General features: G+C 44.2%; 18 protein-coding genes across 29 annotated transcripts; 7 read left to right on the top strand and 11 right to left on the bottom strand.

The window, feature by feature from the left end:
* Positions 1-121808: 121808 nt before the first annotated feature.
* paqr3a (progestin and adipoQ receptor family member IIIa) lies at positions 121809-130192 on the top strand. The gene is made up of 8 exons (XM_035166731.2): positions 121809-121990; positions 123047-123275; positions 123840-124002; positions 124740-124895; positions 127085-127282; positions 127386-127476; positions 127918-128084; positions 128734-130192. The coding sequence occupies exons 2-7, from the start codon at positions 123082-123084 to the stop codon at positions 128058-128060; spliced, it is 945 nt and encodes a 314-aa protein (XP_035022622.2). The 5' UTR covers positions 121809-121990; positions 123047-123081; the 3' UTR covers positions 128061-128084; positions 128734-130192.
* Positions 130193-130271: 79 nt separating this feature from the next.
* Positions 130272-168021, bottom strand: bmp2k (BMP2 inducible kinase). The gene is given in 17 exon segments (XM_035166720.2): positions 130272-132866; positions 132868-133214; positions 139189-139302; positions 139700-139869; positions 140010-140329; positions 141477-141608; positions 141720-141934; positions 142507-142655; positions 142751-142830; positions 142920-143023; positions 143926-144058; positions 146529-146610; positions 148541-148662; positions 150935-151077; positions 151682-151787; positions 153501-153619; positions 167013-168021. Coding segments are annotated over 17 exon segments (3606 nt in total). The 5' UTR covers positions 167161-168021; the 3' UTR covers positions 130272-131744.
* Positions 168022-173973: 5952 nt separating this feature from the next.
* anxa3a (annexin A3a) lies at positions 173974-180885 on the bottom strand. The gene is made up of 14 exons (XM_035164896.2): positions 180754-180885; positions 179814-179848; positions 179684-179728; positions 179485-179563; positions 178892-178986; positions 178078-178191; positions 177497-177587; positions 176869-176948; positions 176491-176547; positions 176295-176388; positions 175882-175977; positions 175442-175500; positions 174683-174805; positions 173974-174170 (listed from the first exon to the last, which is right to left on the bottom strand). The coding sequence occupies exons 2-14, from the start codon at positions 179826-179828 to the stop codon at positions 174111-174113; spliced, it is 1008 nt and encodes a 335-aa protein (XP_035020787.1). The 5' UTR covers positions 179829-179848; positions 180754-180885; the 3' UTR covers positions 173974-174110.
* Positions 180886-181063: 178 nt separating this feature from the next.
* LOC118115221 (histidine decarboxylase-like) lies at positions 181064-185787 on the bottom strand. The gene is given in 14 exon segments (XM_035166238.2): positions 181064-181595; positions 181597-181783; positions 181785-181996; positions 182682-182828; positions 182831-182890; positions 182962-183052; positions 183340-183502; positions 183746-183812; positions 184424-184567; positions 184643-184780; positions 184862-184984; positions 185314-185427; positions 185509-185681; positions 185760-185787. Coding segments are annotated over 14 exon segments (1782 nt in total). The 3' UTR covers positions 181064-181460.
* A 622-nt stretch (positions 185788-186409) lies between these two features.
* fras1 (Fraser extracellular matrix complex subunit 1) lies at positions 186410-372790 on the bottom strand. Its single transcript, XM_035164875.2, has 73 exons — positions 372224-372790; positions 368014-368045; positions 310644-310751; positions 307003-307095; positions 304713-304872; positions 302932-303065; positions 301677-301760; positions 299319-299420; positions 298245-298436; positions 294771-294860; positions 292540-292687; positions 284353-284496; positions 281014-281160; positions 271780-271923; positions 269976-270116; positions 269525-269665; positions 269276-269443; positions 262414-262554; positions 260880-261026; positions 252764-252919; positions 250795-250941; positions 250042-250188; positions 247240-247380; positions 246685-246825; positions 246355-246495; positions 244175-244478; positions 241175-241259; positions 237744-238067; positions 231087-231246; positions 230454-230632; positions 226795-226911; positions 226357-226471; positions 225169-225306; positions 223856-223888; positions 221340-221471; positions 220982-221110; positions 220493-220740; positions 219861-220012; positions 218284-218446; positions 216724-216856; positions 213841-214031; positions 211438-211594; positions 208743-209006; positions 208263-208451; positions 207960-208079; positions 206414-206593; positions 203508-203632; positions 201900-202040; positions 201586-201813; positions 200072-200185; positions 198836-198986; positions 197103-197262; positions 196860-197028; positions 196142-196388; positions 195585-195929; positions 194527-194687; positions 194286-194433; positions 194006-194211; positions 193766-193922; positions 193464-193664; positions 193187-193374; positions 192475-192750; positions 192162-192394; positions 191912-192072; positions 191485-191699; positions 190960-191110; positions 190560-190667; positions 190307-190466; positions 189826-189942; positions 189567-189733; positions 188919-189124; positions 188496-188642; positions 186410-188227 (listed from the first exon to the last, which is right to left on the bottom strand). Exons 1-73 carry the CDS (start codon positions 372381-372383, stop codon positions 187640-187642), a joined length of 12132 nt encoding a protein of 4043 aa, XP_035020766.2. The 5' UTR covers positions 372384-372790; the 3' UTR covers positions 186410-187639.
* Positions 372791-376708: 3918 nt separating this feature from the next.
* Positions 376709-383695, bottom strand: mrpl1 (mitochondrial ribosomal protein L1). Its single transcript, XM_035166765.2, has 9 exons — positions 383564-383695; positions 382644-382752; positions 382264-382531; positions 381243-381326; positions 380741-380812; positions 379861-379972; positions 379620-379720; positions 379344-379425; positions 376709-376868 (listed from the first exon to the last, which is right to left on the bottom strand). The coding sequence occupies exons 1-9, from the start codon at positions 383592-383594 to the stop codon at positions 376765-376767; spliced, it is 963 nt and encodes a 320-aa protein (XP_035022656.1). The 5' UTR covers positions 383595-383695; the 3' UTR covers positions 376709-376764.
* A 934-nt stretch (positions 383696-384629) lies between these two features.
* cnot6l (CCR4-NOT transcription complex, subunit 6-like) lies at positions 384630-393073 on the top strand. Its single transcript, XM_035166645.2, has 12 exons — positions 384630-384761; positions 386664-386785; positions 387670-387856; positions 388214-388299; positions 388526-388615; positions 388787-388855; positions 388978-389135; positions 389479-389633; positions 389831-389982; positions 390845-391072; positions 391257-391459; positions 392454-393073. Exons 2-12 carry the CDS (start codon positions 386674-386676, stop codon positions 392673-392675), a joined length of 1662 nt encoding a protein of 553 aa, XP_035022536.1. The 5' UTR covers positions 384630-384761; positions 386664-386673; the 3' UTR covers positions 392676-393073.
* Positions 393074-398228: 5155 nt separating this feature from the next.
* LOC118115479 (alveolar macrophage chemotactic factor) lies at positions 398229-399709 on the bottom strand. The gene is made up of 4 exons (XM_035166649.2): positions 399569-399709; positions 398990-399107; positions 398709-398789; positions 398229-398354 (listed from the first exon to the last, which is right to left on the bottom strand). Exons 1-4 carry the CDS (start codon positions 399639-399641, stop codon positions 398294-398296), a joined length of 333 nt encoding a protein of 110 aa, XP_035022540.2. The 5' UTR covers positions 399642-399709; the 3' UTR covers positions 398229-398293.
* A 7983-nt stretch (positions 399710-407692) lies between these two features.
* Positions 407693-431606, bottom strand: fam102aa (family with sequence similarity 102 member Aa). Of its 2 annotated transcripts, XM_035166646.2 has the most exons (12): positions 431503-431606; positions 431099-431394; positions 417541-417661; positions 416731-416760; positions 415216-415332; positions 414916-414962; positions 414022-414173; positions 412956-413063; positions 412655-412850; positions 412421-412542; positions 411862-411931; positions 407693-411044 (listed from the first exon to the last, which is right to left on the bottom strand). In XM_035166646.2, the coding sequence occupies exons 2-12, from the start codon at positions 431239-431241 to the stop codon at positions 410999-411001; spliced, it is 1152 nt and encodes a 383-aa protein (XP_035022537.2). In that variant the 5' UTR covers positions 431242-431394; positions 431503-431606; the 3' UTR covers positions 407693-410998. The 2 variants fall into 2 exon arrangements, with proteins under 2 accessions (XP_035022537.2, XP_035022538.2); XM_035166647.2 differs by lacking the exons at positions 431099-431394; positions 431503-431606 and adding an exon at positions 426190-426815.
* A 4101-nt stretch (positions 431607-435707) lies between these two features.
* On the bottom strand, positions 435708-437111 carry LOC118115351 (lymphocyte antigen 75-like). Its single transcript, XM_035166448.2, has 3 exons — positions 436979-437111; positions 436505-436876; positions 435708-436390 (listed from the first exon to the last, which is right to left on the bottom strand). Exons 1-3 carry the CDS (start codon positions 437013-437015, stop codon positions 436017-436019), a joined length of 783 nt encoding a protein of 260 aa, XP_035022339.2. The 5' UTR covers positions 437016-437111; the 3' UTR covers positions 435708-436016.
* A 2247-nt stretch (positions 437112-439358) lies between these two features.
* Positions 439359-446553, top strand: slc25a25a (solute carrier family 25 member 25a). Of its 2 annotated transcripts, none has more exons than XM_035165946.2 (10): positions 439359-439610; positions 441176-441302; positions 441428-441515; positions 441612-441723; positions 442678-442836; positions 443652-443804; positions 443890-443997; positions 444115-444282; positions 444510-444660; positions 445136-446553. In XM_035165946.2, the coding sequence occupies exons 1-10, from the start codon at positions 439455-439457 to the stop codon at positions 445318-445320; spliced, it is 1407 nt and encodes a 468-aa protein (XP_035021837.1). In that variant the 5' UTR covers positions 439359-439454; the 3' UTR covers positions 445321-446553. The 2 variants fall into 2 exon arrangements, with proteins under 2 accessions (XP_035021837.1, XP_047197267.1); XM_047341311.1 differs by lacking the exon at positions 439359-439610 and adding an exon at positions 440839-440981.
* Positions 446554-447712: 1159 nt separating this feature from the next.
* On the top strand, positions 447713-452384 carry LOC118115039 (palmitoyltransferase ZDHHC12-B). The gene is made up of 5 exons (XM_035165947.2): positions 447713-448114; positions 448825-448958; positions 449501-449590; positions 450684-450850; positions 451344-452384. The coding sequence occupies exons 1-5, from the start codon at positions 448018-448020 to the stop codon at positions 451657-451659; spliced, it is 804 nt and encodes a 267-aa protein (XP_035021838.2). The 5' UTR covers positions 447713-448017; the 3' UTR covers positions 451660-452384.
* A 108-nt stretch (positions 452385-452492) lies between these two features.
* LOC118115036 (serine/threonine-protein kinase N2) lies at positions 452493-467830 on the bottom strand. Of its 5 annotated transcripts, none has more exons than XM_047341309.1 (20): positions 467236-467830; positions 466776-466974; positions 465167-465315; positions 463877-464093; positions 462501-462617; positions 461908-462017; positions 459382-459525; positions 459019-459088; positions 458749-458941; positions 458463-458619; positions 457901-457953; positions 457733-457790; positions 457564-457655; positions 457109-457285; positions 456690-456752; positions 456532-456608; positions 456131-456273; positions 455523-455630; positions 455228-455308; positions 452493-454934 (listed from the first exon to the last, which is right to left on the bottom strand). In XM_047341309.1, exons 2-20 carry the CDS (start codon positions 466966-466968, stop codon positions 454731-454733), a joined length of 2406 nt encoding a protein of 801 aa, XP_047197265.1. In that variant the 5' UTR covers positions 466969-466974; positions 467236-467830; the 3' UTR covers positions 452493-454730. The 5 variants fall into 5 exon arrangements, with proteins under 5 accessions (XP_047197265.1, XP_035021832.2, XP_047197266.1 ...); XM_035165941.2 differs by having other exon boundaries at positions 465167-465318; positions 467236-467829; XM_047341310.1 differs by having other exon boundaries at positions 458484-458619; positions 465167-465318; positions 467236-467829.
* Positions 467831-468898: 1068 nt separating this feature from the next.
* seta (SET nuclear proto-oncogene a) lies at positions 468899-472833 on the top strand. Its single transcript, XM_035166041.2, has 8 exons — positions 468899-469180; positions 470409-470466; positions 470624-470766; positions 470887-470990; positions 471071-471184; positions 471388-471558; positions 471745-471876; positions 471964-472833. Exons 1-8 carry the CDS (start codon positions 469108-469110, stop codon positions 471985-471987), a joined length of 819 nt encoding a protein of 272 aa, XP_035021932.1. The 5' UTR covers positions 468899-469107; the 3' UTR covers positions 471988-472833.
* Positions 472834-472841: 8 nt separating this feature from the next.
* Positions 472842-475910, bottom strand: si:ch211-51h9.7 (uncharacterized protein LOC558400 homolog). Its single transcript, XM_035166042.2, has 2 exons — positions 475042-475910; positions 472842-473088 (listed from the first exon to the last, which is right to left on the bottom strand). The coding sequence occupies exons 1-2, from the start codon at positions 475457-475459 to the stop codon at positions 472934-472936; spliced, it is 573 nt and encodes a 190-aa protein (XP_035021933.1). The 5' UTR covers positions 475460-475910; the 3' UTR covers positions 472842-472933.
* A 5149-nt stretch (positions 475911-481059) lies between these two features.
* Positions 481060-490671, top strand: LOC118115570 (outer dense fiber protein 2). 4 transcript variants are annotated; one of them, XM_035166816.2, is made up of 18 exons: positions 481060-481331; positions 482693-482919; positions 484006-484122; positions 484563-484669; positions 485623-485752; positions 485878-486009; positions 486461-486535; positions 486629-486700; positions 486829-486945; positions 487174-487326; positions 487738-487847; positions 488226-488361; positions 488479-488589; positions 488781-489044; positions 489288-489388; positions 489502-489664; positions 490071-490196; positions 490303-490670. In XM_035166816.2, exons 2-18 carry the CDS (start codon positions 482905-482907, stop codon positions 490447-490449), a joined length of 2076 nt encoding a protein of 691 aa, XP_035022707.2. In that variant the 5' UTR covers positions 481060-481331; positions 482693-482904; the 3' UTR covers positions 490450-490670. The 4 variants fall into 4 exon arrangements, with proteins under 4 accessions (XP_035022707.2, XP_035022704.2, XP_035022705.2 ...); XM_035166815.2 differs by having other exon boundaries at positions 481265-481391; XM_035166813.2 differs by lacking the exon at positions 482693-482919 and having other exon boundaries at positions 481060-481391; positions 490303-490671.
* A 610-nt stretch (positions 490672-491281) lies between these two features.
* Positions 491282-493512, bottom strand: LOC118115220. Its single transcript, XM_047341479.1, has 3 exons — positions 493264-493512; positions 492560-492683; positions 491282-492392 (listed from the first exon to the last, which is right to left on the bottom strand). The coding sequence occupies exons 2-3, from the start codon at positions 492620-492622 to the stop codon at positions 491625-491627; spliced, it is 831 nt and encodes a 276-aa protein (XP_047197435.1). The 5' UTR covers positions 492623-492683; positions 493264-493512; the 3' UTR covers positions 491282-491624.
* Positions 493513-506039: 12527 nt separating this feature from the next.
* Positions 506040-549838, top strand: LOC118114600 (spermatid perinuclear RNA-binding protein-like). Of its 3 annotated transcripts, XR_007032936.1 has the most exons (19): positions 506041-506279; positions 523873-523985; positions 527086-527315; positions 528927-529092; positions 531457-531604; positions 536055-536170; positions 537486-537581; positions 537715-537826; positions 539586-539683; positions 541140-541233; positions 541457-541525; positions 543956-544164; positions 544694-544843; positions 545683-545817; positions 546237-546377; positions 546582-546705; positions 547090-547140; positions 547238-547474; positions 549106-549838. XR_007032936.1 is itself a non-coding variant. In XM_035165130.2 (18 exons), the coding sequence occupies exons 2-18, from the start codon at positions 523983-523985 to the stop codon at positions 549192-549194; spliced, it is 2031 nt and encodes a 676-aa protein (XP_035021021.2). In that variant the 5' UTR covers positions 506040-506279; positions 523873-523982; the 3' UTR covers positions 549195-549838. The 3 variants fall into 3 exon arrangements, 2 of the variants coding, with proteins under 2 accessions (XP_035021021.2, XP_047197040.1); XM_035165130.2 differs by lacking the exon at positions 547238-547474 and having other exon boundaries at positions 506040-506279; XM_047341084.1 differs by lacking the exon at positions 549106-549838 and having other exon boundaries at positions 547238-547905.
* The last annotated feature ends 1610 nt before the right edge of the window (positions 549839-551448 follow it).

Here is a 551448-nt window from a genome sequence, read left to right as displayed (position 1 = left end):
AAGAAACAGTTCTTTAATGAAATCTGAGCCACGGGACAAAATAATTTCACTCTTTCAACTTAAAGCTTCATAGAAACAGAAATAGTTTTAAATTTCTCATATTTTCGTGGGTTTTTCTGTGCCAACCTTTTTTTTGTGTCTTTGAATCTTTACCCACTTTTGAAGGATGAGAAGAAACAAAGACAATGAAAAACAAAAAACATCTAAATAAAAGCACATTTAGTACATATGTGATAACATCATAAAAAACATGTCATCAGCCCATGATTTTTGTCAACTTGAAAAACGTTTATTTCTTCAGTTTTGACTCGTTGGACATTAATAACAAAACGTCAGCTTTACTTTCCACCACCGGACACGACCAAAACTAAATTGCTGAGTAAGCAGCTGTTGATGCTAACGTTAGCCACGTAGCAACAGCAAACTTTACGTATCGGCCCGTTGAGTTCACGTAGAAATGTTGTTATTCTGTCGCTGTTTCAACATTTCACTGGTCGATGCAAATTCAATTCAATGAGAATATGTCACAAAGCTCTGATCCTCTGTTTTCTTTTCTCTCTGCACACAAACACACACGTTCCGACAAAAAGCCGACAACAAAACATTTAACTTCAAACAGTGGGATTGATTTGAAAATGTGTAATTTTCACTGAAATCCAACATAAAGCATCCGGGAATAGATGAATAAACAGAAACACTTTAATAAATCTGGATATTTAATGCAGATATTTCCGTTACAATCCGGTTTAGTTTGAGTTTGAACTCAGTTCTCGTTAGCGTCACAGTTTCCCATCGTCCAGCACGTTAGCACCGTTTCTGAACATCTGCTGGAGAAGTCGGCAGCGATCGGCCGCTCGTGCCTCTTTGCAAATGTGACATGATTCCACAGAAACACCTCCAGCCAAAGTTCCCCTCTGCCTTCATTAAAGCAGACGCTGCCGGCAAGGTGACTCCACCCCTCCTCTGCCAGGGCTCCACCCCCCCGCCGGGGTCAGCCCGGGCTCACTGTGCCCCCGACGCCATTGGCTCAGAGGGCCGTCTGTCAGCGGGGGGGCTGTGCCCGGGTCAGTAGCGACGGGCAGCCGACAGTCAGTGTGTTGTTTATCCTCCTCGGCTCCAGACGGACCTGCGACCCCTCCGGACGGACAGGTGATCTCGCTCGGTCTGACTCAACGATTCCCCCCCCGGCGCCTCGCCACACATATTGTGCCATCATTATTTCATACCTAGCAGGAGCATCACGGAGCGCAGCCCAGATTCAGGTGTAAAGCTTTGTGTGTGTGTGTGGGGGAGGGAAATAAAACACATGAATGGTTTCTGCAACATTTTACACGTGTTAGAAAACCAGAACAGGTTCAGAAAAGGTTTCAGGTTTTTTTCTATGTTACAGTTTAAAAAATATATTCAAGCATCATTTATCTGACAGATGTTAAAATCCAGTTTTATTGATTCCAAAGTACAAATTAAGCAAAATGTTAAATGAAATCCACTTTGTTTCCTTGTGTCTTTGTTTTTTTTTAAATACTTCGGGAACTTTTTCTTTACCTTTTGTGAGATTTGGACGTTTTTCAACTTTTTCACCATTTTTCCCAGAGATAGAATAATTCATGGATCATGATGAAAAATATCAATAACCGAGTATTAAGAGGACTAATGTCTGTGAGTGTGAGATATTTGATTTCATGTTAGGGACTGTCGGGCCTCGGTGCAGGGAGGAGCTCTACTGTCTTAGTTTAAGACGCTTGGTTACAATAATAAAATAATAAATCAAAAAATATTTAAGTTAAGCTACTTGAATTTGTTAACATTGGGTTAAATTTCAACTTCAAATTAGCCTTAGCAATAAAAAAGCCATTTTTATCAATTACCCTGTTTTGTGTTTATTTTTTAAAATAAAAAATAAAAATAATAAATTTCGGTTCTGGCAGCGTTTAGGTCTCGGAAACATTTAAAAAGTTTATTCCGATTCAAACAACTTTATTGATCCCAATGAGGCCAACTCACTTGCAGCTTAAACAATATGACACGTGTCAAAAAGCACAACAAACAAACAGGTCGCTGAAGAACATCAAGATAAATAATCACGATCTGAACGTTAACGCTGTTTAAAACACTTTGACCTTCAGACTAAACTGTGAATTGAAGTTTCTTTTACATTTGAGCAGAATCATCAGTTTGTTTCATGTTTGTTTTCCACAAACTGGCCTGAAAACCTGAATCTGAAAGAAAAGTGGACTCAGCTCAGCTGTGATCTTTAATATCTGCCTGTTAATTAACGACTGTATTAACCTTCCACCTTCAGATAATGTTCTTGATGCTGCGAAGCTGTAAAAACACTCATCTCTATTTCATCTTAAATTAATTTGGAGCTAATGTGATATAAATCTCTTCCTCTCAGCAGAGAGTCGTCACCGTGAGACGCTGCTGCTTCACTGAGGCTGTGAGTGAGACAGATTCAGGCCTGATGTGTCCCCGTCCTCTTACACCTCAGACTCTGGCCCCTGTCGGACCCTCAGACTCCGGCCCCCCGTCGGACCCTCAGACTCTGGCTCCTGTCAGACCTCAGACTCCGGCCCCGTCGGCCCTCAGGCCCCCTCAGACTCGCCCCGTCGCCACTCTGGCCCCTGTCGGCCCCTCATGGCCCCTGTCGGACCCTCAGGCTCTTGCCCCTGTCAGACCCTCAGACTCCGGCCCCGTCGGGCCCTCAGACTCTGGCCCCTCGACCTCAACTCTGGCCCCTGTCGGACCTTCACACTCTGGCCCCTGTCGGCCCCTCATGGCCCCTGTCAGACCCTCAGACTCTGGCCCTGTCGGGCCTCAGACTCTGGCCCCGTCAGGCCCTCAGCTCTGGCCCCGTCAGACCTCAGACTCTGGCCCTGTCGGGCCCTCAGACTTGGCCCCCGTCGGCCCCTCAGACTCTGGCCCCCAGTCAGACCCTCAGACTCTGGCCCCGTCGGCCCCTCAGACTCTGGCCCCTGTCGGACCCTCAGACTCTGGCCCCCGTCGGCCCCTCAGACTCTGGCCCCTGTCGGACCTCAGACTCTGGCACCTGTCGCCCTCAGGCCCTAACCTCAGCCTGCCCCTGTCGACCTCAGACTCTGGCCCCTGTCGGACCCTCAGACTCTGGCCCTGTCGGACCCTCAGACTCTGGCCCCTGTCGGACCCTCAGACTCTGGCCCCCTTGGCCCCTCAGACTCGGCCCCTGTCAGCCCTCAGACTCTGGCCCCTGTCGGCCCCTCAGACTCTGGCCCCCCCGTCGGGCCCTCAGACTCTGACGACTCATCCCAAACTCTGGTCCCGACTCCGTCAGCTGCTGCTCTCGCTGGGCCGAACAAACACCGCCCCACTCGGCCTGTGCCACTCTCTCTCTCCGCGGCTGGCATCGTTTAACATTACGATATTTTCCCGGTGTTTGCCCGCGGATGATGAGGCTCTCATTGCTATGCATGTGCCAGATGAATCATAAACCTATACCATATGCCGCCGCAATTTGCTGATGGGCCCAAGCTGTTTTGCCGGATATAAAAATCCAGGGATTACGGAGGCTTGATCCTCGGTGAATGAAGGGAGAGGAGGACGGAGAGAGTGTAGCCTGGGGGTGAGAGGTGAAGGGCGACGCCTCCCCTCGCCGCCTCCCATTGGACGGTGAAGAGGTGGAGGTGGCGGCGGCTGGTTGACACCTCCGTCGATGTCTGATCTATTGGAGTCTGGTGGTGGTGGTGGTGGTGGCTCCTGAAAACAAACACACAACAACATGTTTGTCACCTCGGCCCCTGACTCACACGCTGCTAATGACAATGAAGTATCTGTTAAAAACAATGGGACAAATCCCTCGGGGGGGGGGTGATCACCCTCCCAGAAAACGAGAGTATTACACATCCGCAGATCTTTTGTTTTAGATGAAGCTGGTTTACTTCCAGTTTGATTGTTAAACCGGTGAGTGAATGTTGTTGTTTTTCCATCAAAGAGGTGGAAACAAAGTGTTAAGTTAAGAATCATATTCAGTTCTTTAATGTGCAGAAATGTTTCCTGTACTTTAGGAGTTATCACAACTTTTAAATGTGAATCGTACTCGTGGCAGGTGTAAAGTACTTTTCTGATGAATAAAAAAAAGATAAAGATAATGATGAAAACTAAAGAAACTATGTACAGAATATCAGGCAACATGTTTTTTATTGACTCATTCTGCATCAACAAAATAAACATAGTAAATACTATTAGATTAAATAAAAATAAGTATCATTGTTTAAATTCATAATAACTTTTTTAACGATTTAAAAAATGCTGTTTTTCCAAATGGGGTCTGATTATTTATAGAAGAGCAAATACATTAAAGAAGATTTTACACATAAAACTGTAAAATATGTTTTCATATGAAATCGTTTCTGACTGAAATCTTTCCCTTTATTATAACAGTGTCACTCTCGTTATTGTAAACGACTGTTTTCATACATGGAGTCAAGTTTTATTCAGTTTTATTTATGTATTTGCTGCATAATAGTAGATTCAAATGTTGTCTCCCTTTTAAAGATTTGTAAATTAATAGTAAGTGGATCTTGAATTAACATGTGTTTTCCCAAAATGTATTTATTTATGATTCAACGCTGTGTAAACCGAACATTTGAAAACATTAGAAAATAAAATAATTCAGATTTATTTGTTGTCTCTTAGTTTCAGATATGACTTCATCCATCCATGTCCATCAAATGTCCACGTTCCTCTTTAATACAACATTTAACGTTGACTGTAAAACTTAAATATTATTAAATACCCTCGTCTGTATTTACACAGAACAGATTAAACAAGCGGCCTCGACTGTTTACACTGCGCTTCCTCCCTCGTGTGAAAGGTCGACAACAAACCGATAAACAAGTAAAGGAGCTTAATTCATTTTCAGGTTTTTGATTAATATCAATATTTGGCTCAGCGGCTGAGAACTCCCGTCACGCTACTCACAGCGGACGGAGGCTTAGGGATTAGGTTCCTGCGTCTGAGCAGTTTAGCAGAAAAAAAATTAGAAAAAACTGGACAGTCCAACTTTCTATTTAACTTTACAACACTTTTAAAGGTCACCTGAAGTGACCTTTGCTGCTTTCCGAGGTTTTAATGTATAATTTCTTAAGTAATTGCACAATAGAGTGAGGTGCACCAGCGGCGGGAGGGGGGGGGGGCCTGTGCTAACCACCATAACTCAAACTAACAGCATGTAGAGGCGATTACCTCGTACTTTTTAATTGAGTGGGCTCAGAGAAGCTCTAACTTCCCCGGTCTTTACGAGTCGCGGGCTCCTTTAACGGCGCGGCCGCAGTAATTCGATAATCATTTTCATTTGGTAGAATGCTGGCGATCAATCTGATGGATGACTTCATCAATCCTCGTAACGCAGTCGTACCGGCCGCGCGGCCTGAGTGCGAGCGGAGGGGCCATGAATCGTGGCTTTATGAATCACGGCCCAACTAAAACTTGATTAGTGCGGCAGCGGAATACAGCCACACTTGATATTCATTAAGATAAGGTGTTACTGCCAACGTTACGCGGTTTGTGACAATAAATTTCCCCATTTGCATGAAAATGGGCTCAGAAATTTAAATGGCAAAATACAGTCTCGCTCATTGTGGCAGAGTTTGGCAGCGCGGGGGGAAATCATTTATTCATGAGGCTGGCAGGACGCTGGGCGCCGCCATCTGAAGTGTGTGCTCGTAGTTTGATCTCACACGAGTGGATCGCGCTCTGTTTTTGCAGAATGTTTGATTTATTTACCGTGTACAGGAGGAAAAATTTATCTCAAATCCCCATTTAAATCGACATTTCGGGCTTAATCCACGAAGTCCACGACAAGTACCTTAGATAAAAACACGTGGAGGTTGAACTCCCTGATCAACAACACAACAATCGACCAATAGAAACGAGTTTCAGATCCTAAAAACAGCCCGAACACAGATTCCAGGACGAGTCCCTCGCTCCTCCTCTCACGTCTTTGTCTTCAGCTCTGACGTGTGAATCATATTTGTTCCATCCTATTAATAACTGAGATTATCCTCCTGATTATCCTGCTTTGTGGAAAAGCCTCCAGATTATCAGCAAATAGTTACAGAGGTCTGAGGTACGCTGGGAACAATAAAGGTAAATATTATTCTATATGAGTTTCAAAATACAGCTTGTGCCTTTGTGACTAACTTATTAATCAGCTTTCATTCTTAATGTCAGAAGAAGACACGGAAACAAATGAATATGTTTTCATAAATGTTTTTTGTATTGTTGGTTGGTTGTGTGTTACACTGTGATGTTTAAGCCACACACTTTTTATTATTATTATTTTGAGTCGCTGGTGTTCCTACGGTGGCCCTGAAGTGCAAAACACGAGAGCAAATAATGAAACATTTCAGAAAACACAGAGTTAACATAAAACAACACAACGTTTATAAAACCTCAGGGAAACTTTACAGTAAATAAGAAAACACAACGTTTAAGAAAACATTCAAGAGAAACACAATATTTAAATATGAAAACACAACTTTAATAAGAACATATCACAGGAAGTGAGAAAACACAACAACAAATCATAAAACATATCGAGGTGTGTTCATCGACTTTATCTGTTCAAAGTTACTCCTGTTTCATTTTGTAATTTGTTGTGTTTTCGTGTTTGTTGTTGTGTTTAAATATCTTCATCCCAACACCACAACCAAAGTGACAAATTACAGAGCAGTCCTCTTCCTCCTCCTCCTCCTCCTCCTCCTCCTCTTCCTCTTCCTTCTCTTCCTCCTCTTCCTCTTCCTCCTCTTCCACTTTCTCTACCTCCTCCTCCTGCTCCTCTTCCTCTTCCTCTTCCTCTTCCCTCGTCCTCGTCCTCCTCCTCCTCCTCCTCCTCCTCCTCCTCCTCCTCCTCCTGCTCCTCTTCCTCCTCCTCTTCCTCCTCCTCCTCCCTCGTCCTCCTGCTCCTCTTCCTCCTCATTGACTCACTCCTCTATCAGCTCCTCCTGGACGATTGGCCGGGACAGCCTCACTCGTCTCACTGGGCTGAGGACGGATGAGAGAGACTGACATTGAGATAAAGTGAGAGCGACCCCTGGGGGGGGAAATCCGTCTCATCCCCAGATTCCTCTGACGTCTTCTCACCTGAGGAAGCCCCTGGGCGCAGGTTGACCCCGTCAGCCGGACACAGACGCTGACATGAAGGATTGTGGGTAAAGACGTGTGGGGATCTGACAGCAGCTGCATCGATACGTCTGCTCTGCTCAAAGTGAATCAACGTTTAAATAATAATCACGTTGAACTCAACACTTTGGTCTAGTGACTGAAGAACGACAGTTGTTTCAGCAGAGTTTTGTTTTTAACGGCTGTGGTTCAGGTGGAGGAGCGGGTTGTCCACTCACAGGAAGACCTCCAGTTCGATCCCCCGGTCCGGTGTGTGATTGATGTGTGAAGGATGGATGAGACAGACTGAGATATAAAATGGAATCCGTCTCATTACCTCCTCCAAGACGTTCATGTTGTCAGGATTACGCAAAAACTACCGAACAACACAGAGACCAAATTAAAAGAAAGTTTGTTTTTTTAGCACAAAGCAAAGTTTCAAACAATTTTCAAACAAAATAAAGGATAAGAAAGATTAGGAATGAAATGATTAAAAGACGTAAAAGAAATAAAATCGATAAATAAATAAAGAAACCTTTAACTTTTGGGGTGTGGCCAGGAATCCTTCACTTTCTTTAACACTGGGAGACATTTTCACTAATTTCCCAGGAAATGATTCATCTGGATCAAACTCATCAGGCTCGTTTACAGGACTGATAACGTTGGTGCAGGTTTGTGCTCCATACACGTTATAATTTATAATTTATAATAATTTAACTTTCCATGTTTCAGCAGTAAGTTGATGCAGCTCAGGAGATAACGAAACTGTGTCTGAGTAGAAGAGACAAATCCCAGACGTCTCCCGTACACAGACTTTTGTGACTATTCACTGTTTCAATGTTGGAAAAGAGATGGATATCTGAGGCACATTTCAAATTCAGTCAGCTGTGCATTCACCGAGCTTCCGTACGTATTCTTCCTGAGGGAATTTCAGCCAATGGGATCAGAGGCCAAAGTCCTGATTGCGTCCGCAGCCTCAGAGAGTTCAGCTGTTCTGAGATCAGAGGCGTCTCCTGGGGTCTTAACCCTCAACAGCACACAGCGGGCACTGAGAACACATATGCGTTTTTCATTCGCACTGTATGTGCGGCATAATCACGTATGTTGTGTTCGTCTGGGGACGTCGTCTAATCTCCAGTAGCGTGACCGAACTTACGCCGCCGCCGAACTCACACTGCGGGATCAATGGCTATCAGGTCACCGGTGTTGTCATGAGGCCCAAATGAAAATCTGCTGGGGAATCTGTGGACATATTACACAGCTTAGCTCGAGCACTTGTGAGGCGGCGAGCGTTGATCAGGAGTCACGCGAGGGCACATCCGCAGCTTATCCTGTTTCCAGTGTATTCTTAATGCTGTGAAGCCTGGAACACGTCCGGGAGACGTCCTGAAAATGAGATTAAAAGATCTGCGACGCGTCTTTTCTGTGCGAGACGGGAGACGAGCAGCTCGTCGGCCGCCGGCACAGACGAGCTTTTATAAACACACACGTACAGAGTCTTTGTTTAGTGATTCATAATATTAACTAGCCTATATCATCAGTTCTATAAATTCATAAAAACCTCCTTCTTACACAGTGGACTTTTACATAATCTTGTATTTATATTGCATGTTTACGTATTTATGACTTTATTACACTGATGCTTCTGTCTTGCTTTTCACTTTCCTGCAGGATTAAGGCAAATTTGTGCCTAATTGACACTTAAAGGAAAATCTCATCTCATTATATATTGTCCTTGTTTGTGTTTGTTGCAGCCGGACAGTGACTGTGAGTCCGAATCAACACAAACTTCAGTGATGCACAAACAAAGTTCATGTCAAACAACTGAAAGCTGATTTCGCTGAGTTTTGTGAAACGCTGGATCTCAGACATTCACCTCCGATTTGTTGAGAAGAACAAATGAAGGAAGTCTGCAGCTTTAATCACGGCCCTGAATCGAATCACCGACATTATTCTGACGCTTTTGGCTAAAACGTGTAATAAAGTAATGAGTGTGAAACGCATCAGAGACGTCGCTCCTGTACACACAATTACAGGCGGAGGCCTCGGGGCCGGAGAGGAGATGGAATCTTTCTCCATCAATCACGTGTCACGAGGGAACGTTTACATCATTAAACTCATCGTCTATAAATACAGATGTTGTAAATGATGTCTCGAAAAAGAAAAGAGATGAAAGAGAAACACCTGCAGCTGTGATCAGACGGTTCCTCCGTCGTGTCTTTAGGTTCACGTTAATTACAAAGCTCATTGGTCGGCGGTGGAACTCGCCCGGCGTTAACATGTCGTTAATAAAGAGAGAGAGAGAGCGACAGGTGAAGGTCTCACATCGGGACGAAAAGGCATCAATCATCTGAGGCTGAACGCAGGAGGTCAAACTGATGAAGAGGATCAAGACGACTTCATCTGGAGGAATGAAGAGAGGAGAAGTGCAGGCGCTTCATCTCTTCATCTTCATCTTCATCTTCATCTTCACCTTCGTCTCTTCACCTTCATCTTCATCTTCATCTCTTCACCTTCATCCTTCACCTTCATCTTCACCTATCTCTCACCTTCATCTTCACCTTCTCTTTCACCTTCATCTTCACCTTCATCTCATCACCTTCATCTCTTCACCTTCATCTCTTCATCTTCGTCTCTTCACCTTCATCTTCACCTTCATCTCATCACCTTCGTCTCTTCACCTCCGTCTTGTGTTGTCAGGATTACGTATAAACTACTGAATTCCACGGATGAGACATGAGCCCCAAAGACATCGTTAAGTTTTGGATCTGGACAGACGGGCAGATCCAGGAATTTCTTTGTCTCTTCCTTTAACATCGTGAGACAAAGTGTTTTTCTGACATTTTCTACATTTCCTCGAGAACAATTCATGGATCTTGAAGAAAAGAAATGAGACATATTAAGACGACTGATGAGAGACTATGAGTGTGTCTGTGTAATCTCGTGCAGATTGAATTTACAGAGACTGTTCGGCTGCATTGAACGTTCAAGTTTCCATCTTTAATAAGAACCTAAATGACTTTTCACTCATCGCCACAAGTTAATAATCTTAATAATAATCTAAATCGGTTCCCAGCATGCACGGCACCATGAGCGCCTCGCGTGCGTCGGAACCTGGAACCTGACGAGAGGAGTCAGCGGACCGCTCTGACCCGGGAAGCATCATGTAATATGGCGCAGTTCTGGGAAACAAAGGAAGAGGGATCGCAGCTCTGGAGACGTGATGGAGCATCATCATCAATAACCCACCGCCCTGCACTCACTCCTGGATTCCTTGTCTAAACTCGCCATGTATATTTCATCCTCGCGTCCCTCCAGCCCGGGCTGGGTCACTCCCGAGCAGAGCGGCCCAGCAGATGCCTGGAATGGCAGATGAACACAACTTAGGCTCCACATATGCTGCGCAATCAGGAGTCGGGGTGATTTATTCATACCAGTGAATAATGTACGCACACTTTTTGAGCGAGCGGGCCCGGGTTCGGGGCGTGTGCGACTCAGTTCAGCTCACGACAAACCGATGTTCGCGTCACAGGAAATATCAATCAGGCTCCTCTGTGGGGGAACAGCGAGCGCTGATTGAACAGATGCAGACGACGGTTTGAGGTTTTACAGTAACTGTTGTCATGTGGGCTGGAAGAAGACAAGAGCTTCGTGTCGTGTCCGAGGTGAGTCCAGGGACAAACGTCTTCGTCCAACATTTTGACACATGGAGAAAATAAACTGAACCTACGTAAAGTTTTGGGAACAGGTTTGATTTGCTGGGAAGCGATCAGGAAAACTCCTCAGCTCCTCGATTAGAAGATGGACTCAATGTTTTCTTTTTTCAAGAAGTGAGAGGAAGCACAAGATCATCTGCTCGACTCCATTTTATCTGCGACAGCGGATTTATTAGAATGAACAGAATAATAAAACGCATCCGACTCAAGGTTTGTTTGTGACGATCGGAAGACAGATTTGAAAAAAGCATTTGAAAAAAACTTCTTGGTGCAAAGAAGTTTAGTCAAAGAAAATAGTCAGTTTTTTGAAAACTTTTTGCAACTTCCCATTTGTTTTATGCATAATATTCTACTTCCTGTTTCATTTAGTCAGTTCTGACATTTCCTGTCTTTTCACTTCCTAGTTCCTGGTTAGCCACTGTACACCTGTCACCTGATTAACTTCCTGCCCCTGCATTTGCTGCCAGTAAACCCCCTCAAACTCTCAGCAGGTGTTCAAACCCAAACTTTCGGACCCGTCTTTATCCAGACTGGTGCTTTTAGATGTCTGGTTTGTGATCAACTCTCCTGGACTGAGAACCTGAGGGTGATGATCTAAACTGTTAGTCAAGTTTACACGGAGCCTGTAGAGCAGCAGGAGGCCGGACATGACGTGTAAACTCTGCTGTGGAAAGATCAGTGTTGTTGTTTACAGCTCATCCACACCGGCGTCGGCCCTCATCACCAGAAGATCTGGAACCTCCTCGTGTTTCCAAGTTGACGTCTTCGTCTTCTACGTGTGCGGCTCCTCTTCTTCACGTCCACTCCCCTCGGCTGTCTTCCTGTTGTATTCTCACAACAGGACATTTTACCAGGAGCAGGAAAAGTCCCAGGAAAGTTCTCTGACATTTGCGTCCTCACATGCAGCCCCTCTGGAAAATGTCTGGACTTTATTCCATATCTGAAAAGCAGCTTTAAATCCTCAGGTTTATTGAAGCCGGGCTAGTTTAGCATGTTTTGGATGAAGCTGCCTGTTTAATATTCCTGTGCGAGAGCAGGATGGAGGTAATCGGCACAGAATGAGTTAATTATCTTCCTCCCTCCTCGTCCGCAGCAGAAGATTGGGATGCTGAGTGGGGAATTAGATATCTAAAATGACCGGTGTGATTGTAATGACAGCTCTCTGTAAGAATCATTTCATCTGCCGACATTACTTTGGAAGACGTGATTAATGAAGCACAGCGTCCTTCACTCCCCCCCCCCCTTGCCTCTCAGCCGCAGATATACTGATCTGCTGACATTTACTTAAGTTTGGGCTAATGTATTAATTCCAAAGATAATTATTCAATATACTTTTGTCACTGTTGATATAGCTCAGCGTCACCCTGCTCTGGCTGTGGGGGGGGACCGTTTCCTGCTGAGACCTGCTTCTCTGAGGACGGCCATATGTGAGGAGCAGCTCAGGGAGCGAGGCAGAGACGAGACAAATGGTTTCTACTCAGTGACTCTCTCTCATTCGTCTCTGACATAATGGGCACTCGATGGAGCTGCACATGTTTAATATCCTGAATATTTATGCTGCGAAATGTGCGTTAATATCGTGCTTGTTTTTTAAAATGTGCCTGAAGCTCTGCAGGACAGGAACCATCGTTACCCGGGATGGATTCATTAGGTTGAGTTATCCTGTATTAATGTGTTTATTTATTATACTATGTCTCTGAATTTTCTTTATTTAAACTAGTTTTCTTTTATTTTCTTGTAATATAATCTAATCACACAGCTGTTGTGTTTATTTCTCATCTGAATCAGTTAGATTTTGTTTTATTTTCTTGGTGCTTTATAGAATAAGGACAATTTAAAACAATACTCTCCACAAAGCAAAAGAATAACCGGAAGTAAGGGAACATCAGAAGCAAGTAAACAAATATACAAATATATAAATGTAAAAAATAAATAACATAACAAGACATGAGGAGAAGTTAAAATTATGAAATGCTTAAAAAGATCAATTTAAAAAAACAATCATATATTGTATAAGATCCTAAAAGAGACGGGTAAATAAAACCAGAGTATTAAAGGAGAAACAATTCCAAGAAATTAAATGGTTAAATACATAAATACGATTAAAAAAGGACGTACATCTAAAACATATAAATAAATAAATACATCGGTGAGTGACAGAAAAAAACAAGCAATTATAGAAACCGTAAGACTTCAGTAGTTAAGATAGAGTTTGAGTTGTATATGTTTTATTTTGGATAACTGCAGCACAAACAGGACTTATACATATTTATATTTATATCAAATATGTAGTAATTGTAATTAAATTCTTTAAATGTTATAGAAAATGCTGCAGTGACATTTATTTACTTTCAAATAAATGTATCACCACAGGTCAGACAGTGTGTTTTGTGTTTTGACCTTTTAAGAATTTGAAATAAGCTTCAATATTCTTATACTGTAAATAACTTTTCTTTCAAGAAACGCTGATGCACGACCGACTCTGAGATTGTGTGATTGTTATTTTCCTCAGAGGAGAAAAGACAAAATCTTTTTGAACGTAAGATCATCGAGCTTTTCCACTGAAGTCGTCGTCCGGTCCGGGGGGGTCGACCCTCAAATAACACACTCCACCTTTCAACATGTTTGATTCCCAGAACATCTGGTCGACCTCCACTCAGCTGCTCAAATAGGATCCATATGCCTCTAACATTATTTATATTGTGTCCTGTAATTGTCAGCGCTGTAACCCTCCACACACACACACACACACACACACACACACACACACACACACACACACACACACACACAGTGCGAAGGCAACAGGTGTGAGGGTGCATGTGGATGAGAAATGACTTGGCAGAGGTTTGTGTTTCCTTTCACAATGTGATAAAACGCTTTTGTGGAAGCTCAAAGACTCCGGCAAACCTGAAACTCCCACTGAGACGTGAGCAGCTGACGAGGTGAAGAGAAGAAACCTCCAGAGTTTTTCTGCAGGAACATAACCGTCGTGATATCTGGAACAATAAGACATCATCACCTGACGGGAACCAGATGTTTGGGTCAAATATTCTCATTTTTCTTTGAATCCTTTGGGATCAAATCACAGATAAGAAGAGTATCAGTAACTGTTCTTTGAGAGGTTTTCCTAATTTTAATATGTTCCAGTAAACCTACACTGACGACATGTTATGTTTAATCCAGTTTCTTTCAAAACAAATCAAGAATTGATTGAACCATAGAAAGTTGATCAAACTGGGCGGAGAGATGTTCCAGCATCAGAAACACCTGTGACATTGCCAGAATTGCCGGGTCGTGAATCAGCAAGTAGGCGAATCTACTCAACGATCCGATACCACATCTTTAAAGTATATTAGTCTCACACACGTATAATGGCAATATTTGTGCCTAAACATGTCAACAATCGGGGGAGATGTCACACCTGAAAGTCCCACAAGTGAAACAGCAGCGTGTTCCGTATGCACGACTTCAGTTTGGTTCTCGTGTTGGCACATCACAACACTAGAACTAGGCCATGCAACAAAGATAGCAATCAGCTCCTCGCCACGCAGGCCAGGCTCCACCCACCACTCCTCCAGATATGGTTACTTCTGGTTTCAAACGACCAGGAAGAGGCGCTGGACGAAATGGCAAATCTGCTCACAACCAACAGGTGACGTCACATTGGTTTGACACTTGGTCTGAACTGGTAAATGCTCCTAGCTGCACAAAGCGTGTTAAACATTAGCTGTAAGGGATTTGTTGTGTTTCAGACTCAATATTTAAGCATAGCTAAACTGCGGTGACATCACCGGGAGGTGTGGAAAACCTTTGGAGCTGCACGCAAACACAGGCAAGAATTACAGCGGGCGTCAGAGGCCTGGACGCAGCATCAGAGATTCCTCTTCACGCCTCAAACAAAGACCCTGAGCATCATCTCCTGTTGGCGTGTCAGTCCACGTGAAGAGGAAACAGCAGGAGCGGGATGGAGCCCAAAGAAAGAGGAGCCTCGTCACAGCGGCGCGCTCGTCATCCGCCCGGCGACGACAACAGCACAGCAGTGCACACGTCGGTGGGGTTGTGTGTCCGAGGCCATCTTGCACATGTCTTTGTGTCCGCGCTCTCCGAGCTGAGCTGGCCACTGTGTGTGTGTGTGTGTGTGTGTGTGTTTGTGAGATAGATACCAGGAGACATGGGGGGGGGTTGCATGTGATATTTCAGCAGCTGTTTCCTTTATGCAGCTGCACCACCGCAGACAGGACACTTCCAATCATGCTCATCGCTGCCACCACTGTGTGTGCGTGGCAGTCCACAGGGATCTGGTGCTGCGACACACCGGAGAGTGGAGGGGCACCCTACATCTATCACTAAGGATAGGATCAGCACAGGTTTACTGCCGAGCGCAGGTCACGTGCAGGTCTGCGGGAAGAGCGTCGCACAAATCGAGGCTTTTTGCTCCGTGTATGTCCACGAGAGAAGACGTCTCAAAAGCTTCACGTTCGAACCTCGTTTGACTCAGACTGGCCCAACACGTCCGATCGGGGTCGTATGAAACTCACTGTATATCTTAAAGTTCTCATGTTTTCTTAGATTTTCCTTAAACGCTGCTGAATTGTTTCCCACAGTTATGCGTAGAATATGTAGCTCTGATATTTTGTATTTATGGAAATAATGACATCACAAAACCTCTCAACCATCGAGGTGACGAATCAGTGTTTTTGTTTTGGTCGTCCTGCTCCATGAAATGATGCATATACAAGAAACAACTCTTGTTTTGGACGAGCATTTCTCACGTCAGTCCAAATGTTGAGTATTTATCCAAACTTAGAAAATTGTTCTTGTAATTACTAACAACAAATTTGCATGTTTTATGTAAATGTTATCGTAGTATATCGCACTAGAATCACTCAACCCCTGGATGTTGAACAATAACATCTCTATTTCTGTCTACAAATGTATGTGGATGAATAGTTTTCAAAGGAAATGAATAGATTTGAATTACATAATAAAAAAATTGAAAACAAACTACAAGAAGAGTTTAATTTGGAGGTTTCAGTCAGTTTTAATAATTTAAGTAAGAAATACTTTGGGTTCTTCGTGTCCACGTGAAACATCCGACGACTCCAGAAACAGACACCAGTCAAATCTCCATGTCGACGCAGAGTTCTCCTGACGACAACAACGACAACCATCTTCTATTTCCTCATTTATTTTTCATTTAAAGCGGCGGCCGCGTTGGCGTGCCCATGGAAAATACAGATTTCACCCTTGTCCAGTTGGGGAGGAGGGGGGGGGAAAGATCCAATGAGGCAGAAAGACACATCAACAGGGAGGAGAGGGCGAGCGAGGAGCGAGGGGAAAGCCACGCAGCGTGTCCTTTGAGCCGGTGTCACCCTGCTGGGCGGAGTTTGACATTCAGACCATGCGACAAGGCTCGACCCAGGGTGGACGGCCCCCCTGCAATATTAACTCTCATTTGGAGAGCAGCTGTGGCTGTGAGCATGAAACATTGAAGGAAACAGCTGCCATGGATCCAGTGCCATCGCACCACCTCTCGCACTGTCGCATTCAAGCGCCCTCCCCACTGTTCCCTCAAGACTGCACGGAAAAGCACACAAACCGGCTCTTATTCCTCGTGTAGTTCCCCTTCTGTCTGCGTTCTCCGGGCCGACGCAGCACCGCCTGTGTGAGGCGTGAATGGCCTGGGAGACGTCGCCAGCATCTGGACGGGAAAAGAGGCTTTCAAGGCCCCTCTGTCCCGGAGATTCTGTGGTTTGTGTGTTCGAGGGACATCGAGGGAGATGCGTTATTTAAAGTGTGTTGGGCGAGGACCAGGAGGCTGTGGACAGGGAGGTTTTTTAAAAGATGCTTTAAAGCTGAAAGGTTTATTAATAAACTGGATGAAAGGGAGAAACATTATGCTGTGTTGTTCATTTATCTACAAATCTCAGGGAAAAAATATCCAGATGTTCCCCAGTGGTTCTGTTTTTAGCTTTACCTTCTTGGGCCACACAGATTTGACTTTAGAATATTTTAACTAAGGGAAGTAACCATTCCCTGTGTTTGGTAAATGTGGATTGCAGTTATTTAAAGTCAACAAATGTAAAACCTTGATTCAGTCGTCTCCAGGTCTCTGGATCTCTTTGAGGGATGAATGCCGGTTAATCCACCAGATTTTCCATCGTGTGCCGTTATTGTCGTGGAGATTTTTATGGTTTAGATCTGTTTCATAGAAATTTCAGGGCTGTTTTTCCCCGAACACCATCCAGGCCTTTCACTGTGGACTTCTCCCTGTGGTTTTGTGGCTTTTCTCTGGGAACTACCTCAGATCGATGACATATACAAGTTGGAGTTTGGGTTATTTATCGTGGCTGCAGTTCCCCTGTGACCTTTTGAAGAATGAGCCTCGTGGATTTGACGATGGCAACACAACTGTTAACGTCTGTACATCTGCTCAGTCTCCCTGATACTCAGCCTCTCGTTGATTTTCACGTTCACGTGTTTCCCTTCCTCTTAACCGCTCTGGATCCTCCACCCTGCAGAGTCGTCGCCGTCACTCCCCCGCCTGCCTGTTCCTCCTGAACGCTACAGTGACTCCACTTCGCGATCACACGTTCATAAGACACGCTGTATCTTAAAAGACCTCCTCAGAGACACATGCTAATTTACTTTAGCTTCAGGACGAGCGGAGGGGGCGAGAGCATTAAAGGTCGTCGGTGATTCCTAGTGACAGGCAGAGAGTAAGTGTGCAGGCGTCTGAACCTGGCTCTCCGCTGGGGCCCGGACCCCCTGGTGTTCTCCTCGTAGCTGTACAAGCTCCTGTCGTCCGTGCGGTGTGTCAGTGACTGATTCAAAGGCAAACGGCTCTGAATAATTGATCGCTCAGGTCACCGCGGCTCCGGATTACAGCCGCGTGAACATCTCCCGCTTCCGCTTGTGTGTTTAAGTGTAATTAAAAACAGTTTCTCAGGATAGTGAGAAGGAAACACGGTGTACAACAAGGATATGAATAAAGAATCCCGCGGATTCCGTGTCAATGAGGCGCCGGCAATTAAGCCGTTATTAATTATTCAAGAGTGGAAATAATTGATCGGCGAGGTTGAAGTGGCTGCGGATCATAATGGCCGGGGCAGTGCCACTTTCACGGGGGGGACAATTAGCAACGGGGTAATTACACTCACGGTCAATTTGTAAAACCGGCGTCTCTTAATGCCACATGTGTACGATGGTGTCGGCAGGCGGCCGCTCGCACGTCGGCCCGACGCGTTAAAGATCAGTGACTCTGCGTCAGCTGGAGATTTGTTTACTGAGAAGCTTCTGCAGGAAAATGACAATTATATTTCATACCTCAGATGATTGAAACGATGATTGACGTTTGTTTGTGCGAATGTCAGTTTGATAAAACAGCTGATTTGTTGTTTTATTAATAAATGTGTATATATAAATGTTTCCCTCACCCCACACATGGGGCATGGGGGGGGGTGTATGTCTTTCTAAAGGTTGGGTCTTCTACCGTTTTATCGTTAATTTTCTAAATCAGGAATATTTAGCAGACTGATTTATGAGTTTGTGCAATTTGGTGCAGATCCAGATAAAAATGTGAATCTTGTGACTTTAATGTGTTTTCATCCGGAGACAGAGGGGCCTTGCATTCTGAGGGCCGCTCTAGTTTCCCTTGTGTTTCCTTTCAGCGTTGTTTTGATAGCTAGCCTGGTACGTTAGTATAACTGACACGTGCAGCACAATAGTGATGCAGATAATAAACGTCTTTACTTCTAATTCCCTAAAAAGTTATTTCACGAATTCAATCTACTTCATAGTCCCGTGCAGTTATTTTTTCTCTCCCCGTGTGAATCCTCTGGAGAGACTTTCACTTTTATGTTTGAACATAAAAACGTATATGAGCAAGGATCACAGTCGTATACAAGGAGAAGAGGGAAAATTGTAGATTTGCCAAAATCAACACAGCAGAGCCGGTTTAACTCTGAAGTGAGATTCTTCATTACGTGTTTGTTTCTGTCGTTTTGTCTAATACACACTCGCTCCTCCGACCCGTCTCATTTCTCTCTCTCGATTCATTTCCAATGTGCCCTTTGCAATTAAACCCGGGGTTCCTCACTTAAGACGGACAGGCCAGGGGAGGCGGGTGTCAGCCGAGACCATCAGTCATGCTCGGCTGCTGCTGTGCGGCTCCGTGGATGTGATACTGAAAACCACAAGCACCGCAAACAACTGCTGGCTGACACACACAGACACACACACACACACAGACACACACACACACACAATTATCAATGAAATGGCACAACACTCTTTCTTCTATACTGTTTCCCTTTCAGTTCCTTTCTTTTCTCTCTCTCTCTCTCTCGTCACTGTCTTTTCCAGTTCCCCTCCTCCCTCTCTCTCTCTCTCCCTCTCTCTCTCTCTCTCTCCCTCTCTCTCTCTCTCTCCTCCTCTCTCTCTCTATCTCTTTGCCATTTTAGCACATTAATTGACTCATTATTCTGATTCCTACTCGGGGAGGGGGAAGGGGCGGCTGATTAACAAAGGCAGATGCCCGGTCTCTGTAGAGGAGCTCTGGATCACAGTTGTTTGTCCCATACATTAACATGACTTATGAGAGCAGCGAGTAGCTGCCGACTGCGACATTAAAACACCTCGGATGATTGAAACGACGATTGACAACTGGTAACAGCTGATTTGTTGAATATTTATTAATAATTAAAGTGATAAATTTCCAGTTCAGCCTTGGAAATGAAGGATGAGCTTGGTTTGTCTGTTTGATATCGTTGAGTGTGGAAACCCGAGCCGAGCCAACGGGATCCACTGAGGCCCCCCCGGGACCCGTCAGGTCCAGGTCTGGACACATGTTCTGAAATGATATTGAGGTTCTGGTCGGTCACGTCTGGGTTTGGTTTATACGCTGCACTCGTCTGTTACCAGCTCCATGATTTATCCCTAAGAAATGAGGGTAAAATGATAATGAGCCTGTTAAGAAAGACGCTGCTGCTCGTCTCTGGGCAAAGTAACAACATCAACAAGTAACAACAACAAGTTCCACCATCGATTACATTTCGGACAGAGAGCTCCGTCAGTTTCCGTATTTAACGTTGAGCATAAATTTGTTGGATTGTCCATAAACGTACAGAAATAACACCTCTCGTTAAAAGTAATTAATAACGTGTGCAACCTTATTAACACTAAAATGCAAATACAGGAATTCCCAGTTAGGCTTGTCCCCCGGCCCTCTCCAATCTCCCAATCTCCCGCCCCCCCACGTCTCTCTCTATGTGATGCTAGCATAAGATTTTTAGGCCATATCTTCAACCCCATTGTTTCCGTGGCGACAGCTCAACATTTAGCCGCCCTGACACGTCCAGTTAGCTACAAGCCCAAAGTTTACCTGACACAGGGTGGCCTACTTATTGTCTCTCGCCCCTCTTCTTCTTCTTCTTCTTCTTCTACACCCCCCACCCATCGAGTGTACCACCATCATCACCATTCAGTCTCCTCCGCTCTCCCTCTCCACCCTCCTCACACATCCTATTTGAGAGAATTAGGAGGGAATCAATCATTTGTCGGGGGCCTACATGTTGTTCGGGCCGCAGCCTGGGCATCTATCTGCTAATCTACCATCTCCAGTTGGACAGGATGGGGTGGGGCTGCTGGTTTTTAGAGGGGGGGGGCGGTGATATCATGTGGCGAGACCAGGAATTCAAAGTGACGCAGGTTGGACCCTTGAGTTCCTCTGACAAACTGACTGCAGCACCCCCCCAGGCTCTTCTTCTCCTCTCCCTTCCTCTCTGTCTGTCCGTCTCACTCCTCCGATGTCCGCTCCGCCAACGCCACACGGTTCTGTCATTCAGCGAGACAGGAGGCCGCCGTCATCAGGGTCCCGGCGGCCTCTGGATCGCGTCTGTCTCCGCTATGTGTTCTTTAATCGTCTGAGGTGACGGTGGAATCGGAGGATGATCAGTTGAATCGAGGGCTCATGAGTCTGGATCTGATCCGTGAGAGCACATGAGAGTAGAATGAACTGTCCAAGGCCCAACTGTCCTCTTATCAAAGCACATTATAATACTCAAGATCCAGATTTTTAATTGGATCTGCATCTCCGCCAGGGAGGTAACAATGTCCACCCCCCCCTTGTCCGTCCAGATTTCCACAAAGATCGGTGGAAGGATGAGACGAGAAAGAACTCGCAGGACTGCAACAATTCTTTAGTTCTTTAACGTTGCGAGATCAGGAGGTTTTGGACATTTTCTACCAATTTCTGATTAATAATTAATGGATCTGGAAAGTAAAAGTCAGCCATATTTAGAGGACTTATCTATTTGTGTGTGTTGGTGCAGCTTGATTGAATTTCAGGGACTGTTGGCGTTATTCTGAGAGCTATTAGTTACTATGAGTAATAAGAGGATCACATTTCTTAAAATCTATTTATTTGTCTTTTATTGATTGTTTGGTTTATGACATCAGAATTTTCTTAAACAGGATGAATCCTAAACATTGTCCTGAAATAACCGGTGTGTTGACCTGGTGAACGGGTGAACTGGTTAACTGGTTAACAGGTTAACTGGTTAACTGGTGAACTGCTGACACCTCACATTCAGTAATGCAGATATGACGACACAGACATCGTCATAAACTCAGCACAATAATAAATAAGCAGCAGTGGAAGATGTGGAGGTGAAAATTCTAAATAATAATGAGATGAACAAAAGATCCAAAGTGTCCAGTCGCAGCAGAGCGAGTTCAGAGGGCCTGTAAATGTGTGTTTGTGGCGACGTCATCGGCGCTCAGCTGTTTAAATAGTTGATTAGGTCTCGTCCAGCTTGCGAACCCGACCCCTGACACCGGCAACATCTGCTTTGTGAGTGTGGGCTGAGAAGCAGTTGCTCTCACACTGCGCAATATGTGCCTTCATAGCAAGGTGACATTAGCTCTGAGAGCAGATCAGCTGCCGACTGGAGCCAGTGCAGAGGGGCTGTCTTCATCGTGCAGCTCGGACGCTGCTCCGCCACGGGGCCGAGGGGAAGGAAGTCACACGGGGTTTTGGTTGATGCGTTTTGTGGCTGCTGCAAAAAATACTTGAGAAATTAACGGAAAACACAACAAACACAACTACGAAAAGCCACCACATGAATATACGAAAGCCAGAAAACACAGTTGCTACGTGAGTGAGCAACAACGGATTCTAATTACAAGCAGAATTACTGTGGTCAAGTGAGTCGTTGTTTTGGAAAACCCAGACAGGCCAGCCGCCATTTAAATTGTGATGCTGGTCTATTAGAGGTGTTACGGTGCAGGTGTGTTCTCATGTACCTGTGCCGTAACTCCTCTAATAGACCAGCATCGCATTTTAAGCAATGGCTGGCTTTACCAGGATCCAGAAATTATTCTTTTGAGAAATCAGCGAAAATGTCGAAAAATGACCAAAATTTAAAGGATTCTTCTTGTGGTCATGTGCAACCAATCCACAAAATTTCATGGAAATCAGTTGAGTGTTTTTTGTGTAATCCTGGAAACAAACAAACAAACAAACAAACAAACCAAACCTGTAAAATACGTCCCCACTGGATTCCAGCTCTTTCCTGTGGCTTCACATGTTATGTTGCTGCTTACGAGCTGGAATTATCATGCACTAATATTTTTGTTTGTTTTTTTAGTATAATCTTCCACTGTCACCCCCACTCCCCCCTCCCCCCTTTGCTTTATCTCGACTTGCAGATGGTGACCCGCTCTAATAATAGTCACTTAAATAGGACATGACTTTCCAACACACACATATGTCTCTCTCTCTCTCCCTCCCCCTCTCTCTCCTCCTCTCCCCCCCCTCTCTCTATTTGGCCCATTTGCTCTCCCTCTGACTTCACGTAGTCGAGCATCCTCCCCACTCGTCTCTCGCTCTGACGGACGGCCCGCTCATGCACAGCCGCCATGGTGCTGACGCCGGGCATGAAATGAAACGTTCTCTTTATCAACTGCTTGGAATGTCAACAGAGAGCGAGGGAGGGGAGGGAGGGGAGGAGGAGCGAGGGAGCGAGCGAGCGAGGGAGGGAGGGAGGGAGAAAGAGAGAGACACATTCTCTGAAGACAGGGGAGAGAGAGAGAGTAAAGAGGAGGATCTGGAGACAGAGAGATTAACACACATGGATAAGTAGCCATGAACCCAGTCAGAGGAGTCACTTGATAATGTACATGCACACATATGTGCACACATGCATCCGTGTGCATGTAAACACTGCAACACACACACGCACACACACACACACACACACACTGTTGCTCCAGCCTGTCGAGCACTAAAGCTTCTCTGTGTCCATATGTTGGGAGAGAAACCGCCATGTAAACATAATGTTATTAATGGCGTCATAAGAGATGATCACATGCTGCGTCTCCCAACTTCAACCATTCATTGGGATAACTTATAAAATTGCTTGATTATTAACTATATTATATTATTAACTTGTGGACTTACTGTCATCTGAAGGGTCCTGAGTTGAGAAGCAGCAGATCTGTGAAGTTTTTATTTATTTATTATTATTACTATTGTTATCCCCACTCTGAATTTTACTGACTCACTTAATCATTTTAGAAAATTTTAATTTAATTTAGTTTTTATTTTCTCTTCTCGTCTCTTTTATCTGTTTTGATCTTTAAACTTTTAATTGTTTCCTGTGTTTGCCTTCAATTCTTCACTTTTACCTTGTGATGCACTTCGTCACTTTGTTTTGAAAAATGCTATATAAATAGTGTAATGATACTGATGATAATAATAATAATCACAATAATTATCATAATAATAGTTATGATTATTATGATTATCCTTAAAAATAGGGATTTGATTAAAATAAAAAAACTGGATGTGACAAATGCAATTTAACGATTCTCTGAGGAAACCTTGGTTTACACGATTTCATGGATAACTGAGTTAAACTTTCCTTGAAGCCTGGTTCCTTTGTAGAGGACAACAGAGACGCAGCTGAACGAGGACAATAGTTTCCAGTCTCTCATTCTTGGCCTCAATCTAATAATTGCTCCGTTTCCATCAGTGGCTCCTGCTAAAAGCAGATTCACTCTCTGTAAGTTTTTCAGCTTATGGCTTGGAGAGAAAAAAGCATGAGGCAGATCTTACATATGTCAGAGATTATTATGTACGCTGGTGTAACAGCAGGCGTGTGTGTGGACTGATCCCTGCACTGAGGTTGTGACAGAGCTTTTCATTTCACTGATGGGATCCGACTGTGGTGCCACAGAGCTGCTGCCTTACTGACTCTGACCAAAAGAGGGCTCCCTCAACCTCCGGAGGCCTTCGGGGGGTTTGCAGCTGCAGAGAAAGAGAGGGGGGGGGGAAGGCGGCGGGTGAGCGGGCGAGAGGGTTTATCGGTTGGAAAATGAGAGTGGACGGATCAAATACACTCAAAGTAGACATGCCGAAGAAATGTTGAGGGAGAGAAAATGATGCAGAGCGGGAGAGAACATGCATGTCTGCACAAGCTTAGCATATTGGTCACCGGCGAGGCTCCCTGTGAGCACAGCCACGTGCTGCTCTGGTGGAGCAGCTCAGCGGCGCCGCCATAAAACTCCATCTTTGCAGCTCCCGCGTGTGTGACGTGTTTAACGTTGCGGGACAGACGAGCATTTTGTGTTCTCGTGATGAGCAGAGCCGGAGATAAGTGTTGCGTCTGTAGGCCACGATGCCGTGATGAGACTTTCCACCTCAACACCCTCAAAAAGTCACCTGCAGTAAAAACCCGGCGCCCGACGTGCAGAAGCGGCTGAGATCTCCCTCCCACGCCGGCCCTTCCTGATAAATTGGCCGTTCAATGGAGGCCATCACAGAGGTCAACCAGCCGCCATCAGAGCAGTCCAGGTGTTTTAACGGTTCCACTGTGGGCGACGCCGATCCGACACACCTCACAACCCTGTCGATTGGAATAACGAGGGGGCGGCGTGACAGAACACGTTCCCCCCGCTGATAACTTGTTCCCCCCGCCGGCGCCGGCCGACGGTAGGAGTCTCTGCTCCGGGGAGAGCGCGGCTTTATAATTGTAACCACATCCAATTAAATTTCCAATTCAGACCCCCATTCATCAGGCCAGTGATCAGAGGCTGCAGAGCATCTCCTGCAGAGAGCTGAGCTGCTGCAGACTCACAGCGAAGGTCTGAGCTTCAACCACAGGGACGGTGTTAGTTCAGAAACAGGAACGGTAACAATCATCATTTCAGAGCTTTAATCTGCTCAGAATCTCTCTTTATTCTTATTTTTCCACCAAATGACAGTTTGCAGGAGTCGTTTCTTCCTGTTCAGGAGATTTCTTTCTCTTCATTTTCATTTAAAATTTGAGCGAACGTGAAAGAATAAGTTTGAATCGACTGCTGAGCCACAGAGCATCATTATAAGTTTCTCTCCACGTCTTAATCAGTCAGAAAACAGACACCAGACAATACAGTAAATGTGAAATGTCTTTTTGTTTGATTTATCCGTCTCATTACCTCCTGACCATTCGTGACCTTTGTTTAATTGCTTTATTTGCTCGGTGCACCTCCTGAATCGCTCCTGACATTACAATACTACTCAAAACAATTAAAGGGGAACATCAGCGGCTTGTTTTTGTTCTTCCAGCAGAGTTCAGGGATCCGGAGCTGTCGTCTCTAACTACATTTCACATAATGCAATTCTGCAGCATCTCTCATTAGGCCTCATCTGCCTGTTTAGTGCCCACGACTCATCCCCCCCGGTGGTGTAATTCAAACTATTGTTTAGGAGTCTTCAAGACAGAGTAAGTTTGAAAACAATATTAATGTTAATAATAACCACACCGAGATTTCATGTCAGAATTGTTGGAAAAGTTATTTCCCGACCTGGAAAATTCACGTTTGGTTTGTGAGTTGCTGACGTCATCACTTAAAAACCCCAAAACTTTAAACAGTAGCTTTTGATGTGAACTTCACATTTGAATTGATTCATGTTTTTTTCCACATCCCGACTTTAAAACACACGAACACACACAAGTTGGAACAGTGACTTCACAACTTGGGGAAACGGGACCTTCACAGGAGCTTCCAGAAAACTGTATGTGATAAGTAACTGAAAATACCTTTGTAAAATTGTGCTTGTCATTGGGGAAGTTGAGGGGAAATCAGTTTTTTCTGGACACGGTCAATGTCACGGTCAAGTATTTGTTGATAATACCTGAAGAATCAGAGAAACTGGGGCAACACAGACGTTAACAAGTTGTGTGACCATCATGGAATCTGAGCTAAGTCCTGGTTTCATTTTAACACACATCTCAGAGATATCTAGTACCTTCCTCAAGTTTCTACTTACGTGGCCTCCTTAAGGCTGATTCATGCTTCTGCGGCGAAGCTACACCGTAGGTAAACACGTAAACACCGACCCGAGCATTCATAGTTTTGCGTAGCTGTGTGTGAGTGTCCATGTGTCCATGCTGGTGTTGTGTCTTCTGGTTTCTGGTCCATTCCACACAAATTCTCTGGCGTCACTTCAGAACAACGTCGAGTGTTACTACTACAGCTCGTGTTGGATCTGATAGATGTTGAAGAGCAATTACTTTTTCTTGAAGAACTACAACGAAGATAAGAAAGACGTCGTCCGTGTTCGTTCCTTCCACTCAATTCAAAAATGGCGGCGAGTGTCGGAGATGCGTAGTTAGATTTTTGGGGAGGTGCATGAATTGGGTTTAACTCGACCTTGGATACTGTAACAGAGAAATAAAACTCTATCATGACACAAATATGAGGTGAATTTGATTAGATCTTCTTCTGACGTCCTCCTGGATGAGAGACGTCTGAAAATAAGACGATGCAGGTAAAGTGTGAGAGAATAAAAGTTACCCAACAAACGCTCTGCACATTATTTCAGTGGAATCCCTCCTGTCCATTCCATAAATCATATGCCCATGTGTAAGAAAGCAGTGGGGTGTGAGGCCTGAAATGATATTGGGATGTGGTCGTAATCATAATCCATCTAATGGATCAGGCGGATCTAATCCACACACAGTTACAGTTGAGCTAAGTCCTCGTGCAGCTGCCTGTCGAACAATAACAGAAATGAAAGTCCGTGTGTTGAGCTACCTTTTTTATTTGTAATCCCCGTGATGACTGTAAGTGAAGGAGAAAGAGCTTTTCTGTTGTTGGACGTAATCTGCCCGTCAGTGTCGCTCCCCCCCCCCCCGTCATCTGCGAGGGAATTTCAAGCAGCTTTTATCCAAAGCACCTTACGATGCATCCATCACCTCAATCAAACAGAGTTTACTTTCACCCAAACACATTTTTAATCACATTTAGACGGTGAATCTTTTAAATGAAAATCAGTTCTTAGTTCTGGGTATGAAATTAAATTGTATTTTAGCCGGTAAACCATATATATCGATATATGAAGCTCCAGTTCCTCACTAACACTAACATCTGGCTTTTGTTTGCAATGAGAATAATCGTCATTCACTCGCAGGTCAAGTGACTCTGCAGCGGATTCTGGTTTCTATCGACATGACACCCGGGGGATTGAAACGATGCCGGACATGAAGTTAATATTAATGAATATTTCCAATGCATCAATTGTCATGAACATTTGTGTATTTATTGCATCAGTGCATTTCTTTTTCTTTACATCGTGCACGATTCAACATCGACAACACAGCGAAGTCTCCAATGCTTTCGTGATGTCGAAAGTTTTGTAGTTGTATAAAAAAATCTAGTACCTTTTATTTATATTATCTGTTTCACTTTAAGTATAGCGGATCATCACATTATACACAATATTATTAATGTTAAAATTACTCATTTAGTGTCATATGAAGTGCTCAAATGCTCTGGATTGATAATTATAAAACTATTTATTTGTATTGCTTTTCAAAAACAAAAATACACGTGAGGACAAAACAAAGAAAATCACAATCCTTCTTGTGGCCATGTGGGTTTTTCTTTGATGTGAAGTGCAAAACAAATGTAGTAGACAAACAGAAAAGAGGCAAACTTGTGTTTTTAAAAACCTGCATTTACCTGCAAATTTGTATGTAAAAGAAGTTAAAGGTAAATTAAGTTAAACAGGTGGAATGGAAAAAATGATTTGAAAGAAATGAAAACCTCTCACGTCCTGAGCCCATCAGGTTGTGTGTCCGTGTCCGTGTGTGTGTGTGGGGGGGGTGAAGCGTCAACAGAAGGTGTGGCTGCAGTAACACATGCATCAGATTTCGAGGACCTGGTGGACCGTGCGGTCAGAGGCTGCACAGAACAACTGACTCATAAGTCCATTGTCACTCAGCATGTGAGACATGGATAAGCCCTCGGCCTGGACAATGGGCCGGGCCCCCCTGTAAAGGCATCTGACGCTTTAGCTCGGATTAGAGTGTAAAATATAGGTTATCCTCTGATTGACGTGACATGTACGCTTCCCACAAACAGTGGCAGCGACGGCGATTTGACTAAGTGCCATTGTTTTTAAAGCCTGCGCCTCAATAATGCCGTCTAATGCCGTTTGTTTGTTGAACACGAAGCACATAACTGTGGTGCTAATATCATAAACCACCAAAATTCCTCCGGTTCCTCCCGGACCTGTAACACACGTTTCCCACCAAGTTTCATGGAAATCTGCGTTGTAGTTTTTTTTTGGCGTAATCCTGCAAAACCAACAGACAAAAACAAAGCATAATTGTCGGGAGGTAATAAATACGTGTCTACGCACACAGCTCACAATCTGAAGGAGTCAAAGGTCGGAGCTGTTTTAATAATCACCGGCGACGGAGCTGCTGAAATAAAACAATGATGAGAGTCAAAGGAGCAGAAAGGCCCGCAGATCAATCAGTGGACACAATAATGTAAAGAAACCGCACACAAAAATTAATTCAAAGCATTAATTGCTCAATAACTCAGCGGGTGTACAAATAATATTAAGCCGGGGACAGTAGCTCTATTGTTTTACTACCCGTTGCTTTTAATTCACACATTTGCATTTGTGATGGGGGGTAATTAGGATCTATTTATTATTCACACAATCCCTCATAAAAGGCTAATGAGCATTTGTTTTGATGACAGTAAAAATGCAAGAGAAAACGATTTATGTTTGTTAGCGGGTCATTATGCCGAGGCCATTTGTCAGAGACGTAGCTTCCTGATCTGAGTGAGGAGGAGAGCTCTCACTCCTCCTCCTCGTCCTCCTCGTCCTCCTCGTCCTCCTCTCAGGGACGACTGTCCGACAGTGTGTCCGCCCACCAGGGGTCCGTCTGTAGTGCAGGCATCAACATCGCTTTCTTTAAAAACAAACAAACCTTTCCTGAACCTATAAAAATACTCTTAAGTGGATATTGTGCCTCAGCATTAGATATTTGGGGAGAAGACAAATACGTTTTATAGGATAATTGGTGTCAATATTTCTTAATTGCATTAATAATTAGACAAATCATTAATTTAATCTGGAATATTACAGTATGATTTTAGTTAATCACACAGTTAATCATGGTAAAGTGAGTCTAACATGTTTTCTACAGGAATCAAACGTACATAGAAGATACTTGTTTCCATGATAAACAGTCGATTCAGTTCAGTAAAGGAGGATTTTCACCTTCGTTTGAATGATTTGTGCGTCTGCTCCGAGGAGGAAACTGTTCTGAGTTACTTGCAATATGTTCAGGATCCAGCGTGGGGCGAGCGGCGTGCGGCGTGCGGCGTGATGACTTGGGGGAAGTATGGAAAAGGCTCGGCGCCTGATGATGAGCCGACGCATTAAGGGCTCAGAGGTGAGAGGGTCGGTGAACTCGCATGTCTTCACTCTCCCGGAGGCCCGCTGGCCTTCACCTGTTCCCTGTCCTCCGCTCCTCCGCCCGGTCCCCCTGCCCCGCAACAGACGTCTTATCAAACGTGACTGATTGCTGTAATCTGGACTCTAGGCAGCCATTAAGCAAATTACCTGAATCATTGCGAGGATTAGTCTCATTAACACATGATTAGCATCAAATTAAAATAATGAGTGTTTAACTTGTGATGTCTTCCAGTTGTTGGAACAGCTTGATCAGCCACGCCAGGGCGGCAGAGGGGGGGGGGGGCAGCGCTGCGAGTCGGGGACCCTGAGGTGGCGGAGTCCGGCCCCCCGGTGGAGGGACGGGCCGTCCACTACCTCGTCTGGACTTCACAGAGTCGTCCAGCTCAAGGTGAGACTCACCCACACAGTTTCCATGAGGAGACACCAAGGTGAGTGTAAATATCAAAATATGAAATGTGGCTGAAACATGGTGTTCATGGTCCAGTGGGAAAGGTCGATACTGAAATGGGTTAAAATTAGTTTACACATCCCAGCGTCAAGCACGAGACGAAGCCAACAAGTTCTGACTCACCTGAACAACAACAACAACAACAACGTCAGCTCGATGTCTGACCTTTGACCTTTGGCCTCTTATAATTCTCAGTGGAAATATGCTCCGACTTTCACTCTTGTTCCGTTTCTTACTCGGTCACTTCCTCTCCTCTTGTCCTCTCCTCTTGTCCTCGGTGGCTCAGCCATGACGTCCACACGGAGAATAGCTAGTTGTCTCTTGGCTGGTGGCATCTAGGGGGCGCTGTGGCAATGACAGACATGCCATTCTCCCTATTATTATTATTCGGGCCCGAGCACCGACGGTGGGAGGCCCTCTGGAAATTGTAAGGATTATTCTTATTATAGTGACCCAGATGAATTGGCTTTTTGAGGCTTCAACATGCTCAACTTCTTACCAAACTTTGCAGAAAATTAGAAAGTGGTGAAAATTTACGTATTCTGGAGTAATTTGAAATGGGCGTGGCAAAATGGCTCAACAGCGCCCCCTGGAACGCAGCCCCTAGGTTTCCCTTTGACCGATCTTCAAAAAATCGTAGCCCAGGTGTATCGTGACCAGACAAACAAAAAGTCTCAAGGGGACTTATGAAAACGCAACAGGAATCCCGCCATTTTGCATTTAGTGGCCATTTTGGCCATATTCCACATTTTTACTTTGACGAACTTGTCCCAGGGCTTTTATCTGATCAACTTCAAATTGAGATGAGTCATCACAACAAGACGGAGATAAAAACTACCTCAAAGATCGATTGTTCTTCACACGGTGGACCGTGGTGGGTGTCACAGTTTGATTACACGCCATCAAAACACGAGGTTCTGTATCTCGGACATACATGGTCCAATCGAGTCCAAACTAGACATGTAAGACAAGAGTCCCGGCCTGATGACATCTACACAGAAATCATGACTTAAAATCACAGCGCCCCCTGGTGGAAACAGGAAATGTCTGGTTTTTGCATGTCTTCCACTTGGATGTATTCCTCCTCATCCACTTACTGCAACCATATCAAACTGTGTCAAACGGGTCTCAAGACATTGATAATGACGGCATAAGATTACTGTGACTTTTCACAACGCCATAATAGTGGCGTGGCGTAAGTTCATCAACTCGCTGTGACACACGAAATTGCTGTAACTTCAGTGTTCGAGGTTCAACCTCCTCAAACTACATTTGTGTATCAACACTCCCCCTCAAAATATTCATATGGTTTTAAGGAATTATTACGTTATTTTGCCAATGGGCGTGGCAAAATAACTGACTAGCGCCCCCTAAAGGGCAGCCCCGACACCACGATTGGCCGACATGTACAAAAATCGACAGGGACATGTGTCTTTTCATAACAAACAAATAAGTCTCTTGGATAGATATGCTAGACCAAACAGGAAGCCCACAGGAAGGGCTTTAGTGGTTTTTTTTATATATATGTTTTTTTTCATTTTTTTTTTTTTTCTAGGAACAGTACAACAATAGTTTGTTTTTTGTGGAACAAAAAAGGCGTTATGGCGGAGATGATGGCAAAACGCAACAGGAAGTCGCCTATTTTTGACGTTACACGTTCGATCATATCAACTTTAAATGACGTCATCTCAACAACATGGAGATTTTTTGTTTTTGACCGGAACAGATCAGTCTGTGCGTAGTGATACTGACAGCGCTGCACGTGATGGCGTGGAATGTAGTGCGTGATTAGTGGCCGTGGTTCGGAGCCGTTTCTCCCGGTCCCCCTCCGCGGCCTAATCAGTACAACAACAGTACAACACTACCACCTGGTGGACAAATGCGGAAACTGTAGAAACAGTCTGTCTCTAACAATTACTATAATAACAATGATTATAACAATAATATCTAAATTCTTACAACATATTTAATTTAGATTGAAGTTAATGTTGGCTCTTCTTATTATTATTATTCTAACCCATATGATTTGGCTTTTTGAGCCTTCAACAGGCTCAAAAGTGGTGAAAATTGAATCTATATTGACTCATCGTCACAGCGCCACCTACTGGCGACAGAAAGTGACATGTTTTATACATTGATGAACATGCGCTTGGTCATTGATCGCTCTCTCCACTAACTGCAACAGGCTTCAAAATGCATGAGCTCGGGCCGTTAGTGCTACAACGTAGCCCTAGTTATTATTATTATTAAGTTTTTTGAAGCTGTTATATTAAGGTATGAAAACTTCCAAGCTTTAATACATCATAGTTTATGTACATTCAGAAATAAGGAGAGATAAACTATTACCAAACCAGGATATATCCAGATTTGATCAATATCATAATATCAAAATACTGCAGTAGATAAGTTTTAGTGTTGAACTTTGACCTTGTGCATGTTTCTCCAGCCTCAGCTTCCTCTTCACTTGCTCCCTCATCTTCGTCCGAGTATTTTGTGGCTTTTTAAAACTTAATTTTGTCCTTTTGTGATCTTTGATATCAGCGATATAACGTGCAGTGTCATTATACTCATATATCAAAGATATTAACTGACATGTGATGCACCACATTAGCTATGTCCCAATCGGGGGGTCTCCTTCTTTGTGGACTTACAGCATCCTGGTGTAATTTAACAATCAGTGGGTGACGGTGTCTGATGCAGTCGTGTACAAACCCAGAGGACGTCCATGCTAACTGCTGGAGGAGGCAGCTGCGCTTGATGTGCAGCTCCACCCGTCCGCTGCTGATAACAGGATTGGACGAAGCTTTCTACTGTTTTCTCAAATCCGAGACTCTGCAGACGTTCGGTAACATCTGTCAAACCGTAATTAATCAACATTCACAGATGTTTGCTTCCCCTGCAACCTGTTGACATTTCCCCCCAAAAAGCCCTCGCAACAGAGAACATCTGATTGCTTGAATAAACAGAGAAATGCATTATTATCATCCTCATAATGCCACGTCACCCCCCCCACCCCCCCCACCCAGCCGCCCTTCACCTCTCTTCTGAAGTGAAGACGAGCAAATGGATGGAAGCTGCCGGGGGACGGGGGGACGGGAGGAATGCACCTTCTGCTTTTATCTCAACAGAAGATTTATTTTAATACCACAAATGCATATTTAGCAACCGCTAAGTGTAGTTAAAAACTATAATGCTAACCTGCTGCTTGGAGATTACGCACCCTGAATGACATTATGTTTTATCGGAGGGGGGGGGAGTATTGATGTCAAGTGCTCGCCCAGAAGCACAAATTTAATATCATGCGCAGCAAGTACAATTCCTTTTTGCACTAATGAAAACAATAGCAGCACTAAACACTCCAGCCTACATTTAATTTAATCTTTGAGGGATTATCTTCCTCGGCTAATGTCAGAGTGTAAGACGGCCTCGGAATATTAAATACATTTCCTCTGCAGATGCTCCGACAACATCGGCGGGATAATGTCAACAGATTTTTTTCTGAGTTTCTTCATATGGGTGGAATTACTTCATGAAACATTTACGGGGCGGGGGGGGGGGAGCGTTTGCCTTTGCCGAGTTCTCCATTAAGCCTGAATGTCATGACACACAGGGGGCGGGGCTTGAGGATAGAAATGTGTGTTAATGGCCTTGTGTTTCCTTTTGGCGAAATTAAAGAGCTCAGAGAATCCATCTTCACCGTGACGGTGCTGCGGGGGAGCGAGGACGGGAACTCACTGTCATCGTGTTAGTGTCAGAAGAACTCCTCTGATGTCTACTGTTCAATAACTCAATTCAATCTATGCACTAGTTCAGTTTGAATAGTTATGAATTATTATTATTATGTGTATGCATCTTAAAATTCTGCTTCTACAAAGAAAAGAAATCGACCTCCTGTCAAATCTGTGTCTCTGATACATGATCACAGAAGCAGCTTTAAAGATGGCCGACACGACAGCTTAACGAAGGTGAAGCCAAAGCGTCTCGATTGCCCCCTGGTGGCTGGCTGCATTATTGTCAACCCCCTCTGATCGATAAAAAGTACAAATCAACACAATTGGGCGTTTGTGATTTGCCGAAGTCGGTGATAATGTAGATAACGCACCAGCATTTGGTTGGAGGCGTAATGTTCGATTCCCACATTGTTGCACACATCTGTGAACTCAGACTCTCACCGAGCGAAGCTGTTGTGTTGGTGCGCCGCTCCCTCCCCCCCCCTCCTGCGAGTGAATGAAAAGTCATCCTAAGGACATAGCAGCGCCGCCTAATTGCAGTTGATTAATAAAATACTAGCACAGGCAGCAGTTGGCAACTTCATTATTATGTTTCTCGAGCAGATTAATTGCGGTGAACAATATGAACCTGCCACCGGTGATAGCGGGACTTCGGATACAAAGGCAGTCGTCGAGACGGAGCCCGGCTCGCATTAGTCATTTTAAATAGCTCACTCAGCGACTCCTCTCGTCGGCGGCGCCGCTCGGAGCTTCAGGGAATGCGGCGCGACCGGCAAACAGACGCTGGAACCATCAAGAAATACAACTGGTTCAGTCGTTCATCAATACAAAGAAACAATCAATACGTTTAAATTAGTGGAAAGAATCCGACGGCTGCATTTCTGTTTTCTGACCAGGACATAAACCCCCCCGACAACACAGCCTCTGAAGTTTGGCTCCGTCTGTGTTAATGAAGTTAAGCTGAGCGGGCGGGCGGGCGGGGGGGACGGGGTCCCCTCCTCACGACAGCAAATAGCCAAGGGCAATAGCCGATAACTAATGTGTGGAATATTGCAATTAGCATGGCAAAGTACTTACAGGGATCAAATTAAAAAATTCATTAACGTCCGCACTTAATTAAGAAACACTTTTGGGTTTACATGATAAATTATGACACCTATTAAATCTTCCACCGGCGGCTGTAATGGGCTCCTCTGCTCGTGGGTGTAGACACTGTTTCTTTTCAGGTTCAAGGAACTCTCCAAGGACCTGAGGTATTTATTAAAGAGTTTTATTAGGAATAATGTTTCCCTGCGAGGGACACGGCAGCAGCCATTTTAGGGGAACTACGTGTGTGTGTGTGTGGGGGGGGGGGGTTCTTCCCCTGTAGCTGCTGTTGCACCTCAGCATCAGCGGTGAACAAGTCGTCCTTAATTGAAACAAGACCGGAAAGAGCCTTGAGATGAATGTACTGTTGAAGGGGAATTAAAATAAACCATTGAGGGGAGTTACAGGAGAATAACAACTTTCAGGTTAAAGATGTGGTTCTTGTACTTTGTCCTTCAGCAATTTGTCCTCCTGACTTATTAAAAGAATGATATCTGTTCTGTCTTGATGAGACTGTCACTCAGAGACAACAGATCTCTTTGGTTCTGCACCGGAACCTCATGCTCGTTTGCACGGAGTTCTAAATCTATTGAAGATGCATTTAAACAGTTGATATTCTACTGATTCCACATCATCTCAGCCACACATCCATGGTAGTTACTGGTCTGTAGCCATATTTGTTACCGTACAGTGTTTACTATCCTCCTGTGAAACCACATTCAAATCGGCTTGATCCTACTGACAAACAAATAAACCCACAAACAAACGGACGAGTGACAACATAACCTCCATGATGGAGGTTATTAGTTAAAGATCATAAAGTGCTTTCTTTAAAAAAAATCATGAAAACTGTGTTTAAAACATTTTATGGAAGAAATTATTTAATTCTCAATTAATTGACACTTCAATTATACTTAAAAATGTCAAACAATATTGAAAAAGATCCTGTTTCATAATGCAGGTTAAGATGATAATTAATATGAACAGTCATATAAGACAGAGACAAAGAAAAGCAGCAAATTCTCTCGTTGGAGGAAATCGAACCAGCATTGGTTTATTTATCTTTTTGGAGGATGCACGGCTGCTTAAAAATACAAACTCGTGCATTTATCAAATAATCGCTGTAGTTTTTCGACCATTAATTGATAAGCTATTGCAGCTCTAAGTTCACGTGACCTGAACATCCAGTGAAACAGGTGATTATTGGTTTTACAGATTTAATACGTTAATATCTGTACTTCAGAGACACATGAATCCTGACGACCGGATTCCTCCCCTCCGTCCACGTCGTGGTTTGTTGAGGTTTGTTCATCGGAGGTTTCTCTGCATGCTGCTGCGCTCCGACTAAAATAACTGTGTCTTTAAAGCTCTGGGAAGCCGGCAGCTGACGAGCTCACGGCGTGCGTAGAAGTTCAGTCTCGTAATGGAGGCGCCGCTGTGCTCCACTCCCCGAGCGGGGAAGCCCTGCAGCCTTGATCGTCTCATTTGTAAGCCGGGGGTGATGCCTGATTTGCAGAGCGGCTTTCCACCGATGAACCTGATGCTGCACAACAGAGCGAGATGAAATGATATCAGCGCCGGCTCCTGCCGAGGCCTTAATACCTCAGTGCTTCCTCGCAGCAGCTGAGAAGCTCTTGACAGGAGGCCTCTTGATCTCTGATTGGTTGAAGTGGCCTTTCTAGACGGCCTCTTCATTTTGGTCATTTGTGTCTCCGCTCTTTCCAAAATGGCCACTCAGCCTGGGTGCATACAGATGTCACATTTGCCGCGGCGTGAATTTATTCACAACATATATTATCTAAACGAACCAAACCAGCTGAGAACGACTATAGTAATTCAAATGTTTTTGATATAACCTTCATTACAGGTTGTTGCTACCATTTGCTCATCGTCTCATAGTCTGTCCCTGGTTCCCTGACGTGTTCCCAGCAACTTCCTTGTGTCTTTTGACACATGAAGAAAAAAGAATAATTGCAGAATAAACTTTACCAAACGCTCGTTGTCGTCTTTAGCTGCGTTTGACCCAGCGGACCTGTCATGGAGAAGAGTAAGTCGGTGATGTCCTGCAGCTCGTGCACTTTGCCCTCGGACGCACCGAGGAGCCCGGGTCAGTGAATCGGAGGGTCTGACAGTTCCACTCCGCTGCCGCTGCGTCTTGGCCGATCTCCTCCCTGAGATGATTATTTCAGCTTTACATGCACGGCTCTGCTAACTCGTCCTCCTTCAACCCTCTGAGCAGGCAATTGGCAGAACGTGGGGGAGAAAATGGCCGGTGGACAAGTCATGCACGTGCAAATCTGGGCTTCATCTGAAGCCTGAAAACAGGCGCTGGCTCACTTCTGTTGGATTACTTCAAACAAGTGTCCGGAGCCGTGTGCCATGACTGAATTATTAACTGTGTATTTCATAATGTTTCTGACAATATGTTAACGTGTTTTTTCGCCCCCCCCCTGCCGTGAACAGATGGGTCCTTTTACTTTATTTTCCACATCAAGTCTGATTATTTCTTTCTGCCAAAAGCCACCTGCCGTTCCTTGGTCTCTGTTCTAATTATTTATGTTGGTAACACACAGCAGGACTTGTTATCAGTTGGATGGCGTCTTAATAAAAGGAAGGCACATCAACATATTGACATCGTGTTCAAGGGGAAAACGTAGCATTGCGCAGAAATGGGCAGAGGGGGGGGGAAGCAGAGCGGATCAGGCCACGTGCCAACACCTCCGAATCTGACCTCCTTTTGTTCCCCGGCTCCGGAGTTCCCTCTCCAGCTCACTTCTGAGGAACCATGGGATGATAATTAGGCGAAAGCCCATTAAAAAAGTCAAATAAGAGAGAATACATTATCATTGAGGCACCGGGACCCGGTGATTCTCAGGAGCCGGTGACAGAGAAGGACGAAGGCGTCCGACTGCTGCTGGGGACAGACGAGAAGTCCCCTGTTTGTTTGTGGGACACGAAGTTTGTGATCACACCTGGTGTTCGGTGTGATCGGTTCAGATGAGATTTGGTTTGTTCAGCGTTCACAAATACACGTTTATCAAAGAACTGGTGGCCTGTTTATTGGGTAAGTTTAAGGTGAACATTAATCTGCAGTCAGGAAGTGGATAAAACAAGTGTTTGTAAGTTTATAAATAAAACTCACAGTTAAGTTTAGACGACTGATTGAATTCAACACAAGACGATTAATAAACTAAAATTATATGGAATTGAATGGAAATTATCTCAGGAAAGTTTTGTGTCTTTGACCTGATTGATTGTTTAAACCGTTTTTTTCTGAGGAGGATCTTCTTGAATCACTTTTAAGTTTTCATATTCCCTCCTTTTATTTAAGTTTGTTCCTCCTGCAGTCCAGAGCAGCTCTGTGCCCGACTCAGTTTGGTCTCATCAAGCAATTCTTTATCAATACATATTTGTTGATTATCCCTCAGAGCGATTGCATCCTAACAATATCAGTATATTGATATCACAGACATCTTCAGCACGTTCAGTGGGATGATTGCTCCCTGGAGAACGAGTGTGACACAGTTCATCTGGACGAGTGATTCTTCCCCCCCCAGACACATATATGTAGTTATCTGAGGAGTAAGAGCTGAATATGAAAATCAAACCAAAGATACGACTAAAGATACGATGAGATAAACCTTTAACAGTTTATAACATGCAAGGGAATATAAAACTATGAATACAATAGAAATAAACTACAGTTTTAACAGACTTTGGTTTGTTTCTGTCAGGATTTCCGAACATAGCATCTTCTTGGTAATTGAGGGCAAAACTAACTCCTGCTGCTGTTAATGTGTTTGGGATGTAACTAAGGAACTAAAGTAAGATATCCAGTGTTTCCACTTCACACTGCCCAGGTTTGAATGATGTTCACTATTCACAGAAACTTTAAAAACAGTAGTTGATGTTCTTTATATTAGGAAATAAGAAAAGAAACAAAAATACAAGTAATGTGTTTTTTATAAATGATCGTCCAAACAAGCCAAATAAATCAAGGAAGAGCAAGAGAGCAGAGAGGAAAAAGCCCCAGTTCCACGTCATGAGGATGAAGCGTTACATCAGGTCCCCCCAGAGCTTCACACTGAGATTTGAGTCCAAATACTGCAAATAAAAAGTACTAATTAAGTGAAGTATTCAAGTCATTTCAAAGCGTCCTGTCGTGGGGATACCGTCACTCTTAATCACGACTCCACTGATGTAGAACACTTACAATTAAACATACTCAATACTTTAATCCCTGCCAGCTAAAAAAAAAAAATGAATATACCGTAATTACAATTTCTCCCCTTGTTTCCAATGTGACATGGAAATGGGTTCAGAAATATGTCATTGATGACGGCTGATGCATTATAATTACAGATTCCTCTATCCTGTCTAAGCTTTTCCATCCATACCAGGCCAAACACAAAAGCCGGCGTATTACCCCACGAGGGCAGTAAGCCATTGTAGCACTCCCATTACCGAGCCCGATTTAAAAGGGTTACAAAACCTTTATCTACCCATTTAAGAACATATATGGGCTCACGGTATCCACAAGAGTGCAGTGAGGAAGAGCCATTGTGGAGCTCAGACAATGTACTGACCATAAATCTGTAATAGCCTTTAGGATTAGAGAATATGCTCTCTGAGTTTAATTACATATTGCTTCTGAGAGGTTTACCCCCGGCCGGGATGGAGGCGCGTCGCGGCGCCTGGCGACGAGATGAGGGACAGACGGGCGGGAAATTAACAGAAGGATGTTTGAACTCAACTGGTGAAAGTGTTTTGTGTTTTTAATTGACGTGTGGTTGCAGCGAGAGGAAGAACAACACGTGACGTCAGATCCTGTTTCTGCTGCTGGTTTCTGGTGTGAAAGCAGGACGTGGAACTTTTCATTATGTATGATTGTACCTTTGCAAAAAGATGCGATATGTAAACATGCTTTCAGACGTGAGGCTGAATGTGAGAAAGCACAGGAACTTTTCCTGCAGCCCCTTCGTGAAAATGACATTACAGCAGGAAGTGATTGGTTCAAGGTTCCTTTATTGTGTCCGGAGAGGCACAATATTTACATAGAGCAGAGACGTCAACATGGGAAGAAGATGAGATTCAAGAGTTTGTGGCACTACACCCTAACCTGAGTGTTCTGGACAATCTCCTGCTGCTTCTTCATATGTGAAAGACAAAGTGTGGAATATGACCAAAACCCAATTCCACAAACTGAGATTTGTGCATTTACAGCTGTTTTCTAACTCGTGTTGCAGAAATGCTGTGAGTTCCTTTACTCACCAGGAACTGTCTCTACCTCTGTGAAAAGCAAAACCCATGTTCACTTCTGTTTTCTTTCTGTTTCTATCGTTCGGCTCTATTTTCCTCCTCTGATAATGTGAGAGTCTTAATTCTTGCAGGAGAAAATTCCCTGTTTGCTGCTGAGCCTCTTTATGGCGACATGTTTCCTCTGAAGGACCAGAACACATCTGGATTAACTCCTTGTTGATAGATATAATATTTGAATGAACCTCAGTTTGCAGATGATTTGTTTGAGCGTGCCTCCCGCTGATGAGCGAGCTCGCCGGATGCTGCTGAGTCTTCAGGTCAGACGTCCTGTAATGTAACAGAGAGGAATTCATTAACACCCTGCGAGGAGTCACGTGATTTATCGCAGGTCTCGGATCTCTTCCTTTTGAATTATAAAGTCCTGCAATTAACAGATTGAAAGGACATTTAACCCTGTGCGGAGGGCGTGTCGGGAATCACAATTAATGACGCCGAAGTTCAGCGGCGAGAAAAGTTTCCAGCCACGAGAGAAGCGGCTGACGCAGAGAAGTTCCCCCACAGCGCTGCAGGACAGAACCACACTAACTCAGTAAGTTATGGAAATGACTTCTATTGAGTACACTCCTTTGAAGAATACCGGGAAGATTATTAGTCGGCTTTAATTAGTATGCAAATGTATTTCTTTATGATCACTTTCCCTCTTTCTTCATTATATTTCATCTCTCTATTTATCCTTCAAGAAAGAGGAAGATTCAGTTCACTTTGTCTTGCGTTGGGAGCGCTAATTTATCGCTCTGTAATTAATTTCAAATGCATTACCCATTAATCAGACACATCTGCACCGTTATGTGCGCGGAATCTCTTCCTCGACGGCCGAGCTCACCTGTCGGCTCTGCAGTCTCGCCCATTTACCACCAGGGAGATTTAATTTGATGACTTAGAGGAGGTCAAACAAGTATTTGAAGTGATATTTTACTTGGCTCAAGTGTTTCTTTTTTACTGCCTCCCAGAGTTCTCCAACTCAATTATCATCATCATTCACTTACTTGTCTTCTGAGATCTGGCCTGGAAGGCATCGCACCTTCCTGGAGACTGGATATCGGTCTGTGTAAAGCCAAAGAGTCGGGATCGCCCCCTGGTGGCTGAGTGCTGTGTGGGTCATGAACCCTGTCTCCTCCATGTTAGCAGAAGGGACAATGAAATCTAAAAACATTTTAGGGTGAAGCTCGTGCCACAGTTTCCTGTCCGATCCCGACCGTACCCGCCAGAAAACTACCTGAGCCTGACCCGACCCCGACAGGCATTCAGTTGTTTGTCTAAACTCGACCGGAGACCAACGTTTTTGCAGATTAAAGTCACATGCAGTGAAATAAATGAAGTTGTGAGCCCTGTTAATGTGACAGAACCTGAATTTAATTTCCAAATCTTTGTCTGCACGAGTCCAGGCCTGCTCAGGTCCGGTCTCTTCACTCCACCATCACCACGGCGCGACTCCAAATCACATCGAAAGCACAGGATGGCAGATTTCCTATCTACGTTTTTAGCTTTATTTTTACATACCAGGAAGTGGGAATGCGTGATCCATCTTTATTTATAGTCGATCACACTCTCGGAGATATCCCACACAAGTCTAAACTAGGGAATCGGGATGTTTCAGCTATAAAAGATGGAAACTCGTTGGCGCGGGTTCCTCTTAACGACGCCGGGTGCAGCCAACAGAGGAAGCTGTTCCCCAGGAGGCTGTCATCACGCTGCAGTTCTAACAAAGAGATCAGTCAGACCTTAATCTCCCATCGCGGCCCGTGCAGACCTTCCCCTTCTACCTCTGCTCCTATTCAGATAATGTTTAATTCCCATAATCCACAGCGCTGGCTCTGGTCTGAATTATTGTAAACCCACAGACTTCACAGCTGAATGAAACAAGACCCTATTGTTGTCACAACAAAGTATATACAGCGTTTTAATGTTGTGTGTGTGTGTGTGAAGCCAGGAGACGGGCGGGGGGTTGATTAAATCTTCCTGTGCATCGCTATGGAAGCTTTGTTTTTTAATCTCCGCTGACGAAGACGTCCCCGCAGATCTCCCAGTGCGGCACTAACCCGCGCTCACCTTCTGTTTGGTCACCGGACCTGTGATGTACCGCGGCCGCCTCAATCAGAGCAGCGCATTTGAATATCCCGAAGACTTCCGAGCAACACCCTCTGTTTGAGATTTATGCCCTCATTGAGAAAATTACATTCACTCCCTGTCCTCACTGTTTGGCATCCATTACAGTTCATTATTATGTTCTGAGGCCGTATACAGCTCCGCAATAAAAAAGGGAAGGAGGAAAAAAAAAAAAAAAAGAAAAGCAGAAGTTTGTGCCCGAGATTGAGGCATAAATTGTCTCGTCCCTGCTGCTGCAGAACACTGAGCCGTATGTAATTACTTTCCTTCTCCTCCACAGTCGCTCTGTGAGTCCGGGTCCTGCTCTCTGACCAGCGCTCTGCAGCCGGGATGCGTATAAGGCTTATATCGGTGGTGGGTCCATCAGAAACTAGTGTTCAGTGTGATCCATAACAATTTCTGGATCAAATTCCATGAAATGTTTGTGCATCCACTTTTTTAACCTTCATTAGTAGTCGTTTGTAGAACCCTAACCCTACCTCTGCATCAATTAATGCGGAAATTAGCATGATATCAACAGCAAATACCAATATTAGGGAGTAAAAACATTCAGATTTATCGGAAAATGTATCTGTTGTGTTTCTCTGCAATTTTCTCGACCTTCAAGTGCCCGGAGATAATGTACGTCATGATTTGGTGCCATTAAAAAAAAAAAATTTGGATTGAATATTCTAGTTTAACCGTAAAAACCCAAATACCACCAAAAATATAGAACTTGAATTAAGAAAATAAAAATAACTTAACATAAAATGTAAATGCACATATTTTCTATAGATTCCTTTGTTTAGCTTTTCGTTTGTGTCCCCGTCAAAGAAATCAGAGAAGATATTAGGAGTATATCCTTAAAATCTAATCTAGCAAATGAACATTTTACATACATTTCCTCTGATTTGTCTGTAATGTCTGTAATCAAAAACCTAAAACGTGTCAGTGATGATCTCTGCTGCACAGAGCGCGTCCTCGAACACACCGTCAAACAAACACCACGGTGGAAACTTCCTGTTTGAGATGAATTCCTTTAGTTCACCTTTGTGAGTATAAGTCATGTGTTCAGGTTTTCCCTGTGGAACAATCAGGAGCGTATGTTCCTGGTTTATCGTCCCAGTGTAAAAACTCCCAGTGTAAAACCTCTGAGCTCCACGCTGATGAGACTTCATGTATTTCAGTCATTTCAGTTTTCACCTCGAGTGAAGAGGAGAAATCAAACAAATGCTCGGAGACGACGGTGGTGGCAGCGAGGAGAACAGCTGGGGCAGTGATGGGAGCAGGTGACGTTGGGGCACGAGCGAGGGCTGATGCCCCCCTGCCACACACACACAGACAGACACACACAGACACACACACACGCCCCCGCCTCCCAACCTTCCGACGGGCTCAGTGAGGAGTCTTCATAAATAATCTTCCAGCAATCTGCCTCTCCCTCCACTCTCTTATTAATTACTTTTATGGCCAAAATCAAACATCTGTCATTCTAGAATATACAAATTAATTATGCAGCTTCTTCCCATCAAGATCCATATAACACCGCTCCTCCGAGCCTCGCTGGCTGCGCAGGGAGACGTGGCAGCCGTGACACTCTTCTGTGGTTTCCCTCGAATAAACAATACATAAATAAATAAAGGTCTGAAAACTGGCCTCAGGAGAATTAAAAGACGAGTTATTGTTTCACTTTGTTCTTTCCATGTTCTCTGTGCAGACAGATCTAAAGCGATCACCTGCCCCCAGAGCTCAATATGATTATTATGGTTTTAACCTGTATTCATCCAGGGAAAGTCCGCTGAGAGTTCTTACCTCACATGTGAGAGGAAACATCTCAGCTGGTGAATTTAGCTTCAGGGTAAATGGAACCTTAAACATCCTGTTTTTTTTGCATGAACCTGTTTATCCCCGTTTCTTTAAGTCTCCTGCTAAAGGACTGTGTAGGAAAAGATGATCTTCAAGGTGCACGGTCCCACTGACAGGAGACAGCTGTCTGCCCATCCTCCCGCTCGGCTCGGAGACGTCCTGGGACTCCGCCTGCTCGTGGGTCAGGACCCCAGAGGGGAGGCACCATTTGGTACCAGTTACGGAGCGGCAGGGGGGCGCCGGTGCCTTCCTCCCTCCTTTCAGTCAAGGTAACGCCGGCCAGGCGGACCTGGGTAGTTCCTGGCTGGCTGGCTGGCACCGGCAGCAGCTACCCATCATGCCACCGTATAGCGAAGGGCCCGGTGACCTTGAGACGGGCCCCGGCTCCTCCCCCCTCGCCATGCTGCAGGCTGCTTACGAGAGGATGGATGGAGGCTCGTTTCGTTCACCCTGTGACCGAGTGATACATGTGCTGCATGAGTGGAAATCACTGCGATGCATTCTGAACCTGCATTTACTGTGGGAAGGTTGAGTGAGCACAGTAAAACTGTTAGTGAGCCGTCAGGTCATCAGCAACTCCCACAGTTTACAGATCACAGCCCGAGGAGGCACCAGGAGAGTCTGAAGATACCTGAAGTATTTACTCTTTGTGTTGTAAGTACTACATGTGAGAATAATACCTTTTAAAAACACAGAGGACTAGAGAGAATATATCATCAGGGTTTCTGAGAATGTGGAGACAGTAAAAAGTATTTACTAGTTTCAGTTACTCATTGGTTTTCTCATGTTTTCTTAACTTGGCTGCGAGAGAAATGAATTCATGAGACGTTGACCTCCGGAGAACTGTGTCCGGACTTCCTCTGCAGTTTGTCTTCCACACGTGCACAACACAGCAGGAGATTCTCCGCTCAGACGGGTTTACAGCGACACAGAAACCGTTCAGGTGAGGGTGGAGCAGCAGGCGGACGCAGGACAAGACGTATTCGTGACGTTTTTGTTCTCTGCACATTAGACAATCTGCAGATTTGGCTTTATCACCAAAAGTCTTCTGGACATATTGTCTGTGTCTTTTACATTTTTCCTCCTGAGAATTTCAGTATTCTTTTAGTTTTTCAGTTTGTGTCTGAAAGCATCGATTGTCGATGTTACTGCTGATTAGAAACGATCATCTTTACACTTAAATCTCTTAAGTTCTCATCATCAATTGTTAAATCTCTGGTTTTTAGCAGACACACTCAGTAAACCTGTACTGTTTTGTTGGGGTGTTTGACTCCAAACTCCAGCTTCAACTACGTTAAGTTTCTAAACTGTGAGTTTGAGAGTTCCATGAAAACAACATAAGGCAGTGCAACATCCAAAAGGCCTTTTGTAGATCTATAGCACAAATCATGTTCTGTCAATAGAATCCAAAGATGCTGCTTCCAGATCAGTAACAAATCCCCCTGATGAATCCCATCAGCCTCAAAGTCACCTGTATGCACACGTGCACCGTCCACGTGCACCTGCTGTTACCACGGAAACCCTCTGCTCAAACCTTTCCGTCTCTGTCACCAAACAAAAAACCCCAAACTTACCAATCCAAACAATTTATGACTGTTAAGCAGTGGCAGCGTATATTATGACAAACAACACATGCTCCATTATGCCAGCTGGTGTAATGATGTGGTAATGCCGGACTCATTAACTTCTGCACACAGTTTATGGCGGCCCTTTTATGATGGAATTAATTGATTCACGCATGCATTAAAACAAAAATAACTGGATTGAAAAAATGCAGTTGGATGCTGGCCTCTAATCTGTCATAAACACCTCTGCTGGTAAAGCGTGTGGGGGGGGGGGACATTATTCATGTAGGTGACGGGTCATATACGCAATAAACAACCTGAAACAAGCCTTCAGTTTCACAGCCAGCTTTAAAATCCTCAGTGACAAGAGGAAAAACCTACATTTTCAAATATGAATTACTTGACAGTCGTAGGAATCTGATCGTCTGTGGTGACGTCTTCAGTTGCAGCTCTGTGTGTGTGTTTGTCGTTAAATCGTGTGCGCTGATTAAATCTTTATTCGTTGTTGGTTCGAACCAGGCGTTAAATGGAAAAGATTAATTAGTAAATTGTGATCACACATTATCAAGACGGCCGGATTAGACTCCGCAGCAGACTGTGTGTTCGGAGCCACGGATCTGAGTCCTGATCGCTTTTCAACTATTTCTCCACAAATGCAATTCCAATCATCCAACTCTGAGACTGAAATGACAGCGATGCTACATTTCTGCTGCACATCGATGTTTGAAAAGGTTTTTAAAACGATTTGTGTGACTCGTCTTCTGCTCAATCTGAACTAAAAGCTTTCGTGTCCATTGGTTTGTCGAGCGCCGCCTCGGAGATGACTCGTATCGAGAGCGGCGGCGTCGTGCACGATGTCTCCGTCGTGCACGATGTCTCCGTCGTGGTCAGGTCGCAGTTAAGATCCTTTTCTTGGAACGACCCAATAAGGAAACCTCTAAGGAAAAAGGGCGGATTTCCCTTCCAGCATATGTGACAGTGAAAGTCTGACATTTAATCAAAGATGGAGCCTCGCATCAAGAAAAAAAAGAGAAAGGGGCTCAGGCTCCGGCACCAGATGACTCGGCCATTACCGGCAATCTAAGCCATATGTTTAAGAATTTCCCCTCGAATCTCCGAGATGAAATGAAGAAGGGATTTAGCTGTGAGACGATTCTCTGGGCCTCCGCTGTGATGAGGGTCACATGACAGCGCTCCATATCCAGGACATGATTTTTTTATCTCTCTGGCTGGACTTAAAGGTAATTGTACACAAGCTGTGCTCCGCTTCAAACCCCCGTAATGAATTCTTTAATCCGAACCTCATTGTTATGAACCACGCAATTACTTACCGCGGGATAAATAATCCATCTTTTGAAGCTGGACAGATATTGGTTTTAAGTAAAGGACGCTCAATCAGTGGATTACGTGTAAATTGCTTTTTTTCCCGCTGTGAGGTTTCACTCTCGCTGGTCGAACATGTGTCTCAACCAGAGGTGGACGTGTCCTGGGACTCTCCTCTGTGTCGTACCAGAAATATTCCTGCAGCAACAACAGAGATTTAGTTCTCAACTTTTACAATACACACCTTGGTGACATGGATGATGTGTATTTCTGTGGATGTAAAGTGTAGCGTGAGGCTCAGGCTGCGTCCTCCTATCACAGAGAAAGTTAACGGAGCCGGTTCATGACTCAGCGAATCAGAGCCCGTTGATCCTGGACTATTATTACTTGATATACAATACGTCTCCTCACATATTCCTGACAATAACTCCTCATTTCATTTGTAATCAATGTTGTAAATACTGTGATTTTGTGGATGTTCTCAGTTTCACGCAGCGTCTAGTGGACGTCTGTCCGTCCTGGGAGACGGATCCGCACACGTGACCCTCTGAGGTTTCTATGTTATTTACCTGTTAATGTTTTTTTGGGTAGTTTTGCTCTTGAGGGTTAAGAACAGAGGAATGTGCACCTCGTTAAGATCTATGAGACAAATTGTGATTTGTCAATATGGGCACATATACAAATATGAATTGATTGATTGATTAGGGTTGTGTTCCCTGATGACAGAGCAGTGTAACAAGTCAAGTTATCACAGCCAATGAGATCTCCTCTGACCTGAATATCATTTTAAAGTTTTGTGTCCATCATGTTTTCACAGGTAAACCTCATTTGTCATTGCTGGATCAGGTGACTTATAAAATACAGTGATCACAACTGAGATTCCACTTTCTGTTTCTTTTTGGAAAATGAAAAATGTCCCTTGACTTTGCTTTGTCAACAAATACTAAATTGTAAATTGTGATTTTTACCCTTTTTGATTGTCATGCACAAAATGACATCATAATAAAACGACGGTACTGTAATTAATGAGAGATCTGCTCTCAACACAACTTTCTTCTCCTCACTGATTCTCACTGGAGCTCCACCAGACGTCGAGCTCCAGTGTGTGGGACGTCTGCGAGCAGATGGAGGAACGTGGAGCTGAAACGCCACGAGGAAGACGCCATGTCGCCGCGGCTCAGCGCACGAGGAGCCTCGTCCAGCTCGAGACTTCCTGTCTGGGTCGATCCTCGTCCCAGCTTGTATCACCTCACCGACAGATGTCAGCCAAATCAGCGACAGCCGATCACGCTGATCCCCCCCGTAATCATGTGCGATGATCCCGCCGTGACACGGAGCTGTGGGAAATATGTCCGTCAATACCGACGCCGCAGGCAGATGCACCAGCATACCCCTGCCCAGGCCGACCACCGCCCCCCCCCCTCCTCAGTCCCTCCTTCACGGCTCCTTCCCTCGTCCAAGAGCTGCTGCTGCCTTTTCTCTTGATCTCTCCATTAAGCCCCCTCCCGGTTTCACTGCTTCTTTCTCTTTGACCCTTCTGACCCACATGTTCCTCCTGCGTGGTCGTCTCCAGTGAACAACATGAGCGACACCGGGACACACAGACCTGCACGTCCAGTGACATGAGGTAGAATCACTGAGGAGTTGTGTGTGTGTTGTTGTTTTGTTTTTTTTGCTTACCTCGTGTTTTCTGGCCAGGTCACGCATGTCGTGATGCTCGCTGAGGGCGGCACAGCTGCTGTCCCTGACCGGCCCCCTTCGTCCCCGGCGCCGCGGCTCCGTGGAAAAAAAAAGGCCACGGCACAAACACAGACTCCCCAGAACAGAACGTGGCATATGCTCAACTAAGGAAGCGGCATCAAGCGTTGCTGCAGAGCTCAGCTCCACGTGGCCTCTCTCCATGAAGGCCCCTGCGAGGCAAAAGGTTTCCAAACGATTTCACGTTTTCATGTTGAAACCTTGCACACAAAAAAAGAGATTTTAAACAACGGAGGGGGGAGCTTTGCATATTCACACACGCCGCGGGCGAGCCCAGCCGCTGCTCGCCGCCGTGTTTAAAGCAGAAACCTTGACAAAGGTCACAAACAATTTGCCGGATTCCAGTTATTAAGAGGGCTTGAATAAAAAAGGAAAAAACAGCAGCGATGATCACTTTGCCCAGCAGCTAGCTTCATCATCTGTAGCCATTCCAACATATGCTTGCAAGATAATAAAAAATGTGACATTAAACATGGCGGCAGATTGAATTTTGTTCCAGGCTACATGCAGCAAGTCAATCCTTCCCTCTGGAAACCTCTTTAATATAAGGTAGTTAACGCCACCGGTCATGATAATGTTTCTTGCATAATATAATTTATAGCAGGCGGAGGTCCATAAATCGGGGGGCATTGTAAAATATTTCCATTATGTGGGGAATGTCAGTGGGTTATAAAGGCTTTATTCTACTTTTTATTGCTCTCAATCTGTTGTTGTTCCCAGCTATGTTTTAAATCTGTTAAAATTCGGTGAATATCTTAACGTGCGTGTCAGGGAAATATCAGTGAGTCTTTTACAAAGTGACTCTCAGGGCGCGACTTTTTCACTGGACATAAAAAAGACTGCAGGCCCAGTAAAGTGAAAGTGCGTCGGGACTCTGCCTCCTCTTCTTTTTTTTTTTTCTTTTTTTTACTACCTCAGCTTCTCTGCCTTGTTTTATGCAGAAATTATACATCTTTCTTTAACAGAGCTGTAAAGGTTACACAGTCATTTAAGCAGCAGTTCAGACAGATTGATGTTTATGTCATTACGGCGGCGGATGAAACGCGCCTCGCTCCTCTCTCGCCTCAACATAAAGCAGAAAATGAGCTTCATCCATTAATGACATTGGAGATCAGTTTAGAGTCAGAAGCTGCGTCTCACTTCTGAGGCTGCGTCACGGCGGCGTCACGACACTGTGTCCAAATGCGTCCGTCCTCTTCCCGAGCAAGGGACGCTCCACCGGGTCCGTCCCCGGGCCGGAATATCCCATGATTCATTGCGCTTCTGTGAGGAAGGATGCGGCCCCGGAATTGAGACGCAGCTCAGTTTACAGATTTTAATAACGTAAAAAGTGAATTGAAAATAGGCTATAGACTCAAATAAACTGCGATAATACGTAAAAATGTGATCTGCATCAAAACCACATGATATATTTATAAAAATATAATATATATAATTACTTCTAATTACTTCTTTGTGCCATTAGACTGCACAGCAACACAAAATGTATATTTTTTACAGGGTATGGACAAGTATGGACAAATTGCACATTAAAACAACTTTGATCCATATCTCTAAACTTGCATATATGTTTACAGTATTTCTATTTTTATTCTTACTTGTATTTTTGCCCTTGCATCTTCTGTGTTAAACTCTTTCCCGACAGTAATTCCTCCTCCGGGTGGTTCAGGCCTTTTTAAACTTGTGTTACTTTCCTGTTAGAGACCTTGTGAAACTACTGGATTCTGCAGGTTTATGTGTCGGGAATAAACACAAAGCTGTGGTGGAGGGAGAACAGCCCCAGATATCGATGTTGTTGCCGTCTGTGCGTCACGCCCTTGAGGAGGATGAGTCATCAAACTGTTGCAACCGTTTTACAGGAGGAGAGAAGACGTGAATTTTGATGTAGGAGATAAATGAACAATTAACACAAGGACACGTGGATTAAAACCAGGAAACTGTGAAAGGCTCCGATGCATCATGTTGACAATGGAAATGCTCATAATAGATAATGTGACATGTACAGTTGTTCAGTGCCTGAGGTATTATTTGATACTGAAAAAAAAATAAACTGTATTAAATCCTTTAATATAGTTCACGGTGCTGCACATGACAATATCTGTAAAATCGATTCATGTGAGCGGATAATTAAAACTTTTATTAGCAGCAGTGATGCGTTCACACTATTACGTGCTTATTACACATTTACATCCAATTTCACTTTAATCACATTTTGCTCGTTTGTTCTTTACGGGACTGATTCTTGGGTTTCAAATACACGGGTTGGACTCGTACTGGGTTCGAGGTCCAGGGTCCGGCATCGTGTGGTTTCTAGAGCTCCTACTCTTTTTAATTAGACATATGGGATGGAAATCAAGTGAAACAAAACGTTACAAAAACGTGAGACATACCAGGAACCATTGTCCAAATTATATTATCTCTTAATTTGCTGCTGTTTACCTGATTTGTACAGTTTCTTAGGGGGTTCACACCTTCCCTGTTTGTTCTGGACTTTTGTCAACAGGTGTGAAAGGAGCCTTGGACCAACAAACCCAAATTTAGTCCGAGGTCTCGATCCGGAATCCTACTGAACCGTGGTCCGTCCGACCCAACTGCTCATCTGCAAACCAATCAATGTCCAGTAAAGGAAGACGCAGCCTACGTGGACGTATGTCGTACGAAATTCTTTAGCGCGCTCCCTAAATTACAACGTGGAACCAAAATGAACCAGATCAAACGGAACCAATGGAACAAACTCTTGGTTCAAACGTCCTAAATGATGTCAAAACTATAAGTAACACAGAGTTGATTCCGTCCTTTTTATAGAATTTTAAATACAAGAGCTCTATTATGAAATAAATTGGAGCCACACATGCATTGTACTTAAGTGTTGGACTGAAAACACTCAGTTTCCTCTGTTTCATCCTGCACATTGTGGAGTTAATTAGTGGTGTGATGATACCGACTCGTCTCTTTTCTCCTGAATGATTCGGGACATTATTGCTCCTCTTTGTCTTTTCCGTCCCTGTAAAGGAATTACTTCCAGATAACCGCTCTCGTCTCCGTCATAAGCTGCTACAAGAGAAGTTCTGATAACATTCAGGATTTCTTTGTCGTAATAAGTCGGTTCTGCCGCGTCACATTAAAAGCACGATCGTGTGCCGTGTTGATGCCGGACTCATTTTTACAGTTAGCTGATCCCGCGTGGACCGAGCGGCGCCGCTACACCCATAAAACTGCACCAACAGTGATGTGATAGCACCGTCGTGTTCGCTCAGCCAGAACATCCCAGATTGCTCTCGTCACCATATGCCTCCACCCTGAAGAGAACTCTCTCTCTCCCCTGTAAGATCCACCTCCGCTGATGATGCAGGAAGTGATGTCACGAGGACGCAGGCTGTGCGTTCACGTTGTTCCTCCTTGATTAACACAGACAGAAACTTGTCCGCTTGAATCTTTGACTTTAGCATAATCAGCTTTCTCCAGATAGCTGCAGGCCATCCCCTCCCCTCCCTCCCTTTCCTCCCCCCCCGGGCCCCCTCATTCCCTCACCCTCCTTACCCCCCCGTGACATGTGTTTGTTTATTTAAATTTCAAAAATATCATCTGCCCACAAACGTCTGTCCAACCCTCCCCGAGAAAAGAAATAATCCTCAAGATGAAAGTGTATGAGCTTATGTTGCAGGATGAGCTTAGTCTGCAAGACGCTGCCGCTCGACCCCGATACACTCGTCCACGTCGAGCCGCCCGCCCTCGGGAAAGGCCGATCCTGAAACAAAAATAATCATAAAACCCTCTCTCTAATAAATGTATGATATGAATTATCGCCTTGTTTTGTGGGATTTAGGGATCAGACGTCTGTAAACCACCTCGTCAATATGCTCCGGGGGGTTTGGGATGTTGTAATCTTGGGGAACAACATCAGATCACGTATGTTTGAAGGTGTGAAGCTAAAATTTCAACAGCTTGAAAGACGGAACAGATTTTTCATTTGCTCGTACGTTGTGGTGTTTGGGTTTCGGCTCAATGACAAAGATCATTTTTCTTGTATCAGCTCGTCTGGAATCACGTTTTATATTGTATTTTCGTTGTGAAGAAAACAATTTGTAAATTTCTAGGGGGAAAGAAAGTATAACAAATATTATAAGCAGCTTTCAAGCTATTATTTGATTTTTAATGTCACTAAACTTTTCTGTCCGACCTCAGCAAATCATCCAATAAATAAAAAACTTTATCAGAAGACAAAAGGTTGAACTTCTGCAATGACCTCCTCTGTAACAGAGACTATAAATAAAGATAGAAATCAGTCTGTGAATAACTAATTAACACCATCATACAAACATCATCTTAAACTTGAAAGTGTACTTTGACTTTTAAGTTTGTCACGTGACTCGTCTGCTAACATGGAGGAGGTGGGGTTTAGGACAAACGCTGCAACCGGCCACTAGGTGTCGATCAAGATGATTAAGCTTAATTTCTGGAGAGCCACCATGCCTCCATCTTTATATACCGTCTGTGATATAAACGTCAAACTTCTGCTGAATAGGACCAAATAACGATTCTTCAGCTCAACGTCTGCAAACACCTGATCGGTACGTGCACGTCCCGCCGTGCACTCACATGCCGGTGTTTCCTCGCTGCAGAAGAAGATGTAATTACTGACATAACGATGCCACAGTTCGGCCTCAAAGCTCCAGAGACTGCACCGTGCCAGTGAAACGTGTACATCCACACAAAAGCATAACAGCAATGAGAGATTAATTTCTTTTTCCTCTCCACAACAAAAAGTAGTTTTGCACCGAGGGCGACTACGGCTGAGTGGCTGTGCAACCTGGAGCGCTTCAGTGCGAGGAGGCGAGGGAACACAGGCAGGGATATCAGCGCGATCTGCAACACTAGTCGCGGCAGATGGACATATCACAGGGCCCGGCGCGAAGTTGCTATAACACATAATGTTGTCTGTGCCATGTTTCCAGTTCTTAGCGCTGGGCAAGCGGCACAAAGGCCTGGATCCTGAACTGAAACAGCTTGAGTCGGTGTAATGAAATTGCCTGGATCCCATGTGCATCCTCCTTTCTGCATCGCTGTATTGGAACAGCCCCCGATGCCAGAGACGACGGGAGGACAGAGCCCGGGAGGACGTTGAAGATGCTTCTCCTGGGTTTGTTTTTGAAAGGAGGTTGTAAATGAGATTTGTTTGGAGTAGTATCAGTATAGACTGTGTGTAAGGGTGGAAGTGTTGTGCAGAAATACACGTCGAGACTCGTCGACTCATGAATATCAGTCTCCCACCGCCCTCCCCCCCGGATCTGTATCCCCCCCCTCGCAGGAAGAGGATAAAATGATCCTCCCTATTGTTTGCTGCCGGTCAAAATCCAACAAAGCAGGTTTCACCTACCACGAGATGAAAAGATTATGAGCTCAAACATCACTTTAGTTATGGGTCAATAGCTTAGTGTTTTAATCTATTGGCCCCCAAACTGCAGCATCATCACTTTGGCACAGATGTATTTTTTTGTTAATCTTTAGAGTGCCGAGAAAATATGCAACCCCCCAAAAAAAAGAAAAGCACGAACTGCACAAGGATCCAGGGACGTGAGAAAGTCACGGACTCGCATCCTAAACTGTCACTGAGTCATGTGAAAGACAAAATGTGAGTGTGAAGCTCACATGGGAGTTTATCCACTAATGTAACGCTTGGCGTCCGATCCTTTGTTTTCACTCCGTGTCCCCGCTCCCATCTGTGGCAAGTTTGCAGTAAACAATTTGTCATGATAGTAATAATAATGATAATAAGATGAAGACGCAGAAGAAGAAGAAGAAGAAGGATGGCGGTAATAATTATCCAAAATCATAAAATCAGCGAGAGGGGGGATATTTAAAAAGAGGGCAGAGTCATAAACAGAGAGGTCAACACAAAACAAATCTGTCAAAAAACAAAAGGTCGTTACACGAGGAGCGAGTCGATAAACGGGAGTTTTAAGAGGCGGTTTCGAGAGATAAAACAGACGCCGCAGCCGGAGGCTCGGGCGGAGCCGGAGAGACGCTGCAGTTCATCTGAGTCAAAGGTCTTTAATGAAGACGCAGGGAGGTGAGGTGCTGTTTTTTGTGTGTGAATACAGTATGTGAGGTATTTAATTTGAGCGGAGGAAGTAATTCCATCACGGCAGCGTCTCTCTCTACCTTCCAAACAAAAAAAGAAAGAATCATTGAGATTGGATGAGCCACGTAATCCAATCTCAGTAGCACATTGGATAGATATTACGCCGAGCAGATTTAAGACCGGCTCCCCCCCGAAGGTCACAAGTCAGCGAAGATCAGGTTTTTAATATTGAATTTCAAGTGGAACCGAAGCAGAAGAGAAGGAACGGCAATCTGTGCAAGTGAGGAAACAAGAACAACAACAATATCAAACAGGAAAAAACAAATAAACGTCACTTGTAGTTTACTGTGTATGCGACATTTATAGACTTTATATACACCTCGGACCTTTCACCTTCTCGACATTAAACTCTATGAATGTCAAAAGATTAATTTTACCCTCAGTCCATTCAGACCTGAGATTTCTTTATAGAAAATCATCCAAAAATCTCAACATTGTTTTAAAATAAACTCCTAAAACCTGAAAATCTTGACTTTCATTCAAAACCCTCATTTCGCAGAATCTGAAACACAAATTAAGAATAATTTGTGATTAGGAGAACGCATGGTTTTCACCCCCGGTCTTAAAGGGGGATACAAGCCGTAAGTATCAATCTGTTGTTATGAGTTAAAACAAAAGTCTGAATATGGTCTCAGAACCTGAATGGATGTGTTTCAATATCATGTTTAATCTGAACAACAGTGGAAAAACTCAAAGAAATGTTATTTGCAATAAATATGTAAAAGGGAAGTTGTAAATCTCCACATCAGAGAAGAGGGAACAAGTTAATCTCTCATATTTTTAAGACAATTAAGCTAGAGATTAATTTCCTGACCTGGTTTCGGTGTCACAGCTGATTGTGACTGTTTGATTGAGTTGATATTTCTTAAGTCGACCCACAACAACCTTCACAGCATCTTTCTTGTTGCTGTCTAACAAGAGATGTAGGAAGACGTCAAACCTTCAGTGAACCACCAGACACTCGTCCACCAACTAAACACATTTGTCTTCACTTGCTTTCTCTTTTCCACGTAAGCAGCTGTGTAAATCTGCAAAAACAAGGGTTTTGATTAATGTCAGTTTCATATCGAGCGCGTGCTGCTCCTCACTTTTCGGGGGGGGGGAATCTTCCACGACTCGTGTGTTGCCCTCACTTGTTCAGCTCGTGCTCCTCTCCGGCTGCGGAGGCTGAAACATCTTTGCACGTCCGTGTCGGAGGTGCTACTGTATGCGTGGAGTTTCACTAATCTTAATATCTCCAGCAGCGCAGAGATCTACAGTCAGAAAATTAAAAAACGCCCCGCTGTGATTGATGCGGGACAGGAGTGAAGGTCCAGACCTCCGGGTATCTTTGCCTCTGTTGCCTGCGGGGAGAGAGTGATTCTTTGCGTGACGATTAAACTTTGAAGTATAAGGCCACATTAGCTTTTCTTCCGGTGATTTATCGCCCGGTTCCCTTGACGCTGTCCGGGGGCTGCAGACATGTGGGCGTTATTTACTGCCTCTGATTCATTTAAGTTCCTGAACAAACATTGTGCGAGAAGTTTCATTAATATCCCCAAAGGTTGAACAAAAATGAGGCCTGTGCCGGGGCGAAGTTCGGCCGCACTTTGAGAGTAAATATTTGACGACAGGCCAAGGGTAAATTCACTCATCAGATCGGAGGGAGAAAGGCTCCAGTGTTTAACAGCTCTAATCCGCCCCGGTTACTCTGTTGATGCTTCTTCTGTCTGCGTTCTGCAGCCGAGGCCCGTCGCTGGAAAACTATCGGCGCTGCCACAAAGTCAGAAAGTCGCCGTGGCTCGCCTCTGCAGAGCGCTTTTAATTTTAAAGGACGGACACAGGAAGTGGAGTCACACGGAGACACCGAGGTGAGGAGGAAACAGAAGAGAGGAGGTTTAAAGGTTTTTTAATATCTATTGATATTTACTTTATAAAAACATGGTAAATCGTGATTGGTACAAGATGGCAGCGTCCGTGTCCAGGATGCTTTGGCTTCATTTGGGGAAAGTGGGAAGAATTTAAACAAGCTGTCAATCTTTATTTACAGTGTTTGGTGTGAAAAGTTTTTGTCTTATTATTGCCAAAATTAAACTACTTGTAATCTGATTCATGATCATCTTCAACCTGCAGACCCTCAGTGTAACACTCCTCCTCTGACTTCTTGTTGTGTAAAGAAGCTTCAGCTGAATAACTTAAATCTGCAGCACGACGGTCGGACGGTCGCCTCAAACCAAGAAGAAGCCGACCCTCCACTTGACGAAACCTGTTTATACTCAGCCTGTTAAATTAATCTCAGTCTGAGGTTGAGACGATTCATCACGTGAGCGTGGTGGAGATTTTAATTAACTCTTAAAATCCAAAAGCATTTGCCGCCGCTCACTCTGACGGAGCAGATATGGAAAGTGAAGTCTCCGTCCATGTGAGGCTCCTCACTTCCTGTGAATTCAGCTCAGGGACACTCGTCGGGACGGCACGCGGCTGGTGCGGCGCTCGGCGAGGAAAACAGCAGCCATTAATTCCATCATTAACATTCCTTTGTGCTGCACTGCTAGCACAGAAGGCTTCTTTAATTAAATCAGCGAGGAGCGCAGCCACGGTCGCCATAAGGCGTTTGTTTGTCTGTGCGCGGCGCCTGCGGTCGCGTCCGTCCAGGCACGCACGCACGGGGTTGTGGGGCATATTTTCACATTAAGCTCAAGGAAGGAACAGCTCCTCCTCATCACAACCAATCAGAGCGAGGCTGCGTGTTTACTACGTGATTCTTTGTGAGGGGACGACAACAGCAATTTTTCTTTTTTACACAGACTCCAACTCTGGAGCTGAGCTGCCGGCGTGTGTGAGAGTTTTTTTATATCCACTAAAACAGTTGATATAAACAAAATAACTCTATTTAAAGTAAAAATTACAAAAGAAAAGTGTCAAAGAATCCTGTCAGTTTGTTTATTTGTTTGTTTCTCAGCAGAATTACGCAAAAACTGCTAAACAGATTTCCACGTAACTTGGTGCAAGAATCAGGAAAGAGTCTCTAACTCTGTGATGTGCAATAACACTTGTATAAATATACTCATACTTTTTAATGTGCATTGTTTTTATCCTTGTTTAGTTTGAGATTCTATATATTTGCTGCTTCTGCTTAGTTTTTTAGATTCCAGTGTTTCTATTCCTCGGTACTTAGTTTCGTTCCCTCTCGTGTCCCTCGTGTTTTGAAATGATAATAAATCTTGAATCTTGAAGAATGAACCCATAAAAAGTTGAGGGTAGATCCAGGAAAGTTAAATATCTTGCTCTGAGTGCTGTTTAAGTTTTAGTTGCTGTTTCTTATTTCATCGATATCAATGAATTTGCTCTCACACGTGGAAACGAGGATCCTTCGCCTGTTCACGTCTTCGCGCCCCCCCTCGCTGTTGCATCCATGTCATTGCCCGTGCACGCTCGCGGAACGCGCACGCCTGCACACATGCCGCTGCATCTGTGTTTCTAATGTGTGCATGTGCGCTCGGACAGAGTGGCATGAGCACGGAAGGATTTCCCCAGCGTCCCAGGTGCCGGAGTGTGTGTTCAGTGGAGGGTGAGGACCATCTGCCGGGGCTGGGTGAAATCAGTGCAACATGCAGGTGCTGAGGTATTTACCCCAGCACGCAAGGTACAGAGGAAAAACAAAGCAGGAGGTGGGGGCTGCGGTCATGACCCACAGAGAGAGGGGTGTTTGGCCTAGAAAATTCAGACCTCATGGTCAAGTGCAGCATGAATAATGCAGAGGTCTGTCACACGTTGCTTCTCGTAGGTTGACCATGAAGTGGAGAGGGGAACTTTGAGCGTGAAGGAAGAAACCAGAAGATTAAATGTCCGTTTAGCTGCTGTCGCTGATTCTGAATATGAACTAAAGCTTCTGTACATGAGGCGCCTGTCGATATTAATAGTTATGTGTCAATACCAGTATTAGGGAGTAAAACATCACTTACACGATGCATCAGTATATATGTAGAACCAGCATGTGCAAGAAACAATTGTCCCTCAAGACAAAGAAATGTAATTGAGGTTTGATATTCTACTGTTTATCAATACACAAATACAACCAAATCTATACAACTTGAATCAAGGAAATAAACATGAATGCACATCGTTTCTACTTTGTTTATTCTGTAGAAGTGCAGATACCCAAGATGTTTGAGCCCGGTTGCAGATTTGATCTTCTTCAGCCACAAAAGCATTAATGGGTTCAACGCTGATGTTTGGAGATGAAGCTTCAACTCAGAGTCAATTCTCCTCTTCATCAAAAAGCTGTTGGATGGTTTGACGGGGGTTGATTCCACATGAACTCACCCAGTTTTTTTCACTTTCCCAGAAGCAACTTATTATATTTCCAACCTCCCATCGATGAAGTTTCATATCTTTCGTTTTGTCTCGTCACTTTTACGTGTCGCTACCAGCTCGACCTTATAAATCCAGTCGGAGATCATCCGTCAGACTGGAAGCTGTGGTTTCACATGTTCAGTCCAGCACGGAGCAAACAGCTCACCGGCGACATGCCATCAATACATACAACACATGCTCACAACATAAACCAATTAATTCTTCCTCCATTATTTACGATGTGCCTCCGTCGCTGAGGACACTGGGATGTGGAAACACACACAGCTTAGAGCCCTGCAGTCTGCCATACATAATTCTTTCTGATGAATAGTTGTACAGATGTTTGCATGATCTGTCTGCGGACTGCGGAACACGAGCTCAGCAAAACCAACCCTTTCATTGTAATCCTGCATGCAGGGAGGGCGGGGGGTGGGGGGGGATCAAATTAAACAGATATGCTTATCTAAACTATTTATTAAAGAACCATATCTGAGATATAATCCTAATATGTTATCAAGAGCCGGGGGGATTTCGGACGTACGTGCAGAGCAGAAATCCAGGTGTACGGGGTCGTAAGTCGGGGGGGGGATTAGCGGAAAGGTTATTGTAATTTTTTAAATAACACAGAAGCAGATTTCATTATTAAAAGGCTGAAGGACCATCTGGGAGGAGGAAAGTATTTTGGTTTCATCCGCTGCGCTGTACTCTACTGTACCTACACACACACCAATTATGATTATTGTTTTTCATGGACTCAGAGCAGCGGGTCAGGCTGAATGAAAAGCATTTAGTAAAGTAGATCATGTTCCTGACTTGGTTTGAGGACACAACAGGCTCCACTGAACCAGTCCCAGTTAGATCAGAGTCACTTTATTCACCGTGTACGATGGTTTCTACAGGAGGAGAGGCCACACCGGTACAAACACCAGGACGTGGACGGTGGTGGAGCTTCTGGTTTAATCTGGATCGTCCCATCACTGGAACTTTGTGCTAACACGTGCATGTGTTGACCTGAAACGTCCCCGACGGGCAAGAAAAACACACTCGAGTGGAAGATTCACTTTAATCAGGAAGTAGAAAATTCAGCAAAACACAGAAATACGTACAATGACGCTGTGGAATATGTGAGTAGCACCTGAAATATATAAAATACTGATTTGGTAATGATCAGGAAGATAGTGTGGTTAAAGTTTCCCTTGACATAGTTGAAGATATAATGCAAAAATTACAATATTTTCAGAAAGGTCTCTGACTGATTAAAGGAGCGATTTGCAACTCATGTAAACAACATGTCTCTTTCAGGATAAGGTCGATGGTCCATGTGGTGTCCATGGAAACGTAGTCTGTGTCCTGTCCAAATATCCAAATGCTCGTATTTAGAAACTAACACCAAATGAACATTAAATTTTAGGTGAATATAATATGTGGTCATGACAGAGGAGGTTTAAACTGACACTAACCTGCAGTGTGTGAGTGAAGTAAAGGGACGGTCTCTCTTGGGATGTTTATTAAACAAACTGCTTCAATATTTAGCATTAGAAGTAAAATGCGAGTTGTTAGTCGTCTCATATAAAAAACGTTTAAACGATACACAGCAGAGATGGAGGCACAGTTAAGACCACAACTTGATTTTCTGGATTAGAGCTCAAACGGGAGTCGGTCATATTGACCTCTCCTGTACAACAACCCCCCCACCTCCACCCCCAAAACCACGACAAAGCAGTAAAAAAAAAGTGAGGCTCAGAAAGTGCTGACGGATCCAGGCCGGCTGCTGTGCTCATGCTCATCAGCGGCTCCCTCGGCAGACCCATGTGACACCAGCCACCTCGTTTCTGAACTGCACTTGCAGCTTTCTGTGACAGGTACGCCAGCCGGCATCAACATATCCGGCCGCAGCAGCCGCGGCTCACGGCCGCAGGTTCATCCGTTCTGACGGATATTTTCTGTTTGTTGCCCGAGGGATTACGGGCCCCCGATGAAGCAAAGGCACAAACATAATGTTTTGTGTTGGAGCTGCTTGTATCTCCTGTCCGCTGCAGAGCCGCTGCCCCAGAAGAACAGATATATATATATTTTCTCTGTCGGATTTTGCTGTGTTGTTCTTGTGTAAATCTTCATCAAAGTCATATTTCTGCAACAGAATCGACATTTGCAGCTTCTGGCTCAGTGGATGAACTACAGTGCTTCTGGAGAGTAGTCAGACACCTTCAGCTTTTCACAGTTGATGTTGCAGCCGTATGTTTGAATAAGAAAAGATGGTGTTATCGCCCATTGATCTCCTGTAGTCACTGAAAGTAACGACTCCGCCTGTGGATGACTGTTGTTAGTGTCACTCTTCCAGTTGCTATTCAGCTCAAGCGTTTGCATTTAGCAAAGTTTACCAAGTTACAATCCATAACCTGTGTTTGTCCAGGACGTGCGTCACTTAAGCCGTTTTCAGACTTGACCTCCAGAGGAACTCCGAAGAATTGGGTCCGGACTTTCTCCGGAGGTTTTCTTTTCACACATGCACGACACAGCAGGAGGTTCTCCGCTCAGACGTGATCACAACAGCATCAAGTCCTGCAGGAGGTAACGTTTTAATTCTGCAGCGGAGATCATGTGTTTTCGTTTCCAACTCATCGACCCGCGCGTCGTCTCGTACGACCACAAACTCTCTGTCGGTGTCTTCTACGTGTGTGACACCTCTTTTATCCTCAGATACTTGCATGGTGCATGTCTGAAGCAGCTTTAGAAAACAACCAGCTCACTGACTGACCTGTTGTCATCAGAGCTCCAAAGAGAAGCATGAGGGAGGAGATGTAAAAACAGTTTTCAGATGTTTTTTGGGACTTAAAACCACAAATATATATCTTCTTATAGATATAAAATAAACAACCTGCTGATGATGGATCTAAATCAAAGATGTGGCTTGACTGTAAAGCAGCAGATGCACAATGTCGTGTTTGATTTACCCTGAAATAACATTTTACATGATTCATATTCTAAAGACAAATCTTACAGATGGACCCTTTTGTTTCAGACTTTCCTCTCATTGCAGCTACCAGAGGTTTTTCTGTGCCCCGGTGTTTGTTCGGTGCACGTCAGGGGCTCAGTGTGTTGCTCAAGGACACCTAGTCAGGACTCATTGCCTGCAGAGCCGATCAGGCCCGTGACCTTCTGCTCACCGGACACTATCTCTAAGCATCACGCCCGGCCTGCCACCTCACAATATGGTCAAATACCCCAGACGGCTCGTTTCACCACGGCGCTGCAGACTGCTGGTATTTACAGCTGATGAGCACGCACGGCAGGGGCCCGCACGTTGATGTATGTGGAGAGTCACAGTCATGCTTTAGCCGGGGCAAATCCAGAGCCATCGCACAGTCGGGGCTCTCGCAGCCGCGGTGTTGTTGGGAGAGAGAAGCAGGCCGGGGCAGAAGGTCAGTGGATCCATACACAATACAATTAGAGGAGGACATGCTGCGGCGTGACCGACGGCTTCTCAGACGCATCACAGAGGACGCTGCCAGGAAAGGACCCGGTGAAACAGGACGAGGACATGTCGTAGTAAAAACATTTCCTCGTTGGTGTAAATCAGCTGTGGTTCGCACCTCAGTGTCCAAACATCCACAGAAAGTCCTCAAACCAATAATCCTCACATATTCTATCTCTGAAGTCTTGATATTCTCTTCAGACATGAATTAGAACGATGCATTAAAACGTTTTTTACAGGAATTATAGAAGAACACATCTCTGAAATATGTCTGAATACACAACATCTGTGTCCTGATATCGATCCTCCTGGTCGAAGGGATTCTGTTGAAGCAGCACTTTGAGGTGCACATGTAAATAGTTATGTTGACTTAAAAGAAGTAATATGAATAATATCACGGATACCAACGCCGCCATCTTTTGGAGCAAGAGTCTGCAGAGGAGCGATTATGGGATGGAGCCACGGTATTGAGGTTGATACACTTGAACATACATCAGCGTGATAAGAAAAATGTATTTGACGTTTATTCTTTTTAATTTTGGTCCATGTCCAATCTTCTAACATGAGGAGGTGTCATGTCGTTCATCTTTGTTTGCAGTCAGAACACTGTGATGTTGTAGAAATGCCTGTTTTATGATAATTCAAATAATTACGATGATTTATCGCTAACGTTCTTGTATCCGTGCACGAGGTCAAAGGTCTGAGCTCCTGTTTCTCCACCGTCTTTATCGCTGTAAGACATTGTTTTAAATATCAATATGAAAAAATACATGTAGAAAATGCAAAAAGCCAAGGAAGCCACTACCAGTTTTTCTTCCATCTGCTGTTTCTCAGGTTCACTCATGTGCCTTTATTAGGGTTGAAGAGTTATTGGCATCAAGACTGATCTCGTACAAAAAACCCGAGAGAGGAACAGAATAAATTATCACCGTAACAAATGTCTGCTGTCTTCGTCTGTGGGAGTACGTGTCCACGAGTGTGTTCCTGCACTTGCAACGACTGTGAGAAGCAGTTTGGTGGGAGGACAATTTTTAACAAATCGAGGTTATTCCCGAAAGCAAAATGTTAAAAAAACGCTGTATCTGTGTTTCTGGTCCAATGCAGCGAAGCAGCTGCAAATGCTTTTTCTGCTGCTGAGGAAAGTTGATCAGGTTTGTCAGGTCGCACCTGTTCCGCTGACGGTGCCAACGCTGTCTCACTTCATCTCTTCACCCAAATAATATGTTTGAATCAGTCGTTCTTTCCCCTTCACAAACATTTAAATGCTCCGTCTTTGTTTTAACAGTATTTGTGGATAAAAATACAACAAAAATTCCCCTTGAAGGCGCAGATATGATAAAAAAATGTTGAGTTTTGGATGTGAAACAGGATTTATTCACGGCTGGTGTTTCTGTTAAGGTTTCTATTTGGGTTCGACACTTAAATTATAATTTAATAAATCAAATCTTGGGAATGTGCCAACACCAAACTGTTCAATGTATATCTCAGTCTTTTGTTATGTTCATTGAGATGAGAGGAGGAGACGCTGCAGCCGGCACGTTGGACCCGGACCAAACCTGCAGCTTGCCGTCGCTCACGACTCACAACAGAGGTGATGGGTAACGCGCCTGTGGCCGAGCGTGATGTTCCACCTGATGAACATCAAACGTTTAGTCTGGGAACACAGATTGATGAATGAAAGTGAAACCTGGAAGCGTCCGGTGCTCGCTGGGTTGTGAAGGTGGACTTTCTTCTTTCCCAATCCGCACAGAGAGAAGTGTCAAAGGGACTTTTAGCAGTGAACTGTACATCTCACCTCTCACTTACCGCCAATGAAGACAAAATGTCCCGATTACAGACGCTGCCATCTTCCATCGAGGACGTCATTTGGAGGCAGAGTCTGCACAGCGAGGTATAAACAGCCCCCCCCGTCCCTACTGCCACCACCTCTGCATCATCATAATACCTCAGGACGAACTCACAGACTATTTATTGTGAAGAGCAATCCACCGGTTACAAGTCTGCAATACTTTTTTATTTATTATACAGTGCCCATGTGTATGATAGGATGCTTTCATCTTTCTACTATTATGTATTTATTAATGATGAATGTGGACAGATGTGTGTGTAGGAGTGTGTGTGTGTGTATGTGTTGTTTTTTGTAGGTGCTGCACAACAAATGCCGTTGTTCAAATTTGTGCAATGAAAATAAAGGCTTTCTATTCTATTCTATTCATTTTTATAGTATCTAATAACTAATTCAAACCAAATTTACCAGAAAAATGTGTTGACCATGTGTGATAAGAAATATCTAAAGTAAAATACACAACCAGAATAAGTTAATGAAAGGGTTCAGGTGAAGTTTAGGTCGTAGGACAGGTCTTGGGTTTCAGGATTAAAGGGTCAAAAGAAACAGTGAAGAGGTTGAAATGTAATCGACATTAAGTCCTCACATGTCTGACCAGTACTGTGTGTGTGTGTCTGTGTGTGTCTGTGTGTGTGCATGTGCTCTCTCTCTCCTCCTTGCTCTTCACAGATCACTAGCACTCCTCCAGCCTCGGCCCCTGTCCCGATGATGTAATTATTTCCCAGCGGCACCTGGGAGCCACGGCCGCCGTTCGGAGGCATCGCTCACAGCCAAGTATACAGATGTTTCTAATTGCTTTCCATTACCAAGAATAACAGCTGTTTATATCTATCAGCAAATAATTCACAAGAGTTCCAGACTGTTAGGATAACATATCCCACCTGGTCACCATCACCGGTTGTCAGCAGCCGAGCGCCGCGCTTGCCAGGCCTCTTGTTTACCGAGTCCCCAGATAAGCTCGGGCTTAAAGTCACCTTCAGCCATCTTGCTTTGCACCTCGCCGTGTTGTCGTACAAGTTCATCTTTCACCAGCATCGCAAAGAACGAAGGGGAAATTAAATGTTAGTCCTCTTATGGTACCTGCACTGTTACTACGCCCATTCGAATCAAAGGGGCAGAATCACATGACTACATGTTGGTGGACAGCGCTAATAAACGTACAAATTCAGAAATCAGAATTACAGCTATCTCTTTTTCCACAAATCAAGTTTGAACGTATTTAATATCCGACTGTGAGCGCCCCCTGTTGGAGCGTGAGTACATCAGACGCTATGATGCACTTCTTTACTGTTTATTTCTAATTTGAGCAGGTCAACACGAACGATCAAATGCATGTTTGAATTTCTAATAAAAAAGTGAAAGCTAATCATAATTTTAGGGCCTTTAAAAGTCATAAATAAGTTAAATGATCACATACTACAATATACATTTAGGTCGGTTTATTATATCTACGTTCATTTAACGCTACTTACGCTTTAAAATGTGGGGTTTTATTTAGGAGAAATATTTGGCGGCATGCATAGTTTTGCATCGTTGGTGGAGACCAAAGCAGAGATCAGGTTAGCACTGCTAGCTAATGTTAGCAACTACATAAGGGGACCATGTTTGGCCTTTAGCCTTTGAGGCAATAATAATGAAATATAAACTGATCCGAACCTAAAACTATTTTCGTAAATACAATTTTATAAAACGTTAGAAAAGCTCATTCATTCCTATGAGACTGATAATTGTAAGGCACAAGTTACTAATGTGAATGAAGGTTTTTTTTTAGGTTTCCTGGTGTTAATATCCCTAAAAAGTAAATATCATGTCTATACACATTAAACTCACAATATTTTTCCTTTGCCTCCGGTATCATGTGCTGACTTACCTCACGATAGTTTAAAAACCTGTAACTATTGTAGTTTCACGCATGTTCAAACTGTGCGTCCCTTTAAACATTAAAGCCGCTGGTTCCACAACTTTGCCTTGTTTCGATGACTTGTTGAGTTGTTGAGCTTCTGATGGAGCGAGCAGACCCAGCGTGTCCACGGGCCTGTTTTATCTCAAACCTGATGACTTGGCCGCATGCTGTTTTAAATATTATTGGCCTTGCCGCTCCTCTTACGTTTCCTTTCATGGGGCATCAACCTTAATTTGGTCCTGGAAGCTCGTCAATGTCCAACTCGAGATCTACGACGTTTCCCTTTACGCCTCGATCGGATCGTCAAACACGGATCCACGGAGCACTCACCTGGGACTTAGACGTCCGCGTGCTCAGAAAACAATCCTCAATATTCAGTCTGATGTTTATTTTCTCCATATTTGTATCATAGTATTCAGCTACGATTGTCTATCACTTAACTGTCAATAATAATAATTAAAAATAACAATTCTCCCTGGAGGTAACTGCCCGTCACTGTGTTTAGAACAGGAAGTGGATAAATCGTCAACAACAACAACAACGTGAAGCTGATGTTTTTCCAGTCAAACGTGACAGACGACCACGTTAGAAGTAAGACGCTGACTGGACTTCCCTTCACATGAAGCCCTGTCTTTCAGAACGCCATTCCTGTTGTCCCTCCTCTTTCTGGCGGCGAGGCCCAGCCCGGCATTGTGTGTGTGTGTGCGTGTGTGTGTGTGTGTGTGTGTGCGCGCGCTGTCTGACACGCTGGCTGTTGGGAACGAGCCATCTGACGGGGGAGTGACTGCCAACAAGAGCAGAATGTCATTATGAGTGGAGGCTGCTGCGGGCCTGCCACCATCATAGGGAATTCATCACCACAAGTGATGATGATAATGGACTTTGCTGCAAATGACTTTGGATGAGCAGTGTTTTTGGCAAGAGGTGCCGCGTCTGACTGGAGTTCTTTCTCCATACCTCAGGAACAGAGGGAGGCGTTCAGGGCCCCGGCTGGGCCGTGGGACGAAGCGGTGATATTGTGTTTCCCACTGAAATCAAAGAAATCATATGAAAGTCAGCGTCGCCACAAACATTCAGAATTTACTGTACTTTCTGAATTTTATGGAATAATTTAGATATTTGCATTAATGAGTCTGCCAGTCAATGTATTCACAGACATTTACCATTTGGCTTAAATGTTTTTTTTTCCAACAACATCACAAACACAGCTTTTTGGGTTTTAAATCACTTTCCATAATTGAGCCTTTCCCCCCCGTCAGGTCCTCTGAGAGCCCAGGGATTCAAAAATAATTGTCCAACTTTGCCAGAGTGCTCAGAGCAAAACTCATCAAGAGATAAATTTAACCATGTAGAATCACCTCCGCAGGAGAGCATGGCTACGGGGGGGGGGCTTTGACGACTCCATTACGACGTACAGGAGAAGGGAACTTTAATAAGGCCGAGGCTCATTACGAAACGTGACAAACAACAGTCAGCTGGGATCAGGGAGGTTTTATCAGTGGAAATGAAATACCTCATTAAAGCGGCGCACTTGAAAGCTCGCGCAATTGGACGAGAGATCAAAATGCAGGTTGCCATCATGAGAGATCAGATTTCATGTGCAAATTGACTAGAGGGTAGCAAATAAATAAATAAAAAGGCGCAGTGTTAGGACTGTTGACCACATAATTAGCAGTTTCAACCCCTTTCTCCCTCATAAATGCAACACTCATGTCATGCATATTCAAATGTGCTCCCTGCTCTGCCATTTTAATTGGTTAAAGAGTTTCAACCGACAACAGAGAGGGGAGAGGATGGCGGCTGTTTCTGTGCGACGCTCTGGCCTCGCCTCAGAGAGCCGTCAGTCTGTCTGTCATGCAAAACATCTTCGGTGTTTGTTTACCAGGCATGCAGCGGGGGGGGGGGCGCTCTCTGGCTGCTAATGTGACAGTTGCACTCTGGCTTTCAGTTCAGTGGACATGTTGTTTTGGAGAGAAAGCAGGAGGATGGTACCCAACTTATCTGATTACCGATGATGTACATCACACATTCCCCCAAACCGACTTCGCGGCGAGACGGCCAAGCGAGAGGGAAGGGATGTTGGGTATCGGTAAACAAGGCCTGACTGACGTGGCGGCAGACGGTTTGTGAGGCTCAGCTGAAGATCCGTGCCACATGCATGCCACTGAGCTGAGGGGAGAGAGATCGGGGCAGAGGAACACAACACGACACTGTGGGCAGTCGCACGACACCTGGTGAACCACGTTGTGTGTTCGCCTCACGACACGTTTCTGACCGAACCCTCTCGTTGATTGTTGTGTTGGGATTTAAAAGCCCTTTGATCAACACTGATTTGGGACTTTGATGAAACATTAACTTAGATTCATGGATGACCTGATTGGAATTTGGTGGATAAAGGTCAAGGTGGGGGTGCAAGGGGGTGGAGCCTCACACCTGTGACCTGCACCCATTGGACGGTACTAGCTGTCAATCACATGGTAACCACGCCCCAATGGAATCGTCATAAATGAAGTGAGAATTAGAATAATTCTTCTCATTGACTTCTAAAGTAAATGGCTTCTTTTAAAAACAGCCCCCTGCTGGTCATTTGACAGAATACAGGTTTAAGCATGTGGTTGTAATCCTCATATCTCCTCATAATTTAAAACCACGTAGAACACATCCCACTTTACCGTAGAAGACTATACACAAAATTAATTTATGTAAAAGAAACAGATCACGATGCAAATAGTAAAATGTTGGTTGTTTAGGATGAGACGTAAATACTGAAACCAGACAGACACAAACCAAGACATCTTAAATAAAACCATAACCACATCTATTCCTCAAAAGACTGAATCTGCTTTGACAGGGAACGTAATGAAAGTAATAAAGTTGTTTATGTTGTTTGTATTCTTTACTCCTGACTCGCTCTCACGGAGCTTTGTGTTACAACACGATCTCTCAAAACCAAACATAAGCTGTGTGAGCTTCAGTGAAAGTGAAACCATACGGATCGGAGTGGTATAAGAATCGCGTGGCCTATATTTCCAACACGCAATCAACAAACCACCCGATGTTCAGGTAAATAGCTGCTTGGAACTCACTCTGGATTCCTCTGGGCTTCGGTCGCATGACAGATGTATTTTCATGTTCCCGAGCATATGTTCATCCCTCTACACCTTTCTTCCTGTAATAATTTCATCCATGACTAACTCATAACTCTTCCAGCATCATGTTCTCTTATTTTTGTTATGGCTAAATAATGCCATGGGGACCTGCGCTAACTGTAACCAGCCGTAATCTCAATTTGCAATGCATATGTTTCAGAAAAGAGCCCCACAGTTAGTACACAAACTCCCCCCCCCCCATGAGCGCGGCGCCAGTGACTGCTGTGGCAGAGGTCCATTAATATGCATAGCTTTGCTAAAAGCTCCAAAGTGACCTACATGACGAGGTTCAGTATACACTCCGACTGTGTGCTACACTTGTGGGACTGAGCCGCCCGTGTTACCTTAATTAGTGTCTTCTTGCCGCGGACGGGTTTTTCTCTGGAGAGGCTGTTGAACCTGCGTGCACACTTGTATGCCGGGGTCGCCGCAGGTCGCCGGGGTCGCTCCGAGTGCCCGTCCCTCAACAGCTTGGGCACCTCTCCACAGCCGACAAAATGGTTTCCATTAGTCTGTAGAGGACGACCCCCAGCATCCCCATTAGATGCACTTTAAACTCCTGCAGTGTGTCCCCGGCTCTCAGCGGCGACTCTCCGGCTCTTCAAGGTAATCCCCGAGGCCCGGCGCTGACAGGATGTATCAATTAACACGTTTGTTTGCTTTCCTCTCCTCCAGACTCATTTGCATAGCAGCCGGCAAACGTGCCGCTGAAGTTCAGGAGCAACGTTTACACCCTGGTTTTTAAATGTTCCTCTACAACGGGAGGGAAAAAAGGGGCTAAAAAAGACATTTTTAAATACCAGCCACGTTACAACTGAGCTGCTGTGTTGGTCCAAAAGTATCTACCAGAAGTGGTTAGGAGCACGGAAAGTTACAAGATGTTAGCAACCACTCCGGGGCGAAGCGCTGCTGACACTCGTTCCCGTTTGGTCTGCGTCAAAGGGGAACTTAGCATTTCCAATGCTAAAGGACAGCTGTTGCTGGCAGGCCTCTTTCTCACTGGCGGAGGCACCACTGTTTAGGGCGGTAATCTGTCAGGGCGGTGGCGTAGCCAATGTGCTCTCGCCCTGGGTGGACGCACAGAAACGTGGCTCGGGGCTCTACGCATAGCAATGAGGCCGGACAGATGTAAAAATCCACTGTGGTTTTACAGCCTCAGTGCTCCGCCTGTGTGTGTCTGTGTGTGTGTGTGTGCGTTTGCCTGGAAACCTTCCCATCAACCTTTCGAACACATCCATTCCCATGATGCAGCGCTGTTACAAGGGCACATTTATGCTGTTTGAGCCGAGGCCTTCGGTGGGATCCAGAGAACTCGAATCCTCCCTGACATGATTGGTTTAACATTTGTGGAACCATCGCAACAACACAGCAGCATGCGGCGAAAACAAAAAAAAATAATTTTAGTTTCATCGTTTCTTATTTCATTAAGAGGGGAAGAAGAATGTGTGGAAGTTTCATAACGACACATACAAAGGGTAATAATTTGAGGGGTTCATGAGCCGTGTGATGCAAAACGTTATTTATAATGGCAAATTTAATGCACAAGGGAAAACTCGTAAAAAATAATTGAATACAAACGATATATATGTTTTCATTAGAGACGTCCAGCAAAACCTCCTCATAGACACAGAGCAGGTATTCACACGACGAGACGCGACATCTGAAGGCTGGGTTGTTGTTTTTAAAACAAGACGCACGAGAGAAGTGAAGGAAACTGACGCCCGGCTTCATATAACCTCTCAGCTCAGGATAAAACCAACATTGTAATTTGCTACGGTAAAAAAAATAGTGAAAATCGCACGTAAAACAACAGCTAATTAATTGTCTGTATTTCCGATTGTTGGAGTGAAACAGTTTTGTGTCCTTTTCAGCCCTAATATCAATGTTCACATTTACAGATTCATCTACACATTCACAGATCAATATACACATTTGTCTACACGTGTAGGAATCTCACACTTCAACCTCAATACACATTTACAGATATTTTTAACACGTTTATGAATCTGATTACGTACGCACAGATTCTGAGTGTTTGAACATTTGCACATTCCTGTACGCAGTCGTAAATCTCTGAATGTGTTTGTGGATTCTTTTACACGTTTACAAATCTGATCACACACACACTGATTGAGATGCAGGTACACAACTACACAAAACAAACACACACTCACATGATGACTGGTTGCATTCCTAAAACCAATAATGATACTTTTAATGAAATAAATAAAAGCTTCGGTCATTACTGCTTAAACAGTAAATACAATATCAATATTTAAGTTTAGTTCTATACACAATAAAACTCACGCAAATATGAAGCATTTGTTGAATACACATTTTCAATTGGAGGATTTCACAAGCTCTGATCCGAATTTGAATATTTATGCCTCTTCCAAACACACAGCGGCCCTTTCCCAGTCCTGAATGATTAGCAGGCAAACTGCTGCACACACTCACAAACACAATTATCCGCACACCACTTGCATACTGTTTTCATGATTAGGAGTCAAAGTTCAGACGCTGGTAACGATCGTACAACACTCGTCGTTTCCCCGGCTCTGCGACTTGTGGTTTGTTGGGAATCAGCAAACACTCAGGTCCTATGGATCCAGAGACGTCAATCAGAAGGAACGAGCGGCTGAACGTGAACCAAATGTAAACACACACACACACAGAGAGAGAGAGAGTATTTTTGACGCCGCACATAAGGCCTGAGGCAAATTAGCCGGGAAACGACGCCATAAATATGGAGCCTATCACACTGCTTAATTTAGCAAAATATGCTAAGGTCTTCTTAATTATAAACCACGGCAATTTCCATCACTGCTGCGGCTGCTTTAACTGTCATATCCGGCAAATCACTAAATTGCACGACTTTGCTTATCGTACACAGGCGTGCAACTATACTGATTTCCTATAATTGACATGTATGTTTTACTAATCAGACAAAGTCTTGGACAACAAGCGACAGAAGGACTCGAGGCTGCGTCACAAAAAATAAAGAAAAATCTGTTTCCCTCGTGTTCCCTCGGGATCTTTGTGTGTCGATCAATATGGATTTTCAGGGACGATGCCAAATAAATATTCAGGATTTCAAATATATGGGCTGATATGAAAACAAGTATAATGATTTCTAAGATTTGATGTAATTGAGGCTTGATATTTTACAGTTTATCCATAGGAAGGATCCTAACACACAATTTTTATTTGGTTTGTTGTCTTTACTAAAGTAAATTCAGAAGTATTAAACAGTACAGAGTGTATGTAATGAAACTGAAGTTTGTGCGGTTTGATTCCCTCGCCGTCGTCCTGGTGTGATGACGGATCGACTGTTCAGTGAATTCCAAACGGCTCGTTGCTTTCGCCGCTCCGCTCTATCCGTTGACCGTGAGTGAAGCAAACACGGGAAACTCCAACGAGCATCGGCCGTGATTTGAAAAGGGGAAACTAAAAATAACCGTAGGTGAGACCGCAGCCGAACGCGACCACTTCGCTCGACTCGTCGGAAAACAGGAGCCGCTCGAGGCCCCCGGCAGCGTAAAAAAAAACAAAGATGGACGGCAGCAAGTGAGGATGTGAATCACGGGGGGGGGGGATGAACACTGAAGCCTCTCAGCCGAACGCTAATGAGTAATGAGGCACACGGGTGAAATCTTCAGATTCCTTCTCCTCCTTCTCCTCCTTGTGCACTTGTCATCTGCAAGAGACTTAATTTTGCAAACTTTAAAAAAGTAAATGTGAGGTCATGTTTTAGATCGAACTCTAAAACGTGATAAAAGCTTTAAGACAAAATAAATGAGTCAATTAAATCCACTGGTAAATGAAGTCAGGACGGGAGATGTGACTTGTTTTGGTCTTTATTTGTTGGAAAAAAATAATAAAAAAGCTTAAGGTTCACATCGAGCCCCTCTGGATCTTGGCTGAATCCCCAGTGAACTCATATTTTTTTTATGGTGAAAGTCACACATGGTATGTTTTCAAGCCTCCTATCAACACTTCGGATTAGCAGGCCTGCACTTCACACATTTTAGTTCTTGGCCTGTTAGGGATCCTCAGAAAAACATGGTCCTTTGGACATGGTCACACCGCCAACAGATGGTGAGATCATCTTTAGGCTGAGCGCAGGGAGACAGGCGGCGGAGAGCGGCGTGCGGCGGTTACACAGACCCCGTCCCCGTCCCCGCCGCCGTCAACGGGAAACACGACGAAACTGCGCTGACGTGAAATATATGCTCCCCTGAGGCGTCATTAATGTTTTTAAACTTATGTGACGAAGCTTTCATCGGGAACTAAGAAAAAACTGAGACAAATGAAGACAGCATGAGGTTTCGCCCTGAAGGGGTCGAGCTGCTGTGGCACTTACACACGACGATGATGATGAAGATGAAGAAGAAGAAGAAGAAGAAGATGATTTGTAATGTGAAGATAAATGTTTGTTGTAGAGTTTATCTTGTCAAAAATGATGTTAACTCTTAAAATGTTTATCTCTTTAAAGCTCAAAGAAGAATCAGATTATCTGTATAAGCTGAAATACCACAGCACTGTTATTATTGGATTAATTTCTTTAAGAAGGTATGAAATCTTTATTCTTGAAACAATAATATGTTTTGTTTCTGATGCAGCACAACAAACAAATACCTTTCTTGTAGTTCCACACATTCAGTCCTTTGTCCAAATACCTTTGAAAAACTTGTTTTTATCAACATGAGGAAGTTTTAATGAATATAAGTCACGAAATGTTCACTGCAAATACATGTATGGCATATTATTCATTTACCCATAATATATATAATAAGATTTCCTTAATTTTACATAAATATGGTGCATAGTGCATCATCTGGAATCGGAGACTGAGCCGTAGCGATCGTGGGGAAGGACTTCCTGCCGATAAATGCTTGAGTCAGCTGTCAATCGCGATGTTGCACCACATTTTTTATATCAAATAACTAATTGACAAACCAAACTTCAGAAAGCTTCACTCTCATGTCTCCGTCTTCACTTACAGTCTGTGATCTGAGCAGTGAGGTCAGGGGTCGCACGGCAGACAACAGGAAACCCGCCTGTTGATCAAAGAGCACGTGGACGATGCTGCAGCAGCAGGTTTCTGATCATCAGACGGTTTGTGTGTGTGTGTGTGTGTGTGCGTGCGAGCGGGTTGAGGACGAGTGTCTCCTCCTTTAGTCGTAGCAGCTCACAATATGTCTAATGAGGCATCGGGATGAAGTAGTTTGTTGTCTCGTGGAACCAGATGGATGTGGGCCCTGATTAAAACTAATTAACTCTCCCCCAGATCTAAATAACTTTTCTGTCATTAATGCACATATTTTACACCTCATTAGAGGCACGGTGATTGGAGGTTGGGAAAAAAAACATTTAAAAAATAAGAAGGGAGAGGGGGGGGGGGCGGAGTCATTTGCATTTTAGATTCACGACATGCTTAGGACGGGGGAAACAGGAAATGCTTCCAGGGAGGAGCGAGAAGGAGATGATGGAAAGTGGCTTAAAACACTCCGGGCCACATCTGTGTGAGCGGAGCGAGCTTCAGGAGGCGACACATGACTTCCTCTAATTAACTCTTTCTTTTTTTTTACTCCTGGTCGTCGTCAGGATGTGAACGGCCGTCGCAGTACGTCACCCCCTTCCCCTCTTCCTCCTCTCCTCCTCCTCCTCCGTGCTGAAATGTGCATCGTGGGGTGAAACGGGCAAGATGTTAACTAATTTTATTTTTAATCTTCCCTTTTTGCCGCCGAGCGTGTCGTTCGGGCATCGCGTCTTCTGAAATTTCCTCGCCTCTTTCATGGAAACATATTGGGGCAGAATTCGCCAGCTGTCGGCTTCCTCTCCCTTCTGCTGCCATTATCCTCAGGCCCCACCCCGCCTTATGGCCGGCCAGTGTGCCAGGAACGGGGGCCCGTCCAAAAATCAAAAGGTGGCTCTTTTCAATTCAGGCCGTCGTCACACGTCCCCCAACCCCAAACTCCCTCCAACCTCACCCCTTCCACCACCCGTGCACGCAACCTACACGCTTCACAAACACGCGACCCATGTTTGTTGCCACAGCACAGATCATGCACAAGGCAGGGTTTTCACTCCCCTAACTCAAGATCGTGCCTCTCATGTGACCATATGCCAATCCCCACCACCCGTCCCCACCACCACCACCACTACCCCCAACCCAGACGTTCTCTTCTTCCTCCCGCTACGATACGACACTAACCACCGTCGTCACCCGGGAACGCGTCCGTCTCTTCATCAGGACGAAGACGAGATGGAGACGAAAGGATTCACGAGGAAAACAAACCTCCATCCGGCATTTTCTCCTCTCATCACTTTCATTATGAACTTTTTTTGTTAAATGATGTTGTTGATCATTGCATCTTGTTCCTGAGGGAGGGAACAACTGTCATAATTCAAATATCGATCAAAACAAAATTTGACAAAAATAGGGACGAATGTCCATCACTGACTGATTAAAAAGTCTTATTTTCCGATAAACACCTTGTTAATAAGTGGAAAAAAGTCAAGTCAAGTGCATGTAAAAGCTTAATCACGTCTCAAATCTCTTATCTATTGATTTTCTCTTGATCAAGGAATCAATTAATCAACTTGAGCCCTGGTCTGAATTCGCTGTCGGCCTCTGTAAGTCAGTTAATAAGTCATTATCAGCAGCATTAGCGGCGTCAGTGCTGCAGTGGACTGTCGTTAATATCTCCTCTGCATTAAGAGTCTGTCTCCCGTGAAGCTTGTCCGGTGGATTATTTAAGCCTGAGTTACTTCCTCTGCCCTCGGGCTCCGTGTCATATGCTGCTCTAGGACCTGGGGGGCCGAGGGGGCCCCGTCCCTGTTGTTCTCTAATGGAATCCAGCTCCCGCAGAGATTTCAGAGACGTCTGCGTGCAGTGTTATCGCTTGTCACAATCGGGCCTCGTCTCTGGTCTAGAAAGCCTTGTCAGGACGATACAGGGGGAGTGGGATCTGTCTGAGTGGGACGGTGGTTGTCGAAATGGGGTCTGGGTACTTTCAGGGGTCCCTGAGGTGACTGCTCAGGGGCCCGAGGAAACAGAGGAGGAGAATCTGAGAATCGCACCTCGCGAGAAACGATGCAACTGAGAGAAAGTACGAACTACACTCACAACAGGGGTTTGTGTTTTCGTCAAAACCCAAAACTTTGCTTGTGGCTTGATTTTAGACTTTACTTAATTATCCAGTTGCAACAAAACAAGAATTTATACATTAAAAACTACATGTGGATCAATAAATGTGTTTTTTTCTTGAGTCATTCGTAGGCGTTAACCCACGGTGACGTCATGTTTGGTTTGTGAGCTGCCGGTTTGAAGCACTTTAGCATTTTCTCCGGCGCCATCTTGATCTTTTTGTAAACCAGAAGTAACCAAATATGGAAGGTTAGGGGGTGGAGCCTGACGTTGAGCTTGTGGACACTGCACGCCCACCTACACCTGTAACCTGCACCCATTGGACGGTACTGGATGTCAATCACCCAGTTTCCACACCCTAATATGGTCCATTATGGTCTGTTTGACTCTATATGGATTATAATTGACAAAATGAACATCAGCTGTATTGAAGGAGACTTGAAACTAGAGATTGAGACATAAACACCTCAGGAAAATGTTTACTGACGTTATAAATGAAGTAGAGTCAGCTTTACTTCCCGGACACGGAGTCTACGTCCATTTTTATTTACAGTCTATAGTCTATAATCGTTCAGGGCTGTTGTAACGTCCGAACAAAGTGTCAGTCAAGAAACAGACTCGTACAAAATGTTGTGCCAAAACATTTCCACTGGCTGAGGTTGGTATTCCAGTCGGAGGTCAGCTGTCTGAGTTTTAGCCGGAGCTTCTTGTCTCTCAGCTCATCTGGTGCAGTTGGACCAAGGGAACATCGCTGGCGTTTCCTCATTAGGATATTCGTTAGCCCCATTTTGGTGCTGTCACAGCCAATCTCTGTTAGCGCTCTCCACCCAGACCTCCGTCAGCTGCGGAGCGGGAGAAAACACGAGGAGTAAAAGGATCCATCCGAGTGTATCTCCGTAAATATTCTCCTCCGTTCAAGAGCTCGGGGCTCATTAGTAGAATGAGGAGGTTGTGGAAGGAGGCTCAGGTGGTTTAGGTGGATGGAGACAAGTAAGATATCAGGAAATCGAGAAAACCAACGTTTATGTCGACTAAATCATTGGTTGGTTTCTGATATGAGCCGTTCACAGACATATCAGTATCAGTGTTAATTCACCAGTATGAACATTTCTATCTTAAAGAGTAAAATTTGTATTTTATTACTTTAACTTCTATATATTTGATTGTATTTGTGTTTTCTTTTTATTCATAGTTATTTATTACGTTTATGGGAATGTCAAATACCATAACTGTGAAATATCAAGCCTCAGATTTCTTTGTCATAAGGAATCATTAGATTCATGTACTGACAGCTGCCACTCCAAGGTGAAAGTGATATATGCTGACTAAAATAAATATGTAGAATGCAATTTATAATGTAAAATTTAAATAACTGTTATATTTATAACTATATATTTCATATCATTTAAGTAAAACCCTGTGTTTCCACATTTGCAGTAGCTACTGTACATGGCTCATAATTGTATAGTTTAACTGTCCAATTTGACCCAACTAACATATTTGGGGTGACATTATCCATTTGAGAGCCGTGTCTGGGTCAGTGAAGTGTGTGTCTGTGTGTGTGTCTGTGTGTGCGTGTGTGTCACAAAACAAATGTTATGCTCCGACCCCTTTACTTATATATTTATTTACTGTGCCTGTGCGCTGGCGTTAATTCGGTCTAACAAAAGTGCTCATTAGTTCTAATAAATCCCGCGACTTTGCCTTGTTCCACTGGAGCCTGACCTTTCTCCGTGCACCGCCCGTAAAATCTCCTGCTAGGATTTTCCTGTTTGATGCCTCCGTTAATTGGGAATGATTTGAGCTTTTTCTTCTGCTTTTGTCGCCGGTCGGCAGTCAGCATGGAGCTAATGGCAAATGTCACTGTGAATCGGCGGCTACATTAGCTGGGAGAGCGCGTTTGTTAGTCTCCTAGACGATGTACTGTACGTACATCAGTAAAAAAATGTCGGAACGCCGGCCTCCTCATTAACGAGACGCTTTCCAGGAAGCAAGCGACGCAACAGTTGTGAGCGTCATGTGGAAGCATCAGACCCGACAGGATTACTTCAACTCTGCTAGCTCCAGTCATTAGCCTGAGCCCTCCGACGTCTTCAACTCCACTAATGAACGGCGGCGATTTGCGATGCTAAAAAAAAAAAGTTTCCCCGGCGAAGATGAGAAAGCAACGGGACGATCGGATCTAATTACGCTTGTACACCTCAAACAGCATGGCATTTGGCTGAAAGGTCAAGAGAAATCCCCCCCAGCCTTAATCTGCCGAACCTGTGCCTGGTTGCCCTCTTGCTTGGCGGCTAATGGCAGCCAGCGAGGAATGAAACTGAAACTTAACCCCCTGGAAGACGGAAGCCAAAGTTTGCTCATCGCGTTGAAGAAAACATTTAGAAGCTTTTGTTTGGCCACATGACGAACGTGCTGCGATCTCGGGGGTTTGATTTATGATCGGGCGCGTTGTACACCAGCCTATATATTTAAATTTCTTTAAAAGTGCAGAATCTAATTCCCATTTATTCGATATACTCTCGTCCTCTCCGTCCCAGACACTCTGCAGACTTTGAACTTTATTTGTCCGACTAATAACGTGCTTATGTCCTTATCGCAATTCACTGTTCCTTCCTCAAATTGTATTTTGTTAACAAAACGTGAAAAATAGCAGGCATCAGATTGCAGCCATTCACTCACACACACACACCTACACACACACAGACACAGACACACAAAGACACGCACCCTTGAGACTTTGTCCTCTCAGCTGATATTGCATTCCATCCCAGCGGATCTATTTGGAGATTGAGGATAGGGACGGGGGGCCATTTTCAAAATGCTATACTCACCCATCATGTGCTAAAAACATAGTCTGTCATAAAACTGATTATATTTTTTTGCTGTTAATGTGCATTGTGGGGGGAAAAAAGGGGACGGCAGCCAGAGGTGGAGGAGGAACGGGGTGGGGGGGTAGTTGGGAAAAACCTTGATTAAAGTAAGGTGCATGCGCCTCTATGAATCACAATATAAATCAAGAGTCAATGTAGCAGTGTGCATCTCGGCAGGCGGTGAGTAAACAGCCCATTAGATTTTACTGAGCATCATCACGCTCCCAAGTATCTCCTCTCTCTCTCTCTCTCTCTCTCTCTCTCTCTGTTTTTTTTTTTTTGTACGAAAGCTTTCTTTTCTGTGCCCTCCCGATTCCTTAACGCTTCACCACACTGACTTTCTGCTTGACTTCTATAAATACGTGGCACTAAATATGTCGCGTTATACATCCTTGAGTTTCCTCGGGGAGAGAAAAAATGTGTTTGTCGGCATGTTAAATAACCGCGGTCTGACAGACTGTGTCGTGACTGAGTTCCCCTCTGTGTTGGGTGTCTCTTCGGCGCTTTGTCTCCTTTAGCATGATTCACCAGAGCAATAACGGGGCACTTAAGCATGCTCCGGTTTTTTCGGCTTTCGCCCGCATCGCCGTCCCCACCACGCACGGACTTCCTCGTAACCCACTGCACATCGGGCACTCGGGCAGCAAAGGTCCGTTTCAGCCACATCAGCAGCTGGACAACAGCAGATGCACTTCTCCGAAAAAGAGAAGCAGGCGTAAAGACGCGGGACAGAAATGTGGGGGAACGTGGGGCGCGAACGCTACACTGCGTCCGGGCCCCCGGTTCATCTCTGCTGCTTGTCTTGTCTCGTCGAGCGTATGTGTCGTCCTCCCTGCTTCTTACAGGCAGCAGCTGAGCCAGTCGCAGTGGGGTCTGTGCACTCGCCACTCCACTCAGCCTGGCGTCTGCCGGCTCGGGGGCTGACATTTCCAGAGGTGCTAAGTCACTCAGCATCTCGTTACTCTGCCTGACAAGTCGGGCCGCATCATGGCGAGCGCCAGCAGACTTGAGCCGAGGCCAGGAGGAGAGGCCTCTTTCACACAAGTCACTGATCTTCCCTGCTGGAGGGTGTCGAGATCTCAAGGTGTTTACAGAAGATCGGGCGAGGTGTCACTCACACTTTTGGCCCGGCACGCTACCCCTGGTGCCAGTCAGGTGTGAGGAGTGGTGCGAGGTCGAGGCGGGGGATCGGTTGATGGAGGAGAAGGGCATCGCAGTGACAGCTCCGCGGTGTCAGCGGTCAGATTGCCCAAAACCAAACTTCACGGCGGATTTTCTTGGGTGCAGTGGTCGAGAGTGACACAAGTTCCCCACCCCGGAGGTAAAAATAGACGCTTGATTCACTTGTCATTTTGCACCGAGTGCAGTCGCAACATAGCATGAAGGAGTCCGGGATCATCTGCTCATTCGGCCTGTCAGCCGCAGAGTTATCGGAGGGTTTAGAGAAAAGGTCACTCCACTGCTGAACTGAGAGTCCCAGTCGTTATGCTGCTGCTGCACTACAGCTACTGAGTAATGTCAAGAGGGAACATACTCAGGAAGCTCATTGGACGTTATGCAGATCCACAAATTCAGTTTTGGATGCATTTCAGGGAACTTGTGCATTTCCTCATCAGGGAACAAGTTAAAATTAAAAGTTCAGTTTGTAAGATTTAGGTGAAAGGGATCTAGAATAGAATAGAAACCTCAATGTGCAATATATACATAACAAAACATAAAAAATCGAATAAAATAAAAATTATAATAATCATAAAAAGTGCATGAGGGAGAAAAAGAAGTGGAATTTAAATATAAAAACAGTACAGCAGATATTTTAGCAGCATAGTAAATTTGTATGTTAACATGTAGTGCAATTTAGTATCTGTACTATTGGCAGACATTATACGAATTGTTGTTTTCTTTACCCTAGAATGGTCACTTTATATTTAAATACTTTATAAATGCTTTATATTTAAATACTCTATATTTACATCAGGAGCAGGTCCTCTCTACGGAGGCAGCCATGTTTTTTTACAGGAGCCCAGACTGGACAAACTAAAATCCTTTTGAGTTTCTATGACAACTGAAGTCATGTTTGGAAGGGGGGGGTGTTGTTCCAGCTGCAACATGACACTTCACCACTAGATGTCACTCAATTCTACACACTGATCCTTTAATAGACATAAACCAAATAAAATGAAAGTTTTTTCTCAAACTTGTGGACTCAAATCATTTCGCCCCATTAGAGACTCAAATGTGATCGACTTCCCCGGTTCTGAAACAACTGTTTGAGAAAAGTAACGCAGCAGATGTCATTTGACGGCTTCATTTCTAATTCTTTTGAAGTCACTCAGACAACGAGGGGAGGCAGAGAACCATCTCTCTATTATGCATGTGTTGCCATTACCCGGTGAAGGGCTCGGCCTGACAAGGTGGCGTAGCCCATCATGAATTAATCACCCTGCGCTATTCATCAGAGGTGACTTTGAAATTTTTGAACATCGCTTGTTTTAAATCAGCCCGACTCAATTTTTTCGGGGCGGGGGGTGGGGGCATGATTTATTCAACTTAAGGTTTTTTACGCAACGCATTATCAGCCAGGCCTCGGTGCCTAATTGCCAAATATGTACTTCTGAAGGATTCAATACTCTGCACGAAGATTAACAAAGAGACAAATGGTTAAAAGGACGAGGAAGACAAATGAAAATGTTCGTTTTTATTCTCCCCTGAATTTATACAGTGGATTGCGAGTGTTTAACTTTAATTCCGATAATGCTAGCGGCCCTGACAGATTACTCTATTACTCGGCGCTCGTTGACGGAAAGCTATCGCCGCACAGGACAAGCAAGGCCCCGCCTGATAAGCCTCACTCTCAAATGAATCTGTTGCAAAAGAGGAATATTTGGCTGTCGGCTCTAATTGTAACATGTTCTGCAAGGCTGATAGTAGTGCATGTGGTGTGGACTACTAATTAAGACGGGGAGACAAAGGGAGTGTGCACAATTAAAATAAGTGCAATGAGAGGGAAGGGAGAGGGAAGGGAGAGGGAGCCAGAGTGAAAGGGAAGGAGATGTTGGAAAATAAAACGACTGGTTGGCGACTAAGGTGCAGAGAAGTACGAGAAATTAAAGGTGGAGAATAAAGTGAAGACTTGGAAAATAGTGATTGTAGGAACACAAGTCTTGTTTGGTTTTTAGCACTGTACTAAGTGTCGCTGTGAGTATTTAGCACAGAGCGCACTAGGCATTATTCAAGGAGGGAAGTCTGACAAGTAATTATTGTCACTTTTCTGTTGTTTACCTCGTGGCTTCATACATTTTGAATGTTTCAATATAAGTGTGGTGCCTTTAACATAGAGTTGTCTCATTACTTAACGTCATGTCCCATCAAAGTGTTAGCACGCAGACTGCTATCATTCAGTCTGTTATGCTAAAGTGCTAGCATGGACCCTGCAACTAAATAAAGTGAAAGCATGATATTCATGTCATACATCATGCTGTTGCTATTTGTTAACATACTTTTTGCTAAATGTTAGCTTGTAGACTTTTATCAATGAGTCAGGTGTTTATTCAAATGTTCTGATTGAACTTACTGTCTCTCAGGAAAGCGTTAGCTGATATCAGTGGTTTCGCCCGGTGTTGCCAGATGTACGATAATTATCATATTTATACGATGTTCGATCAATAACGCATGATGTACGGTTATTTGATCATTTTGCGATAGCATTATTAGCTGTAATCTGGATAATACAACACGGATCACGTCTGTGTTCACACATCTCTCCTCACGTGACGTCTTTCCAGCCAGTCATGCTTGTGATGATGAACGTGACGCTGTGACTCGCACGCTTAACACAAGTCCTTCCTGTGTAATGTTTCAAAATAAGAGCCCTGTGCCTTGAAAAGGATCATTTCTGTTCACTAAATCTCTTCGGAATCTCGACACAGCTTCGTATCGAGCGTCCCATCCTTATTCTGGTCGCGTACGATGATCTTCCTCAATATACAATCGTTTTAAGCTTCTGGTACGATACTTCAACATTTCCCATCATGCAACGCTGATGTTAAGTGTTTGGTTTGAACACCTGCGTGAACACTTGTTTTGTTTTCTCTGTTCTCAGTTCAGCGCTCTGCTGGCGAACGGGATCATTGCTTCATAATGGCTCTGTGACCTCTGCGTCCTCTCTTGGTCGGCAGGTATCCAGGTCTCCTCTTTGCTTCTACTTCCTCCTCCTCTCTCTCTCTCCTCTCTCCTCTCTCTCTCTCTCCATCGATCCCCCTCTCCTCTGTCTCTGGGAGAGGTTCAGTTTGGGGAGAGGATGTGGGGAACAGCTGGGCCCCATCACTTCTCATCGCGGGCCTGGGAGAGACGTGGCTGACAGAGTGATGCACAGAGCCTGTCCTTGCTAATGACTGCGCCATTCTCCATCATTATCACCATCATTAGGAAATTAGGGGGACAGAAGGTATTTACTGTAAACCTGCCACCTCCCAAGGAGAGATAAATAGAAACTGATAAATGTGATCGCGTGATGCTGCCTGTCTATTAACCTTCCCATTTTCCAGCTCCAACATATGCACATTTAACAATCATTAATATTCTCTAATTGGGCCAGATTTTAGTGAGGAGGGAGAAGACTCTTGAAGAAGGACTCGGTGTTCGCAGCAGTTCTGCTGGTTTGCAGATCTGCAGGACTCGTCACTGTAAAGAGCCGGAAAGGTCGTGACGATCTGCAACTGACGTCATTCAGAGGTAACGACGATAGATTAACGTTAAAAAGTTGGTCCAAGGTCAGCTGCTCGCAACGTAAACATAAAAGCATTAATATAAAGGATTGTGACTCTGCTAATCACACAAACACTGTGCTACCAGGGATCCTGCATCAGTTGTGTTGTTGTTTTCGTATCGATTCCTCTGCAGTTACGTGTGATGTGTAGTTTTGTGGTCGACACCAGGTTCCGTGTTACGTTTGACCAGTTCACTTCTGCTGTGAATACAGTGTTGGCTAATTTACATCTTGCTAAATGCTTGGCAGCTCTGCAGAGGCTGATTGTTCAGTGTTTGACTGTGTTACAGCTGGATAACAGCAGGTCAGGCCTGCTGTCAAGGGCACGCACGCACACACACACACACACACACACACACACACACACACGCTCTCTCTCTCTCATTCTTGTCAGTCTGAGAGAAAATTAGCCTGCTCAGCATATATCTGCAGTATGTATGGGCTTACCATATGAAACACACACACACACACACACACAAAGACACACACACAGGCACAAAGTGAGCTGGGGGCAAGGTGACTGTGTATGTTTTGATAAAGAGGATTTCACAACAGTTTAGCTTTCTTATTTTCAAAGTGACGGCAGGATTGTTTTGTTTTGTTTGTCATTTGGTCTCATTATAACTGCTTTATTTTCTATTAATTTGTCTATTTACGTTTAATGTTACTTAACCTGTGTTTGTTTTCAGCACGGATCTCGTTGCCCTGTAGATTTGCTTCATTTGCAGAGTTTCAATCTTTTATTTCTTCCTCCTTTTTCCTACTTTTCATGTCATAGTTTTCTAAACCCACGCAGGTTTTGGGGACGTTGAAATACATCGTAAATATTTCATATTACCAAGTGCCGTTGTTACTTATTTTCACGACTTACATTCCTCCTGTGACCCGCTGTGGGAGGACAAACGCTTTGTAAACAAGAGATCCTGTTGAAATAACACGTGGATGTGCAGACGCAGTGTTAACGAGAAGAAACATGAATGAGGATTATGTGTCGTTGGCAAAACCCGGGAACTTTGACTGTACTTTCCTTACGACCGCTACGTCCTCTTATTTTGGAGCAGGATCTGAAAAGGTCACGCTGTCGACACCGTGAACGCAGACGTTCCAACTGACAGGACTTTATCAGGCACAGCCACAATCCCCAACTGATTCATAAGCATCTAACGTATAAAGATGGACGACACATCTCCACTTCCTCCTACAATCCAGAGAGTAAACCTGGAATAAGAGAGAGAGTCTGGAAAGAAGCGATCACGGGATCATAGCCGGGTCCCGCCGATTCATCATCTGTCAATCACAACATGTCACCTCGTTCCATCAAAAACCAAAACTTATCAGAAACACATATCAGTGTTTTGAGTTCTGCCTAAATTTAGAGAAACAATCTTTGAGTAAAATGTATTTTGACTTTTGAGTTTGGTCCCATCTGCTCACATGGGGGGCGGTGTGGTTCAGGACCTACACTGCAGCCAGCCACCAGGGGGCGATGGAGACACAATCGGCTTGACTTTCGTATCCAAACCAGCGAGGGTTTTTTTTGTTTGGCCCCATCTGACCGACACCCATCCCGTGTTCATCACCACGATAAGAGAGAGAGAAACTTCCCGAGGCCTTAGTGGACGTCGTCGGTGCAGCTGATGAAATTAAATAACACAAGTGTAAATTTTATAATGAAAAACAAAAACGCCGATGTGCAATTGATGCAGCAATTAGCGCGGGGGTGCCTAATGATGATAATTTGAGTTTTAATTCTGAACCCACTAGTGACTGGCAGAGTCTATCAATTACTGCATTAAAACAGGCCCCAGCTGCAGCAGCCACGGCAGCCGCCTCCCAAATTGTCGTCTAAACTGCTGTCGTCTCCTCTCCCATCGCTCGCCGGCGTAATTGCAGTTTAACCAGTTCATCATAATCACACAACAGTTTTCGCCTCCCGGTAGAACGAGGATGTGATTTTCACTTCAGTGTGCGGCGTGGTGTGTGTTGTGTGGGCAGATGGCTGTTTCCAGACAGATACGGATGTGTGTGTGTGTGTGTGTGTCTGTGTGTTTTACAGCCTATTACCGTGTTTTAATCTCAATGATTAAAACTAGTTTTAGGTGCCATTTTATTTATTGTTTCATTTCAAATGACAGCCCGCGCACAGACGGCCGCTGGATTCAGTCTCAAAACGCCATAAAATGTCTGGAAGGTTGTCCAGACGTTTTCTGGACCTTGTCTCTCACATGTGAAGAAGCAGCAGGAGATTGTTCCGGGTCCGACTCGTTCACAACAACAGGAACGTTTCTGGAGCGTTCAGATGAGGAGGAGGAGGAGGAGCCTGGGTAGAGCAGCAGGAGGCTGATGAAACCCGGCGTCAGCCTTCATCACCAAACGCTCTCGAACCTTCTCGTCTTTCCGAGTTGAGTCTTCGTCAGTGTCTTTTACGTGTACGGTATTCTTTTAGTTTCTGTCCTTCCAGATTACAACTCGTGTTTCCTCAGTGTTCAGGGCTGGAAAACTCCGGAGTCGTGTGGACGCCGGGTGTAAATGTAATAAGTGTAAATGTGTGGATGGGGGAAGAGGAAAAAAACATTTTAGAGCTTTGTTTTGATAATATTTTCAATGTTGACCAAAAAAGAAACACCTATTTTACAATGCCATTAAATCTATGGCAGATTTACTGGCATCATTTTTTGTTATGTCGACTTCATTTCTGAGTAATGATGTTTGTTTATGGAGGATGGTTGAAATACTACGATTCCCATGAGCCTCACTTGCTGTTACTGTAAAAAAAAATTGTAAATATGAGCAAATTCAGAGGCTTGAAGGTTCGAACTAAATATTGTAGCACAGCATCAAAAACTGACCCAAATCTAAACTGAATTAAACACGTGAAAGTTTTATTATGTTTCTACGAAGTCTGGATATTTTTTCTCAGTAGGTACCGTGTGCACAAATATTATATTTTTTATTATTGTGGCCAAAACCAGATATCTTCAAATACAGTTGTTCATCTTTTAATTCACCCAGGATGGATTTGTGTCCGTTCACACGTTGGAGGAGCTCCGACACGGAATCACACTAATGAGTGGGACATTTCTTCTGGAGACGTGGACACAGGAAATAACTGTTTCCACTTCCCGACACTAATTGAATGAGTGAAACTGAGCAAAAGAGTTAAATGATCATCCAGTGACGACACCTGATGGAGAGCGAGTGTAGCCGTGGTGCGTTTGTCAAGATGACGTAGAGATATTACCAACATGTCACCACTCTGCATGAACGCTATTTATCTTGACACGTACACAAATAGAGACGTGTTTAAAATCTAAAAATAGATCCTCTGCACCTCCTCATTTGGAAAATCTCTCTCCTCTCGCAGATCTTCAAGGTGGAACAGTTGGAGCGTGTAGTTCCACGTCTCAGCCACATGCCACTTAGCATGACCTGCACTTCCCCTCCCGCGGCGAGCGTGAGCACGCACTCCTTCCTCATTGGCTGCTCGGGCTGTCGGTGATCTGTGAGACCAAGCTCGTTCTGCTGTTTCAGGATCAGCGGAAACGACTCCGTTACATCCCATAAAGTCAAGTTGCTGTGCACAACACACTCACAGTTTACTGATGTTTTATAAAGACACAATAGACGTGGGCTTCATTTGTCGACAAACCAAAGGAACAAACATCATTTTGACATAAAATCATATGAGAAATTACTCGTGATGCCTCCTGTGATCAAATGACAGCGTTGCTCAGAAGAATTTACAATTTCTAACAGTCTCTGATTTGTCAGTATTATCTTAATAAATTCATAAATCCTGTTTATATAGTAATACTTAAAGAAGTAATCAGCACCACATCTGTACAGTTCTCAGTCTGTGCTACAGAATCCAAAGATACTGATTTTATTCCCTAATTATTTCTCTAATCATTTTCTGTTCTTTTATCACACTACTACAAATGTATGTCATCATTTAGAGCTTCCTCTCAGCTGTGACTGTTTGTACGAAGCCTTTATTAACATCCAGCCTTTATTAATAGATCTATTGTTAAGACACCTTTAATACAACCAGTTGTTTTAGCCTTTTCCAGGCTTCGTGCTAAGCTAACCAAACATTACTCATCACTGGAATCACAGGGATGAGATTGATTTTGATATTTTTATGCTCCCAAGCACATGGAGAATAGAACCCCCCCCCCTCACACACCCTGAACCTTCGCTCCGTGTGTCATCAGTCTCTCTCTCTCTCTCTCCAGCAGACCTGTGAAGCTCGCTCGCTCGCTCACTGTCGATGCTGCGCTCGCTTCCAAAAGTTTCCAGAAGAGCAGACGAAGAAAGGAATCGGGAGGCTGCATCAGCTGGCCTGTGATCTCCCGTGCGAGCCAAGCTGTCTGATTGGCTGGAGGGCTGGAGGGCCATCTTGCCTCCCTGGCAGGCAAGTGGCTCAAGCAGTTTGGTTGAGGAGGTGTGTGTGTATGCGTGGGTTTGTGTGTGTGGGTGTGTGTGTGTGGGTTTGTGTGTGTGTGTGTGTGCGTGGGTTTGTGTGTGTGTGTGTGTGTGGTGGGAGGGGGGGTAAGAACTTGGAAAAGCAGAGGGTGAAAATGTGTGGGTGTTGGAGTGTGTTGGGAGGGGAGGGATTTATGACTGAGAACTGTGAACATGAAGAAGGGATGTTTTTTCTGTGTGTGTGTGTGTGTGTGTGTGTCTGCATGTGTGCATGTGTGCATTGTAGCATATGTGTGTTTGACTGTATATGTGTGTGTGTGTTTATGCAGAGAAAGGAATTTTCAGGCCGTTCATAAGCAGAATCTTGGGATGATTGAAGGCCTGAAACTAAAACTACTTTCCAGATTCCTCAATGCACAAATGTTTATTTTCACGAACTCCTTCCCAAAGTTTCAGTATTTAGTTTAAACGTGTGTTTTATGTAGATGTATGATGATGTCATCCCTGTCAGAATTCAAATGTCAGCACCACGTCAATGTTTCTTCTATTTGCTGCAGTTTAAACAATGCAACATATTTGCACTAATATCCAAACACACAAAAATCTATCTGCTATTAATAGTATCAATAAATAATAGAATTCCAAACTAAATCCTGAATATCTCCATCGTTTCCTCCCTGTAGATGACACGTGCATGAAGAAGAAGCCTCAGACCGGGGCTGGCTCCGCTCTGGGCTGCAGCAGGGACACAGGCTGAAATGTTAAACCAAGGTCCTTTGTGTTATTGCTGACATTATGTTTAATTCCCTAATTCCCCCCCGGCGTGCACTTTTGATGATCGCGCCGCACACGCAGACACAGACACTGAGTGGGCGTAGCAGACTAGGACAGATTATGACTAGTACTTGTACCATAATAGCTGCCAACGCCGGAACAGCGGGGGGCTGCTGACCCTCCTCTCTCAGCCGACCGGTCCTCATCTCCACAGACATGAACCCCCACCCTCCCCTCCCAGTCTTTTCTCAGTGCAGGTGGAAAGTGGTTTCACTCCTTCAGAGTCCTGGTGTCTCTACAGATACAGACATGACAGTTAATAGTAACACAGTCGTACGTTGAGGCGTCGGAGGACGACACTCTTTGATAAATGTGTGTTTTTAAAAGTTAGCATTACTAGCATCTGTAGCACAGACACGCAGAGACTCACAACCCAGCCTTTCACAATCGGTAGTGGCATTGGTGTGTGTGTGTGTGTGTGTGTGTGTGTGTGTGTGTGTAGAATGACATCATCCAGTGTGGGGTTTTGTTGCTGTGACACCCATGGCCTTCTGAAGCCCAGACACCCCCCATGGAGACCAGAGAGACGTGTCACCTTGATCACTGTGTCCCCTGGAGACTGCCAGCACACACACGCACAGACACACACACATACAGACACACACACACGCACAGACACACACACACATACAGACACACACACACACAGATTTATGGTCGTGGGGACCCCTGACTACATTCAGACAATAATAATGATTTGATATGTTACTAATAATAGTGCTAATATAAAACTTAACTAACTAAAAGTTAAATCATTTGGGATTTGGAGTTTCATCACCTTTCCGTTATGTGTTTGTGTGTGTGTGTGTGTGTGTGTGTATGTATGTACTAAAATATAATAAAAGGTTTTCTTATATTTTTCTACTCAGGTTTATTGAATTCTTTCTTCTCTTCACATGATCAAGACGATGTCACAGTCCTCAAATCAATTAGGAGACATGAAGACAATATGGACGTCGGCTGCAGCCTCCCACCGGGGAAATCCTCGTCTCCTCTGTCCAAGCACGACTTCCAAGGACGGGTGTGATGTGTTGCGAGGAAGGGTTGGGGGGTAAAGGTGGAGCGGGGGTGCAATGCTCTCCAGAGCAGCCGGTGTCTCTCCTGTGACAGGTGATAAAGTTTGAAATGCCAACCCGCTGCACTCCGGGCGCAGGTGTGGAGAATATGTCCAGGAAGAGTCAGATCCTCAGTTCACGGGTCTCCTGGCGCCGCGGGGACAAATATCACCAGTCACCGCAACAACTGGAGACAATGACTCGTGTCCCCTCGGGTTATTGTTTTCCTCCTTCTGTAGAATATGTGACTCAAAGATGAACAACTGGGCGCTGGGTGACGGTGTCATTCAGGTTGTCGATGAAGACGGAGCAGATCTCTATTTTAATTGGCTTGTTATTTTCCGGTATCATCATATTCGGTCTAACTCAGCAGTTTCCTCGTGTTCAGGCGGACGTTGGCCTTTTGAATATTTCACCCACGCATCTCGGGCAGCGGCTCATTTCACCGTTCACTCCCATGTTTTACTCTTCTCCCATTAGCCTCCTGACCACAGTCCCTGTGTGGCGACAGGGGCTTCAAGATGTTTTCAAATCTCTGCTGCTAATGTCTTGCTGGGGGTGGCCATCTGTTTTTGCCTCTCCCACCGAAGCTGTGCCGAGGACGGGCTCCTGGCTCCCGCCTCCACTCGGCTTCTGTTGGGGGTAATAATGTGTGCTGGTTCCGGGAGCCCAACTGGTGTCCATGAGTTTGTCCTTTACCGCCACTCATCCTTGTCCCAGTCACGCCACAGCGAGGGCAGGGAGCCATGCCGTGATGGAGTGGACTTCGGGGGGCAGCTTTTCATCGCTGAGAGAGGAGTCTGTGCAGCCAGAGCAGAGTCACTCTCTGCACACTGCAGTATCCTCTGCATCATGCTATCAGAATAGTAATATCGCACTTTATAGTCTTATCCAGAGTTTACTCCGGTTTGGAGGTGTTAAGACAGCAAACATTTTTGTTTATATTATTATTTACGTAGCGTTTTAGCTTATTAACGTTAGAAATGAACGAAGTCTTCTGTCCGTACTCTTCTTTCATTTTGTGCGTATTTGTGAACGTCTTCTGAAAGAGTTCGGATACAGACGACGAGGACGACGTTCGATAACAGCAGAAAGAATCAGTTTCGTTGACAGAGAACGTTAAGGAGGAGAAACCACTGACGTCATCCAGGGCTTTTATCAGGTTTCCCACTTTTTAACGGTTTTATTAACCTCAGTCTGTCTCATACTTGGGCTCTTATTACAAACATTATGACGCCTATAAAGGAGACTTCGAGAGATTAATCCTTTCTTCTGCCGTCAGTCGGTTTTATCTGTCGGGTTATTTGTTTTGCTCTTAACCTCGAGTCCGTTCGGATCAGGACAAAAAAAAAAACGTTCTTTCCCGAATCAGTCGAGCCATCAACGGGGCAAAGTCACGGCTTCCTCTCGGGGCCCTGTGCTTCTGCGAATGTGCTGATTTTGACACTGAGCCATTAACGGGGTGACTCGAGCCATAGATCAGGGTAATTGTGGCATTAGGCAGCAAATTGGAGCTAAAATAACCAGATGCAGGGGCAGATAGCCACGTCCCACTCCAGCGACCGTTCTTCTCCAAGTTCAAGGAGAGTTCAAGAGCTGATGCCGTAACCCCAGCGGGTCCGAGCGCGCGGATTCCTCCAGAAATGATCCTCACAAATATACGATTTCCGAAGGGTGTAATTGTCTTCACGCTTATGGTCATTCACGCCTCATTTCATCTTCCATAAGTCTATATTTCCCCCTCACCTATTACGAGGGCATGTTGCACCTACGGCTGGAACAGGATCTGTCCTTTCTCCCCCCGTTCCTTCAGGCCAGGAGGCTTTTCTCTCAGAACTCCTGTCAATATGGATTGTAAGAGATGGCGGTCGTGTAAACTTTTATGATGGCGATAAAAAAAGCTGCAGCACCACCCCCCATCAACCCCCTCCCCTCCCAACCCTCCTCCACCTTCCAGTCCCACGTCCCCCCAGCCCCGCCCGAACAGAGAGAAGCATGGGATGTGACACCGGCCATTAGGAGGCTATTGTCCAACAGATTTCACCTCTGACATCAATCTCCACTCTGCTTGTGTTCTTTTAAACACGACCTCTGACAGGAAATGATTGTAACATGCATCACAGCGTGTTACTGTCATGTTATGGACTCGGACTCTTTGTTTTCTTGATGTTCAATTTGGATAAAACTACTTTTTACCTGTATTATTAGCACCTTTAATAGAATCTATTGAAGCTCTCATAATTTGCCGTAATTTGCCGCTTCATTTAATTCCCCTTACTTTTATTTTTTAATGACAAACCCTGTGTGTCCTTACACGACACCTTATTATTGTTATTCGTACAAACGGCCCCACGCTACAAGCTGCTGAATTACTTTTGAGACAATTGCAAAGAATCATCCTTTCAATTGCATCACTTCATTAGCTCCTACAATGGGACAATGAGTCCAATTACCCACAATCCCCATTCCGGCTCTCTATGGCTCCATCCCTGACCGTCTGCGGGGGCTGGCTCGCTGCCAGGGTGCATTCAGCGTGCTCTGATCCGCCGTAATTATCTAAAATGTTCATTATTTTGCAATTTATTCAGACGGTGTGACAGCGTTTAGGTTTTGCCCAGTTTTCTCAAATCCAGTCGAGGCCGGAGGCAGAAAGGCTGAATAAACGATCGGGTAACGTGGACGTGCGGCTGCAATTAAAGACGAGGTTAAAGAGATCTTCTTCCTTTTTTTTTTAAACATGGGGGTTCGAATTAAAATATTTGAACGGGACGTATCGTTTCCCACCTGACAAAGGGCGAGATGTGTCGCCGTCACAACAAAAGCCGTCTTGTCATTAGTGACAAAAGGTTCAGAGAGGAAACCAAGCCTGACGAAGCTTTTTACATGAGGGTGGGGAGGAGCGGGTGAGAGGGGTCAGGGCGGGGGGGGCGTGGGGAGGTGGTGGCGGTGGTGGGCCGGCGTGGGGGGTCCGTGGCTTTAGGCAGTGACTAAAACATCTCCTCACGCCGTGGCCCACAGCCCCCCGCTAATTAAAGTGATACAACATCTCACAGGCCAGTGCTCACATCTAATGGGCTGGGTGAGGCCCTCCTGCCTCATATACTCCCACTCTGCATAGCTATGATCACACACACACACACACACACACACACACACACACACTCCTGCCTCATACTCCCACTCTGCATAGCTATGATCACACACACACACACACTCACACACACACACACACTCCTGCCTCATATACTCCCACTCTGCATAGCTATGATCACACACACACACACACACACACACACTCTGCCTCATATACTCCCCCTGCATAGCTATGATCACACACACACACACACACATTCAGAAATATCAGTCTCCTAAACATGTCTGATTATTTTCATCAGAATCCATGAACTATTCTCTGAGAAATCAATAAAATCCGGCCCCTGATTCGGGGGGAACCAAATTACACCTGCACCAAATTTGTATATGTCCTTCCTTGCCGCCCCCCCCCTTCACCAAATGTTATGGAAATAGGTTTTCTAGCTTTTGCATAATCTTACTAAATATCAAAGAAACAAACAGACGAAAACACAACTTCCTAACAGTCCCCTTAAATTCAATCAAGCTGCACCAAATAACAGACACTCATAGATATCAGACCTTTATATATGACTGATTTATTTTATCAAGATTCAATATTTAATCTCTGGGAAATCAGTGAAAACATCAAACTCCTGTATCTGCACCTTGGATCCACGTCTCCTCCTTCCACCGACTTTCGTGGAAATCCGTTCAGTAGTTTTCACGTCATCCTGCTGAGAAGTAAACAAACAAACCAAAGATCTGGAGTTTTTTTTAAAGATTTAAGTCTGAAAATTAAAAAGAATAAAGAAACAATTGAGAAAGAAAAAGGACAGAAACTAGAAGGATGAAGAAGACATGATGATGACTGTGGTGTAACTCCACACTTTGGACATGGATGTAAGGAAAGAAAGAATTCCTCGAAAGATAAAGACAGAGAAACAAAGACAACAGACAAAAACTTTAAAGTAAAGAAAAAACCGAGAGCAGACAACAGGGATTGGACTTCATGAAGAAAAGACAAACACTGAGGACAGAACGTGAAAGTAGGCGTCTAAACACAAAAGTGAAACAGGAGGAGAAACAAAAAGACCCTAAACAGCAGGAGAATAAAAGACATAGAAACACTTGTTAAAGAAAAACAAAAACCTGTGGCCAAGACCGACAGAAATACAAATATCAACACAAAGGAAAGAAGAAAGGAGAATGAAAGACAAACAGAGATACAATGATGGACGTCTGAGCAAACACTCATCAAGCAGCCTGTGTTTGGTCATTTGGAAACTCTTCGTCTTCGTCTTCTTCTTGGACGGTGTTCCCTCCAACCCCGTGTGTTTGTGCACACACACACACGCAGACACACACACACACACACACACATTGGCTGCCACGCCTCGACACTCGCCTGCCAACATCAAAAATGAAGTGGTCAGCGGACAGCTTGGCTTGTCACAGGAAGCAGTAGGCAGCCATGCCACATGTAGCTCAGAGGACAGGCCAAGGAGGGGCGGCGGGGAGGAGGAGGAGGAGGAGGAGGGTGGGGGTTTCTGAGAGGAAGATAAAGGAAGCATCTTCGACCCCCCCCCACCACCCGCCACCCCCTGACTAACCTGATCCCATCACGCCACATCTGTTCAGCAGTGAACCTGTGGGACGCAGGTGCTCGTGGGTCGGTGTCGTCGTCCATATTTGATGAGTGTTACAGGTTTTTCGGCGTTAAACTTGAATTTTGCATCAGTTTCACACACACACACACACACACACACACACAGACACACACACACACTTTGCTTATAGACAACGAGCGCTTGCCTTGGACGTCAATGGGCAGATCGGGTTGTGCTTTACCGAGCCGTTAACACCAAGGCTGCTGGTTGAAGGCTGCATCCACAAAAGCGACATTTTAGTTTTAGAATGAATATATTCCCTCTTAAACTTCACCTTAAACCGAAAACTCTGCAGCTCTTCCTTTTTCACCATTGTTGTTTCTCGTACGTAATATTTTCTGTAACCGAGCAACCAACTGACGAATAGACCAATCCGCTTCCTGTTCATACTGGTAAGCACATGGTCACGTGACAGGTGTTATTATGGACTGGAAATATGACCGATACAGAGCTTTAGCACTAATGTGGGCAGAGAAGGTTTTAGTTTGGAAAACAACACGGATGTAGCTTTGCATTCATCGTCGAAACTTCTCAGGCTCATGTGGACGTCAGGCGTAAATGTAGCAAGGACGAATATGGACAGGGTGAGTCTTTATGCTAAGCTAAGCTATTCACCTCAGGGGCTCACCTACATACTTGGTGAACTATTCCTTTAATCCCACCTGGAAGTGCAGCAGATATTCAGCAGCAGAGATTCTGATGGGTTCTGGTATTTTCATTCTCACCTCCTCTGACAGGGGGGGGGCAGCAGGAGCACAGCAGCCTGCCCCTGTCTGTGGGTGGAGGTGGCGTTCAGACTCCGAGGGCTCCTGTAATTGGGGAGACAAAGAAAGGAGAGCCGGCGAAGGTTTTAACAATCCCACGTCAGCAAGACGCCGTCAGCCGTGAAACAAAAGGGACCCGGTGATTTATCCAGCAGAAGGAGGGTGGAGGGTGGAGGGAGGGGGGGGGCAGCGAGGAATTATCCGGAAAGGTCATCCTCAATTTCTGTCCAGAAATGATCTTTTCCCACTATGTAATAAACATTTATCTGATCCCTTTATTGGCTTTATTAGATCTGACAGTTTAGTTAAGCCATTTCCAGCCGCCGCCGCCGCCGGTCGTGGCAGTTAACGTTGCGCAAAAAGTTCCATTGCCTAGGTTTGTATTCACTGGACTGAAGGGGCAAGGACAGTAGGTCTGGGCCCCGGCATCATTACCACAACGAAACGAGGTGCTCTGCAGACCTGCTCATTCACATTTAGACGCCCATAAATATCCCCGCAGCACACGGCAGAGCAGGAGCAGGCTGAACATCTGAATATCGGCTGCATGGGACCGTTGTGAAAGCTGCAAATAATGTCAACGCCTCGTGACGAAGGACTTTTAAAAAGCATTAAGCTACACGGAGATTTAAATACGGCATCAAATCATTGCATTTAAGATGCCAAAATACCTTCAAAATAAACCTGACACAGTAAAATCCTCCATTTACAGATGTTTAATCATCTATGCATTTTGTATAAGAGTGTGGGGGCCCGACCCGAATCAGGACCCGACAGTTGGGGCCAGGTCCCGAGGGGGTCCCAACACTTTGTGCCGGGTTCGGACAAATATTTTAAAGTGATATTCTGTTCTGGTGCGTTCACGTTGTCTATCAACTTCATTTTTTTCACACTGAAATCTCCTGTAATCGGGTTTGGACTCGATAAACAGAATCCCTGAGAGGTTCGGGCCCGGCTTGGGTCGTGTCCTCTCAGGCCTGGTGGAGCTGGGACAGAAAAGCCACAATAAAAAGTTGAATCTGGATCGAAATATCAAAAAAGGCAGATGATTATTGGCCAGATTCCATTTCTATATTTTAGTTTGTGTCCTTAATACGATCACTTCAACTCCTCTCGAGTAGAAACTTACTTATCGTGGCATAAATAATCGGCTGTTTGCTGGATATAACTAAAACATCAGCGTCCGGTGGAAGTAATGAAAGTAACCATCTAGTGATTAGCGGGTTAACAAGTCCCTTCCAAACGCCGATAAACGCCGCTCAAAGACGCCCCCCCCCCGTCCTTGTGTGTATAATGACAGCCAATCCTGCCGTTGACGCCGCCTGCATCAGTATGCAACGATAATGGCGCCGGTTGCAGAAGCACTCGGGGCTGTAAACAACGTCTGTCATTCAGTTTAATAGACTTGGGGCCATTGTAATGGCTTTGTGCTGCCTCCACATCGGGCTGCACCCAATGTGTGGAGGAAAGTGCCGGAAGATCATTTTACCTTGAAAATAGATTAAATAAACCTTTCATCTCTTTCATAGCTCTATCTTCAAGGACACCACCCGACCCCCACACTCCCTCCCACTCCACATCCCCACTAACCCCTCTCCCTCCCCATTGAAACGGCAGAATACACTCTGACTCTATTTCAATCATTTCAATCATTTGCGCGGCGAATGACAAAAGCTCTTTGAAATGAATTCTTATTTGTCTATTTGAATGTTGTTGTATTTACTCAGCTGTCGGCGGGTGAAATACAGCCCATCTCCGCCCCATCACCCCCTATCCCCCACCCGCTCCACTGATAAAACCCACAGTGTTTTCAATCCTCGGCCAAATAATGACCAGCTCGTGTTCCCGATATTTGAGAAAGTGCTTCTTATTAGTGAGATTTATGAGGCTTCCACTCCTGCACTCTTGTGGTGGACGAGCCGCCTCAGAATTAGTCATTGGCATCCCAAGGTTAATTAGGTTGATCATGTCTTTAAATAGCAGGATCATCACGGCCCCCCCCCCTCCTCCTCCCCCTGGTTCCCTGTGCACCAGGACTGTTCGTCGACTGGGCTCCCGTTCAGGAGCTGTCAGCTTTTTTCTATCTTCTTCTTTTCTTTTTTTTTACCAAATCCTGGCTCCCGATGTGGGGCAGGCGGGATAAGTTAGCGCGAAAGTGAAGTTGTCACTCAGAGACAGAGGAGGTGCGGTGCGGTGTGGGCCGGAGGAGCTAACGGTTTGCCTGCGCCTCGCCTCCAATCCAGACCATCTGTGGCCCCAGCTGGAGTGCCAGCGATGGTCTGGCACTTGTACCGCGCCATATTTACAGATCTAAACACAAATGGCTACTGCCTGATTGTTTCACGATTCATTAGTCAGACAAGCTCGGCTCCCGCGCCAGCCCAGCTGTTACAGAGTAAACCTTTGTCACTTAATAGGGCTGCTTATTGCCTCCCCATCAAACGTATTGATCTGTGGCCTCCTCCTTTAAGGTGAGGCGACTGGGAGCGCCGGGGGGGCCGACAGGAGGAGGAGCCGGTGACACGGTGCGGTCAAGAGGACAAACAGAGGGTTTATTAAAACACGATCCACCAGGAGACACCACAACAGAACAATTTGACAATTGATTTTTAAGCAGATTTCTCGTGTCTTCTGGTGTTTGTGGACTTCAGGAAGTAAAACAAAGGAGAAATCACGTTGAGGTGTTTCTGAGCCAAATAGTCTCTGAAGAACGTCTTCATTATTCATTATGGAGCAGATTTGACTTTGAATATATTGAACTTTAATCTTGATTGTGGTTACATTTTTGCATAATCACCTTTTATTAAGGTTGAGTGGAATAAAAATCTGCTCTTTGGACACAATGGAATATGAGAACTCGGAAATCTTAAAGAAAACTAAAACTAATACTGCAGTAAATATCATATGTAAGCACCTATTCCCAGAAGGTAAATACACTGACCTCAACAGGGCGTTTCAATTTGGCATCCTGGCAAGACAGGAAGTGGAATTTTACTAGTCCCAAGTATAACTTTGGTTAAACCAGAGTTACTCTAATTTGCCACAAACAAAATTGAGTGAATTTACATTCGCAGTTTGAAGAAAACCTCAGTTTCCCCCTGACTTTATAATATTGTATTTTAAAATATCTATAGCCTGTAATATATTTGAGGACTAATGTCGTCTGTATGAATATGAGAATGAAAGAACAAGGAAATGTTTTGGACAATCTGAAGTGGTACATAGCTGTTAATATTGAGGTGATATAATAAATAGTCATTGTTGATTTTCAATCTTGAATACTGACGTCTGTAAATACACACTTAAATACATTTCCCATATTATAACACTCATTCTTGCCAGAAGTGCCTTTTGAGTACTTTAAACTTCATGTACTCATTTCTAGATTTTGGGCCTTCAAATTAGGACAAGCAGCCATTTGTAGACGGCCCGTTCTTGATTCTGCGTGATTCTGCTGCCACACCATGCTCAGATCTCAAACCCCATCGGAAACGTTTGTGATGATCTGCAGCACTCAGCTTTGAGCCGGGAGTTATCACTCAGCATCGGTGTTGGACGTCACTGAAGATCTCGTGGGTCGCGTGAAAGCAGATCCCCTCAGAAAGCCTCGTCGTAGAGTAATGCACAGGTGTCAAAATACATTTGTAACAGTGTGAAGTCCGGGCGATATCCCTGATTCAGCCAAGACCCTGCAGTGTCCAATATAACATGAAAAGCAGCCTCAGCTACATGTGTGTATTTGCTGTCAGGAAAATAAAAGCTGTCCTCAAACTTATGGAGCCGTTCTGAAGAACAGACGGAGAGAGAGAGGATAAAAACCAGAACCGTCGATCCTCAGGTCAAGCGTTAATACACTTGTTACTGGACGAGGGTGTATTGATTTCACATTAAGAGCACTGGGACGTTGTCCACACTATCAAAGTAATTCACTGGTCTGGACCTGGAAGACAAGCCCAGCTATTGGCTTTCTGCCATTTTCCATCCTCCTCAGCAGGATCTATGAACATCGGCCGAGCGGGCGGCGTATGGCGCCCTAAACGGAAAACATTGATCCGGCAGCGATTTTGTACTAATTCGTCACAGCTGATCACGAGGGAGAGGAACTGGGACTCGTTATAGGTGGAGGTGGGGTTTGGGTGGGTGGGGGTAATGTTAGTGAATTCCCCATGAGAGCATTTTACCGATTTCGCGCGGTCATTTGTATGGACCTCATGCGTCGTCTGCAACATACATGCACAGACACACTCTCCACGGTAAATGACACGAGGACGGTAGAACAAGCATTACACGTCTGAGAACTTTAAATGCCTTGTTTAATTAACACGTTATTAGCTAATTAGCGCATGTTGATTAATGCTCTATTAATTCTCCTCAGACCCGATTGAATCCTCAGTGTATTGGACATTAAAATGGCAAAGGGTGTAATTAGCAGCACAGGCTCTGGCGGGTTCGCGGCTGTAAAGATGATTTAACAAATCAAACTTTAATTTCTGTGCTTGTGTTATAAACTTACTGCAAAGTGTGTAAATCTATGTGTGTACATGCTTCATGTGTGTTAGTAGACAAAGTATTTAAGTACCTATTCCACCCTGTAAAAGTACTTCATTACAGTAATAATCTCCTGGATTAGAAAGTTTAATTGAGTTCAATTTAATTATTGCGAGAAAATGTGTAAAAAGTAAATGATGGAGAATCTCATTTTGCTACAAAGGTCTTCAATCAGCCTCAAGCTGCAAAATAACTGGGAACTACAGTTGTAAAATGAATTAAGTGGAGTAAAAACTACAATATTACAAACATAAAGAACAAATACTTCATTCATATCATTCATAAGTTCTGTATTCAGGGAAATGTGCTTAGTTTCATTCCATCACTGGTCACCACACATGTGCAGGTTGTGTTACACGTGTGTGTCTGTGTGTCAAAGACAAAGTGTCTATGCAGGTGTGTGTGTGCATATGTGCAGGTGTTGAGGTCGTGCATGGCTGTGTGTGTGTTTGTGTGCGTTTCTGCAGACACACACACACACGCACACAGAGCTCAGGCGTTGTGCAGCTGCCGACCCTCAGAGAGGCGTGCTGGGGGCAGCGTGAGCCTCCAGTGCATCTATCATCACGCTGACAGCGCTGCCGTCCCCACACACTGTTCAAAGTGAGATATTCAGTATGGCTGCTTAGCAAATAATTGATGGGGTGCTTCCCGGTTTTTAAGGAGGAGAGTGGTTAGACGGCAGGCCAGCGACGAGCACTTTTAATGTGACGCGTGAATCACTCTTTCATGACCCATAAAGCCATCTGGAATAACAAAGCACCCGGCGCCCGTTTGGGTCTTTATTCAGACTTTCAGACAGTTAGCGTGGAGTTGCTCTTTGTTAGACACCGTTTCTTTCTCAGGTGACTTGATTTTACATCTCAAGATAAAAGGGAAACAAGAAATCTGGGTTTCAACTTCTTCCTTTTTGTGTCTGTTACAACAAAATACTTTTTTTGAATCAGTCCATCAGAAGAAGTTTGACTTGAGAGGATTTTGGGAGCAGAGACTGAAATTCATCGGCTACCTACTTTTTATTTATCTGCATTCATATTCAGAAAGCTGTGAATAGAGATTATTCAAAATGTCGTCTGAAGCTAAAACACCTGTAACTCTGTTTGTGTTTTGAGAAACATTCAACTCTTGTGAAACTACTCGGACTGAAAACAGTTCACTACGAACAGAAGAGTATATAAATATATTAAATATTGACCGTTGCCCTCAGAGGGTGATTTAATGATCATGAATTTAACTTTTAATGTGAAAGAAGAAGACTTTGCCACTTCTCATTCTCAAGGTCTCAAACATCGGCACTGATTTGGCGTTTTTAAGGGGAATATCAGGGATTGTGCCATTCTGTCATGTTACAGTATTCACTAGATTCAATTTAACCACAAGCTGCAACATTGCAGAACCACAAAAAGTTATTTTCTTTCTTCTCCAGAGAAAACTCCTCTGGGGCGGACATCTGCATCGACAGAACCCAGTGATCGGAGAAGTGCGAGGCCTCCGACGTCGGCGTGCTGTCTCTCCACTTCCTGTTATTGTCCGGCATGTTTGAATGGCGTCTGGAGTCCACTGCACCTTCCCAGCAGATGGACGGCAAATATGGCCTCTGATTTATCTGGCCACTGATTAACTGTGAGAAAACAACACTCCGCCAAATGTGTATGTGTATGCGTGGTGGGTGGCGGCGAGGACGCTAATATATTCATGAAAATGTATTCATAAAAAATGATAATTGTGATCGAAGCCCTTCCGAGGCTCAGAGGATGAGTCAATAAAAAGCAGGCGAAATTGTTATATGGACAGCACTTGCACTAACAGATGGGGGGGCAGAGGGATGGACTGTGCACGGGCGCCTGATTGATCACACAAAGTGGGTGAGTGTTAAAATGTTACGCAACAAGGTTTTATTTCCTTCCCTTGCTTCTGCCTCATCACAAGATTATTCCGTGGCGAGAGGACTGTTTTTGTCAAATCTATTTTCAGAGCTCGGCCCGTTAGATCCGGACACATCCTTCTGCTGGTGTTTCTTGTGCCACGCGGTGATTTGAGGGTAAATGTGAGGTAACCGAGGCTCAAACGGTAAAATAATCTGGACCCTATTGTTCGTATTTTGTCTCTTTTCTACACAAAAGTTTTTTTTTTGTTTTGTTTGTCAGCTCCCGGGTTGTGTGAGCGTTCAGCGGCGAGTTGGACGAGACTCAGACATAGATGAATGTCAGCCATTATCGCGGGCGGCCATTTGTGCTGGTATTTGACTCACTAATGATCGTCTTCCAGGCCGGGTTCATCAGCCACACACACACACACACACACACACACACACACACACACACACACACACTCGGAGTCAGATTCAAACTTGGGTCCCTCCAGTTTTCTCTCTTTGCCACAACAATCAACTCGTGACTTCCTGTTTGCCTTTTCAAAGCCCCCAGTCAGGATCTGTGTTTTATGGGTTTGGTGGCAGCTGGTCTCTCGGTGGTGGAGGTATGACATCATCCCTGGTGGACTCCTGGCCTGGTGCGTGTCAGCCTGGTGCGGTGGCAGGCCCACCTGGACCCAGCACCTGCCTCTGTCACTGGACACGGCGGGGGGAGGCCGGGTGAGGCCGGGTGACGCAGGGTGACGCAGGGTGACGGTGCTGGGAGGAGGGTCCTTGTTTGTTTGTGCAAGCCACAGGAATAAATCACCAACGACTGAGGCTGCACTACGAGAGTGAAACTGTTTATTAAGCAACACCACGAACTTTCAGTGGTCAAAGAAAATCTTATTGTTGGTGTTAGATGGTTGCAGCCAAATATCCAAACCTGTCGGGCTGAGCTGATTGACCAGGAGCTGCCAGTGAAGGAGGTGGTTTGTTTCTGCAGCTACATGCCTATGGAGTTACTGGTTAGTGTAACTGGTTATAATTGGACAAATGGACCATTACACCCTCGGAATCAATCCATGGGAGGTGTTGCACTTATTTATCGTCATTATAACAAAATGCAAACAAAGGTTTTTTTGGTTTCGTTAGTTTTACGCCCAAAAGTTACTTTGACGAAGTTTAAGGAAAGATTGTGTTTCGGAATAAAATAACTTCAAGGTTACGGAACCCTCGTCGTCATGGTTACAATCAGAATCAGCATGACAGCTCCACAAGTGAAGCTAAATAGTCTTGTTGGCTACTCTGCCTCCTCCATGTTAGTTGATGGGACATGGACCAAATTAAAACATCTGTACTGTAAATAATTTGTTTAGCATTTTACATATTTGATGTTTTCATCAAGTGCTCATATTTGAAGTTATGAAACTAGGGTGAAACGTGAGATTGACTCGTGACCAGCTCAAAATGGCAGCAGCCGTATTCAGGATATTTTGTCTTCATTTTTTATACAGTTGGAAGTCAGAGGAGACACGTCGTCCATCTTTATTTGTAGTGTAAAATAATAAACGCACAGTTGAGGTCATGGATAAAATGAACGTGCGAACCTGAGTGAAGCAGCTTCTTCAAATCCAAGCTGGTCCATAACGACGGCAATAACAGGAGTTATTTTCATTAGCAGCTAAATCACTTTGTTGCCGCGTGTGACCATCAAACACATGTTTGGTGTGAGGGAGAGAGAGGGTCACAAAGAGAGAGAGAGAGTTGGCAGCGTCGCCCTGAGCCCTTCAATAAGGTCAGCTCGCTCGCCCCATTCCAAAATATCCCTGTGAGAGAGAGAGGGGGGGTGGGTGGGGGGACTACATTATACCTAATGATGCCTCGCCAAGAGTTGCTGAGTGTTGGGCGTCAGGCGAGAGAACAGGGGGAGATATATGGATCCGGGAGGTGAGAGAGGGAGGGAGGGGTGGGGGGGTGAGAGGAGAGAGAGAGAGAAAGTTGGTGGAACTGGTTGTGAAGCCGGTGGTGAGTTTTAACAGTGCAGCAGGGTGTTGTTGTGTCCTGTCTGAAAAGACCTTTAGGGACCAATCATGTAGCCACCAGGAACGTCCCTGATTCATTTTCAGTCAATTAATCAATCAATCAATCAATCAATCAATACATTTTTTTTGTGTAGCCCATATTTACAAATCACAGTTTGTCTCATAGGGCTTAACAAGGTAAGGAGTAAGAGTATCGAGGCGTCACCGAATCAGCCGTTCGACCAATCACGAGTCAGTCTCAGCTGTCAATCACAACATTTAACCCGTTTTCTGAACTCTAGAACAAACATCAGTGTGATAAGAACTAACTAAAATGTCAGAAACCATCTTCGACAAACATCTATTTGACTTTTTGGACCGTGTCCCATCCGCTAACATGGAGGAGGCAGGGTTTATGACCTATACTGCAGCCAGCTACAGTCTCTTCTCCTGATGAACGGCATAGTTCCTGCAGCCTCTAGAGGGCGACGTCCCTTCAACGTTAATGCTATTGCACATTTACTGAAATGATCGATACCACCACTTTTCTTATGTGCACACACACACACACACACACACACACGTGTCGCACAGCTCAGGGGCAATCCCACACAAGTGAGATACATGAACAAATATGAATATTTAAAATTTAAGAGTTGATATTAATTATTCATGTCGCCGGCACTTTGCAAATGGGTTGAATTAATTATGTTGATAGAATTAGACCAGATTTGCAGGTTAATATAATAATGTTTGTATTATATTTGCTGTAATGGATTCAGAGCCATCTCCTATTAATTGAATTGATGACAGTTCAAAACCACCAGGGTCATTTGTGCATCATCAAGGCTTCGCATTAGTCAAGTCGGATGAAGTGTGTGCATGACTTACTCTTCTTCTCTGCTCCAAAATATAACAGAACAGCACGTAATAAAAATCCTCCTTCACTTGTCCTCTGTTAATAACACATACGAGGTTAATTCCATCCTTCTGTATCACAAAGTAAAACCAGATTCGTTTTATTAACCCCGGCACTCTCATCTCATTCATCTCAACAAAAAATGTACAGTTCCTTGCAACTTTGGACGCCAGTGAAGACGTGTGGAGCCTAAAGCCAACAAACGGGAGTCGGGTCAAGAATTTCATCAACTTTTACTGGTTTTTGTTGGTTTTGGCTCAATGAAGATGTGGAATCGTCACTGAAATGCACCAAAAACCAGCAGCAGCAGCAACAGGAAGTTGAGTTCTCTTTGTTAACTCCTCAGGAGCATTAACAGAACTTGTCAGGACCAGCTGACGTCATCTCTGAGCTCCTGGTTAAGGTTAGAACATGTGAACTGTGGTTATGATGGTCGTGATGAAGCTTCAGGATATGGTTTTGGTTGAGTCCAAAATGAATGGAAGTCAATGCAAAGTCCAAATAAGAAAAGCTGCTCAACCCTGTGTGGTTTGTTGTGGTTTGTGTTCTGAGCTACTGAACGTTGTTTTGTCAGTTTGGCCAATCGTGCACTTGTTTATTAACTTTTGTAGTTTTAACATTTAAGTTCGTCATTTCCCTTTTTGCTTATTAATTTAACTCGGATGAGGATTTGAAACCTGCTGCTCTCAGGCGACTGTACTTTTAGTCGTGTTCCTACAATGACGCTACAGGAAAATGAGAATTTAAGTCTTTTGGTTATATGATGATAATATTGTCTATTTCTTGAACATCAGCCAGACTTTGCCTCCTGCTTCTAGAATAATGTTGTTTCCACTGTGGCTCTAATCTTGGTGGAAGGATGGGACCTGGGTCTTGGACGTCCCATCCTTCGATCCAGGTTTTTTTTTGTCCATTTATTTTTAAGTTAATCCAGAAATGTGACCCAGAGTTGGTGTTTGAGAAGTTTCCCCATTCGTGCAAGAATATGAATCTACAGGAGACTATAAATCTTTCTCAACTATTCCCACTGGGCAAATTCTAAAATGTAGAATCTCAGCAGAAAGCACCAGCGATCAGCTCTTAAAACCCCTCATCAGTCAAACTCCAGTTTCAAGTGGTGCTGTCCCTTCTTCCTCCAGCCCCTGTGCCAACACACTTCCTCGCCTTTAAAATCATATTACATTTGCCGAGGCCTGCGTATAAATTTTCCCCGCGTCTCATCAGGGGCCCCCCCGCTCAGTATGGCCTCTCCTCTGACTGATATTGGCTCATCATACTTAATCTAGAGTGAAATTTCCTAGTCTGTGCTAAATGACTTGCAGCCTTCACAAGAGAGGAGATATTTATTTTCCTCAGGGCTAATGACCTGTCCCCCGGACCCACCCACTGATGGTTATTTACTAGGGCCCAGATGCTTGGGCTCAAAATGAGTGGTAATGTCAGCGGGCGCCATCCTTCATCGGGCCGCCCCTGATTGAATCCGAGTGATCCCATTGACATTGACTCTGTGACTTTTAAGGCCATTACCTTCCACCGCCCACGATGATCACCTCATCATCGCTTCTGAGCTGACAGCTGATTAGCAACAAATTACTGACAGGAGAAGGCTCTGACACCGGGTGCAAGAGGTTGGAGAGAGAGAGAGAGAGAGAGTGTGTGTGTGTGTGTAGAGATAGCGGTGGAGGGGAGCCAAGGAGTCAGGGGCCTCCTCCTCCTCCTCTGCCTCCTCCTCCTCCTCACACACACACACACTCAGAGCCGGACACCCTGCTCTCAAAGTAATAGCCGTGTCTATGATGCAGCGGTGCCCTCACCGCTAAGCTCATGGTAATGTAATAAGTGTGGAGGGGAAAACGCCGGAGCTCATCTGGTTAGCCTTCCTGCAACGAGGACACGAGCAGCTGCTCCTCATTGGTGGAGACGGAGCACGCGTCAGTTCTGTGGCTTCCTGTTTTCACCCAGTTGATCAATAAAGACACTGAAGAAAGTGAAGGTTCGCAATTAGTGTTTTTTTAATGGAAGGTGGCGGGAACCTCTGACGTCCACAACGGATTGAGTGAGAACTAAACATAGGTGTAATTAGAGTTTTATAAATCTTTGTGATGGAGTTCCTCAAGGAACAATCTTTGGTTCCCTTTGGTTTCCGTTTAAAGGAATCATGAAATGTCTCAGATTATTTCAAACTTTAAACTATAGCAAGTAGGATGATTGAAAGATCATGTTCAAGAAGCGTTATTTAAAACAGCTTAATGGAAAAGTGGATCAAACATTCATTAAATCATAGATGGTTGGCTACTTCTGAAATAATCATGCCCACGGACATTATCTTGTATTTGTTAAAAGTCTCCAGCCGGTCACAGACGTCGACGTCCTCCTGAGGCACCAACAAATGTCCCTGGCTTCGTGCAGGAGCATCTGTCCGGACCTCCAGCCCTCGAGGACCGGACAAGATGGCGGCAGATGAGCAGGGGAGATGCTCCATTTGCTGCCAACAGGATCCATTTTTAATGCCTGGAGGGAGCTGCAGTTTAAAGCCCCCTTTTAATTACTCAGAGGTCCCAGAGTACCAGGCGTCATGGATGGAGGGAACAGGGACCAGTTGAGGGTTCAGTCCTCTCGTAGGTGCTTTGGTTCTGTTCTGGGAACCACAGTGAGATGCTGGAGTTGACGGCTGACCCCGGGGCTGGGAGTTCGTTAAAAAGTTAGAAGTCCCAGAAGTGTCGGGGGGAGCGGATGAAGTGGTCTCCACTCGTGTCTCTCAGGGACAGATCCGGGACTGAGCTGACTGGAAAAAGCACTTTCCTGCGATTACAGAAGCAGAAGATCTCGCATGCGTCCCGCCGCTGGATCGTCCTGATTCTGAGAGACACTGACACGGGCGTCTCTTTACCTCGCAGGTGCTCACCTGAGGGTTCAGGCTGCAGGGACGCTGACGTCTGTCAGATTATTTTACAGATTAATAAATCAGCTGTTTGGTCTATAACAGTAGAGCCGATGGTGACATCATCCTTTTGTCCAATTAACAGTTTAAAACCAGTTTTCGTCACTTGACTAATCATCAATATCTAGAATTAATAGAGATTTGTTAGAAGCAGCTGCAGGTCTGAACAAACTTGTGGGTGATTGAGTTGAAAAGTGATTCTGATGTGACTCTGTTGACGTTGTTGTTTTTCCATAAACCTGCAGACAAACAAACAATCAATGAGAACATGGCGTCCTCCAGGGAGCTCAAACTGATTCCCAGGTCTTTGCGTGTCTGTTCAGCAGCGTGGAGCTCGATGCCCATACATCATCGTCTGCATTCCAGCGTCTCTGTCTCCCCCACAGCAGCTGTAGCTGAACTCTGAGCTGCTGTGATGCATCATGGTCACCGTTTGGTCAGTGAGCGGCCGCGGGCCGAGGTTACAGCCGGGGGTTCGAACCCGCTCTTCTGGCCTCCGAGAACATCGTGGCGTTTAAGACGGTGACGCAGCCGCCCCCCTCTGGTGGATCGGGTCACGTCGGCGTGTCTGTCACTTAGCCCTGGCTGACTCTCCCCTCTCTATCTCCCTCCCTGTCTGCCTGTCAGGATGGCAGATGACAGCGGGGGCCACCAGGGAACCGCCGGCTCCCGGTGAAGCTCCATTTGCTGCCCTCCGTGGAGAATCCCCCCCCCCCTGACACACACACACACACCGGCTGTATTTCAACTCAGTGGCACTGCTGTCAGCGGCAGAGACGCCAGCAACACGGCGAGGCATCTCCCATAAAACATCAAAAGCGTCGGCTGCAATGAAAACACAAGCGAGGAGGGCCTTGTCAGTCTTCACAGCCCCTCGTCTAAGTGGCTGCCGGCCGTCGTCACAACACGGCCTCCGAGCTGTTCACTCATTCTTCACGCAGCTCAAACTGAGCCGTCCATTCTGCAACTGACACGTTCCAAGTATCTGAGCCGCTGTGGACAACAGAGCGGCCGGTGAAAAGTTTCATGATATGGAAATATGTTCAGAGCCAGAAATAACACACGCTGAGCGGATGCTTTGTTCTGGACGTTAACTTTGCAACAACATATAAGTGACGTGTTGTCTTATTCTATAACTGCAGAGCATCTGAAACCTGTTTCTACTCTTTGACTTTGTGTCTGCAGCTCGACAACAGACTGAAAAGGTTGTTTCTACAGATGTTTATAAGAAAATGACTCAACTTCTCACTTTATAACGTCAGTGAACATAAAGGAGTTTATGTCTCAATATGGTTTCAAGTCTTTTTCAATACATCTGAGGTTCATTTTGTAAATAATGTCTAATTTAGAGTCAAATAGATAATAAACCACTGTAGGCATTGGGACGTGGTTACCACGGTGTGATTGACAGCTAGTACTGTGTCCAATGGTCGCAGGTGTAGGTGGGCGTGCACGATTATCCAGGTGAACACCCTCAACAAGGGGAGAGAGCGTCTCAGTCGTCGAACATGAGGCACTGGGATAAAAAACGTTTATCCACGTTTGAAAAACCTGCTAATTTTAGTATAAAAGAGTAAAATGCCGTTAACAAAACCTTATTACAAGGTTATGTCCCCAAGGTTTGATATTTTACAGTTTAACCATAAACTTTACGATAAATAACTGTAAATAAAAAGAAAACACAGATACAATAGAACTTGAATTAAAAACAATAAACCTATTTCTCAAAGTAAACTATAAACAAATATCTATTCTGCATTGTTTGAATCTGTAGAATAAAAGTTTGAATATCGGCAAACGCTGATAGTGATGTTTCCTTCATGTTATTGAAAGGTGCAAAATGGTCGATATCTATTTTTAAGACAGGATTTAAAGGCAGTAACAAATGTAGGAAGTCTAATCTTAGCTGGTTTGTCAGAATGCAAAAACACAACAGCCTTTATTCACCAATCAGGCAGCAGCACGACTAAAAGGCAGCTAACCCTCATGTAAGATGGCGCCCGGGCTCATCGGGAGTTAGTGAATCCTTGATATTTACAGGTTTGGTTGTGCAAAGCCTTGAAAATCAGCAATAACATCCTAACATCTATACGAGAATGAACAGGAATCAAGCCAGCGAGGCGAGATGTGGTGTGTAAAGGTCACATCCTCTCTTGAACTGGTTTTTAATCGTGGCAGCAGCGTTTTGGACCAAAATGTTTTCACGGTGAAGGTCTGCGAGTCAACCTGGTTCTCACAGAGATAGAAGGAGCGGACCACACACACACCACCCCCACAGAGATGAAGCCTGTATGCATTATGTCCAGACTGACACGTCAAGAGGCCCTAGATTAACTGCTCCCCCCTCCAGACTCCCTTTTATCCCCTCCGTTCCAGGGGCCACGCTCATTTACATAAACAGATAATCCTTGATAAAAATTTCCATTAGACAAAGGTGAAATGGATCAATTTCTGCTGCCAAGATAAATCTCACGTTTTACACCGACAGGGTCATTACACAAGCCACATTTCAGGAATAATGTATTTAAAAAGTCCGCCGATAGCGGCCATTTCCCGCTTTCCAATTACCTTTAAGAAAAGCTTATTCTGTGGACAATAAAGCACATTACGGCACAATATGATACAGTCCATAAAGATCAGCGTGTTTGATGAGAGGTTAGCGAAAGCTCAGCATATTTCGGGGGGGATGTCACAACCCCGTGGTTATCGCTGACACCTCGCTGTGCTCGCCATGCAAATGTCCTATTACGCCAAGTCCAAATAGATTAAGAGGCCTGTTCGGAAATAAACAGTTTTTTTCCTGTTTTTCTGTCTCGACAGTGAAGGAGGGAAGAGAGAAGGATGGGAGAGGGAGGAAGGAGATGGGTGGGCGGGTGGGCGGGAGGGAGGGCGGGTGAGGACGGGGTGCGGTGGAGTGACAGGACGGCGAGGTGATGCCACCGGTCCGGGGCAGGGACGCAACGGAAAAACTCATTAGTTTGCTTCCACCCCAATTCGCCGCTCTGCCTTTGACCTTGAGACATCCACTCCCCCTGCATGCCCTGCCCACCCCCTCATCCTCCCCCCTCATCACCCCCCGTCAGGGTTTGGGTGGGCGAGGAGTCACTGGATGACGGGTGGCGGCGGCGGTGGCTGCTAAATGCTGAATATTTCAACCCGTCTCCTTCAGAAAATTGTTGGACCAACTTAGAAAAATTACTTCAATTGGCAACACACAAGTTTTTTGCAAATCATCAATTGTGTTGATGTAACATAATTTAATTAAATTTGAACAAACTTAATTCATTTAAAACAGTTTTTTTTATCTCCCTAATAAAAACACTGATAAAAGCTGTTTGACGCAGGATTGAATCTTTAGAATCTTTAGGTTCAGAAGATCAAAAGCACGACCTGGCCAATTAGGAAGATCAAAGCTAATTGTAATTACACCATTAACGTGATAATTGAATGATCTATCTTAAATATAAATAGATGTTGTTCTAGCAAAAGAAAGAACGCAAGAAAGAAAGGAAACAAATGGAGGAGAAGAAAGATAGAGGAGAGCGAGAAAGAACTGGACGACTGGAGGAGCTCTTTTTCAATTTAGTTTCTTTATGAAACCGTGTTTGTTGTAGAAAACACTTGAAACAAGGTTCAAAAGCTTCAGTGTTGATCCGGGAGTTTGACAGAATCTTGCTTTCAGCTTCATCTCATGGTCTTCTTCGCCTGATGATGACGATGTATCTGCTCCATGAACTGTTTCATCACATGACCAGAAACCCCTGATCACATGGTACAAACTGAGATTCAAGTCCATTGAAGAAGAGGACGAAGGACAGATGAGGCTGAGAGCTTCAGAAAGAGTAAGTGAGCAGAGCTTATGATTGGCTGGCATGAGTTTCTACTCGAAGCAGGACGATGAAGATTTAAAGGGTCAAGTATATTTATATAAGACATTTAAAAACAACAACAGAAAACAGTAGAATAAAGTAACGTAGGTCTTTTAGAGGTTTTTCTCACGCTACTCGAGGGTTAAAGACAGAGGACGTCCCAATTTGTCCAGATTATTAAACCCTATGAGGCAAATTAGGACTTGTGAGTGTGGGCTGTATACATTTGATTTGATTAATATATGAATATTAATAGAAGACTAAAACCTCGTCAGTGTCTCGGAGAGAAAAGAAAGAAAATTGCATCGCCGAAACTTTCTGCACAATCTTTAAATCATTTTCTATTTTTAAACTTTACTCTGTGCTCACACTCCTACGTCTCAGCAGTAAATCTGCACATTATGCACTGTTTAATATTTCCCCAGCAGCTTATAGGACCAGGAGCTGTGAATCTTCCTACTGCAGCCAAACATTAAATCCATGCTTACAGGTCAGAGCATCATAATTCAGAACAGCATTAAAGAGGTCAGACTGCAGGATGAGCACCTCTCACTTTCCTTCTTATGGTTTTGTCCTTTTCTCGGTAAAAAAAAAAGTATAAATTTAATATCTAACGGGGCCATTTTACTGTCTTCAGTATAAAATCTGAAGCCACGTCACAGTGAAACAACGGAGGCAGCTGATCGTGGGTTATTAATACAGCCAGATTGTTTAGACAATATAACAACTGACATGTACTGTCACTGACCACACCGCCATCATTACACCTGTCAGTACTGCTCCTTCGTCTGTCAGACATGTTATTATGGATAAACACTTAATTGACACACCTCTTCTTTTATGTTAGACTCTGTCTTTTCTCATGAATCCTGCTCTGCTGTCATGTGTCTCTCTCTGAGGTTTATACGATTTATTTAAGTTTATGTTTTGGTAGTTTTTCCTCACACTATAGTCGAGGGTTAAGAACAGAGCTGATGCTGCACCTTGTTAATCCCTGTGAGGCAAACTGTGATCTGTGAATATGGGCTGTATCGGATTGATTGACAACTGGGGCAGAGAAAGAAACCAATGAAATGACGTGGAATGTAAAAGTGGATTTATCGTGTTTCATTATTGCTCCTGTTGTTTAGTTGTGAAACTACATCCTGGAATAAAGAACACAATCCTAGTCAGACGTGGAAGTGATGGATGAATTTGTGCCGAAAAACAGATCCAGCGTGACCTCTCCTGGGGCGACGGGTTGAGGGCTAACCACCCCACTATCTGTGTGTGTGTGTGTGTGTGCATGTGTGTGTGTTCCTCTCTCCAGTACAGAGTCAGACCTGCTGCTGTGAACAAAAACCCTAAAAAAAAAAGCCCCTGTGCCTCCGACCTGAGGACGTGTCCTGGACCAGTCTGAGAGGTTCATGCTGCATTAGCACGAGGGGCCCGTCTCCCTGTGTGGCAGCATGTGCTGTGGACTCGCAGGGGTCGAGATGCCTGCAGAGATGTGGGAGGAAACAAAAGAAATCATCAGCAGATCATCTCCTCTGGTCCCACCAGCCTCCCCCCCCCCACCTCCTCCAACGCCAGCAGACATGAAACCTATTATCTTGATGGGATCAGGCAGCATCCATCTTAATACTGGATATGATGACAATGATGACGACCCTCAGAGCAACAGCGGCTCCGCGGCTTCCTGGCAGCAGGTCTGGAGCAGAGAGTTAGAACAAAAAAATTTTTTAAAAAAACAGGAAAAGGCTCCTCTCGCAATTTGGTTTAATCTGTGAATTATTTATCAAACAGGATTCTATCTGCTTGTGTGTGTCCATCCATTTTTTATCATCGCCGAGGCCCCAATCCTGTCATTTCCTTAATCATAACCTCAATTATCCCCCTGATCTAATGCACTAACTTTTAATAAATCATACCGGTTGAAACGGCCCCCCAATTGGTGTGTTATTTATTATTGGCCTGATGCAGGAGCCAGTTTCCGGGGGTCTCATGCAGGGGGGGACCTGATCCCTCTGTGGACAACCCACACAGAGATACCATAGCGCCACCTGCTGTCTGTCGCGGGAGCCGAGGCATGACTCTCTCTCTCAGTCTCATTGCTCTGCAGCTGTGAGTCTTTTGTTGCAGCCACACAGTGAAACAGCGAGAAGCAACAACTGTGAGTCACTGAGCTGCTAAATGCTGCCGACGTGTATTCACACCGAGAAACTGGGGATGACTTTCAGGGGCTTCGCTCTTATTTCGTTTTATTATATTATAAAATAAGTCGAATTAATATCAGAGGATGGAGGTGATGTGTGTGTGGCCGAGAGGTTTGATGTGCTGAACATGTCGCTTTAATGTTTAAGTTAATTTCTGCTTTTCTCAGGCAAAAAAAAATGCTGTATGAAAACATAAAATGGCAAAAATATCATAATAAAAAAGAGTAATATATTAAAAGTAATGGAAAAAATACAATTATTCGAGCATAATTACTTAGTTCTTTCACAATCTGACTAAAAAGTACAAGAGAAGAAGAAATAAATGACAAACCTAATCAAGTTTTTAAAATATGAACAGTTTTATTTTGACAATTTTTTTAATATTTTTAATGATGACGAAAGGATTTAGGATATTAATTATAATATGACATTTTATATTTATAGTGCTTTTAAGAATGCTTTATATTTAAAGACATTTTATATGGGTTCAAAAAAAGTACAAGTACAGGTGAAGAACTGAATCCAATGAGCAGAATAATGTTGACATATAAATTCTGATAATGATGATATTTATCATCTCATTGTCTCAGACACGTGAGACTCATCAGTTTCCTGCAGCTCGTGTTCGGCCTCCACTTTCTGTCACTGCAGGTACAGAGCGCCCTCCGCAGGCCGAGTCCCGAACCGCAGCCTGATGTTTGTCTCCAACAAACCACTGATCGTTTCCAACAGCAGCTCGAGTTCAGGTATTTTTAGATTTTAGTCCCTGGAGCCACAAAATCACAAGAAAAAAACACGTCTGTATTCAGAAAATAAAAAAGAAATCAGATGTGTTTAGTGGACGAGATGAAGAAACACTGTCTGTTGGGTTTTATTTCTTTAATTTCAACTGACTCGTCAGTTTAAGATTCCTGCAGCCGTTAACATCCGGGGAAAGTTAAATGTTATAATGTTTATTTGGAAAAAATCCAGGTTCATTCTCTTTTCTTCACTCATTAGAAATAACTGCAGTGTTTTTTTCTAAAATGCAGCCATCATGAAACAAGTTATATTAAAAAATAAAGGTAATAAGAGTCAGTTAGTCCTTTGTTAAAATGTGTGTTTGCAATATCAACAAGACAAACAGCTTGTTTAAGAGTCCAGCAGCTGAGGGGACGAATAAATATCTGTTAGATTTGACCTTTTCAGGGTAAATGTACCTAATTCTGCACGAAGAGGGTGTTGAGGGACTGCTCAGGTGACCTTTGCCCTCTGAGCGGCTCCATCCCGAGATCATTCAAGTTACTGCCAATAGTCTTTTGACAAAAGTATTCTCTTAAATCAAAATTGTATTTTTTTAAGCATCTCTGAAACATGAATATTTATCCGTAACATAATTTTACATCATCAGTTTCCTAAATTTTATAATAATCTGCGTAAATTACGACACAAATTAGGATGTGAGGGATAATCTGCCTTCGGGGCTGCAACCAGGATTTAAGAAAGGTTTTGTCTAGCTACTTTAACGATTTTAAAGTTGTTATTTTAATGATTAAAAAAGACAACAGTTTATTTACTTTCATTTTAAGTAACTGCAGCAGAAACCATTTGAAGTTTCTCTTCTGAGGTGATTTGTATCTCAGGTCCCATCAGGTCAGAAAGCTGCTGCTTCACTATCTGAGCTGCAGCCCAACGTGACCCCGGTCGTTTCAGGTCGTTTCAGGTCGTTTCCGGTGAGCTCTCACCACAGGTGGGGAGGTGCAGTAGATGAGAACAAGCAACAATCATAAAAACCCTTTTTTTTGTTTCAGAAAACACACAATTACATCGTTTTCTTTAATCCAAATCTTCTTTGTAAAACTGTAGAAATCCAATCTGCGTCCCATGTAACGCTGCAGGAAGAGGATAACTGCGACGCCGCATATGCAGCTGCACTCTCCACTCAGTTCTATAATAAAGGGCTTATTTTGGTATTGTTCCTGAAATCAGAAAATATCCTGCGTCCATACTCTTTGTGTCAAAAAGCTTAAAGAGTTTTGTCTGAGTGATGAGGATGGATTTACCACTTCTGATCCATTAGGGATTAAACCGGCAAGTTGTGTCCAGCTGCAAAAAGTGCAACACATCGAGAGCGTTGTTTCTGTTTGAGGAAATTAATCTCATTCCCAACAGCAGCTAAGTGTCCCGAAACAACCACCCAGCTCCTTAATCCACACGCACACACACACACACACACACACACACACACACACACACACACACACACACACACACAGACACACACACACACACACACACACACACAATTGTTTTCGCTTTTCTTTGGAATCCCTGCAGGAATTACAAGACAGGAACCAGATGTATCTTCTACTAAAAAAAAAATTAAAATACAAAAAAAAAGTAAAAGGAAGCTCAGAGATTAAGACTAATGCTTTTCAATATTGTTACACAGCTGAAAGTTTCCATTAAAAAAAAAAAAAGTACAAGGAGACTAAGCAACAAAACCATTTCATTCCCAGAAAGAGCTCAGTGGCCCAGATGCTCCGAGGAGAGATTCACACATTAGAGCTGGAACGTTTGTTGATGCAACATTTCATTTGGACTTTTTCTGTGTTTTTTTTTTCTGTTCGTGATGCACGGACTCGTTTCATATCGTTTTTATTTGATGTTTCTTCTCAGCTTGGTTCATATTTTAATTGTTTACTATTTGATGATATGGAACATACATATTTTGAGTGTAAATGTTTTTAATGTTGTAGCTCAGCAGCTCGTTTACAACCACATCAACAACAATAAGCATAAGATTATCTTATATAGGAAATACAACCAAACTGCCGTTACCTACTTAAAGTAAAGTGTATAGAATTCATAATTAAAGACTAATATAGTAATAAGTCCTTGTCAAGTGCAAACTGAATCTATACTTTCAATTGGAACCTAATTTATAGTCTAAGATGTTCTGGATATTTCATGTCTTTGAGGATTTTCCTCAGACAGAAAAAGATGCATGGAGACAAATATCCACTTGTCTAAAAGTTTATTTCTAAATGCTGATGAATTTAAGTTATATAGAATCAGGTTTGGTTGTTTATTTACTTATCTTATCATCCACAGAAATAAACCTGAAGATAGAAACCGGACGCAGCTGCAAAATCCTGCTCATACTTTACTACGTCAGTTTCATTTGGTAAAAGGCAAAAGTGGTTTGTTTTAAACGCTCAGCTGCTCGTCAGGCAGGTCAGGTCTTCTCCACTCGTTGATGTTTCGAAGGGATGAAGGTTATAAATCGGGATTTAAGACAGAAATCTGTGACAAATACTGACCTGTTTTCTACTAATCTACTACTAATATTTTGTAACATCATTGTTTCATGGATGAGCCTTCATAACCTGATGAGAACTTAATGGTGGGGTTCCTCAGGGAGCCGAACTGGGCTCCATTAAAATTGTAATCAGAAGAAACTGATTCCCATTTAGCATGTACAATCTAAGGAACTTAAATATTTATATCAGTTTAAACATAGTCACGACTGATTAGACGTCTTGATTCACCAAATCAGTACTTCCTGTGTGAGCATGAATTCAAATACTACATTCACCAGACTTCCTCCGGCAGTGCTGCTGTTTGTAATGGAGGATTTCTCAGGTTGCTTCTTTTCAGGAACACGTACACAGAGTATTTTCACACTATGTGGCCGTCTGACTTCAACCCCAGCTCTGTGGGAAGAACAGCGAGCTGTCCCCGGCACTTTGTGTCAAGGCCTGAAGCGCGGTCGGCCCGAGACGTCCAGACGTCCTCGATGTGAAGAGGACGGGAGAGGAAGAGAAACTCTGTGTGACACGGAGGGGAGGGAGGGTGAGGGGGGGAGGGGAGGAAAAGGCGAGGCCGCATCAGACGAGTGGCGAGCTGCATCCAAGTGTCAGCGTCCCAAAATAGTGGCGAGTGACGACCAGACTGAAGACACCAAACAAACAACAGCTCTCAGATCGAGTAAACATCGGCGAACGCACAGGACACGACAAACTGTGAAACCTCCCTCTGTCTTCCGGTGTCGTTAATCAGAGCTGCAGAGAAAGCAATCGGAGGGGACACCCGTCCTATTAGAGGAGGCCGCCGCCGCCGCCTCTCCCCTCCTCTGACCGGGGTCCTCGCAAACACTTTGCCTTCGAAAAAACATTGACAAGCTCCCTCTGTGCGGTGCTGTGTGGACACTGAGGACAGAGTCCCGTCTCCAGCAGATGTCTTGTGGCGCCGACTATAAATAAAGCCAATGAGACCAGCCGGCCGCTGACGAGCACAAGCCGCCGCGAGGCCGTGTTAGCTTTGCAAAGGGCCTGTCTAGTCTTGGCACGGCAGGCGAGCTAACATTTGGCGGGGCCTGCATCGAAGCCTGTGATGCCTGTGAGCTTTGTGTCGAGGGCTTGAGAGGAAAATACAGATTTTAGCCTTTAAATTAGAGGTTTTATCAGAGGTGTTTTCCACGTGGGGGGGCAGGCGGCGCAGAAAGGAAGCGAGGACGCAGCGGGAAACGTGTCACGCGTTGTTGATTCCTCCTCTGTGCAGTAACTTATAGTCAATTTAGCATGTGTTTAACATGGAGTATGAGATCTAATGTATTTACCATAACGTAATGTGCCAGTAAACGCAGGGCGGCAGCCAGAGAGGAGTGCACCACTGCAGCTCTGTGCTTCATTGATGACCCTGACAATCCCAAAGGACGTCGGTGGCCCCGGGGCCTGTCTGTCTCTATTTAAACCAGTCTAACGGCGCCTGGTTTGGAAGGACTTGCCAAGACGGAGTAGGCAGCTTCAATTAAGATGTAATGCGGCGTCTTTTTATGGCACATTTCATACTAGTACGCATCCACAGTCAGGGCTCGATGAAGGAAAACACGAAACACTTACTGCAATAATCATCACAAATGTGATATTTCAACACTGATGAAACGTCCGATACACAAATCACACTCTGCTTTCATAGGAAACATTCAGGGTATAAGTAGCTGGGCTTTAATTTCATGTTCCATTACACGCCACCATTACACGGAGGAACATTTCTCTACGTTAAGTCCGACAGAAAAATGGAGGACAGAAATCAAAGACAAAAGATTCAACAAAAAAAAAAGGGCTGACGACAGATTGTCACAGTGAATCAGGGAGGAGTCAGGAAGAAGGTGGTGGTGGGGGGGGGGAGACGATGAAAAACCTCCGTCAGAGTCCAGAGAACACAGAGCAGGAGAGAGGAGCACCTCTAACACGAGTCTGCTGGTCCAGGGTCAGATCCCGCGTCCAGGAAACATCTCACATCAACACGGCTGATCTTTTAAAAACGACACCACGTGTTGTTCTAATTGGCTGAAAGAGGAAGGAGGAAGGTGACGCCACTTAAAATAAGTCTGTTGGTAATTTAAAAAAAACTCTGAATGAACATTTTGTCAGATTTTTGACTGACTCACTTTAATTAACTTAGTATTTTATGTCTTTGTAACTAAAATAAATGTCATAAGGAACAAAACCAAGCTTCAGGCTTTAAAACATTTCTTTAGAACATTATTAAATATTTGCCTTATTCAAAAAATCCAGAGGAAAATAAACTAAGGTAAAAGACAACGTGTAAATCTCCCTCTCTGTGTGTTGCCTGTTTTCCTGTAAAAATCATTTATAGTAAATTACTGCCAACTCTAAACCCACATAATCAATTAATAACTCAAGCAGCGATGCAGCAGCAGGGGATTCTTGCTGTTCGCCCTTCCATGCACGAGTTACTATCTTAACTTGGCAGCTGACACTTTGCCACAGTGGATGTGCTGAGAGGTGCATTAGAAGTGATAATGAAGAAGCCACTTCCACTTGAGAATGAGGCAATTAAAGACGGGTGTAAACAGCAGAGAGACGACCGAGTGTGACTCCGCTCCTGAGGGAATCCTCCAGCGTCTCTCACACCTGAGAGCTCTGTGGAGAGCCGGCGCTCTGACGACGATCCCTGGTGACATTTAGCGACAGGAGGATGTAACACAGTCGCACAGCGGGACGACAGCCAGGAGGAGGAGAGCTGCAGCCAGCGGCCGACATTAACCACAGGCCTCACCTGCAAGCTCCAGCATGCATTCAGGGCTGTGCTGTATTTATCATGTGACATTTCAGGGTCCCCACATTATACTAACACAAACTGCTGTGGTCTGAGGGTGAGATGTGTAAATATTAGAGCCTCAACAATACAGATATTAGGATGTAAAACATTTTCCAATATCAATAAATCAGCCGATATGTGTAGACATTTTCAGAAGATATAGTTTTTAAACCCTTATGACAAAGAAATGTAACTGAGGCTTAATATTTTACAGTTTAACCATAAACTTTATTATACATAATTATATATATATGTGTATTAACATGAATACAACTTGAATTAAGAAAACATACGTATTTTTAAATGTAAACATAAATACACATCTTTTCTTCTGATAAATCTGTCAGAATCAAACAAATACAACATCCTCAGTTCATGTCCGTCAGTTCTATTATATTAATGAGCTTACAGAATAAAGTAACGAGTAAAGCAATAGAACACAAATGGCTGTAAAGCAAGTATTTGAATATAACATGAAAATACAAATATGAGGCCTTTGTATGACTTCATTTAGCCAATCAACAGACAGAAATCATTATGAGTCATTTTAATTATGAGAGAAGAACAGACCCAGTGTCACACACTTTCATTATCACTTAGAGGAGTGTCATTGTTTCCTGTCTGACGTTTGTTGATGCAGGCAAAGATTGTGCAGCAAAGTCAAATCATATAAAATCACGATTGAACAGTGTGAACATTAAGATGCAGAAAATACACTTTTTTATGATATTGGAATATGTTAATTACCCTCAATGTCTTTAGGGTGACTTAAATTACTTTAGAGAATGTTGTGAATATTTTCTTCTTCACTTTAAAACTGTGTGGCATGCTAAATATAAAATAGAGATAGAATTATTGTATTTTTTTTTATTGTGCTGTTTTTTCTGAAAGTATGGGCTGATGAAATATTGAATTAAATGTTATAACAGAAAAAGTATTGAGGCTCCACGGCTCAATGCTCGCTTACAAACTGTCTGGATCTTTCGTCTTCATCACGGTCTTCATCAGCTCGGCCCAGTTGAGTTTATATCAATATTTCATGTATTGATTATCTATCAGTTTCCAGAGTCTGCTGTTTTTTACTCAGGCGCTCCTCGGGCCACGCTGTCAGGTCCACGGCTGATGACGTCACTGGTGATTTGGAAGATGTTGCAGCTGAAAGTTGTAAAAACGTCGCGTTGATTTAAAATTAGCGTCAATTCGTGTTTTCAGACGCGCGGCGCGGATTAAAGACACCAACATGCCGCTAACTGAGCAAAGAGCAAATTAAAAGGTGAGTTTGTTTTTCATGTGTCGGCTCTGAACGTGTGTTAGCATGTAGCATCGTTAGCCGGACTCACGCAAGACTCGAGCCACTTTGTTTCCAGACCTCGTTGATAAATCCGCTGTTTTAAGATGAACCGGGTCAGCGACGGTGATATTTACAAGATGCGACCCAATTTAAAATGGTTCCTGGTTCAACTCCCGCTTTGGCTTTAATCGGCTTATAACAAGAGACTCGGGGGAAACGCGTCACGTCAACAAGACGTCAACTCGTTACATCTGATCCAGTCGCCGCCGCCGCCCTCGAATGTGCAGTTTAACACAAGATTAGCGAAGATTAGCGAGTGAACTCTGGTTTCCACGATTATATCCGAAACACTTGGAGGTTTTTGTTTGGTGCCGTTTGGAGCAACAGGTGTTTTTGTAAATTAAACTTTGGATAATAAGTCTTATTAAAGAAATACTGTGGGGGGTGTTATTGATTAAGACTCAAATCACCATGTTTCTGAACGGAGTTTGGCTTTCTCCTCCAACATGCAAGTGGCTGCACCTTTTAGAATAGTAATGAGTACAAGTAATCGATTAATCGAGAATTTAATATTAAATCACCAAGTTTAGATACTTTTAAATGCAATAAAGTAATAACTGTCTGATTTTAGGTTTTATTTTTAAATATATACACATCCTCTGGTTTCTTTGCTCCTCTAATAACAGTAAAGTCAACGTGTTTGGTTTGTGGCCAAATCAAGACATTTGAGGAAGTCGTCTCGTGGTGTGAAAAACAGAATATTTTACAATTTCCTGATATCGTATGGACCAAATAACAAATAATAGGGAGAATAATGGACAGATAATTATGGAGAGAATCTGATTTTCCTTGACTTTATCCTTTTGTTTTTCCCTTGTTGAATTCAGCGTCACATAAGACCCAGTGTCACCACGTTTGTTTCACTTGTTCCTGCTTCGAATGGACAGTAAACCTCGTTCAGCCGGTTCTTCTGACCGACTTGTCTCAGCCGTGATGTTGAGGTAGAGTCACACAGTTGATCTGTCTCCTCACCTCCAGGTCAGACTCCAGCAGACCCCTGCCCCGGCCCAGTCATGCCTCAGAAGCTCCAGAAGAACGCCCAGACGGGGCACTACATCGAGCTGGGAGGTTACCAGTACTGGCCGGTGCTGGTGCCCCGGGGAATCAGGCTGTACACCTACGAGCAGATCCCGGTGTTTCTGAGGGAGAACCCGTACATCACAGACGGCTACAGAGCGTACCTGCCCTCCAGGCTCTGCATCAAAAGGTGAACAAGCTCCATTGACTCTCTATCGTAACATCGCAGGAGAGGATGTGTGTTTCCTCTTCACCGCTCCTGTGAGAAGTTTATTTCATGCCGTGATTTATTGTGGTTTTTTTTAAATGTAGACCACAGTTTCCTTCTCTCAGAACAAACTAAAACCTGCAGAACATTGTTTCCAACAGAAGAGGAAGTTGATTATCTTACAACCGTGTGGGAAAACTAAACATTTCTTTCTTTCTGCACTTGCAGCAGGTTCCGTTTATTGTTTTAAGTAGAGCTCCTGTATTTGTATTTATTTATAATAAAGTTTTATGGTTAAACTGTAAAATAATACGTGTGTTAATCAAACAATCACAAATAGCAGCTAAACGATTAAATAGTTTTTATTCTTGGCTCCTGTCAGAGTTGAGGGTTTGACTCTGTTGATGTTCGTACAGCAGGAAGAGGTGTGACTTTAAATATTATGGGCTGTGCTGCTGAAATCACTGATCTTCAGTCTCTAAGTAAGAGATGATTTTATGTGATTATCTGATTTTTATAAATCCTGTTTCTCAATCCCATGTGCAGCATCTTCATTCTGTCCAATGAGACGGTGAATATCTGGAGCCATCTGTTTGGCTTCCTGCTCTTCTTTTTTCTCGGGGTGTACAACATGGCGTCCGTGCTGCCCGCCTTCGGCGCCTCCAAGGAGGACTACGTCATCTACTCCATCGCGCTCTTCTGCTTCCAGGTACAGGACGACGTTTTCCTCCTAACTTCTGTCATCACGTCGTTACTCACATTCTCCATTTTGACTAGCTGCTCGTTGTCGGACCTGTCTGAGGATTACAGGGCTCATATCACATGAACAATGACATCGTGACACTGGTTTAATCCATACATTGTTAACTAATCCCTCAGTATGATGGACTGTTATAAACACGAGCACAGTAATCCTGCCTCTCCTTCCTCAACTATTCTCATATGTTAGCAAACTTGTTGGATCAGATCTGTGTCATAATGATGCCAGTTAATAACATCGTGAGAAACCCAGGGAACCGAAATAACTTGGACATGTTTCTTTTATTTGAACTTTTTGCTTCTAAATGCTGTTCAACAACCTTTTAAATAGTTAGTGAAGTGAAGCCATTTTCAGAGAAGTGATGATATCTCAGCAAGGACTCAAAAACCAAACATCAGACTTTCTGGAAGTCTTGAAAAAGTTACTGAAGTTATTTTTATACTGGGGACAACATGTTGTTAAGATAACTGTGGAGCTGGAACAGAGCTTTAAAACAATCATGAATCATTCATTATTATCTGTGTGAAACAGAAGTGTGATGATTTTGAAGCCGTCCACTTGTGATCAGAGTCTTGTTAAGAATCACCTACTTCATTCACACGTCACATCCTTTTGCTGCTGTGATGTCACATCCTGTTCTTTCCCTCTGACGTCACATCCTGTTCTCTCCCTCTGACGCCACCCAGCTGTGTATGCTGTGTTCGGTTGGTTACCACCTGTTCTGCTGCCATCGCTCGGAGAAGACCAGCCGCCGCTGGATGGCGCTGGACTATGCCGGCGTCTCCATCGGCATCTTGGGCTGTTACGTCCCCGGAGTCTTCTACACCTTCTACTGCAATAACGTGAGTTCGTGTTCGGTCTGAACTTCTCTGATCCGTCCTCACTTGTTAAAACTACACGAAATACACTTGGGTATTAAAACAAGAACAATAGAAAGAGAAAAGGAAGTTGGAATAAACAAGAATTAATTAAGATTGAAAAGTAAAACTGATATTTCTTATCAGACGATACATTTGAACCATAATAATTGGACTAAGTACAGATTTTTCTTATATATTTTTCCCTGTGAAAGTTAAAACAAACTATATGATATAAAAACTATATATAAATTACAAATGAATATTAATATTATGATATCCAGTACGATTCGCTGCTGAAATCATCGGTGATGAGCGAATTCTTTTTACTGTTAAACTGCATATTACAGATACAAGGATATATATTTCATTTCCATGTAAATGTGATAAATCTGGATCGTCCCTTCCTGAGATTACAAGACAAACACTAATTAACAGAACCTGCGTCTTCAGGTAAATCCGACACACAACCTGTGTGAAAAAGACAAAGAACTCGAGTGAGAGCGTTACGGCACCGACTTTAACATTTAACCACTTTCCTCCCCGGAGACGTCTCAGCTCAACATCCTCGTCTCTCCGAGCAGCAGTAATTGAATAAAGCTGAAGCGGCGCCCACAGTCTGGCTCCGCTGATTGACTCATTGTTCCTGGTGAATAAGCAGCGCGACACCTTCGCCGCGCTCGCTGTTTGGAAACCAGCCTCCGATGACACAAGCCAGTTTCAGTTCCTCATTCCAGCCGCCCACCATGTTTTTTTTTTTTTCTTCTTCTTCCTTTTTACTCCTGAAGTGTTTGGCGGCGCTCCGCACTGCTCGCTGTCCCCCGCATATTGGAAGCGCCGGGTTATTTTGCCCCCAGAACGCAGCTGAAATCTGCTCCAGCTCAAACCAGATGGCTGCGTTCACGGAGCGGTCCGTCACTCCTGTTCCCCACCATATGACGTTCGCAAGTCTGGGAGCCGTCTCAGCGAAAAAAGGGGCCCCCCCCTCCCTGTCCCTGCCAAGACTGGGGCTCCGCTGCTGGGTGGCTCCACTCCTGCAGCAAAGCCAAGTCCCCGAAGAAGAAACTGCTTTTTTTTTATATTTAGCCCGTCAAACTCTCGTCTCATTCGTCTTTTGGAAAAATGCAGATCTGGAGGAGAGGACGCGGTGTCTGTTCGGAGAAGAGCTTTAAGAAATTTGGCTGCGGCCGAGCGGGGCCTTGTTCCTGGTGCAAATTTATTCACTGTGAAATTCAGCAGGACTCAACACATGAGGACGTGTGACTGGACGAAGGCCTACATCCACAGAACTGTCCAGAAGGGACCGAGACAAAGCTGCCCAGACTTTACACACTTATTTATACAAGTTTTAAATATCACGTGCGGATCTGACGATTACTTTATATTTTTTTTATACATATGATCACAGCTGAAACTGGATAGTTTGTGTTTAGAAGATGCACAAATCCTCGGTGTTTCTTACACCATCACGTGCCTGTGAAAATAAGATAACCACATGCAACCAGTTCTCTGAGAGCTCGTATCTGAGCCGAGGCCCAACGGTCCCCTCGTGAATTTATATTCACTATATCAGGGTTTTTATTTTCCACAGTCAGAAATATCAGTCCACTAAATATATCTGATTATTTCAACAAGATCCACAAATTATTCGATCCAGTTCTTTCCTTCCACCACGTTTTCTAATAATCCGTCCAGGAGATTTTGCATAATCCTGTTTACAAAGAAACTGAGATGAAAACCTATAAAAAAAATTATAACTAAATAAAATGTTCATATCAGTCGATATCGATAGATATTATGATAAATGTCACATTATCATTTCTTTTTCGTTTAAAGACGGATTTCTGCTCCAGAGTGAAGCTTGTGGTTTAAAACGTTTTCTAAATGACAATAATCTGATAAATGAATTCTGTGTTAAACCTCCTCTGTTCTCACATTATGTATAAACATATCGATCTGTTGAACCTTCGTTATATTACTGCTCATTAAAATTCTATTGTGATAATTAATGATTTTATTTCCCAGCCCCTGAAATGATTTAGTGGTTTCTGTTGTGATTTTAATGTTTACAACAAATATATAATTATTTAGATTCATGATTATTTGTCAATAATAGTGAAAATGCTCCTTAAAAATGTGCAGTGCTTTGACCTCTGACCCCCCCGTCCCTGCAGTACTGGCGGCAGGTGTACCTGGTGACGGTCCTGGCCATGATCCTGGCCGTGTTCTTCGCTCAGATCCACCCTCATTACCTCAGCAAGCAGTGGAAGCAGCTGCGCTCGCTCATCTTCTGCTCGGTGGCCGGATACGGCCTCATCCCCACCGTCCACTGGATCTGCATCACCGGGGGCTTCCACTCAGAACTCGTCCAGGTCAGTCTGTGGTCCCACTAAAACCACCAAGTCCTCATTAACGGCTCATTCAGCAGAGACACGTTGTTGAAGGTTTGTTTAAATGAGTATTTCCTTCCCTCAGGCGTTCATCCCTCGTATCCTGGGGATGTACTTCCTCGCAGCGTTGGCTCTTATTTTCTACGTTTCTAAAGTTCCTGAACGCTACTTCCCAGGTGAGACGGCTTCTTCTTTTCCTCTGTTGTAGTTTAAACCTGATGAACAGTGTTTTTTAATAAGTTTCATGTTATCTAATAAGTCGTTCTTAATCATTAGCATCTGAAAAGAGCTGAAATTTGACAATGTGAGGAAAGTGATGCTTTTTCTGAACATTAGAGCATTTAAACCTTCTACAGTAATAACGCATATTAAAATCATCACCCTGAATATATAATATAATGTTCACGAAGGACGATTTGTTCCTGACATATCCAAATTAATATTTTTAATCTTTAAGTAAAGATTTTAGACTTTATTGTCCCCTTGAGGAAAAGTCCTGGACAAGGGATAAACGTTAAATTACAAGTTTTGGGACGAAGACGTGAACTATCGACCTCCTCTCTCACCGTGTGTTCTAAACCCCTGTGGCCGGATTTGACTGTGGTTTGTTGCTGCAGGTCAGCTGAACTACCTGGGCTCCAGTCACCAGGTGTGGCACATGCTGCTGGTGCTGATGTTTTACTGGTGGCACCAGTCGTCGTGCTTCATCATGGCGTACAGACACAGCGAGCCCTGCCCCGACGCCCCCCCACACGCTTAGTGGCCACCGACCAGCTGCTGCTTGGTAAGAAGCTGCTCCACGGTCTCTGTACACTAGTTAATGTGCAAGGAGGTATTTTATATTATATTTAAATCTCCCTGATGATCATTTGAAAACGTTTGAGACAATAATATTAATCAGGTGGTGATTTTTATAGTTTGGATTTCATTGATTTATTTTTCCTGTATTTTCATGGCAACAAGTTTGATTAATCAAATTTTCCTTCATGCCAGTGGCCGTAGTTTTTTAGTTTTCAGATTAGTCGTCCGTCTCGTTCTTGTGAATGAATCTCAAGAACGCCTTTCTTAAAATTTTCCACAAACACTCATTTGTACTCGAGGATGAACGCACCTGATTTTCGTAGCCAAACAAAGTACGTTTGTGTTTTTCTTCCACGTGATATCTTAAGATCAGCTCCAGGGAAACTTGTTTGGCTTCCTCAACTTTTTATCTCATCTGTTTTTAGGGAATTTCTTAGCTGATTTAAATTCCACAGGTTAAAGATCCTCGTGAGTCTGGAATAAAAAAGATTTGACTGGTTGTCGGAGGCAGACAAGCACTGGGAGATGATTCTAGTTTACAACTTAATATACTATGACTTCAAACTTTAATGATTATTTCCAATACGTTGCACTAATAGTTTGAATTGTTAATCTTTGTTTTTTCTCTTTAGGTTGAGAGAAGGTGCACAGAGAGCGGACTCATATTTCATCCCAGTGTCTCGACAGAGGGACATGTTTTTACCTGAGAGTCTCTGATGAGGGAGGAAACAGTAACTGTAGCAATCAGGAATCGAACCTGTGACCTCCAGGATCAGAGGTGACACGTGCGATTGGAGCTTAAACAGTCACCAGTGGCTAAACTGAGTTTTCCTCTTTACCACATTGTCACAGATGAAACACTGAAATGGCCGTTGCAGTGTTTTCATTTGATTTGTTTTCAGCCACAAAACAAGATTCAGAGTTATAGTCGAGTAATCATTTCTTTTTTCTTAGAAGTGAATTCCACGTGTTCTGTAAGTGCCTGTAAATAAATCATCATGTAGCTCTTACTAATTTAAATGAACTGGACTTTCCATAACACTTTTAAAACAGCCTCAGACAAAATGTCCTTAAAAAGGGAAAATTAAAATATTCCATACGTCTATCAGAATCTTTGTGTCGCAGCCTCCCGGTGAAACTCTGAGATTCTCTCTCATGAAAACTGACGAGTTTCTTTCACTCACGATGTTTAGATAGAAAAACCAAAGACGCTGTCGCGGAGCAACAAAGCTCAACTTTCTGTCGCTGCGTGTATTATTCGTTTTTCTCCTTTAGCGGGAACAGTATTGATGTGTGTGTGTGTGTGTGTGTTTCTTACGGCTGAGTAAGACGAACAACTTTGTACTTTGAACACGAGTAGAACAAAGACTATGAGCTGCAGGTATGTGAGTTATTTACCTCTGATTGGGTTAAACATAAGAATATAAGGGTGGTGGGGGGGCGGTTCTTCACTGTTCTTTATTTGTTGTAAAGATTCTCAAGCACTGATTTAGCTTTTTTTTTTTTTTAAATCTTCACGATTGCAGTTTGTGCTGCGACTTGTTTCTCTGTCGTCTGCTGTCGATCCGGAGGAATTCACTACTTTTTAGTTTTCACTGAAGATAAACTCCACAACCTGTTCTCCACTTAGGGTCATGTGCAATGTCGAAGGTCAACACTTTCTTATTTTTTTTTTTTTTTAAATGACTTCATTCCAAAATGCTACAAATCCAAACTGGAGATAAATTCTTAGCCGTTTCATTAAAGTTCTCGTAAAGAAAAGTCTTAATTGTTAAATCATGAATGAATTTGTTGTCCAGTCGAATGGAAACTGTCCCATTTTGGAATGAGATTCATTTGTGATATTTAATGTTTTTAAATGTTTCAAGTATTCTCTGGTTTTAAGATTTCTTTTTGTTGTGATGTATTTAAATTATTGATTTTGAATCTGATCTGTAAAGATACGACTTTCTCTCTTTGATAAAAACCTGTACTTTGTCTGAATCTCATTTTGTAGCCGCAGAACTTTTGTATCTTGACTTGTTTCGTACTCGAGCAACAAGCCGCTGAACTCGACTCTAAATAAACTGAACCCGTGTCCTGTTTTGAAAAGTGTCACGAGCTCTGTGTTCAAACCCACAAACAGCAGGACAAATACACGAGAAAGAAAAAACGATGGCGAGTCGTCGTATGAAATGTTCCACCGGTGAAAACGCAGCCACCTGCGGGTTTTAATTGAAAGGTGCCAGTGGGCGTGAAGGTGAATGCAGTGCTTAAGGCCGTCGATGCAGAGATCACAGGAATTTAGATCCTAGAAGAATTCAGCGCTGAAAAGTGCAGTCGGACAAATCACCTGAATATCACATCACAGATTTATCCTCTTTTTTTTTTTTCCCTCGTTGGAAAGTCTGACGTCTTCTTTTCTGTTAACAAATCCCATGAAAAGACCAAAAGCATTTAAGTGTAAAACTTTCTAAGTCGAGCTAACACGGCTGCAGCTTCACATCGAGCAGATGTAAGAACTTAAAACAAGAAAGAGAATAAATGTGTTTTAGAAAAGTTATTCCTTATAACCTATGACAACATTTAAAGTTACTAAATAACACAGAACCAGGCTCGTTCCCTGTTTTACGCTACATCTTAACAAACAGACATGAGGGAAACTGTCTTTTTCAATTAACTGTCGTCAAGAAAGCAATTTACAAAACGACTGATTTCCCTTTAAAGTCATTAATTGATTTTGGTCTTTTCATGGATTTGCTGACAAAATAAATCAAATGCAGTCGAATTAGTCCCATTAACTAAAAGGTGACAAACCCATTTGTCCTTTAATGTCTCTGCAGTAATGTTACGTTTCCAGAGGGTCGACATTCTCACAACACAGATCCTAAGCTAGTGATCAAACGTGGCTTCGTGTTTTATTTCCTCCTTATTTCTAACAGAATGTGATGAGTTGTCACTTCATGAAAAAATTAACAGAAAGTACAAGTTTACTGCTAAAAAGAAAAGGAAAGAAGAAATTGAAGTAAACAGTTAAGAGCCTAAATTTAAACCTGTGTCAATTAACAGTTAATTAAAAAAACAGTTTTTAAGGAAGTACAATAGAATCCGATCGCTTCTCGTATTCCAGGTGCAACACGAATCACAACATCTGGCTGCGTAAAGACGACTGTGAACTTTATGCATAGAGAGAAGTCTGAGGAGGGCGAAACGAAGTGGTTACGGCCGAAGTGAACCGACTGGGTCAGACTTCCCGAGGTACTGTGCAGCAAGGCAGGGCCGAGCTCCGGTAAGGCTTCGTGGTGCTAAGAAACATGTCGGTGGAGCCCAAGGCCATGAAGAGCTTTCTGCAGCGGGTCGAGCAAAGGTCAAGCGTACGATCACAGTTCATTCGAGCGGGAGTTCGGTTTCTTCTTGGTCTTAATTAGATCGGTCGAGATGCAGCAGTAAAAGGCCTCAGCGAGCGGGCGGAGCTGAAGGAGACGTGGAAACATCGCCCACTCCACAGGATTCAGCTTTTTCCTTTATTAAAAGTGAGCGCCGTAGTAAAATGTCAGAAAAGAAGCGTCGTCAGAGCATTTCGTTGGAAAATGATCCCAAACCAGAAGAAGCTCGGGGGTTAGCTAACAGCACGAGGCAGAGCTGGAAGACACAAGGTAACGAGTCACTGTTTAGAGGGAAAAGGTGCAGCTCCGAACGGGTCGAGCTCCCCCGGCTGCGAGGGCGCCCCCTGCTGCTGCTGCTGCGGCTGGGGTCCACTGTGGACGACCACCTCTGTGAAGGGCACCGCCCCGAAATCATCCATGTCCCCACCTTCTCCCGGAGCACCGTGCAGAGAGCCCGTCCTGGTCTTACCATTGGCCGGGCCCATGTCACTCTCACTGTCCACGAGGCCTTGGTACTGGCTGTGCCGGCATCCGTCCTGAGGTTGGAACGGTTTGGCTCCAAACGGGTCTAAAATGGCCTCGATGGCCTCGTCCGCCGGCAGAGACGCTCCTTTGTCCTTCGCCTCAGACATGGTGATATCAACGCTGATGTTCTCCTTCGAGTCGGAGGTGCTGAGGAACTCGTTGCTGCTCTGGGAGTCTCTCCGGCCGACCTTCTTGTGCCTGCGGACTCGCTCCGGCGTGCGGTAGGTTGGCTTGTTAGTCTTGCGCCCCGCAGTGGGTGTACTGTGGTGCCGTTTGCTGCCCCCCGCTGTGACCTCTTGCTTGGTTCTTCTCTGCCGCGATGACAGCTTCTGGAGGCTGCGCTGCTTCAGCCTCTGCTGCTGAGGACTCGCCGGCTCCTCGTAAGACGGCTGAAAGATGTCGTCGGCGCTCCTCGAGGTCACGGGAGGTGGCGCCGTGGAGCCCGGGTGGAAGGGAGAGAAGCCAAAGATGTCAAAGGCCTCAGGGGAGCCGGGAGGCGATTGGCCCGTTGGAGCTTCGCTGCCGCTCTTGCCAGACACGGAGAGGTTCCGGGTGAACGGCGCTTTGGTAAAAACGTCAAACTCGGCGGCTGCTCGCTGCTCTTGGCTGACTTGTCTGAAAGGCGCTTTGGCGAAGATGTTCTCCGAGGGCTCAACCTGCGGAGCTCCTCCAACGAAGGGACCGAACCCAAACACATCCACAGGCTCCTCAGCCGGAGCAGCTCTGGCTCCGCTGGGCGACTCCGGAGGGCTGATGAGGGTCATGGCAGAGTCTCCTTCACGGCTCCTCCTGGTGGCAGCAGGAGGAGCAGATTTAGCAGATTTCTTAGAGCGACCCTTGACTCTGCCGGGGTTGTAGTCCGAGTCCGAACTGTGTCTTGTCCTCCTCCTCCTCTTCCTCGGAATCCATCAGCAGAGGCCTCTGTCCCAAGTTCTCTGGCTCGGTGTCGTCACCATGTTCACTGTTCAGAGCCTCGTCCTCCTCCGGCTCCTCTTCCTCGCTGCTTTTCGGCGAAGGAGGGTCAGACTCAAAGTCGCTGTCGGACTCTTCACCTGATCTGCAGTTACTCCTCCTGAGGGGTTTGTGCTCCTTGACCGCAGGAGGCTGCAGCTCGTCTGCAGGGGTCGAGACGAGAGGAGGAGGAGGAGGTGAAGGAGGTGGTGGAGGAGGAGGAACACTGGCGTCCTCACTGCTCTGCTCAGTCTGCGTCACAGTGGTCGATCCTGCAGAAACACAAACACAAGAGTCAAACACGTAGAATTCACCTCAGTTCTCTGTAATTGCTTTTTTTTTTAAGTTTGATTATGAAAGTTTAAAAATAAAGGGATGACTGAGAAGGAGCAGAAGTTTTCATTCCCCACAACACGACCTCTGTATTTGTGGTATTACTGAAGTCGGGATTACTTTGCTTCTAAAAATCCAAATCCCAGCAGTTTGTCTAATAAGGAACCAGAAGGAGCGACGGAGGAAAAGCACAGAAGTCAATATGGTGTAAAAGCTGCTGCGACTTCTCTCCTGTGACCCTGAGAGGAGACGAGCCGGCTTAGAGGCTGAAGACGCTTTTCAAGATATTACTTTTAAATCTAAATCCCTCGGTCACTTGCTTCCGTCGTACAAAGTAAAGCTTTGTTCTGTAATCGCCTCTCACTCTGCATTTCTATAAATTCTATACAAAAAAATTGGCATTTGATAAATAAGCAATTTAAATTCCAAGAGATTTGCCTCATGGTAACTTTGAAAAATGTCTAATTAACAAGTGGATGGTCTCCAATTCGACTGAAAATAAATGGTGTCGCGCACAATGAGCCAATTTATTGTTTCCCCCGTCAGTGGAAGTTGTACGTTCCGGAGAAAGGACCCCTGCTGTGAGCACGGGAACGCAAACCTCCACGTGCTGATTCAAACTGGCAGGACGCGAGGACGCAGGAGCCAAACGCTCGGAAGCAAATAGACGAAAAACAATAAAAGACAGAACAATGTAAAATGAGGTGATCTGCTTCTTCTCTGCTTCATGTGACCTGAAGATTATCATTTTCAATCATGTTCACCTCTCGGACTCGATGGGACCGAACAGAAACATCTCTAATCACACGGATTACAGGTCGTCCCTGATCTCCTGCAGACGAGAATAAGTGGTGAAAACACGCGTGTGATTGCTCTCTTCGCCGGATGGAAGATGAAATCTGCCGGACATGTCGGCGGGACAGAAGCTCAGCGACGTCTCTGACCTCGGCACCACGACGGGACAGATTGGTTTGACTGGAGCTCACGAGACTCTGAACCAGAAGCTCCGGGAAACACAAACGACTGCACGTTCCACTGGGTGTCGTGTTCCCAGTGAAGGGATGATACTGGAGCGGAGGGTTTTAAATACACCAGTGAGGCTTTAAATAAATCTGCTTGAATAATTAAGTCATAACCCAAGAAGAAAATAATAAATATCCTCTGATTTGAGCTTGTTTTTTGTTTTAATATTATAAAACTAATTATATCTTTCTGGCAGCTTTTCCATGAAAATTACACTTTAGCATCTTTTATTTTGTCAGAGAAATGTATTAGCTCCTTGACACCAACTGGTTCTGATGAGATTCTACATGAAAGAGTCAATCCAACATTTGTCTCTTCACACAGTGAAGGATTCATCTTATCTCTGAGGAGCAGTAAATTAAAGGATGATGTGTGAAACTAACAAATATTCTTCTACACATAAAAGGCTCAAACAAACTAATCTGTCTGTTCTTCAGTTACAGGATTAGATGGATTCAAATATCAAAGAGCATTAATCAAAGGAATTAAGAGTTTATATCTTATTCATGTCAAAGTCTCGTTAATCAGAACGAAATCAGAGGGTTTATTTTTTTAGCAGGAACTTTTTTTACTGTATATTTTATATAAATGAATGAAATAAGTTTGTTCATGTGATTAACATTCAAACGGCAGCACAGCTTCAAAATGAGAATATTTACTAATGGTATTTACTTAAAGCCTTTTATAAAATATACATTTTGTTGCCTGATTATGTCTCAGTATATATTTATGGCGTACGGACATAAACCAAGAGTTTCTCATCTGATTGAGGCTCAGAAAAATGTTTTAAACGTATTTTCACAACTGAAATAAAAGTATGGACAGAAGAAACCCGTGAAGTTTAAAATCACACACAAACATGAAGCGGTTTAGATTTAAATAAGCTCATAAAATCTGTGACGAGGCCATTTTTAAAACTTATTTAAAAACAAAGAAAAATATAAAAACCTGTTTATCAGCATCATAGCTTTAACACGAACCATGTCACAGAATAAGCTGCTTAATGTTTCACACACACACGCACACACACGCACACACACACACACACACACGCTGGTCCTGGACAAACATGGCGGTGAGTTTTTGTTTTGACCTTCGCCTGCTGCGCGACGGAATCAGTTCGATTTGATTGGACGACAGAGCGCTCACACAAAAGACGGCCACGATAACTTCAGGAACATCTTGCTCGTGGTGGAGAGAAGCTTTCACTTTACAGATACTTTACAAAAAGGAACCAAAAGGGAAAACGGATTTTGGATGTTTTTTTATTTATCAGTAACATTCTATAAAGAGAATACATTCACACTCACAGTATGATACAGGACCTTTTACATAGTCGGCTGCAAAGAAACAGGATATGTGGGAGACAACTTGTGGATCTATGGGTCGTCTCCTTTCTGCAGGAGCGGTACCAGGAGCTGCTGATATCCAGAACAACTAAAAAACACTTCTACCGTCTCAAATTTAAAAGTCCCCAGACTTCTACTGGTCTGGGCTCTAACGTAAAGCTGAGGGGAATGCTTCGGAAACGGGGGGAACCCCAAAAAACAGATGAGAAAGCACAGAAAACTTGCAGATGTAAACAATTAATAAACAACATACTCAATGTCTATGTTTGCTTGTTCTCGTCCCCACAAAGTCGGGGATGCAGGTTCACGTTTCCTCGCACTTTAAAGAAACACATAAAAGGAAAATAAAGTGCAGTTAATGGCTCTGGTCGTCCCTTTCACGCTCTTTTTTTAGTTTTTTTTTGGCTTTGATGGGGTTTTGTTTTAACTTTAAATCCATCCACCGGTACACATGAACAAGATGTTTCTGAATGTGGCCGTCTCACTGAATGAAAGAACCCAACGACTCAAACGACGACACGATCAAACTGAAATGAAGCAACGTTTCTTCCGCAAAGAAAAACTAAAACAAACAAAAAAAACCAACAAGCCCAAATCAAAGCAGGCGGTGACGTGAGCAGAAACGTGACGAGGAAGAGAAGCGACATCTTGAAACTTACCTTCAGCTAAGTACGTGAATACATTTGTACGATAATGTGACTCGTGTGCGTGTCTGCATGGACGACTACGACGGGTCACGCTCGCTTGCTGCACTAAGGCGGAAACACAGCAGCACAGCGAGGGTTCACAGACATACAGCCCTTCGGGATTGTATGGATTCAAAATAAAAAATAAAAACAAACATAATAAAAAAAAGAGCAATCATCAGAGATTCCTCTCGGTACAAGTTAACAGTAACACAACAGAATGTGCCGTCAGCCATCAGTCGTCTTCAACATAAAATAGTAATAATTATTACGATAACAGCTGTTTTAAGTACCAAAGTCTAAATAGTGTTCAGCCGACGCGTCCTCTGACTTTCAGCTGTCACGTGAAGTCATCGCTCGTCAGATACATGAGGCCGGAGACCAACTTGCTTTTAAAAGACGCGTCAGCATCATGGCTGCCCCGGTGTCCTGCGTCCATCCAAACGATGCAATACTCACATGAACTGTAGGGGGCAGTGTAGTATGTCGCAGGGTCAGTGTGCGAAAAACGATCGCAGAAGGTTTTGAAAACAAACTACGTGACCAAGTTGTTAATTTCCTGCGCCTCACATTCCAGCTCCAACTTCTCCTCCATTTGTTTTTGTTTTTTCAATATGTAAATCCAGGAAATCTACATAGTTCTGTGGTGCTCCCCCTGGTGGAATAGAAAGTGTGTGAACGCATCACATCTGGTTTAACAGGACGTGTATCTCCGGCCTTTCCTTCGTTCCTTTGAGCAAAGAAACTCTTTTATATTGTCGGTCATGTAAAAAAAGAAAAAAGTAACAAAAGGCACTTTGAACCTACAAATGGAAACAACTTCACAATAAACTTCACAATAAAAGAAAAACTCTTATTTGCTTTACTTGACATTTTTTTGTGCAGCAACTTCACCACCTTCAAAACATCTGTCCTGGTTTGTTGTGCTCCCGGAATTAAAGTCAATATTTTGTGGTTTTATCATCTTTTAAAAATCAGCTCAACGTGACATGTGAAGGGCTGACACTTCGACCTTGACCAACAGGGGGCGCCAAAGTCACACATAGGTGAACTCCACCCACAGAGGCTTCGACCTGAGCTGCTCTGTTTGTGTAAATTCATCCTCAGTGAATCTGCAGAATCCAAAACACATCAGCACGATCCAGTGGTTTGTAACGAGGCTCCTGCTTCATCTACACATCTACAAACCAATCAGAGTCGAGTATTGGTCGACGCAGCCCACGTACGTGATGACGACAGGAAGCACGTGTGTCATATCAAATGATTTAGTGCCTAAATAACAACGTGAAACCAAAAAACATCAAACCAGGACAGAGACTCCAGAAAACAAACTGTTTCACTGACGTTTCAGGAAGTTGCTGGTAACGACTTTTTACACTATTAGATATTAAACGACCAAAATAAAATCACCTGTAAGTGACGTAACAAGCCGACACACTGCGATGGCACAAACACAGGAAGCTTAAAAGGCTGAATCCAAAAGGAACTTTTCTTCATGCCAGCCTGAAGGAATGAGACCCGACGACGTGGGGTCGACCTTCCTGGGGTTTTAATTCGGTAAAAAAAAAAAAACTCTTTTTGGTTTTTTCCTTCCATCCAATTTGAACTCAAACAGAATTTAATATTCGTGAAGACGACAAAATATTTCCACACTTACATTCAAGTGCTCCGAGGGTTATATTGCATCTTTATCTGCTTTTATTCCACGTCTGAACTGTCGAACTTGCATCTAAGAGATGAATTTACTGTAGAAAAGTGTTTCTTAGCGTCGATCCGTCATTAAATAAATTCCACGAGGAAACAAAGAGCGTTTCTAAACGGCTCCTCGGAGCAGAAACCCAGCGACGCAGTGAAGAAGCAGGAAGCACAGAGGCACAGAAGCTTATTGCTGCCACCGATGTGATATATGTAGAAACGCTGCACTTTGATATTCACGCTGTCACACCGACGACGTGTGACGGGGTTCGACCACGTGCAGGCGGACGGGTTAGTGATGAGGCCGAATGATAAACCGCTGGTCACCAGGTTGAGTTCGAGTGGAGGTTAACGCTTCGTGGTTTGTGAGGAATCTTTGTGTTTCAGTTTAAAGAGAAGAAGAGTGTTGACTGTATTTTAGACATAAAAAACTGAGGAAGTTCACGTGTCTATATTTACCAGACTAAGTTCCAGGGCTGATCGATAACTGGGCTAAACTGTGAATGTAATATTCTATTCTAATATACACTAAATGAATTATAGGAGACTTTGAAGAAGCCTGAAGAGGAAAGTTTTGGGCTGTGAGAGGTTTCCTGTGAGATTCTAGGATTATTAGGCTCAGTGTTCTGGATTATTTCGTCTCACGTGATCAGTCTCTGAAGCGTCACACTAAAGAGATTTGATAACTAGTGTTGTACTAATTGCATTTTAACATTTGATGAACGTGGACGTTTTATGGCTTTAAACAAAAGAAACAGACGCTGGAGTCAAGTTATGTAAACTGACATGATGCATTTCTTAAAAAACTGTGTTCCTGTGGCTGAAGCCTGTGATCAGCACCAGGCCCAGATTTAGAAGCCAGAGCTGATTTGAGTGAATTCAGAAAATGGATTTGTTCCTATTTAAGTCACAGAGGAGCACCTTTATATTCTATTCTACACTGACAACAGAAGCACATCTAAATCTGAGGAAGGGGAAACAAAACCATCTGACCGATCATTGGTTTTTTAAAGCCCCACTGTGGGGGACTGGGTGGGACTGGGGCTCCTGACTGGTGGGAACAGAAGAGCTGGACAGGGGGGGGGGCAGGAGAGGGCCCAGAGGGGGCAGGTGGATCCACAGTGTTGGGTCCTCAGGGTAGAGACTCCTCTAAGACTTGCCTGCGCTGGCCACGAACGGGACTGAGCCGAACAGGTCCTCGGGCAGGAGGGGCTTGGTGGCGGCGGCAGCCTGTCGGTCCGTTTCCACACTGGCTGTTCTCTCCACAGGATTGTCTACATGAAGAAAGACAACACGACACTTAGATCATCCACGGTTTATTTTTAAACCACCAAAGGACAGTGTGCTCCATCTGGTGATCACTTATTCTTCACTGTTTCCTTCAAATACAAAGTGTTATTGACTTTTATGGTCTGGAACAAACTCATATGTATAAAAACTTTTAAAACGTTCCTTAAAATGAAAAACTTCATCGAGGAAGCACAGTTTTCTTATTTTCTTCTTTTACAAACTTTTCTCAGTAAGGGTTTTTGTAGATATTTCACCTTAACAGACAATAACACAGCGGCACTGATGGACATGAGAGAAAAAGCAAACACTTGTGTATTTGCAGATGAAGCCGGTGTAAATAATAACCACTTATTAAAAAAGGAAAAGTTTGGGGTCACTTGCTTGCTCGGAGCAAGTCGAACTCCCGGTCGATCAGCTCCTCCTCCGTCAGCCTGGAGAAGTTGTCCTCTCCGAAAGGGTTCCAGCGCGACATGTCGGGGGGGTAACTCACTGCGCTGTTGCCGCTCTGAGGGGGAGGGGTGACGCCGTCGGAGGCCAGCAGAGGGTTTCTACCGTGGAGAGAGGAAAGTAAAAACACCAGGTCATTGTTTGGATTTGACCCGCAGCAGAAACAGCTCCGTCACAGCGTGTGTGACGATATCATCAAAACTGAAATCCTGACGCACAAAACAAAAGACAAATGGGACTTTACCTGGGGTTGGTGTACGAGGGATCCACAGGTGATATCCCCCCCATCGGTCCACTTCCTGCTGCAGGCCCAGCAGAGGGGGTGGTAGTGTTATAGGAGCCGAGGGGGATCTGGAACTCAAGAGGGGAGGGCATGTAGGGGAGAGGCTGCTGGGGGGGATGCTGCTGCTGCTGCTGCTGCTGCTGCAGATGATGTAGATGATGCTGCTGCTGCTGATGTAGATGATGTTGCTGCTGCTGCTGTTGATGATGATGATGTTGTTGATGTTGCTGCTGCTGCTGTTGCTGCTGCTGCTGCACAAAAGCCTGTTGGTACTGGTGCAGCTGAAAGGGAAGGAGGAGAGGGAGAAGAGGGGGAAGGGAATGAGGGACGGACCTTTGATTTTGTTTTTAATGGCGCACAATGACGGCAACGAGATGATTGAAATGTTGTTAGAAACCAGTTCTGGATTTGGAAAGCTGGGGACACGGTGGAGGGGAGGGATGAGGGAGTGAGAGTCAAACAACTCGTCCGAGATCAAAGTCAAGATTCAAACTGCAACAAGGATCAGATCAAACACCGGCGGAGGAGTTTGAAGCTGCGTGTTTGGCCACATGGAGGCAGAGGGGGACAGGATTTATTGCATTTGGATGTAGTAGTTCCTTCTTCTATTAAATGTTTTCATGTTTTTGTTAAGATGAAAAGGAAAACCCATCATTCTGTGCAAATAAAACTGATCTGATGTTTTTAATCATATCATAAATTTGCTGTCTTCTCAGTAAGGAGCAGGTAGAAGCTCACAGAGGAAAATGCTGCTTCTTAACCGTTCAGCAGGTCTCTAGGGAATAAGAAGTAGTTTTCAGAGGTGCTCTCCTCCCCTGTCTGTGAACCGCTTCATATGTCAGGACGCGACGTGGAGGGAAGCTGCTCGATTTCACCCTCTGTTCGATCCCGCCGTGGCTCCGCTCGGACCAGATTGCCTCTGAAATAAAACAGATGGTGCGCGTTCGGTGGGAAACAGACTAAAAATTGCACCGCCGTCACAGTGCACATTTCGAGGACCTGTGTTTGTGTGTTTGATTCAGTCGCTGTGTAAATACGAGTTTACTGAATATTTGGACAGCGTCAGTAGGAAGTTTGAGCGTCTGCTTCCAATGCTGCTTGGCACCGACATGAAGCCACTCAACGGAGGAGGACTGGCTGCCAGCGTTTGGAACAGAGAGAGCAATTTTAGGCCACTCTGACATTAAAGGGAATATTCAGCGCCGTGTTATTTCATGCTGCGTCTCCATGTGTTTCGCTGTCATTTGCTCAATCTATTTATTGCCGTTTTGGATCCGATCCTCTGCTCTGAAATCCCGTCAGGACTCTCAGTTAGAAGAAGCAGCCTCAGATGCTTGAATGGGCTCGAACGCCAACAGGAGCGAATCCACTCTGATGGACGTCCATGTATTAATAGCACAAACAGAGGGTTCAGGGTTCAGAACTCACCATGGCTGCGTACTGAGCCTGGGCCTGAGCGACCTGCTGCTGGTACATGGGCTGCATCATCATCTGCTGCTGCTGCTGGAGCAAAGCCTGCTGCTGCTGGAGCTGGAGGGACTGCTGCACAGCCTGTTGATACTGTGTGGGGGGGGGTGGTGTAAAGACGATAAACGTTTTAGTGACGGTCCCAGAAGAGCAGTGAAGCCATTACTTTGTCTTCGACGAGGATATACACGTGTATTTTTGTACCTGGAGGTATTGGAGTTGCTGTGCATTTGCATGCTGCTGTGCATGCTGCTGTGCATGTGCATGTGCATGCTGCTGTTGCACGGCTTGTTGCTGCTGTTGGTGATGCTGCAGCTGCTGCAGACGCAGGTCGCCGGGCTGCAGCTGCTGCAGGACGCGGTGCTGCTGACTGCTGGGCTGGGGCTGCACGGACAGCTGCCCGGAGCCGGGGGTGGGAGCTGAGGGGAGGAACCACCAGAGGTTAAGCATTGAGCTCAGACGTATGAGATTGTGACGATTAAAAGAAAACATAGAAGGGATAATATGTGATAATACAACATGTTCCCGTGCACAAATGAGGGTTAGGCCAAGTTTACACTAGACAACTTTCAGTGTTGTGATGGGGGGGGGGTCTTGCCGCTGTGAGTTAACTCTACATGACTGACAGGCGACAGGGGGTCACACACACACAACCATCCATCACCAGGAGAAACCCAGACTAGCCAGACTATCCAGCTGGAGGAGGTTTTACAGAACAGGTTTATAGTAAGTTGAGAATAATTATTATGAGTTATGAACAATGTAGAAAATCAACATTTGCTAATTAAAAACTTACATTTTTCCTGCCCTCAAACTGAGCCTACGAATAAAATACATTTCTACAGTCAGGGGGCACCTCACCACCACCAAATCAGTTTCCTCTACAACATTCTCACAAAATGACTTCCTGTACGAGTGTTGACATAAGAGCATTCCTTCAACACGACTGAAACGTCTACACTTATTAATTATCAGCTCGTGGTAAACGAACCTTTCTGTCCGTTGCTGACGGGAGCCGAAGGCACGGTCATCGTCACGGGGGTGACGGTGTTGGCGAGGGGCAGCACGTTGCTGTTCACCGCCTTCGGCCTCTGCCTGGGAGCTATCGATGTTTCCGTCGGGCCGACAGATTCCGTTATCCTGAGCAGAGGGAATCAAACAGGTGATGTGTGACGTCCCTCGGTCTCTGGTGTACGTCCGGCAGCTGAATGTCAGATTAAGGGATTTATCGTTACCTGGCTTTTGTCTGGCTCTTCCTAGCAGCGACCTCGCTGGCCGTCAGCGGCTCTGGGAGCGTCGTGGGGATGGGAGAGTTCTGTAAGAAGAGGACCAGGAGAATTGTGTTAAAGAGAAACAGACGGTGACGGCTGAAACCATGATGGACACTTCATCCCAGTGACTTACGAAGAGATTTGGCACCGGACAGTCTTTTCCAGCTAACTTGAAGGCAAAGTAGGACACTTGGTAAATGTCTGGTCTCTTCTCCTGATCTGGTTCGAGCATGTATCCTGGAAAAGACAGAAAGAGAGACGTCGTTTAAAAAAAAAAAAAACCTTGCAGAGCAACACTGGCTGGTGTGATAGTTAATGTGCATCGTCCCTCTCTGGTCACACGGTGGAGCTGTTGGTCAAAAGATTTATAAAAAAAAGGAGGCTCCACCACAACAAACTTTTAGGAAAGTGAAATAACATGAAAGAAAACAGACAGACTGGTTCAAACAGGCTGAGATGTGTCGACAGCTCCAGTCTGATACAGATCTGTGAGGAACAGAATGCTGTAAAACATCTAAACACGACAGCTAGTGGGAATTACAATCTAGATAATGAAAATATATATTAGCTCCTTCTAGAAAAACAGGACTGTACAAATTCTCAATATGTTTAAAACTTAACGTTAACAAAAGGTGGAGTCGACAGTCAAGTTCCAGTTTGTGTTAGTGTGTAAGATTTAGGTAAAAGGATCTATCGGCAGAAATTGGATATAAAATAATCCTAGTTATGTTTTCTCGAGTGTGTTTCATCTAAATTGTACAAATTGTTGTTTTCTTGTGACCCTTTATAAATAAATACTTGCGGTGAGGGGATTTGGGGGAAGGAATAATTGGACATGGGTCATATCCAAGAAAACAAATAATACTTTCACAACACATACAGCAAATATTTAGATGAACGAATATTGGCTGGAAAGAGGTTACGTTAGAAGAGAACAGACTCATGATCAATTTTCTCAGACAAGCAAACAAGAGTAAACACAGATGTAGGATCAAGAGCCTATTTATCTATACTGATTATAATAACTCCTAAATCACTAATACAGAGATTGAAAGTAATTCTGAGGTGATGATAAATCAATAAACAATCATTCTCACAAACATTCTGGCATCATTAACGTGAATGACCAATAGACTTACTGATTAAGCAGTGCAACTTGAAGGAGAATTTGGAGTTATCTGGAACGATAAAGGTTCCGTCACATATGGCAACTTGACTCTCCCCAAATGGAAGAGCGAAGAAACACAGCTTGTACAACAAGCATCCCAGTGCCTGAGGAGAGAAAAGAGAGAAACCAGGGGATTATAGTGGAGATCACACAAGTCATTGCAAATGTCCGTGTCAGCACGATAACAAAGTTTTAGAGACTGAATCGAACAAGGTCATTAGATGTAAAACGGTAAAAACTGAACCTCTGAAAGTGGAAAGTAAGTTAGGTCGTTTAAGTCGTGATGGTTTGACGGTTGTTTCTGACACATAAATTATCTTTATTTAGTTTGTTTGGCAGTGAAAAGGTTTCAGTATTAAACCCCAACTGTTAAAAAGATACACAATGTCAGAAATAAACTGTGACTAAACTAAACTAGAATTTAAGGTACTTTCCTCACGACCCTCACACCAGACACAAACACTACCTAACAAACTGAACTGTGTTTGTCGAGGAAGAAGAAGAAGTAGAATAGATTCAGTAGAGCGGAAACATCCACCGAGGGCCCAACGGTCTCCTGATGAAACCGCACTGAATCCAAGAGATCTGGATTTTTATCTGGATCTGCACCAAATTGCAGACGTTCAAATATCAGTTTATTCATCAAGATCCATGAATCGATCTATAATGTTAAAGAAAGTGGGGGAAAAGTCCTCTATGATCCTGATCCACACCAACATTTGAATGATCCATGCACGTCCAGAAGTTTGTGCGTTATAACTCCAACAGACAAACACAAATGAAAACCTCCTTGGGGGAGCGAGTTCGTTTCGTGTTACAATAAACTGTGATAATTGTTCAAGGTCCCAAAGGAAACGAAGCCGCGCTGCTAATCTGTAAAAGTCCCATGAACAGGAAACACACACGGACTCTTACGGCCCCTCGTGTGTGGGATGTTGATGTTGTCGACCCCCTGAGCTCGACAGGAGAGTCTAACAAAGAATTAATGTCTCTTATGTCACAGGATAAAAAGCTGCTTTTTTAAAAACGTCTCCTCTGGAGAATACACATCCAAACACAGCTACATGGAAAAGTGCTCTGCTCCCACATCACATAATCAGCTGTTGCTATATTTGGCTGCAGCATCTTTTATCGCTGATGATGCCGTTGGAGATGAAAGAGACTTTGGAATCAAAGGAAATGTTTTTCTTCAAGGTCTAAATCTGAAAAGAGAGATTCTTCACAGCTCATCTCCCACCGCGCTGATCCAGGCTGGTAATCTCCTAAACTCAGTAACACATCATGTGCACCAACATGCGTGAACACACTCATGTGACGTGTGTGTGTGTGTGTGTGTGTGTGTGTGTGTGTGTGTGTGTGACGTGTGTGTGACGTGTGTGTGACGTGTGTGTGACACAGAATAAGAACAGCTTCAAGACGTGTCTGAACCCAGAACAGGAAGTAAGACCCACAGGAGACAGTTGACAGGAAGTTGGTCTGGAGTTTTGTCATGCTCTAACCAGAGGCCCATTTAATATTTAAAAAAAAGAAAATGATGGCTTCATGAACCGCAGAGGAAATTAATTTGTCTCAGTAGCGGAAAGTAAAGAAAGCACAGAAATGCAGAAATATAAAAAAAATCCCCAGTTAAACACAGGACACTGAGCAGCCCTGAGACATTTAAAGTATAAAGTCTTAGAAACAATATAAACATAATTAAATAAAAACAGGAGTACAGGAGGGACAGTGTAGCGCATACATATGTTTATGATGCTGAGAAATTATGAATTTAGGGCAGGTCATTGTTCACAGGCGGAGGTGGATGAGTTGTAAAGTGTGATGGCGGTCGACAGCAATGACTTCCTGTTCAGCCCCCGGACACAGCGAGGTCGAGGGAGTCTGCGGCTGAAGGTGCTCTGTAGTTCGTCCAGGGTTTTATGAAATATGTGTTTCTGGATTTAAAGTTTCCGTCTGTTCATTTTTAAACGTATATATGTAAATAACAAAGAATCGCAAAGAATACTGAGTTGTGGCTTGTGTCCTTTTCAAAATGTGTCAGTGCTTCAGAAAACTCCCGATCCTCTAGTAAGGATTGTAGAAACTAGACATTTAATTCTACAGATGTGTCATCAACAGCTACATCTTCTTAACGGACTCCCTGGGCCTTTTGCAATCTCCACCACTCCTCAAAATGGCTGCTGTCCAAGTCCTTCCTGCCGCCTCTCTCTGCCTCTCACCTTCATATCAACCCAGGCCCATTGCACTGGAGCTTACTGGTCCTGAAGGGAGGCTAATTATCTCAAATGGGGAGAAAATAGAAGAGGACGAGGGATCAGATGGAGTCGTTGGCTTTGTTGTGAATGATGTTGCTCAATGTTTCATGAGAGGAACAAAAAAAATAAAAAATAAAAAACTGTTGGAGAGCTGGTGGAAGCAAACAGCCCAGGGGCGAGCGAGGAGCAGACACACAGAGCGAGAGAGAGAGCCAGAGAGGAGGAGGAACCCGTCAGAGCAGAACGACGGCGGCCAGGACAAACCAGCCCTGCAGGGTACAGAACACACACAGACAGACACACACACCAAGCAACACCTTACCCATATATCAGCTTTAGTGGTGATGGGTATCCCTGCATACAAGTTAATCATCTCCGGTGCCCGATATGACAGGGTCGTGTACCTGAGATACAGAAACAACAGAAACTCAATGACAGCTCAGAGATGAGGCAAGGTGAACAAGTTCATTTACTCCGGTTTCGGGATTTTCACTATTGTGAAAGTGCTCATTCCGCTTCTTTCTTTTCTTATATTGTTTATTTCTGTCTCAACTTCCTGTGACTTCCAATCCAAAGAAGTGTCTTCACGAACAAAACCAATCTTTTGGTCGGACATGATTTTGAAGCACCTTTCACACATGTTTGGTTCAGACTGAATTAAGACAAGTAGTAGGTGTGAAAGCTCTGCAGCTACAAACTCCACCACATCCACCAGGTGGTCGCTGTCTCTGTTGCTGAGCAGGTTGTGTGTCGCAGGTTGTGTGTCGCAGGTTGTGTGTCGCAGGTTGTGTGCTGCAGGTTGTGTGCTGCAGGTTGTGTGCCGCAGGTTGTGTGCCGCAGGTTGTGTGTACAGTTGAAAACATCTTTCTACTGTGGCTGAGAGCGAAGTGAGTGTGAACCAACACTAAAGTCGTCGACCCTAAAGTTTAAAAATGAGCTGAAACTTTCTGTACCGTCGATATAACAGCTTAACTATTAATGTAATAACGCCACATAGTTACATTTACCTTTGGGATTAATAAAATACTCCATCTTTCGAACAATGTGCACAATTAAGTACTTCTTTAACTTTTGTAAGCAGCTCTGTACGTTTGCTGCAGTGGAACTTTTATGTGTAATGAGATATTTTTACAATTCCATTTTACTGGTGGGAAGGTTCTTAGTTTATTACTGCTCTCTCTCTCTTTGATGACGCCATGTTGTGGCTTTGTTCACTGAGAGAACCGAAAATTACCAGAAACATAAAGAGCGTGAGTCACCGCGGTTCAGAGGCCTGATAGTTTCTAAATGACCACGAGGAGGAGAGTTTACACACGGTCATATACTGAAGATAAGCACAGCTCACTTTACTGCAGCTGTAAATGTGGGAAAATTGATGGACCTGATCTTACTGCTGTGATTTGACATCACACAAATAGAATAAATACACAACCAACTGCACACACACACACACACACACACATCAGAGTGTGAATGTGCAGGAGCTGTGACAACAGAGGTGCGTCATGTTTACCGCCTCTCACTGAACCGTCCTCTGCATCGGACCAGCGACACCGCGGCGGCAGTAGCAGGTGTGTTTATGGTTTATTTGAAGTTATGACACTGTATCGCAGCTCTGTGGGATTTACAAGATTTCTCTTCTGCTTTGTGGACGCAAATAAAAAGATTAAAAAAATTACAACACATTGTGTGAAAACCCCGTTTATGACAGCGGTCACGGCACCGAGCCAAATTTAGTTTAGTGAGACACTAAACTGCCGGCGGTATGAGTAAGAGAGAATGTGACAGAGTTGTGTTGTTCTTAGTGATTTACAGTTTTTGTGTTGGTGTGATGTTTGAAGGAAAGATGTGCAGAGTTGACAAAGTTGATAAAGTTATTTTAAGTGTTTTCTGTTCATTTTTTGCTGTTTTTCCATGTGACTGCATCTCAACATTCAGAAAACAGGTTTTTACAGTTTCTGCTGTAGCCTCACTTCAGCCCATTTTCCACTGGTAAAAAAAAAAACAACCACTAACACCTGCTAACATCTGGCTTTTGTCTGCACTGGGAACGGATTCAAATGACTCTACAATAGACACTGGTTTTTATTGGCTCTGATCAGCGGCGATGGAAATGTGACACCCGGGCGAACGAGCTAATCTGGCAAGACAGTGCCACAGTATTCCTGTATTAGGTATTGGTAATTGGAATGTCAGCTCTCGCAGGGACTCTCCAGATAAGGAAATAAACTGGAAATGCAGGTGAAGGTTCATATGGTGCAGGAGGGTCAGTACATGTTGGTCGTTATTGGCAATGATGCAGGTACTGGATTACACTGAGTAAAGACAACGTACTTCTTAATCTCGTCCTCCACCGCAGTGACTCCGTCTTTATGTGGCAGCAGCACCTTGTGAGTCGCACTTCCAAAGTCACACAGCACGTAGTTCCCCTGGTCGTTCAGCAGGATGTTTTCAACCTGGTAAAAGACAAACACATGAATACATATATACGGGAAACATGAGGACTTACACAGTGATGGATGCTGTCGACTGTAATGTTGTCTCAACTGACTGAGGTGAATCACTTAAAACCTGCCACAGCAATTATCCAATAACAGAGACGCAGCCACAGAACTTTTGGACCCGTGTTTTCAATCCAACCTTCATCACCCTCAGGAAAGGAAAGGAAAAGCAGCAGTTGTTGTTTTTAAAGTGTGTGTGTGTTTGTGTTTTCATCCTGTGTCCTCATGATTAATTCTACAGACGCAACCTGCTTTTATTTTGTCAAAAAAAAAACGATGTTGGGGGTTGAGTCCAGACGAAGCTCATCCACAATTACACCACTGTGGGCAAGGATGACAATTAGTGGATAAAGTTGCTTGTTAAAACACACAAATCCCACAGACACACACACATCTGATTTACTACAGTAGTGTGACAAGGCCTCATTACAGTAGTTCTGCCTCAGGAGTCCGATCAAAGCTGATCTGTGGTCAGAGAGAAAGAGACAGATTGTCAGTCTGACAGCAGACGTGTTTCTTTTCGGGTTTCAGGCCACAGATTCCAGATAAAACTCGATTTTAAACTAGTTCTAAACTATGTGAGCAATGTAAGAGTAATACTGGAACGACACGTATGAGCTGCGTTGACGCCGGGCGGGTGTGCCCACGGTTCAAGTCGAGCAGGACGTCTGTTTGCATGGATCAGAATCAGGGTTTATTGCCAAATAGGTTTACACATACAGGGGATTTGCTGTGGTGTGTTTTGTGGAAGCCCTAATATCTAAATATCAAAAAGAGAACCAAATATAAAATATAACAAATATGATAAACACAAGAATTAATGTGGTGCAGCATACATACAACATGAGCTCAGGTTTCCAACTAATTTAACTGAGCAATAATCGTTTTCCATCTGTGCACTTTCAACTTCATATAATGTGCAATACTTTTACAATAGATATATTCTGTTTCCATTGTATATACTGTTTTCTAATCATTATATTTCTTTGTGTTTATATTCCATCTTTACTTTGACTTTTGCTTGTTACTTTCACTTTTCTCTTTGGTGCTGTAAGACGTAGATCTTCCACAGTGGGAATAATAGAGGAATATCTTATCTTATCTAATCTATTCTACCCGTCACAACACGATGCAGTGGATGTACATGCGAGTTCTACTTGACAGAAGTGAAGGAAGGTGGAGGAGAGATTGGAAACGAGAAAGAAAACAAAGACAAAGAAAACAGATGAGACATGAAACCTGAAAAAGTGTTTTATAAGAGAAAAGGAGGTGAAGGGAGAAAGATTCATGACGGAGCTAATGAAAGAAACACCGAGTGTCTGCTGTTGACAGCTCAGGGTTAAAGGGCTTCCATCTTCTTTTTTTTTTTTGCACTCTCACTTTCCCTGGCGATGTGTGACTGGGCCTCCGTGGTCTTTTGTGTCCCTGCGGTGTTACGTAAGCCACGTGGGCTGCACAGACAGACAGCGAACAGAGGAGCGGCCTGTGGAGCTGAAGGAACCGCTCTGTTCACAGGCTTGTCCAACTGGACGGAGCACAGCGGCCCACAGAGCAGGGCACTGAGGAGAATTCAACCAGGGTGGGAAAACTACCACCGGCATCCAAGCTTCGCCAGAGCGCGGATGAAGCCGGTGCGTAGCCGCACTTGATTTGAAAATGTGCTCTGAAAAATCAAGTTAGTGAGGAATTAGGAAGATGTCTGTTTGATGTGCTGGTAGGAGAAGGTCCTGGAGAAAGAGGAGAAGCAAAGATCAAGGGAGTATCGAATGAGAGGAAGGAGAGGAAATAAGAGAAGCTGGTAAAGGAAGCAGGTGAGCAAGTGAGGAAGCACAGGAGCTAAAACAAGAAGTGAAGTGAAACTGGAGCGTTCCGTCTTCTGCTGACCGAGCAGATGATCGACCTCAAAAACAACTGGAACAAAACAGAGAATCCAGTTCTTCTTTTTGATTGTGTTGACATCTTTGAAAATCCCAGAGAAGACCTGCTTCTTCCTCTACAATATCTTTATTGGTTTGTCATTTGTTTCAAATTCACCTTTCCAGACCCACTAGATAGGACATTAAATAATGACAAAGTCCAACCTCCTTCTGACAAAATAATTCTAAAGACGTCACATTAGGATCTGAGAAGTTGTGCTGGTGACTGTAAGGTGACTTCTTGAGGAGGAGGACAGAGGGAGGAGAAGAAGGAGGGAGGGAGGGAGGAAAGAGAGGAAGCTTCCCGTCACCTTTAGGTCTCTGTGGATGACGGGCGTCTTGCATTGGTGCAGCCGGGCCACGGCCTCGCAGGTGTCACAGAAGACGTGAAGGACCTCGGCCTCACTGAAGCCCACGTTCAACCGCTGGTTCATCTGCTTCACCACCTGACCGGCTGCAGGAGAAGACAGACAGTGATTTAACCCTCGTGCAGTATTTGTTAAAATAGGTTTCAGTTTTCCGTTGCTTACATTCATACGTGGATGTTTGGAGGCCTATGAGGTTTTAATCAAACCATTATGACAAAGAACTGTAAGTGAGGTTTGATATTTTACAGCTAAAGAATAAGATTGATTATAAATACCCATAAATAGAAAGAAAACACAAATGCAAACAAATATATAGAATTTTTGTAATTTGTTTATCGTGTAAAATAAAGCTTTTCATATCTGCAAACATAAACACAGACATGTATGTGAATCGATGTAATTTCTGCTATAGAAATCTAAATTCTAAAGTCCTCTCATTATCACTGAGAATCAGCTCAAACCATATTTTAGAGTCACAAGCATTTACAAAATAAAGGAAATCTGTTGTTGGAGTACGTGACAGTAACTTCCCCTTCTAGCTGACACACAGCGTTACGTTTCAAGGACAACAGTGTGTGCAGACATTTGTCCTAAAATAACCCTAATGGAGCCTGTCCCACATGAAACCCAGAGGTCACAGATATAAGTAAGAAAAACCACAGCTTCACTGAAGTAGAACAGATTTTGTACCTTTACAGTACTCCATGAGGATCAGGACCTCCCACACGCTGTCGGACACGGGACTGATCGTAGAGTCCAGGTAGCCGACGATGTTCTTGTGGCCCGAGAGCTCCTTCTGCACACGGGATCAAGAGGTGGACGTTTATTAAAGAAGGTGTGAAACAGCAAGATTAAAGAAAACAGGATCCATGTAGGTTCCACGTCCTCAACAATTAGGTGATAAAGTACACGTGTGGATTGCTGACATGCACTCGAGCCTCCTTCAATACACACTGAGGAGTATTCATGCTGGGACTTGTTTCGCCTGTATTTGCTCAGCAGTAAGAAGTTGCTTCTTTATTGAAAATGAGGGATTCAAACCGACGTGAATGAAGTTAATCCAAAGCTTTGATTCTGCTTTGCGAGTCTCCGTGACATTTGCTCACACCCCTCGTCCTGGTTTCACTCTGTAAATCTATGGAAACCACTTTCAAATAAGACCAACGGAGAAGAAATACTGCCTGTGACGGCATCTTTACTGAGCACATTCCAAAAGGTTCACCGTCCAGCTGAATCCGGTCCAGCCTCGTCGTCAATGCTTTTCTGTATTCTTTCATGTTCTTGCAACACGCTGATCTCTCCTAACTCCGCTAATCTTTCCTAACTTGATTAATTCACTGGATTAAAGCATCAGTGTCTCTTGTTTGTTTGCTGGATCGCAGCACGAGGAGAGAGAGCGAGCGTTGTGGAAACCGACACACACACACACACACCGAAGGCAACGTCCCAACAGGCCAGAGCTGTGTCAGTGTTTAAGGTCAGCTCTCTCTGTGTGTGTGTGTGTGTGTGTGTGTGTGTGCGCGCGCTACACATTGTTCCAGCTGATGAGGCAGTCAACAGACACACACAAAGCTGGCCAAACAGCTCAGAGTGAGCCGTTCACTGACACACTGGGGTCAAACGTTCAAGACGGGACATCTGCTGTTGTCCAAGTCCTACAAGTCTCCTGGTTTCACAGATTTAACCTATTTCACTTTGAAGGACATGAAACACGTCGACTTATTATTAGCTGTGATCACAGGAGTGACACCTCTGCGTGATATATTTAAGTCGAGTGGGTGAATTCAGCTCCGGCCAGATTTGGAATGCTGGAAAACAGGACTGGTTAGAAAAGGTGGAATGAAGACATGCATGTGCACCTTCCTTAATGAGGGGTTGTGTTCCATTTGAAAAACTAATTATGTGCTTAAGTTAAATACCTGAAAACTGAGAATCTGATGATGAGGACAACGTGTTCAGGTTCACATTAAACCCTCCGAGCACAGGAAGTGAGAGGAGCCCGTTTTCCACTCACTGCAGCCAAAACTAAGACTTGTGCTGCTTTGAGACATGAACTGAAGTCCGAGCATTTTCCTGAAATTTCCCGGAGGATGCAAATGTTTGACTCCGTTACTTTGGACATTTTCAGGAACTTTTTCCAATGTCTGGAAGAGCCCAAGTGAGAATACAGCAGAATAATAAATTTGCGTGTGATCGTGTTGATGCGTTTCTAACAGGCGGACGCTAAATGTCGTAAGATGAATAAGAGAAGACGTGATGAAGACGTTAACTTTGAAAGACACGAGATTCGGCGGCTTTTTGGCAATAAAGCCGATGTGCCGAAAAATAAAAACACTAAGCGTTCCACAGCAGAATTATACGTCATGAATGTTTTTCTGTTGTTGTGAACTCCTGAAAAAAGGCCAGACCCCATTATCTTTGATTAATATTAGAGGAAATCAAAATGAATGCGAAATTGGCAAAGCCCTTAGAATCAAGACAAGCAGGAAGACGGTGAAGCGGCTCTTACCATGATAGTGATCTCTCTCTTGTAGACGTTCAGATCCGGGACGTTGTTGACGTACATGCGCTTGAGAGCGCAGCGCACGCCGCTGTGCGTACGAGCCAGAAACACCACAGAGAAGCCTCCTGGGAAAAAATACACAAGATGATGAGTTGACGTTACATCAGCAGATTTTTTTAGTCTTTTCATACATTTTACAGCAGCTCAAGTTATTTCACAACAGTGATCCCCCCCCCATCCCCCGAAACCACTCAACTCCACACAGATATGTTGAGCTGTCCATGAAAAGACATTTCATGCCCCAGTTGTCCTGTTTTTCCTTGTAGAAAGAAAATCTGTCAATCCAATTAAATATAATCAAAGATTTATAAAAGGTTTCCATAAGCTGTTATTTAGCAGCAGCAGCTAACTGCCGTCTTATTTCTTGTAGAAGCATAAGCTCATTTAGCTCTGGCCAATCTCCAGCTGGGTCTAATCCTGGAGTAAATGAAGTCACTTGATTTATAAAACACACAAAGGATTTACCAGACTACGATACGAAGCTGAAATGACCCTGGGTGAGAGGAGTTTGCTGTTAAATAGGATGTTTAGACGTGAGGTGTTTAACCAGGTGCCACAAGCTGCTGTCCCTGTCCTGGTCTCTGAGTGAGAGGACACACACTGGGACAGGACAGCACCCGCGTCTCATTAGAAGAGGTTCCCTGAATCATTGAGTGGCGGGCATCAAAGTCCACGGACCAGCGAGGAGAAAAAGAAAAGATCCACAATGGCGAGCTTGTTCCCTAACAAGTTACCTTGGGTCATCTGAAAAAACAGCATGGATTTGGACTGGGAATGAGCAGAAAGGGGGGGGGGGGTTAAAGTGACCAGTGAACACAAAGGCCTGCATTGAAGAGTCCATCAGCTTTATGTTTAAAAACAAATCTCAGGAGCTTTGTTGTGAGGACGGTTGAACCTGTGCGTTCCCACAGGCCTGTGAACTGAGGTTCCAGCACCTGCAACTCACAGCCAACATAAAAACACACTCAGGCACAGTGTTTGCATGTTGTCACAACAGTGAGAGTTACTGTAGCACACATCAGATTGGGGGACTGGTGCCGTCCTGCAGCACAGGGGAGGGAACAGGCGGCCAATCAGACAACAGACAAGCCGCTATGGCAGCGCTGCAACTGAACACAGTGAAGGAGAGCAGCCGATTGTGTAACAGCAGAAACCACCGTGAAGCACCCGAGTGACACTTTAACTCCACTTGTCCATTTTCTTTCTCACTAATTCCCCCCCCCCGTTCACACTTGTGCACGCCGATGTAAACAAGCAGCAGATTGATGACTCGTCTACTCGGCAGAGGAGGGAAGCAGCGGCAGGTCAGTATCGTTCGGCGCCTGTGATACTGTGAAAAAAAAAGGAAGTATCGGTTCTCGTGACATTCCAAAATAAGACCCATCTTTGTTTCTCCCCCGTCCATATTTAGAATTCAGCCCTGGAGTTTGCAAACTTCTACTGGCTTTAGAACAAGGTCAATAGAAATGCTGCTGAGGGGATAGAAAAATAACAACAGCTTATAAAATATAATGCTGATGATGCTGACACACACACACACACACACACACAAAATGATTTAAAACCAAGGAGCAGAAAGACCCTGTTTCTCTGAATGGAGCGGTCGCGGCAGTTTTATCCTCAGACCTGCTGCCATTTCAAAAAAGAATGGAAACACAGACCGAAACTCTGCCAAGACAAAGAACCTGAGCCGGAGCTGTTCACACCTGCTGGACGCTGCTCGTTGATCTGCCTTGGGTCGGCGCTGTGCGCTAAGGTCAGCGTGATGGTCACTCCAAACCGGAGTGCCGGGGTTTACATTGATTTCCTGTAACAAGGCACTTAAGTGCGGAGCCACCCAGAGACTTGGGGGGGAACTGAATCATATGACAGTCTTGTGAGAGGACCGACTTTTAAAAATAACAGGACGAGGACTTTCAGCGAGCTCTAAGCGATGATACGTGATGCAGACTCTGCTTTATGACCCTGGTGTGTATGGAAAAAAAACGACCAGTGAGTCGTTCCCAGGCTTTATGTACACACAGATGTAGGATTGCAGACAGAGCTGACATCAACTTTAAGGAGATAATGCAGGCAAGAACATGTGGGGGGGGATGATTAGACCGGATGACAGATTTCACAAGGCAAAATCCATTTGCTCGGGCGAAGGGCCAGGAAGCTGAAAGGAGCCGGCTGTTTCAGCGTGGACAAGAGACAAAGGAGCAGCTAACCTTCTCTGGAAAACTGAACACTGAACCAACTGGGAAGCTCCACTCCCACTGTGTTGCCTTAGACCTAATGCAGACTGAAAAACATGTCTCGTGTCAGACTGTCACGTTCACCTGCAAGGGGCCAAATGACAAGTGGTCTCAGATACAAATTTACGGATTACGAGACAATTCCCTGTTCAGGAGATTCACGATTGGTGCGAATACTCTGCTCTGAATCTTCAAGGTCCTTGAACTGTTGTCGTCTATAACTCACCACAAAACTTGTGTTGCAGCCTCTGTCAAGGACGGCACACAAGGTCGATGTGTTCTGGAACTACAGATGATCTATGACGACGAGCACGAGCACAGATTCTGGGCCAGCTGCAGGAGTTTCAAGGTGGGAACACGCGGTAAAAGGCTAGTTCATGGTCGGAGCGTGATACAGACATGAAGTGGGTGTCTTGGTTACAGCTCGGTTTTAATATCCTATCAACACCACAGTGTCTCTCTCCTGTCAGTCGGCATAACACTGGTACTTTCCACTGACAGTGTCATGTAGTTCTCAGCAGCAGAACAAAGGAAAACGCCTCACACCAAAGCTGAGAGTATCTGAGTCGCACTCCCTCCTGATGATGTAATAGCAACTGGTCATGTCAAACAGTATTTAAAGAGCAATGGTTCTATGGGAAATATCCAAGACCGGCTTTCTCACGTTCGTCTATAATAGAAACAATTGTTATGCACTAGAATTTATATTATAGAGGAGAAACCTCAAACCATCCCTTCATGAGATTCTCTGACACTAGCTGTTACGTGTCTGTCAGTACAAACCGACGCCGGCAGCCATTGTTCCGTTTGGTCAAGTTAAGAGAAGACAAGAGGCCTCAGTCCAGGACATCCGGACAAATGCTTCATGTCGGCCTGCTGCAGGACTGACGGGGTGGGGGCGTTATGCTCCAGGATCTGGTTCTCACTAAATCTCCACCCTGAGCCTTTTGTTGCCCCCGGACGACTATGCCAGCCATGCAAGTGGTACACTGGTGAGTGTATTATTCTCCTGAGTGGCTCCGGGATGGGATGATGGGTTTCACAGGGGCTTTGTGCGCAGCATACCAACTTCCTGGACAAATGAGGAAAACCGACAGCACTGTCCCTCACTGTACAGGAGGCTGGATTCAACCAGCGACAACAAACAAAGCTGTCTGCAACCGACACTGGCTTCACTGATGCAAACATTAACATGCCACGAAAAACAACAAGGTGCTTGGGTGGGAAATGCAAATATCATCGTGTGTGGAGCAGACAGGGTAAATGATGAGATGCTCACAAACATCAACAACTAAAACAAACTGTCGACAATATACCATTTGATCAATGAGGATTTGATAAACAGATTCTGGGTTAATCAATATTTGATTTAACGTTATTTAACCTCAACCTTGAGAGACAAGTAGATGTGGCTTGTATTAAAAAAGGTATTTGCCATTTATAGTGTTTCCCATTACCATGAATTGCCTAAAATGTGGCAGCGCACACCTGCCCCCCCCCTTGAACCGGGTGTGCAGCATACATGTTCACAACAGCCACCCCCAGCAGCAGCTACACCCACTGGATCTTAATTCCGTGGGAAACACCGGGACCTGATAAATCCGCACGTTTCCCCCATGTTTGAATCACTGCGGCCCGATTTGACAGATGACCGAGAAAAAAAAATCAAAAGACGATTAGATCCACATCTAAATTACAGAGCGATAATACAGCCCGGCCATGTTTCTCATGCACAGACGTGTAAGTGAAACCTTTCAGGGTGCCAGAGCACAGCTGACGGGCATGTCCGACGCTCAGCACCCATTAGTCACGTCTCATCGTCGTTGTTCCTGCTCGCCCGTTTCCTGGCTGCACCGCTGAGAGGCTCCTGAAGGGCTTCAGCGTGAGGACGTGGTCAGTTGTCAGTGACAGTTGGAAGGAAAACCCCCCGCACCCATCAGGCCAAGAGGAAAGGTGGTGGTGGTGGTGGTGGTGGGGGAGGGGGGGTGTTACTGACATTAAAGCCTGTGACTGAGTGAGGGCTGTAATTATCGGAGAACTTTCCTCTGCATCCAGCACGAGGGACCCTGACATCACTCCTGACTAACTGGGACGGTCACAGCCCACATGACAGCTCGTGGAAGAGGCTTGAAAGAGGAGCTCAGCAGCCTCTTGCGAAACAGAGACTCTGCATTGCCTTGTGATATAGGCAAGAATAAAAAAGAAAAGAAATAAAACTTCAGAAGTGGTAGAGAAGTCTCTCAGCGAGGAAGGATTAGAGGATTAAGTAACACGCTGCAAAGAGAGAGGATGCATTTATAGTTTCTGCTCAGCATAAAAAAAAAAAGGCACAGATGTTCTTCCTCTGCCGCATGATGTCATCTGTGATAACAAACCACTCTCTGACTGACATCTGTTTTTTCCCTCTTCATCATTCTAACCCACTGCTTTTTACTTTAGCAAGCGCGAAGTCTTTTAAGAACCGCAAACTAAGAGTGTAGTTCAACTGACAGTGCCTCTGTCAGCAGTGTGGGGGAAGTGGGGAAAATGCTGTTTCTTTTTGAAGCAGGCTGGGGTATTTCCTCCAGGGCCCCCCATCCTCTAACATGAAACCCACAACACTTCCCCTGCAAGTCTTCATAGCTTTACGATAAGTGTAACTTTAACTTAAGTTGCATGTGGTTGCACTGAATTACAAAAACTGTTTGAAGGACTCCTCAGGGACTTTGTTAAATTATGTAAAGTTCAACATTTTTCCCCACTGCTAAACGATTAAAATGAGAAATTTAGACAACAGAATTATGTGCCTTCTTTCACCTGCATATCTTTTCTTGGCCTTTCTTCACCAACATCCCCTCAAGTGAGTGTTATTTCACAGAAGGGATCCTCTGTAGTAGAAGATATATAAATTACTTTTGCATTGACATGGAAGTAAAATGATAAGAGGTAAAAACCTGTAGTTGTGGTATTCATGAATAAGAAATCAAGTATTTTGAGTAATAAATATACGATTGAATATCTCACTGGTCATCTTGAGGCTTCGGTGAAGCAGCCACAAGATCTCACATATTCAATCAGATCTGAAGCAACTCACGTTTCTGATCTATTTGATTTCAGCTTTTCACTCTAGTATAATCATTGACATTTTCTTTACCATCCAGAGATTTAACAAACTATTAGATTAATTACTGTTTGTCTTTGACCGATAAGCATTGAAGCTGCTGAGGCTGTAATCATCAGCCACACTGGAAAATAAACCTGATATGACGCCAATGATAGAATCTTTCTGAAGTACGGTTCTTACACAGATAAAATATCATTCACAAATTGATGTGGAAACAGTCTCAACAAAGACAAACCACACGCTGCTCGAGGCTGCAGAACAAACACGGCCTCCGGGAAAAAAAAGTAACGACACCAAAACCTAATCCAAAGCAAAGTTCTTCCATATGGTTCTTCCATCTTCAGGGACCTGGTGTCTGATACCTTCAGTTCTACTCGTGGAGATGCTTCCTTCTTGTGGACTAACAGGTGCCAGATTCTCCACAGTTAACGTAGGAAATGGATTTCCATTAGCGGGCGTCGGGGCCCTCGCCAGTTTGCCACGCCGTGCCAGCTGCTCCTGCTAATTACCAATAACGACTTTTTGATCCCCTGCGCTTTAGGAAATCCTCTGAGATTTGCTATTACACAGACTAATGCGGAAAGAAACTTTTTGTTGTTCAGCTGATTAATGCTGCGGCCAAACATGCCATTTGGTAAGTGGGAAACTGAAGGTACATCAAAGTCCAGGCAATCTCACGTGTGGGTTTCAGAATGTAGGAGCAAAATATACCCAGGTTTCATACTGGGAACCAATATAAAAAGGTTGGGATGTCTTACTTTCATCAGCTCATCCTACCTGAGACAGTTTGACCTACAAAGAGCGACTTCAGGCCGGTGACTTAAGATCACTGCTTAATCTGTTTCACTCGAGTCGACCGGAGTTAGCCGACAGCAACTCTCAGAGAACCATCAAGGTGCTCGGCCTGAAAATAAAACAGTCTTTCTTTTTAAACTCTTTAACAAGCAGGTGAGAAATTCTGCACTCTGCGAGCTTCTCACTGGCAGAACACCGCACCACCTTGTCATTTCTTTTTCTGGCCCTTTCAAGGTATAAAAACCTACCCCGGGTTTTTAATGATAGATCTATTTGAAAGATAAATATTTGCTGAAGATGCGCAAGTTTTAATTTGGAATTTAAAGCAACTTAACAGAAACTGTCGCCTAAGTTCCCTCTGAGACAAAGTCTAGCATGCACGGCCATAGCAGGGATATGACAAAGGTTGTTTCGGGTCAGATATTTGTTTACTTTCTGAGGTGAAGGTGACACTCTGCCCAAACAGAGGTGGTGGTGGGGGTGGTGGGGTGGTGGTGGTTGGTGGTGGTGGTGGTGGTGGTGACATGCTGCAGGCAAACTGGACTGAAATGAATGAAAGGTGCATTCAGAGAACAGCTGATAACCTCAACCTGGGAGCGGGACTTTCATCTCAACGTTTTCAAGGACACAACACTCAGCTAAATTCTGGTGTGCACAGTCACTCCTGTGTTACAAGTGAGAACACTCTGGCCTCTCACTGCAGTTTATCTCATTCCCACCCTGACGGAGGTGAAAGATGCGAGGAGCTTTTAAGTGTGCGGAGAGGTCTTTCTTCCATAAAAGGTTGGTGCAGCAACAACTGTCCATGTTTTTATATCCTGGGCTTAGTGAGCTGCGAGGTTCTGGCAGCTGGTTCTCATTCATCAAACCTCAACAGGGCTTAGAACTGAGCCGGCAGACACAAGTGGCCGTTGCTTCGGAGGCTTTAAGGGTGAAAAGGGGAACGAGACAGAGGTGCTGCAGAAGGAGAAGGACACAGGTTGTTATCATCACCGACTGTAAAGACGGACGACGCATCTCCACTTCCTCCCGATATTCAAACATGCCGAATCCAGCCCAAATAGTCTGCTTCATAAGACCAGAGTGACGGGATGGCACCAACTTGTTTACAGTTCCCACAGCCTCCGTCGTTAAGATTGAGCCAATCGCTCGTCACTTCTGACTCATCGTCCAATCCGGTGTAGTCGTGCATTAATCACACGTGTGCTCACATACAGACTGTGATCAGCGTCAAACGTGTACTTAAGTGTCTGGAAAAACGGGCCTCCACTAGCAGCAGGCCGGGAAACAGGTTTTTATATTTACACAAGTCCTGAAGGCTTATGGACGGAAACACCCGAGCGAAATATCGACATTCATGATTTCTGAATATTTACATTTAGACAGATTTGGAAGCTGTTTGGTGATAAACTCGACGGACTTGAAGGACAAACTTTTTCTCCACAGAAAAATTAAAAAAAACAGATTGGTGTTGTCTCTGGTTCCAAAAGACACTTGTGACTAAGACATCTCCCAGGATGAGGAGTTACGAAACGTTGAGCTCTGACACAAGAGCAGAATATTACCTTGTTCTAACACTGAATTAGATTTAACTGAATACAGGAACAATGTTAATTTGCACTGAAGTGAAATGCTGTACTGTCCATGTCAAAGCCTTCCTGTTCGGAGTCTCCCTCTGAGCCGAGTTCACACCCACGTTTGGCTCGATGCCCGCCCTCAGATCAGGCGACGATGAATTGGTAGAAAATCATTCATTTGCAGTTTCACCAAACAGTGAGGGGAGGGGGGGGACAGTGGCAGAGATGCAGAAACAGAAGGCCTCAATGAGCAAGCACAAAGGCACCGATTCCCATCACGGGACCAAGTGCTGCATCGTACCAGCATTCTTTCTGGGCTCTGGAATAAGACAACAAAAGGGCACAATGTGCCTATTCATCACCAGTACAGTATGCTAATAATCTGCATTCTCACCCCCCCCCCTCAATAGGTCATTAATAATAAAAACATCAGAACTGCAGTGATCGATGAAGTCTTATGACAATCACAACAATAAGACCTGCTCTGTGTAAACAATCTGTACAGAGATCTGAAGAGATCGGTGTTATATGATAGTTTTTTTTATCTCACTTTTTAAATTTCAAATCAACCCTGATTATATTTTCATTTTATTCTATCGCCTATTTATTGCCACGCTGTACTTTCCACTAGCTCTTTTGTTTTCCTCTTTTTGAATATCTGGCTCCCGTGAAAAAATGATTTGATCCTATCTCATCTTAAATGTAGTATTTATCAGATGCTTCATGGATCTTGACGACAAGAAATGTATTTGGGGGACAGATATCTATGATCTATGTGGTGCAGCTCGATTGGATGTAAGGAGACTGTTGGGCCCTGGTGGAGGTTTGAGTTTTACTAAGTGACATCCTAGTTTTCAATCTTTACTCGTCATCATCTGTTTCACAACACGACAACCACAGCTCTTTCCTCACAGAGAGACAAGTTAAGCCCATTGTTAGGAAATACGTCCTCCTAACAGAAAACAGGGTCATGCAAACAAAAGTTGTGCATAACTCAACTTTGACACAATGTGAGGTCATCCTGCGAGCCGCTGTGTTGGCCAATCGAACACACGCAAGGAGAAACAACTGCTGGTTTCCAGAGTTGTAAATTCTTATCTGGCTGTTGTTTTAACTCAGAGCTGCTTCCACACTAAACCGGAGCTGTGAGCAAGGCATCTTTGTAAAAACACCAACGGAGATAAATTGGTTTTCAATCACTATCGTGGGAAAATATTATCACTAGTACGGATTTCAACCACATCACTCAGCCTTTTCACGTTATCTAAACTGTGTCGGACACCAAAAGGGCAGCAGATATCGAAAGTATATTTACTCAACAGTTGGCTTCAGCTTCTATTTATTATCTTCTCAACAAAGAGTTTATCAAACACGATTCCCAAGCGCTTGTCTGGTATAAGCGAGAGAAACATCAGCCGGAACTTCATTTGAACTGATAAAACAGGCTTTCGGTGAATGCATGGCGTCGGGCCAGATCCCACGAGACAAAGGCCAAGGTGAAGAGGCCACGTGCTCACCGCGTACACACACACAAACTGTTTGCACGGAGACAGTGTTTGCGTTTCTTCTGTTTGCACGGTCCGTGGCTCGTCGTGGTCAGCGAGTCGCTTCAGCCGAGGCCAAACGTCTCGCGCCGCCGCCGTCTCCGCAGCCCCGTGACTCACAGAGACAACATGTCAAGATTCCGCTGACAGCGAGCACCCGGGTGAAGTTATGTGAAGTCAGCATGTCGAGAGAAAAAGGGGCTTTTTGTTTAGTGACAGACGTGTGTCATCAGAGACGGACCAGCTGAGAGGCAGGCTTGATGTGAAGCTCTCCAATGTGAGGAGGGTTAAAAAACTCACAAAGTCTGGAATTACGCAGTGATGAAATAATAAAGTTGCAGCTAACGTGCTCGAAAAACTGGAAATGGAACCACCAGCCACGAGAAAGAGAAATAACCGACGCATGCAAATATTAACCTTGTACCTGCAGCGAGAGGAAGGTACAGCAGACCCGTACCGGTCGTGGTCTGGTCAATTAATAACACTGACATAAGGGCCATTGTGCAAGTTGAGCTGACAAACACCACAGGTTCCAGAGACGGTTATCTGCTGCTGCTCGGCAAATAGCTTGATGAAATATTACCGCGGCAGACCGGAGCAATAACTCTGGGAGCAGTTTGTGAGCCTGCTCTCAAACTGGGACTTTTTAAAGAAGAATACAAAATCTAGGGTATGAACGAGCACATACATCATAGACTGTCTATAAAGACTCACAACGTGTCTCCAACTCCGCCCACTATCCAGAAATTTTGTCAAAATATCCTGCAGACGAATAAATGACGTGATTCCACCAATATACGCGCCCGAGCAGTCGGGTGTCACTCAGCTGTCGAACAAGACGATGCAGCACATTTTTATATCGTTCGATATCTAAACTTAAACAAAACTTATCAGAAACGCGAACACTTGAACATCAGTGTGATAAGAACGACCTAAAATCACACGGAGGGGGTTTTGACCTATACTACAGCCAGCCACCAGGGGGCAATTGAGACGCTTTGGCTTCCCTTTTCTATGCAACTGTTTTTATTCACAGTGAAATAAATTAAAACTATTCTTGTGTGCGTAAAGACAAAGTGTCAGGATATGAGAGATCCCGTGTTTCTAGTCTGACGTCTGCAAACGTTGTTGAGCTTTTTGTGCAACTACCAAACTTGTTCCAAATAGTTTTATCAAATGTATTTCTGTGCATTCCTAGACTTTCCGCGCCGGGACAAGGAACCTGGTGCAGTAAGAGTTAGTGGATGGAGGGTGACATGCTCACAGATGCTTCCTGTTCCCACTTGTCATTTTCTGAGTTCCTCTCGGAGACAGAATCCGACGGAGCTGAGGAGAAACCACAGAGCCTGAAGGGCAGTGGACGGAAATGACTATGTTCCTACTCGATGTAGAAACCATCCCGCTCTGCAGATACACGTGTATCACTGGAAAAAACTGCTCACCGAGTGGTGTCAGGAGCTTTTGAGCTTAATACGAGTTTAATTTGAATATATATTGAAGTGATGTAATGTTTTCCTGCGTTTTCTTTGGTTTCCTTTGTACAGAAAAACTATATCCGAGTGTTCGGGCTTTACGGGGAAACTCGTGCTCCTCATTAAAATGGCACAGCTGCTATGCAACAGTTGAATGAGCCACTCACAAACATCACATGATCCATTCACTATCGAGACATCAGTCGCACAACTGACCCAGTGACACTCAGTGTGCAGCCGCAGGTTTGTCGGCCCCTGAGTAACCAGCCTGGAAACTTACCACCGCTATTTACCTCATCTGGCAACAAGCACGATGAAGAGAACAGGAAGCAACGGATCGATAGCATCAGTTGTGTGTTTTTTTTCGCTCGAGGCCACAACAGCGGTAAACTCACCCTGATATTTTCACCTATTTACCAGCCCAGCGGGTCTTTAAATAGAACAAGACGTCCCACTGAGGGCTGGTTACCCAGAAGCTCAGCGGAGCGGCGGTCGGCTGGTGGTTAGAGGGCCCGTGTTGCTGAGTGGGCAGCGCATGGGACCAGCGCTCGCAGAGTAAAGCTCTCCGCTCCCTCAGCACTCAGGACACCGGAGAGAGCTCCATCTGCACGAGAGCATCCTCAAGCTGCTGGTGCAAGAGTGTGTGTTTACATTACGAATGCAGAACTGAGTGATTTACCGTGTATATAACGTTACTGTAGCTTGTTCTTGAGTTTTCTATTCGGTGTTTCTTGGTAGTAGGTTTATTCTTGCTTTAAAAATGCACAGAGAACAGGATTTATCACAAACCGAGGGTCGAGGGTCGAGAGGCTTCATCCACGATACTACATTTGAGTTTTAAAATATCGCTTTTGCTACGTTCACTACTACAGAGTTTTTGAGCGCCGGAAAATGATAATTTTGGAAATGCTGCTGGTCCCATTTTAGTTTGAAAACTAAGAACAGCAAAGTAAGAATAAAATAAGACGACACAGGACGGACTCCGAACAGATAGATAGAAACCTCTAGTGGGTCATGGTTATGGTAGAAAGGGATTATGATTGTACAGGTTCTTACTGAAGTAGCATCTTCCATTAGAGAACAAATACTGATTTGGCTCATTGCACTTAATTTGACTAAAAAGTTATTGTTAGAACTCTGCCCCTTCTTCCTGTTTGACACCGTAAATACAACAGGACGCATTTATTGTCTCAAGAAGAATTGAAACCTCCTTCTTACACTTCTACGAAAGTTGTCAGTAAAGTAATCGTACATCTGCTCTAGTAGGAAACTGACATTCATCTTTATACCTTAATGAATAAGGTGCGATTTTCCACTTTTCACATACTGTGCTTCACATTGATTACAGTGCGATATGATTGGCCGAGCAGCCCAGACGGGCCCAGACAGGCCGAGACACCCGGCTCTTACCTGGAGACTCAATGATGAGTAAAGGTCCCAGTGTCACCTTGTTGTCTGCTGGTAGCGGAACCACTTCACATGATTATATGATGACACAGACGGAATTTAGTGAGATCAGGTTTGTGTTGTGTTCACAGCGCGGTGACACTTGAAGGAACATGCTTGGCCATTTCAGTAATGTTATCAACTCACAGGCTAAATATATTTATTAATATGTCTCTTAACTTTCCAGCTTTTCACACATGAAGCTCCTCTGGGGGAACTCAGTGTCTGTCTGAAAGCAGCTTTTTTTAAATCCTTTTTTTAAAACAACGAGATGTTCTCACGAACCCAGGTCTGAACCAAGGTCTGAGCCAAGGTCTGGGCCAAGGTCTGGGCCAAGGTCTGAGCCAAGGTCTGGGCCAAGGTCTGGGCCAAGGTCTGGGCCAAGGTCTGGGCCAAGGTCCATGTCTTTATTGCACCGTCTGCCTTTGATCCGGTGAGTGTTTGTTTCACATTGTAATTTAGTGAGCGCACTCAAGAATTTGGTGTGACATGTGTTTCCTGTCACCGCCACCTACGTGGAACCCTGGTTCAGTTAAAACCGGATAGAGACACCACATCTAGATTTTGGTCCGTTGCTCTGGACCGGGCTCCGAACCTTTCACACCCGATATTCAGGTTCAGTCTAAACTGAAAAGCCTGAGATCTTTTAACAATCCAGTGTCCAGTATAGACTAAACCATATCTGAGAATCTTATTTTGAAGGTTGACTGAACTTTTTCCAGTAAAGTCTCCTCAAGTTACACCTAATTCTGTAGTGACGAGCATTTAAAAAAGAAGACTAAACACTTCCTCGTGGACAAAAACGACCTTGACGACTAACCGGATAAAAGTGGGACATAAGGAGAAGAGACTCAAACCTTTTATACTCGCCTCCCCCCCCCCACCACATTGATCCTCATGCAAACTGCAGGAGAACTTGTATGAACATGTTGGATGAAGTTTACATGCAGATGTTGACACAGGAGGCTCAGGCTGTTGTTTGTTTGCCACCCCCCACCCCACCCCACCAGAAACAGGATGTAGACCACAGCTGGAAGAGGGGTGGGTTTCAAGTTCTACTTCCAGCCATGTCCCCTGGTGTCCCGGTTTAAGCACCAGAGCCTGGGACAAGGGGGTCTGCGCTCTCTGGGAGACTTTTCTTGGGGAAACTGCTGCAGATGTTCAGGGAGGAAAAAATGTGTTTCTACTGTGGAGTGAAAAGACCAATTACCAGCCCCCCCGCCCCATAAACAGGAGCGGAGCTGGGGGTTGATCCCGGCAGGAGGAGGACGGGTGTGTACTCACCCTCAGCGACCAGCTCCTCCACGGTCACCTGGTACCGACCCACCGCGAACACTTTCCCGAAGTAGCTGCTGACTCCGGAGCTGCAGCCGGACCCGGCCCCTCCGAGCCCGCCGCTCTCCGACTTCGGCATCCGGGAAAACTTCTTCATCCTTCCGCCCCCCCCTCTCTTCTCCCTCTCTCAGTCCACCCGCCTGGTTGCGGAATAAAAACCCCCCCCGGTTTGGTGGGTCAATCGAACCGCACAGTCCGGTCCCGTTGAGTCGCTGTCCCCGCGTCCTATCTGCTTATCTGCGGGGCTTTCTCCTCCTGCATGCCCCGCGTCTGGTTCTTCTGGAGGGACCAGTCGCCGGCGGGGGACACGACATTAAAAGGGCACGGTGGATGAGCAGGCGTTAGGCGGGATGATGCACCCCCCCTTCGTCGGCCTCTCGGGGACCACAACACAACACAACACACACCCCCTCTCACAGGCGAACACAAGTGTGGGGTCCGTTAGCTGCTGTGACACATCCCTGCTAGCGAGCTGCAGCCGAGGCTAGCGCGCATGAACTCGGGCGGCGAGCGGGTCAGGAGGCTGCGGGGACAACGGAGCGAGGAGCCGGGGGGGGGGGAGGACAAGCGCAGCAAAGCGGCGGGTTAATCAACACCTCCTCCCGGGAGTATATCCAGCCCCGGGGCGACCCTCCTCAAATCCTCCTTGTGGTTCCTCCGCTACCTGTCCACTCCACTGGAGGCTAGTTAGCCCGCTAGCTGCTGCTGCTGCTGCTGCGGTGGTGGTGGTGGTGGTGCTGGTGGTTAGCGGCTGACGAGCGTCGCCAGGCGGCCGAGACGATCCAGGAGCGCGCGGTGGGAGCCCCGGTGCACACACACGAGACAGCGGCCGTAGCTTAAGAGGTGTCCCCCGGACGAGGCGCCTTGGCTCGGTCCCTCTGGGTCATCTCCGCTCCCCCGGGTCAGACTCGTGGTTCCTCCCTGACGTTAGGCTGCAGAGCAGGTGGGCGGTTTGTTATTCACCAGAGACAACCGAACGTGACGCGGGCCCCGCCCCCCGCCCGTGTTGTGATTGGTGAGGGGGTGGAGAGGGTATGGAAGAGCAACGGTGCCAGACACAATGTTACCTGACATTTAAAAAAAAAAAAAATACAGAATAATATTCAGTCATAATTAACAGACACGATATTTACAAGATACATTATGAGATTCTAAATCAAGATTGAAGGGATGGTTCACCCCAAAAATGAAAATGAACTGATGGAGGTGGTGGGTGAAGTGTTTGAGTCCACAAAACACTTTTGGACTTTTAGGGGTGAACAGAGTTGCAGTCAAATCTAATACAGTTGAAGTAGCTGGTGACCACTTCTTCAAACGTAAAAACAACAACATACAGCTCCTGTGGTGTCATCAAAGTGTCCAGAAGCCCCGACATTCAAATACGACTGGAAACTGCCTCATTTACATCAATTTTTTTGGCCTAAATGTGATTCATGCACAAACGTGGCTCCATATTAGGATATCAGAGGAAATTTAGGCTAAAAAGTTGGTAACGACGGCGTTTTAAATTTAATTTGAATTGCAATGCTCGGAAAAGTGGTTCTAGCCCTTTCCCCCTGAGTTTACCTTTCACGTAGGAAGAACGCAGGGGGAGTTTGTTCACGTCAAATGATTTTGCAACGACTGAAAAATGTCTGGCACATTCAGGCTAAGGGGCGGAGCCTGTAGAGCAGCAGGAGGCAAAAACATGACGCATAAATTCTGCTGTGGAAAGTTCAGGGTTTTTTGTTTACAGCACATCCACACCCGCATCGGCCCTCATCACCAAAAGCTCTGGAATCTTATTGTATTTCCAAGTTGACGTCTTCGTCAACGTCTCTTACGTCATAGTGAGATATTTGTATTCTTCCAGTTTCACATCCGTCACTTGTTAGAAACACCATCAACACACTCACTTGCTCACTCGGGCATTTTCCATACGTTTTGCTTGGGGGTCAGCAGGAAAAGTTCAGGACAATGTGTGGAGCAACTGACATTTGCGTTTATATCAGTGCATGTCTGAAAGCAGATTAATCGGCAGCAATTCTGACAACTGAATCCTCTCGTGAGTCATTTGTTTGGACAATAAAGTCCAAAAAGTTCACTGATACCAGCTTCTTGGTTAAATGTATTTTTCCCAATTGTAAAGTAAACACAACATCTTCGTGTTCTTGTTCTTATTCTTATTATTTTTTACTTGTTAAGTTGTAATAACGCCACTTACAGTTTCCTTTGTAGCTATAACCCTGACATGTACTGTAGCTGTGCCGTAACCCCATATTCATATCTCATGTCTTTGACTTTATCACAAGTCACAAAATATGACGTTTGAAGCCACATTTTATGGAGAAAGCCCGACTTTATTGTTCTCATCTTGGCAGGAATGTTCTTCCAGAGGAGGCGCCCAGACAATACTCCTCTCTAACTGGGCGGTGTCAGCCACAGACAGTCTGAGCAGTTTGGTGGAGGCAGGAGAAAAATAAAAACAGGCTGGAAAGAATGCAGTGCACAGAGAAAGAAACAAAAGCTCAGGCTGCTCTGGAGCGACGTCGCCTCCTGCCTCACACTTATTATTCAAAATAAAAATCACCATCAAAGCTCTGTCTTCATCTGTGGCTTTGATCTGCCTGTAGAAAGCACTGCTGGTCTTTTTCACATGAGGCTTTTCTTTGGTTATTATGGCTCTAATGATGCAGCCGAGGAAGAAACAACAGTGTGATTTGTCACCAGACGGCGAGGAAGCGGTGTGACAGCTGCCTGCGGCCTTGTGAACAAAAGGCAAGTGTGTGGGCAGGAGGATCCAACACATTACTCCTCGCACTCTCATTTCTTCGCCGTCGAACTCGTGCATCGTCCTCCAGAGTCGAAGAAACCGTCTTCGCCTGTGGATAAGTGGTCGCAATTAGCATATTGAGGTCAGTGGTTGTTGGGGGAGCACATGGCTGAGATGGGGATTACATAAGAGACGAGGAGGAGCAGAGCCGGATCACATGACCGTACAAACCCCCCCTACCTCATGTCTGGATACATCCTGTTTCTACAGGGGGTTGTTCCCTCCCTGACACACTTATTGTTGTGCTGCTGCCGGTGAGGTGTATGACGCCACCTGTTGGTGTGTGAACACAGAAACACAGACATCAGGACAAACACCCGTCCTGCTGGAACCGGTTCCTGCGCTGACCTCTGACCTCTGACCTCCAAGCACAGCCCACTTACATCTCCCCAAAATCATAAAAAAAACAGTTCCTATAGCAACAGTGATCTATGTGACTGTAAAGGGCTGAATAATGTTTTTCACAATCAGTTTCCTAATAATAGTGATTCACAGACAAGGGAGGAAACAGGATTCAGTCTAATAATACTTATTAAATGTGCATCAATGGATTCACAGTCTTGTTATTTAAAGATTTAATGGAACAAATTGATTCTGGATTATGAAGTTATTGCTGCATGTACGGTTTTGCAGCTTCACAGAAAGTGTAACTGGAAATCATCAGTAGGAGAATCTGGTGGAATCTCCGTGTCCTCGATGTTCCTCCAATCCGCCGTGCCGGCGGTTCGAATCCCTCCTGACACAGCGAAGCAGCAACGTCTGACTGGCAGCTCGCTTCATGAATGGAGACTTCACGGGGAGGGAACATAATTGGGAGACTTCACGGACAAGCTTATATTTCCTGGAGTCACATCAGGAGGGAGGAAAGCTCTGCTCTTGAATTCTGGTCGGCTACACTTTACACTTGGCATCACACACACACACGCACACACACACACGCACACACACACACACACACACACACACACCAGTTCAGAGGCTGGAGCACAGCGAGGGAGCATGGGCGAACTTGGCCTACATTTCCCCCACGCTGCCACATGAGTTTCATTTTCTGCACTGGAGCGAGACTCTGAGAAATCACACTGTCACAGAAGATACAGTCTACAGGCTTCATACAGTATAAAGAACTACAGACAGTCTGATGTAAAGAACTACAGACAGTCTGATGTAAAGAACTACAGACAGTCTGATGTATTACTGTAAACTACAGTAATGCAGATGTTACTAGTCCTTCCTACTGTTGCTACTTGATGAGACAAGGCTGCATAAATACTTTAATCGACTCTTGATCCACATCAGATCTTTTACTTTGGTAAATCCTCTGGGTAAAAATACTCTGAGCCACAGACTGTAAATAAAGATAAACATCTTAAATAATATAAACATCTTTATTTACAGTCTGTGCACTGAACAAAAGTATAAGAATAGATTCATACTTCAAGTACCAGAGGTTTAAAGTATGAAGAGAGGCCAATTTCAATCATGTGTTTTATATTATTGGAAAACAAAACTTAATAACCATAATATTCTTTATTATCCACAGAGGATGACAGGACATTTGACTTGGCTTCACTGGTTGATTAAAAAATCACAATAAGTTCAGTAATAAATAATCGGACATGGTTCTAGTGGGAATTCAACAAAGTTCATACATTTGGTATAAAAAACGTTTTGTAAATGTTCGTGGTTGCTGTGGTGTATGTGTAATACTTCATCACTAATGAGTTGATTATGTTTTGTATTAATTACATGAATCTTATTTACCAAAACCACCTTTTAAACACTATTAAAACAGTCTCAGTGCTGGTATCAGTCACATTACAGCCTGAGAGAAAGTCGGTCACACGGATGATGTGAAATACGTGTTTTAAAAATATTATATTGTGCTGATAACCCCCCCGACCTCTTTGTCACTATCCCACCAAACACACACACATGGAGGCCCGGGGGACGTGTGTGAAGCTGTCACAGGACGAGGAAGTATGTCTTCCTGTTTTCCTTCAGTGGAGATAAAGACGGGGGGAGGGGGTGGGGGTGGGCTGCAGAGTGAAGGACTCTGGGTGATTATTTTGGCTTTAACGAGGAAAACGCCTTTGCCTTCAGGCCGTCATCCACCTCAATAGCATGCGAGAGGCCTGAGTTTTACTGAGGGCCCCCTGCAGGACGCAGAGACGTGAAGACAGGAGCTGCTGCAGCAGGACGACGGACCAGAGGCTGCAGCTCCACTGTTTTACAGCACAAATAAAACAGCCAGGAATTTATGAAACGTTATATTTCCTCTGCAGACGTGAGCAGGAGGCCTGGTGCTCTCAGGGCTGCAGTGTTGTGGAAGCTGGATGGTCGAGATTCAGGGAAGGATTCGACTTTTCCCTTCAACCTTTTCAGTGACTGGCAGCTGTCACGTCAAGTCAGAAAATGTTCCTTACCAGTTGATCTGGAATAAAGGAGACATATCCAGGTTGATCATTTTGATTTGTGTTATTACTTTAAAGGTTTTCATTCTCTAACGTTCAGAAAACACGTCACGTTCCTCAGACCGTCCGTCGCTGCAGCTCCTCTGTTCAGCCCCTGTCTCAAACACGTGGTTTCAGCTCCTGTCTCTTTAAGACCCTCAGGATGAACCATGACATGTTTGATTGAAACGGTGTCACTGGGCTTCCAGGTTAGTTTTCTCTGGTGTGTTGGGTTGTGTCAGAGGTGTTTGTCCAATCAGCAGAGACGTGGATATAAACCAACCCTTATTAAAAAGACAGTGACACAAAGGACTCACATGTTTTCTACAGATGCAGCAGCTGTTAGATGTTAGAAGAAGCTGGTCTAGATGTTAAAAGCAGTCACATTAACATCAAGTGCATCAGTCATACACATATTTACACGCATTCTAAAATTACTGTTATTGCAACATAAGGCAAAAGTTTCTATTAGAAAATATCAGTTTAAAAATATAGCATTAAATACAGAGGATCTGCAAGCGTCACATTTATTCAGCGAGTCGCTCATGTTCATTAATACACTGAACTGTGTTTTTAAAATCAAAGCTTTAACATTGTGATATAAAACAGAAACATTTTCAAGACTGAGAACTTATCACTTTTTTCAGTACATTAATATTTAATGCTGTAGTTAATGTAGTTGATTTCCTGTCAATTAACAAACTATACGAGTATAAATATATTCTGTGTATATATATATATATTTTAACAGACCTCCTGATTTCAGTGACAAAACTTTTATAAGTAAAAGGATAAAAATCACTGTTTTAAACTTTAAACCGGGTGAAAAAGTCATTGGGGAAACCTGCTGTTGGCTCAGTGATGCCCCCTGCTGGTGACTTTGCTGAACTACCAGACTGTAAGTTACATCATTGAGAGCAGATAAGAGAAAAACTTTAGGACCGACAGAGATTTTATTTATTATTTATTGAAGTTAGAAGAGAATCAGCAGGAAACAAACAGATCAGTTCATCACATCACTGACGGTTAACAGCAGCTCAATGTGCAGCTGACATCTTTATTTTTATACAATTCTTCATGTTTAAATCCATTTTAATTTGTCTTAAAAATCACTAATTTCACTTTATTTATTCAAACATTAATTATTCATAATGAATAAATCTTTAATTTAGTTTTGTTGAAACTGTTTGAGCTGATCAACTTTGAAACGAGTAAACTGATAAGACTAAAAACACCAAAGATTATCGTTTTTTAAATGTATTTATATATGAATTTAGCTGTTTCGTAAATAAATGCTTAATCAAAAAGCCCCAAATAAATTCCCATTGATTGATTAATACACTGAATAATAATTTTAGTCACCTTATGAATTAGTTTAAAAGTTAAAAACAAACGTAAAGTGAAATGTGTTGTATTATGAGGATTTTCAGCACAAGCTCATTATTACAGAACAGAATATAAAGTGTGTTCTTCTTCTTTCCTCTAAAATCTCGTGTGTTTGACCAGTTATTCACAGGAAGAAGAAAAGTGGACGTTCGAGGTGAAACGTTCAAATGAGGAAAACACAGAGAGAGAGAGAGAGAGAGAGAGAGAGAGAGAGAGAAGACGGACTCATCAGTCAGAATGAAAACATCCCACACGAGCATTTCACTGGTTGTTCTCATGTTTTATTTAATCTTTTCTTAAAGTTTCTTTCCATGATTGTTAAACACATCACACAGAAGAGGAGAAGAAATAAAAGACAGAAGCTTTAGAGAGAGAGTCAGAAAGTTTCTTCTGGATTTAGTCGTCTCCTCCGCAGATCGCCTTCATGCAGTCGCCGTAGTCTCCGGACACATCCGACTGCAGGACACAACACAAACACACACACAGACACAGACACACACACTCTCAGCTGGGACGTTACAGTTGATAAGTAAACTAAGAATGAACCAGGTTTGTTATTTGTGCGGTGGCCCTGAAGCTCTACACACGGTGACGTATGTAAAAACCATGCAAATGAATAAAACCTCATTCATTTGACAACACACCCTGCAAATACTCACAACATCAGTAAATAGACAAACATGCTGTAACACAGATGTTTGTCTAGTCAGTTGTCTTGTGTGTTGTTTAGTAAATAATTGTGTTTTGTTGATTTGCATGCGGTTTCTTGAGCCTCAGGGCCACCGTACCTCTGGGACCAAGTGAGGTCTCAGGTCATTTAGGACAAACCCGTAGAAGACGTGACAGAGGACACGCAGGTCGAATCCTCTGAACGCTGACCGTTCAAATTCTACCTTTATATCTTGAATCAGTATTTTTGCAGATGAAAACAAGTAAAAAGACACAAATCACTGAAAATGAATTCTCACGTCGATGGCCGAGTGCAGAGAGTAGTCGTTGAACTCCTTGAAACACTTTCTGATGTCCAGCATGTCGATCTCCGACCGGCTCACCATGATGCGGCACAGCGTCGACTCATCGGTTCCACCGCCCTGAAAAACAGGATCCACACAGTAGAACCACATTTTTTACGTCTTAGTCCCGAGCGACAGCTGCTGAGCGGAGGAGTCGAGCTTCCTGCTGGTCCGCCCTGTTCTGTGAGCGTGATACCGCAAAGGAATCTCTTCAGATGTGGCTAAAGTGTTTTCTAGGACTCAAGGATGAAGCAACGAGACTTTGGTAGTCAAAGGTCAAAAGGTCAAAAGGTCGCTATGACCTCACAGAACAAGATTCTTGGCCACAAGACGTCCTGAGGCCCTGAAGAGCAAAACACAATAATATGTCGTTTGGTTTTCTTATTAGCTGTTGTGATTCCCGGGTCGTCGTACATAAGTTAAGAAAACATTTCCAGACAAATAGGACAAAATAAAAAAAGGTATAAACCCGCGAGGCTGTAATTCAAGTTAAACGTGTTCTAGCTTTTAAATAACCAGAGTTCAAAATCCCTTCCCCCCCCCCGAGAAACTAACAACAGTAACGTCTCAAACAACCAGTTGATCTTGTGTGTAATGATGAGTGCTGTTAAATAACAGTAGGGACAGAATTGAAATTAAGTTCTCTATTATTATTTAGATCTTTAAAGTTGCTTCCTTTATTAATAATCAGTGAAATCAAACCAGTGGATTCACCTTCATGCTCTTGTGCAGTTCCTCTGCGAAGTAGGCCGGAGTGGACTTCACACATTTCACTGCAGGAGGAAACAAACGAGATTTAAAACACATTTCTACAAAGATAAAAGGATGAATGTTTGTAATTAAAATGTATATATTTAGATAATATTCAATAAAGACATAATCTAGTGTTTTTTAGCACTTTCTTTAACACTATGAGCAAGAATTTTTAAGGATTTATTGACATTTTCACAGATTTCACAGGAAACAATTTATGGATCTTGACACCTGACACATGTAGAGCACTGATCTCTGTGATATCTACGACTGTGTCTATATATTTCCAAAAACATTCATGGACATTGACCTGCTGCTTTCCACAGGGTTTCGTCCAGATACTTCTGGACACACGGAGCGTGATGTGTGAGAAGAGCACCCTGATAAACAGGTGAACTCACCGATGGCCACCAGCAGCTCCTCCAGCTCCCCCGTCATCTCGTTTTCGATGCTTTCCTGCACAGTTTTTTCGCTGATCTTCTTGTATTCGACAAAAGCTGCAGCAGAAAAACAAAAGAGCAGAACCATGGACTGTTAACGGAGGAAACAACATTTAATTTAAAGAAAGCAGACATTTAATAAAAAGAGGTTAAACGCCGGCTGAAACTAAACCAAACCTGAAACCACTGATCCTGCACGTTGGTGTCTGTTTAACTTTTTATTCTAACCTTGTATTTGGACATTTTTTAAATTAGAGAAGCAGAACCAGGGATTACAAATCATCAGAAACCTGACATGCAGAACAGATATAATACAGATTAATACAAATATTACAATCTGATATAAACACTAGTATGTTTTGAAGGTGACGTACTTTGTCTGAGTTGATTTATGCTTCTCCCACACAGGATTTCAATGAACTTGGACTCATCAGTTCCCCACTTCTTCTCCGAAGCTTCGTAAAGAGCCTGAGGGAAAAAAAGATGATTAAAAATATACTCAAAACAAAATAATTATCATACAAATATGTATTTTTAAAAGTTTTCATTGTAAAATGCATCATACTGCACCTTAGCGTCTTCTACTGCCATCTCTCGGTCTACGGAGACGCTCTCGTCCCTTTTCGCCTGGAAGCAAAAAGAAAAATGAAAACTCATGAGACACAGTAAAAGAAAATGATTTTCTAAAGTCATTAAATGTTAAAACTGTTTAAAAAGCATTTTTAAAAGCACTTTGACTGTAAATTGGTTGTTGGAGGCTCCAAGAATCATCTAAACCTGAAGAATTTTCATTTTATCGTACGTTTCATTTTCATAAATTGTTCCTAATTTCTCTTCAGGGAAAAGAAAGAAAACGTGACAGTTTGATATTTGAATGTTATCCAGACTATGAGGGGCAGTATCTTTTACTCTTTTAAAATCTACTTTCTTTGCGTCACGGTGACAAACCTCGTTCAGGAGGAGCAGCGCTTTGGAGAAGTCGCCGGAAACTTCGTCCCTCAGGTCTTGAATCAACAGGTTCTCGGTTTCTTTGGGAGGAAAAACATCCAGAATAAAACAGAGGAATTTAGAAAAGTCACCGCAAAACAGGAAATAGATCATTTCAAACAATGTGTCGTCTCTTTGTATGAAAGACAGAAATTAAAAACTAAAACTTCTAATTCAAGTTCAGATTAAAAGTCATGAAGAACAGAGCCAGATTCAAAACTTTGTACATTAACAAGGTTTTAAAAAAGTTGCAGACAAATTAAAACCCAGAGAAACTTAGAAAATAGGAAAATCAGCTGGGCCTTTCAAAGACATGTCTTAATATACTTAAAGTGAAAATTTATAAAAAATACTGCATGTTTTTTATAGTTATTTAAGGTTAAACTGTAAAATGTAAAGATTAAATTACATTTCTTTGTTTTAAGGGTTTGACAACAACCACTTAGGAAGTTTTTAAACATACTGGCAGATTCATATCGATATCAGAATGTCTTTCCTCCCTCAAACATCGACCTGGATCGAGCTCCAGTCCAACGTGTTGTATTCATGTCTCGTGTCTTTAGAACGACGGCTGCTGGCGTGCGTTCACCTTTCAGATACACGTCGTTCAGAGCCTGGATCTGTTCGTTGGTTCTCGATGCAAAGATTTCAATCAGGATGCAGTCTTTGGACCCAGCTCCCTGCAACCAACACACACAGCTGCTTCACCACAGAAAGTTCACAAACTGCATTTACATTGATCTGCAACCTTAAAAAATAACCTTAAAACGACCTAATCTTAGATATTAACATTATTCAGGCTGATTAAATAAGAAATTACCATAAACAGACTGAGTCACTGTTGTGTTCACATGTGTAACTTGGTTTTACTTCGGATGACACAGATGTTTGTGTCTCCTAATCCAATTTTAACACTTGGTTTTACTTTAATTATTCATTATGATATATTGGAAGGTGTCCTTGTGGGTCTGGAAAATACAAATTTATTATTATTATCAATGTTAAAAATTGAGAATTTTTAGGGTTCACAGTTTCTCCTGCTGGTTATTTGTCTTTAAATTTGTTATTTTATTTTATTTGAAGTGAAGCGAGTATTTCAACCACATCAATGAGTCATTTGTAAAGTTATCAAATCAAACATCCCAGCGACACAATGTGGGAAACACTGACTTTCATGGCCCTCATCACTTCGTGGCAGTCGAACTCTGCCGGAGTGGAGACCAGCGCCACCAGCACGTCCTCCAAGTTTCTGCGGGTTTCACTTTTCAGGTCGTGCACCAACGTCTGCGGCGTTAAAACAAAAGCATGTGAGCGCACAAAGAGAAGAGCCAACAGGCAGCCACACCCATGCAGACACACACAGGCTAACCTCACCCTCACCCTCACCCCTGCACACACACACACACACACACACACACACACACACACACACACACACACACACACACACACACACACACACACCACACACACACACACACACACACACACACACACACACACACACACACACACACACACACACACACACAGGCCTAACCCTCACACACACCACAGTAACCAGGGAACAGGAAAATCAGGATGATCCGTCAGGTCAGGGTTAGGTTTAGGTTTAAATCAAATCAATACAAACAAACGGACATGTTTTAAAATGAATTCTTTAAAAAGTAAGATAATGAACTGCGAGTGTCGATGAATGTAAATTAGAGTTTGAACAAACACAAACTGGGACTCATTAGTTTTCAAAACGAAGACAAACCAGCTCGTGAGGAGCAGTTTGCTGAACATGTGGCGGAGTCGGAGCAAAGGGAAGAAAAACCGGATCAGGGGACGAGCTGGGTCACATTCTCTGTTTCAATTGAAATCTTTGTGACTCTTTCTCTTCAAGCACACACACACACACACACACACACACACACACACACAATAAAATATGCAAACGTGTCAACGCACAGGTCGACACGGGGCGGAGGAGATTTCTCACCTCGCCTGTTAATGTCTCATAGGCTTCACTGATGAGCTGCCGCTCTTTGTTGCTCCTCTGGGTCAAAATTTCAACCAGGACATTCTCCTTGGTTCCTAAGAATAACAAAATGACACGCAATTAATGCTGCGCCTTTCAAAAGCAAAGTGCTTTCTCACAAACAATAGGGAAACGATTGGAAGCAGTTTGAAGATCGTGCAAGAACAAGTCAGAAATAGAAAGATAATATTAAGAATAAACATGTCACATAAATTGTTAAATAAATTCAAAGAAACTTAAATGTGTCTTAAGACCGATATGTGGAATCAATGGATTTCTTTTACGTTTAATCAAAATAATTTATTTTCTGAATTAAAGTTCTATAAATGTGGGTGTTTTGTGTTTTCTTTTCATTTATAGTAAATTAAAATAAAGTTTATGCTTCAACTGTAAAATGTCGAGATTCAATCACATTTCTTTGTCATGAGAGTTCGACGACATCTAAGGAATCATTGACTGTGATTAATAATAACTAAATTAAAATATGGTCAAGCCAACTTATGAGGGTGTGTGTGTGTGTGTGTGTGTGTGTGTGTGTGTGTGTGTGTGTTTACCAAATCCCTTCATGGCGTCCTTCAAGGCCTCAGCATCTTCTTCTGCGTTAAACTGGGGGTTGGACTTGATGCTTGCTCCCTTAACAAGTGGAAGCAGAACAGACACATTTATTAATTCATTCATCCGTTTGTTTTTCTCATCATCACCTTCATCATTTCATCATCGCTGTGTCACCGTCTCAGGAACAACTGCACCTACCTCTACGCAGGACGGGGGGGACTCCAGAACATCCTCCAGTGTTTCCTGTGGAGAAATTTATCAGATTTAGTTTAAAACGTCACGTTTAGTCGTTTCCTGTTAAATAGAATGAAAACAGAACTCGTCTCACCCATAAAGACGACATGACGACAACAGGATCTTCTTCTGTAAACAAGATAAGATAATATAAGATAAGACTTTATTGATCCCACACGTGTTACAGCAGCAGACACGTCAGAATGAGGTAGAAGAGAGAATAAGAAAGTCAATCAAATGTAAAAGTTAAATATATGAATATATAGACGATAGATATACTTGTAGTAAAGTGCAGTGGCACCGAATGTTTGCAGTAAAAACTGTATTTTTGTGTTTAAGTACAAGGAGATAGACGATATCCATATATATGCAGATTAGACAACATAGTATAAAAATGCTTCTGGTTATATATGGGTATAAAATCACCATAGTAAACTACAAACACATTATTTTTTCAACAATACAGCGATAATATGTGTATATAGGTATAAATCCACAAGAGTATTCAGATAGTATGAATATAGAAAGTGTGTAATCACAAAAGGAGGTTTACATGTGGAACAACGTAAAATAATATTGGTATCATTGGTATTTATTAATTATACAAGTGGAACCTTATTGCACATTATTCTATACTGTATTTTAGTCGTAGGACAAGTGTGTGATCAGCTGAGTAAAGCAAATACACCTGTGAGCCTCCATTAAAGGTTCAGTGCTGCAGCTTCACATCACACACACACACACACACACACACACACACACACTCACAAATACTAGTGGAAATACCATGAAGCAAAAAACAACAATAACGTCGCGGTTGAAAAGATATTACAACATATTTCCAGTAAACAGTAAAAGTTGAACACGAGTATTAAACACTGCATTGTTTCCTAACGAGAGGACAAACACCGGAGTTCCTGCTCAGGGGTCGATGACGTCATCACCAGTGTCCTGAACACCTGCTTGTCTAAAACAAGGAGTCACGGAAAAGAACCACACAGGAGAATGAGAAAGAAAGAGAGAGAGAAACTCACCTGAGCTGCGGGGTGAACAAGTGAACGTTTCTCTGCAGCTTCTGTCTCTGTGGTTAATAAACCTGTCACCGGGCCACGCCCACCGGGCCACGCCCACCGCGCACAGGTGTGTGCTGCCTTCAGGGCCCAGTCGGAAACATCCCCCCTGGCAGGTTTGGGAAAGAATGAGGCTTCACAAGAAAATATACAAATTAATCAATTAGTGAAGTTTAATGACTCAAATTGCAAAGTAGCCAAAAGTTTTCATGAAATTGATTTAGACGTTAAAGTTTGCATTCATTTTCCACTTCTTTCAATAATAAAGTTTTGTGTTAAATACTTAATACAGTTTGTATCTATCTATCTATATCCATATATCTATTTATCTTTTTTACATAACGTTTTTTCGTCCTGTGCAAACGGGATTATAATCTTGAATATCTCTCAGTACATATTTATCTTCTACAAACATCATTTGCTGAATTTAACAAGTCAACTTGTTCAAGTTAACTTGAATAAAGAAACTCACCTTCCAGGACTTCAGAGCTTATGTACCTGAAATGTATTTTCCACACGACTACCACATTACCACATTACTATTACTACAACTATATATTAAACATATTTACAATGTACTGCAGCAACTTTTATTCATATAAAACATACAAATATATTTTTACCATATGAAGACCAGTTTAGTCAACAGCAGTAATAGTTTAATATACTTTTCACTGGCCCTGTTCATCCTGAAGATTTGAACACATCTTCAATCTGAAACACACAACTGGATCCTGTGGGTTAGGGTTAGCTGTCTGAGTGGGGACAACATCTGCTGCATCTCTAACACTCGGACTTGTGTCGTGTGTCGTATCCAGACAGCGGCCGAGTGCATGTGCAGGTCAGAGGTTCCCTGTTACAGCTCAGACAGCACATCAGTCTCCTCCATCGAGTCCAGGCCTCGACCCACAGCCCCAGCTGAGCTTTGTCCAGCCTGGACGCAGCAAACTCTGGGTCTTTGTTTTCTGTCGCCCCCGTCACCTGGGTTTGGTTCGTCAGAGTCGTTCAGACCCTGCGGCTCAGCCAGAAGAGCGGCGGCCATGTCGGCGATGAGGCCCCAGTCCTTAAGGATGTCATCTGCAGTGGTGAACTGGGACGTCACCGTGAAGCGGATGACGCGTTTGGTGCGGACGTCTGCCGGGCTGAGGTACACGGTGCCGGACCGGGTCAGTCTCGTCAGCAGCTCCTGGGTCAAAGAGTTTCCTCCCTGAGATGAAATATTCATGAGCATCACAGGCCGAAAAAACTCTTTCCAACAAAATTGAAGCAGTGACTTAAAGGATCAGTGTGTAGAATGTAGTGACATCTAGTGGTGAAGTTGCATGTTGCAGCTGAATACCCCTCGCCTCACGTGAACCTTTACAGCAACATAATGTAAGTTTTACTGAACAACAGCGCCCCCTGCAGACACAGGCGGGGATTACTTCTGTTGGTCTGAGGAGCGATGAAGTGGTTTTCATGTAGAGAAAAACAAAGTCTATCCATCTCTGACTGCGTCGTCCAACTGAACTGAAACACAACTGAACGCTGGATTTTACCCATGATCCTCTGCTTCCTGAAGAATTCTTCATATTTTAACAGTTTCCTGCTGAATATTGGAGATAAACTCTGGTTTTTTAATAACTTCTGAGTCTTTTTAACTGATCCACAGTTCAGCTTCACTCTTCAACTTGCTGGAGCTGATTCTGACGGTTGAATTTCAGAGTTACACAGAACAGACGTTCAGGGAATGAAAGAGGAAACTCTCTCCAGATTCACAGTCACTCAAACATCAGACTCAAGCAGCTGGTTTAGGGTTAAAAGTTGCATAGTGTTGCTTTTAAAAAAGACACAACTGAAATAAAAACATTTTTTAAAGTTCAATGTGTCGATGTTAAATTTTCTTTACATACTTTCAGACAGAAGACCACGAGGCCGAGGTGTCTCTCAGCAGGAATCTCAAAATGTGGGTCCCTCCGTACATGAGCCTCTAACAGCTTTGCCATCTCGATGCCCTGAAACCAACAGAAGAAAGATCTACACCCAAATTCTAAGAAGAAATGCGCAGGACGAACCAGAGTTTGATGGAACGGAAACGTCGGCTGAGAGGAATCTGCCAGTGCTGCACGACAGAGAAGCTGTTAACCACCGACTGGATTTACTCACTGTGATATTTGAGAGACCGGGTCGTACCATGAAGTCAGTGGCGTCCTGAGAGTTTTCGTGTCTGAGATAAACGGGATCGACAGTGAACGTCTGCTGGAGTTTGAATTTATCTTTCACCCTGAGAAAACACAGTGAAACCACATCAACCACCAACAAACATCATATTTACAAACTAATAAAATAAAATAAAAATAAAAATATCACGTTCACACATAGACACAGAAATCAAAACACAAATCTAAAACACACATATATATATATTATTATTGTTTTAAAAATTATACAATGCACTTGTTTTCTGAAAAATTCTGTATTAACCTGCTTTAATCGATCAGATTCATTTAAAGTGTCGCGTGTGGGAAAAGGCCTGTAGGGGGCAGAAGAGAGCTCAGCGTTCCCACTCACCAGAAAGCTGTGCAGTCAAAATGAACCATCATCCACTTGGAAGGGTTGAAGACGAACGAGTGAGCGAATTCAGCGCCCTCTAGTGACCAGCGGAGCTCAGGACAGAGATACGCTGAGCCGGCGTAGGCAGCGTCCACATGGAGCCACAGTCCCTCCTCTGAACCTGCACAAACAAGTTCTGTGTTTACAGAGTTCTGTAAAGTTTACATTGATCTGTAAAGTTTACATTGTTCTGTAAAGTTTACATTGTTCTGTAAAGTGTACAGTGCTCTGTAAAGTTCTGTGTTTACAGTGTTCTGTAAAGTTTACAGTGCTCTGTAAAGTTTACATTGTTCAGCAAAGTTCTGTGTTCACAGTGTTGAAGGAACACCACAATATCTGACTTTAAGTGAATGTGGAGACGTACACACTGGTCCCAGTTCAGAGAGCTGGTCAAACGCACACACTCCTGTGGTTCCCAACGTTGCACAGAGCTGAACAGAGAGAAACATGATAATCACATGGTTTCATTTTTATTTTTAACAAATCAATGTTGTGTTATGTTGTACATAATAATTTTTGGCTGTTTTATTGCTGTTTCATTTCCGGGTAGTTTTGTTTTCGTTCCCTGGAGAGATGATTTATCTCAGCAGCGGTGGAAGCAGAGATCTGGACTCTTTCTCACATTCCACATACTGGAAGTGGTCAATTCAAATTATTCCAAGGGAAGTACATGAGGGGTCCCTGGTACATCTCCTCTCTTGTAAACCTGAGAACTTCTGCTTTAGAGGACAGATATTTATGAGTGTGTGTAATTTGGTGCAGCTCGATTTGCCTGTATCTGCTGCTGCGTTGTTTCAGTGTGAAAGTTACTGCAGAGAAAGTCCGGACCCAATGTTCTGGACTTCCTCCGGAGGAAATGTCTGAAAACAGCTCTTGACACATTCCAGTTATTATTATTCAATGTGTGCGTGTGTGGTTTGTGTTTAGATTTCACTTTCTTTCACTATAAACCTTTGAGGATATCAGAAGTACAATAGTGAACATTATTGCTGTTAGATTTGTCAAATAAACAATTCTCCCTGCGTCAGGGTCACACTCGCACCATGAAGGGAACCAGTCCTCTGCTCCTGTCTTCTTCTATGGCTCGTTTCAAAGTGTCTCCTCTCAAAGTGAGCTGCTCGTCGCTGGGCAGGAACCTGATCTTCACCAGAGAGATCAGACCGGCCTTCTCCACCGACGAATGAGCCTGGGAAAGCCGGTGTCACCGGGTCACTTCAGCAGATAGACAGGAAATCATTGCACAAGACGTGGGGTCACAGACCTGATCTGAAGCGTAGGCCACCAGTCGTGCATTCAGGAACGAGTCGTCCACGTCCTGGTCCAGCTCGGCCCGCAGCTGCAGGATTTTGTCCTTCCTGGCTGCCAGCAGAGCGACCAGCGTGCTCTCACTGACCGTGCCCTGGAAGGAGAAGAAGATCATGAGCTCAGCGCTGCAGAGGCTCTGGTGTGAAGGTTCCTGAACGCTGAAGGAGACATGGACCTGCAGGACTCCTCCACCTCTGCTCTCAGGATGCTGATGCAGGAAGAAGGCGGGGAGTCCCAGAGCTTTACACAACCAGTCCAACACGTTCATCTCCAGCTCGGTGCACGCTGGGCTGGAGGCCTGCACAGACAAGACCACAGAGCTTCTTGCGGTGACAAATCTCATTAAATGTCTTAAACCTCTCTGATTTTGCTCTGCTTCACTTTATTAGAATTAGATTTGGCACAGGTAAAGTTAAGATGTTGTGCTATGGATTGTTTGAGGACTTGGGCAACAACATCTGCATGATTTCTTATAGGTCTAGAGTTTCATTTTATTAAATCGTTTCCTTTACTTCGATGCCAAGATTATTCATGAAGACCCTGATGATGCGGAGATGTACATGTTCATGCAGGGGCCTGCACCCAGATGTCAAGAGGTTAAGTGTTGTAGTGGCTCTTCTTCCTTACCCAGGTGAATCCCAGACAGTTGATGGCATCGGCGAGCATGTCCCCGAGCATGGAGGGCCACGAGGTCAGGCAGGGATAGTAGGCGTGCATGTGAGGGCTCTGCCAGTGAACCACCTGCAGAGAGAAGATGAGAGAAACATCTTCAGCCTCAGATGCAAACAGCCGACGTGACGGTGGCTGACAGCGGGGACTCACTCCCGGCATGATGACTCTCTCGATGTCGCTGAAGATGCTCTCCCAGTCCTCGGGCTCTGAGGGCGCCGTGGCCGGCAGCAGCTGCTCCATGTAACCGGGCTCCACATCTGGAGTCACCCTCCTGTCTCTGACGGAGCCCAGGTACTGTGTGATGTAGTCCACCAGCTCCTTAGCTGCTCAGGAACACATATTGTCACAGCTGGATTTTACAGCAATAATGTATCACCACAGACGATGGGAATCATAGTTACCTCTGCGATTGTATTCCTGCTCCTGCATGTTTCTCCACAGTTCTGACAGTTGATGTGCAGAGATCACACATCTTTGTTAAAGCTGCGGTGACGGACACGCCCTGAATCGGTGACTCTGGTCTTTACTTGTTTGTGTCAGATACACGAACAATGAAATATTCACACACGTGCATTTAGGATTAAGTAAAAGTAATTAAATATGAATGTGTTTTATAGTAACATAATGAGGAATTGCATGATTACATTTACATTGTGTCTGTAAAATATCACAATGTTAATTTGAAATGTTCTTTTAATTTATTTTTATCTCTGGGGAAGAATTTTAATTAATCTAATTCTATTTACTTTTATCAAATTTTTCTGTTTTAATTAATCTATAGTTTTGTTTCTGGTATTGTTGTTTTATCCTCTTGTGAAGAACTTTGTTGCCAAAAATAATTAAAGCTTAAAATTATTATCATTATAATTTTGATTTTTTTTTGTTTGTCTAACCACCGACATTATAAATAATTCTGAACATTATTATAATGGATCAGTGGATCAAATTAATGCTGAACATGCAAAATGTATTTAAATATTATTGAGATGTTTTGAAAGAAGATTTGTAAAAACTATGATATAATGACCAATAAAGACAGAACAATCGAGGGTTGTGTTTCTTTTTTTATTACCAAAAAAGGCACCAAATACAGGCATCGTATTGATAGCATCATAGTTATTCTCCACAAAATGATAGCACCAAAAATATTATGTTTTTTTTCCCAGAATTCCCCATTCCGATATTGTCTGATAGGCACGCAGTTGAAAAAAAAGACAGGGGGGCGGGATCTAAGGGGACCAATGGAGAGAACGTGCTCTCCAACCAGTGTCATACACTTTTAAAAAAAAAATACCAGTAGTCTTAACATCGTCAGTAGCGTAACATAATACATCATAAGAGGGTAAGATAATACGAATAATACATGGGGGGGGGGTGTAAATAAAAAGAAGTGAGGGATTCTGTGTCTTTGGGCGGAACAACAAAGGCGGGCGGACGCACATCTATTACAAAATACATCATTTAAAAAGTGGTTAATTTCAGTGATAAGGCTAAAAACTCTCAGTCATGTGGACGGGATCCGAACCATCAACTCACCACTTCTCACTCTCGGACACTTTGGATGGAAATTCATGAGGAGAAATACTGCATGGCACTTAATATTGGCAGCTGTCGGAGTAAGGCATGAAAGACACGTTTTGTTAAAAATGCAAATAAAAAGGTCCAGCTCATGAGATTGAAGACGTTATGGCGTTAATTGCACTTGAAAAGGCCTCGTTCGTCGTTTGTCACTTCTCTCGCTCTCTCTCAGCCTCGGGCGGCGGCGGCGGCGGCGGCGGCGGCGGCAGCAGCATGTGATCGATACTTTCACTCAGAAGAAGCTGTAGCCGACGTCGAAGTCAATCAAACGTCGCTCTGTTTAGTTTTTAGATTGAATTTCATCTGCGGGATGAAGAACAGGAAGACATCTACGCGGACTAGCGGTCGACTGTAGCGACATTTAGCAGCGGCGAGCGTTTTTTTTTTTTTTGTCGGAACAATCTCCAGCGTCTCAGCTGAATATGACGTGAAATGTGAAGTAGAGGGTTTGATGAAAAGAGCGACGGGTTCCGATGAAGGTGACTCTGCTGTCGTGCAGCTCGGCGGTTTGTGGATTCCTGAGGTAGCCCAGTTGTGAAATGGTTAAAATGCCGCGTGGCCATCTGTGCTTCACACTCTTCCCTTTTTCAAAGTGGTATAAAAATACATTAACAAACATCTCGCTCCGTAAGTACAAACTCTCTTTTAGAAAATACCTTTTTTTTAATATTTCTACTAGCTCCTCCTCTTCCTCATCAGTCTTTCAGACCTCAGTGCCGTCGTTGAGGTTGTTGTGGAGTTTGACCTCCAGGTTGACCTGTTTGACCTTGGCCTTGCTGTTGTTGGCGTCCTGGTTGCGGTTGAGGATGTTGACGTTCCTCACCGTGCAGTGTTTGGAGCTGAAGTTCTTCTCCACACACTTGTCCATGCACACCTCCACCTTGGTGTTGAGCGGATACTCCTCGTAGGCTTTGGCCGCGCTCTGGCTCTTCTTCTGCTTGGCGGCACGTCGGCAGCGGCTGAACAGGAAGCAGGAGGCCAGCAGGACCAGCACCAGCAAGGTGACGGCGGCCACGCCCCCGCCCACCGAGCTGCCCACGTGCGCGTTAAAGGTGGCGGTGGGGCCGGCCTCCAGGCGGAGCGACTTCATGTTGGTGCCGTTCTTCACCTGGTCGCCCTCGTTGTCGTAGATCAGCGACTCGTCGAGCGTCAGACGCCCGCTGCGGTCCACCAGGTCCCGTTTGGGGCGGCTCAGCTGATAGGTCAGCGAGCGCTGAATCCTGGGGCTGGACCGCGACTCCGGGCTGATCACATAGATCACCTGCAGGTACCACTGGTGCCCCGCCTCCACCTGTCAATCAATTTGTTGTTTTTAGTCTCAGTTTGTTCTTTTCCTTATGATAACAATATCTTTAAATTACTAAACGTTATGAACATAAAAATAAGGAATAAAACCACAAAATCAGGTTTTGAAATCCAACTCGTTACATCAAATCTAAGTAATATAAGATTGGATTCAGTTTTCTATATTTGTTCTACGTCTACTTCTCATTTTTTAAAGACTCGTCAAAATATAGTTTCTGTCGACACAGCGACTCCACGCAGGCGACTCCACGCACCTTGTAGAGAGCGTCGACCTTCATGGTAAAGCCGTCCACGCCCGGCATGGCGGCTACGGGCTGCAGCTCCACGATGTCGGAGGCGAAGTGAGCCTCGAAGGGAACGTCGTGGAAGTAGTTGTCGCACACGTCCGGCTGTTTACGATCCTGCAACGAAAAGAGAGAAGATGTTCAGAGCTCCGAGGAATGAAGGACTATAACGTTGAGGAGTTTGTAATTTTACTTTTACAGTAAATAACTTCTACAGTATAGTTTATAAGGTCGTGCAATATACTGTACATGCAGGAAAATAGAGAGTAGAGATGATTTGCACGTTGAAGACGGTCAGTGACTTAAATAACAAGCAGGATTCACATGGTGCAGCAGGTAAAACTATAAATGTCTTGTCCTGTTGCATCACAGTCCAGAGGAAAGTCGGTGTACCAGCAGCAGGAAGCGATGCTTGAGGTGCTTGTTGGGCTGGATGCAGCCGTACTGCGGCCCCTCGTTGTACAGCGTCCCCGTGGGGTCAAAGAAGGGAACGTATCCGTCCCTGCCGGTGCAGAGGTAAACCTTCTCCAGCTGCAGCTTGTAGGCGGCGTTCAGGTTCTGCTCAGGGTTCCACAGCACCCGGCCGTACATAGTCTGACCTGCAGGGGGCGGCAGAGGAAAAGGTTTTCTCAGGTTTGCACAAGAGCATAAAAATCTGTCACTTTAATGAGGTCATGATTTTCTAAGGTTCATTAAGTATCACAGACTGAATTTAAGAACAGAGAATTGTATTCATCTTTTATGAAGTAAAATAATCATCAATTTCTTTTAATGAAAATATGAGGAAGGAGATCTACTAAAAGTTTGTTCAGCCAAAACTAAAATCTAACAAATCTTCAAAGTGATACAGCACAATAAAGTGATGTAATGTCACAGTGTCAAAGCGGCACTAATCTTCAAATCTATACTGAAACTAAACTCTTAAACCACCACATCCTCTACTGCTCAGTCCTCAGATACGGCCGCCTGAGCCTTTTCTTTCCCAGTGAGAGGCAGAAACCTAAATATCTGTAAGAGGAGCGTTTGAACCTCCTGCCGTACCCATGGAGAACGCTCCCTTGTAGTCCATCTCTGCCATGGACACGTCGGCGATGGCCGGGTCCATCATGAAGACCTTCTCGTTGTTGCACAGCTGAAACTCCGTGTTGAGGGAGTAAACCACCGGAACGGGCCTGTTGGTCTGCTGGAAGGCGATCGGCACCAGGAACCTGACAGAGTGCGACAGAGTCACGTTACAGCCGCGGTTTCGTGTGTTTGAACTCTACACTGCTGGACGCGTGCCGGCCGTGCGGGGACATACTTCTCCGGAGCGTGGGCCGTGCAGGACAGAGCTTTGTCCCCGGGGTCGATCCACGGCTGAGTGGGCTGGACGGTGCAGGGGATCAGGAAGACGGTGTACTCTCCAGAGTAGTCCTTCCTGTTGAAGGGTAAACATCAGAAACAGGAGGATTACTGCCGAGGTAAAGTGACGACCGAAGCCTTCTGGGTTTTTAGGTTTTTCTTGATCCCTTTATGAATCCATCTTCATTTTCTCTGTCCATCTACAAGCAGCATGTCTGGATGGGAAATCGTTGGAAGCTTTGACGAGATTCTACATTTAGAAAACTTATCCTTCCTAAACTACATTTCCCAACAGCCCTAGTTTGATCACGTGACACGATTCCATGCGCTGGTACTCTAACTCTACGTCCAGAGAACTAAAGAAATAATCTTAACGCCAGCTTCAAGTTTTCAGACGACACCAGCGCCCCCTGGTGGCAGCCGTGTGTGGATGCACCGACCTGCTGTAGGAGCTGGTGGCCCTCCACAGCTGGTACGGAGAGTCAAACGTCTGGGCGCTCCACAGCAGCTGCATGTCGAACTCGATGCCCCCCAGGTGGTCGGGCGCCATCAGGTGGGACTTGTGTCCGGGGAGGGTGTGGTGTTCGGGGACAAACTGACCTGGAGGAGGGACACATGGACGGACAGTTAGACGAAAGGAAAGAGTGGCTGGGGGGGAGATATAAGAGACTGTGAGTTCTTCTCGGAGCCGACCTCTGAATTTGGCGTGGGTTTTGAACTCGATCACCAGTCGTCCGTCTTCTCTGATGTAGATCCTGATGATCTGGAGTCTGGCTGAGAGGACACTGTCCGTCTGGATTCCTGCAGACGTGAGACACCCATCGTTTCATGTCGGGTGGTGGGTGTTTGCAAACAGGGATCAAATGCATCTCTACATTACATCAAATTAAATTAAAAAGTTATATATGTTTTTAGACTGTATGTTCTGTACATTAGGATGAACTGCCTCCTCCATGTTAGTGGACGGGACATGGACCAAAAGTCATCTTAGGTAGTTCTCATGTCTTCTTCTTATGAAGATAAGTTGAGGTTTCATTTGTTATTTGATGATATAAAAAACACTTCACACTTCATATAATGATTTGGCTCTGACCTGTCCTCCAGAGAACGGTGTCGTAGAAGAAGGAGAACTCCATCTCGGTGTGATGCTCCAGAGATGCCCAGCCTCGTGGGGCCGTCACGTAGATGTAAGACACGTAGAGCGGAACCTGCACCGTCAGGAAGGACTGAGCCGAGTCCCGGACCTGGAGGAACAACGCCACGACTTACTGTTGGTTCTAAATGTTGAGTTCTGCTTCTTTATCGTATTCAGAGCTAAGATTTTCCCACATTTTCTCGACCAAGGACATTTTAACTTTGGTTCATTTATTTTTCTGGTGTGTCAGCAGTTTCTAGACAAGTGAGATTCTGTGAGAGCAGCTCAGCCGTCAGATCGTTGGGGAGCTAAACAACGACTGATTCAAGTTGACACTTCACTCTGACCTTGAAAACAGCATCTCATTGTTTCCAGTGTCAAAAACGTTCTGTCCTCAAAGTCCTACACGTTCTCAGAGTAATGTTAAGGCTTGAATATCCATCTACATCCGTCTGGTTCATACACGGCGTCCTCAGAAAGTACCTGGAAGTCGGCGGTGACGGAGCCCCCGCAGACGTCGATGAGCTCGGTCATGTCGTAGTAGGCGTCGAAGGTCCAGATGCAGCTCTTGAGGTTGAGGTGCTTGTAGAGCTGGATGCTCTTGGTCTGCCGGACGTTGGGGTTGAACTGGTACGGACGGTCGTAGCCCGGCCCCAGAGAGATGCTGTCGTAGGACACGTCATCCAGGAAGCCCGTCTCTGAAAGGCGGGGGACAGTTAGTGTCACGGTCACAGAGAAAAATCTGTTTTAATAAAAGGGTATTGAAATGTGAAACGCTGTGGAACCGCAGGATGATTTAAACGTAAAATGTGCCTTTGTTAAATCTCCTGTTTGGTTCTCAGAGGGGTTTCTGATGTCTCTAGATAACATGTCACGTGTGTGTTCTTTGTGGTGCATGTCAGCGACGCACCGGACAGCCCCTGCAGGTCTTTGAGGGTCACCAGGTTGGAGCAGACGTGCTGCTGCCTGTAGATGGACTCCGACAGCAGGAAGTGCAGGTTGTGCAGAGGCATGGTGGACACCAGGGGGAGCATGCCGTCCTGGTGGGGGATCTGCACCGAGATGTGGATTCTACACAGAGAACATAGAGGTTAATAATAAATAAAAACACATTAACACTTCATAACGTTCTGGTGAAGATGTTGTCTGGTTGCTTCTACCGGTTGGGATGCTCCTTGTGCTTCACATCCAGGTATTTGAGTGTGGCGATGAAGGACTGAGCCTGGAAGCCTCTGGCGGTTCCCGTGGTAACAGGCGTGTGGCAGATGGAGCCCTCGGTGCCGATGGTGGCGATGTTGCTCCTCAGCGGCGTCCCGAGGTGACCGGACTTATCTCTGGCCTGAGCCACACAGCGGACGTGGAAACGGCGGCTGAAGTAAATACTGTCCAGGACCTGGAAGACACACACACGTACATATAAACACATCCAGAATTTATACAAACACACACACACACACATATTTACACACTCACCATGTGGTTGACGCCGGTGTAGGGCGTGGTGTCCGTGACCGTCTCGAAGGGGGAGCGGGCTCCGTTGGTGTCGGTGGGCGCCGCCACCTCCCAGGAGAAGTGAACCTGCGTCTGGTTGATGCCGGCCTCCTCGCAGCGCTCCTTCATCACAGAGTACTTGGGGTAGTGGGGGTCGCAGGGGGTGACGCAGACCAGAGGGTAACCCGGAGAGGGCGTCTTCTTACTGCCCTCCTTCGTCACCTCGGCCACGTGGTCGTAGTCGGCGAGCGAGACCACCTGAGGAGGAAGGAGGAGGGACTTCATGATGTTTAATGAAGATGGTCCAGGGAGAGACGAGTCTCCCGCTGAGGCTCTAAAAGGCGTTTAGTGTTAAAATCACCCACCACTTAATATTTGAATGGAAAAAGGAACGCAGCCTCTTAAATGCATTTAAAATGTAAAGCTGTAAACAAACGCCTGAAGGAAAACGCTGCTGTTCCACAGTTACTGAATATGCATTAGAGGGGTTGCCGCGAGTGGAGATGTTTCTCTCGTTGTGTCGGATCTGAAAGTGGTTAAAAATTTGTTTGGCTGTCAGAGCTGCAAGAGCTTCTTCTACTCGCTTTGTATCGTTGTGTTGTTTTGTGTACATATTATAAAACAGAAGTAAAATGGGGGCTGGGAGTGTGAGCACTAGTTACGTCATAGCGTCTAAGTGTTGACGCTTTCTTACGATCGGTGTGGAAGGGAGGATGAGGCTGCCGGCAGCTTCCTGGTCCAGAATGGTCACGGTTGCCATAGTGATCTCCCCCAGCACCGCCTCCACAGGGTCATCGGGCCCAAGGACCAATGAGAAGGACTCGTGCCACTCCCTGTCCTCATTGGACAGGATCTCCACCTTGAACAGGATGTGGTCCATCCCTACGAAACAAAGAAACCAGACATATCGTGACGTGTTCGTAAATCAGCTCTTTATTCCCGTCTGTCACACGAGGGTCTTCAGCACTGACCGGGGGTGAACTTCAGGACTCGGCTCTTGGGGTTGTAGTCGACGCCGGACTGGGCCGATCCGTCCCGGGTGCTGCAGCGGATCTTGGAGGTCCGGTCCAGGTCGCCCCCCCGGACCACCTTGATGTTTAACACCTCGATCCCGTCCGGACCAGGAGGTTCTCTCACCTGATAGGACGCCTGCTCGAACTCGATGGTGGGAGCTGCAGGGGGAGAAGATGAGAAGTCACAGTGCTGCCCCCTGGTGGTGACTTAAGACCACCATCACTCAGTGGGATTCATCATAGCGGCGCCTTCTGCATACCATCTTCATCGTTTGTGATGGTGATGGTGACGATGTCGCTCACGCCCACCATGGCGCCGCTCCAGTGGTCGCCCAGCGGCGTCCCAAGATGCACCTGGAACTCCTCCTCCGGCTCGAACACAGAGTCGTCGTTGATGTGGACCGTGCAGTTCTTCACCTGGAAACAACGGAAATACACTTTAATGAGCGAATAAAAACAACGACAGAAAACAAGACAAACAGACAAACAGATAATTCTACCTTCTCTCCTTTGAGGAACGTGATCCGGGACTCGTCGGCGTTTCTTCTCTCCTCGAAGTCGTCCATCACCATGGCCGACATGGTCCTGGTGAAACAGCGCACTGATGACTTGAAGGACAGGTCGCCGGTTCGGATGATGGGCATGTGGAGGACGCTGGCCTTCTCCTTCACGGTGTAGGCGCTCTTAGCAAACTGCATGCTGGGAACTGAGAGAGGGAGAGAATGTGTTTTGTTGTCTCTCCTCTATCGTCTATCAAAAGAGAAGATGAATAGTACGTACTGTCCTGGAAGGTGTCGCTGATGACGACGTTGGCCTCGTACGGCTCCTGTAGAACCGCCCCCTGTGGAGAACTGAGGAAGACCACGAAGGACTCGGACCCTTCGATGGACGGGTTCTGGATGTCGTCCATGATGGTCAAACTGCAGGTCTGTGAAAACAGAGGCAGCAGAATGAAGAACAAGCGAAGAGGACGTTTGTGATGAGACCATCTGACAGTGAGCTGCAGAGACTCCGTCCTCACCTCCTCAGTTTTCCCAGGTTTGAACTCCACCTTCTTGGAGCTGGGGATGTAGTCGACCCCCGGGCTGGCCGAGGGGGGGTCTGAAGGTCGAGTGGCGCACCACACTGACGTCAGCGAGGACAGATCGCTGCCGTGACGCAGCACCGGGATTTCGATTGTGCCTGCAGGTTTGAAACGAATCCCGAAGGCAAACAGACGAGAAGTTAAAACATCAGACGACCTCCAGTGAGTCCGACTCCGCTTCGCTCCACGGTTTTTAAATGATTAAGTCGAGAACTAATCGCGGCAGAATAAATTGACTGAGCAACTTCGTTTTGCGGTGACTAATTGTGCCGCGTGTTAAATGACGCGTGGTTGATGCCTTTATTCAAGAGTTAAACCCGTGTCAGAGAGAGAGAGAGAGAGAGGGAGAGAGAGAGAGAGAGAGAGAGAGAGAGAGAGAGAGAGAGAGAGAGAGAGAGAGAGAGAGAGAGAGAGAGAGAGAGAGAGAGAGAGAGAAGAGAGAGAGAGAGAGAGAGAGAGAGAGAGAGAGAGAGAGAGAGGGGGAGAGAGAGGGAGAGAGAGAGAGAGAGAGGGAGAGAGAGAGAGAGAGAGAGAGAGAGAGAGAGGAAGAGACCGAAGCACGGCAGAGGAACGAGATAAATCTACAGCAGCAGATTTACAATAAATCTTTCTGGTGATGTGACAGTTGCTTTAACACTGAGGATGGTGGAGGCAGCTGATTGTGGATTATGATCACAACTGGAATCCTTAAATACACAATATACCAACTTCATATACTTCCATTATTGGTAACACTGCTTTCATCACCAGACATTTACTCTTGTTTAAATACTTTGAACACTGAAACAGCTCAGACTGAATTACTGGTCTGGAATAAAGCAGTTATTTAACTTCCCTTCCTCCAAAGACAATTCTTATTATAACTCTTCTTCCCTTTCTCCTTATTTCCCCACAGGGATTAATACATTTTTCACTTTAATAATTAACTTCCCTGCGACATCTTCTCGAGACGAAAAGCAAAACAAGCGATGACAACACAGAAAGGAAACTCAGACCTGCATCTTCGCTGAAGGTGAAGGTGGCGTTCCCGAGAGTCACAGTCGACGCATCATTGGGTCCGTCGATGACGACCTTGGCCACCGTCACGCCCCCCACGCGGGCGTTGTCCGAGGCGTCCGACAGCACCAGCTCGAACTCCTCGGACAGCTCGTACTCGCTGTCGTCGATGAGCTTGACGTCGCAGGTGGACATGCTGATGCCGGGGCCGAAGATGACGCGGTTGTCGCCGGTCATGCCGCGGCTCTTGTAGTCGGAGCCGGACTCCAGCGCGTGGAGGCTGCTGCCCTGGGCGGTCTTGGCAACGGTGTAGCAGAGAGCGGACACGGTGCTGGAGGTGTCACCTGGGGAGAGGGAGGGTCACTGACCTTCATGCTCCTGAACTCAACAAATACAGCTTTGCACTGATAGACTAGAATTACTGTCCTGGGAAGAAATCCCCTGTGGGCAGACTTGAGGTATCACATTCAAGAGATGACCTTGACCCTTGACCTTTGTGATAAAAACACAACCTCCCAGTAGCTGGGACGTTAGAACCCTCCTCACTGCTCCTCACCTTTCCTCTCGATGGGAGCGTGGATGAACCCGGTGCTTTCGTTGATGTGGTAGATCTTCTTGTCAAACTGCAGCGTCGGCTCGTCCTCGGTGTCGTTGACGTTGACGATGGCGCGGGTGTTTCCTCCCAGCAGCGCGTACACGGGCATGCTCAGCTCCACGTGGAACATCTCGATTCCCTCGAACACTTTGTCGTCGTTGATGACGATGGTGCAAACCTTGGTGTCCTCGCGCTCGTCGAACTGCACCTGTGAACGCAGCCAACGGCAGTAAGACGGATAAAATTATGGTTTTGTTTTTAGTGAATTTATTAGTGACAATAATGCTGCAGGAGAAGTGTCTTAAAACGAAGAGAAACAAAACTGTAAGCAGGACGTCAGGAGTTTTTTAAATCAAAATAATGAATTACTATTTTCTAAGATGCAAAAAACAACAAAAGTTAAGACTTTATTAATCCAGAAGGAAATTCTTCTGCCAGCTTTCTCCAAATTACAGTACAGAATAATATAAGGTAGAATAGAATACAGAAAAAAAACACAGTAAAGAATTAAGTCTAAAATACGAGTGAATATTAAAATAAAGTATAAATATAAGTGTATTGTAAATGAAATAAAATGATGCATATTGAGAGAAACTAATACTTAACTACAGGGACGATAAGTAGAAATGAAATGATCTTGTTGAAATAAATACAACGATAAAGAAAAACCCAAGGTTACCTGTCCAGCATATTCCACATAGTCCTGCTGCCCGGGGCTCGATCCGACGCTGCTGGTGGAGGTGGCGCTGCCCTGCTCGGTGCGGCAGAGCACGATGGCGTACTGGTTGAGGTTCCCGGTTCGTTTCACCGTCACCGCCACCGTGCCGGCCTTCTCACTCACGTTGTAGCTGTGGAACCAGCATGTTAGAGATCGATGAAGTGAAGTCATTTGTGTTTCTGTCTAACGCGTCACGATACCGACCTCTTGTGCTCGAAGCTGATGAGCGACCACTGGATGTGGAAGACGTTGTCAGTGACCACGTTGGGTTTGCTGTCCTTCACCAGGAACTTGAAGGTGTCCATGGTTTCCTGGACGTTCTCCTCGTGCAGCACATAGCGGATCAGACCCAGGTTCACGTCGGCTGCAGAGAAACAAGGTCAGAGTGAAAACCATCAAACCACCAACGTCTTTTATTACTTGTGTCTTTGTTTGAAAGCTTCACCACAGATCAGGAGAAGGCACATGTCTGTTATCAGCAGGTGGATCAACAATTAGTGCTGTGATGTTTACCCACGACCTTCCTGTGGGGAAAGGGACAACCCCCCCCCCCCCCAAAAAAAAGCCTAACGCTCTGGGGGGGTGTCTGGGTTTGTGAGGAAATGTATTTCCTGTGAATTACTGATTCCATTATCTGCAGCCTGTGGCCTTTTTCTCATTACTTGGGAGAAATTGAGAATAAAGATGAAAGTCATCACTGGTTCCACAATGTCTGCTCGTTTACACTCTGCAGAGGAGGAAGGAGAGGAGGAAGAGTTTGTAATCGAGAGCTGGAAGCTAAACAAAGGGATGAAGAAAGAAACGACCCGCAGAGAGTCACTTAAAAGACGTCTGTAAGCTCCTGGTTTCTGTTTCTAGTTTGATCCAAACACATTTGAGCAGGTAAACAGTCTGAGTGGAGGGGAAGAGAAACACAGGGATGGAAGTGCATCGACTTTTTGATTTATCTGCATTAATACACAGAAAACTGTTCCTGGAGATGAGCCAAAACTTCGTCTGGACCTAAAACACCTACAGCAAGTATCACGGTTTGTGTTTCTGTGGAGAAACGTTCGACTCGTGAGATTAAAGGATGCCGCAGAATATTAGCTGTTTCCCCCTGAGGCTATTTCTGGCTAATTCAAGTATAGCTTGAGCTACTTGACATTGGTTTGTAGATGGAAAATGATTTGGTTGCCACGGTGATATCATTATGGTTCAAACCATTATATCATGGGATGGTGAAGACAGCAGCTGCTTCCTCCTCCTTTTTCTTCTTCTATTGTTAAATTCTGTATCAACGTCCTGCCGTAGGTTTATAAGCCAGAAATATCCAAATTGATTGTTTGTTATTTGGTCCGAGGAAACTTTCACATGTGTTATTTTGGTTTCAGAGCAAACTGAAAAGTCTCTGTTGGCGTGAACATGTGATCCTACAGGTGAAGAACGACATCTCAGGGCACACTTGTAAACACGTGGCAGAACGGGAGAGTAAACCTGGAGATATCTTTGGCAGCGAGTTTGCATAAGTGAATCCCACCCACTTTATTCATGTTTCCACATTTCTTATCATTAATAAAAAGTATATGTTTACAGGCTCCAGTGGCAGAAAGCAGCCGCACATCAAAGTGCCTGTTAGGACTTTGCTCTACAGCCGCAAGGATCAACATCTCACAAAAGCCGGCTGACATTGATCCCCGGCTGCGGCCTGGAGGTGCAGATAAGCAGGTTTCGTGAGGAGAATACTGCCGATGCTAACTGAAAGGAAGACGGGCGAGGGGGGGGGGGGACCCGAGGAGAAAACACTCCCACGGCTGCTCAGGTGCCTTTCAACCAAAACCTGGAGCGAAAGGAAAGACACAGTGGACACGGAGGAGGGAGGAGTTCAGAGTCTTCAGCTCTTCACCGCTGGTTTCTAGATCTACGGGTTCTGATAGAATCCAGCGCTGGGGCCGTACCTTGTGTGAACGTGCTGACGGGGTTGCCAGGTTTCATTTTGCTCTCCAGGAAGCCGTGCTTGGGCTCAGTGGTGATTTCGTACACGAGCTGTCCGTCGTCGGTGTCGGGGTCCGTGGTCAGCAGCTCCTTCTTCGAGATCAGGTTGGTGGCCTGAGGGACGCAAACAGAATAAACACTCTTTATGAATAATATAAGATACTTTAACTGTTGGTGTTTACTCTCTAGCGGCTTCACAAACTTTACTTTACTAAATCAGAAAGGTTTGGAGAAACGTTCGTCCTGCTGCAACTTTATTTGCTGACATTTATTACGGCAAATTTCATTTTCATCCTTTGTTCAGACAGATTTATGTATTGATAACTCAGAATATTAAAGAGAAACTAACGAGCAGCACTGACGACTGTGGAGAGAGGGACTCGAGCAGAATGTGTGTTTCTGTTGTTGAGTTTGTGTATTTTAAAATGTCCATTTATGGTCTGGCACTGAAAATACACTGAGGAATTCCTGTGGCTCAGGAGAGAGAGAGAGGGTCGTGCACTAACCAGAAGGTCGTGGTTCGATCCCCCAGTGCCAATCTGCATACTGAAGTGCCCTTGGGCGAGACACTGAACCCCAAACTCCCCCTGACAGCTGAGCCGACAGCGTGTGAATGATGTGTGAATGGATGAAAGTGACTTGTTTAAAGTGCTTAGAGTCGTCAATTAGATATAAATACGCAGAGTTTCTCATTTGTTTCAAGCTAAAAACATAAACATTAAACAGGAACAAGGTTTTCTCCACTTTCACGTCATGATAATGTAACTGACGTCGCCGCGTCTGTTAAAGTTTCACTTTCTTTCCAGCTGTTAGAAGCAGATGCGAGAGAACAGCTTTATATTGCATCATATTTTTCCTCTGTGATAAACCATGAAAGACAGAATCACCTGCGGCGCAGACAAATGAATAAAGAGACATTTTTTACAGTATCCATAGAAACTAATGGGTTTCACTGTGATGAGGACTTTGCGCCAGCAGGGGGAGCAAGTAAATTACACATGCACAGCAACAACTTGAATCTTTTAAAGACATTTATAGATAATGTGTTATTATGTAACTTCTACTGGACCGACTGAAGTTAATATAGTAGAAAACTGTGAGTAATATCTCCATCACTGGACCCATCACACTTTTTAACAGCTATTGAACAGAACAGAGAATGTATGAAGATGTTTATTAAAGATATAGTTGATTCGTACCTTGTTGTCCATGTACTCCAGCCACTGTAAACCCAGGTTAGTGACGATCCGCGGAGTCCCATCGTCGACTGGCAGGATATCGATCTTGAACTTCTGGGGAGCGGCCGTCACGATCTGGAAAAACAAATTCAGGTTTTTGAAGCATTTTGTTTTCTGAATCATTCCTGGTTGTCTGTGGACGTTTTAGGTTTTATTGGCGCAGGTTCTCTCCCTCAGATTTCTGCCTGAATAGTCCTGGCTCCAAGAGATTGAATTCCTTCTGATTAAACAAGATATAATGCTCCAGTATTCATCACACAGATGCCGCTAAGGCCAACTTTGACATGTGCCATTTGAAAGATGCATTCATGCGCACGGTTTTATAGGAGCTCGTACATTATTTAATAAGAGGGCAGCTCCAGGGGGCAACACATTCACCTCAATCAGCGAAGACGTCGCTGCAGAACACGTGTGACCATCGAGCCTGATGTCCTCAGGAGATGGGAGGATAATGAACACAAGCCTGAGAAATGTGTAAGTGTGTGTGTGTGTGTGTCCTCACTTTTTGACATGTCTTTGGTTTTAAAACATTTCCTCGCTTTCTGTTTATCTTCCAACTTTCTGAACGTGTTTCCAGGTTTTCAAAATGTCCTAATTTTCTAAATATGTTCTAACGATGGATTTAACAGAAAAATGCTCCGGAAAGTGAAGCCAATGTGGATGTGACTGAAACCTGTATTCTCTCGCATGACCAGCAGAGGGCGACTCAACTGGTTGTTTCTATAGAAGTCTATGAGAAAATTACTTGATTTATAATGTCAGTAAACGTTTTAGTTGGTTTCATGTCTTCTTCAACACAGCAGGATGTTCATTTAGCTATTTATGGTCCATTTAGAGTTAAATAGACGATGAAGCACTGTATGCATTGGGGGGGTGGTGGATACCGTGTGATTGACAGCTGGCACAGGAGGCAGGTGTAGGCGAGTTTATTCTAACGTTTCTAAAAATGTCCTCACTTGTCAAAACGTCCCCACTTTTCTAAAAATGTCTCAAGAATGTTCCAGTTTTTTTTTCTAAATGTCCCGACACTGCAGTTTTTATAACCAAGTCCCCACAAAGACTGAAGCATATGAACACACACACGTAAAATGCTGATTCACCCTCTTTGCCGTAAAAAAGGTCAGAGCAGCACAGCACACACACACACACACACACACACACACACACACACACACACACACACACACACACACGCCCACACACACACACACACACACACACACACAAACTCTGACCTTCACACACACATGCACGTGCACCCATGAAAACCAGAACTCAGCTAATTCAATCATCTAGCTGTAATAAAAATGTCCGGAATTTGCCTCACACACACGCACACACGCACACACACACACACACGCGCACACACACAAGCACACACACACACACACACACACACACACACACACACACACACACACACACACACACACACACACACACACGCGCACACACACACACACACACACGCACACCTCTTTGCCGCCCTCCTCCACCATGAAGAGCAGGTTGGTGCCGTCGGCCACGGAGAAGGTGAACCGGTCCTTCAGCGAGTTGGAGCCGTCGTGGTTGTAGCTGATGCGGTTCTGGTAGACGTCGTCCATGCTGAAGCTGCTGGTCTGGCGGTAGTGCTGGCCGTTGTTGGTGCGCTCCACGGTGCCGTGGCGAGGAGCCTGGACGACGGTGAAGACGATGGACTCCGCCTGGAGGGAGACGAGCGTTAACAGAGGAAATCAGACGGTGTTGGATTGTAATAAATGAGATTCTCAGGGGTTTGGTGAAGTCTCACCTCCGTGTCGGCATCTGTGGCCTTCAGCTCAAACTCGGTGATGGTCTTCCTCACGCCCTCCTGCACCCTCATGCCGGGGACCTGGAGCAGAGGCAGGGAGTCGTCCACTGGTTTGATGGTGATGTAGAAGGTCTGAGCCACCTGACGGCAACACAACACAATATGAATCCAAGCTGCAGCAAATCAGACGTTGAACTCTTCCTCAAACACCTTTATTTGTTCTTGTGTTACAATATTAAAAGGTAATATTGCTTGTGCATCAAATACTTGTGATTCCAGATGAACTAAAGGAGTAACTTTCCTTTACTGAATTTAAAAATCACATTTATTAAACATTACAAGCAGAATATCGTCCCAAAAAACAGAGGAACTTTCTATTTCCACTTGATTTGCATTCCCCCTGCAGACGCTTCATATTAGCATCAGCTGAATGTATTTCTGCACAGAATGAAGACTGGAGTTTATCCCCCGTCGCCGAGAATCACTTCAGGAAGAGATTCATACGAGGAACAATAACAGATGTGCAATAAACACAAGTGAGACAGACTCTGCTCATGTTCAGGTTGGTATCACTTGAAAAGATTTGTCGATTTTGAAGATATTTGGTTTTCTAGGGGGCAGAGATGATGATGTAAGGTTTTTATGTTCACCTCTGTTTGTTTGTTTGTTTGTTTGTAAGTAAGATTACAGAAAAACAACAGATTTCCACTAAGAAGGACGTGGTATCAGAGTCAGAGAAGAACTCTTTGATCCAGGAATTTTTTCATCCTTTTCACTGTTTTCCCAGGAAACAATTTCATAGATCTTGATAAAAAGAGAAGTGTGAAGCAGGTTGATGAGGTTAAAGGACAATTAGCGGAGGTTTGAGATCTATGCGTTGCAATGATGACGGAGATGGCTCTGAATATGTTAAATTAAATACTTTAAAGTACATATAGTCACTTTCTAAACTGTGTGTACACATCGTCTGTAATAAGAGCTTTAAAAACTCAAACAGCAGTTTTAACAGAACATCTCACCGCAAACTATTCTGCTGTAGTTTCACTTCAAAAAGGACAAAACCAATCCCACGCATTTTTAATTCCCCACACACACGATAAATATATAAATAAATGAGTGAATAAAACGAACGTGGGGCCTCCCAGCTGGAGAGAGAGGGAGAGCCCGCAGAAGTAAAAGCACCGAAAAACCACTTCACAAACACAAACCTCTACAGTGGCCACAAAGGCCTCTTAACACTGCACTCAGCCGGGCGTGAAGGCCAAATGACCTTTTTCACATGTTTACTCAAGTCCTCGCGGTCCTCATTAGTCCGGATTAGCAAGGCAGATTTATGCATGAGGGCACGGGGGGGGCGCGGGTGAAAGGGAACCGGAGTGACACTCTGTTCCTCACGCCTCTAAAAGCTCTGGAGTTCAGAGGACCTGATCATATTTATTCATATGTTTGTACTTTGGAGAATCCTCTCGGGATTGGTTAGGAGCAACGGATCGACCCGAGCTTTGAAAAATAGGAAAGTTTTCTTTTGTTTATATAGATTTTTAAAAAACTTTTTATTGAATTTAAACCGGGTCTACGAGCTGATCGTTATCTGACGTGTCTCTTCACCTCGTTGGTCCCGTCGGACACGGTGAAGGAGAACTGGTCGGCGTGCTTCTCTTCTTCGCTGCTGTGGACGTACTGGACGCTGCGTGAGGCCAGGTCGGCCTGAGTGAAGGTGCTGATCCGGGTGCCTGAGAGAGAGAGAGAGGGAGAGAGAGAGGGAGAGAGAGAGAGAGAGAGAGAGAGAGAGAGAGGGAGGGAGGGAGAGAGAGAGAGAGAGAGAGAGAGGAGAGAGAGGGAGAGAGAGAGAGAGAGGGAGAGAGAGAGAGAGAGAGGAGAGAGAGAGAGAGAGAGAGAGAGAGAGAGAGAGAGAGGGAGAGGAGGGAGAGAGGAGAGAGGGAGAGAGAGGGAGGGAGAGAGAGGGAGAGAGAGAGAGAGAGAGAGAGAGAGAGAGAGAGAGAGAGAGAGAATACTTTAGTATAGACATGTTTTTATGCACAGAAATTAAGTACGTAATTTAAAACTAACATTCACAGGCCTGTCAGAGAAGAGTCAGGAATCAACTCTGATGTGAAGGCAGTGACTTGTCGAACGTTGCAGCCCACTGATGGAATCCTTGTTATTTCCCTTAAACACGCGGGACGGATGAAAAGTAATTTTCCCTGTGCGTGATGGGAGGAGCGCTCCAAAATGAAAAAAAAGGAGAAATAAAAACACCTCCCGGTGAGACGGGTCCGGAGTTTGATACCAGGTGGACGATTACTCTTTGGATGTGTCACCGAATCCTTGAGGAAAATGGAAATAGAGGCTTTTCAACATCAATCTTCTTCATGTCAGCGTCTGACACAGTGAAACAAGCAAGAAGTCCATCATCCTCCTTCACCGTGTCACCGACTCCCCCGACGAGAAGTCATCACCATAATCAGGACGGGCAGACACGGGGACAGAAGCAATATCCTCCGTCAGTGATGAAAATCCTGCCGTCGCCCGATTATATTAAAAGGGATCGTGCTGTCGATTCCATTTGTCTTGACAGGAAATAGGAGGAGAAAAGTTTTTTGTTTTCCGGAGGTTGAGACGCCGGCTGAATGCTGTCGAGCTCCAATCGAATTTAATTCCGTTCTAATGATTTTATTTATGTGGCCCTATCTTTAACAACGTGCTTCTCAGGGAAGAAATACAACCAGACGAGGCAGATAGAGGGAGAATAAGAAAAGAAACAATAAAAGAGACGAGAAGATTATATATTTGAATGAAAATAGGAATTGTTGGTATAAATAAGAGTGTAATATAAAGTTTTTAAAAGTTTTCACAAAAATAAAAAGTTTTTAAATAGGAACTTGTATCTTATTATCTACCGTTTTATTCTCCGTTCAAATCTGTCTGCACACAACATGTCCCCTGCGTGGAAAGTAAATTTCGTCTTGGGGACAAAGTTCACGTCGCACAACCGACATTTGACCTCAACAAATCTCATGTGACATCGGCTGTGCACGAAGTTCGATATAAACACGGAGCTCTCGACTCTTTTGTACGTTTTGTGAGAGTCGGAGATGAACGTCCTGCTCCAAACTTTGTCTCTGACAGAAGTGACGGTGAATGTGATATTCACTGGTTTGTACGACAGCTGCCTTTTGACAAACAGCAGAGTCACGACCTTTCAGCTTTTTGAAGACTTCGGCTGTTGGGCGTTCATCGCTCTGTGCCGTCACCCCCACAGTCCTCGTCAGCTGTCGGCCAATCCCTGAGGAGGAAGTGGCGAGCATGACACGACTCTGTGAAGTGACGCCCTGAGAGAGTTAATTAATATTCTGCGAGAGCGTTCGGTGACGCAGGGGAAGCAGAACTGCTCAATAACTGGGAAGCTAATAATCACCTGTTAGAGTTAGAGACAGGTGAGAAGTTAAAGATAGAGCTCGTCCAGAGGACACTGAAGGTTTGATGATTCTATGGACTTCACCAGACCTCAGCTGGACACCCAAGGGAATTTGGACTGAGGTGTTACACACACCAGGTTCAGCAGCTGCCTCCATTTCTTCTTTCAAGGCTCAAACTGACACAACCTGGTGCATCGATGTCATTTTAATGGCTGCCACCAGTGCTCCAGTATTTGTTTGAACATGATTTGATTTGCTGGTTCCTCCTCCGACCGCTTGACGTACACGAGTCAAGACATCGCTCTCCAGCACCGTCATCAAAACACATAACGAGGTGATATCTGTTGGAATAATGGAGCCTCATCCCTCCAGCAGAGTCCAGAGACTTTTTAACAATCAATAACCAGGGAGCGTCGATTCTGCTCCGGCAGCTGCGAGTGTCCCGACACTTCACCGAGACACTTCACGTTGGATCTTACTTTCATTTGTCACTCGTCTGTATCTGTGTGCGGAAAGAGGCAGCGAGTCTATTCTGTGGTGAGAGAGGAACCGGAGCCAGGATCATTACACTTCCCCCTGTGTGTGTGTGTTGTGTGTGTGTGTGTGTGTGTGGTGTGTGTGTGTTGTGTGTGTGTGTGTGTGTGTGTGTGTGTGTGTGTGTGTGTGTGTGTGTGTGTGCAGTTAATTATCAAAGGCAGGATGAAACTCTCTGGAGATGAATTCATGTTGAATGAGTCTGGAGTAAATCCAACCGACTGATCAAGAGTGAATTCATATTTCTTATGCCTCTATTTTTCTCTACACACACACACACACACACACATACACACACACACACACACACACACACGTACACACAGACACACACAGTAAGTATCTATTGGCGCTTTACTTTGATACGGAATAATAATGTCACTGAAGTTTATATTAGGATATGGAAATGTTTTTTGGATCCTTATGGTCTGTGCTGCTGGTTTCGTCTGTTTTTCTGCAGTTAAAATAAATCCTCCACTTATCAAGTTGAACTTCCTGTCCCGAACACAAGCTGTTCCCAGTGTGAGCATCCGACCTGGTGCGACCCCCCCCTCTGCCTACCTGGGTTGGCCACGTGCTCCAGGTGACCCAGGCCCGTCTGCTTGGTGATGCGGTAGATGAGCTCGCCCGGCTCGCTGTCCTGGTCGCTGGCCGACAGCTGCAGCGTGGTCAGCTTCTTCATGGTGTTTTCATCCAGCACCAGACCTTTGTTCACCACCACAGACGGAGGGAGACGGTCCTCTGCGGAGAGAGAGACGACGAAGGTTAGAGCTTCACCCCACGCAAAGATTCACCAGGTGAAACACTTTATCTAAAATAATACAATTGTCAGGAGTCGATTACTCGTGGGAGAGAAGATGGAGCGAATCGGTGGAGGAGAAAGAGGCTGAGACTGATCTGGAGACGCAGTGAGAGGAGATAACAGGAGCAGACAGTACTTTAGGAAGAGGAGGAATTGAGAAATGACACAGGTACGAGTACAAAAGTGAAAAAAGATTAAGTTGGGTGAGAGCACAGGAGGGAACGAGGCGTATCGGGAGGTGTGAGAGAGTGAAACAGGACAAACGGATTAGGAGAGATTGAGAGAGGGGCAGGGAAGTAATCAGAGGGCAGTGTGGTGGGAAGAGATATGAGAACCTGACGGAGGGGGAAGTAATACGGAGACGGGTAAAAAAGCGAGCTGGGGGGGATATGAAAGAATCAGGACGCTGTTCAACTGTGAGGGACAGAAAATCCATCAGCTTCTGATGCGGACGCTGATTTTACAGCTGAATCGCGGCTGCAGTTCGGTCGGCAGCCGCGGGACGAGATTGGGAAACTGGAGGTTTTGGTGTTTTCCTGCCGTCGGAGGCGAGACGAGTTCTAATGCTCGTTTGTAGCAGCAACACAAAGAAGTGCAGCAAGATAAATCAATCTACAATTTTATATTTTGAATTTTAAAGATCTTTACAGGTCCAGAAAAGTGATTTTCTAATAGAGAGACAGTGTAACGGTGGCAGCAGCATCATTTACACTCGACACAGCTCAACAGCTCGGTGTCTTTCTGCCTCTTCACAGTTCAAACTCTGTCTCACACCTAAAAAACACGATTTACTCCAGAGACGAACTGAGCTGAGAGAAGGACAGAGCTGGATTTAGAATAACTTCAGTTTTCAATCAAGCAGCGAATTTTAACAGAAGATAAATTCTGCTTATATTCAGGTTAAGAAGGTTTATTGTTCCTTTAGTCATGGAAATAAGGTATTTGCCTCTTAAATAACTTTTAGTTCTTTATCTATATATTAGCAGAAGGAGAATAAACATATTCAACCCAAACCCTGGATGTTTGAATCCGCTTTTTTCTGTCATTTTTTTAAAAGTGGGAACTACGGTAAAACTGTAAAAGAGTCGGTCAGTAAATATCACTACGATATATATCCGGGCGAAAAACAGAAAGCATCTCTGCACAATTCTTATTCCGTGTGCGTGCCCGGTGCATCGGCACATCAGTGGGCATGCGGCAGAAAGAGATAAATCTGTAGTAATTGATTTCTCCTCTCCCAGCGAGCAGAGGAAACACCTCAGGTTGTATCTCTGCAGGAAACGTTGGCTGGGGGGGAAACCGTACCGAGCACGCTGATGAAGAAGGACTGGTCGATCAGTTTGTTGCCCTCTGGATCCACCAGGTTGAACTTGAAAAACTGGCTGCCGCCCTTCTCCCCTTTCTCGTGGCTGTACTGCAGCAGGCCTGCAACACAGAAACACACACACACACACACACACACACAGCCAGTGTTAATGTTGTGTCACATTGAACGTCAGTTGCCGACAGACAAACAAGCAGCAGTGATAAATTTAACCTTTTTCACAAAGGTTTACAAAGAGGAAACAGGAAATCAATAACAGAAACATTTAGAGAACAAGCCGGCACCTTTGTTGACGTCGTCCTGCGTGAAGCTGTGCACGGGACCTTTGACAGAAACCTTCTCCACGCGTCCGCCCCTGCTGAGCTGCAGTTTGCCGCCCGGTGGATCCTTGGTGAGGACGTAGCGCAGCTTCAGGCTGTCCGAGTCGATGTCCGTCCCCTTCAGGTTCTGCTCGCTGATCTTAGACGAAGATCCTGAAACGGTTCAGAGCACACGGACATAAGACACCTCACTACCCACAAACACATCAATCACACCAACTGTTCCTTCACTTTCCATTTGGGACTTTTGTTGGTTTGATTGTTTTCCAGTTTGAGTTTTGAAGGATTTTTACTTTAGATGAGACGTTGAAGGTTTTTGCCTAATTTACGATATCTGTCTTTTCTTCTCTACCCAGTAACAGAAGTTTGAATCCAGATGTTCTTCTTACATCCACAGTTTGGCTGCGTTCTAAACATTTTCAAGGTTTTAAACCTTCCTCTCACCGGCCGGGAGCTGCAGGCCTCTGTTGACGGTCATTCTGGGCCCTTCGCTCCTCCTGACGTCCATGGTGAACTCCAGGCGACCGGTGTGCGTGTAGACGCCGTCTGTGAGGGTGAAGGCCATTTCGTCGGCGCCCCCGCTGACGATCTCGGGCGTGTACACCAGCAGCTGGTCCAGGACGTCCTGGTAGGTGAAGGTGGAGCCCTGCGTGAGCACGCGGCCCTTCTCCAGGGGCTGGGAGTAGAACTGACGTCTGCGGAGCTTCCCTGTGGGAAATATGAGATTAATGAAGCACTGATTAGAAAGCTGGTGTGTCTGTGTGCGTGTCTGTGTGTGTGAGTCTGTGTCTGAGTGTGTGTGTGTCTGTGTGTGTGTGTCTGAGCAAAGAGGCACCTCAAATAGCATCTGGTTAAGTACGGTGATTAACTCAGTCAAATGGAGGACGTTTGACTTTTTCACACAGGACATGAAAGACATAAAAGATCTTTGGAGAAACTAATGAGACTTTTTAAGATTCCACTAAATGAAACCGCTTCTTAAATCAAAGTCCAGGTTTAAATGGGATTTCTGCCTAATTCCTGGGGAATAATGGGAACACACACACACACAGACACACACACACACACAGACAGACACACACAGACACACACAGGCAGGCAGATGTGCAGTCTCGGACTTATCATGTATTACTTCACCTGTGTTTGTTTGCAGTTCAAAGCTACTGGACAGAAAAGCAAACAACCTGGTGGAAGGTCCCTGAAGAAACCATTACAGTTTGATGTGGACACGAGTCAGGGGGCAGATGTAGGAATATCTTTTCACTCTCTTGAACATTGAGAGATTTTCTCCATATTTTCGGTGCAGATTCTGATCCAGTGAATTTAAATGTGGTTTCCTACAGGGACTGTTTGAGGTATGAGCTCTAAGGAGTGACACTACTTTCACTTTATTTTCAGTCAGGAATGTGTGATAGCATGAGGTAACTATGTGTGTGTCTGTGTGTGTGTGTGTGTGTGAGTGTGTGTGTGTGTGTGTGTGTGTGTGTTGTGCCAAAATGTTGAACCGTCCTGACATCTTTATGTTAGAAAGGATCTTTCCCTCTCCTGCTCTCTCTTTGATAAATCTGTGCACTATTCCATCTGTGTGTGTGTGTGTGTCTGTGTGTGTGTGTGTGTGTCTGTGTGTGTCTGTGTGTGTGATGCCAGGACAGAGCAGATCCGTCCAGTTTAAAAGACGAGCTGCCTGGGACTCATCGTCCTGTATGAAATCACTCCCCTCCTGCTCTCCGTCCAATCAGCCGTACACGCCAGTGGTTTTATGGCGGTGGGACACTCTGGGTACACACCAGCTGTTTTATGATGCTTTTACTGTGGAGGGGACGGGAGGGGGGGGACGGGGGGGGTGTCTGTCTGAGGCACGTCTCAGAGCAGGTGTCTGGCAGGACGGAGGACGAATTAAAGAGGTGAACGGGCTGAAAACAACACAGAGCACCTTCCAAAGTGATGTTTGTTTGTGGAGAAATGTAAGAATGTTTCAAATCAGACGTGTTTTGTGAGAAACTAAATTCGACATTTAAACCCTGAGGAAATGTCCAGGCTTATAAAACATCAAATGCTTTTAAAGACGTTAGAATTTAAAGATTATACGACTTTGACCATACATCAAAGTAACAATTAGGAGCCATTAAAGTAAGAAAAAGGGTTTTTAAAGAAACACTATGCAACTAATTGTTTTACCTTAAACCAGCAGCTTCATTAAACTGAGTTTGACTGTTGCAGGTTGAAGAGTGAAGCTGAACTGTAGATGAGTTAAAAAGACTAAGAAGTTATTAAAAAAACTGAGTTTATCTCCATTATTCAGCAGGAAACGTTTAAAATATGAAGAATTCTAAACAAAAATCTTAGCAAATATGTTTAATCATTAGCTTGTTGCATCACACCCTGAAGCCTCTTCTCTGATTGGCTGTCAGGACTAAACGCTCCAGCCACTTTATTAAAGTCAGTTTCCTACATCTCAAATAAATCATCAAATTTTTGCTCAGTAAAAAGTACCGATTTCTTAAAAGAGGCATTTTTCAGAAAGATGACACGACCACATTTTATTCCAAATGCAACGTCGACTGCTTTTTCTCGTTCTTTGTTGATTTTCTTTCCCCGATTCTCCTCAAATCTGTTCACTTCTCTAACTCCGGCTGTGGTGATATATATATCGCTGACTAAGGAATATATATTTTGTCCAGTATGAAACATTTATTTTCGTGGGGGGCAATTTAGTCCAGGCTTCAGCTGACAGGAGAGAAAACTCAATCGGGGGACGGCGAGGGGGACGTCAGGAAAACAGAGTGTGTGTGGAGGTCGTTTGATTTGAGTGTGTGTCGTCGTGTGTCCTGTGCTGAGTGTGTGTGTGTGTGCTGAGTGTGTGTTTGTGTGTGTGTGTGTGTGTGTGTGTGTGTGAGTGAGTGGCTGCAGTCAACGTGCGGCGCTGCGGCAGATGACCGGCGTGATTGTCTTGTTTTTGGGCGTCGGAAGTGAGAGTAATGTGTTTACCGGAGAGAGAGAGACTGTGTGTGTGTGTGTGTGTGTGTGTGTGTGTGTGTATAGTTGTCCACCCATATTTTATCTATTTAGAATAAACAGTATACTTTAAAAACACCCTCCAGTGAGAGGTGTGTTTTATTGCGGGTCACTCAGGTCTCACCATAGGACGGAATCCGGATGATGGTGAACAGGATCTCGTTCTCCGGCGTGTCCTGGTCCAGGACGCTGATGGACGAGTTGGTGATGACCACGCCAGAGTTTTCCTCCACGTGGATGCTGCTGACCGACACCACCGGCTCTCTGCTCTCTTTGCTCTGCTGCAGGAAGACAAGCAAACAGCGAGACGGTTGTTTGTCTCCACCAGCCAGTGAAGCTCGAGTCTACGTACGTTTGTATTCCACATTCACATGAGGTCACTTTCACCTTTGATCAAATCTAATCAGTTAATCCGTGAGTCTGGAGGCTAATTGATGGTCGATGTTAGAAAACGACCTCTGTCTGCACCGTGCAATCATTTTGTCCGTATTTGACTGCTCGTCCTCTGAAAGATTAAAGATGCAGACGAGACAGACGAATGGAGCAGTACCATTGGAAGTCAGGAGGGGGGGGGCAGAGTAGCCAATAATCCAAGTGAGACAACCATCGACCATAATACACTACAGGAATCTGTATGACCGGACCACCGCCATTTACAACACGGCTGCTTTTGCCTCTTTTACAACCTCCTCCTCCGTCGCCATATTTGTTGATGTCAGAAACTCTCAAATCTGAAATGGACGTATCTCATTTCATACGTAAATGAGACTTGAGTGAACATTTGCGCCAAATTTGAAAGGATTCTCTCGAGTTGTTCCCTTAGGTGTATGGCTCGTAAGCTCAAAGTGACCTTTGACCTTTAACCACCAACATCTGATCAATTCATCTTTGAGCCCAAGTGAACACAAGTACCAAATTTGAACAAATTCCCCTCCAGGTTTTCTTGAGATATTGTGTTCACAACAATCGGACAAACGATGGAAAAACTCCGGTCTATAGGTGTCGCTGGCGTGGAGGAAACTGTACTGTGTGCATACAGCTCATGTACACACACACACACACACACACACACACACACACACACACACACACACACACACACACACACACACACACACACACACACACACACACACACACACACACACACACACACACACACTTAACAGCTCGCTGACAGCCTCATCAATTCAACTCAAGACCTAAGTGATGGATTGTGATGGCGAGAGATGAAAAATAAAAACAGACTGAGGACGGAGCTGCTCTCGATTCCTCGCCGATGAAGTCACGTACAAATCAAGGTTGGTGCTTTAGAGCGGCTTTCGTTCGTTGAGACCTGGTTGAGACCTGGTTGAGACCTGGTTGAGACCTGGTTGAGACCTGGTTGAGACCTGATTGAGACCTGGTTGAGACCTCCACTTCACTGACGGAGCGAGGGTGCCGTCGGCCTCACTGAAGTTAAACGTCTTAAATTAAACAGGTCTAATTGACTCAGTTTTCATCTCGAGTCCCCCCCCCCCAGCTCCTTCTCTTCTTCGTCACTCCTCCTCAGACCTGCCGTCCTCCTCCTCCTGCACCATCAGCCGCCAGCGGACGTTTCTGTCTCCATCTTCACCAGCTCCTCTGTTTCTTACCTCCGCTCGTCTGAGCTTCTCTAAGCCACTAAAACACCTGTTTGCCTCTTCGCTCATTTTGCTCTTTCCAAACCAATCAGAGTCGGATCATCTGCTTTTCCGTCTGGGTTTTTACATTTGTTATTGCTTCCTGTTGTTTATGCCGTTCTGCTCCCTGCTCGTCCAATCGTCTGCCTTTAAGCTGGTTTTCAGTTTTTACAGATAACGCCTCTGACTCATCCTGTGTCTGTGTTTGACTCCCCTGGCAGCACTGCGCTGTTCAGTGTGTTTAACCAATAACCAAGTTAAACTCTCATAATCGAGGTTTCTGCGGCTTTTCCAACAAGTTCAATTCAAGGCTTTTCCATATTTAATGAAATTTAAGATTTAAATGTCAAGTGCGACAGATGCGAAGAAATGTCCCAGAATTACTGACGCTTTGTAATAACTGAAGATAAAGTGAAGGAGGAAAGAAAATCCCTGGAAACGCCCCATTATCTCTCAGACTTCAAACAGTGGGTTTCTATAGACGGTTTAATCCACAGCCTTAATGACTTTTTAAGGCCTAAAATTCGGATTATTGAATTTTAGACTTTGTAAGAATACTTTAATTGAGCTCTCAGAAATCACAATCACTCACAATGATCACGTTGCATTTACTACTAATTTAGTAATAACCCCGTAAGGGTGTATTGTCTTTTTACTGCTCACTTTTACTGACTATTAAATATATATATATATATCTGAGCCAAGACGCCATCTTCCTTTCACCGTTTACAGTTTGTTTTATCAAGGGAATCAAACGTTTCTCCTCATAAAACACCAACTGTGACACTTCTTGTGTTTCAGGTCGAGACGTCCACATGTAGACTCTGTTTCCAGAGGTTAGACGTGACCTTGCGCTCTCCACAAACCTGGATGTCGATCTCCACGTTGACGGCCTCGGTCTGGCTGTTGCCGTCGCTGATGTAGAAGCTGAAGACGTCCTGCTCGGCCTGGGCCTTGCGCTTCCCGTCCTGGATGTAGAAGATGTGGTCGGACGTCAGGTCCTCCACAGAGAAAGGTGCATCGGGCGTGACGACCCGCGAGCCGCCGACTGAGCCTCCTGGCGAACGAGAGGGAAGAGAGAAAAGGTTTTTTGTTTTAAAGGTTGAACTTGTTTTTCCTCAGTCACTCTGTTACTTTACTAAACTACTTCAGCTGCTTTTATTGTGAAACTCCCAGTCATCCACACACACAGTTTGCACACAGCAGCGTTTAGCCTCTCAGGTGCTCACTTATCAGACCATCGCTTATAGCATCCGACGGCTGGAATGACAGCAGAGCTCGTCCCTCACCGGCGTTTTTTATTTCTCTTCAGTCAGAACTGTGTGTCAGTCTGGATGCCAGGTACCTGCACCCGGAGACTTTTCAGTTCCCAGTCCCTCCACTCGGGGGCCGTCCTGTCTTCACCGGGCTCTCGGGACGTTCGATGAATAAACCAAAATCATCCCTGAAATCTCTGAACTCTGAGACAAAGCTTGAGCGTCACGTCTCGTCAGAGAAGATGGATGAGTCCACGGTGAGTTGAGACAGGGCTCCGCGGGGAGTTGCTGTGTGTGTTTCAGTCACCGCAGTAAATCAAATCACATCTCCATCATCTGACTGAGACTCAGGGACCTTCACAGAATCATGATCAGGGCAGGGCGGGGGGGATATCACCTGCAGCCACCAGAGACTTCCAGGAACATTTTGGCAGCATCAGTTTGTTTCTGCAGTTTTCTCCTGATGACAGCTTCATCTCTCACTAATGAAAGTTATGAAAGTTTGTATAAACAGGAAATTGGTTGTTCAGGGACACGAGTCGAGCAGATAAGGAGCAGACTGTTAATCCAAGAATTCGGTTCAAGCAGTTCATGGTGAACAATATCTATAATAACTCAATTTCACACTTGAAATTGTCCGTGTAGCTGTGTTAGATGAATATAAAAACCTTAAAAAACTTTGATTCAAACATATTCAGAGCCTATTAATAATGGGTTTTTGATGAGGTGTTGAGTTATTGTAACCAAACTGAGTAAAACCAACAATAAATGTAAAGGGTTCATCCTCTGGGGAACAGGAATGTGTTCAGTGACCGTTCCACTTTTATATTTCTTGTTTTTAGCTAAACTTTCCTGAGAGTAATTTTCTCAAAGACTTCTATAAACCATTTTATAAACAGTTTAAGATTTAAGCCCAAAGATCGAGAGCATTTCAGTGTCAACTCACTTTAAGATTTTTGTGTCAAAGATCAAGAACAAACTCTCAACTTGAGTTTTTTCTAGATCAAAACATTAAAACCATTAAATTAATCAATATTTCAAACAAAGCTGCAGAAAATCACCAAACTGAGTTGATATGTGAAGCGACAGCAGACGAGCAGCCTCAGTAGAACTGATTAGTTTCTGCCGTATTACATGCAACGCGGATTTATCTGCAGATGTAATGGAGGCAGATATTTGTGATGTCTGCTGCTGCAGATAAGCAGCTGGCACCGGTCCTGTCTGTGCACGTCCCTGCTGACTGTCCTTGATGAGGGAGCGGGACGCTCGTTGGTATTCAGCACAGTCGGGGTGGGGGTCCGCTCTGCCGTCACCCCATCGGGCAAGGGGGGTGTGTCGCCCTCAATGTTTACACTCGACAACATGCACAGGCCGTGTGTCCATGTGCACGAGCAGAATAACATTCACACCTACACAGACAGGCAGTATTTATATGCAAAAATGGTGTCTATAAAAACATCATGCATTTACATTTGTATGGGCAGCACAGACAGACACACACACACACACACACACACACACACACACACACACACACACACACACACACGTTCTCTAATATCATGAATTTTTATTGCCGGTGCCGACGCGCTTAAAGAGGCCCAGACACATTATGGTGCAGAGTTACATCATAAAATAATAGAGAGAAGTTAGCGGTGACGGTCAGTCAGTCCGTTCAAGTGTCTCTGACTTCAGTGCAGGTTCGCACACGAGCCCTGGAGTTAAATACTGATCCCTACGTGATCGCAGCTGTGTCGTAATCTTTGCGATGTTTTGCATTTGTATCGTCACGTTCGCGTTGTGGATCTTTTATTCAATCATATTACTTTTATTCATACAGGGTGAAACTTTGAGCCCTTTACCCTGGTAAACTTTATTTCTGTTATTGTAACACACACACACAACTCTGCTCATAGGCCCCGCCCTCAGTAATACTGATTGGTTAACATGCATGCAGCTCATAAATGTCAATCAAGTAACTTTGATCCATTCTATAAAGATATAAACAGTCAGATGTTCCATTCTTCTGGACATATCTCTTTGCCGTATACGTCTACATCCCGGCTGGGAGCGGCTCCTTTTACAACTCGTCTCACCTTTTCACATTTTTCCCAAACATTTCCTCCCGGGCGCAGAGTGAAGCTCGGCGGCGCCCGAGCGAGCGTGCAGCACAAAATTGGTTCTTCAACAATTGCTCCATCTGTAGCGGCGGCTATCTGGCAGTGCTAATCTGCAACATAATCACGCTGTGACAGATGGCGCCGGCGCTGCAGGGAATTCAACCGGCAACGTGCGTGCAGCGAGTGTGACATAAATAGAAATGTGGAAATTATTCCGGGTAACGGAGCTGGAGCAATATACATGAATAAACACGCATCGGAACATGTGCAGCTTGTTTAGTTCATGTGGCGCTCGGCCCCCCCTGAGGGACTCCTGCCTCTTTTATTTTGAAATGACTCAGCCTGTGTGTCGTCCCCCTCAGGTAGTTCTCACCGATGTTGGTGTTTTCGATGAAGCCGTATTTGGGAGGACTGACGAGCCAAACCAGCAGGTCCTTCCTGGGCGTGTCCAGGTCCGACACGATGATGTGATTGGTGGACAGCTGCACACGCCCCCCTTCCTGGACCTGGAGGTGGAGGTTGAAGAAAGATAACGAGAAGATTAGAGAATCTACAAAACTGACGGAAGCAGTTGTGCATCACTTGCTTTAGTATTTGTTAGTTCAGTGTTTTCTCTCATTGCACATTTACAATAATGGTCCATGTGGCACCTAGAAGCTCCTCGTCATCCTCCCTGATCACATCGTTTGATTGATTGTCTATCGAAAAAATCTATTTTATTTATTATATATTCTGTGCACGTGACATCTACTGCATGTCCGTCTCTCCTGGAAGAGAGACACCATCTTCAGGAGGTGTCCTATATTTTGTTTGTTGTCTTTTCCACTGAAAGAGCTCCACCTCCAAGTGGAGGACCTAAGGACAGATGTTGCTGTTTGTTGTGCAGATTCTAAAAGTCCCTTGAGACATGATGTTGTGATGTTGGGCGTTACGTATGTCACAATACATTCTTTAGTGTGCTCCCTAAATTATCATCATATTACAATATTTCACTAACTTCTGACTGACTAAAGTTTTTTTTTTGTTTGTTGTTTTCGAATTTTAAAACTTTTTCCATCCAGTAATTAAAGAATCAGTGAAATAACTTTGAATCCAAACCCCAGGAGTGAGTCTGAAGGACCAATAAAGCAGGTAAATCATTTCATCTGCCAAGAGGTTTGTTCTCGTTCAGCAGCTTCCACCTTAATTATGCTTTTTTTTTTTTTTGATTTCCCCAAACAAATCAAGCTGTTATCAGCAGGAACCACGGGTGAAAAAACTGTATTTTGAAAATGTCCTTGCTCTAAAAAATAATATATCTTCCCCCCCTTTTCCTCACTGAGCGGATACTTCTCCAAAAATACTGAGCAAAGGAAAATCCTCCTCTTAATTACCGAGATATTGACTAACGAGGTTTGTCCGTCACTAACGAAGGCGTCTGACCGCGGAGGAGGGGAGACCATGGATGACGAGTTTGGAGTCTCAGAGTATTTTACTGCATTATACACTGAAACTGTGTTTTTCACTTTGAATATTTAAGTTAAGTATATTTCAAACTGCTAATAGTCCATGTGTAACTTCCACTTTGCCTGAACAATAAAAAGTTTCCTATCCCGAAGCCTCGTTTTGTGTTTTTCTCAAGAAATAAAATATTGGTTTTGGCACCAGAAGTTTATTCTAAATTGATTTGTCCCCTGGTGAAGGAAAAAAAAAAAACACAAACTACACCCGAACCTAAATGTGACAGTGTGCAGGGGGATGTCTGCTTTAAGGACCTTGTTAAAAACCAGCAGAGTAACAGAGGGGAAATAAACGTGTGTAGTTAAAGTGTTTTATCTACTGCACTGTTCAATGAGGTGTATTGTTTTACATCGGGGATTATTTTTAGAAATAGCCTAATATCCCAGAGCAGTGATCATGTGTGTGTGCGCTGTATGTGAGTGTGTGTGTTTGCCTTGATGCCGCTGCGGACGGTCACCACCGGCGGCTGCCTGGGCGTGGAGGTGATGGTGATGGTGCACATCTGGTTGTCGAGGCGATTGTTGTCTCCGTCGTAAACAACAAAGTGGAAGATGTCAGTCACCGGCTGGCTGCCCGTCTCTAATGACGTGATGTACCTGGAGGTGGAGAAGTTCAGTGAAACAATCTCTAAATCTTTTCAGCGTCTGTTTTTGTTTTAAAAAAAACGATAATTCTCCTTTAATGAAAACATAAATATCTGTTCACGCATTGACGGAAGACTTAGCCCGGCTTTGCTTTAGTCCTCCCACAACGAGACGGCTGCTAATCTCTGCAAAGCACTAATAAAACTGAAATCCATATCGCCATAATCTCCTCTAATCCCATTTTGAATCTCACAAAACAATTTCTGTCGCTTTTGTTTGTAGGAGCCGGCGCCACACGGAGGCTGAACTGACGGAGGCAGTTGGAAGACGAGCCCCCGGAGATCGTCCCCGTGCTGGAGCTAATCAGGGACTGCGTTATGGAAATGAAGCAGTTAGCACTTGAGTATTTTTCATTTCATCTCGGCGCCTCTCAGTGGGGGCCTCGCCGCCTCGCGCAGGTAGAATCAGAGTGACGCTAATTGACATCGCTCGTGCCACCAGGACGAGTCATGGAACGTGACAAACGATTCCTGATAATCGTTCCTGCTGGGTTTTTTTCCGGAAAACGTTAACGACTCGTCTGGCGTCTGTGCTTCCTCCTCTGCCAGGATGCTGAGGGAACAGAGCCATTCACCATCTCGTCCTGAATTTTTAATAAAACATCTCCTTCCTGTGAGAAGTGTTGTTGGACTGAGGGAAAACACAATGTGCTGCAGAGGAGGAGGAAATGATCCCAGTCCTTCAGCGAAATTGATCATGACGGGCGCGGTGGCGGCGGCGGCACGGCCCTCGAAGCTCCTCGATCTCTCACCAAGTGGAATCAACAGCAGATTCCTCCTCCATGAGAGCCTCTTTATTAAAGGCTCAATAATCCTGTCAGCGCCTCCGCCAGCCGCCCTGCAGACATCTCTTGACTCTTCATGTGTTACCTTCCACTCTCCTCTATGGATTCATAATATTACACTGAATAAACTCATTGTGCCTGCAGGGCCCAAATAAAGCCACTCCGTTCTTTTCCTCTTAGCGTTACACGGCTTCTAATGGCGTCACGAGGGAGCTGTTAAACCGAACGCTTTGAACATTTTTTTATTGACGGACTAAAAAGGTGCTAATTCGCCCTCTCCTCTCTGCCATGAACCTTTATTGCTCAGACAATGATGGCTTCTGGAAACAACTGAGGGTTTTTTGAAAGTCATTTTTGGTCGATAGCTGCAGTGTTTTATGCTGATATTCGCTTTTTTATCAGCCTCCGAAGTCGCATTTGAACCATCAGGGGAAAGTAAAACCCTGCACTGGAACCGGGATTATGTACTTTGGGGTAATTTTTATTGCAACATTTTACAGACTGGGTCGAAAACGTCACGTCACAGTGGCCGGTCGTTTAGTTTCCCTCCAGCATCTTAGGCCTCGGTGTCGTCGCTCGTACCTGATCCTGTGCTGGTTGACGTCCTCCATGGTGAAGGAGGAGTACTCCCTCAGCTCCTGGTGCTCCTGCTGGGACTGGCTCCTGGTCACGATGCCGTACATCGGCACCGACACCAGCTGAATCCGAATCTCGTCATCGGGGGACGAGAGATCCTACGAGCGACAAAGCAGGAGGGTTCACTCCAGTGTGAATGTACAAGTCTGACCGAAAACTTATTATACACAATTAAAACGGGATTCATCCAAAAACACGACTGACATAAAGACCTTCTTGTGTCAGTGGTACCCAAACTATGGGATGACGCAAGATGATTTCTATAAATCAAATGAAACAATTAGAAATAGCGTATTAAGCCATGATTCTTACAAAAGATACGTAATAAAATATGAAATCGTCTGATTTACTGCCCCCATGAGTCCTAAGGGATTTTTCAACTCAATTCTTTCTCCCATGGGATTATAGTCATCGTTATTTTGGGTTCAGGGGCTGAGAAGTTTCGGAGCCCCTGTGTTAGACGACATTCATGCATCAGCGTTTTGCTCACATGCAAAACTTACTTCACCGTACGAGTTTAAAACTCTCATCTCGACTCACTATGTTGAAAACGTCTTTTAACGAGATGCTAAACTCACGGTGTAAGCCAGGTGTGAGCGTCTGACCACGGTGCTGCTCTTCTCGCCCACTTCCAGCGACAGCGTGGCCACGGGGTCGCGCTGCGGCCCGTCGCCCGCGGCGCCCAGCACCTCCACCTGCACCACCGTGGTCGCCATGGAGATGCCGTCGCTGACCGAGAAGGTGAGGGCGTCGTCCTGAGAGGAGAGGCCGGCGTGTCGGTAGAGCAGGACGTTGCGGGTGACGTCGCTGAAGGTGAAGATGTCGCCTGGAGGGATGGAGAGGATCTGAATGAAGCTGTGTGTGTTTGTGTGTGTGTGTGTTTGTGTGTTTTATCTATTTATCACTGATGTGTAGTGTAACTTCTGCAGGGTTTCTTCTAAAATAGTTCACGCAAAAAAAGAAATATAACATCAACAAACTAACAAGCAGCAATATTTCCATTTCATGATAACATGTGTGTGTAATGTGTGAGTGTGTCTATGTGTGTGTGTGTGTGTGTGTCTCACCGTTGCTCATGCCAGTGTGTGTGTTGCCTTCAGTCCTAATCAGCTCTCCGTGGACGGGAGCTTCCACCAGCTCGAACTCCAGCTCGTCTGGGGCCGTGTCAGCATCACTTACCGCCAGCTGCTGACCACCTACACACACACAGACACACACACAGACACACACACACAGACGCACACACACAGGCACACACACAGTGGTGTAAAGAAAGATGGAGCAGAAGGAGAATGAAATTATCTGCCTGTCACTTTTTCTCTGGTATTACTTATCATCACAGACGCAGGAGCTCATTATCTCACACAGACCAGTGTGTGTGTGTGTGTGTGTCAGTGTGTGTGTGTCTGTGTGTGTGTGTCTTACCGATAGCAGCCTGTCCTCCCAGGCTGACCTCCAGCAGCGGGTCCAGGACCTGAAACACCGGCGGCTGCTGATGGTTTGACAGCAGCAGGACGGCGAAGTCCAGCTCTGGAGTGGTGTGCTCTCCGTCTGACACTGAGACGCACAATAACACACAAAGAGACACACAAAACAGGAGAAGACAAGAGAAACACACACACACACACACAGATTAATTGGATATGAAAAGTTGCTCAAACCAACACATCTGATGGTTATCACCTCCCCGGCTCCTTTTTTCTGAGAACTATTAATTAGAGGAAGTAAAAAACAATAACAGCAGTAACAGGATGTGATTACTGATGATAACAGCGGCTGTAATTTAAAAAATCTGCAGGAATCAAGACACAGAATCAATTAACCAAACAGCCCAAACTCTTTATTAGCAGTTCAGGTGGAAACTCCGCTCGTTAACCGTTGAGATTAACGGCTTTAACGGCTTTAACGGCTCCACCTGTCACTTTACATTCACACAAGATCCGAAACAGGGGAATAAATAAAAAAAGGAAAGTACAACAAGCCAATTATCAGGTTGAGATGTGAAAGGAGTGAAATAGATTGAGAGCGACGGAGCGAAGAGAAGCAGATTTTTTATCACAGAGAGATTGTGACTTTACTTTCCTGACGGGTAATTACCTCCATAAAGAAGGAGGTTATGTTTTCACCTTCGTTCAGAGGAAGAGGAGGAACTCAAACATCTTACTAAAGTAAAAGTAACAAGGAAGTAAAAGTACCAGACTAACTTTTGTACTTGAGTAAAAGTAGGTGCTTGTATTAAATATATTTGAAGTATTGCAAGTAAAAGTACTGCATCAACGCTGCCTGTGTTTAATAAAATAATAATACAAACTGTCATATTAATAAAGAACGCTGCTGGAAACACTTTTAATATAGTTTATATATTATATTGATAATATATTTAATATATATACCATATATATTAAATTTTAGACTAATTAAACACCCTATTAAACCAATGACCAACAAAAGGACAGGGGTGGAAACATAACCTCCTCGGTGGAGTTAATCAACTTGTTGCTGACTTAATTAAAAGTCAATATTTAAACTAGTCATTCTAATCAAGGAGCTCACAGATGTTTTTATATAGGAAGCATTTAAATTTGTCCCTGATCTGCATCATAACCAGAGTTATTCATTAATGATTAAATCTCTTTTGTCTCTTTTGTTTTTCAAATAACTGATAAATCACTTTAAAAAATGCCAATCACACTTTTCCCAAGGTTACATCTTTTTGAATTTGTTTTGTCCAGCGTCACAAAAAGTGAAAGCAAATCCGTTGTTAATTCTATAAAGAGACAAGAAGCAAATTACAATTTAATGATCCACCTTCATATTCAAGTCTTCACGTTCAGTCGAGGACAAATATGAAGTCGTGAGTGGAGCTGCTGAGGATAACTGCTGCTGAACCCACTGTTGACTTTGAGCCATTTAAAGTGAAGTAGAAGAGACGGAGGAGAAGAGCGTCTGATGTGTGTGTGTGTGTGTGTGTGTGTGTGTGTGTGTGTGTGTGTGTGTGTGTGTGTGTGTGTGTGTGTGTCGGTGAGCCTCAAGGCCGAGCCCCCTGAACACATATAAACAGATATTACTCAAATAGCTCCTGTCGCAGAGAGAGAGAGAGAGAGAGAGAGAGAGAGAGAGAGGAGAGAGAGAGAGAGAGGGGGAGCAGCTCCTCATCTTCTCATGCAGTAAACACAGGAGACGTGTTTTCGTCTCCAGGTTAAAGAGACAGAACAAACAAACACTGCCGACGTGAAGTGTCGACTCGGATCAGAGTGGAAAATAAATCAGAGTGAGGATGAGGAAGAGGAAGAGGAAGAGGAAGAGAGGAGATAGAAGAGGATTAGAGCCCGATGGATTTATTAACTCAGCCCATAGGAGCCTATCACAGACATGTCAGCATCTGTGTATATGTTTGCTGATAAATCTGTGTGTATATACATATTTGTATATGAAGAAGAGGTGTTTTTGAGGTCACAGTGACCTTTGACCACTAAAATCATTGAGACCAAGTGAACGTTTGTAGTGAATCTGAAGTCACAGAAGATGTCACGTGCACAGAAGTAGGTGGAAAACTTGAAAACAATCCGAGGGGAGGAAAGAGAAACACAACATTTCGACGATTAAAAGAGGGTGCATGGGGGAATCAGAAAGAGGTGAAGGAGAGATCAACGGAGCAGGAGAATTGAGGACAAGGACGAGGAAACACAGGAGAGGAGAGAGAGTGATGTCGGGGACAGGAGATGAGAATGGAGAGAAAAGGGAGAAGATGGGGAAGGAAGAAGAAGAAGGGGACTGGAAAAGAGACTGAGGGAAAAGAGGATGAATGTTGAGGGTGAAAGTGTGAAGAAGAGGATAAGGAGACGGGCTGCAGTGATGAAGAGAGAGAAGAGGAGACATCGAGGAGGAAGGGAAAAAGAAGAGAGAGGGAGAGGTGGAAGAAGAGAGAGAGAGAGTTTTACCTGTGAAATAGACGCTGAGCGACTCCGGCAGACCTGTTGAAAAAGGAGAAACAGAGGAAACACTGAGAAACGGAGGATGTGGACGGAGACGACAGGATGTTGCAGCGAACGTGAAGAAACTCAGCGACGATGATTTACCGATGCAAAGCTTCCCTCCACACACTCGCAGGAAGAGACACTAAAGTCGGCTTTGATCTGGGATTAGGGATTTTCTTTAGGACGGTGCGTCTCGTGGAAAAATAAGAAAGATCTCTGGAAGTGTCTCACATGCCCTGGAGATTGTTTTTAAAACTCTTTAAACTCCACTTTTCAAATGCTCGTCATGAAGGCTGATGAGACGTGAGCCCGGGTTTTAATAATCTATGGCGAAGCGACTGAGGGATATAAACACCGTCCAACATCGTACCGTGTTTGTTCCAGGTTCGGTTTAATGAGGTTCCTGAAATAATTAATAATAAAAACAAGAGGTAGTGAGGCTCAAATAATATGTCAAATTGTGTTTTTTTACCAATTAAAACACCAGTTTCGAACATTCGTCTCCACCAATTAACACAAATGCTGTTTTCTAGTCCTGATGTGAGAAACACTACCCAGCATGCATTGCATACTGCTAATAAAGCACAAAGCATTAGTGCAGATACTGACAAACATTTCTTTAAATTGTGTTTTTATGTTTTAAGCGACTTTGTCTTTGTTCCGAAAGGTCGACATAAACACAACTTATTCTAGAAATCACTGAAGGAAACTGTTGTTTTTGCTTTAAACAAGTTCTGTCGTCTAAAAGTACGATTTCTGAAGTGATGTGATTTCCTTCATGTCCTCAGAGTTGAGACGAGTGAACTAGAGGAGCTGAGTCAAGCTGCCTGCTCCCACTAAGCTCAGTGGGTGACATGTGCGATCATGCGTTTCGAGAACCAGTAGCAGCTCCATGAAGAGTAAAATCACATGAGAACGATGTGTTGGAACCAGGAAGCGACTGTGTTCAGAGGCTGGATTCGTTCTTCTGCTCCAACAGGAAGTGCCGGTGGCGGGCGGCGGCGTGCTGCTCGGCTGCAGATCGATACGTGGCTGCTCGGACTAAACTGCAGATATTTCACTTTAATTATATAATATTTTTAAACTGTATAAATCTAAAGACAGTTTAACAACAACGTGATCGTGAGGGATTTTTAGCACCGACTGATGCTCAAGTTTTAAAACCCTGGAGCCCAAATCAATCAGGTGTGTGGTGTGTGTGTGTGTGTGTGTGTGTGTGTGTGTGTGTGTGTGTGTGTGTGTGTGTGTGTGTGTGTGTGTGTGTGTGTGTGTCTCACCGATGAAGGAGTACTGGTACAGCTCCTGGAGGTGTGACGGCGCCTGTGGCGGCCTGTAAATGATCTTGCCGTTGTTAACGTCAGCCTGGGTGAAGTGGATCACCGGCGTGTACGGCCTGTCCCGGTGCTCAATCGCCCCTGAAAACAAACGGAAAGGGATTTCATTTAGTTTCTGCTGCCGGCATCTGTCGGACACGGGAAAATAAGATTTAGAAATATCGCTCGGGGGGGCAAAGCGACTCTGGAGGTAATCTCAGTTTCACTCGCTGGACGGAGTCAGGCCGGCGGTTAATGCGACACTGAGGCACAGCGAGAAAGACATAAAGAAGATTGTTCGGTGTTATCGGATTGTAACTGAAGACAAATCTAAAGGAGACATATGGTTTCTGTGATTTTAAAAGTTCGGCAAAGTTAAAAAGCCCATTGAACAAAAAGAAAAGTTGGGACCTATGGTGAACACAGAAAAATCTGATAATTTCATATTTAAATTGTTCAGATTAAAGGCTCTTATATTTTTTTGTTTGGTGATTTTCCTAGAAATCAATGTACTGACTGAAAACTATACGTCTACATTCGACCCGCATTAACATTTAACTGTAAAAGAAATGGACGGCGAAAGGTTCAAATCTGATTTTAGAAAACGAAACATTGATGGAGCATGTTTCCGTTTCCTGTGAAGCTCCTCTCTTTTCCTCGGCTCCGTCCTCGGCTCCGTTCAGGAGGATTTCCACGTGAACCTGTCGGCCCATTAGCTGATGAATATGACCCGTTGTAAATCGTTTTTCTGCCTTTCATCAGGCAGAGAGCTGGACACAATACACCCGCCTGTCAGAGGCTCCTGAGCTGGAATTAACGAGGCCACGTCCGTACGGCACAATTGATTCAGCACAAAGGAAATCGACACTTTAGAAAAGTTCCGACAGAAAGGAAATCCTTCTTAAACTGAATCAGGCTGTCTGTGAACCCTTGAGCAAGACATTATTATTTAAGTCTTAAATGACGTATACAAGAATTTAAACCATCGCCTTCTTTTACAACACTTGTTTTTATTTATCCAGAGAAGATTTTGTTTTGTTGGAAAGTTGGAAAGAAAACGTCTTCTTAACTTTTAATGGGCATTAAAGCTTAATAGTGTGTGTGTGTGTGTGTGTGTGTGTGTGTGTGTGTGTGTGTGTGTGTGTGTCTGACCTTGTCCTTGTGGTAGAGGTTTAGTGACGTTGTAGATGAGCTTCTCGCTGGGAGTCTCCGAGTCGATGAAGGACAGAGCTGAAGGTGGGATCTCCGTCACCCGATCCTCCAGAGCCTGCAGACACACACACACACACACACACACACACACACACCGATGTAAACACACACATACACACACGTTAACGTAAGAAGAGCCACTAAATCCTCATTTGACACAAACAAACAAACACAAGCAGCAGTTTCTCCTGCAGGAGCTACAGGGTCACAGCTTTAGTTTGAAAGAAAACATGTATATTTCTTATTTTTGAAAATGACTATTAATGGATTTTTTTAAGACCAACATAATGATGATAGTTTTTCGGAAGGAGAAAACTGAAAGCTGATTAATTGGTAGATGCAATCAATGAAAAAAATATATCTATCTAAATCCCTGACCGTGATCTGCAGGTCACAGTCGGGGTCCAGCTGAGGGAATCCTGGGATCTGAGGCAGGACTCCGATGGTGAAGGTCTGGGCGTCGCCTTGTACGAGCGGGGCCGCCTCAGTGGAAACCTGCAGACACACGACGTGAGATCCGGTCGTGAGGTCAGGGGCCGAAACAGAAAACACACCCAACACACACAGGTTTCTGAGCAGGCGGTCCGCTGTGCGTGGACACACATCTTGAAGTCTGACGGTTTAATCTGCACAACATCTCCAGGTGCTTGAGCAAACACAACAGCCTCAACGTGAATCTGTCGTCAGGGATCAACCACCCGGGCTGAATCTGCTTCTTTCCATAAATCACCGCCGAGGCTGCAGGAATATTAATGTCGGAGGCGTCGGTTTGAGTAAAGTCCGGGGTAATGATCTCACTGCTCAGCTGACGGTGTTTAAAAGCTCATCTGTGACCAGCCACTGCTCTTATTAAAGCAGCTGCACTATCGATTGCTTCTGAGCGACTTTCTAAAATCCACGAAACTCTTATTTGAAATTAAATGATATAAAGTGGATGAACGGAGCCAGAAGAAGAAGAAGCTCAGTGTGTTTCTGACTCAGGACACAATGTGCACGTCTCATGCTGATGTTCTCATCTCCCAGGGACGAGATGTGAAAATAGCAATAATCGTTTCTCCACCGCTCCTCGTCCATCTCAGACCTGTTGCTAGGCGATCTTTTACATCCACGTGCAAATAATATCACCAGAAGATACAGTCCATTTAAAATCTTTCATCACATGGGAACATTTCAGGTATCACAGCAGCTCAGGTAAAGATTAAATATAATTTGAAATCTCAAAATTAAATACAATAGAACTACACACACAAGAGGAGACAGAAAGAAGACAGCTGCTGCAACAGGCCCGGACTAATATTAGATCCTTGACGGTGGTCAGCTGGTGTAACTGTACGTTTTCTACTTGGTTTATTAACGATAGATTCAACTGCAGGAAAACCAGCCTCCGCAGAAGTTAACGTCAAAACTGAATTTATACATGAACTGCTGCGTTTTCACAGAGCGCAGCTTCGCCCACACACCCACAGAAAGACTTGTCCTCTTTTACCCTCTCTCATGTCCCATCCCTTTCTCTCTCCAGCACACCGCTCAGGCTACGACCTTTGACCTCTGCACTTTTTCCGACGGCCTATAAAGAATTTGATATAATTAAATTAGACTTTAAGATGGTGTGAATTGAATTGCTAATCAGCGACGGAGGAGGAGCAGCAGGAGGATCCGTCGACCCCCCCTTCTGCCTTCTTGTCTGGAGCGAAGCTACACTTGGAATATTTGCCTCTGCTCCCTCTACATTATTAAACCATTTTTAAATTCCACTTTTAAATCACACTGGAGCTCCTCTCCCTCACGCGCTCTGCAGTACCTCCCCCCAAAACCACCCACCACACCAGCACTTCCAAAAGTCTCAAAATGAACGATAACTGTCCTTTAGACGTGTAAATAGATCATTTGTTTACTAAACTTAACCATTGTCCACATTTCTTATTCTACATAGGATGAACAAACTGTAAACTTATGATATGAATGTGTGAGTTGAAATCTTAAACACATTTATACTGTAAAGGCAAAGACAGTTGAGAGATTTGGGACAAATTAAGAGAAAATGCATAATTCCCACTTTCCGTCCTCAGACTCACTCAAACCCTGAGGACACACGGTATTCAACAGACTCCGATTGGCCCCCAGCTGCACGTTCAATTGTAACTTTTAATCCTAAGAGCTTCTTTCCCCTCGTTAAGTCCTTTTTGGGGCCATTTTATATTTTTAATCACAGAGCTGAGAGTAACAAGAGGACAGGAACTGAGGGAAGGGAAGGAAACGTGCAGGAGAAAGTCCCTTTACCTCGTCCACCGGGGACGAAGGGGCCCCTTTCCCCAACCGCGCACACGTTTAAAGTAATAATCTATTAATGTCTTCTTTTTATGAACAGGATTTATGGCTCGAGTGTCTGGTTGTGGTCTTGAAGGAGTTTTTTCATCAAACGCATCAAATCATCATCGCTTTGATTCCAATGTGGCTTTGAGAGTTCCGACATGAAGAGTAACACAACAACACCACGATGACAAAACATCATCTTTATGGTTTATATCTCCATCAACATAACTCGACACCTCCTACATACGGCAAAAAAAATGCTTCCCGCGGTTCTGTTTGAGCTTCTCCTCGCCTCTGCCTTTCAGCTGATGAGACACTTGAGAATTCAATTTGAAATCAGCGCTGGGTAATTGAAGCATATTTGCCCTGATGGATGGAGCCTTAATGTAGTGGGCTGGACGGAGAGAGAGAGAGAGAGAGAGAGAGAGAGAGAGAGAGAGAGAGAGAGAGAGAGAGAGAGAGAGAGAGAGAGAGAGAGAGAGAGAGAGAGAGAGAGGACATACAGCTTCCTGCCTCCTGCCTAATGGAGACGAGGTGAAGCGCAGACTGAAAACGCTCTAACCGCCGTGTGACCAATGCTCCACCGGTTTCAGTGGGATTGTCTCGGATTTGGAGCCAATTTGCACATAATTTGTTGTCTTTAATGCTGATGGAGACAAGTCACTGTACGGGTTCGAGAGCAGTGGAGTCACAGCAGGAGGTCTGCTGTGACTCCACAGTGCTGAAGTGGTAGAAAAATCCACAGGAGAAGAGAAGTAAATCAGACCTGAACTGAAAATGATCAAGTACGTGCTCCAGATGTTTTCTGGAAATATTCCGAACAGAGCACGTGTGAAATATCCAGAAAAGAGCCATTTGGATAGATGGATAGTACATAGATAGATAGGATAGATAGATAGATAGATAGATAGATAGATAGATAGATAGATAGATAGATAGATAGATAGATAGATAGATAGATGGATAGATGGATAGATAGATAGATAGATAAATAGATAATGGATAGATGGAAGCAATAATATAATGATATTAATGATAAATAAAATCACGTGTGTTTTCAGTAGATGAATTTAAAACCTGAATGTTCAGCACATTTTCGAGTTCCTGTCTAAAAACAGCTTCACAGTCTCTAAACTAAATATTATTTCGATGCACAGGAACCTGTAAAGTTGTTGCTGAGTCAGTCTGATAGAAAACGTACAGACTCATATTATAAACTGCAGTTCTACACCCTATGTGTAAACCCATAGGATTTCACGGTTATGAGAAAGACAACAGAAGAAGCAGCAGATGGAGGAGGAAGAGAGAGAGAGACAGGAAATAAATAAATAAATAAAGTCAGATGAAGGGATGTTGGAAGGGAAGAAGAAGAAGGAGGAGGAGGAGGAGGAGGAGGAGGAGAACAAGTGTGAACTTCAAAGAACGATCCACAGAGAAAACCAGGACACCAGAGAAAAAACAACAAGAGCGACAACATGCGTCTCTGTCAGCGTCTTCGTGTCCTCCTCCTCTTCTCCTCTCAGGCCCCGGGGACGTCTTCTCATCTTCACTTTTATTTTCTTTTATCAGTTTGTTTTGAATCAGTTATTTGTACAGATGTAGAACCACACACTCATTAGTGAGAAACAACCTTGTCATTGTGTTTCCAGTGTGAAATGCACATGTGATATCGCAGGTTTGTTCGTCACGTAACCTCGAGAGTCGTCGGGAGAATCAGCACTGACCTGGAACTGGAAGGAGTCGCTGTCGCTGCCTCTGCCGAAGTGGCGGTACCACACCGTGCCGTCGTTCACGTCCTGCTGAGTGAAGGAGGTGGTGGAGGTGAAGCCCTGGTCGTCGGCGAGCGAGGGACGCCAGCCCTCCGGAGGGCCGTCAGCCGGCATGGACACCAGCACCACCTCACCTGGACAGAGACGGGGGACAAGATATTATTTTATATTATAAGTGCATATCTTTATTTAAGATAAAATGAAGGATCCTGACGGTGTTGGTGGCAAAAGGTGTCACAAAGTTTGTGTTACAGCCTGAGACTAAAAACTGCTCTGATGATTCCTTAAAGAGAATATTAAATTGTTCTGTTCTGATTGGTTGTTTATGTTATTTTCTTAATTCAAATTCTATATATTTGGTTGTATTCGTGTTTTTGTTTCTGAAGGTTTGAAGGTTGAATTGTAAAATATCAAGCCTCGATTACATCTGTCCAGAAGTTCTTGTGTAATCTTGAAAACCAGGACGGAAACAAAAACCCACATAACACATGTCTCCTATGTCTCCTTTAATATTCATCTGCTCATTTGTGGAATATAATATAATATAGGATCTTATTCCAGGTGTTTGTGTCTTTAAACAGCTCGTACCGTGTTGAGGTCGTCCGTCTGCGGCGAGGATGGTGTAGACGATCTCATCAGTGCCGACTTCCTTGAAATGTGCCTGCAGGTATTTTCTATCCAGTCGCACCATTCCTCCTTCTTTCACCCAGGTCATCGGCACAGACTGAACCAGTGGTGAGTCAGCAGCCTGAAAACACACACACACACACACACACACACACAAATACTTAAAAATACTTTTCTCAAATAGTGTATGAAATCTGTCAGGAAGGAAAAACCTGTGAGAACTGCAGTGAGATGTAAAACCTGCAGGAATATGATGAATCTGTGTTGTGTGTTGATTAACACCGAGACCAACAGCATCCAGCTGTGTCACTCTTACAACCAACATCTGTCAGTGGATTTCTTTGGAGGAATTCAAGATTGACAAGATGTTTGGTTCTGTCTGATCAAAGTCGGACTGGAATCATCAAACTGAGGAATCCCACGTGAACGTTCACTGACAGGAGCCGAGTCTGTGTCTGTGTCTGTGTCTGTGTCTGTGGTGCAGCCTGACGTCAGAGGAACTGCTGTCACAGACCGAGCAGCTTGTTTGAATCCACATCTGTCCCCCCCCCTCAGGTGAGCGAGTCCCAGGAGCCCGGAGCCCGTGAAGCTCCGTCACTCCGCAGGGGGGCGTCCCCGGTGCAAACCGAGGCTCAGCCAATCAGACGTCGCACATCGCAAACACCATCAATCTCAAGTTGCTCCGTGTCTGAGCTCCACTTTGGAATCAGACTTGTTTTTGTTTGTATTGATCCACATCAGACCAGCTCGCCCTGCTCCGCTCGCCCTCGCTCCAGCACGGAGGGAGCGGGGGGGGACGAGCTGCAGAGAAACAGCCCACAGAGCCGGGGGATGATTCAGTGGAATCATCAGCGGCGCTCCAGGACATTCCAGCAGGGCAGACGCCGGCTGTGGAACAGGGAGCCCTGTTACTCACCGGGTCACCGCGCTGTCTCAACAACAAGTGAGACGCACTTCTCCTGCGTCCACAAAACAAAGCTGCTATTTACTGTGTGAGCAGAAGCTGCACATCTCACATCCGGGGGAGGTTATAATAGAAAATCTGTTTATGCTGACTCCTATACTGAGACTACAAGCATCAGAAATATAGATTATAATATAATATAGATGATTGTATTTTATCATTCATCCATTATCTATAATACACTGGACACATCCCTGCTTCATGAGCACTGTTGATATGCATGAAAAGCCAAAATAATGAACGTTTTCAGATGATTATATAATAATTCCATATTGGAGGCTTTCATAACAAAGTTTATGATAAATATATATGTAATAAAATCCTAATATCCATTCTTCCAGCCAGTTTTACTGTAATCTGCCCAGGAGTTTTTGTGTATTGCTGCTAAATATCAAACAAACTACTGCAGATGAAAACACAACCTCAAAGGTAACAAACAAAAAAACTCTGCAGAGCATCTACACTGAAATACATAAAGCAGCATCTTATCAACATAACTGAAGACTTAGTGGCTTTTTCATAAATGATAAGTGTTTATAAATGAACTACCAACATTTATAATTACACCAGTTTTTCCCCCCAAAAAATTGCCAAATAAAACTTGTTAAAAGCTTCAACCTCGTGTTTAAAGCATGAATGAGTCATTAAATATTAGTGAAGCCATTTGTTTCAGCCTTGTTTTCTCCAATTAGACGACGGTACTTAAATTTTCATAGACCATTAACGTCAGGTCAATTATTTAGAAAGTTTTTAGAGGAACACACACACACACACACACACACACACACACACACACACACACACACACAGACACACACACACATTTACTTCAGTCCTGTGTAGCCACTGCTGTGTCAGCGCTGGAGAATGTTCTGGCTGAAGCTTTTATCCTTTTCCATCCTTGAGTCTGCTTGTTCTAAAGTTTAGAGGACGAGTGTGAATATGTTTTGAAACTGTTGATCCAGAAGAACAAGGTCTCTGAAGGACACTCTGAAGGATTACTGCAGACCTCTCACTTTCCCTCACCCATTAACCTGCAGCTGCACACACATTTAATAATTGTAGTTTTGTTTGTAACTTGGATATAAAGGCAGATCGGATGAGATTTGTGTTCCCACATTAGACAAACAGGCTAATCTCCTTCTAACAGGTGCACAGGAAATAAAACGCGGCTGCAGAATATCTCTGTTTTGGACCTCTGGGAAAAGAAGAAACGGAATTTTCTTGATGTAATTTTAGATAAAACGGGAGAGAGTTTGTTTTTTTACAGTTAGAGAAGTAGAGGAAAGTTTGTGGAGAGAAAAACAATGAGAGGGCGAATAAAACAAACTCAGAGGACGAAGGTCGGAAACTCAACACCGGAGTCAGGAATCAGAATCAGATTTTGTTATGTCAAACTACTGTATCTTAGCCGATGGTCCAGAAATCGTCGTTATGCTCAGCCGCAGTGATTCTGAGAGCAAACACATGAAAGCTGTGTAATAGTAGAAGTTCACAGAGCTCGGAGTCGGCAGCAGGCCTCAGACTGTAAACAGAGCTGAAGCTGCATGGAGACAGAGTTTGGCTGCCGTCCACGAAAACAGAGATAAATGACTTCGGCCAAGATGGAGTCTGTGTCATCCATAAAACATCGGCGAGCTGGCGACTGTGGGAAGTGACGCCAATGTGTGGCAATGAGAATTTAGTCTCTCACATCTCCAAACCCCCTGCCTGGAGGTGGAGGGAGCAGGACGAGCTGATGGACTCGTCAAAGTTACAGAAAGGAGACTGAATATTTACCCGCAACATATTTTAGTTTAATCTCAGTAAATCCTGCGTCTAACGAATCAGAGCAGGCTAACGTGTCGTCATGGACGTGGGAGATTATTAAGAAAGAGCTAAAATGAATAATCGTAATCCGGCGAGGATGAAGATGAGAAATCCGCAGAGGAAGATATATTATTCACTCAGCGGCGCAGAGTTTCCTCCTGGAGTCGGTAATTGAAATCCAAAGGTCCGGCTTTTAATTCAGCCGAGCTCCGGCTCCGGGTCTCAGGCTCGGGCTCAGCTGAGAGAAACAGAGTCCATCCATCAGAGGGTCATTAGGAGCCTGATCAGTCCCCCGGCCTGGGAGCTCACTGATCCAACTGTCAGGGAAACTACTGTCCCCCTGCACAGAAGAAACTCTGCCAAACTCTCAAAACTAAGAATCCCTTGACTTTTGTGTTAAAGTCAAGAGTCAGCTCTTTACTTTCCCTCTTCCTCCCTCTCTCCTCGCCCTGCCCTGCTCACAGTTTGCAGATGTGCGTGTTTGGTCTGCAGATCGCTCAGCTGGAGGCCTGCAGCGTCGAAGCTACACCACGGTAGACCCGGCACACCGGCAGCGGCACGCGGCAGCGGGAGCTCCGCACTTCAATCTGAACTTAAACATCCAGGAGTGCTGCGGTTTAACGTCGGTAAACTGCACACAGCGGGTTCGTGTTTGCCACCGCCGCTGCTCTGAGATCAGAGATATCTGAGGGGAGTGAAGGGCACGGTGGTGGATTCACTGTTTAACTGATAAACTTTTTACTTTTTAAACTGTGAGTCTGCAGCTGCCGGATAAAAAAATAACTTAAAATTCAGAGAGGTGCAGACAATCCAGCTTCATCTGGAACATCATAACGTCTAATTAACATTATTATTCACTGCAATATATATTTAAATGTATGAGGAGCATCTGTGTGTCGTTAACAAGTCACTGTCAAATCAACGGAAATATATTATCCTAACAATATAAGTACTCTGATATAAAATTAATGCAATAAATGCTCTTTTCTCGAGTCAAGTAATAAAAAAAGAAATACTAAACAGAAAGCTTGTTATTATGGGCTTGATCTTCCCTTTTTCATTTCTCTCCCTCTCATATCCCTCCATCACGTTTGTTGTTCAGTTCGAGAAGAGAGCCTCAGTTTGTCCTGTCAGGATTTTAAATCTGGAACGCTGTGGTTTCACTTCGCTGCTCCTAACAATCTCCACAGTTTTTTGGATCACACGACACAGACTGTTTTTGAGCTGCCTGTCGAGGACTGAACGCGAACGAGATTCAAACCCTTCACCGTCTACTTTTCTTTATTCTAGAGCACGGCAGAGAAACTTTTCTCTCTTTTCTCACTGTTATTGTTTCATTTAAAAACGTCTGCAAATGTTTCCCGAGCTGCTAAACACGAGCCGTAAGAGGCTAGAGAAGACGTGTCGGTTTGAAATAGAAAATTAATTCTCATTCTTTTCAACTTGACTTTCTCCTCCACGTGGATCCACCTGCACAGAGGCAACACGGAGGAGAGGGTGATAAACAACGCTGCTGCGACGTGTCCAGATGCTCCCGAGATAAATCCAACCCCTTCTCTTTGCTTTCCATCATTCTGTCCATCCTGCTCTTTCTAACTAATGGCAGAGCGCTGCATTTTACATTACAGATCCCAGTGTGTGTGTGTGTGTGTGTGTGTGTGTGTAATAAATTGACTTGACTTGATATTTGTAGTTGATGGTAATTTGCTCATTAAACTTGAGACTTGAGACAGAGCGGTGAAGACTGATGCCTGCAGGACAAACACACGCACACACACACACACACACACACACACGTATTTCTATACTTATATTTCTATACTATTTCTAAACCCTCGCTGACACAGTACGTTCCAGTCGTTCACTTCCTGATCCTTCACATCTCTGACCCACATTCTCACTCAAACCTGAAACCTTCTCCCAACCTTGAAGTTTGAAGATGTTCTAACTTTACTAACATGTCACTACTGTCAAGGTCAAAGACGGGTCTGCACAAACAACACACACAGACAAACACAGACACAGACACACAGACACAGACACACACACACACACACACACACACACACACACACAGACAGACAGACAGACAGACAGACACACAGACAGACAGACAGACAGACACACACACACACACAGACACACTCAAACATGCTTCTCTGCGTCTAGACATCTTCAAAACTGGAACAAGGGTCCTGACTTGTATCCCATTCTCCTCCTGAGTGTGTGTGTGTGTGTGTGTGTGTGTGTGTGTGCGCACGTGTTCGTGGCACAGTAACTGACTGAGCCGCCAAATTTCTCTCATGCCGAACACCCTCCGGTCAGGCTGGAATGCACTTGCTGCCAGATAATTGTGTCCTTGTCATAAAACTTTCTCCAGCAGCGATGACAGAGGAGCGATAACTGCTGCCGACACTCTCTCTCCCTCTCCTCTCTCAGTCTCTCTCTCTCTCTCTCCCTCTCTCCCTCTCTCCCTCCCTCCCTCCCTCCCTCTCTCTCTCTCTCTCTCTCTTTCTCTCTCTCAGTCTTTCTCTGTCTCTCTCTCCCTCCCTCCCTCTCTCTCTCTCTCCCCGTGGACACCTCAAGCAGAATCTGCGTGAACGCTCGACTTCAGGCATTTAAAGGATCCAAACACAGATGATGTCACGAAGGTTTCAACAGCACATCAGGGAATAAACATCCAAACTCAAATGGGCAGAAACTAAAAACAAGAAATGTTTGTGACATCCAATAATTTCCACTTGTTCAGATAAATAACAACTTGTAACAGTTCACTTTGCAGCTGCAGTTAATCTGATCCCTTGATCATGTGAAGTCAAGAACAAATCATATCTACATATATATATATATATATATATTAATTCAGAGGCTCAGGATGTTTCCATAAAGAGAAAGTCAACCCTAAATTGGGCAGATGTCATAAATGCATTTTCTTTTGATTGAATTTAACATCAACTGAACTGATGTTGAAATGTAAACTCTGAATGAAAAACCCCTGCATGTGAAATACACAAAAACACAAAGAACTGTAGAAATATGTGGCCTCTGTGATTCCTGTGGATGTGTGAGCAGTAGATTTTATCTGGATTCTTTCTAAATCTCTGCACTTTCTACTCGTCTGGAAACTTTAGTCGGTGAAGAGTCAGTGGAGCTTTGAGTGTCAACACGAGGATTCAGCTCAGCTGTGTGACATCCAGACTCAAATCCAGTATTAAAGGAGGATTGATGCAGAGATGATTGAACTGAGGAGCAGATTAAACACCAGAGATCCTTTAAAACACTTTAAATCTAAAAGTACATTTCTCCTGAAACATCGTTTGATGTTTGCAGCACAGAGCTTTCTTTATTTGTCTTGACTTTTCCAATAAGTCCTGTCTTATAAACCTTGGTTTCTTTTATAAGAAAGTAAAAAAGATGCTTAGAAAGTAGAAAGACAATCGTTGTTTAACAGACACTCGACTAAAACAGGTCTAAATTATAGACTGTAAATAAAGATGGATGATCAGTGTGATAAGAGCTACTTAACATGACAGAAACCATCTTTGACAAACTTGTATTTAACACGTACTTTAAGTAAAGTACTCGACTTTACTTTAAGAAGTTTATGACCTAAACTGCAGCCACCAGGGGGCGATCTAGATGCTTTGGCTTCACTTTGGGAAGCCTACATGTCGTCCATCTTTATTTACAATCTATGTTTTAGAGTCTGCATGAAAAAAAACTGAAGTTTGTCAGTATTAATTCAGATAAGATGCAGAATCAGTAAATAATCAAAGAGCACAACATCAATATGAATCATCAGCCTGAAGCATCGATCTCCCATGATCCTCCTGTGCTCCTCCTACCTTCTGGTTGATGTGCACCTGCAGGAGAACATTCCTGTAGCTGTGGCCGTCGCTGACCTGCAGCACCGCCCAGTCCTCCTCCCACTCAGAGCCGTCGTGGACGTACTGGATCTGCTCCCGCGCCAGCTCCTCCAGCTTGAATCGGCTGAGCGCCCGGTCGCCGTGGAGACGGGACAGCTGGCCGTGGCGGGGCGGTTCAAGCACCATGATCAGAACGTCGGCTGGATTGTCGGGGTCGTCCAGCTGCAGGGCCGACTTGGTGATGGTCGCCGGGGCGCCGGGGCCCTTCACGGGTAGCGGAGCGAGAGTCGTGACCCTCGGAGGCTGGAAACCATTCAGAGGGAAAAGAGCAGAGGGTCGTTTCATTCAGGGGGAAACTGAACAACACACAATCCAAAACAAATCTTCACAATTTACGAGTGAAAATACAATAGTTCCAACAGAGAGATGGAAAATTTCAAGTGTTGAAAACTGTGATAAAAACTTTTCAAGGCTCGGAGCACAGAGAGGAGAGATGGCAATTTCTCCCAAAGACGCCCCAAACTGTCAGATGATGGATTTTCTCTCAGAGGGTCGGGGTGGGGGTGGGGGGGGGGAGGCTGTGGTGTCCTGCCACCGAGGAGATGAAAAGATGAAGGTGAGGGGGAGGTTAAACACGGAGCCTCATTAAAGCGAAGTGAAGCCTCGCGGCGGCTGAGGGGAAGTTTCATCTCGCTCACACAGAGAGCGGGGGGGGGGCCTCTCGTTGGGGACAAGGGTTTGAACCTCACGCTTCTTCTGAGCTCGTAATAAAGTTACTGAGGTTTTTAAAAAGTGCAGGATGTGGATATCTGTAAGAACAACATGGCTGCTCCGCTCCGCTCTCCTCCGAGATGCTTAGGATTAGATTAAGCTCCACGAAGGGACATTTTTGCAATTATAACCAAATCAAATGATACTTACAAGTGTGAGTTATTGTAATAACCCACAGAGACTCACAGTGGTTCTCTCTGACTGAATCACTGAAATTCCATATAAAACTGTGGGCATTTCCACTTTCCAGAGGACAATCTGTCAGAGCTCCGCCTGCGTCTTTCCACTCACTGAACTGTAACACAACCGAACGCCGGATATTACCCATGATCCTCTGCTTCCTGAACCAGAGCAGCTGCTGCTGTAACAAATCCACCAAACTCTGTTCAGAATTCCTCATATTTTCAAAGTTTCCTGCTGAATATTGGAGATAAACTCTGTTGGAGGCTCCATAAAAAAGCCACTGATGCAAATAATTTCAATATGAGTCGTCGTCGCCAAAAACATTTGTCAGCGCCTCAGCTTGGCAGTGACGGAAGCTCAGGTGGAGACACACTCGTCTCCACGGGCGCCCGCTCCCCACGACGAGGAGCTCGGCTGCGGCTGCTTCGCCCTCAGTGCTGCCGGCGGAGCTCCGTGTCTTTGCCGTTACGGCAGCAGCTTCAAAGTGGGCCACATGAAACAAGCCGGTTCCACAGAGAACAACGGGGAGAGTCACACAAACAGAAACCTGCAGTGTGTCTTCACACAGAAATGACCTCTGGGTGAAGTCGCTGCTGAGGGAGTTGAACCGAAGCCTCCAAACAACAAAAGGAGCATGCTGTTATCCGCAGCCTCGTGCCCTTTGTGTTCTGTTGGGGGCCGTTGGGTGACAAACACTTTCGGCGTTGGAGGAATTATCTCCCAGAGACAGGCTCCCGGGCCCCCGGGCCCCCGCCTGAATCCTGTGTTGTCCCTGCTGCAGTTCGTAGGAGGGAAACAAAAGCCTTTGGATGCATTGTTGTGTGGGCGGAGAGTGGGTGTGTGGCGCTGCCTTTAAAATCGTGCCGCGACACGCCGGCCCACTAACGGGAACGAGCGATCCTCGGCTCACAGGTGAGGGAGAGGTGAGGGGAGGTGAGGGAGAGGTGAGGGGAGGTGTCGTCACGCACACTTGAGGCTCTGCAGGAGTTCACAGTTACCAAAGGCTTTTTCTTCCTGGCTCTTTGTTTAGTTCTCCTGCTGTGTTCAGGCTGGATGGAATTCAGAGGCACGACAGGCGGAGTCCATCTGAACCTTGTCCGCCTCGAAGATTGTACAAAAATGCCTTTTTACCTGCAAGTGCCCGTTCATGTTTCTGTGTCAAACTGTCAGAAAGCTGCGAGGTCAGAAAAAAACTAAAGTGAAGAACAGGCCATTTAAGTTGCGGCTGATCGGTGTGTAGCAACATACACAACTGGAATAACCACACCGTGCTGGTACGGCTGCACCAACCAGCAACTAACTTCAAATCTAATCAGTTCATCTTTAAGTTTTAGAGAACATTTTTGTGAGAAATTTGAGTTTTGTGAGGTCACAGTGATTCTGAACTTTAATTTTTGAACACCAGAATCTAATCAGTTCATCCTTGAGTCTGATTGAATGTTTGAATCCTGCACGAATATGTATGATAATGAGGGAAAAGGGGGATGAAATGCTCCATCGCTGAGATGTGTGGATGTGTGAGTGTGACGGCAGCGTTACTGTGTGCGTCTGTGTGTGTGTCTGTGTGCGTCTGTGTGACAGAGATAAACAGAGGAGACGAGACAAACCGACAGATGCTTGATAATGACACCAGACCTCGAAAATGTGCGGAACAAATTCAAATAATGACGGAATTACCTGAGCGGAAAATGTCTCATTTGTCTTTTATTAGGAAGAAACAAATTCTTCCAAGTCTGTGACCAGGAGCAGACACACAGGGAGGAAAGTGTCTTATTTTGAAAGGTTGTGTTTTCGTGGAAATAACATGATGCTACACAAAGTCTTAAATATTCAATATGTGCTACGCAATTAAAATGTTTAAGTGACAAAAGTTTCAACCTGGAAGCACAGGGTGACTTTATTTTGACTTATAGATAAGATTATTATAACTTGACCGTTCTAAGAGGCACGTACAGCAGCTAAATAGTTATATATATTAATAAATGATAAATTATGTCACATTAAAACCTGCAGAGCATTTATATATTTATTATGTGTGGTGTAACTATTAATATCAGTGCGGGGGATGTGTAATTATTTATTAATACAATTTGTACTTTAATTAAAAACCATTTCTGTTAATTATGTATCATGTGAGTTAACAATGCATTAGCATTAGATCTTTGTTCTACCACCGTCGTGGCTGAGAGAATCGTGACATTGGGGAATAACCACATAGCTGTTGTATGTACATATATATTCTTACATATATATTCTTATTTGTTCTTTTTAAATGTATTGCAGTATGATGAACATATTTTACATACTTCATAATTATAATAATTCCTCATGTCTGTATGTATTTTTTTATTTTTGATGGAGAAAGTGTTTCTGATCCTGATACAGAAAGTGTGTGTGTGTGTGTGTGTGTGTGTGTGTGTGTGTGTGTGTCGCGTGTGTGTGTGTTTATAACATACCTGCATTGACACGACTTGAACTTGAATTGTTTCTGGTTGAGAAAACAACTGAGGGTCAGCGACTCGCAGGCTGAACTCACCGGTCCTGCAGGAAAGAGAAGGAAAGGAAGGAAGAGGAGATGGAAAGAGTCACTTGAAAGATGAACATTAAAAAACAAAACCTTGAATCCACGAGGTCAAAGTTCACTCTCTCTCTTCCCTGGTTTCACTCTGAATGAGTCCGAGCTGGAGAAACAGGCTGGAGGCCGCCCTGTGGGTTTCTGGGAAAATGAGTCCTGACAGTGTGTGTAGTCATTAGACCGAATCACATCAGAGCGTGCATGACAGTAACACACACACACACACATGTACACACACACACACACTCACACACTCATCATCACAAACCTCAGCATTATGAAAGACAAGGATTTTTACCCACAATTCCCTGCAGGGTTGGAGTTGGGACGTGGTCAAGTGACTGAGCAGGGTTAGTGACGACTGTAATTGAACTTTTAAAAAAGTAAAATATGACTTTAGCTCATGTCAATCCACTGAAATAACATATTGTTTTTGTATATTAAGCACATTTTTACTTTATAAACTATGACGACCATGTCCAGTTCACGAGCATGGAGGAGGTGGGGGTTCATGATCTATACTTCAACCAGCCACCAGGGGGCAAGGAAGACACTTTGGCTTCACTTCTGGGAGCTGTCACGTCCTCCATCTTTATTTAGAGTCTTATATTTTTTTACATTAATTTGTTATCCATCTGTTTAAGTACTTTTGAATCCCGGGACCGGAGCCAGGGTTCGTTTACACTTCACTTCATCGTCTCTCGTTTTTCAATCACACGCTGTAACATCGTCTCTGTTGACGAGATCTCAGATTTGATTGCAATCTGTCTTTGTTTTCCCGGCGACGCGTAAATCAGGGTCGTCCCTCCTCTGGTCCAGGAGGTGGTAAATGTTGCTTGTTGTTGCTTTAATGAGACAGAACCACAACTAGTTTAATAGAGAAGGAAGCTGCAGTTATATCAAGGACAGAGGAGACGGAGCAGGGATTTATTAGAGGAGACTCCACCACCTCTACTGAGGTGAACAGGGTGTTTAAAGTTTGTGAAAGTTCTGGACTCAACTCCTCCAGGGACGATACTGAAGCTCCTGAAACACCTCTTCAGTAAAGTCTGGACAATACTTCATGTTCACGGCTAGAAACTTGTTTTATATGCAGAGTAGAGTCTGATTGTGACTCACATCCAATGTTAATGCCGGAAGTTTTAAAACCTCAACCTGAAGTGGTTTAATGCACGATGCTACATCTTAATATGGGAGAATAGATGTGAATATAGTATTGACGCAAATTCAAATCTAAAAACTGGAATATGAGCAGAATATCTCTCCTTTGAGGGAACTGGACGGTGAGAAGTTATTTCCGAAGCCTGTTTCCTGACAGTTCCTGGTTTATGGGAGAAGTAAAGATTGTGTCTGTTGGAGAGATGGATCCATTCACACCTTCTCAACATGTGGCTGGAACCACATCTGGATGCTCCTGAATCTCCTGAAACTCCTCAATCTGCCCGAGCCCCTCGAGGTGACTCGGGGTAAATGGGTCTCGCTCGTCTTATCATATTCGTGTCTCTACGTGAATCACGCCCGGCGCACTGCAGCCGCTTCTCTTTAAAACTCACAGTACACATTGTCACAGAGCTTTTCACCAATAATTAAACGTTTTTTTACGAATTACAATTGCCGGCGTCTGAAGTGAAATTTGTCACAGCTTCACAGCAGTTGTTATGGGTGGAATAATTACGGCCCATTAAAGATGTATTGGACGGCTTATTAAAATAACATAAGGGAAAGAAAAGCCACAGTGCTGCTAAATCTCTTTTTATGCACATAGTATAAATGTGACCGGTATATTTGTTGTATTCATTATAGATGAAAGACGTTTTAATGCAGCCTTGAGACTCAAGTGTTTGATCTGCGTGTGTATAAATACTTCCATGCTGAGGTAAACGTCCTTCCAGACATAAAGTACAGTTTGTGTTCGCTCCTTGGAACTTGTCGTGTTCTGCCGAGAAGAAAATATACGTTCTACGGAAAGATGTTCAACGCCTCACGATCTCTTTTATCCACGATGATCTGCAGCGTGCGGCTTTGTAAACGGTGGGTTTTATGTTTTTATTCTCATGTTGGAAACCTCGTCTCTCGAGGCAATCAAACCCGAGAGCTTTTGTTTTTGGCTCCGTGTTTGTCTGCTTTATCCCCCCCCACCCACTCCACATAATTTAAAAAATATGGCTGTAATATGCAGATTTAATCCTATTTGGGGGTTTTATGTTTTTACTCTCTCCATCAATCTAATGGCTCAAAACTGGGCAGACGACCGTATTCTGCTAATTCACTGGCATGAGACCATGTTAGGGCCAAACCAGCTAAAATCAGGGGTTGAGTAATGGGTTCTTTAGAGATTTCTGATTGGCTGAACGGACGCTGGCCTCGAACCCGAAACGCCACAGCAGAACAGCTGTACTGCGGAGAACTGAGCTTTTAAAGAGGCTGCATTTATTCCTCCTGTACACGCAGCATTAGCAATCCTCTTTCATCCTCCGAGGTCACACGCTGAAAATGCAGAAATATGCAAAGACGGCCGCATCGACTGAAACGTGTGAATGTAATGTATCTCCAATCCACGTGTGGGTTAATGGAAATGAACTTTCCAGCCAGGAAGCGGCATAAATCAGAGCGGCGGCGGCGGGCGACTCAGACAATAACTGGAGCGGCAGTAAAATGAAATGTCATGACACTCGTGGATGAAGAGGAGGGAGAAGTAATTGATGTCAACTTTAATATACTGTAGAAGGTAAATATTGTGTCACAACAATGGCAATGAAATGAGAAATTAATTTTAATACCGGCTGCAGTTTAAGTGTCGGGTGTAAACTGGACGGTGTGAAAAATACATCGGTTAAAGCAAAGGAATGAGTTGGATCCTGTTCGGATTCAAACCACCGACCTGGATTTGTCTTTCTGATGTCTGAAGCGGACGCGTCCACTCCTCAGCTCCTCCCACGTGAAGGTGTGTTCTCCGGTCAGCTCCTGGCCTCCTCTCCCTCGGCCCCCCCTCCCTTCTCCTCCTTCACCCTCTCCGAACAGAAGCAGACGCCCGTTGTTCGGAACCCGGACGAGCTGGAAGACGAGCCGCTCCGAGGGGCTGTCGGGGTCCTTGACCGCGAGCAGCGCGGGCGACAGCGGGGAGGTACCGCCGACAGGAACCAGCAGGGAGCCGTTCACCTGGAGGGCGGGGGGGTGGGTGTTGGCTGTGATGGGCAGGGACAAAAGGAAGATGAAGATAAATGGGAAATCTAAGATCTTTGATGCTTTTGTCGGAGTTAGAGTGAACTTGAAAAGTCCAGATGAAAGAAGTTTCGACATCAGACAGTTCGATCACAACTTTCGTGACATTTTTCAATAAACAATGTGAAGAAGTGCAGATTAATTAAACTTCATTCAAAGACCCAGAAGTTCAGAAGTTCACAAAAGAAACTGGTTTCAGATAAAATGGGAAAATAAAACTGAAAAGTTGACAAATTCTACTTAAAAAAATGAGTCATTCTTAATTATAATTAAGCAAACTGTCAAAACACAATGAGGAACTTTGAGCTTATAAGAAATAAATTTTAAGGCTTTTTAAGGCTTTAAATGTCTCTAATTAAAATTACAGCAGGATCAAACTACGAGCGGGTGTGTGTGTCTGTGTGTGTGTGTGTGTGTGTGTGTGTGTGTGTGTGTGTGTGTGTGTGTGTGTGTGTGTGGAGCGAGGCGTCTCATTCCTGACGTGGCATTTTCAGAAGCTGCTTTAATTGGAGCTGACTTTGTTGAGGAACTTTGTAAAGATCAAGTCGTCTGAGAGGCCGCGTCGTGATCTCATTACACTCCCTCTCCTCTGATGATGCCAACAGGCGCGATAATAAAGTCCTAAACTTTCACTTTTGTCCATATAATCACACTCACAGACGACGATAACCGGATCATTCAAAACCACTAGTTTGACTTGTTCTCCTCTCGGCTGGAGACAGAAACAAAGCCTTTCGTTCTCAGGCTATTTCCACTTGATTAACTTGTGGATTAGTTGAAGCCTGGAGGCTGAAAAATGTTCATTATTACACAAGAAGTAAATCATTAATCACAAAGGCCAACGTGATCATATTTTTCTCTATTAGAATTATGCTTTGTCACATTTCATAAATCATCTCAGGACCACGGTGAGGCGTCGTGAGTAAGAGAAAAGTACAAGACTCCTTTAAAGACGTGACTCTGCACATGAGGCATTTGTCAGGAGAACTAAATTATTATATCACAAACAGGAAACTCCTTCGGTGAGACACTTAATGTTCACGTCTGTTCTCCGGAGTTTCTAACAGTTCAAAAGTTTAAAAAACTTAAAGCCGTTGACGGTGTTTCTAACAAGGGACGGACGCAAAACAGAAAAAACTAAACTAATCTAAATATCACAGGATGAAGAAGAGGATCCATCCACGTAGAAGACACAGACGAAGGTGACGACTTGGAAAGAGAAGGAGATGTGAGAGTCTTTGGTGATGTGGAGTTGATGTGTAGTGAACAAACAGATAAATAAGCCATTTTCCTGCATATTGCATCAGTCCTTCATCTGAACACTCCTTGTTGTTACAGCAGAGATCTAATCTTAGGGTAATACTCTATTATTCTGTACTAATAAAAGTATAAATATCACTGCACTGAATTCTGGAAACATTTCTTTTTGTAAATGTCTATAAACATCTCCCGCAGACACAAAATATTCCTGAACTCAGTTGTTTTAAAAGCCAGAAACATCAGTATTGACTTGATAAGTGTTGAGTCAAAGATCAACAACAATGGCGGCTTTTTAACAATTTACAGTAGCTGTGTGTGTTTATTCATTCAAAGAGGAAACTGAAGTCACTGAAGTCTTTTCTCAGAGGAAAACTTGTTATCATTGTTCTTCCGACTTTCTTCAGCGACACACAGATGTTTCACCTGCCACATACTTCTTTTTTTTTTTAACTTGTTCCCGCCCCATTTCTTTTCCAACTCAGCCACAGATGGATCTGAGTAACGAAAACATCTGGCACATCAGGTTGCAGAGCATGTTTCAGCTCATATACGTTAAACAGGCAGACGAGGTGTTATTACCCTGGCAGGTCCTGGTCTTCTGGTCGGCGTAGTAACCGTGACCACAGTCCGGGGCGCAGTATCCTTCTATGAGGAAGGTTCGATCACGACAGGCTCGGCAGTGTCCGACCCCGTCGCACAGAGCGCAGTCAGAGGAACAAGCTGATGGAAGGAGAGTAGGAAGTAGGAAGTAGGAAGTAGGAAGTGGGAAAGTAGAGTGTGAGAAGGAAAGTTAGTACAAAGTTTTCTTAATTATTTTCTATTTCTGCTGGAATTCACAAAGAGCTTTTCATACTTTTTAGTTTTTTAATTATTACGAAGTGTATAATTAAACACAGAATAAACCCTCACGTTTGCAGAACTGCGTGGAGGCGTCCAGGAAGTAGTTTCTGCCACATTCCAGAACGCACTGACCCAGCAGGGGGGCGAAGGGAGGCTGACACTGCTGACACTCTCCGGGACCTCGACACTGCACACAGTGCTCGTCACAACCTGCAGACACACACGATTTGTCATTTTGGAGAATATTTGTCATATATATGATGTTTCAGCTTATCTCAAAGTGTTCTTGAGACATCGTGTTCACAAGAAAACGACGGACAGACAGACAGGCGACCTGAGAACACGATGGGTCGGACCACTGAGCGTCTCCAGGACAGAACCAGACCTGAACAGTTCAAAGTCTGAACCTTCACGGAAACAGCATCAGAGCTCATAATGTAAAACGGTCTCTCAACGACCTCTGTGCTTTCTGCTGATTAACGGTTTTAATAAGAAGGGAAATGATAGAATATTTAATCCGGAAAACTTCCGTCGGTCACTAATGTGCAAGTGTAAAAAGTAAAACAGTTGAAGATACATCAGCTGCACACGACACGCGGAGGATCTGCTCTCTGCTGAACTGACCGAGGCATCTGTCTCCGTCCCGATAGGAGCCGGGGGAGCAGCCCTGGGTGCACACTCCATCCTGCAACACGTAGCCTTCCATGCACTGCAGGCAGTCCGTCCTCAGGGGGCCTCTACAGGCGTTACAGCTCCAGTCACACTCTGGAGGGAGGGAGGAGGAGGAGGAGGAGGAGGAGGAGGAGGAGGAGGAGGAGGGGGAGGAGGAGGAGGAGAGGAGGTGTGTGCAGGGACGTTGGGATTAGACGAAGGTGGGAGCAGGAAAGAGAGAAAGAGATTAATAAACACTTTTTCCAGCAGGGGATTTATTTTAAACCCATTTACCTCTTCTCTCTTTTCACATCTGTTGTGTTTGTGCAATGCTCCATTAATATTGGCAAGAACACTGAACACAATTAGGACAAATGAAAGTGTGTGTGTTTGTGCTGTGGGACTCAGGTTTCAACAAACAGCAGAGGATTTACCTGCAGAGGCAGAGAATTTCAACCAGGGGGCGATTAGGAGGGAATCGACAGTTTCATACATGAGTTGTGATGCTTCACACGACAAGAGACACTCTGTAAATGTCTTTGGAGATTTGTCTTAGAAACATGACGATCAGTATGAAATGAATTAACTTGTCCATCAGTGGGACTGGGAGACACTTTTGTCCGTCTGCTAAGAAGTGAACCGGTGGACGAGCCAAAGAATGTTCTAACGATTATATATTTTTTAAATCTTAGATGGATTTAAACAGGATCCTCTGGACGTTTGTTTTCAGATGGATAAAAACCTCTGACTCGCTCTCCAAACATTCACGTCTGTGCCGGCTGCCTGTCAATCTCCTGTGTGACAGCGGCTCAGCAGAAAGCAGATGAGTGGGAGCAGCAGGGAGAGTCGAACCGTCCACAGGGTTCACTGAGGACGCAGAGGAGGCCCAGAGGTTTCCTCGTCAGGAAAACATGATCAATAAACCAAAACTGCACGCCGGCTGCTGGCAGGAGTGCTGATGGTTTTCTAAGAGATTCTCTCAGGGAACTTTGAAAGTTCCTCTGTGGTCTGGGAACTGGAAACTCCCAGAGGTTCCTCAAAGCCCTTTTAGTTCTCAGAGAGCGGCGCTGCTCTCGAACGCTGCTTGAGTTCACGCTGGGTTCAGTGGATTATGCAGGTGGCGGCTGAGGGATGAAAAAGAAAACACAGCCTCGACGAGCTGGATGGAGCTAGAACCACCTGTCGAGACGGGACGCCCTGTGGACCGCCTCGCAGGGAATCAAACTGTGACCGGAGCCGCTAGCAATTAGCTCAGCTGCTAATCCCACAACAGATGTGTTCCACCTCGACTCAATTCAATTTCATTTGTATAATGTCAAATCAGATTAAACGTTATCTCGAGGCTCTTTACAGAGAAGGTGAAGACGTTCGACTAGAAGGTGACTCAGTGGAGCCCCCCCCCCCCCAGTCGCCTTATTGAATAGATAACAACACAAGGTGAATATTAAAGACACAACACGGAATCAAACGCCCCGAATGCAAAGGCAACAACATGAATAGAAACGACACAAGGCAAATTTTTTAGTTGTTTTGTTGATTTTGTAGTTGTGTTGTCCCTTATGCAGTTGTGTTGTGGTGTTTGTAGTTGTGCTGTGGTGTTTGTAGTTGTGTTGTCACTTATGCAGTTGTGTTGTGGTGTTTGTAGTTGTGTTGTGGTGTTTGTAGTTGTGTTGTCCCTTATGCAGTTGTGTTGTGGTGTTTGTAGTTGTGTTGTGGTGTTTGTAGTTGTGTTGTGGTGTTTGTAGTTGTGTTGTCCCTTATGCAGTTGTGTTGTGGTGTTTGTAGTTGTGTTGTGGTGTTTGTAGTTGTGTTGTCCCTTATGCAGTTGTGTTGTGGTGTTTGTAGTTGTGTTGTGGTGTTTGTAGTTGTGCTGTGGTGTTTGTAGTTGTGTTGTCACTTATGCAGTTGTGTTGTGGTGTTTGTAGTTGTGTTGTGGTGTTTGTAGTTGTGTTGTCCCTTATGCAGTTGTGTTGTGGTGTTTGTAGTGTGTTGTCCTTGTAGTTGGTGGTGTTTGTAGTTGTGCTGTGGTGTTTGTAGTTGTGCTGTCACTTATGCTGTTGTGCTGTGGTGTTTGTAGTTGTGTTGTGGTGTTTGTAGTTGTGGTGCCACTTATGCTGTTGTGTTGTGGTGTTTGTAGTTGTGTTGTCACTTATGCAGTTGTGTTGTGGTGTTTGTAGTGCTGTGTTGTGTGTAGTTGTGTTGTTACTTTTGCATCTGCCTTGTATATTATTCATTTGTGTTTTCTGTTGATAGTCTTTTGAGAGACATCTCGGCCAGTTGAGCAGTTTTTGTGTTATCCTGCTAACAAACAAACAAACACAGACCAGAACCTCCTTGGCCGAGGGGACACGTCATTTCACACGTCTCATTTGTGCGTTCGCAGTCACACGGAGTCAGATTCAGTCCGACAGGAAGTAGTTTACGCTGGTTAGTGGGTGATTAGACACAAGAACACGGTTATGTGAGGAAAAGACAAGTTATTCATTCAGGAGCGTGGATCCTCTGAGGCTCATTCCTCAACATCTCTGTGCACAGGAAGACGCAACAGTGAGTTAAAGCACACACACACAAAACATTTAGGATTTGCATATCTGGTCCCACAGTTTATTACATGATCGATGGACCCCATAAACGCCGTGTAGCACGCTGCGCTACACGCAATATGGCTGGAGAGTAATTTATGAATATCATAAAAGACAGACTACATATCCTCAGTGTTAATGTGCTGCGCCCCCCCCGTCCCTGAGTGTGTTGGGTTGTCAGTTGGCGGCGTACCTCTGCAGGCGCGGGTCGTGGTGTTGAGGTAGTACTGGTGGGCGCAGCTGTCGTACTGGCACTCTCCGAACAGCAGCACCTTGGCCGGGTCGCGGCACGACGTGCAGACGCCCGCCATGTCGCACGTCTGGCACTGGCGCTCGCAGGCTGCAGGAGACAAGGGGGGGGTCAGGTGGGACAGGAGGTCGGAGGGTAAAGACGAGCGGGGACAGAACGTTGTGGAACAAAAACTGATTCAAACGTTGATAATTCAATTTCACGTTTGCGGTGAGGACGTCTTCTCATTAGTGTTTGAAAAATTACAACCCAGCTCTTCAGGCAACAGGATTTAATATAATACACAACCAGGACGAGTTGATTAGATCCTGGTTGTTTACTTGCTCGTATCTCAAAATTACTCGACGTGTTCGCATTGATTTTGTCCGAAGGCCAAGGATTAAACAAATGTAAGGATTCATAAGCATTTTCAAGAATTTGCTCATTAACTTTAAGTGCGTGGCAGCCTGAATAAAAAGACTCACAACCGCTGTTTGAAACTTTCAAGGCAACAGAAGCACAAACACTAAAGAGAGTTTCCGCTGCAGCTTCACTTCCAAACATCCCGAAATGAGCTGGTATTTATTACAGAACTATTTTTTCCACCTCATATTAATAATTCAGCACCAACTGCCACATCATGAATTCTCAGACGTAAATCAGCTCCGGTTCTTTAAACGCGTTCGAAGTTCCCCCATCGGCTGGTTCCACACTTACCCTGGCAGATCCTGTGACCGTTGTCATAGTAACCAAGGGGACATCTGGGAGCACAGAGGCCCGACGTCAGCAAAACGTCGCTGCCGTGGCAGGAAGTGCAGGCGAGAGGCCCCGCCCCTCCGCAGGCCTCACATGACGAATGGCATCCTGGGAAGAAAAAAACAACAACGGTAAATAGCATAAGATGAAACTTAAAGATGCAGCTAATGTAGCATTATTCTGAACGTGAAGCCGAAGTGACTTGATCGCCTCCTGGTGGCTGGCTGCAGGACAGGCTATGAACCACGCCTCCTCCATGTTAGTGGATGGGACACGGACAAAACAACAAAGTCAAAGTGCATGTTCAAGACATTTTTCTAAAAGATTTTTTCAGTTCTTTAAGGGTTTTTATTTTTGCTGATGAGTTTGATTTTAATTAGTTATTCGACACCGTAAAAATGTCATAATTGACGACTCCTGATTGTTTAGTGTGTCCACACATTGATCTGGTACCAAATGGCTTCAACTCTCTATATATAGCGTCTATGATTGGGTCGTATTTAAAGTACAGTACAAGGAAACACTATATTAAACTTGCAGTACAGTATATACAGTGTTTTGCATTGACCCCACTGTGAAAATCCTGCAACTTGAAAGCTGCTGAAATATTGAGTCCTTGATTAAAAAAGAAGCGTGAAGAATCCTGATGAAAGCCACATACTCTACACTCCAGTTTAAAAATACATATTCATGAGTCCCACTAATCAGCATCAAGGGCCTCGTCGTTCTCAGATTGCTCCGCTCCACCACCACCACCACCACCAGCACCACCACCACCAGCAACCGACTCCAGTCACTGTGCATCCAGATTCTTACATAATCATCATCTACACCAGAAAACTGGGGCTGCAAATATCTCTGATTCAGCGAAAACTGCATCGTCAGCTCCGAATCAACATGGGGAGCAGTGAGGTTTTATAAAATATGGTTGTATTTAATCACAGTGATGCATGAAAACAAATACGTTATCCTGCATGCAAGCAGATGTTGTGTATTCTGAGGGTTTAGCTTCTCGCAGCCTGAGGCTTCGTGTTCACTCTCTGAATTTGACGAAGAGGAGGATGATTACTCTGATGATCAGGGCGATAGAAACGAATGATTGATTGAAGATGATGAGGAGGAGAAGGAGGATGATGTGGATTTCAATGATTAGGGAAGATGTGGAGGACGATGAATGGGAAGAGTGGTGAATGTTAAAGAGACAAAGTGATGATGAGAAAGATTTGAAATGAGAAGGAAAGTTATGATTAATTTGGAGGATGATAACGATGAAATCAAGCAAACTGAGGATGATGAGGATGATAATGACGAGGGAAGAAGGTGAGATGGAGAATGATTACATTGAGAATGATAATAATCAGACGATGAAGATGGTAGTATAATAATATTCTCAGATAAATAATAATAAACCAGAGAACATTTCCACTACCTTTGTTTTCTCACTATAAGTCCCGAGCAACACTTTATACATTTATCCCAGTTTCCTCAAACTCAGTAAATCCATCAAATCCTAAAATCTCTTCCGGCACAAAGTTGTTGTTTCTGAATCTTTAAATCACGATTCACAGCCGAGCTTCAAAACATTGAGAGTGAGCGGGGGAGGAAATTTGAGGATTTGGTGTTCGACTGGCTTCAAAACAAAAAATCACTGAGTATCTGAAAGTTGTTGTCTCAAGTTGTCTCCAGCCTGAGACCATATATAAGGACTGAGACTCGAATCCCTCCAGTAGACCAGCTCTCCCAGTACCTGCAACCTTATGGGGCACCAGCAGTTTCATGTGAGACATGTTCAAGACTCTTGAATAAAAGATGGATTTGATTATTCCGACACTTTTCACCTCCAGGGCTTCTCCTGCCTGACCCCTGACCTCTGACCCCTGACCTCTGACCTCTTTCTATGTCCTGTATAAAGGCAGAAGAAGCTCCTTACTCATGCAGGCTCCATGCCAGCCGTAGTGGCCCCGGGGGCAGTGCGAGGTGCAGTGGTCGCCCAGCAGCCAGGTCCTCGTCTCTCGACACCACAGGCACACGCTGCCGACGCCCGTCTGCAGGTCGGCTGTGCAGCGCTGGCAGTCTGAGCTGCACTCTGCAGGAAGGACACACACAGGGAGAGAGGCTCAGACTTCATACATCACAGAGTACACAGATACAAACTACAGAACTGAATATGGATATGGGACCGTGGCACAGACTGTAAATAAATATGGTTGACGAGTCTCCACTTTCTCCCAGTGTTCAGAAACAAAACCAAGATGACATCATTAGAAGACACAGTCTGCGCAATTAAGGTCCCGTTAATTAAAGCTCAGCCAATCACGTGCGAGTCTCAGCCTTCAATCCCGCCTCCTCGCCTCATTTAAACAAGAACACACAAAACACAGAATTAAGAAAGATGAATCTGACCCGTGTCCCGTCCACTAACACGGAGGAGGCAGGGCTATAAGACCTATATACACGTTGGCTTCACTTTTAAACAGCCGTCATATTGTCGATCTTTATTTACATTCTATGATCTGAGGATAAACCCTGATGGAACGGGTAGAATCCAGGACTTTTTAATTTTCACTGTCTTTAACACGATGATATAGCATCATAGACAGCATGCAGACTGGAGGAGCTGGGGATCGAACCACCAACCGGACGTTCGGTGGCCGACCCGCTCTCTGCCCTTCAACACGCCACTTGTTTCTGATCCCGTTTCAAAGTTATTCAGCTTTAAAGTCTGTGTCAGGACTTTTTAACGACCTCACATGAAGCATTAGCCTGATTTAGATCAACTATTTCCATCTGTAGTTTTACTTCTTCTCAACTTCTGAAGGGATTGAAAGCTCGTGGGATTTGACTCCTTTCAAAGCTCGAACAAAACAGAACAGGTGACGACAAACGCAATTATTAGAAAAGAAAAGTAGGATTTTAATGAGGATCGTCTGGTCCTAACGTGCTCGAATCAAATCCAGCTAATTGCTCTTCCGTGGGAGGGATAATTGGAAAAGGGAAGAAATCCAGACGAGGAGTTGAAAGAGGAGACGAAACATGAACATGGAGTCGGTCTGGTTCAGTTTTTATCTCCAACGCCTCGTCCTCGACCTCCCTCGTCCTCACGCAGCCCAGATGGAGCGCAGATTAGCAGGAGACTAAAGAGCAGCTATCTGACGGGATCTGGGTTGTGTCTGTGGCTCGGATGTGGGTTTCCCTGAGATAAACATCTGCAGGTGAAGAGCTGCGTGTCGGCCCCGGGGGAGGAGGGCAGATAAAGAGGCGGCGGCGGCGGCGGCGGCTCACGTGCGGGTTTATCAGAAAGAAGAGAAGAAGTGTTAAGACCACGAAAGCACTCCTCGTTCTTTTACGTAGGATTATGAACGAGAGGACAGCGCGGGGATTACAGGGTGAAAACAAGATTTGGGTTTAATCCGAAAACGTAACAGGTGATCGTCTGTCTGGGGCATTTTTTAAGCACGTAGACATATTATCATTTCAAATTCAAGTGCTGTAATCTATCGGCTCTGACGGGTCTTTAGAGGAATTAATCGTTTCAATGGGTTTATTCGGGGTTATTACTTCTTTTATCTAGTCTTTGATTTCCTATTGTATCATTTGCTTCCTGTCTGTGATGTTTAGTTTTCTTGTTTTCATCTTTGTGAAGCTCGTTGTAACGGCTGCTTTGAAAGATGATATTTAAATGAAAATGACTATTATTCATTATAAATTGAACAATGCTCAGTGATATTCAGATTTTACAGCATTTCTTTGTTGTGTTTATATGAAATTAATACCTATTGTGACATATAAGTGAAAATGAAAGAGTTTTCTCAGTGACAAATCTCAAATGGACGAATTAATTTATTAATTTATTTAATTTTAGGCACATCCACATTAGGAACGGCCTTTAAAGGTCAAAAGTCCAACAGAAGATTTTAAATGACTTTTAATGAAAAAGTGTCAAAACTGCACAAATTTGAAAAGTTCCAAACTTACAGAAAATAAAGTTCCACTGCCGTCGTTTCCCTTCTTATCTGACGTGAACTAAAAAGAGTTGTTTTTTTAATAGACCTATATATCTTTGCTCTGTAAACACGAGCGTGTCATATTTACCTCTGTTTCCTCACCATGGTTACAAAGTTCTATTCAAACTCTTTCTTTAGACCTTCTTATTTTCTTTAGGTGTAGAAGTGACTTTCAGTTTCGTGGCCCTGAGGGAAAAATCCTGTTTACCTTCAGTCTCCAGTCTTTATACCGAGCACACGTGAACTGATGGATTTAAAATGCTGATTATCACCCTGAAGGTTTTGATCCTATATGAGACACAGTTTTCAGAGGAAATCTCAAAAAGGAACAAAATGTGACAAACTCCACTTATGAGAGTTTAGAGAGAAATCAGTGGTTGTTTTCATATTAAATTAGTGGAACATTATGAGTCAAAGGACTAATATTCACACATTAACTTCATTTTCTTTGGAAAAGTGCATGTTTTACATATATTTTATTTCAAAAAAATCTAATTTACATTTACAACCCTGTGTATATTTGGTAGATTTAAGTGGTAAAGGTCACATTTGCTCTGACGCTAATTTGGTTAAATCGCTGTTGGTTAAATACAGAGAAAATCATGTATTTCTGCTAATTTCACTTAGAAAACCAATAGTAACGTAGCAGAAGTTCAAATATAGCAGATGTTTCTGTCAGGTAATATAATAGAGTCACTATTCTTTGAGTCTGGATCTTTGTTTGTGTCTGACTGCAGCTTTCACCTTCATGTTATATTCTACATTTAATTCACATTGTGAAATTATCTCTGTCTCCTGAGCAGCTTCTCGATCTTAAACTCGATCTGAAGCACCCGGCGCCTGCTCAGGTGAGTCACTCGCTCCCTCTGATGCAGATCTGACATCAAAAGAGCAGGAGGAGGAGAAGAAAGGAACTTCCTCTCACGTCCACACCTTTCATACCACATCGCTTTGCAACAACACACGCACCAGCGTTCCTCCTGCCAACACTCTGCGGGCGATCCGGCTCCGGGAGAGAGAAACAAACGGCTCCACCGCCCGAGATGAGATAACTCAGGCGTCAGGCGTTATTGACTGTGCAGACTAAAACCGAGTATAAAACCCAAATGGTATTGATTTGAGCCCTCAGAGTCCCTCTTTATGGTGTAGTTACCATTTCTGAAGCACATAAAAAGCTATGCTGGGGTTATAAATGCACAACATGCAGGATGGATGAGCGTTTGTCCTCCTGTGGGACACGTTTACGCCAGACAATGTCCTGCGTCACGCTGTTTCCCTGCGTCTCCTGCAGAACGAGGCTTTAACGAGAGTCACGCAGGAAAAATAAAGGCTCTAATGTGTCTCTCGTTTGGTTGTTTTCCTGCAGAAGCAAACTTTCTTTCTCGCTCCCTCTCTCCGAGCACTTCCTCGCGGGGACAGAGCTGCTTTGGTTCACAAAGAGAGAGGAACAAAAGTAGGGCATCATCTTTATCTGAAGTTACAGGCACGAGGAAAGACAAAGCGCCGCAGACAGAGGAGCTGTGTGGTCCTCTGACGCTGACTTCGCCCCGTCTAGACATGTCGCCCTAACAAAGAAGGGATTTACAGATGCAGCTTTTAAAGAAGTCCTACTTTTTCTCTCTTCTCGCTCGGCTGTGAGTCAACGTTTTGGCTCAGTCGCCCCAAAACTGAAAAAAAACTTCTGCTCTCGCCTCAGATGTCAGAAATAGGATAAGGATCGGCCGGGAGACACATTATTATAACTTATCTCCACGTGTCACTCAAACAAAGGCCTGAATTCATGCAGAACAGGAGCAGGATGTGTGAACAGAGCTTTTATTTAGAAAACCCTATACTGTACAAGCAAGGGACAAGAAGACTCCGTAACTTCTCTGTGCACTTTACATGAAGAGTTTCACAGTGAATCCTCCTCGTGTGAGAAAAGATGATAAATGCAATGTGCTCATATCTTTTGCATATCTACTCTATTAAAGTGCTTTTGTTTCACCCTTTAAAAAAAACAACAGTTAAAAAGGTCAACATTGTCTTTGTGCTCGTTTTCAGAAAAGGGGAATTTTTACACGACCGCATTTAATCGCATTAATTATATGATTGTGTTGAAAGAAATGTCCGCAGGGCAGATAAAAGACAAATATTCTGGATCTACCAGCGTAAATATGAAACAGGGCCTCACGCGAGTGCAATTAAAAAGCAACAAAAGACCGAGAAGATAAGATGGCGAAGTGAGAAATGCTCTCGATGTTAGAAACCCAAGTCTCCTGATCGGGTCAAGTTCATTTTCAGAATCAACATATTTAAGATGCAGAGATAAGAAATAAAACTTGATCCTGAGTCTTCTGCAGTCGAGCCCTGTTTCTATGGTGATTCGTGTTACGGGGCGTTCGGGTCTATTTTGAGCTTCATGTGTTGTTCTGGCACAATCGTGACACCAAGTAAACTCTTTTGGTCGAAGCTCTTGGTTCAGAACTCAGAGCTCAACGTTTCCTCGTCATCCGCCCAGAACTTGATTTTTCTTTACATCAAACAAACGAGCTTGGCAGGAGAGTTAAGATCTTTGACTCTGCTGCTGAGACTCGATCCTCACACGGACTCACATCTCACGCGTCCTGTGCAAACATCAGACTAACACGAACACACAAAACAACAAAAAACAACATTGTGTTGTTTGCAGGTCGTGATTGAAAGTTTTACATTTCACGACATGTTTATTTAAACCTCGTTTTCCGCAGTAAAACCCGTCTGATTGTTGTTCACACTTTGAAAACACATCAGCTGCAGATTGAACTAAGTATGATCCCTGTCCTGGAATTTATTAAACACATAAATACTCATATCTGTCCCTAAATAGAACATGAAGCCCTTTGAGACTCCATCTCCACCGTTTTCTACTGGACAGCACATTATGTGATATGCTGATACAGGAGTAATTCATGGTGTTGCAACCAGAAACCAATTAGGACGTTTCCAGACATGACCTCCGGGTAAAAAACTTGAAAACTTGGAGACAGAGTGTCAGAGGTTTTCTGCAGAGACACGTTCACAACAGCAACAGATCCTCTGCGTGATTCAGGCGAGAGGTGGAGCAGCCGGGTGCAGCAGCTTTTGTTCAAAGCACCCGACACCGTCCTCGCCTCAGACTCTCCTGGCATCTTTGTCCGGGTCTTCTACGTGTTCCCTTCGCTAACTCAGCTTCTAAAATACAGGTAACGAGCTACACGTAGATTAAATTGATGGACTTGGTTCTTTGGGTCTGTGACATAATGAAACCCAGTCGTTGGTCACAGTCAGCCGTGATGTCGGCTGATCATTTAGCTCCTGATATCTCCTGTATCCTCTAAAATCAGCAGCCGGACACACGAAGAAGCTCAAACACTCGAGGGAATCTCGTGCAACTCGACTGCCACCGGCCGAGCTGAAACCTCCCGCCAACGTGTGAACTGAACGATGTCAGATACGAATCAAGTGATAGCGACAGGAGGAGTGAGAGAGTCGGGGCGAGCGACGGACAGGGAGACGATAAGAGGAGACAACTTCTAGTGAGACGTCTGACGGCTGCTCTGGGACCAGTATCGTGATGGAGAGGGAAGGCCCCATCGCTCTGAGAGGTTATGTAACTGGTGGACAGATGAGATCCAGGGCTGTGTGTGTGTGAGAGAAAGAGAGAAAGAGAGAGGAATGAAAAGAGTGAGAGTTTGTGTTCACGGGGGAGTTCTGCTGTACACGTCTTTGTGTATTTCCGTGCATGTGTGCATGTCTGGCAATGCAGGAATGATGACCCCAGTGTTTTCTGTGGCCCAGAAGTGCCACAAGGCATCTTTTATTAACTAGAGTTTGGCTGAGCTTGACCCATTTGGAGTTTGCGAGCGAGGAGCGCGCGCCTGCACACGTGTGTATCAACATGTGTGTGTGTGTGTGTGTGTGTGTGTGTGTGTGTGTGTGTGTGTGTGTGTGTGTGTGTGTGTGTGTGTGTGTGTGTGTGTGTGTGTGTGTGTGTGTGTGTGTGAAATCCGCTCGCAGATTCCCATCTCCAAACAGTGCACGTCATCATAAACTGTAATTAAAAGTCAATGCGTCTATTTCTTCCCTCAGACTCTGTTTACCTCCCCCATCTCTCCTGCTGTGGCTTCCCACCACGTAAACATGGCTGCGTTTAATCCACAGCCGGAGATCTAGACATGTGGAAACCAGTGAGAGGGGAGAGTGGGAACAGTGGGAGCTACCTTACCACGTAAATAATTCAGTAATTATTAAATCTTAATTTTGAGGCTACGAAATTAGATCAATCAAAAGAAGAGATTTGGACCAGAGCTGCAGAAATATTCACTTTGCTTCGCTCTTTTTCAAACTCGACCCTGAACGTCCACGTGACACGGACTGAATCCACTATCCAGGGAGAGGGAGGACACCAGCAGGAGCTGCCTTCACACACACACTTCACAATCTCACTTCTTTACTTCTCGATTCATCCTCTGTCTGGTGACGTCTGGTACGTTAGCAGCCAAGGACGAACTTCTCATGTTGCCCCGACGAGCAGGAGCAACGTGGCGGGAGGTGCGAAGCCTCGTCTGTCTGATGCTGCTTATTAGCAAAGATATAAAAAAACAGAGCTCGTCTCCATCCCTGTGGATATTTCATGTGGAGCTGCTCTGGAAAGTGAGAAACTCATCAAAGGTGTTTTATGGAGAGAAAAAACTTTTTATTGTGGAGAAGAAGGAGCCAGGGAATCGAATTACTTATTATACTTTATGTTATAGACATAAAGTGATACCACTAAATTAGATATTAAACAGTTAAATCAAAAATTAGATATTAAAGAGATGTGATCCAGAGCTGCAGGAAATTCACTTTGCTTCGTTGTTTGTTTATTTGGTTGCAGGAGCAGTTTTAAAAAGCTGTGCAAGTTAAAATGACCTTCACCGTTCTTTCTTGTGACTTCTGTAGAAACAAGCCACACGACCAACCTTGACTCGTTTCTACCTTGTTGTATTTCAGATGCTGTTTTGTGTTCATGTTGTTTGTTTGAGAACAATATCTGAGGAACGTTATCAGGGTGAAAAACACACAAAGATTTTCTTTTGTTTTCTGTTGCATTTTGATATTAAAGTGGAAATGTTGAGAGAAAAGTTGAACTAGATCTGAAAAGGACGACGTGTGACTTTTACCAGCTTCTCCCTTTAGAGCTGGAGGAGACGTCTGTGCTTCTTATGATGGAATCGAAAACAACAACTCACTGAAATACTCAAGAAAACGGAGAAATGGATTATTAGAACTGTTGATTTTTAGTTTTTCGTTGCTTTTAATCTTCCAAAAAGTAGCATTCCAGAACATGTCTGACGATACAAGTGAGGGGAAAGATGCTGAAGCAGATTTTCCCTGATGAAAAAATCTTTTCTATCGTTTTTTTTACTCGTGATTCAATCAGTTTTCTCTCCTTCCAAAACTGCCATTGACCTGTTTGGACTTTCTGAGATGCCGTATTATTCCATTCTTGATTTGCAGATGTCTGAGCGCTCTGGTTCAACCTGGTCTGATTGGACCGACTTCAGCGATGAAGAGTGGATCCAGCAGCTGCGTGTGAAGACGTTGACGCAGCTGCAATTTGATTATTCAGAAAAGTGAAAACGTCGAGAACAAAACCCGTCGTCTTCAGTAAAAACTGTGAGTTTTAATTTCATCTTGCAGCTCGGCAGATAATTTGAGATCCAGCGGTTCAGGAGAAACAGATTTTAAGTAAAGCATATCAATCTAGGAACATGAATTTTAAAAAGACGGTCTGTGTTTCTTATGAATAATGCAGCTTTTCATAGCAATGGACACACACACACTATTTGTCCGTGCAAAGTAAAACCAGGCACTAAACCTGCTGCTTCATTTCCCACTGGGGCGACTCAAGATATAAATAAAAGCACTCATGGTCGAGTGTTTGATGAAAGCTTTGTGCAAATAGCATACAAATGTGCATGACACCATCCTCGCACCCAAACAGACACACACAGACACACACACACACACACACACAGACACACAGAGACACACACTTACTGAGGCACTCTCCAGTGGCAGCGTTGAGGAAAAGCCCGTCTTGGCAGCTCGTCCTGCAGTAGCCGCTCTGCAGGGAGGCCAGCGGGGGACAGGAAGTGCAGTCGGCCTGGGAGGGACCGGAGCAGGACTGGCAGGACGGGTGGCACGCTGCAGGGTTGTGGGGGGACAACAGGGTCAGAAAGCAGGCAAAAAAATACATTTAAATAATGACTGAGACGGCCACGATCTCAGAACTTGTCCAGGCTCAACCCGGGGGGCGCAACACACACAGAGGACGGACCGCCAGAGTTAAACTGGACTGCCAGTCCTCAAACTCAAAGCCAAACAAACAGACCAATCAAATTATAGAAACTGAGCTACGGTAATTGAGGCTGCTGCATCTCAAGTGGAGGAGAGAGAGAGAGAGTTTTGATATTGACGACTGGAAGAGAGGAGGGTTGGAAATAGAGAGGGAATGAAACATGGAGGAGGCAGAGAAGAACAGGAGGAAGATGGGTATTGAAGAGGAAGCTGGAGAAAGAGGAAGAGGAAGGAAGGAATAAGGACGCAACGTGAAGGAGAGAAGACAAGGAAGGAGGCAGGGAAGGCTAATTAAGAAAAAATGGGGTAAATGATATTCAAGCAGAGAGCTGCTGCAGCGTGAGAAGTTAACTTTGTCAGCAGATCTGAAGTTACAGAGGAGGAGTGGGACCACGTGTGCAGAGACACCACCGGGAGACGTCAGGATTAATTAGCTTAATTAAAGATTCTCAGACGCTCTGACCGGACCCCCCCTCCAGACTGTTATTAACCTCAGGGGTAACGCTGAGGAGGAGGGGGGGGAGAGAGAAGGGCTGCAGCTCATTCACCTAATCTGAGAGGGTCCCATGTTGAAAGGGTTCATGAACGTTACCATGGCAACGACCAGCGAATGACATCCCGCTGTGGAGCCGAGTTCTGTGTTCAGACCCAAAGTGACGTCACCCATTAGGTTCATTACGAGCTGTCGTTGTGAAGGGGGAGTTGGCCTCCTCTAAATGTGTGACCACATTTAGAGGAGCGAGGGGGGGGTGGAGCCTGCACGCCCACCTACACCTGCGACCTGCACCCATTGGACGGTAGCTGTGGATCACAGGGTTTCCACGCCCCCCGATACTTACAGAGCTTCACGGAGCCTTTTCAGTAAATGTGCAATAAACAGAAAAAACCTACGAGAGAAAAGACGCTGAGATCTCAGTCCAGCTGCAGATTTGATGGTGATTCTTTTTTGTGGCTCTGTCCCCGTTTATTTAACTCACACTGGTTTGATTCATTGCCGGTTATGAGAAAATACCCATCACTGGAGCTTAAGTATAAAAAGTAACAGCACTAAAACTTTGACGGTAGAATTTAAACCCTCACCGAGACGGACGTGAGGCGTTTTAGTGCGTCTGGGTTGTTTGTAACGGGCCAATCAACACGGAAGGAGACGAGAAAATCGACAAACCCATTTATTTTGGTGTGGAAGGGGAAATATAATGTTTATATTCTGTGGATGTGCTAGAGAAGCTCTCACCTTGGCACTCACTGTCCTGGATAAAGAAGCCCTGGGGACAGGAGGGGCCACACAGGCCCTCGTGCAGGCTGGACGGGGAGGGACAGGATGTACAGTTGTCTGCAGAAGGTCCAGTACAGTGAAGGCAGGAGGGATGACACTCTGAAAAGGAAAGAGAGACCGAAAGGATTTAAATTTTCACTGCGAGAGGCATGAGAAGCCTGAAGCCTGAAGCCTGAGTGCACTCCATCGCAAACTCCACCTTCCTCCTGCGACAGAAATAAGAATAAAATGACAAAATGAAAAGGAAAATCCACTTTCCAGGTTTATTTTTGCTGAATTTCCCGGGAAATTGTTTTGCTCGTGGGACAAAAATGCAATTATTCTCTGTGTTGAGGGCTCAGAGGCGACGAGGAGCGTACTGGTGAAGTGTGAAATCAACTGAGGACCATGTGGATTTGTTTTGCTGTAAACTCCATTACTAATTCAGCCCGACTGCGGCAGCATGAATGCATCAAAACCCAAATGCAGGACCTAACCTAAAAATACTCGCAGCCTGTGTTTCTGGGCCTGAGCCGCTGCCAATTCTCGCCACTATTTCTGTTGTCCTGCGGCCGCCCTGCTGGATCCCGCTCCTCCCCTATTGGCATGTTCGCAATCTGATTCTCAGGTTTTGGAGTCGGCGCTGCCAGCCAGCAGTAATGTAATGTAACACTCGTACGAGGCCAGCAGCTCGCGTCACCCTTCAGAAGTTGTACGCATTAACACCAGAGACGGTGCCAGCTCGCGGGGGCTGCAGACCGCGAGCCAACGGCGACTTCACGAACCTCCCGGATGATTATTTTAGGATGCTTTGTATCTGAGGGATTTAAATTATAAGTACAACGATGAAGGGGGACGTCAGGATTAATTGTTTGAAACTGAACATCTCAGAAATCATTTAACGTGTAATCAGAATAAAATTAATAATAAAATAATAATTAATTTGATTAAACATATCAGACCCTCGTTAAGTTAAAGACAGAGAGAGTTTACTTCTGTAGCGACCTTTAAAGACAAATACCTTTCACTAGAATAATATAAATGGAAGAAAAAAAATAGCACTGAATTTAATGAAAATATATCAACATGAAAATATGTAGGATTATATTTTAATTTTAAAAAGACAAGAAACTAATAAGTACAGTTTCAGTCGACATCAATTTTTTCCAGATTCATAAAGACTCACAGTGACCTTTGACCTTTGACCTTTGACCACCCAAGTCTAATCAGCTCATCCTTATTTCCAACTGAATGTTTGTACCAGATTTTGAAGATATTCCCTGAAGGCGTTCCTGAGATATCGTGTTCACAAGAATGGGAACGGACAAATAACACTTTCTAAAATACTTTTACCCGGTACCAGTATTTTAATTAGAGTACAGGTTTGTACTGTTAAGCATTTTAAATATCTTCTCCTTGCATCTTTCTCCATGTGTGAAGTGTCACGGCTGCAACTTTCCTCTTTGTCTTTCTTTAAACGTGTAGAACACGCGACCTCCCTGTCCCTGGATTATTTACTCTTCCCTTATTTGCCCTTCGCCCCAAAACACAGCTGCTCTGACTCCTCTTCACGTCTGCTCTGACTCAAAGACGACAAATTACCGAGCAGCGCTCTCGGCTGGAGACGAGCCACAAACCCACAACCTGCTGCTGGTGCTGCTGGTGGAGGAGGAGGAGGAGGTGGGACTGAAAGACGACCACGAGCACCATAAGTGTGTGTGTGTGTGTAAGTGTGTGTGTGTGTTTACACGACCTGACTTTTTTTTGCACGGATGTGTGTGTTTATAATTACTCCTCTCTGCATTCTTTCACAGAGCTGTCAGCTGCATCCGGCTGTTGTGTACACACCGCGCACGACAACCTGGCAGGAGCAAACTGCTGCTCTCTACCTGAGCCAACACAGCCGAGTGTGTGTGTGTGTGTGTCTGTGTGTGTCTGTGTGTGTGTGTGCGCCTCAATGTCAGAGCGAGGACTTTGCAAAGTCACGGCGGTGTCACCCGCAAAACCGTCAATCTGACATCCTGTCGACCCCCACACACACCTTCTCCCCGCCACCTACCCATAATCCCCTTCTCCTCTGTCAAACACGGCACCTTAATTGGTGAGTTAAGCGACAGGCTAAATGCTTCAGTGATGGAGTTGACCACCCACCTCGCGCTCGCTCGTGCATGAACACGCCAACAACACATTCAGCTCGTGCAGCCAAACAGGCGACACACAAACCTTCATGTTAACAGTCATAACCTCCTCCACCACACGCACACAGGCATATTAAACAGGCCTCCTGTCATTAATTCTCTTACAGCAGCAGGGATGTGTGATTTGTTACAGGGCGGAGAGCGCACATTGATTCCTGCAGAGCCTGAATTCCTGTGTGCAGGCGTCGCACATGATCCGCTGCACGTGTCCAGAGAATCGGATTAGTTTCTTGCTTTGTGCTGATGGGGTCATAACTCCAGGGTGTGACGTGTTGCATTCATGTCGTCCTCAAACGATCGTCCTGGTACAGAGCGGGCGGATCATTGTGTTGGTGCAGAGTTGTGTAGATAACACACATCTGAAGTGTGTGATCGATCATTCACATTGATTATGATCTGTGTCTAGAAATCCATCCTCACCTCTGAGAGACGGTGGAGTTAAAAATAATAGAGTCCGACTGATATGGATTTTGTGAACCGATGCTGACACCGATATTAGGAAGGAAAATCCAATACTGTTAAATTGACCAATAAATATATATATATATATATATATTAGGAAATGATCAAACCCTTGAGTCAGAGAAATGTAATTGAAGCTTGATAATTTACAGTTTAACCATAAACTTTGGTATAAATAACTATAAATAAAAAGACAACAAACACAACATCGGATCTTTTCGGCTTAAATTAAATAATTATATCAGAATAAAAGACTATATAAAGATGGACGGCATGACAGCTCCCAAAAGTAGAGCTCAAACATATTTAATATTTACAGTCTATGAGCAGAAAAGACCGACAAACATATCGGCCGATTTTATACATCAAGAGGAATTTTCCAGATTTCTAGATTCATCCATTAAACTGCAACTTCCCTCCAAGCTGCTCTCTGATATACAGCAGCTCTTATTCTCCTTTAATGGAAACAAAGCAAACACAGAAGCCTATAGATGTTGTTTCCCCCGGTGCATTTCTTCTGGATCTTACTATGGATCTTCCTGAGGTAACTCACCTAATCAGCTGTCGTGGGAAAACCTCCCAAAGGAGAAGGCGGCGGCGGAGGGGGGGGTGAAGAGGCGTCCTTACCGGGGGCCACGTCTACCTTGCTTTTTGTCTTTGTTACGCAGAGGAGCAGAGCAGCGATACCAAGATCCTCATGAATCACTGAGCTCTTCAGTGAAACCTCTCAACCCTGCGAACAGAGCTGCAGTCTCACTCGTGCGGGTCACGATATAAAGCTGCTGGTCAGAGATCACACTCGAGACGTAAATACATGAAAAGCCTGTCCCTCAAAAGTTAGGCTTCAAGGTTGTTGTTTGTTTTTTTTACTCCCGCAGGCGTGTTTCCAGGCTGTTTGGATTTCTTCAGGTTGGGTCATCGCACCACGGAGGAGCGAGTGCGGGGGCAGACACAAAAAAAGGAAAATCCACAAAGGCCTGATCTGATTCAGACGTTTTGTACTAAAAAAGAGTCGGGAGCTCACCTGCTGTGAAGGTTTGAGTTCAGAGCAGATTAAAGTGATGGAAACTGGCAGGTTTGCCGTCACAGAGATGACAGGCGGCGCCGCACTTCATCAGTAATCATGCTGCGTCTCTGCTTTCACGCTATATAGCAAAGAGTTATATAGCAAATTACACTTATAAGGCCTAGGTTGATGCATACTAACCAATAATGCCCATCCTGGGAATATAGGCTCTAAATAAAGATGGACGACGCATCTCAACTTCTTCCCACTATCCAGAACATGAACGCCACCAGTTACGATGATGGGACGGAGCCGCGGCATCAAGTTCCCGCCAATTAACGTGGTTGAGCCTTAACGAGTCTCAGCTGCCAATCATGACATTTCAAACCCCGTTTCCATAGCATCAAATCATTAATTAAAAAATGAATTAATCAGACACATTAACATTTGGAGCGTCGGCCCTTGTTGTTTGTGACCCGTCCGTCCAGCGGCATCAAACCTCCGACACGCGGGGATCTACAGGCTGGAGTTTGCTTTGAGGCGTGCGGCGGCCCGACAGCCCGTGTACACAAGTGTGTGTGTGTGTTTGTCTGTGATTGTGTTTGTGTGTACATAAACACTGGAGTGTGTGAGCCCATGTTTACACACCGTCCTCCAACAGTACTCAGGACAGTAGCTGAGTATCTCACACACACACACACGCACACACACGCACACGCACACACACACACACACACACACACACACACACACACACACACACCGTGCACCTGAACCCGTCGACTCTCCGCTGAGCGAAACCTTTGTTCCTCATAACAGAGGCGGAGTGGAGCGGCTGATTTACATAAAACTGTGAATGGAGCTTTAACGACCATTAGCGATGCTCAGCCCACTGTGCGTTGAGCCGGATTCAGGAAGCCGGGAGTGAAAGCAAACTGGATAAGTGGCACTTAGTCAGACACACCAGCCGACGTGCGGCAGAACTACGCTGAGACAAGCAGGTCAAAGCGAGTTCTCTGCATAACAATCGTCTAAAATGTGAGGATTCAGCATCACACAAGCACGAAGCGGTGAATGAGGGGGACACGGTAACGTCGACAGCAGCGACCATACAAGACGTTCTCTCTCCAAAACACAAGTTACTGGTTTTACACGACTAGAAGCAACAAACCCTCTGATTCCATTCCCGCCCACACACACTGGGATGTATGAGGCAAGCTCCTCTTTGCTCCCGGTAGCTAATCGCTGAGGCACATTCTGACCAGCTGCCCCGAGGCGAGGAGGAGGCTGTTATCGCTGAAGTCACGACAAGATGCTGCAGATAGGGGCAGAGAGTATTGCATCAGCCCTCAGCCAGCCGCCGGCTCCTCTTCCCACTGAGGAAGAGCGAGAGTGCAGCTCCGACCTCAGCCCAGGATGTCAACAAGTGTAACGGCTGCAGTGACGGGCCGACAGCTGCACATGGAGCCGGGTGAAAGCTTCTAAACTTCTCCGTTTTGAGGTGCTCGAACACTCGTAGTAGTGCGTAAAGCAGGCGTAAACATCAGTGACGTTTAAAAACTGAAACGTAGTCGTGTGGATAAAGGATGAAGAGGGTTTTCATCGCTTCGCACTTCTGTGAGGCTTCTGGAAATCAAGAGGGGACAAAATCACACTTTTTGGCTCATTACTCTGGTTTCTCCTCTAATTCTGAATATCTTGTTTTTGTGAATATCCTCTTTCCAAGTCTGGCTACGAACAAATCTTGGGGTTAGTGAGGAAACTCAATCGTAAAGCCTCTGGTTCCTGTATCGGCTCCGTGTGCCGGTCCCATGTGATTAAACAGATAATGGCCGTTAGTGGACGCTCCACCTACGACTCTTTGATTTGTAATTGTCTCCTGCAGGAGGATTAAGGGAATCCAATACTGCTGACGGCTTCTCAGTTCCAGGTAAAGTAAACAAAAGTCTGTTCTTGGCTCCGTCTGAACTTAAAACGGCTTCAGGCTCGAGGTCTTCAAAATCGAAGTGATGCACACTCATGGCTTCCTGTTACAGCTGCAGTGTGATGTCGTCGTACTCATCATATTCAGGCTGTTTGACCTGTTGTAAAAACGCTGAATTTCATTACTCGGAGGTAAAAAGCTTGACGACTCAATTAAAGCTCGTAGAAAAACGTTTTGACTCCTTAAGAGGTTTCAAACTCCAATTTGAGAACAACTCCGACCACCAGAGAACCAGGGAGCAAATTTCACATTCGTGGTGAGACTCGCTTCACTCTCACAGGACTTTGGGAGGAATAACCAATTACAGTGTTTCAAAAGGTACAGGAATCCAGGAGCCATCAGTTAACAGGAAACTATAAAAACATTCCTCAGGGGAGCCTGTAATTGAGATGATGGGACTGAACTGCACCTACAGCCTGAGACACAGCTGCTGCTGAGCGACTGGGAAACAGACGGCCGGGACTTATCTGCACCGCCGTGGGAAAAAGCCCCACGATCCTACCCAGAGTGCAACTGGGCCGCGGGTTTCAAACAGGTCTCGCTCGTCTCCTGCATCTTTAAAAACCACAGACTCTGCTTTTCATGATGAACAATGACGGAGCTCAAAGGCGAACACAGTGCTGCAGCTCTGTATTGGGTTTCTGTTTCCCCGAGAGTCGAGTCACGTCTGTGCACAACACGAAAGACACAGATCCAAACCAACACGTGTCTGTTTCCTGTCACCGTGACCTTTGTCTGACATTCACCGGGGAACTATAACGAGTCTGAGCCTGATTGAACTCTGAAGGAGACGCATTCTGCTCGTATTCAGTTTGATTGTTTTAATTAGTGTTATTACTGGAAAAGGTTTCGATGCTCTGATGTTGAGAAAACACATCACTCTCCTCAAACTGTCTCCTCTTTCACAACCAGCACTTATCCACAAAACCCTTTTAAACGTCTCTTTCCAAGTTGGCGTCTTCATTGCTCGGTTGAATAAACACGATTTGGTTTCCTTGTCATGGATTTTCCTCTGTGCTCTGATTGAATTTGGTCGAACAAATCAATTTTCCGCACCGGAGTGAGTGCAGATTGACTCGTTAAGCGATGACTCGTAAACAGCCGTGACCAATGACACACAGAGAGGCGCCGCTGGTGCTTCTCCCGAAACAAGAGGAGGGAATCGAACCAAAAGGGTTCACGTGCGCTCACCTCTGCACGTCTGCAGGTCGTCCAGGTGACTGCGTGCGGGACACGCCGCTGTGCAGACGCCGTGCTGCAGGAGACCGGACTGCGGCAGGAGGGCTTCCTCTGGTTTGAGGCAGCGGAGGCAGTCTGAGGCCAGCGGTCCCACGCAGGAGCGGCAGGACGGGTGACAGTCTGAAAACACGAGAGGTGAAGGGTCAACGAGGAGGATCATCAATCACTCCAACAGGCATTTTAATTAAAATGGGTTCTCACTGTGGCAGGTGTTGTCCTGCGAGTACAGTCCCTCCCCACAGGCGTCCACACACTGGCCCTGATGGAGAAGGAGCCCGGCTGGACACAGACGGCACTGGGAGACCGAGGGACCCCAGCAGGAGGCGCAGGAGCTGTGGCAGGCTGCCGGGATTCAGGGGAAACAGTTTGTTTAAAGATGGAGAATCACTATCTGTGTTGTGATGCTTTAAATAGATAACGATTGTATGTAGGTGAGCACGTGCTGCTTTTTAATCCACATTTATTCTATATTTCTACACAAGAATAAATCCCATAAAACAGATTTCGATCAAAACACAGATTTCCTTTTTTTCACGAGTTTTTGGGAAATATCTTCGATCTGTGCTTGTTTATTTAGATATAAAATATTGATCATATTAAGAATAACCTTTAAAAAGTCAACAATGACGTGTTCAGTGTAACTGGAGTTCACCTCTGCATCGGTGGTGGTTGTCCAGGTAATGCTGAGCCGGACACTGGCTGATACATTTCCCATGATGCAAGGCGGTGGCTGGAGGGCAGCTCATGCACTTGGGGTTGTCAGGGAAACAGGAGGCGCAGGACGAGTCGCAGGCTGTGGATGTTAATTCATGTTGGAAAGATAAGAATCACAGAGTCACAAACATATTACCAGAGTCCACATAACTTTACTACGTTTGTTTTAAATCCGTCACTTTGACAAATCAACAGGTTCAAACACACTGAGATTCTCTGATTCCATTCAAACGGACACTAAAACCACCTGGAGGGGCCGAAGCAAAGTAAAGCTCTCAGATCCAGTCCAGGAAACCCCGAGGAGGAGAAGTGAGGAGTTAAAAACCCGTCAGCTCTCCAGATGTTGACATTTCAAACCAGCCGTCAACTGGGAACTTCTAATGGACGTGACCTTTTTCAAGAAACTTCCCCAAAGTTTTGACATTTTCCACAACATGTCTCGTCTCTGAGTGACTCAGCCCCTCGATGTGAGCGGGAGGTAAACACACAGCCCCCTCAGCCCCTGAAGGTGGTTTGAACCAGAAGAAGAGCTCCTCTATGTGCTGCTGAGTTCACCGCCGCCCCGAGGGACGCCTCCTCTTCCTCCTCTTCATCCCAACACTCAAAAATAGAAACCATTCATATTCATACAAGATCTTCTTCTACACAGAGATTCTCATTAGTGGAGGAGAGAACTGCTAATTATTGTGGTCTTTCTTTTTTTTTTTAATTGTTTGTTTGCTAACTCTGGCTGCTGCTGACTTCACATTCTGGCGCCTGGTGGCGTGGAAGCTGGCGAGAGGATCCGCGGGGAAAAACAAGCCCAAACAAACCTTCACCTCCAGCTCACTGCGAACAACAACGCTCTTATTGTCTCAGTTTGTGTTCAGTGCGCCGCCACATCCTGTGACATGTGCCAGCGCGTGTCAGACGGAGGTGAAACCACCGCGCAGACCCACGTGTTCACAGACGGAGGATTTTAGAATTCAAACTGTTTTTCCTACGTTTGTGGACAAAAGATAAATGTGCAGATTTAATTACTTCATAGTATAATTACATTTTTTGTCCAAGTTTTTTTCTGCAGTTGGAGAATTCTCAGGAAAACAAAAATACCTGCATCATTTTGTATTATTGCATTTAAGTATAATACATAGTATAATATGTCGGCTGTAATAGTACCTTTGCACAGTCAACAACAAAAAACTGTGTAACAGGTGTAAAATATATTTATATAAATTTACAGATACCGGCAGAAGTAAAGTTTGTGTTTTTTTCCTGGAGAAATCAAACAATGATTGTATATATTATGTGTTATTAAATGTGTTTTTTTACCATCAACCTGTCAGGAACTGCAGATAAAAACAGGTCTGCATGAATAGATCTTCAATAAGCATGTTAATGAATGTGCATTGTCCCGTTCGCATGAATAAACATAACAACAATACAATAAAGGAATCAATGGTCCAATCACAGAAGCAGAAAATGGACCAGAATGCAACGCTGCTGTTCTCATTGACCTGACGGGAAAAACTCTACTTACAATTACCTCAGCGGTTTCTGCTTGTATACAGCTGAATGTAATATGTCCATTTGTCGGTATATACAGTTTATATATAGAGATATAGACATGTCAGGTAAGTTAGTAAAAGGGTGAAATATAAGCGTATAAATGTATTTATGTGTCCTTCACATTTGATTCTGGTTTAAACTGACTTGAGGAGAAGCTCCGGTTCTAGTCACAGTGTGAATGTGTCGACTGTTACCGTGGCAGACGCCGTCCTGACTGTAGAATCCACCGCCGCAGTCCGGGACGCATTCCCCGTCTTTGAGCAAGGCAGCCGGGTCTGAGCAGGACACGCACTCCTGCTGGCTCGGCCCACGGCATTCAGAGCACGACTCGGGACAGTCTGGAGAAAAGATCAGAAAGAACGTGTTGTGTTGGCGTCTGTTTGTTTCAGATTCGTTGTTTTTTACACTTTAAACACATCACGACAACGGCAAAACTTTGAAATCAACTTTTCCCTCTTAACCTGCTCTTTTGGGTCCGGACCAAACAAACAAGCTGTGAACGTGACCTTAAATCAAATCTTTCCAGAACAACGATACGTAGACTTTGATTTGAGTGTCATGAATGATTTATTGCAAATGGTATAAATAATGCAGAAACACTGACCTTTAACAAAACTACTTTTATTTAATGCAGAAGACAAACTGAAAACTAGATAAATGTCTGTGTGTGTGTGTGTGTGTGTGTGTGTGTGTGTGTGTGTGTCTGTGTTGCTTTTACACACTAGTAAAACGCTTGTTAACAACAATGACGAACAGTGAAAGCAGTATTTAACTGTGTGTCTGGCAGGTGTGTCAGCAAGAGGACACCAGGACTAACACACACACAAACACACAGACACACACTACACTCACACACACACACACACACACACACACACACAACCACACACCACACACACACACACAGACACACACGTCATCCCTCATAATTCCAGTGAATTAATCCAGTTTAGTTTTTTGATGAAATGGTGGTAACGCTGATTAAATGTGTGTATTTCTGAGCCTTCGCATCCACCTGTGAATTCATCCCTGTGTGTGCGCGTGTTTGGCGTGTGTTTGTGTGTGTGTGTGTGGTGTGTCATTGCCGCACATGAACAAATATCAGCTCTCCAAACCCTGTTCCAGCACAAACTGGTACGGTCCCAGTCGGTTTCCCAGCGGCCAGATGCCACAAAACAGTCACCAAAAAAAAAAAAAGAAGAAGAAGAAAGAGACCAAAACAAACAGTAGCTGCAGGAAAACACAGGAGGAATGTGACGACTCTGTTTACTTCACAACTAACAAAAGATTTCTGATGCACACAAGCTGCTGCTCGGTTCCAGGAACTGTGCACAGATTAAAAACCTTTCCAGAGGGAATTCATGTACTTTGGAATATTCAGATTCTTTTATGTCAGATTTAGAAAAACACAGCGGAAGGATCCATCAATCATCACAAAGAGAAAGTCACTTTCTTTCTTTCGGGTCTTGTTGTTTGTGTTCAGAAACTCCTGAACGAATCCTTCCTGAAAAGGTTGTTAAAGACTCCTTGGGGGGTTTCCCTCTCTGTTTGAATGGATCTACCGTTTTTAATATTCCTCAAACCACAGAATCCCAATCTGTTGCTATTTGTGAAAACCTTTAATCTCACACTACGACCTGGTACTAAGGGCTTTCGAGGGTCTTTGTCTGGGACACTCGTGGAAGTGATTTTAAAGCCTTGTCTTCACTCCTGCAGACATTTCCCTCTTCCATACATCACGCTCCATCCAGACTAGAGCACAAATCCAAATGCAAACACCTAAACAAGCATGCCGGGCCAGTAGGTGGCGATAGTCTACATCAACCATCTGTCAAACATCAGAGAAGAAGGTAATAGACGCCATTGTTGTTGACATATTGTAAAATGTCCCAAAAAATGTCAGAGTGAGTCCATGAGAGAAAGCAGCGTGGAGAAAGTTCAAGACTCACGCCACAACAGCAAAACTGGACAAACACAAACATCTCAGGATGAAGAAGAGGAGCAATACACGTAGAGGACGAAGACGTCAACGCTCCACGTTGTCCAGTTCACTCGTCATGGGCCGACACAAGAGACACGATGCTGGGGTCAAAGGTTAACAAGTGAAGGGAGAGAGAGAGAGACACAAACAAGTGAAAGTCAAAGATAAAGAAAAAGAGCTGAGGAGGAGAAATAAACTGAGACGAACGAAACACACGAGGACGAGGAGAAATCCCCCCGCGGAGAAGGCAATTAATTTAATCAGCTTCGAATAAGAAGAGCTGATGAGAATCTCACTCACTTAATGGGACGACTTCACCAAATATGTTGATAAATCTGATCCTTCATCAGATTTTCATCAGGCAACAACCTCCATGTTTTCTGTCACTCTCACTTTATCATCTACACAACACGGATTTCACAGCAACAACACAACTCAGCTGCTAACAACGCTCACAACTACACTTTGCTTCCTACACGTTTACGTAACATGAGACGAACTTTATTTAAATTAAGTTTTATAAACAACTCCACAGCAAGATAATTAAAACTTATCGAAAACTTTCTATAAGTTTTAATTATTTTGTTATTTGGTTATTTTTCTGTCTTTCATTCTGAGCGAGTTGTATTTTACTAAATCCTCAGAATAAAGATGGATGACTAAGTGAAGCCAAAGTGCCTCGATCGCCCCCTGGTGGCTGACAGCAGCATCGGTCATAACACCAGCCTCCTCCATGTGCGTGACTTTGACATGGACCCAACTAAACTCATGTTTCTTATAAGTTTGGTCGAATTGGTCACCTTTTGTGTTACACTATTTATTATTCATGTCAAATAAAATAAAATAGCGTCCAAAGAATATTCTCAAGACTTTAAAACACATCGCAGCGTCTTTCCTTCGCCGGTCTCTTGTTCTTTTCTTCTCTTTTCTCTTCTCTTCACATTCAGGGTGAAAAATTACCAGCGACCAGCCGACAAATTGAGTTTTCCACCCGTTTTTACTGTGGGTGGATAAATCTGTCTTTTCTCCCAGCGTGGGATTTAAATCACTGACACCGGGTGATTTAAAGAAACCACGCTGGAGCTTTTTCAAATGCCTTCACCTCCGAAAACTGTAAATCATCTACATTTTTATATATCACAGAGGACGACTTGAGGAAGAATATCAGCACCTTCCCACTGGTGCTCAGCTCGTGTCTGCACGATAACAGTGGATATACAGTTTGTTTGTGTTTCATCGTGTTCGGCGTGTGTGATGATGATGATGAACTGGGATGTGACGGAATCCTCAGAAAGTCAGATGTTCCTGAGTCGTGAAGTTCCGATTTCACTTTGTTTACGTGATGACGTCAGTAACTCCAACGCCAACATCGTGAGTTTCCCCAACTTGAGACGGCGTTCACGTGAACTTTCTCAGTCAGGAACTAACTTGCTCTGATTACAGACACGATCAAATCTGGAAGTGAAACAGTAAATAATCACCGATCTGTCATTTTTCACATTTACGATGACGCATTAGACACAAATCCAGAATATTTTAATTTACAGGCTCTTATAAGTTCAATCATTTGACTGCACTGAAAGTTTGTTAAGCTGTAGTCAGTCAGTTGTAAATTGCAGAAATCACACGTCATCCCAAAGTAAAGTTTCTTGTTTAGCTCCGGGAGAAAAGTTTCCGCCGCAGATTGGAACCCAACAGGTAGACTGACAGCTGAATTACTTTCCTGGCCCCCGCTCTTTCAATCTTTATGCTCCTCAGCACTTTCTATTTCCTCTGTAACATCTCCCCCCCCCACCCCCCCCCGTCTCTGTCTCTGTTTCTGAAGACGTGAACCCCTCTCGTCCCACGATGCTCTCCTCTCGCTGTCCCAGCCTCTTTCTTGTCTCAACCCTCTGGCCTCTCTCGAGCTTCACACAAGATTTCTTGTCATTGCTCTTTCTCTCTGTGTCTGTTTCTCTCTCTCTCTCTCTCTCTCTCTCTCTCTCTCTCTCTCTCTCTCTCTCTCTCTCTCTCAAGTCCTTTCTTTTCTCCAGCTCTTCACACCCTCGTTCAATTTTAATGTCCTTCTTTCTAGACGGCCTCGTCTTCTTCGCAGTGTGTCGGGGGCTCCACAGAGGCTCCGTGATTCCTCGGCTCGGAAAACGAGATGATGCACAGAAAATGAACTCCTCACTCAACCGCTGCACGTGTGCATTAAATGTTTATAACAAAATCCCCGTATTTGAAACTAAATTCAGTCTGTTTTTTCCTTTTTAAATAAGAAATCCCTTCCAACTGGGAATTTAAAATTTTTTTGCAGATGAAGCAAAAAACCCAAGCGAAGGCATTTGGCATCTGGCAGCTTCCTGTACACGATGTGACTCCATGACCGGGTCACTCCGCACACTCGCTCTCCAAAAAAATGGTTATAGCCAACGGGGGATTACAACTCCTTTACCTTGGCCCCGCGCGGGAAAGCAATTTATTCCCTGTTCAGCCCAAAGAGCAAAGTTATCAGCAAATGTAATCCCAGCAGGCCAGTTGCCAAAAAAGCGTCTGTAAAGCCCGCTCTGCATACACAGGTGGGGGGTGGTGGGGTGGGGGGGGTGGACATGAACACACAGCCACACGGTGCAGCAGATAATATTCACTCTCTGTCCTTCTGGGTGGGTGGGGGACACACGATTACTGCCATGGCTGCCAAACTCACACATACACACCTTGAACCTTAAGTGATGAAACGAGATGGGACGAGAGATTCAGGAATTAAACTCCTCAGCACAGAGGACAAGAGGAAAAGAGGAAAAGAGGAAAAGAGGAAAAGAGGAAAAGAGGAAAAGAGGAAAAGAGGAAAAGAGGAAAAGAGGAAAAGAGGAAAATCATTTTCAAAATAAGAGACAGGGGCTTCGGGTGAAAACTCCTCCTCTTATGGAATCAGCTGTTGCAGCAGGTTTGAATGTGATTGATTCAGACGGTCGCAGAATAAAAAAAAAGCACGAAGCTCGATTTCAATTTTTTTTGAGCAGCAGCAACGGAAACCGCTGCAGAGACGGAGTCTTCACTGGGATACGAGCGAGACGGAGAGAGAACGACAACTACACTGATCATTTCAACTGTAACGCAGGAAACTGAAGCTCCAGACGTGTTTTCTCCTGAGTGAGAATCAGCTCAGCGAGCAGCAGACTGAAGGGATCGTTAAGTGATGCAGTGAATTGATTAAATCGACAAGTTTTCTTGTCTTTCAAAGATAAAGTTAACATTTAAATGTGTTTTTGAGCTGTTAACTAAACTATATGACTGTTCTTTGATGAAATAGATTAATGCTGGTTTTAATATGACATTTATTACCACTTTTATAGAAGAATGTGTGTTTTATATTGTTTTGGAGAGTCAACAGTTTGGGGCAGTTTCTACGTCATGACATTAATCGACTGCATTTTTAAATCTACACTGAAACAACAACCTCGTTGTCAACCATCCAGAGACGTCCCCATTCTAATGGTTCCACTGTCGACCTCCAGAAAACCAGTGACACAACTTGTTTGAATTGATCAAATGACCAGCAGCCATATTTCAAACACTTCTCTCAGTATCAACAGTTAGAGAAGTTTGAAGTTGTTCTACCTCAGCTGTGACTTTGCTCCGGATTATTAAACCTCTTAACTTTAATAAATGAAGAAACCAATATTTTTTAATTGCAACCGAGAAAACCAAACTTTCTTTAACTTCCTGATCTTTCGACGCTTTTGAATGTCTGCAGAGATTCTGCTTCTATCGTCGTTATTTCTCCGCAGACCTCCAACACTGTTATCTCCTCCCTTTAGCAGGAAGCTGGAAACACAATTACTCTACTTTGTTTTGACTCTGCCGCTGAACAAGATAGATTTCAGGAGAATTAAACAAAATAAATCGGCTGTAGTTTAAAGATATTCTTTTCTCTTTTCCCCTCCCTGCCTGACTCCCACAGACACGTCGTGGGGAGACGCACAGTTTGTGTTGATCTCACTGAGCCGTCACAGATGAGAGGGGGTATAAGGAGAAACTGGTTAGAGAGGACGAGAAGAAAAGGAGACAGGGGAACAAGAGAGGACAATATCTTCAGCACAACACTCGCCCATAATTATTAACGAGCTGACTCTTAATACATGCACAAGCAGTAAAGTCACGAGCCAGGGAGCGTGAACAGAACCCCCCCCCGGGAGGCCTGCGGCGACACACCAGGCTCTGGGTGGTCCTGGTCCTCTGCCAGGAAACAACAATCCACCGTAAAGCTCCCCCGCACCTTCCCAACACCTCACACACTCATTACAGCCGTCCCCGCCCATCTCCTCTCCTCTTCCACCTCCTCCCTCGTTCCCTCCTGCAGTTTCCACCCATAAACAAATGTGGGAAGTTGACTCAGGCGAGATCCACCCGGACGGCCTCAGCCTGAGCAGCCACTCATTCAGAGCCACTTTCCTCTGCTGCTCTCGGGCTGCGTCCCCTGGAGAAGCTGCTTTGTTTTCCCTCTAATTAAAGCCGCTTGTAGGTAAGAAGAAGAAATAACAGATCCCAGACTTCATCCATACGACTACGTTTACAGCTGCATCATTTTAAAATACAAGATTTAGCTGCATAGAGACAACAGGGTCAGCATCACTTGTTATTGATCCACATTTCGTTCTGCGCTGGCAGCTGAGGCTGATGCCGGTTGTTATCATGTGACAGGAGCCTGACGAATCGGCGAGGGCTACGTCATGACCGTAGAGACCCAATCAAGCAAGTGTCATCGTTTCCAAACATCTCAGTTTCTTCCCGTCCAGACTAAAACTTCTAAACGTGGTGCGGACGCCACGTCAATCCGTGAACGCTGTGGTGTGGACGTAGCCTGAGACACACGGAGGGTTTGATCAGTGAATTTCGACACCACAGATGAGTATTTTCTGCAGAATCAAACCTGCGTAGATGCACAATAAATGCATGACAGGGGACGTCTTGCATAACCGCTGCTACTGTATTCATTTAATTTACCCGCGCACCACTGGAGAATGGAGTTTCTGCAGCGGTAACGCAGTCAGGAGGCTGGATTAATGCATGAGAGGGGATCTCTTCAACGGAGGCCGCCGGCGTCTGCGGCACCGAAGCAGGACAGAGGCAGCATAAATGCATAAAGTGGGATTTCCACGAGGGGGTTTTGTACAATCGCCAGCACTGTACGTACACAGGAAGCTTGGACGGATGGAGGCGAGGTAAGACAAAGCTGGATTCCTACAACGGCTGCGGAGATCTATCCCGTTTAAGCTCGTCCAAGGAGCTTGTTCGCGGGGAGGTCTGGAATTCCAATCCTCCTGACAATAATCATTAAGGTGTGAAATTGAGCTGCAGAACTGGCCTGAATTTAATCACATTGTGATTATTCTCCGCTCTCACACCCGCTCCCCGTCTCTCTCGCTCTGTTTCTATACCATCGTCCCCGGGAGCCTTGGCAGGTCTTTTTCCCCGACTCGATGGAGGTGCTCGGCCGAACCGCTCAGTGTACATTAGCATCCCTAGGGGGGTTTACACGCGGTTTAGAGCTGCGGCTGTATTTTGCGATGCAGGCTCTGCAGCGTTGTGAGACCTGCGAGGTAGATTAGCTGAGTAACGGATGTAGAGGGCCCTCGTTATTCTGTTTCCCTGGATTAGCACGTTGTACAGCAGGATCTCCTGTTTCCTTTATCCACTGCAGAGGCTGGTGAGTAATAAAACAAGCCTGCGTTCATCTACTTAGGTTTCACTGCTGTTTGTCTGCAGGAAATACTACTGAGGTGATTTTATTGAAACTTGGTGGAAGGATGGAGGCCAAACAAAAACTCATTAACTTTCTGAGGAGATTCAATTAAGAGGACAGATCCATTCTTTCTATAGATCTTTATACTTTTAAACATTTTGGTGAATTTCTCAGGAAGAATAAGAAAGATCTTTATGAAAACACACATTTAGAGGACTGATATCTGTGAGTGTGCAGATGTGAGGTGTGTTGGGCCTTGGCGGAGGTTTGTGCTGAACTTAAATTGCCTTCAGACATTGAACTCAACACCGGATAATCTCCTGATACCCAGAGGGGCTGGAGGTGGGGAATGCAAATGTCCGAGTCAGAGTCTTTGGATTTCCTCCTGCAAGACCCCTGAAAGCTCCAGAGTGAGTCCATGTGAGAAAACAGCAGAAGATCCTCCAGTAACGTTTTGTTTCAGATCTAAATGTCACTCAGTTCCCTTATGAAACCACGTTTAGATTCACCAAACCCAGATTTGTATCTGGATCTGCACCAAATTTCATCAAGATCCATGAATTATTTTCTGAAATATCAAGGAAAATGTTAGAAAAACTCCCGCAATGTTAAAGGAAGTTTATTATAATTCCATGGATCTTCCTCTGGTTAAGCCCCGCCCCCTCCACAAAGTTTCATGGAAATCGGTTAAATGGATTTTGCGTAATCCTGCTGACAAACAAATGAGCATAATTTGGTGCAGATCCAAATAAAAATCTGGATCTAGTGAATTTAAATAGATAAAAACAAAGTTAAAAATGTATTTGGTAACTTGAGACTCGTAAATAAATAGAAAATACAGAGCTCTTCTTCTTCAGGGATTATGGACGCGGAGTGACTGACAGGAGCAGAGAGCAAAGCTTACAGAATGAAATAAGAAAACCTCTGAAACAAAAAGCTAATTCAAACTTGTGAGGAGGAACAGGAAGCACACGGACAAACTATTGACAGCAATGTGGACAAAACGAAAAAAAAAAAACAACGAATATTCTTGACTAAGAAATTGAAGCATTTTTGTATTTTCTTTCAAACACATCTGAACTTGACTAACTCTTCCCAGCAGTCGCCCCGGGGGGAGATTGAGCCAAAGTGTAGCGACGGTTCAGTGAAGTAAGACGGTAACACAAGTGTCTCCGAAGTGACGACTTCTTCAGGAAAACCACAACACTGACGCTACAACATTCAACCCCTGAGAGATTCAGGACCCAAAAATAGTAAAACATTCAGTCAGAACATCCGCTCGGAGTGGCTCTGATAACCGATCCACTGGAAACAAGTCATACATAGTTGATTTCCGGCTCCAGGAACACTGACGCACAACTCAGCTGCTTGTTGCTGAACTGCAGATGCACTTTCTGCCTCGTTGACACCGGAGCGAAGGGAACGCACTCGACTGAGATGTATTAGAGCTCGGAGTTTTGCATAAAGAAAAAGTCAGAGCACAGGGTTAGATACGAGAAGTGGAGACAGAACCACAGGAAGAAAAGCAAAGGGAGAGGACGAGGAGAAGTGAGACGGAGGTGAAGACTTATCCACTTCAGCCTGTGAGAGACGAACTGTCTGATTGGTTGTGTGGTTGAATCTGAGCCAGGAGACAATTTATCACAGTGTCGCCCACAGAGCACATGAAACCACGCGGCGGCGGCGGCGGCGGCAGCGGCGGCGGCCGGCGGTACTCACGGCGACAGAGTGTCTGGTCGTGCTGGTAGGAGCCAGGGGGACAGGAAGTCAGGCACTGGTCACGCTCGGCGCTCAGCAGGGGCTTCTGGGAGCCGCAGGACTGACAGTCCCACCGGCTGGAGCAGGTGGAGCAGGTCGACTGGCAGGCTGCAGGAGGAGGAGAGAGGGGGGGGAGCAGAGACAGGCTGTCACATCAAATATGTATTTTATTTCGTCCTGGTTTGAGGACCGGCTGTCATCGCAGGTCACAGAAAGAGGGCAGAGAAACAAGAGAACCGGGATGTGCACGGGATCACAGGGGAAAGTTATATCCAGATATCTGTGGGGATGTTTTTGGACTGTGGAGGGAAGCTCCTCGGAAAACAGACATTTTCATCCTGTGGCTGATTGTTTCCTCCGACCAGTACGAAGTTTAAAAGGACAAAAAACTTGACCTTTGACCTCCCAAATCGAATCAGTTCATCTGTGAGTCCAAGTGAACGTTTGTACCAAATCTCAAAGGACTCCCCGGACGTGTTCCTGAGATGTTCCGTTCACAACAGCTGTGTTTCTCGAGGTCAAATCATGTCGGAGGGTGAAGTCACGTATTTCAGTTTTATTCTCGCAGTGTGTTTTTCCCTTCGACGTTTGTCGTCTAAAGTTGCAGCGGAGACGGACAGAGCCACAGGTAAAGTGGATATGACGCAAATTAAAAGGCGACAGAATCAAACATCCTGTTACCTTGAGGAAAATGTAGTTTGTTGTTGGAAACATTTTGGATAATGTAAGTTTCTAGTTGTTTTAGACTTTTGAGTAAAGAATATATATGTTAACAGAGCAGAAGACGTGCAGATGAAAAGAGAAATGAACCCACTGACATTAGGTATATTCCAGAGAGAAAGAAGCAGCTCATTGCTTCATCCACATATTAAACACGTCCTATCTGCTCTTTAGGATCTTTCACTCTGGCAGCTGACGGGTCTGTTCACTGCAGCGTAATCTCCGTGAACAATAATGAAACCAGTGCTTATGGAACAGGAGGAGATTTCATGTCTTTTTTTTTTTTTAAAAGAGAAATCTCAAGATGCAGAATAAAAAAAAAGCAACTAAATCCCCTTTAAACCTCGGAGCCGCCCACTCAGACTAGGGAGAGAGAGAGAGGAGATGTCCTGATGACGACTGAGATGAAGACGGTGACGATGCGGAGACGAAGCCGAACGGATCGGAGAGAAGAGATGAAGTTGAACTTGAGGTGAAAGGAGAAAGACATTCCTAGAAATAAGAGAAAGGATCTGGACGAACAGAGGAGATGATTTTACCGATGATCAGAATTCTGCATTAGAGGTTTATTTTCGCTCGCCCACACACACCAGGTGAGACAAATTTAAGAAATGAGGCTGTGAGGGATTCACAAAGGGTCTTATTGTCTTTTTTCACTTTTATGGTCAACTGATGACTCATTGTCTAATAAACCACTGATAAAAAGTCAAATATTAATAATAAATTCTCATAAATGCACAAATCTGACAGTGAATAGGTGATAAACATAATACTGGGTTCTTCTTTAGGTATAAATTAATATTATAGGAATGAGTCGGCTGCAGGTTTAGGTTCAAACGTTTTCTTTATAACCTTCATTCTTTTTCCTGATCCATCGTCATGAACTTACTCCTCTTTAATAAATGTATTAGAAATAAAATCCATCTCCACATTTTGCAGTGATGTGATACCTGAATGAAAATAAAAACTGTTTTTATCTCTGAAAACTGAAAACTGCAGCGACTGATTCATTCTGTTATTCTGTCAGTTTCCCTTTTTGTAGAGTTACAACTTTTAAAAAAGTCAGTTTTCTCTTTTCTGACGTCAAACAACAAGTCGTCACTCATTATTTCTCCTGTTGATCGCAGGTTTCCCATGATTCCTCTGTGCTGCCGCTCGCGGGGCAGGAGCCGTACTTTCAGATTTAAAGAGCCACTTTCCCGGTTGAATGAAGTTTTTATGACACGACTACATTCACACACAACCCACACATCCAGGATCCTGAGCCGCAGAGCTAATACCTTTATCTGCGGCTGAGAGCTTTAACGGCGTCGGGGCGTTTTTTTTGTTTACAGCTTCGTGAAAAGCTGTGGGCATCCGAAGTCTGGGCTCCGAAGGAGAACGGGTCAATGTGATGGGACGACGGACGGTCGGATTTCAAGGGGGAACGCGCTAAGAAGATTACGGCCGTCGCGGGTCAACGCTCGGTCAAGGTGGCGCGGCTGGTTTTCGAGTCGAGGAAAATGTGACCTGGAACCGGCACGAATACACAAACACACACACTCAAAAAGGATGAGGAGGAAAAACACACACACACACACAAACACACTATCAACCCAGATGGAGCCTCCGCTGCAGCCCTGGATTTTAATTCAAGCTCACTGCTGCACTTTGACTTTTCCAAACATTTCCAAAGGATTTGTCTGTTTTTTTTAGCAGCTAAAATGTGAAGGCTTGGATTTAAGTGCAGCTCCTGTCAGGGAGTCATTGTCTGCACGGAGACACAGAGATGAAAACAGTGAAACCTGAGTTGTGTGTGTGTGTGTGTGTGTGTGTGTGTGTGTGTGGTCTGCGAACGTAGAAGACACCAAACCTGAGGCTCACACTGTGGGGAGCAGAACATGATATTATAAGAATATGATACACAGGAGCTTAATGACGTGTTTATGATGATTTTTAATAAACTGTATAATTTTGGGGGTATTAAATCTTTTTTTTACAGAGTTTAAGCACACCAGCTCAAAATATTGATTACTGCTAATTGTGAAAGTCCTTGTTTATTGCATAGACGTCTCCACTTCCTCCCACTGCACATAAATGAAGCCAAAATATTCCAGACACCAGCAGTAGCGGATCTAAGATTTCTCTGAACCAGGGGCAATGAAGGGGCCATCATTTACACAGAGGGGCCAATTATATGTCCAACATCCCTGGAAAGTTCCTGATCCTTCAAAAAAGCTTAGAGAATAAACATCCTTATCAAATTGCTGTATTTATTGTTTGTATTGTAAGTAAGCGACTAGTGACAGGACAGGGGCACTTTGAGGGCCAATCAGATTTCAGCCGGGGCCCCCTGCCCCCCCCCCAGCCCTGCCCATGGAGCCAGAGTCTGTTCATTAGCATCGAGGTCCCAACGGTACGTGTTCTCTACTCTCAGCTGTCAATCTCGGTGTTTCACCTTTAACTTCACTTTTGGGAGCTGTAATGTTTATCGTTGAATCTTTATATATAGTTTATGGTTTATCCTTATTTCTCTGCTGTATGAAAACGAGAGATAACTGGATGAATAAGGGGCAGTTTCCATATAATGTAAACCTTTACCTTTACACACTCGTCCCTCGGGATAGCGTCCAGCCGGACAGACGGACAGACAGCGGCCGAGATGGAGGACGGCCTTCGGGTCCCTGCAGCTCTCACAGTGGTCAGGAGTCCCCGAACATGACAGACAGTCGGCGTGACACTGGACTGCAAAACACACACACACACACACACACACACACACACACACACACACACACACACACACACACACACACACACACACACACACACACACACACACACACACACACACACACACACAGAGAAATGGAAAAAATTAAATACGTCTCTATTCTCTGAGAAAAACACTTCTACTACTACAAACACACACACACACATTCTAATATTTAATTTCACGCTCATTTCGCCGTGTACATCTCTGCCGGACACGAGTCGCTCACACACGCTGCCTCACATTATCATTTCATTTCATGCAAATTCTCCCGACCAGATTTGACTCTGCGCTGGAATTCAGTTAGCGGAGGGATTTAATTTAACAAACCCTCAAACGCACACACACACACAATTAATTGTTTCAACACGTCCCGTCCGGTGCATTTGCGTCTGTGGTAACAGACTGTGTTGGTGGACTTCCAGTGAGTGTGACCCACAGGGAGACTCTAAGCACATGCACGGTCCTCTGCTGCCGACCAACTGCTCCACCGGTGCATTTAGTGATGAAGTGTAAAGTGCCTCGCTGCCCACAGTGCGTCCCAGCTGCTTCACCGGCTCTCCACCTAATGCAGGAGCCTGTTTCCTTCATTTGACTGTAATTAGAGGAGGAATCTATGAATATTTTAAAGTCTTAAAACACCAAGTTTATCAGCAGAATGTGAAGTAATATCAGAACGGATATTGTTTTGAAGAACTCAACGTTTTGTGTTGACCGGACTTTCTCTGAGATATTTCGTTTTCTTTTTGCGGAGGATCTCCCGTTACGCTCTCACATCAGCTCAGACATTCTGCAGACTTTATACTTGGGGTTGGCCGATGTTCTCACATACAGCCCTAAAGAAAATGTTCTCCGGAGTTCAGTGCATGTCTCCAAGCAGTTATAGACTCGATATGAAAATGAACGCTGGCGGAAATCACAGTCTCGATTCGCAAGCTTGCAAATGTGTGGGCAAAGCGGTTGTTGTAAAGTCACCTGTGAAACGACAGGAGTGCAGGTGTGGGAGTTTCAAAACAAAGATCTGCCCTTTTCTCGTTTTTAACGTTCACGCGCAGCAGCTTTCAGATCAGCAAGTACAAGGTTTTAAACCGGGGAGAGAAAAGTGACAAACCTTCAAGTGTTTTGAAGAAGAAAAGCTCAAGTACAAAATAATATCAAAACATGATGCAAGGCTAAAATCATGCAAAACCTTTTTTAAAATAGATTTAAACCTTTCAAACCCTTTTTTCAGTTTCATTGTTCATGTTTTATCCCACAAACGTTAATAAGAAAACACACGAATAAGGGTGAAGGCGTGAAAGAGAATATGAGAAAGATGGAGTTGAGACTTTAATGCTCCATAAGACGTCAGTGAGACAGAACATACTGTTCTTAGCTCTATTTCCCCACTCGAGTGTCCCTCATCCTCTCCCTCCATATGTCAGTCATTCTCGTTTTTTTGACATTTCACCCCCCCCTCCATCTTCTCCCTGACGGAGCGGCTGGGACAGAGGACCGTGCCGGAGATTAGAGACTCACGAGGAGGAGGAGGAGGAGGAGGAGGAGGAGGAGGAGGAAGTAGCAGAGTGAGGAAAAGCAGGAGATTGAGATACTTAGCAGTGCACGTTCTGCCCCACTGACGGGAATATTGGCTATTACAAATATCAGTCGAGTGTTTATCTCTCTGTTCAGCTGTGTCCGGCGCTGCAGCTCCAGTAACGTGACGATCTCCTGCACAAAGTCGGGCTCCGGCTGTGGAGGAATCCCTTTGTGCATCTATCCTGAGACAAACGAGTATATTTCAATACGAAACTCCACCAAGGAGGTTTTTGTCTTAGTCTGCGTTTGTTATTTAGTAAAATTATGCAGAAACTATGGAAACCTGGTGAAAGGATGTTATTGGTCAGTTAAGAACACATTTAACTGATTTCTGTTTCTTTAACATCGTGAGATGAGACGTTTTTTAACATTTTCATTGATTTCTCAGAGAATAATTCATGGTTCTCGGTGAAAAAATTAATTATATTTATGAGTTTGTGTAATTTGGTGCAGCCTGATTAGATTGAAGTGGACCGTTGGGGCTTGGTGGAGGCATGAGCTTTACTTTGAAAGGGTTAAATCTGATATTTCACTGTTATAACCTGTCGTCGCTCAGAGTATCGGAGAGAAAAACTTCCAACCAGCGTCTCAAGGGGTTTATTCTGAACCTGAGATCTCTGAGGGCTTCCTTCTTATTTCATTCACATCCTGATTTATAGAACATTTCATTCTTACAATATTTAGCAAAAACTTTAAAGATCCACCAGAAACAGAATCCAGATCTGGTGAATTTGGATGTGGTTTAACAAGGGGACTGTTCGGCCTCAGCAGAAGTACGAGCTCTAGTTTCAAGATCGTTTCTCGTGTGTTTTCACAGACGAGAACGAACCAGAATTAGATTTTCTCTTTAACCATCGAGGTTGAAGCCACATGACAGCACGGGTTCAGCCGCTCTGTTTGCCGAAGATTCACACGCTGCTCTTTAATTTCCTCACAAGCGAAGCCAGCGAGAATCCCTGGAGCACAAAATTAAAAACTTCAGCCGTGATTAACAGCAAAGTTTGTGAACGAGTGATCCGGAGGCGCGGACGGATCCGAGCAGCTTCACCTGATCAGCACGGAGGACGAGCTCGTTCTCCCTGTGCGACGCTGCAGATGTGTTCACACGCAGCAGAAACACTGTCAAACAGCCTCATTGGAAATATACAGGAGAAAAACAAACACCTGCCAGTTACTCTGTCGGCTCGACGCTGACATCCAGCTGAGACTGGCTACCTGCCACCAAACATAAAAGACTCTACCAGCCAACAGCCGGCTTTATCATTATCGTTTCACACCCTGATTCCCAGTGAAAAAAGGTTGTGCACCGTTCAGAGGTCCATTCAGACACGAGGCTCTTTGTTCAACACAGTAAAACTCCAAGCTGCATCAAAACCATTAAAACCTTCCAAACTCTGCTGATGAAAACACACAAACATCGACAGGATTAAGTGACTGAAGTGAGCTGGAGCCTCCTCAGTCTGCAGAGGCCTGAGGCTGCACCACCCCCGCTGCTGCACAAAGAGCTGCTCGCCCGTTTGTCTAAAGTTTGATGAAGCTCGACCACAGACTGTAAATACAGAAGGGCAACATGTTGCCATCTTGCCCATCGATAGTCAGAGTCTGTGTCATAGCGATCGGAGGACGGAGCCTCGGTGTCGAGGTCCCACTGATAAACATGCTCGACCAATCGCGAGTCAGTCTCAGCTGTCAATCATAACGTTTCACCGCGTTATTATATCACCAAATAACAAATGAAATCCAAACTTATCAGAGACAGGATCACTTGAACAGACATCAGTGTGATTATTACACTTAAAACGACAGGAATCATCTTTGAGAAACATCTATTTGACAATTACTTCGATTTTTTAGTTTACTCCCATCCACTAATATAGAGGAGCTGGGGTTTTATAAGCTATGCTGCAGCCTGCCACCAGGGGGCGATCAAGCTGCTTTGGCTTCACTTTTGAAGGGTTGGAGTCACCATCTTTATTTAGAGCATGTGAGCTCGAAGCAGAACTCAGAAGCCTGAACTGGTGCAGCAGCTGTTGTTGTCGTGAACGCACACATTGTCGTGATGGATTAAGTCACACACACAGATCAGAGTCGCCTGTTTATTCAAAACGAATTAATATTGAATGTGTCATGTGTTCCTAAATGCACCACGTTCCCCACTGAGCTTCCTCTGGACCCCAGCAACACACCTGCTCAGTCTGCAGTCGACGTGTTCAACACAAACCTACAGAGAATCACATGAAACTCTTTCTCCTGAACATCCAAACACGCATCACTCTGCAAGTCTTCATACTGGTACAAGACACGGGCATGAAAAGAGGGTCCCAGTGGGTCAGAGAGAGGAAGTGAACATCCACAGCAGCTCCCCTGGTTTACGAGAGGCGGCCGACCTCTGGGCCCGTGGACGGCCGTGATTAATCGGCTTGAAGGAAGATTTACAGTTGGAGAAAGAGGAAGAGAGCATATGTTCCTGCTTTCTTCCATCTTCCACTTCCAGCACCGTCAGGAAATGTAATTTCCCGGCCAGGCCGACAGACGGACGCGGGGTTAACGGGTGAAAGCGCTTCTGCTTCCCACATCGGTGTGTAAAACGCTTAGTGGGTAAATCATGTTTAAATCATTTTGTCCAGGCATGCATGTGTGTATAATGTGTGTATAATGTGTGTATAATGTGTGTATAATGTGTGCATCATGGTGCATTATGGGGCCTGATGGGGCGATGCGAAAGAATTACTGACAAACACATGAACACACACACAGGCTGAGAAGTGATGACACACGTGCGACAAAACATGTAAATCGCACAAACACGTTTCTGTTATTAAATTATACACACATGCCCCCGTGTGAGGAACACAAAGAGGCAGAAAGGACGAAGAGTAACTGGTCACATGACCTCGTCTTCGAGTCCTGATGTGTTTTAATCTGACAAAGACAGAAAATGAAAAAAGCTCCCTGAGTGTTGCAGCTCGTCACTCTCATGAAATGAATCTGTGAAAGTGAAGGGTTTTATATTTCATTCTTCACTCGGCGTTGTTCATTAGGAGCCTGTCAGCTAACGTGGATTAAAAGGTTCACAGGCCCCAGATATTCTGTTTATGTGTTGAATCAAAAAGAGAAAAGGAAAGACAGAACAAAAAGCGTGAAACTGAAACCTCAGATTTCAGCTCTTTTCGGTGGTTTATTGGATAAATCGACGTCTTTGAGCCTCGGAGAGATATTTAAATTAAACAATCCGACAGGTTTGGAAGGAAAATGCATCTGTTCCTTTTCTGAAATGTGACAAGGAGCCATACGACTCCGCTAATTGACCTGGATGTAATTAAAATATAATATAATATATAATAAAGTCCCCCTCCATTGAAAAACAAACCTTTAAACCTGTTCACACGCCTTTAAAAGCCAATATGGTGTTTAGTTAATCTGTTGAATGAAGAATAACTTATTTGAATTTCTATTTTTTTATCCGACTGGGCCCTCAGATGCAAACAATAAGTGGCTACTTCAGGATATTACATTATATAGGTTTCCCCCTGTTGTTTACTCGGACTAATGAGGCTGTTGCCTTTTGCCTGAGAATATATACGGTGTTTTTAAGCTTTTGGACATTTTAATACGCGGCTGCAGAGAAACGCTTTAAATCCTGAGCCCTCAGAGAGGAGGGAGACTGTCGAGGGACACAGACACGAGCACACAACTAAATAACTTCATCCAATCCAACCTCGCAAAGCTTCATCATCACAAACACCCCGAATGTATGGTGCAATAAAAAATAAAAAAAACCTCTCCGCAGCCCGACTGTAATTATTCATTCATGCAGCAAAACTTAATTATGAGTCATCAGAAATGTAAACAACATTATCCCACTGTTTAATTGCCTGTTGGGGTATTTATCTATAGGAGAGAATAACATAGGTTTGTTTATTTGTAATTACTGACAGTCTGCGTTCCCGTTTTCAGTCAATTAGACGAACGGATCAGGATTATTTCAGGGAGGGAAGTGAAACACAGACGCTGTGATGTGATTGTCTTACAGCAGGAGATGAGTTGAAAGCCACAGTCGGACGCCTCAGAGAGTTTTCTTTATTAATTTGTGATATTTTTCCTGTTGAAATAGGTTGAATGGAAAAGGGAAGAAGAGGAAATAATGTTTTCTGGTTGTCCTTCCGTCCGTCCACCTTGAGGGAAATTCTTCAAATTTGGTAAAAACCTTCACTCGGACTCAAAGATGAACTGATTAGATTTTGGTGGTCGAAGGTCAAAAGCTCAAGGTCATGTGACCTCACGTTGTTGTTATTTACATCAGGGATGTCGGAAGCAACTTTCATTACATGTCACAGATGCACTTTGGACTCCAGGATGATCTAATTAGAATTTGGTGGTCAAAGTGATACGAGTCTGTACAGAACAAGTATGCAGACTGAAATTGCTCTGGTTGGTGGAGTTGTACAACCCCAGGGTGGTTCGTCTAGTTTAATTTGTGTGGGAGCCATGAATGTACTTCCTATCATAGTACTATATTTGTTGTGGTCTGGTATTAATATTTGTTATTTGTTTTTATGAATATTTCATGAAGGTCACAGTGATTGGTAACATTGGGTCACGTGCATGAGGGTAGTTAAAGTTACAGTTATCATAAATACCAGCCCACCTGTGTGAGTTGGTCGCCACATTTGTTGTTGATCTCTGATTACTTAGTTTATAATTTATACACGTTAAATATAAGTTTATTATTATGTTCTTGATTAGTAAAATCATCTTGGTGACGTATTCTGGATCCCAGCTTATCTCTTTGTGAGCGCGTCAGACAAAGTAGCTCCACCGCAGCGTCTCAGACACTTTCTTGTTTATTCCCTGAAGTTGCCACCCCCACTTCTTTCACTTCCATTAATTGTTAAACAGGGTGTAGATTCTGCTGCGGAAAAAAAAAATTAGCAGACAAAGTGAATTTTCCATTTCATGTTCCTTTAAGGCCCCGGGGAGGCGACGAGCAGCTGCGCTCGGAAACTTTTCACTTCTTCTTAAACTATTGTGCCGTAAAAAAAAAAAACGCAAATTCAGGGAACTCCTCAACTTCAAAAGACGCCTTCGCTGTTTGAAAAAAATAATTGGAGAAATAAAGCATCCGATCAAACGGAGCCTGGAAAATTTCACAGCACACCACCGCGGCCAGTTTAGTGTTAATATTAACGTGCGTGTTGAGTTTGAAGAAAAGGTTGAAATCCCAGTTAAAAGCAGTGGCAGATGGAGGAGGGTGTGTATTGACTCTGTGTCCTCAGGTGATGGCACGGTGAAGCGTACGGCTCGGCCAGCACTGCCCTCCTCCCTCCCCAAGGACAATTTGGATTTGGTCCGACTGCCGTGCACATCTATAAACTCCCTCTGTCTCTCTGTTTATGAGTCCCCGTCCCCGTCCCCCCCCCTCCCACTCTCGCCTCTATTTATCCAACCAGCTTTCTCATTTACATGTGCGGTATTTTTAGCCGGGTATTTATACACCGGCAGCGTCTTTCTAGAGAAGTAAAGGGAAAGTGCTTCGCCATAAAAGACAAAAGATATTCACCCCTGAGCTGTGGAATCACAGAGCTCTGCAACACGTTCCCCCTGCAAAGGCCTTGTTTCACCTTTATTCAAATGACCGACTGGATTTTAAACAGGACAATCTGCAAAAAACACCCACACTGAAGGAAAACACAGGTAGAACTGTAGATTCTACACATTTTGACTGGTTTGGTGGTATTTATCTGTATTCTGATGGACGCTGGTGTGCAACATTTAGAGATATTTAAATCAAGAGTGGAGTTAGAGGGAAAACTGAAGGTTTTTAGTGCAAAACTCCACAGAACAAAAGAGTTAGAAGGACTTCCATCCGACTGATGCAGCAGCAAACAGCAAACACACACAGAGACGTCTCATAGAAGGGTTATGAGGGAGGTGTATAAAAGTTTAAAAAGACATCTTCTTCCCCAAAAATAACTCAACACTGGGCTGAATATCACGAGTGTGTTAGAGCATCTGAGGACAAACGTATGTTCAGGATATGTTACAGGATATTTATTGTGTCCTGTAGGATTATTTTTATAGCCACTGTCTTTAAGAAATTGATATTCAAGTGCTGGAAAATCCACATCTTTGGAAATCCACATCTTTTGGCTGCTACGCTGTTTACACCTGAGACTCTGGAGACTCACACCTCACCCCCTCCATTGTCATTGGTGAACTACCCCTTTAAACACAGGTCTATGATAAATGAAGGAGGGAGCTCATCCTGAAGGGAACCGCTGTGATTTGTGTGCTGTCAAAGAGGGAGATGTAAAAAAGCCACAAGGTTTGACAGAGCAATGTTACAGAGGAGGCCACAGACACAACACACACACACACACACACACACACACACACACACACACACACACACACACACACACTTTGCAGTGACGTACCTTGGTGACACTCGGGGCAGCAGCCGCCCTCCTGGGTGACAGCCAGGGTGCCAGTAGGACAGGTGGGGCAGGACCGCAGATAACAAGTCACCTGGGCATCGCGACATTCACACTCACGGCAGCTGCCATCGGTCCACTGAGCCGAGTCCTGGAGATAGATGAGGGGGTAGAGACAACACAGAGGACAGAGGAGAGAGAGAGAGGAAAACAGTTTATGAAACCCAGACCTAATAAATGGAGAGGTTCACGGTGATGTTATGCACAAAGTGTGAGTGTGGACGAGACATTAATAGAGACGGAGACAGAGGCCGTTTGAAAAACACCAATAACTCAGGACTTGAAGTGAATCAGAATCAAAAGAGAGAGCGAAGCCACACAGAACAGACACGAGGCTGAATGCTAATAAGTCGCTTCTAGAGGAAGCTGCACAGTCACGACTTTCATAAACGTTTTCACAGCAGATTGAGTGAACTGACAGAATTCCACTGAGGACGGAGAGTTCTTCAAACAGACACAACGCCAAACATTACTTAACCCGGGAAAAAGAGAAACGACGTCATGACTGCAAACAGACTGGTGGCAGGTCAAAGCTCACAATCGAGGACGAACCCCTCGAGAGGACGGACCTGAATGAAAAGTTCTCTGACCGTCATGAGTCTTTGAAGCTCGGCTCCTCGTTCACAAACCACTTCACGTGTTCAAAGCTCTGGAGAATCTAAAGAGCAGGAAACCAGCCACAGGAAAGAGGGTTGACACCTTCACCTCTCATCGGCTGTGATGGTGGAACTGGAGCTTTGTGTGACAGCTGGGGAACAATTTCATCTTCTAGATTCTCAGATGATGTTCACCCCTTATGGATGGTGTGAAACTGGCTTTACCCCATTATAATATATATAATATATATGTATTACATTTGTTCCACTTATAACAACATGTATTTTGTTATTGAAATTACTACCTGCCTGTTTAATGCTTGTTGGCTGGTCTGCTGGTTGGTTTAATGGTTTGTTTGTTGGCTCGTTTGTTTATTGGTTTGAAACTTGGTGAAAGGATGGAACATGAGCCAAGAAAGAATATTTTTTAAATTGGGACAAAGGGGCAGATTGAGAACTTTCTCTTTCAGTTTCTTTAACACCGTGACGTAGGACATTTTTTGACATTTTCACAAATTCCCCAGATGAAACATTTGTGGATCTTGATGAAAGAAGGGAGACATATTCAGGGGACAGATATGTACGAGTGTGAGACATTTGGTTTGACTTGATGGAATTCAAGGGGACTGTCGAGCCTCATGTTCGTCTCTGCTGCTCTTTATTAGACATTTTACATTAATATTCCAGCTCAGTGACACAGAAGAAGAAGCTTCTATAACCAACGTATCACCAACGTGTTCTGTGGGATCCTTTCCTGATTATATTCTATCAAAATAAAGTAAATAGCTCATCAATGTGCCCGTAAATCAAGCGTTAGGCAAACGTGGTTTATTTGGACCGATCAACTTTCCACACCGTGTGAATCCCTCTGGAGTCTGAACCACTAATTATCGAGCCACAAAACTTGGAGCGTTAACCTTTCAGGCAAATGTCTCCCGGCGGAGGACGGCGGCCGAGCCGAGACACCGGGTATTGATCGGTGTGGGCGTGTGATAAGTATGCGGTGCCTATCTCATGTTTTTGTTTACTACAGTTGGGAAGAATTCCTGCAGGAGATAAAGAAAATCCATCGGAGGAGGAGGATAGCTCCGGCTGCTCTCGCTCTCAGCCTCGGCCACGGCTGACCGTCCTGCAGCATTTCATGAGCCCCCTCCTCAGCAGAGAATGAGAAAAATTAAAGGCTTTGAATTCTGGGTTTCCACAACTAGACTATGAATAATTAAGTTGACCACACTCAAAAACGAAATGGGCCGGAATAATAAGAAAGACACACTAAACAGCCCAAAGTAATATGCTACCTCTGTTCTGGGACAAGCATTTAGTCTGTGTCACTGCAACTTTAATTATCAGTGTTTAGAGTTTGTTTTTATATATTTATATCCAGACTAATATTGATGTTTGTGTAGGAGCCTCCTCTGCTGCGAGACTTTTCTTCTTACTTCTGGAAATAATAAGTTTAAAGAAGCCTCATAGTGTCTCGTCCACACAGTTTAGAATTATTGCCCAATTTTGATCCGTTGCTCTCGTGCTTTTGAGCAAACGAGCACAAGGTGAGTTCGAGTTCCACGACAGACGTACCTTGTAGGATTTCCCCTCGTGCACGCAGGACGGTTTCACGGAGGAACACTCGTGGCAGCATTTTCCAGACGAGTGAACAAGCTCCGATCCCTGAAAAGCAACAAAACACATTCATATACATTAATTAATAGATTTGATCCACTCTATGTGTACAGAGATTTAATATTAAAAACATACAGAGAAAGTCTTTTGTCAACTTCTTGGTCGGACTAAACAAGGTGGTGTGAAAATGCTCAGTTACCTGCAGCTATTTCCTTAATCAGTACAATGCCACTTGTGTATTTTTGGTGTAAAAACCTTTACTGGAACAATCTGTAGTTTCTAATTCATTTCAAATGCTTCTGCTATAATAAACAATGGTAGATAAAAAGATAAAATGTTTAAAACGACACAACAAAAGACCTGGCAGACAACTTGGGGGAAATCTTTCTTCCATAATTCTCCGTGTTCTGCTCTGCCATGTGTCTCTTGGGTAAAACACCTTGTATCTCCCAGATTTAAACACCGGAGGAGTGTGAACCATCTCTCTTCACTACCACATGTGCACAGACAATCTTTGATGTTGTCGACCTATATGTCTAATAATCCAGAAAAACACAAATAAGGAAAATAGCTAAAGTGGAATTATACATATTACAATGTCAATGTTTCACTAATGCATGGTTCTGATGTGAAGAATTCCTCAATACACTATCACAAGTTCTCATCAACCTCCTACGATAACTGCACACCACTGCTTCTCTCTGACTATTGACCCACGGTCGTCATTAAACCGACAACCTCGTCTCACTTGTTTCACAGACGAACACACACACACACACACACACAGGGTGGAATCCGTGCGGCTCCGAGCTTCTTAGCAGAGTGACCTTGCTCCGCTCCGAGCTGGACCGCTGCCAGTTACGCTGCTTACGCTTAATGACACTTACCGGCTGTAATTATCACCGTGCAGCGTGATTAACGAGGGCTCAGCTGGTCGTGGCGGGGGATATTAAAGCAATATTATGAAATCTGCTTGACAAGAGAAAACACTGGATGTGGCGTTGAGTCAATGTGGCGCCCAGGAAATGGGTCATTTCGGGGGATAAGAGTAACTATGGGAACGCCAGCTAATAACCTGAACCGACGCTTTGTGCTGTCCTAAAAAAAAAAACTCCCACGTCCAGCGTCCCACATTCCTAACTGGGCCAAGCGTGATGTCTTCATGTGAGCAGCTCCACTGGGGCCTCTGTTGTTTTCACGTGAGGATTGTTTCTGTTGAAGAAGATGTGACGAAGCCTCGGAGCTGCGATGTGGAGGTTTGGTGAATACAGATGTTTTCAGACCTGCACTGAAGTCCTGACAGTTTTGATTGCTCTGGGAATCTTCCTGAACTTTTCCCGTCAGCCTCTTGGGTGTAAAACGTCCATGTCCACGACTACAGCAGGAAAATGAGCTGCAAGCGAGTGGGCACTTGAAACTGGAAGAATACAAAACATCTCAGGCTGAAAAACAGGAGCCAAACACGAAGAGGACGCAGACGCCAACCGGGAAAGACCAGAGAGGTTTTGGTGAGAGCCGACGCCAGTGTGGATGAGCTGCAAACTAAACCCTGAGCTTTCTGCAGAAGAGTTTATACGTCATGTCTGACCCGCTGCGCTCTTCATATGTGAAAGACAAACTCCTGAGAGTGAGACAGTTGTATAAAAAACTTTTTGGGGTGAATTTGTTTGGTTTTAAACGAGATTAGAACAGAAACAACTGGATGAATTAGCATTACACATAGAGGGTCAGGGAAGAAACCGTTTAATTGATCTGGATCAGGGGCCAGAATCCCAAAATACACCAGCAGATCAAGTTTTTTATTTCACCATTGTTGTCTATTTGTGTGTAGATTTCAAATACATAATAAACATTTTTAAAGCCAATTTCACGAAAGGAGTTTTTCTTTATTCCCTGAGCCTGAAATCTCCAGCATCACCTCCACACACTGAACCTTCCAGGTTTATCCCCATCTATATTCTGAGGCCTTTCACTGAGGAGCTTCTTTCATATATCATGTCCTGATTTATAGAACATTTTATTTCCAAAAATATGGCCCGAAACTTTGTTATATTGGATGGATATTTCTATGGCTGCTGACGCTATTTCCTGATTTATGGAGTGATAAAAAAAAGAGAGAGATCCAAAATCCCCCGTGTAAAGAAACCTCTGGAGCATTGAACCTGGCTTCATGAAACGTTCAGACTTTGGAAAGTTAATTAAATTACGCCTCATTAGCATAATTACACACTTCAGACACTTTTCAGAAAACTCAATTGTCTTAATGTAAGAAATCAGCTTCACGTCGATGTCAGTGACTCTTTTCACGTTGCTCTTTCCTCACTGATCATTAAGGTTTCGTGTTGTCGTTCACTTTACTTCATCTTAACTGAGTGAATTATCTGTGATGGGAGCAGGAGCAGGGCCCCCCCACCCAGTCCCATCCAACCTGCGTTTCCTCCTTAACACCAATGAAGATAGTGACATCTTCCATTAACTTCCTAGTGGCCCTGTCTGAAGGCCGGGAAATGGGATTTCTGGGTACTGACACGTTGCATTTCGGGGGGGGGCGGGCGTTTGAGAACCAGAGGAGAAGAGGTTAAGCAGGAAAAGATCAGTTCACACGTCTGAAGCTGTTTGAAGACAGAGAGAATGTCAGCGAAGCGTCTCGCTGACGTCGAGCTAAAGATTAAAGATTGTAGAAATCAAAGGAGAATCAATTCGATTTTGGGGGGATCAGGACAAAATAATGACTTTGTTGATGTTAAGAATTTCTTTTTCAGGTGTTTTTCCTTTTTACCGATAAAGATACGCAGCAGGAGATTGTTCAGGTCCGACTCCGACAACAGGAAAATGTCCGGAACATTTGTAACTGGACTAAATTCTTAATAAACATCAACTTCTGACTTGTTCTGTCGTTGTCTCTCTGTCCGTCTGTGTGTGAACTTGCACTGAACTGTTGGTTAGATGGATGGAACTGGTCAGACTGGGCGGATCAGTGGGTTCAGACTGGAAACAGTGAAACGTTGGCATTGTTTACTTTGTGGAAATCCTAAATAAATAGACCGTGGTGTTTTTGAAAGGAGCAAAGGGGGAAGTTGACGTTGATTAAAGAGCGATAGAGTTGGTATAGGGAGGAGGTTGGTGTGGATGGATGAGCTGTTCTTTTCCCATGTGATCAGTTTCCACTGATACTGAACTTTTCTGCCACATGACCTTGTGTCTTTCTCTCCATCAGGCCGCCCGCTGAGAACTCACTGAAATAAACAAGATTAGACCAGCTGCTCTGGATCCCACCTACTGTTCACAGAACAACCGGAGCTCTTAACTTTTAACTGAACAAATACGTCTTCTCCTGCCGATGAGAGTCCTCAGGATACGTCCGCTCGCTTTAAACGCAACACGGACGCTCGCTGCTCGGGTTTCTGAGCTCCTCTCGTCTTTCAGTCTCACCTGAGGACATTCCATGCGGCCGCACTCGGCACCCCGGCAGATGACCTGACCCCGGTTGCAGCTGCAGAAGTCGCAGCCCCTCTCGCTCCACGTGTCCTCGTGGTAACGCACCACGCCCTCGTACAGGCAGCTTTCCTTGGCAGCGGCGCATTCGTCGCAGCACTGACCGGCTCGCTTCACTTTGGTTTGACCCTGAGGGGAGAAGCAGACGAGCGGACGTCAAGTTTTTAAGGAAAACAACCTGAGACAAGACAAAAGCAAATCAGGGCAACGTGCGAATTTGTGTTTTCAGCAGAGAGAGATAAGAGGGGGGGGGGGAGCAGACGTGTGCGTTGCATCATTAAGTGAAAACACCCTAAGCAGTTTGGACCATCAGACACTTCTTAGTTGTTGTCAGACTTTATTTGAAAGTGCTGAGAGGCGTCGATTTACTGACGCTGCAGATGTAAACTCCTCCACAGCTCAGGACTCGACAGTTTCACGTCGGTAAACACAAATCCACCGAAAGCTCCGGCGGTGCGTTCAAGTCATTACTGGCGTTTACTCACAGAACCGAGCAGGTACTTATTAACTGGCTGTTCTCATTGGCCGTGGTTTGGAGGTTCCCTGAGCCCACTGGGATCCTCTCCTCTCTGTTTTATTATCTGCTATCATCAGTGGAGGAAATGGGCCGTTAAAACATCCTCGGCTGTGCTGGAACGAGAGCTGAGGATATTTTTTCGCTTCGAGTTTAAGTCAAAGTTTAAAAAAAAAGACATGAAAACTTGGAGCGAAAGAGCAAACGGGTTTTTTTATTGGCTTCACTGAAACAGCAGGGAGCCTGTAAAAGCGTTTCCACTAAACCCAGTGTTTCCTCTTCGTGGGATTTAGAAGGTCTGAACTCTTCTGAGTGCTCAGTCACAGAAAATACAGATATATATATAACAGGTGCTTCTTAAATCAGCTTCATATCCTCTATTTAAGTAGTTTTTATATCTTAATGATGATCATATTTCTTTAGAGTGTGTGTGTGTGTGTGTGTGTGTGTGTGTGTGTGTGTGTGAGTGAGTGAGAGAGTAGGGGGTGGAAACTCACCTTGTCACAGCTGATCGGCCGACAGGTTTGTGTGTGGCATTTAGACTGACCCCGGTCGCACACACAAGTGGTGCAGGCGTTCTTCTGCCACTGCTCGCCTTGCTGTCAGGATTCACACAGACACACATTTAGTCACACATCTTCAAACTACACACACACACACACACACACACACATCCTGACTCACGCCTGCGAGCCAGAAACTCAAAGCTCATTTGAATCCACTGAGTGTCTTCTTTTCTATGCTGGGATTCAGACCAGGCAGCGTGAACAGCATACAAATACACTTGAGCGCGCACACAAACACACACACACACACAAACACTTTGTCGGGGGCAAATAGCAGCTATCAGATGTCAACTTAATGCTCCTGAGGTTCAAAACAAACATCAGAGCGTGAAGAACTGAACTCTGGACACACGTACACGTACATGCACACACGCACACACACACACACACACACACACACACACACACACACACACACACACACACACACACACACACACACAAATGGAAACATTTACTTAATCTTCTTCACTTAACACTTCAAAACATTTTATACAGTAAACCTAGATGGATTCCCTCACTCCACTCGCACATTGAGTATCATATTGATATATTTATATTGCTAGTGATAAAAAATATTTTGTATTGACATTGTTTTATCGCCCAAACATATTTATTCCAGACGTTGATTTCTACAAAACTAATTGAGCTCAGTTTTAACCTGAAGTCTGAACATACATATCAACACGTCAGTTACCCGAGTGACCTGAGTGCTGACGGGATTCAAACATATGAAAGCAGCAGTGTAACCTCTTTATTAACTCTTCTCTCTCGTCTGGAGACCAAAGTGAAGAGAGTCTGTTCCACAAAGGCTCCGAACCTATTGAGTTCCAGGGCCTCAAATATAAAACCAGTTCAGGTTTAGAGTCGTTTAAACCTGTAGTTGTCAGATTAAATTCTAACCTTCATTCCTCTTATCGGCTTAAACTGCTCGATTAAATATTGACCGGAGCCTGGGGGGACGCAATTATTGTCCAATAAAATGAGACAGTTGACATAAAGAATTACAGCCCAGCCAAGTGTTTGACTAATGTGGGTTTTTATAAACTAATGATCTGCAGTTTGTTCCCGTTTCGAGGTTAAAAGGTTAAAAAGACGAAGGCTTCGCATGGAGGTCGACTCTGGTGACCTTTGACCCACGACATTTGCTTTGCATTTGTAAATTTCTGACCAATGCCATTTACACCATATACACACATACTGTAACACACAGCTGTTTGTGTGCGTGCTTGTGTGGGATGTGCACGGAGGAAGGTTGTGTACATGGAAGCAAGACAACATGATTCATTCTCTGTAATAAATCACAAACTGAGACGTCCCCGACACTTCCTGACATCCTGACGGAGAACACGCACATCTGATGTCATGACGATGCAAACACGCATGAGCGAGTGTGTGTGTGTGTGAGTGTGTGTCTCAGAAGTTGCAAACACACATTAGACAGAATGGGACACCCTGTGATCAAACATGGAAGTTGGCAGTGTGGGAGAAGATGGAAGGAATGAGTGTGTGAGTGTGTACTGCAAACACAGCAGGAGAACGCAAGAGCAAGAGCAAGAGCAAGAGCAGACGAGGTGATGCCAAGTGAGATTAGAGAGGAAGAGATGAGTGGAGAGGAGGAGGAGAAGAGAAGAGAAGATAAGAGAGGAGGAGAGGAGGAGAGGACAGGAGGAGGAGAGGAGATTAAAAATATTGTAATAAATTGTGCAGAGAAACACAACGTTTTGTTTAACGTGTGCCAAGTGACAGTTTTAAGAGCTGCTGTCATCACCATCGTTTCCACAAAATGAAAATAATCACACACACACACAAACTCAGTAACACACCAGAGACTGTGCATCAAGATGGTGACTCCACTTCCTCCATATCTGAATATATTCCAGATACGGACGCGGCCATTTTGTGCCAAAGACCTCACATGGAGCAACAGTCTGCACAGTGGCAATCGGGGGAGGAGCCACGGTATCGAGGTTCACGCCGATTCACCAATCGCAAGTCCGTCTCACCTGTCAATCGTGACGTTTCAACACGTTTTAATATTATAAAATGTAAAGCAAACTGTGTTTAACGTTGATGTTTTAGTTTGGTCCGTGTCCCGTCAGCTGACAAGGAGGAGGAGGGGTTTAACCTATACTGCAGCCAGCCACCGGGGGGCGATCAAGACATTTTGGCTTCACTTCTCACAACACTTTTGGGAGGCGTCATGATATCCATCTTTTCTTACAGTCTAAGTAACACACAGACACACACACACACACACACACACACACACACACACACACGACACACCTGGTGCTGCTTCCCAGCAGACAGACAGGGGTTGGACACACACTGAGGACAACATCGTCCCGGCTGAATCACCAGGTTCTCGTGCTGAGGGAAGAGCAGAAGAAGGAATTGGACCAATAACCCACAATAACCAAAGAGAACAAATCCACTGGTGTGTTCTGTGGTGAAACGTTCTTCGATGACACACACCACTGGAAGTATGAGCTGTGTTGTTAGACATTCTGACATTTTTTGGGCAAAAACAATCTCACCAAGACTCAGATCAGATCGATACGAGTCTCATCCCCGTGCCTCCAGCTCTGAGGTCGGGGGTTTGACCGAGCTCAGCACAGAGTCTGGAGAAATCGCTGCACTTCAAATATATCACGTTTATTTAGCCGGTTCAGGGAAGAGAAAACAACTAAAATATTTAAGGTTTTAAAACCGGGAGAAATCTGTTATTAGAGAAACAAGCTGAGGAAACGTCAGTTTGTTAGATTCCAGTGTTCAGCAAACACCTCCGGAGAAACACTGGTGTCTTCAACTCCACATTCACCCTCTAGTGTCTCAAATGATCTTTACATGTGGGGACAATGAGAATAAATAATCTATAACAGTAGGAAGGTGTATGTTGTTTTTAAGGCTACATAAAATGTAGGAGTTAGGAGATCCAGAGATCCAGAGAGGAAAGTGTCTGGACTGTTCAGTGAGTGCAGCTGTCGATGCTGTATCACCCGTGTGTCGCACTGAAACAAGGAAGAAATGGTTCAATATGAAAATGGCGTTTAAAGAAACGACTTGCCACAGCCGGGCGGTCGATGACTGCAGCAGGAGGAGGTCAAGGTAAAACCCCCGTCACTGATATGGATGAAGAGATGCGTGTAATAACAGGGGGAAGTTGATCCAGCCTGTTTTCTGCCCAATGCTTCTTCTCCCGAGAAGCTAATGAAGAGCCTGAGGTAATATCTCCGCCTGCTGCTGTTAGACTCCTGTGGGAGCCACACTGACCCTCCATGGATTTATTATGATGTACATCATTTCATTTAATATAACATATAACGCTCCAGTGCACGGGAGATGGGTCTGTACTTAAAAAACATTGCTCTGAGTAATTTAGCACTAAAGCCACAAGCCAAGAGAAGCAGTGGAACAGAAAACAGGCTCGTTTTCATCCTGTTTAAATACATAGACTTCTGCTCACACGCTTAGAGCTGGATTGTGTTATGTTGTGTGTGTGTGCGTGCGTGCGTGTGTGTGCGTATTTCTGGACACTTACAGGTTTGCAGGCCACTTGCTGACACTCTGCCACCGAACACTGGACGCCCCCATTGCTGCAGACACATCTGGAACAGAGGCTGGGCTCCCACTGCTCCCCATCCCTGTACTCACCCTCCTGCCAGGAGCAGGACTCTGAAACACACACACACACACACACACACACACACACACACACACACACACACACACACACACACAGAGAACATGTAAACAGTGAGAGCGGGTGTCAGGTAATGAGCCGACACAGTTTGCCCACACACATTGATTTACAGTCACTAATTAGCTGCTAATCACTGAGATGCATCACAGAACCTCCAAGACATCATCCCAGTCGAGATGAACCTATCAGTCCGCTGCAGCTGCTCCGCTGTGCACGCTGTAAACTCAGGGTCTGGCATGACAACTTCCTGTCTGACAAAAAGGACAAAAGTGTCCCCCGAGGAGATACTGCTAAATTGCTTGTACTTTGGGAAAAATACCCACAACACTTTACGTTCAGTGAGATGAGAAGTCACAACGAGCTGTAATTAATATCCAGTAGCAATATGAAAAACCCAGAGATTATGTGTAACGGCAGGAGTAATTATCAGTGCAACCCTGAAAACATCCCTCACGCAAATGTATTAAAAGCATTTTAAGGCACCTGGCGAAGAACTGCACTGGAGAAATTTGCATTTTAATTGCAGTTCAGTGTGGATGTTTACACCTCGAGGGCATCGGAATCCAACCTCTGGACCTAATTTAATAAGCATGGTTTCATAGATGAGGTTTGGAAAAAATGATAAATTACATGTTTCCACAACATAAAGGAAGCGGTTCAGTGCTGTGATGCAGCGGAGGTTCACTGTCCAGGACCAGCACGGCAACACGCAAGCCGCGTTCGTATAAACGCGTCTTCATCAGCATCTCCTCGTTGATAGGATGCTCTTATTATGCTGGTTTATCTGTTTGACTATCATTTATTGTTTATGAAAGTGGACAGATGTGTGTGAGGGGATGTGTGTGTGTGTATAGATCGTTTTTCAGATCCTGCACAACTAATTTCATTGTACTATTTTGTGCAATGACAATAAAGCTTTCTCATTCAGATTCTGCACGGCTCCTCTTTCTATTTCTTTCAGTTTGTGCGTCCATGTTAGAAACTTCATCAACACAGGCACACTGTGAATTCTCTGTACGATGATCCACTACCTCGTATTCTCATATGAGTCATATAGATATTTTCCAGAAAGAGGAGCAACTGATTCATGACTGAGATATTCTGGCTTCGTTTCTGGACAGTGGCAGGAAGTAGAGATGACTTGTCCATCCTTAGAAACAGTCTATGTGTAATATTTATCAAGTATACACGTTGCCCTCACTCTAGATATTAAATAATTTGGTGATGTGTATTAAAGGGAAATTAAAAATGGGTTTTCTTACATTAGTAAAGTTATGGGAGTTGGAGTTGTCACATTAATAGACTGAACGTTTAGAATCATTACATTTCCAGTAGCTTCATTTCCACAGTTTGTTAATTCTGAATCCGACAAGGTTAGTTGTGAAATGCGTGGATGAGGAAGGAAGCATCTGCGATTAAAGGGTCGAACGTTTTAAAAGCACTGAATTCACACATTAAAATCCAGGCTTACGTCCAATCTAGAAAAAAATCCTGGAAGTCAGCAAAAGAAAAGATGATTTAATGTGGTTAATTGAAATAAATAGATGGTGTCAGAGGAGGAGTTTGTGTGCAATGCAACAGCTGCATCTGAAATCTGTGTGATCAGTGTGATTCCTCACCTCCACCGCGGCCACACTTGGGACAGCACTCCCTGGCTGGAGTGAACGGGCTCTCGTCCTCTGGGCAGCTGAGAGGGGGGCAGGGGCGGGCGTTGCACGACACACTCCCTCTGGAGCAAAGACACAGCAAGCACGGCGAGGGACTCCACTGGCTGTCATGCTGATGGAACCACGAGAAACAGAGAGAGAGAGAGAGAGAGAGAGAGAGAGAGAGAGAGAGAGAGAGAGAGAGGAGAGAGAGAGAGAGAGAGACAGTTAGACACAGAAACACAACCAAGGGAGGAGAGGGAGTGCGGGATGAGGAAAGTGGTTTCGCTCTCCGTGGACACGACAACTTTGTAAGACTAAGCCTGAGTGACAGACGACAGAAGAGAGTGGCGGCGGAGGGAGGAGGTAAAAGACGGGACGTGTCAGAGACAGACCAAGGAGAAGAGGAGAAGAATAATGAGAGGGGGTGTGTGTGTGAATATGTGACAGGACATTACCGTCACACGTGGACACGACTAATTCCACCGTGATGGAGTCTCGCCCAGTTTGAGGGTTTCGATCGTTCGAGGCAAACACGGAGCTTGTTGTCGATTCCTCCGGGAATTCTCTCCTTTCGTTTTTTTTCAGTGTTGAGAAAATGTTTCAAGGCTTCGTGCATTGTTGTAAAAACACGAGGAGCTCTCCCTGTGATTGACAGAGCTGGATTGATGGGATCTATTCTCGCACACGGGCATCTCTGGGGTGTTAATTAAAGTTAGATATCTCCTATACATCCACTTGTGGATACACTGTGTGAGATTGGTATTGTTCTTTCAGTCTAAATGAGACATCAGCATGTTTCTGCCTTCAGTCAAAACCAGAGAGGTTATTTTCTGAGGCTGTGAATCCTGCTTTTTAAACCTCGGTGAAATACATCATTATTTTGGGGTTTTACTTCAACATCTTGATGCTTTTTCTAAAAGATTTATGTGGCAAATTTTTTTTGTTTTTCAAATAGAATCAGAGTTTTTTCTCAGGAAGGAGCAGCGGCAGTGTCACGTCAGCCCTGCTCCTTCAGATGCAGTAACGACTCCTCTTCAGACCCTCTATCCCCTGGTTGTTCAGATCCGTGTGAAGTGCCACTTCAGCCTGAAGAGCAACGACACTGGAATCTCCAAACCAAGATAAAAGAAACAATCCTCCATTCTCTCCAGGACGTGTTTTGTCCAAATGGGAGAAAAGAAGGTCCAGAGGGAGGAGACTCGATCGACGAGGAACAAGACAGGGATTGTGTTTGTGTGAGAGAGGGAGGAGAAGGGCTCAGGTCCTTAGAGGAGCAGGGACCAGATTCAATCCATGTTTAAAACATAAACAATGGATTGAAAACATGTGAACAATCCAGGATTTCTCTCCAGATATTATTCAATTATCAAGAATCAAGTAGCATATTCAAATAATTTTATAAATAAAGAGATGAATATAGCTCATAGACGGAGGACATAACAGCTCCCGAAAAGTGAAGCCAAGTCATCTCGGCTGGACGGGTCATAAACCCCCCGCCTCCTCCATGTAAGCGAATGGGACTTGGACCAAACTGAAATGTGAAAATAGACGAGTTTTTAGTTTTTGACGATAGTAAAAATGGGAGAAAACGACACTATTGACCAAATGCGACCGGTTGTTATTGGTTTAATATTGCAGCTCCATCCCCCGGTCGCTGCTGAGTAAACTCCGGTTCCATGTGGTGTCAATGACGCAACATTGCCGCGTTGGTATCCAGGATATTTTGGCTTCATTTCTGGACAGTGGGAGTCTATGGTGCAGCCTCAGGCACAGTCGCCAGGTCTAATTTCACCAAACTCTAACTGCACACGAATAATCCATTTGCCTCCTCGCTCCCACAGATTGGAAATGAAAGGCAGGCGAAGGTTCGATGATACTTTCACGTACGTGTGACCACTCAGTGAGGAAATGTAATAATCGGCAGGATGTGTTGCCATTACAGTCGTCATTCTGGTTCATGTTGAGCATGTCCTCTCCATCCTAAAGGCCTCAAGGTCAGCGCTCTGTGCCGGGATGTTAAGAGCTTGCACAGCAAACTAGGAAAACCATTTCTTGGAGGCATCGTCCTGATGGAACAGGCACAGAAACTGATGCCAATGAAAAATCTGAAATATTGTTGCGGGGCTGTCATTAAAAAAACAAAATCCAGGGCCATAAACTGTGTTTTTAAATAGATCCACATACAGTGCATCTATCTGTGTGCATGATAAAATGTAATGATTTATTGTAAAGGCTGCAGGAAACACAGAGATTCACTTACTTGATAGACGATTCCCTCGTGCTGGCAGGAGCCCTGGGACGAGGAGATGCACTCCGGACAGCACTTGTTGGCAGGGAATCTCAAAAGCTCGCCCTATGGAAAACACAAACACACAAATACACACTGAGCACGATCAAGATACACACAAAGGCCCCCGGGGCATAAAAAGAAAGTGGATGTGTTTCCCTGCAACCAGCATGAATACAGAACCTTGACGATTACAGTCTTATTTCCATGGAAATTGACCGACATGTGACACAAGCACCCAAATGGAAATGAGAATATGAAGACTATCGGTCCAGCATGGCGTGTAGAATACAGAGCGGAGGCAGGCGGAGGCATTACAATACATATTACAACACAGATTCAACACGCAGCCACGCTACCTATTTGCCCTAATTGAGGTGGAATGTGTGGCAGGAAGCAGATGGGAGAGCGCAGAGGGCGAGAGGCAGAGCCGAGGAATGGTTCAGATGTTCATTCGTGAATACAAATGATTTGGAATCGAAGAAAATGGAGAAAGAGGAACGAGAGGCGAACGAAAAACAACCTCCAATCAGCTTCTGTGAATGTCTTGTGTGAACCGATAAGAGAAAGAACAAAAAACCTGGAAACAACGAATCAGCAGCAGGAGACAAATTACATGTCGGCAGGATGAATAAGAATGAATAACAAATGTGGGAAACAACATGGAGTGAAGGCTGTGGCAGCCATCGTTCATATCAATAAACAGAAAGAGTTTATATTGTATATATATCGTCATTTATCACCAATAACTCATAAAAATATAAAATTTACACTGTGTTTTTAATATTAATTAAATATATATTAACACAACTGGCTCTACTTGTCTATCAGATTGTTTTCCAATCAGCAGTTTGCATTAATACAACTTAAAATCAAGTCAACTAAAAGTTTTTCCAACCCAGTAATTTACTTAACTCCAACGAGAACCTCTGCTGCTTAACGACCCGATAAAAAGATTTAGGAAAAGTTTTTTTTTGTGTGTTAAACTTGTTTGTTAGATATTATTGTAATGTTTTCAAATTGACAATAAGATCAACAGCTGAATTTTGACACCATCTCAGAAAATGCATCTATCACAACATCCATAAATAATGATGACAAAGTGTTTTCATGTTCTCATGTGTTTCTGCACATTTGATCTTTTTACTTCAGTTCCTCCGCTGCCTCAGACGTAATCACAAAAAATGTATCTATACAAGAATTTGATCCAATTTTTCAGATTCGACTGCAACAAATAAAGAGAGATGATTCGGGCTCTGGTTCATTTATCACTGGTTCTGCTGCACAGCTACACGGGTACGGCTCAAGGTTTTCTAATAATGCTGTTGCTTCTGCAGCTAAATTAAAATAGTTGGTGTCTGGTGCTTTTTCTGAAACTGTAAACAGTAAATCTGAGGGTTCACGAGCCAATTCTCCTGCCTGGGCATAAAGTAAAGAGAATCAGAATCTACAGAGACACCTGAGGTGTAAACATCCTTTCATTTGTGGAGCAGAGTTTCATGTGTTATAGAATCCATCACATTAGTTATATATTACAGCAAGACATTGTTTTTTAATACATTTTTGCTGTTAATTTCTCAGGTTAATCTCCTGTGTTTAATGTAATTCTACAGTTTTATGGGAGACACATTCTGCTCATATTCTTTATACCATAGACTTTGGGCTTTTTAACTTTGCAGAACTTTTACATTCACAAAAACATGTGAACACTACAGGAAAGAAACACTGAAAAACATCACGTGTCCTTTAAAACTCACTGTAAACGACAACATGTCATTCCTGAGGAGCCATTTCTGGTTTGGAACAACTAATGTCTTAAATAATTAATGACACAGGAATCAAAATTCCAGATTATCACTGAAAAATGCAAAGAGAGAAATTGAAAAGGCAAAGATATATACATCAACACGTAGAAGCCGTTTGCTTCTTGAGACTCAGGAACCTGAACAGTTAGTAAGTAAAGCAATGAGCTTTAGTCATTTTTAAAATCCATCTACAAGGATTTTAAGGATCGTTTGGAGTCATTTGTGATTTTTGACTGTCAAACAAAATGAGCAGTTAAAAGACGCCACCTCTCGCTCTCTGCAGTTTTCAGTTGTTTTTTCATTTTTCACAGACGATCTCGAAGATAATGGACATATTGAAAGAATCGTCATTAAAGCCTTACTCTTTATTTCTCGACACTAGACGATGAACCCAGAGTGCAGCTTGTTACAGACACTTTTGTTGAAATGTTAAGGTGGATTAAAGAAAAGCTGACGAGGGGAGGTAGATGAGGGGAAACAAGGAGAAGTAAGCTCGTAGATAACGGCAGTGGATTTCAAAAGAAAGCCGTTGAATCAGGGCCGGACAGATGATAAAGACCCTGATAGAGTTTTATCTCAGTGTATAGATGACAGGGACTCACACTTTAAGAGCTTTTTTAAAAAGGAGGGAGCACACAAGGACTAATTTTTAATTAACAATTGGATTGCAAGACACCAGAGTGGAATTCATTAGACGTTGATTGTTGCCTTAGCTCAGGGTTGGGATTGGATTCGATGGCGTCACCGCAGGCTCCACTTTTAAATCCCATTTAAGAAGAAGAACGGGGAGGACCGGGCGGATAGATGGAGTGAAAAGAAGTTCTGAAAACGTGTCCCTGTGAATCCAAATGGGCCAAAAGAAGTAGTCTGGAACTAACACTCTTCTTTCTGTTGCCATTGTGGCAAATTAAAAGGTGCAATCGTCAGACTTGACGGCACCGTAGTCAGCTCATTGGTTGTTTTTTTGGGGGGTGAAAGGCCAAATCACAAAGACGAGCGATTAAATGGGCCCTTGAAGAGAAGTGAGAGCGAGATTAAAATATCACAAAAACAAGGATCTGAACATTCAGATCCTGAAAGCGTCTGAAACCTTCACCAGACAAAACATGAGTGGAGCTGAACTCCAAACTTTCAGTCTGTCGGAGGTTTGGCTCTGAGAGAAGATCTTAAAAGCAGATATACACGCTTCGGAGGAATATACGTACGTTTTTTAAAGCAAAAACAAGCTCCATCTATACGAACACACCTGAAAACACATCACATGGCCGTTCACGTTCACTGGTCATAGGAAGTAAATTGTTTGTCCTGCAGTTGGTTGCTTAGTTACAGAAAATCCCACGAACGAGGAGCAGCGATGGTAAAAAGTAACAGCAGGGATTTGTTGGACTGACGACGAGGTGAAAGCTCCAGAGTAGCGTGGCCCACAAACATCAAAACAATGTTACACTCAGGTGCGAGAAATTAAAACTTATCCCCGTCCCCGTAAATGTTCTAGTCACAAAGTGAATAGATGAAATCATACTGTTTGATAAGATTTTTTCCCAAGCTTTAGGTAAGAAGATCAAAACCACTGGTTTGTATGTCTGTATGCTAACTTCAAAGCCAACAGCTGCTTAGCTGTGAGAACAAGTTCCCAGGAAGCCACAGGCTCATCCAAGAAATACTTTATGTACTTGCTACAGATTAAATGAAGAGTATATCACATGTTAAGATGTTACCTTAGCAGCGTTTTCAAAGTTCTCAGTTTTAAGTCTAGCACTTAACGAGTAGCGTTGACGGCAGGTGTGTGAACCCCCTCCTCTGACTCACCTTCTGGAAGTCACACTGGGGGTTCGGGCAGTGGGTGGGTTTGCAGATGGACACGTCACCGAAGCAGGTGCACTCCTGACAGGACTGTGGACTCCAGGATGTGTTGTTCTGTAAAAGATCAAAACGAGACGCGAGACATTAGACAAACAGATGATTCACTCTCACACTCGGCATAATGGTTTCCTAACATCATCTTTCTGTTGAGACACCGACAGTAAACAGCAGTTTAAATATTCACCTCGTGAACTGTTCAGAGAAATAAAGTGTTAAATAAGCAAAAATGTATTTTTCCTCATAATCCTGGAGATTAATCTCATGCTGCGGTAACTAGTTGGTTAAATGTTCCTCATTTTGATTTACAAAATTATTTCCTTCTGATGTTTAACTTTCCAAAGTGAATTTTTGATGCACGCCTGGATGGAGGCAAAAGCCCGAGGCTTCAAACTGGAGCAGTAACCACAGTTTAACACGTGATAACAGAACACAGACAGACGACTTGACGGACGAAGAACTACACCGTGTTGGAATCACATCCAGAGGAATTGTTTCCATCGCAGCATTTTTGTATTACACGCTCTGTGAGCTCCGTGATAGGCCGGCTGAGGTTTTACTGCAGGAGTTTAGAAAAAAACGGGAGCTGGACTACGAGAAAATCATTTCACACTTTGAACTCTTACCAGCCTCTAAACGTAAGGTTGTAAAACACAAGCAGGTTTATTTGCTGCGGGTGAAACTGCTTCGGCGTTGATTAAGAGCCTCGAGCGCCGCGGCCAACAAGACAATGAGGTGAGGCGGGAAAAAGGGGCAGAAAGGCATGAGATCACCTTTTGCCACACGGCTGCATATTTCACTATTTGTCAATAGCTCATAACGCTGAGCTGACAGTGTCTTATGGCTAGCTTAAAGCCAGAGTTAAATCAATACCCCGGTGCCTGCATATACTCAGATATATCACCCTACAGTCCATAGATCTGATTTAGCCGGATGATTAATAACCCTCTCATGACGGGAATATACAGCCGTGCTCAGAGAGTGGACACCTCACGGCCGGAGGCGACCGTCGCACATGTGGAGAGACTTCGCTTCTTTGGAGACAGAAACTAAAAAACAGACGTCTTTATGGACGGGAAACTTCCGCCTCGGGTAACAACACCTACTTCAGCACTCAAGACGATTTACAGGGGAAGGAATCACAGAATATTTGGATTTGTGTCTGTGTGGCTGGATGTGCCGTCCTGGTTCTGCAGCCAGGAGCTGAATACAGTGGGTTGATTTCATATCATCCAATACCAGCTCCAACTAATGGACACTCGGATTAATATTCTGAAGACAACTGCACCAGGATTGTCTCTCGTTCATCAGCAAGAAAAAACCATAAACATTCACCATAACAAAGACGCAGTTCAATCTTTAAAAAACAACTCTACAGATAGTGACTGTAACATTTCAGGCTCATATTCAACCAGGTTTTCTTCCAACGCGGTTTCCTCTGTTTCATTAATTAGAAAAACAACATGTCTCGCAGGAGGTTTGTGATGTTTGACGTGAATTTCAAGTCACACTCGTAATTATGTTTGTTGACAATAGCGCGTCAAACGCAGCCTTAGATCCTGGCCTGAGAAAATCCCCCCAAGCGGGAATAACACATCACAAACTGGGAACTGGAGCAGTTCTCTGTCAATTAGGAGCCAGTGTAGCTGTCAACCAAAGCTCAATTACTTCTTAGTAAAAGTGATAAGATCTGCAAATATGGCAAAGCAGGGTAAAGAAACGAGATAAGATCAGACTGGTTCCAATGGGAGAACAGTAGGTAGCATGGCAAGTCGAGGTTGAAGCAGGAAATGCATCTTTGGTTTAAAACACTTCACTGATTCTCCTGCACTGTCTCTTTGAAAGAGTGAAAATGTTGTTGCTGCTCAAAACTCTGAAGTAGAAATCTGAAGATTGAGAACCGTTCGTTTATGATTCCTCGTCGTAATCGAATTAGAGCACATAAGAAAGTCATGCAGTGAAAGGTGGGCGTAGCTACGGGGCACGTGGAGAGACACAGACAGAAAAGGGGGAACGCCATCACGGCATGAGAATCTAATTATGCAGAGCAGCCAACTGAGGGGAACGGCGTCTCCTGCAGAGAACGTGTGAGTTGATATGTTCCCCATAATGTGGTTTAAGCCATTTATGTGTCCGTCAAAGTGGGTTTAATCGTGTGTTAGTGGGTGAGCATTCTCTGCGCAGCGGTGGCCAGATGTGTAATGAGTTTTTTACGAAAGGGAAAACATGTCACAGGCAATTTGTGCACGCGACATTAACGTTGGGGCTGAGCGGCGACATTCAGGAGAAATTTAAAAAGCGGGTTGTGAACTGGAAGGCGGATGTTTTCTCAAGAGCACTTTGGTTCAAGCTGCGACATTAAACACTGACACACAATCTGAGGAACAAAGCACAAGACAAAAGTCACAACAGACACAACAAATACAAAATTAGCCTCTTTAAATCTGAGTCTATTCCCAAATCAAGTGAATAATCCAAATGATATAGTTATACACTTTAAACATCTCTAGTTACCAAAGATTTATGAAGATCTACACAACGCTCATGTCTGAATACACAACAGCTGCTTTAGGTTTCCAGGAAGCCGTCCAGAGAACAGTTTCAGTACCGAGCTTCCAAAACAACCATGAACTAATTAAATGAGCAGAAAGTGTTTTTTTCCTGCCAGGATCTGTGCTAAGCTAAGCTAATTAAGAATCCTGCTTATCGTTTTTTTCTTTCAGTTATGAAAAGTATTTTTTCCACTGTTTGATCAGATGCTTTATTTGAGTTCAAACTTGGCTACATCGTGTTTGTGCAAAGTGAACCACTCCCCCCCCCCTGGAAAACAAATGTGTCTGGTCCCTGAAAGTGAAATAACAACGGATAATAACGGTGAGCAGGTACCATTTATAATCAGAGGTAACAGAAGGGACAGGGTCAACAAATCAGTACAGATGTTCAGTGATAATGTTTAAACAATGTAAGTGAACCACAAACAGTCTGATTACTCTGAAACTGCTGCAGAATACAGAAAACAGCTCAAAGCCTTTAGTCAAATACAACCTGATGGGAACAAAGGTCAGCGGTGTCAGGAACACAGGACAGTTAGTCGTCCCCCCCCCCAAAATCAGGGCAATCAAACATAATTCAGAGTCAGAGACAAGATGCAAACAGGCTTGGATTGAAAGTGTTTCACCTCGAGGGCAGTGAAAGCCCAGAGGAGGCTCCGGCGCAGGTTTAAGCCTCAGCTGTCGCACTCGATGCATTTAAACAAGGACACACAACCACGGCTCCGATTGAGTCACATCTAAAAGTACAGATACAGAAAGGACAGAACACACTCTGGGTTTCTGTCCGATTCACAGCAGCACTCGATCAGAGCGGCGTTTACACCGTCACAGGGTTCAGAACCATCGCTCAGGTAATGAGATCTGACGGCAAAGAGCAATTCCCGGGACAGAGGGAGTTCGTCACGCCGAGTGTCCCAGTCTCTGTTCGCAGATATCTGCCCCCGTGGCCTTTCCTGAACTTCCATTACAACTTCCAGAGAATCCATAAATGTGACATCGCACATTAGAGCGGGGGGGAAGGGGCGGGGGGGGCACCGTACCAACCGATCTCCCAAGAGGGGCGACAGTCCCCTCCGTTATCTGATGGCTCGAGACGAGGTTCAAAGCAAAAGCATAAATGGGAAATGTTGGAGCAGAACAGTGGAACTCCAGGCTTATCAGTGATTCTCTCCATCGTGAAAGTGGCTGATATTAGATCCCATCGAAGATCTGTTCAAGCAACGGCCACAGACGACTGATTCAGAAAGTTGAAAAAGAAAAAAGTAGAAGAAACTGTAACGGCTCTTCAATAACAGGAGAGAGTACAAACACTGGATGCTAAATGGACTGTGTCTACAAAGAGCCTTTCTGGACTTAACAACCACTCAGAAGCACTTTAGAGTACGAGCTACATTCACACAGCACTACTCTGTACTGCTCTTATCACACACTGCTCAGGATCTGTGGTTCAGGCTCTTGCCCAAGGACACTGGAGCAGCCGGGCTCGAACCACAGACCTTCTGGTGGATGACCCTCTCTGCCCCCGAGCCGCAGCCGCCCCCAAACCACAAAGGTAGCATCTCTAATTCAAAAAGCCGCAGCACTCGAACCTTTCTACGAACATCGACAGTATTATTCAACCTTTTGAAATCAATAATCAATCAATGACATCAATCAATAAAACCAATTATAACGTACAGATTCATTATGAGTCTCTAAGGCCTTTTGTTTTATGTTTAAATTTAAGATACACGTCTCTAACAAAAACAATTATATGAAAAATAATTGAATTTTAAATGAAGAAGTCAAAATGTACATCTGCCCCCTTTCACAATCAATCTTTGCACATGTACGACTGTGTGTTACACTGAATCCCTGCATGTGTGTGTGTGTGTGTGGTTGTGTTCATATTAATAACTTGTGTATATTTGGATATTTGTAAAACAAGAACGTAACGTGATGAAAGACGTTGATTGCTTCGGTTTAAATTAGGTAAAGAGGTCGGGGGGTGCAGGTATGCCTTCAGAAAGGAGTTTCCTGTTATGGCCCTGTGGCTTTCTTTTATAGAGGCGTGTAAAATTAGCGCAGCAGCTAACTCTATAAGTGGCTGCAGGTCGGACTGGTTTGGGCGGAGAGTCCATTTCGGCGCCGGTCTCCGGGGGGTCGGGGAGGCTGCACCCAATTCCAAATCCTCGTCCTGTTTACCTCCTGAATGCACCGCGGGCCGAAATGGGTTTGACCTGGAGTCCGTGGCGAGGGAACGTGGATTCCCCCCGTGGAATCTGGACCAGCTATTGCCTGACCTCTCCCCTCTCATGCTGCCCTGACGGGTCAGAGCCAGGGGAGCGATGCAGCGGTTGTTGTAATTCACCTCCCCACGCTGAGACCCGCACCTGCAGGACTCGTTGATTAAACGTCCCGAGGAGTCGAGGGCTGATTTCATTCGCCCCCCGGAGAAAGATATCAAGGCCCAGATGTGATTTAGGACTGAACCGCCTCAGCCAGCACGGCCGCACGTCTCCAGTTTCATAAAGAAAAAATAGATCCATAACTTTCACAGAGAGTAGAGGCTGCTAGTGGGGCTTTGGCTGGTGAGGTTGTCGGTTTGAATCCAAGACAGTCTGAATAATAAGATTAGACTTTGTTAATCTCGAGGGATTTTCTTGAATAATGTGAATATTGAAGTGAAAGAAACAGCCATAGGTTGTGGATTAGTCTAAGGAAATCTAATTAACTGTACTGAATATATGTAAATTCTTTATGTCAGGGACCAAGTATGTACAAACTTTGTTTTCAAGAAAAGTTCAAGGTCAAGGTCTGTTGATTACTTGATGTAATTTTGCTGAAAATATAAGACCAACATAAAAGCTCTAAAATCACCTCAATGGATTAAAACATCTATTTTATCTATTTTATCAATGAACAGTTTTGTAAACAAGGCTTTGAAAAGGGTTTGTTACATTTTTTAATTTTCAAACCAAAGAAATTTAATTTCTGCTTAAAATGTGACTGAAACATTTGACCCATATCAACATATCAACCGTTCAGTTAATTCACTTAAGAATTAATTGATTTGATTTATGATTTAATTTCCTCTGAGAACCACTAACGGGGATACTGTTTGTGACCTTCTCTTTCATTATACTGTACTGTACTGTGTGTGTGTGTGTGAGTGTGTGAGTGAGTGAGTGAGTGTGTGTGTGTGTGTGTGTGTGTGTGTGTGTGTGTGTGTGTGTGTGTGTGTGTGCTCTTATCAGTTCAGTGATGAGAAGTGCAGCTTTAACCTCCATTATAGTTCAGCAGACAACATCAGGACACTGTGGTCACACTGGGAGTTAATGGAACTAAAATATAGAAAAACACAGGCGGCATCTCAGAGTCCATTCTCTCTGGAACAATAAATAGATAAATACAGGACGGGGGGGGGGGACTCTGTGGCCCCTACACTGGTTAAAGTAGCAGATTCAATTAAAATCCAATTGAGGACAAAAGTCAGGAGTGGAGCATTAACAGGGCTCAGTTTCGTGGAGGTGTCAGTTGCACTAGTTGTGCTCTCTGCGTGCAGGACGTGTGAAGAAAGGCAGCCCGCCAGGCAAGCACAACGTAATTGGGCTGAAATTGGGCTCGGAGCCGATAGAAACTAAAGCTATTACCGAGGCAAATTCAATCTGGGACCGTGATGGCTTACCGGGGCCAAAAAAGCTCTGCTGCTCCGCGCGGCTGCGAAAGCACTCGAGCTTCTCCACGAGGGGGGGGGGAAACCGGTGCTGTCAGCACAGCTTTACGTTTACAGGCGATCAACCTGCTCACGCCGAGGCTGTGTACGTGTGTGTTTCGTCTTCTAACAACAGCCTGGAACTGGGTCAGGTTTCAAAACGGTAGCAGGGAACAAGTGGAGCTGGGTGATTCGACCACAAATCAATTCGAGCCGACACATTAACAGCAGTGTTCGACATCACCTGACACGTCAAAACAACGTTTAAAAACTCAATGTCCGACAGAAAACCAACTTTTATTCACACATTACAAGTCACTTTGGGAAATAACAACTTTTTAATAGTTTAAAATGTGGCATAAACATGAATGGAGCCTGACAGAGCTGCTTGAAAGGCTCACATGCACATCGCGGTTACATGTACACGCTCACGCTAACGTAAGCATTAGTCAGTCACGATGTTTTGTTACATTTCTATAACATCAGATAACTCGTTAAGACCAAACTTATCAGAAACTTATCTGATCAGTGTGATAAGAATGACCTAAAATGACAGAAACCATCTTTGAGAAAAATGGATTCTACGTCTACTTTGACTTTTTAGTTTGTTCCTTGTCCTATCAATTAACGTGGAGGGGGTGGAGTTTAGGATCCATACTGCAGGCAGCCACCAGGGGGCCATTAAGATGTTTTGGCTTCACTTTTGGTTGTTTTCCACGTTTATAATGACTCAGTGACGCTTTCGGGGGTTTCAGAGACCAGAGTCCACAGCTGCAGGAATCACTGTCAACCAGGACGCAGTGTTGCAGAGGGACAGGTTAGGTTTTCAATTACAGGGCAGCTCACCTCGTTGTGCTCTTTCAAACCGTTCCCACTCGTTTTCTCTGAGGGTCACTGAACATTAGAACGATGTGACAGAAGGAGTCAGTGGAGGAGCAGCTCAGAGGAGGAGCAGCTCAGAGGAGGAGCAGCTCAGTGGAGGAGCAGCTCAGAGGAGGAGCAGCTCAGTGGAGGAGCAGCTCAGAGGAGGAGCAGCTCAGTGGAGGAGCAGCTCAGTGGAGGAGCAGCTCAGTGGAGGAGCAGCTCAGTGGAGGAGCAGCTCAGTGGTTTTGAGATGTGGTTTTATATTATTTCACATTTCTTCATCAGTTTGAGAAAACGAATGAAAGCTGTTCATTCTGTTGCCATGGTGATATCATCGTGGTACTACTATCAGCATCAGCCTAACTTCAGGTGCAGTACTCCACGCTACTTCAAATGCACCTAATGAACGTCCTCATCATTCAAACATTATATCGCCCGGAGGTGAAGAGCTGCAGCTGCTTCCTCCGCTTTTTCTTCTTCTTCTAGTGTTTAATGACGTCTCTACTTCCTGTGATTGGTCTGAAAGTCTGAACTATCCGAGAGAAAACATATTCACTCTGCAAACAAGCTGGACCCTGGACTAAAAGAGGTCGGTGTGAAAGGTCCCTTAGTTGTAATAAAAGCATAAAATACGTTACTGAAACTGAAAGAAAGAAAGTTGTAACCACGAGAACAAAGGACGCCTGAGGAAAGCTCTTTGATGTATTCTTGATAACAAAAGAACGAGCAGAGGAGAAATGCAGCACGACTTCCTGTTTCATATTTTTAGATATATTATAATCCTGAGCCACAGCACAGCGCTGACCTGACAAAACACAAACAAGTTACTTCACATAGCTCGTCCACTCCCTCTCATTACCGCTGCCTCCTCATCACTCTGAGGCTCCTGTACGACCGGGGGTGTTAACGTTTCCAATTTTCGGAGAGGGCAGCTGTGCCGCTCCCTTTCTCCCAAATGAATTCAAATGTATTCATTTGCCGCCGTTTAATTGCTTTGCCCCGCAACTTCCTTCAATGCCGGCCGAGTGATTATATGCTAATTCCTTTGCGAGGCAAGCTGTGAAAACAAGCGAGGTTACGGAGCCGCCCGGCTGAAGGAGTGTCACGCGCTCGAGCCAAAAAGCCTGATTTAATCAATGCGCTGGCAAATATTCAGAGCAAATATTCAAAGAGTGAGGATGCGACTCCCGGTGCCTCGACTACCACGATCCTCCGGTGTGTTATCAATCATCTGACCAGCACGAGCTCATTTAGCAGCCGAGGAGTCCGCATGGAAAGCAGGACGCTGTGTGGGTTCAGCATGGTTGTGTTAAAAGCCGCACACATTCGTCTGGAGGGAAAGGCTGAGTTTAAAAGTTGTGACTTAGCCCATTGATTCAGCTCTCCCACCAAGCCTCCAGTCCAATTAGAGGCCCTGCTGGTGAGAGATGACAAATGACTGGCTGATCGTTTGCCTCCCAGTGCCCATAAATCCAGCTGTCTGCCGCTCGCCCGCTATCGCTCCTGCATCCAAATATCAGCATCGAGCACGTAATGGGTTCTGGATCATCAGGCAGGCGGCCCAAAGAGCCGGGGTCCGCCACGAAGCGGGAAATCAGCGCCGAGGCCACACGGTCACAAATGGAAAAATAAAAAAGCCTGTTGTGTGAGACCGAGCCTCCGCGTGAATATACCTCAGGAGCGAGTCGACGATATGTTTGAGGAGAAATTCAGCAATTTAGCACAGAAACATATGCTTGATAGCGTAGAGGTGTGTATCATCAAACTATTTTTATGCGATGGCTGTGCTGCAGGAGGAAACAAAAAAGTGGAAGAGGGGAAGAGAAAGTACAGAAGGTAAATCTTGTATTTCCTCTCACAGGCCTGTGGTGATACATAATGCATCCAATCTGAGAGGGTTGTTTTCTTTTGTTGCGCACGTTTTTGCAGAAGCTGCCTCATTCATTATCTAGTTTTCGGGGGGGTTCTGACAAAACTCATTTACATTCCTCTGAAAAGACTTGATGTTGAAGCCGTGTTGTACAACCGTCGACCTGCTTTACAAGTCCAAAGAACCAGCTCCCAGTTTGCGGCTCCTGCTCCCAGCAGCCGAGTCGCACCGTGTGGTCTCACGTGTTTCACCTCCCACACCCGACATGTTGGCAGCCGACGATCTGCAGCTCCGGGAACACAACAACGGCTTCAGCTTAACAAAACAAAAGGTAAATCATTCATATAGGTAGGTGGCTTTGGGAGCAGGCTTTTGTTTTACCCACTGAAGCTGTGTTAAGGGGAGTTGGCCCTCGCAGTCGAATGCACACGAACGCAGCTTTTGATAATTCTCCACTCAGGCGTGTTGAAAGTCGTGTAACAGTAATGCAGTGGTCGACCAGGGATTCAAGGCTGAGCAAGTTTCTGAATCATTGCGTTCCACCGCACAGCAACGTGGGAAAAATGCCACTCGGCTAAAATATTAACAAATGATTTCTGACCCATTTTGACGCCTCTGATTTCGTGCAGCGGATCTTATGAATCTGTAACCAGATTTTGGTTTGGGGGGGGGGCAGCTGCGCGAGGAGCTGGAGCCGAACGCTGCAACACAACTGAAATCCTGCTCCGAGAAATAGCAGCTGGGTAATGTTTCCTGAAACCTCAGAGCCGCCACACAGAGGAGAAGGGGGAAAGGCCGATGTGCTGTTGGCAGGATTACGGGCTGGCACTCCATCTAACATGCACCCTGGCTACTGACCAGACTCAGGTTGCACATTCCCAGCCAAGGATTAACTTTAAACACGGGCGGCACAAAGTTAAAGTAGCTGCTTTATAAACTGTTATACACAGTTAACCTCTGGGTTCGGCTCTGTGAGCCATCGTCCTCTCAAACAATTGTTTGGAGCCCATGATGGATCCCAAGAGAAGCCTAAGCATCTGCAGTACAAGTCATAAACCCCCTGCTCCTCCATGTTAGTGGATGGGACATGAACCATGAAGTACACGTCAAAAAGATGGATTCTGTAATTTAAGGTATAGTTCTTATCACACTGATGTTGAAGTGTTCATGTTTCAGATAAGCTTGGTTTTAATAAGTTATTTGATGACTGACACCTGACACAGCGTTTGTATCCTGGATGTTTTGTTGGAAGTGGACACCATCTTTGTTTACGGTCTGTGGTTTGGACCCTAATTCAAACGTAATGTTGTGCTAATCTCTTCGGTGTTGAAAGTGTGAAAAGCTTTTTAAGAACTGAAACTGTCGTGAAGAGAAATGATCGACTTTGTGTTTCCAGAGAGAGAAGTTTATCAGAGCCCTAAAGATCAAATCTGACATCGTCCTACTAAAATGATGATGATGATGATGATGATAAGTAAGACCTACGTTGTAGAGACGCAGCAAATCGTTTCTTCTCTGGAGCCGAAGCAATTGTTTAGTGAGCGACGTGCAGTTAAAACAAAAACCATTCCATTTACATTAATCTGCTCGGAAATATGATGCAGCAAGTTCAAGAGGGAGCAGATGATGAAAACTGAATCCAAGACTCGTAAAGCAAGTCAGGGAAGTCTGCACATCATCTTTATGGGTGTGAAATGACTAGACACACACACGCGCACACACACACACACAGACACACACACACAGACACACACACACAGATGAGGATGTATGGATTACCACGGGGGCAGCTCTCTGACAGCTTTAGCGGCCAAAGGGAACCTGACACAGGAAACAAGGCGTACTGCTGTCTGAGTGAGAAGAGCAGCAGCTGTGTGTGTGTGTGTGTGTGTGTGTGTGTGTGTGTGTGTGTGTGTGTGTGTGTGTGTGTGTGTGTGTGTGTGTGTGTGTGTGTGTGTGTGTGCGTGTGTGCGTGCGTGTTACAGTGCCATAATATACCTCAGCCCCAGCCTCTACCCTCTGAGCACAACAAAAATACCATATGCCATTTGGTATGAAAGAGTGAGAGCGAGCCGAGCAGGAGAAAGGCAATTAGAGCAGAGTTAATCAGACAGAGGCTCAATGCAAACGCTGTGATTACACTCAACACAGTCACACACACACTATCACCTGCAGTGTTGTGCACAAACACACACTCGACAACACTCTTTGTGGGTCAGTGCACTCTGACAGAGATGAGAGTACACCGCACTCAAACAGAAAGGACTCACTCTGGTTCTCCTCCATTGTTTGTCCCTTTACTTATGCATGTTCAAATACTAGATAACTGACAACGTAATATGTCAGCTTCATATTCACCAGTCAGAAATGAAGCCAAACGAACGGCGCCATCTTTAGAGAGTCAGTAGCGATCAGGGGGACGGAGCCACGGTAGCGAGTTCTCCCCGAAACATGCGATTAACCAATCTGGAGACAGTTCAATCCTGATGTTTAACCTGGTTTTTACAGCATCAAATAAGGAATTAAACCCAAAATGATCAGAAAAATGACCTAAAATAACAAAAAACATCCGTCATGTCGTCCATCTTTATTTACAGTCTATAGTCAAAGGCTTTAAAACAGCAGCTCCTGTACACACAGCCAAACAACAGAGCAGTTATTTTAATCTGCGCAGACGTATGTTCACATGAATCCAGTTCCCTTATACAACAGCTGAGAGAGAGAGAGAGAGAGAGAGAGAGAGAGAGAGAGAGAGAGAGAGAGAGAGAGAGAGAGAGAGCATGAGTCTTCACAGAAAACCACTAAGAGGATTAACTACATATGCTCGGCATTACCGCATTACCATACATTTCACTTTTCAAACCACAAAACAACCTGCACGGTGTTAGTGTGTGTGATTGTGTGTGTGTGTGTGTGTGTGTGTGTGTGTGTGTGTGTGTGTGTGTGTGTGTGTGTGTGTGTGTGGTCACTGAGGGCTTAAGCATTTGCAGGGTTCAGTAATACGTTCTCCAGCCCTTTATACCCTGACCTCCTCCATCACAGCTAAATGCACCAAAAAGCTCCCACAACAAACGAGGGAAGCGAACTCTGTTCCTCTGAAGCATCGAATAAAAATGAGATTTTATTGTTTTCACATCCTTTATTGTCCGAATGCGTTCAGCTCTTAAGCATCTGCTCTGTTCTTACTACCTTTTTCTTGCAAAGAACTTTAATCTGCATTTTATGATACGAAAAGTGGTGTGTATTAAGTTTCTTATTAGTATTATTATTATTATTCCTAATCCCAATTCAAACAGGACCGGTCAAATTGTCCTCACTGGGCTAAAATGTCTTCAATCCATAAAGTCCTCACACAGAAAGAACGAGGAGCACAGGAGTAGATATACAAACACACACCATTGCCATGTCAGCACTCCTGTTAATACACAAAGTACAAATCTAAAAGCATGTGACATAGTGTCTTGCTGTGGTCAGGGGGGGTGTGAGGGGTGTGTGTGTGTGTGTGTGTGGTGTGTGTGTGTGTGGGAGTATGAGATTCTGGAGAAAACAGAAAGAGTCGACAGAATCTCCACAGAAGAGAAAGATCGTGCCTGGGTCTGAAAAGCCAATTATAAGAAAGAGGAGAATGGATTATACACCACCGTGAAAACACACACACACACACACACACACACACACACACACACACACACACACACACACAAATACACACTTTGGCCCATTTAGCTCCTTTAACTGTTGCCGTGTTCCACTTATCCTAATCAGGAGACTAATAACACACAGAGAAGAGGAACACCAGTGTGTGTGTGTGTGTGTGTGTGTGTGTGTGTGTGTGTGTGTGTGTGTGTGTGTGTGTGTGTGTGTGTGTGTGTGTGTGTGAGATATTAAGCTTTTGCCTCTTTGGTGACTGATAATCCAACTATGTTACTACGACTGAACATTTCGCTGGCAGGAAAATCCAGACTCTACACACGCACCAGTTCATTGGAGTTTGTTCCTACGTCTGCAGCACAGCCACTGGGATCTGACTCTTAAACAAGAGTGACCAGGAGACGTCATGCCCCCCCCCCAGCAAGCATGTAACTTGTCCTTACGTGAGGATATTTAACTCATAAATCCAAAATATCAAAAAACACTTGTAGCGACGACTTTTCCATCTGACAAGGCCACAACGAGTCAGAACCTCCGTCCTCAACTCCACTTTTAAACCTTGTAAAAGTTGAAGTAACTCAAAGTTCCTCCAACACAATGATTCAATCTGTTCATCAAACACTCCTTCCAACTTCAGATGCCTCGCTCTGTGCCAGCCGGGGCGGTGCCATCGTGTCACATTGCCTCATGGAGATTTAATGATTGCGACTGAGGTGATGAAATGATTAATTGATGCGTTCACATGCTTTCAGGACATCTGCGCCCAGTCGCTGCAGTTAAACTCCACCGACTCCATCAGGGCTGCGCTTCGAGGACTCGGCTCGTTCCCCCCCCGACTTCACGGAGTGTAAAAGTCTGTCCAGAGCACGGCAGACTCCGGCGGGCGGAATAATTCAGGAGGAAGGAAAAATCCAGTAAATGGAGCAGGATAACGTAGAGCTCTGTAAAAGCAACTGGAAAACGCCAAGCAAGTGTGAAAGTGTCCGAACACGAAAAGGTTGTAAAACACATAATGATAACGATGGTTCATTAACGTTTCTGTTGTTAAGGCCCTTTTTTTTTTTCCCACTGGTCACAAACCCGACTATTATCCGGCTATAGTCTGAAGTGGGAATGGATTTAATCTGCATTCACTCCTCAGGTCAAACGACTCTGCAGCAGAAACAGGTTTTTATCTGCAGCGATGGAAACGCGACACTCGGCTGCTTCTTGCCTCAGAGCAAAGAGAGAGAGTTCCTCAGGTGTGACGTGATGATGACGTCGAACCTGAGACGCCAATGAAAAGCAAGACCCAGTCCTCTATAGGTAATGGGAATGGAATCAATCGCGGTTTATCTGTGTTCAAAAAACCTGCGTATACCTTCGATTTTTGGCGTCAACGCGACGTTTCAGGTGCAAAGTTTACTCTTTCTAACTTTGCAGAACTCCAACATTCACAAATAAATCCTTTACAACACATTAGAGGAAAGAGAAAACACGATTCGTCTCCTTTAAGCAGCTGTTGTTTTGCATTCGTTCGCATTTGCAAGGATTTAATGTTTAATGTCCATTAACACCTCTCATGGCGACACTCGCCCTTCCTAGGAACGCTGCAGTGGAGCGATGTGATCGTCTTTAATGTTCATTTCCATTTCTTCTTTTTAAATGTATCGACTCTGCTGCACCTCTGTTCTGTTCCCCGCTGCTTCACAATGACCCTGATTCCCCTCAGGGATCAATAAAGTTCATCTGATCTGATAACATCTCCTCTCATCTTGTCTCGTCTCGTCTCATCGGCCAAAAAGAGCACGAGCCTCAGATTCATCTGACGCCTCAAGGTGAGAAACGAGCGAATGTACGAGAGTTTTCTTCGAGCAGGAAGATGCTTTGTTAAGATGCGTTTAACAACAACCACCAGCTCTCTTTTCCCAGCAGGAGGACGTTGCACCTCCTCATCATCCCCCTTGTTCACCCTCACTCTCGGCCTCTCCCTGCAATTTCCTCCAATTTCCAGCTTTTCATTTTCCATACTTATTTCCTTCCCTTTCATTTTGCTTTCTCCCCGGTCTTTGTGAATCTCAGTCATTGTGCCGTCCAGATATGAACGTGGGGGGGTTTCTCAGAAAAAGTGTTTGCAGTTTTCGTACTTTCTTTTGAATTCACAGAACATTTTGTTCCTCCTATTAGGCGACTGTGGCTCCTTTGAATCTGCAGAACAAGATGTATTTTTCAAGTTGGCATCATTTGCATGTGTAAATACCTCAAACCGTATCGTTTCTCACATCTCCCATGCAGGCATCCTTCATCTTTCCCATGCTGAAGACACATTTAGTATAATTACAGCCTCTTATTTTGTACAATAACTTTTTATGAGCGAGCAAAGTCTATTTCCTGAAACTTGTCTGTCAGGTTCAACTTATTTTCCTGAATAAACCGAAGCATTAGCGTTTCGACGCCTGCTCCCTCGTTCTTACAGTTAATATCCTGCCATAATGTACTGAGTAACGATGTGACAGATGTATGGATTTATTAGTGAGTGATGACATAAAGCGCTGGGTAATGCTTGTTTCATTTCACCCCCGCAGGCTGAGAAGAAGGTGCATCTGTGACGTCTGCAGCTTCAACCCCAGAGATCGGCCTCTCGCTGGCTTCCAGGCGTTAAAGTCACAACGACTGGCTCCTGAAGTGTCGGTGGAGGGACGCTGGCCAACAAACTTGTTGTATTGTTCGATGACTTAACTGCAAAACAAGAGCCAAGGAGTAGCCAGGCGTGTTGCGCTCTTCTCCCCCCACCCCCCCACCCCCCAGAGAGCGCGGTGCCAGGGTAATTATTTGGCAGAAGACGCTGTGAAGCAGATCTGCCAGCTGCAATTATGACGAGGACGAGGCTCGACGGCTGGGCCGCTGTGGAATTAGGTGGAGAGGGAGCAAATCAGGACGAGGCCCGAGTTTGAGTCCAGTCAATTAGTCCTGATCTATGATCCCGGAGGGAGCGACGAGCAGCCGCTGAAGTATGAAGTTTGAAATGAAATCTTTAAAAAACTGAGTGGGCTACAGATTGCATTTGTATGCATCTGTGCGTTTATTGATCTCGCTCCGGAGCAAAACTTCGGCGGAGCCAACATCACCTTCTTTATCCGCTCGTGGGAAAAAAGTCTGCGGAGGCCGAGATAATTATTGGATTTTCTGGGGGAATCTAAATTTGTTTGACCCCCCAGGCTCCGAGGCCGCAGGTAGAAATGTTTGTTAATGAGCTGTACGGCTGCTTCTGTGCTAGAAGAAGAAGCAGCGCTGAAGCACAATATGGAAGTTAAGCCGTTAACAATCCTTGTAATTATGCAGAGGGAGTATTTACTAGTGATTACTGTAATCAGAGGAACCTGTGGGGGTGAGGAGCAAAACTTTTAAATTTAAGATTTAACTTCAAATGTTTGATCAACTCTAAAACCATAAAGAGTTGATAAGAGTTCTTAAAATTGTAAAAGTTTAAAAATCAATCCTTAGTTTAATAGTTTGATAGTTGAATGCAGCCTTTACTCTGCTGCTTTAACGCCTCCACACCCCCACTGACCTGCAGACGACCTGAACACACATTCATGTTCATTTAGTCGCAGCCGAGTTAGAAATGACTGACGTGTGGATTTCCTGTGTCCCGGCCCTGAACAGCCTGCGGAGGAAATCAATGGTCTGCTTCAGTCCGATCCCCCGCGACCCGAAAGTTCACCGGCTCGGATCGATACCCCTCCGAGAGCAATTTGCAGGCGTCACCTGTCATGTGAACACGGGGTCTGCACCGGAGGACCAATCAGACGACGAGGACGACGTGACACTGCTCTGAGACACGAGCTGAGAGAGTTCCAGAGCTTTGAGGAACTTCTTGATGTGGATATTTTTCTAAAACGAACTTTTCCCTCCGTGTTTGAGCCTCTCGTCCACATGCAAACTGTTTCTTAGAGAAGAGTTCACGGTTGTTGACGGTAAAGTTTTGAGCTTATTTACAAAGATCTCTTTAAATACCTCTTCACCTCGTCACAGTAAACAAAGAACGTGCTAAATGGAAACTGCTAACACCACAATCTATCAGAGAACTAGAACTCATATACATAGTGTTTCTACTTTCAATCAAGCCTGATAGCAAACAGCACAGTTAATGAAATCATAACCTCCACTGCAGAATAATAATAAAAAGACCACCCCTCAAACCACATATCAACATGTTGTTGGATATTAGACACACACTCTAAATATGTTTGGTTGTTTTCATCAAGATCCATGAATAATTCTGTGGGAAATCAGTGGAGAAGAATGTCCCCCAGTGCCTCTCAGGACGAGTTCACTGGTTTTTGCATTGTTTTGCAGACAAACAAACAAACCACAGCCTCCTTCGTGGAGGTAAGAAAACTAAATATATTTACACTCGAGAGTGAAAAGTTAAACCAACTCAGAAACAAACCCTCAAACAACCTGTTGACTCCACAGTTCATGTGAAATGCAAAATGAGAATCCAGGAACAGATCTGCCTGAAGACAGAAGGACCCAGCATGAGTTGAACTCACCACACGTTGAGCTGGTGATTCATTTTCCAGCTGAGCGTCGATCTCCAGCTTCAATTATAATGATCCTCCACTCACTGAACTCCTTTATCGAGGCTTAACCGTTAAAGGCCTTTTAAAAAATGCCCTTTGTTCACCTCTGCACTTCACAGATAAAGTTCTTCTGAACTCTCGGGTCAATTCCTTCTCTGTTTTCCAGCCGCCACAAACATTTCTCTTTTGCCAAACTCCCACACCTGCTGTGTGCCTGGGCTGCGTTCAATCTCAAAACGCTGTGCAACCTTTAGCTAGGAATCACATTTAAACTCACTGGATCCAGATTTTAATCCAGTGAGTAGAATCAATTAATACATTGCTGACTATTTAATATTTAAGATCTTTTGCCGAACACTGACTTTGATATTCTTCTCTGTTTTAGTAAAATAATTGAGTTTACAAAACACTAAGTTGCCATAAATACTTCAGTCGACAACCACCCTCATTAAAAGTTTCAAAAAATCTCTGCGTCATTTAATAATTAATGCACAGACAATAAAAACTGACACTCTGACTCAGGCTCTTAAAACCCAGAGCTTCACGTTCGCCTTCGTGTCAGAGTTTAGTGGAGAAGCAGCTTAAACAAATCCTGAATGACTTGATTACGAGATCAGGCCGAGACGATATTTAGCTCTTTGCTTCGGAGTCGGATCGTTGTTTTATCCGTTAAATCCTTTAATTACAGAAGGTTTCAGGAGCTTCTCAGGTATGAAATTGAAGGACTCGTTCTCTTGTGAGCGTGAAACAACTCAATATCAGACCTGGTGGAAACAGCCTCGTCTACACGACTGCAGATGTTTTTTGGGATGTCCGATAGATGTTATCCCCTCCGTCCTGACCCCTTTTTTCATATTTGACTTGATGAGTTATATATTCAACTTCTTTGATTCCACCAGAGAACGTATTATGAGGGTCTGTCGTGGGGAAAAAAAGTCCTGGTCTTTGTCTGCGCTCAGCGGGAATCCTCCGTTCTTTCAACATCAATCAGGTGAAACACAAAGTCGACCGCGTTCGGCGTAAAGATGCAATTCCTCAGCAATAGAGAGAATCTGAAATCAGAGGCTACAGCAGCTCCATGAATCTTTAACTCCAGCTGTAAACGTCAATGACTCCTCTATATATTTGAGGAGCAGCGACATTTTATTCACTTCATATGACACAAGACTCAAATCTTCAACTTCAAATCCTCTCAGAGAATTCACGGGATTTTTTAAAGACACACACGTCGCACCTTCTGCTCCTGACATGTGTCACTTCTGTTTTTATTTTCCGATTATAAAATCGGAGATGAGATTGAAATAGACTCGAAATATTTTTAAACCAACTTCCAACTTTAGATTCGGCTTCAGTTACAGATGCACCGATCTGTCTTTTCCTGTCCCGACACCGACACCTGAGCTTTGGGTTGCAGCTGATGTCGAGTATTGATACGACTCCAGTGATTCACTGTTGTTGAAATATCTCCAAACTGCCCTGAGCCTTTGTTTTTCAGCTTCCATCAGCTCCTCTGACACGTTTGGTTGTAATTAGTTATTTGCTGATGTAAAAAACAATTTGGGGAATTGACGGGACCTTGATACGTCGGTTCCATTCCCCGATCGCCCCACAGGTTCGATTCCGACCCGGCCCCTTTGCTGCATGTGTTCCCTGCTCTTGAAATAAAAGGCTTAACGTCCCAAAAAAGATCCTCAGAAGAACGTTCACGTTAAATCAAAGAGGGAAGAAGCAGATGTGTTGTGCATCGCCTCACTCTCCGTTTGCGGAACCTAAGCACATCTGTCGTCTGTGTGAATAAAACTCGAAGGCTCTCACCTGAAGCAAAGAAATACAATAAAAAGAAAAAGAAAACAGGTTTTACAGATCTCACAGCGCTTGTCTGGGAGAGTAATGGATCCCATTGTGGCTACAAGCGAGGAACCCGGGGAGCCGTGTTCATCAGCTGAGCAGCCGGAGCAGCTTCTTATATCTGCTCTCAACAAAACACAAATTATTTTAACTGCCGAGCTCCTCTTAAAAAAAAAACATGATTTACAGAAGAATGGAACAACGTGTGAGGAGTGTCGTCCCCCCCCCCACCCCCCCACTGAGAGCGATCACCGACTCTGCAGGGTTTTATGTTTACAGCACTTACGACGTTTCAGCTCGGGCTCAGATCCCTCGGTGACTTGGTCTCCAGCTGACGATAGTTTTCGGTGAACAAGCTGCGATAAATCCACCGTTCACTTCCTGTCCGGCAGCAACGAGGCCAAACTGGTCCCAGACAAGCAAAGATGACGATCGGAGGGAAATGTGGATGTAAATCCTGGACGGTGCCAAGGTGGACGACATAATGACTCCACAACACTGCATCTTGATCGCCCCCTGGTGGCTGGCTGCAGTATAGGTCTCCTCCATGTTAGCAGATGGGATATGGACAACAAAATAATCAAATTAAACATGGAGCCAATCGTGTTGCTGCTTTCTACAACATGACGACTCCCCAAAAGTGAAGCCAAAGCCTCTTGATCGCCCCCTGGTGGTCGGCTGCAGTATAGGTCATAAACACAACCTCCTCCATGTTAGTGGATGTACACGGCAAATACATTTTTCCAAAAATGGTTTCTGTCATTTTCGGTTGTTCTTATCACACTGATGTTTGTTCAAGCGTTCATGTGTTTCTGATAAGTTTGGTGTCAATTAGTTAATTGATTTTATAAAAACGAGATGATTGACAGCTGAAACTGACACGTGATTGGTCGAGCACGCGTATCTGTGAGACGTCGCTACCTTGGCTCTTTCCCCCGATCAATACTGACTGCAACTATTTGCAGTGTAAAAACTTTAAATGGGAGTAATATGTCAGAGAAGTGCACTTTTCAGGTTTAGTGAAGTTCTTCACGAAGAAATAAGTTAATTGGACCAACTACAATGACGCAGCAGAAAACGAGATGAGATAGAAACTGAAGCTTGATTCTGAATGAGGATCCAAGTGGAAGAGACGAGAAAAAGAAACAGGTAACGAGGATGAGAGTCGGAGTCACTGTGTCGGGACAATGGCTGAAACCGAATCCTCCTGTGACCCCGGAGAAAAGCTCGCTCAGCAGAAAAGAGCTGGATAAGGAAATGAAAGTGGACGACGGGATGTTCTTACCTTCAAGACAAGTGAGATCCAGCAGAGACATGAGAGGAGGAGACTGAGATCTGCTTTCCTGAAATCACTGAATGCTGCTGACTTCTCTCTGTTTCATGAAGTTCTATCGCTTCATTCTGAACTTTTATCTTCTCAGACTCAGAAGTAGAAACCGACTGTTTTATCTTTCGGCCTGATTGATTGATTATCTGATGTTTTTCAAGATTCCAGTAATAAAGATTTAATATAAATAGAAATGTCTGAAATGTCGTTCACGCAGATACAGCGACATTTTAAAACAATGCAGAGAAAATGTGAATATATGTTTATATATTTTACATAAATACATTTTATGTGTATTTTCTTAATTCAAGTTTGATATATTTGGTGGAATTCATTGGGGTTTTTTTCGGCTGAAATAACGGTATTTAACATTTTTTACTTCAACATCAGCTGAAAAAACTCCATGTACTTTGAGTTTAATAAATCTTTAGATATTTGGACTACAAAACATGTTGGTGAATAAGAAACAAATCAGAATCTAGAAATAACACCGGCCCCGTTTTGACATGTTCAAGTGTTTACTTGACCTCCTGTCTTCTCTGTGCGATGTGACCTCAGGGACCTGCTGAGCCTGACGCTCCATATTTAGTAAAGCTCTGTGACAACTCCACTCGCCGTCCCTCTGCCTCCGACGCAGAGTATTTCGGTGGCGAAAACTTTCCAGGCACCGACAGCGAAACAGCTGCAGCCGGGGGCGCCACGAGCAAAAACGCCGAAGCTATTTTAACTTTCGCTTTGTAACCGAATATCAGGGGGGAATAAAGTCAACAGGCGGCGAGTTATTCGGGCAGACGGATGAAAACACACGTGCAGTTATGTCTTGTAAGCGTTGAAATACGGATTGTTCACACAAAAAGTGGATTAACAACAGTCCTCGAGGAGTGAAACATTCCTGACGCCAATTAGGAGACGATGGCGGCGGACGATAGCTGCTCGTGGCCCGACGTCGCAGCAGCAAACATGATACTGCAAGCAGAACTATTTGTGGCCTGGTACAGGAAGCCGACGATGTGCCGCACTGTATCTGTCTGTTTCTGCCACAGGGAGAGAGAGACGCCATGAAAGAAACGGGGAGGACGCGGTTTAGAGTCCAAACTGAATATCTGGCACACGGAGCTCCGCGCTTAAAGAGATGTAAAGAAACTGAGCCTGTCTGCTTAAGCTCCACTATATATAGTTTATGTAGTATTTCCTTTCTTCTGCTTCACAACGTCTCAAAGGGAAATGATGCACGTTTTACTTTATCCCCCCCCGCCCCTGAGGATCCAGCAGCAATGATGGACGTCACTGAAGTGCAGCTTCGGAGAAAAAAGCAAAGAGGCATCTTCTTTGTGTCTCTGCTCACGTTATCTGATGGAACAGGAAGCGTATTAAAGTAAATTGAGCATCATTACCGCTCTTGGGTTCGGGTCCAACAGGCCAGCTTTTATCTTCTGCTTTTATTGACATCAAGAGAATTTAAAACCACTGCTCATAATCCTCCAATAATAATCCACAATCTTCTCCCCGTATGGATCCTGCTGCTGTAACGTTGCTAAAATAAAACTCTCTTATTCTTCCTCGTCTCGTTAGAGGAGCGTTTCGCCCGGCGTTTCCAAAAGAAAAGAAGATGAGAGAAAAGCACAGCGTGGTTCTACTTAGCGTTTTCTGTCAGAGTCGCACGGATTCGGGCGGCGTCATAAAACATGTAAAAAGCAAAAGGCAACATCTGTAAAGCAAAGAAGCGAAAGTGGCCCTCGAGGAGTCCGGAGGCGCTCGAGTGAAACACGATGACAAGATGAAATCAAATAGGATTTTTTCACCTTGTCGGTTAATTTTACATCACTGCAGCAAAAGAGAAAAAACCATAATCCACATTTTCAGCTTTTATATTTGGCATCACTGCATTTTCCTCCTAGAAAACATAATCTCTGGATCAAGACTCTGATTTAGTAAAATCCAACAATCCACATCTTCTCAGAATGAGTCCATGTGAGAATACAGCAAGAAAAATTGGTGTTTCTAACATGCAACTGACGTTAAACTTGAAGAATACAATATTTTAACAGTTTCCTGCTGAATATTGGAGATAAACTCTGTTTTTTTAATAACTTCTGAGTCTTTTTAACTGATCCACAGTTCAGCTTCACTCTTCACCTGGAGCTGATTGTGACAGTTGAAGCTGTGACTCTCAGTCTGTTCTTCTCACAGGAGCTGGAACCCACTCAGCAGAGTTACAGAGAACAGATGTTCAGGGAGTGAAGGAGGAAACTTCCTCCATGTTCACACTCACTAAACCAACAAACTAGTTTTAATCAAGCTGCTGCTTTAAGGTAGAAAAGCTGCATTGTGTTAATTCTTGTAACCATGATGACGAAGGCGGAAATTTCCCCAACACATAATTTCCATCCCCATCGATTGACTTAAACAAGTCAAATCCACAGTTTTGATATGAGATAAATAATTTTTTCAGTTTCTCAACTTTGAGAATCTTCAGCTTTTCTCAGTTGAACATCTTTAGATTTCCGACGATCACCTCGGTGCCTGGGATCCACGTGATGATTCCTCAGTAATTAAACAATCATTAGCTCAAGCTCTGCTCGTTTAGCCGCAACATTAAAACACGTCCTCTGTGTCTCTAAACGAGGCCATCGGGGGGGTTTTATATGTCATCTCCACTCATTCGTCTACGTGTCGTCACACTCTGCAGCTGACGAGACGAGACTCGGCGGCGTGGACTCTGATTGGAGGAGCTCGTGTGACAAACATGCCCCAGATGCCAGGATGATGACGGCGCGGAGAGACACACTCTGATGAAAAGTGGCGTTAGTCTGCACTTCAGGGACCAGCGACTGGGGACGTGTCCATCACGGACGGATCACAACAAACATGTGGCGCTGTTTGTTCTGTGGGTGAATGACAGCGACACCCCAGAGGACCACAAACTACAAAACCCCTTCTGTCGTCCCGCCCGTTGCTCCAGGATCATTTGTCTTACATGTACAAATAGAGAGAAGCTTTGTTTCAAGAGTCTGGGGGAAAAGAAAAGAGAAACTAGATCCCATCAAACCCTGGGAGTTATAATAAAAACATATATCCGCAACCGAAAAGAACAATAAAAACGTTTTCCCAGTTACTGTGAGTGTAACGTTCACTGCACATGATGGTTTGATTAAAATGTGTTTTTATTATCAGTCGTTTGCAGAAAATGGGATTTTGAACAGATGGTTTAATCACAGGTGAGTAATTTCTTTTGTGTGGAATTTATTTGGTTTCTCACACAGCACTTTATCTTTTCTGTATTTTCATCTGTCTGTGTGTGTGTCTGTGTGTGTGTGTGTGTGTCTGTGTGTGTGTTTGTGTGTGTGTGTGTGTTTGTGTGTGTGTGTGTGTGGTTACGTGCAATACCTTCTGTTCTATTGTTTTTATTTCTTCTATCCAGGCTTTTCATCTAAAGTGAACTCAGGAGAGGAAAAAGTTTCTTAACGGGGCTGTGATCTATGTTGTTCTCTTTTCAGGGCCGTCCTCAAACTATTGTGGCTTTATTCTCAAACTATTCAGATATATAACTTTGCTTATGTGAAAGAAAATGGAAAAATCCTTTTAATATTATAACTTTTTGTAAAACTACACATTTACTCTAATAGTATTGACTTTTTTCATTCCATTACAACTTCAACTTTATAAACATTATACATTTCTGACATATTAACATCACAACTGCTTCCTCTAAAATATCTGAACCATCTCGAAATCCTCACAATAGTAGACTTTCTTATCTTCTAGAGCAGCATTACTTTGACTTTGTTCAGTGGTGCGACACGAATGAGAAACTGAACCTTCATTAATCAACTCACTTACAGTACTGAAGTTAAAATCTGTGAAGTATTGGCTCATTTGTCAAGGTGCTAATTGTCGACCGTGCGTTTCGACGAAGGTTCAAAGGTGCAGGAGGTTCAGGACGAGGTGGGACAGGTCTCGTCCCGTCACGGAGACATGGAGCAGAGACCTGCTCCGTCCGCGGCCTGTCACGGGACAGAGATCTCACTCAGGGGAGGCGGACAAAGCTGTAATTTTCTCGTGTTACCAGGCGGCTGCGGACTGACGGAGCAGCGATTGGACAGCGAGCCCCCGGCGAGGCGCAGTGAGCGACGCAGCCGGTGCCTGCCGGCAACAAGCAGCACCAGTTATGTGAAGTATGTCAACAACTGGCAGGAGGAGTCAGAGGAGTCACGTCGCTCTGTGCTCCTGCAGCCTCCAGCTCAAACCTCTGACACACAGAGGGAATCGATACGAGAGCGTCGGCTCCAAACGCGACTGAAATATCCTCACCACGTTTTCTTTATGTAGAAAGCTTGTTTGTTTAATATTTCAAAACTCCTACAGAGATCGATACATTGGAGAAAAAAACCTACAAACTAAAATCAATGGTTGATAGAGGAGAGAAAAGCAATGAGCTCAAAGTTCAGAGCTGCAGATCAAACAGGCAGAAAACATGAGGGAGATCTTATTTCAACAAAGACTCATTATATCCAGTGAACAGCAGATTCTCTGAGTTCTTCTCCAACATGGAAACATCCAGTCGGACTGATTTTACATTCTCAGGATTAATGACATGGGATAGTGGTCATACTTTATATTTAAAACTCTTCTCTAATCTTTGTCTTGCTTGTTTGGGATTTGGTTTCAGGTTCCGCTCCTCAGCACCATTCTCTTATCTTCAATGAACTCTATCTTTCTCATGAACTCAAACAGGATGATGCAGCTTTTGGTCAAACTTCAGTTTCTTGTCTGGGATCAGATACAGATAAAGCGATACAACACATGATTCAAGGATTCAAGGTGCATGTGAGGCTACATCCACACTAATACATGTATGTGTTTGTACATATACATTTACTAAAATGCTATAAAACATTTTCATCTGAAAACAAAGAGCAGGAAAATGTATTTTCAAATATTTTATCTTAAATCCCAACTTAATCTCTGTAACTATGAAAGTACCAGTAATATCCTGGCTCAGAAAGGGATGTTTTATTTTTATAAATACTGCAAAACGAGCTTGTCACTAAACCTTGTCACAGATTCGTCCTTTTTCCCGAAGAGGACAAACATACGTTCTTCTCAGACTGAGCCGTGAGCTGGAGGCTGTGACCTCAGCTCTGTTTGCTGAGCCCCAGATTGAACCCTGTGTGTCAGAACGTGAGATGCGGAGCCGCGGCCTCCGGAGGCTCACAGGCTGCTCAGTTATGCCTCATCTGCTCACTGTAATTACAGTAATATCACAAATCTAACAAGGTAATGATTTATTGAAGTCAAGACGCTCGATTTAGCTCTGCTACTCAGTGCTACTCCACACGGAGCTGAGGGGAACTCCTGACCCGACGTTCCTCCTCGTCGACCTCCCCCTTGGGTTTTACTGAGCCGAGGAGGAGGAAGGGGAGGAGGAGGAGGAAGGGGGAGGAGGAGGAGGAGACGCAGGCAGAGGGGGCTGGAGGGAAGGATGAACATCGTTCTGTTCTGATCCACACACACAGTCCAATCTAATCCTTCACGTGTGTGTGTGCGGTGAGGGAGACGAAGGGGGCGTGGCGCTCACACACGCTGAGTAATCATTTCAACAAGCATTACGTCGCCGTGTCACGTCTGAGGCTATAAATAGATCCAAGTGCAGCATCAAAAGTATTTATCCAAGACCCGGAGGTGGAAAGTTATTTACTGCGTTAATGTAGAGTTTTCTGCTCGGTTCACAAAGTTCACTTTTCCAGACCGTGAAGGATTAAGTTTAATATGTGTTTCAAACCCACAAAAAAAAAAAGGAAAGTATGACAGACGTCGATAACAAGTGGGAATGATAAGGTCTGAAATTATTTACAGAGTGAGGAATAATTCCTAAGACCTGGAGAAGTAGAAGAAATAGATCGATTGGCTTATAATAAAACATAAGGACATATTTTACAGAAGGTCAGAGGTTTGACAGAACAGAGAGAGAATCAATAAAATTACAACCTGGAGGGTTTAACGCCTCCACCAAACTCAACCAGACTCATAGTGCATGTGCATGTGTGAAGGAATTTAAATATTAAGAATACTTTCTCATAATTCGCACGTTAATTCTTGAGCAGTGGCAGAAAACATGGTTCGTGCGGTCGCAGTGACCTTTAGCCGATAAAATATAATGAGTTCATCGCTGGGTCGAGGTGAACTTGTGCCAAATGTGAAGAAACCCCCCCGAGGCTTTTTCTGAGAGATCCCATCCACCGGGTCAAATTAACGGACTGTGAGGTCACACTGATCCTGAGCCTCCGGTCGTACAGAATACTTCATAATTAATGTTACTGCCTGTGGAAGGATTGAAGGAATATTCCAGACTATTGTAAAAAACCCAATTAAAACCGAAACGAATGCTATTTAAAGTTTTGAAGCACCTGCAGACCTGTTAGAGAGGATTTACAACTTTTTCTCCTCCTCGTTTTGTCTGACTGGTGGAGACACTGGTCGCTCTGCAGGTTCCCATTTTAGAACGAAGATGCTTCAGCTCATGTTACATAAATGATAAAGTGTGTAAAGCATGAAGCGCAGCGGGGGGTCACCATTAGGACGTCTTCATCGGAGGAAGTGGAGTCTTTCATGAAGAGTCTAAAAACTCGAGAGAGCAGAATTAAAACTGAACTGCTACGTTTCCTGCTGATAAATCATTACTTTTATTTGTATTTCTTGGACTTGAACGTGCGTATTTCCCCTCATCGCTTCCTTTACCCAGACAAAACATTTCATTTCTTCTTCCTCCCCAGTACCAGGATGCATGTCCCTCAAGGACAAGTTCAGAAATCCAGTATAAGGATGACACGGGGAGGTAAAAAAAATCATCCCTGAGGCAGACAGGAACATAAAAAGTCAACCACACGCATCGTTTCCTGCTGTCGAACCGAGGGGCTGATGTGGCGGAGATACACCTGTTGTTTCCTCACAGCGCCTCCAGCACACCTCGCGCTCCGTGTCGACGGGCGAGCCGGATGGAGCAGCGGCGGTGGGTGACCTCTCCGTGGGAGGAGAGGGCGGCACAGACGGAGCGAGAGAGTGGGCGAGGGCGGCCGAGCGTGACGGCACAAATCATCTCCACGGCAAAAGGTTACCTGACAGGTGACGGCAGCGTGTTCCTCCGGCCCCAAGGTCCGCCGGGGGGAGAAGATGCTGCTGCCTCGTAAATGTGACAAACAGACGGTTCAAGTTACCGGACTGTAGTAACTGTCAAAGGTCCTTTAAGAGAAGCACCTCGGCACTGAGTAAAGATGGAGTATGGTCGTGTACAAACTAATAATAAAGTGCATAAATAAAGATGGAAGATCCTGGATACTAACGCTGCCATATTGCACATGTGGAGCCTGTACAGTGGTGACGGTGGTGATGGTATGGTGGTGATCCTGAAGAGACGTGCTCCACCAATCAGGAATCAATCATCTGTTTGCCACGTGGTAAAGTGTCGACCCACCGTGACGTCACCAGTTGGTTTGTGAGCTGCAGTTTTAAAGCCTCAGTTTGGCATTTTGTCCATCTTGGTTATTTGAAACCAGAAGTAACCATATTTGGAGGAGCGGGGTGGGGGGGGCGGAGATCTACTGGGACACTGCACGGCCAACTACACCTGCCCAGTGCACCCATTGGATGGTACTAGATGTCAATCACCCAGTATCCACTGTATGGCATTCACAACAAAGAACATCATGATGTGTTGAAGCAGACTTGAAACCATAAACTCCTCAGTAACATGTTTACTGACGTTATAAATCAGGTGACCTCTATAGAAGCTGACCTCTATTAAAAACCAGTGGAGCCGACCTCTGCTGGTCAACCTAGAGAATTCAGGTTTCAGGCGCTTCATGTTCTTCACTTTACAAACACACACAGAGACTACGTCCTTTTATATAACGTCTATGGTTGAAGTGATAAAGCCACTGATCTTCATTTCTCACTTTCAGTGGCAGCATCGTGGTCATGTACAGTAATCTGTGGTTAAACTATGTTTGGAGCTGATAAGGTAAAGATGGTTCTGACGATAAAAAAGCAAACGTCCATGGTCCAGAAGGAGCAGCAGCTTCCCTTCGGTGGACGGGGAGGAGAACTAACTCAAACAGCTTCAGGATATTTTATCTTCTCTTATCTAGACTTCTGAACCCTCTGCCCTCCCTCGAGGAAGAAACCTCTCCCGGCTCCAGACGGCCGAGCGGCCTCCAGCTGCCGGCTCCGACCGTCTGTAAGTGACAGTTTGAGGCATAAAACAAAGGATGTAAATGTCCTCCATCTGGCAGTGCTCAGGACCAACTCAGGGCTTCACCTGCCAAGCCAGCGCCCCTGCTGCCGCTGCCTTACATCTCGTCCACGGCAGTGAAGGGCAAAGCTTCACCAGGGGCTACACTGTCGACCGGGGGAAACAGCAACGCTCGGAGGAAGTCTGGGAAGCAATTAAAGCTGAGTAGAAGCCCACCAGCTGTGCAGGGGCCGAGGATTCAGAGAACACATTCAGCAGTGTGAGAGGTTTACATGGTTTTCATACTGTAAACACATCGACCCACGGTTTGCTGAAGAGGAAGAAAACAAAACTGACGTGCTTGTTAGGACCAGAGACTCTTTCTAGGAGTGTTCAATAAAATAATAGAAAGAGACGCTGGAGCTGAAACGATCAGAGGAGGAAAACTCCCTGAGACTTTGACACCTTGTGTCAGAAATAAGATCCATGTTTGCTGTTCCAGTTGCATGAGTCATCAACACCTGAGCTACAACGAACAGCGAGTGAGTGACAGCGGCAGTGAAACAAGCGCCGCTCTCTCTAGGAAACAGCTTTGTCCTGGAAACTGTTCAGCTGGAAAAGTTCACTGTGACATTGGAAAGTAATTTAAAGAAAAGAAAATGACATTTTGAAGTGTCTAAAGTGCAGGTTGACCCAGTTTACGGATTGTAATCTGATTACAGTGCAGGTGTAAAAGCAGCTGAGACACACCGAGGACAGATTGTGATGCAACGTGGGCTGAAATTTATAATTGCACATGTTGCAGCGGCGAACTAGAAGCAATTAGCCTGCAGGAGACAGTCCTCTCCTCCGTCCTTATGTTATCTAAGACAACTGTGGAAGGAAGTGAAGACGAGAAAAGACAGTGAAATAAAAACGATCGGCTCCAGAGTTGATCAGAATTCCGTCTCCACTTGGCCTCTCACATCGTTCTTTGGATCATTCCTTGTTAAAAACTTTACAAATTAGTAGTTATCAATTATTAACTGATTGTTTGAGTCATTCACAAGCAAATAATGAGATGATTCGATGCTTTAGAACTGTTGTTTGTTGTTGTTTCCTGTTGTTTGGACAGTAAAGGGGATTTGAAGACATAGGATTTGGCTTTTTCAACTTGTGATGATTGTGTTTTTATATTTTTGTCAATAAAACAATAATTTGGTTGTTTGGAAAAAGACGAATCATCCATTTACTTCATCGTGTAAATAGGTGGCGGCAAAATATATCAATAAAAGTGTATATGTATCGTACTGTACCTATATATGAGGGATTAAAGATGAATGCTCACCAGAACAAAACCTAATTAACAAAGTACAAGACTGCAATTCCACAAATAATGATATAACGACTCAGTGAAGTAATTTCTGACTGATGCAATCTGCTAATTAAGCCTCGTGCTTCCTCTGACATGTTGAGCGCCGCCGCCGCCGCAGCTTCAACACCATCACATCGCAGGTTTTCATGTAGAGCGAGAGAAGCCAAAGCCGGGTCACTGACATCAGCTCAGACAGGACGGTGTTTGCACAAATCCTCCCCCAGCTCCTCCCGTCCTCCTCTCCCACGCTGCAGGGAGGGTCGGGGGGGCGGGGACGCTGGTGGTGGTGGTGATGAGGGGGGGACGGAGGAACGGCGAGAGACAACTCCAAAGTGTTGTGGGTGTAAACAACAAAGTGAATTCCTTCTGTCGATCAGCGCGAGTTCAAAGCCTCCTCACGGAGCCGGAGCCTTGCAGATGAGCCGCCCTTGAATTTCATTACGCAGCTGCTGTGCGTGTGCGTGTGCGTGTGCGTGTGCGTGTGTGTGTGCGTGTGCGTGTGTGTGTGTCGGCAGGAGGTGTGCGGAGGTGTCTTTGGGTCACTCTAAAGCCAACAGGGGAACAAATGAGGCTGAACAAAAGCACATTTCTGGATGTCGTTCGGTCACTTTGGAAACACTCGGACGACTCCCCGAGCACAAAGGCCTCATTCATGCCCTCTGCTCCACGACGGCCAAGGGCTTTTTTTTTTCTTTTCGGGGGCCGGAGCTCGTCCACAAACATCCTCCCAATTGTGCAGTGAATACAAGGTGAAATGAAAAGAGAGTTTTCCTCGATAGTGTCGTCTCTGTTGTCGCTGATTCCTCAGAGAGAGAAGACGAGCGGCTGGTGTTTGGATCGGAGCCGAATCTGATCATGTCGCTGTCATCCCGAGGAAAGTGAACGTTAAAGATGCATGTGGACGAGGCTGTTTCACCACAGTGCGGGAGGAAGTGAAACCGTGAATACAACAGTGTGGGAATGTTCCATTAATCAATTATAGCAATGAAACGCACTTAAATATCCAAACTTAAATGAAGAAACAAGAAAGTAAGGAGCAGGGATGAGAATGGAAACAAAAAAAGGAAGAAAGAATAAAAAATTGAGCAGAGGAAAGAGGAAAAAGATGGAGAAGGACAAAGGACTGAAGGAAGCAAGGAAAGGGCAGGAAAAGAAGGAAAGTCGACAAGGAAAAGGATGCAGAACAAGGAAAAAGCAATAAAAAGTTGAAGAGAAGATTCAGGAACAGAAGAGAACGGGAAAGAAAGAAGGAAGGAAAGTCGGAAAAGAAGGAAATTCTGAGGGAAGACGGAGAAAAGGAAGGACGGATCATTTCAGGATCGTCTCTGAACATGAAACGTGACTTTGCAAAGTGCCAGCCCTCCAGATTGAGATTTGCGGCCTCGCTGAGCGATGACTTTGACTCCTCGTATATCTCGTCCTCGCTATCTGCCTCCTTCCACTCGGAATTAACTTCATTTGTCACTTGGAGTTATTTCGGATCATATTTCTGCAGGGCTCCTTCCTGGACCTCTAAAAGCTGTCTCCTTGGCGACGCAGTGAATCCATCTGTATCGCCCAACACACTAAATGTACGTTTCCGTCCCGTGACTTTCCCTGTCGCCGCTCCACGGGCCTCCTCCTCCTCCTCGCCTCCCTGACACCATGCTGATGTACCGGCCTAATGGAGCTCCCATGTTTCAGCCTGACGTGGTTTGGGAAGGTCGCTGTCGTGTTATTCAGGAGAGGTGACGGATTATCAGACCTGCGGCGTTGGAGAGAGGGTTGAACACGCAGCGGAGGATCCTCAAACTAGAAACTTCACGACAAACTTCAAACTCATCCTCACGTCGGAGGGAAACACCTCAGGACCGATAGACGTGTACTTCAATCTTTCCATCTCTTCTTCTTTCTTCCCTCTGTTTTCCTGTTCCCCCTTTACTTATTTATCTCCTTCACATACATTAATTTCCTTATCTAGGCTATTATCCTCCCTCCTTCTTTTTCATCCTACACACCGGACTCTTCTTTCTTTATTTCTTCCCTTATTTCCTTTAATACCTTCCTAGATTTCACTCTTTATCTCTTGCTTCCTTCCTCTTATTTCCTCTTTTCTTCTCATTCCATCTTTCCCTTATCGGACATCTTCTTTCCCTCCATTCTTCCATTTCTTCCTTCCCTGTCTCCATCTCAGTGCTTTCCTCAAGTCTTTCCTTCTTCATTTCCTTCTCAAGTTTCTTCTGCGTCTGCTCCCATCCTCTTTCATTCCTCCTCTCCTTGACGTCCCTTTTTAATTAGTCTTTTCCCATGTCCACGTTACGCCCAACGCTTTGTTTTTGTTACAAGAAGACAACCTCAGGTAACAGATGAGAGGGAAGCAGAGTCCATGTCTGATGAGGATTAAATAGGTGTGGGGGGGGGCCTTGTGCTCGGTCGCTCTCAGCTGGAGGAGCGAGGGAATAAACTTGTCTCCGGCCTCATTCACCTGACTTCCTCCGTCCCATCGCTCCAACCCTGGTGTCCTGTTGTGGCTGGGACCTGGTTGACTTCCCTCATCATTCTTCCTCCTTTTTCAGACCTGCACTTAAGTCTGGATATTTCCCTGAAAGCGAGAGGGCGTGTTGATGACGTTTCTTTCTCAGGTTGGACGTGAAACTGAAATAATGCAAATACGTATCTCAGGAGGAAAAAGACGTCATACACGTCGTAGAAGACACAGACGAAGACGTGAACTTGGAAAGACGACGAGATTCGAGGGGTTTTGGGGATAAGGGCCGAGAAAATCTCCAGAAAACCTGAATGTAATGCTTCCACTTGTTATTTACTTCTGAGCTGATCTCCGCTGCTCCACTGCCACCGTTTCCTTGACCTTAAGTCAGTGATTGGATTCCTGCCTCCATGACAGAAGGCTAACGACGGTCCACCTTTACATTTAGCCACAGTTGAGTGCCACGGAAACAAACAGCCCACATAAAACTTTGTGTCTGCGTTGTTACTGTGGAGTCTTTAGTACGAGGCTTGGCCCTCCGGCCACTCTGCGCCCATTAACGTCCCATTGTCTGCCGGCGCCGCAGGGCAGGGAGGCTCCGGCAGCTCGGGCCTCTTAAGGCTAATTTACAAGAGAAGCGTCAGCCTCAGGGTCACGACTGACTCATCGCAGCCCCGCTCCGTACTTTCTGCTCGAAAACTTCCTGCCCTCCAGTGGCTTTCATTCCCATCGGAGCGCAGGACTCCGAACGGGCTCTGTGTAATTAAAGAGTTGAAAAGAAAACACCCCAAGAGCATCAGTCATCATAAAGCACACGGGGCCGTCTCCTTCCTGGTCAAAACGCGAGTTAAAAACTAATTTAGCGGTCGCTCGCTGATCTTCAAGAGGATCGATTGATCTTCCGCAGCTCAGTGCGGCGGAAATTGAAGACCGGTCGAATCTGAGTCAAAGTGATATAATATGACTAAAGAGAAGAGAGGAGGAAAAAAAAAAAGTCCTTATACTTTGTCAGTTTTTCAAACTTCTCAGTTTGGAGAGAAACATGAATAATTCATAATCCCAGCCACGCATTTCCATATACTGCGGCGCTACAAAGACAAACCCTGTCCTTGTGTCATCTTTCATATTCAAATTTGTGGCGTTTAGATGATGAAGACTCTGGTGGTGACCTGAGGTGGGAGAGCAAAGAGCGCGGCGGCGGCTCGGGATTAACCACGCGTCTCCTTTCAAAGTTGGCTCTGAATCACACGGAAGTGCTCGTCACGTGCATCAGCGTTTAATGTTGACTTAACACAAACAGACACACAACAGCTTCTGGCCTTAATGCGCCGCACCGTGCGTTACAGATAACGGATCTGAACATTCAACTTTTTGGGACTTGTGTCAGGGTTAATATTCATGATTGTTCCCTGGTGGAGAGGACGACTGCATCACAGAGCGGAGACGTGAACACTGCAGCAGAACTAGCAGAATCAGGATATCTGCTAGTTCCAGACTCTCTGCATGTGGAATACGTATCGGCTTGAATTTAGAGCAAACTGGACATGGGATACATTCAATATTAATAAAAACTTATAGAGAAAATTATAAATACATAAGCCACCAGCGCTTTGCAGCAGTCAGTGGAGGTGGTGCTGTCTTCAGTCTGGGGACAGAGTTGAATACGTCTTTGTTTACGTCCTCGATGAAACTACAGCTTGATCACCACCAGATCATTTTGATAATTTGATTATCTTTATTTCACCGTATCGACTGATACAGACACAGACATTCACCGATGTCTCCGTCATGGCAACAACATTCACAGAAGGACTTCCTCTTTTCCAATTTGTCTGCAGAGTAAAAGCAACATGGTCGTTCTATTATATCGAGCTGAATTACAGAGCTTTTATTTTGGTCGATCATAGACATAGGCTTCAGTGCAGATAAACCAGGTTGGATGAACACAAACTTCACTCTATGAAAAGCCCTGCACACAGCCTCCAGCACACAAAGGTTTAACAAGTGACAGTACATATCGTAGAATTGTTTGAGGACGACTCAGACGAAGCTCCGCAGCTTCAACTCAGGACACGAGGACATTACATTTCCAGACAGGCAGTTTAACAACAGGCTCTGCACTCGCTCTGCAAATAAGCCTGGTTCTTAACGGTATTAAGCTTTAACACACGGCTCTATTTAATGCACACTGCACACACACGTTAATCACGTCTGCATTTTATTAACATTCCAGCCGGTAAATGAGATGTAACTCTAATCCATAATACATTGGCCGAGCCAGTGTGAGCTTATCGCAGTGAGTTGTGAGACGAGGAGCTCCGCCGGTGACGAGACGCTGTGATGAACACGTTCTCTGAGACGTGTTCCGAGTCATTCAGACGCTGGTTCGACATCACAAGACCGTAAAACACACTTTGAGACTAAAACTGCAAGTCAACACGAAAATGGGTTAATGAAAAACGAACGGTGCGAGTTCACTCTTTGACTTTAATTCATCTCGGTGTCTCATTATCTTGCATGATTCTTTAATGAGCAACTTCAAGAGACGTCCCAACGGAATATTTTAATAATCTAAATTTCTGCCTTATACAGTAAATACAGATTAAATCCAGTGTCAGTTTGGTGTTTTTTTTGCATTCGTGTGTGTTGAACCAGCTCGTCCACCACAGATCAGGACCACCGGGCTTTACCACGTCCCCGTCACACGTCCACATCGGAATGTCGTTTACAGGACGTTCCCATAACGATGGCAGCATCAGAAAAACCTCCGATACTGACGAATATACTGGGTGAGAACACGACCACCGATCTGATACCACGTCCTTTAGGTAAATAAGTTTCACTCAGTGTTAAGAACTTCAGTTTCGAGGGGTGTTGGGTTTTCCTACATATATTTATTTGTGTTCTTTTTCAGTTCTATGTTATTTATTCTCTGTAGGTATTTGTTTTTCTTGTTTTTTGTAAAAATCAACTTGTTTTTGTTTAACCAACTATAGATGAAACATAAATATAATTTCAAACAGAAATATTCTCATCTGAGACGCTTGTGTCGTGGGAAATATTGAATCCAATTTGAATAATGCAAAGTACACAGGTTTACCTTCTTCGATATATCATAAGGATAATATGGTAATAAGGATTTCTGCAGCTGGAGGAGCTCAGCGATCGATATTCGGTGGAATAACAATGATTCCTTATGACAACTTTGATACGTTCTTCTGGGCTCGTCCATCAATACCTGATCAATATCTTAATAAACTGCAGGAATTCAACATACACACTGGAGATATGAAAAATGTTTGAATCATGAGACGCTCGTCACAAGGGTTCAGAGACAAATGGGACAGTTTCTACCTGATCACAATCATCTGCTGTCCATCACTTAATTGATTAATGAGCCACTGGTTTCCCCAGGACGTCAGACTGCACTAAAGACGTAAATCAGACGTAAACGTGGCAACAGCAGCGATGGCTTTAGAAAATAAACCGTAGTAAAGTTAACGCAGCCTTCATCTCATCTCCTCTCTCCAGCTCAGACTCCCCCTCTGGCCCGTAACTTCTCGGCCTCGCTAATTATCCCAGATTAGCACTGGTTCAGCCGAAGACGCGACAAACTGCCACACTTTCCCTCGTTAAGAGGCTTTGGGCCACAGGTCGGACAAGCTAACAAGGGCCCAGCACGGAGAAAAGAAAACAACAAGTGGCCCTCCTCCTCCTCCTCCTCCTCCTCCTCCTCCTCCTCTCTCTTTGTCCATCGCTGCGCTCAATAAAACCCAAAGCTGCCCCATTTTCACCTGTTCCATTCAACTGGCCTTTTGTGTGAGTGGAACCGTGTCAGCGTTGGCCTTTCCAGAGGTCGCCGAGGGCAGCTTGTTAACCCGGGGGGGGGGGGCGTTTGAAAGCCCTGAGCCGAGAGCGGCGGTGCACAGCTGAAACGTGCCGCGAGAACCAGGAGGGAAGTCCGTCTCCGGAGGGCCTCCTGGGATCTGAGCATCTAAACAACCCATCACATGTGGGAATTCTGTTAAAGATATTTGCCTCCTGCGAACTTCTGCTTACTCAGCACTTAAAAGACTAATCCCACATCAGGAGTTCTGTGTTGGCTCAGGCCCCGCACAGGCTCACTAATGCTAATAAGGATAAACCTCGTTCAGAGACTGAAGTAGACAAAAGCACAAAGATATGCAATAAACCAAAAGTTGCACGTGAAGACATAAAACAGCTGGAAAACACATTCGAATCCGTCTATAAAAAACAGTTTAATGATTTGAAAGTCGCTCCCGAAGGATCCGTTCGCTTCATGTCCCCTTTTCTTTATCTCCTTTCATTAATTTAGGATAATTACGTCAGACTTCAATGAGTGCATATGAATGTGAGAAATATGAAAGAGCAACAGAGAGAAGCTTCGACTCTGTGATGCTACTTTATAAAAAGAGGTTTTCAAATAACCTTGAACACATCAGCTGCATTCTGTCATTTATAAAACACACAGTATTACACACTGTGTTGTATAAAGAGAAGAAGAAGGTAGTAGACAGGATGTGACGATCCACAAATTTTTCGCAAAATTGGAAGCTCTGGAAATCTCATCATCTTCATTTGCATCTTCTACACGTGTGGCTCCTCTTATTCATCCTGAGATATTTGTATTTTTCCAGTTTCGCTTCCGTCACGTGTTAGAAGCATCATCGACACCCCCACTCGCTCACTGGGAGTTTTCCAGACATTCTCCTGCTGCTTTCTCACATTGGTTCACTCTGACATTTTACGGATATTTTACCAGGGGGCTGGCAAGAAAAGTTCCGCAAAAGATATCTGAAACTCTGGAAAAAGTCCGGAAGTCAGTGCAGTCTGAAAGCAGCTAAATACAGGAAGAAAAATTTGACAGAAGTGGAAATCGCACCACTGGGGGGTGGCTGTTTCTGGAGTTTGTGTCTGATAACTGGTTTGGCCACATCCAAAGTGTTTCTTGAGCTCGAGCATCAAACCTGTGTACCCTGTCCACCAACCGAGGCTCAGAGCCGGTCCCTGCAGACAGAAGAGCAGCCATGTTAAGTGGCCCTCTTCGTCCACTGAATAATGATCTCCACGGGAAGCTCTTATTTCTTCTATTCATAAGCAGTAACCAGAGGAAGCGGGAGAACACTGCAGCTCCTCTCATTCAGACTATTATCAGCAGGATCGATAGCAGCATCGATCGCAGCTCCTCCAGCGATACATTGAGAAGCATATAGCAGGAACTCATCGCCTCCAGCGCCTCTGACCTCCTTGCCCTTGGACTTACACTCTATTTTTCCCCCAGTTAGATAATAAAGTCCCACTTTGTCCAAACAGACGTCTCTGTTTCCCACCAGAGTTCGTGACGGACCCTCTGAGCTCTGCAGGTCACAGCCAACCTGTATTTTTCACCCTCACACAGAGAGATGAACGAGTCGGCCGACTAATGACAGATAACGAGAAGCCGGACCTCTTGTTCTTTCTTCTCCGACGCTGAGCACCTCTCTTTGTTGTTCCCGCACAAATTACAGTGGAGTCCACAGGTCCAGATGTTGCACTGCAGCGTTGACGCCTCGCTCTGTGCCTCTGCTGCTCCGCCGCTGCACTCTCATCACTAATTGCAGCACTGAGAGCTAAAGTGGCTGTTTGGAGAGCAGCTCTGCCGCCGTGAACTATCTGTAGGTACGACGTGAACTGCTCGTCATGTGCTTCCTTCGCTGTTAAGATCCGCAAGGACTGTTCCCACGGGCTGGAGGGCGTGGGTTTGAGATCAGAAAAGCTTGTGCAGCAGGAAATAGCCCGAGTGAGTGAAATAGATTACCAGGCACATTAAACTATAAAAGGTTTTAAAAGATGCTCAAAAAGCTCTAAAAACTGTTGGAGACGACAGTGAAGAGGTGGAGGAGACCAAACACAGAGCAAAGAGAGTGAATGTTGGTCTTATCGTTCATCAGGTGGACACAATGTTCACCTGAAATGTTGATTATGTGTCGATATTGTGCTTCCACAGTTTTTAAACCTGTTATTGCAGGTGTGAGGAAATTTGTGGTTCCAGCTTTTAAGAAATTCCATTTGAAAATTAACTTCTTTTCTTGTTTTACATAAATAAAATATCTTCTGGTTCTGGTTGTAAAAACGACTATATACACATTAATATATCAACTTGGGCTCTAGAAACGTGTAACTTGTTGCAGTTCTGTTTGTTCATGATTCACGATATGATTTTTAATTCAAACACAGGGTTATGGTTAAATTATGGATTATTTTATGTGGTCCGGGTATATTTGTATTTCCTTTAAACAAAGCTCTTGCACCACAGCTTGTGTTTACATGGGACATTTGGGAGTTTAGCTCTGGTGTAAAATGAGAAATTGGGTCTTTTGCCTCTGATGGAGACACGATGGTGGTTAAAGGTCTCTTTGCAGCTGTGAAGGCTGCGGATCAATACGTGTTTTCCAGTGCATTTCACTTCTGATGTTTTTCTGTTTGTCCTTGTTCTGATTCAGCTGCACTTTGCTGAAAAAGGCAAAGAGAGCTTCTTTTGATTGAGACAAAAAGAGATTTAGTAGAAAACATGAATTAAATCAGCACTTGCATAGCAAGATGTCATATAACAGCAGAACTAGATACAAACTTTGGATATAATTCATTTCAAAATATTCCATTTCGCTCACTGCTCTTCACAAAGCGCATGTCCTCTGGATAAAAGATGAGATTGGGCTTTCATGCCCAGCAAAGGTGAAAAGAATGAGAAGATAAGAACGGGATTCTGAGCGAGATAAAAGCCACAGAGCTCTTGTTGTTGAAGATTTGTATCAGAGGCTTTTTCTGCATGGTCTCAACTCACAGGGGAGTTTGGCTACTGGCCAACGCAGACCTGAGCCAGAAGACAGATGCACAAAGAACAAGCACATTCCTCACCAGGAAATAAGACGAGTGGGTCGTCAAGCTGCCGGGGAGACACGAAGAAGGGGGGGGGGACGAATAAGACACGATGACGAGTGCTCGTGTCGGCCCGTTGTGATTTCCTCATTTTTTCCTAATTTTCTTCGAGAAACTGTGAAATTATGGCCAAAGAGAAACTGGAGTAATGGGGGGAGCTGCACGCCTCTGCGCCCCCCCGCTCCGTCTTTGCATAACACACATCCTTCTCTGACGCCATATACTGCATGTGTCTACACGTTAAGCAGAGAGCAGGCCACACGATGCATTATTCAGGTTGGAGATGGCTGTAGCATGAGGGCTTGTGTGTCTGTATCCAAACCACAAGAGACGACTGCTGGAACAAAACAAAGCTGCAGTCGGCACAGAGCGGAGACAAGCAGCCGTGGAGCCACACTAGATGTGGAGCAGTGATTGGAAAGCACCATATCTTTTTTATTTGAATCAAAAGAAACGACAGATCTTGTTTTATTACTTCAGATTTTGCGATAAAGACTAAACCCGGGTGAGGTGCACGTGTTTCTGTTCACGGTGCACCACCTCAGGTTTGTGTTTACACTACAAAGGGAGTCTCGACAAACACGTCCACACACGCCGTCACTCACAAAGTCGTAAATTAGGTGCTGCACTTGGAGCCTCGTGTTCAGATAGCACAGTTTACATCAAGCGCACTCTCCCGAGCTTTGAGGACGCACACAACGTGTAATTTGCGTTTCAAAGAAGCGGCAGAGAGTAAAAAAAAAACTCTATTAGCATCAGACATGAAGTCTGGCAATAAATACTCAAACATCCAGAAGAGCTCCGGTTTGTTGGAGGGTGAAGAAAACACTGGTATCATCAGTTTTGGAGATTTTCATGCTTTGCACGAAAAGAAAGAAGGAATAAATAAGTCGAGAGGGATGAGAGGAAGGAAACAAATATGTGAAGGGAAACCTAAGAAGAAAATAATGACTATATTAATGATATTTTCTGGGCTTAGCTTGACTTGCCTTTCAGATTCACTCAAAGATTATGGGATTATAAGATGTATTTGTTATTAGTATAAGATTTTCCTTGTACTGTGCATAAGGAAAAGCAGGACGCTCCATACAGTAGAAATGTTTAATGAGTTTTTTTACCTAAAAGGAAAATTACAAGTATGTTTTTTGTTTTGTTTTGGTCATAATAGGAAATGTTCAAAGTAACTGTGGTGAAGCAGTGATATTGTTAGAAGAAGCACATGTAACAGTAAACCTGGCTGATATATTGGTCGGCCAGTAATTCCAGTCTGAGCCTCTCTCAGACATGTCGGTGGGCGGACACTGGCAGAATGTCAAGCCCCCTTTACTGCCCCTGCTGCAGACCTCTGGGAAACGTACAGTCCCTCCCCCGCCCCTGGTACCCCGACCATCAGGGACCCCGCCAACCTCTCCAACCCGTCCCCCAGCACCCCCGAGCCCAGACGTGAAGTTTGTTTAAAACTGTAAAACATCAGCATAATTTCAATCGAATATGATTATTTTCTACTTTCGGAAATTGGCACCAGCGCCTGAAAGTACATGTCAGTAGGGCTCTAATGAAAAGTATTAACATTTGAGGTTATTTTAGTTTTTCAAAAATGTGAAACTTTTACATTTATATTCACACACAGAGAAATTCAGTTCTATTTACTTTTAACTTTTTTGATCTTCTTCCTCTCGGCTTTCTCTCTCTCGTCTTTCTGTAATTTCCATTTCTGTGACGTAAAAGCATGAAATAAGATGCCAGTTGAAATACAACATAATTTTCTGCAGCGCTTAAACAAACCACATCAGCCACCTTTGCTCTGGCTGATGTGAAGGGTGGGTGGAGAGGAGCTTAGGCACGAAGCAGAAGAGCATGAGGAGGAGGAGGAGGAGGAGGAAGGTGAGGAAGAGGAGGAGGAGGATGAGGATGAGGGATAGGCCCGGTCGAAGTTGCTCGGGGATGCTGTGGCACGGTTTACTCTCTAGATTAATGATTGCTGGGCCTCTGTGCCTGGAAGGTGGGAGGAGGCGAAGGGGGAGCCGTGAGACCGTGTTTACCTTTCTACAGCCGTCGCCAGCGGAGGCTCAAAGCTCTGCTGAGGCCGAGCGGCGAGCGGGAGGCACAGCAGGCGATGTGCTATTTCCAGTGGACAAGATAAAGGATGCCCGTGTCGTCGTGCCCAGACGTGGGAAGCACGGGTCACTGGCGAGCAGTAATTGCCTTCTATTATTATCCCTTCAGGCCTATTTGTGGCTTTTTAACCCTGTGGAGACAGTGCCTCAGACTTTGGCATCCAACTGTCAAGATCAACACGGCTTCGCACCACGGGATCTGCACCGGCGTCGACGTCCAGCGGAGAGAGAGCGGAGGAGGAAGTGACGGAACTGAGGAAAATCAAACCGCTGCTGAAAAGTTTCTTTACTCCCTGATGCTACGGAGGAAGAGCCAGTAACTAGATGGTTATTGTCAAGGTTAAAGGTCGCGATCGCAACCTGACAGCGTGTGAAGCATCACTGTTGTGGAGGCTGAATGAAGAGCCAGTGTTGTTTACTGCAGTCCGCTCCTCCTCATGAGGCTCATGTGTTCTGATGCTGCTGATAATCAAACTGCAGCGCTTGTGGAACATAAAGTTCTCCGTGTGCCTTCACTGAGAAAAAAGCAAAACCCATGATGCAACCACCAGACATTTCAGCCTCATTTGTGCATGAACCAGCAGCAAAGTGGTTCCCAACCCGAGCCCCACGGACCCTCGTGAGTCCGGAGGAACGTTTGGAAAGTCTCCAGGAAAAGTCAGAGAGAGTTTTTGTCTTTCACGTTTATTTCAGCCTCATAATTCTTATTCTTTTATTGGAAAAAATCCTTGAAAGATGAAAACCGCTGACGTAGACACTCACAACCGCTTGCTGATTGGGTCTTTTCAGTCACGATGTAGCCTTCACTGATTGGTCAGGCTCCTGTCACATGACCCCCTTCTGGAAGACAACAACCGGCACCAGCCTCCAGTGTAGAACACAACGTGGAGAATCAATTACAAGTGTTGTTGACCTTGTTGTCTTGTTAAATTCTGTATTTTACAATGATACAGCTGTTTACATGTGTAAGAGACGAGATGTTATCTGAGTAAATCCCTTCTGCATCGGTACCTAGGATCATTTTGAAGAACTAACTGATATCATTCAATGTTTAAGAGAGGTTTTTCCAGGGTTTCAACGAAATTGAAAGTCTCGACGCACCAGGTCATCGACCAAAAATCCCCTCACTTACCTCGGAAGCCTCACTCCTGACCCCCTCCCCCTGGAAGGACTTTGTTTGCTCGTCTCTGTGGAACTAAAACAACCGACACCCCGCTGGGCAGCAGTGTCGGGGGTACAAACCCTCAATAAAGCCCAGACAGCTCCACCAGTGACGGAGCTGTCACACGCCCAGCGGGTGTCACCGAGCTGAAACAGCTGACTCAGCCGACAGACGCAACCAAGCAGGGAGAATGGAACATGTAAACGGAATTCACATTACGGTCTAACGGCAATGAGATTTCTTCTTTTTCGAGAATAATAGCAAACAACTCTTTCGTCGCCCCGCTTGTGCTCGCGCCAGCTCATCAAAGATTCATCCCATGTTCCGGCTCCAAGACACATTTTCATGGCTTTCCTTAAACTGGTTATCTGGTTATCCTTAACTGTCGAACAATAGATCCGTCTCACATTTGTACGCTTCAAAACGGATCTATTGTTTCGACGCTCTGGTGAAACGAGCGAGATGTTTACACAACGAACTTCCCCCCCCCCCGAACGACACTCGCTGCAACTCCTCAGTTTGCTGCTAAGTTCCTCTCTTTAGCAGTCACAGGAATTCAAAAAATTCGCTCTTCTTTTTCTCGCAGCCGCAATCGCGCTAATCTCACGCTCTTTACGGCCCGAAGTAATGACAGAGACAAAAGAGGCGACAGTTAAAACAAACGTTTAACGTCCTCATTCAGTCACACAGGCAATAAAGCAGGCCCCCGGGGGTCAAACACAGCGTGAGCTCTTGTTCCGTCTGGAAATCGAGTCTGGATTATGGATCAGATTCAAAGTCATTGTTTTCTGGAGTCTGACTGTTTGCTTGAACCTCTGGGGACGTCGATCACACCCTGAAAGCTGCCGTCCGACCATCGGGCCACAGGACTCGCTGGGTTCCTTTCTCAGGCACAACAAAGGCACAGAAGCTTTTAGTCTTTACCTCCGACCGGCCTGTAATAAAAACGAGCTGAAGCATGTTCCTTCTCTAACTAGAGGGCAAAGATCACTCAAACACAGCAGAGTGTGTGCGGTCAGTTTAAGCCGAGCGTCTTTCTTTCAACACCAGTAAAAGGTCAATGGATTACAGGCTGCCAACTGAAAAACGGTGGATATTAGTGGTTTGTCCTCTTGTCATCTTGAACAACTCACAGCGCGGGTTCGTAAAGAAAAGGTTGTGAGAGAAAGAGAGTCGTGAAAAGGGCAGAACGAGGACTTTGGAAGTGCTTCTTCAAACACACACATGGCTGTCTACTAACTTCAAACTTCAAACTTCAAACTTCAAACTTCAAACTTCACCCTGACCATGTTTTTAAACTAATTTCTGCTCAAAGAGTAAGTGGGTAATTCAATATGCATATTCACGGTCTCCACAGGAGGAACCCTAGATCATTTTTGTTGAACCCATCAAATAAATTAAAATTTTTGAGACTGGAAAAGTCAAGAGCCCCACAGGTCTTTATCCTTTGGAACCACAAAATTTTATTCTCAATTAATCTGCAGTAGTCGTGTGCTAATCCACCGACACGCATCACCGAGGCGATGAAGTCCTGTCGCCTACGTCCTCTACGATTTAACATCCCAGACACAAATTCCATCCATCTCCATTCAAGCGGCACCTGAACATCATGAAGTCAGTGTTGAGATTGAAGCGTCTGAAGGGTAAGAGAAACTGAAATAACAGTCACTGGCCTCCGGGGTGTTTTTACGAACCCTGTTTTGATGTCGACTAATATGACGTACCCCCAAAAAAATTTATATAATAAATCAAATGCATTTTAAGCAGGTTTTACAAGTTAAAAAACCTACGTGTGAGCTGATCATGCTTTAAAAAGAGAGTTGAGATTAGCAGGTGAACAAACTGGAGCTCATGAGCCGGACACTTCCTCAGGAGGAGGTGGAGAACAAACACGGAGCAAAAATGACTCCAAATGAATGAGTTCTGTAAAATTCTGAATGTGTAAATAACCAACATAATAAGTGCTGAGGACGTGTGACGGGCATTAGGAATCTTTTTTGAATTCTGTTTTGTTTTGAACCCCCCCAACTGTCAGTGTCAAATTGAGCTGTTACTGTCCTGTTGATTCCCACAAACTGTCGACACCTGACGATCTTATAAGTGTCTCCGGTTTCTGCTCGCTACAGAGAAAACATCTTTTAATGATGGGAGGAAACAGCGAGAGGGTGAACGGAGGGAGAGACTGGAGCGTTGACGGACAGAGACAAGTCTTCACGCCGTGTCCATCATCCGTCTACCGTACAATAAAGGTAAATATTTTCTTTATCTTAAAGCAGGATTTGCTGGTGGAGGGATCTGTAGAATGATCCCAGCCTCCTGTGGGGTCGACGTGAAGAGGGGAGCTGGCTTTGTTTTCTGCTGAGGTGAGCAGCCGCTTCCAGGTAAGTGCGGGAGATGAAGTCATCGACAGGCCGGGTCTGGCTTCCCACTCATCCCCCCCCACCACCACCCCCGAGGCAAACATCCGTCCCTACCTGTCATCGTCAGCTCTTATGGACGGTGAATCCACCAGGCTCCTTTTAGTGGGAGGTGTTGTTTAATGAGCACAAACTGAAAGAGGATCGCAACGCACTCGTAAAAAAATCTCTCTGGCAGACTGAGGCGTGATTATATCGCTTAGCTTTAAATCTCTGGGAGTTTTACACCGAGGATTTCCCCGTCGTTGATTTGGAAATTTATACCAATCATTCCCAAAAACAAAACGAGATGCCTGATTATCTAGTGGTTATAGAAAACGCCGGTAGCGTGTAGTTACAGCCCCAAATCTAAAATAAACCTGACCTCTGAAGCTGTGGTTTGCTTTCTTTCCAGAGAGCTTCCCACCCCCCCCACCCCCCCTCACTCTGCCTGCAGCCTCTTTGGTTTCACTTCACCTGCTTCATCAATAATCCAGACAGACACAAAGGAAAATGTGGTTGACCAGAGGTTGACTCCATGGTTGGACCAGAGAAAAGAAAATAAACACTGGAAACAGGGGAGGGGGGGGAGGAGCGGACTGAGTGTGAATCACTGTGAATGATGGCTCTTACAGAGGAGGGAGGAAGAAGAGGGAACTAACAGCAGGAGGCTCAACCACCTCCACCAGTCGAACCATCATATTTCACAGACATATTAGTATCGGTTGTTTTCGTAATTCAAAGTTAATATGTTGGGTTGTACGTGTTTTTTTTTATTTATAGTTATTTATAATAAAGTTTATTTTTCAACTACATTTCTTTGTCAAAGCCACATCTAAGGAATCATTGCCAATTTTCATATATATCAGTATTGGAAATGTTTTACTCCTGAATATCAGAATGATCCCCAAATATCATTAATGTGATTTAAAAAAAGAAGCTCTCGATGATAAAAGGTCAAAAGCAGCAACTCAATCTTAAGATTCCAAAATTTCACAAACGCACAAAGTGTTCGACTGCATCATATCGTAAATTTCAGTCAATTTGAACGTGTCTTCTTGTAAATCCAACTTTTCGGCCCGAAAACGCCCCAGAGATGCAACAAGAGGAACCTTAACATTGAATTTGACTGAAAACGTGTAAAAACCCTGTGAAAGTCGTGTGTTGAAGCTTCTCGTGCTGCAGGGACGTCAAAGCAACTTTCAGTTTTTCTTTTCCTCTCCCTGTGCAGATGAGCTAATGAGAGCATCTCGTCGTCCACATGTTAAACAAGGAAAACTAGATTTCTGTTTCTCAGCCACTTGTGAAAACCCACCGGGGGAATTAAAAAAAAGAAATGAGAATGAAATTTAAACTTTTATTTCTCTTGGTGCTTTTTTAACAGATACTTGAGAGACGCTGTGGCCTCACAGCATGAATGATGATTTGTTTGTATAATGAACTGAGTTTCATTTTGTAACTCAAAACCATCAATAAGGTTTCTCCAAAATATGAGGAAACCTCCCCGGAGCTCTCAGTCTCCACAGCTCTTTGAAATCCTGCGGTTTTTTTCTCAAGGACTAAAGAATTAATTTCGGGAGCTGTTGTCCCTGAAGAGGGTCTCGTTCCTCTTCCTGTATTCAGGACAGAACACAGCAGGGTTTCCCTCGGGGATGCGGCTGAGCCCTGTTGCTGGAGAGCAGGTCTGAGATCTGCGGCGTGTGCGAACACGGCCGTCTGAGCAGCGAGGGACAAAAGCTCAGATCAGTTTAACGCTTCTCTGTCTAAACACTTGTTGCTCCGAGAGCCTGCAGGCACAGACGCAGGGAATAGCAGAGCAAGAAAGACCAACCAGAGCTCGAGGGGGTGGGGGCTGCACGCTGGTATTTACAGATAAGGAGCAAACTGGGCTGAATGGCGAGCTGGGAATCAAACACTCTGAATGAAGTGAGAGACAAAAGGCCCGCGACCTCCCGGACCCTCGGCAATGAAACTGTCAAAGCCACCACCGGATGGCCCGGAGGATCGGGGGAGGAGGAGGCCGACGGGGAAGGGGAGCAGCCGGGCTTGTTTGTTTGCCCATTAGCCCAGCGGCTGGGTGTTTGCCAAAGGTTGCACCACTTCACTCCGGCTCTGCCTGTCTGCACAGAGCTGGTGGGAAAAGAAAAGAGCTTAGTTCCAGTCCAGGGAGCGTGGTGGGCTCTGATTTACCCTCAGAAGGGCAGCGGGGGAGCGGTGCAGGGTCCCACGCTGCGGCCCCAGGGCTCCGCGAGGGGTCGTTACAACGGAAGATGGAAGAAATCTGATTCTAATGCTCTGATTCATGCTTTTAATCAAACGAGACCCACTCGTGACCCGTCCCTCTGCAGTTTGTCTCCGCTCTCCCTTTTTCTTATTCCTCCCCCAAGGTAACGTAAACCAACATTAGCGCTACCCTTTTAAAACATGGCCTCCTCCTTCATCGCAGTGTGAGTGCGTGGGCACAGCGGGAGCCTGACACTGAGGAATCGGAAAGAAAGTCGACCGGCTACATAAAAAAAAATAGAAGAAATGGAACCAGGCTCAGTTTATGCTGCAGAATTAGTTCGACTTAATCCAGCAGCACATTTCTTTGAGATCATTCTGCAGCAGGACAGACATGAAGTGAACTTTATCAACTTCACAGACCGATGAGTTGTGCATTAACACATCTGCAGAAAAAGGAAATCACCTGATGAGAGTGGAGGTTACGGCGTGACGATAGATGTTACATAAAGATTAACGACATGACAGCTCCCGAAAAGTGTCTTGATCGCCCCCTGGTGGCTAGCTGCATGTCCCGTGAGACATTGGTTTTGGTTTGGTTTGATGATACAAAAAACAGGGAGAAACGTCACGATTGGTCGAACATGTGCATCACAACCTCGTATCTGGGATATTTTTGCCGTGGAGATGCGTCGTCTATCTTCATGCACAGTCTATGGACCCGTGCAGACTAAAACACAACCCCAGAGTTTTCTAACTTAAATGGAGTCAGCCAAACTATTTTTAGTTTCTGTTTTTCAGGGGCTGGAAAAGCTAAAACCACTTAGTGTGGACGTGACCTCAGAGACGATGAGGAACGAGGCTTTAAGAGGAGCTGAGACTGAAAAACGTCAGGTTGATCAGTGTTTCAGTTTATTACCTGTAGCATCTGTCTGAATACGTCTCAGCGTGTGTTGAAACCTTCAAGCTGCTATCGAAGTGACGGACAGGAGGGAAATAAAACAACACCGGGTTCAACGCCGCACCGCACAACTTCCTCCCTCGAGAAAATCAAATGGGAAACTGCTGCTCTGGCTCAAAAGTACGACGGGATTCGAGATGCAAGAGGCAGTTTGGCTTTAAAAGCATCTTGAAAAGAGCAGCCACTTCACAGCCTAGGGCCACTTAATAATTCAGAGGTGGTAGAGCCGTCCTCAAGTGATCTATTTCTGTGTGTCCTGGGCCCCGGTGCTTCTGAAAAGCCCCTATTCTCCTGATATCAGTGCGGCCGGCGCTCACTTCATTATGTCGGGAACTTCAAACGCCAAAGGAGCAGGAGGGAACCTCTGCAGAGGATGAACGGGAGGAACGGGATGTGCTGGTTGGGAGAAATCAGGATTCAGAATCGACCGAGTAAAACACTCGGCGAGTCTGGCTACAGGTCGAAAGAAACTCTGTGAAAGTTTTTAAGAGTCTGCTTCTGAAAAGCAGCCTTCATCCTTCACCTGGCTCCAGCAGTGACGGCGTTTGAAGATGGAGCTCGACGCCGCCACAGACTGAGCCGGAGCTTCAAGACGTTTTCTTTTTTTTTATGTCATGTTGACGCTGAGCTCCGAACGCACGGCGACCTCCAACTGAGTTTAACTGTCATGAAAGCTGAGGCCAGAGAGTCTGAAGCTCTGACAGATAACACACACACTAAGTTTGAATCTACTAAAGTCTGTTTCACTGACTAATAATCCCACAATGATGATTTTATAAATGAGTCAAACTCTTATGTCCTGATCGAGGGAATTTTATTTCAAGATGACGACACATATCTTAGAGACAGAGTGTCAATGTCTTTACAGATGTTGAGTTTTATCTTCATGATTCTTCCTGTATTTTTCTGGTGGTTTTTTTACATTTACTCTACTACATATATCAGTAAATATGTTTAAACTCTACTTCACTGTATTTTTACAATGTATTGTGTTACATATTATATTTTTAGAGGTCATCAATAACGAGAGGGGGAGTTGGTCCACAGAAGAAACATAAAGATGAAGCCACCGCCCAGACTAAGACAAGATATATCCAAAAGGGATAGTACTTTTACATATATAAAAAAGCAAGTACTTACTTATACTTAAGCACTTGAGTACAGTTTGGTCAATACAGTACTTCCACCACTGATTAATGTATGTAGAATACTATAGATATTATCATTAACTGTCTCAAAACAAAACATCTGAAGACTTCAACCTGTGCTCTGGGAAATAGTCACAGAAAATGACAGTAATTAGTTGCAGCCCCATCAGCAGTAATGACCATATGTCACCAAAACAATGGAAAATGAATGAAGAGGAAGAGTGTGAAGGTTTAGCATCAAATCAAACCATCTCCTACTGAAGACTTGGACCGAGACGATGCCACTTTTTCACTGTACAAGCAGCCTCATCGCCGCCATCAAGAAAATAACAATAGATTAATAAAAAAGTTGAGATTTACTGTAAATAAATTCACACATTGACAGATTATTCGTTATCTTATTGTAAAAACGTGACTTTTTGGCGTCAGCAAGAGGCTGGAAATCGAAAATCGCTATTTGAAATTAAAAACCTTGATCCAAGCAGTTTATTCAGAAGTTGTTCAACTTTCGTACAGTTTCTTTTGCAGTTTCTTTCTGTGTTCCCTCACCAGGCAGGCGACCTCACCTGTCTGGAGCTTAAAAGGCTGCGAGAAGCAAGCGCTGACACATATTTTCTTTCTCACGGGACCGAGGTGAAGCCCAGTCTGTGCTGTCAGACACACCCCCCCCTCCCACCTTATCTCCGTCCCAGACTGTCATCCTCTAAAAGACGATATTCCCTGTCGTGTTTTCCTCTTCTCCCCTCGCCGTCAGATCCTTCGCCCAGTTTCGGTGTTTTTCTGTTTCCCTCCCCTCGGCTCCCTCCTGCAGCCTTGAAGTGTGTCTGCGCCGCACGTCTCCTCCCTCAGGGGACACTTGAGGCCTGATTTGGCTTCTCCTCTGATCACATGGGTGGTTTGGCGCCCCGTGGGGGGGGACGGGGACGTGAAAACCAGTCAGCGGTGACGCAGTCATCACAAAGGAATTATCACCACAGCCTGAATGTTAATCCACCGAGGAGCCTCGGAAGAGCCGTTTTCCACTAATATACAGACTCTGTCCACCGGCCGTCAGATCCCATTAGTGCTTTTAATGTCATACTTCACCGCCAAACCCCAAACGGGTACGAAGAATTCCTCCTCGGCACAGAGGGAGTCAGAGATAGGCTGGTTTCAAAGAGCTCACTGTATCTTCACTGTACTCCCTCTCTTTCCTGGCTTCCCTCAGACTGGAGTTGTGAAGCGTGTCGGGCAGCTGCAATCAGACTGACTGCTGAGATTGTTTTTCTGACGGCGACTACAAAACGTTCTGCAGGACTATTTTTCCCTGAGAGACGACGTCGGCGCACGGGCGCTGTCGAGCGTTTCACGTGTCGCAAATGTTCTGATGCCTTGAACAGCAAATTCACAAGAGTATAACTTGTACTATAGTAAGTTTGACGGTGTTTTTATAGTCGTGTTTTACATCTCACATGTCAGTGCAACAGTGGTAATATTACTTTTTAGTTTGGTTCATGTCCCATCTACTAACATGGAGGAGGCCGCATTCATGACCTATACTGCAGTCAGCCACCAGGGGGCGATCCAGATGTTTCTGACTGTTAGAATTGTTTATGAGAAAACCTGCAGCCGAGCTCCAGTCAACTGTTTAACCGCCGTTCCACATCAGCGCTGCAGGTTAACGCCGGTAACTATAGCAGCGGAACGTTAATAGATAACCAGCACCAATTGAACTGAACTGATCGTGTGTTAAACTGACGACAAACAAACTAAATAGATTGAAATGTGACGGTCACAGTCACAGAGAAGGAGGGAGAGAGAGAGAGAGAGAGAGAGAGAGAGAGAGAGAGAGAGAGAGAGAGAGAGAGAGAGAGAGAGAGAGGGCAAACATCCTCAGGCAAACTCAAACGAGTGACGATGTGACAACATGGCCGACGTCTCCGCCCTCCCAGGGCCAGCAGGACCCGCTTTATTCCTTTTTACGATCAGGACCCGTCTTTGTGACGTGTATATATCATTTACACGTCCAAAACCGGAGGGCCTCATCATTTCTGCGGGACGGGGACTGGTGGTGGTGTTAATCTGCGTCGTCTCGTCCAGCGGGAGACAGCAGTGGAACGTCACATGTTTTATTACGAGTGGATTTATACGTCGCAGCCGTTTCAGCAAATGGAAATGACGCACGATCATTTCGCTCGACGTAAATCCGGGAAAAATCCGCCGAGCGGAGCCATGACGACGGCACAGAGACGTCACGGTGGCTCGAAGAGGCAAAATAATTATCTTCCCTGATTCATCCCCTTTTATATTTCCTGTGCACGTGACGTGTGCACGATTGCCAACGTGGTCCCGAGCGCAGCAGGTTTGAAGTTTACCACTGAAGTCGCACTGGGTGGAATTAAATCCACATTTCTGATGCTTTTAGAAACAGTTACAGACTCAGAGCTGCTTGGATCAGAGCTTCTCACTGCTCACTGCTCAGCAGGCTACAAAATGATACAGATTCTCCCCCCCACCCTTCAGATTCAGATTCTCCCCCCCGCCCATTTGAAGCTGCTGCAGTGAAGCGAGCTCTGGAAAGCTGCTGTGATCAAGAGAGTCTGGATCGGAGACTGTAAACCCTGTCCTCCTCCGCGTTAGCCGATGGGACATGGAGCAAACTACATCATCAAGTTGTTCATGCTCCTGATAAGTTTGGTTATTTGATGATGTGAATATGAGAGGGAAACATCATGATTGACAGCTAAGACTGACTCGTGATTGGTCGAGCGAGTGTATCGACGGGTCCTCGATACCACGGCTCCATCTCTCCGATCACTACAGCGCAGAGGGATCTGATTCTTGGAGTTCCCCACTTCTAAGTCCCACATGTAAACACTTGTTTTACGAAGCAGATAATTCATGATATTAAAAAACATCATCTCAAACTGGAACGGCGCCCAGTACAGCTCATACCTCCGCCAAGACCCAACACTTAAACTCAAATCCAGCCACTCCTAAATAAACACTTGTAGATTTTAGTTTCTCAGCGTTTTTTACATCCAGATTTATGAATTATTCTCTGGGAAATTGGAGAAAATGTCAAAAAAAAACAATGTTGAAGAAAGTAAATAGAACCATTCGTGGACTGGCTCCTTTGTCCTGATCCATGTAAAGTGTTCTCGTCTCTTTCTTGGATCACGTCCCGACCTTCCCCCAAGAGGAAGTGGAGGACACACAGACAAACAGACAGAGGCTGAAAGCAGATTATTTAACGTCGCTGTCGTTCTTCATTACCACCGATCTGATGGATGGAGAGGAATTTACAGCCCAGACCTCCGTCATGATGGCGCTATAATCAAGGTGCCCTACAGTTTGATTCCTTCAGTAGCAGCGACTTGCAATGCCAGGAATTCAAGCCTTGAGGGGGCAGGTGATATATTTGGACATGGTGCTGCATGTTGCCGAGCGCCGGCGTCCTTCACTGCGGGCTGCGTGCCATATTTCAGCAGCGTGTCGGGCCTGGTGGCACGCTGACCCGCTGCAATAAGAGCGTGCGTTATTTCAAAATCTGCCCACAATCTTCACTGTTGAGCCGCAAACAACCGGTACATCAGTTGATTTGACTAATTTGACATGAGACCCTAAAGCACTGCAGAGTTTCAGGCAAAGAGAAGTGCACCCAGTGTTATGGTCCGAACTCATCAAGCCAACCATCAGCCGTCACTGGGCCAGCGCTGGGCCACGGTTCTATATCCCTGTATGTAAGGATGAGTTGAACTGGCAACAGGTAGCAACTTGTTTGCTTATTCTACTTATACTGGACTAAAAATTTAAAAATACAAACGTATGATAAGGCGATTATAACATAAAATAAAAAAACCATAAACATTAGTCTCCTGGTTACCTCTGTTAACGTTCCTGTTTGGATTTGAATAACTTAACAACTGTAACATGTATGATTCACTGCAAAGAAAAGAAAATAATCCAAATATTATTAGTTCCAGTTTCTACATTGTGATGATTTGCTGCTTTTGTCTTGAATATCGAAACAAGCAATAGACAGAATCCGCTTCAGCTTCCGGAAACACTGTGAAGTATAATTCTCTCTATTTCCTGACATTCTTTAGACTAAATGATGAATCAGGAATAATGAGTTGATGATTGATAAATAAAGCTGCAGTCTCATTTTCATCTTAAGACAAACATCTGAATTTGGAGATTTAGACGAGCATCATCAAACTGTGACATCAAACAGATTATTCAAATTGAACTTCTTTAACTTCAGTCTGACCCATATTTCTGACTGCAGAATATAACATCATATATAATATCTGCTCATGAGAGCTGCTTCCTCCATGTTTGGTGCATGACATGACAGGATGTTCAGGACGACCCGAGGGTGACGTGACTGAAGACGTCACTTTACACCCGAACACTTCAGACTCAGGTTACAGGGCCGGGAGCTGGACACAGTTGACAGGTCAGTGATTTAGTGCAGATGTGGAACATCAGTCAAACGCGTCTGCTCCGACGAGAAGGTCTGAACAAAGCAAACTGCTTCAGCCACGGGGACAATAGGCGGAAGATCTGTAGTGTTGTATTTCACTGTTTAACTCACACGTGTTACAATCACACAGGCTTTGATCAGTTTGGATTTCTGAAGACTTTTCTGAAGACTTGTTCCCATAAAGTACAGGGGGAAAAGAGACAGGGCACCATTGTTCCCATACAGTAAAGAACTTAAAATCAACAAAATAACCTTGATTTTGTTTTACCAGGGATGACGGGTTGTCGTTTTTCCCTTCAGGCAGTGGAGGGCAGGAGAGCATGAACCCAGTTCAAGTCACCGCCCGTACAAGAGTCTTAAAGAAGCAAAGCTAACGCACCCACGACAATACACCTGGTCGGGAATCTTGACAGATTTGTCCCATTAAAAAAAATTCAAGAGCAGATAAGAAATCTGAGAGCAGACGTTTCACGCGAATAGAAGCAGCGTGACTGATACGAGTAGAGCTGAAGCCGGAGGGCAGGAAATCTGCGTGCGAGCAACAGAGCATTTGAGTTCAAGCCCACAGTTTGAGCACAAGCAGATCCAATCTATGAAGTAGCAAGAGCAGCGTTACAAAATAACGTTCGATCTCCAATAAAGCCGTCGCCGCTTGACTTCCTGTTTGCAGGATGGAAAACGCCCGATCAGCCGCCTGAATGGTTAACGACCCGACTGTCGAACAATGACAGAGTTTTGGCATCAGAAATTTTGACCGGCTGCCATGAAGTTTGAGTCTGATTTCCCACATGGCAGCTGTCAGAGGATCCGTTCTAAATGAGCTCCCTTTGGTTTCTATTCAGGCACAGTGTTGTGGTAACTGTAGTCGACCGTGCACTGCACATTCCCAGCATTCCCCTGTGCAGCCATACGGCTCCTGTACATAAAGGAAGCATAGATGAGCCGTTACAAGTCAGGGTTCTACAGGAGAATCATTCGTCTTTAATCTAACATCCTGATGACAGGTTTTTTTGTTTTTCTTGAACTTCAGTTATTTGACAAAATGAAAACTTGCTTCCTGAAGCGCACGTAAATGCAAAGATTGAGAAAAACTGATGGAAAGTTCCTTGAATAAACTGTTATTGATACAGAGAGATCAAGCTGTTTAGCGTGTTTGGAGTGTGGGTGAATAAAACGTGTGGTTTGAGTTAAAGAAACTTATGAATCTGATAGAAATCACAGTGTTTCCACAGCTTCATGTCAGTATCTTACACTAAAGACATGATCCAGGGTTCCTACACACTGCAGAGAAACGTGGAGATGCATGAAAGAATTACTTTCATGTCTAAAAACAATTTAGAATTGCTGTAAAAACCTGTGGGACACGACTGTTCTGCCGTCCTAATATGCATACCCTATGTCTCTCAACGGCTGTCACCTCGGATGTGTGATCGAGCCTCGACGTCTTTTTGAATCCAGCTGTGAGGGACGATCAGAACGATCTGCGCTCACGGTTCGGTGGAGTCATTATTTGCCGTAAATCAAGCTGAACACCAAATCTAAATCAAATAAAGAAATTAGAGTCTGGAGAAAGAAGAAAGAGGAAACGGATGATTTGTGACCAGGCAGTTTTTTTTGTTTTTTTTAGTTCTTATGATTTCACCACAGTCACAAAAACACTCAGAGGCCCGAGGGCGTCTTCCTCCTCTGAGGTCTGCACTTTAATCTGTGTTTTCTCTCTGCCCACCACTCCAGGTGTTGGGGGAGGTTCCTCACTTTGAACTCCACAAGGGCCTTTTCCCGGCTGTGTCCGAACATGCAGGGGCGTCCCACCTGTCTCCCTGCCGTCTCCGTTTTCCCACAAACCCCCTCGTCTTCCTCCTCCTCCGCCTCCTTCTCTTTTCCCTCCCCCTCCATCTTCCCGCCTGAGCCGTTTCTTCCTTCACATCCTCGCTCCGACAATTATCCCGTTTCAAAGCGAAGGGGAAGACTAACGCAGGGGAAGGCAGGATGTGTTCCCGTGCATTTACGGGATTGGAGGTATATGTCACCGCTCGCTGTTTCCGGCTTTACTGTAATTATGCTGATAACACAGCAGGAACGGAGCAGGAGCTCCTCTTCATTCCGCCTGGGAACCACAACTCTGCCGCTCAGAGCCGTGTTTAACGCTTTTTAAGAGAGATTACCAGTTGTTGCAAGACACAAGTGGTGTTTTTCTAAAGTGCACGGCAGCAATTTCATTCCTTCTAACTCACGTTCGACCAATAAGAGCACAGAGGAGCTAACTTCAGTTCTGACTCACTCCGAGCTGCTTCCTGAGCTGAATGTTTAAAACATTGACTATAAGAATAAAGGTTTCTCTTGATTATGTTGCATATTATATTCTCAGAATAAAAGAACAGATAAAATACATTATCAAACTCTGCTTTTTAAAGTTCAAAATGACACAATACTGCCAAAAATATACTGACACTCATGAGCACAGTTTCCTCGTGGTTCTGTCGCAGAACTTAAACCTTTTCAGACAAAACTTGTCTTTGTCCGTTTCCTGTTTCAACACGACACTGCTCCCGTGCACAGAGAATCAGTTTTCACAGTTTGGTATAAGAGAGACTGGTGTGCACAGGTTCTTCAACTCAACCCTGTCCAACACCTCTGTGATGAACTGGAACTGAGGCCACATCTCCGAACATCAGAGAAAGAGTTCTGACTTTCAGAAAACACTCAAAGTCTCCAATCAATCTAACCGGGATCTGAACCAACAACCTTCTTGCTGTGAGGCAGCAGTGCCAACCACCATTCCCCCATGTGGACTTGTGTGGAAAATGCAAACACTTGGAAGTTCAAGCGAAGTGACGTTAGTAGAAAAACCTTACACAGTGAGAAAAGATGCTGAAGGAGCCACAACGTCAAACTCTAAAGTACGACTCCAGCCAGAATCTGAGGATCCACCAACAGAAGAAAACACCAAAAGCAAATCTCAGAGCAGAACCCTGGATGTTCTCCAGCCCCCAGCAGAACCACCAGGAGTAAAACTCCTCTCTAACTTTGAAAAAGATCCCAACCTTCCACCGGCTGAGCTGCGGGGATTCAGAGGCTCCTCCTCCTGCAGCCGGGCCCGCCGCCGCCGCCGCCGAGCCGCATCAAGCTCTCTCATCGCCATTATCATCTACATAGTCAGTATCCGGCATGCATTATAGATGAGAGGCATCTTCTCGGCTGCATCTCAGACAACGGAGGATGTGCAGCAATCCCTACTGATAGTACGTACGCCTTTTACCACCTATCACACACACACACACACACAGACACACACACACACATTTAATGGCTTCGACCGTCACTCATACAAACCCGGTGATGTCCCACTGAATAATACATGAGCCAAATACTCATCAGGCTTCACAATCCCACTCACGATCCTGATTCTGTGAGCGGACACGGAGGACATTTCAACCAGCGATGCTGAGGAGGGACAACAGGCCGATAACGTGTGGGGTCACCTACCGCGTGCAGCGATCCCTCGTAGATACAAGCTCCTGAGGGAGGGAGAGAGAGGGAGAGAGAGAGAGAGTTAGCATCAGACAGTCCAGTCATGATCACACTTTCTTATTTGATATGTCACAAAGCCCTTTTTTAACTGAGGGATTATGTATAAACTGTGAGTGTAACTCCCGCAGACGCTCGGGGTCAAACGGCAGATCAGACTCAGGACGGACGAGGAATCAATTTCCCTCCCAAACTCCAGGATGTGGGTTTCTGTGAGAGTCACGGGCGCCTGTGCCCTGTGCCGTGGTCATTATGTCTTCACAGCAGGAGGATGATACAGGGGGAAATCCTCAAACTGTGAAGATCTCATGTTGAAGGGATTCCGATCTGATGACGAGCCTTTTCACAGACGCGCTGGACAGGTGTCAGGGTTTTCAGTTTGTCAATATGAAAACTTTTATTGTTGGATTTGTCGAGGGTTTGTGCATTTACGTGAAAACTACGTGTATTTTCTTCATTTAAGTTTCTATATATTTGCTTGTATTATGTGTTTTCTTTGTATTTATGGTTTCCACTGGTCAAAACCCCACTTGTATCTTAGTCTGACATTAGAATGGACAGATTCATCATTCACTCCCAAGTGAAATAACAGAAAGACAGAAAGACAAACTCCTCTACTGGCAACAGGAAGGATCAGCTTTTTAGTGGCTTTATCTGCATTTAAAATAAACCTGCGTATTCCTGTTTATTTTGGTGTCAAAGATGTGCAAGTGTTGCAAAAACTTAATTTCAGGACACCTCACACTGAGTTTACAAAAGTGTGAGTTTTCACCTGTGGCAACTTTCCCCCTCCAAACTTTGCCAATTCCGAATTCAGCACTTATCGCCGTTTACATCCAGCACATCATCATCATCATCATCTCTCCACTCGCCTGGAAATTTTAAAAAGCCAGAGAAACACTGCGTCTTTAGGCGGAAGGACGCTGATGATTATCTCTGCTCAATTTGAGGGTTAAATGTTGAGGAAATGCAGACGCACGCCTCAGCGCAGCCTCGCTGAGCCGCCTCGGGGCAAAGTGCAGAGAGGGTTTAACATTTACCATAATGATGCAGAGGGGAAAACAAGAGCACGGTTACAGATACGTTCTCATGCACCGAGGCCGAGAGCGAGTCTCCTCGTCCGTCTGCACGAAAGAGAGAGCGAAGTGAAATATCGTGTGGCAGTTTGGATCGGCTCAGGGCGGATGTACAGAAGTGGATCAAAACCTGCTGAAGTGTTTTCCAGAAGCTCGGAGCTATCGACAACAACTAACAAGTCAATTAGTGACGTTAATTAACACGTCAAATGTTGGAGTTCACTGTAAACCAGCTGGAGACGCGAGGAGGGATTCACTTCAAAACTATATGAGGAATGTGCATGGTAATGATTGGCAATTTATCAATTATTGAAAAGCACATTTCAGCGAAAAAACATTTAAACTGAAGCTGAAAATACACAGAATTTACGATAAAGATGTTTTTATTGAAGTGTTTATCGAGTGTTCGCCATATTTGCAACTAGTGAGCGACAGATACTGTTTTTTGGGGTTCTGTACCAATATTAGGGAGTAAAACATTTCTGATACTGACATATTGGCCGATACTTGTATTTAAAAAAATGTAACAGTGATTTCTGAGATGTCGTTGTCAAACTGTTACGACAAAGAAATGTAAATTAAGCTCAATATTTTTCAGTTTAACCATAAACTTTGATATAAATAACTATAAATAAGAAGAAAACACAAATGCAACCACATGTATAGAAGTGGAATTAAGAAAAATAGGTTACTTTCCCCTACTTTGTTTTTTTTTATGATTTGATCATCGGCCGAGTGATAATTCGGTGTGAAATGGACAAAAGAAGAGAAGTAATTAAAGAGTGAAATCCCATATTTCCAACATTTATTTGACTGTGACAAAAGGCTGAACTTTTCACTTCCTCATCTCATCTACAGGATCTTTTGAGGAGGAGAGAGTTTTCAGAAAAGTCTAAAAACACTTTAACTGGAGGTTCGGTTTCGTGCTGGAGGTTCACGGAGGATTAGTGGAACCTGACACATGGAGAGTTTGCTCGTGTTTATGTTTCAAAAAGCCAATTTTCTACCAGAAGATTCTTTAATGAGCAGAATCATGAGAATTCAAACGCTGTTTTCTCGTGATGGAGCCTTGAATATGGATGAGTTTCATCACAGGGAGAAAAAACTGCGCCGAAGAGCAGATCGTCACAAAGCCGAGAAATTAACAAGCCCCTTTACATCCTGTATTTGATCAACATTTAATGTCCCAAGCACACGATAAAACTTTAATATCTCCAGATAACAAGATAACATGTTTAAATTATAATCTCATATCGTGAATCGTTATGAATCTGCAGAGAACTGAATAAAAACCAACAGTCAGCCGCGATCAGCCTTTCTCTGCCTTGACCTCAGAGTCTCTTTCAAATCACACAAACGCTCATTTCACAGAGTTTCTGAAAGAGGCCCCTCCACCCCGGACATTTTTTTTTTTGCTCCAGTTATTAAGCATCAAGTGGAGATTTAACTGTTTGTGATGCAGGGAAAGTGAAACCTCGTACTTTTACTGTGATTCGCAGGGGAAAAGGAAATTAAAACCTTTTGAATTTAGGATAAATATTCTTTAAAAAAGGTGGAAGTTTGTCCGTGATTATGTTTAAACTTGTTATATCCTCATCTTAATGCTGTTCGAGCTGGAGTTTTACTTTTCTTAGACTTTTAAAGATCTGATTTCTTCCCAAAAATTGAACTGCAAGTCAAGATATCTTCTGACCTGCATGTTGCCAAAGCAATGCATCATGGGACAGAGGTCAAGAGGAGCCATGGTAAAGTATTCAGTGGATAATCTCCTGTGTGAGGCAGCGATGAGAACAGGAACAATCTGTCAAAGAACTTTGTTTTTATCCAGAAAGTTCATCTCCTCCTCGTCATCCATCCTCTCCACTTAATGTCATGACCCGTGTCAACTCTCTCGCTCCGAACGCCAACGTGCTCCTTCTCCGGCGGAAAGGAGGCGAACGAGCGTCTCTCGCTTTCTACGAAGGTTTGAATCTGGTCGAGTCAAGTGCTGCCAAGCGGATTGGACGCACGCCGGCATGAAGAGATGCTAATGACTCCGGTGCAGGAGTCTGAGGTCCAGGTTCTGCAGAGGAACTTTCACCTGCCAGATCTCTACATGCACTATGATCTCCACTGATGGGGGGGGAGTGGCTGCAGTGCATGCTGGGGGACGACCTTCTGGGTTTGATGCAGAGACGAAGTTATGAAAATTTAAAGAGCTCAAAGGCCCGAGAGCAGAATCGATTTCACAGGCGTGTTTTGGATGTTTGAGGAAATGCAGACGAGGTTGAGTCAGACACTTTGAGGTGTTGCTCCTCCACAGTTCGTCCTGTGAGAATCTTCTTCTCACAGATCTCACACACCTGAGGGACTGTTGGGTCTGATAATGATTGACAGCCTGCAGGGTTTCATTCCAGAGGCCGAGCCGCTGGGTTTACACTCCGGAGTGGCTCCTCCTTTGATTCAGCAGCTTCTCACAAGCGGTCTTTGAAGTTCGACTCGACGTGGGTCTCACTAAGAGCAGATTTTGGTGATTTGCAGATCAAACGGTGCAAAGACTTCCTGTTGAATTTGGGTCCGAGTTTCTAACTGGAGGTGGAGGGGCTCTTTAAACAACACTTAAAAAAACTTTAACGTTTCAAATTAGCCGGACACAATTAAACCTGTGTTTCAATTACGCTTAACACAGAAGTTTGGATTTATCAGTGCAGGATAAATCTGACCAGGCAACATAAACCGTTAAGTCACCACCTGATGAAGATGATGATGACATTCATTCAGTAAAATGTTAAAAATGTGAAAGAGCTCACTTTAAATTCACCATCTCAGCAGGAATCACACAAACTTCTCTCCTCTCTCAGCCTGGTGAACAAAACCCTGCTCAGTGGATCCCTCCCCGGGGTCCTGGCCCCCTGCTGGGGTCCCTGAGGAGGAATGAATCCCACTCACTGGTGGATCAATGCAAACTGTTCCACCGGGAGAGGGAAGGGGGCAAGTGTGGCCGTAACTTTCAGTGTGAGTGCAACCAGGACAGGTTGTGGTTTCAGTGGATCTGGTTCTAATGTGGTCCCTGATCAGCCCCTGACCCACATAACAACCCGACAAATACCAACCATAGATCCCCCGGGGGACGCTGAGGATCCCGGCGAGAGCTCCAGCAAATATCCACCATCCAGCCATGGTGGCAGCAGAACCGGGGGAATTAAATCCAAATCCAGGGAGAAAAGACGCGACGTGTTGGGGTGTGAATCTCCGGCAGGTCCCTCTGAGCATATTAAAGAAGATCCGGTGGAGATCCGGGCTGTGTCCTCCCCGGAGGAGCGGGGACACGGGGCGCACCGGCTCCGGCTCCTGGGCGCTGCGCTCCGGGCTGGAAGGCAGCCGCGCGGTGCTGGACAAGTCTCCGCCGCCGCCGCTGCGTCTCCTGCGGACTCCGCCTGGTCGCAGCTCCGCGGGTCGAGCGCGGATCTGTGGGTGCGAGAGGAACCGGGAGGAACCGGGAGGAACCGGGAGCACGGGAAGCTGGACGGAGGGTTTCTTCTGCTCCTCCAGCTGCAGCGACCGGGACGCTTTTAAAAGCGCATGACGACGGGAGGCGGACACACCAGCGGACTTTACGCGCTCCTGCTGCGGAGGTTTGAACTCACTTCTCCTCCTCCCAGAGCCCCCCCACTCCTTCCTCCTTCCTCCCTCCTCCTCCTCTTCTTCTTCTTGTCTTTCTTCTTCTTCTTCTTCGTCCCCCCCCCCTCACTCCAGGAGGACGTCCCACCTCCTCCTCACATGCTGGAGTCTCCCTGAGGATTCACACATGAAGGAGAGAGTTAGTGAAGGAATATAAAGTCAGAATATAAATAAATATATGATAGGTATATGAATAGCTTCATCATTTAAATCCCATTTACTGCGGGAAATATCTGGTTAATACAAATACAATCTGTATATAACCTCTTTATACTGTATATGTTATGTTTACATTCTGTTTATTCTGTTTACACACTGAATATATTATCTTTACACTGTGTATACATTATCTTTACAGTGTATATGTTATCTTTATACTGTGAATATTATCTTTACACTGAATATATTATCTTTACAGTGTGTATATATTAGCTTTACAGAGTATATATGAGCTTTACACTGTATATATTAGCTTTACACTGTATATATGAGCTTTACACTGTATATATGAGCTTTACACTGTATATATGAGCTTTACACTGTATATATTAGCTTTACACTGTATATATGAGCTTTACACTGTATATATTAGCTTTACACTGTATATATATCATCTTTACAGTGTATATATTGACTTTTATATTGTCAATATCCCCTTTACATTGTAACTATCATCTGTACATTGTTTATATTCTGTTTACATATCTTATCTCATCTCATCTTATCGTACCTGTCTCATAATATTCCTCTTGTACCTGAGTGGAAATGAAAGAGGAAACTTTCTGTTTTATTCACAGTCACTGAAACATCAAACTCATTCTAATCAAGCTGCTGGTTTAAGGTGAAAAAGTTGCATAGTGTTGATTTAGTTGGAACTTGTCAGTGAAATATTCACATTTAAGAACTTTAAAATGTGTCTGAGATGCTAAATATCCACATTTTTACAATATTTTATATTTGTGATGCCTTTAAACATGTAAAAATACTTTAATGAATCAGTTTATTGTTATTATAACACACTTCATCCTTTAACGTCACAATAAGGTGGAAGCTAATTAGTTTATCTCACTTAATGGGATTTGTATCTCCTGTTGTTACCATAGTTATATAATCTATATGTATTTTAATAAGGTATATATACAGTTGACAGTATTAACAGGGAGTTTGACTCATCTGACTCGTGGGCGCTGTATTGTCTAAGTTTATCTGCGTCGGTGTCACTTTAATGACTCCACGGGGACTTTGTCAAGTTTTCTCACTGAGCTTTTTGTGTATTTATAGCACTTTGCATTCATGGAGAGTTACAGTGTGTTTTCCACTGGGCTTATTTTTCATCTATAATAAGTGAGGAGTGTGTAATTCAGCTGATGCCTGTTTGATAACCTCCTGGAGCCTTATTATTAGACGTGTGCAGCTCTCTGTGTGTGTGTGTGTGTGTGTGTGTGTGATGTTGAATCAGAGGCGGTGCAGGCCTGAGATTCCTCAGTGTCACATGGCAGTAACCTGATCTCCTCTCAGCCCCTTTGTCCTCTGCCAAAAGCAGGGATCAGATCAGTTTTTGCTTTTGAACGAGCTTTATTTCTTGCTGCTTTAACCGCGGCTGGCTGCACCCTGCGACTATTTATAACCAGCACCCAGTGACGCGGTGGGAGATTAAAATATTCGGGGTAAACCCTGAGCTCCAGTCTGTCGTCAGCACAACTCCAACTCGGACAAACACATGAATAATTAACATTTTCTTCATTAAAGACGATTTAACCAACATCAATGGAGGCATCACGTCATCATCATCATCATCATCATCCTCATCAGGACTCCTTCCTCTTCTTGACTCTGAGGAAACTTCTTAAAAACTCTGGCTCTTGACCAATCAGATGTGACCATATCGTGTGATGGAATCCAAACTTCTGCAGAGTTTCTGCAGGTTTCTTGGAGTTAAGTTACAGAATTCAATATGGCTGCAACGCTGCGAGGCCTCGAACCTCCTCAGGAGCCCTCAGAGGTTGAACCCAAAATCAATCTAACAAATAACATCATAACATCTGTTGACTACAGCCTGAATCTGTTGACCCTCTAATTGGAGGAGGACAATAAACTTTACAATACTTTGAATGAGGTTGACAATATAATGCACAGAAATCCGGCCTGTAAGGGTCAGAATCTCGTGCTGGTCGTGGAGAAGTTCGCTGAAGTAAATTACATTATTGTGATTATTTCCTTCATCTTCTCTGCCTCTCTCTCTCTGATGCTGCAGCTTGATTTCCCCACTGGGACCAATAAACTTATCTCCATATTAAACTGAATATCAACCTGCTCGGCGTCAGAGGACGGTCGATGTGGACGGTAGAGAGACAGTTAGAAAAACATTCATGTAAAACTTTGATTCACTGGTTTAACGTCAGGTTTAAGATTCTGACACCAAACAAGCTGGGTGAGCTAAAGCTGAAGAAATGAACTAAACTTTTTGGAGTTAATCAATCAATCAGACTTTATTGGTACAACAGATCTCAATGTGACACAAAGTGCTGTAGAGAATAACAGCAATGAAAACAGTACAAATATTTAAAAATAATAAAACTGATTAGATGAACCATCCACACACAGACAAAACAATATTAGTAGGAAGTGAGGAAACGTCGTTAATCTCATAGATTTCAAATGAAAAAAATGAAAGGCAGGTAAATAAATATGAAATAATAAAGATAAAACAATAAAATACTAAAAGAATAATGAGTAAAACCAGAGATTAAAAAGTCATGTATTACAGTGAAAAGTAAATTAATAATTGAATAAATAAATGAAATAGATTAAAACGACAATCTAGGATGTCAAAATAAACAGAGATAAATAAATAAAATTCAATCAAAGCCTGAGTAGCATGTAGAGCTGGATGTTTGCTTTTAAAAATTAAATTCAAACTACTTTATTATTTAAATCCAACTGTGGGTGATTCATCTGGAACAGAACAGAAACAAACAACAAAATCAAAACAGACACAAGATACATGAGGCATAAGAATAAATAAAGTTAATGGAACACATGGACACCTGCAGACGGGACACATGACTTTAAGAAGAAGGAGAGAAATCTGAGTGAATCTCTCTCTCTCTCTCTCTCTCTCTCTCTCTCGCTCATCATACAGTAGATCTGAGTAAATGTGTTTATTGCTGCAGGTTGTTAGTTTCTAGATGTTCTGCTTCTCCTCTGGTGACAATGTGCAGATGTTTCGGCTGCAACAGGAAAATCCTGGGTTCATTGTACACGGTCTCAGCAGCACAGCCTCAGTCAACACTGCCGCCTGGCGTTCAACTGACAGTACCACACCTGGGTTCTACCAGCTGCAGTGAGAACTCAAACGTGAATATTTGTTACGTTTCTGATTTGGACTTTTTACTGGTCACAAACTAATCAAGGTGAATATTTTAAATTGGGCTTTTTGTCATTTTATAGACAAAACAGTTTCAAACTGAACGATGATGAACAGAGTTGTTCTTCTATGACGTATGAATCGTTTTTGTGTTATTTAATAAAAGGGCAGCAAACGACACGAGGAGGACGACAGGATCCACGACAGTTTATATTGTCATTCAGTCGTTCATATTACAAACATGTAGCGTAAAAAGAAATGAACTGGTGAAAATGAGGATGTTGTTGATTGAACGAGGGGGAACGGAAGACATGGGAAAACAAATGCAAAGAATTTAAAAAGAAATCTGGAAATTAATTTCTAAGGCCGCTGAACTTGCTCTGACAGGACGAAGAGTTGGATTTTAATACGTCACAGTTAATAATTCAAAGCTGGACTTCCAGATGTAAAACAGTATCAGCTGATTTATAAGTTTCCTGCAGGTGAATATGAATAAAAGATCACCTTCTGTCCTCTCTCCTCGTTTTTCAAATAGTTACTGTATCACAGCTCAGGAGAACAAACACTTTATTCAGTACAATGATTATATACAATGTGAAACACGTCTCATTCCTCCTTCTTCTCCGCTGGTTTGGGTAAAACGTCTTCACTTCTGAACCACAGAGCTTCGCTGGTGTGGCTGCCGATGATCGCTCGCTGGATGAAAGGTCCTGAGAGGAGGAGGAGGAGGAGGGAGGAAGAGAGGAAAGTGAAGAAAGTGAGAAACATCAACACTTTCTAAAATGACAGAAAACACTGTGAAATATTAAAAATCAAAAGTTTTCTTTAACTTCTGACTTCTGGTATTAAGCTGCTGTGATCCCGTTAAACCTGAATCCAAACTGACATCGATTTGCTGCGAGGAGAAACTTCACAACATGAAATAACCTCGGCTTTGTTCCCGAAGCTGGAAACGATCAAAACAAAAAAACTCGGGAGGCTTTTGAAAACTTTAAACTCCCATTATGAGGCCGAGCATGAATTTGAATGTGATTCTATTAAACAGCTGCTTCCAGTGTCTCTCACCCACACGTCCTCCGTCTCTCTTTCATTTTTAAACAAGCTCCCGTTCCCTGCAGTGTCCCACGTCTTTACTTATGAATCCTAATTTCAGCAGCATTTCCCCTGGTGTCTACTGTTTTCCGCACCCGGGTCTTTATTTATCAGCGTGCACCCGTGCTTTTGTCATGAATAATTCCCATAAGGCCCTTGGGGGTTTTTACTTTTCCTCGCCCACACGTTGCCTTTATGCTCTTTTCTCAGTTTTAAGTGTTTATCTGTGAGGTTTCCTCTTGTTTCTGCTGCAGCCATTATAAAAATAAAAACCTCACTTCTTCAAGCAGCTAAATCAAGTTCACAAATTTGGCCTCTCGTCGTGGGAGTTGACCTGCTGCGTAATGTTTGCTGGCACCAACTCAGAGAGAGCTGTCCGCCGCCGTCAGACGGGGCTCAGACCGGCCCCCGGGGGCTCGGTTCAACACGCCACCTTCAAATTACAGAAGTGGAACGAGGCACCGAGCGGGACGTTCCGGTCACTGTGGCGTGGAGGTCACTGTGCGGCCGGGCGGGTTCAGCGGAGCGTTAACACTGGAGCGGTCCCACAGGGATAATCACCAGACTTCAGCCGCTCACGTTTCCTGCAGAGGCATCAGCTGTGAGAGCCGTCACCTCCTGTCGCTCTGCTCTCAAGCAAAATGTGTGAAAACTGGTGGACGGGAAAAAATGATTCTGAAGGATTTCTGAACCGCGACAGGTTGAACATCGTTTAACATCCTTTTCTCTTTTTGTTCCTTTTCATCTCACCTGTTTATATTATTTTCATATTTAGGTATTTCCGGTGCAAAGGAGGCAATATGTGTGTCAGCTCATTTATTAAACTTAAATTAAGTTTTATGGTATCAAATAATTCCACGAGGCGAACGTTTAGCAGGACACAGAACTAACTAGAGTTACAGCCTTGAGATTGTACGACTCTGAAAACCAGTGAAGTTACTTTGTCCAGACTAATCCACGTTGCTCTCACGGGGGAACAGATTCAGCAGATTCTGAATAATGCAGCAAATAAAGCAAATCATTGTGTCAGTGATGGAGAGGAAAGGGAAGCGGCGTCCTGAGGGGCGAGATGGATCAACGCCTTGTGTGCAGATCTACTGTGAAGGAAAGATTTTACCCATTCGAACTTCCTCTGTGGCCCCGGACATGACACATCCTGTACAAACACCACCTCGCCACATTTTCCCAGCATCCCTCAAAACAGCGACCAGCTGGGACAACATATGTGAAGCCACCACAGCACAAAGCAGTAAACACATCTGAGCACAGACAGCAGGGCTGCTGGGAAAGCTGCTCCGCAAACAAATGACCCCGTGTAAACAGCCCTCAACCTGCACGAAAGACCAGAGGAACTGTTTTCCAGTTTTCTGCTGAAGAGACACAAGCTTAAACGGCAATCTGGTCCTCAGAGAGGACTTGAGATGAATGGGAAATGTAAGAGCTCTCGATATGAGAAGTTCCAGGTCACAAAGGGCCGCCGCTCCACGAGCGTCCTCAATCAGAGTTACTGAGAGCTCCGCAGCTCACTCCAGTCGGGGGGGGGGCAGTTAATGGGGTTTTGTTTAGCAAGCTCAGAATCAATTATTTTTTAGATCATTTAAGCCTCTCGCTCTAACGAGGCTCCATTAACCGACGATTAGCCTCTGCGCCGGGTTATTGAAGGAAAGTGGAGAAAATGAAGAGAAAAGAATGAAGTCCTCGCTCGGCCCTGCTGCCCCCTGCAGGTCGTAAACTGAGGTCGTTTCAAATCTGTGTTTACAGGGAAACTCTGCAGATACATATCAGGTAGATTTTACATTTTTCCTCTTTAAAGCAAAGCTGTGGAACTATTTCACTGAGCAGCTGCGCCCCCTGCAGCCTCATGTGGGGACTGACTCTGCTGGGCTCCACCAGAGAGGGAAGTCAAAACCAACCAGCAAACAAACGCTGGTGTGATGTCAACGCGTTTCCTCTCTGACAGCAAAAGGAAATCAATAATCAGTGTGTGGTTTTATTCTGAAGAGCTGTCAGTCAGTTCCTGTTGACAGAGGGGGGAGCAGTGGTTCTGTGTCAGTGGTTAAACATGTGGTGTGGACTGGTTTTAGTGGGCGTACCCATGTTGGCCGGTCGGTGGGAGCAGACATCGATCAGGATGCTCCGCAGGTTGGCGAAGATCTGCTCTCTGGGCATGTCCAGCTGTGCAGAGGCCAGAAAACAGGAAGAAAGAAACTTTTAATACTGAAACTTAAACTACATGTTCTTGATAAAATAGCATTTCTATGTCTTTTCTCATCTTTTGAGATGACAGCGCTCGTATCCGAGATGTTGTGGGTTCATTTTTGTGCGCAGCCCTCTACACTCTGTTTGGTAGCAGATATATTCCGACTCACCGTGGCGATCTGGGTCCTGACGAAGCGGTCGCTCTCCACCATGTACTCGTGACCCATTTTAAACAACGCCAACATTTTGGGGATGTTCACGCCAACGGAACCTGGGAGTCAACAGAGAGATAATTCACGAGTCTAATGAGTTATTATAACAAACCTGAGACCTTCTTCTTCCTAAAAGTTAAGTCTCAATTTGTCAACACACACTGAGGACGACGTGTTTTTCACGCTCCGCCTCTCGTACCTCTCTTGCTCTTCGGAAACTTCTTCCTCAGTTTGTTTTTTAGCGGCACAAGCTTCGGCAGGATATCTGGAACGGCCACGTAGAAGTCGGCTGAAATCTCGTCGTCTAAGATCTAGAAACAGAAAGGAGATCGGATTAAATTAAACTTCACGGACTCCGATGCGCATGAGAATAAACTGCGTACATATTCGGAACAAGCTCCTCAGTCCTCTGCTCTTCTACTGGTGGTTTATTCTGAAATGTTCTGAGACCCGATGTCCAAGGATTTCTTTAACTGATAAACAGTATTAATCCGTCAAAATGTTTAATGTCGGTGATGATGAACGTCCCAAGTTCTCACATCGTTTCCAGCTCCACATACGTCTCTTACAGAGCGCTGTCCCCCCCACATGAAGGATAACAGCATTTTGAGTGATTACAACAGTTAAGGTTGAATTTAACAACGTCACCGATGCTGCCAGAAAGTTTGATGTTCGGTTTTTCGGTCGCTGCCGAGATGAATTCCTCTCAGTGCTGTTGAACAGCAGTTAGTGATCAGTGTGTGGTCAGACACCAGCAAAATACCAATGCACCACTTTGTCGACGGCTCCCAGGCCACTGCGTCGTGTTTTCAAAGAAACACAACATGTGTAGAATCATCGTTTTTAAGTTTAATGTTATAAACCTGCACATAATAAATAATTAAACTGATGATCACTGTTATTCGCTTTGTCCAACAACAACAAAATACGTTCATGGCTTCTTATTTGGTCTTTTTAAATTTGCTTGGACTTGGAAAACATATTTCAAAAGTAAATTCATTACAATCCGACAAAAAGAAAAGTGAGAACGTAAAATTAAACTCAATATGAACTTCTTGTGTGATGTTAGACCGACTCACCTGCTGTATGAGTTCTGCTCCTCCAGCTACAACTGCCCCGTTCTCCTGGGCGACTTTAGCTTGATTAGGATCCTGCAGAGAGAAGCAGAGGCAGCGTCACCCACGTAGATCTGACCTCGGGTGTGCCGGCGTCTGGCCGACCACCACAGCCTCGTTCATTACGGTCGTTAAAATGCACTTCTAAGTCGCAGGCCACAACTTGTGCTGCTTGTCAGGAATATTAATCTTGTGGTGTGGCTCTCTGTGACCAGAACAGCCACCGCCCGGCCCCATTCAGCGCCGACCAGCCGGGTGACAAATGAAAAGGTGCTGCTGCACATCTGAATCATGCTCAGACGAATATTAAAACAATTCATCAACAACACACAATCAATTGGCTATGAAATTAAGATTCAGTGAGGGTGCAGAGAGAGAGAGAGAGAGAGAGAGAGAGAGAGAGAGAGAGAGAGAGAGAGAGAGAGAGAGAGAGAGAGAGAGAGAGAGAGAGAGAGAGAAGAGTTACCTCAGTGAAGACCAGAACTTTGTTCATCTCCGTCTTGAAGGGGTGAGGTAAGTGCACGGTGCTGACGAAGGAGTCCACTTTTTTCTGTCAGGAGGATAATGACAATAATAATAAATCTATTTGTTCAGAGAAAATACAGGATTTTGGGAGAACACACAAAAAAGGGACGTGTGTCAATCACAGACCAACTTCAGGTTATCCAGTATTAAAACTACATTTTTCTTGGAAACAACAAACTCATGAGGCTTTGATTCCTCTTGTCTCACAGCTGTTTCAGCTGATTAACCTAAACCTGCGTTGTTGTGGAAATTGAAGCTGTAAATATCCGTCAGACGTGTGGAGGCGAGGTGATAACGGTACCAGCGGAGCAGGAGCCAAACAAACCTGCCAAGTCTGTAACCGTTTGTCTCTAACAGACACTTTGGCAGGTGATCAGACGCCGTCGGGACAACGGCGTCTATATCGAGGATCCAGCTGCTTTTCCAGGAGATTACCAGGAAGTTGTTTCCATGCTGTTTAGCAAACAAACCCAAATGCAGATTTTAACAGACTGTGCTGTCAGCAAAGGGACGTCAACAATGGCTCATGGCGAACGAGGACTGTGATCACTTTACATTTCTCTATTTGTGTATTTATATACTGGAGTCTGCATTTGTTATTTGTTCTGTATCAGGCTCATGTTAGTTTTTTTTAACCTGCCAATGGACGACGGATGTAAATTAGCATATTTGCTATTTTATACTTATTAATTGTTAGTCTATAAAATGTAACTATTAGGTTAAAAATGCCCTTTACAACTTGCCAGAGCCAAAGACGACGATATAAACCCTGAGAACACGGAAGAAAAGCAGCAGCTCATCAACCATTATTGTGTATTTTTGTCACTATTTCTATATTTCTGTTAAAATAAAATACACATAATTGTTTCTGTGAATCAACTAATTGATTTGTCGATTATTAATTGAGGTCTAGTAATGTTTTCACTTCAGAATCGTAAGGAGAGCAGCTACAGCGTTGTTACCTTCTTCTCCAGTTTCATGTCCAGCTTCAGGTCGATATAAACGGGTTGACTGAGCGGAGTGAAGTCCAACACCTGGAAGTTCTTCAGCAGCTCGATGGCGTCCGCCGGGTTGTACATGGTCCTGGGGTAGTGCCTCAAAATGTACACGTCATCCACGGGCGCCCACGCCGTCTTGCCATAGGGCTTGTGTCTGTTGGCGTCATCGATAACCTTCTTCTCCTTCTTCACCTCTTTCTCCGCTTCCTCTTTCTTGTCTTTCTTTTGTGTCCTGACAAACGAGTCGATGAGGGATTTGTTGAATTGAAAAATACTTGTTTCGTCAGGCCTCGTCTTCATTTTATGATTTGTATGGTAACAACGAGTTCTAATGCCAAACTCACCTGACGGCAGCAAAGGTCCTGACGGGGAGTTTCCTCTGTGCAGCTTGAGAGACGCCCGTGTAGCTGGGACCACCGGCGCCGAGCAGAGGCCTCGGACATCCTGACAAAACTGGAAAAGAGATAAAGAGTTAGAATTTAAAAAAGAAAAGCAAGCTGATGTGAAGCCACAAGCTTCACGAAGCAACATCAGGTGGTTGTTGTGGATCTGTAAATCTGTAAATTAGATCATAATGCAAAGTGAACAGTGTGTTTATCTGACAGCTTCATTTAACTCTGTGTGTACATGCAAAGTAAATCATGTAAATGATGGCTCCTATAAACTACAGCCTCTCGCGTTGATAGATATTACCCCCGAAACCTCGTTCAGAAATCTGCCTGTTTAAGACAAACATGCTTATCAACAAACACACGCAAATTAAAATAACATATTTTCAATGACAAGTCCAATCGTTTGTATTAACTCTTCAATTCGGCTGCACATGACCAACGACACGTGATCGTAATGTGGCTAAACTTCCACTTTTTCTTGTTTCATTAGCGCTTCTCTCCGCCGCCCTCCACGACGTGTTGTGGTTCAGGGACGCACAGCACAGATAGGTGACTCCATCCAAAATACGACTATTAGCGTTGAATTGAAAGCTGCCATGTTGATTCTATTAACGCCGAATTAAACAGAACATGTCACTGATTCTGAAATGACCACACGCGATGTTATTCAAAGTGTGGAATTATTCACTAAGGAAGAGGAAAGTCAGAATATCACATTTCCCCGACGGGGTTCGGATTCTGTGCTCGTCAACCAGAAGAGCTAGCGAACACAGAAGCTAACGCACAAATAGACAGTTTATTATTCTAGTATCTTATAAATGAACTGGTTTAAAACCAGTTCCAGTAAAGTGAGTTAAACTGGAGTAGCTGACCTTTCCACACAGTCCGCGTGCAGGATGCCATGTCTGGGAACTTCTCTGCTCCGGGTGGAAACAGCGAGGCTCTGAGAATGGTTCCGCCCGAGGAGAAAACAAGTGATCATCTAATAGATCTTTAAAATGATAATCTAATATAATAGATGATAAATTTAAGTTGTATAGACTTTACTTATATCGTGTGAAGTAAACCACACAAAACTTGAATAGAAATGAGAAATATCCTTGTGGAGATTTCAGGGTCACATTTAATTCTCTGCTTCTTTTGTTATGGGGGAAACTGATGAAAATACCCCAGAATGAAGTTTAAAGTCAATTAAAAAACAATTTGTTGAAGATGTTTTACTCGGTGAAATCACTTTGTGCCGGATTCTCCACTCGCTTCCACATATTCATATATTCTGAGGTAAAAACATGTAGTTGTGTCCGTCTATAAAATATCGATTTAGATATTGAAATGGTTTGGTTGTACTAACTAACTATAACTCCATCAGAATTGGAGGCAGTAAACTCTGTACTTCGAATGTTTTGTGTTTATTTATAAGTTTTTGTGTTACACTAATACCACTATGATAATTAGTATAATACCCTAGAAATATGATACACATTAGTACAGTCACATACTTTATATTCTAAGTGTTGTGGTTATTCAGTAGAAATTTAATATTTCTGGGCAGTAAACTTCACCTTTCCTTAGTATAAAAAATCTACTTGAAAATACTAAGTATAAATGTATATTAATATGTTTTTGTGTTACACTAATACCACTATGATATTAGTACAATACCCTAAATATATGATACACAGGAGTACAGTTATATACTTAATATTTTAAGTGTGTTTCATCAGTTTAATTCCACCAGAGGTTGTTTATTCTGTATAAATGAACATTTTATTTTCTGTATTATTTAGGGGCAGTAAACTTCACATGTCAGCTCCATGTTTTCACTTTATTATTTCCAATATTAGAAATAAACAGAACTGAAGAACAGGTGCTGACAGAGAGAGAGAGGAGAGGGTAGAGGGGGGTGGGGGGGGATGAATATCGGTGTGGCGCGCCGCGGGCACGAGCGGAAGCCGCATTTGTTGTTCTTCCCTGTGCTTCCGAGACGCTGAGGGTCTGCGCGGGTTCGACGGCCGCATATGTCTCCTCCGGCCCCGCCAGTGAAGCGTCTTCTGCCGGCCCCGCATGCAGGTAACGTCCCTCCGCAGCTTCTCCTCGTGTCGAGGGCCCTTCACCCGGGACTGGCCCGGGTTGAAATCACGCTCTTAAACCCGCTTCCTCCCCCTCCTTGACTCGTGTTCCCCCTCCGCGCTCCGCCTCGCTGGGTCCCGGGCGGTGTGCGCTCCAGCCGCCGCTAGCCGCACTCACCCGGCGCCGGGGATCGGAGCTCCACCGGGCGGCTGCTCGCACCGGGACCCGGCGCTATTTTTAAACCGTTTACCGTCAGATAACGTGGAGCCGGGACCCCCACCCCCACCTCCCCCTCCGGAGGGCGTTCACCCCGGTGTGACAGCTGCTCAGACCCCCTGCACGGGGCCCTGTCACTTCTGACATGACAGCTGTGTTTGGACCCACTCAGCTGTTTTAATACAACACACGTCTCGAACCACAGCAGCTGACTCCCAGTGCTCCCAGTGCTCCCAGCAGCAGACTGTCCCAGAGTTTAAACCCCCCCCCCCCACTCACATGTGATCAGTGTGTGGTTGATGTGAGGGCCCGTGGGGGTGTGTGTTTGTGTGTCCGCCGGCAGCCGCCAACTTGTGACCCAGTCCCGTGTAAACAGGTTACGTAAGAAACTTCTTCACCCCCCCACTGACCAGCTCCAGTACGAGCCACTGGGATCCTTCATGTAAAAAATACTCTGTCACAAGTACAGCCCCCCCTCCCTGCTTTGAAGTACAGAGCAACACGTACTCCAGAGTATTTCAAAAGTACAAGAACACATTGTGCAGAAATTGTGTCTCTTATGTAATAAATAGCATTATTAACTCTTCATGCATGAGCAGCGTGTTCAGTAACTGTTGCACTGAGTGTTCCCCGTGTTGAGATATCACTAATATATATATATATTTAATTAGAGTTTATTGTTATTACACTTTCTTTTTCCTTTGGACGTATCGCTGCAGATCCAGAATCGCACACATCGTGTATCGTGGTGCGTTATGTTTACGACGTGATCGCTGAGATACACAGTGTATCTCACATTTACTACTCTTCCCTGGAAATACCACTTTTATTACTATTATCATGCTGCTCCCTTCATCTCTGTCAGACACTTTCCTGCGTATAAATACTTTTAAACACTTTAAACCACTTGTGTTGGACGCTGTCTTGTAAATGCAGTGTTGTTATTTTGTCGATGTGATAATCAAAGGTTCCACTCAACACGTTTTATGTCACAGACTCAGATGTTTATATCGATAAAGGTTTAAGTCAACAACCACACACCTGACCAACTCTTATGCAAGATTTGTATTTGTATTTTATTTTAACTTTTGTATTTAGTCTTATACGACAATAAGGATTTGTTGCTTTTATCTATTTTAAACTTAAATGTTTGACTTTTAAACTGTGAAAGTTATTTAAAGATTTACGACTTTTTTCAAACTAAAAATAGTTTGCAGATTCTTTAAACAATGCCCAAGAGCAAACACGTCATTATTACACAACCAGAAAATATTTTATATGTTCTGCTAAGATTCAAATTATTTATTTTGTACATAATATTTTTTTTTAAATCTTAATTAAACCACATAGGTTTTAATAAAGTGTAAAGCTTTTTATTTTGGGCTAATAATTATTTTTACTGTCAGTTATTCCATTGATTATTTTCTTTTGTTTTATGGATTCATTGTTTTGAATATATGTTTTTAGAAAATAGTGGAGTGTTTAAATGACAAAGACTAGAGAAGTCCAGAGTCTGCCAATCGGATATTGATTAATTGATAAATCATTGCAGCTCTATTCTTTGTCTAATTTCTTTTATCATTATTCGTCTGCTCTCTTTAGCACAGGACCGATTCCTGCTCGTGGCTTTTCATTGGTTTCTGAACTCAAACTAATAAACCTCCGTGTTCTCCCTCCATCTCTCAGATTAACAGGTATGCCAAAGGAAAAATATGACCCTCCAGATCCCCGCCGATGTTACACCATCATGTCATCCGAGGACGTAGCCAATGGGAAGAAGTCTTACTGGGCTGAGCTGGAGATCTCTGGTCAGTCTAACTAACCCCCGGCTCTGCCTCCACAGAAACATCCCGGCTGAGCCTCTCCACAGGTGGAGGTTTTTAAAATTGTGTCGGGAACGTCGACATGAGTCATAATCCGACTGTAACACATAACAATACAAATAAGTTAATCAGAATAAAGTCAGTGGTCAGATTATTGTTGTTCATGTAAAAACAGCGACTGTATTCAGCGTGTTTTTGTTTCTTCAAACTGAAGCGGAGCTGAATTGTCTGATTTCTTGCGCAGAGGAAACTTCCCGAGCAGCAGTTGAGTTGATCATAATAAATAATCCTGAATCTCAGCCCCCGTTGAAACGATAGATTCTCCTCCTGCCGGTTGGAGGAACATGTGTAAACCACACGATGAACTTCTCTCGACACACGAACCTCCGATGGAAACTGATCAGACGGGACCACGAGGACTCTGAGGATTGTGACTGAACGAGTGTGAAACTCAAAGATGAAAAATAAACTAGCGTAGAACCAGGTGCTCATCGGGTTTCTGTTGTAATCTCGTGTCATCACAAGGATTTCTGTCTGAATGAAGCTACTGACGGAGAACATTTATCTTCCTACTGGTTTAATTCAGTTTTTTAAATTGGTCCCAGAGTTCTCCACCAGTGTCGGGTTACTCTGCTGGATTCTATCGGCCTGGTTTAATTGTGGGTTGGATTGTGTCACGTGATTTTTCCGAATGTTGTTTCATGTGGTTTTTCCCTGTGAGAAGCATTAATGTGCCGACTGAAGAACTGAATCAGATATTGTTCCCTGCATGAAAAGGTCAAAAATGCAGACAGTCTGTTTTGTGTTGAACTGATCAGAAGGTTTCTTCTAACGAGCTGTGAATCTGATGTGCGTGTGTTTGGACGCAGGGCGGGTGAGGAGTCTGAGCACCTCGCTGTGGACGCTCACTCACCTGACGGCGCTGCACATCAACGACAACAACCTGAGCCGCATCCCGCCGGACATCGCCAAGCTGCCACACCTGGTCTACCTGAACCTGTCGTCCAATAAGCTCCGGAGCCTGCCGGCCGAACTGGGCAACATGGTCGCTCTCAGGTCGGTCGGAGATACTTTCAGGGACATCGGGGACACATGAGCTTCACCACAGCAACATTTTACACTTATGATCTACAGTGCATGTTCTTTCTTTAAAAATAAATTGTTCATTCGGAGGATTATGGGACAAACTTTCCCAAAGCATAGATGAGAAGTGATGGAAAAGATTAGAAAACGTGTGGGTGAGATTGTGAAAGTGTTCAGAAACACGTCTCCCCTCAAAAAGGACAAACAAAAACAAATATGATGAGCAGGGACAAAGCATTTTGACTGAAAGACGGTGGAAGTTGCATCAGAGACGAGGAATCACCACTTTGTGACGGAGACTTTGACGTGTGTGTGTCCTGTGTGTTGCAGGGAATTGCTTTTAAACAACAATCTTTTGCGAGTTCTGCCTTACGAACTTGGGAGGCTGTTCCAGTTACAAACCCTGGGGCTGAAAGGTGAGTGCTTTCTGCTTTTAGTTCCGTCACGTGGGAGAAACAACTTGGTTTAATCTGTATTTCACTTTTGGACTTTACACACCATGGTTCCGTTTGTTTCCTGTGCGGAAAAAACGTCTTTGGATGGATCGGACTTGGGAACATTTCTTAAAATCAGACATAAACGTGTGTTTCCTGCTTTGCATGTTTCATATTTAGTTAATTTTTGAATGCGACTGTTGTGCAGGAAATCCTTTGTCCCAAGATATCCTGAATCTGTACCAGGAGCCGGACGGAACCAGGAAGCTTTTGAACTACATGCTCGACAATCTAGCCGGTAAGCGGCTCGGGCGCTTCACCTCACCACACCAGTGCTTATTGGAACTCGTGCATATTTAACCCTGTGGTTTATTGTACACCTGAGCACCACAGGTACACAACAGCTGGTGTGCTGTTGTGTTTGTCGAGGACAAATGAGCACTAATCCTCCTCTTCCTCCTGTTTCCAGTGCACCCAGAGCAGCTCCCCCAAAGACCTTGGATCACGCTGAAGGAGCGAGACCCGATGATGCCCGCGGGTAAGTAGGGAGTGGCTACACCTTCAGCCTGTTGGAGTCAAGCTCATATTTACAGTCTCATTGTAAGTGACACGTTATTCTGTCATCTGGTTTAATGTGTCCTTCACGTGTCCGTCCTGCAGCCGTGTTCACGGTCATGTGCTACAACGTGCTGTGTGACAAGTACGCCACGCGGCAGCTGTACGGCTACTGTCCGTCCTGGGCCCTCAACTGGGAGTACCGGAAGAAAGGCATCATGGAGGACATCACCGGCTGTGACGCTGACATCATCAGTCTCCAGGTAAAGACAGAGGCTCCTGTTACATCCTCAACATTAAGCTGAATATATTTTTGCAGGAAAAAAGAAAACTAATCTGACGACAATTAGAGCAGAGTGCACCGAAGTCTAAAGGTTTATCCAGAGTTTACATTTGACCAATGAAGAACACGGCAGCAGATTGTCCGGGACTGAGTTGATGGAGCTGATCTGTGGATATGAAAACTTGCTTTTTACTGTTATGAAAGTGCATCTTAAGGTGGAAGTCACTTCATCTGGATCAGAGAAAATAAGAAATGTCTGACACCTGCACACATCCTGTTCCTTTCACTCACTGCTGACGTCTCTCGTCCCCGTGTCGGTGCAGGAGGTGGAGACGGAGCAGTACTACACCATGTTTCTGGAAACGCTAAAGGAGCACGGCTACGACGGCTACTTCTGTCCAAAGTCTCGCGCCAAACTGGTTTCTGAACAGGAGAGGAAACACGTGGACGGCTGCGCTGTGTTCTTCAAGACTGAGAAGTGAGTTTATACTGTGCAAGGTGTTTTTTGGAGTGAGGCACGTTCAGAGCGGTAGAAAACTAACTCAGATGATCAGACCACACTGTGACTGCAGGTGGTTTAAGCAGGAATTCTATGATTTATCTAGAAGTGAATGATGGAAGTTTTCAAAGTTCTCCTCCCTGGATGTTGATGCTTGGTGGCGTTCGCTCCTGCAGGTTCACGCTGGTCCAGAAACACACTGTGGAGTTCAACCAGGTGGCCATGGCCAACTCGGAGGGCTCCGAGGTCATGCTGAACAGAGTGATGACCAAAGACAACATCGGCGTGGCCGTGCTGCTCGAGGTCAACAAGGACGTGTTCTCCGGCGGTAAGAGCCGCTCTGTGAACTGTGTGCAGAACCAAACCCAGGAGGGAACATCTCTGTTCTGGTTCTGTGATCCAGAGGGAGACGCTTTAGGCCTCAGAGCTTCACAGACACTCGTCCTACTTTCCCCCAGTTTAACCAGATTGGTCCAGTGTTGTTAACAATATAGTTGTTAATAATATATCTGCCAATTGTTTTTTAAATTAATTCTTTAACATATTCAGAAACCCAGGTGATGTCATCTTTGTTCTTTTTGTTTAAATCTGAGCATCGTATGAATCTGGATCATATCCACTGTACATGTGAAAAGACAGATAAACCTTTACACTTAATACTGTCTTTAAAAGATCATATCTTTATATTATGAGTTATATTTAATCTACGCATTTGCACTGTGTCAGATAAATCCAATACGTTATTCTGTATTTGGCCACAAGGGGTCAGGTGTTTCCCAAATCTCTTTGTGTTGTAGTTTGATCACATGATCAGTTGTAGTCACTTCATTCATTTCACTTGACAGTGATGGACAATGCGAAACTCAATCTATAGCCAGAACTTCCCGTTTGTGGTTTGATTTCTTTTTATTGAAATTCCTTAAATCTCTTTGTAATAGTGTTATTTTACTGTCTCAGCACTTTTGAGTTTCTCAAGTTGCATAAAAAAAGATCACATTCAGGTTTTAGTTTGAAAGTACCTTCCTTATTCTTGTAAATGTAAAGCTTTACAGGCGTTGATGTTTTTATAGTTCCTTTCAAATTTCTTTCGTTTTTACTCATTAACATTTGAGCCTTTTTATCCGGTTGTAATTGTCCAGGTCCTGATTTCAGTCCCTGTGATGTAATCCAGTGGCTTCTTCTGTTCTCAGGCATGAAGCCGCCACAGGAGAAGCAGTTGATCCTGGTGGCCAACGCCCACATGCACTGGGACCCCGAGTACTCGGACGTCAAGTTGATCCAAACCATGATGTTCCTGTCGGAGCTGAAGAGCATCGCTGAGAGGGCCTCGGGCTCCATGGCGACCGGCTCGCCGGCCTCCGACCCGTCCTCCGTCCCCATCGTCCTGTGCGCTGACCTCAACTCGCTGCCTGACTCTGGTAGGGCCGAGCCTCTGTTAACGTTTGAGCCTCCCACTCTGGTTGGTTGGTTCCCATGTTGTGTTAAAACTGTGTCTGACAGTTTGATCAACACAGCGTGAGTCTCTTTACGGTTGTTTTAAATCAAGACGGGTTCACGTGATGCACCTTTTTGCAATAGAAGTTTTACTTTTGTGTCACGCAGGGGTGGTTGAATACCTGAGCAACGGAGGAGTGGCTGAGAACCACAAGGACTTCAAGGAGCTCCGCTACAGCGACTGTCTGACCAACTTCAACTGCAACGGCAAGAACGGCAACTCGGACGGGAGCATCACTCACAGCTTCCAGCTGAAGAGCGCCTACGACAGCAATCTGATGCCTTACACCAACTACACATACGACTTCAAGGTGAGCGTATCTCATGTGCCGGTTATTTTCAAACTGTACGTTATGTGATGTCGAGACTTTCGGATCCAGTTGTTCTTCTGTCAGAAGCTGCCACTGGTTTCATCTCAGTGCGTGAGAATGTCTGTTAATAAACTGGCACCATTTGAACTGAATTCCACAGCGTAAGCACTTTTCAAAAGGCCGTTAATAGATTGATGGTGATAGATACTAATAGTATCTGGAATTTTTTTTTTTTTATAAAATACATTCAAATTCAGTTTGTTAGCAATAAGGGAAATTGGGAGGATGCTTCATGCTGATTTATGGCCTTGAAGTGTAGAAACCCCCCCTGTGCCCATTCTGTGCCAAAGGTTTGGAAACTGTGTCAGGGGGCTTAAACTAATAACCATCCGCAGCTCAACAGTGTTTTATGTAGAGTTTGCTTTTCCACCGTCTTTACAGATACATGATCACTGAGGTCCGTTTGGAGGCGTTTACATCAGTGATGACAAATAAGATCATGATGCGCGACTGATTAATGGCAAGAGATGAGTCAACTCATTAGTGGGCAGACATCCGCTGTGATGCAGGCGACTCAGAGAACAGAACGAGCCTCGATCAAAAAGACTTCGCACAAAACAAAAACAGGAAACGCTTTAACTTTGTGTTTCTCTGACTCAAGAACGCTGTGATTGAGAGAAGCTGGAAACCGGAGAGGTCGTTAAAACCATTGTTAAATTATCCATTTGTAGATGATAAATATGCTGTTTCAGATGAATTCATCTTTATAAAAACCAGGACGTTTTATTAAACTCACTGTTTCGGGTTATGTTCTCATCCCTGTCCGTTGTTTTTTGGGTTTGTAGTTAGATAAAGTTACACAGGTGCTTTGTTCTCAAGGAAAAGTTCTATCACTGCTCTCTGATCTGAACACATTCACAACCATATGAAAGTTTCTCTGCCTCAAACGTCTCTGACTCGGTGTCTTTGTGTCTTTGTGTCTTTGTGTCTTCAGGGCGTGATCGACTACATCTTCTTCTCAAAGAACCACATGAGCGTCCTGGGCCTCCTGGGGCCGCTGGACAGCCAGTGGCTCACCGACAACAACATCACCGGCTGCCCCCACCCCCACATCCCCTCGGACCACTTCTCCCTGCTGGCCCAGCTGGAGCTGCGCCCCTCCCTGCCCCATCCGCTCAACCCCCTCAACGGGCTGCACCTGCCGGTCAACAGGTAGTGCAGCCTGACGGGGGGGCCCCGCCCACCCTTCCTGTCCCACCTTTTAAACACTGCCCCTCCCACCTCCCCCCCCCCTCCAGCTTTATACAGGACCCTGTACAGTTTACCGATCACGTTAGACCTCAGACACCATCCAACCCTCTCCAGCCCTGAGACACACTGACCCAGAAGGAGTGAAGTATTCGCCCTGGTTGTTGCTCCTCTTTGTGTTGTTTTTGCACACTGTAAATGTTTATTTGGTTTTCTTTCCCCCCCTAAGAAACCAAATGTTGGGATGAAGCTGCTTTTTCTTTTTTGCCTTCGACATGATCCCAGTCGCTCGTTGACTCTGCTCCTGTCACAACAAACCTTCACTAGTCGACCTTTTTAAGAAATGTCCTCTGAATTTGATTTGGGTAAAAAAAAAAACTTAACGCACTACGAACACGTCAACACAATAAGTTCAGAATGTTATAGGAGGACGTGAAAGGTACAGTACATGTTTTAATATTTTTGAACAGCCAAGAAAACCCTAAAATACTTTAGTTGTTCGATATGAGAGAAAATACTTTTTTAAAGTACCGGGCGTTTTAAAAAAAACTATATAACTTCGTTGTAACACTAAACTGGTTTGTTTCACGGGAACTAGAAGCTGGAATCACCTCACGCCACAGGTCGTATGAACCACTGGTCACTACAGCACTGGGGGCAGTTCGAGGGCTGTCAGACGGCCCCCCCCCCCGCCGCTGCTGCATTCAGGTCCATTCACTTCCATGAATGTTGAACCTTCTCATCGATCGTCACAGACGTATCGTGTTAATCTGGACGGAGTAAAAGATGCAACTCGTGATTTACATTAACACCAAATTACCCTCCCCCGCCCGCCCCGCACGATACTCTTTGAATTGTTTTTAAGACGGGAAACATATCAGCAACTCAGTCCTGACGGTGACAAACAATGCGCTTTAGCTTCTGCACGTGTGCGGCGTCTTAAGAGCATCGTCCTGACTCCCATCACCAGACTGGCCAAAGAATCCCCACACCCCACCCCCCACCCCCACCCCACACAACAAGTGACTTACACTCTACAGATATTAAGATTATATTTAATTATCGCTGCCAGACGGCAAAAAAAACAAACTCCTGCGAAGAATCTGCTCACGATTCGAGAGCAGGAGCCGAATGTATTTACCGGAGGTTCCTCTCAACTCTGTGTCTTAGTGTCAGAGGACTAGAACCCAGAGCCCTTTATGTACGTCGTGACTCAGGGCTATTCTATGCATCGAGCAGTACCTCTCAAACTCTAGACTCTCTGAGTCGCGTCATACGAGCAAAAAACATTCAGGAAGCTATTCTGAAAATCCTTTATAAGCACAGGTAACGTATGAGCGTACAAACGTATATGTTGTTGAAGTAGAAGTCCCACGTCTTTGTGCGTTTTTGATAAAGCCGCCGCCGCCGCACGTATGCTCCATTCCCCAAATCTGGCAAATTAAAATTCGAGTAAGATGCAAAAAGTGTTGAAATTAATTTGGTTCAGACTCTTTAAAGGTTTCAAAACATCATCGTCATCTGGTTTTGTTTTTAGGACGTTTGAGACAAGTATCAGAAGGACAAGCTGAATTCAGGAGTAGCACTGGGTATCTTTACTAATGCAGAGATGCAGTACTTTAGTTCCAGTACCTATTTATACATATTTAAAGAACAAACACTAATTCAAAGCCAAACTTCTAAAATGTTAAAACGTCTAAACCAGTGGCTCCAGAATGTGAGATCAGCGTCCTGAGATAATTAACGAGGCAGCGATCAAGAGGAATCTAAATCATATTGATTTTTGGGACTTTTATCTGTAAATGTTTTCTCACTTAAATAATCGGATTCAGTGAACTGGTCCAAAAGACTCGACGCCGGTTGTCACTACTTGACACAGCTGATTGGTACGAAGAGAAGAAGCTGAGGTTCGATGCCCGGCTCGGTCTACGCAGAGGGACTCACAGGAGTTAACTCAGGAGTTAACTCAGTATCTCTTTAACACCTTTTGAGATTGAACTAGTCGAAGCATTTGTGTTTGAAGAGAAAAGCCATAATTACCAAGTGATAGACGGTGTCGGCACAACCCAGCGCCCTGTCACTTCAGCTGTAACCCACAGTCAGGTCAGTTGAACTGGCCTGGAGGGGGCGCTGTCGGCTTCTGCTTTCGGGTTGCACGTGATTTGACTTGAACAACTTGTCGGCCTCTGGTTCCAGAGGGATCGATTCCTCGTGAGCATTTTGAGGCCTATACTTCACTCCTGAACTCACCTCACAGGGTTTTTCTGATTTTTGTACAACAGCTGTACAGAAATGAAACTGTCTCTGGGGACAGGGCGTCTTTCACATTTCGAGGGGGAACGTACCATTCTCCAGACAAAAGGGGCGTATTTCTTCGTCACAAGTCATAGATGTACTTGTACTTTGTTTTTCCTTTGCCCAGTGCACTATGATTTCATATGTGAATACCTCCCTCCACCCAGTCTGGGGAAACTCCTGAAGAGAAAACCCAACGTCTCTCTGTCCAACTTTGTTTTTGAGCCGCGGGCATTTTCTGTCTCCGACTAACATGCAGTCTTTCAACTGGTACTTTGTACGACTCAGTATCACCAAGTTCTTTGAGAGGAGAAGATCAACGTTCTAGGTTTAAAAGCAGTTTGTGTTGATGGCTTTTATTTCTCCGCTGCACATGTAGGCGTCGTCTCAAAAGCTTTTTCTCTCGAGACGACGCTTAATCGAATTTGAGTTTGATTTTGTTTATTTGATGTGTTCATTTGGGCTTCCTCCTCCTCCTCCTCCTCCTCCTCCTCCTCATCATCCATCAGCTCCTTCAATTCATCCGTTAACCATCGATACCTCTCGGCTTTCGTTTCTGCAGAGTCCACATCACGTAATCTTTCTACAAACAACGTGCCTAGTTTGTACAATTCCTCCAACAGCAGCACTGCCCATGAGACGAAGACGCTCAGATTAACCCAGCGCCATCATGCACCCACCCACCCATCCACCCATCCATCCACCCATCCACCATGCACCCACCCACCCACCCATCCACCCATCCACCCATCCATCCACCCATGCATCCACCCACCCATCCACCCACCCATCCATCACTCCTTCCATCACTCCTTCCATCACTCCTTCCCGAACCAAACTGAGGAATCATTGCTCACTTCAGAGTTTTTTTTTGCTTTTTTGTTTTGTGAGGACAAATCATTCATTTCTGCCACAGATCTGAAATCCACACTTTTCACCCGTTTGTGTTTTTTTTTCCTTTTTTTATTTTGCTGATTCCACTGCAGATAAACTAGCTGTGTTTTCCACAGGATTATCTAAAACTGCCATTGCATGCAAGTTCTGAATGTAAACAAAAAATCCTGTCGTTCACTATCTGGCCCTGGTTTTTTGTTTTTTGTTTTGTTTTGACTGTTACGTTTGTTCAGGTTTACAGCAGCGTGCTCGTGAGACACACACGTCCATGTTCCCTGAGGAACACCAGGATTATCTGAAGAGCTGTTCTGTTGTCGCAAAGTTGCTCTCACGTGTTTGACGGCTTCCAATCAGGGAAACATGAATTCAAAGGATATTGTGTAAATGTTTTCCCTCGCAGTGTATTAACCTGTAAATAACAATGACGCCAAATAAGTCTGATGAAAACCCAGATAATGACCTTGAACTGAGTTTGAAACGACCTCTAGAATGCTGCTGTATAGAGGGGTTTGTTCTGTACATCTTGACAATGTCTCTGTTCGTTAACAACACTGACGATGCACCGGTTGATGCTCTGGTTAATTTGAGATTTGGGAAAAGGCTAAAATGTTTTAAAAGTCAGATTGACTGTATAAAAAAAAAATTGTAATTTGGGGAATTTGTCAATTTTAAGAGTGAGAAGATTTAAGGAACCCCCGGCTGGTGTGTCTGTAACTTCTCTGCTCCTGGAAACATTTTAAGTATTTTAAAGTCGCTGCTTCCCAGCAACTTTCAGCAGATTTATTTTATTCGTGTGTTTAAAAGTGGAGTGAAGTGAAACTGGGTGATGTCACTCAGCCGCCACCAGCAGTCACCAACACAAGGTGCTACTTTACTCCTCCAGAGGATTTTAAAGAGCTGCACTCAAAACCTGATCCGTGTGTCTCGCATGTTGAGTTTCCATTTCACCAAACTGGTTTTCAGTCGCTCGGCCTCCACCACAGACGGGAGGTGTCGGTGTCGGTGTCGGTGTGGAAGGTCGAGCTGCAGCTCTGTGGTGAGGAGCTGAATCAGACACAGCGGGTTTTGTACTGTGGATTCAAAGTGTGCATCGTGTTTGACGATTAAATGTCACAAAGACAAATTTGGCGTTGGCTTGTGAGGACGAGTGGAGGTTTTGTCTCGTGTCGGTGGAGGTCGCTGACTTTGTGTTTCTCTGACTCAACAACAGGACAAAGAAAAATACAGATTTAGCCTTTGTAGAGGTCCTTCTTTTATTTTGAAAGCCGAGTTCCCGCTGCACATTGCAGTTTAATACATATGAATGAAGTTGTTCTCAGTTGTGTCATCAGGTCATTTAACAACTTCACCCAAAGAACTTGATACATGTAAATGAATGAATATATATAAATAAAGAGATTTAAAATCAATGGAAAGTCCCTAAATTAAGTTGATTTTTTTTTTTATAGAAATGTAATTAAACTGGACATGAAATATATTTAACTTAAAATCCAAATGACTGCAGGGAGCTTCCAAAGAATTAAGTATGAATAAGTGAATTAACATTTTATGTTATTTTTAGCTCTTTTCTTAAAGTTAAGTGGAAAGCAAAAAGCAAAGCTAAATATAAATACTAAAGATTATAATTAGATAATTAATAAGACACATTTTCGTGATCTTTAATCCAATTAAAACAGTTTTCTCTCAGTTCCCACAACTGGAGATTTTGGAGATGGCAGTTTTTTCCACTAAGAACACTTTGGTACTAGATGTTTAGGGGGCTGCACTGCACTGCTACATAGTTGGTTGTAAGGCACCTCTGTATGAAAATGACTAAATTAAGAACAGCCCCTCTCAGCACAATATCAGTGTTGAATCTGCACGAGGCATAAATGATAAAAAACTGATTAAGAACTGCTAATTGAACACTCATTTTATATATATATATATATATACAAGAAGTACAAGTTGATATTTACATGTATGAAGTGATGGACATCTACAAAGGCTACAGCTGTATCTGACATGTGAGCAGTTACACTTCTAACACACACACACACACACACACACACACACCCTCCTCATGTAGGCAATAAACATGTCACTTTTCAAGAGACTTTTTTCGTCTGTGATTTATTTCTTCAGCAGTAACCAGCACGTTGTGGACAGCAGGACTAACCGGATTGTGTTGTTCATTTATACCAAGAAGAATTATTCAGAGACGCAGTTTTAGAGAATGTTTAAATCACGTGTTTATTTAAATAATCAGTTTTTTTGCATCAAATCACATTTTCTGATAATAAAATGGCAAAATGGACAAATGTGAACTACAAAAATGCCTTCTTTTTTTTTAACTTGGACCACGAATCCACTCTCCTACAGTGAATTCCTCAAGTTACACGAAGCCACAGAATGTGATCAGAAGTCGAGTTTTGAAGAAGGGTTGGTTGAAACACTGGTTCTTTCCAAGGTCTCGTTTCTGTAATTAAAACAAAAAAGAGACGAGATCAATTAATTAAAAAGTGATCAGGTAGTTTAGGATGTTAAATACACAATATGAAACAATTACACAATCCCAGGTTATTGCAATATTTCTGTTATTGCAATCATCACTGGTCACCACTAGAGGGCGCCCTCCTATTATCAAGAAATGAAACCAAAACATCCTGGATACAAACGCTGACATCATCATTGTGTCTTTTTGAAGCTACACTAACAAGTACATCTTTGAAAAATAAAATGTTTCAAATTTTAATGATTATTTTTTAATCTAATCTATAAACCTGAATCAATAATTTAATCCTTTTATAAAAACCAAAGTCAAAGTCTTCACCTTTGCAGTTTTTTGAGCAGGGAGAGGACCCACTTCACTTCTGGGTCCACACACACTTTGTAGCCGTTTTTCCTTGTGATCCTGGTGAGAGAGAAGTGAAATAAAAGTGATAAACTTTCCTCAGGAGTGAGAGTAAGACTCCACAACAGCAGATACTTTATTCATTGTGATGAAGTGAGACGTTTGGGGCAGAAATAAAAACTCTTTATATTTGAATACCCACAGTTTTATTGCGGTGGCATTATTTCATAGTTTATCTGAAATCAGTCACGACTACTCACAGGATTTCAGTCCGGCGACATTGTCCCGAAACAGGGAACACCTCAATTTTCTTGATGCACTTAGCAGGCACTTCCTCGGTGGTCGTCCGGATGCAGTGACACCCCCGCCTGCGAAAAGCTGCGAGAAATTCAAATTTAAAATTGAGTTAACTCATGAAACTTTGTTCATGTGACCACAGGGGGTCTACTTTACTCCATTTACTGAAAAACTGACTGAAAGCTGCAGAAACTAAAAGATTTATTAGGTTTTGCACTTTTATTTATATACGTTGCATGTAACAGTATTTTTCATTGAAAAACGTGTTTTCAAGACACAATAATTAAAAGGAAAATAGTTTAAATTAGTAATGGGAACAATATGTGTGTGCAATATACTATATATATATATACAGTATATATACAGTATATATATATAGTTCTTAAAAGTAGAAAAATATCCCTCTATGCAGATGACACCTTATTGTTTCATTAAGTTTACTACAAAGTACAACAATATTAAACTAATCAAGGAAAAAACTCCTGGAGTTGATCAAACAAACTAAAGGTCATCATGTCCTTGACAGTAATCAAAGGTCTTACCGTGCAGAGAGGTGATGCAGCAGCAGAGAGTCAGAGCGGCCAGGAGCAGGAGTGGTTTCTGCAGCATCATCATCTTCGTGGCTGGTTTGATCGCTCAGCACCGATGAGGATGTGAGACGGAATCTCTGGGTTTATAAAGCAGCAGAGAAGGAAGTGCGAGGGGGAGATAACTCCTCTTGACTCGACAAAATGTAAAAATTGATCACTTCCGGGCATTTTGCTGAGTAAGGTGGATTTACTTTTCCTTGTGTGGGCCAATATTTTTAACTGATCACTGCAATTTAAATAAAACAAGGTCCTAGATTATTTTTTTTATTTTCTCACTCTCAGTTTCAGGTTCTCCTGCCATGAGACAAGTGTGATTTTCACACTAGTGTTGACTTGAGTTAAGTCTGTAAAAGTCACTTTTTTAAGCTTTTAGTGCACAAAACACTTTTTGATATTAAAAACCATTGAATTCTACACTGTAAAGAATTGACTGTAGAATTAACAGTAAATACCTGGCAAAAAAGTTGCCAATAAAGTACTGTAAAATTACTGTTAATTACTGTAAAAAGAATTACAGTATATTACAGGATACGTTTTACAGTTTTTTGTTGTATATAAATTACAGCAATTTCTTGTTTTGTTTTTTTTTACAGAAAACCGCAATTACTTGTAATCTAGTTTACAACATTACCTTGTATTCTATTCAGATTACAGAAGTTACCTGGCAACTACAGTTGCCAATAAATAGCTGTTAATACTTCACAATACAATATGATGTTGTACAATTGTTTTAGTTATTTTTTATTTTTTTACATTAGCAGTTTTGCAAATTATGCATACTGTGAGGTATTTTGAATGAGACCAGGCATACTGTTTATCCAAAATTCATCTACATTGCACTAAAGTCTTTTCACCTGTTAAATAAAAACGGAGCCAGAGCTGCAACAAAATAAAACTTTTATTGACACTCACAGTTTCACAACGTTTTAAGAACATGGTGTCCTTTTTCTCAGAAAAGCTCTTAAACGTAAATCATACATCTCAGGACACCGGCCCCCCAGTGGAATTCACATTGACCAGAGGTTCAACATAGTCAAACATTATTAAAACTGACAACATACTCGGCTGAAAGGCCCAATCTGAAACCAGGACCTGAGGTAGAAATGTATTAAGAAGAAGGTCACATCATTTTTGGTATAATTTAACTTTTAGCTAACTAGCTAAAAAAGATGACCTTTTTTCAGTGTGTTTGGAAATCTTAATATATCAGCAAAAGATGTAAATACTAATAAAATGTTAAGAGAAGAACAATGTCCAGTCACATAGTGAGGAGGAGAACAGTCCTCATGCTTTATGTTTGACTTACACTCAAAACCATTCAAAGTCCATTAATCTCTTGAGGAGAGAAGAGACGTGAGGACTGACAGAGTTGTTCTTGTTTTCACGCACCTTCCCACTTCTTTGGCCGACCAGCTTTGCCGTCTCGGTGCCTTTGGTTGGATTGATTCCAACGAAACATCTGAAATCACAAAATCACACGAAAAGAAACTTCATGAAAAATCTGCGCCGGCAGCTCCTTTTAAAAGAGGGAGCCGAATCCATCAGGTTGTTCAAGACAAGATAATCATTTGCCCATTTAATATGAAAAGCAAAACTTCACAAGATTGCATGAGCTGACCAGCAGTGATATAGTTGCATCAACATAACCTCAGGCAGCAGGTCCTCTGGAGATTTCCTGAATTGCAGTGTATCAGCTGATTTGGCTCACAGAGGATCAGTGATCTCATGGAAAAAACAGCAGGTCATCCCTACTACAAAAAATGAAAACCAAAACCTTCAGTAAAATAATTTGTTGTGCATTCATTAGCCTACATAAATTAGCAAATTAACATGCATAGTGGATCACAATATACAGCTTTTAATTTTATGAAATGAGCTTTTCTGTTTTAAGTGCTTTATAAACATTAATCTAAGACATACCTTCATAGGTGTGATGTTGGCAGGGAGATCCTCCTCCCTGATGAACTGCAGGTCAGATCTGGATTCCACTCCGATGCTTGGGACTGTAGTTTGTCCTCTGGTAGGCTGGGTAATACCACCAACACAGCTTGTCTGATGTCCTCCCCCAGTACTGACATGTCAGTATATATCTGGGAGGATATTCAGCTTGTACACCATTAATGGACAATAATCAAGGAGAGCTTCTTGCTTAACACACATGTAGTTTGAGCCCTGGACCACCTCTGTTAGCCTGTGAATACCCAAATCAGCAAGTTCCACAGCCAACTGCCCCCCCACCATAAAGTAGACAAGATGAATGCCAAATGTCTCTATGTTCAAAACATGATTTAGCTACAATAATGGGAATCTGCAGTCACTGACTGTTCAATTTAGGCCCAATCCCATTTCACCCAGCTAGCGCGCTAATGCTACTCCTCTGCTCCCGTGCTCTCAGGTCAAGGTCGTCTTTCAAACCGCCTCGTGCAACGCCATCGATATCAACATGCACCATCTACAGTCAGAATACAACTTGCCTGTAATTTTACAATGTGTTATTGTGGATAAATGCTGTTAGCTACTGTAATTATATTTGTCCCATGATGCATTGCGATATATACAGGTAAACATCGTAAAACGACAGAACAAGAAGTTACTGTAAAATGTTACTGTAGAAACTACAGCAATTTGTTACAGTGTACAGTTGTAGAAACTCTAACCACTGGAGACAGTGAAGTTGGACCTGGGACAGATTGTGGGTTGTGGTACATATTTAGATATTTAGATATTGGAGAAGCAAGAAAGTTTTATTTCTGTTCTCTTCCACATCCTTTCTGGTAAATTTACTTTTGTTCCCGTTGATGACAATGATCGTAATGTATATTTCAAGATTTAAAACTAGATGACCTCAGACATGCTGAGACCACACTGGGGACCCCCTGATCATCCAGGACAGGATTCTGGTGAATATTACCTGCACGATTTCAATAAATATTCATATTTCCAATTAATTAAATGAATCTGTCATAAATAAAATGAACACGGAGGGTCCATGTTCTAAATCTGAGTCCTGTATGAAATATTGGAAATAATATTTAGGGATGTGCAGTTTTAATTGACAGCAGAGGAGCAGACTCCAGCACAGAAAGTGAAAGAAGTAAGATTTGAAAAGATTCAGGTGGTTTCCTGGTGCCGGAGGGGGACAGGTAATGGCGTCATTAGTGTGGACTCAGCTGTTCCTCACTTCACGTGAAGGAGCAGGAGGTTCTTCTCTGAGCTCCTCTGCCTCAACCCCTCGGACGCCTCAACTGCCTCTGGACATCTCAACTCGACGCCTCAACCCTCTGACGCCACGGGTTCTGGACTAATCTGGACGTCTCAACTCCCTCTGGACGTCTCAACTCCCTCTGGACGTCTCAACTCCCTCTGGACGTCTCAACTGCCTCTGGACGTCTCAACTCCCTCTGGACGTCTCAACTGCCTCTGGACGTCTCAACTGCCTCTGGACGTCTCAACTGCCTCTGGACGTCTCAACTCCTCTGGACGTCTCAACTGCCTCTAGACGTCTCAACTGCCTCTGAACGTCTCAACACCCCCAACTCCTAACGACTCAGAGATGGAGTGGAGTCTGATGATTGGTTGAATATTAGATGGTGACCAGTGAACAGCTGCTTCTCACAGGGAACATGTTGCATGTGGAGGAAACGAGAAGGAGATGATCTGAGAAACGACTAACGACTAACTCCCGTGAAGCTTGGACACAAACCCACGAGCCTGTCAATACAGACAAGGGAAGAAAGGATAAACTATCTTTTACTAAACTTTCCTTTGACCTTCAATATATAAGAAGAAACAAACTGTATTTCACTTCTCCTCAAGTTCCAGATAAACAAAACTCAGAATTCACGAGGAGACGTTTCGCTGAAGCAGAAGAGAAAGTATCCAGCAGAGAAAGGGAAAGTTATCCCCCCCCCCACTCCAGACACTTCCTCATGACTGGTCCTCTCAGAATATACCACCTTCTAATATTAGGGTGTTCATTGTCATTTCATCACACTCTGCCAGTATCTTATGTCCAACAAAGGAAACCACTGAATTGAAATTCCCGACTTTCAACAGCAGAATGCAATGTTCAGCCCCCCCAACCCCCCCCAATCAAACTCCCCCACATGACTTATTTCGTTAAATTGGAAAGTTTTCCAAAAATATCTATTTTCCCTTTGCCGTTAGGGGTTTTAAGGCATTTATCAGTTTACAATTAAATCTCCGAGCCGAAAGTGACGTGCATCTTGATCATCTGCCAGAGAAGCTGGAAGGAGGAGAGGCTCCGGCCCGGGTCTGGAGATTCCCAGTGTTTCCCCACGTTTTAATAAATCTTCAACTGTCTCAATCACAGTCTCTCACTTTGTTTGGTTGCTTTACTTGGAAACAAAGGTTTTTTTGTCTTTGAGGAAACTTTCAACCACACGCTGCAACGCTGACACGTCTTATTTTACTGTAAATGCCGATACGTTGGTTTTATGGTGAGAACGAGTAGGATTCTTGATTCACACGATGCCGGGAAAAAGCTGCTTTGTTTGAATGCTACAGACACGAGAGACGTAGAGACTGAGACGGTGATTGAGAGGTGTCAACCACAAGAGGGATGAGTACAGCAGATGGCAACAGTGTGAATCACAGAACTTCGTCTCGCTTGGAACAGAAAAACAGAAAGTTTTACCCAGTCGACCACAACAACGTGCCCAACATGTTCCATCCTGGGGCAGCGGCATCTCAAACACTGTGACTCAGTCGAATTGTTTAATTGTTGCCCACTCATTACATGATTAGGTTGCAGATTATCTATTGCATGCAGAGAAATTTTTATTCTATTTTCCAATCATCGTTCCTACAAGCTACACTTTCTTGTACTTTTCTTCTTAGACTTTAAAACGTTCATTTGGTTGAACTGCAGATTGGAACGTTGGAGCCCCCCGCCACCGCACCGGTGTCAAAGTGCAAAATGGCGGCGCCCGTGTCCGGGACATTTTGGCTTTAATTTTGTACAACAGGAGGAAGTGGAGACGGGTCGGCCATCTTTATTCACAGTGGACGATTCATAACAGGGTCTCATATTTCAATCAATCAATCAATCAAATTGTATTCGTATAGCCCATATTCACAAATCACAGTTTGTCTCATAGGGCTTTAACAAGGTGTGACCTCCTCTGTCCTTAACCCTCAACAAGAGAAAGGAACAACTACTAAAAAACCTTTTAACAGGGTAAAGAAGGTAGAAACCTCAGAGAGCCACATGTGAGGATCCGTCTCCCAGGACGGACAGACGTGCACTAGATGCCACGTGTGACGGAGAACATCAAGATAAAGGTTTTAGCAGCATTGATAAGGGTAAACATTTTGAAGCATAACTGAAGGTCAGTGAATTGATGGATTAATGTCAGTAATGGTCGAGTATCTGAGGAGAAACACTATGTATCGAGCAGTCCTGCTGCAATCATAGTCTGTGGTCAGCAGCCAGCAAGATCAGGATCCACCATCACGATCGGATGCCACTATCGTCCACAGTCATTGTCCACTGCCGCCATTAGGATCCATCATCAGCTGCCACCTCGGTCGTGGTCCACCACCATTATCAGATGCCAACACGATAAAGGATCCGCCTTTATTATCACGATCAGCCAGCACGATACAGAATCCGCCAAACTGGATCCACCATTACGACCTCTGATACGAGATCCACAGATCATAATCCACGATGTGGCCGCGGCCCTGGATCTGCAGACGATAAGGCAAAGGGACTCCGGGGAAGAAGTCGAGTCAGTAACATGTATTGATGAGATATTAATTACTTTGATGTGATAACGATTGAGAAGAGGAAGGAGAAGCTGGAAAGAGAAGCTCCGTGTGTCATGTGTCCCCCGACCTTCTAGACCTGTAGCAGCAGAACTAAGATCAGGTCTAAGACAAACCTGGACCGGCTCTAACTATAGGCTTTATCGTAAAGGAAGATTTTAAGCCTACTCTTAAACGTACAGATGGTGTCTGCCTCCCGAACTGAAAGTGGGAGATGATTCCACAGGAGAGGAGCTTGATGCTGAAAGCTCTGGCTCCTACTCTACTTTTAGAGACGTTAGGGAGCGCAGTGCTCCAGTGGGTTGATAAGGTACTAACAGCTCTTTGAGGTATAATGGTGCCAGATTATTAAGGGCCTTGAAGATGAGGAGGAGAATTTTAAATTCTATTCTAGATTTAACCGGAAGCCAGTGTAGCGAAGCTAATACTGGAGACATGTGGTCTCTGTTCTTTGCTCTTGTCAGGACACATGCTGCGGCGTTTTGGACAATCATATTTTGGGATATTTATCAATATCAAGTTTTATTTGTGTAGTTCACAAATCACAATTTGTCTCATAGATGTTAACGAGGTGCAACATCCTCTGTTCTCAACGCTCAAGAGTAAAACTACCCAAAACAAATAAAATATTCAAATAATATTATTGCATACATTGCAAAAAGAAAACTGTGTATAATGTAGATTAACGACTCAGCTCCAAAACAAAGGTTAAATAATGTGTTTTGTGTTTGTTTAGATTATTAATGATAAATACCAGAGTCAGACTGTGGTGTAGAGATGTTTCTAAAATGATCTAAAGAAAAATAACTGCATATCAAAATCCACCCGGGTTTTACATCCAATAATGTTGTGATAGCGCGCTCTACTGTTGAAATGACAGAATTACAAGTATCTCAAAGATAATGTGGGACATACACTCACCGGTCACTTTATTAGGTACACCTTGCTAGTACAAATTAACCCCCGCCCAGATTAAACCTGGGTATACTTTGGCCCAGGCCAGAGTATACCCTGGGGATAAACTGTCCTAGGCCAAACTATACCCGGGGGTGTAAAATAGCCTAGGCCATACTATACCCCTCCAGGCCAGAGTATACCCCAGGGGATAAACTGTCCTAGGCAAAGTCGGTGACTCCATGGATTGGTTGACCTATCCCGCAAGCTTCAATCTGCAGTCATCAACAGAACATGCACTTTATCTTGAAAACAAGCTTGATCATTTTGATGTTGTTATCAGTGTTTAACTTTGAACATTTATATTATAGCGAGGACTTGCTAGTCTTAGAAGTTGAAGTTTCAGGACGTTATGACTTTTATTATATTATGTTACAATTGCATTATGTTTTGGGTATGTGCTTTTATTTTAATGTGTAACACTACTGAGAAGTGTTGTAGTAATCTTTGATCTTTGTGGATGTTTTGATGTTGTTATCAGTGTTTAACTTTGAACATTTATATTGTAGCGAGGACTTGCTAGTTTTAGAAGTTGAAGTTTCAGGACGTAGTAATCTTTGATCTTTGTGGAAGTCTAATATTTTTTCTGTCTTTCTGGTTGAAGTAATAAAAGTCTATGTTTTAGAGTTTTAAGATTTAAGTCAGTTAGCTTTCTCACTTAAAGCTGAACCCCCAATAAAATGTTGAAAAATTAAGTAATTCTTGTGTATATCACTCAACACTACTGATATCATGGGGGTATAATCTGTCTTGAGGGGTATGAATTGGCCTAGGCCATAATATACCCGGGGTATAATCTAGCCTAGGCCCCTTTAACCCCAGGTATAGTCCGGACTGGGGGTATACTATGGCCTGTTACACCTGGTTGGACCCCTTCTGCCTTCAGAACTGCCTTAATTCTTCATGGCATAGATTCAACAAGGCGTGGCGTTTAAACGATGCTCAACTGGTACTAAGGGGCCCAACGTATGCCAGGAAAATATCCCCCACACCATTACACCACCACCACCAGCAGCCTGAACCGTTGATACAAGGCAGGATGGATCCATGCTTTCATGTTGTTTACGCCACATTCTGACCCTATCTGAATGTCGCAGCTGAAATCGAGACTCATCAGACCAGGCGACGTTTTTCCAATCTTGTGTATAATTGTATAATATCCTATTTATACCATTAAATCCCTCAAATTCTCTGAAATATTACACAGGACATGAACTCAAAAGTAGTAAAGTACAGTTTAAATATCTGTATTAAAAATGGTATTTTAAATATATTAAATCTTGTGACATTAACATCAACACTGATGATTGAAAACACGACACAGAAACAAACTGAGATTAGATTTTTATTGTTTAGAAATAATTTCTGCAAAAAAAAAATAGAAGATGGCAGTAACTACGAGGTGATTGGAGGAACATCTCCAACTCGGATAGATTTAGATTATACAAGCTTTGTTACAATAGAATAATTTGTTAGATTTACTATTAGAACAAAAAGAAAAGCTCCAGGAGACGAGTTGTGTGCATAGCTTATAACCAACCTCCAGACAACAAGAGGATCAAATGAAAAGAAATAAAAAATACATAAATAAATGAAAACTAAAGGCCGTGGTGACATAAACCCAAATTCAGAATATACGATCAGTGGTTCATCCCCAAACGTGAGAATAACTAACAATGTGATTCATGAACAAACAGGGTGGAGTGAAGCAACAAGGGAAAGGAAAACTGCTGCGTCACCGGAGAAGAACGTCGTTAATAAAAAGATATAACCTGCCACCGAAAGGGTCATTGGAGTTTTTCCTGATGCAGATAAACTGAGACTTAAAATTATTTCTCGACGTTTGCGTCCGTTAATTGTTAATTGTTAATTATTAGCTGGTTTCAAGTTCTCTGACGTGAGCGTTTCACGTTTTGAGGTTTTTTTGGACAAAAAGAAGCATTTTGTTATTTAACCCAATTCAACAGATTTGGAATAAACTTTTAAAAAAACTTTAAAAAACTCAAACTCTGCTTCTGGAACTAACAAAAAAAAAAAATCCACTGCATCAACCAGCCGGCTGGTTTCAGACACTGAATTCTTCTGCCTGTGGTTCGTTCATCTGAAGACGTGGAAACGCACCGACCTGACTTTAAGTGAACATCCCTGCAAACACAGGAGGACCTGAACTCACGCAGTTGCTCCACCAGGGGGCAACAGAAGACTTTGACAGTCACTGCAGGAACTCCCTCATCACTGAGCACAGAACAGTTTGTACCACAGGTCGAGTTGTTTTCCCAGCTGAGCATTTAACATTTGGTTTTTGACTTCCGACGGCTGAGGAGTGAGGAGAAATCATCTGGACTGTTTTCTGAGCGGTGACGGAGCGACGGTGCAGCAGCAGCAGCAGCAGCTCAGTACTCAAGCACAGTTCTAACCACAACAAAACCAAAAAGAAAATAAACTACACAAACACAAACAGGAGACGCACATTTCTCTCCTCGCCATCACAGCACTCGGTCGTCGCACTCGTCATTGTGCTTCGGGGTCATTCAAGAGAAACGTCACATCAGGCACAAAGTGGCTCCACGACACGTCCCCCGTTCAACAGGGAACAGAGCGAATCTAAAGTGAGTCGGTTGATCGGTGGGTTTTATGAACTCCTGAGGTTCGGCGCTGGATGTGCGGCTCTGAGCGGCAGCTGCTAATTATTTGATCCCATGTCCATGAGGATGGGAATCGACAGGTTCAGAAGTGTTGAGGGAAACCTGCGAAAATGTGAGTTTTTGAAAATAACACAATCGACACAGACTGTATTTAAAGATGGACGACACGACGGCTCCCAAAAGTGAAGCCAAAAGGGTCTCGATCGCCTCCTGGTGGCTGGAAGCAGTACGAGTCATGAACTCCACCTCCTCCATGTTAGCAGACGGGACATGAACCAGATTTTTAAAAAAGATGGTTTCGGTCATTTTAGGAAGTGTCTGAGATGAATTTCTGGACAGTGAGAGTCAGTGGAGTCGTCCATCTTTATTTACAGTCTACGATCAAAGACTGTAAGAAAACATTAGAATCAACTGCGGCTCCGAGTGACTGTAACTCGCAGAGGAACTGGGAGTTCACAGGAGAATCTACTGGGAGCTTGTGACACTGCGGAGGTGACGTGTAAACTCTGTAAACACTGGAGGAATAAATCAAGTTGAAAAACAAATAGGCCAGTTTGTCACCACGCGTGAGAGTAAACAGAAAAATCATCCATGCGTCCCCTGATCGTCAGGTGGCTTCAGCCTCACTTCCTCTATTAATCGCAGTTGGGAATTGTTCTCCCCGTCTGTAACTGTATTTTAATATAGTTTCCATAACTCACACACACACACACACACACACACACACACACTCATGGCAGTTTTCCACGGACGGTCTCTGAGATTCAGTCTAAAAAGATTAATTTTAGCGCAGACAGCAACAGAACCAGGTCACAAACATCTGCTTTTTAAACTCCTTCATCCATTTGGTGTAAATGAGATTAATGTGCATCTCACTGAGTGTTACGTTTACTAGAATAAGGACAAAGTGCCAAAGAAAACTCAAACCTGACATAAAAACAAAATGAGTGAAGAATGAAATGTGCCAGTTAGTGAAATTACTCATTTTACATTTAGGCCTAAATGTGTTTTTAAGGGGAACAAACACAAACAACTGTTTAGTTCCCACTTTACCAACCGAGACCCGGCTGCGCTGCGTTTTACTTTCGGAGCACAGACGATATATAAACTGATAAACCAACACAAGCAGCTGCGTCCAGAATCCGTATTGGACAGAAACTCCGAGCGGGTTTTCAGTCTGTGGAGATTTAACACTGCTGAGGTCACACGTTTAAAAATACAAAGAGGAAGAAAGGAAATGCAGGAGCCGCTCACAACTGGAAAAGAAACACAAAGACACGGAAGGAAAAATCTAAGTTCGGATCTTTAACCAAACATTTAGCTTTCGGGACTCTGAACCGTTTCAGTCCGTGTGTTTACGTACAAGTCGGCAGGTTGTTCAGAGGAACCGGGTTGTGCTTGTAGATGGAGATCACACATGTAATGACCTGGTCACTATGAGCAGCAGGTCACTAACCAGACTTCTCCTCTAACCGGGACCTGGTGAAATGTGAGAAATTGGCTTATTTGAACTTCTCTACATTACTATTAGTTTTAGCCTCGACTTTGAATTTAGTCATTTTAAAAAACAAGGATCAAATTGCTACATGAAATAATCACTCTTTCACACTTTACACTTTTTAACGATGGTAACTTGAAGTGTTGGCTTGACGCAGCAGTCAGAACAATGACCAGGGGACACATGGATGGTTTTGGCGTCTGTATCTAAAAACACTTTACAGGTAAAAATGAAACGATGGTGTGATCACAGAATCAGGTGATGACACCACAACGAAACTGTCAAGAGAAATGTTTGGACTCAACATCACAAACACCTCTGAACGGAGTGGAGGCAAGTGCTGCCGCGCATTTCACATAAAGTGCAAACTGACGAGGTCCGTCCCCTTCAAGGCGTCCAGACCAGCTGAAGCTCCGGGGGACAACCAGCGGAGAAGAAGAAAGACGGGACGATTCCCCCAGGTCGTCGCGCCGCCTTTTTCCTGCCGCTCGGGGTTTAATGGCTCTCTATGACCACGGGCTCGTAGCCGCCGGCAGACACCCTGCAAGGACACAACCAGGGACAACAATCAGGGTTTGTTCGCTCTGTGATTCAAGATGTGACTCGCACAGTTAACACGTTTCCTCCTGCAGCATCAAACCTACTCATTCTATTTCATCCCTTTTGTCTCGTGTTTAAGATTAAAAAGGTTTTTACTAACTAACGCTGAGATATCTGGGTCATAATCATAAAGCTGCAGTTGTGACAAACAAAACATATCCTTCTCTGCTTTTTTATTTTAACTATAACTTCCAATGACGAATAAACATCTCAGACAAAATTAACTTTAATGTCTTTACAACCTTTTCAACATGAGATGAACTGTTGAGCTGTTAATTGTCTTGTAGTTTCCTGCACAGGGACCAACTCCGGCTCCTGTGAAATGAACTAATGCACTAAACTGAATCGGTCCTGCAGCAAAAGTCTTTTTGATTCTTTCCAAATAATCAGATTTTCCTGCAGAACAGATTTGTTGTTCTGCTGAAAATGAAAGATACGTGTAACCGGAACATAATGACAATACAGTTTGTGCAAAGGGGAATTGGATTATTTAACAAAGAGACACCATCCTCCACAAATGAGGAAGACGCATGCTTCAAAGTTTCATGTCAGCTGACCAGTCTGCACTGTAGGTTTCCCTCCTCTAATCATAACCCTGTACCAGTTATTTCTGCCTCTTGAGTAGTAAATGTTTCTATGACTAAATCCCAATCTGTGTACAGTTAAAATGAAAGTGAGAAAAGAAGAACAGAGAGCGACACGCAGACAGGAGGAAGTGATAAGAGACACAGGAAGTGGCGAGGAGCCGAGAGTCTCACCTGTTTCCGAGCCTGATGCCGCTGAGCGCCGTGGTTCCGTCTCTGTTCACGAACAGACGCAGGTTACTGTCTGAAAGGCAGAAGCACAGAAACCAGGTCAGCAGCCGTTGACGGAAACCAGACAGCATCAACACGCCGACAATAAAAAAGGTGACAAACCCCAGACGCTGAGAAAGTGGAGCAGGGCTCGGTCCAAACATGGTGCAGAGTTCACCACTTATTTAGATGTCAGTGCAATACGCTGACATCTAAACCTTCGCATGAACAGACTCACTATAAACAACCGAGGCCGTGTCGAGCAGCGAGAGTCCCAACAGTGATATCACCTCTGCTGGTATTTATCTAAATTAAGACTGTGTTTCCCATAAAGCCTCTTGAAACTCTCCTGGCAGAAGCTCTTTGTGAAAATCCCTGTCAAACGTTCCTCTTCTGCGTCTCACAGAAAAAGAACGAGGCGCAACAACAACACAACGTTTTCACCTTAAAGGAGCTGAACTGATTTCTGAATGATTTAACAGCTTCTCAGAAACTTTCCAAACACACAAAAGACCTCGTTTACCTTCAGTGTTGTTGACATCTGCAAAGTTTTGGCTTTGGACGATTTTCTCCACGATGTCGTCAGCATCCATTCGAGTGTCATTCACCCAAGAAGGGTGAGTCTCCACCGAGTCCTGCTTCCTCCTGAAGTACCAAAACAAAGAAGAGGAGGAGAAGAAACGATGGAGTTAGAACAGATGTGTCGTTTTATTGGATCTAAATAAAGACGAAGATGAATCCCCACAGTCCCGTGTACCTGGAGAGCCTGTTGAGGGGTAAGACGGGCCTCGGGGGTCTAGGGGGTCTCTCGGGACGTCCGGCGTCCTTGTCGCCCTCTGTGGGCGTGTCGGCAGTGAAGCCCAGGCACCCGGAGGTGCTGCTCCCTGTGGAGGTGTTCCTGCGATGGGTGAGGTCCGACAGGCTGGAGGAGCAGGAGTGCTCCGTGCTGTAGCCTGCAGGGATCATCACAAGAGACGTGAGAGGACTTCACAGGTTGTGGGTTTGGTTGTGTTAGAATTTACAATGAACAAACACATCACAAGAAAGGCTGGACGAACCTGAGATCCTGCTCTGCTGGCTGGCGTAGCTGGAGTTACGGGAGTGACCAGACTGGAAGACTTCAGCAGAACCAGACTGATGATTCACCTCGGATTCATCGAGGAGACCTGGAGGCGAAGAAGGAAGGACAACACAGATGTTACCACTTCATGCGTATTTGATTCTTCTACTCGATTTAGCAGGACAATAAGCGGCAGTTAGGGAGTTAGCGGGTTTTCACTCGGGCCAATCAGTACACGTAACCTCTGTCTTCATTTCCAAGTTGGAACAAAAACAGGTTTTGTTTAAATTTTCCATCTGAGGAACATTTTTTAAGAACTTCTCCCAGAACATTTTGGCTGAAGATGTGAAACACATCTGGCTGAGGGGGGGAGGGGGGGTGCAGGTTGGACCCAGATCTGAAAGACTGGAGTCCAGATCCAGACAGATTTATCACATTTAAATCTTACATAATAGTTCTAAAAGCAGGTGAACTGATGTAAATCACACTTGACGTGACGCTTATTAGTTCGCAGAACAATATTTGATCTGTTCTCCATCTAAACTTCATCTGAAATCACTGTGAACCTCAGATTTTGGATTCATTAACATTTCATTGTTGTGATTTAATTTGATTATTGTTGATTCTGAAAAGCAGCAAATGATATTTAAATCCTTTTGAATCACTCAATCAAATCTATTCTGGCGAAGCTGAAAGTTTAACATTCGAACACTTTAATATTTTGATATCTACACTTTAATATTACAAACTTTAGTCTTTTAGACACAGAAGACACAACAAAAGGCTTTGTCTTATTTTGGCTATGACTGATCTTCTGGCTCCGTGAGCATCTTTTGTTTCTCTTCTCTTTCTAGATAAAGAAATCAGTTGTTCGGTCGTTGCTCCACATTGTTTCCACTTCACATTCACCTCACACACTTTCCCCCTGGTCATGTGTGTACTGGTCTTGCAGTGGGTCAGTACTGGAGCCACTGGTCTGAGCAAAGTTATTCAGTCAGTTTGGACCCAGATCCCAAACGTGACCCGCTATAAAAGCACAACCCCGTCTCAGGCCGTCAGTCTACCTGAGTTGACGATGGAGGGTCGAGGCTTGGCCGAGCGGCCCTGTGAAACCCCCCCAGTGGGCCCAGGCTCAGCTGTTCCCTCCCCCTTGCAGTCCAGCTGCAGGGTGTGTTCTCGTCCTGAGATGGAAATGGACTTCGCTGTGCTGGGAGGCCTGCAGGGGGAAAAAAAAAAAACCACACACCACTTATCAGCACGGAACAGATTAAACGAAGCACAAAGCTGCAGCTCGGCTTCACTTGACACACACACAAGATAAGATTCATTTTTATCGACCGACAGTAAACAGAGTCGCTGCAGCAACGAAGGACAGAGGAGCACAAACACTAAACACGTTAAACAATCTGGTTAACAGGTTGTAAATATACACAAAACACACAAAGGACGCATGACGCTTGACATTGAACTGTTAGGGACAAATTTAACTTCTAAAAAACAGGGGAAGACAAATTGAGATTCATTAATTTCATAAAGTTTTATCAAAATTCAAACACACAAAGACACATGCTGTTATGTCAACTAGTACAAATGTAATGTACAGGAAATCTGTCGTTTATAAAGTTGGGAATGATATTTTAGTTACTGGTTTAAAATCCAGATATTTCTTCTAATTGTTTAAACAATGTAAAACAAATGAGAGACGAAGCGATAAAGAAAGAAAACAGAGGACGAGAAAAGAGCTTAACCCTCTGAACACCTTGCACTGCTGGCCTGTATTAGAGATATTTGTTTACATCTTCCTTTTTTAAAATCGATCTAATCTATACAGACATTAGAGATATGAAGCATTTTAAAGATTCTCACAGACTGCAGAGCTCAAAGGGTTAAAAACCTAATCACAAATCCCTGAGACGTACACACACACAAAGTCCTGAGTCTAGATCTGAACTACTCACGTTTTGAAACACGGATCTCCAGACAGCAGGGTCATCCCGATGATCACCTGCAAGAAATAAAAGGATATATATGTTTAAAAGTAGAAAAGAATTCAGACCCACATCAACCTTTCAACTCCCGTCGCTTCAGATGATTTGTGGAGTGGAAGCAATCAATGAAAAGGTCACGTGTCAGAGGTCAAAGGTTCAGAGTTAATGATCGAGCCGGCTTCAGGCTCTGGGTCCTAGTGAATTTATCACACATTCAAATTCATGTTCATACCACAAGGGTATCATTTCCCTCACTGCCCAGCTCCTTGCCTTCAGTATGGAGTTGTCCTGCCGTGTGTTCTTGGTGTCGTATCCCTCCAGCAGGCAGCAGCGCACGGTGGAGCCGGAGCCAGCGAACTCCGCCATGTTGAGGTCTGTGAAGCCCAGCTGAGGGGGAGGAAGAGGAGACGTCTGGGTTAAATCTAGAGCCGCTGATGAGACGGCCTTTATCCCTGACTCGTGTTTAGAAAGGACGGAGGATTTTCTGCAACACCCTTCAATTAGCCCACGAGAAACATTCAGGTTCCTGACGCTCACGAGCTTTTGAAGATTCAGTGTATGACAAAACCACACGTCAGTCTAAACATCGAACGTCAGGCGGAGATGTGGAACCTGTATTTTTACAGTTTAGAGTTGAATAGACGATAAAGCACCGCGTGTATTGTGGTTTGGACACCACGTGATTGACAGCTAGTGCCGTCCAATGGGTGCAGGTTGCAGAAAGCACAAGCTCCCACCCCCGCTCCTCCAAATATGGCTACTTCTGGAGAGAATAACAAGATTGTGCGAAAAGGAAAGAACCTGATAGATTCTGGTGTGGATCTGGATCAGGGGACGGATCCAGGACTTTTTAAATCACTGTCTTTAACATTAAAATCTGGGTGTTTTTCAACGTCTTCACAGATTCCCTGGTAAGAATTCATTGATCTAGATGAAAAGAGAAATCAGGCCCATTCTAGATGTCTGTGAGTGTGTGTGTGCTTTGGTGCAGCCTGATTGGATTTAAAGAGACGAGGTCTGTGATCTGCCGAGTCACTAATATGACCTTGTGAGTTTAAATCACAGGCGTCATTCTTCTTAGTATGTGACACTTTCAGTACGTTTGGAAACCTCTGACCTGCTACGTGTGAGTTTCTCCTCGGCCTCAGATAACAGATAAGTGTCTGTCTGCAGCAGCTTTATCTCCACAGCAGCTTCTACGTGGGAACTGCCTTTGTCCGTGGTGTTATTTTAAATTAAACGTGCATCTCGAGAGAGAAAGGTTCCCATTCTTCCTCCTCCCAGGTTTCCCTTTCTTTAGGGGGCTCCTTGTTTTCATAGGTGTGTATTTAAGGAAACCGACTTCTAAGGAGGGAAGCGAGGTAAAATTAGCCGAGGGAAATCTAAACAGAGAACGGGTGAAAACAGAGGAAACGGTTCCTGTTGGGCAGCAACGTTCCAAGGAGCCACAAAGGTTTACCTCCATGAGGAGTTTGACCTTCGAGTTTCATTCAGGAGACGTGACTCATCTGTCGGTTGGGGGGGGGGGTCTCACCGTTTCGGTTCGAGAGGTGTTGGCAGGATGTTTTGCAGATTCCGGGCAAACGTGAAACATGGGTGAACAGGTTTGTGATTCGTGTTTGTGTCGGGATGTTGGCAGACTCGTCACAGTGCTGTGAGAAATGCTAATATTTACATGACACGGCATCGGAGACGTACAGCGACAGACACACGCTCAAGTGTTTATGAACGTGAGAGGTGAGGCGGTCGGGGGAGTGGGGGAGGGGGGGAGACGCCGGCACTTACCTTCGTATATGCTTTTCCTCCTTTGAGTTCCTGCAGGGGAAACAGGAAGACAGGAATGAAAACCAGTGATTCAACTGATCCAACTTTATATTAGAGAGGCCTCCAATTATAGGCCTCCAGCGACAGAGTGGAAATGACAGACCGGGACCACACTCATGGTTCCTGAGCACGACACCGAGGCAGCGCCCACACAGGAGGCTTCCGTGAGAAACTCTCCAGATGAACTCTGAGGTTCGTTCACGTAACGGGGATCAAACTGATTCCAGAATGACAGTTATGTTCGTCTAAGTTGGGCAAAGAATCTGTTTACATGGTTAACACAGCCCTTAAAACAAGGGTTATATATACAAGAAAGCCATCCAAAATATTAGAGCTGCAATGAATAGCTTATTAATCTTCTCTTGGTCTTATATAATAGTGCATTGAACATTTGTAGGGTTGTAACAGGCATTGAAACAAGAGATGTTCCAATACCAGCATCAGAAATTGCTCCAATACTGGGAAAATGCCAGTTCGGACATCAGCGAGAATGTGAATCTATGAACCGAGCCTGTACAATGTCTTTAAAGTACATTAATAATACATAGTACATATTAATAACGACCCGATGGCATCGTCCCCTTGTTTTCTTGTCTCTAAAACAATGGACGAGTGGACTCTGGTACATTCAGAACTGCTCAGGAGTCATGATTGTTGATGGACGTGCTCCAACCCAACAGACGTGTGGTTTTCTAATCACTGGGTTTCAATTCCCAGCCCGTGTGGGACAGAGTATCGACCGAGTTTATCTGCAGACGTTGGGAATCGTACCTTCCTGACGGACACTCTGCACACGGACGGGTCCAGGACTCCCGTGTGGGGGTTGGCGCTCATCTTCGACACGAACGTGAACCTCTTCCTCCAGCGGACGCAGTTTTCCTGAACCTCCTGTCTGTAAGAGAGAGGAAAGAAAACAACACAAACACATGAATCGCTGCGATGAACAGTTTGTTATTCTGATTGAAATGTGTATTTCTGCACATCCCTCGTGTCTTAATGAGAATATGATTCCTCTGGTTCTAAAGACATTAACTTCAATTGCCTCTTCAGTTTTCCCTTGTCTCTTCTTGACTTTAACGTCCAACCCAAACATTCTCAAGACTTGGCCACTTCTAATTCTGATTCACTCCAGCCTCCCGACTGCAGAACAGCACGATTTTTCCAGTTATGTCATCTCTGTCTCACAGCCTCATGACCAGCGTGTCCACTGGGGATCACATTTATCAGAGCAAACATGTTGAGCAACTTTTTCCCAAAACTAACTGGAGAACACAGCTGATTCCCAGAGCTTCTGACTCATATGGCAGTTTTTCTAGCAGGTAGATGAAGCAGTCATTCTTTTCATCGCGTCAACTGGTTTGTCTCCGGGGAGTTTCCCCTCCTGCTTCGCTGAGGAGAGCAAACCTCTCGAGGAAACCAGTGCACAATGGTCTCCCAGCTTCTGCAAGTGTCAGTGGAAAAGCTTTAAGTGTCCATACATCCTGGTTCGCTGGTGGGAAAACAAGGGGTATGTGTAAAAAAACCACAGAGCAGGTCACTGATCCGTTTGTCCCCGAAAAACAAAAGCTGACGTGAAAGAAGGCAGCTCGACAAATTCCAGACGAAATGTCATAGAGACACTGCAGCAGCACGAGAAGGAAGAATGAGGATTTGTGTTGTGGTGACTAAATCAAGAAACATCCCAAATTGCTTAATAACAAAGAACATATGACGTGTGATATTTATCATGTTCCCAAAACACTTTCCCTTCAAAATCTGATTTCATGCAGCCACACAAGTCTAAAACAATAACACAACACTTGTTTAGAGCTGAAAGAACAGATCCAACAATCTGCTATTTAAATAATGAGAGGATTTGTCTTGGTCTAATTAGATAATTGGCTGCATCTCTGGGGTTCGAGCTGTGGGTTAAACTTAAAGATCCTGGATTTAGGGAACCGCAAAATGTCTCACAACCTTTTTGACATTTGAATAATGTTGTCTCTCAAATATTATTAGATAATAAGACTTCGGCCTCGCAGATTCACAAACACACAAAAACAAAACGTGTGTGTGCACAGCCTTCAAATCTAAAAAGTACAAATGACGGTCTTGTTTTAAAGATATGAAAAGTCTCTAAAACACTCTGACATGTTTATTCCTTAGAGAAAACAACACGCTGGACTGGAGTAGTTGTATATTTCCGTCGGGGCCACAGCAGCTGACAGGGAGGGTTTCACTCTGTTATTTGAAGTTAATTATAAATTCCTCTGGTGCTAAAAACAGGGAGACGTCCCAAAAAAAAAAAAAAAGCCTCAAGTTGAGACGTCGCAGTCGTACGATACAACGCTACGTGCCAATTATAGACGGAGCAGGAAATCTTCATCATTTCTAAAATATGAGAATCCACACTGCTCTTTAAAACGGTTTGGTTGACAGAATGACGGTCATTCAGTTAAATGGCGTCCAGTTAAAGAGCACCGCAATTTGGGTGAATGTTGTGTCCCATGGGAACGTTTCTTCTCAGCTCAGCGTCGTGATGAGCAGACGTGGATCAGCTGAGCGGTTAAACTGCAGGACGCCTCTTTCACTGGGCTTCACATAAATCACAAGCGCAGAGCCTCACGTTGGGCTTTGATTCAAAGAGAAACTCTTCTATTCCTGTTTTCTTTGTTATGATTGTACAGCACTTCTTCTTCTTCTTCTGTTTTTAATAAACGTGACTTGACTCTAACGTTGTTCCTCCAGTAACCTCAATGCACATGAGGCAGTTCTCAGGGTTTCGGTCTCGGGCAGACGGCGCAAATGACTCGTGCACAACAACAGACACACAAAGACGCACACATTGTGAAGTACAAACTAGCAGCTGCTCCTCACACTCCCCCTCCCCCTCTCTCATCTAATTCACCATCATCACCGTCTCTGTGTTGTGTGATTCTTCCCACTTCATTTCCTTCCTTCCTCCTCTTCCTCCCATCACCTCAATTCATTTTGAACACTTTTCTGGGAAAACACGTCGACGCTGAACGACTTCCAGTTGAGCTGTTCTGATATTTACACATTTTACCATTAACATCCTGTGCATTTATGGTATTTATTAAATATTCCCCATTGAGGAGACCTTTGGTCGTGTGCCAGCTTTGGTTTCAGCTGATATATAAAAAATATGGATAAGGTACAAGACTGTTACTGAGCTAAAAGGATCTGCCCTTCAATAGAAAAACTAAATTGAAAATACAAATAATATTAGTATTTTAATAAAATATTATCATGTACTCTAAGCAATCATTGGTTACACCTTTTAAATGAAGTTTAATTGCTTTAATAGTGTAAATTGAACATTTGGGTGTTTTTGTGCTGTTGTTCAGGCAAAGTGATGAATTTGAAAAGTCCTTTAAGGTTCTTAGAATAATAATCTGCATCGTGTTGTTAATTTGAACATTTTAAGACTAATTGACAAACGACAAATGGCTGATATATCGATCCCTGATGCAAACAAGCATTAGTTTCACCTTCCTCCTCCTAACCTCACAAGGCTTTGTGCTTTTTTCTTTATTTAATCCAATACAATTCCATACAAATTAAATTAATCTGAAGTCATTGAGTCATTAAAGTAAAAAGAAAATCCTGTGTGGGGATTTAGAACAAGATTCAAAACACAGAAACCACTGAGTCATGTTGTAAACATTCACATTTCTCGTCCCTAAACGGACACTTGGGTGTGAAAGGAGGTGAAAATGTCCTCCTGCATCAGTCCCTGGAAACAAGTGAGGTTCTCAGAAGAGCAGAAACTCAAAAGCCCGTGCAGACACACACTCTCTCTCTCCGCTCTTATCAGAACCCCCCCTGCACGCTCTCGGTTCTCCAGTGTGTAATGGCGAGCGTTCCCACACCACATTCCTCAGTCCAGATGGCTTTGTTCAGGCTCCATGGAAACCTCACACTCCTCGAATCCACCAACGCTCTGCCAGCAGCTCGGAGGAGGAGGAGACGCTCGTACCAACACTCTCCCTTTCAGCCTCGGACGTTTTTATAAGCCCCCGGACGTTTGGTTCCAATCTCACCTGCAACCTTTGCACCTCTTTTTAATCCTCGGGTGTTATTTCTTTCTGTGCAGGAGGCGGCTGGGGCGCGACACGTTACAGAAATCCTTCGGTACGGCTTGTATTTCGGGCTCTGTTCACACCGCAGCTGATTAAACCTGACTCTCTGCCTCACACGAGTTATCAAAACAACTGTTTCCAGGCTGATCTGCTCCAGATTAAACCCGACACCGGATCAGGAAGCCTGCTTACAACTTGTACACCAGTGGTGTTTTGTCAGCTTACACCCAGCGTCACAGAGAAGCTATCCCTCTTTTGTTAAAACACAACTCTGATATGAAATGAAAAAGTAGAGGTGCTAGGGCAAAGACTGCATATTTAACAAGCGAGGCTACTGTTGACACTGAAGACCAAGAACTGGATTGTTGAACGACGTTAAAGAGGCAACACTACGTGGATCTAACACATCATCCCCTGGTGGCCGGCTGCAGTATAGGCCGTAAACCCCGTCTCCTCCACGTTAGCAGATGGGACATGGTCCAAACATGCTGCAGCTCCACTCCATGATCACTACTGTCGACACTGAAGCCTAATAACTGGATTGTTAAAAGTGCAAGATGGCGGTACCTGCACAGGGGATATTTTAGCATCATTTTTATACAATGGGAATAAGTGAGACGTGTCGTCCATCTTTAGTTAGAGTTCAGAGGAGTCTCTCGGGGATGCTTGAAACTATCAATCACCGCTTTCTTTCAAAATACTTTCTCTGAATTCTTTCTAGTTTGCACAACATTTTGGGAATTTAACGCTGTGTTAAGACTTCACTTGCACAAGCAGCTCTTCTGCAGCAGCCTCTCAGTGACAGCACCAGAGCTGCTCTCAAATAAACAGAGGACTGAGCCCCGACATGATGAAAAAAAAACAACACAAAGACCGTGATTGTGTGTGTGTCCTCTTCCCTGTCCTGCAGCCAGTGCTTTCATTACACTGTACAGTTGAACCAAATGAGAAACTGCTGCGTCCAACAAACATTTCCAAACAGATGACAATAACAGACAAATCTGATTTTTTCCCCCCTGGGCGGAGCAGCTCAGGAGATCGTCTGCGTCCAATTCTCTGTCACTTAACTGTTAAATGTTCTTTAAAAACAAAATCAGCTGTGTCGAAAAAACAATCCCCAAACAAGAGGACATCCAAGAATGATCTCAGACCCAGAACCTCAAACTGAAAACACACATCAGAGACAAACGTCTGTAGCGAGGCCGACTTCTCCCCCGAAGCTTTACGAGTTAATGTAATCACGTTACAAAAATAGAACAAGCACAAATTCCTACATCATGAGCAATTACACGCAAATTAAAGAAACAGGGACAAGATTCAAAGGCGGTTCCGACAAATATGATTTATCAGCCAATACAGAGGAGAGGGGGAAGAAATGAGAGGCAGAGTGTTAAATGGGAAAGAGATGGCGTTCTTCTTCAGATTATTATTTGTGGAGATACAGTCAGGAAACGAGGGGAGAGGTAATGAAATGCAACGACGACAGCCCAACTGAGAGCAAAGGTTTAACGGTACTCGACTAAATCCCTTGGCCAACGACAGCGTTGCCAGGTTTGACTGGAAGACGTATCCTACCAGAGCCCGGAGCAGGGGTGGAGAGCTGGTTTCAAATCATTTCAGTTCTCATAACATCGCAGGATAGAAATCGTACTTATCTAGAGCCCAGGGGCCGGAGTTCCCCCCCCTGCAGCCTAAAGGCGGCTCAATTTCTACAATATCAGTTAAATTAAATTGCACCTGAACCTCTCAGCTCATGTAGCATCTTTGCCTCGAACCTTTTGTAGATTGAAAACGGCCTTAATTGTACGTAAATTAGCACAAAGTCCGACAGCGAGTCAAACGTCTATTTTTACGGTTTATCTTTATCTTCACTTTGTGCCAATTGACAATTCTGAGTTGTTAAAAGCGAGTAAACCTTAAGGAGTGAATCTCTAAGAGTCGGTTTCGCAGAGAGGAGAGAGTTCATGCCGATAACCGTCTCTCCCTCCGAGCCTCCCCTAAAGTTTAGACTTCTGGAATAAAGTCCAGAACAGTTTTGTGGAAACGCCCCAATGTTGGTAGCTTGAAGTCCAACACGCCGCTTATATGAATTCTGACCTGCGTGATTAAAGGACAGTTTAACTGAGTAGAAAACGACCTTCCAACAAAGCCACCAACGACAGAGATATGAAGCACTTATGGAAGAATACGTTTTCACTTAACAAAAAAGTGAAATAATTCCTCCTGGGAATAGAAAATCATTGCCTCAGACTCTCTCCCATTTCTCCTCCAGCTGCTAAAAGTTACAGGAACTGGAATCAGATTTGTTTTGATTTTCTTCCTGCAGCCAAATGAAAATCTTCAATCTGGCTTGAAAATGATGAGTTTAACAAAAGTCTGTGAAGAAGCCGAGTGGCTCTGTAAACCAGCTGATTCTCACGGAGGGAAACTGAAGCTACACGAAGAAAACACAACAACATAAACTCCTGCAGCACGATTCAGACCAAAGAAGAAGAAGAACCACAGTTGTGGCTCGTCCCTCAGCTGAAAGGCCGAAGTGTAAATATGAAGGCCCTGATTCGAGCTGTCCCCCACTGCACCCCCACCATGTGATGACTTAACATGTCAGCAATGCAGCAGCACGGGATCCTTATCTCCCATCCTGGCTGCGTGGCTCCTGGGGGCCCCCCCGGTCACAGCAGAAACACAAACAGCAGGCCTGGCCAGGTCGGGTCGAATCGAGGGCTCAGATAAAACAGCCCGACAGCAGAGTGCTGAGGAAGCACACGGACCCTGCAGAGGGGAGGGTGACGTCAGGACGCACCAGTCAGCAGCAGGAGGGGCGAGGAGTCACGAGGATGTTCCCGTCCCCAAAAGAGGTCACAGGGTCGATCCTCGCGACCTTAAAACCGCCGTGTGTTCCATCCTCCGCCCTGCATTGATCAGCTTCACTGCAAATGTGCCACACGAATCAAAAAACGCTTGAAAGTGTTCCAGTTTCCATCAAAACAAACATGTTGTGTAACTTTTATGGAATACGTTATGGTGAACCAACAATTTCACACATTTGAAGTCGGTGAAATCTGTGTGGCCGTGAAAGACTGTGATTATAATGTCGTCTGTGGCACAAGAGGAGCTTAGTCAAGTCAAAATAACGCTGATTATCTCACAGTGATGTCTGAGGAGACGGGTCAATGTCAGCAGAGTGAGAAGAACAAGGTTAACAGACACTCGTCCTTCGTAGGGACGATTGTTGGGTCCTAATCTGTTCGGTCGTTTTTTTGCGTCGTCCTGCTGTTGAGGTCAGAGGTTGTTAAATACATTATCTTGTGTTTTATGGCGTGAGGACCAAATCGAGGTCCATACAAGTGAAAACGAAGGCGACAGCGTGACAGTTTTCAGCGGTTAACGATGACTGAGGCTGGAAAACCAACGGGAAGTGGGACATTTTATCTGTTCAGCGTTTAATCACAGGATTTAACTTTATATTCTGTTTGTGCGAAAGGAAAACTCAGACAGATAAAACACAGGAGCTCAGCCTCAGAGAGAGAAGCTCTGACGATGTGTTCCACCGAAAGGAGGGAGTTCATTTCAAAATCACCTGGCCCGATACCAGAGGAATAACCCCCCACTGCCCATCCACACACCTCCCCTCCCTCACATCCCACCAGAACGCTAAAGGGCTGGTGAAGTGAGAGGAAAACAGGAAACAGCTGTTGAGAATCCGCTCGTCCCGGTCGATTTCTAACCCCCCCACCCCCCCACAAAGAAGTCCCTCCTCTCTGGAACTTCCTCCTTCCTCCTTCTGTCACTGGGCTCTATCCTCCTCTCTCGATCCTAAGAGCTCCGGACCAGGTGAAAAACAAAGTGACAGCTCTCGCTCACAGTGACATTGTTCAGCTCAAAAACAACATTAAATGAATTCCATCGGTTTGGAAAAACTGTCAAATCAGAGATGGTTTCCCATGTTGACAGGAAATGTGGGGAAAGATCGTCAGGCGATGATGTGGAGGCCAAGTCGGGGTCTCAACCACTCGACGATCAGGTTGCACATCCAGTTCCATGATTCTAATTGGAGGATTGTCGGTGGATGCGATGGGATGTTCCTACAGAGGAGTGGTGGCTGATGGCATTTTCTTCTCGGACTCGGTCAGTCTCTCCCGGACTCCACCCGTCCACCAAGTGTCAATAGAATCGGCTCAGTAAGTCTTTGCCTGATCCTGACACGAGCCTGGTGGAGGTAAAGATTCAGTTCGAGAGAAAAGACGTGGCGAGTCTGGTCCTGTTTGTTATCATCATAATCCACAACAGATACAAAAATGTAGACAGAACCAAGTTTTATGTGGTGAACTCAAAACGCCCGGATTTATGCTTTTTGCAGCCGTGAGAGTCAAAGTGACGTTCCCTCTCTCGACTGCTTCCTGCAACATGTCTGCAAACGTGCCAACTGCAGACATGTGGAACGTGTCAACCTCCTGATGGGACGCAGACTGTGCAGAACATGCTGTTCATTTCAGCCCTCAAGAGTCAATGGGGTCCCAGAAGGGGGGTTCCCTGTAACAACGAAGTTCCTGGCAGAGAGAAAAACCACCACCATCTTCATCATCATCATCATCCCCAGCATTAGTCATTACTCTTGTTTCAATAGTACAAAGAAGAAGAGGGATCACCACAAAGTTTGAACAAGCCCGTTTACAACCACTCAAACCAGTCAAGTGCTGCTGACGCCCGACAACAGACAGTTCAGGAAGCAGCTCTGCCAACTCCACCCGAGAGTTCCTGGTTGTACTGAGAGTCCCGGGAACTGTATCCTGAACCGGCCTACTGGGAAAGTCACACCAACACCGGCTGAAAACATGACACCAAACTGGACATGTACTGTGTCCAGATTTCAGTTACATGCAAATAAGGAATTCAAGAACAAAATAAAGAGAGATCTACTCGTCCTAAATGCTTTTAGCCACGTTCACCCTCTGAGACTCGACGCCCTGCAGACGGCCCTGAGCTGACTGCCGATAAATCAATGAATTGGTTAGTTGGTAAAGTAAATTAATTATCAACAATAATGTCAAACATCTTCTTTGCATGGTTACTTATTCTGAATAATTAAATAAATAATAATGACAGTAAAGTTAGTCGATGAAGACAATAATAACATTATACTTTAAATCTGCACATGTGTGTGTGGGGGTGTGTTTAAAGCTCCTTTCTAAATATGTGAAAGTCTGGTGTGGTCATGTGTGTGTGTTGCTGCACCGCTAATCATCATCAGAACAGGAAATTAACACAATCTGTCCACGTTGCCACATCAGAGACGCTCGCTGCCTGTAACAGCCGCATGTTTCACTCAGACTTTCACCTCTGCCTCTCTGAACCCGACCACCTCGTCCTCTCAGCCGCTCTCAGCCTCCTACTGCTCCAACATTCCTGCTTTTTTTGTTGGGGCTTTATAAATACAGGAATCCTCATTCTCCCCCTCCCTCGGCAGTCAGGTTGTAGTGGTTGTGTCTTCGCTCTTTTCCCAACTGGCCTTCACGCGGTGGTATGGAAATGTTCCGGAGGAGTATGTGGATAAGAAATGATCTGAATGTCCAACATGTCAATGTGACACTACAAACAAGACGTGGCTGATGAAGGCGGAAAATCGTGCTGCAGTGAAGATGTTTCTCTGCCAAAATCAGGACAGAGACCATCTGAAAAACACATGATCCGTCAGCAGATCTGACTGGATGGAGGCAGTGGGTGTTTCCCAATGTCCATATCGCTTCTGATACTTTACACTGATGTTCTGTTACTAAAGATAAATGTGCTGTGACTGAGTTTTTAATACGATCCAATAAGAAAAGTCTGAAAAGGATCTTTTTTCAGATCTGTGCTCCACAAAGACGGAACAGCTGCAGCAAAGTTTACTTAAGTGTCTGAGTGATTTGGCTCAATTTAGTTTCTTACGCTGATCAAAGAAAAGCTGATCAAAAACACGCCTTGAGGAGTCCGCACGCACACGCACACACACACACACACAGAAGAGATAAAGGGTTCACGCACAGGAACACGTCTGGGGCTGCATCCTTTGGAGGACTCGATGTACTGGATGGATCGTGAAGGCTGAACCGGGATGAGACCATCTGCTCCACAGAGAATTTCCTATCTGCGTCACCAGCTTGTGCTTCACCATTTGCTTCTTCGAGCTGCTGCACTTTCCCGGCATATCTAGCTTGTCAGCTTCATCGCTGGGATAGTTTGGCCCAAGAAGGTTGAAATCTTCATCGAGTAATAGAAGGACGCAGTTGGCTGCAGCATTTTAAAGAAGCTTTCGAAATGTCAGTCCAGTCATGCTGCTGTGACGCGGAGGGTGTGGCCACTGAGACGGGTCACAGGTATGATCTCTGCAACACAAGTTCAGCTCCCACAGCTTCCTAAAAGATGCATGACTTGAGTAAAAAACAAGAAAGCACAAACAGCAACGGGACGCAACACAACAGATACGTCATTAGATCCTCCTCTCTCTCATGGAGCTGGTTTGGATTTAAAAAAGACACGTTGAGAAGTTGCTCAAAAGATCTACAAACTATGTCGGGAGTCGGTCGACAGACGGACGGCTCAACAACTAACTTATTTAACCACCTGTGAACTAACCGCTCTGCAGGGTATGAAAAGCTTTGGGGACGTGACCCGACCTGGATCATCAGAGGCACCAGCACGAAAACACACTCTCAAACTGAAGTGGATTCATTCTGCAAGAAACGCAAAAATGCCTAATGACAAGAAAAGCATCAGCCGGCAAGACGCTGTGAGCAATTACATCCAAAACACATGGAACCAATTCAAGGGGTTCAGAGGGTTTCAAACAACTTCTGAAGTTCTCAACCTTTAACGCAACAAGCAACAGTTAATATCCAATTAACAAGAGTGAGTTAGTAATTAAAATACTTTCATACACAGGCTTTTAAAGGATGTAAAACAACAGCACAGTTCGATGTTATATCACTACAACTGTAAAAAAAACCACAAGTTCAGCCACAGGGACCAAGAACAAAGGTCTCCTGTCTCTGTGGCGACAGCGTCCATTAAGTCAGTCACATCATCAAAGACAAGACAACTGTGTCTAAACCAGGGTCTGCTATTTATATCAGTCCTCAATATACTGTATTTGTCCTCAAGTTCCTTTACATGAACGAGAAGACAAACACTCGAGACGGCGAAACACAGTTAAACACATCACTTCCCAAAAAACACTGATGTCTCTCAGCGGCCCTGTGAGTTTACACAACATCTGCCACGAGCGATGAGCACATTGAACGTGAAATGATGTTTTCCAGATGTTTCTACTGAGCCTCCGTCACGTCGATGATCGGCGGATTTCAGAGAGGTCAAACAGTAACGGTCCCGACGTGTGGGTCAGTGAGCTGGACGGTCACATTTGCAGCATGTGATGCAAGTGCACATCGACCACAACAAGGCCCCCACACAAAGACTGGGCCTGTCAGATCTGTGCCATAACTCAATCTGGGTCTGCTGCGGCGGGAGCCTCCCCGCGCCATCGCCTCCTCCTCTGAGAGGCCCCTTGTTCCCAGTCACAGAGATGATAACTGCGATGGGAGGGTGGATCTGTTACATAACCCCCAGAGAGCAGGACGACCTCTGGGCGAGCCGAGCGTCGCTGAGGACAGGACCTCAGACGGAGGGAGGAGAAACTCAAGTTTGTTGTTTCTCAGCTGATCTGAGATGTGGTGTTTTTATGAGGCTGTGTTTCTCCTGAACCTCGGAGGCCCAAACCCAGAGATCCACATAGTTTTTTACATCTGGACGCGACCAAGGGTCAAACGTTGATGTCAAACCAAGAAACTTTAAACGAATGAGCTCATGCAGGGAAATATTTCACAAGAGGAAACTGGAGGACATGGTCGTGAGTTCTGGGGATTCACGATGAGCACTTTATTTTAACTCAGGAAAACTTTGAGGTAGAGACAGAAAACAAACTAAATGTTCCACGACAACAAGTGAACACGAATAAGAAACATTAAAATCCCACATCTCTGCCTCACTCAAGTATTTGTGCGACTAAAACTCGGATCTTCTCTTTGCTCAGTGATGAAAGAAAACCTCCAGTGAACAGAAACCTGATGGCGATGATCCTGATCTGTCCGGTGTGTTTACGTTCCCTTCTCCAGGACGATGCTACGTGAGAGCAGGGAGGTCGAGCTCTTCCAAAACGTTTGATCTGCGTTGAGCTGAGGACGCAGGAGAAAAAAAACATTCTCCCACGTACGCAGTCTGTCAGCCTCGGGGATTTAAAGTTTAACAGACCCGCACAAACTGGGTGTGGACAAGAATCAATAAAAGAAAAGGGAAAGCAAGCATCGGGGGGTTGAATAAGACATTTTAACATCAACCACAAACTCACTTCACTCATGTTTAACTCCACACACACACACACACACACACACACACACACACAGTTGGAAGTGGAGCATGTTTTCTAAGCCCTGATCAAAAACCAGACCCGTGGACATCAGGTCCATCCTTAACGGCCGTTTGAGAGATTGTCTGCCAACTCAACACTTTGCTGTCTGACAGTATAAAGCCTCGACCTGCTGAAGAGGCTGTAAAGCAAAGAGCGTGAAGAGGAGAAGAGACGGTGCACTAGAATAAAAAAGAAAACACCCCGATGAAGCCGTTTCAGCCATGAACTGAAGTCCAGACATTATCCTGACATTTTCCAGAGGGGCTGAGATGTTCCGTTACCAATTTTCCCCTTTCCCGAATCTGATATCTGGACTCGAGTGAGCGACTGATTAATGGTGGTTGTTTTTAACATGCGATGGATGTGAAATCAGAAGAATACAAATATCTCAGGATGGAAAAAGCGGAGTCACAAACATAGAAGACACAGACGGAGACGTCAACTTGGAAAGACGATCTCCAGCTGCGTTCTTCATACGAGAAAGACAAACGGATCCAGCTCATGTTTTCCTGTCGTGCTTCAGCCTGGAGACTCTTCCAGCAGCTGTTAGTTCACAGGTGTAAAGAGGTGACGACGGTCAGACGGACTCCAGATGTGCAGCGTGTCCCGACTTTAACCTTTTACCAAAACGTAAACCTCTGGAACAGACATCTGAAGTCACAGATGTGTAATCTCATCCGCGGAATCAAAGACAAGGAAGGGAGAGGAGATGAAAGTGGCTGATGTTATCAAGGTCAAAAGGAGGAGAATCTGGAGTTACGTGACGCCAGTTAGGAGATAACAAACGTCCAGAAAACAAACGATGGTCCTCAGAGTTCATCACATCCGAGTTTTAGAGTAGAGGGTTTGTTCAAAGGAGGTTTAGAGCGAGTAGACAGAGATCACATCCCCAGTGTGAGCTGGTTTCGTCCAGCGGAGGTGACGGATCAGATCGACACTGAGGCCACTCAACATGGCAACACCCAGCGTTTAAATCTGACTCAGGCACAGTCTGAGCTGTGAGGAGCGAAACCCCGAGAGACTTTACAGCAAAGATGCAAAACTGAAGTGTTTAGTCTCTTTTAGTTCTTTATAAAACCAAAGACATCCACAACACAACGGGGTTTTCTTTGTATTTCTAGTTTTATTATTGTTAAGTTTATGATTAAACTGCGAAATATAAAGCCTCAATTACATTTCTTGCTCACAAGGGTTTGATAACATCTTTTTCAAAAGTATATCTGCTGAATTATTACACTACTACACTTGTCACCTCAGTATCCTCTTTTAAAACGGTTTTTAACTTCTAACTTTTGTCTGTTTTATTGCTGTATTTTAATGTTTATATTATCATATTGCTTTTATATGAGGTGTTTGCTTTATTGCTTTATTTCACCCATTGTCTTGCATGAACTTGTTTCAGTTTGTTGTCTCTTTGCGAAGCCCTTTGTAAACGCTGTGAATGTTGAATACAAAGTTTATTACTCTATATCTTTCAGCCTCTTACTTCATGAATCAACCATAACTCGATCGTAAATCTGTCAAAGATGTCAAAAGAACTGATTTAAGTCTATTTTTAGATCTTTATAATATTAAAAAGGGAGATAAGACAAATGAAGACAAATGAATGAGATATGAAATCAGACACATGAGAGACAACTTTTAAACTCTATGAAGTCTAATAAAATGTCAATATTGAGCTCAATTAAAGCCAATTAAAGTCCTGGGTTGACTCTAAAGGAGGAGTGGTGATAACTACACGGACCGCGGGACTCGAACCCGTCTCTTCGAGCAGGTTTCCCCGGTGGATTTAAACGCGTTTTACCTGGAGGAGGTGCCGGCGAAGTCTCCCTCCAGCAGCCGCAGTTTGCAGAAGAGGACCCCGTTGACGAAGGGCACCGCGGTCAGCTCCTCCAGAGTCAGTTGCGTCTGGAACTTGAACTTCTTCTTCTTCACGAAAAACGCCATGACGCGGTTCTCCTGCAACACCGGGAGCCGGCGCGGGATTCGACACCAAAACGGGGCCGGAGTCTAATTAAAAATGTCCGCGGGCTCCTGCTGATGATGGTTTGTTTCTGCTTCACTTCGGGTTTTCACGCGATGATTCTCCGGCGCAGAAATCTGGAAAGGAGGAGGAGGAGAAGGAGGAGGAGGAGGAGGAGAAACCACGTGTTTAAGGAGGAGAAATGTGATGAAGACGGGCGGTTTGAAGGTGATGAAGAAACGAACCTGCAGACATGTCTGGTCCCGGGAGTTTCCTCGACAACACAACACCAGCCTGAGGGAGACTCACGTCCTTCTGCTCGTTCCTCCACCGAGGGGAGGAACTTCACTGTGACACACACGCACTTCCGGCTGGTCTCAGAATAAAAGTTTATATAATCAGTTTTCTCCCACATGTTCGATTCCCTTCATTGTTTTCTGTTTTTAAACGTTTAGTCATCTCTCTAAACTCAAATGGCTTTTACTTTTATTTAATTTATTGTCTTATTTTAAGATGTTTTACTATATTACTGGCTGTCTTTTATTTTTAGAAGGATAATGTTTTATTTGGCCTCTTTATAATACTGTTTTAAAAGGTGCCATATAATATTATTATATGTATTATTATTATTATTGTTGTTGTTGTTGTTTTTGTTGTTGTTGCTGTTGTTGGATTCATTTGAACAATTTAAATCCATTGACAATGATTCATGGTTTAACGTTGAGGGATCTTACTTTGAAAGGTAAAGTTGTCCACCATCCGGTCAGTTACTGTCTCACCCTCGTTGACTTGACAGCCTTCAGGCCTCAGAGGTGAAGCAGCGACACCGTGTGGTCATACATGTTACATGTACCTCTACACGTTAAAATAGAAATATACACACAATCAGTTTTACAAATATGATTATGTTTTGTAATATTTTCATTGGAGAATAAACTCACCAGCCTATAAAGTGCATGGCTCCTTATAGAAAGGAGCTGGAGGCTCGTTTTCATTTCAGATGCCTCAGATCAACTTTTTAAAGTAAATGAGGGTGAAAACGTAATATAATATATATATTTTAATATATGTTTATCTTTGTCATAAATAAATGTTTATCTCCATATTTGGAAAAAGAGTCAAATCAATTTCAAGGTTCAAGATTTGAACTTTCCAACATGAGAATGAAACTGAGTGAATTTGAGCAGCAGCTTGAACTTGAACAGTTTTAACTTCAGGTTCCTGTTCAGCCAACAGAGAGCAGCAAACCTCTGTCTGAACTTTGTGTTCTGTTCTAGTTCTATTCCAGTGATATGATGCACTCAAAATTCAAAGATTGAATTTGAAAATAATCACGAGCTGGTTAATGCAAAATGTTAAAGTATGTAAATGATGCCTTATTTAATTAAAGGCCTGATTTGTATATTTCAGAACACAAATGTGAAAACTGGATGAGCCACTAAAGACATTTTTTATTGTCTAACATTCAATAAATCAACAGCATTTTCAACTGCCAGGGGAAATCCAATATGTCAATATTAAAAAATGTTTTGCCGTATCTTTACAATGTTTTTTAAATCCAGATACGAATGATTTCAGAAGAAACCACTAAAGACGACACAAATATAACTTTGGTGAATGTTTGTCCTGCAGTCTCTCACCCTTTACATTCTTTATTTACAGTTACTGGTTTCACCTTAATTTAATAGTCGTCTTTCTCGTCCTCATTGTTTTTAATTGTATATAATTATATTAATTTGGCCTTTGGGAGATTTTAGGTGTTTCAGCTTCTTCTCTCTTGCACGAGCTCTCGTTCACTTTGGATTCATGTACATGAGAGAATATGTGGATAAAAAATGTTTTTATAAAGCCGTTACAGCCCCTGAGGGTGTGTGTGGGGGTTGTGCTTATTATCTATTTATCATATATGATATTTATTTTTATAACTTAAATGATCCACAGATAAGTTAAACTAATGAAAACTGATGTTTCTCCACAACAACAAAAAAAACAATCCAGCTGTAAAACCTCTCGGCCCAGATGTGTGACGTCATCACGGAGCAGCCGTTCACCTCTCACCTGGTTCCTCTCCGTCAGATATGATGGTGTTTGTTCGGCTCCTTCCAGGTTAAAGTGCTCCTCTGTCCTGGGATCGTTTACTCTCGGCTCTGTGACGCCACGGGATACGACAATGAGCGAGAGAACAACATGTTATTGTTGACACTGGACTTTAACTGGCGTCACAAACACACTGGGATGTTCAATCAGACACTTTAAGTCCAGAAAGGATCAGATGCAACTGGGAAACTCTTTATTTAGTATTAGTTATTATGCACGTTTTCTTCATTATGACTTTTTGGCTATTTTGAGTGTGATTTTGAATATTTTTGTCTTTTTATGTAGAATATTTACCTTGTCATTGTTTGGTTTCTTTATTTTTCAGCACAACGTTGCTTATACGACCAGATAATAATAATATTTAGATCATTATGCCCACGTGTATATAAGAAAAACTGTCTTGCAATAAGTGTTCAGAGGTTTACAGGTAAACAACTAGAGACCTAACAAAATATGTTTCTCAAGTAGATTCATATCAGATAATTATTGGATATGATAAAGGGTTATTTTTATGAGCCTGATAATTAATTGTTAAAGATGAATAAAACTAAGGAGAAGCTGAAAAATGAGCGTTAATGGTTTGTGTTGACAATACATTATCTTAAACATAGTGTTTGTGCTCTAGAACATCAAATCTCATATCTGCCTTCGAGGAATTCTGTCAAATTTTGATCAGTTGTCCTTTAAACTCAAAGGTGAACTGAATTGATTTCAAAGTTCAAAGGTCGCGGTGACCTTTCATGAGTGTGAGAAAAACAATTATGTGGACTACAACTGCACTGGTGAGGAAAACAACCCCATTAAGCAACACATGGATTTTAGTGAAGATTCAATTCCTGAGGTTTGAGTTGACTACATAATATATAACAAGTGAAGTGGATTAATTAGTTATTACATTGATCAGTGGTTCTAGTAACTTGTATCTGGACCAAATGGAAGTTTTGATCCCAGCTGCAGAATATTCAGTCAGTGAATCTGCAGAGAAACACGTCCTCAGCTACTAAATTAAACACAATTTTTATCTGTGCAAGATTTTCCTTTGAATTACAACTCGATCATTATTTCATAAGTTTAGTTTATAAGTTCAGTGATGAGACTGAATTCCTCCAGTGTGAGTGTGGAGGTGGTGATATTTTATTACGTAATCGAGTCTGATGCTTGGCCCAAAGTATGTGGACACCAAATCATCCAGTTCAGCCACGTGTGTTTTAGTGAGGTCTGTTCTTCCACATTAAAGTGAGAGAGGGTGTGTGTGTGTGTGTGTGTGTGTGGGTGTGTGTGGGTGTGTGTGTGTGTGTGTGTGTGTGTGTGTGTGTGTGTGTGTGTGTGTGTGTGTGTGTGTGTGTGTGTGTGTGTGTGTGAGCGTGTGTGTGTGTTATGTAAACCCAGACAGGATCAGCTGACGGACTCGGGTTCAGCTCTTGGTGTTTCTTCAGCACCTTTTTTGGCTTTTGGCTCTCGTCCATCTCCCAGTTTAGTTCCAGAGCTCGTGCGTCCGACCTCATGATGTTTTCTTTATTTTTCATAGGATGAACAAGGTCAGAACTAACTGTATAGAACAGGGAAAGTAAAATAGGTATAGAGAGAATACAGCATGTAAATATTTAGACACAAACTGGTATTTAGTGTGTGTGGCAGCAGGGCTGTTGCAACACAGGCAACTGAAACGCTCCTGAGGTGCGGAGAGGATGACCTGAGGTTAATAAATCAGGTTTATTGTACGTTTGATTTTATGGCTGGGCAAGCTGGTGAATATAAAAGAAATGTCTACGCACCTTGAGAGCAGGGGGGTCATTCCCCATACGTACAGAATATGTAATAGAGTGGAGAGGTAGTCTCTTCACTCAGAGAACCAACACTACAATATAACCGACTGTTCCGTTTATTTTATGTTTCTGTAACTCATGTGTTTTCTAATGAGCAGTGAAATATTATTGTTACAATGATTTTTTATTGTATCCGTTACCAAAGCAATCCAAAATTATCATTTTAATATTAATGATTAAATAAATAGCCTAAAAAGCCTGCCCCTTGCAAATATGATGATCAATACGCTAATTAATTTGTCCACTGTGACCTAATGTCACGGTTTACCAAGAAGGAAAAGGTCCATTAAAAGTTATAATTAGCTGGTCATGTTTGGAGATATGAGGAATTTGGTAACACGTAGCGACCTCTGCTGGTCACTATATTATATGAAGCTACTAATGTGTACTGCTCAAGGTATTTTATGTCAAAAAGAGAATAGAAGAACATATAAGTCATTTATTTATGTTGCATATACATATATTTATTGATTAATTTATTAATTTACACATTTTTTGTCTATCTACTTAATCTTACCAATCTATTTTCTATAAGACAGGGGTTTCCATAAAACCAAAACCAGTGAATTTTAAAGTTTTTTTTTGTAATTTTGCTTTTATATCTGACAAAAAAAAACTGCTGAGAGCTAAGAGCTTGTCTTGAAGAACCATCACAGAGCAGATTAATGAAGTGATAACATACAAGTACATCACAAGACATTTCTAGTTTCTCTCACTGTAAAGAAACAATAGACAGAACAAACATCATCCAAATATTCATTAATGCATTAATGTTATAAGAATCACTATTGAGACAATAACTGTTTTTTCTAATGTCAGGATGTGTTCTCTCTCTTTCACTCAAGGAAGCACCATCCACGCATGCTGTAGCAGACAAATGGTTTTCTTTCTTCACAGGAAAACAAGCTCCAGTTTCCTCCCTTCTCCAAATCTGCAACACCACATACGACTTTCATCGAGCCAAGTCGGTTGTAATCCTGATACCAGGAGCTGAATGAGTAGTTACTCCCGTCGGACCAGTAAATCTGAGGATCTCTGTACAAACCGATCCATGCCCATGGGACAAGTGGAATCAAGCTCCGTATCTTGTCGTTGTCAGCGTTGTTCCTCACAGTGACCAGATCTGTGAAGTGTTCTCTGCAGTGCCTCTGAGCCTCAGTCCAATTCTTTGATGTATCCCCTAGCACAAACTCAGAATCCTCTAATGTTCCTGCAGTTAAGTTTGAGAACAAAAGAGGGATTGTTGAGTCACACAATGGTTTTTCAAAATCATATCTTATACATTATGTTGTATAGTAAAGATCAATATAAAGCACATCATTACCTCTGTAGCAGACAAATGGAATCTGTCCATGGCAGGAATAATCTAACCATATTCCATGCTTCATGGCCACACAGAGCTCATTGGCTGCAAAATAGTTTGGGTCAGGATGTTTCCACCTCCAATATTCAGCTCCACTCTGGTTGAACCCATCTGACCACTTCCAGTCAATATGACTGTACAGGCCAATCCAAACCTTAGAGCTGTTACCAGCGGCGGAAACTGTGTCTTTAAGTTTCTTCATTTCTTCAGTGTTTTCAACAGTGGCCAGGTCTGTGTACGTCTCTCTGCAGTAGCTCTGAGCTTCAGTCCAAGTCATTTCATGAGACACAAAGTGGTACTGATGGAGGAGGCAGGTGGAGAAGGTGAGGCACCCTGAGGATGAAACCAGTTATTTTTGTTAAGTATGAGGACTCAAATGAATCTCTATATTCAGATTTCCTGTTAGACATCGTACAAACAGTGAAATTCACTGACCTGAGAGACACAAGACACCGATGAAGATCCCTTCCATCCTGATGCTGCTCTGTGGACTGTCTGTGCCAGTGTTCACCTCTAACACCAAACTCAACCAGTTCTAGTGCAGCTTTAGGGAAATGTAACAGCAGCTCCTCCTCTTCTACTGACAATAGTGTTCTGTTGAACTCTTTATGCAAAAAGGCAAAGATGCAAACAACAACATTGTTCTCGTTTATCTCTGGAGGCATCTCTCTATGCAGATAGTTCTGATCGTATCTCTGCCTCCACCCCTGTGCAGGTGGTGAGTGAATGAATGTCTGTTTCACACCGTGGATCCAATGATACCTCTGTGACAGGGATGTTTGAAATGTTCATCTATTAATGTTGTGATCACCTTCTAATTCCATCCAATATGTAGATCAGATGAAAATAAGGATGAAAAGAGAAGAAAAATTATTAATATTAATATTATTGTTATTATTTTTTAGACTGATATCATCTATTAATTATACACATTGAATCTGCTTCTCGAGGTTTCTTAGTTCTAGTAAAAGAGTTTTTTTCTCGACACAGTCGTCAGTGCTGCTCGTTGTGGGAACTGTTGGGTTTCTCTATAATTTGACAAGGTCTCAACTTTGCTATGTAAAGTGCCTTGAGATAATCTATTTTATGATTTGTTCTAAACCAATTAAATTGAATTTACTCAATACCCAATTTAATATCCTCAGGCTGTAACCCCACTGGATATTGAAGCCTGCCTTCAGGTACCCAGGGTTCATCTCTACAACATGGATGTGTTCATGGAGACACAATTTGCACCACAGGTCTCAGATCCAGTCCTTCTCGGCCCGAGCACCAACTCAGCCCCAGCATGTTGTGTGTTTCCTGATCTCAACCAAAAACAGCAGCTCTACAGCAGCAACGCCCTGGAAGAATTATTCGACATCAGAAAATAATTCAGAGGAGTCAACATGATAACTCTTCTTTCCAGTGGTCTGGCTGCTTTGCATTGTAAATCCTCTCTAACAGGAGTTCTTTGTATTCACTCATCTCCCTCAGGGTTATTTGATGTCATCAAACTCTGTATTATATCTGTCCTGGGTCTATGAACGTGTTTCAGGGTGGATTTTGGAAACTTGCTGATTTCAGAATTAAACTGATTGCCGCCTTCAACCTGTGCAGTATATTTCTGCATACATTTTTTTTTCTGGATTCATATGAGGTCACCCTGGCCTTTGACCACTGAAATCTAATCTGTTCATCTTCAACATCTACAAATGCTCAAAATGTGAGGAAATGATCGAAACACAGTCTTGAAATATCATGTTCAAGAGGCCAAAACATGTTTTATAAGTTAACGACCACCAACTGAAATCTAATCTGTTCATCTGTGAGTCTATGGCTGTGTTCCAAGTCCCTCACTAATCACTGTATAGTGCACTATATGCTGAGTTCGCCATTTGTTTAGTGGTGTGCAAATGTTTACAGATTTTTTTTATACCCTATGTAATTGACTCATTGTTTCCCACAATGCATCAAGAAAAGTAGTGCGCAACTAATGGTGACTATCCAAACAATATATACCATCATGCATTGCACTCGTGGTGACGAGACGGGAGGAGCGAGGGCAGCGGGAACAGCCCGACCTGTCGTTCTAATGTAAATAGAAGCAGAGCAAGTTTATTTCCACATTTAAAGATGATCATCCAACATGTTTTTTTTTACAATAAAGCTGCAAAATAAACATTTCAAATTTAATTTGGGATTTTCCACATTGTTGTTGTTGTACATGTTTATTCCTGTGGCAATGATGCGTGGATTAATGTCTGAAAGCTTTTTTGTTCTTTTCCGATGAGGTCACTATATAGTGCTCTATATAGCAGTCACTTTTTGGACTTTTCATTTAGGTTATGATCTTTTGTTTGGACTTTGTTTTTGTATATTTTTTATATTGTATTGCTGATGATGATGATGATGATGATTGTGATTATTATTATTGTTAGTAGTAGTAGTTGTAGTAGTGGTAGTATTAATAGTAGTAGTAGTAGTATTGTTGTTGTTGTTGTTTATTTGTTTATTTATTTATTTGCAGTCTCCTGCGCTTGATCTTCGCCTCAGCCGCAGTTTGAATGAAAGACCTCCCAGGATTGGTCAATCCTCGACGCGTGGGACGAAAGACGGAACGGGATTGGTCGACGGTTCTACAGTAGAACAGAATCGTCGACCAATCCCCCACGTCAACAGGGGGCGTGGCCGACCCGCCCAGCCGAGCCGGTTGAATGGGCGGGCTCAGCGATTGGTCAGTAGTAAAACCGACGTCAATGTGGCCGGCGGGGCAGCCAGTGACGCGCCCGTATTCCGGGAAGGGGGCGTGTCGTGCCGGCATAGTTAACCGGCTTTTCCATCCGGCGGCTCCTCATTCAGTCCGAGGGAGACACGCGCCGCGCCGCTCCTTTATTTACCCGACTTTCGGCCCCTTTCTCCCGGCGTCCCCATGCTCGGCCTGTGCCTCTACGTCCCCGTGTCCAACTGCGAGTCGGTGGAGTACTTCGAGTCCGACGGCCTCCCCTCGGAGCTCAAGTCCGTGTTCAACCGGCTCAGCGTGGCTCTGCCGTCCCAGGAGTTGTCCACCTACCAGCGATGGCGAAAGGTGAGGAACAAAAGACCGTGGGAATCGAACCTGTGGGGGGGGGTCGCTCGTTGGGGGATCAAGGATCAGCTCCTTGGTTTAGGTCCCTTCTCCCCGGGCTCAGGGAGGATTAGCACCGCGTTAGCACCGGGGCTAACGAGCCTTACGACTAGGCCGCACAGGAGACCGGCTTTCTGAGGAAACCGCGCTACGAGCGAATTTATCACTTTAAAAACTTTAAACTGTGAATATTGTCTCAACTTTAAGTGAACTGAGAGTTTATATTAAGATAAAAGTTTTTTTACTGCGTTCAGTCTGTTTAACGTGGGTTTTCTAAACTTCAGAAGAACCGGCGCCATTCATTGAGAAAGTCCTCCCCGAAGAGGAAGTGTCGCTACGGGTAATTCATTTCAATCTGGAGCCGATCAACTTAAACAAGTCTCCTCTTTATAATAACATCTTTAATGAATCTTATCATTTTAATCAAAAATGACTTGTGCTGAAAGTCAGAAACTCAAATGTTTCACTTGAGGAGTTTTATGTGACAAAGGGAAAACTTATGTGAGAGATTGGAACCTGAGGAGCTGCAGCCTTTTCCCACCAAATCAGTTAATTAATGACAATCTGATTTAATTCTGCTCTAGTGTGTAAACTTCAATAACTAACAATGCATTTATTTATTTTTACTAAAACCTGCACATGCACTCAATGTTAAAACTCTGGACTCTGACTCAGGCTCCATCTGTGGTCAATTAGATGCCGACCTGTCAAGATGTTTCAGTTCTTGCACTCAAGCTGATGTTCACATTAAAAGTCAACGTGAGAATTATCAGTAAACTTTACTTTTAGTGTGCCAGCTTCACGTAGCGTCTTGTATCACCTTGGTTTTCTGCAGAGCAGCTACAAGTCTTGTACAAACACTGGACACAGGTTTCCCTTAGTTCAGAAATATCCTGACTGGTGGTGAAACTGGTCCCACTCTCCTATAACCCTTCTCTAAGTGGTGTGTATACGTATTTCACCAGGTAGTGTGGTGGAGGCAGGGTATCATTACTCTGTCATGTGCCTGCCCTTGGGGGCGGCGGGTCCGGTGTCAGCGCTGGCCAGTGGGCCGGAGGAATGCCGGTGTCCTCAGTCTCGTTTTAGCTCGGGAGGGCCTGACATCTGAGGTCTTAAATGAGATTAAAGTAGTTGGCGGGGGGGGCCTGTGGTTCAGGTCATAGATAGACCCGGGTGATACTACCTAATACCCCTGGTCCTGGAGAGACGTGCGTCATTCAAGAACATCAGGTGCGCTGTGACTTGGCAGACGGGTCACGGAGCTGTCCTGTGGGGTCATGAAACAGGAGCCAGGGGACAGTGTGTTATTCAGAAGTGCAGGACGGACTGGTGGTCAGTTATGTGACTTTTAGCTGCATATTGTACATGCAGTACATTTCAGAAGTGGCTGTACATGACAACAGTTAATACCCCACCACTTAATTCTTAGTTCTTCAACAGCTGTTATTATGAAGACTCTGCTCTGTCCTCTTACCCGACCAACCAGAGGGCCTTGTCTCACTGCCTGTTTTGCTTTTGATCCTCAGAAAACCCTTACAGGGGAAGAAAAAGACCCGGATGCACAGCTGGACTTTGAGGAGTTTGTTCACTATCTGCAAGACTATGAGAAGGACCTGAAGCTGGTGGTGCAAAGCGTCGACAGGAACAATGCTGGTATGTGGCTGCTTCTGTGGGCTGAGGTTTTATTTCCGTTGCTTCTTCTTTCAGTTTGTCAGTTGTTCGCTTTCGGTATGAGATGCCTTTTATCTCACATCTTTTCTTTTTGGTCTCTTTTTCAGGCCACGTAGATGCCAGGGAGTTCATGCAGTCCCTCCACGACCTCGGAGTTCACGTCTCCCTGCAGCATGCAGAGAAAGCCCTTAAAAGGTGATTTTTCATTCATCCGTTTCGTCTGCTGAGAGTTTGGATTGTATTAAGTAGAGTCTCGGTCTTAGTTTGGTGTTCTTTCTGTTCCTTTTTTAGCATCGATAAGAACGGGATGATAACTATCAGTAGTGAAGACTGGAGCAACTACATGACGGTGGAGAAGACGGAGAACATTCCTGAGATCATCCTCTACTGGAAACGCTCCACGGTGAGTTTGAAGGGGTCAATTGAGAAGCGGCGGCCCTGAGAGGCTCCGTCAGCAAACATCCTGCGTCAGTAATTAAGCTCCATTAGGATATGCGAGGAATTGCTCCCATTCTGGAAGGATTATGTCGGGAGGATTTGCCTGTTTGTCTGGCTGTTATGTAAAAGGGAGCAGCGGGTGGAGGCAGAACCGATGTAGCACAGCTCCCTCAGGAGAACCCTGTGATCTTGGGTTTTGCACAAGTTATTTCGACGCTGTGCCTCTAATGAGCCTAACAGCCTCTGCTTGGTGCAAATGAGACACTGACGGACTGAACCCGGGCCAAGAGGGAAGCTGGAGTTTCCAAACCCAGCAGGTCAAACTGAAGGCAGCAAAAATGTATGATGTAACGTGAGCCGCGGGACCGTTTCACTTTTGGGGGAAAAACATGTTTAATTCTCTGTGGTTACAGGTTCGTTTCCCACCACAAAAATTATGGCTGCTCAGAATATCAACAATGCTGTGTTTTAACTCTCGTTGGCACGTATCCACTTCTGCAGGGTTAAGTAGATCCACTGGTCAGCCGGCCTCGTGTTCCTGGTATAGATCATTTTCAAGTTCATCTCCTTGCAGACTCTTGTCTTTTGACCGTCACCCAAAGAGCCTCATTACAATCGGCATGGCTCCGATTTCTAAGCCGGGCGGTGATTATCTGTGATTATCCACTGAGGTCAATTAAGTCCTGACCTATACTGTGGTATGTGTGAAAACAAACATGGTGGTTGGTGAAGGCCACCCAGTTTGACCCACACTGTGGCAGTTCTGTCAGGCATGTGAGGTTTTTACCGACTGGTGCCAGTTAAGAAAGACGATTCCACGTGACCTCTCCCTCTGTGGTCTGTCGTGTTCATCGTGCTTTCTTCAGCATTCATCTCAATCTACCGTGTCTCTAAACCTTCCTGTCTGTCTTCCGTGCAGATATTCGATGTGGGCGAGAACCTGATGGTGCCCGACGATTTCACCATTGAGGAGAAACGAACTGGAATGTGGTGGAGGCACCTGGCCGCGGGCGGAGCAGCTGGAGCCGTTTCCAGGACTTGCACGGCTCCCCTGGACCGAGTCAAAGTCATGATGCAGGTAAGACGCCCACAACCAAACCCCACTGAAGTCAAAGGTCAAATTGAATTAACTAGAACCAAAAGCTGAGTAATATATTGGCTCTGAACTGGGGGGGGGTGGACTTTGTGAAATGGACAGTGTGCGGAGGAAACTCTTATCTTGCTCACTGTTTGCAGCAGCAGAGAATTATCACCAGCTAAAACCTACTTCATTATTTATTCTTAATCCTGCGAGTTGAACTTTAAAAATATGATTTTTTTTTTTTTAAGTATGAAAATGTGAAGGAGATTCTCCTGGAGGTCTTTCTTAGCGGCAGCAGGTGGAACGATTAGTGATCCACGTCCAAAGTAGAGGGATGTTGCTCAAGCGTGCGTTGCCTGAGAGCAATAAATAAGTTAATGTCTAACAGAGTGAGGACTCAGAGTCCGGGGGCAGACTTGTGCAACCAATGACCGCTCCCAATTGGCCGACACTCCTTCAACCATCATCAATGCACAGAAGGTCGAAGTGTGCAGATTCTGGATCTGTGTCAATGGCTCGTTTACGTCATTCGCTATGTGGAACTTCGACTTTGGAACAATCCCGTCGACTTAGAGCCCTATAGATGCTTAACATGTACGATTTACTCACTGTCCCATCAGTGGATTAAACGGTTTCGACCCAGGTTTTAAAGGCAAAATAAATCTTGGCCTTCGTGTCTAATTGACCCCAAAATGTAAAGTTCCATTTTAATTTCACCTGCTTGTAAATTCAAAACAGATCTCCGAGTAGCAGTGGCTTTCCTGTTTCAAATATTTCAACCTAACTGATGAGATCTAATTCTTCTTTCTTAGGTTTATGGAACTCGAACCAACAACATGTGCATCATGAGTGGACTGATGCAGATGACCAAAGAGGGCGGTATGAGGTCTTTGTGGCGAGGCAACGGCGTGAACATCATCAAAATCGCCCCAGAGACTGCGCTCAAGTTCATGGCGTACGAGCAGGTACGGAATCGTACTTATCTGCAAACATAACATTTAAAACCATTTTAGTCGTCCGTTCGCTAATTCCTTCTCTATTTCTCTCCAGATTAAACAATTGATCGGCAGCGATAAGCAGACTCTGAGCATCTTGGAGCGATTTGTTGCAGGATCTCTGGCAGGAGTGATGGCCCAGAGTACCATCTACCCCATGGAGGTGAGCGGCACTTTAACTGTAGCTACTCTTAAAGCTGAGAAGCAACTAGGGAACCTTGTTTCTGAAAACTCTACAGTCGTGTTAAACAGACGTTTTCTTCTCTGGTTCTGTCTCCAGGTCCTGAAAACCCGTCTTGCTCTGAGGAAGACCGGGCAGTACGCTGGAATCTCTGACTGCGCCAAGCAGATCTTTAGGAGAGAAGGACTCGGTGCGTTTTATAAAGGCTACATCCCCAACATGCTCGGCATCATCCCCTACGCTGGCATCGACCTGGCCATTTATGAGGTGAGCCGTCACAACCATACTGACTGTTGCCCCCTACAACCCCCTCAGATTGTGTCTGTACTGTTCCAGCCTTCTTTATACTTGTTGTGTTCCTACTTTATCACCCTGCGAGTGAACTCGACACACACCCTGATTGTCACTTGACGGGTTTACATAACACCATCCGATGGAATGCAACAGCAGCCAAACACCACATCTCAACATTTCTCCATCTTGTTCTTTCTCAGACGCTGAAGAACAGCTACATGGAGAAGTACGGCACCAACCGCACAGATCCCGGCATCTTGGTCCTCCTCGGCTGCGGCACCGTGTCCAGCACGTGCGGTCAGCTCGCCAGTTATCCTCTGGCTCTGATCCGGACCCGCATGCAAGCACAAGGTGAGGCCTTCGCTCCTGAGATGTGACCATTTCAGGATTTTAAATGCACAAACACATTTTTACATTGTACAAGTTTATTTGAAAAGGAGATTTAGAGAAGTAGCAGCTCGATAAAGGAACACACCTAACTGGGGATGATTCACAACATTCATATCATTCATAGCATTCATATCATGGGTGGATGACATGATTCATAGATGTGTTGACCAATAAAAAGGTTTTAATTTAAGCGACTCAGCATCTTAAAGTGTGACTCCGACACACACACCTCGTTTTGTGCGACTCGGAGTTAAAAAGCAAACAAATAAAATATCAAACATTCGAGAATCTGAAACAAATCCATCAATTGCAGCTCAGGTTTAAGTGTGGAGAGTTTTTTTAACGAGGGACGAACCAGGATGCTCTTAAATCTTTCACATTTATTGAATCACTGCATTATTAATGTATAACATATCTTCTTCATTATATTCTGCAGCAGCGACCGAGGGCGGCCAGAACGTGACCATGACGGGTCTCTTCAGACAGATCCTGCAAAGTGAGGGCCCGACTGGGCTGTACAGAGGCCTGGCCCCCAACTTCCTCAAGGTCATCCCCGCCGTCAGCATCAGCTACGTCGTGTACGAGCACCTGAAGACCCAGCTGGGAGTGAAATCACGCTAAACCCCCCCCCATATCTTTATCATGTGACTCTAAAAGCTCAAATGACATGTGAGCCTCACCCAAGCGAAGGTCACCTGTTAAGTGACAAAGGCACCCCACCCCCCCTCTCCCACAGCACATGCTATAGGGAATCCCGGGGACCTTCTGGTCTCTCCGGGGTTCGGGGCCTCCTCATTCTGTGAATGTCAGCTGACGTGTGAAAAGAAAGGACACTGAACGTTGGAAAGGCCAAAAGTGTAGGATATGGACTCTGTGAGCTCAGGTTGTCGGGACTGTGACTGCTGCTATTTATGTTTTAAGAGGTCGTGTGGTGGAGCTGAACCACGAGGAGTACGAGTGACTGTAAGGACCAAATGTGTTCGCTCTGTCTTCCATTTGCCGTTTTGAACCAAATGTCCACTTTTCCTTCTCTTTCATGTTCTGTTTTGCAGGGTTTTCGGTCTTTTGAGTTAAAAGATGCATCACCAGCAGAATAACTTGAGTTTAAAAAGAATATTCAGTGTTCAAGGCAAACAGAGCATTTATAAGTGTCACTTCATGAGAAGATTTTTGCACATGTGCGTTTGCTCTCCCTTACACCTCTTTCCTGCATGAATGGATGGATGACATGACTTTCTGAATGACTTTGGAGTATTTATTTCCACCCAATCCCGTATTTATTGTTTTTTATTGTATTGAAGAGTGAGGCGGTTCTTTAATGTTTCCCGGCTGAAGAGCCAAATGTGCAATTGAGAACAGTTTTTTTTATTTTTTTTTTTTATTATTATTTTTTAAAATGCAGTGTGATTGTGGGAAATAAACACCAGACAACGGCCTTAACTTGTGACGTCAAACACTAAATGTTGTCTGGTGCACTGTTGAAAACGGGGGTTGGAGCTTGTACTCGTGTCGCTGTGGCTGACAAGGTTCTAGTTGCTCAGACAGCTTCAGGTTATGTCTGTTAATGTGTGTAGATTTGTTTGTGCCCTTTTGGAAGAAAAAAAGTGTCTCAATATTCACCTCAGGTTTAAGGGCAGGTTATTGTTTAATATACACAGAGGAGCACACTAGATTCTTGTTTCACATTTATACTCGGGAGAAAAACAAGGGCTTGAAAAGGATGAGCAACCAATGCACTTTAATTGATGCTGGAACAGCCTCTGAATGAATGTCACTTCAATCCAGGTATTAAGATTTGAATTGTCTAATGTTTTAATGGACCATTTTCATGCAAATAAATGCAAATTCTTGTCAGATGTCTTGTTGGGTGTTTTTCCTTTTTTAAATGGATTAAATATGAGAGAGCTGGATGTTATGTTATAACCTGGACACAGCAGATCCTTGTCAAAGTATCTGAGATGACAGAGCAGAGTTTCACTATAACCACAACGAGCAGAGCAGAGGAAATCTGCCGGAAGCAGCTTTTAGTTCAGTTATTAAACGCACTTCATTTCTCAGCTGCCAGTTCTGCTAATCTGCCGTTTCTGGGAACTTTAATGCAGATGTCACAGGGTATTTCCCTCCTATACAAATCAAGGGACATTGCATGTGATAAAAACAGAAGTGGAATTGAAGCAGGACTTTCTGCAGATTGTTGTCAAATATGCATCTAAAGAGCTCCTTGCAGCCACATTTAATTTGGGGGGACATTTTATTTCTACTTCTGGTAACCAAGCAGACTGGATGGTGACATCAGCAGCCACTTTAAAACAGTCTGAACATAATGGGGTTTTTCCTGCATGTGAATGTCCATCCACGGGAGTAATTGTCTGAGGATCGTGGACTCAGTCCTCATCCTTCACAGGGAAACACCCCGACAAAGCTCTTCCCTACACATTCTCCCATAAGCACAATATAATTACATTACTATATATTTTCACCATGTACGATTCTACAGTTATTGGAAGTTTACATTCCTCGTCTGATTATCTACAGGGAAAGAGAAACACCAATTGGTTAAATTGTCAGTTTCCCAATTCAAATATTTCTGAAATGATTCCACACCAGTCTTTTTTAATGTCGGTGGTATTTCCTACAATGGTTTACTCAAAACAAGTGAAATGTTAAATGGCTGTTCCGAGAACAGTTTCACCTTCCTCCTGAACTGGTCCTGGCCAGAGAAGAGATCAGTGACAGATTAACTCACTGTACTTTGGAGTAAACTCACAAACAATGACTGAGTCATGTGTTACACGCCGGACACATTAGTATTGTTCCAGTGAAACCGTTTGATTACATTGTGACCTTGAGTATTTATGACATTATAAAATGATGGGGATTATAACTGGTGCTTATATCTGCAGCTCGGCCGGATGGTTTAGTGACTGGGATTAATCAGAGGATGTAAAGTGTTGTTATGTAACAGCGACGCGGGAAAACAACATTATATTCAGTTCTATAGGTCGTTTGAGTTTCCCCCCGCCCGGTTTGTCCCTCGCTGTTTGCCGTACCATAACACGGAAGTGGCGCCTCCAGGAGGGACACAGCAAAAAAGTGAATGAAATACGCACTAACTTCTGTAACTAGCTCCACGGGGACGTTATTAAACCAATGTGTGTTTCACTAGCACAGTTAAAATCGATGTTTCATTTCCCCAACCCTCTTCACGGCGTTGTTAAGGGACAGCTGACGATGCTACAGAGTTAGCCTCACCAGCTAACGATGCTACAGAGTTAGCTCACCAGCTAGCCCGCGGTGCTAGTTGTACATGTGGGTGAAATGGTGCAGAGCATGTTCCGGACCGGGTTCCTGGTCCGGGCCGGTCACACGCTGCTCACCTGGGTCACGACCCTCGTCCTGTTCCTGCACGACACCGGTGAGTCCCTTCGAACTGGGATCAAACCAGTACCAGGCTTACATGCAGTACTTGTACTTCACAGGGATACAACTACTTTGTACTACTGCGGTTCATTGGGAAGTATTTGACTAGTGTTTACTACATATTTGAGAGTTTAAGCTGCTGAAACAAAACACAGATCCTCATCTCACAAATCACACAATTAATAAATCAACTAATGGAAATCTCAGTTTGATTTAGACCCAGGAAACATGGTTTTCTGCCATTTTCATAATTGTTTCAAGGAGGAAAAATGTCCAGTATTTAATAGAAACTGGGGAAAAGAAGCTTTGTTTATTCATTTTCCCTTTGACCCTCAATTATGTTTATCATTTATATGATCGCGTTTGAATGTTTTTCATCTAAATGTTTGTCTGTTAATTACTTTTACAGTGTTGCTGCCATTCTTGGCCAAGATCCCTGGTAAAATAGATTTTTAATCTCAAACAAAGGCTAATAAAAAATAACCACGGTAACCAAACACTGGGACTATTTGCAATTTCAAATATTAAAGTTTCGCTCCACCAATCATAGAGCTTATCTGACTGTCTCCACATAATGTCCTCATCCATCTGTAGGTGAGATTTAATTTGACATGAATGGTACGTGAAGTACATGAATTTACTTTACATATGTGGTTTTGAAACACTTAACTCTGTGTGTGTGTGTGTGTGTGTGTGTGTGTGCAGATCTGCGGAGGTGTGAGGAGCGAGGAGAGCTGCTGCTGCCGCTTCTCTTCTTCTTCCTGGTTGTGATGTCGGTGCTCTTATACTTCGCTGTTTCTCTAATGGACCCTGGCTTCGTTCTCACTGACGCCGTCAAGGTGCGATTACAACTGACGGAAAGACGTCATCACGCAGATGAAAAATGATATGGACTCTCGTGTGTTTATTAATTAATTGATCGGCTGATGTGTTTGATCAACATCAAGGGATCCACTCTCTCTCTCTCTGACACGTCTGATGTGTTTGTGATAAAGACAAAACAATTCAGAGGTTTTCTGCCGGATTCTTTTTGGATCATTTCAACATTATTTCACCACTTGTCTTTTATAATCTGTATTTAGTTCAGAGTGTTAATCACTAGTTATCAATAATTGGTCAAATGTTTTTCATGTATAACTTTCTTTACATGTGTTAATTAGTAAATTCGTAATGTAAATCACCATCCACCTGCACAGTGGGACCTGCTTGAGTTTCTATTCTGTAGAGTCACGTTTCTCCAATATCAACGACCTTCTCTTGGCATCGCCTGCGTGTGCGTGCGTGTGTACGTGTGTGTGTGTGTACGTGTGTGTGTGTGTACGTGTGTGTACTTGTGTACTTGTCTGTATACGTGTGACCCACATCACTCTATGTCCTGCAGGGGGTGGAGGGTTCAAATGAGGAAATGGAATCAATGATTCCTCAGACTTCGCCCCCCCGGCTGCGGCGCTGTGGATACTGTCTGCTGCAGGTAACCAGCCGACGTGACGCAACATCTGATTCTGCACACGAGTTTGTCATTAACACTGCTTTACTTAAACTGATTCAGTTTTTATTTATTTTGGAGATTTCGAAATGTTTTATTATCTTGATCTGTTTCAATTCGTATTTGAGTATTTTGCAATTTTGGCAAAAACTCAATCACAATCAACATGTGCACTGCGATGGAACATCTTATCACCACATGGTACGAGGATTCAAATCAGTGCAACCGGTCGGGGATCAACACAGATGTTCTCGTGTGTAGTCACGTGCTGGTTTTTCTTTTTTATAAAACTTTTACCTCCATGGTCACGAATGAAATTTAACTGTGTCACAGTGAACATTTTGAAATTTAAGGATTTTAGGAATTTAAAGTCATAAAAATGCCACCAGTGAATTTTCCATACAATTAAATAATATCCTAATTTTGGGATTTAGACCAATTTCAACCATTCCAATTTTAAAACACTCAACTCGTTCACGACCTCTCTCTCTCTTTTCTTTCTTTCAACTTCTCGTACTTTGTATTCTGGCGTCTGTGGGAGATTTCTAGAGCGATGACATCAGGCAAGGACCTGGTGACATCATCACATTTTATATATTTCAGCATTTGAGCAGAAAATGCGTTTTGTAGTTATGATTATTATCGGGAGGGTTTTACCCTTAACCAACATCTGGAGCTGTACTTAAGTCTAAAGACATTTCATGAGTAGTGTTTAATGATAATAATTAAATTATTATGAATCAATAAACTATCTATTTATCTAGTTTTTAGCTTTTTTCGAGTAAAAGTGAAGGATTTTTATGCCTCAGTTCAAGCGACAGTTTGTCCCGTTCTTGTGAACATGTGATCTCAAGAACACATTGAGAGAATCCTTTGGCTCAAATGTTAATTTAGACACAGATTAACTGATTAGATTTGGTCAAAGGTCACGGTGACCTCATGAGACTGAAACTGGTTTAATATTTTATATAGTAGTTTTATATTTCAAGTTCCAGTTTTACTTTTCCGCAGTTTGATAAAATGCAGACACACGGAATCGAAGTAAGTTGCGTTTTCTCTCTCTTTCTCTGTCTCGCAGCAACCAATGAGAGCGAAGCACTGTCAGACGTGTCAGCACTGTGTCCGTCGCTTCGACCACCACTGTCCCTGGATCGAGAACTGTGTGGGCGAGCGGAACCACCGCTGGTTCATCGTGTACCTGCTGGTGCAGCTGCTCGCTCTGCTGTGGGCTCTTCACATCGCGCTGTACGTCTGCCGACTCCTGCTCCGTCTGTCGTCTTTGAGATATGACGACGTTAAACTCTGTGCTGTAGATTTATCTCTCCGACAGTCTGAAGTATTAGGCGACAGTTGAGATTTTGAGAAAGCCAGGAAATTGACAGACTCTGTTTACGTTCGATACAGTAGATCTTAATTTAGCACGTAGGACAGAAGAGGAAGTGAGACCAGCCGTTGAAGAAACACCAACAATAGAGAAAGTTGAAGTTTAAGTGAGTGGAAAAGAAGATTTTAAGAAGATCAACCACTTCAGTAAACAGTAACAGGGATGAAATAAACTCCAGGTAAAATACAAGTTGAATGAATTTAGAAAACGAGCAACACGAGTGGAATAAAGTGCTCCACAGCTCGAATCAGATTTTAAATCAGATTTTAAATCGAATCTAATCTAAGATCTTAATCACCTGAGCCTTGAAGAAACCATTTGATTGTTGGTGATGTGAACGTGTAAATCTTTCAGGTCGGGGATTTCACCCGGCGTCACGTGGGAGCTGTGGTTCCGGGTGAACGGGTTCCTGCTGGCGGCGCTGCTCGTGGTGGGGATCTTCTCCGTGGTGACCGCGCTGCTGCTGGGCTGCCACCTCTACCTGGCCTCCATCAACTGCACCACCTGGGAGTTCATGTCGCGTCACCGGATCTCGTACCTGAAGAACTGCGAGTACGAGGAGAACCCGTTCGACCGCGGCTTCTTCTGCAACCTGCTGGACTTCTTCTGCATCTGCAGGACGGTGATGTGGGAGCAGGTCTACAAGAGGAACACTCTGAATCCAGCCTGACTCTTGTTTTTACAGTTTCACTACCAGATGGAGCCAAATATTTTACAATTTTTTTTTTACGGTATTTGTACGATTTGTATTTATTGACAACGAGAGTACATTAAAACACTGATGATACACATGTAATAGATTACACCTGCACACACTGACAGTCCAGGTCAGGATGCGTTTACACATTAACACAGAACTGACACACAAGTAACATGTAACATTCAGCAGCATTAACATAAAGTGCTACAGCAGCTAAACCGGTGCCTGTTGGTTGTCGTCGGACGGTTCAGCGTCCTGCTCATGGACACTTCAGCAGGACACGTGGACACGAGGGGACATTCTGGACTGAAGAGCAACTTGCAGCTTGAATACATTTTCAGAATTGCCCCAACAGCTCAGACGGTGAAAACCCACCGGACGACAACAAATAAGAAACTTTAGTCACTTTATTTTACGTGTCCTGTATTTTTCAAACTATCGCTCATATATATATATGTGTAAAATTAATGGTATATTTCCAATAAAGATCTACGTAATTTGGTTCTGATCATGAAAATGGAGCAGCGAGCATTAGATGCTGCACTCATCCAGAACCCGATTGTTTTATTTGAGTTGTAAATGAAAAACAAATCGAGATTCTTCTGTAATTAAATGAAAAATGGTTCATAAACCAACTTCTGTATCGACGAAAGTTTCATAGAAAGACAAATAAACTCTCTTCAATCCTGTTTAAATGGAAACTGTTTATTCTCAAGGTCTTCTGAGGAAAGTAGTTCAAGAGATATTTTCATGTATTAAAGAGCTGAGTGTGTAATTTGTTCATCATCAGTTTGAAACACAGAATTTCCACTGGGGCAAAAACATCCACTTGAACCGATCAGCAGCAAAAACACTGATTACATTAAAACTTACTGGTTATCGTTATCTGTCAGTAAAATAAAGTATTTTATGAAATATATTTTATGATATATATATATATATAATTAGTACAAGATACTACAGTAAATTTACCAATTTAAAAAATGTATATTAAATGATAAGTTAGTCTTTTTGTGAATGAAGCAGTGGCTCATCTTCCTCCTCCTCCTCCTCCTCTTTTATTGCACTGACATCACTACAGCTCTGTATCACAGAATATGATTTGCTAAGTTGAAAATACAGATATCTCTTACTATTATGGCTATGTTAGATTCTCTATGGCTTCTTTTATACCGCTAGCGATTACAGGGTTCCTAGTGCACACGTTCACCACAGTGCCATGCACCTCTACTGTCGGGACGAGCCTGATATGTGAACAGCTCGTCTTTGCTACGACGGAATGACTCGACAAACACGTGAAACGTCTCCATGTGGGATTTCACTTTTCTGTTGTTTTTTTTGTTTTTTAAGAAAGTATATTTTAAAAGTGTGTTTGCTTGTTTTGTCTGTTTGGTCAAGGCAGTGGGCGAAGCCTGTCACAGTGATGCATAGAAACGGCAACGTAACCTCTGAAAGATTCAAATCAACGTAATGAGCAAAGGCCACGAAGCAAGCGGAGTCTCCAACTCCCTGGGAGCTCCAAGAGGTTCACGCTCAGAAGAGTGGGAAGGTTTCTCATCGTGTGTTCTTCAACAGAATCAAATAAAGGGCGTTGATCTGTTTTCTGTTCATGGCAGAGAAGCAGTTGTTTCACAGCTGGTACGTGAGATTTCATCGTATCGTTGCTGATTCTACAACATGAAAATAAGATGAAGTAAAGTAATCTTTCAGATCCAAAAGTGACAGAAAATAGAAACAAATCAAATCCCAGAGGCCGGAGCCATTATGTCCCTGGGTTGTCCGTTCGTCCGCCTCATTGTTGTGAACACGACGTCTCAGGGACACCTCGAGGGAATTAATTCAAATTTGGTACAAACTTCAAGTTTAACTCAAGGATGAACTGATTAGAATTTGGGGGTTGAAGGTCAAAGGGCAAGGTCACAGTGACCTCACAGATCACAGTTTGTTTTTTGGATATCTCAGGAACATCCCCAGGGAATCCTTCCAAATTTGGTACAAGTGTTTACTCACAGATCAACAGATTAGATTTGGCCAGTCAAAAGTCAAAGGTCACAGGGGCCTCTTAAACACGATATCCCAAATTCCAGTATTGAAATTAATCTCCAAAAAGGAATAAAGATGTTGAATGAAAGAGGAGAAACTGTTATAAACTCCTGCACCGGCCTCTGTCGGATCACTTTCCTCTGTTTGTACGTTTCACCTGAACTCGTCTCATAAATGAGCTTCAACATCAGGAGCAGTCGAGCGCTGGAACACATATAAAGAGAATATAAAGATCTACAATCACTGTCTGTGTTCAAAAAGAAACAGAAAGAAGGAGAAGCTGCCTGATCGACGACTCGGTGTCGACGGGATGAAAGTGACAACAGTCGGCGGCGTCAGCCATGGAGATCGCACGAGACGTCTCGAGACCGGAGCGGGAAACTTTCTGTAAGTGGCAGTCAGGGGAAGTGATCGTTCATCATGTTCAGTTTATTGTACACTGTGTACTTCACTGTACTCTGAGGGAACTGAAGGTTCGTTGATGGTTAACAACTAACGACTGTCACGTGTTGCCCGAGGCCTGACGGCAGCCATTTTGATTTGTAATATTAGGTAAACACACGCTTAACGAAACCCACTAATAAAGCATCTGTTGTGTTCAGGTACAGAACCATGACTCTGGTGTTTACCTTTAATTCCACGTCAAAATAGCTGCTGAGCAAAATGTCTATTCACCAGAAGAACCAGTCGAACCACGTCTGTGGTGCGATGAGCAAATATTTCATCTTTAGACTTGAAATCCATCATGACAATTGTCCTGGATTGATTTTATGTCAATTGACTCATTGATCAACTAGAAGAGCAAAAGGTGTGACAGGTCCAACTGTTTGCTCACATTGAAACTCTTTGTTTAATGTCTCTGTAGAAGTATTGAGTCACTACGTGTTCAGGCCATTAGGGGACGATCGATACCTCAGAGAAGATGGCTGGTTACCTGCCAATGTGGACAAGCGTCTCGGCCTCATAACAACAGTTTGTTCCCCCGGTCTCCTCGTCTTTCATCCGTGCAGAGCGCAGAAGTCGAAGTCTGCGAAGGCCTCCTGCTGCTCGGCGGAGAGGCCGGAGGGTTTGCAGGGCGGCGACAGGATCGGCTGCAGTCGAGTGAACTCGCTGTCAAAGTTGCTGACGTCCATGGATTCTGTGATCGACGGCAGGAACGGAGGTTTGACCGTCTTGGCCAGTAGAGCCTCCCAGTCGATGGTCTGCGACACAGATTCACACAGACAACCACAGATTTAGACTTTCGTGTTTTTTTTTTAGATGTGTTTGATTTTTTTCAATGTTTTTGTGCCTTTTTCTAGTTTCACAGTTTCACAAATTGAACTTTAACAACATAAGATGATCCTTTGTTGATCCTGATGGGGCAAATTCAGGTATAACAGGAGATCAAATACAGATAAAAATAGAATATAGAATCATATCCGACACAGCGTCTAGATACTGAAATATAAGAAGAGGTGACTTTAACAAGTTTAAAGTTCAAATAGTGATTTACCTCAAAGAACTTCTCTCCCTTCAGCTCGTTGGCGTCTCTCTCTCCAGCTCCGAGTCTTTTCAGAGGATTTCTCTTCAGCAGCTGCAGAAAACAAACCAGGTTTATTATTGAGAAACACAAAGTAACGTGAAGCTGAATTAAAATCCATAAAAACATCAGACACAAATATAAAGTTATTGTGATAGATTCAAACTCTATTTGACTCTTTCTGACTTTAAAGCTGCTGAAGTGGAGATTCAAAGTGTGGAGCTGAGGGTTAAACATGTCCCACATTCAGCTGCTCGTGGTTCGGTACCTTCTGGATGATGGAGACGGCGTCAGGAGGAAGAGAGCTGGGATACTGAACGTCATCGTTGACGATGCTGTCAAACACCTCCTCCTCATCCTCACCAGGGAACGGAGACTGTCAGGAGGGAAAGAGACGCCGAGTTTCAGTCATTCATCTGGTTTCATTTTGCTTTGATATCCATCTCATTTCTCTAGTTTCACCAAACTTTGAACAGAACATCATACAAACAACACAAGAACAAATAAACTGAAAACTCTCATTTCTATTACTTTTCTGTGACCTAAAAATCATCTCTGACATGTTGCTTCTTTAAAGAACGTCAGGAAATGATGTTGGATTTGACAAATCTTGCTTTGGATGTTATTTACCCTGGAAAAACTTTCTACTTTGGTCTGAGGGTTCTTCCAAAAAATAAAACCCGCCTGTTGCAGTAAATCCTGTTATGATTTGTTTGAGTCAGCTGTTTAGGTATGATGATGCCAAATCACAAAACCCAGCAGCAAATAAGAAAACACAACAAATGATCAATAGTATTTTTTGTAATTTGTTGTTGTGCAAACGCTAAACGACAGCTTGCAAGTATCCACAGTGAGAGTTGAACTCGCGTTAACAACCTCGCCCACGAGCATCTCGTAGATCAGGACACCCATCCCCCACCAGTCCACTGCTCGGGTGTAGTTGTCGTCCGTCAGGACCTCAGGGGCCAGAAACTCCGGGGTCCCGCAGAAAGTGGAGGTCCGATCTCCGTGACCCATCCCTGTGGAAAGAACGTTGTTTGTCTCGTTACCTCTTTCTACGTTTGGTTTAACGCCCGCACTATCTTATTTATAATTATTGACTCGTTGATTTGAGCGAGTGCAATAATTGATGTTTAATTTACGATCAAGAACATTTCCGGGAAATAATTTTAAATTCAAAACAATCGCGTATAAACTCAACACACAGAGGCTGAAGCCAGATGTGTAGAAGTATATATATATATAAGTAGATGTATTCAGGGCTGTTGGTGTGTCACCTTCTTTACAAAGTCCAAAGTCTGTGATTTTCACAAATCCGTCAGCATCCATCAGCAGGTTGTCGAGCTTCAGATCTCTGCGACAAACACAAAGTGGGATGAGGATTCAAACCGGAAGCCGCAGAACGTTTTTTGCAGAATCTTCAGTCGTCACTTACCGATAGATGATTTTGTTCAGATGCAGGAACTCTAAACCCAAAAGAACACACGCTGAATAAAACCTGAACACAACAACGACAGGTTTTAGATTATAACGCTGAACACGGTCGGTCGTACAGAGACATTTAATTACCTGAAGGACTTTGTTTACGGGATCTTCTTGATCCTAGAGATAAAGTGGGATCTTATAATCTTACAGAATTGAAATTATCTCCATCAACCAGTGCAGTTTGAGTTACAAGAGATTTATATCCCAGGTTCATGAGGCCACCACGACCATGAGGCCACCACGACCTTGACCTTTGACCCTTGGACCATGAAAATCATCAAGTGAACATTTGTGCAACATTTGAAAGGATTCTCTGGAAGCGGAAGAACAAATGTGTATCATCTCTGAGCAGCAGGGCGACTCACGGACCTGGTCTGGGCCTCGGTGAAGACGTTGTTGTGGATGTGAATCATGAGGTCGCCGCCGGGTAGATACTCCATGACAAAGCAGACGTGGTCGCTGGTCTGGAAGCAGCCGTGGAGGTTGACCAGGAACGGATGTCGGGACGCGTTGATCATCTCAAAGATCCTCTTCTCACTCATGAGGCTGAAGAACAACAGATCAGATCCCCACCAGTTACTCTGTGTATTATTCATTTCACTGGATTTCATGTTTTAAATCTGATTTTACTGCTTCTCATAACGTTTTGGCTCAAACTGAAGAACTTCAGCTCAGATGTGGTCAAATAAATATCTGTTTTAATCTTTACACTGTTTTATTGTTTTAATCGATCTTTATTTTGTCATTTGATAGAATCTACAGAGAAAAACACATGAAACCACACGATTACTCTTAGTGTAATTTGGATAAACTGACCCACACACCTGTCGACTTCATCTCGAGTCACGATCTCTCGTTTCTTCAAGGCTTTGATGGCGTAAAGTTTCTCTGTCTTCTTGAACTCTGCCAGCAGAACCTGCAGAGAGAGGAAACCGCTGAGGGAGATTCGATCGAGTGTGATGAGCTCCAGGGACAAACTGTGAATCCGTTTACCTTCCCAAAGTGTCCTCTGCCCAGAACCGAAATGTATTTGAAATCCTCCCTGTGCATCCTTGTGAAACATGAATAAAATTCTGTTAGAGCATTATCAGATAGGTGTGTGTACCTGTGTATACCTGTGTGTGTGTGTGTGTGTGTGTGTATGTGTGTGTGTGTCTTTACTTGAGATCAGACACAGGCTGGTCTTCACTTTCCTCTGTGTTGTTTATGGACGACTGTAAGAAGAGAAAACAAGTCATTCACACAGATTTGAAGAAGTTTTTTTCCCATATTGTAAAACCGAGGCTGTAATAATCTAGAATCACATTGTACATTTACAGTATTTCCAGTAATATGTCACTAGTGTAATCTAGTGGACGACAATGAAAAGCTCATATGAAAAGATGATTAGTTTGTACGTTGGAGTATAACGGACATATCGAAGAAAAAACCCACAAAGGATAAAAAACGTAATATTACAAAATATAGATCTTTTGGGGAAATATGCAACAAGCAGAACCCGAGCTCCGTTTGTCCTGGATCCAAAATCCTGAACCAATCTCCCTGAATCTCTTTGAATAACCACAATGTTATTTGTGACACTAGAGAAATAACTTAAATAACTTCATAGAGTTTATCTCAGGTAACGTGAAGCCTCCAAGAGCCGATACTTCAAGAATTCTTGATGTTTTATTACAAAAGTATAAAACCCTAAAGTTGAAAGTCTCATGAAATGTAAACGAACGTCAGGCTGATGGTCAGTCACCAGTTCTTCCTGCAGCGGAGGCACAGAGGAGGTGTTGTGGTCTGTGGGGGTGATGGTGGGAGACTCGACTCTCGGCTCCGGGCTGGAGGGCGGAGGAGGATCCTCAGTGACGCTGAGTCTGATAACTGGAGCTTCACTGCAGACGCACAAGAGGGTGAAAGAGGAGAGACAGTGAAAACACTCTGGGATGTTCATTATCATCACAAAGGCTGATAAACAGTCATATGTTATCATAAAAACTGAGCACGCTCAGATGCCCTCTGACCCCGGCAGCGGAGCGGTGACTGGAGGCTCCTTCTCATTGGCCCGCGGGCTGCTGTTGGCCGTCGGGTCGGGGGTCGTGCAGAGCGACGAGCTGAATGTGGTGAAGGAGCTGTAGTGAGGGAGGATGCTCATCATCAGGTGACCCCACGTGGCAAAGTTCATGTTCATCTGAGCGGCTCTGAGGAAGTTCTTCCCTGTAAGACACACGTTTCACTGCAGCAGCTGAGAAACCGATGGAAGCTGTTGATTCTGCAGGTTGTTTGTTCTTTACCTCGTTCTTTAGTGAAGATGCAGCGCTGACGTCTCAGCCTCGGCTCCACGACAGCGTCAATGAACCGAAGCTGGAAAAAAACACAACAGAAGAATGTGAGTTTTTAGGGCATTGACCCTAAATTGGACAGACATGTCATATATTATTGATCCTAATAGCTACTGGTCAATATGACATGTATGTGATATTAAACAATAACTTGATATGAATCCTTCCAGCAATAAATACTGTATTTATAGCATCACTTGAAGTATTTCAATGCGTCCATCCAAGAGAACATTGTTTTCACAATTTCTCCTTCAGAGTAAAAGCCTGAGGAGACTCGAGTTGACCTTTGACCCCGGGGCAGGTCATTGTTCGTACCTTGGCGTAGAGGAGGCCCTGCGGCTCCAGACTCAGACCCTGGTTGTGGTTCTGGTTTTCCATCATCTCCTCCAGTCGCAGGAACTTCACTGCACACATGGCCCCCCGGTCCCGCCAGAGGACACTGACCTCCAGCTCTCGAGACTGACGGACAAATGAGAGGAAAACAAGAGCAACAATTGCAATCACTGTTTCCAGGGAGGAGATACAAAGCTGCAACAACCTGAAGCTGAGCTCTGAGAATCAAGAGGATTCAGATTCAGAGCCGAATGTTTATCTGCAGGTGTGAGGGAGACACCTTGTGGTCTTACACTGAACTGCAACAACAAGTCATGATGCAGAGTATAATATATTCAGCAGTGTATTCTCTCTGAAATGTGGGGGAAGTACAAGTGTAATAAAGTGGAGTAAACTCGAGTAAAGTCCAAGTAGCTGAAATTTGTACAGTGCAATAAACACAACATACATAAAGTAAGTATAAGCTGCTTTAACTTGAGCAAATACCACAATATAAAGATATACTCGTGCATGTAGAAGTACTGCATTCTGCAAAAATATCATCAGTAAATAGACATTAATTCAGATTTTTTTGGTGATTTTAATGTTATAACTTATAAAGATATAACTACTTCGAATACTGTTGTAAAAAGATATATATACCAAATCATATTTTATTAGATAAGTGTTTGTTTTGTGTGTAAAATATTTCAGTATAAGTAATTAGTAACTGTAATCATTTTCAAATGAACATTGTGGAGTAAGATGAAAAATTGTTTCCTCTGAAATGAAGTGAGGCAGATGTGTAAAGTTACATGAACTGGAAAAACCAAGTAAAATAAAAGTATGTTAAAATGATTGAGAGCCTGTGTAAGTTAATTTGTTTTATTTGTTTAAATGATGTATAAAACTTTTAAAAACCTTCTTGTACATGAAAGAAGATCCTAGTGTCTATAGAGTTATGTCCTCTTGTCCCAGTCATGTCTCCATATGTGGTGTGTGTGTCTGTCCCACTCGGTGCCCTTGTGTTGTCCTGTTGTTGTTGCTGCTGCTGTAACGTGTGCGTCAGCAGCGATTCTACAGCTGCTGATGCTGTTTGTTTCTGCTCCAGCGTCACAGATCTTGACCTTGTTGTGTTTGACCTGTCACGATGGGGAGGTGGCAGCATCTCAGCAGCGTCTTTACGCTCTGGGATAAAACTGATTTCAGGTAGAAACAGGACGATCGGGGGGGGGGAAGAAGAAACAAAGGAAGGACGAGTCGAACGTGGGGGGGCGTGGATCCGAACGAACGTGAGACATGAGTCACTGGTGCTGGAAGCTGAGCTGCAGTGAAGAGGGTTTACACACGAGGGGAGATAAGGGGCGGAGCTTCTGTCTATTGTCTAATTTCTACATTAAAAAAATAAGTGAGTAAAACTATTCACTGCAGTTTTGGGCCTTTGTTATTCAACATGCATCGATTAGTTCACGATTTAAAAAATAAATGTTGATAGATAGCGGCTTCACTTTTAGAACTGTCACAGTAACTTTATATAGTTATTCAGTGAGTTCAGCACGTTTTGTCTTTAGTAGGTTTTTTTCTGGTGTAAAAAACGATGTGCGTAGTGAATCTGTTCTTTGCACTTCAGCAAACTCCCAGTAAGATTTGGTTGGAAGCTCCGTCGAAGGAATAAAGAGTAACTCAGACCCCTGAAGGCATTTAGTTGTGCTGTTGATTGATTCAGGTCCAAATCTTGACATGAAAGTGACTCTTTGTGTGATAAATACGCAGATGGACTGTCGTCTACTGGTTGAATCCCAGCCGTTGGAATCAAAAGTCAGAGGCTGTGCAGATTGTGGGAGAGGAGTAATATGGAAAAGACATCACATAGCTTTACAACTTATTCAAACGTCCGCTGACGTTAGCCCACATTAGCGTTATACTACCTCTCAGAGGCGGCCTCCACCCGTCACTCTCACTGCCTCGGCTACAAGAGCTCCGGCCTCACTAACTGGGGCTGGAGCCAACGTCTTGAGCTGATCTGACTCAGGACCAACATGGTTCTCATCCCACTAACGCCCAGTTCAGGGGATTCTGGATGGGAAAACTCCTCCGTTTCTAAAGAGTCCCCTCCCCAGCTTTTAGCAGTTTTTCTAAATCATGCCGTGGATGGAGCTGGGCTCAAACCTGGGGGTGAGGTTACACTTCATATGCATTCTGTTCCCAGGTTAGCACTGTTCCCACATAGGAAGGAGGTTCCCGGTTCAGATCCCAGCTCGGCCGGGGTCTGTCTGTGTGGAGTTTGAGTGGGATTGCTCTGAGTACTCCGGCTTCCTCCATCAGTCCAAAGACATGTAGGCTGGTGCTGCTCAGGTTTGGATAGATGCAAGGATGGATGGATGGATGGATGGATGGACATGTTCCCAATGTGGCTGCAGTGTTGTCATGATGTCACGTTTCAGATTCTAACGCAGAGTTGCGTGATGTGCATGTAAACGTCATCGCTGAGCGTCTGGTTGACCTTCACGTTCGCGGCCGTGGACTCACCCGCTCCAGCTGGATGCAGAAGGTTTGATCCCAGCTGAGTCTGCTGACGGCCGCCCACCGCGTCCGGCCGACCACCCTGCCGTCCAGCCTGAGCACCGCACTGATCTCTGCTGTGGGACGACAGAGAGAAACATATGAATGAGGCAGCACTAGAAAAATTACATATTACACATTCAACTGACTGGAAATGTACAAATTTGAACTTTCTGTTTTACTTTACAAGCCAAATATAGTTCTTTCCAGAATCCTTCCCAAGAAATAACTCTTTATGAATATATTTTCCTGTACATGGGAAACAATAGGCCTTGAAGATATGGCCAAAAACAATATCAAGATACTTTTTTTTATTAAAAGATGTGGTTTAAAGACAAAACACTTGATAAGCAGCAAAACGTATAGATCTGTGCTTTACCATAAGCATTACATCAATATATATATTGGATTTGTGTTGAATGGTTATTGATGACATTTATTGTGATGATTATTGATATTGTTTTATTGTCCAGGCTGGAAACAAGATGAAATATTGGTAAAACATTCAAATGTAAAACCAGAAACTGAATTCTTCCGGAAAAACAAAAAGGTCCACTGACCCTGATGTCCCTCCGTCCTGTGAGCAGCTGAGGAACCGTCCCCGGACTTTTCCTGCTCCGGGTTCGTCCGAGGTTTCAGTAAATCCTCACATCCGAGAAGCTTCACTTCAAGTTTACCTTAAAAAAGAGACAAAGCGAAAGTTCAAGTTTTAGCCCTAAAAAACTGAATTTACGAAAAAAGAGCTTATAAAGTGAAGCAAAGTGCACTTCTACCTTCCAGAACTAACCGAGTGTGATTCTAGTGCAATGAACCTCAGGGAAGACAGTCGACCAAAGTGAAGGCAGCATTTACAAAATAAAACCTTTCATTCGTCAGCATGAATAAATCTCTGAGTCAGGGCCTCTAATCAGAAGCCGTCTGGAGCTTTCACATCCCCATTTTCTTCATTTCACTGTGGCACTAACAGCCGTGCAGCAGAAAATCTCCCCCAGTGTCTTTCACCGCCCTGAGACTCGTCCTCATTACTCGCTGCCAACAGAGCAACTCCAGGATTTGTCTCCTCGTTACATCATCAAAAAGCCTCTTTTTTTTTTTTCTTTCTGTTGCAGCCGAGCGACTGGCTCCCAACTGAACCGTCCAAAACCAACAGATTACACGTCCAGATTATCCACAGCCAGAGGTCAGCGTACGGCAAATCGTGATCAGACACCGGCCGTCCATGATACCACTGTTTGCACATTGAATATAAAATGAACAAAACACACGTCAACTCGCTGAGGTTTCCCCTCGAAGGCAAAGTGTTTCAGATCAATGCCGAACAGAGTAACGTCCTTTTAAAGAGTTTCCAAGTGTTTCCATTGAGGTTCCTCAGATATTTCCTGTTAATATCTGTAATTTGGCTCTAATCCCAATTAATATATCACAGTTCATTCCAGGGCAGCTTCTAATAATTGAAATCTGCCTCCATCCATAATGCAGCTTAGATTTAGAATGCAGTTTCCATAATAAGTGAAGAATGAATTAATGGTCATTTCTCAGATAATTACAGAAGAAGAACAAGACAAAGAGCTGCTGTGCAAACAACGTCCTGTTAAAATCTATAATCTGCTTCAAATTAAACTGAAAATACAAACAGTGTTCAATTAAACTTCAGTAATTACTTACAATTAATTTGCGGGTGGCTGAACAGGATAATAATTTAAATCTGCCAAGAGCCAAACAATGCAGCGTAGATAAATAATTAAGTTAATACGACAAAAGAATAATGTGTCCATATTTATTTTGGGTCTAAATTAAGGTGTTTTGCTAGTTTCTCTATATTTAGAACCACAGAGGTATTTCCTGGACATTATCAGGTAAATGTGGACCTTTAAAAAAGCAAATTGAACATTGAGTATTCACATGATTCTCTTCAGAAAACAGTGTATGTCGATACCAGTTAAGGAGGCAGGTCTGATGGAGAAGACGGACGGGGAGGTGGACAGGGGACATCCAGGTCTCTGGTACTGGGAGGACGGGGGTCCCTGTGAGGGGTGGACGCCCCCTGCAGGCTGCTGTGGCTCAGGCTCCTGGCTCTTCTCGTCCAGACATTTCTTCTGGGACCGTCGCAGAAGGTCCAGCTTCTGGGAGGACTCGTGCACCCGGGACTGGGCCTGATGGGAAGATAAACATCACGTTGTTGTGTTTGCTCTTTTTAAATATAGTGAGGCTGTGTCGTATTTTGGGACTTTTAACTTTAGACTTTATGTGGAATTGACTTTTTCTTTCTCGACCTCCTTCAAGGACATATTTCACCCGTCCGTTTGTTTGTTTGTTTGTTTGTTTGTTTGTTTGTTTGCTTGAAAGACGTTGGATGAGTCAGGGAATGAAATCATTCTATTTTGGTGAGAATCCAGGAATTGTTTTGATCACTTTCATCAGAGTTGCGAGACATTTTCACTGATTTCCCAGAGACTAATTTATGGATCTCGATGAATAAAATCAGACAGTTTAATTAATTATCAATACTTTAATCAATGAACCTTGGGTTTATGGGTGTATTTGCCATTTTAGCACAAATCATTAAACCCATAGGAGCCATTTCCATTTTATTTCTATGTGACTTTAAAAATCTAATGTTGTGAATCTACCACAGTCTGTGATCGTTCTGGTCCAACTCAGACCCGACTTTCCAAATCAAACTCAAACCTCATTACCACAGAAGAATTATGCTTAAAAAATATAACAACACGGACCCGATTCCACAGCTAAAGCTCCAACAGTAGAAGACATAGAAATAATGAAAAGTGATCGGCAGTAACACTGTGTTTGGTTCTACATGATTTATAAAGAGCAGACACACGCTGCTGATCAACAGTCTGGTGCCACTGAACTGTTTTTACGATCTAACGACTCTTTTAGAGGCTTCTCCACCTTCGCGATAACTCACTTCAAGATTTTTTGACAAGAAAATGAGGCCGACTTAAAGGTGTCAGCTCCGATCTCCAAATATCTGTATCTGCCTTCGAAACAGTTAATCAGTTATTGTCCGAATCCCTCCAGCCAAGGAGACGTCGTTCTCTACAGCTAGAGGTTATTTTACAATGAAGGTCAAATGAGACGTGTTGTTTTTTACACCAAATTCAAATTTCACACTCTGTCATCCTGTGTTTCTCTATGTTTCGACAGTAAATATTGAAATCATTCCTGTCTCCTCTTGACATATAACGTAAATGAAGTGCTCCACCTCGGTCAGCGCCTTCTGGTCCAGCGAGGAGATCCCTTCCAGCTGCTTCACCACGTCTTTGGCCAGCACCAGAGCATCTGTCTCTCTCTGCATGTGGTGCTGCAGCTCTGCCAGACGAGCGTCCACAGGAGCCACCGCGACCGGAGACACTGCTGAGGGAAAAGGACGAAGACGGGGGACAAAACTGAATGTTTGAGCGTTTTTTAGCTAGAATTCATTTCAGAGGAGAGACACATCCTCGCAGATCGGAAAGTATTAAAGCCATGAGATTATGTTTTCATGGCTGTTTGTCTGCTTTTCTGCAGGATTACACAAAAACTACTGAACCCATTTTATTGAAACTTGGTGGAACAATGGAACACGGGTCAAGAGAGAACCCATCAACCTTTGGAGCGGATTCAATTAAGGGGGAGGATCCGAGATTGCCTTTTCACTTTCCTGAAAATTGAGAGATTGGGTGTTTTTAGAGACATTTAGGCGCTCGGTCGGCACGTACGTCCGCCAAGGCCCAACAGTCAGGAACCGCAAGAAGAAAGGAGGTCGAGAGTCAGGGAGGGGAAACGTGAGCGGAGGAAACTAGGTGTCGGGTTACTCGTCTACTATTTCCTCCTCTCGCTTTTCAGCCAGGAGGTTATTTCTGTCAGTGTTGGTTTGAGGGTTTTCAAATGGCACACATCCCCAGTTCAGAATTTAATCATCGCATTTGCTGTCTGTCTCTATTAATGCTGTCAGAGTGGTTTCCCTTTCTGGATTATACAAATAACACCCACAGAGATAACAGTTGGCAGGACACACGGTTCAAATATGGCTTTTTGATACCGGCGCTGATATTAGTGAACTGAAATGTTCTCTGAACTTGACCTTTATTTGAACAAAATACAATGTTCACAGGAAATGTTTTTGAGGGACTGACACTAAAATCACCTGGTTTTTTTTGCACTTTTTTGCAGCTCGTCAAACTACAACTCCTCGATGAATTAGATACTTTGACAATAAGAATTGAATCATTAAAACATATACGATTTTCAAACCACGTGTCTGCATTCTGTCAACAAGAGAGAAACCGGATAAACATTTTAGCTTTAAAGGTTTTAAATTGAAACAAATTAGGGGCAATAAAACAATATCAATAATTATCAAATAGAGTTTGTATCTATAGCAATATAGCATATGTCCAATATATATGGATATACTGGATATATAATTGACATCATTGACCGACCTCAGATCTGTAAAATCTTTAGCTTTCATGTCAAGTGTTTGTTTCTCGGCTCAGTTTCAAACCACAACCTTCACTCAGGAGCCAAAATCTTTAAAGTCTTTAAACCTGACATAAATAATAAGATGACATTTATCATGATGTAATTTTGGACAGTTTTTTCCTGCCACATATCAAAATATATATAAATACATAAATAACCATGTAGTATCTGCATGCTGATTCATTTCATGCCTCTTTCCACCTCGTCTGGTAATAACACATCATTTCAAACAGAGATGTCTTTTCCCCAAAGTATAAAACAAATTCTGACTTTTTGAGTTGATCTCGTGCTTTTTCAGATCCAGTGTATCACATGTGACCAAAGGAGGCATAACACAGGACTCTGACCTCTGTTAGTGGAGCTGCTGTGGCTGCTACCATCATCACCTCCACCTCCTCCACCGCTGCTGCCACTGCCGCTGCCGCTGCTGCCGCTGCCGCTGCTGCCGCTGCCAGCCTGGGTGACTCTGATAATCTGCAGCCGGATCAGCTCGATCTTGGAGCGGCTATCCTGCAGCATCTGCTGAGCTGTGGACAACATCTGATCCTGGATAACGACATCACATCAAGAGACAACAAGCCCGACTTCATCGCCACTGACACTTCAGCTGGGCAGGAGGCACAGTCACACACACAACACACCGACTAAAACACAGCCATAGTTTACCATAACAAGAGGAGCAGGGGAGATCACCAGTGACAGTGCTGCACATGCAACTCAGCTCCATATGGGAGGAAAACAAGTGGACTAAGTGAGAACAGCAGGTCCCGACCGGGCGGAAACAGTATGACTTTGCACTTCACTAACCTCAGAGAGATGCTCAGGCTCCTTGCTGAATAAGGACTAATCTGTCATCCTCTGTGGAAGTGCAGGAGGGAGGGGAGAGGGGGGGGGGCTTCTCAGGTTGCGCCTCTCCACCTTCACTATCCTTGAAACACAACAAGTCTGCTGCTGTTATGGTGCGTTCACACACACAAACACACCAAACACACACACAGTCTGGTCTGAGGGCTCCTCTGATGCAGCTCCTACATCTTGAGACCTGGATCACACAGCATGTTCTCCTTTTTGTTTTTGCCTCCCTGCAGCCTCCTCTGCAACATCCCCTTCACGCTGCATCCTCATCCTCTGCTCTGTAAGCAAACCCCCTCCTCCTCTCTCTCTCTCTCTCTCTCTCTCTCTCTCTCTCTCTCTCTCTCTCTCTCTCTCTCTCTCTTCTAGAGGGGTTTCTCTCTGCAGGGGGAAGGCAGAGTTCCTCTCCAGTGCCAGCCCTGCTGCTGCTGCTGCTCTGACAGTGGTGATCGCCTGCTCTGGGCTCGGCATTGGCCGCTGCATGACCACATGTTCCTGTGCTGCCACCAACCAAAAGAGAAAACACAGAGCTGCTGCTGCTGCTTCTGTGTTTGGGACGGGGCCGAGAACAGTCTGCAGCATTTAGTTTGATTTGTTTATCCTGCTCGGACGAGACAGGGAGTTTCAGAGACAATAAAAACCACAGTGATGGAGTCGATATGCACATGCAGAGGACAGGAAATGAAGGAGCAGCTGCTGATGTACTGAACATGATCCTGGACATGGAGGTCTGCTGACAAACACTGTGTGTGTGTGTGTGTCATGTCTGCATACACACACATGGCTGCTCTGTGCTGCTCTCAGCTGTCTTATTGACAATGGAGACTTGTGAGCTCAAGTTGAACAACATTAATATTCACATCATATTTACATAATATTCTCATAATTATGCAAACAGCATAACAGCCCACTCACTGAATAACTGCCTATTATATGATATATATTTATTAATGCTGTCAGAGTGGTTTCACTTTCTGGATTATACAAATAACTGCCACAGAGATAACAGTTGGCAGGAAGCACGATTCAAATATGGCTTTTGGATACCAGCACTGATATTAGTGAACTGTGAAATGTTCTCTGAACTTGACCCTTATTTGAACAAAACACAATAAACACAGTGTTCACAGGAAATGTTTTTTTTTTTAAATTGAATTTTTTAAAGGTTCAGTGTGTAGAATTCAGTGACATCTAGTGGTGAAGTGTCAGGTTGCAGCTGAACACCACCTCACCTCAACCTCTCCCCCTTCCAAACATGAGGGAGAACGTAAATATAAAGTATCTAAACATAAAGTATTTATTAAGTATTTAAATATGAAGGCCCATTCTAGGGTAAAGAAAACAACTTAGATCAGTGGGATTATTTCACATTCATTCTCTGCCCATAGATCCATTTCCCTTGAATCTCGCACACTGGGCCTTTAAGTGTGCGTCGGTCCGGCTGCAGCTTTGCCCTGAACAGACGAACTTTACTCTCTGCTCTTTTGTAACTTTATATAAATTAAGCGCGCGGTGTGAATAAGTGGAAAGTGGAGGTTTGGGGAGAGGGGAGCGCCGTGCACGCGCAGCTCGGGCCCGCGCAGTGGGACCTACTTTGAGAGGCGGAGCTCGCCGCCGCTCCGCTCGGCGCAATGAAAGGAGCGCGTGAGCGGCGCGGGCCGTGACTTCCTCGCTCCTCGGCAGCGTCATTGTGTGGAAGGCAGCACGTTGTCGGCTCCTCCACGCTGAACTTTTACGCCCGATTAGCGCTCTCCTGCTCGGGGGAGAGAAACCAGAAGCACCGCCACCCTCTCGGACGCACCTCGGTCAACCCCAGCGCGCGGAAACATGTCGGCCTCGGCGGCGAAAGCGAGTAAAAAGGAGCTGAACTCGAACCATGACGGAGCGGACGAAACCTCCGGTAAGTGGCGGTGGTGGTGGTGGCGGTGGCGTGGGGGGTAGGGAGAGAATGGCGGCCTCCTGTTCACCGCCATTTTCACTTTCTTCTCTAACGTGTATTTGTGCCACGGTTCTCCGGGGAGCTCACCAACTGCGTGGGCCTGTTTTTTATTTATTCGCCCGCCGGCCCCCGGGCCTCTCTTCGCCGGGAGACCGCTGCGTGTGTTCGCGTTTCGGCGGCAGCGGCGGCGGCGGCGGCTAGCATTAGCTCGTTAGCATACCCGCTACTCCTTGTTCCATCCACAACCGGTGCAGAGAGGCCATGTTAGCTAGCCGAGTTAGCATCACCAGCGTGGCCAGTTGTGTCGACGGCTGCGGACCGAGTGGCCGTGTGCGACGCAAGGGGGTCATTGTTCTGCGCGGTGGCGCTAATTCACCCCGCACCACCCGGCGGGAGCTCCCCTCGGCGTTACCGTGTTTAATAACCGGGGGGATTTGCGCCTTTCATTCGGGCTTTAGCCGCTAGCACAGCTCGTGTTGTTGTCGTAATGTTACCTAACGCTAGCGCACGACGTTGTGTTTAGTGCTGGACCGAGGTGCTTTTAAATCCTCCAGCCCCCGCGGGAAATTGTTGTTTTATTTGTAACCGTGTTCTGGGAGAGGGAGGGGGGGGGTTGGTTCCCGGGACCTCGCTGTGGGGGGAAGCGGGCGGTTGTGTGTCCACCCCGGGGGATCTGTGCTCGGGTTATCGCGGCTCCGTGTGTGTTCAGTCCGATGTCCCACATTTAAACCACGCGGCCTCGTCGACAGCGACCGGCAGGAAACGGTGCCCGTCTGAGCCGCTAGAGCTGCAGCCATTGGCCGCTCGCGTTGCCTGAACCTCCGGCGGAGCTCCGGCGTGCGAGCTGCCGGAGATCCGGACAACTGCCACTATTTACCGCGAAACTGTGGTCGTGGTTCCCCGTGAGATCCGAAAACATGTGTGCAAGAAGCATATCCCGCAGACGGGACACGGAGAACTTAGTTGTGGGTTAATAAAATACTTTGAATGTTTCAAATCTGACTTTTAAATTTCATAAATGTCGTTTCTTTTAAGCGGGAACAAGTAAATAAACGTGTTTTTGTTATGAGATAATCGTCATATTTGTAATATGATGTATATGTGGTTTCTTTAGCTGATGCTTTTTAATTTATCTGTAATAAGTTTCTGTGTATTTTTAACAATTCCTCTTGTTTTTTCTGTCCCACAGAGAAAGAGCAGCAAGAAGCTATTGAACACATCGACGAAGTTCAGAATGAAATTGACAGGTAATTTAAATTTGTCCTTTTTAGGTTAAAGGGTTAGTGTATCAATAAAATGTATTATTATTAAAATGATAGGAATGGGAATTGTGTGTCTGAGAACAAACAGTCCAGGGTCATTTTTTAAATTTGTTTTAATCGTTCTTTAATTCTCCCCCTTCAGGTTGAACGAGCAAGCCAGTGAGGAGATCCTCAAAGTAGAACAGAAATACAACAAACTCCGTCAGCCATTCTTTCAGAAGAGATCAGAACTGATCGCCAAAATCCCCAACTTCTGGGTCACCACGTTTGTCAACCATCCACAAGGTCAGTGATTTAAGATTAGGTATCTAGTCTTTTGGAAGCCTTTTAGATACACAGCGATGTTTGTGTGACCGTCCACCAGGATTGAAGTTGATGTTTGCTCTGTTAACTGTCCCCCTGCAGTATCTGCCCTACTGGGAGAGGAAGATGAAGAAGCGCTTCATTACCTGAGCCGGGTGGAGGTGACAGAGTTTGAAGACATCAAGTCGGGCTACAGAATAGATTTTGTAAGTATTGCAATGTTGCACGCTTGCACCACGGAGAAGTTGTTTCCTGTGTTCTCACCTGAGTGCATTCTGTCTTCTAGTATTTCGATGAAAATCCGTACTTCGAAAACAAAGTACTTTCCAAAGAGTTCCATCTGAACGAGAGCGGAGACCCATCTTCAAAGTCAACAGAAATCAAATGGAAGTCAGGAAAGGTATGTCGGTCTTTTTTATTATTTTGTCTTTGCCATTAAAGTAAATAATGTGGCGAGACCCGAGGCCATTTGTTTTTAACTGTTGGGTAGCACTATTATGATTGTCCCTCCATTGTTAACTTTTGACCTGAGTTATTTTAGAGTTCAATCAAAGCCACACAACCTGTGCTGAGCAGTCATCTTATATGTTGTTTTATTTGTAGGACCTGACCAAGCGCTCCAGCCAGACACAGAACAAAGCAGGGAGGAAGAGGCAACACGAAGAGCCAGAGAGCTTCTTCACTTGGTTCACTGATCATGCCGACGCTGGCGCTGATGAGCTTGGGGAGGTCATCAAGGACGACATCTGGCCCAACCCTCTGCAGTACTACCTGGTAGGTTTATGACACGCAAATAAAAGTGCTTATTACTGCTAGTGTCTAGTGGTATATTAATTTCCCTGGTGGCCATTTCCCACAATGAGCAGAAATGTTTGAGCTGTTCCACAACAGGAAACTGTAATTACATTACATCCTCTACTATTGAAACACAGAAGTGCTGACAGTGATTATTTCCCCCAGGTTCCTGACATGGATGACGAAGAGGGTGAAGGTGAAGACGAGGAAGAGGATGAAGAGGGTCTGGAGGACATCGACGAGGAGGGAGATGAAGATGGAGAGGAGGATGAAGAAGATGATGGAGAAGATGGAGAGGTAAAGTGATAAAAGTAAAGAAAACTCATGTTGTCGGCAGTAATTTTTGAACATTCACTGACAATCCGGTATTTACTACTCTTGCAGGATGATGAGGGAGAAGATGACTAATGAAATAACATCACCAACCCAGACCCTCAACCTTCGATTCCCTGTTTGCTTTTTCCACTCATGTTCGGGAGCAAAGTTTTTTTTAATTTTGTTTTTTTCCTTTTTTATTGTGTGTGCTTCATTTTCCATTCTGAAGCCTCTTCACCTGTCGGTGCCATGTTATGTTCTCCTTTGACTCATCTTAAGGCCAATGGCACTTTGCCCTGAATTGTGAGTACCATCCCCACAGTCATCGAAAAAAAAATGATAATAAAAAAAGTATTGCAATAGTATCAGCACGGCATCCTGAGTAGAATTTGAAGATACTTCACACAGAATTCCTTCTGTTTAAGGTTGTGTGGTAAATTGACTAAAGCCATGGTGTAGTGACCTAGCGCTAGCAGACCTCGATATTTTTCCCCATATTTTTTATTTTTTTAGTTGGGGCGTTGGTCCCTTAAACTGTTATTTTTCCCCTATGTGGTTAACAAGTACCAGCTCATTCCTTTTGACTTGTAATGTTTAGGGGGCGGGGGGTGGGGTAAGCTGGGGAGGGGCAGGAGTATGTTGGTTATGGGGAGAGTGGTTATTTTATCATTTCTATGGGACTTTTTTTTTTTTCTTTTCATTGTATTGTTTTACAGATATCCATGAGATTTGAAATGACATTTTTAATAAAGAACAAAATGGAAAAAAACAAGCTTGTAAATTTTGGCCCCCACTGCTTCATGGGTTTAAAAAAAACCACCTGTTATCTCAAAGAATTTACATATAATCACCCTTTCCTTTTCCGCTGGGGGGAAAAGAAACTGTTTTAAATTTGAGGTGTACAACTTGCTTTGTTACAATAATAAAACTTACTGTGTACACACGTGTGGGAGTCTTCAAACCAAGGAGGCGTATAGACATTTATTTGAGGGAAAGGTCACAGAAAAGGCACCTGGGTTAACTGAACAGTCAGAGTCCATCAGCTGGTGAAGGATTTGGGAGTCATTAGCAGGCTGGAAGCAAAGTCTTCACTTAGCAGTCGGTGGGTGATTAAAGCCACGAAGGTTTGATCGGACTCCTCAAATTTAGATTGTGTGATGGTGTCGGGCCAGACGCTCGGCTGGAAGGCCCATCCTGGAGGGAGAGGGCAACAAATCACTTGTATAAAACACACGGGGAGGAAGATGTTAATAAATGAGCACCACAGTATATCGTGGATCATACAACACAAAGACGTTGGGCAGTGTAGGCTGAAGTAAACATGAGTTTTTTCTGTTAGAGGTGAACAAATAAAAAATTATAAGTTGCTCCCAAATGAGTTACCAACTGTTGATTGTAAATTATGGCAAAAAAAAATTATTCGAAGGTGTATTTATATAGATTTGGCGCAACTAGTTTTTATTTTCTCCAAAGTTTATGTACATATATTAAACGCAGACATTAGCAATGAATATTTTAGCTCTAAATTTAATATCTCCAAAATTACTTGAGTAGGTCCAATTTAAATGCTTTATTTTTTGTGTTAAAACTTTTCAATAAGGCTTACTTCCGTCACCAGTTGACCAGTTTTTTTTTTTAATATCAATTGGACTGAAAAATATCCATTACAACACAACTGTCCAAAAGTAAGAAGACTTTCAATTGACAATAATTAGTGAAGTAAAAGCATCAAATCCTCACGACTGGAGAACAAGTCAAATGTTCAGCATTTTTGCCTTAAAATAATTACTCATACATTTATTCAACTATCAAAGTAGTTTGTTTTCTGTTATTAATTATTGCAGCTCCACTGCTCAAAGTGATTTACACCATAATTAATGATCTTTTAAGTCTTCACTGAAACACATTAGAATATAAATGCAAGTATTTAGTGCAAGTTGCATTGTACTGTGTAATTTAATTCATTATAAATATAAAGCTGTCACTAATATGAATAGGATTGACAATACTACATCCTGAATGAGTTGCACTAATCCCAGCTGAGTATTGTCTCGACTCACTCAAAGTTATTTGCTTCATAATTGAGACAGTAACGGAGAATTGTGATTTCAATGAACCAACACAATAATTAAATGAGGTCAGTCTGGGGGTCTTGAGTTTGCTTTAATAATGATATTCACTTGTTCAAACCTACTTGTATTGAGAGGGATAAATGTTTAATTCAATTCAGTTTTCAACAAGGAATTTCATGTTTTCAATTTATTCTGATTAATAGTTTGTGGCCAATACAAACAGTAAAGTTCTGTTTGGAATATATTTCCCTCTAGATTTACTTAACTTTATCTGTGAAAACGTTAAATTAACTAAAAGCCCTGTGAGAAAACTTGTGAATATGGGCTATTCAAACAAAATATGATTGATTGACCACGTTAAAGTCTATATTTTCTTTACATTCAAATGTTTCTTGATAGTGAACAATCATGTGTTTCTCACCAGGAATGACTTCAGCCTCAGGAACAGCTGTTTGATGATGAGCATTTTAAATTAAAGTGGATTTTTGATGAACAAGATTGACAATGTGTTGCATTAATCCCGGTTCTGTATTGTCACTATTTAATATCATTTTTTTATATCTTGACTTACTCAACGATATTTGCTCCATAATCGAGACAGTAAGGGAGAATTGTTTCAATTTCTTATCAAACCGACACAAGAATTAAATGAGGTCAGTTTGGGGATATTGAGTTTGATTTAATAATGACATTACTTGTTCAACCCTACTTATATTGAGAGGCTTCAATATTTTTATTCAATTCGGTTTTCAACAAGAATTGAATGTTTTCAATTAATTCTGATTAATAGATTGTGGCCAATACAAACAGTAAAGTTCTGGTTTGAATATATGTCTCGAGATTTACTTAACTTGAACAATGGAAAGTTAAATGAACTTAAGCCCCATGAGACACATAATGATTTGTGAATATGGGCTAAATAAATAAAATGTGTTTGATTGAACCACGTTCAAGTTTGTTGATGGTGATAAATCACGTGTTTCTCGGCAGGATGAAGACCATTTTAAATGAAAAGTGGATTCGTGGTGTGTGCACTGTTCCTGCTCGGTACCACAGACTGCAGGTCGGTACCCACCTAGATGGGTCTGACACCGGGGACAGGTGGCCGCGGTCCACGAGAACCCGGGGAACCAGGAGAAGTGTCTGTCCGCCGGCCAGTGCTGAGCAACATCCGCCCTCCCGAACGTGAACACCTCGAAGCGGTGCCCGTGGGGGTTCTCGAAGAGCTGCACGTCCACCCGCCGGCCCCCGGGCAGCGTGTGGTTGCGGCTGGACAGCGCCAGTCGGCTGGGGACCGAGCGAATGTCCGCCCCGGTCGCCAGCTCGTGTCCGCACGCCCGGCACAGCAGGAGGGCGTCGGCGCTGGTGCTCCGCTGCTCCCCCGCGGCCGCACACGCCTCCCCGGCCCGCGGAGCCCCGGTCCACACCAGGAGCACCGCGGAGACGTGGATCAGTGTCGCTGTGAAACCCCGCAGCCCCCGCACGCACCTCATCGCTGCTCCGCACGCACATGGACGGCTGAAGCTAAAGCTAGCGGTCACGCGTGCTAGCAGCTTTGTTGTGAGCCGAGGCGGGTCGTCGGTGCGCGGCCTGTTGTCAACGGACGGTTCATCTCATGGGTGTTTGACAACTGACAGCACAGACATAACAATACGATATATATATAGTGATTAATGAACGGAAGCTAAATCGCTAACAAACAGGCCGATAGCTTAGCTTGCTCCGTCGGGCTAAGCTAATGTTCGGAAGTGCCATGTGAACAAACAGGAAACACAGTCATCTCAACCGTTTCCTTCTCTCCGCGAGCACCAGAGGAGAAGCAGATGTGCAGCAGCTGGATGAGAGTTAGACGAACCTCAGCCCCCAGTGAAACCCTCCATGATGCGGGGGAACTCCGCAGCTTCCCCTCCGTGCACCATGGATTCTACTGATCTTTCATTACAACTGTTTTAATAAAGGACTAAAGTCTGGGCCCCACTTCTTCGTGGATTTAAAATAAACACAATTTACATTAAATCACACGAAAAGTAAAGTCAACTTTATTGTCGTTCGACCCACAGGCACAGAAATCTGTGTTTCTCAGGCCGACGAGCAAAAGAAGAACACACATGTAAACACAGGTTAGAGACTGTATAAGGTTATTTTAAGGTGTAGATATAGTATGTGTCATGGTTAAAAAGATAGTATATTACTATAATGTGATTGTCATAAATAGTATATTATAATATAATAATAATAATGATACATGTTATTCATACAGCACCTGTCGTACATAAAATGCTGCTCAAAGTGTTTTACGATCAAATCAACAACATGGAATAAGAGATCAATAAGAGCACGTTAGTAATAAAACAAAGACTCAGGAGAAAATTAATTAAACAGACTAAATTAATTAAAAGCAAGATCGTAGAAATAGGTCTTGAGTTTCTTAAAACTATCAAGCATAGCAGCTAACTTTCATAGCAACTATTATATATTACTGTAATGTGATTGTCATAAATAGCACATTACTATAATATGGTTGTTATATATAGTATGTTACTATAATATAGTTGCCACCTGATTGACTATTACCATTGTCTGTTATATGTATGTGTGATTTAAACCAAGTGGGTGCATAGAAATGAATCTCAAGAAATAGGTTGCAGAGACGGCACCTGGGTTAACTGGGTCATTAGCAGGGTTTGAACTCTTCTCTTCACAGTGGATGGGTGATTAATCCCAACGAGGTCTGCTCTGACTCCTCACATCTGGGTTTTGTGATGGTGTCTGAGGCCAAACCTGGAGGGAGAAAACAAATAATCCGTTGAATAAAACGCTTATAAATAAAGATGTTTTATGAAGGTTTGAAACAGTCGTTCTGCTTCATGGTGAAACAGTTTGTTCATGTTGTTCCTTTTCCTTTACTTGGCTCATTTCTTTTTTGCGTCTGATGTGTTGTGAGTTCATCTGCTGGAGCTGGACTGAAGAAGTCGCCCCCACACTTTGTGACATGGAGAATTACCTTGTTGTCATCAGAAGACAGTTTTCTCTGTTTGTCTCTGGCAGATGTCCCCGGAGCAGGGCTGCACGCTCCACAACAGATTTCACCTCCAAGCTTCTTAATTCACTCGACAGTTTTCCTTTGCTTGTTTGAACTGTTTAATTACTTTACCTCGGATGACTTGTCACTTTGCTGTTACACTTTGCATCCTCACATTCCTGTTTGTTTGTATTCGATTTAAATTTAAATCTATTTTATTTAAATATATTATTTTTGTCCCTTTGAAGCAAAAATAAAAGCACAATTTACTGAAAGTATTCCTGTAATTTAATATAATTTCAAAAGCAGCACTTTTACCTGTAATTGAGTGATTTTTAAACCGTAGTAACGTTACTGTTGTTCAACTAAATCTGAGCACCGGTTGCTCATGGTATTTTACATTTATCTATTTCTTACATTACATTTTTGTCTTCTATTTTTTATATTCATACTTGCACAGATACACCACAGCAGATTCCTTGTATGTGTAATTCTGCTTGGCAATAAAACCTGATCCTGAAATCCTCCAGAAGAGTGGGATGGAGACAGCAGAGGGAGAAAGCTACAGAACATCCAGGCTTGACAAGGCTGAGGCTCTGGCCCTGTGGACGAGTGGGATGGTGCTTGTGGGGAAAGATAGAGAGCAACTGTGGAGTCCTGGAGTCTGTCCAACATATTGTGATGGATTGTCCACTCTATGATAAAGACAGGAGGGAGCTATTTAAAGCAATAGGCAAACTGGGTAGTGAACCCTTTCCTGTGACAACCCTGCTTGGTGATGGGATGTATGAGAAGAAGAGAGCAGGGGAAGTCTGGCACTTCCTTAAAACTTCACATTCTTAGCGCAAGGTATAAACTGAGGGCATAAACTGTAGTGATGCGTCCCTACCGGTGGGAGGCAGCAACGCACCAAATAGTGCCTAGTCTGCCGGACAGAAGAAGAAGACATCTTTCCGGTTCCGGCTCATGGAGCATTGTGTTTTTTACCGCCCTTTTCGTACTTTATGTGTTTCCTCCCGAAACTAAAGATTCAAAAAGCACCGTAACTTTAAAGTGTTGGTTTTTACCCCTTCACAGCCGCACAGTTAAAAAACACCAGTTTATTTTTCTCTACATGATCCCAGTCCAACTCTGTGAGGTTGAGATCAGGTCTGTGGAGTTCAGACCATCTGGTGCTGGACTTGTTCTTCTTGTCTCTGGAGACAGTTCTTTATGACTCTACCTGTGTGTTCCGGTTATTTGCCCTAGAGAAGAATGATTTCTGGACCAATCAGGTGCCTCCCTGATGCTACTGTGTGATGGAGAAGTATAGAAACATTAATAAATATAATATTCTTTCTGTGTTAAAGGAAACCCAATTTGACGACTGTTGCTCAAAGCAGCTGGAGGAGGAAGTGTCTGCTCTCAAACTGTGTGAACTCTTGTTGGTTTGTGTGTGTAAAACTTCAGGATGTGCACAGACAATCGTGTGTGACATTTTCACATCAGGAAAAAATATGTATTTATCAGATTGTACCACAGAATCATCTCTGATTGTCTGTAGGACAGTTTTATGATTATATTATGATTTAGTATTACAACAATATGAATCGTGAATATACTGTTGTAGTTTATTTGCCTTTTTCTCACAATTCTCATGTGCTAGAGTTAGGGTTACTGTAGGGTTACAGTCATGATACTGTTTACTTTGGTTTACTTATTTTTTTCTGTTTGTTTTACTCTTTCACAACCGTACTTTCCTCCATCGCAGCCACGTGAACGAGCTGGAGAATCGGCTTCACATCGCTGAGGAGAGGAGCCGGGTGGAGAGAGAAAGGTTCTGGGAACAGCTTTGTTACCTCATCACTGACAACGCCTCCATCAAGCTGGACAACCAGAATTCATCACATTGTGATGTTGAGTATTTAGTATCTGTGGAAGACAGATACACTTCATGTTAAAATACTCAGTGTCCGTGAATCATCTCAGCTTTGACGGCTTTTTCTTCCACTGTTTCATCATTTCTGTCGACTAAAGGAAATGTATTTAACTGGCGTTTTATTTAAAATGTGCATCATGTTCAGGCTGAGTCGACGGAGGAGGAGAAACTCAGGGGACTTAGCTGAGGAAGTTGATTTGAAAGTACGAAGACCTGGTGGAGAAATATATCAAGTAGTGCCATCAGTCAAGAAACAGCAATTGAGGGATAGTTCACTGAAATCACAAATTAAAAAGGATCTCATTCAGATCTTGTGGTGCTGATCCAGATCCAGATCCAGGTTTCTGCATGGACAGATCAGATCTTTAGATACCGGTGTGTTGTGTTCAGCTCCAGCAGGGATGAGGGATGAGGGAGGTGAGCCTGGAGAGGGTGAAGGAACTGGGAGCTGCTTTTAGTCTGTACCATTGTGTCCTTCCTGATGGAACCACCAGAGGGCAACAAAGCATGATGTTTTAGTTTGTTTATTTTTGTCTTATAATAAAATGTATAAAAGTAAACATAAATTACACCAAAAGGTTATTCATCCATCATCTTTATTCCCCTGGACAGCTTGACAACATACAAACCACTAACATTCACACCTAGGGTCAATTTAGAGTCTCCAGTTAACCCCGATCTGTAATCTGACTGTCTATGGACACAAAGACACAGGGAGGACATGGATTCAAATCGGGGACCCCCTTGCTGAGAGGCAACAGTGCTAACCACTGCTCCACCGTGCCGCCCCAAAACATTGTTTAGATTCTGTTTCGTGCATTAAAAAAAACGTTTGTACATAAGAAGACACTGTCCATAAACAGAAATGTTGTTTTTTGGTTATTTGATTTATATTGCGAAATATATCGATATCAAAAAATGTTGTGATAAGATTTGTTTCCGTATCGCCAGCCCTAACTGCTCATAGTCTAGTGGTATATTAATTTCCCTGGATGCCATTTCCCACAATGAGCAGAAATGTTTGAGCTGTTCACAACAGGAAACTGTAATTACATTACATCCTCTACTATTGAAACACAGAAGTGCTGACAGTGATTATTTCCCCCAGGTTCCTGACATGGATGACGAAGAGGGTGAAGGTGAAGACTAGGAAGAGGATGAAGAGGGTCTGGAGGACATCGACGAGGAGGGAGATGAAGATGGAGAGGAGGATGAAGAGGATGATGGAGAAGATGGAGAGGTAAAGTGATAAAAGTAAAGAAAACACATGTCTGCAGTAATTTTTGAACATTCACTGACAATCTGGTATTTACTTGCTCTTGCAGGATGACGAGGGAGAAGATGACTAATGAAATAACATCACCAACCCAGACCCTCAACCTTTGATTCCCTGTTTGCTTTTTCCACTCATGTTCGGGAGCAAAGTTTTTTTTTAATTTAGTTTTTTTCCTTTTTTATTGTGTGTGCTTCATTTTCCATTCTGAAGCCTCTTCACCTGTCGGTGCCATGTTATGTTCTCCTTTGACTCATCTTAAGGCCAATGGTCCTGAGTAGTCTTCTCATAGAATTTACAGCTGGACAAACTGGTGTTTCTCACAGTCCAATGGGCAGAAGGTGTAGCATAAAACATAAAGAAACAAAAGCATGTAAACAGAACAGAGCTATAAGGGTTTGTACATAACTATAATATAATAGTCGTAAGTAGTATATTACTATAATGTGCTTGTCATAAATGGCCCAACCTGGAGTGAGAAAACAACAAATCAGTTGTATAAAACACTTGTAAATAAAGATGATTATTAATGTAAGAAACTGGAGTTCACTGAACTCACTGTTGTGTTCATGAAACCTGTTTGAAACAAGTTTTGCTTTTGTATTTGAAATCCGAATTCATTTCCTTCTTATTCCTTATCTCAAACAGTAAATTGTCTTTTCACGAGACACAGTTTTCTTTACAATCTTTGCGTGACACACGCGTGCTCGCCAACCACCACCAACACATCATGTTCAAACTCAAAGTGTAAACAATGCATCCACAGTCCGTGAACGCAGCATCGCCTCTGAACGGTTACCAGGGGCGACGCAAATCGAAACTCTCCTCCACCAATCACAGAACGAGGTCCTGCGAACGAGCCAATCAGCGGGCTCGTTAGTGGACCGGACCGAACAGTCGCTTCCGGAGTCAGACGCGGAGATTCATCTCGGGTCGCGTGAGTTAGCGGGCCAATGACGAGCTGTCTGGTGGATCACGTGTTCACTTTGGGTTTAGTTGATCACAAACCTGAACTCCGGATGTTGATGTGACGTGTGAACGGGTCCGGACCGAATGAGAACCCGGGAGTCACCGTCACCGCCTCCGGGTCATGTCCACGTACCGGGGACCACGCCTGTGCACGTGCACGTGAGGAGCAGCAAACCCCCGCAGGTTGTTACACTGGTTCGTTCCACTGGGAACACAGGCCGACGTTTGTACTGCTCATGTAAAGTACGTGCGATGATCTGGTGTTTAAATATCTACAATACACAGTGAAGATAATATTTGAAATTCATAAGCTCAGTTATTCTGATTTGTTTTGCTCTGATTTGTTAGTTTCTTTATAGTATCTGTAGGTGATTCACCTGTCAACAGAAGAGACACAAAAACAAGACACAACATGTCAACAGAAGAGACACAAAAACAAGACACAACATGTCAACAGAGACACAAAACTACCACAAAGACTCAATCAACCACAAAGAGACACAAAATGTCAACAGAGACACAAAACTACCACAAAGACTCAAATCTACCACAAAGAGACACAACATGTCAACAGAGATGCACACAACTACCACAAAGACTCAATCAACCACAAAGAGACACAACATGTCAACAGAGACACAAAACTACCACAAAGAGATAAAATGTCAAAAGAAAAGTCACAAAGATACACAATGTCAAATTATATTCACAAAATGTCCGCAGACTCACAAACCTACCACTGTAGGAGCTATTTCATTAGTTTGATATATTGTGATTAGTGTTATTTGTTATTAGGGCCCGAGCACCGACAGTTGTTTTTCTGTTGGTTCTAGGAAAATATATTTGACGGCTTGAACATACTCGAAAATTCTCCAAACACGAAAAGAAAAAAAATTGATTAACGGAAGTCGGCCTTTTTGGATTTTGTGTCCGTTTTACACGTTGTTTATTTTAACAAACTCCTCCCAGAGCTTTCATCAGATCAACTTAAAATTGGGTGGTTGTCATCTTGACTCCTTGGAAATTAAAACTAACTCACAGAAATCATGACTTAAAATAACAGCGCCCCCTGGTGGCAACAGGAAATGTCTTGTTTTTTTGCACGTCTTACACTCGGATGTACTCCTCCTCGGCCATTGACCACAACCATGTCAAACTTTGTCAGAAAGGCCTCAAGACATTGAGGATTAAGTCATATGGAAACTGTGAGTTATGTCATTTCACTACGAACAAAAAACCCTCTTGCACCGATATGCTAGACCAAACAGGAAGTCAGCCATTTTGAATTAAGTGGCCATTTTTGACCATTTACACATGTTGTATTTTGACTAACTCCTCCTAGAGCTTTCATCAGATCAACTTTAAATTCAGTGAGGACTTCAGTGTTAAAGTGAGCGGAATGAGCCGGAGTCATGATCCGACATCATCGATTAATAACTAAATGAATGCACACACAGTCCTGGGCACATTAAGTTCATGCATTGCTGAGTGTTTCTTTGCTATATTTTTATATAGATTATTCTTCCCTCTTCGTTTACGAGAAGGCTCCTTTGATGACATAGAAGATGAGTCTCCTATGTCATCAAAGGGGCCTTCTTCATGTAGGAGAGCTGGACTCCAGGACAGAACTACAACTCCAGCTTGATCCTGTAGAACATAGTCTAGGTCCTCAGCGTCAGCGATTACAGACTCAGAACCAAGACCAAGAGTTTCCTCCTCCTCGTCTTCCTCATACTGTTCTTCATTCAGCATCTTTATGAACGTGTCAACCGTAAGTCTGAAATGATTGTGACCAGCCATAAACACTCCGAATAAAGAAAGCATATTTTCAAATGCACATCAATCAGCCTATTAAGTATATACTGTTATATTTCGAGTTTTATTTTGTTGATCATCTAGCTATGGTTAGCTAGCCAGAAAAGACGCCAGCTAGCTAACAGCTAGTTAGTATTGTACATATTTAATTTTTCTCACTAATAAAATAAGACTTACATGCATCAGATGTGCAGAAGCAGATGTGTGAAACGTATGGCAGGTGTTCTGTAGTGAATACAAACTGTGTGTGGGTCATTTTGGACCCATGTGTGTAAAAGTGACCATTTACATTTGTTTATAAAGTAAGAAATTAAAAAGTAAAATAATGATTTGTGGTAATCAAAAACAAGATATTTAATGAATACTTAGAATATTTAATGATAAAATACATTTATTTCAAAGATATAGCAAATAACTATATGTACATGCATGAAATAACACAGGAAATGAATACAGGTCATTTTTGACCCATGTTGTGCGTTAGATTGTTATTCAAAAAGTAACAAAGAACAAAGTCATAGACCAGGTAGGATTCACCTGAAAGGTAGCAGGTGTGTTAATGAGGGGGAAGAACCAGGAAGGGAAATGAGGAGAAGCACATTTATATCTTTGTTTTTGAACATGAAAATAAATGCACCCCACCGTTAATTCAGCGTGGACAATGGACTTCTTCAATTGCCTGAGTACAACCCAACTAGACCGGAGCTTCAGTGTTTTTTTTGTTAAGTTTATTTTGACAGAAACAGGACAAATAGCCACTACAACCACCAAGAGACACAAAATGTCCTTTAAGAGAAACAGAACGTCCACAAAGAGACTCAAAATAACCACTAACAGAATAAAGAGATGAAACAAAGACGCTCAGAACGATGACAGAGAGGCAAAATCATGAGAGACACACAACATCCACAAAGGGACGCAAGCACATGTTGTATTTTTGTGTCTCTACCTGTGTTTACAATGAAATATTTTTGAATATTGTAAGAAGAGGATGCTGACGCTGTAATATGGCTTATGAGGAATTTGTCTCCATCTTCTGCAGAACAGGACAAAATATTATCAGGGGAAGGGAGATGGAGCGAGGCCAAAGGTCCGGTCTCCGTGGATTCCTCCAGGACCATCGTCCTCCGGAAAAGACGTGGGCTCACACACCTGCCAGGTCTCTTTATTTATCTCTCACTTCCATGTTTTTCTACCAGAGACCATGAATATACTGACACGTGAATCCAGCGGGGGGGGGCTAGGGTTTGTTCCCCTAACAGGACAAACAGGTTTGCACAAAACAGGTGATAATCTCATTTTGTGGTTGAGGAATTAAAGATAGTAGCTATTCATGCTAAGCTGCCAACACACAAAGCAGAAATCTGACCCGTGAGAAAGCTGGGAGTGGGTGAAATGTTTCCCTTTGTTATAAAACAAGGAGGCGTTCAAAACCAGAAGTGGACTTGAAAATAAATAAAAACATTGAAAATTTGTGGTGTATGTTTTGACTAAATGCTAACTTGATTGTGCCCGGCCCCCTTTCAGCACCATAGACAAACCCTTCATCCTTATTTATGTGTGTTCACTGAGTTGTGTTTGTTTGTGTCTCTCCTTCAGAGAAGCCGAGTGCAGCATCAGTCAGGACATCGGCGTGGTGGAGAGGAGCAGGAGGAAAACCTCAGCGTCCTGCTCCGAGAGGAAGAAGACGTCCGTCATTTAAAGAGGTCAGAGCCGCAACAACTATCAAAGCTTCAAATGAATGTCCCATATTCAAATCAAACACAACTTAAAGGTTCAGTTTGTAGACTTTAGTGACATCTAGTGGTGAAGTTGCATGTTGCAGCTGAACACCCCTCACCTCACCCTTTCCTTCCAAACATGACAGAGAACCTGTGGAAGCCTTCAGTTATAAAAACTCAAAGGGTGTTTAGTTTGTCCAGTCTGGGCTACTGTAAAAAAACATGGCGGCCTCCGTAAAGAGGGACCCCGCTCCTGATGTAAATATAAAGTTTTTAAATATAAAGTATTTAAATATAAAAGGCCCGTTCTAGGGTAAAGAATATAACAATACATACAGTTTAGATGATTAAACACTAGTAAAAACAGCTCCTTTTCACTTGGGTTTTTCATCCTACAGGGAGAACGCTGCCAGATTTTCATTAGACAGTTGTACTAGTAAAATAGGATCGATTTATACAAAGTTATAGGACATAGGGGGCTTCTTTAGTCTTGTCTTTGCTGAAAAGCTGTCGTATTTATGCTGTTTCAGAATCATTGTCAGTCATGTTGAGTGGCAGAAGTACTCAGATCCTTTACTAACGTTAAGTTTACTTAACTTCTATTACCACAGTTTAAAAATACTCCAACACAAGTATAATTCCAGCATTCAAGATCCTAAAAATACAGTAAATTGTCCCTAGTCATGGATTTTAAAGTATTTCTTTTAATTCTAATGCAGGTTGAGGTCATTTTAGTTTTGAGGGAAAGTTTTAATAAGATGTGAATGATCAAGTAAAGTATAAGGACCTTGAATTTGTACTTAAGCAAATGTACTTAGTTTCTTGAAAAGTTTGAGGTTGCAGCAGAAGAACTGCCGGATACCGATGACACGTGTACCTACGATGACAGCTGTGTAACACACTCGTACTTCTGATTTTCTTCTTTTTCCTGCTGACAGACTGGATTCAAAGAGTCAACACGGAGAGACGGACGTGCTCCTGAGGGCCTTGGTAGAAGCAGAGATCGACGGAGTAACAGTAGCCAATCAGCTCACTGCCCTGAAGGAGACTGTCGACAGCCTCTTTAAGGTTGTAATCTGGCACCAAAATGATTGTTGTGTGTACACGGCTGATCAGAACGGATGATGGATGCACAGAGGAGAACTTCTGTTTCTGTACGTGCTCACGATTTCACTTATCTGTTTGCTGTTCAGGACAAGCAGCTGTCGAAGCGGAACGCAGCCTCAGTGGGGCGACAGCAGGAGCTGTTGTTGGAGAAGATACAGATGTTTGACTACACGAGTCAGAGCCTCCGAGAGCTCCTCAGAGAGTGGAGCCAGAACGAGGTACAGCAAGTTTATTTACTCTCAACCTCTCCAGAGTTCTGTCTCAACGTCTCAAAGATCCAGCACTAATTCTCACGAAACTGCAAAACAAGAAATCAGATAATAAGTAACAGCAATATTTCTGATAGTCAATTAATTGTTTAAGTAATTTACGAAGCAATGAATTCCAAACATCTGCTGCTTCCATCTGAAATATGAGAATTGTTCTGTTTTATTTCATTATAAATTAAAATCTTATTATTGACAGGGTAAGTTCACTTAATGAAAGTTTACTGCTTTTATTCTGTTGACTTATCTGCCAAAAATAAATCCATTTAAACTGAAAGGAAACCAAAGAAGAAAATGACGAGTTTATATGATTTCTGTTTATAGAGAAACTATTAATTAAGAATTATACATTTCCCCATAAACACTGCTATTCAATAGTTCTTGCTGTTGCTTTTATCCACAGAGAGATTCACTGGTTTGGTCCGAACAGAAAGACGACTTGAAGAAGAGATTGTCCGACAGTGAAGCTGAGAACATTGTGAGCGACTTGTTAATCACCTCTTCGTTCATATGTTCACCCCCCACCAGGTCATCTGAGGACGTCCTCCATGTTTCTGTTTTTCTCTTACAGCGACTTTTGGCCCAACTCAGCAACAAGGAGAAAGAGGCGTCCAAGCTCGCTCAGCATTTGGACTTTGAAAAGGTGACGAGTTAAAAGTGGAGCAGTGCTTTTGTTTCTGATGTCTCTCACACCATCGGATGCAGGTTAATCCTCAGGCCGTCCACAAAAAGAAACTCGCCCTCACCCTCTGCTTCCCTCCGTCACGGCAGGACAACGGGAAGACGACGGAAGAGCAGTGGAGAGTCCTGGAGTCAACACGCAACGATATGGAGTCTCAGCTGAACACAGCGGAGGCTGAAAAGGCTCGAATGTCTGCTCAGATTCAGGTCTGTGAGCGTAAAGTACAACAGCTCAGCAGTATATGTATATAAAAAACTAAATAACAAAAAAAGTACAGCTTTATAACTGTTTATATGGTCCGTACCAAATTTAAAAACATTGAACAGCAACATCTTTGTCCAGAAGCAATGTCCTAATTATTCAGAGTAATTCAGGGACCACATTGGGAACAGTTTTCATGGAGTATGCCACCCCCCTTTTCCTGTGCGGGACAGAGGATGCAGGAGAAACAGGAGCAGAAGCAGGAGGTGCTACAGACTCAGAGGCAGCGTAGGGACGACGACCAGGAGGCGACGCAGTGGAGGCCAGACCAGAGAGCTCCGGCCCAGCAGGCCACCAGAGAGCTGGAAGGAAAACTTCAGGAGAAGGTCAGTATTCAGAGCCGCCTCCACAAAATCCTGGAGTTTAATGGATGATTTCCACGTCCCTCAGCAGCTAATGACTGGATCTACACAGTCAGGAACATGTGTGAGGTTTAAAATCAATTATCAACATGGAACATTACACAGAGGATGAAAAACACCAGTTTCCTTTTCTCTACATGATCCCAGTCCAACTCTGTGATGTTGAGATCAGGTCTGTGGAGTTCAGACCATCTGATGCTGGACTCCTTGTTCTTCTTGTCTCTGGAGACAGTTCTTTATGACTCTACCTGTGTGTTACGTTTATTTGCCCTATAGAAGAATGACTTCTGGACCAATCAGGTGCCTCCCTGATGCTACTGTATGATAGAGAAGTATAGAAACACTAATAAATATAATATTCTTTCTGTTTGAAAGGAAACCCAGTTGGCTCAAGCTCTGTCCACATCCAGCGACTGGTGCCTGAGACATTCTAAAGAGGCGGCTGCTAGAAAGCATCTGGAGGAGGAAGTGTCTGCTCTCAAACTGTGAGTGAACTCTTGTTGGTTTGTGTGTGTAAAACATCAGGATGTGCACAGACAATATGAATTATTTATTTGACCTTTACACACTTGAATTTCTCATAATGTGTTAGAGTTACAGTCATAATACTGTTTTATTTTTGTCATGAGACAAATTACACAACAAAAAAATACAACTGAGAGAAAATAGAACTGACAACAAGCAGCATGAGTCTCAAACACACTGAAGCCTTATAGAGGAAAACCCAATGATTTCCACAGTGGCCCTGAACTGCTCCAAATCATCAGCTGTTCCAGTTTGTAGCCTCCACCACATCCACTGTCGTCCAAAACTGTTAAGAAGTTTGTTTTACTCTTTCACAACCGTACTTTCCTCCATCGCAGCCACGTGAACGAGCTGGATTATCAGCTCCACGCCGCGGAGGAGAGGAGCCGGCAGGAGAGAGAGAAGTCCCGTGAACAGCTTCGTTACCTCATCGCTGACAACACCTCCATCAAGCTGGACAACCAGAGACTCCAGGTTCCTCCAGAGAAATCTCGATTTCTCATCTCAGCTTTGACGGCTTTTTCTTCCACTGTTTCATCATTTCTGTCGACTAGAGGAAGTGTGTTTAACTGGTATGTATGTCATGTTCAGGCTGAGTCAACGTCATTGGAGGAGAAACTCCGGGGACTTCAGTCTGAAGCTCATCAGCTGAAGACGTCGATCGAAAAGTATGAAGACCTGGTGGAGAAATACAAGAAGAAGGTACGGACTGACTCGAGGTGAAGCTGCTTCACTTTACAAACTTTACACACAGCAAATTAAATGCAAAATGAGGGTTAGTTCACTGAAATCACAAATTAAAAAGGATCTCGTCCAGCTCTCGTGGTGCTGATCCAGATCCAGCTTTCTGCACGGACAGATCCGATGTTTAGATACCGGTGTGTTGTGTTCAGGTCCAGCAGGCTCGTCTGGAGTCGGAGGGGTACTGCCTGAAGCTGGAGATGATGCAGAAGGAAATGCGGGAGGTAAAGGTGAGCCTGGAGAGGGAGAAGGAACAGGTGAGGAGGGAGCTGCTGGGCCGACTCCACGAGCTCGAGGCGCTGCCCGACAGACTGAGCAGGACCGAGCAGCAGCTCCGAGACGCCCAGCAGGAGGTCGACGCCCACCAGCGGAGGAAGATGGAGAACAGCTCGGCCCTGTCCGAAGTCAGACACCAGGTACACAGCAGGACACTGGATACATATTCACATATTACAGGCCACCAGGACAACATGGAGAAGTGGATTCCTTTTTAAGTAAAACGTTTTTGGTAGTGATATTAGAGATACTGGAAAGGGGGGACTAAATGCTTGGGTCTTAAATCTAACCCAGGCGGCTGTGGAGAAGCTCTACCTGGTGAGCTTCTGCCCGAGGTGGATTTCTGTCATGGCTCACCCTGTGTGGTTGGTTTTCCTCCACAGGTGGAGCAACAAGACGCTCAGCTGGAGATGTTTCAGCAGAGGAAGCTGCTGCTGCAGGAGGAAAACGACGTTCTCAAAGCAACAATCCACGACTTAGAAAGGTGCCAACACTTATAAAACTATCTCTGAAACACGTGCACACATGTTTCTAAGAGATATATTATCCCTCCATATGTTGCAGAAAACAGCGACTGTTGATTTGTGTGTGTTGTAGGAGCCTGGAGGACACGAAGGAAGAACACAAAGCGATGTTTGAGGCTCTCACCTCGAAACAAGCTGGAGTCCACAGCGTTCAGCAGCAGCTGGAGGAGAAGACGCACGAGTGCAGCGTTCTGTCCAGACAGCTGCAACAAACTCTGGGCGCTGCAGAGAGACAGGTGTGAGACCAGGATGTAAATGGGCTGATATGGCACTTTTCCAGTCTTGATGACCACGAGCGGCTCTTTACACGACACTTTTGTTATTCACACATTCATAAAGTGCATTTCATACAAAAATATAGCCACAAGTGTCAAAAAGTCTTGGTGTCTCCGTGTTGCTTTCACAAATTTACCTTCAGGAATTATTATGTTTGTCTTTGTGCTTGACTCCAATAGGTTGTCTACATGTGCACAGTGGCCTTCAATAACAATGAATATAATCATAGTTTAAATATAATCAGTAATTTACTGACTCTGGTTGGGATTCTGTTCTGGTAATGTGATCATAAAAAGGTCATTTTCCTGTTTTGAGTGATTTAATGTATATAAAGTAATATTCCAGTCAGGAAAACATTGTCTGCAGGTTAACAACAGCATGCAGAAGGTTCTGGCCAAAGAGACAGCGTCCCAGTCTAAAGCCCTGGACCTGCAGAACCAGCTGAGTCGAGCTAAGACAGAGCTGAGTCAGCAACAGCGAAGCAAGGAGCAGGTACACAACGTCACTGCCCCTCCCCCGAACACTTCAACAGGATTTAAAAGAGGAAATGATTCCGATGTTGATGAGTTGTATTTCTGTGACCTTTCTGTTTGTCCAGATGGAGCGTCAGTTCCAGAGTCAGCTGCAGAACATGAAGGACAGGCTGGAGCAGTCGGACTCGACAAACTGCAGTCTGCAGAACTACGTCCAATTCCTGAAAACCTCGTACGGAAACGTGTTCGGTGACTGTTTGCTCACAGACTGACTTCAAACTTCACCAACGTTTGTCCCACAACATAGCAGATCCAAATTACATTTAATGAGTATCTGCTTTTTACATGTGAGTTTTATACTGTTGATGAAATTAAACAAGATTTATTTTAATGAAAAGAATGTTTTGTTTGAGAGAGGGGGCGGGTATGGGTACATGGAGCGGGTCATTCTGCGCATGCGTAACAAAAATCAACGCGTTAATTCCACAAATTAATCATCCGGCGTTAACGCGTTAATTTTGACAGGCCTAATAACAACGTGACTTTCAGCTGTGTTCACCAGAGAAATGGTCAATGCGCCAGAATGAGACCGGTGATAGGCCTGGTCGCGTGTCACTCAAAGTGCAGTCGGCCAATCAGAGGAGCCTCTTCTGTCTGCAGCTCCAGAGTGAGGCAGAAGAGAGGACATGGAAATACACAAAATCATTTCACACATAAATGGTCTTCTCATTATTTTTTGAAAACAGTGCTCTAAGCATAATTTTGAGGATTGAATAAAGATTTCATAACTTTGCGTCTGTTGCCAAAATTATTCTCCAAATTATGAATTGCCTGTAAACTAATCAAATGAAGGATGCATTCTGTGATTCATTCCCCAGCCAATCAGGGGCAGCTTCCAGTTAAGAGGTTTCTGTCGTTCATGTACCAAATGATTTAGTTCTGTATCACATTATAACGTGATCGGGATCTTTTTGTTATTTTCCTGGCCTGACAGCAGAGAGCTCACTAAAGCAAGAGCGAAATATAAAATGTATTTGAATGTTTCATGTTTAGATTTTCTCTGATTCAGATGGTAAAAGAAGCCATGTGTCCATCAAAGGGTGATAAAGTTATTAGAAAAACAATATTCATTTATTTGTCAGTGACAAAAATAAAACATTTTACTCACTTTCTCATGGGGACTGAGTAAAATACATGTTTCGTTACGTCGACGACTTAAATAGCACTTTGTATAAAATATAATATTTTTGCGAATTATCATTCAAACATCATCTTTCTAGCATGAGAGATAATAAAACTATGGGATAGTAAAACATTTGAATCCACGTAGATTAGAACAACCTTATGTCAACAGCAGTTAGCTATTGGACATCATGTGGAATGTTACCCACCAACTTCCCAGTAACAACCAGTTTCCTTATACACAATATTTCCAGGCTCAGTCTGGTTAACACACAGTCACTTCTTCGGCTCGAGCCTCGACTCGTGGCCTGTTTTGAAAGTTTGTCAGGAGGCAGGCGACGACGAAAAGCTGGTTGATGCAGCCAGCAACGGTCGGAGGGATGACGGTGTCGAATAGTTTGTTCTCTTTGATGCGCCTAGTGGATTTCTCCACATGCATCATCAACCGTGCGACATCTTCAGGGACCAGCACTTCGTCATGAGACAGCTCAGAGGGTTTACTTAGAAAAGGCGGTCTGTAGACTTTGCAGGGCACCAGCTCGTCGATTCTGAATCCCGTGTCCACCATAACAGCCATGTCTTTATCCAGAAGGGGAAAAATGCCGGACTGCCGGAACAATTCTGTGTCACTGACAGAGCCAGAAAACAGGGAGGAGACAAAGGTGACAGCGCCATGTGGTGAAACGCCGATCATTCCCTTTAAAGTAGTGTGGGATTTATACAGTGAAAACGTCTCACGCTGTGAGAGGAAAGACGAAGGCATCTCGCATCTCATCTCTACACTGTCCACGAGGACCTGCGTGTCAGAGAACTGACCAAACACACCGGGCATCGTGGCTCTAATGTTCTCAGGAGACATCCAGATTCCAACGGCGCCCAGTAAGGCGTACAAGAAATGGGCCCATGTTTCGATTATCTCTCCGACAGCGGTCGGATGAATGTTGAAGCGATCGGCCAGATCTTCCTCCTTCAGACCCAGGGACAGGTACATCAAGAACAGGAACAGCTCATCGATAAGCAGGAGGCGTGGGCTCTGGGGAGACAACGTTTAGCAGAAGCAACAATAATAATTGTCTAATTGCTAATCATACATGTACGAATGTGTTTATTTAGATTCTATAAGATAATTAATGTTCTTGTGTTTGCAGATGAATCAGAAAGATGCTCTCAAAAACAAGATGAGGTATGAACCATGATTACCAGTTGAAGAGGTGGATCTGCTGTTGTGCTGGGAGCGGACGGCCGTGGAAGGACACGCACCATTTCCCCCGTTGCAGGTTCGATCTGTTTCCAAAACGCCTGGAGGTGGCTGTAGCTGGAAAACCTGCAACAGGGTGTAAACTCATTAAACAATAATGTTACCATTTATTTGTATTTATTCTTTATTCCTTTCGCCCCTTTTATCAAACCTCTTCCTACATCATTTAAATGTACTCTGTGACCTGTGACCCCATGGGTTGGTGGGTGGGTGGGGGAATGGGGATTTCAAGTCTCATGAATAAAACCTTGAATACATTGAAGCTAAATGCACATGATTTATAACATTTAATTTTGTGGAAGAAAAAACTTTGAAAATTGCAGCATAATCCTAAATGTGTTTGTCTGTTTGCAATCACCAGGTTTTAAACTCGAGTTTACTATAAACTGCACTTATACGAGTATTTTTAAATATAAAAACTTTAAAATAACTTTGTATGACTGCCTTTAATTGTTCATTTGTAGCTTTGTGTTATTGTCCTTATCTTGACTATAATAATTTGCTTTAGTGTGGTCCTGTGTTTACAGGATGCCCTCATTTAGTCACCCACTATAGAATGAATGATATATATATATATATTGAATATGAATAACATGGTAATATTCTGATAAAACGTGAATATGAACACAGCCTGGCTCACATATACCTGGTGTAGAACCTGATGTCATCATCTGATGTTGAAAACCTCTCCAGACCAAACTTCTGCTTCAGTGTCGCCTCCAGCAGCTTCTTCTCCAGCAGCTTCTTCTCCACCAGCTTCTTCTCCACCAGCTTATTCTCCAGCAGCTTATTCTCCACCTTCTTCTCCAGCAGCTTCTTCTCCACCAGCTTATTCTCCACCTTCTTCTCCAGCAGCTTCTTCTCCACCAGCTTCTTCTCCACCTTCTTCTCCAGCAGCTTCTTCTCCACCTTCTTCTCCAGCAGCTTCTTCTCCACCTTCTTCTCCAGCAGCTTCTTCTCCACCTTCTTCTGCAGCAGCTTCTTCTCCACCTTCTTCTGCAGCAGCTTCTTCTCCAGCAGCTTCTTCTCCACCTTCTTCTCCAGCAGCTTCTTCTGCAGCTTCTTCTCCACCTTCTCCAGCAGCTTCTCGTGACACCGAAGGGACATCCCCACGTCCATCGCTTCTCCCCTCGACTCGTCCTCTGGAGGTGGACTGGTCCCGCAGCCGCTGGGTGAGGACGCCGGTCGGGAGAACCGGTTCCAGGCGAACAGCCGGGGCACCGCTCCCTCCCTCAGGCATCGCTTGGTAACATCCGCGGGGACGAAGTGTCGGCTGCAGACCGCCATGGACCTCGTGACCACTAAGTACGGACGTCTCACGTTGCGCATCCACGTCTTCCTCTGCGTCTCGTCCTGTGGGAAGCGATGGAAGCTCCGGTGGGAGTCGAACCCCCCCGGTGCGGTGCACTGAGGCACACAGCAGCGACCACCGCCCGGGTCCCTTCTCCGCTGGAGCTGGAACCTTCTGGTCATTTTCAGCCAATATTCATATTTCTATCCAGATGTTTAAAAACAAACTACACCGCTGTGGCCGTGTAGTTTGTTTGCTGACACCACCCCCCCTTTGTGAGGAAGGCGGGAGTTGTACCTCTTGGTTTCCGGTTTGGTCATGGGACGTTCTCCTTCTTTTACCTGTCCGACGGCGGTTGGCCTCCAGCTCATTACCGCCCCCTACTGCACCGGAGAAAATAGACTGAGGCAACATCCTCATTTAAAAATATAAAAAATAAATACATAAAAAAACTATAACAAAAAGACCCTGTTTGATGCTTTATCGCTGTAACATCACAAATGTCCCCCATTGTGGGGCTGACACCTGATTATCTTATCCTGTCAATAAATACAATATTATTTTATTTGTTAAATAAATAAATGTAAAGGTAGAAACATCGCAACACTATTAAATAACACTGTTATTTTAGCAAGCTCAACTCGTGGCAGTGGCAGCTCGGAGAGGCACTTCCGGTGGCAACAGAAAACTGCCACTGATATGTAAAGGCAGCTGCCGCGATTTGAGGCAGCTGCATGGAAGTAAGTCAGTTTCATCAGATTTTGACATTTTAAAGCTGTTGAATTTCTAGCACTGAATTTTTTTTTTAGATCGACCACAGAGAATGAAGGTTTGATCATCAAATGAAACGCAAATCAGATGTTTGCCTTTTAAAGATCTGGAAACTCCGTGAAGTCTGGGGTTCAAATCCTCCTCTTTTGTTCAGATTATGTTTTAAAAAGCTTTACCTCATCAAGTGTTGCTAAAATATTTCCCTCTTGTGGATCATCTGAATGACATCTTCCTGACTCTCTTAAACTTTGAGATAAGTTTCAAGTTATCTTATAAATTGATAAAATGCTTTAAGTTGTCGACCTTCGTTTAGTTGTAGATGCGGTCCGTTCATTTTCTTCATTTTCCCTCCAAAATATCTAGATATATTGGTTTTCATCTGAAAAAAATTGTTTAATGCATTTCCTTCAGTACAAGTCGGATTATGTACCAAACTAAATGTCAGGACTTCCGGTCTGTAACAATCAAAAAAGCCCTGTTTCGAACAAATGAATGTATTTAGAAAGTGAAACGCTGGAGTGCTTTTACTTTGAAACGGGTTCGGGAAGTGTTGTAAATACGTAAGTGTCATAGACAGATACACATTGTGTTTCCCTGCAGAATAAACAGAGAAAAATTATCTTTCACCTGAGTTTTAATGTTTATCTGATGAATTCATGTCACAAACATAAATGGTTGCAACACTTTCTGTACACGCTTCAAATAAAAGCTCTCCAGCGTTTCTGTTGCCCGAATCCATTCTTTTGTTTAAAAATGGGGCTTTATTGTGAAATATTTGCAGTAGCAGAAGATGCACAGCTTCATACTGTAAAGTACTGGTATTTATTTGAGTACACACGACTACTTTTATACAGGGAAATAGTCATATTTATGGCCATATTCAAGGAAAAGCCTATGTAAACACATTGTGCTTCAATTATTATTTGGCCCTTTACAAATAAAATAAAATTGACTTATATTTTTTTATCTTTAAGATAATCATTAGTTATTTTCAGTGATATATTTTATAATTGTAATTATTGTGTTTAACTCTGACCCTGGCTGCAGCTCTGGTTTTGTCCACAGGGTGGCAGCAGACGTCCTCTCACAGTGTTGAAGTAAGCTGAAGAACATTTCGTTACAGATCTCGTGTTGCAGCAGGACCATGATGTTGAAGCTGGACGATACAGCAATAAAGATCAGTCACTTTATCTTCACAGAACCTTTATTGACCAAGTTGGTATCATAACAGAAAGAAAACAGAATTCATCTGATCTGATCTGTTCTGATCTGATCTGATCTGATCTGATCTGTTCTGATCTGATCTGATCTGATCTGATCTGATCTAAGAGCAGCTTAGCAGGAGAGCCTCCTAAAAAACTTGGACAGGTCCCTGGAAGTGTTTCTTGCCGGAGGACTCTTCTGTCTCCACCATCTGCCGGTTAAAGAAACATGTCGTCTGACACGATGTTGTCAAGGTCTCTTTATCACAAATAAACATGAAGAACAGGAGGGCATCTGGTTAATCAAATTAAAACGTGTCCCTCAACTCACGGCACCATCTGGCCCACTGAGCCGTAAACTCTCATTTATGATTTCCCACTCCGCTCCAGTGAGTAGATGCTAAATCACTGCACATTCATTAAACACACGGCGTCGCTGTTCCTGTGATTCTGAATGAATGAACGATCAGATCCCGATCGATCACAGACGACTGGATCCGTTACAGTCAGTAGTGTAACCACTTCCTGCAGACGATGATTTCCTCCTCCGAGCAGCTTTTCATCTGTTTGTTTGTTATTTAGCAAGATAACACAAAAACCACACAACCATGAAACTGGGTGGCGGATGTGGTTTGAGTCAGGAAGGAACTCGTTAAACTTGGGTTTTTGATCCAGGAATTTTTTTTGCCCCTTTCTTTAATATTATGAGACCTTTGAACATTGTTCTCAGAGAATAATAAATAAAAACAAGTTATATTTAGAGGACTGATATGTATGAGTGTGTGTAATCTGGTGCAGCTGGATTGAATATAAAGGAACCGTTCACACCAGCATGGAGTCACGACGCCTGCAGGAGGTCGGTTTTCAGTTGCATGGGCGGATCAATACTTTGCCTCTTCTTTTTCTTTTTAATCCAGTCGAGCTCTTTAAAAATATTTTATATCCTCGGGCTTGTTTGTGTGCAAGATAACTCCCTGGTGGAGGGATGTGATACGGGTCAAATTTTGGGGCAGATCCATAAATTATTTTTCTCCTTCTTTAACGTTGTGAGATCGGATGTCATCTGACAAATTTAACTGATTTCCAAGGAAAATGTAGAGGACTGATCTATGAGTGTGTATAATTTGGGGCCTCTTGTTTGAATTTAATTGGAGGATATGTAATGGCGCCCCCTGTAGCCAAAATGGAGCCAAACACTGTCTGTTGAAGCAGGAGAGATCTCCTTGTGAATATCAAGACAAAGCCACTGTCGTCCTCACACTTTCTTTAAAAAATGGATGAGCCCCTCGTCTGTGATATCTGCCTCCGACTGATGAACGCATGTCGTGTCTTTCCTGCCAAACAATCACAACCACGCCATGTTCCTTTAAAAAGCCCGAGGCTGGTGAACCGTCCTGCAGCCTGAACAGTTTGTCACTGTTTTCATTTCCCTGTTTCTGCTCCAGAGTTGCTTTACACGCCGTCTTTGTTTTTACCTTGTGGAGCCTAATTTCAGTCCCTCTGTGCTTCGTTTGCTGAACACATCACTACGGCTGTGATTCATCACGGCTCTGTGGCTTTCCGCTGATTCCCAGGTGATGCTCCCTCTCTTAACAACAGCCCGAAATAGAAAAGGTATCAGCCAGGAGTAGGCTACAGAGAATGTCTCCTCTCGTCGGCAGTTTGTTCCTCCTTCCACACATCGTCCGTAGGTTTGTCGTTTCAAGACGGACGAGGGTTCAGGACTCAGTGTTTGATTAAAGTGATTTTTCCGCAGCACATAATCTCATTCAGTGGATATGAAAGAAGGAAATCGTCTGTTCGGTGAATTCAACGTCCTGGGTCCACTTAAGGTTTTGTCTTTTTTTTTTCTTGAGGTGAATATGATTCTGTAGCTAAAGTTTATTTATACTCACAGACTGAGGCCGTAAAAAACGACAGAGAAGTGGACATTTTTGAGAAAGTCGGTAAGAAAATGTTTCAGTTGAGACCAGAGAAACGAGAATGAATGATTGACGGCTAGTTTTGTCCAATGGGTGCAGACTCCACCCCCAGCTCCTCCAGATATGTATACTCCTGGTTTCAAAAAACCAAGATGGCTCCCGACAAAAGGCCAAACCAGACACTTTAAAACAGCAGCTCACAAACCAATGGATGACGTCACGACGGGTCGACACTTGTCAAACTGACCCTCGACGGTAGAGATGACCGACTTCTTCAGACGATTTGTCGGGTAACACCTTGGTTTTACGTTTTACAGGTGGACGTTGGTCGAGATGAAGGAGCATGAGGATTGTCTCTGTAGGGTTCTACACAAGTATAGACGCACAAATATGTCTGCGCGCACACACACACACACACACACACACACACACATCCACGCGTGACTGAGTCTGAATTTGTGCATGCTTGTGTTGACTGATCTCTATTTATGTATGCACTGTGAGCATATGTCTGCATGTGTACATACTTGACAGTGTGTTTGTGTGTTTGTCTGTGTTTGTGTGTTTATCTGTGTGTGTGTGTGTGTCACCTTGTCACCGTGTGTGTGTGAAGCTGCAGAGTCTTATAACCTTGGACGCCCGTGAAGCTGCTGGAAACACACAGCAGCTCATCAAATATTTAGAGCTCCATCTAATCCAGGAGTTCATGTGGTCTTTCCTCCTCTGGCCTCGGGCTGCCGGCTGCAGGCCGCCGGAGGAGGAGAGGGAAACGTGTGAATGTGTCGAGTCCCGGCTGAAAGAGTCAAATTCACCGCTCACACTAACGAGCAGCTTCACGGGATTAATACTGAGAACGTGGGTCCAGTCGTGTTCCACAGACTGAATTTATTAGATTTCCTACTTTTTTAGTAATGCAACTAATCAAATCAGATTTAATTTGTATTGCTCATGTGTACAAATTACAAATAGGGTTTAACAATCTATACAAAGTGCGACACCTCCTGTGCTTAACCCACAGAAACCTCAGGGAGAGTCGCAGGGGACAGATTCCTCTCGTGGAAAAGAGACAATCCACAAAATAACAATCGTAGTCAATGAGTTATTTATTTAATCAATTAAAATAGTGATATTATTATTATAGAAACGTTCTCTGTGCTCAGATTCAACATTTCACTTAAACCTCTTGTAATTAATTACATTTTGCTCCAGACAGTTTGTTTTGGTTAAATGCAGAGTTCAGGGCATCATTTATTATTCAGGGTTATTTATTTTATATATATATTTATATTTAGCAAGGCCAAATCCTTACTTTGCATTTATATTATGATTCAAAAACAGAGGAAAACAAACACAGAGTCCTGAAGGAGAAAAAGGAAATCATGAGACTAAAACAAACCACAGACTAAAGGAATATGTTGGTTTAAGTGTTACAGGAGTTATGTTGGCGTTTCTTTTATAATATGTTGTTTAATATGCACTGCAGCTGCAACAGGATGTGAGAGGGTGTGTGTGTGTGTGTGTGTGTGTGTGTGTGTGTGTGTGTGTGTGTGTGTGTGTGTGTGTGTGTGTGTGTGTGTGTGGAGCAGCGTTGGTGCTTCACTGGACGATTAAGGTGTGAAAACAACATGTGGGTCCATGAGGTGTGTTATTTCTTCGACAGACCTCCAGAACATTCGGCTCTGCTCCACACACCTGAGTGTGAACATTTCCTGTCACACTGTCTCCATCCAGATGTGCAGGTGTTGTCCTCCGCTCTGGTTGTGGCAGGTTTCACAATAAACCTGAGTGTAGGTGACGGTGACGTGGAGATGAAAGCTGCTTAAAACTGGAGAAGATGCTTCACTGATGAGTGGAGATTTCACCCTGAGGTTGGAGATACACGAACATCTGAATCTGTGTTCATGTGCACATGGTGGCTTGTGTTTGCAGCGTCGGTCGTGCACATTCCTTAGAAACCGATGCTATGGCTCTGCAATATGCACATGACCAGTAGGGGCAGTGTAAGAGCGGCATAAAACGTTATTACAATGTCGTTACTCCAAGAAAACAAACCACCGCTCTCGCTTTTCGACCACCGCTGTTGCTCGTTTGCAGTATTTTCTGTAACTAAGCAACCGACTGCAGAGTCAACAATCTGCGTCATGATTGACAGCTGTCGTTACAGACTCTGGCTCCAAATGCACAAGATGGCAACACTCGAATCGGAGGTAATTTAAGCTCCATTTCTGAACAGTGGGAGGAAGTGGAGACGAGTCGTCCATCTTTGTTTACGGTCTGTGGTGTATGGCCGCCGCCAACACACCGTGTCCAGTGCAACGTCGCTGCAGGTTTATTTCATCTCCCAGTTGATCTCAGCGTTGGTTATAATTATAGATATGAAGAATTAAGAGCACAGTCAGAGGCTTGAACAGCAGCTTGTGTCCTTCAGTTTTCACACTGCAAAATCCCTTCAACACCTAAACACATACACACACACACACACACACACACACACACACACACACACACACACACACACACACACACACACACACACACACACACACACACACACACACACACACACACACACACACAGACACACACAGGGCAACCAACACCTCGTTGATGAATTTCTCTGCCGTGCTCGGCTGTTTCTTCTCTCTCCCGTCCTGATCCACTGATTGTGATGCAGCTGTGGAGGTGAAGGGCAGACGGGGGCGATGAACACATCTGTGCTGACGGGAAACAGAGGAAGAGGTTCCTTCATGTGAGAGCAGTGATTAACATCGAGGATAAAGGTGACTCCAACGAACTGGGAGGGCGTCAAACTCTGTGCGTCACTGGAAGAGAAAAGTGTGAAAAGCAGAAAGGCAGAGGATGTAGGCGACGTGTCGATGAGACGCTCGCAGCTGTTAAAATCATGTTTCTGTTTCTGAGCAGGACGAGGACATGAAGAAGATGTGATCGTTCCCAGATCAGCACCAGACAGTTTATTCTGTTCACTTTAGAGCTTCTCTGATCAAATGTGTTAGATCTGCTGTCTCGACACCTGCTTAGGCAACAATGTGCTGCTGCTGTAACACATTCGAAAAGACATTTATTTATATCAAACTCCCTGATAAGAGTTGATTCTAGTAAAATTTTTGCAAACAGCTGTTCCTGTAAACGATATATTCGAGGAAAATTCAACGTATAAGACAGGTTAGTTTTGTGGAAAATCCATCCAGGAGTTTTTGTTTTATCTTACAAACGGAAGACGTGGACTAACCAGCTGTTCACAGGGACTTACACTTGTCATACCCTCGCCATTCTGTGTACACAGTCAACGGTTGAACCACCTTACGTGAGTTTGTCACAACGTCGAGCAGAGAGCGAACAGAACGGTGCCTGCACGTCTCAATCAGGAGATTATCACCGTCTCAGTGGAGCTGACGGAGGTGTTGTTGTTTCTCTTCCACTGCAGCTCCACTGACTTTAACGATGACCCACTGCACATACAGAGACAGCAGAGGAATTACACCTGTGCTGTTTACCTGTATCCTCTCTGCTCGGTGGGAAAACAAGAAATGCAAATGAGAGACTGTTAAAGCTCCTCAGAGCCGCTGGTTTCACTTGATCAGCCTCACAAACATCACATAAAACCATTGTATTTAACTGACGCTGTGTTGAAGCAGGACTCAGCTGTGTTTTATTGATTCATGTTGTATTTGTGTGCCGTCGGCCGTCGAGCTGCGACTCAGAACAAACACGCTGAGCTTTTAAAGTCGTCCATATAACTGCTGTGTTATTTATGGATAATGAGGCTTCGCCACAAACGTCACAAGGTTCTTACTGATTAGTTGCGTCACTAAGAAGAGTTATAGTTTGATTCACTTGTTTACTGAGAAGCAGAGCAGAGGTTTCTGCAACAGCTTCACCTACTCAAGTCTGAAGAGGTTCAAACACCAGTAACAACCAGCAGGAACTGCATTAGACTGACGGGTTTTTGACCAAAGACTGTAAATAAATATCACATCTCCGCTTCCTCCAGCACTGAAAGATATGAAGCTGGAGTCACATCAAATAACTACAGAAAATCAAACTTATTAGAAACATGAACACGTGAACAAGCATCAGTGTGATAAGAACATGAGATCAGGGTCATCCGGCATTGACTCGATTTAAAAATGGACGTAGACTCTAGAAAGTGAAGCCAATGCAGACGTCCCTGTGTTCCCTCAAACAACCAGCAGAGGGCGACCCCACTGGTTTTAACAGAAATCAATTTCTTTAGAAGTCTATGAGAAAATTACTCTTCTTCACTTGATTTATAAGGAGTTTGTGGTTTCAATTTGTTTGTTAATCCAATGGGTGCACAGGTAGAGGTGCAGGTGGGTGTGCAGTGTCAGTAACAGCCAGGCTCCACCCCCTGCTCCTCCAAATACGGTCACTTCTGGTTTAAAACTAAAAACTAGATGCCAAACTAGAGGCTGTAAGACGGCAGCTCACCAACCAATGGGTGAAGTCACCGAGGGTCACAAACTGTTTCTTCTATGAAGCTTCACGCCTCCTGTGAGCTTGTGTGTATCTCAGCTTGAAGCCACCACGAGCTTCCAGTGAAGATACAGAGAGCAGGAAGGACCTAATTGAGTTAACATGCCCGACGGCTACGTGCAGCATTTTAACATCAATAAATCACGAAACAACTCTCGCTGTAAACAAAAGAGACCTTTGCCGAAAACACCGTCAGGAAAACATTTGGAGTAATTTTGATTTACAACCTGAAACAGGATGAATTTTAATGCACAGACACAGACTTTTATTAGACGGGTTTATGTGGATCAACTGAAGAGAGAGTGTGATCGGCATTCAGCAACAGGACTGAAGGTGAAACAGACCTGCTGCAGCACACGATTGACAATGAGTTAAACAAAAAAATGACCCTGAAATTTAAAACTAATTAATTTGCTGAAAATGTGTTTTGGTGATTCTGCAGGTGAAGCACTCGGACCCGAACACGTGACTTCGAACAAAGTCCACAGCGTCTGATTCGTCTCTGATCGCCTCACGTGTCAAAGCAGAGGTAGACTCCTGGAGACATCAGCACTGTTTACCTGTATCTGTGTGTGTGTGTCTGTGTGTGTGTCTGTGTGTGTGTGTGTGTGTGAGTCATCTATCACATCAGATCATTAGCAGGGACGTCGCCCTCATCCTCCCCCGTTTATCTCAGGAGAGTAATTACATTCAGACTCTGAAGGAAAATACAGATATAACAGCTACGTGACAGCTCCCAAAAGGGAAGGCTAAAGCGTCTTGATTGCCCCCTGGTGGCTGGCTGCAGTATAGACCATATAGGTCACAAACAGCCTCCTCCATGTTAGCAGAGGGGACACGGACCTAACTACAGAGACAAAGTACACATTACATTAGATGGTTTCTGTCATGTTAGTTCACGTTAAACAGATGTATGGATTCATGTTTCCATGGAACAGGAAATTAGCAGTAGCTCTAAAAGCTGTGATGCATTACATTTAAGATAAGATAAAACTTTATTGAACCCACAACGACGAAATTCCCAAACATTTGATAACTGTTGTGGCATTATCTGCATGTTCATAAATGTTTAATGAATTAAGAGGAATTGCTCATATCATGTCCATAGCCTAATGTAATAAAAAACAAAATGATATTTAACTTCCTCAGCTCCACATGACTGGAATAAGTGTGAAACCCCCAAAAAAGGCCGAAGAGCTGCTGCAGAGAGGGAGGCTCACTCTCAAGTCCACCTGCTGCTCACACACACACACGCACACGCACACACACACACACACACACACACACACACGCACACGCACACGCGCACACACATACACACACCCCTGTAACCCAGCACTTTGCTGATGCAGTACAACAACAGGGTTACTTGCATCGTCCTGAAGGGCTGAGACTGCTGGTGATGCCGTTATAGATAGATGTGTGTGTGTGTGTGTGTGTGTGTGTGTGTGTGTGTGTGTGTGTGTGTGTGTGGGGGGCGTAAGCACATACCAGATGTCAGCAGTGTTTGTGTGTGTGTGTGTGTGTGAGAGAGATGATGATGTTGTCATGTGTCATCTTCATCATCACAGGCCTGACCCTCTTTCCTCTGAGGCTGTGTGTGACTCCACCTCTGGGTTTAATTAACATTAATAAAAAAAAGCTTGGAAGTTGCTGCAGTTGCTGTGAAGTTGTGTTTGGACTGAAGTCACGTGAGTAAACCTGTGCTCTGCTCATTTGACTCCTCTGTGACTCACCAGCAGAATCTCACCTGGACCACTGCTCCTGGGTCTGTGCACCTCAGAGGAGTTAGAGAGGGGAGAGGTGTCACTCTGCTGCTGATTCTGGAAAACCAAAGACATCACTCGAACCAGTCACCAACATCTATGCATCTTTCTCCTTCTACAAATATGTTAAACTGACAATATCCATTACTGACTGTTCTTCATGTTCCCTCGACCTTTGTGCTGAACTTGGAAAATCGGCCTTTTCCTCAAGTGGAACAAAACACAGCTCATCCTTAAGTTAAGCAAACTTCTACCCTTTGGTCATTTTAGAAATTTGTTCTTACACCGTCCAACGTCCAGTTGCAATTGTTTAAAATAACTGTATTTTTATTTGACAGTTTTTGGCCTAGCCTGTAATGTGCTGGTGACCTGTCCAGGTTCTACCCTGTCTCCAAATGGCTTCAAACGCACTAGATGGTGGCACTAATATCTGAGATATTTCAGATAGTGGCGATGCGTCGTCCGTCTTTATTTACAGCCTGTAAATTGAGGTTCATTCTTGATCTCAAAACTTTTTGCTTTTGGAGATTTCAAATACTTTTTATTTGCATTTTTCATATAGTTTGACTCCAGATCAATCACCAATCAATCAATGAATCAATCAATCAATCAATCAATCAATCAATCAATCAATCAATCAACCATCCAAACCCCCTGAGATGCAGTTATGAAACAGGGGAAGTTTTTGTTAAACTTTACTTGATATTCTTAATATTCTTCCATGACACTGTGTCCAGAACAAAACACTTTTTTCAGCAGCATCTACTCAACAAAGGCGTGTACGCAATAGTTGCATTCCTGTGAAAATAAAACTTCCATAATCTTCACACCTTCGGCTGTGAATTTTCACGCAGATCCCGCTGTTCTCTTCTCATATTCAAATCAGCTCCACGTTACAGCACGAAGACGACAGGAGAGCAGCGTTCAGAGTACTGCAGCGTAGAGTACTGCAGTACTCTCAGAGTATTACTGCTGAGCTCCAACATACAGTCACACACTGGACGGCTGTTTGCAGTAAAAGGCTTGGTCTCACTGTTGCTATAAATGTTAACGGGTTAGATATTTTTATAAATATAAAATACATTGTTTGCTTTTTAATTTAATGCTTAAAACGTGAATATGATACATGCACATTTCTCAGGAGGCTCTCCTGAGAAACAGGATAGCCATTAGTGCCTATTTATAAGATTGTTGAGGTCAGTGAAAGGGGGGAGGGGGGGTCCAAGGTCATATATCAGGTTTGATAGATTTAGACAAATTACATTAAGTACAAACATATGTGCTAGCCTGCATATTAAACTACTAGAAATGATTATCTTAGCATTAATCCTGTGCCCCGAAAATACTATTATACATCAATTTACAAGAGGAAAAGCAAAACAGTCACTGACTAAAAATATATTGAGAAGTGAAAGCATGATTCCTGTTTTATGTTTTCACCACACAGAGATATGGGTTAAAAGTTATATATAAATAAAATGTCTTATCGTTATCATGATGATTATTATTATAGATCTAGATATACGCATACGTTTTTGTGTGATACTGCTGACAAGCAGATAAACAGCATACATAGTATCCTCCTTAATGGAGGTTATACTTATGTTGATAAAGTACAAAACACTCCTACTAACACTCCTAAAGACCAATCCAAAATATTCATCTAACTTTAACAATGCTCAAAGACACTTTACATAGGTTTCATCGCATTTAAATAACAGAATGCAAATAGAAGCTAATCATATAACAACAATAACAACAACAAAAGAATCAGAGAAAGCTAATAATAATAATAATAATAATAATAATAATAATAACACTTTTATTTATATAGCAATTCAGAGACACTTCACATAGTTAAAAAAAAACTACAGTAAAAGTAGACGGAAGATTTTCCGGAGCCGATCATCCTGTCATCAGACGATCTTTGTTTCGCAGCAGCAGCCGCGGTGGTGCGCATGCGCGGCTCAGAGCTCCGGTGCACGGAGCGCAGTGAGCGGCTCAGAGTGACCGGACACCGGAGCCGCCGCCGCCGCCGCCGCCTCAGTCCGCCCCGCGAGCCGCCGACCGGAGAACCACCGAGCCCGGGACGGAAGTAACTTTCTGCGCGAGGACACGAGCGCCCGGAGAACCAGCTCCACCGGGAGGAGGAGGAGCCGCGGAGCCTCCCGCTGCTCGACCCGCCGTCGGTGAAGGTAAGCGGGGAAGAGGCGGGGGACGCGCCGCTGTCCCGGCTCGGCTCGGCTCACTTCAGCTCCGCGTTAGAACACCTGACGTGAACTCACCTCCCGCCGGAGAACGAGCAGAATTACCGGTGAAAGTTTTTTTCCTGTTTCTCCTCGTGAGACTCGGGAAGCCCAGGTGACCGTTATCCGAATTAACTTTACATCGTTTTCTGACCAATGGCAGCAGAGCACCTGTCTTCTGTTTCCGGTGGTCACAGGTACAGGTAGGACCACGTGTTATAAACAATACTCGGATAAACAATACTCGGATAAACAATACTCGGATATACAATACTTACATCGTTGACACTTTGGTTTCACGTTATAATTTAGGAAGTCCACTAAATAATTTGTACGACTTACTTGCGTCCTGTCGTCATCACCTTCCTGAGCTGCGTCTACCCGACATTTGTTGGTTAGTCGACAGACGTGTTGTTCGTGCGACGGTTGTTTTTCGCTAACTTTTTTGAATAAAGACGAACTTAGGTTCAGCTTCAGTTGGTTCTGATCCGACACTTTGGTCCTTTCCACACGTGAAAGTCTGAACCGAGCTTCAAGTCTTTGTTTGGTTGTTCACATCCGATCTGGTCAGTTTTGGTTTCACGTTGTGGGGACGTACCTTACGTCCGGTTGTCCTCCCCTTCGTGAGCTGTGTCTTACCTATGCTTCACTTATATTGACATATTAATGCTTGTCTGTCCAATATGTCGGGGCCTGTGAGACGCTGGTGGCCTGTCCAGGGTCTCTCTGGCCTACTATCTTCTGGGATTGGCTGCACCCCCCCCTGTGAGCCTGAAAGGATGAGCAGTATAGATAATGGATGGTGTCACAGACTCCCCCCCACCCCCCCCAAACCAAACTGCTCTGTGGATGACGGGCAGCTAAACGAGGGAAGGTCTTTGTGTTTGGCTCGGCGCTGATCAACCTGCTCCTTCATTTGCATTGTGCCACGTTTTCCTGACCCTGTACGTCCCCAGGTCGGCTTTCAGCCGGGGGCCCGGTGTGCTCGGTAAGCAGAGCGAGCACCGGCCCTGGAGCAGGTGGCTCCTCAGAGCCGGAGGAATGTAAATAGAAACGGTAACCGGAGCCCGACGTTCATGCCCCGGTCGCCTCGGGCCTCGGCTGCAGCTAAGTGTTGACGGGGATGCAGTGGCAGCTCCTGCAAATGAGCCTCAAGTGCGTACGTGACATTTTGTTTTTCAATTAGAGTCGTCCGGCCCTGTGTGTAAGGAATACACTCATGTTTTCTTAGCAGTAAATCCTCAGTGCGGACACTGGCGGGGTGGGGGTGGGACCCGTGTGGGCAGGGTAACGTCGGCTCAGCACAAGCTCAGTGTGGCTCTGCTGAGTTTAAAAACCTGACAAGAGTCCGACCACAACTCAACTCACAGCTGCTGCCGGGCCAAGAACATGTCAAGTGTGGTCGTCAGGCTGTGATACCTCCTCTTCAAACATGCAGGTATATACATGTGTACACGTGAGTAAAGGCAAAGGCGACTAAGTGTACATCGCAGAGAACCACTGACAACTCTATTTGAAGTTTGTCCGGATAAAATGGGGATATAAGTTCAACCCTAGACTGTAAATAAAGATGGACGACACATCTCCACTTCCCACCACTATGCAGAAATGAAGCCAAAATAACGCCGATGATGTTATTTAGAGCCAGAGGCTTGTGATCGTGGTATCGAGGTTCTGCTGATCCACCCGCTTGACCGACTGCGAGTCAGTCTCAGCTGCCAATCACGACGATTTATCCCGTTTCTTTAAATCATCAAGTTACTTCAGATCAGAAACATCCACATTTAGAACTGCCTAAATGACACAAGCCATCTTTTGAGAAAGCAATATTTGAGGTGTACTGTCGCATCCCACGGAGGGCAGGTGTATGACCTATACTGTAGCCAGCCACTAGGGGGCGATCAAGATTAATTAGCTTTACTATTTGGGAGCTGTCATGTTGTCCATTTATGATTTTGACTCAAGACGCAGAGAAAGTCGTTGTTGCTGCTGATTTAGATTTGTTCTTGTTTGTGTTGGGGGGGTGACAGATGTTTTCCAGCTGTGAGAGGTGGAAACAAAGACAGGTGGACAATGAAAACTTAATTTCATCACCACATTATAATCACCTGTATCTGAACGAGGCCCAGTATTGATTTGTAGTATTGATCCGGCGATTAGAAGCTCTAAGGTCATTGTTTAGTGAAGAGTTGCGTCAGCTTCATTGTTGTAACTGTAGATTCAACAATTAGAGCCAAAGTTTTCTGGTCTCTGTCTGAATTTTCATAACTAAACGTGTCAATGTGACGGAAGGAGACTCTCTTCTACCTCCACGTCCGTCCTCCTGCTCAGAAAGACATTGTCCTGTTTCCTGTGCGCTCTCCTCCATGTTTGTTTGTGTTGCTGTCGTGCACATTCCCTGCCTGCATTCGCGTTGTGTTGTAGAACACAAAGATTCATCCAAACAACCAGGAATATTACCAGATATTACCAGATATTACCAGATATTACCAGATATTACAGCATTTTTGCTTGAGTATTTGTTAAAAAGCGATTTGATCGGCTGGTGCCTCTGTTGCTGGTTGTGTAAAATGTAAACTTCTTAATCCACCTGATTCCTGTGGAGAGTTTCAGAATATATAGTGATATGAATTCTGCTTCCGCTGCAGGAATTTGTCATATTTAACGATACAATAACCGGGGTTTTAGTTCCCCATCATCCTGAATGTGTTTTCAGAGACTCTCTGTGCTGAAAAGACAGAAAATATATGGAGAAGCTCTGAAAACACATTTCGCCGTCATGAAAATTGAAGAATAACGACAGGGAATATCCAACACCCTGAGACGCACTCACTTTGTGGAGATGGCTGTGCCGTGATGCTGCTGAGAGTCCAATCAAAAGCACGGCACCGCAGCCGTCACTGCACAGACTGCAGAGCCACGAATCATCCACGGCAGCTGGATCTTCATTTAGAAACAAAACACTGTGATGATGCTCCGGAGCCGCTCGTCACAGCAGACAGGCTCCACTGAAACGCTACGACAACACAACGACACAAGAAGCAGACGCACAAAACCAGACCATTATTATTTAAGACGACCACTGTTGATTCGTCACTGGCTGCAAGGCCAGAGGTGATGATGTTCATCCTCTGGGGACAATGACTGGTGATTGTTTATAGACACCGACAGATTTATCGGTAGGCTGATAAAATCGGCCTTTTACAGACATATTTATATTTTAATATCGGCCGATATTGGATAAACGGATGGATGAATTTCTACCAGCAGCAGCAGTCGGCCACATCACTGCACAATATTAACCCATATGATATTGTACTCACATTATTTATGGATTGGTATTATTTATGGATGACTACATCAGCATATTGTTTACTCATCCTGCTGCCAACTGACCATCGAGCTCCTGCTCCTGCTGCTCCTCTCCAGTGCAACTGAACGGGTGTGTTGAGGTAACACAGTGAAACCTGAGCAGAAGGTTCCCGCTGCCATCAGCTCCATCTTCTCTCGTTTCAGCTCGTCCCAAAGAGCCTAAAGAGCTCAACTCACTCTGCTCCATATAAACCTCAGAAAGCTTCCCTGATGAAGACAGAAGAGAGGGATTGTGATCTGAAGCGTCCATCTCTCTCTGACTTTGCCAGGCTGAAATAAAAACCTCATCATCCGGGGACATGAGAGTCCCAGAGGACGTCTCTTCTCCTGAGCCGTTTGATGTGCTCTGAAAACAGAAAAGCCTGCAGCACTCTGGATGGTTGAATTGCGGTCGCTGCCAGTCGACTGCTTCTGCCAGAACCAGGACTCATTTAGCAAACACAGACAAAACCATGAGCTCAAATGTTACATTGACTGTTTCAGACGCGTTCGGGGAACATGAATTAACACAGAGCACATTTGAATTCTTGTACGCGTGTTCCTCCCTGAACTGTTTGACTAACTTTTCATTTAATTAAAACAAAATACTCCTTAATGGTGTTAAACCGAGTTAATTATAAGAATAAATCCCCAGAGATGGAGGTTCCAACTTGTTTCAAATGTTGATCTCATTTAAAAAGCAGTAAAAAGTAAAAGGATAGTGTTAATATTGAGGGAGGATGTCCCGCACTTATTATTTAGGGCTCCGGACTCCAAACTTTTTCCAATACTACTTCTACTTATCCTCTAAAAATTCTGGAAGCATCAGCACAAAATTCAGGAGCATCACTTCAGTCCACATAAAACATCTTTTATATCTCAACTGTAGGAGCGATAAATGCTTTGGCAATAAACGCAAATAAATAAGTATATGCTGGTTTATTTTAAAGGAAAAATTCAGCGCGTTGCTCCTTCGTGTCAGTTTGGTTCGGTTCGGCTCCAGCTGCTGACAGAGGTTTATCGATCCCTCCTGAGGAGCATCTGTATCTTTCACCAAGATCCAATCAGAGTAGGTAACAGGATTTTGTCAGTCTCTGAAGACCCTTGTCCTCCTCAGAGACTCACTAACAATCCATGGGATCCTCTAAACGGTGATGTCATGTTTCAAAGGAATTACAGGGTCTTAATCTACTTGGCTCAGTTTTAATCTACCTAGTCAGATCTTAATCTACCTGGACGGGGTTTAAACTACTTGGGAGAGTCTTAATCTACCCGATCAGGTCTTAATCTACCTGGACCTACCTGATGTATCTGGACAGGTCACGCAAGTAGAGAGTAGAGAACCTGTCTCATCCCCGTTGTCCTGCTTCACGTGTGTTTCATTTTTTAAGTTTGTGGTTGAGTCAGTGCACACAACAAGATCCTTTCTTTCAAGTATCTCACAAAGTATCTCTCCAAGAACAAGTCTTTACCTCTTTCATCAAGAGATCCCCTGCTGCTCTCTCACCTGGATCGTCCTCGTCAGACCTTTGAGACGGCGGCGGCGGCGGCACAGGAGGGTCTGATTGATCTTTTGAAAGTGAATCAATAGTTTGTTTTATTGCCACCAAACAGCCAAGTGAGAGCGATTGTACTTAACCAACCTCCAGTCGTGAACTGATTAATTCTTTAACTTGCGTTATCCACTTAATAAGTAGGTCTTGGGCGTCTTGAAGATTGATCTTGATATGAGATCACGTCAGATCGCCCACGTCCAAGAACGAACTGAACGAGGCGTTACAACCAACACGCTGAGATGAACGAGGTGGAAACGCTCAGTCATAAAGGAGCTGCGGAGCCGGTGATAATTCTCCGAGTGACCTCGCTCACATTACACATTTCACATGGGTCCATTTGTAATCTAGAAACATTGATTGTTGCAGCTTTAAGAGTCGGCAGCTACAGGCACACAGGGGCAAGAGTTTCTACCGCCTTAATGTTCCCTTTCAATAATAAATGAAGACGTGTTGCAGCTCAGGTCATTTGTTTTGAACTCGGTTTGTGCTGATCCTGCATACACTAAGCACACGGACACACCGTGCAGTCTATTAAGTTTGAGCTTTTACAGCTTCACGTGCTGCTGCCTGATCAGTGCAGCGAGTTATGGATCAAGGTCTGTTTATGATGCTTTTATTGTTCAGTGAAAACGTGTAAAAACATAACATAAAAAAACATTTACTGGAAGATTCAAAGCAGATGAGATTGTCGGGCCGAGGCTCCTGCAGCAGTGACTGAAGAGAGAAAACCATTTGAATGCAATTTTATCGAGAGGAAGACAGGAAATAATAGATCAACAGGAAGATGATCGAGACGTGTTCGTGTTCAGATTGATCATTTGAATTTGTGTTATTACTGCGTTAACACACAGGAGGATGAGCATCATATTTCTCTTTTAACATTTCTGTTTAAACCTAGAGTCGGTGCATCTCAGAAACTCTTTAGTTTCTCCCACAGGCTGTTTTCCCTCGTCATTCCCCGCGGGGGACGATCGGGTCCGCGCGATTGTTGTCGGTGCAGAAAAACGAATTTCTGCACCGGGCGCCGTCGCTTCCCTTGAGATCTCCAGACACGTCTTTCAAGTACTGCTCGGCTCGTGGACGACGAGCGCAGCATGTTCGAGGCCACGGAGAAGCAGAACACTTTGCCAGCACTTTCACAGAAACTGAAATGTTCACATGTGGCGTTTCAGCTGTGGCGGCATGAAAGGACGTCGTCACATCCTCCCCTGAGCAGACACATTCAGCCGCCTCCCCCAGGTGACGGGTTTCAGGGTTCGACGGATATTTCGAGTCAAATGTTGTGCGCTGTCAATTTCTTCCTGAAACACAACATGATGAAACTTGCTCTGAACTCTCCTCGACACGCGTTTCACTTTTATCATCTCCCTGCTCAGCAACATGCACATGTCAATGTGTCAGGGTTGTTTCTCACTGATGAGCAGATTGTCGGGACTCTAACTTAAAGAGCAGCGCTCCTGAGGAGAATCTGACTGCCCTGATGTCAGTGGTGAGTTTTAGCTTCGCACTATTTCAGATAAAACACAAGACAATACACTTTTTTAAAGTTTTATACCAGCATGGGGTGATTTAGACACAATTTTATTTTGTAATTATTGCTATGGATTGCCCCCCTCGACCTCCACACTGACACGTTTTAGTTTTAAAACTGTTGCTACGGTTACACCCGACATCCACACCAACCCCAACTCTGATCTGATATTTGCGTTTGATAATTGTTGATTTTAATATCAACACGCTGCAACAACAGCTGTAAACTACTTCATTTGACAGCTTATTTTTCACCAGCTCCCGGATCCAAACGCTGGAAGCCTTCGAAACTATAATCATTATAAGCTTAAATTATTGATGGGACATGAATGAAAGTTTAATTAGAGAATACGACACGTGAAATTGAAGTGACACAATCAGCTGGAGGGAAGATGAATCACTCTGTGAGCTGCTGGAATTACAAGAAACACTGAGGCCACTTATGGTCTGCTTTCTTTTTTCCCCCGATACTTGAATCAGCTCTGAAACTGATAATTAGGGACAGGTCATAGAAATCAGTCCTCTGAATAGGTTTGATCTTTTTTCATCAGTATCACTTCGTCCTTCCACCAAGTTTCATCCTGTTGAGTAGTTTTAGCGTAATCCTGCTGACGAACGAGTCCACCGGGGTGAAAACATAACCTCCAAAGCAGAGGTCATAAGGAAGGTGGATGTTTCATATAAATGGCCAAAAGAAAAGGTGAGATTTGACACATTTTCATTTTCTCATGGTGAATATTGTTCACATATCTCAACCCTCGTGTGAGAATTGATTGTTTTCCGCTCTTGGTCCCGAATGGATTTAATTCCAGCTCTTTACTACGCATCACACGGTCATAAATTCTGCGTCGTATCTCCCGTCGGCTGCTGTGAAGAAGATTTGCCTCGTCCTCTGGCTTCTGTCTTCCATCTTCTGCCTTGTTGAGTCACGTCATCAAAATGACTTGTTGTCGGTGAGCGGTGGGATATAAACAATGTAGAAAGTCAACAGTGAGGGGCGAGGGGGGACGGTTGCTTTAAGCACCAGCAGGATTACTGGGAAGCTGCATGTGAGCTGTGAGTGTGATGAGGTGGAGTTCAGGAAGAGCTGCACTAATGAAATCCATTAGCAGACTGGGCAAAAAATAATCCTGCGGCTTCACCTGAGCTCAGTGGAGTCGGTGAATTGCGTCATGACAACACAAAAGCTGCCCGGGGTCGGAGCTGACGAGATAAAAGCGTGACCGTCTTTGTTCCGGTGGCTCAGTCGCAGCATCTTCCATCCGCACGCAGCTGCGTCTGAAAACACTGTGCACTCCTCAACAGGTTCGCTCGTCAACGTGAGGGAGTGAGAGCAGGACAAGGAAACGCTGAACGATCAATGTGCGGCGCAAAGCTCCACAATGAAATAAGACTGTGCCCATTGGAAACAGCAAAAAAGAAAATCAGTATGTTTTGGCCGTTGTTGATCTTGTTTTTGGCGGCGACAACTTAATCAATGTGTGGGAAAATTGATAGTGTTGAAAGTAGGGTTGCCACGGTAGTTTGTCTAATCGGTGATTCGCTGTGTTCAAGCACAAGCGGATTACTTGATGTTCCCATCGGCCCTTTTATAAAACTCATTTGGTTCATTTTTTTGCGTATCAGTGGTCATGTTCAGTTCATCAGAGGAGGATTTGGTGTCAAACATCATCTGCTTTGTGACAAGTTATTTTCTTCAGGGCAGTTCAATCGAGAGACGTCGTGTCGACTCGTGAACGTTGAACTTCGGGGGGTTTGTGTGTGTCCACTGACGACATCAACGCTTTTTAAGATGAGTCCATTGTGTTAGTGAAGTGAAAGGAGCTCAGAAAGCTCGTTGAGCCATTCGTAGCTTTACTTCCAATAAACACATCATCTTAGCTGATGTGTTTTTCGTGGTTTTCGACGCCGCATTTGGATTCTTCCGCTGAATTTTCTCTTATAGTCGAAAACATCATAAACGAAATGTGAAAGCAACAAACAGGGCTTTGAACTGGATATATAGGCACAGCAGGTTGAGGCTTCTGGAGTGCCCCCTGGTGGCTGGCTGCAGTATAAGTCATGAACCCCGCCTCCTCCATGTAAGTGGATGGGGCAAGGCACGAAAATAAAAGGTAAAAGTACACATTTTTATCAAAGTTGGTTTGTATAATTTTAGGTAGTTCTCATCTCTTATGTTTTTGATAGGCTGGGTTGAATTAGGTGTTTGATGATTTTAGAAAATGGGGTGAAACATCATCATGGACAACTGAGACCATTAACCCACATATGATTGTGTTGAATCTTCCTCATCCTGTCAAAGAACAGAACTGCAAGTTAAAAGTTCTTCTCACCCAGGGGAGCTTTATCATTATTTCCACGTTTTGATGCCAAATCCTTTGCAAAGTTTAAAACGCCAGGTTGGCATCAACATTTATTTTAGAGTAGACGGGACCCAGAGTTGGGAGAATGAATATTTTATAGCGAGTCAGCTTCCAATCATCCATATTTCAGAAGTTAAAGACAGAAGCTGCCTGTGAAACCACAGCGAGTGCAGGCTGCCGCCTCTGTGGGTCTTGCTGCTCCGAACTTTGAACGTGGGTTTAGAGGAGCAGCTCCCAGCGTCGGTTGATAGCTCAGGTGAGGCGGCAGCAGGTTTGCCGGAGAACTGCGAGGTGAAACGTCTGGTGCTGGGATAGCTCTCTCCCTGGCTGCAGATTGTATTGAGGTGAATGCGTGTGTTGAATTGGCCTCGGCCCATGAAAGCTGCTTGGACTAATGCCCGATACTACGCCCCTGGATATAATAATTAGCTTCCTACAGTGGGACTTCTTCAGGGTTCACACAGGGCTACCAGGCAAGTCTGGGAAAGGAATTTCATTCTCTCCCCGTCTTGAAAAATGCATGAAACTGTCCAAAAAGTCCAATGTGAGATAGTAAAAAAAAAGATAAACTGAATAGGAATAAGGTAAAATCATATTTTAAAATAACAAATACTGTGTCCTCCTTCTCAATAGGGCCACTTCTCTACTATCACACCTATATGTATTGCAATTTTTCCAGCATTGCTATTTTAATCGACATTACGATTTATTGTGATTATTGTTCACTTTCTGCCGTTCTCCTCCTCAAATGTCTCGTAGAAATGAAAACCTCCGACGCTGTAACAAGCAGCAGGTCTTCACCCACTCAGGGATTTACCCCAAATCTAAAACCCTCCACCTGTCGCAGAGCCGTCGTCTGAAAATGGAAACGTGTTGGGCCCGGTTCGGTCGACTCTGAGCTCCCTGTCTGCTGAGCCCTGAGTGGTCCGTCGTGCTCGACCACATGATGCCTCCATTACCTGGCTGAGAGACTGACACTGTCCTCATGTCACACACGTACACCACCTGCTGCTTGTACACACCGCGGGCGACTCGCCTCACGTGTCGCTCCGTGCTGATTGGCTGTGGCAAGTGCAAGAAGCTGAAATTGCTTCCAGGAGGTGATCTGCAGCTGCACAGATATTAAAGCCTCCTCGCTGCCTCCTTGGTTGTTAAGTCCGTGAGTGAGATTTCCTGATCGTCCCCATTGGAGGTTTTATTATTGTATTTATTATCAGCCGCATTAGCCTGAAACAGCCGACGGCACATTGATAATACAGGTGAACCTTCTGCAGCTGGTGAAGTGAAGTGAACAGACGTCTGTTTCATGTTCTGTTTGTTTTTACAGGGACAACGTGAAACCAACAAATAAGTAACTGGATCAATTTAGAACACAAACCCTAAAAAAAAAACGTATTTGTTGGCTGGACGGGCAACGGTTCAAATGTTGAATGTAAATTTACCGTATTTATAAGAGCTTCTCTAGTCCTATCAATGTGCTCTACACTACAAGTTACATTCACACATTCACACACACACATTCATTTAGTGCTTCTATACACTTCCTCTATCACACATTATTCACACACTGACGCAACAACCATTCGGTTCCCTTCAGGCATGCGGACGGGAGGAGGTTGTAGTTGAGATAAAGTTAAACAGGAGAGGACTTGATGGACTGGGACTTTCTCACCGTCGGCCAACATCCGCACTTTATACAACACCGACACACGCTTGTAAACAGAAACACGCCCACTCGCGTGGAAGTTTAAACTTAATCTGCTGCGTATATCAAACTTTCCAGGGCAGAGCTGAAAGTGCTTCACTAACAATATAAGGACAATAAAGAGGATAGTACGGCAAGCAATAAAAATGCAAGGCAAGCTGGTTTGTGTTTGTGTGGGACTGGAATAATTTAGCAGGTGTGAAGGAAGCAGCAGCGCACTCAGCTCTCTGCTCTCGCTCTTAGTTTTCCGGGCAGAGATCCTCCTGTGAGTGGAGACTCGGGCGGGTTCACGGGAGAGACGCAGCGGCCGCGGGTCACAACTCACAGATGGACTCCATTTTAATTTATTTCTGTTCAAGTCTTTGCCTTTAATTCACCGGCTGACTGGGAGAGTTGGGGTTTTACATTTATATTTGATTAGTTTACCTTTAAGCCTCACAGCAGGGTGCGGTTCGAAATGTGACACCAGCGGATCACTTGTCTTGTTCCTGTATAAACATGAAAGTGTCGTCCCGCGGTGATGTCACTCATCGGTTTGTGAGCTGCGTTTTTGAAGCCTCGAGTTTTGCATTTTGTCCAGCGCCATCTTGTTTCCTTTGAATCCTTAAGTAACCGTGTTTGGAAGAGTAGGGGGTGGAGCCTGGGAGAGCTCGTGGAAACTACACGCCCACCTACACCTGCCACCTGCACTCATTGAACAGTACTAGCTGTCAATCACACTGTATCCACGCCCCCAATGCACACTGTGCTATATCATCTATTTGACTCAAAATGGGCCATCATTTATTCATCAGTGAGTGTGAACATGAACGTGTCCTGGTACCTAACGACTTTATAACCAAACAAATAGTTCGCATTGTGTCATAAGAGCCTGTAAATCCTTTCTATTCACACTTGATGTCGTTCCTGTGCCAAATATTTCTGTCACCATTTTTCTGGCTCCGCACGAACGACCACATCCTCATTTTTTAATCCCGCCGACAAAGCTGTAAATTGACTCAGCTGTTTGCTTTTTTTCCAACGGGGGAAAAAGCTGTAATTTAGCACAACAACGTTTTTGAAAAGACTGAAACATCTGTGGAGAACATGAAACCATGCACCACTTCAGTGACCGGCCGATAGACAATGCAGTGAATGGTTTCCAACTTCCTTTTATCTCCAGAAAACTAACTCAAACTGAAGCCACCGGGGTTTTAGCTTTAAACTGATTTCCTAATTTTAGATCTCACAACAAAGCATTACATGGTATTCCACAGGCTCTCCCACACACACACACAAATGCGCACACACACACACGCACAAACACACACACACTCTGCTGCTGCTTTTAGCACCAGACAGGGACGAGAGTGTTGTGCTTACTTGAATGTTTTCGGGGCCGCAGCACAGCACTGATCCATTAATGCATTAATAAAAGAACTAATCCTCCACTGAAAAAATAAAAAAAGCTGCTGTTTCATAACAAAGCAGCTGCGTTGTCTCGGCCCTCTGCGTGGGCGTCGCTCAGCTTGGTTTTATAAACTCGCCTCGGGGCCCGCCCAAACCTTTACCTCCGCCGCAGCCGGAGGCCCCCCCGACTGCAGGTGAATGCAGATCGGCGGCTCGGTCTGATGGTTCACCAGGCGGCGGCGGCGGAGGAGCCCTGGCACAGAACCATCACCGGGTGGAATCGTGCCACGCGGCGCCAGCCAAAAGCTTTATGTTGAGATTTGGCAGTTTGTCTCTCGTCCTCCTCTCCCACAGAAGTGTTTGTTTACGAAAACCAAAAAGATTAAAATAATTCAATTATACACTTTTTCTATTTCCTGCTTTAAACCCTCTGTGCCTCAGTGGGCGCCGCTTGAATCTTAATTTGCTGCCTCTGTCGAGTCAGAACACACGTTACACAACTCACTCTCACTCCTTTTAAATCCACAAATCATAAAAGATGCTTGTCATGACGTCGGATCTTGTTGGGTGCTGCATGTTGGATTATCCCGGGGTCTAAACTTTCATTCACTTTAATTCATTCAAATAGTGAGGTCTTAACCATAAACCCTATCCCCTCTGGATCTATCGAATCTAACTGTGGTTTCATTGAGGGACTGTTGGGCCTTGGCGGAGGTGTCCACTCTTCAGCTCTTCTCGTGAAATTGCAAAACCGGATTCGTTGCCCTTATTTCCCGGCTCTGGCTGCTTCACCTGCGATTCACCTGCGACCTCTGATCTGGTTTCTCATCTAAAGCCGAACATGGAGAAAATCCGCAGCTGCCTGAGACTCGGGGTAACCGCTTCTTACTGAAGACTGTCAGCTCTCCTCAGCAGGAACCAGCGAGACCAGAGTGTTAATTAGAATTCTGACGTATTTTTGATTATATTTCACACGTTATTTTCACTTACATCGACCATGTGGGCTTTTCTCCCTCAAGAAAATTCACATCTTCCTGTCACACGTTGTGACTCTCCTCTGTGGTTGTAATTTAATTCGACACCTCTTCGTCTGCTCTTTCTTTTATCCGGTTGACACAGCACTGACCCCTTGACCTTTTTTTTTTTTTTTTCTAATGCTGCTTGACTTGCAAATGATGTAAGAACTTAAGCTTCGGTTTTCATCTTTAGATAGTCGCTGGAATATATAGAATTAAATGTACAGTAGAATTCACTATTATTTGGCTTTCTAGCTTCAGACAGATGAGCTCAGTCCTGGCTCAGGTTGATCATCGTTTCCTCCTCGTCTCCTGCTCACGATGGGGCTTTCAAATCTGAGCATATCGGGAGATTACTTTGGTATTTATAAGGTAAACAACGTCTCTTTAAGCAGCTGCCTTCCTGCCAGCTGTGACTCGCTTGTATCACGTTTGCAGTCGGTTTTATTGGCTCTGCAGCAGAGTCGGACATCTCCCGGCTCTGTAGCAGGAGATCGCAGAGAATTTGTGCAGCCGATGAAATATGTTCTCAGCTGTGAGGAGTCGTAATGTTCAGGGTTACAGTCCCTGCGACAGAAATGCATCACAACCTGGCTCTGCAGTGCCGGTGTGAACGAGCACACAGGCGGCCGGTGAAAAGCGAGAGAGAGAGAACAGGCCATTGAGGCCATTGAGGCTCAGGACAAACAATGGTCCTGGAACTATTGAAAGATGTAGATCAGATGATCCGAGACGACAAACCTGCAGTGTCCCCCCCCAAGAGTTGTGAGTTTGAGCTCCACAATTTTTGGGAAACGCTGCTGGAGCAGTTAGTTTCATCTGCTAATGTAAAGAAGATGTCACTACCTGGAAGAATATCAACTCACATGCTACCCGATTTGAAAGTGTTGATCTGACTCATTCCTTTTCAATGTTTTTTTTAGATTGAGTTATTGAGTATTTGCGCTTTTCACACCTAATTCCTCTGCTCAGACACATTCATGTCTGCAGACCAGGTAGATGCAGCCCCTTGTAGGTGAGGACGACACGACGTACATGTCGTACAGAATTCTTTAGTGCACTCCCTAAATGACAATGTGAAATCAAAGCTAACCAGGTCAAATGTGAACAGTGTGACCTTTTGTGACCTTTTATGACCTTTGTTCAGACTCTCAGGTGTGAAAAACGTCCAGAGTTTCATTTCAAAACACAAAAAGTTAGAAAATGTTAGATCCCTGCAGTTGGATTATTATCAGAGTGTTGTTGTCAGATCAAATGTTTGTCAGACAAACCTTTGTATGTTGTTCCACTTCCCCTCCATGCCCTGTACAAGCCCACAGGACTGCAGAGAACATTATTTGAAGTCTTGTGTGCACATAAAAGCTCGGTCGTAAAAAGTTCCCCACAGTGAAAACGAGCAAAAATAAACACGGCCCTAAAATAAAAAAACCCTCCCTGGGTTCATCTAACCTTCGTCAAAATGGAGGATGGGCACGGCAGCGGCTGGAGGTGGCATTAGGGAGAGAGCACCTGAAGAGGAGGTGGTTTGGAGCAGAATGCCGCAGCCATTTGTGAGATGATTACTGTTCGGGCTGCATCACAGCAGCTGGAGTGGCTGCAGATTCAGTCTGACCTTTGCTTCTGCTCGTGTTACAGTCCCACTGGAAATGGAACAAATGGACATTTTGTACCTTGATGCAAACAACAATCGAGTTTGTCGGAGTAAATTTTTGTACATCTGAGTTTTGCTTTGTTTACCTGAAAGCATCACTCTCTGTTTCAACACAGACTCCTCCATGCGTCGGCCTCCAGCCCGCTGCGCTCCTCACTGCTCCTGCAGAGGTTTGCTTCCTTTCAAGGATTCATTCTGCAGAACACGATCTCCAACAGCAATGGGATAAAGTTACAAAAAATCTATAAATGCAAAAGAAAATGTTAAGAACACCCATTTCACGTATTATCATATAAAATACATCGAGTAAATGTACTTTATTAAATATTCATTACAATGTAGATTGAATGGAACCTGAGTTTGCACAGTGCAGCTGTGTCGGAGCAGATTCAATTATAAAACATATAATTTATTATGTGTCCTCAAGGTGGCGCAATGATTATGACTGAATATTGTCCATAGACTGTAAAGACAGACGAAATCGACACCTACGATGCTAAATATTGAAACACTCAGGTTAGGATGTCACGGTCGTGTTGGCATCGGTGTCGAAAAGATTCAGTTGAATTAAATATCTCCTCATCTCATTTGAGATCCGTCCCCGGGGGTTGACGCTCATCCCACCTCGCTCCGCTTCACAGGGAGTTTGTTCCTGTCTCGGTCCACTTCAGTTATAAATAACCAGCCCACTGTTGTTCTCACGTCGTGTTCGAGCACAACGAGCTCTGATGAACCTCGTCTCACGTCTTTGGGCTGGAGTTTAGTGAAGCTAATTGTTGTTTTTCCTTCTCGCTGAAGATCTGAGGTTGGATTGTTTCCTTTTCAGTAATCGTCTCATAATGTGGGCGTTGTTAAGCCCTTTGAGACCAACTGTGATTAGAGCCTATGCAAATAAACTTAACTCCTAGCGAGTAAATGCACCCAGTGTTTGTATCCTTCACGTCGTTTCTGCAAAGCGTGTGTAGGTCTGTTTTTATTTTGGAGGGAACATAAAGGCTTCTTGTTTCTGTGTTCTCACTTTCTTTCAGTTTTTGTATCGGGATCGTCTCTTTGTCACATGCTGAGCTCACCATCTGCCACTGCTGCAGCACCGTCAACGTCCTCAGAAAGTCATTGCTGTATTCTTAATTATCTTCGTTTAATCACCTCCCCTCTTCAGGGAGATGGAAGGTTATTATAAAACGAGCCCACATGGGGGATTTATTAAAACTGCAGTGGAATATTGTGCAGCGGTGCACAGAGAGGAGGATGGCACTGTAGGTGCTGTTGTCCTTGTACCATGTGCTCCAGTTAATTAAGTGCTTTTTGTGCTTTTCTTTGCTGAAATGGTCGGTGAATTCCTTCAGTCTGCTCTCTGCTCTTAAGTGTTATGAATACCTTTCTTTTTCAGCTCTTTTCCCCTGGTTTCATTGTGTATCGATTGCTCTTTGCACTCGAGTTCATGTCCAGACACTGTTAGATTGTATGTTGGTGATAAAGGTCAAATCTTTGTGGCGTTTCATCCCTCTTCCTCTTCTCACATTAGAGCGGAGATGCAGCAGAACTGTGTGGAGACGACGTATCCTCAAACTGAATCCGGCGGCAGAAGCCGTCTCTCTCTCCGGGTGTGAGATGGAGGCTCGTTAGCATTCTCCTGCTGCAGTCCTCGTCTCCCAACACGTAGCAACATCCTCCATTATTGAGCACTTGTAAACGCTTTGAAGTTCTGCTGTTCGGGGGGGGGTTTGTTCCAAAACCGCGTCGAAGCGGGAGCGTGCGGCTCTGAAAGGCAGACATCTCAGCAGCTGGCCCAGTAATTGTTGTGTCACATTGATCAACATCCTCTCTGCTGATATTTCTCTTCAAACAGTTTCACTCACGCTGTTTATTTAGCTGCACGGTTGAAAGGATTCTGCAAACAGAGCGGATAGGACGTAACGGGGAGTAAAGACGGAGCCGTGGCAGCGAGCGCCGTCGGCCCGCTCGGCTCCGTCATTGAAAACCAGGTCAAGGTGACGGGGAGTCTAATTGACGCTCGGCTCGACCCCGCCGAGTCCCCTGGGATGTTTTACAGCTGCACTGCTCGCACTCGCTCCTTCAGCCACACGGCTACACCGCGGGCTCACGTCTCATTAGCATCTGACTGTGTGGTGCAGAACTGCAGCTTCATGGGATGCGTTTAACGGTGAGAATAGATTCCGAGTAATTACACGAATGTGTTGGTGTGAGCCCAGACGACATGAAAACCATTTTACAGCAGGCATTGACCCAAAGTGGTTATTTATTTTAATCATAATAAATGTTTGGGAATTTCCCAGCATCTGTACAGTGAAAACCATCATCTCAAAACAGAAGAACACGACCTCTGGTCTTCAGGTGGCCGAGTGACTTACCCAGCCCAGCTGCACTAAATCACACACACTCATAGATATCAGTCCTCTAAATATGTCCGATGTTTTATTTTTTTATCAGGATCCATGAATTATTCTCTAGGACATTTTGAAAGACGTTTCACGATGTTAAAGAAAGACATCCACGCCCCAAATCGAACAATGGACGGACAGCGGGTGAAAACACAACCTCCACGACGTTGTTAAAAGATTGAGACAAACTCTTCTGCAGCCACAACCTCATGAAGTCTGGAATGTTTTACTTTGTATTTTAACGTCTTGTCTCGTCGCCGAGCAAAGACGTTAAAATGTCCTGTGATTAATGTTTGTGATTCATGAAGCACGGGGGGGGCGGTTTACAAGTTCTGACATTTGTACGATCATCTCAGTCTGGGTGGTGCAGCCCCAAATTTTCAGCATTTAGTCGATGTGTGTTCAGAGCGGCTTAGAATAAGCTTTAAATCCTGGATCGCCCACATTATGAGCAACAAATGGTACAAATACAAAGGTCAGATCTGTACCAGCAGCAGTAGAGTGAATAGTCGAAGTTTAAAACAAATTCCCTCACGTTCAATTTTGTATCTTGTCGTTTTTTTGTACTTCCTCTTCCAGTGAGACCGACCAAGAGGCCTCGTCAGGAGACGTCTGACTGCATGAAGAGGCCGAGCGCCGGGACCCTGGTCCTCACCTAGACCTCCGCCCCCCCCCCCCACTGCCTGGACATGGTGAGCCTCCTGTTCCTGTCTGCATGTCGTGCGTCTTTAGCCTTTTACTAAATACACTGAGACGTATTTGGTGACTGATCAGGTGACGTTTGCCATGTTCACAGTCAGGAAGAGTTTGATTTCAGGAAATCTGGTGGAAAGTGGAGTGAACTTAACCAAACGAGTCTTGATATACGTGGATCCAACCTCAAGAGAAAGTGGAGTTTTAATTGTGTTCAGTCGTCAGCGCCTCCTGTTTATCAAGGAACACACAACAATGAGCCTGACTAGTTTGTAAGTCTTTGTCTGTGTGATGGTTCTTCAGATGCTGCGGGTGTTGTAATTAGAATGTATGGTACAAGACCCAGTTTGACTTTCCAGTGTGAAATATTTACCAGATTACTGACATCTCAGCCGACAACATGACCAGAAACCCCCTTTGTCTTCACCTTTCTAAAAAAAAAAAAACAGCACTTCCCAGTGGCAGCACAGCGCAACTGCCGTTCTGTAGCGGGAAAGAAGAAGTGATTAAAAAATTGCAGTTTTATGTGGGTGAAACGAATGCTCTTTAAAGATTGGGACATGGATTCGTGTACTTGCTGACGTCTGACCCAAGCATCGAAACATCGACCCCTCATAGAGGCTCCGATCCACTTTAACACCGATCTTCACGTTTGTCTGACAGTTGTAGGAATCGGGAGAAAACCCACGAGAGCATGTAAACTTGTCATCTCTCCTCGTAAACTCCCAGTGAAGATCAGTGATCACACTCCACCCTCCATGTATATATAATGATTTGTGTTATTCACAGGATTCTGGACGGATCAATATTTTTTTGGGGGGAAGAATTTGTGAAGAAAGTAATGTTTTTTTTTAGAATCTCATTTCAGAGTCTCTTTCTGGGCCGTTTCTCTGGCGACGGCTCAGAAGCTTAGTTCCCCTCATATACAGTAAACCACGCTGGTTCTTATTTCTGATGTGTGTGTGTCAGATGGAAGTCGATGGCATCTTCTGACAAACCCTGCAATGCAATTCATTAAAGCAGTGGATGTCATTATGGTCTAATTGCGGTGCTACTCGGAGCTCCCAGCTGTCTTGTGGTGGGCAAATTAAAGGAAGGAGCCTGATGCGGAGCTGGGCCGGGATCCAGAATCGGTGTCGATGCCATGAAAGTCTTAATCTTTCATTTAGATCTCGTTAATGTTCGTGTGTAGCCGGCGTTCGTGTGCTATGGCTGTTATTGACGCTGCCCACACTTGCCACTACACGGCCTCGAATGCCCCCGGCAGTTCGGCGAGAGATTAGCTAGGTCGTGATGGATGACCCTCGCAACTCCAGCAACAAGCCCCAGAGACTCGTGGCCATGAATTATTAAAGCACCGTCATAAATAACTCACCGTAATGAGGGGTGCTCACACGCTGCAGGCGGGAGAGAGGGAGGAGCGGAGAGGAAAAGGGGGAAAGGAGAGTTGAAGAGGAAGGGATGATTGAGAGAGATGGCAGCTTGACCTTGGACTGGTAGAGCGGCGTGATGCTCGACCGGCCGACTGATGCACTCAGGCTTGTAAAACAGAGCAAAGAGCTAATTTTGCACATCAGTCAATTTTTGTCCCCCTCTCCTGTCAGTGAGTTGGGCTCTATCTTTAAGTGCATGTCATCAATGTTTATATTAAGTAACGGCGGCAGTATTTAGGCCACGCACACACACCGGCAGCAGCACGGGGCGGCTTCAGGTGTCGCTGCCATCATGCAGACAGTCTCTCGTTGAGGAAGACAACACCAGGGTCGCGTTCAGCTCAGACAAATCATACAGCAAAACATTTGTTAAACACCTTGTTGTCTTACACAAGCGCTGCAACTATGGCAGCTGAGAAGGTCATTCGAGGCGTTCTTGTAGAAGAAATCTCTGAGGTAGATGACGTGTGCTTTTGGCTGTCTGGAATATCTGCTTCTAACATTTTCAGTTGATGTGAACATCAGGCAGCAGCTGCCGCATCTGTCAAGATCTAAAGAATCCACTGTATCACTGCCTTTTTCAATACGGCAGGTTTATATAAGTATGACGCTACTGATTGGACATCACCCCTGACACACCCAACGTACCGTTCAGCTGTTGACGCCGCTGAGGAGCAAACATGATGTTCAACACGGAAGCGGCAGCAAAATGGTTGCACGTCATTGCACGCTCATTTTCGGGGTCACTGAAAACCTCAGAAGTTTTCGAAGAGTTGTGTAAATGGATGTCAAACGGGAGCCATCGGAGCTCGATCTTTTTAAAATGTTTAAATATGTAGAGCAGCACTTGGAGATGCCTCGTCCTCCATCACACCTCCGCCCGGGCTCCTCCACAAAACCTAACAGCTCTGTCATCTTTGAGAAATCCTGCTGACAACAGACAATTGTGATGAAAACATAACCTTGGTCAGTAGAGCACAGACCGAATCAGATGTAAAGACGAGAACAGCAACATAAAATCAGCCGTCGTGGAACAACACCACATCAGTCGACCTCTGCGGGAGGATTTCATTAGAGACTTTGGTTTCCCTTGTTTGTTGACGAGCCGACTGCATCACTGTCGTCACTAAACCCTCCGATGTTTTAACTCTCCTTGTTGTATTTGAGGAAACCCCGATTCTGCACCAGCTGTGAGCGGCTCCGGAGCAGCGGGGGTGACAGGGACTGGGTCGTTTTGTCTCCTGAACGCAGGAGCCCGTTTTAATCTTAATTTCCTTATAACCAAGAGTTCAAACAGGTCTGTGACTGTTAGAGAAATGTGAGAAACATCCGGATGTGTTCTCTTATTAAACCAGTCCGTGCTCACCGGCTGTTTATCAATCATCAACGTTCCCACTGGTGACATTCGGGCTGATTAGTGGTAATGAGGAGACACACGCAGCTTCTCAAAGGTCACGAGTTGCAAAGGCCACAGTTATGATTTCAGCTGAGGCCGATTGAAGTCCACGCTAGTGTTCCCTCTCTGAACGTCCTTGAGCTCCAGTCTCCACCTGCTCTCTGTGTGATTCATGCTGGACACATGAGCATCATCTGGAATGACAACGTGCCTGAAATTAAAAACCATAATGCCTCTCTCTCTCTCTCTGTCCCCCTCTTCTGAACCCAGAGGTCGTTCCGATCGTTCGCACATGACGACCGCCATGTCATGGCCAAGCACGCCAGCATCTATCCGGCGCCCGAGGAACTGGAGGCCGTGCAGACGCTGGTGTCCACCGTGGAGGGAGCCCTCAAGAAAGTGTCAGATTGGATGGACGGCCTCAGCAAATCCTCAGGGAAGACGTCCACTGAAAACGAGGCAGCGGACGACGGAGTGGAGGATGATGCTGCTGAGTCGAAGTATGTCTGTGTGTGTGTGTGTGTGTGTGTGTGTGTGTGTGTGTGTGTGTGTGTGTCTGTGTGTGTGATTAAACGCACTGACCCTGGTCAAACTGCCCTCAGAACGTCCCCAGACCGTCTTTTATAACCGTTCAGTTTTACGTCGGGCCGCTGTGGGCGTGTTTCAGTCCGACAAAGTGAATTATCGACTCGTTCATGTTTGTTTCTGTTCTTCAGCTTCTTCCTCGGCACCTTCATAAAACGTTTTCCCTCTTGTTGGAGGAGAATCCGTCGGGTTGTAAAATGAAATGTAATTTCAAAAGTAATTGGGAAAAAATCGAAACCATCTAAATAAAATGTCATCATGTAATAATGCGGTGTAAATAGTTCTTAATCTGACCAAACTGTGAATAACAGGAGGTGATGCTGCAGGGATGGTTCGAACCCAATTACAACAATGGTCCATGGAACTATTATTATTTATTATTATATTTAAACTACAAACCAGACCCACGTGGAACCGATAACTGATCGTCTGCAAACACCTCGGTCAGAATTTATCTCGGCTTCTCAGCTTGTCTGTGATAGAGACTTTAAAAACCTATTATCTGTTGGTTGAGAGATAACCTGGTTTTTCCAAGGTTATTCTCTTCTCAGCCACTGGGACTCAGATATTCCTTCATATCCTTGACATTGGTCTGAAACTAAATTCATATATTGCTGGTTGAAAATCGCAGGAACCCTGTTAATACAAATATATAATTGTTTTTGTCCTCACATGACCCCTGAGCTCAAACATGTGGACAGAGGTGATTTTTTATGATTGAAATTAATATCCTTTGTGCGCTTCAACCACCTCCAGGTAAGATGGAGGTCTTGTGACTCTTGGAAAACCCTGGTGTAAATAACAGACTGCGACCGTTTGACAGTTTATCAGGACCTCCATTCACCTCTGGATGTATTTATCCATGCAGATAGTTTTATGAAACCATTTTTAATGCGTTTCTGATATTTCTGCCTCCGTCCAAATTGAAATTTAGCTTGTGATGTTTAAAGCATTGAGAAGAATAGAATCCGCAGCCACGTGTCCATCCAGTGGAAGCGTGACCCACAAATGAACTAACGCTCACTTCCATTGAAGTGGCCTGAAGACAGATAATCTCAAAACCTACTCAAACAAAAACTAAGCGCACGGATAGATCCTGGAGTCCGGCTGCTTCCATCAGATGATATTAGTTTTTCATGGCGTCTTGTGTCGGGCTGAGGGGAAACTGTTCAGGTGGAAATGTTTGACTTCATCTAGGACCAGCGTCTCCGTTACAAAGTTCCTCAAAGTGTAGTTCTGTTAAACAACCAGATTTAAGGGCTTGTTGTCAGTTGGTCGTTTTCTAGGTGAATCAGCTCTTTATGGGGAAACTACATTCTCTCTCTCTCTCTCTCTCTCTCTCTAGGTCAGATGGTTGACAATCTATTGTTAAAGTTATTAACTGGTTAGTAGTGGAGGAGCAACTCTTCTCTGGCTGCAGAGTCTATTTTTTGTCTAATCGCCTGTAAAACATCTTCATGACTGTGCGAGAATGTGACGCCGGCTGTCATCCGTCTGTCCTCTGTCTGTCCTCCGTCTGTCCTCAGGCTGAAGGCCACGTCAGTGCTGTGCGGGGTGACGCGTGTCGGCCTGGTGGCGAAGGGCCTGCTGATCAAAGGAGACCTGGACCTGGAACTGGTGCTGATGTGCCGAGAGAAACCCACGAAGCTGCTGCTGTACACCGTCAGCGCCAACCTCCCCCTGCAGATCCAGGTACTGATCTCCACACACCTCCAGCACCGATTCTCAATAGTTCCTTCGAGAAAAAACAAAGTCTTATCGATGTGTTGAGTGGTGCTCTGAGCGTGTAGCGTCACTCGCTGAACTGAACGCTGGATGTTACCCATGATCCCCGGCTTCCTGAACCACTTAAGATGATGCACAGCCAAATTATAAAAACTGTCAATCAATTTAAAATAAAGAAATTAAGAAATGTTGCACATCAGCACAATACAGTCTCATTTCATCCTCAATATTTGTATGGATAGTTTTTCTGATCAACGCTCCTGTAGGTTTTTCCAGGAGGTTTTTCTTTTATATTTCACGATGAAGAATCTTACAGGACAAAATGTTCATTCCAGCGGCTTCACACTGTGGAAATATAAAATCCCTTGGATCAGGAGTCTTGTGCCACTAAACCAACATCTCTGCAGTCACTTCGTCGTTTAAATCAGGAACTGTGTCTTATTAAAAATCTCACAGCATGGAAGGGTTTTCCTAACTAAGCTCTGTTTGCATAAAGTGAGCCGAGGCAGAGCGGGACGACGCAGAAAGAAATACTAGGCACAAAACATTAGGCACAAAAATACTCGCTAACCAAGTCAAATTTAAATAATGAGCCACCCCCGGATCACAAGGTGTGAACTTTAGGGATTAAATGTGTCTTTCCTCGGTCGGTCGGCAGCCGTTAATGAGAACCAGCGTTTACTCCTCAACACTGGCTGAAGACCCAAAGTTCACATCTTCAAAAAGTTGCTTTATTGATCAAATGAAAACAAAAAACACCAGGGATGCCTCCGATTTTCTCCCCGACAAAACAATCGCAGATACTTTTGTGTTGTTGACATTTTAACCAAATCTTAAAATAACACTTCAGTGAAAATGTTTGTGCTTGAATGTGGAGAAACTCTCTCTGTCCTCAGAATATTCCAGAGACGTTTTGGGGGCGAAATAAATTATTCATTTGGGGGAAAATGTTTTTCATTCTCAAACCTGATGGAAGGATTATTTTGGGGAGCAGAGAAGAGAGGAGGAGATTATATGGAAAGTAAATGTCGTGTGTTACAGAGAAACCTCCTGATTTATCTCCGTCACTCTGTTTTAGTGGGATGTTAAAAGCACAGACTGCAGAATATAATCTTCAGACCCCAACCGCTGACCACATGGACCCGGGGTCGCTTCTATATAGACCGGACCTGTTATTCCAATTGGATATGATGCAACTCAGCATATAATAACACTTGAGAAAATTATCAACCTGAATATGAGCAGGATTTGTCTCCTTTAACATCTCAGCCGTGGAGCTGCACAAACAATATAATATCTCCGCCCTTCCCACCCCTTCTAGCATCTGCCAGCTAACAAGCTGCCCCCTCCCCACACACACACACACACACACACACACACACACACACACACACACACACACACACACACACACACACACACACACACACACACACACACACCTCAGTTAATTACCTGCCATCGAGGCCGTGCGTGCTGCATCATCAAGGGGAAGAAGCCATTTGACGAAGCCTCTCATTTCCTGGACCAAACCGGCAGAGATTGACAGGCGGGGGATGGATGGGGTCACTTCTCGCAGAGACGAGATAGAGAGAAGGCTCTTGAAAACACGCCAGTGACGGTAACTCGGTTCTCCAGGAAAAACCAGATGGTTTGACGTGCTGGGAATTGGCTGGATGACGACCGGGGGGGATGGAATGAGGAGGAACAACCGGGATGTTTCTCCTTGTTTTTCTCCTTAAGCACCAAAATATCATTATTTTATACTGTGAGTTCTCAAATAAGAGTCAACAACACGTCATCTACTCGTCTTTCTTTTTCCCTTATATTGTTATCACTGCTACGAAGAGTTTTACCAAGTTGTGACCCTGGTTTAATTCCTACGTACTTGTATCTAAAGCATTTTGCAGGATATTCATTTATGGTCAAGTCATCTGTGGTTGCACAAGAGTTTTTTCTTTAAGCCATTTTACCTGCAGGGCTCAATAAGTGTTTAATAGTTTGCTCATTTATTTTCTTTGACAATAAGAGATGAGGAATATATGAATTAAATGATTAATATATAACACTGATCTTGATCAGGAAGTAATTGTGCATTTAATTTCCCTCTCTCCATGTTTTACTTTACTCAGCTCAGAGTGAAATACATGGTTACAGGTTATTGAAATACATTTGCTGAAGGTGAACCTGTGCTCAGAGAAATGATTTGCTTAGTGTTAATAAACAATTTAATTAGACTTCTTGTTCTGCATTTTGTCCTGAACAGTTTTCCAAACAAGCAACAAGAGTCAGTGTTCGATTTTTAATTAATGGTGCAGCTCTGCCTTTCAGACGATGACGGAGGACAAATACGAGGTGCGGTCGTGTGTCCCCGAGGCAGCTATCCGGGTCTGCAGCTCCAAAAACCCTCAACTCACGCTGAAGATCACCCTCTCCTCGTTAGCCATGAGGGACGAGCGGCACAGCAGCACTGACGAAGGTACTGACTCCTCCTCTCACCCCTTTACCCCCCCATCGCTCGGTGGGAGAGGAAGCTCTTGTTTTGACCTTTATAGGACATCCGAGGGCTGAGAGATTGGAAAAGAGGGAGAAAGAGGGGGAGGGACTTACATGAATATATAGAGGTATAAAGGTGCTGTGAAACCTGAGCTAGAAACAGGAGACACACTGGGGGAAATTGGGGGATGATGATACATGGAGAGGTTGAAAGCTGAGAGGAGAACGAGGGGAAAAAGGAGGAGGGATGATATGGATCTGCAGGGATTTCTATAGGGGATGTGTTGGGGTGGGATTGGTCTCTTGTATCATGAGATTCATCGATTGTGATTTAGAATCAGATTAGAGAAGTTGTTTGTTTTTAAAAAACTTCGTTTTTGAAAGTCGACATCGTTTTGGGCCAGAAGTAGATTTGGTGAAGGAAACTAATCCCTGGAGGAGGAGGAGGAGGAGGAGGAGGAGGAGGTTGTTCGAGTTAAATAATGCTTCACACCAACAAGACAGTTCATCTCTTGTGAACAGTTCCTGTGAAAAACGGCCACAAATTGATGAGAAACTTAACTCTGGGCTCTGTCGGGCGTCTGCAGGTCAAGAGCTGATGTTTGGCATCAGTGCCGCGTCAGGTTTCCTCCCACAAATGGGAATGAAATGGAAAAAGAACGGAAGGCGAGTCAGAAGTGAAGCTGCCATTATGAAACGGCGAGTCTCGTTGTGCTTCCCGCTCCCAGCAGGAAAGATTGAGTCAAGCACAATAGGTAGAAAAATGGATTCTTCTCTCAGGCAGCAGAGAGGCTGACAAGCATTTCCCCTCTGGTTCAACATCCTGTCAGCACGAACAAGCACAGAGTCACACTCCAGGTTTGTTTTACTGTGAAATCACATCGACGAGAATCAACCTCTGCTGTTCACACACACACACACGAGCAGAGCTGACGTCCTGATGAGGTTCTTACGTTTGAATATTAAAAAGGTGAGTTTCAGGATGAAGCTTTAGACTAAAAGCTAGAAGGTCAAGGGGACATTTTAAACCTGTTTTCAAATTGGTAAAAACAGCCTAGATCCAATTTAATGAATCTCGTATTCGATCTTTCATTTCTTCTCGCTCTTTATCACTAGAAAAGAAAAGTGTAAATATTCAGTTAGCAGGAACTCGCCCTGAAAGTCGAAGATTTTAATTATGAGTCAGAGATTCTCTCAGTGGAGCCTTAGTTTTCATTTAGCTGCAGACTCGGCGCTCGTTGGCTTCACGCTGCTCCCCGGTGGGAAATCATTCCACTGTTCATGTGCCATCCACTAACATGGAGGAGGTGGGGTTTATGGCACGTACTGCAGCCAGCCACCAGGGGGCAATCTAGATGATTCATGAAGTTATTGGGGCACTGGATTAATAACCCAGTTTGCTGTGGCTCTTTAAGGAACCTGTTGAGGATGAACTGGTCTAACTGGCCCTGTGCGGCTCGCAGATGACCGCTGGTCGTCGCCGTGTCTCTCGCCTCTGCTCACTGACTGTTGGTTTTGTTGCCGTAGCTCCGCAGGTTCGACTCCCTGTGGATGGACGCCTCTCTGCGACCCCGCTGCCGACGAGGCGCCCCCCCTCCCCACCCAGCGGCAGGAAACCCTGGGTACAAGGGGCTTCCCCGACAAGCAAATCAAACCAACCCACTCACTCCCTGCCTCAGACATGCTCCCCCCCCCTCTGTCGACTGGACTTCTCTCTGGGTCGCCATGAAATTCTGGTCCATGTCTATTACCAAGCACACAGACCGAAAGGACAAAATGACTACATTACCCAGCAGCCCCGGTCCAGATCTGTGCCTCTCTGCTGTAATCACTGGGGCGGGCCCCTCTCGGCCCATCAATTTTTATTGGCTCAGAAATGACATCCCATAATTTCATGTTATAAAAGTGGTGTTAATTGAATTTACCCGATGTACTGGTCACTAATCCAAATTCCCCCGAAGCTGACGATGTGGAGGAGAATGCATCGTCCTGTTTGTGGTCGTGAGCTGAGTCTCCTTCGTGTTCTGCCTCTGGAGACACGAGAGGGGAAGAGATCTAAACACCTGGAGGGTTATTTATTATTCATATCCTTTTTTTTAACTCCGCTCTTTAAGACTTTTATTTCTGTGGAGTCTTGACTTTGGGCCCCAGTGTTTAACGGCGGAGCAGCTGTCCAATCACAGCCTCCGATAAATTAGATCTGATTTATTTAGCACGTGTTTTAAATTAAGGAAAATCAGCACTAAGTGGAAGCTAATGAGGAAATGGAAACCAAATGTCAAAGCGTGGGGACGAATCAGTTACGAGATGGGATGTGATTGGCAGAAAGAAAATGTCAAGTTAATCAGTGCTAAAATAATTAATCTGTTAATTAATGTAACAGAGAAATTGACATTTACATTAATACAAAGACAGTGTAGTTTTGACCGGCAGCATCATTAGACCTTTTATGTTTTAAACCAGACTGAAGTGGATTTTAGTGGCCAAAGCCAATATATCATTCATATATAAAGAAGTAATTTAACAATTTATTCATGAAACAAACATAATTTCTTTATTGTTCATTTTGTAAAGTAAAAGTTACGGATACATCAGTCAAACTCTAGTTGTTATAATTTCTCAAATTTTCTATTTGTCAGTTTTAGAATAAAAGCAGTAATATGAAGTGTGATGATGTAAATGTTATTGTTAAGTCTCTTTACACATTACAGCCTCCACCCAATGATTACAGAATAAAATGAGCTTTTGTAATTATATCTGACACAATCAAGTATAATGTCGGTTAAATACACAATATAGTGAAGTGAAAGTAAGTTAACGAGACATTTAGAAATTCTGAATTCTGAATTTAATTTCTAAATATAAACGGACGACATGTCTCCACTTCCTCCCGCTCCCCAGAAGTGAAGCCAAACCATATGAACGCTGCCATCTTGCATCGATGACCTATACTGCAGCCAGCCAGCAGGGGGCGATGGAGACGCGTTGGCTTCAGTCATGTCGTCCATCTTTATATAAACAGGACCACTTCTACATGTTTCAGTTTCTCCCCACAAACTATTTTTAGGACAGAAACGTTGTTAAATGGCTCTTTTTTTGTCAAGTTTCACTTCAATTCCCAATTTGATTTGTTATTTCGGTCTCCAGGTGCAGCGAGCAAGCAAACCTTAACCCCCGCCCCAAATACGAAGAAGTTCCCACACACACTCATAGCGCTACAGTTCATTACCCAGAAGTCCCAGGGGCAGAGCACGAAGGCCCTCGTTCCCTGGAGGTCTCTCATCAGCTTCTTCGTCGTCTTCCACCTCTTCATCCTGTTCGGCTTTCACCCGGGTCTCCACGGCAACAGACTGCCGAGCCACACGCATCGCTCACACGGCTGCTGACGTGTCGCACGCACACCAACGAATTGGGTTTTGGAATCCTTTTTTTAAAGCTCTGTGTCAGCATTTCTGTCAGCGCAGTAGAAAAAGAGCCAGGGTTTAAATCTCTGCTGGCCATCGCTCATCGGAGGCGATCTTTGAACCATAATGGCAGCGATTCCACTACGATGGGACATTTGTCAGGATCTAATATTTGCAGCTTGGCAAGAAGCTGAAGACTAGAGATAAGGTTTCGAGTTGCACAGGAGTCTGTGTGTTCTGTTCCCTGGAGGAGATCATTGATAACCTGCGAGCGGTTCGTGCTGAGCTCTGCAGTGTGGTCTGCAGTCTGTCCCCCCCTCTGTTCGTCTGCTTGACTGTCCCACAGTGGCCCCCCACACCCACCCACCCTTAGCTGCTCCCGAGAACAAACAGCCTTCACTTTCTTTCCAGGGTGGCGTTCTCACTCTCAGATGTTTATGTTGTTGTTGTTGTTGTTGTCATCTGCTGTCACTCTTCTTCTGCTGTCATTCTCCCATGGCTCCGCCTCCAGTCATGGCAGGCGTGCTGCCCCACAGGAACCCGGTTGTGGAGCGACTGTTTCAGTCAAACATAAACATCTGATCGGCCCCGCAAGAGGGAAAATACTAGCATGGCCCCCCCCCCCTAACAAAACCTGCAGAGCAAACTTTAAATCTTTGAATCGCTGCACTCAGACATTCCTGAGCTGATGAATCAATGGACGTGTTATAAATCTGACCTTTGACCCGAGTCCTCGCCATGCTCTCATTTTTCCTCCTGTGCTGTGATTGATAACAGACTAATCTCCAGCCACTGATCTGCATCACGAGTGAGACTCCAGCGAGGCGGCGAGACGCATGTGCTCACGTCTACTCCGGTTTCTCAAATCTCCCTCCCTCGTAGCTCATTCGGTCAGATCAGTGGATTTGCCTAATAATTAGTTGTTCAACCCTGCTGCCTGTGTGTGTGTGTGTGTGTGTGCGTGCGTGCGTGTGAGGTCAGCGAGGTCACGCTCACTCTGTCCTGTCTCACCCTGTCCCCTCTCTCCAGAGAAGGGCGATCGAGACGTCCACAAGGACGAGGAGGAAGAGGACGAAGACGATGTCCTGGACAGGCACAAGTGCCGGGCAGCGCTGGCTTTGCTCCGACATGCCAAATGGTTCCAGGTGAGCTAAGCAGACTGGGATGGAGCCACAGACCTTCTGGTTGGAGGTGGACCCGCTCTACCCCCTGAGCCACATGCCGCCCCCAGTTAGTGTAGAAGGAAGTTAGATCACAGCAGCTCAATGTTTCTCGTGCTTTATTCCTTCACCTTCTGTATAGATGAGTGTATGTCCTCCACTCTGCTCTGAAGTCACATTTCAACCATCTCCATCTTTTGACGTGCAAAGTATGAAGATGTTAGAACGAGTGTTGCCCTTCGTTTGAATCATATCGTCTGGCATCAATCCCACGGACATAATCTGCAGATCCTTAGGAATCCTGTTACAGAGACAAGACAGTGTTTAACATGAGTGTTTCTGGAACAGCGTGGAAACTGTAGAGGAAGAAGCTGACACAGCGATTTAACTCTGACGGACACTTCACCACATCGGGTGTCAAACTGCCGTCCTGCATGAAGTGGGTTGTTCAGCTGCTGAGGGAGGACGTGGTGGGGGGGGGTGAAGGTCAGGTGAGGCAGTGAGCAGCTCCCCTCAGGGCAGGAGAGACAAATGCTAAATGTAGTGTCAGAGTGAAGAGCTGCACTGCAGAGTGAAGGTGAGGATTCACTTTATATTCAGACTAATCCGACCTGCACCAAGGATGGGAATAATAACTGAAGAAACAATTAGCTCCTGAGTTCAGCCCCATACTTCATTTCATCTCATAATCAGTCCTGAGTTAAGAGAAGTGTCTGTGATCTTCGTCAATGTCACCATCATCATCATCGTCGTCTCCTGTTTCCTCTTTTTTTTGGTCTTTCAATCACTGCTTCTTCTAATTTCCAATTTAATGCTCTTCTCTCTTTTTGAACATTGACAGAAGTGATGTTGAATAAATTTGTGAACAAAAGCTGAGAAAAACAAATATTAATACTAATTGGTTTTCTGACTGAACCTTTTACTTGTACGTGACCAAACTCCGTGAGAGAACCTGCTCCCGATGTAGATATGAAGTATTTAAATATAAAAGGACCATTCTAGGGTAAAGAATTCCTGGTTCTGCTCCATAATCAATCCATTTTTTTTTTGTGTTATGCTGTTAACGAAGAGACAAACTGGAGACAGGAGATTGTGGCTTGATTTTCTACAACTTCACCGATTGGCCGAGGCGTTCCACCGCCGAGTCCAGTTTTTCAATCATATTGACAGTTCGGGGATTGGGAAAATGCATCGTCAGGTGCTGGAGATCTGGAAACACCAGACTGCTGTCATGTGAAAATGCTGCTCAGTAACTTGTGTGTGTGTGTGTGTGTGTGTGTTTGTGTGTGTGTACCCCCAGGCCCGTGTCACAGACCTCAAGTCCTGCGTCATCATCTTGAGGATCCTCAGAGACATGTGCAACACACTGCCAGCGTGGCAGCCCCTCAAAGGATGGGTAAGTGACGTCCATAGAATCACAATAGTTTCACACTGTCCTGTCCTCCCTCTTCCTTCAGTCGACGGTCCTGACTGCAGCTGATTTTAGTTTGCGCTGTGTCCTGCATCTTCTCGCTGTGTGTCCTCCGCAGCCTCTGGAGCTGATCTGTGAAAAGGCCATAGCCACCTGCAACCGGCCGCTGGGTCCCGGTGAGGCCCTGCGTCGCGTCATGGAGTGCGTCGCCTCAGGGATCCTCCTGCCAGGTCTGTGATCCTTCACGTCAGCCTCCACACGTCTCTGCTCAAAGTGTCCAGCCCTGGGGTTAGAGGTCCTGAACCTTTACTTCCCATCAAAGGGTGGAAACTGGTGTAAATGGTGAATTAGTAGCTGAACCTATAGGAAGACTTGAGGTGAATACGAGTTTTAAAGGAAGACCATTTTTAAGTTGAGCACATTTTTGATTGCTCTTTGAAGAAAGACAGAAGGAGGAGAAACATGGTTAGTGGTGATTTTATGAATGAGTCTGAGGGGACAGAGTCCACTGTCTCTGTCTGAGTCGACGAGACAAAGACACGGGAGCAGTTCTCCTTCAGACGACTCACAGAAATTCTGACAATGTTTCAGACGACTCAGGGAAACAAGGCACAGTTTCACTCGGGGCCACTTCCAGCGGGGGAGCTGAACTCTGACCTCGACTGTCGGGCGGTGTTAAAGGTTTGATAAAAGCCGCCAGAGAAATGTATTAACGAGCTCTCAAGAGGTAAAAAAGGCTCAACAAGCAATAAAAGACGAATATAAAGATTGTTTTTATCTTGGCAGGAGATGTAGAAACAAGACTTATGATTCCAGCAGTTTTTATGTGATTGTGAATCGAGGTTTTTCACGGACGCAGCTGATGCTCCGCCCTCTGCTCAATACACTTTTAATCTTGTAGAGGATGAAAGTAATTCTGCCAGAAATTAATATATGTGTGTGTCATCATCAGTGGCAGGAGTCGGCCTTAGAGAATGACTTTCATATCAGGCAGCGACAAAAGGAAATTAAAAAGGTTTGAAAGTGAAATTAAAATCATCAAGGACGTTGGAAGAACGTCACCTCTTCTCTTTTGATCAAAGAAAGAAGTGTTATTGGATCAGAGTGTCGTCTTTTGATTTCATTACATATTTGGAATCTTTATCTGATGGTTTTGATCGATCAGTGGATCAACAGTTTAAAACAGGTTTCAAAAGGGATTCAGCGTGAACACAACGTGAACCTTGTGTGGATTTCCATCGAGTTAATTTTTGGAAACAGTGAATGAGATGGTTCCAAACCTGGATTAGGTGTTCACTGTAAGATGCTGGTGAAAAAAACTAGGAAAGCAGCAACTTCATCAGACAACTCTGCTCCATGTTCCAACTTCACCACCGAAACAATGAAAGAAAACTGAAACAAGTAAGCTGATAAAGATTATGAAGATAATTAAGAAGTGTAAAGTTACGCTGGTGTGTGGTTATAACCTGGTTTCACACCGTGTGTTATTCACCTGCACGGCAAAGTGTGTGACCAGTGATGCCGTGCGATTGGTCCTCAGGCCTCAGGAACACGAGCGATGTTCCCGTTGATCTTTACTTTTATTCATAAAACAGTCGTTGCAGTGACGGAACACAGACGATTCTGTGTAATGTAAAAACATTTATCTCCTGAGATGCCGCAGACAGATTTGATCCGACAGGCGTCCATGTAGAAGAATTCGTATTTATCTAATAAATAGAAAGACGTCCTCAGATTCATGTTTCCTCTGTCGTTGTCTAATCCCTGATGTGGGAAAACGTTAAGCCGCCTCCGCCGTTGTGCATCAGTGCAGAGCAGCGAGTCGTTCAGATGATGTGACTGGATTTTTAAAATCGACTTTAGGGGTTTCCCCTCAGCGGAGAAACGGCAGGTTGCTGAATCGGGAGAACTGTGTTGAAAGAAGGTGTATGTTGCTGTTCGGGGGTCAGAACCTCGCTGTGGAAACACTGATGTGGTTTTTCTCCACAGGAGGTCCAGGAGTTCATGACCCCTGTGAACGGGGACCTACTGACGTCCTGTCTGACCTCAGCGCCCAGCAGGCGGACGCCATCACAGACAGCGCACAGGTCAGTCCGTCCGCAGAGCAGCTCACTTTACCCATCAGGCACCTCTGCTGCGGAGAACATCACAGACTTCTTTCGCTTTGAACGGTTTATTATTCTGTGAGCGCTTCTATCAGCAGGGGCTCTGACATTGTACCGTGATTCTACATCAGAACAGATCTGCATCGAGTGATTATTATTTGTAACCCTATTATTTTCTCAGTGGGGCAGCTGCAGGTTTAATGCTTTGCTCAAAGGCACTTTGACAGTAGCTGTTTAGGGAGATGGTGTTTTCATGTCCACGTTATCCCGACGACTCCGAGGGTCTGAACTTCCTGGAGCTTTGCATCAACTGGCCCCTGTCTGTCACCTGTGGGCCACCCCCCCCCCCGAGTTTTAACAACAATTTGTGAAAATTCAAGTTTTTAGTTTCTCAGTATTTTCTCTGAGATGTTTTTAGTTCAGAAGCAGATTCTCTTCCTGGAGGTGAATTGATGCCATAAAACCACAGATGTGTTCTGACTGTTTTTACCTTTTTTACTTACACGACGGGAAGTCTTTCATTTCAACAGCTGCCTTCTGGACGTCGTCTTCACATCTCCACCCCAGAGCATCATAAAAAGTCCCCTTCCTGTTCTCCCGCCTTAAAACACCAGGAGCTCACTGATCCCTGATCATTAGTCAGGCCCAGAAAGAGAAACTCCGCCGTGCGACATGGGAGAGCTTGAAACATCTCACCAGGGGGCACTTCCACACCCCCCACGGCACCAAAGTCAGCATTTCTTCCTGGAATTCTGACGAGTAACGTTTCCTTTACACTGATTGAAGGGGGGGGTATTCAAAGCTCACGGCTGCTCTATAAATAGCTGAGCGGCCGGACGCTGACCGTGGATAAGCAGCCCCTCGGTGCTGCAGAGCCTTGATGAACTAGCAGCCTAATTAGCCACATAATAAGCGTGGGAACACTTTCCCTCGCTCACACCCACAACAACGCCACCACCACCGCAGCTGCTGCTGCTGCACAACAAAGTCCCCCCGGGCGGAAGATGTGGGCTCAGCGCTGAGAAATATGAAGACATCCTCAAATCCATCTCTTCCTCCCTCTCTGTCTCTGCCTCCTGCTTCGGTCTCTGGAGTCGGAGGAAACGTGCCTGAAATGGAAAGCTGGGAATATTTTTCTTTCTTTTTCCTCTCCCTCCTTCATCTGTGCCCAGTGTTTACTCCCCCACCCTCCCCCACCCCCCTCTATAATGCACAAAGTTTGTCCCGACAGAATACGAAGGTTTACACAAACATGGGGCCACTCACACGAGCCTCCAGGATAATTAAGGCGTATTGATCGGAGAATAAATGGTATCGAAGCAGCCCGTTTATTTCTCTGCTCTCAGGGTTCTGTTGCTTTACCAATCCAGTGATGTGCCCTTATTCTGTCTGTGTGTGTGTGTGTGTGTGTGTGTGTGTGTGTGTGTGTGTGTTACAGCATGCGTTACGCCTCCTCGCCTTCGGACAGCTTTACAAGGTCTTGAATATGGATCCTCTCCCTGCGAGCAAACCCTCGCCAAGACTGTTTGAAGGTGTGTGTTTGTGTTTTCATCATTTTGCGTGTTTGTGTGTCCACTATGTGCCTTTCGTTTGTTTGTATCCCTCCGTTCTTCTCCTCTTCACTCCCGTGTTGTGTGACCTGCAGTAACGGTGGTAATGAGGACGTGTGTCGTTGTGTGTCCTCTCTCGCGGTCTGTGCGTGTTGTGTGATGTCTGATGTCACCTCTGATCGCTCCGTGTGTTTGGGCTCCGCAGGCGGTTGTCAGAAGAGGCTCCGGGAGGACGTCGGGTCGGATGACAGAGACCTCATCAAAAGGATGAAAGGTGATTTCACTCGTCGATCTCAATCCTCCTGCCGTCACCTTAGAAACCTTCAGAAAACAGATAATGTCATCTGTTGTGTTTTGGGCGAGAGGAGGAAGTGCCCCCATCAATTGGTTTGTTTGTCTGTTTGTCAGCAGGATTACACAAAAACTACTGAACAGATTTCCATAAAACTTGGTCGGGGGTTGGAACATGGGCCAAGAGAAAACCATTAAAGTTTGTAGTGTCTCTGTGTCCAAATTCACTCTACAGACAGATTTCTGGAATAGTGATATTGAGGATTGATATCTACGAGTGTAATTGTTATGCTTTTTTACATCAACATTCAGAAATGAGCTTTCAAGTTGACATTTTGGTCCTCAGAGTACGCAGAGTGGCGTGTGTGTCTCCGGTAAACGCTCATCACAGTTTTTCTGGATATTTCTGCGCGCTGGACAGTCGACTCTGGCCGTGGCGCTCTCTGTCAGGGTTTGTGTTAGAGGCGGAGTCGGTGGAGCTGAAAGACGAGAGCAGTGAGGCAGAGCGTTTCTTTGACGCGCTGATTGGAGCAGAATCAAAACGACCCGTCAGGTTAAAGAAGAGACGACCCGCTCGTGGTCGGACGTCTTCATGAGATCCCATCAAGAAACCAGTGAAGTGTCCTGTGTCACCGGCTCCGTCGATCACTGGGAAACCAACTGCATGAAACGGGTTTCAAAGTTAAAATGCTTTCAGGAGCCTTTTTAAAGTGAAATGTTTCCTCGAGGCAGAAAATTGAGTGAAGTTGTCAGATTGAAGGGAAGAGGAGCAGCAGAGGAGGTTCATCAGGAATCAGTCTGCTCCTGTGTTCAGCTCAGAAAAGGTTCATTCCGCGAACCTTTGAATCAAAGCAGTCCCAGCAGCTGCAGACTGGGTCGAGGTCGCATCAGACCCAGACCACTTCCTCTACAGCTTCTCATTGGTCTGCATCGCTTTGGTCCCAAATGAACCAGAGTCTGATTTGAGTGGACACAGGTTTGAACCCAACTGTCCCTCCACTGATGGCTGCAGCGCGCCCTGGTGTCTGTCGGTGTCGCAGTAATTAAATCGACTCTCACCGGGACGATCTCATCTGCCTCTCGTTCAAAGGAGGTGACGGGAGGCCGAGATGGAGAGGGATTAATACTTCAGGCTGCTGCCACGCAATTATCTCACTGCCTCCCGCCGCACAAACGCTCACATGTACACACACCACGTACACACATATGCATCCCCGGCGTGTTGACACCTCCTCCCCCTCTCCTCCTCCCAGCACCTGTCCATCAGCACCGTCACATTCGTCTCCCTCAGCGTCTCCTCAGCTGCTTCGTGTTTCTCGATGTGAAAGTGACACCTGCGCTGCGAGCAGGAAATCTGTGGCTGTTTTGAATACGTTAATAATTATTTCAGCGTTTCATCAGGTTTTTAAAAGGATGTGAAAGAGTTCAAATATCTTTTCATCCTGTTTCTGAAACTAAATACTCTTGAGCTCTCGCGAAACCTGAACCAGGATTTTTTACATCACTTCTTTCACATTACAAACAGATTCTCAGACAGAGAAGTAAAATCTCCGACACATTAAGGATTGTTTGGCCTTGGAGGAGAAACGAGGTCTCTGGTCTGAATTCATTTAGTCTGTTTGTTATTCCAAAGTGTTTTTCAGACTCAGGAACATGAACAAATCTTCTGCAGCTTCAAAGCTCAGTTGACAAAGCTGCAGCTGTAAAGAACGAGAATCAGTCGTTATGGAGACGGTCCGAGCTTCTGTTATAATCGATGTCACCGAGTGTCACGGTGTCATTTCCAACTCATCTGTGAGATAATAATGCTCAGAGGCTCCGGGGCAGCGGAGAGCTCCTCAGCTCCTCAGCTCCTCAGCGTGTAGGTGTGAAGTGTCTCAGACGCCGAGTGTGAGGTCGCTGTCGGCTCCGTCCCCTCAGCTCCTTATTAACAGTGACAGAGCCAATCAAACGGCTGCTGACACTTTCTGCTCCTGGACTCATGAGTGAAGTCTGTGCACGGAGCTCAGGGAACATGTGTCAGGTTTAAAACACACACGTTTTCCATTTAGCTGCTTGAGAGCCTGATGTTTGAACTCGACTGTGTCGTTCATGTGTGAAAAGACACAATTCTGTTGACATGCTTCTGGGTTCACGTCTGAAAACGGCTCAAATGAAACTCCTTTGCCAAATTTGAAATGATTCTCTCGAGGTTTTCTTAAGATAAGATAAGTTCACAGTAGCGTTGACCTTTGACCTTCAACCATCAAATACTAATAGTTTATTGTTCAGTCAAAGTCAGTGTTTGTACCAAATTCAAAGAAGCTCCCTCAAGGTGTTCTTCAGTTATCTGGTTGACTGGAGGGACGACCTGAAAACCATAATGTCTCTTATTAGAGGTTCAGTATTCACACTGGTGTCTCTCCTCCTTTAGTCCTGGACTGGAGGATGACTGATCCGAACCACCCCATGAACGCCCTGATGCGTCTGAACCAGATCCACCCGGGTCTCCAGTACCGCCTGCTGTCCCAGTCCGGCCCGGTCCACGCTCCGGTCTTCACCATGTCCGTGGAGATCCAGGGAACCACCTACCAGGCCACGGGGAACTCCAAGAGAACCGCCAAGCTCCAAGTCGCCCTCAAGGTATTTACAGTTTGAAGTGTTTCACTGCGGAAAAACCAACGTTGGCATCGCAGCAAACGAAGATGATGCACGAACATTTACAGTTTCACAGAGCGGCTGCAGAAAAGAGGCTGGAAACTCTTGTTTGAGTGGATTTTATGAGTCATGATTTTATTAAATTAAATTAAAAAGAACACTTTCCCCAGTTTTTAGGATTCACAGTAAACTGAATATCCGGTGTTCCAAAGCTCAGATGTTTGAAGTTGTCACTATTGGACTCCAGCGAACTCGGACCAAACAATTCATAACTAATAATAAACAAAACAAAAAATCTGAAGATTAATCAATAATGAAAATAAGGGTTTGAGCAATGATGTATGAGTGTTTTGTTTTTCACACACGTTTCTTCACACGTCCGGCACAGCCAGTCTGTGTGGTGTTGTTGATGTCCACTTCACAGCAGCTCGCTGGTTTTAATGCCTTGCTCATGGACAGTCAGAGATGATGGATGTGAAAGTGTGACTCACTCGGACGTGTCGTCCCTCTTCAGGCGCTGCAGGCTCTGGGCTTCGTTCTCGCCGGCGACGGAGACGTGGACTCGCTGAGCGCCGACGAGAAGTCAGATGGCGAAGGCAAGAACGACAGGATGTCCAGCAGCTCCAGCTCCACCTCCATCACCTCCTCCACAGACACACAGGAGGTGGGAAACACACACACACACACACACACACACACACACACACACACACACACACACACACAAGAAAACACTGGGATTGTTAACTCTCACTCTTTGATTGACGCTCAGACGAACAGTGATGAGATCCTTCACTAATCACAGTAACATCAATGAGCTCGATAACAAATTATAAATAATGAATTTTTCTTTATTTCAAGTGTCGTCCTGTTATAGTCAGTGTTATAAATATTATTAAATATTTAACTCTCTGATAAAAGATCCTCACTGGAAGTGTTGTCAACATCTTCCTGTTTAAATCGATCTTAAATAAAAAACATAATAGTTAAAACATGAACTCTTTTTGCAGCAGAAAGTCAAAACCTCTCTAACGCTCGTGATGACGTCATTATGTTTAGTTACCTGCTGTGAAACCTGTGTTGATGACACATGGTGGCGCTAGAGAGTGGTGGGGGGGGGGAACCAAAACATGTTCAGGAAGTGTTACAGATATATTTTCTTCATGTTTCTCTATTTAGAATTATTTGTTTTATTTATTTTTGTATCAATACTAGATGAATAATATCAGTACTTTTATTGTTTATTAAGATTTATGACCCGACGTAACCTTTTAGCAGAGGTCGTAGATTTAGAAGATATGAAGCATTTGGAGATTCTCCAGGAAATGACATCACAGTAAGATCAAAGAACATTTCTACTGCAGAGTTCAAAGTTTTAATGACTTTTATGGTAAGAGTCACGTTTACACATCTGGTTCTTCAGTTACAGTTTCATCATATATAATATAATGTGGTTAACTCAGTGGAGCAGGACGTCAGGCCTGATTCTCTGTCCGTCTCCAGTCCAGAGCTCCAGGTCCGATTCTGACGGCGGGAGGTAAGAACCCGGTGATGGAGCTGAACGAGAAACGCCGCGGCCTCAAGTATGAGCTGATCTCAGAGAGCGGCAGCAGCTACGACAAGCGCTTCATCATAGAGGTACGAAAACACGTCTCTTTCTCATCTGCAACATATGTTAAACAAAAGTCAAAGTAATTTATCTACAATAAACTGAGCTGTAAAAAGCTTAAACAAGCAAACGTTCAGTAGTTTTATTGAATCAATTATTCATACAACATTTCTGTTGACAAACCAAAGGTCAGTCTCTTTCAATTCAATCAAGCTGAACCAACGTACACTCAGATATCAGTTCTCTAAACATGTCCGAGTTCTTTCATCGAGATTCAGGAATTATTCTCTGAGGAATGAAGCAAAATGTAAAAAAAAAAAAGACCTCAATTCTTCCTCAAGTCCCATCGTTCAAGAAAAGAGTTTTTGCGTATTCCTGCTAAATAACGAACAACAACTGAAGCCACATTAAAATGCTTGAGCTCGTATGTCTTTGTGTCGTGTGACAGGTGGAAGTGGACAAGCAGGTTTTTCGGGGAACGGGTCCCAATAAGAAAGTAGCCAAAGCGAGCGCAGCGTTAGCCGCCCTGAACAGCCTGTTCTCCGGCTGCAAATCCACGAGCAGCAAGAAGAAACGGCCCAATCCTCCGGTGAGTGGTCGGCCGGGACGACGCCGACAGCAGCGGTTCTCCTGCAGCCTGAAATAACACATCGTCAACTCTGTGTGTGTGTGTGTGTGTGTGTGTGTGTGTGTGTGTGTGTGTGTGTGTGTGTGTGTGTGTGTGTGTGTGTGTGTGTGTGTGTGTGTGTGTGTGTGTGTGTGTGTGTGTGTGTGTGTGTGTGTGTGTTTGCAGCCAAAGCGACCGATGGCGTCGATGCTGACCCTCCCGGCCCTCGCTGCCAGACCTCCACGGGTCCCCGTCATCCCCAGAGCTCCCTACATCAGCACCCCCCCCACACACGGATACATCCCCCCAGGTGAGCGACACACACCCGAGCACCTCAGAGACGTCTCGTCCAGAACGAGGCCAAACCATCGAGCGGATTTAGGTTCGGAAATACGACAGATTTTTTCCTCATCAAGATCCATGATTTACTCAGTAAATTCTCACAATGTCGAAGAAGATGTTGAACTAGAAATAAAGAAGAAAACAAAACCTGATCATCATAAACTTAATGATTTACTGTTCTGTTCGGCTGCAGTGGTTTAGCTACGTGTACCTAATAAACTGACCCTGGAGGAAACAGCAAATTTTATATCGCAGATTCCTGTTCTCAGTTGATTAACAATTAATCAATTAATAGTCTAATTATTAACTGTGTCTATATATCAGTGAAGTTGTGTATTTTCTGTCCTCACAGGTTTCGGCGCTCCCTACGGTTACAGCCCTGCAGGGGCCCTCCCTGCCTACGGTGAGATCCTCTTCATCAATAACTGATCAATCCATTAAATCTTCATCACATCATCCCAATATTATTATTTCTTTTCTTTTTCCTTGCTCTTCCTCAGGTTTTCCCTCCAGAATGTCCTCAGTAGTTCTCCCAGTCATCAGAGTCCCCCCAACGTACCCCGTCACCCACCTCTACCCTTATTAAGACTCATCTCACAGGAAATCACTCCTTTTTCTGACCCGTTTCTCCATCAGCACCAAGTTCCTGCTGCACCTTCATTACATTCAATCTGCTCATTAGAACGTTGGGCTCTGACAAATCAGCTCTGAAGTCATCAAACCGTTAAAACCATCCGGTAAACCAGTTTACTTCATAAACACTTTGAGTCTTAAACACAACTTCTGCTACATGACGTGAACGCAGCAGAAAATAATCATTTATCTACAATAACATGTAACAGACGATTTTTACCAAATTAAAATCAAACAAATTCTATTGACTGACCAATGGTTTAATATCTGAATGTTCAATTCAGCAGATTTTGTGTAATCCTGCGAACAAACAAACAAACAAACGCAGTGTTTCCCATTAATCATCTTCTAATTCGTCCACAGTTTCATAATGAACCAGAAAATGTTTTTTACACTTCTCATAATATCACAAGATATTATATTCTCTACCTTGGTGTTTTGCTCCATCGCTGCTTTGTATAACTTTGTGCAGAAATATTTGTGGCACAATTTTCTGCTTGTTTGCGTTATCTTCCATAAAGTCGTTGCCGTCCTCGCAGACAGTCAGACCTCATAGTTTCAGCTGCCAGACTGTGAGCCTCCCTCTTCCAATAGATTGAATTCATTGTGTGGAAAACACACATATATATATATATATATATATATATATATATATATATATAACTAACTAAACATCCCAGAACTTTACACCGTAAATTTGCAATTATAACTAAAAAGATTCCCCGATAAAACCAGTCACTGTTTGTGGTTAAATAGAGAAATAAATAAATATCTAATGTAGATATATTTAATTCACTGTAGCCTCCTAAATATCAAATGTAAGAAACAGCCACAGATCAGTAAACATGGGATGGATCAGAGAACTTTAACTCGTGGATGTGAACCTTGTCTTTTCTTGAAGAAGCAGGTTCACGTCCCTCTGATTCACTGACACACGTTTTCTTTCAGTTTGGATATTTGATGTTTACACTTTCTCTTCTGTTTGAGCCATTTTGTGTTGAGTTATTATAAAACTCTCTTTTCAGGGAGATTTTTACTTTGACCTGTTTGTAGATAATATTCTTTTAAAATAAATGAATATTTTTGTCAACGGGGTGAGTCGTCATGATTTATGGGTTTTTTTTGTGGGTTAAGACTCTTTGCTGCATAAAAAAAGCTTATTTTCAAAGACACTTTTGTAGATTATTCATCTTAAGTTATTTTATCTTAAGTTAAGTCAAATTCAACAAGTTCTCTTTCAGTCCACGTCTCATCCTTCCACCAAGTTTCTTATCAACATGCTCGGTAGTTTTTGTGTGATCTCAAACAGACGGGAGTGAGAACAGGTAACAATCACTGTCAAAGCTAAAACGTCTTTAAAGATAAACCTGCGCCAAACTTTTATTATTGATCTTCTGCAGAAACATATCAGTGACGGAGGTGAAGAGAATAAAACCACGAGTCCGAAATGAAGTTTGGAGAAAATCAGATTATTGATCAGCTGTAAACTCGTGGTCTGTTTTTTGTGTGTAACCTGCGGATCCTTTGTTTCTGGATGGGAACTTATTGACGATCCCGGAGAGAAATAACGTAGCAGAGCCGCAGTTTGATCGATAAACGTGACGGCTGCACTGAATCTACTTATTTCCCTCGACCTTTCAGGATCCGGGGAGACTCCACTAGATGTTAGGAGGTTCTAAACTAGCAGGTGATGATTTGTGCTGCTGTTAACCCCCACTGCTCGTGTCTCCTGCAGGCGGCCTGTACATCGACAGTGCCTATTACCAGCCGCAGACCATCCACACCCCTATAATCATCCACCTGGGCCCTCAGGATCTTTTCTGACCCCGCCGATGTTCCGAGAACTCGCTCGGCCACAGACTCGACCTCCTGTTTAATCCCCGGCCCTTATTAAACTCTGTCAGCGCCTCTCAATTACTGCAGCACCGCTCCCCCGGGTTTCTGCTTCCACGTGAGACACAGCAGCAATACTGAAAGCAATATGGAGGAGAGCGCGCCGCGGGCGACGCTGTGCCGGCTCCAGGTTTGGTTTGAGCGAGGAAGAGGCTGCAGCCGGGGCTTGGTTTGGAAAAACATCAATAAAACACAAAGCAATACTTCTCCTGCCTTCGGGAATCTCACCGTGTTCCAAAGCAACTCGACTCCGAGCTGAAACAAACAATGTGATCTGCTGTATGTAAATACAATATTTACTACTCTGTACATATGGATGTTTGTGAGTTTTCAATATATGTAAACATGTTAATATGTTTGAATATGTAAAACCCACTGACGGGTAAAGAAACGTATTTATAACATATCTCTGAATGTAAATACAGTAGTGACTGAAGTAGCTTTGTATTGAAAGCACTGTCAGATATGATATATGATAAATACTCCTAGTTAATTACATTTTACAGATTGTCTATAACACTGTATTGGTATGTTTATGGTATTTAATCTCAAATTAAACATTATTGCATATATTACGTGAAGTACTACTTTGATTATCCAGAGCAACAACACAATAATTCATACAAGTTTACAAAAACAGTTTTAAATCATCTTCAAAAGGAAGTTTGTCATCATCTGTTTTTAAGATTTAATAAGTACTACACAAATAATGTATAACTACATGTATTATGCATTTATAGTAAATTATATTTGAGACACAAGAAAATGTTAATTTTTGCTTGTTAGTAAATTTTAAACAATTGATTTAGATTTACAGAACTACAGAATCTTAACTGATTTATTTCTAAATACACCAAACGCCTCATTTCTGCAAAAACCTCTTTAATCTCGACCTGCTCACAGACCAGTTATATTTTCTTCTCACTTCATAGTTTTGTTGTTTCTGAACCACCGTAAAATAAGTTCCAGTGACAGTTCAGATCATAAACTGGAAATAAAGAAATGAAGCCAAATATTAACAGATTCAAACGTCTGTGCACCAATGAGGAGTCAGTCTCAGCTGTCAATCATTACCTCTCAGCCCGTTTCATAACCTCAAATAACAGATCTTTCATTTCCAGTCTGTGCTGCAGCTCGAGCAGTTTGTTGATTTGGGACTTTCCCTTTTGTTTCCTCACCTTCTTCATCCGGGCTGGTGTTGGTCCGGTCACGCTCGGCTGCTGCAGGAGCGAATTCAATCTGAGCGAGTGAAGGAAACGTGTGATTACAAACCGTGAGAATCAAATACCGGCACCAGACGAACCTTTTAAAGCAGCTGTTACCGAGCAGCTGTGAGGAGGAAGAGGAAGAGGAAGAGGAAGGACGTCGGCTGGTGACTCTGCTGGAGTCGTCACCTCGACGCCACACCATCACCTTTTCTCTTTCCTGCCAGCAGCATCACACAGCAGAGGGATATAAACAGTGTTGATGTTATTACCTGTTGGTTTATGACTGGAATATTTATTATTTGTGTCCATTATATAAACCTTCACTTCCCCCGAGGCAGAGATTCATTTTTCACCTTTAATCACAGCTCCAGCTCTGAGGGGTTTTATTTTTAGAGATGAAATAATGACAAATTTTCCCCCAAAACATTTAATTTAAAAACAAAAAAAAGCTTTTATTCCAGGTTAAATTTCTCAAGGTTTTCATCCTTCAACAGTAACATAACACGAGACTTGTCCCACAGGTCCCATCTGTACCACAGAGGTCAGAGGTCAGAGGTCAAAGGTCTAACTGAGTGACAAGACGCATGTTGGCATGAAATTAAGCTCCAGCTCGACAAAATGATCAAAACTGAAGCTCGACTGAGTTTGTTCGGGACAATGAAGACATTAACATAATCGTATTAAAGCCACAGACAGGAAATAAAGACGGACGTCGTGTCTCCACTTCCTCCTCTTAAGCAATAATACATTCAAGGATGTTTTCTCACATTGTTCACATCTCATCTGGTCAGTTTCCACACTGTAAATCAGGGAGAGGAGACACGTGCGTCCCGTCGTCATCACCTCTTCTTGACCCTGATTGGTTTAAAGCTTTGAGCGAAACCTTAAATCTGTAAATGTCACAGAGGAAATCTCCTCTTGTTCTGAGACTGAGTCCAATCAGCGTTTCCCTGGTTGATCAGAACAGTGGACACACA

This window comes from Hippoglossus stenolepis, chromosome 9, assembly GCF_022539355.2.
Source record: "Hippoglossus stenolepis isolate QCI-W04-F060 chromosome 9, HSTE1.2, whole genome shotgun sequence".
Lineage (NCBI taxonomy): Eukaryota > Metazoa > Chordata > Actinopteri > Pleuronectiformes > Pleuronectidae > Hippoglossus > Hippoglossus stenolepis.
The sequence above is the reverse complement of the archived record's forward strand: the minus strand, read 5'-3'. Positions and strand labels throughout refer to the sequence as shown.

What these genes read in the sequence shown, in the direction of transcription:
- paqr3a (XM_035166731.2), top strand. Translation starts at nt 123,082, where the DNA reads ATGCCTCAGAAGCTCCAGAAGAACGCCCAGACGGGGCACTACATCGAG. An exon ending in ACACCTTCTACTGCAATAAC is followed by an intron (nt 124,896 to 127,084) that starts GTGAGTTCGTGT and finishes CCGTCCCTGCAG; the next exon opens with TACTGGCGGCAGGTGTACCT. An exon ending in TCCACTCAGAACTCGTCCAG is followed by an intron (nt 127,283 to 127,385) that starts GTCAGTCTGTGG and finishes TCCTTCCCTCAG; the next exon opens with GCGTTCATCCCTCGTATCCT.
- anxa3a (XM_035164896.2), bottom strand. An exon ending in TGGCAGTAGAAGACGCTAAG is followed by an intron (nt 176,389 to 176,490) that starts GTGCAGTATGAT and finishes TTTTTCCCTCAG; the next exon opens with GCTCTTTACGAAGCTTCGGA. An exon ending in AACTGCACAAGAGCATGAAG is followed by an intron (nt 174,806 to 175,441) that starts GTGAATCCACTG and finishes CCTGTTTTTCAG; the next exon opens with GGCGGTGGAACCGATGAGTC.
- fras1 (XM_035164875.2), bottom strand. Translation starts at nt 372,383, where the DNA reads ATGCTCAGAGGGACCTGCCGGAGATTCACACCCCAACACGTCGCGTCT. An exon ending in CTTCTTCATCAGCGTGCTCG is followed by an intron (nt 206,594 to 207,959) that starts GTACGGTTTCCC and finishes CTCTCTCCGCAG; the next exon opens with AGGACCGTCTCCCTCCGTCT. An exon ending in AACCCACGCCAAATTCAGAG is followed by an intron (nt 190,467 to 190,559) that starts GTCGGCTCCGAG and finishes TCCCTCCTCCAG; the next exon opens with GTCAGTTTGTCCCCGAACAC.
- mrpl1 (XM_035166765.2), bottom strand. Translation starts at nt 383,594, where the DNA reads ATGGCATCCTGCACGCGGACTGTGTGGAAAG. An exon ending in AGGACCTTTGCTGCCGTCAG is followed by an intron (nt 382,532 to 382,643) that starts GTGAGTTTGGCA and finishes CTCGTTTGTCAG; the next exon opens with GACACAAAAGAAAGACAAGA. An exon ending in GAGCAGAACTCATACAGCAG is followed by an intron (nt 379,973 to 380,740) that starts GTGAGTCGGTCT and finishes TTCTGTTTCTAG; the next exon opens with ATCTTAGACGACGAGATTTC.
- cnot6l (XM_035166645.2), top strand. Translation starts at nt 386,674, where the DNA reads ATGCCAAAGGAAAAATATGACCCTCCAGATCCCCGCCGATGTTACACC. An exon ending in GGCTGAGCTGGAGATCTCTG is followed by an intron (nt 386,786 to 387,669) that starts GTCAGTCTAACT and finishes GTTTGGACGCAG; the next exon opens with GGCGGGTGAGGAGTCTGAGC. An exon ending in CAAGGACGTGTTCTCCGGCG is followed by an intron (nt 389,983 to 390,844) that starts GTAAGAGCCGCT and finishes TTCTGTTCTCAG; the next exon opens with GCATGAAGCCGCCACAGGAG.
- LOC118115479 (XM_035166649.2), bottom strand. Translation starts at nt 399,641, where the DNA reads ATGATGATGCTGCAGAAACCACTCCTGCTCCTGGCCGCTCTGACTCTC. An exon ending in TGTCGCCGGACTGAAATCCT is followed by an intron (nt 398,790 to 398,989) that starts GTGAGTAGTCGT and finishes CTCTCTCACCAG; the next exon opens with GATCACAAGGAAAAACGGCT. An exon ending in CTGCTCAAAAAACTGCAAAG is followed by an intron (nt 398,355 to 398,708) that starts GTGAAGACTTTG and finishes TTTTAATTACAG; the next exon opens with AAACGAGACCTTGGAAAGAA.
- fam102aa (XM_035166646.2), bottom strand. Translation starts at nt 431,241, where the DNA reads ATGGCGTTTTTCGTGAAGAAGAAGAAGTTCAAGTTCCAGACGCAACTG. An exon ending in AGGACAACTCCATACTGAAG is followed by an intron (nt 414,963 to 415,215) that starts GCAAGGAGCTGG and finishes TATTTCTTGCAG; the next exon opens with GTGATCATCGGGATGACCCT. An exon ending in CCAGCAGAGCAGGATCTCAG is followed by an intron (nt 412,851 to 412,955) that starts GTTCGTCCAGCC and finishes TGATCCCTGCAG; the next exon opens with GCTACAGCACGGAGCACTCC.
- LOC118115351 (XM_035166448.2), bottom strand. Translation starts at nt 437,015, where the DNA reads ATGGAAGGGATCTTCATCGGTGTCTTGTGTCTCTCAG. An exon ending in CGGTGTCTTGTGTCTCTCAG is followed by an intron (nt 436,877 to 436,978) that starts GTCAGTGAATTT and finishes TTTCATCCTCAG; the next exon opens with GGTGCCTCACCTTCTCCACC. An exon ending in TCCATTTGTCTGCTACAGAG is followed by an intron (nt 436,391 to 436,504) that starts GTAATGATGTGC and finishes ACTTAACTGCAG; the next exon opens with GAACATTAGAGGATTCTGAG.
- slc25a25a (XM_035165946.2), top strand. Translation starts at nt 439,455, where the DNA reads ATGCTCGGCCTGTGCCTCTACGTCCCCGTGTCCAACTGCGAGTCGGTG. An exon ending in TCTACTGGAAACGCTCCACG is followed by an intron (nt 441,724 to 442,677) that starts GTGAGTTTGAAG and finishes TCTTCCGTGCAG; the next exon opens with ATATTCGATGTGGGCGAGAA. An exon ending in GTACCATCTACCCCATGGAG is followed by an intron (nt 443,998 to 444,114) that starts GTGAGCGGCACT and finishes TTCTGTCTCCAG; the next exon opens with GTCCTGAAAACCCGTCTTGC.
- LOC118115039 (XM_035165947.2), top strand. Translation starts at nt 448,018, where the DNA reads ATGGTGCAGAGCATGTTCCGGACCGGGTTCCTGGTCCGGGCCGGTCAC. An exon ending in TTCTCACTGACGCCGTCAAG is followed by an intron (nt 448,959 to 449,500) that starts GTGCGATTACAA and finishes TATGTCCTGCAG; the next exon opens with GGGGTGGAGGGTTCAAATGA. An exon ending in TGGGCTCTTCACATCGCGCT is followed by an intron (nt 450,851 to 451,343) that starts GTACGTCTGCCG and finishes TAAATCTTTCAG; the next exon opens with GTCGGGGATTTCACCCGGCG.
- LOC118115036 (XM_047341308.1), bottom strand. Translation starts at nt 466,968, where the DNA reads ATGTTGTCCACAGCTCAGCAGATGCTGCAGGATAGCCGCTCCAAGATC. An exon ending in ACCAGAAGGCGCTGACCGAG is followed by an intron (nt 464,094 to 465,166) that starts GTGGAGCACTTC and finishes TCTTCCCATCAG; the next exon opens with GCCCAGTCCCGGGTGCACGA. An exon ending in CAGACCTGCCTCCTTAACTG is followed by an intron (nt 462,618 to 463,876) that starts GTATCGACATAC and finishes CTCTTTTTTAAG; the next exon opens with GTAAACTTGAAGTGAAGCTT.
- seta (XM_035166041.2), top strand. Translation starts at nt 469,108, where the DNA reads ATGTCGGCCTCGGCGGCGAAAGCGAGTAAAAAGGAGCTGAACTCGAAC. An exon ending in CGGAGCGGACGAAACCTCCG is followed by an intron (nt 469,181 to 470,408) that starts GTAAGTGGCGGT and finishes TCTGTCCCACAG; the next exon opens with AGAAAGAGCAGCAAGAAGCT. An exon ending in GTTTGTCAACCATCCACAAG is followed by an intron (nt 470,767 to 470,886) that starts GTCAGTGATTTA and finishes GTCCCCCTGCAG; the next exon opens with TATCTGCCCTACTGGGAGAG.
- si:ch211-51h9.7 (XM_035166042.2), bottom strand. Translation starts at nt 475,459, where the DNA reads ATGAGGTGCGTGCGGGGGCTGCGGGGTTTCACAGCGACACTGATCCAC. An exon ending in CCGGTGTCAGACCCATCTAG is followed by an intron (nt 473,089 to 475,041) that starts GTGGGTACCGAC and finishes CTCTCCCTCCAG; the next exon opens with GATGGGCCTTCCAGCCGAGC.
- LOC118115570 (XM_035166813.2), top strand. Translation starts at nt 481,233, where the DNA reads ATGAGAACCCGGGAGTCACCGTCACCGCCTCCGGGTCATGTCCACGTA. An exon ending in AGCATTTGGACTTTGAAAAG is followed by an intron (nt 486,701 to 486,828) that starts GTGACGAGTTAA and finishes CCGTCACGGCAG; the next exon opens with GACAACGGGAAGACGACGGA. An exon ending in TGGAGAAATACAAGAAGAAG is followed by an intron (nt 488,590 to 488,780) that starts GTACGGACTGAC and finishes TGTTGTGTTCAG; the next exon opens with GTCCAGCAGGCTCGTCTGGA.
- LOC118115220 (XM_047341479.1), bottom strand. Translation starts at nt 492,622, where the DNA reads ATGGTGCGTGTCCTTCCACGGCCGTCCGCTCCCAGCACAACAGCAGAT. An exon ending in CAGATCCACCTCTTCAACTG is followed by an intron (nt 492,393 to 492,559) that starts GTAATCATGGTT and finishes TTGTCTCCCCAG; the next exon opens with AGCCCACGCCTCCTGCTTAT.
- LOC118114600 (XM_035165130.2), top strand. An exon ending in GATGATGCTGCTGAGTCGAA is followed by an intron (nt 527,316 to 528,926) that starts GTATGTCTGTGT and finishes GTCTGTCCTCAG; the next exon opens with GCTGAAGGCCACGTCAGTGC. An exon ending in AGCTCCAAGTCGCCCTCAAG is followed by an intron (nt 544,165 to 544,693) that starts GTATTTACAGTT and finishes GTCCCTCTTCAG; the next exon opens with GCGCTGCAGGCTCTGGGCTT.